General features: G+C 41.2%; 1 protein-coding gene and 1 long non-coding RNA gene across 7 annotated transcripts; one reads left to right on the forward strand and one right to left on the reverse strand.

The window, feature by feature from the left end:
- Window positions 1–4186: 4186 nt before the first annotated feature.
- Window positions 4187–468381, reverse strand: Dnm3 (dynamin 3). Of its 5 annotated transcripts, none has more exons than XM_060364575.1 (21): window positions 468038–468381; window positions 397339–397412; window positions 352291–352440; window positions 351102–351305; window positions 328756–328854; window positions 328026–328186; window positions 326282–326424; window positions 322476–322611; window positions 320209–320276; window positions 317271–317409; window positions 304787–304873; window positions 295273–295343; window positions 282479–282530; window positions 281626–281655; window positions 239986–240099; window positions 133768–133877; window positions 96392–96503; window positions 40412–40576; window positions 32320–32546; window positions 31605–31841; window positions 4187–4338 (listed from the first exon to the last, which is right to left on the reverse strand). In XM_060364575.1, exons 1-21 carry the CDS (start codon window positions 468196–468198, stop codon window positions 4302–4304), a joined length of 2577 nt encoding a protein of 858 aa, XP_060220558.1. In that variant the 5' UTR covers window positions 468199–468381; the 3' UTR covers window positions 4187–4301. The 5 variants fall into 5 exon arrangements, with proteins under 5 accessions (XP_060220558.1, XP_060220555.1, XP_060220556.1 ...); XM_060364572.1 differs by lacking the exon at window positions 4187–4338 and adding an exon at window positions 8611–13397; XM_060364574.1 differs by lacking the exon at window positions 4187–4338 and adding an exon at window positions 26713–27009.
- LOC132646382 (uncharacterized) lies at window positions 222723–228430 on the forward strand. 2 transcript variants are annotated; one of them, XR_009584613.1, is made up of 2 exons: window positions 222723–222914; window positions 225010–228430. It is a non-coding gene; the product is annotated as an uncharacterized LOC132646382 (long non-coding RNA). The 2 variants fall into 2 exon arrangements; XR_009584614.1 differs by having other exon boundaries at window positions 225030–228430.
- Window positions 468382–504493: the final 36112 nt, after the last annotated feature.

Below are 504493 nucleotides of genomic sequence, written 5' to 3' on the forward strand. Positions count from 1 at the left end.
CTGTTTCATTTTTTTTAAAGATTTATTTATTACTTATGCAATGTGTGTTAGCATGTATACCTGCACGCCAGAAGAGGGAACCAGACTTCATGTTTAGATGGTTGTGAGCCACCATGTGGTTGCTGGGAATTGAACTCAGGACCTTTGGGAAGAGCAATCAGTGCTCTTATCCTCTGAGCCATCTCTCCAGCACCCCTATCTGTTTCATTTTTAAAATGGATTTATAGTGGGCAATTTACCTGAGACTCTCAGGGAACTGGACTAGGGAGCTCAATATCCACTTCCTGAAGTTAATTGTGTCATACTTATTTGTTGAGTTATAAGATACATGTTGGTAAGGACATTTTTTTCAAGAAGATGAGATAAGGAGCCTTAGAGTCTATCAAGCTTGTTAAAAATGTCAGTGCCTGTACATGAATAGCATGCTTTCCTTGTTGTCTTTGTGATGGTTTGAACAGGTAGTGTCCCCACAGGCTCATGTGGGGATCCAGTACCTGGATGTCAGCTGGGATTTGAAGAAGCAATTGGATCCTGAGCTTATCAAGAGATCAATTTCTTGATACATTCATAATCTGATGGCCTTATGAGAGGGTGATAAAGAGCAGAAGGTGAGGGAGTACTGGGACATGCCATGGAGAGATGTGTGTTGTTACCTGTCCCTTCTTTCTGCCTCCTGGCCTCCACGTTGGAAGAAGGTTGAATTAATGACTTAATTGAGGAAGAGTATCTTATGAAGCATCTATACACTAATAACAGCATATTCACTTTAGCAAGCCTCAGCATAGTTTAATGCTATTTTGCCTCAACTCGGGCCCAAAGCAACAGATTGACCCAAGCTTAGACTGCAATCCTTTCCTCACCTATATATATGGTCCCCAAGATTGACATACATTTATTTAGTGGTGAGATTGCAGGAGCACTATTGCTATTAGAAATTTTAATTTTTCCTACCTTTAGCTCTCTTTTTTCCATCTCTTAGGTGTTCTCAGCTTTTTTTGAGCTGAGGACTGGGGAACGCCGGCGCCTCTCTGTGCAGTCAAGAGGAGGCTTGTTGTACTACCTCTTGGTTAGGCACCAAAGGAGGTTGGAGGCACCTTCATAGTTTCAATGCCAGGGCACTCCTCTCTCTCCAACACTTGAATGACTTAGAATCCTGCAGCACATATTCTACTGGGAATGAAAAGTTGGGTTTTGATTGGCTGAAATGAATTCCATTGACCCTTTGAGAAGTCACAATTGCCTCTTTCTGGAACATTAGGTCATTGTTGGAGCAAATGGATTCATGCCATCAAGATCTCAACTAGCTGCATCAGCACTTGAACCCTTAATGGTTTTTCCCTAGAAAGATGACCAAGTCTTTTATCATAACAATATGGGATAACTGCTTATTTGGTTATTTCGTAAGCTGCTTTTATCCTGCTACTTTTCTGGTGCTCTTGATGACTAAGACATTATTATGAATCCTAGAGACATCTGATGCAGAAAGGGATGACTATGTAAGAGGAGTATTATGGTTTCTAAAAGAAGTACTAACTCCTCATGACCATTCTGAGTTATAGTTGATCTTGAAGACCGTAGCACCTTTCCTATTTTGTTCCACTTGGAGGATGCAGGTAGAGGTTGAGGCGTAGCATATTAGGAAAGAAATAAAGCTATGTGCAGTGAACACACGCCACTGTGTCCTCATGACATTTACTTTTATTCCAGGCTTTTCTCCTCCAACCACAGAGTCCCTCTTGTTTCTCCTGTTGATAAAATGAAAGAGAACAGTTCAGTCCAGGAGACCAGGGCCATTCCATTCTGATATAGTTGGGGTTTCACTTTCATCTTGTCCAGCAGGTCAAGTCAGATTGTAAATATCAAAATCATGTGAATATTATGTATAATTAAGTCTGTATTAAAGTTTTAGACAAAGTGAAAAAAAAACCAAGCACTTGAAAAAAGTGAATTGGAGGAAATTCCTTGCACCGCCAGCCTCACTTTGCTTGGCGAGGAGTAATCATGGAATATTGTGTCTGCATGGATCCAGTCAGAATATTTGAAAATTCAAGAGGCTGGGAGATAGCTCAATGTTGGAACACTAGGACAGGAGGCCCTATCTCAGCACCCATGGGAAAAGCCAGGTGAGGCCTCATGTTTGCATGTAATCCCGGTGCTATGTAGGGCAGAGACAGGATCCTCCGGCCTTGATGGCCACCAGTCTTGCTTCAAGTTCAGTGAGAAACCCTGACTGAAAGAAATAAGGTGGATATTATAGAGCTGGGTTTAAGCACATCCTCTGGCCTCTGTGAGTTCATACCCAGATGCACTCTTGCACATGTGAGCACATACACTATACATATATACAAACACTATCAAATGATGACTGAGGGAAGGGAAAGGCAAAAGGCATCACAGTGTGTATAATTTCACATCAGCTCAGTTGCCCTGAGTTACAGGAGGGCCAGCTGAATGAATGCCTTAGTTTAGAGTCTTTGCACTTTGTTGCCAGGAACCCTGTTCATTATCGAGCCTTGAATACAGCAGAAAGGGAGGTAACCCAGGATATGCAACTCAAAACCCCAAGAAGTTGGCTTGCACTTTTGACTGGAGAATTCTTAAAAATGATTTAAGTGTTTTTCATGATCCAAAGAAAATGGTTTTCATGAGGGGCTGTATTTTTTAGAATAAGGAAGTGTCCTGCTCAGGTCATCCTCATCCCTGCCTTTGCCAGGGCTCCCCCAGGTGAAAATTTTTAAATGGGATGCCAGTGAAGCAAATGGAACACAGAGTCCTGGAGAATGATTTGCTCTCTTGATGTGTAGTGTTCTATTTTAAACAGTGAAATAAGTTTTTTATACAAGAAGGGCTAGCTGCTTTATGATTCAAACCAGCCAATGTACATCTTCAAAACAACAACAAAAAACACATAAATTAAATTAAAAAAAAAAAACTATTGGCAAAGCTGCCATGCAATTGGCAGAATGTACACTACTTTAAAAGTAAGCATTTCTCTTTGTATACAATTTGAGGATAGTTAAAAAAAAAAAGTCAATGGCCTCAAATTTCAGTATTGGTACTTTTATTTAAGGACAGATGCATTAAAACGTTTTCTCCTGTTCAGGCAGTTGTTCCTTAACACCAGACCTTAAATAAAAGTACCAATATTAAAATTTGAGGCTCAGTGGCTGGCTCTTTTGATCATCTCCCCCTGGTGGTGGTGGTGGGGACAACTTTACCAGGCCACAGAGAAGGACAATACAGCCAGTCCTGATGAGACCTGGTGGGCTAGGGTCAGATGGAAGGGGAGGAGGACCTCCACTATCAGTGGACTAGGGAAGGGGAATAGGAGGGAAGCGGGAGGGAAGGTAGGACTGGGAGGAGATGAGGGAGGGGGCTACAACTGAGATTAAAAAAAAAAAAATCAAAAGAAAGTGTTCTCGTGCCCAAGCGTCTACTCATCCACTTTCTTTGGCACTTCACTGACATCCTGCGGAAGCCGCCCGCGGTGGCAGCACTTCCCTTCTTTAATGTGTGTGTATTTTAAGCAATATGATTTTTCCCCCTAAATTAGAATCTGTGAGCTTATGTGTTTCAGACCCATAGTTTTTTCTGTAATAGTCCATGTTTTTAAATATTCTATAACAGTTTTAGGAAACTAATAATAAGAACTTATTTGGGTGGAATAATAATTATTGATAATCTTTATGGAGGCAGGTTGAAAGGGTTCAGACTTCTGTGTTCTTTCTAGACTCCTACACGCTTGTTTGTCCTTCTTTCCTTCCTTCCTTTCTTTTTCTTTCTTTCTTGTATTCTATTGAAATTTCATTAGCCTATCATTCAGTTCAGCACACTACCACTCTCTTCCAAAGGGCATCTGAAATCACGGTGGTCTAATAACATAAATCTTTCCCATTCAGCTCCTAATTTATCAAACTACATGTTTTGGGAGCTAAGTGTGGTGTTACATGCAGCGAACTTCAGCATGTGGGTGGGTTGAGACAGGATCAGGAGTTCAAGGCCAGCCTTGTAGCTATGTCTTGAAATATTCACAAAAAAAAGGGGATTAGATAAGAGCATTTTCATCTTACCTGGCATTAACTTAAATGGAGTATTTTAATTGGGTCATTTTTCTATAGGAAAAGAAATGGAACACATGTAATTTTTTATATAGAATAAACTTTATTTTTAATTAAAGACACAGATCAAAAAATAAAAGTTTTTTATGGACATGTGACAGATAGTGCAAACAAAAGGCTTTTAAATATCACCGGTAGACATGTTGTTGGAAACAAAAGGAGATGAATGACTGAATGACGGGGTTAGGATGGTCGGCCTGGAACCGCAGGAGGGGGTCTCCTAGTGAAAACAAAACAAAACAAAACAACAAAAAAGAAAAACACAGATGTAGAGGAAGAAGACAATGTTTAAATTATAAAACAAATTTGAATAATAGTATACAAAAATATCCCAGAAAAATCTAATTCAAATCATAAAAAAATAGCCAAAACAAACAAAAAACCCAGAAGAAAGCAAAAGGCCAGGCAAAACATGCAGGAGAAATGAAAGCACACTTCACAGCAAAGTTAGCAGTGACCAGGATGCTCAGGGTACATACCCAGCAGCATGCTGAGACCTTTGTGCACATTCAAAAATGTTGCCATGTTGTACCACGGAAGTATAAATCCTTGCAATCAAATTTAGGTCAGTTAGGATCAGTATTAGAGATAACTTTTGGACTTGCGTATTTGATTTCTAACCCTAATTTTATGTTCCCCAACCCCAAGTTATTTCCAAAAACTTGAATGAATGATGGGTATGCTTGCTTCGGGGGGGGGGGGGGGAGAGCAACTGCTTTAGAATTCTGCTGAAGGAAATTTCAGTTTATTTAGTCACTATGTTATCACGTGACTAATCAAGTACTTTTCAAAGTAAGGAAATTGGAAGGTATCAAGATCTGATGAGCAATGCCATCCTAGCACAGAAAGCCTCAGGGTTAATGTGCAGCCGTATTTTTGTAACTAAGCATCTGCTTGAGGTGAACAGTTGTGTGGTATGGCAGCCCAGAATAGAGAAGAGGAAAAAGAAAAAAGGCACGCCCAGGCTGCTTCTTGATTGCCTCAGGGTTGGTAGGAATTCCCTCTGTATTAGAGCAAGGAGCACTGAAAATCCTGACTTATTGGGAAACGGGTCCAGGGCGCCCTGACTTGGTTTTCTGAGTCAGTGTCCAGATCCCTGTCATCAGGCCATGGATTGTGGAGTCAGGGCATTGCTTGGTCTCAGCCCCTGGAATCCAAGCTACTTTCCATCTCCAGAAGACTCTGCAACCTCCACTCTGCTGGGAGCAGCTTTGCAGCAGACAGACAGCAGGCCGAAGAAAGCCTGCCCAGGGGATTCCGGCAGAAGTCCGTGCTTTAACTCTCTGCTTTCTAACCGGGTCACTGTGAGCTGACTCTGGGCACTGAGAGGCCATCTCCAGCCCTCCTCCCTGTGGGATATCCCTGGCAGCCCCCGCCCAGATGTCCAGCAACAACTCGCTCTTACTGCAGTCTTGTTAAGACTACAGTCAGCTTTATAAAAAAGCAAAACCCCAAACACTTTTTACCCCCTTCTTTTTAAAGTCTTCTGTGAGATGTTAATGGGACCAAACTGAGCTGGCTTTTCCTGGTTTAAAAAAAAAAAAAAAAAAGACTTTGCTTTTCCCAAAGTCCTAGACCAATTTTTCTCCAGTCCAATTTAATCTGGCTACGCTAAGGAGGCCTCCCATCTATTTAAATGATGAAAAACTTGTTCTTAGTCCCTAACCTTTCAACTGTGGGGGGTCCGCAAGCCTCGGGCTTTGTGAGACCCAGGTAATGGTATCCCTGGTGTTTTCATGAAGAAAGTGTAATTACATTTCTGTCAGGCTGAATGAGATTTATCACCTGCCTAGCAAACAGAAACTATTTTCAAGTTCTGAAGGGGCTTTAGAACACTTTAATTACCTCAGCATGGTGGGGAGGTGAGCCATTAAAATGAACAGCGAGTCCACAGTGCTGAAGGGGCGTTCTACGCTCACATGCCAGAAACACCTTCCCCTGGGAACTAGTTTGGTGTTCCAATTCAGAAACAGGATCAGACACATTATGCCCTAAAATATATTCTCCTGACAGCGAGGAAGTTTGCTTCAGGCAGTGTGGTGACGTTCCCTCAGACAGCTCCTTTCTTCTCATCTTCACTTACCCTGCACCTAACGTTCCTGTCGCTGCCAGAAAAGCAGCCCTGACAACAACAGCATTCGGTGGATCTGTTAGTTCCACCGTGACTCTTGATTAGTTTGGGTTTTTTTGCTGTTCCCCTCTCAGAATTCTGTATTGTTTCTATAGTGTGACTGAAGGCAAGTGCTGAACATAAGTGGTCCTCCCACATGTAAAAGCAACGGAGTGCCGAGTTAACAAATTTCACCGCTCAGCAAACTGGTGTTCATAGACACCTACACTGAATGTACTCAAGAATCATACAACCCGGTTACATTTTTCTCAAATGTCCAGAAAAAAAAAAATAACCCCACAGATATGTTTTTCCAAGTACTAAGAAGAAGAGATGAAACATTAAGACTCAGTTATTAACAAGAATGGATTGCATGCGTCCTCTCGGCTCTATCCATTCCTGCAATTGAGTCTGATGGTGACCTCGCCATGGACTGAACTCTTGAAAGGTTTTCCTTGTATGTTTTCCCTTTTCCGTGAAATTTCACCAAACAATCTCTGCTGGCTTGCTTTGCCCATCATTTAGGCAACTTAACATCCCACAGTAGAGGGGTAAGCCTGAAGAATGAGAAAGTGAGGGGGGAGAAAAGATAACAGGAATGGGGGTATCCTCCGTTCTTCTCTGCTGAGGTTTAATTTTGAATTGATGTGGGTCTTTTCATTCACAATAACCTCACAAGCGTAATGAAATTATCCAGTGCAGCTTTTTTTTTCTTTCTTTCTAGAAAAAGGAGGAAAGATAAGGTAGGACACAATGAGTCCCAGAGAAGGTTTGGTAAGGCTCCCTGCCTGTGCATGGCTGGTCTGCTTCTGTGCATCTGATCTTAGAAGATCTTCTTCCAGGGGACTCAGATGCCATTGTCACAGAGCCACCAGTTCTTCCTGATGTCTGTCCTGAGCTGGGAGTTCGTCTTGCTCTTACACTTGAACTTGTCACACAACTTCTCGTTGGTGGCAATTTACTCTGAAATAGCCATCATGCACAAATCACTTTCCCTTTTGCCTAATGCCCCCAAGGTAATGTTTCCTAAAGTAGGTGCCTTAGAACCCCCACTTCTGTGGGGAATTGCATGAATGAAACCTTTATGATCAAAAAAGTCTGAGAAGATTGTGGACCCTGTCACTCTCAAAGATTCACAGCATAGTTTGATTTCTTTCAGTAAAAGATGTTTAAATTATAGCTATTATTTTCCAAAGCATACTGACAAAATGACTCTTGGTGTCTGTGTGTGTAAGCGCATTACCATCTCAGGCAGTGCCCTTTGGAAGGCTTTGAATTAAGGCAGTCAATATCGCTTGCATATCTTCTAATTATTATGTCATTACAGTATGAAAGAGCACTAATAAATAACCCAAAATGTGACAGTGTGGCTGGAGTCAGGCTGAGTCTATGCAACCAGATGCCAGATGAGTTTCTCAAAGTGTAGTTGAAAGGTTCCAGCCTAAAAGTTGCGACCTTGATGACAAATCAAGTGGAGATTTTTAATGATGGCTGAACTGTTTTAAAAGCACAAATGGGAAGTTGCTGAAAAATAACAATACTGTCCTTTGTTGTTTTTTTTTTTTAATTTTCGTTCAAAATTATTCAGAATAGTATAGAATAGAATCATGTGGTTAAAACAAAATACAAGTGATTGGCATGCTTTTCAACCACGATCTCCGCTAGGCTTCCTTTGGATGCGTGAGTTCTTCCCTTGTGGGAGATGGATAGAGAAGGACCTGCAGCTAGAAAGGGCAGATGAGCTCACCAATCTGTCCAGCTTCCCTTCCCATACCTGGTCATGTATGAGAAATTAAACCACTATCTCTCCCTTCTTCTTCACCTTGTTGTGTGCAGTTAGATGGCATAGTTTAGGACCATGTGTGTTGTTAGGGGGAGACACAATTAGGGAGAAGGTTGTCTGTGTCTACTGAGCTCTTATGTTTTCCTGTTATAGGACAAACAGCCGCATTTCCTCCTCCTCTGCCCAATGAGCAGGTAACACCTATGGGCCAGGTGCACAGGGTTTGTCTTCCATTGACCTACCATGTAAACAGGCTAGCCTTCCTCCTACTTCCCCAGGTTTCCCCACAAACAGTTCTTCCCAGAAATGAACTCACATTCCTGGCAAAGAATCCAGCTGTCTGAAGTTCGAATCCTACAATCTATTGTTTCAAATTGGAGGAAACATCACCCCCACTCCCCTTCCTTTGATTTACCTAATTTGCTCTGCCTAAAAATAAAAATCTTTTCCCACAACTTAAGGACAAAAATGCAAAATACTACCACTCCCTGTTTTAGTAATGCTGGGCTAATTTGAGCAAAGGGGCAATAAAAATTTATTCCCGGGTGTTACTGACATGCATAGACAGAAATGTATACAAGAATGAGGAAATGGGGGAGTTCCTTCAAATGTAATAATTTATTTCATATTCAGAAATACAGTTTCACATTTTCACAATAGGTACATGACCTTCAAGGATGATACAGGCTTTAGGAATTTGCTTCAAAAATCTCATTCACAGAATCCATATTAATCCAGCATTAAGAAATCCCAGAAGTGGCAAAAAAGACAGTGGAAAGTATTCTGGCTCATGTTAAAGATCAACAGAGAAAACAAGATTTAACTTCTGTGTACTCTCCATTCATACAAAAACAAAAATGAAATTTGATTCAGAACAGGGAGAGAAGAGGGACATGAAACAAAAGCAGTACATCTGAAATCAAACACACAAGGTTATAGTAGTAAGGTTTCTGGTTTGTGAGAAATGATTTTCACAGAATGGCAGCAGTCAGTATAAGACAATAGAGTGATTTTTGTATCATTTGGAAACATGAGTAAATTTAAAGGAATTTACAGATAAAGATTATATAGAAATCAACGCCTTGAGCTGAACCACATGTGAAGCCCTTGACCAGTGGAATGAGAAGTCTCTCCAGTATACCGGTACTAACAGGTCTTAAACAGGAGGTTCTCTGAGGTTCCTGTCTCTTACTCTCACACATACAGATATTATTACATGTATGCGTATATCCACAAGTAGCAATGTATATACTATATGTACTTCAAAAATATTGTTAAAGTTTCACATACAGAGCACCACATAATTTTAAACTTATCAACTAGACAGACAGCCTATTATTACTTAGAAGACAAATTGAGTTCTTTAGAAAAGACTATATGATCTGGTGAACTATCCATTATTTCTCTAAAATTGGCTTCATTCACAGGAGCTCAGAGTTCACAGCTAGCAGTCCTAGGCGAAATGACCTAAAACTCATGGCTTGGCTCTTATCTGCAGTCATCTTTCACAGAATCAAGACAGCCTAGAGATCTGTTTAGGCTTTAGTACTCTTTCTACAGAGATTCCCATCAATTTAAAGTAATTAATACAGTTTGCCAAAAGCGAAAAGTTTACCTGAAAGCGTAGATAACATACCTACAAGGAATTAAGCAACCTGTCCCCTGCATGCTTTAACAGTTTTGCTCAGAAAGACTCATTACTATCATTATGCTGCTGACTGTCTGTATTCTTTTGGCCTTTACTGTAGAGAACAAATGATGATAGGGATCAACTTAGCTTTCTTAAGAGTCAGCTCAGCAACCCCAAATAACACAATTCTAACTAGAGACCTTGGAGAAAAGATTCTGGTACTGTTACATTGTTTATCAAAGTATCACCAAAGGGTAGTGCCGTCCTAGGTAGCATTGCTGTGGGTTTCAGTTCCAATGACTACAGACATTACTCTACCTCGTCACGTCACGGTTATTATAAGCTTTGTGCCCCTCAGATTATATACAGTCTGAGTTAGAAAATCTTCTGTTCCTCATGGATGCTATGAGAAACGAACTACTGTAATCACATTATGGCAGGTCTTCCCAACATAGATCATACACTGTGACAGTTAAAAAATAGACTTATCTTACATACTGAGCACAGGTTTACACTGAGTATTTATACTCATACATATATACAGTGCACATATAATTACATTCATGCGTAATGGCACTCTAGAAAGTGCTTTTGCACCTACTTATTCAAAAGGACACAAAATACATATTTATATATATATATATATATATATTCCTAGAGACATGCAGAGAAAATGAGTGCACAGAGAACACTAACACTTGTCACATACTGGTATCAGGTCCCATTTCATATTTTAGAGTATGGCTACGGTCTTAAAAAAAATCACAAATGACTCTTATGTGGCTACTTCCTAATTCTAAACTTAGAATACTTATATCACAGGATCTGTTGTGCTACGCTTTTGGATAGAATGAATACATATCTGCACAAGTAGAGAAACTGCCAATGAATAGCCCCCACTGCTCTACTATACTATAAGACACATCTAAAAGCAATATTCAAGAAGGTATCTCTAGTAGATGATTGTGGAGATGTATCTGCTCTAGATCAATACTGTTTCACATTCCATCGAAACTGAGTAAATGGTTCCAGTTAGCCAGTATGCATGCAAAATGTAGCATGTGACGGTAAAACTGGCTTTACTTGTCAGACATGTACAGTTATTTCTTCAAATCCTAAAAGCACTGTTTTGTTTTGTTTTTTTCAATTATTATGCTAGACAAAATAGAGCTACGTCTATGGTGCTGACGACACTGGAACATCAATCAGGAGGTTTATTAACGTATTAGAAACGGTATGGGAAACAGAAGGCCCTTCAAGCTTACATGCCCATTTCAAGGCCTGATGTGGATGCCACCCCACAAATTCTGCACACTCCAGAACTTGAGGCTTCACTCAGGTTGGTGTCTTCTGTTAGCAGGATGCAAACCCTTTGAACTGCAGCAAACTGAAAATATTCTGGAATGCCATTGTTGAGATTCTGGTGTGGGGCTAGGGCGGGGGGTTCTGGGTGCCACCAGATATAACATGGTAGCAAAGAGGACAAAACTTTCCAGACAAAGGGAAACATTTGGGACAGGGCATCTGTGGATCAAGAAGCAAAAGCCAAAGACGACAAATGCCATTGTTTATCTCTGTCTAAGATCAGTGGGAAGAAACTTGGAGAGACAAATTCCCAATTTTCCTTGACATTGGTTTATGCTGATCTGAGACCACGCCAGTGGTTTTCTGCAATATTTTCCTCTAACAGAAGAAAATTTTTGAAATACAGCAAGACTCAAAAACCACAGTAAGAACAAAGCCAAACCCTGAAGTATCTAATTCGTTAGCTGCCTGTTTTAGAGAACTCAAAGGAAGGAAGCAAAGGGAATCCTAAAAGGAGGGAGTTTGGGAGAATACCTAACTGCCTGTTAGTTGTTCAATTATGCAGGCTTACTTAACATTTCCCCATTTATTTGGGACACTTTTCAAAGACAATCTGCATCTTGTATGTGAGTTCCATTCATATTTTTCCCCCATGGAAAAACATGAGAGACGCTAGAGTGGTGATATTCTGTCACTTAAAGGTTGCAGTTACCCCTTTTATGTGCCTCATATTCTTTAACTTTCGTCAATTATAATCGGGATATAACCCATTAGAAGAAGTTCAATGCAGTGCTATTTACCTTGAAATTTTTCTTTTCTTTTCTTTTTTTTTTAAATAATGCTTAAAAGTTTTTATGTCAGACTTTATAGTGTCTTGCTTCGGTTAGAAACTGCACAGGAAATTAAAGTGAAGTTCACATACAAATCATGGTTGCTGCCTTCAAAGGGAGAGACACTGCAGTCAGTAAAACCTGATTTACTTCTGCGAATATGGAATGATGTCACGGGGAGCCACAGTTCAGTGAACGCTCGCTCTGCTGTCTGGGAGCAGTTACCAGACAGAAATCCATTTGGCTTCTGGCTGTTTCCTACATGCTGATCATCTGGTCGTAGGTAGTTCGAAACTTAGCGTAAAGGCTGAACTAAACCTCTAGGCTAGGCCGCGCTTGTAAATTCTGGAAATCTTAGAAACTGCAAATTTGTTTTGCAGCTCAATATTGCAAAGGCCTTTTCAGGAGCAAGCTGGAGCAAGGGATCTGTAAGCATGTGATCTGTGCTCCGAAACCATGGCGTCACTGATGAATTTCCTTTCCATACCAGGGACCACACTTTCAGTGCAATTGTGCAATATAAAGCTGCAAAATGTAAGTGTGTCTGGAATGGGTAAAGACATTAGTTTTAAAGGGATTCTGCATAATCATTTATATGTAAACTGTAGAAATCATGTGCTAGCATACACTTAATTTTGCTCCAGCCAAAATAATAATCACACTAACTAAAGGGAGTTAGTTATCCATGTCCCCCCCCCCAAAAAAAAATCAACTGGAGAATTAAACAATTTCAATATCAGCCTTCCTTCACCATAGCCTAAAATAGGTAAATATATGAGATAATAAGTAAATTATATTGTCGCAGACACTTTTTTTAAATGGTGATATTTTTGCTTCTTCCTTGAACTCTGAAGGTAGCCAAATCTACCAACCGATTACCAAAACCATCTCGGGCTTTGCTTCACCGCGGTCTGTCCTTCTAGCATGTACTTCTAGTACTGGTGCCAGGAGACGCTCCCTAGAGCCAACCCTGTAGATAGACCTTCCCTTTGCAAAGTGACCCGTGCCCCTGAAAAGCTTCCGCCCTAAGCAGTCCTAATTTAAAAACCATGCTTCCTAGCAGTCCTGCAAAGTAAGAAGGAGAAGGAGTTTAAATAAGCAGTTAGGTGGCAGCATTAATATCACACAACAGGATCTCTGCCGTCCCAAACAGAATGTGGGGAAGAGTTTGTGGGACTCTAAGCTCACTTTCTTATATCTGTTAAGAACTGTTTTAAGCTTCTCTGGAGACAGCCTAGACAACTCTTATTAAGCAATTTCAAATATAGGTCGGATGGAGAAATGGTACCAGAGTAGAGGACCGCTACACAAAACTACCTTGGTCAATACAACGTATCAACCCTCTCTACAGGTTAGCAGTTTTTCCGAGTCACACCCCAAAGGTCTGACATACCATGAGCAATGAAGATGAGTGATGAATACGTTAGTAAAACTGGCTACTTGCCTATGGATGTCCATACATGCGAGTACTCATGGTTGACTGTAAAGGTTACCGAATATGTTGCTTTTGCATAAATCATTAGTGACTAATTGCCATGCCAGACACTTCGTTTAGTCTAACAGTGAGGATTCTAGTGGACGGATTATAGTGGGACGAGTTGGTGATGGGGGTGGCCTCCGGCTAGAAAAAGAGAAAGAGACAGGGAAAGAAACAGATGTCATAGCAGAATTGTTCTTCAGAACACTGACGAAGAGCCATCAAGCACATGCGCATGCAATTCAGGTCACTAGGAGAGGCCCCAACCTGCAGTAAGCCTAGGAGTGTCATCTGGGAGTCATGCAGGTATCCTAAGTTTCAATGGAAATTGTATATTTTTCATTATGCAAATCTTTATTAAAAAAAAACAAAGGGATTGCTAATACAATACTGATACAAATATGGAATAACTTGAAAGCCGCTGTGGGATACACTGAACAGATCTGTGACAGTCGAGCACAATGGTTCCAGAGAGTGAGGTATGCCTGCTCCAGGAACTAATGAGGTGTATTAAGTCTCAACAGTGATTTTAAATCCTGCTTTGTCTCAGTAGGGTGCTATCAACCACTTTGTTGCCTTTAGCAATGGCTTTCCCCAATTATTCTGCATTTTGCTTCTAACGCAGACCATCGAAAATCAATAATCAAGGCTTGTAGAGTTTTCTGCAGTGGTTATAACAAACAGGCTTGGTGTGAGGGCCCCCATAAGGTGTGTGAGCAGAGTATCACAAGATTCACCAGGGTCTGTAGTAGGATCGGCCACTATCTAGTTGGCCATGGTGTTCCTGAAAGCCATCACGTGATTAAATGTTATTGTACTTGAGAAGCACAACATTATCAAGTCATATCATTAATTCCTTGAAAAGCATTTATGTCACAAATATGCTTGTGAGCTTTCTCTGTGTGTACTATACATGCAGCTACCTTGGGGTGGTGCTTGTGACTCCCTAATTCAACATACGACCTAAATGAAAGAAAGTATTTTTGACCAATCTTTCCAGCTGAGATTTTTCTTTCAAAAGACCCTTTATAGAATCGTAGTCATTCTTCCTGACCTTGAAACACTAAGTTGGTCAGATCAGATGCTTCTTTTCTGGGATGAAGCAAAACCATCGGAAAAGTTGAAGAAAACAATGATAGACTGTCTCAGAACCACACCCTGTTTCCTGGTGGCTAGAGTTGGTGCTGTCCTGTGGGTTTGCTTCTCAGCTAAGTAACACAAACAAAACCACAAGCTGTAAGATAAAAGTCAAAGCCAAGGGGAAGGCAGAGCAGAAGGGCCGTTAGTGACTCAACGGTGAGGCTACTGACCACTTTAACATGAAGTCATGGAGAGAGCTCCTTTTGCCTCCTATACCCCAAGTTACTAAGAAACAACAGTACATTTCATTGTAATACCCTATACTAGTTTTACTAGTCAGTGGTGATTGGATTTTAAAAAGGATTCGTGGCGATACTTATTGGCAGAGGAACAAACGTAACTGATGCCAGTTGTTCAGTGAACAAGCTGTTCTGCAGAACATCTTCTCTGACCACCAGACTGTTAAGACAATTTTCCACTGAGAAAAAGTAATTTTCTTCCCATAACTACACAGGAACAACTCATCTTTTGTGAATATATTCTCTCATGTTAGAGATGACCTTCATATTCCTTTAGCTTATATCCCAAGTCTTGTACCTGCCCCAGTTTCTCTTTTGATGGGGAGGTCAAAGGTCACACTGGTCACACTCATGCAGTACTTAGCGTGGTGTTACATGTAAGTCTGTTCTCAATGACTTTTTGTTAATCCTGGACTCTACTCATTGAAGGGAGCCTTTCTCACCTTCCTGATAATAGTTGCTTCGAGAGCAATGTGGTCAGCCGTCACACTGGATTCTGGTTAGCTTAGCTTCTTTGACTAGAAATGGGCTGTTTCCTCATCTTAGTGTTCCTGCAGTGCCTGATCCACTGTTTATCGTCCAGTTAGCGTCTGACAACTAGTAAAGTGAAAAACAACCCTGAAAGTATGAAATACCTGATGATGTTGCTATCCATTAGCTTTATCATATAAAAAGGGTGTTTATTTGTTAACCATGGCTGTGGCCTGCATTTGTTTTTTTCATTTGTCTTTTAGATTTTATTTTAAAGCGTGTGTGTGTGTGCATGTCTATGTCTGTGTACGTACATATGAATGTAGATACCTGCGTAGGTCAGAAGAAGGAGCTGGATTTCTTAGAGCAAGTTATAACAGTTATGAGCCACCTGCTGTGGATGTTGGGAAGTGAACCTGGGTCCTACAGAACAGCAATATATACTCTCAGTCACTGTACTCCACCTCTAGTTCCTCCCCACCCCATTTTCTGTGTGTGTGTGTGTGTATGTGTGGTGTATTTAGGATTGAGACTTGGAGGTTCATTTTATGTTTTATCACTCAGTTCCTTAGTGCTTGGAATAGTGCTAAACAATCCCATCCCATCCCCAAGGAGTTTGGCAAATGTGTGACAAGTGGAGATGTAATTTTAGTAATAAGCAGTCGTGAGATGGGAGTTGAACTCGGAGGGAAACTCTACCAGGGTGTAATAATATGCTGGGTTATGGGATGGATAGATGTCTGGGCAAGACTGCATACTGGGCAAGACTCAGGATACAGAAGAGCAAAGCCCATTGAAACATGTTTTATACAAGCATGATAGGTTAGACAAAGGCTTGTCATCCAGAGAGAAAGGAGTACAACTGGGCTCTCCTGATCCTTTTGTTCTTGCCCTAAATGTCACGTTTTAACACATTATTGCCTGAACTCCCAACAGGTTTAAAGTCCTGAATGGTAGAGAATGTGCATGTTGCTTTATTGTGTATATTCAGCATTTAGTACATCGAGATTCTGAATTTAGCACACTGGGATTCAGGAGCAATGAACAAGTATTTGCTGAATAATAGACAACTGAGTGGGTGACTGGAAAGTGCCTAAAGCATCCACTGAGGATGGAGTCCAAGCTAAGTCATGGTGAGTAGGTTCCATCAGGCCATCCACACAACACTTTTGAGTTACAGGCTTATGTCTGAGACTGTACGTCCATAAAGAAAAAGGTCTTGGAGCAGAAGCTGAAATATACATCAGGTATAGCTATAATTGCTAAATTATGTGGGTTTTTTTAATTATGGAATGCCTCCAGGCTTTGGTTTTCTCATTTATAACTCAGCCAGAGGCTGCAGCAAGGCTTATTCATGTATCTGTGCATTGCTCATCAAGTCCTATTATGTGGAATGCATTGTGCCATGCGACATTAAGATGCTTGGACTCTACTCCTGAGTGGCAGGGCAAGTGACCTAAGACAAATGTGCAAGTGGTTTTTACGGTAGTACTGTATTTTAAATATGGAGCAGTGGGATGAAATTCTATAATTCATCACCAGGGCATATACTCTGACAAGCTTGAAAATGTGCCAATATGGCTAACAGTAAGGGCAAAGGTGATTTTAAATACTAGACGCTAAAGCTTGGTAGGGGTTGCAAATGGTAGGGGAATGTAGGCCTATGCAGACCAAAAAGGACTAGAAATTAAATGAAGGCCAGAGCGGGAAAGTTCAATGGACTAGAGACTGGAAAGAAACTGGACTCCTTGGATGGAAGAGCAGATTCTCATTAATCTCGTCAACCTCAGACCCGGGTGGTTGGTGGGGTGAATGATGAGCAGTAGCGGGTAATGGCAGAGAGAGGACTATGGAGCTGCACATTCGTGCTAGCTGTCAAGCCTGGTACTTGTTTTATCATAACCCAGAATTTAGTATGACCTTTGGTTCACAGTGTTTTTTGTTTTTTTGTTTTTTGTTTTTTTGTTTTCCAAATGACTAAATTAGTTACACCTGTTCACTTGTGAGCTCATTAAGGCTGCCTCTGGGGCTATATATGGAAAACGCTATTGCATAGCTATGTGGTGAATTAATGACAGAAAGAAAAAAAAATGGAAGGATAAGATACCATTTTGTTCTCTCAAAATGATTAGGACATGTTTGGGATGTGCCCAGTTTCAGATGAAAGAAATCCATATATGTGTAATATGTACAGTTAAAAAAATCCCAAAGAGCCTTGACTCACTCTTTTGGAAGAAGTGAACATTGTTTTACTTCTAAAACAGTAAGAAAAATTAACTATATTGTAAAACACTGCTTAGCAAGAAACTCAAGACAAATACTATGTTGTTCAGAATGATAGTTTTTTTTTAATAACTCATGCTAATAATATGTTTGCCAGCTTTAACACTAAGAAGGTATTTAAGGTTTACTGTTCAAATTTATTTCATTAGTCCAGTTCCTAACTGTTCTCATTGCCAAAGACATTCACCTCACAAGACAGTTTGTTTGAGGCAAACTTATTTGTTTTGTACCAAATTTTCCTCAGTTGCTTTGTTCGGCGATGGGCTTCATTAAGTAATCCATCACATTGAAATGGAGCATCTTGCATCATTTAACATTTATTGAAACACTGTGTTGTGTGTGGGCGGTTTATGGTTATGATAGAAGAGCCATGTTTCTGCTTTCAAATCAAAGGGAAAGATGTAAGACTTGAGTTGTGGCTTCAGGGATGGCCCATTTACAGGATTTTGGACAATGACAGTGTTTGTAAGAACGCCCATGCAGGGTGGGTGGCATTTGGGGCAGAAGCTGGCTTCACTGATAAGGTTGAGAGGCCACCATTTGTTCCCTTCTCTCGTGTTATTGTTTTTTTAAGAATAGAAGTCTAATTCCATCTGTTATCTGGCCTTGAGTGTTCACGATGTGAGGCCAGTCTTAATGAGTTTAGGGAGATTGCATTGTTCATCAGCTTTGGGGTGGTGTGAGTGTGTGTGTGTGTGTAGGCCAGAGGTTGATGCTAGAGTCTTCCTCAATCATTCTTCACCTTATTTTAGAGAAAAGGAACTCCTTGATTTAGCTAGACTGGCTGGACAGTAAGCCCCAGGGATCCTCCTGTCTCTTCTCTCCCAACACTGGAATTATGGGTACACCCCCCCCAACACACACACACACCATGCTTGGCTTTTTAAAAATGTGTGGGTCTGGCTATCCAAAAGTATCATATGTGGGCTGGTATGTATTTCACTAACTGAGCCTTCTCCACAGGTCCCATCTCAACAACCTTCTAAACTTTCCATGGGGTAACCACCCAGCTTCCACTTTTTATTATAGAATTCCATAGCACTCGATGAGAACAGTGTGACAATTTGGAGATCACGAACGTGAGTGAGTGTATGTACCCCAATTCAACCTTTGAGAAGAAATGGAAAGGCAGCTACAAGCTAGACCATCACTTACTTTTTTGGATGTTTATTCTATAAGAGCAGTTGCAGGATTCAGTGTTTTAGGTGTTAGCACCATATTTGTACTTTGATTCTTATTTTGGGAATTTTCAAAAGAAGTACTAAAAATTTAGATAGTGTTGGTTCAACTCAGAAAAATATTGTGATACTCATGATTTTGTCCAAATGGAATATATTTCATAATGATATTATAAACAACGATAAGGGTTCTAGCTCTCTGGCATATTGTTTGCCTTTTGTGGCTTAAGGAATGTCATCAAGCTCCTTGTTGTCCAAGAATAGTTTGTAGTAGATGGATGGAAGTTTATAAAACTTAGAGTCTATTTGGAGGGTCTAAAGATAGTATGACTCACTACATATAAGAGGTGATATATAGTTCCCCTGTAAGAATAAACCCTTGATTTTATATATAAAATTATATATATTATATTATATTATATTATATTATATTATATATATCAACTAGGAAAATATGAATCAATTTGTGGGCCTTGAAATGAGAACATAAGGAGAAAACTGTCCGCAATCTTTATTTGATGATTAAGTGTGCACTAACTTGGATAAATTCGTTTCTGGAGTAGATAGAAATAAAGTGTATTTTGTTAAAGTTTCTTTAGATTGCTCTAGATCTGATATAAGTTTCTCTCATAAGTATGGTGCCAATGTATTTACAGCAACACCTAAGACTACCCGTATTTTCAGTGATGATTCACTCACATTAACTCGGTTTCAGATGAAGATGTAGGAAAAGGATTTTACAACATTGACTCAGATTCTTTCAGTAGACTCGGGGGGAAGAAAAGTGTATTCATATTGGTTTGTAAAACACTGCTTGGAGGCCAGTCTCCAAAGTAAATTTTGATTAAGCATTGCAGGGCAATTCAGCTTGCATTTGTTTGTTTGTTTCCCCGTCTGTATACAAGATATGAAGTTAACAGAGATATGGAAATAAAGACTGTCACTTTCTGGAAGCTTTCTTGTTAGTACACAGACAGGTTAGCAGTGACAACAGCAGGCAAGTGCTCAAATGGAGCTGTGCTATCTGAGTGGCAGGGACACTGGAGTCCTAGCCTAGCGTTAGAGAGAGAGAGAGAGAGAGAGAGAGAGAGAGAGAGAGAGAGACTGACTTTAGAGGGTAGAGGAAGTTGACGGCCTGGCAAGCCAGGGTTAGTACTGATGTTTAGAAAATCAAGCATCAGCATCACCCCCACTTTGTCATGAGTATCAAGTGACTTTGTTTTGCCCCATGTCCTGATAAAGTGATGAAACAACTTAGCTTAAAGAGTGTTCAGTTGTACAAAACCATGATGTTTACAACACCAACTGTGACAGTATTTTGTCTGTGTTGGCCTCTGTACTGTATCACTAACAGCTGGGAAGCTGAGGAGAGGAAGGGGCTAAAGAAGATTGAGAGAAGTAGACTTAAGAACCGAGTCTGAGAAAACAGGGGTAGGGCCTAGAAAGTAAGGAGGCATTCCTTCTAGTGAATTCCTGCCTTCCCTTCTTTCTCTTTCTCCCTCTTCCTTAGAATCCTTCCCCCTCTCCCTTCCCCCCTCCTTTCTTTCCCCTAGAAAGAGGCTTCCCTGGGATTTTGTGCTATGGAACCCATTTCTAGTAATAGTAGAGGGACAAAAACCTTTCCTCTGATTTTCCTTTTCTTCCTTTTCTCTTCCTGGCCCTCACCTCCCTCCCACCTCAGGCTCCCAGAGAGAGAGGATCTGACTTTGCAGTCTGAAGGATCTCAAAGCTGCTCTGTGAAGCTTTTGAGGAGGTGCCCAGACACAGCTATCTGAAGGGCAGGTTTCCAATTCCAAGGTATGCAGTCCCTTGTCATTTGAAGTCAGGGGAAGGAAAAGGCAGGCACAGTGAGGACAAAAACAGCAACCTGTACCTCTGCGGAAACAGTGAAACTCCTTCCTGCTTTCGAAAAGATGAGAGAGACCCTGGGTAACTGGGAAGGTGATCAGGCCAATTCTTTTTGAAAAATTGCTTTCCTGTTACAAAACAAACATGCCGAATCTGAAGATTTAGAAAAGATCAGGCTACAGCAACATTTTCCTGATGACACCTGGCTGAGTCAAAAGGTCAGTACTTTTAAGCGTACCAGTACTTTCCTTGCCCTTTTAGGAGAGAGAGAGAGAGAGAGAGAGAGAGAGAGAGAGAGAGAGAGAGAGAGAGAGAGAGAGGAGTTGCCTTGTACTCAAGGCTTGCTTAGTGGTAGTCTCAAAAACACTCCAGCAGGCGGAGCTCTAATATGCCTTAGAGCTCAAAGTTTAAAAACCAAAGGGGGGAAAAATTAAAGCTAACAGAAAAACAGAGAGGCATTGTGCCTTGTGAGCTGCTATGTCAGTGCACAAATATGTGAGGAAGACCAATTAAATTCTCAGAGGCCAAGGGACCACGTTCGGGGAGGGGGGCACGCGCAGGGTGTCCTGCAGTCGCTCCTTTCCGTGAGCGTGTTGTTGTTAAGTGGGTAAGCAGGGCTGGTGCTCTCACAAAGGAGGGAGCAAAGGGGACTTCTGGGCAGGCCTAGAAGTTATTCTTTCCTCTGAAAGGATCTTATTGTTTCTAGAACAGCCTTGAACACTGGCTCAGAAACCACATTATAAAACAGAATTTTCATTGTTGCTTCAAGGACCTACCGAAATGCCAAATAGTTAAGTCCCTTACTCGGTGGCTTGTTGGGTGGTGGATTTTTTCCCCCTCCTTCAAGTCAGAAAAATGCTGTGTTTGTAAAAATTGGTGCTAAAATGGCAAAAAAAAAAAAAAAAGGTCCTTTGGGCCACATAAAGAAAGAATTAGAGCTTTCAGAAATACCAACACACACACACACACACCAATACACACACCAACACACACCAACGGCAGCACAAAGAATTTGCTTGGAAAACAGTGAGGAGTTAGCAAAATAAGAAGTTGCCTCTGTTCTGCACGGTGTTAGGAAGGAGGTGGAATAGGGGGTGGATGTTCAACATGATCAAAACGATTTAACCTAACGGAAAATGTCCAACTATTCCTTCTATTCTCTTGTCTACTTGAAACCAAAGTTTTTGTTTTACGTCTTGATGGTGTGCCCACATCTAAAATTTTTATACAAGCTCGTGCAGAAACTTTTAACTAGACCAATTCAGACCAAGAGTCACTAAATAAAGCCAGTCTAGACAGAAAATGTATGGAAACCATATGTCCTTCAGGCGTCTGTCTTACAAAGACTGCCATCACCCTGGAGAAATCCTTCACAAAAATATGCTCTCAGGAAAAGAGTGCTATAAGCCACAGGGAGAAGGGCTTAAGATGACGGCTGGACTTGGAGGAAATAGAGCCAAAATGTTTATAAATGTGAGGCTCTTGTTTCCATGCACATCTGTGTGTAAACAGTTTTGAAAGGATGGGCCAAGGTAGATATCATTTATATTTCCATTATTCTACAAGGATCAAAAAAAGTTTACGGTTTTGTTCTTCCAGGCTCCTACAGAATGTCAGACAGAGGGATCTCAAAGCTGCTCTGTTCTCACCCTCAGAGAGCTGTTTTGAGTAAAGCTGTACGTGGATGCGGCCAGAGAACCAGAACATTCTCTTCTGATTATTACCTCATCCCACGGGCCTGCCAAACACAGCTAGGAGGCAGGTGTCTGCCATAAGTAATGAGCAGAAGACTGTTCTATATAATGGTGTGCAGGGCTAGAGAGACAAAGGAAATCAGGGCAGGGGTAAATAGAGGAGGGAGCCTGCAAGGGGTCTGCAGTAAAGAGGGGTGGTCCACAGCCTTGCTTTTCCAATTCAGCATTGCCCTCTGAACAACGAACCACAACGCTACCTTCCCTACTCTCAAGCGATTACCTTTCAAGATGCACTTTAATTTAACCCAATGATACAGTTTCTGCAGAGGGAAAAAGTAAAATATGCAGATTCCCATGACAAATAAAACAGTTTTTCAAATGAAAACTGCAAACAGGCTATGGGACCATGAAGCACTTGTAAGTTGCAAAGGTTCTTTGTGGCTCTCTAGACTATTTTACTGAAATTCCCTACTCTGCAGGGAATGGGGATTTGCGAACAGCACAGTAGGATTGGTAAATGGCACTGGCATGGGTGCTCCCGTGTACTGTCCCCTCACCTAGAAGACTATGAATGAACAGTATGTGCCAAATAGGCTCACAGAGAAAAGCTCAAGTAAAAATAAAACAAAAGCTGCAAGAGCATAATTTAAAAAAAAATTAAGAGGCATCAATGTGCTTGTACATATTTGTGTTTTAAAAGCCAAATACACTGGCTTTCAAGTATTAAATAGTAAGATATTGACAGAGTCATTTAGAGTATTGGAAGTTGTAAGGCAACTTATTAATATCACAGTGCGGAACACTAGCCACTATACGTACAGGGACAAATGGTTATAGCAACATCTCCTCATTACAGATTCCTGAACCAAACTGGAGAGCATTTCACTATGTTAATCAAAGTCTCCTGGTGAGTTAAGGGATTTTCCTGAGCGCTATTATTTATTGGTAGTTCTAAGGTCTTAAGTTGGCTCTCAAGCCAATGGTTTGCAGAGCACAGATTTTATTTTGCTGTCAGTCCTAGATATGTGGAGGGAAATTTCTGCCCTGGCTTGTCTAGTTAGTGCAGACACTAATGTTTCCTTAATTTTCACCCCAAAAGCCAATCATTAAGCTATTGTAGAACTTGTCTCACATGAAGGTTTATTATTTTAGTTATTAAAATGGTTTCCAACACTGTAGGGAGTGTTTTAAGAAACAGTGGATGTTTGGCTTCGTTTTTTTTTTTTTTTTTACAGCTTTCCCTTGTGAATGCTATTGCAGGGGCAGAGAGTGGGCATGTCCTGTGGTGTAGGCCATGGGACATGATACTTAAAGGAAGGTTTACTTGAAGGAAAAATTTCATTCAGTCTTAAAATTAGGTTTGAAATAAAATGAAAAATACACATGGTATGGAACACGCTTTATATTGAGTATCCCTTGTCAAGCAAACGAGCCAAAGGATTACAAAATGCCTTAAATGTCTTTCTCCCTGGGCAACATACTATACTATATGCCTATAATCTGAACACTTGGGAGGTGATGACAGGAAGATTGGCAAATTCAAGGCCAGAGGTGGCTATATAGTAAGTTCAGGAACAAAGTAGACTTTGCAAAACTTTGCCTCAAAAAGTAAAAACAAAACCAAGTAGCCCAAAAAAGGGGATTTCTCCCTTTCTGTCATAAGCGGTCTCACGCTTGATGAAATACACAACAAACAAGTACTTGCAAATGATCGCTATACTGAAGAATGCAGATGAAGGGCACATTTAGATACTGTCGCTTTACAACATCGAAAACCAAATTCGAATGGTTACATCGTGGAGGCAAAAGGGGTATTTAATTGTAGAAAAAGACCACCTGAGGCCGTCTCACAATGCCCACCTTCTTTTGGAGGGAGAGTGGTGGATATGAGACAGGCTCTGACTATACACCTTACGATGGCCTGAACTCACTGTCTAGGCCAGGCTGGCTTTGATCCTTCTACTTCGGCCTCCCTAGCTATAAGGCTATACGTATATGCCGTCACGTCCACCTTTATTTTAGCATCTCTTAGTTTTCAAATTTTCCACCAAATCTTTGGATATGTTTGTGGTAGCATACCTATGATGATTTAGTCTTTATTTTCTTCTCTTAGTTTCTATATTAGCCTTGCCATCAAAGAAACAGGGAAAGGATGGCACTTCTTGGTGAATCTTATATTGACCTGTACATTTATGGGGTTCTTATAAGAGCAGTGAAGTGAGGAGAGTAATTATACCTTGTCTCATTTTCTGGTGTTTAGACCATTCCCAGTGTGGGCAATTTCCTCTCTCTGAGTAGCTGAAATCAAGAGGCTCTGCACTGCTTCTGATGCTGTGACATGAGGAATTTGGCTAATTGCCACTTTGATTAAACCACTCCCCACCCCGCCCCCCCTCTCGGGGCCTGAGGATGGAATGAGTTCATGTGGTTCATGTGAACTGATTATGTTGACTGAAAAACAAGAATGGATATTTCTCAGTGCTTATGGGAATGGTTAAAAATAAGAAGTTGGAACATTTGGTATTTGTGGTTTTGCCTATCATGTGGCTCTAATGCCTGAGGAGCATCCAGATGCAAAGAATGAACCATGCCATGGAGAGGGTTCCGAATACCTTGAGGCTTTCAACATTGCCCTGTGTTGGAGTTCTATTTTGGGCTAGAGTCGTCATGTGATCTAAACACGTAAATGCTCAAGTAATGTGGCATCTGTAAACATGCAGTGTCTCTCCGACCCAGCGCCTTCCCAGAAACCCTTCCTCTGGCACTGACAATGCTAGCCTGACCAAAAGTGTAAACTCCTTTTGGCAACAATGCTGGTGAGCCAGATGGAGTCCATTTGGCAACTAAAGGGTGTAAATATGTGTTTAGATTCAGAGGTTCCCCCAGACAATGCTTACAATATGTTGGCATGAGTAAGCTAAGGAATTTCAATGCTGGGCACTTTAAAATTCTATGTTTAAGCAGCAATAAAAGTATGAACAAGCAGGCAACGCCATCAAGCCCTGGGCTAACGGCTTCCTCCCTTCATACACTCCCTCCATACACTGGTGGAGTGAGGTGTCCCAGATACCCTCACAGAGCAAGATGCTGCTCTTACATTTTCATTTTCAGTTTTTTTGTCTGGCTTGTAAAGTTTGTCTAAATCTCACTTTTAATCTCTGATGAGTTGGAGGAAAGGAAAAAAGGCTCCGGCAGCCTATTCCTAGAGTCCGCTACTTAGATAAAAGTTCGACATGGAAAAGGAATGATTCGTACACCACGAGTCTCTGAAGCCTTTGAAAAATATTCCATCTAACCAAGAATGTCTGAATGTTGAAGGTTTCTTGAAAATTGTTCTTTTATAGTGAGGGGAATGAAAAGAGCTTGGCGATGAAACTCGAGTCCTAGCTAGCTTCTGTATGCCCATAAGCCTGCACATCTCCTTACACTGAGTAATTTCCCTGTTCTCTGAGCTGACATCAACTTGTGTACAGGAACGTTAAGCAGACTCCAGCTGGTGACAGTTTGCTGCTGACTGGCCACAGGGAAAAAAGAATAATAGTCAACTGTGCATTTTCCCTGGTGGTGCCTCCTTTGCCAGACTCCTGTCTCGGCTGTCTTCCTCTATCAACCAGGTGAAACCCAGGACAAAATTGACCACCCTGAAACGCAAAGGGACTTGTCCTGCAGGGACTGACTGAGCTTAGCAGCTTAGAGATCCAAAGGGAACAGGGACAGAGCTATTTGTTATGTTATTTGTGTGCTTAACTGAATGCCTGTCACCACCAGGAGACTGACTGGAGCTTACGGGAGGATGAGCTGTCTCCTGTCCTGCATTTATGTTATTTGTGTTTTGCATTAGCTAGGTCTTTTCTTAATCTTCCTTCTCACTTTTTCTCTCCTGCAACATAGGATATATGGGAAAGATAAAAGACACAATGAAAACAGAAAGGCAAACTGAAGTCTACTGAGACACTGCCATAAAGTTCACAAATTCCAACTTTTGGGACCCCTGGTAGGGTGTATGTGGGCCTCAGCTAAGCAGATTGGCAGTCGTCTGGACTGTGGTAGGGTGGAAATGTCTGTGTAAAATAGGCTCTACTTTGCTAGACTCAAGGAGGAAACCACCAAAATAATTTGACTTTCACTTAAACCATATTGAAAACAGGACCTGAAGACTGAAAACCTTTGACATTAACCATTGCTTCATTTCAGCAAAATAGCACATTGTCATAAGAACTGAAACAGTACACTGGAATAAGAACCGTCATGCAAGGAGAATGAGCTTTTTGAGGTATATTTAATTGAGGGCCTTAAATTAAAGCGGACGTTTTCTTTAGTGAACAGTGGTTGAAATTTTAGTTTCATTAAAGTAGCATGAGTTCATCATGACAACTCATGTTGAATCTGCAGCAAATTATTAATTACATTTGGAGGTTTCAGTGCCAGTTTTGTTTTTTATAATATGTTTGCCTCATGAGATGCCTTGAATATAAGAATCTGTAAAAACAACTCAGAGTTGTTTTGCTCTTAGCAATTATAATTTTAAACGGTAATGTGCTTTCTTTGCTTTTACTCTTAAATCTAGTTGCTAAAAATAAAAAACAGTTCCCTGAAAATTCAGAATATCTGATTATAATTTTTTTTTTATTTTTCTTCAAGAAGGAAGGCTAGTGGGGAGAACAGAAAGCTCACAGCTGACATCACAGATCACAAGGTGATTTCATCCTTTGTGCAAATGACACTTGGCTGCTAAGAACATCGCAGCTTTGGAGGGCTGTCGAGGAGAGGGTAAGTCAGGATGTTTCCATGTGTGACCACAGGGGAAGGACACCCAGGCTAGTCACACGGGTTGCTTAATTTCCATGCACTCTGAGCCCCACGACTTCAAGGTTCGGCAGCTTCGTCCTTCACAGCACCAAACCTTGAGGTGAGGGACGCAAAGATAGAAGAATGATGGGTTTGTGGTTTATCATGGCTTGAAACAGTCCTCTGTTAGCAGACTGGCTAACAAAGACAAACCGAGGAGATTTTATACCCCAGTGAAAAGGATGCTGTGTTAACTGTAATTTATAACAAATAAAATGTATAAAGGAGTTGGGATTAAGGTTAGGCAATGCAGGCCATCGAGATTGGACCTTTAAAACTAAATAACGATGAACACCAAATTGGCCTTAACTTTTGTAATATGAGGGCATTCATCATTTTGGAAAGGGTTTATATATCTTCCCACATAGCTGGTTTGATCATCAGACTACTGAAATGTGGGCTTCCCTATGTGCCAAGTCAAGAAAACCATAGGAGACATCAGCGAGAAACTTTGGGCAAGTCTTGATGCTGCCATGGGCCTGCCCACACACTTTGGGAGTTTTGTCTTCATTAAAGGGGCTCACAAGAACATCTCTCAAAGGACCATTCCTTGCTTTCCATTTTTCTAGGTGAGCTGAAGGAAAAAGTCCAAATGGAATGAACCAGGGTTGACAGTTTTTAAAAGAAATCACCAGAGGGAGTGAATAACGATGGGTTAAAAAAGTTCTTCTCTAGCTCAACATTTTTAAAGTGGAAGATTGAATGATGAAGTAAATGAAGTCTGTCCTTCCTTGGCTAAAGACCCTTCCTCCCACCCTCATCCCTTTTGACCATTGCAAAACAGCTTTGTCCAAGGGAAGGGGAAGGGAGAAAACAAATAAGTAAAATAATGTCAGACTTGGCTAGTGCCAGGAAAAACACACTCTGATTCAGCTAATTTGTTCTGTTAATGTCAAAGGCTGCAATTTCCAATTATCTAATTTCAAGAAGTGGTAACTGAAAATAGCTATGCTAACTCTGAAGTTGGTGTCTGATGAAGATTGGGATCTGCAATTAAGAGAACCAGTACTCCAAAGAGGTGGTGCTGTCTGCTTGAGGCCACCCTTCCAAATGAAGCCATGGCTGCTGTGGAGTTTTCAAACAGGGCTTCGTCCTGTCGGAGAACTTGAATGGAGGTAGGAGACATGGGGCAGTCTAGATAGTCAAAAGCCATGAAAAAAGGGCCCAAAGATCACAGATTTCGTGTACACTCGGTTTACTAATGACAGAAGGATCCATGCTAGTGGGTCTCTCTGGATGCTCCCCAGTTTGGGTGGAATGAATTAACACAGGCATTTAGTTTGCAGTGTTTCCTGCTCTCGCACCAAAAAGCTCCAAACACAGAAACCAGAACAGCTCGAGTAGCTATTGGGCAAAGTGGAGCCAAAGATGACTCCACCACCTTGCCCGGCCTCTCCCTTTATATTTGAAGTGGAAAGAAACAGCAAAGATTCTGGTTAGAAAGACAGAGCATTCAAGGTCCCTGTGTCACGCCAAGGGCTTTGATGACCTTGGCATGGGGTGGAAATAAAAGTCGAAGTCACTGGTTACGAAGTCACTCAAAATCTGTAGGTGTAGTGGTGCACGCCTCTAATCCCAGCACTTGGGAGGCAGAGACAGGCAGATCTCTGTGAGTTCGAGGCCAGCCTGCTCTACAAAGGGAGTCCAGCACAGTCAAGACTACACAGAGAAACCCTGTCTAGAAAAAAAGAAAAAAATCAAGCTGCCCAGGCACACACTGGGGTGGCTTTTACCACAGCAAGTTCAGTCATCCCCTTTGTGTTATTGGGAACCAGAGGGATACCTTCTGTGCTTGCCTGAGTTGTCCTGTGAGTTTCTGGTTTCAGGTTGAAAAGGGAGGAAGATCCCTTAACAAAGCAAAGAACTTGTGTGTGTGTGTGTGTGTGTTGGGGGTGGGGGAGTTAAGGAGAACAAATCACATTTTCTCTTTGAAAAGCCAAAGATGGAGATGATGGCTCAGGGATCTCGATTTTTTTTAGTTTTTAATAGAGAAAATGGATGCAAATCACGGAAGGAAAAGAATATATAAACAAGTGGAACAAAAGTGTCGGTTCAGTAAGAGTTTTCTTCATTTTCTCTTTCCTTTTTTTCTTTCTTTCTTTTTCTTTCTTTTTTTTTTTTTTTTGAAATCTTAAACCTCATTTCTGGCTTGCATTTGGTAGGATTCCTGCTTTGGCTTTTATTAAAAACAGACGCTATGTGTTCAGAATCTTCCATCTAAAGCGAGGCTTTAATAGGCGTCAGGGCCTCCAGTTCTGCTCAGGTGACTCCCTCCGTGGGGATTCCCTCCCAGCTTGCTTTGCTGGCCCTCGATCTTAAGGGCTCAGCACAAAACAACCAGTTTTCCTTCTTTCAATTAAAACTCTTTCGTTTCTGTTTTAAATTTGGGGTGGTACACAAAGCCAGATCGAGTTAAGTCTGGTTTTAACTCGAGAGCATTCTAGAAATTTTAAAATAGCTCAACTGTTGTCCTACTTCCCCTGACTGGGTCTCCTCAAGCCTGGTGGCCCCCCCTCCTGCTTTGCAGTCCTCGCCCTGGCAATTCTGTACGCGTTACTTACTGACTCCCACCCTTCTGCCTGCGTGCAAGCTCAAAAATACCAAAGCTAACTCCACCCTGCTTAACAAATCAGTTTAGCATCCGAAAGCTGATTTTTCTGAAGAGCATTGGCAAGCTAGCTTATTGGAAACCAAGGAGAGAAGCAACGAAGCGAGCAGGCAAGACTTGCACACTCATTACTGAGCTTGGGACAGACACAGGTCCCTCTGGCTTCTTCTCAGAGCAAAACAGACAAAACAACAGGAGTTCAAGGCTCCCTCAGGACTTTGCCTTCCCACTCTTGAGCCCCTTTCCCCCCTTTTTCCTCACAGCCTCCATACCATCCTGGCACAGCGGCAGACACTTTCCCAGTCAATTTGAGGTTTTCTAAAGCAATAAACTTGGTCTTGCCTGTAGCAACATTCAATGTCGAAATGCACGTTTTTGATGTGGAAAGGAAATTCTTGTGAATACTGCTGAGCAGGGGTTGACGAGCAGAGTAGGGCTTTGCTTCCCTAAGGGACAGCTGCCATATCTGTATTTTCAGTGGTCACAGCTTGGGGGAGGATACAACTGACAGCTAGGAACTGGAGGCCAGGGATGCCATTAACCCTCTAGTGTACAGGGGAGCCAGCCATGGCAGAAACGTCAAGCTCTGAGGCTCCCTACTGCCAGCCCCTATTGGGGTGGCTGGCCCTGGGCTCTGGAGTCAGGCTGTTAGGGATTAGAGCCTGGTGGGCTGGCGTTGGGCAAGCTGGTTACCTTATTGTCTATCTGTGAAATGTAAATAGTAGCCTATTCTGTTGGCTTCATGAACCTTAAATAAAAGTGTAAGTGCGAAGCCTGAGGGACAACATTTAACTTACTTTGAGAGCAAAATAAACATTACTATTAGAAATTTGGCTTCGTTTTGGATAAGTCAGAAGTCTACTGAATTTAGAAAGATGAAACTGGACTGAGTATTTACCTGATCTTTGAGTAGGACTAAAAAGATCTGGGTGACAGTACCTACTATTGATTTCCTTTGTTTCCTAGATGAGGAACTTATTACATCTTATAGGTGAATGAGTCACCCAGGGCTTATGACTTCGAAGCCAAGTTATTCTTGCATACCCTTTGTCTTCCAGTGTGTGTGTGTGTGTGTGTCCTGCCTCTGTCCATTGTCCTTTACACGTTGAGGATCAAAATATAAGCTCCACGTGCATTGTGGGAGGGTGGACAGCACGGAGTCAGGTTTTCCTTAATGGGGCATACGAATGTTCTAATTCTCCACATTAAAAAGTTTAGCTTTATGCATGGGATAATTTTCCTTGTCTTCAAATTTTCTGATTCTGTGGGTTAAAACTCCACAACACCTTATGTCTTTTAAAATAACTGAATATTGACTACCTGGAGGAAGGTAAGGATACATCTTTACCTCAGTGTGTTTCATGTTCCATTACTGATCAGTTTATGTTGTTGATAATTAGACCAGAAAAATCTGCTTCTAGTTGTCAAAATTATTCAATTGAGCGGCAGTTCTGTGTGATATACAGTCCTCACGGCTATGTTATAATCTGCAGATTTGAAAATAACTGCAGATTAACTTGCTGGAGGGTACTTAGTTTACATTAAAGTTAGTAATACTGGGTTGGTAGGACGGATAAAGTTCCTTGAGCCAACGGTTTTCTAGATTCTTTGGGTAACGGAGAAGGCAAGACTTCATTTAGCTCATGCACCTCTCATGACCCACACACAGCTTGCCAACACCCAGCCTCGGCTCTTCACTTGCAAAGCCCTGGGTCTGACTCTACCCCCAGGATGGTAAAATGCCATTCACTGGATCCTATTGGCTTCAGTCTCACAAGGGAGAGATGAGAATCTGTGCCAGCTGGTAAACGAGAGGGTTCAATGATCACACGAGATGTGTTAATGGACTTAAGGACTACGAGTGGTCTTGTGCTTACTGCCCCCAGTGCCAGCAGAAAAGCTGCCAGCATGTGTGGGAAGATGTTCGCAAAATTGCCTTTCGTTCTTTTGTTTGTTTTTGTTTTTCCAAATAAATGTCTCTTACACTCTGAGAAGAGAACCAAGGAGGATCTTGGGGAACTCTTGCAGTGCCACTTGCTTACCTTGGAACACTGGGGGGCGCCCTCGTGGGCCTGGACGGAACTTGTGGAGGGGTGCCGAAGGAGTCACTGCTGTTGGGAAAAGGAGGTAACGGGCCAGGGCGGAAGGGGACTGGGGGAGCCCCGGAGTGGGGTCCTGGAGAGGGAATGGCAGGCGCTGGTCCACGGCCAGACGTGGGCCTTGTGAGGGGCGTACTCAAGGTCGGCCTTCTTTGGGTGGTGGGGCTTGAAGGAGGCGACCTGAGAAAAAAGACAAAGTTTTAACTTGTTCACGCTTCCTTCTCGTTTAAATTAATCTTTTCCTGCTTCTTAAAATTTATTTTTGGCTACATAACTTAGATTCGTGTTATAAGATGCCCACGGGCATAAAAGGTGCTAAATGCTGAGACTTCAGTTTCCTTCCCACATTCTAGTTTCTGGAGACAATAGCAAACAATTGCTGGTGTTTCTTCAACACAAAAGTATGTGAATATTTTCTCATGTATGTATGCATGAATGTGTGTATGTGTCATAGCCTACCCTCTCCTTTCTTTTATCTTTCCATTTGGGGACTCTCAGCACTATTTTATTCTTTGACACTCTCAAGTTTCATTCTAAGGAAGCATTTGACCCCTCCTGAACTTTTCCCCTCTTTCTCTCTGGGTCTACACTGGCTTCTTTAGAAGCCGAGGGTAGACATGCGCAGAAGAGCTCAGTGCTGCAGGACTTCGTCCCTAACCTGCGGGAATGCTGGAGCCAGGAGTCATCTACTGGAGGTGGGGCTGGGGTGGACACAGTGGCTGTGCTGATGTCACCAATGATCACAAGGGCTTCTTTCAGAGCTTGGTACATTCGGAGCACCTCATCCCGGCGCTGAGCCTGCTCGGCAGACTCTTCCATCAGAGTGTTTTGGTCCTCAGAAGAATAAAGTTGCGCTAGGAGCTCAGAGTTGATGAAGTCTTTAACCTGTGAGAAAAAAATAAAATGGAAAGGAATAAACACAGACTTGGTGGACACAGCTCACCAATGCCCTCCCCGAGAAAAGGGAAACGCCGTACGACTCTTTGGTTTGCCCCTGTTGTGGTGGAGAGAAGAGCTTCCTCTGTTTTCTGGCTTTCGGAAGAACAGTGGTAAAGACAACTGAAGGAAGGTCAAACCTTGCTACTGCTAGAACAGGGCTCACCAGCTCTGGGAATGCCTCATGAAGTTGTTAGAATCTACTTGGCTATACAACAGGAAGTTCCCACAAGGTAAACTGTAGTTCAACAAAGTTTTCTATTCCTTGGCATTCCTAACCCTTTAGCTAGATTTTTTTTTTTTTTTTTTTTTTTTGGTACCAAAATAATCAAACATTATTGAGTCAAAGTTTTTTGTTTGTTTTCGGCTTGCTGTTTGTTTGTTTGAGACAGGGTTTCTCTGTGTAGCCTTGGCTGTCCTGGATTCCTGCTGTAGACCAGGCTGGCCTCAAACTCATAGGGATCCGCCTGCCTTTGCCTCCTGAGCACTGGTATTAAAGGCGTGTACCACCATGCCTGGCTTGATTCAAAGTTTTCAAGGAATGGTAAAGGCAGAATTAGTAAGTATAAGCAGAGATTAGATATTGATTACAACTACATATGTTAAAAAAAAAAACTGTGGAAGTTGATTTCAAGCAAAGTAAAAGAGACTGAGTCAGAGTTGAACAGTATTTTGTAGCAGGATGAGAACAGAGGCGGCATGACACAGAATGAAAGTCCCCATGCTTCCGCAGATCTAAACATCAGCCACTTTATATGACACTAAGGAAAAAAATAAGTTATTCAATGATAAAATATCCAGATATCATTGAATATTATTAATATATGTTCATATTAAATGTGAGAAAACGAATCAATGAAATATATAGGCCAAGTTCCTTTAAAAGTTATATGATTTAATTCAACTCACAGTGATGAAATAAAATTAAAACAAATTTAAGGAGTTGCAGCGGCTTTCTCAAGGTCATACAGCTATAAATTCAACCTAAGATCTTCTAACCAATGCTAATTAAATGTCCTGAAAGCAGATCATGACATTTAAATGCTTAGAAAAGACAATTTACACTTCTTCATCTTTCTTTTTGTCCTCTTATCATCATGCTGGTAATCAGGGCCTTTTGCAGAAGTATACACTCTACCAGTGGGCAATACCACTGGCTTAACTTTGATAGTTTAGAACAGCCAGCAAGTATGGTAATTAATTTAAAGCAAGAAAAATAAACCAATTTGAAGTTTTCAGTCCCTCTGTTATTTGAGAAAGCTTATCTGGATTATTTAGATCTAGATAAAATGCCAAAGCAAGAGTATTTGTTTAAAATTCAGAATGATGACAGGTGCTCAGCTAAGATTCCTGGATTGGATTGGAGTTAAGACTGCTACTCAAATGCGAAGATTTCTAAAACACAGCTTCGTTTTTTAATGGCGTTTTTAAAATTGAGAACACCGGAGGCGAGCAAAAGGGCAGGGCTGCATGCAGGTTAGCATCTGCGGGTGGAGCCAATGGGTCCCATGGGCCAATGGGATGGGATGCCTTCCTATGGCCTTTTTGTGTAGTCTTCACGTCACGGGAAGGAAGGCCTCCAGTTTAGCTGGTGTACGATCCCCAGATGTTAGCATGAGCCACTGTGAATATAACTTCCAGTCCTGGTCCAAGACTACGATCACAGTGGGCGGGGTTGCATGCAGCTCTGTGGTGCCATTCCAGCCTGACCTCCATAATTTCTACGGAAGTCTGGGCATTTGCAGAGACAGACCAACCAAGAATATGTATTGGTAAGCCTTCAAGATGGGAGATAAAGACAGTTGCTGCCAAGTCTCAGGTAGTGAGTTTGACCCCCCCGGGTTCCACATAGTGGATAGAGGGCAAGGACTCGGGCTCTTTTCAAGTGGTCTTCTGGCAAGAGGTCTGTAGCACTGTGAGTGAACACGCACAAACCGCAGCCCAAACTGGGAAGCCGGATAACTAGTCGACTGCGCTACTTGCCCAGAGTGAACAAAGACTAAAGTCCAGCCTGGGGACCTGGGGGATCTTATTTCTTGAGAGGAGACAGGAGAGGGGACCCGTTTCATTTTTGTCGTAAAGGCTTCAAGTATGTAAATAATCTCACTGGTAAGAACGTCAGCTAAATCAGTCTTATTATGGTGAAATCAACAGAGTTCCCTGCATACATTTTGTAAACCAAGAGTGATTCAAACATGGGAGAGATGTATTACAAGCTGTATTCAGGGGACGGACTGGTGGGTAGGGAAAGTAAATTAGGTTAGTAAGTCTAGGGCAAAATATGAGATCTCTGGTACGAATGAAATGTGTTTTAAACTTCATCCATTTGGCAGTATGACACCATGAAAGGCTTTTAACAAATGAGTGAAACCGGTCATTAGGAAAATTAATCTGGTTTTAATTGGCAAGAAACTATAAGCTTAGTAGTAGACAGAGACCCAACAGGAGATTGTTTACTATTTTTCATGGAATGATGGGAGTTTGTCAATGCCACAGTAGAATGGAAAAGATGGGTACATGTGAATAATATTACAAAGGAAAAATCATCTTGTGATGGCATGAGAGAGGCAAGAAAGAAAAGATCATTTAAAGGTGTCTCTGGTATTGATATTTGGAGAACTGAAAATCAAACGGAAAAAAAGAAAAGTCAGATTTTTCAGGAAAGGTAGAAAATTTGGCCTTAGAAATATTTCACGGTCTTTGAAGATTTATTCACTTCTAAAACACACATGCAGGTACCCAGGGGGGCAGAGACATTTGCACAGACCTTCCATTGTTGGGTGTGTGTGTTTATGTGTGCATGCACTTGGATACGAGGTGTAACTTAAAACTCAAAACCAGACAGTTTCTCTGGCATCAATCATCAGTTGGGTTGAGCTCTTTTGAAGCTTTACATCTTGCTGGAGTATCACTTAGGAGCTATTAAATACAATTTTAAAAGAAGATCCAAGAATGGTTCTAATGTGGATCTGAATTAAAGCAACAGTTCAACTACAGCATGAAATAAGGAGCCCTGATAGTACCCTGAACTCACCTGCTTTCTGTTATGCCTTCGTTTGGCAAAGTTCTGAAAGAATATAAGAGCTGATAGAAGAAGGAAAGACATGTTGTTTTTATTTTTGCTGTATGTGGACTAAATTGGCATTAGGTAGGCAGAGGCAGGGAACTACAGAGAGCTGTTGCAATAGTGTAGCTGTCAAGATACATGCTTAAAGACCCAGCATGGGTTAACATTGTAATTTGGATATAAGGAAAAGTTTAGGCTGTCTTCTGGCTACACTCTCAGTGCTACAACTGGAGTTTGAAACAACTCTAGTTGTTAGAGGTGGGGACATTTGGGGGGAGTTTCCATACACTTTAGGGCTTTCTGAGCCATTTGGGTGTCAGCGGCACAAATATTTAAATCAAGGATTCTGCAACACACGCATGCCCCAGTGGATCTCTGGTAGGTGACCACAACAGACCAATTATACTTGGACGGGAGATTTGAAGCAATATTTATGCTTTTAATTATAACACCTTATAACCTATACATCTTTGTGTGGCTCACAAAATTTCTCACACACAAAATCCCATTCCAGCTCAAACTCTGCAGGCTAAATAAACAGGCATTACCACACCATGTCCCACTGCTCAGTGTAAAGGAATGTGAGGTCATTAAAAATGTTCCACATGTTTTCTGCCTCCTAACTTTTAACCCTTCCCTGGTCTCCTGGAGGATGTTTGGCTCTTAAACCTTCTTTGTTATGACTGAGCCATTTTAACACCTTCACCAAGAGACAGTTTGGTTGCCTGGGAGACTGTTGGCCTGAAATCTCTGTCTCTGTGTGAAACAGGGTGATGCGGCTCGTTTGTGTGTATAACATTTTCCCTAAGTAATTTCATTTTGTTCTTCTGGGAGTGTCCTAGTCAGGTCATCGTCCTCCCAAATGTCCTCCCACGTTTTTCTTGCCCAGTGGATCTAGTTCTGTCATTTCCCTTTTTCAAAACATAACCTCCATGGACTCAAAATGCTGAACAAAGGAGGTAAAAAAAAATACACATCCTGTAGCATCCAAAGTCCAGTGATGGGCACAATATAAGAGTGGGGGTGTTCCTTTGTTGGGGGTGAAGATGAGGGAGCACGCTGTGAATTTTTTGAGGGGCCGGAAGCTGTTTGGCCAGTACAAATGGACGACAGTTTAAACGCTAGAATAATGGTCTGGCAATAAAGACATATTTTTCACTAAACATTGATAAGAAAACTCCATTTTCTTTAAGGTTGCAGGATGTTTTGAAACTATGATCCATGCTACCAGTTTTCCACCAAAGAGCAGATGACCAGGCAGGTCACTGTGGAGCCGGCAACACCATTCCAAGTGTGGGGTGCCTCTGGGTTTATGTCTTCAGTGCTGATTTTTTTTTTTTTAAAGAATTTATAAGAACTTTTACATTTCATCTTGTATTCTGTGAGTTTGTTTGGATGTGAGACACGGTGTTTAAAGGTTGAAGACATTGAGACACTGTTTCTCATGTTCAAAGGAATGCTAAGTAAATCTTTGAGTCACATGAACTCTCTGGGGAGATAACCCTGTGGCTATCCTGGGTGGGAGAAGCAGCCCTGTGGGTCACAAGGGCTGACTGAAGAGTTTTTCTCACTCCCAGCCCCATGTGTTATCTGCCGCTGAGTTCAAGATAGCATCGTACTGAGAATATGGCCCTCGGTACAGTTCTGACTCTGACACCCCCACCTTTGCAATCTTGGGCAAATGACAAAACTTTTGGTGCAAACAGAAAAACTATCCACCATACACGTTTTAGAATAAAGTCGGATTCCTTCATTCTGTGATGGAATACTCCTGGTGGGCTATGAACTGTGGGGGTGACACCATTGTCACGGGCTTGCCATTGGGGGTGTTACGGGTGCTAGTCTCAGAGTCCCGCACACAACTTTGCTGCTCAGATTTTAACTTATGGCCGGCTGTCATGAATTCGCTGTTCCTTTGTGCTGCCATTACCTGCTATGTTTAAGTGACGAGACAGCTGCTGTGTTTCAATAGACAAAGGCTTACAGTATGTCTGAGGCCAGGCATTTATTGCCTGGCTTTAAACTTCTTAAACAATTCCATATGGAGAGCTGAGTGGCAGAACACTTAATGTAAACTTTCAAAGGAAACTGCCCACTGAATCTCAAACTTTATGAAAAGCTGGCTGAAACATACTCCTTTTTCAGGAGGCTGGATAACCATTCCCACTTCAAGGGTGAAAGGCCATGGACCAGGAAGACAGAGAACCCATCTTCAGCATTTATTCATTCTAATGGAAAACCAGTTTACAGAATAGGTGGAATTCAAACTACTTTTACTAGTTGTTGATTCTATTACTAGTTCTCTATTTTTATCAATTCGAGTTGAATTAATACAAAGAACCCCAGCTTCTTTGTATGGTACGGGGCCATTGATTTATTAGGTCTGTTTCTTTGTGTTTAACAGGATACATGTGGGATGAACAGAAAGTCTCGGGCATTGAAATTCCATGAGAATGTGAGTACGTTGTTTTAAAAAGATTTCCTTCTCTATTTGGAAAAAAAAATAGATATGAAGTGTTTTCATATGTAGGTAAATGAGGCAAAATAATAATACTCAAGAAAAGTCATCGTTGCAGGTATCTGAAACTCATTTCTGAGAGATGAAAAAGTTACATTTCTAGCAGAGACCGTCATCGCTTCGTGAGAATGCTGCACGGCCTGATGGTTGGCTCTCTCCACACCCCTCTTAGTCTCTGCTGCAACGTCTGACCTTGGAGATCAGTTCTTAATTGCAGTCTCCTTTCCCATGACTCTTGTGTGAGGTTTCTCTCAAGATAACTGGCAGAGCTTTTCCTCCAAGAATAATAATCTATAGGTGGGCATTTCATGAAAGCAAGTAAATTCAGCAGTGAGAAGTTAGAGAAATTACAATTATGTGTGTGTGTGTGTCTGTTTTCATTTAATTTTTGAGGTGAAAGTAGAATAGATTTGCAGTAGGATTTTTTTTCTCTTCCTTTTAACTAATTTGTGTCAAGCTACTTTTCAGAGCCACAGACAGGAAGTCTGATTTCCTGTGCTGATGATTTAATATAAGGCAGAGTAAAGCAGAGTTTGAACCGAAGGCAGGACTAATGACTCTCGGTAAAACAGTGGAAAGATAAATGATCCCTAATCAGGAGAATGTTTAAATAAGCAAGTGCCTGATACACCACAGCAAAACAACCTGAATTCATTTACGCAAAGCTAAGAGGGTAATTTTCAAGACACACAGATGATTTGCTCGGCACTTTAGATTTCTCTAAATGGCTGGCAGCCACATCTGTCACATTGTGTCTGACAATTCCATGAGGACCTTTCATGTTCCCGCTGAAGTTCCAGAAATGACCAGCTTCAGCTCAGAGGGGCTAAAGTCCTGACTTCAGGTCAGACAGCTGACCACTGACCAACCACGGTGATATTTATAGTTTCTACTTTTCCAGTTCATTGCTTACCTGCTGGGTAGACTTCAAAGCCTCATGTTTATCTTACTTGGATACACAGACATAGTCAAATATATGTTTGTTCACATGAGTGCTCAGGGCTTCTTAAAATAAAGGCATATATAACTGCAGAGGATATAGACCAGCAGATTGTCATGGAGAACTTTAGAAATAAATCTTGAAACACAGAATGACTAATAGTCCTTAAATGGCCAACCATATTAATTACTTACATTTGTCACAGTACCTTGGCACACCCTATTCTTCTGGGACAAATCCTTAAGTCAGGTCTACTTACTACTGCGAGTGGTTTACATACAGAAGACCCAAACTCGCTGCAGCCAAGTGGTCACATTAGATCAAAAGCTCAAGAGCCAGGTACAGCAGCCAGCTTTCTCCTGAATTCTAGTTTAGGACTCTTTTTACAGTTTTACAGTCTGATTTTTGACTTCTCACAAGCCATGTTTATAACATTTAAAACAAAAGATGTCCCTGGGGGAAATATGTATAATGTATATATATATATATATATATATATATATATATATATATATAGTGCTTAGTTTCCATTTATCAAAATTCGTAAGAGCCAGTTTCTCTAATAACTGCTTCTGTCATTTGTACTTAGAAAAAAAAAATTCAAATTGCATAGGTTGAGTAAGAATATGTCCAGCCTGCTACCAACCAAAGAAGGAAAGATCCAAACAAAACAAAAACACGAATGGCTACAGTAGCAGGGCTCTGAAAAATTGGTGGTTATAGCATCCCTCCTTTAAGAAGCCAAGAGGAGATGGGCACAGTGGCTCACCCCTGGAATCCCAGCCTAGGGGTTGGGATTAAGTCAGGAAGGGTACCTTGAGTTCCAGATAAGCCTGAGCTATACAGCAAAACCCTGTCTCAGAAAAACCCCAAAAAACAATATGACTGACTTCAGTGTCGGGGAATAAGGCAAGAATTCCTTTCCTAGGTGAAAATAGCATTCCATAGTTTATAGATGATGAAAGGATTGTATTGACATATGCTGTGTAGAAAAAGCATTATCCTTTGCCCTTGGTCTCAAGGTCTAGGAATATAGGCATCTGATCTCATTGTTAACGTTGCAAGTCCATGAATATGGTATTCTTTCCTCCCTTCTAGAAGAGAGCCAATTAGAAGCAACTTGATGCTGTAGCTGGAGAAAATTGGTCAACCCCTTATAAAGGCAAAGCTATCCACCTAAGCACTAAGTGCTTCAGTTATTCAGAAGACATCACAGAGACACTCAAGGTGCTCAATTTCCAGACATGGAAGGGTTAGAGGTTAAGAGGAGAGAGTCTATAATCACTTACATTATTGATCATAAGGTGCATTATTGTTTTTGGAATCAGGTCCCGGATGCATTTGTTGATTATCGACATGTAGGAATCTACCAGGTTGCGTATGGTCTCCACTTGCCTCTCCAGCTGTGGGTCCATGGAAAAGTTTTCTGCTTGGCCATTCTCATCATTTTCAGCCTGACAGAAAGGACACAACACGTAGATTATCTCATGTTCCCTCAGAATGAAAACACCAAACATCAGATGATTGGTTTCTGCTCAGAACCCTGTCAGACTCTTGCACATGTTATTTGACTTGAAGCAAACATTCTGATTCTGAATGAACATCGAGACGAGTAACCAAATAAACAGTGCACCCAACCGCGTACCTCCAGAGAACGACCTAATCGTAAGCCATTTGTAAGCTGGCCAGAGGCCCGAGTCCAAAGAGATGATGCAGATGTGAGCCTCCCTCTGGGAGGAATCTCTAGGGATCCTATAGATTACAATAACCTTGATGTAGTTCTGCTGGGGCTGCTCGGGATCGGATCAGCCCAGACTCGGAATTCAGCCCCCCTAGGACTGGCCAGGAGTCCAAATTCAAGATCTGGAAGATACTTCATCCTTTCACGCACTTGCTGGAACGTGTTGTGTAAATTCATGCTTTCTGTCACCACTGTTAAGCGCTGGCTCCATTGTGGGAAACTGGCCATTTTAACTTCCAACGTGTTATTCTTTGAATAAAGCAGAACCCTTTCATACACAAAGAATTTATTTGTGCAACATGAGAGAAGCATCTGTTTTCTATACTATACGACTTGAGTTAATTAATCTTGGCTTATCCACCCAGAGGCTGGGCTGGAATGGCATCTTCATCATTAAGACCTGACCTATTGGCTTGGCATTGAAATCAATTTAGAACAAATGGTCTCTATTTTAAGTCAGGTTGAACCATCTAAACCTCAAAACATCATACAGATATTGTTAGTGGTCTGGCTACTTTCTCATATTTGGAAAGATTTAATTATGAATGTAAAGGGGGAATAATTTATTGCTTCTAACATTGGCATGGAGTCCTTTCCTTTGGAAATGTATGTACTTTGATCTGCCAGGTTTTCAATCAACTCCAGGCCAAATGCTGTGCTAACTGACTGGATCTATAAATGACGGGCCTTTTCTTTGAATCGATACACATGTATGAAAGCCACATTTTTAGGCTACAAAATCATCAATAATAAAAAAAAGTACAAAGGGATACATAAAGTGTCTCTTTAAAAATATTAAAATATGGTATGCTCACTCTAAAAATTAGTGGTCCTTTTACATCCTGAGAATGTGGTGGCTTCATGCTTTGCTGTGGACTAACAGAAAAAAAATAAGGGGATATCCGGGGCAGCTGAGTACAACAGCAAGGCAGAAGGCTGGGATACTCAGAATGCTAGTGATTCTGCTGCCTTTTTTCTTTTTTTTCTTTTTTTTAAGTGCTCTTGGGTCAGTGAAAGAATTAAATATGGTGTAATAGTTCTGTTCTGGTCTTTCTTTCTCGCTCCTTCCTTCTTTCCTTCCTCCCTCCATTTTTTAACAAATTTGTGACAAACATATTTTAGATGAAGAGAGGCTAAAACCTTATTTAAAATGCAAAACTGCTACTACAACTACAACCCACCCCTTTGTCATCTGCAGAAGCCCTCTCTTTCTCCCACTCTTGCTTGCTTGTGTAGACCCCCTTCGTATTTCAAACCTGCTCCACCATTACCTCTTCCAGTCAAGCTCTTGCTACCTGAGGGCCTTCCACTACTTCTTCCTCTGAACTCACTGGTATTATCTACCATTCATTTAATTCTGTGCTCTCCCTCCACTATTATCTAAGACCATATTTCTCCATTCTTAGCACAGAGTTCAATGTTATCAGAGAAGGGGGAGGGAAAAAGGACATAGTTCATGCTACAAATGGGTTTACCTACATCAATGAAACCAAAACTGCCCAAATATGCAAAACATCGAATTTTGTGGAGAAAAAAAATTTTTTTTTTCTATGTAGAGTTATGCAAGCCCTCCTCAATGATGACGGCATGATCGAGTTTGTTTCTCTGGCCTAAAAGATTTGTGGATTTCACTGTTGTATTTATCAATGGCATGTGATGGCATTTCAATATTGACCTGCTCCCTCTCCCAGAGTCTGTTTTAAGCATTCACTGAGCTTCAGCTACTGCGATAAGCACTTTGTGTAGGAGAGCTGCTCCTCAGTGCTAAGAGGTGGGCACCAGGTTTACTGTATCCTACAGAGGAGCGTGACAGGGCTCTGTGCGTTGAAAGCCCTTCAACTAGTGTAAGATGAGTCTGATTTCAAAAGCAGGAAATATAAAACAGTGTAGTTACAGTACATCAACTCAGTTCTATATATGAAATAATAAAGAGTTTAAAAAGAAATTTCTAGGAAGATGTCATTAAAATACTGTTATTCTCAAGAACTAAATGACTGAACTGAAAGAGGAAAGCTGAATCAACAAGACACATTGAACCTCTGGAGGGTGGCGGGGAAACTGTTATTTGATTTCACATAGAAACATGACACCTCCCCATTCCATACTGCATTTAACATTTAGCCTTTCTTTACATTTGCTTATCAAAATGTTTTTGTGCTTTTTGAAGCAATCATCAAAGCATCAGAATGAACAACCTACAGTGGTTTAGTGGAGAACACACCCTAGGGTGGAGCATAGGCTTAGGACCGTGTCTAAAGGGCCCTAGTACTCTGGAATAAAAGCAAGAATCGGCAAGGGGGATTGCATGTAATGGAAAAGTGTCTGCATGCAAAAGGAAACAAGGGAAGCAACAGCCTACAAAATATAATCTTGACCAACTATACATCTGATGGGGATTAACATCTAGATTCTATACAGAACTAGTCAAATACTAAGGTACTCCAAATCATCATGACACTTCTAAAAAAAACTAGATACAAGTAGCCAATACATATATGACAAAAAAAAAAAATTCAACGTCCTTAACCCTTGAGGAAGGATAAGTCAAAACCATAGTGAGAGAACATATTACTCCCGTCAAAATGGCTGTTCTTAAGACCAAAACCAAAACCAAAGTGACGACAGTAAAGGCTGGCGATGATGACCGGAGGGCACTTGCACACCGATGCGGGGAACGAAAATGAGCTCAGGCTGTGGGAATCAGAACGGAGGTTCCTAAAACTAGCGTATCATCCAGCTATGCCATTCTTGGCGGTAGATCCAAAAGAATGTAAGTCACTGCACCAGAGATACCTCGTCAGTCGTGTTTTCTGGAGCACCTCTCACTGCAGGCGAGCTATGAGCTCTGCCTTGGTGTCTCTCAACAAGTGAACATATGAAGAAAATGTGATGGGCTTTTTTACTCTGCCATAAAGAATCGAATTATGTTCTTTGCAGAACATGGATGGGATGGGTGCACCCTATTTAAGTGAAATAAAACAGATCCATTAGACAAACATCACGTGCTTTCTTTCATGAGAAACCTAGGTTTACACACACACACACAGGAGTCAGGGGAGTAGACATGGCATGATATACCTGAACAAGATATCATTATGAACTCTGTTAATCTGCATGAACCATAATACACGAATTAAAAATAATGGTCACATTCTGAACGTAAAGAGTTAAAGGCATGCCCAAATAGCCAACGAGACGATCTGAAATTCTACTTAGCTTTTGGAAATCTAGTGGACTTGTATCACATAAATCGTATCGACGCTGGGAATGCAGTGGATACAACAGGGAGCTCATGGGATCCAGAATGGGAATTCGGCTTGCTTGGTTCTACGCTGAAGCCATAACTGGCCTCTCTGATGCCTGGTGAATGGGAAAGTGTTTTAGCTGGAAGTCTTTAGCTGATCACTTGCAGCAAGCAAACGGTCCTTTCTTCTACCCCCAACCTCAGCTCAGTTCCTCTCGCCTCTTTCTGGTTGGACGCTGTGCAGGAGTACGGATTTTTTTCCTTTGTTTAAATTATAGGATTGCAATTGGATTCTTTAGAGTCAGAGGACTGGAGTGACAGCTGTTTATCATTATCCTCATCAAGGGAATGTAAAATAAAAATAGTAATTTGTCTCTGATCTTTGGAGCAAAAACAGAGTGGTCTGCAAACATTTAACCTTTTATGTGCAGGTTCGTTGATGCTGTTTACAAAATGTGAATAATACCATAGAAACTTATTTTTTTTTTCCTGAAAAACGCAATGGACAGGCTATCTCGCTGCATGTTTTTGTCTACATAGCTCTTTGAGAAATCTAATTAGAGCAGTAAAAACAACCTTATAAATATGAAGTTTATAAATTAGTCACACAGTATTTAAGAGGCTGTTTTTACAAAGCTTTAACTGAAGAAATGATTACATATTTGCGTATCATAGGTGCACCGTGTGACCATCTTTGCGGAGCCCAGCCTCTTCTGCCACATTGGGTCATCAGGTTTGGCAGCAAGCACTTTTTGTCGTCTGTGCCACCTTGGTGGATCCCCAATTTTTAATATAAAAGTCGTATACTACTTTAAACAGGTGAGGAGGTAAGATATTAAAGGAGAGATAAATTTTTATTAAATCTTGAAGACTCCCTTTCAGAACTCTGAGTGTGATTGGAGCACCTAATTTTTATGTCTTTTTTAAATTTTTCTTAGAAAAAAAATTCCAAATTATGTTATAGGTTTAAGGGTCTCTGGAAACATCCAGAACGTCATGTTGATCACCAACCTTTCAAAAGTGGGACAATGGACATTAAAAGTGTCCAAGCAGGAATATGTAGATAAAAATATCAAGTCCTGGGGGTTGCTGCATCTTTTCTCAGCAGTGAGAATACAGGATAAAAACCTATGAATCCATATACACCTTTTTCCAGATAACCAACAGTTGCCCTCTTTAAAACACTTAATATGATTATATAGTTCAAAAAATGAGCAAAACTTATACATACACACACATATAATATATGGTTGGACTTTTCCTTAGTGAATTCAGTCATTATTATGAAAACATTGTTACCATGGTAACGAAACTTCAGATTTTTCCAGCCCCACGTTATTGGAAATGTTTTCACTGAAAACTTTCCCTACTTCCAATCATTTGCCTTTAAGTTGTTAAGGCTCTGAAGGTATGCCACCACACTTGTGCAAAATGGTCTGTGGCCCGCAGTCCAGAACGCCTGGGAGGGTGGTCCAGGTGTCAGTCTGCAATGTGAGTATCAATGAATACTTGCTGTGTGGAGTGGAACTGTGAAAGGTATAAAGCGTAAAAGCAGAGGCCGACATGTGAGCTCTGGGTCCAAGGGTGTGCGAAAGGGGCTCGGGGCACAGAGGACAGGACGCAGGGGTATCGATGTGGACGGGAACATGATCTCAGAACTTGGATGAGATTTCAAACACTGTGACTGCAGAGGCATGGCCATCATTATCCCTCTAGTATTTTGCAGGAACTTAAGGAACATTGTGGTCTTTTCCTGAGGAATTTTGTTCCAGAAGAGTCCTGAGACACAGCCTGAAATAGCTGGTGTCACTGTGGGGGAAAGGAAGGAAACCCATGGCATTCTTAAAACTGAGTTCTTCATGGGGCAAGCCCTCATCCCTGGACAAGGCAAAGAACTATGTAGACCCAGCACTTAGCACTGCATTTGCTTACCCAAGGGTCTTGACTGCAATTGAAGGTGTCCACAGATTTGAATTGTGGTTTCAGTCAAAACATCCAGCAGCAGGAGGGACATGGGACTGCAAGAAGCATTCCCCAATGCAGGAAGGAGACCCCAGCCTAACGTGATTCAGTTTACCTAGCGCACTGACACTGACAGGCTGGGCCAAGCTCCGTCTATTCCGCCATTGTCAATTCCATTCTTCTTAGACTTTTCAGTTACTTTACCTGAGTATTAGTTTTTATTCTCTGCGTAATGTTTAACACATTTCTATGTAACATCATAATAAACATTGTAAAATCATGTGATTAAAGTGCTAATTAAAAACCTTTGGAATTTTAAACACTTATTTAATTGAAAACAATAACAAAAAAGTAACAAATGATAATGACATGTTTTTAACTGAGAAGTGGCTTTGTGTCTTTTTCTTAACTCCAGCCCAAAGCCTCCTGAGTATATTTGTTTCTGTGTCCTGCCAGCATATAAGTATATGTCTAACAAGGAGCGTAGATGATAGCTGATGAGACTAATTGGAGTTGGAAGATATAAGGGTGGAGGTTTTTTGGCTCATGATGCCAATCACATGTAAAATCAGTAAAATTGTTTTGATAAGAGGTGGAAGTGGGGGTCTTGGGACAATGTAAAAACTTTATGCAACTGATCTTGAAGTTCTCTAAGACACAACGCTTATGCCCCCTTTAATCTACCTCAGTGGTTCATAACCTTCCTAGTGCTGCGACACTTTAATACGGTTCCTCATGTTGTTATGGCCCCAAACCATAAAATTATTTTTGTTGCCACCTCATGACTGTGATTCTGCTGCTGTTAGAAACTGTAAGGTAACTAATGATACGCAGGGTATCTGATGTGTTAAATGTTGTGACATGAACAGCAGGGTGAGAGCTGCCGATCTAGAGAATCGCTGATCTAGCTCAAAGTCTCTGCTGCTTTATGTGACAAATAAGCTCGTAGCGATGAAAACCTCATGCCAAGGGTGTTTTTATTTTAGTTTGTGTGTGTATGTGGCATAACTGCTGAGGCTAGAGTTCAAGTGGTTGTGAGCCACCTGAGTTAGGTACTGGTAACCAAACTGCAGTCTTCTGGAGGAGCAGCAAGTGCTTTTAGCTACTGAGCCATCTTTCCAGACTCTCATGTTAAGTATTTTAAGTTGTAAATATTTATTCTGGGACAATCTCACTCCTTATGAACTGACTTTATTTGCCATAAGTTAACAACTTGTCATGCAAACTAAATAACTGAGACCAAGTTTAATCCACGCATTAGGAATTTACCCTCGATATCTTTATCTAAAATGCATAATTTTAGGAACATTTTAAATTGTGATGCATTATGTTCTTTAACACACACACACACACACACACACACACACACACACACACACTTACTTTTTGAGAGAAGATTATGTTACATAGCCCACGGTGCCCAGGATGATCTTGAATTCCTAATCCTCCTGCCTCCATCTCCCAGTTATGCCACTATGCCCAGCTAGCAGACATTCTTAAACTTCAATAAGAACTGGATATTGGGGGCTATAATTCTGTGCAGTAAAAAGCCAGTCTTATTACCAAGTTTGAAAGGTAGGCAAATAAAGGAAAAAACAATCACAAATTATAAAAGAAAGTGGTAACTGATGATTTTTTTGTCCTTTAAAACATATACCTCAATTAGTAGCCAGGCATGGTGGCTTTAACTCCAGCACTCAGGGAGGCAGAGGCAGGAGGAGCTCTGTGAGTTCAAGGCCAGCCTGATCTACAAAGTGAGTCCAGGACAACGAAGGCTACAAAGAGAAACCCTGTGTCAAAAACCAAACTAAGCAAACAACAAACAAACAAAAGACATACATGAATGAATTGCAAACTTAAAGAAGTCAAAGTGGGGACAATCTGAATATTATGAAAGCAGCATGGGAGTGCTTAGTAAATGAACCATGTAGTAAAATAACACTGTAACTGAGCAATTGGATTTACTTACTGCTTTTCTTATAAGGTAATAGGCTTTCAAAGTTCAATGTGAATGAATTACAAAGTGTTTGCATGCCAGAAAATTGATAAATGCTTTCAAAAAAAAGCATCAAGATGTAAAAACAACATGCAAAAAATGAATCTGTCCTCTACATTAACAGTGAACTCACTGAGAAAGAAATCAGGAAAATAATCCCATTCACAATAGCTTTAAAACCACATAGGAATAAACCTAACTAAGCAAGTGAATGACCTCTGTGTTGAAAAAGTTAAAACCCCAAGTAAAGAATTTGAATAAGATGGAGAGGCCTCTTGTACTTATGGATTGGGAGAACTGGTTTTGTGAAAATGGCGCTAGTACCCACAGTCTCAACGAGGTCTCCACCAAAATTCTATCATGTTCTTCATGGAAATTGAAAAGGGGAGTCTAAAATTCATGTGTTCACACAACAGACCCCAGATCCAAAATAATACTTAGTAAAAGAAACAGTGTTGATGGTATCCTCTTATCTGACAGCATTATACTACAGGGTCATTGTAATAAAGCAACATGGCACAAAAAATCAGACATGCAGATCAATGCAATACAATAGAATAGAGGATCCAGAATTAAACTCATTGAGCTCATAGCCACCTAGGTTTGGACAAAGATGGCACACACAGACACCTTTGAGAAAAGACAGCCTCTTCTACAAATGGTGCTGGGAAAACCAAAATTTCACTTGTAGAAAAACAAAGCCAGACCCCCGTCTCTCACCTGGAGTAAAAATCAATTCAAATGGATCAAAGATTTGAATGTGAGACTTAAAAATCTGAAACTGATAGAGAAAATCAATTCAAGATATAGGCATAGGCAAAAAATTTCTGAAAATATCCGTAAGTGGTTGGGAAGTTAAACCATGAATTTACGAATGAGATTACATGAAGCTTCTACACAGAAAAGAGACAATCAAATGATGAGGAGTAAACCTATTGAATGAGTCAAAACCGCTTTGCTAGCTATATATCTGACAGGGTTTTAATGGACTATCAAAATGATATAACTAGATACTAAAACCCCCGAACAACACAACCGATAAGATGACATGGATAGACTGGTTTCAACAGATGAAGTACAAGTGACCAAGAAACACGAAAGGGTCCATCATCAGTAATCATCAAGAAAATGCAGTTGAAATTACACTGAAATTCCCTATAAAAAAGGACTGTAAATTGAACATGCCACAGAGACCTTCTCACACATACATGTTTTTTGCAGGACTAGTCACAACAGGCCAAGACATTGACTCAGCACATGAATGAATACAGTAGATATGGTACACACTTGACCTGACGATGCTCCCAACAAGAACCACAGACTAACAAAAACCCTAACTGCTAGTCACGAGAACCCTCCTTTGGAGTGGTTGGTCAGAGTGACCCGAATGACTCCCACAACAATATAGGCTCTTGTTGTCTTTGGATGTCCTCACAGAGGGATAAGGTAAGCCCACACTGCTGAAGACATCACATACTTAGGACACAGGACTTGGGTTATTCGAGCTGGTTCTACTCTGAAAGCCCCCCTCCAAGGGGCCAGGTTCCCACAGTACAGGCAGGAAGTATGCAAAGGGAACAGTACGTGGTCCTAGCCGGGTGCGACACCTATGAACCACAATGACCGCATGACGAGATATGGTAAAGGTATAATTGTAGCACTCACCTGGCGGTGGTAACCGAAAGCTTTCTGAGGGGACAGGAAAGAAATCATGCCTGGTATCGGAAACCTAGCCACCGGCCTGGGACTAGCGAGGCTGTGGAGCTTAGAAGACAATCTGCTGCCGCCGCTTGAGCAGACCAGAATAATCCCTTAACTGCATGAAGTCTTATCCTTATACCCACAAGCAAGTATAGTTATCACCCCAAATAAAAGAAGCATCACTGTACGGCAAATGGAGATGACTACAAAAACAAACAAAACCAAAACCCCACAACCGGACAGAAAGCAAAGATCAGTGGATTGTGGGGAGCCCAGCCCTAATAAGCACATGTATAGCGCAGCACCTGTAACTATGGCTACATGGAACAGTGTGGGAGAAGGCATGGAAACACACCAGGAAGTCTCCTGTGACTGCCTCTCTTAGAAAGTGCTTTATAAACAAGACCTGAGCAATGACAATATCAAAAGACATGCAGATGTGAAAGTGGGAATCTCACAAGGCCTCAGAAATGCAGAAAAGGAATGACTACTGAGAGAGGGAAAATTAGCCTCTTCCAGGGACGAGCCTGATTGGATCATCCAATACAAAACGGTCAGTCCTGAAGTCATATACACATAAACAACAAAAATGGACTCAGGATATATAGTGGGTATGTGTATATAACAAAAATAAAAAAAAAAAAAGAGGCTATCAATTTGAGGTGGGGAAAGTGAGAGGGGTTGGAAGGAAAAGGCATGGGAGAGGCTAGAGGAAGAGAAGGAAGAAGTGATACTAACATATTTTGATTAAAATGTATAAAATAAAATTAACTAAAATAAGAGTTAAAAAGAAATGCGTCATATATGCATAATGAAGTTTTATTAGCCATAAAGAAGAATAAAGTTAAAAAAATTTGCTGGACAATATATACAACTGGAGTTCATAGTAAGCAAATTAAGTCAGACCCAGATAAACTTATCACACCTTCTCTAATTTGTAGATCGCAGATTTTATATAATACAAATTCACACACACCCATCCACACACACACCATGAAAGTAAAAGAGAGACTGAAGGGAAAAGGGGGACTATCAGGAGTAGGGCAGAGAAAACGAAGTACATAGGAGCAAATATGGTCATCATACATGATATGCTTAACCGAAAATATCTTTAGGAAATTCAACTATTTCTTTGAATCTGTATCAATAGATCTTACTTTTTAAATAATTCTAAATACATACTTGTCAAATAAGTCATAGAAAATGGCTGAGTATCTATCTCTCTATCTACCTACATACCTATCTATCCTTCCATCCCCAACCACAGTAATCATTAGAGGAATGCAAATCACTACGCATCGCATCTATGTAGTGAGTTATTTATAATGTTCTCTATGATGGTGTACAAATACCATGGTATTTTTTTTTAAGTGAAAGAATGATTTGTCTTTTTGATTTCATACTACTACATCACTTTACTGGGATTTGGCTTGCTGTTTATTATTATTATTACTATTATTATTGTTACCTTTCAATGTAACCCTCAATCTTCTGTATTTAAGGAGAGTCACTCATGTTGAGCAAAATATGATCCTCAGTGATAGAAACAGTGTAAACAGAATTTTCTGTTGTACTTATAAATTCTATCTTGGTATAAAACAGTTTATTGAACTTCAGATAATTATTATAGCTAATCTTTGCTATGTGTTAACCATTTTACATGCTATAGAAAAGGCACTAGGTTTCTTGGGAGATTAAAGGGGTGGGGGGACAGAGCAAGTGTTTTTCCATCTATTTTGGGAGCAGATTATTAACAGGGAAAAAGCAACACATAAGGGGAATGAGCACAGAGTGTGAAAGGGGAGAGAGTTCTAGAGGAAACAGCTCTGATCAAGGAGGCAGGTGAGGCTTGATTTGGTTGCTGTGGGACATGCAAGTATCATGATACTGGGGTCAAGAACCTTTCTTTTCAGGCAAGGAATACATCCCATATGAAGGTCAAAAGGCTATACCAAACACGATATGGAAATCTAATAAGAGTCGGTGTGCCACTAGGTAAGAGGGAATTATGGGAACTTGCTTTCTGTGCTGTATTCCAAAGACACAGGACATTGTCTACTCCTAGATAAAGTAGTCGCACCACAACCTGTTGCTTCTGGCCCTGTTTTCTCTTCAGATCTGAATGTCCTGTTGTCTGCTAGTTACTAGCATCCTTCCATTATTCAAGATCTGTCCGAAGTGACCACAGATTCTAGTAAGATGAGCTGGAATTGATCTCTCCTTCCTACATGCTCAGTGTATTTAATTCCTTTTGTCATTAAGAAGTTACGTTAGTAACTTTCTAACAGGTCCTTTATTATTATTATGTTTCAATGCATTACACACAGTACTTGACTTAGTCCATTTTCTGTTCCTAAAATTGATTACCACAGTCTGGGCCATTTATGGAGGTTTGCTTAATTCAAGGTTCTGGACGTTGGGCAGTTCAAATGCATGTACCTAGTGTCTGGTGTGTGTGTGGCTTCTTGGTACATTAGGACATGGCAGAAGTCAACTTGTGGTGTGGCAGAGAAAGTGTAGTAGTGGTGTTCTCTAGCTGGCTACTTTCAAAGAATAAGGCCAGTAGTCCCATTAAGGGCCCCAAATACATCTAGTCTTAATTATTTTCTAAAAGCTCTACCCTTCAGTACTGCTAAGATTTAAATCTGGAGATGAGGTCTCTAACAGATGAACTTTTCAAGGAGACACCTTTAACTGTGACAGTATTCAATCATATTTATGTAGAAGTAGAATTCTTCACAAAGACCTAAAGAAAAACGAGGAGAGAATGGTATGAGAATGCACAATGGGACCAGGCATAGCAGTAAGTATCTATAATCCTGTCACGTGGGAGTTGAGGCAGGATAATTATAAGTTCAAGATTAGACTAAGACCCCAACTCTAAAAAAAAAAAAAAAAAAAAAAACCACACACACACAGGAACTGGGACACAGGTTAGTGGAAGAGTGCTTGATGTGTGAGTCTAATGTGAAGAGGGCTGAAAAAGAATGTTCGGTGGAAGTGATTATAGGGTATCTGGCACTTTTCTTCTGTTTGGCTTCAATTCTTTCTGATTGGTGCGCTGTGCCTTCTTAGAGGGGAAGTAAGCAAGTGATGTGGTTGGAGGAGGTCCTGTGTGGAGCAGGTCATAGACTAGAGGACCAAGAGATGTGTAGAAACCAGTGGAGGTTTGGTAAACATTGGGTACCATGAATCTGGAATGAGTCAGTATTCACAGGAAATATTCCTGTACTGGATTTTTTCAGTTAGGAAAGAGAAAGCAGAGAGTACAAAGACCCAGCATTGTTGATGGACACAGGGACCTCCTCACCACAGTCCCTAACGAGTATTCAACATAGGAAGAGAAGGGGAGGCTTGTAGAAAGATGCTCCAGATAGCACTGAGACCCAGGAAGGATAGGAGCTTCCTGAGGAAGTGTCGTAATGACCTGTTATAGAAATCAGGTGCTCCCCCAGCCCGCCTTCAGCTGCTCAGTGCCAGCAGCCACACCATGACCACTTGCCAAGAGCCCTTTAGAAGGTTCCTGCTGTCACAGCCTGTTCTTGCTTTGTCTCTTTTGTTCTGTCCCTGCTCTGAGATGGTGTTCCCCCCACCGTCTCTTGTGTGAGATCTTTTGCATGGTGTGATTTTTGTGGCATACTGTGGCTCTGGTCCTCCGAGGCACTCTGAGCAAAACCTTAACACCTGTCAGACCAGGACGTGGTGTTGGGAGGATCCCTGGGGACGATTTTGAAGAAGGTGGATGCTTGGGCTTCATCCACAGAAGCTGTGATAACTGGTCTGGATGCAGCCTGGAGCATCTGCGGTTTTGAAAAGCGCTCCAGTTTGAGAAGGCAGCTGGGAAGAGGGGAGGGCTCTACTGATGATTTTGTATAGAGTAGAATAAAAATCGCTATTTATGATCTTGGGGGAAAAAAAACAGAAAAAAGAAGGGTCTGAGTTAACCTAAAACTTAGTATCTATGTTTAAGATCCAAATGTGATCTCAGCTAATTTCCACTGAGCAGGCGTCATCATTCCCAGACAGTCAAACTTGGCATTGTGGCTCTGTGGTAGGCAGATGACTGAAGAGAAAAGGGAAAGTCACCAAACTTTCGTTTAAAAAAGCAAGCTGCCTTCCTCACAACAGGTTGTGTGTGGTGGGGGTCGTCCCTCTGAGACCCAGTGAGGCTGAGGACAAGGGCGGAGAAGATGCAGGGTTAGGAAACCCCACTGTGGGCCAACATCCAGTTCAGCCATCCCGGGAGACCTCCACGACCATGGGAGGGCTTGAGGCAGCTGTGGGATTTCAGTTGTAAAATTTGGTCACAGCCCTGGTTTTCTTAGTAGCCATTTATGGCTCTTTTTCATAAATCTGGCTAAAATGTTTTTGAATTCCTTTACGCTTCCTGCCAGTACCACCTTTTGAAACTAATGAGTTCCGCAAGTTTATAACCTGCCGTATGAAGTAGATTTCCTTTCATTTGCCCTGAACTTACTTCACTCTGTTTTAAAAAGTACCCTCCTTGTCCTTGTGAAGAGAAAGTAAACACGACCATCGGATGAGGACAGGTTGGCTGAAGTGAGCAGGCAGAAAAAGAGCCAGGTGTCCTGAGGAACTGCAGACCACCTTAAATCCATAGTGCAGTTAAAAAGGCAGCGTCTGGAATGTGAGGCCAAGGGGGAGCCGTGTTCCTGGGACAATGCCTGTGTTGTTCTCCCGCCCCGTCCCTGCCGGGGGTCCTGCTTCCTGTTTGGGGCTTTACGGCTCGAATGAAAGGGAGAGTTTAAATGTTAAGCAGATAGCAAGGGGGAAAAAAAAGACAAATACCAAACGCAGAACCCACAGTAAAAATGAGACAGATTTGGATTTTTTTTTTCTCTTTACAATTAGACACGTATTTCATATGAGAATACCTAGGACGCTGTGTTTTAAAAGGAAAAGAGAGGACTTTCCAGTGCTGACAGTTATTAGTAGGCCTGGAGACAGAAAATGATGTCTTTTATTTTTCGTTAAGTTTCTATTTTTGAAATAATTTGGGGTTTATCGGGCCTTTGAGCATGCCTCCCTGGACTCGAAGTAAGGCCAAATGAGTTATTTGCTCAGAAGCATGTGGTCATTTTGGATTAGGTGGAAGGATGAAACATGGAATAAACACCTTACAAAAGAAGGGGGCTGACCTTCCTAATGCTAATATGTGTCATATTTTAAAACTATAAAGTAACGTTTTTAAAACATTGATTTTTATGGGCTGAAGGGTAGACTGAAGTATCACACACACACACACACACACACACACACACACACAGACACACACACACACGCACTCCCCAGTATAAAGTTATAGGAAAGTCTTGCGCTTTAATGGCAAATAGGGCAAAGGTTATGTGCAGGAGGATTCCAGTCCCGTTAGAGCGTGCAGGACACAGGTTAGGCTATAAAACTGCTCGTTAAGATGATTCTGTGCCCTGAAGTAGAGGCAAATACATGAGCTCAGGGAGGACAGCCACAGAAACTGTCTAGAAATATTTCCATGAAAGACTGGAAACAGTCCTCTCCCGCCATGAGCAATACACAGTTGCAGCTTATGCAAACAGCTTCGCTTAAAAGATGTTTACATCTTTCCCCTGCGATGGCTGGCTTTGACGACTGCCAAGAGCTACTTAATGCTGCTCTTCCCCCCCCCCCCCCTTTAATTTCTCTGAATAGTCTGGACGGGGCACACAAAGTAAGACGATGCAAACACTAGAAGTTTCTGAAGGAGCGTGAGAAGGAGTTTAGTTCCTAACCCTCCGTGCCAAATCCCACTTTAAAGCCCGCGAGTTCTGCATTGGTTTTGAACGTCCAGCCATATAACAGAAAGGGAGGGGGCGGGGCGGAGAAAGGCCTTTAACAATCGACAGGGCAGTGGCTGCCCACGCTCTGATATCTTACTGAACAGAAAGTGTAGACCGAGGCATTCCAAGCTAGTAATAGTAATGGCTCGCTGGCTAAAAGAACGAGAGGCCAGAGGACTTCTAAGAAGGCTAACTGCCCCACAGCGATTCAGACAGACTTGCTTACACAACGGCTGGCTGCTCTAGGGGGCCGCGAGCCAAAACCAACATCAACACCCAGCAGCGCCAGGCGCTCACAGAGGGGCTGTAGAGCCCGACGCTGATGAGGTGCATTGTGGGAGTGAATGAGGAGTCAAGACCCCCATCTCACTTTTAATGCGAATCTCGTGATGCCCCAGACTCTGTCTGAGCCTTAAGAGGGGCACCCTGCTGGACTCAGCTTGGGTCCTGTGATTAATGGGAGTGACGGGAAGGCCAGGCTCTTCTAGAAAATAAACTGGGGATGAAAGCAGTAGGCAGTGAATCATGAGCTCTGAATTCAACCCCCAGTGCTATCTGGGGTCTCTTTCGCCATTTCCGCAGTATGTGGCGGGGTTTGGGTTGGGATGAGGGACCCAATGAGGATGTGAGTGTAGAAGTTGTTTTCTATTTCAAAGAAAGAGCCACAGATGGTTCGATTCCGTTCTCACTCCTGAGACTTGTGTTATCTTATAAAGGCAGTCTGGAGCTGCTTGTGGGAAACCATGAATCAAAGTGAGAGGGGCTCCCTTCTAAAAGCAAGGCTGGATAGTGACAGGCTTCCAGCCAACAGCGCAGGCTGTTCTGGCCAGGTGTGGTCTTGCTTGCTGCTTTCTGGTGGGGGAGGGAACTGACTGAGAACCACGCAGACATTTGGCTAGAGTAAAGATGCAGAGCTGTATTACACAGCTAAACCCGATCTCACATTCTGTGAGATAGCTTGGACAACACAGAACATATCCTGGCAGCCAGGCTCATCTTTTCAGAGTTTGCTACAAAAACAAAAAAACAAAAACATTCATCCAGCTGTGAACAAACAAAACAAAACAAAAGCCTTGGCTCTTTTTCTGCCCTCTCACTAGCTCCTAAAACATTTCATTCAGAAAGAATGATTTCTTTTATGCTAATAGATTGTTAAAAATTGGTATTGTCCTTGTAAAGTGGCCGATTATATTTTACCTCTTCCCAGTGATCCGTACATTAATCGTCTTCATATTGTACATGCTGCAGTGTGGTGTGCAAACTCGGCGACACGTATTTGTACGTGGAAACTCAGTCCTTAGGAGGAAGCACGAGAGCGCTAGCTCCAGACAGGATGGTAGTCACACTCTTTTCAGAGTGGCACAGCAAGGAGGTGGGATGATCACGAGGCACCGGCCCAGGGTGTGGGACTCGGGGCAGCAACTAGCTACCAACGAAAAGGAAGGAGTTCGGGAATTTAAACTACCATAGCTGCTCACACGAGCCACTGGCTGAATGAGTCTGGCTCAGGGCAATGTCCCATTTTCACTTTGGAGGGTCCCTCTAGCTCTCAGTGATTGGTGCCAAATGCAGAAACCAATCACCTCTTCGAGGGCTCTCTGGATGTGGGACTTAGCGTGGCCTCCTGATTCGAGTGGAGCTCTATCCAAGTCCTCCCTTTAGCAGGATGGACGAGGTAGGATGCCCTAACAGGCTGAGGGGTGGGGAAAGACACCAGAAGAAAAGGAGGGCAAAGGAGGCACAAGGCACCAGCCCTCTCTCTGGGGCCCTGCTGTGGGTGCTGTTTACTGAGTTTTAAGCATACAGCTCCTGAAGAGTGTCTCTGCTCTGGCAGAAAGATATGTGGGAAAGAAGACCTATGTCATGAGTCAAAATAACTTAAGTTATCCTGCTGTTTTGTGTGAGAGAGTTTTACTGAGGAGACGCAACATACACACACTCACACAAGTTAGCAGGATTTAAAGCCCTCCCCCCATTTTTTTTTTTTTATTGCCGAATCCCTGGAAAGGAAATTGTTATTCCTGTGCCAAGGAACACAGCAATTTATTATTATTCTTTTCTTTCTTTCTCCCTATGTACCCTCCCAATAAGATGAAAAGCAGTCAGGGATGTGGGCAGAAAGCTGAGGGAGGAGAGGAGGGGGAGGGAGAAAAGATGGCCTTTTAATAGCCTCTGCTGCTCTCACTCAGCACAGTAGGAACCTTGTGTTTCGGTCTGTTTCCTTCCTCCCAAGCCTTGACTTGGCTGTGTGCTGAAGCCTTGCGCTGAGGTCTCTTGACAGATCTGGGAGAGGCAGTGAGTCAACAACTGGCCTTTCTGAGAAGGATGATGGAGCGGCCACAGGAAAGTGTGGTGACCTTGATTTGTAAACCAGCAAGCAAGTGAACAAACATACATTTGGGGTAATTCCGTTTTCTCGATGGTCTCCAGAACGGACACGGAGTTTCTGTGCGTATTTTCCAACGTGAACTTCTTGCAGAACCCCTCCATCCCCTGGGCCAAGCTCAGGACACTGATGTCCTGATTGATTGTCCGGTGCTCAGGATCCGGTTGGTTCTGGATGTACAGTCACACTTTAGTGCTTTAGTGGTGCAGGTTTAATTTGTGGCTATTCTGCAGCGTCTTTTTTTTTTTTTTAACTACTTTTTGCACTTGGGAAGAGGACTAATCATTTGCTTTGTATAGAGGCCTTCCTGGTTGGAGTTCAGTTAGTACTAATTTCAAATTCTATAACTGTTTTTTGTTGTTGAGAGAAAAAAATATCACACTGTCCTGAGTGCTGTGTCAGGAGACATGTGGTTTTCATCTGTCCAACCACTACCAGGAACTTTGGCGATTTGGTTAAGATGGTGCCTCCTGAGGTTTTTCCTCCTGTAAAGTTTTTATCTTGTCCCTCTTTGAAACCTGTATCTTACAGGTCATATGTAGAGACTGTGAATATCCCGTTTCTTTTTTAATATCCTGTCTCTTATTCGGCTTCCACCTTGTTTTAACCTCTGCCGTTAGAACTGTGATACTTCGCAAGTGACGATTCTTAACTTTCGTCTCTAAGTTTATGAACTGGATTGTCCTCCGCGAGTAGGCACTTTCCCTTCTACCGTTTAATGTTCAGCTGTTCACTTCTGTGGGCACTGACGCTTGCAGCTGCTGAGCTGTAACCCGGGCTGATGGCGACCTTGTTAGTGGAGTCAGCCCCCACCCCGCCCCATCCAGTCACTAGGAACCTCCTTCCGGTCTTGTCTCCTGAATCCTTTTCACATGCTCTCCTATAAATGTTTGAGCACTTCCTTATTTTCTAGCCCTGTGAGATAGTCCAGGCCTGTCTTGTACTCCCCAGCTCCACTCCTGGAAAGTCTCCAAGGACTGCTGGTTTCTTTTATTGGAGACTAAGATAAAATAATCTTATCTCTCTTCGTGAGTCACAATGAGTACACAGTCCTCCCGGTGGAAAACAAAAAGATGTTAGTATGCACATACACACAGGGAAGAACAAGGACCCCGGTTTTTAAGGAAACATTTTTACAACCTGGTTCAGTACCAGTCTGGGCATGGTGGCAAACACCTCTATTCCAAACAACCAGGAAGTAGAGGCAGGACGATTGCTGCCAGAGTATCAGTCTGGTCTACACAGCAAGACCCAGATGCTCAAACACAAAAGCCAGAAATACCTTCAACTTCTTCTTAGGCTCAGGGAGCATCAAGGAAGGAGGAGGTGGGAAGAATTAGAGTCCAGTGACAGAGAGAAGGGCTAGGAAAGGCCCATCTTCCGTATTTAACACGGCCAGTGCGATCATGAACCCACAGCGGCTACAGTTAGTTGCTGTCCTGGGCTTATATGTGGCAGTGCTGGTCAGTAGTCAGCCATGGAGAGGAAGAGCGCTCGTGGGGGGGTCACGGGAGAATATTGGCTATTGATGGATGCTGGGAGACGGTGAGTCATTGGCTTTAGCTTGTGTACCTGCTATTGAGCCCACCATGTTCCACAAGCATGGTCACACAGGAAACTCTGGTTTAATTCAGTGGGTCATAAGATAAAAGGACAGGAAGGTGGGAAAAGGACTTTTTGGAGGAAGTAGGGAGTTGACAGGGGTAGGTGGGGCTAGGAGAGGGCAGGGTGTTTTCATATGTGTTTTTTATCTATGTGCTCTTACAGCTTTACAATTCACAAATATAATCTGTTCTGGAAAACTGTCGTGTTCTCATTTTCTTCTGATGGCTTAAATAATAATTGAAGGTACACTAGACCTTCTCTTCCTATCCTTTATGCCTCATGTACATTTCCTATATCTTTGTCTATTTATATCTTATATTGCATTTGAGTAGTTCGCTCAAGTATATTGCATGGAAGTATCATATATCTATCTATTAATCATTCATCTATCACTCACTCTTTCTCTCTCCTCTCTCTCTCTCACTCACACACTCATGGGGGATTTTATTTATTCTACCCTAGAAGAACTGCATTAACTGACATTGCTTTGGTAACTTTAAATCATCCATCGTTTGGACTGCTGACACTGTAAAGCCGGTGTGACTGTTCCTCCTGAAGAGAGTTACTGAACATCTATCAGTACATCACCCTACATAACCCATTTCATTTAGATTTTCTTCAGATCAAGTTCCTCTATTATCTGTTGTTCTCTTGACTCACTTGCGAGGTCCTTTTCTGTGTTGGATACGTTGGATTTTGCAGTAACGTTTAGCTGGGTGACAGTGGAATTAAACCTCTGAGGTCTGACTTGAGGGTGTGCTTGTCAAGGGAACAGTGTTGCTTCTCCAAGTTCCCAGACCACTTGGAAATGTGTGTTCGCTTTAAGGCACTTTCTCAGCTTGGGTTTTGACCAACTATGTAAATGGTACGAATGTGAAACCCAACTCATGCAATGGAACAACTATAATGAATGAATTCTCAGGGATGTCTTCTTTCCATTCAGTCTCAGGCTGGGAAAAATAACTTCCGTCCTTCTCTTCACTGGTAAGCAGATGTTTGTTGATCCATCATTTTCAGGAAGGTTAGCTCTGTGAAGGCCCTGGATTGCTATCTGTCAGCCCTTTCTGTTTGGAGCATTTTCCACTCTCACTGTGTTAACTCCAGGACCCCAAAGCTCTTGGGTATAAAGGGAGCAAACTGTCACGCCTTCAATGTTGATGTAACCTTCTGCTTTCTATATGCTCCACAGTTTCCTCATTGGGATTTCTCATCTTCCCAAGAGCTCAAAGAGGAATTTCAAAGCACACTTCTCATATTGTCCTTAGCCCAGTGGCACTCGGCCTTCCCAACTCTGAGCCCCTTTAATACAGTTCCCTGTGTTGTGATGACCCCAACCATAAAATTATTTTCGTTACTGCTTCACAACTGTAAATTTGCTACTGGTATGAATTGTAATGTAGATATCTGTGTTTTCTGATGGTCTTAGGTGACTCCTGTGAAAGGGCCAGTCTACCCCAAAGAGGTTATAAAACACAAGTTTGGAACTGCTGCCTTAGCATTTCTATCTATTCTGAAGTCTCAAAAGCTAGTCTTCAACCAACCAAACAAAACACTTGCTTACATCAAAGTCCATATGTGTTTATGAATGTGCTATAGTCTAGAGTAATAATGACTTCAAAGCTTCAATTGATACTTATTCTTTAGCTATTCTAAATAAAAATATTTCAGCAACACAAACATGCACTTACATGAATCTATGCACTGAATACTATAGTATTGCCAAAACAGTACCCTAAGATGTGCTATTGCCATAATGAGCTATTTCAATATAGCTATTCATTCTTAAAAAACACATTATAAACCATGAATAAGGAAAATCAGAAGTTGAAATAGAAAGTAATTACATCCTAACCACCATTTTCTGGCCAAATTTAATTTGGGTTCCATATACTATAGAACTTTAATTGTCTTAGTGGCCAATAATAATAGTGTATACTTTTTATATGAATATGAATCTATACTTTGTATAAGTATGGGGGATACGGTTTTCATTTAATTTTATTAATATAAGTTGTTTTGAGATTTAGGCCAGCTTTGTCATATCATAGACTTACTGTTTGCTAAGAAGCTAAAAATAAAAACCTAGCATAATTTTTTGAAAGCCATATAAGCTGAAATGTAGATCTCTAAGACTTAAGTTCAGGGATCAAGAACACAGTCAGGGCTGGGCGGTGGTGGTGCTTGCCTTTAATCCCAGCACTTGTGAGGCAGAGGCAGGTGGATCTTTGTGAGGTAGAGGCCAGCCTGGTCCACAGGGTGAGTTATAGGACAGCCAGGGCTACAGAGAAACTTTGTCTCGAACAACAACAACAAAAATAATACAAGAAGGAAAACTGGGTACTTATGTCTAACAAAATCTAATGTGGAGTTCCACTGAAGTGCATGATGACATCATTGACTACACAATATATTTTGGCAAAGGACTCCTTTGTATCTACTTTGACTTCATTTTTCAACATTAGATTAAGAAATGAATACATCTATGAAGAAAAATCTTAGCCTTCCAAATGCTCATAATGCTTGCCCTATCATTTTTAGTCTGTGAATCTTATATATATATATATATATATATATATATATATATATGTATATGAGAGCTTTATCTGTACATGCATGACAGAACAGGGCATCAGATCCCATTATAGATGGTTGTGAGCCACTATGTGGTTGCTGGGAACTCAACTCAGGACCTCTGGAAGAGTAGCCAGTGCTCTTAACCTCTGAGTCATCTCTCCAGCTCTCAGTCTGTGAATCTTAACTTCATCGTGAGACAGTGATACTAATGATGGCTGCTGCTGTCTCCACTTGTGTGAAAAGGAAAACAAATTTCTATTATAAATCATCAGTGCTCTGATCTACACATTTGAAGATCTGCACCAAGAGCACACTTGACAGTGGTTGGAGCTGAACAGGAAGGTGTTCTCTAAGCACAGAATGACTCTGAGCTCCTTCCAGGCAGGAAGAACTGTGTGTGCCATGGAGCAGAACGGGACAGAATCTGGTGTGTGTACGGATTGAGGAGGTGGAGGTGGCTGCTGGAAAGTTTGAGTATCAGGGTTGTGGCCTGTAGGGGAAGGCAAGCAGGAATGGACTGAGATAAGGCTTCTTCCTGAAAAAGAGACTCAGCTTAAAGGTCTCCTCTGCTATACTGCCAAGGAAGACACTCAACATTTTTAGGGAAGTCAAATGGTCAGATCCGTACTTTGTCCTCCTGCTTTGTCTTCTTCTCCTCCCTGCTTTGTTTTCTTGCATTTCTTAAAAGGATTGATCAAGACTATAAGATTGGCACTTAATTTGAGTGCCCTAAAGGATTGGTGTCATTCCAGGTTCAGAGAACAGACGAACCCACGAGGCCTCGGGTCTGATGCAGAAGTGGGTCCATCAGGAGCTAGAGGCCCAGGGCAGTGCCTTCCAAAGCACAGAGGCAATACTGTTCTCCTTGCCACTGTAACTGAAACTGAGTCACCCAGATGAATCCGCTCTATGGCCACAAGAACACAAGCTCCTCTTGGATAGAGTATTATGTGAGCTACAATTGAGTGTGTATAGCCAAGGTGTCCAGCAGCCCTGTTTTAACATGCCTTTAACTGCTTGCATGTTTTGCAGCACTTGTTTTTGTTTTTGTTTTCTTAGAGATTAGCTGCAAACAATTGGACCGTCTTTAGTTCAGCAAAGTTCTATGCAAGCAGCTGGCACAGAGGACTGACTACTAGACACTGAAGTCCTGCTCATGGATTGCCTCTCCATCTCTAATTACTTTGCCTGTGAGAAGAAAAACAATGTTCGTGTTACAAATACAGCTTTTACTCAATTTATGATGGGTTACATCCCAATAAATTCACCATGAGTTCGAATTACGGAGGCAACCCTCATAGAATGTGCCTAACCTACTACACATCACAGTTTCCTCTGTGTGGCTGATGGGAAGCTTGCCAGCTGCCACTGCTGGGGGGCATCACAGGGGCGTATCCTAGTGTATACTTCCAGCCTGAGAGAAGCTCCTAATCCAGAATTCCAAGTATGGTTTCTACACTTGCACCGCCGTCTTTTTACTCTCGGCAAAACCCAAGAGTAAGCTGGGAAGCCTCTGTCACTAATGAAAAGCTATCTGGACTTCATTCACAGAAACGGTCTTTCCATCTTGGCGATTTCAAGTCTCCCCGGCATCACAGGCAACTTCTTGCACGAGGAATAAACTGGAACATTCTGCGAGTTCTTAACACTCACCGTGAGATTGGTAGTAACAGCTTTAGGTTCAAAAGTGCATCCCTATTGTTCAGCGGAATACGTGGGATAGACCCGTAAAGTCCTGTATCGCCCACACAGATGTGCTCTGAGATGTCATTTTAGACACCTGGGTAATGTATGTCAAAGCTGTGCAAAACCGCAATCCACTGGTGGATATGACACCCTTTGGCAAACTGCTGTTTGTTGTATTAGTTTCCTGTATGATGATCTGGGAAGCTGGGGGTTTGGAATTTGTCACTTAAAGCGCTCCCTCCTCAGCTGCGGAGCAGTGGACACATCCTGACCTCTGGTATCACAGTTGGGTCAAGTCCCACACACCAGCCCACTAAGCATGCGCTCATATAGTCCCGGTAAACACATCCTGCTTCAGGAATGCAGTGTGGAAAAGCTTCACCACACTCAACTTGTTCGGGTATTTTCTGTCCCTTTCAGTTGGGTTGAGGCTGATTTTCCCTTTACCCATGGACAGAGCTGAACTCTTGAAACGTTATGATTACATTTCTCCCTCCCCCTATGGCTTTCCCTTGAAAAAAAACAAACAAAAAAAAAACAACAACAACAACAAAAAAAACCCCTTATTTTCCTGAAAGCATACAAAAACTCCTGAGCTGAGACCTGACAGCTCAAGTTTCAGCCTGAAGAATGCTTGGAGCTGATGGTTTATGCTAAGGATGCTGACAGATGTTGGCCCGCCTGGCAAGGAAGTCTGGTGAGGGAGTCCCTGGTGGCAGGCCATGTGGCTGCTTTGTAAATGCAAAACAATTTTGCTTTAAGAGAAACCTCTAGCATCCATTGTATTACATTTTAACAGATATTTGGAGAAAGCCACCAATTACTCTGAAGCACAGGCTTCAGAAATCACCAATTCCTATTTTTCATTTTCTTTGAGACACAAGAAACTGTGCTTGACTCACACCTCTCAAAGGTCAGGTATGGGTCAGACAGACTTCCAGAATGATGAGCCTTAGTGCACAATGTGAAATGTGGGTTCTGAAAACTGTTAGAGGGACGCAATGTTGGGCTTTTGACTTACTTCTGATGGTGGGTTTTTCTTTACCGATTAAGTCTGAGTCATGGGGATGGGTGAAAACACAGGTCTGACCGGCAACAATGGACCAGTTTTAAGTGCTCTGCGGGGGTCCAGTGCTTTCCTGGGAAGGTAATAATTCAAAGCATGTCAGGAGATGCAAATGAGTTTTAGCTCTGAGGAGGGAGAGGTGAATGGTACCTTTGTCTCTGGGAGACTTAAAGTTTCAGACGGGCTTCATTTTGGATAATTCTAGTTGGCCTGTCTGCATTTCTGGTGTTTTTTCAGTTGAGAACCCTAGAGTGATAGTCCTTATCTGTGCATACTAGACTGTTCCGCAGCGCTATGCTAGGCTGTTAACAGCTGCTGCTCTCCGAATATGCATACATAAGAGTTCCCTGCTGCTGCAAACAGAGCCTGAGAATTGTGTCTAGTATGAAAGAGAGCAAGCCCAGTGTTTACATGACTTTTTGATTTTTTTTCGTTTTGGTCTTTGCTAGTATTTCTAAAAGATTATCTGGAGGTTTTACTGCATAGTCGGGCTCCTGGAAGGATTGTTTTCCTGCAAAGTGAGCTACTTCCTTTCTTCGGCTAATGATAACATACTAGGTAAGCAATCCTCTAAAAGCCCGAACGCTGTAGAAACAATCAAGAGGCACCCAGGGCTGGTTCCAACAAGAGAAAGTTGAGCTCTCCAGAATCATTGGCACATTGAGTTATTATCCAAGAAACACACAAATACAAATGAGCTAAAATGGAGGAGGATGAGCGATAGGAGTGGCTACAATGCTCTCACGGTGCCACCAAGCCCTGAAGGAGACTGCCTCTTGTCACCCAGCAGGATGAGTTCCTAGCTTTTTGTTTTCGTTTTTAAATACGACTAATTAATTAAAAAATAAAATACAGTTATGTTATGAGCTCCCTGCTTAACTAGGTAGATTGAGTGGATGCAGTTTGGAATTAATTACAGTCATTTTTATGTTGAGAAATCTGTACCACATTAGCATTTTACATGCATGGCGTGAGCTCACGTTGCGCAGTGCCCACGTGCTGACTGAGTGTTGTGTTTATTTTTCTGCCTCGCTCCTTTTTGACTTTAGGATGCATTGATGCATTCATTGTCTACGTACAGGAAGATTTGCACCTTCTGTGTTGCTTACCCAGCCTTATAACAATCCTTGCCATAATCACTGTCTCATTAGGGTTTACATAAAATGTCATATAATCCCTTTCAAAATACTCCTGAGGGCCAAGATTCTCCAGTCAAACTGATCCAAATAACATACAGATTGCTGTGGTTCTCAACCTTCCAAACGCTGCGACTCTTTAATATAGTTCCTCATGCTGCAGTGACCCCTCAGCCATAAAAGTATTTCATTTCTACTTCATAACTGTAATTGTGCTACTGTTATGAATTGCAATGTAAATTTCTGATGTTTGGTCCCCTAAGAGGTCACAACACACAGGTTGAGAGGAGACATGGAGACCACTGTAGTAAGTGGCTAATAATTGATTGCCATATTCATATCACCTAGATAGAAAGGTCAGACCAGAGTATAATTATTTTCCTATTAAGAGGAAGTAAAATGAATGATAGCCAGACCAGACCTACATCATATCAAAGCAAGGAACCAAATAAAGGTGGCTCACTTTTAAGTAGAAGGGATCAATGAATAATACCCTGATTGTAACAATTCTCTACATTGCCAAAGGTCTAATAATAGCAGAACCAGTCACTTACTGAGGAAATCTCAGTGCCAGAGACTGAACTAAGAACTTTATTGATTCTTTTCTCAGTTAAACCTTTTAAGGACCTCCCCCCCCCCATTATTCCAGTTTGCATGGGATGAAACTGAGACTTTAATGGAGGTTGAAATTTGTTAGGTCTATGATATACAATTAAAAACTCTCACCACTGGAAAATAGTATACTTTAAATGGATTGTAGGGGAGGTAAGGGTAGATAAGTTGGTAAAAATCCCACCCACCAGGAAAGAGGTCCAGCATGGATCTTCCTGCATATTCCTTGGATCTCCTGCCATCAAGAATGGCAGTATCAGCCGGGTGTGGTGGCACACACCTGTAATCCCAGCACTCAGGGAGGCAGAAGCAGGTGCGTCTCTGTGAGTTCGAGGCTAGCCTGGTCTATGGTGGTCCTGGCTGTATTTCTCTAGAATTTGAACTTATTGCTTAGCTGCTCTATTAAAATAGGTAAATTATTTAATCTCCCCCAGGTTTGGTCTCTGCGACCATGAAATGGAAATAAGAACTCCAACCGAGAAATACTGGCTGTAGAAGAAGGTTTTTGAAGTGCCAGGACTATTGCCTGGCCTATATTGAGAAAATTACCAAATGTGAGTTGCCTGTTTCTTCTGTACCTAAATATGTCTTGGCAGATTTTTCATATGTTAAACAGATTGTGGTTAACTTTCTGTCCAGCTTTTCAGGTTTGGCTATTTTTCAGACTTGCATTCACTTCTGTGCACAAATGACTCTGTACCTAGATATATGATAAAATGTTGGTGGGATTAAGAGTGCAGGCATAGAAATAAGACAATACGTGGATCTGGGTATTGGCTCTCTTTATGCACTAAATGACTCCACACAGTTCAAAAGATCAACAACAGCTCAGCTGTATTCCCTGTAAGTGGCTGTGGTGATTCGAATCAGGAAGATTTCCCACAGGCTCATTTGGGCTCGTGTGTTTGGACACTCATTCTCTGGTTGTGCATGCTTTTCTGGGAGTTGCAGAGCCTTTAGGGTGTGGAGCCTCGCCGAAAGAAGTACATCACTAGAGTCTGGGTTTGGGAATTTTTAGACTCACTCCACTTCCAGTTGGCATTCTCTCTTTGTATGTGTAGTTGAGACGTGATGGTCCCACTCTCTGCTCCTTGCCAACATGCCTCCTTGTTGCCATGTTGTCCGTGCCATTACGGACTCTTAGACTTAAGAGTGTAAGTGGCTTTCGGGCACAGCATTTAATCACAGCAACAGGAAAGTGACTAAACTTTTTTTAAGTGGCCTATTTTTCTGGATTCTTTTGATATTCCTTTTCTTTGGTGTTTTGTACCTATGCTGTGCCTTGGTTGCTGATGACATGCTGCTGCTGCTGCTGCTGCTGATGATGATGATTCTAACTGGAAGTTGCTGAGTTTCATGGTTACATCAGTTGGAGAATTTAGAGAAATTCTCAATATCTCCTTTTTTCCCCCTCTCTTAGCTCCTTCTCATTGTACTTCTACAATGCAGAATTAGACAAAATTTTTACTTTGTAGTACTTTATCATCTCTGCAAGATGAATGGGTCATTTTTATTTATTAATACTTTAATTAGTTAATTTCATAATATGATCAGTGCATATGAATTTATTACTCAAAATAAAGCCTAGGGCTTTTCAAAACAACCTGATCTCTCACATGGTACCATCCAAAAACTAATTTTCCTACCTCTCTCACCTGATATAATAATCAATGGGAACAATCATCATTCCTTCATTTTCTGAACAGTTTTATTGTATAGTCTGAAATAACTTTTATTTCATAGTGAAGATATCTATATTTTTATACTTATCTTGATAAATCACTTATAGTGTTGGATGTACTGGAGTCACTTGATAATTCAAAGTACTATTGGATGTACAGTTGGAACACTGTGGAAAACACTACAATGCAAATGCACATAATTTATTCATTCCAGAAGGGCAAGTTAGGTTGCTGTTGCTAGATTTTCACTGTTATGACAACCATCTAGGAAAACTCTCTTGCTCTTCCCAGAACACTATCTTCCACATTCTGCCTCTTCTCCTAAACTCTGATTAAATATGTACTAGACCTCAGGCTGCTCCATGATCTCAATATATCTTTTCCCGGGTTTTATTCTGGTTGGTGCTTTCTATGTGCATTAATTCATCTAACCACAGCATTCCACTTTATTAATTTTAAGTGATTTTAAAAAAATGTGTTATTGTTCCCTGACCACCGTGTGTGTGTGTGTGTGTGTGTGTGTGTATGTTGTGCCATAATGCATATGTGGGAGTCAGAGGACAACTTTATGGAGTCAATTTCTTCTACTTTCATGTGTGTTCCAGGAATCAAACTCAGGTCTCCTGGCTTTTGTGCCAAACTTTTACCTTCTGAGCCATCTCACTGACTCCAGTTCACTAATTCTTTATTAACTGACTTTCCTGGCTCCCCTGATGGGATATTTCCCTTCTGCCACTGGATTTCATTTCTAGAAGTTACAGTCGCCCACATCTCTCTGTTCTTCATTGCTTCCTTATTTCTCTCTATTAAATGTTTTAATTTTATTCCTGCGAGTCATATCTCTACTATCTTTAGAGGGCTGATTTCACATACTTCTCACTGATTTCTCATATTTTCAATTGTGAGGTGTTTTCTTTTAAAACACTAGAAGAGCAAAGGCCTAGGTGAATCCTGCAGATTTATATTGCTCCTGCTGGTTTTTCTGGAGGTACAACAAACCCAAGAGAATTGAATTTTTTTTTCCCCACTGGGTTTCATATAGACCCGGCTGGCCTCTAACTTGCTACATAGCTGGGGCTGGCCTTGAACTCCTGATCCTTCTACTTCTGCCTCATAAGTGCTGAGATTACAAGCATGTGCCACCACGCCCAGGTTGTGCATGAGGTTCTTAACTCACATGCTACATGAATCAGACCTTAAGCTCAAGTTTGGGCTTATAGGCAGCCATCTTTATTTCCCTTGCCGTGGTTAACACAAGATAGCTCTCTCACTGTGTCACTGTGGATGTTGTATTTGTCTCTAACACATTCTTTGGCCAAGGTGTAGCTTGTTTGCAAGGAGCAGCCCTGGCAATCTTGGCAGCATGGGAAATAGCCTAAATTTTATACCTATTTCTTGGGATTCTTTTTAGCTAACATGATAGAGGCTACTTCATTCAACATTTTAATTTAATTGTAGGTGACAACCTATCAGGGTATCTGGGCTGCCATTCTGTTGAAAAGAAAAGCCCTATCTGTCCTCATTTTAAACTTACTCTTGATTCTTTCAGCCACTTGATTTTCAGTCCTTTGCTTACTCTTGACAAAATGTGAAGGTGACTGCAGTTTTTTATTTGCTCCAGTGCCTTTGTAGTCCTTAGGTTAAAAATTCTTTTGACAGGAACATATAAGACCCAGTAAGGCTTTTCTCTAAATTCTTACCCTAAAGTCACCTCCGCACATCTTCACAGATGTCACACAATTACAGCCATTTCTCTCCGTTTCCCGCAGGCACTAATTCAGCTGAATTATCACTCAGGCTGGTGCTGTGCTTGCTGTCTGACATTTCCCTTGTCATGAGCTGATCTCCTGAACACTACGTTTACTCTTCAAAATCATCTTAAAATCCTTTTCAAAGCATTTTTTAGACCTCAACTTCTTATGGAAAACACAATTAGGCACTTCTAAGTGCCCATTCCTAAGACATTTCCTCCATGCATTATTTGCAGAACGAAACACACTACTGAGTAAACAGAAGGTGCTAACGAATGTCTGTGCAATTAGGTGAATCAAATAGCACAACTGCACTTAAAAAAGTTTAGCAAACTTGGGAGCAAGGACTGTGACTCAGTCAGGAAAGTCTTACACAGCATGATGACCTAAATTCCACTTCCAGCTCTCATGTACAGAGGGTGTATACACTGGTGTGTGCCTATAATTCCAGCAACGGGGAGTAGAGGCGGGAGGATTCCCAAAGCTCACAGGCCTGATTGCCTAGCAGAATTTAAGAGCTTTAAGTTCAGTGAGAGACCTTGTCTGATAAGGTGGAGAGTGACTGAGGAAGAAATCAAACATGGATTTCTGGAACACACACACACACACACACACACACACACACACACACACACACTATAGACTTCTCATGGTAAATTTCAGCAATATTAAAATCTTCAGCCATTCGTATTTTGAAGCAATTCTAGTCTATTCAGTCTGAGCTGAGCCTCATCATAAAAACGCAGAGAAAAGGAAACAAATTGCATAGATTCCACTTGGCAAATCCAGGGCCTACAGATCTGCCTGTGGTTCAGCCTCTGGCGCCATCAGTTGGGCTTGGAATCAAAAGCCGTGGAAGCTGGTAATTAGTGAGGACTCTAGACCACTCAGTTGGCAGCAGCAGGCTTCTTATAGCCACTGGGAAAGTGGGTTCAGATTTGCTGTCTAAAACAACAGTGCTACCTCAGAATGGATGATTGCAATTAGAGAGCCTTTTTCATGAAGGGAAAACTGTAATTAATATGAATATTGAGCCATCTGTCAAGGTTTTAGCATTTAAGTTGCTGAGCCTGGCTATTCCCGGAGACTGTCCTTGTAGCCCCTCTTTAGTGAGATGAGAATAGAGAGCACCTTCTCCCCCACCTAAGCATTGCAATCACCACTGATTCTTGGCCAAAAAAAAAAAAAGCATACAATTTTCCTCCCATTAATTCCAACAGAAATTAAACCAATGAGATGTATTTTGCCAGGGCAATGAAAATGTAATTGTGTAAGTCACATTCAGACGATGGAGTTCTTTGGATCTCGCCTGGCCAGACTGCTCATTTCTTCGACTTAAATATATAATGGAAAGAAACTGGCTACACCCAAGCTGCGTGATTTGGCTTCAGACATGATCACTGATAGAAGAAGGCGAAGAAGCTTGAAAAGAAGGCAAGATGAGATGATTGTGTTCCAAAATGACCAGCTGCAGGAAAGTTTATATTTAAACACACATACACACATATGCACACACACACACACACCGTGAGTGATTCATAGGGAAAGAATTCTTAAGGTTTTTTTTTTCAAGGAAATTCAGTAAATAAAATAGAGATATATTGTCTGTTTCTCTTGGCTATTCAGATCACATAATCAAACTCTGTGTGTGTGTGTGTGTGTGTGTGTGTGTGTGTGTGTGTGTGTGTGTGTGCGTGTGCGTGTGTGCGCGCGCGTGCGCGTTCTCGCACACGTGCATGAGAGTACAACATTTCTCCCTGGGAAATCCCCAAACAGTAAGAACCACTGTGGCTTCTTTACATTTTTTTTTTCAGACTATTTTGTGTCTCAGACTTGCATATGAAAGAAAAAATTCGGAAGAAATGTGGAAAGCAGCCTGCTTCCTGCTGGAGTGCTGAGGGTTTTCTCCCACTTGCTTCTATGATTCACGTTGCACTCCATTTCTCTGAAAGTCAAAGCCACATATTAAAAGCAATGCTGGCTGGAGTCAATTCTTCCTGCTCTGTCCCTGGGAGAACCAACAGCTTTCAGCGTGTTCCACACAACACACAAGAGGAGTGAATGAAAAGTCTCCGGCTGCATCAGTTTACTGGAATATGGTGTAAATCATCCACTTTAAAGGATATCTGGAGCCCGGTGCTGTTTTAAATGCAGGGCTGAGCTGACATAATCTATAATGACTTCAGTTCTGCTCTTTTTAATTAACAAAAGCTTTTGGAATTCTGTTGTTTTTGGTCTCTAAGAACATCGTGCAGTTAAAAAAAAAAAAAGGCTGAGCATAATAAAAATCTGCTCTGACTGATTAAAGAAAGCCTTGTTTTCAGGGAAGAGGAATAGGCAGACTTCCCTATTCCCCAGCCCTTGCCTAGAATGCTTTGTTCAGGCACTGGGCGGGCGTCTAACCAGTGTGCCTTTAGATTACTTTATGTTAAAGTTATGGTTAGTCCCAGAGGTGAAAGTCTGCATCTGTATGCAGCTTCAAAGGCTGCCCAGATTATTGGCTACCCTCCCTTACCATGGGCAGGATTGATCTGTGATAAAACTGGCCACTTTAAACCAAATTTATTACCATAGAGGGCTGGAGTTTTTTTTTTCTCTCAATGGATAAATTGCATTTATAGGCTTATTTAAGAATTATCCACTTTTAGATATCCTCTCCTCCCCCAAAATTAAGATAGGAATAAAAAAGAGAGAAGAAATTTAACAGGACATAAAGGATCTGACTTCTATCAGAAACACTGCTTTCTAGATTACGAAGCAGTGAGAGATAAAACAAGACGCACCGTGCTTCTGTAACATGCTTGGGCTTACTCCAGATTGTCTGTTTGTGTGTGCAGGCTGGGGTGCGCATGTGGGGGTCAGAGGACAGCTTTCAGGAGTCAGTTCCCTTCTTCCTCTGTGTGGGTGCTGGAACCAAGCTCAGATCCCCAGCGTTACTGCCTTTACCCTCCAAGCTGTCTTCTGGCTCCACATTTACATTTTAAACTAGAGAAATGTTTCATTGCGCCCATTACCCAAGAGGAAACCATCCCAGAATCAACCCCAAATGAATAACAGGATTTATTCCCCACTTTGTGTTCTTTGTTTGTAGATTCACGGTGGGTTCTTGCTGTTTTTTGGATAAGGGTTCCCCAAAAGTCCCTGTGCAAAGGTCTGGTCTCTGGGCCCGGGGTTCTATGAACCTTTAAGAGACAGGGTCCTTAAGGCACTGGAGGTAGGACCCTTGAAGGGGATTCCCTTCTCTACGCCTCAGTTTGCCTCCCTTCCCTTTCCTTTTCCTCTCTCCTTTCCTTTATCCCTCCCTCCCTCCTTCTGTCCCTCCCCTCATAAGAATATTCTCTCTGTGTTGCCATTATTTTCTGCTGACCCAATCAGAGGCCAAACCTTGGCTCAAATCTTGGATTTCAACCTATGAACTGTGAGCTAACTAGTAAGCTTTACCTCTTTATAAGTTAATTGCCTCAGGTACTTCACTATGCTGACACACAGGACGCTCTCCGTACAGTACTCCATGTCTGACGGTGGAGTATTTTCAGCCAGAGTGCAACCAGCAGGACAGCTCAGCAAGACTTGGGCAGGGGACCAGTCAGGGAGACAGGAACAAACAACAAAGGTGACAAAGCAGTTCTTCACACAGGAGGAGAAGCTGTCAACCCACAAAGACAATACAGTCCTTAAAGGACAGGTTCCAAGGCCTTCTGTGGATGTCTGAAACCACAGGCAGTGTCAAATCCCATCTATGTGATCTCCAATACGTGTGCACTTGTGACAGATGAATTGACACCAGATACAGTAAGAGGTTAATAGGAACTAGTGATAAAAATTACAACGATATCATACAATAAAATTATTTATAAAAGTTATTTCCTGTTTTTAGACTTTTTTTCCCTGTAAACTTTTGGACTATACTTGACATAGGTAGCTGAAGTTGTAGGATACGAGACTGGAAAGAGGTTTGAGAAAGACTACACAGACGTGTGAGCGCTTATCTGCTTCTATCATAAACTCAATTCCTGGGAAGTATTTAATTCAGAACATGGAGAGGAAGCACATTCTTTGCATTTGCATTATAGTTCCTCAAATTCTCCATGGTTCAGGGTTTTACCTACCTCTCTTTTGAACTAACACAACTATCCTGGCTCCCATTAAGTTCCTTCTTCATTTGATTGCTAGATGAACATTCTCAAAAAACTGCTCTGACCTCTCCTGGCTCCTTGGTGCCACCAAATGAGCTACCCTATCTTTGCTGACTTGGTAATATGTGTCCATACCTGTTTCAATAGGTTCCATTGTTGGGGTACCTGCCCCAACCCTTGAGCATCAGGTATTTCTCCTTCGTGAGCTATTGAAACCCAAACACATTTCTTAATATTTTTTCTTCTAAGTTTGTTGATAGCCCCTTAAAGAACAAAAACCGCTAACTTGGCAATCTCTGTATTCTTACATACAGTAGGCACTCAATAAAAACTTGTCTAACTGAACTGATGAGGTCAGACAAGCAAACAAGCAATAAATGAATCAAACAGGGCAATCAGAAATGATGCAGGGTATAAGACCAGTTTCTGGACTTTCATCTTCACCTGACAGAGATTGAGGAGGTTACCTGGCAGTACTCAGGAAGCATTTTGGATCCTCTACATAGGGAAAGGTTCAGAAATCTGTTGACCTATAGTTCAGCTGAGCACCAAGTGTTTGCTGAATGACTGAGTGCTTTGGTCTCTAGTCACAGAATAGAAAAATCTAAATCAAAAGACACCATTCTGACAAAGTAGATGGTCTCTTAGGGCATCATACCATTAAGTCCTAGGCAGGTGACCAATCATTGGATGCTGGTGTAAGAAGACATGAGTTTTCTAAAGCAATCTAAGCTGACATGAATCTCCTAACAGGCAGGCAAAGAGAAATAAGTAGAGATAGGCAAGGTGGTTTGGATAAAAATGTTAAATAAGAGCATGCTTACTGAATCCCCTTTTGCCAAGAGCAGCAAAAGCAAAGATGACCTTCAGAAGTCCAACTGGAAGCCTAGATAGACATAGACTCTGACACAGATCCAAAGTTGACAGAGGAACACTTCGAAAAGGAATGACTTAGAATATCAACCACTGCCAACAATTTCACAGAGTTTGCCCTCGACTCACCCTAAAATTTTATTTATCCCTAAAAAATTTATCCCTAAAAAATTATTTTCTATTTAGTAAAAACAAAAGACAATGAACAGAATGGCCATTCTTGGCATGAAAGAAAACTATGGAAATTGCCAATGATAAAAATGGGATGGCACCTTCTTAAACAGGGTAATGTTGTTCCATACAATAATTATAAAATTTGTAAGTGTGTTGGAAGAAAGAAAACCAAGACTATTCACCTGCATAAATTAACTTTCTGCTTATTTACACATATCAAGAGCAGATACAGTTCATTCTACTTTTAAAACCATAATAAAGTATTGGCTACACACTGAGGCTCATCCGAAAAATTCCATGTGAGTGTTCAGAGTCTGGCTTAGAACAAAAGTACAAAGAGTTGTGGTAACACCTTCTCTGAAAAAAGCAAAAAAACCAAATATACAGAAAGGGTGAGCTGATATGAGCTCTTGGGGCAGATCTGGTGGGCCGAGGATGCTCTGACCCTGTGCCATGAGCAAATGTATTAGACCTCTCTAGAACATCCTTTTAGCCCGGGGACTGCCAACTGTCATTTTTAATGAGGAAACTGAATGGCTCTCCATATCTGTCCCAGCTGTGAACAAAGCCCATTCACAGGCTACTGAGCTACCAGCACGATGATCAGCTGTTGCTCACAGCTGGCAGGGACTTGGGAGGGACAAAATTCAAATACTGGATTTCTGGTTAGTTGGACTTCGCACAACAGTTCTTACCATCATATCATTTACTGGGAGCAGTAAAACAAAGTATAAAAAGGTTTATACCCAAGAGGTCTTGAAACCTTCTTCTCTGGGGCAGAAGGCGATTCACAACCATTTTTGAAACCTACCTTCTGGCTGCTGTTAGTACTTAAAGCAGCCGTGTCATAGTTTGCTTTTTGCTGCTGTGATGAATACCATGACCAAAAGCAACTTCTCGAGGAAAGGCTTTATTTGGCTTACACATCTGTAGCACAGTCCATTGTTGAGGAACGTCAGGGTAGGAACTCAACAGGAAGAGGCAGGAACCGTAGGGGAAAGTTGCTTACTAGCTTGTTCGCCATGGCTTGCTCAGCTTGCTTTCCTACAGAACCCAGGACCACCTGTATAATCTACTCACAGTGGGCCAGGCATTCCCACATTAATCATTAATGATAATTTAATAAAAAGGTCCACAGTTGTACAGTCTAGTCTGATGAAAGTAACTCATTTATTGAGTGTTCCTCTTCTAGGTTACTCCAAAAACTAACCAGTACAAGTAGTAAGAAAATTATAATACACTTTTTTTTGGTGTGCATTATATGTGTGTATGTGTGTGTTCATATGTGAGTAGGGACACGTGTGTGCCACAATGTATCTATGTGGCATCTTTGGGTGCTGGTCCTTACCTTTTACACCATATTGTTCGGTTTTATGTGTGATCCACAGGCCAATATTCTCCTCTCTTTGCCTCCTGTCTCCTGGTAGGGGTATATTGGAAACACACACACATACGACTGCATTTAGCTTTATGTAGTTCTTAGGGATTTGACTTCTCGTCATCAGGTTTGGGGATGGGTCAATAGGGTATTTGAGAACACTGAGGCCCAGAAGCCAGAGCATGAGCCATCCTGGATGGGAGAGACAAGCCATTACTCAGTAATAGAAAGGCCAGCTGGTGTCCATCATGAGCTCTGGGTAGACAGCGCATTTGGAAACAGGAGACTTGAAGAACAGAGAAGACACTGGGAGGCAGAGTAACTATATGGTTCAAAATCATTAATGAAGCTTTGTTTGTTTCTTCCTTCCTTTCTTTCTTCCTTTTTAAATGATTTATTTATTTTTATTTTATGTCCATTGGTGTTTTGCTTGCATGTTTCTCTGTGTGAGCACGTCAGATCTCCTAGAACTGGAGTCACAGACAGTTGTAAGCTGCCATGTGGGTGCTGGGTATTGAACCCAGGCCTTTGGAAGAACAACTAGGGCTCTTATCCACTCAGCTAACTTTCTAGCATGTATGAAGCTTTCGAGAGCTTCAAAGACATGAAACCATGGGCCCGTAAGTGTGGGTGCACACCCATACACACACAAAACACACACACAGCTACATACAAACACACATGAAAGATATTGAAGCAGCCAATACTGCCTGAGAATTTACGTTCTTCTTAGCACTGTTTTACACATTCCACAAGCATTGCTCAGTTAAATCTCTTAGGCAGGGGATGTCATCTAGATTAATTTAATGAATGAGGACAGGAACTCCACATGAGTTATACAAAGTCACTGAGCTATTCAGTGCTATAGCTGGGATTTGAACTCTGATTGGCTGCTTAACTCCTGCACTCCTGTACCCTGTTAGAAAAGTTGGCAGGTGTCTTAATTAGTGTCCTATTGCTGTGAGAAGAAACCACTACCATGGTGACTGTTACAAAGGAAAACATTTGACCAGGACTGGCTTATAGTTCATTATCATGGCAGGAAGCATGAGAGTTCTACATCCTGATCCACAGGCAGCAAAGCAAGCGTGACATTGGGACTGGTTTGAACATTTGAAACTCCAAAGCACACCCCTAGTGACACTTCTTCCAACAAGGCCACACCTACTCCAACAAGGTCACACCTACTCTAACAAGGCCACACCTCCTAATAGCGCCACTCCCTATGGGTTTATGGGGGACATTTCCCTTCAGACCACCACAGGCTGATTGTAGCTGAGGGAGGCAAGCTGAGCAACAAGGACTTTTTCCATTTTGGAGAAGCATAAATGATTAAACTGCAGGCATTAGATAGGATTTAAGAAAATGAGTCAATATAGCCTACTGTTAGGTAAGATCTTAGGAGATGGAGTAAGTTACAGTCTTGTAAGGAAATGAATTTGTTGACATAAATCAAACCCTCACACATAGTATTGATCGTTACAGAAATTATTCTATATAAATTATGTATATAACAGGTAATTATGAAAGCCCTATAGTTACTATTCACTTTGACACTTTCAGCTTCTACATATATACCCTAAAGAAATAATCAGAAATGTAGATGGGGACTTACATACAAAGGTGTTCACTTTCAATTTGAATGTGGTAGTAAATTAGATTGAAATTAAACACTCGCAAGCACACACACGCACACACACACACACACACACAGTGGAGGACTCAAACCTTATCTAGATTAAGTCCTGACACTTTCACTTATTTGACGTATGACCTTTGGCTGCTTTACTATCCACACTAAGCCTCATGGCCTTCATTTCTAAAAGGGGAGAATAATATTTACCTTACACCAGGCATTCACTTCAGCAGACTATTAGGATTTTAGGAAGGACAATTTGTTGCTGGGTGGAGCGATCATCCTGTGCTTAGAGGATGGTCAATAGGGTCTCTGGTCTCTGCCCACTAGAGTAATACCACCAGATATATTTACCAGATATCACTTCCTTACAGTGCATTGGGAGTTGATTTAAGTTAAATATTAGAGGCAAAAAGAATTTTTTTTTTAAATGAGAAAGTGAGGTTAAAAAAGGACATGTATATATGTATGTACAGTTTTCCTCTACAAAATATACCTTATGTGGAAAAAGTAACAGCAGAGAGAATAAATGTCCAAAAGCATAGAAGTAAAGAAACAGTGCTAAAGTGTAGTCCTGAAAACATGCTGAAGAGATGGCTTTGGTAAAGGGGAGGACCATCCCAGAGCCAACAGTGCAGAGGGGAAAGGTGAAGAAGCAGAATGACTCTAAAGGTTTTCCTCTGCAGGATAGTGTTATCATCCCTGTCTTAGACACACACACACACACACACACACACACACAATTGTTTTTTATTCCTATGCAATAGAATGTACTGACTGAACTAAGAACAAAGCGGAATCAGATTTAAGTTCCATGTGCTGAAAACAAGCAAACACAGAACCAGTTACTTTACGTTGTCTCGTGCCTAGCCATGACGAATGATGTATTGTTAATATTCTGGAAATATAAAACTGTTCATGTACATCAGACAACTGGCTGGAGTAATTTCAAGTGAGCCAAGTACGTTGTGCAAAAATGTCAGCTTTTTGTTCTTCCTCAGCATCCTTGTCTCTCCTTTCTGACCCTTTCCCTGACCTCTCTCCTTCATGCTACCACCCAAACCCATCACCCCTGGATTACAGCCATATTCATAGTTCCCAACTCATTTTCCCACTGTTTATATTAGTTCATTGGATTGTTTCACAAACATCCCTGTTAAATACTAAGTTCTAGGTCTATAATAAGTTAATAGAACTAGAGGGAGTAAGACATGTCTTCAGAGACTATGAGGGATAGTTAAGACATACAATAAGAAGCCAACCCGTAAACATTAGCCATCGATAGAATAACACATGGACTACCAGCATAGAAAATCCTGTTTTGATCTAATACCCAGTATTCCCTGACTGATCCTAAAACTTTAAACACTGCCTTTTTGTTATGTGGGAGGCATTTCTACTCATTAGGCAGTTGTAATACACTGTCTTTATTAATGACCAAATCTTGGACCACAGCTACTGTTTTATACATCCATGCTGACCACTTGTAACCTATAAATCTACAATGGTATGGATTTTATACTCGTTTCTTTTCTGTGGGCCATCACAATCATAATCCTCTTGGTACTTTGCATGGATTATAAATGTAAAAGTATTAATGGCCTTCATAAGGCTTGGCTGCTAAGGCAGACTTCAAGAACTCTGTCGCAGTTGAAGGATATTAAAACATAAAGGCTTTACTTCTGTGCTTAAAGAGTTGACCCCTGGTTGGGCTGAGCAAATCATTGTGGATGGCTTTATCTTGGGACCCTGTTTCAATTGTCCAGGCTACATTAAAGAGACTCAAACAAAGACCGGCAAATAATACATTCCATATCTTAAAGAAAGTTGTCTGTCTGGAGACCCATGAGTTGGGCCACTGAGCCACCTGGAAGGTGAAGAATGGTGGTGCGAAGGTTGGAAAATTAGAAAAAGTTTTCTGATAAAGATTCAGATATTGGTGGCTGCTATTGTTTCTGTTTTCCTAGTGCACTCTAATACTCAAATACAGAAAAAGTTTAATGTTTTTTCCTCTTTTCATGGAATACCAATTTTGAAGTAGGCTTTTAATGGAAGCACATAAAGTTACCCAAATTTACAAAAATTGCTTTTTTCCTCTCATTTAATGGAAGACACATGTTCATAAAATGTGTTGGTAAAGGCAGTTCCCTATAACATTTGTAGACCTTGACCCTTAAATCCTCATTCAAGTATGTAAGCCCATGTGGGAAATTCTGTATGGTTATTGTCATACTTTCCAAGACAAACTAACCAAACAAAGGGTAGGGAGGTGGCTCATTAGTAAATTGCTTGCTTTGCAAGCAAGAAAAAACAAAAAACAAAAAAAAAACGAGTTCAGATCCCTGGCACCCATGTAGAACCATTACAGCCTGTGTATCCCAGCAACTAGCGGAGGAGGCATCCAAGCAGGTAGAACCCAATAACTTGCTGGCCAGCCAGCCTAGCCTACCTGTGGGCTTCAGGTTCATGGGAAAGCCCTGCCTCAAAAGTAAGGAGAAGAGAGAGCAAGGAAGACAGCCAACATTGACCTCTGGCCCCCACGAGTGTGCGCAGCTATAAACATGCACATATCACATACGTCATGCACATACACATTAAAAAAAGAACAAAGCAGATCTGCGCTCATACCAAACAGGCAGCACTGTAGTATGATGGCGGGTGTGGGTGGCAGTCAGAGTTTGGAGTCTGAACAGACTACAGGTCTTTCACCAGTCCTACAGGAATTCACCTACAAGAAACTCAGCCATGAAATGGCCCCCTGACAATCCTCAGGTAATATGCATTGCTGGTAGTGCGTAGACGGCACATTCATTGTGAACAATGGTGCTGACAGGCATACAGCTGGAGTTTAAGGAATAGCGATTGGGCCAGGATGGGGAAGTGGGGAGTCTTTGAACCCTGGAAACTGAGGATTTGAAACAATGATACTATTGAGATCCAGGACCAGGGAGGAGATGAAACCTTTCAGACTCACAAAGGGATCTTTGACAGCCTTTCAGTGAAGAGAATAATATATCTGCACAGGCAGAATTCAGGGTTCAAGCCTGCATAATTATTGCAAAATATTTGTAATCAGCAGGATTGCATGCTAATGTCAAGTTTGCAATCTCAGATATGCTTCTACTTGCATCTCAATTTCTATTTCATTTCCACAGTCATCTTTGACTTCCTCATGACAGTCTATTTTTCTTAAGAACTTTAATTCTTATGTTACATATTTTTCTTCCTGGATATTCAGTTTTAAAAAATATTTTTGTTTCCTCTCAACAGCCTCCATTTAAATAATACTCTTTACATTTGTTTATGCAGTAAGAATCATTTTCTTTAAAAATTGTGCAAAAGACAGTTATCATAGGAAAATGAGAACGTGACACAGGAGCAAATATGGAGGACACCCAGAGTTACACAGAGAAACCCTGTCTAAAAAAACAAGAGAGAGAGAGAGAGAGAGAGAGAGAGAGAGAGAGAGAGAGATCTGAGACTATTAATCCAAATGGAATAGCTTCTATATGCAAGAAAAAGTTTCTATATGCAAACACATTCAAGCCATCTAAAGAGTTCAAAGCAAAAGTAGTATTATGCTCAGGATGAGCACATGTTTTGTGCTCTTATTTCTTGGGAAAATCTCCATTTTTCACATACACAAACATTTTAATTTATTTCCCAGCCTTTCATTATCTTTGAGGGCCACTGATTTTGTTTTTAAACACCGGTAATTATGAGCAATGCTTCAAAAGATTTTTCAAACAATTTCTTTTGGATAAGTACTGAAATTTTTCTAAAAATAAATCTTTGGGAGAACAATAAATAGCTGGGCCCCAAGGTCTAAGACCTCAGCATTGAAAATATACCACTAGACTGCTTCCAGGCAGACTGTCCAGTCAGCTACAGGAAGGACAGTAGGATACCTGCTTCCTCACCAGCTGTCAAGACCATTTGTCTTCGTTAGGGTTATCACTGCCGTGATGAAACACCATGACTAAAAACAAGTTGGAGAGGGAAGTGTTTAGCTGGCTTAAACTTCCCATTGTAGTTCACCATTGAAGGAAATCCGAGCAGAAACTCAACCAGGAGAAAGACCTGGAGGCAGAAGCCAACGCAGACGCCATGAAGAGTGCTGCCTCCTGGCTTGCTAAGCCTGCTTTCCTGTAGAACTCAGGACCAACTGCCCATGGGGGCCGCACACACCACGAGAAGAGCCCTTCTACATCAATCACGAATTAAGAAAACGTCTACAGCCAGATCTTAGGAGGCCTTTTCTCAGTGGAGGCTCCCTCCTCGCTAACGACCCTCGCTTGTGTCAGCTTGACATAAAGCTAGCCAGCACAGCACTCCTTTCAATGTGTTCAAATTTGAAAGCTCAGTGTTATATCTGGCTGTTTAAACTCAATTCTTGGTTGAAAAAGGCTGTTTAAACTCTCTCTATATATATCGGTCATTTTATTATTGGTCCTAAGTGAATATTCTATTGATTTGTCTAAATTTCCCTTTTCCTTGTTAGTTGGGTTTTATTATTAAAATTATCCTCTCTATTTAAAATAAATTGAATAAAAGCAATTCTTTCAGGATATTTCGTTCTTCTCTATGCTACAAATAGTTACCTAATTGCTTTTTTTGCCTTTTAATTAACCTTTTTCCTACTCAAAGGCTTTATATGTGTATACATAAGAGCTCTTATACTTTTATTTTTTCCAAATTTATTATTTTTGCCATAGATTATCTTATTTCCCTACCCAAAGTTGTTTCTTTCCCTCTTTTAAGACTTATATTTATGCATGTGAGTGTTTTGCTTCCGTGTATATCTGTGTACCATATGTGTGCCTGGTGCCTGCAGAGGTCAAAAGAAGGTCTCACATCCTTTAAAAGTGGAGTTATGGGGAGTTGCGAGCTGCCATTCAGGTGTTGGGAATCCTGGGTACTATGGAATAAAAAAGGTGTGGATCTCTTCCTCCCTAAGGGGCTGTTAGCCACAGGCCCATGAAGGTAGGAGGAACAGGAGATGATGAGCAAAGCTTGGAAGGCTGTTAGCGTGACAGAGATCAGGCACTCTGGGAGCCGCTTCAGGGAGCCAGTTCAACTTTACTTGCAGAGAACAAAGGCTGTATACCCCCTGTGGAATGGGTGGGTAGCTCTAAGGACCAGTGTACATGACTGGTTAAAACTAGGCACTTCAAAGATGCTTGATTTGCATTAAACAGCACGCTCCTATCATATGAATGGGAACGCAGTACCTAATTATCCTATACAGGTAAGGGGAGGGGAGAGCTAGCAGGCAGCTGTGTCAGAGACCGTATGTCAGTGGTTGGGAACTGAACCTATAATATTTCTGAAGAACACCTTCTGTGAGCCAGGCGGCGGTGTGCGCCTTTAATCTCAGCACTTGGGAGGCAGAGGCGGGCTGATCTCTGTGAGTTTGAGGCCAGTCTGGTTTACAGAGTGAGTTCCAGGACAACCAGAGCTACACTGAGAATCCCTGTCTTGAAAAACCAACAAAACAACCAAACCAAACAACAACAAAAAGAAAAACAAGCAAACAATAAACAAAACCACCTTCCGTGTCTAGTGTTCTGTGGTTGAATTAGATATACAGTATTTTTTTTTTTTTTTTTTTTGGGGAATTTCAGTGACTCATAGGGTTTGGATAGTACAAAACTCTATGTATATGTTTTCTGCAATCTGCACAAGATAAACGTTATCAAGTGTACACAACAAGAGCCTAACAAATCAACAAGAGAATAGACTAATTATAACAAAACAGCACATTAAAAGTTCTGGGCAGGTGGTCTCTCATGTCATGCCACTGTGCCACACATTCATGCACGGAGGCCAGAGGACCATACCGGCTGTCACCCTTAGAAACGCCATCCTCCTTTTGAGAAGGAATCTTTCACTGGACTCACCATCTGGGTCGGGCTGGTTGGTCAATAAGCTCCAGGGAACCTCTTGTCCTCCTTTGAAACGCTTGGATTACCCACACGCCCCTGTGCCCTGTTTATCTCTTTCAGTTTTGGGAATCAGATTCAGGTCCTCATGCTTGTGTTGCAAGCACCTCACCAACTGAGCTATCACCCCAGACCAACCTTTCCACTTCAGTGGAGGATTTTATGACTTTTCTTTGGCATACCTGAATTGTGGACATTACCCTTCTTATACTTGATACACTTTGAAATATCATAACAGATAACCTGATAAACTTCCCAAGGCTACTAAGTAACTATCGGGAAGTTAGCATAGATAGCGTGGATTCACTGGATTGAGGAGTGACTTATGTGCCAGGCAAGTTCATAAGTGTGGTGCTGCTCTGGTTTATTATGATACATGGAGGGAAATTATTTTCAGAACCTTCCACTTAATATTTTTAGGTTGTCGTTGCCATAGGAAACTGAACTTGAAGATAATGGGGGACTGAATTACATATATTTTGCATCAAAATTATTTATTATACCAATTTCAAAGCCCCCGTTTTGTCCAGAAAATGAGCAAAGACAGTGGGAAGGTTCTGAACTCTGACTACTGTAGCAGCACTGTGTGATTACTGCATAATCTGAGAACTTCACTAAGGTAAATTGGCCAGAGACATACATGCCTACTTTCTAGTTCCAAAAGAAATCTCTTCACGATGTTATGTCCAAAATCATAACCAGTGACAACGAGCTTTCCATATGGGTGTAAAGAGCTGCCTTTCGCGTGGAGGTGTGTCTCGGTGACACGGTGCTTGCTCAACATGTATAGAACCTTGCGTAAATCCTTGTGTCTACAAGGAAAAATGAGATGCTTTTATGATTGAGAAGGGTTAAAGTATCCCATTTAAAAATGAATTATTTCTATATTTACCATGAATCATACCAAAGAGAGGAAAATATGTCAAAACAGCTTTGATGTCTGAAACAGGAGTTATCATTGAATAAGGAGAAGCCATTCCATCTTGAACACATCAGAGAAAATGAAACTATACCAGTAAGCCATACTGACCCTTCAGAAGCTCCATCCCATCACCCGCGACCTTCTTTCTTAGCCACGGTTCCAGTCTCAGTTAACTCTAGAGTCTAATTAGCAAGATCAGTATATTCAGGCATACAAAAGAAAAATCAGAGTCGCTTCATGGAGTGTTCTACCCCAGCTGGATCGCCGTCTCCTCCAACTGGTTATGACTGAAGTCAGTGGGCTCAAAATCTAGGAACCAGTAATTTTCTTTTAATATCATTTTGCCAAAGGAAACCCAAAGGTTTTGTAAACCTAAAGGTGTTACAGTGATTTAAGAGGAGATGCTGTGTTTTTACAGTCGCATGGAACTGGAGTAACACAGGCCATTGTGTTTTCATCCCTCCCTTTTAACTTTAATGCTGTCCTTATTGGCTTCTGCAAAAAGTCAGTCAACCAGATGGAGGCCCTCTGCAAGTCCCAAGGAAATATATTATCAAGCTCCTCTAAGAAAACTAGGGAAATCATATACATTTGTTCGAAAATAAAAAAATCCTAATGGAGTAAGTTGTTTGCTAAACTGCTTATAGTATTCTTTCAATAATCCTCTTGGCTCCTTTGTTAAGTGAATATTGTAACACACTGTCAATAAGGCACAGCCAGGTCAGGAGGATGGAGTTTTCGGCAGCTACCAATGATCTCTCACATATGGTAAAAACAACAACAAGGAGTTAAAAGCCTATCATAAGAAGGTAAAGTGAACTTGCATGGATTCAACATCTGTGCTGTTCAATATACATCTTGCTGCCATTCAGCTGGCCAATTCTATCATGGAAAATGACCAGTCGAAACCAGAGGTTCATTAAGTAAATGATCTGAGGGATAACCACCTTTCTTGCTGACAGGAACCAGCCAAGTTCACTAGCCTTGCTGAGAGGACAGGATAGTTTCAGATGGTGGAAAGCAGGTGCCTAGAATTGGCTCTTCTGTCTTGTCTTGCACACCGAGGCCCTTCAATATGTGTGAAATTACTGTATTTCACTGTGACAGGACTCAAGACAGCTATTACAAACTTATAATTCTGATTTTGAATATATTATTCAATTTCTCCTTTTCAAATGAAATATGGTCAACCCTATACTTCTCCTGGGGAAGCATAAGACTCTTTTACTTTATGAAGACTGAGGTAGATAATATTAATAAATTTTTCTTTCAAAGGGTAATAAAAGAAACTTTTTTCTAAAATATAAAACTTTTAGAAGCATTAATGTTGGGATCTAGAGTTTTCTACATTTCCATTTGTGTTTTTGCACCAATTATTCTTAAGAAATCAGACACCCTTTTTTATAATGTTTTGTTTCTTGCATTTTAAAGTTTTTTTTCTACCTTGACTTCACCAAATTTAAGAAAGATACTTAAACCAAACTCTCCAATAAATAAAATTTAAAGTTCACTAACTCTAGAAATGTCCTTTCAGAGAAGACATTAAACTATGTTGGGAAATTAAATGGCTTCTCTCTGGGACTGAGCATAGAGATTAATTTTCACCCAAAGACCTCGGGTTGGCCTCAGATGGTGTTTCTGATTGATATTTGTGCTCGACAAACAAGCTGAACAAACCCCGAACAAGCGCCTTTAAGCTTTTTCACATTCTACCTGCTGTTTGTCCACAGTCCCAAAGCTGGCTCATGTCCTAGATTCTGGCCTTGCCAATGAAGACATGGACTTCTGTGGTCAACAGAAGGGGAAGGGGAGCTCTACCGTGCACAATTTAGAATATCACAGTGCCAAAAGATAAGCATTCTGCAAAGGAAGAAAAACGATTTTCCCAGAGTAACTGTGATTTTCTTACAAAGGGAAAATTACCTTTTTTTTTTTTTTGGGAGGAATAGCAATGGCTACTCCAGGAAGAACGTAAGCAGCACTGTTTTGTTCTGCCATGCATCCGTAACGTAAGTCCGTATGTGTTTCTCTTGCAGAAACTGGTGCTCTATGTGTGGAGTGTGGAGGCTGTGCTCCCAAACTCTGAGCATAATCTAAAGATGGAGGAAGCCATCGAGCGTCAGGCTAGTTCTGAACACCCTGCATTCTATGTGGGCATGTGTGTGTGCTGTGTGCTCCACTCACTGGATGTAAGGAGTCGAGTCCACAGTGTTCAGCTAAAGAAATGTTAATGAAACAGACTTTACTTTCTCAAGACCTGGCGAACATCCTGAATAACAGAATGTCATGCGCTCAGTATGCAATTAGCCTTCTCAGATCTGAATGGAGCCATCCTTTACGGCTGGCTCTCCTCTATGGCAGGTATGTGGCCTGAGGGACGACTCGGAACAATCATTCCAGCATGAGAGGGGGGAGAAAAGAATCTCATAGTCTCCTTTTGAAGAATCCAGACCTATACTCTGGAGACAGTACAGCTTGCGCTGCAGTGTTTTCCATTTACACTGAAATTCTAAGCTGCAGGAAAATAGCATACAGATGTGCTCCTTGTGACTTGAGGGGGGCTCTTTTATGCCAGAATCTATGCTCAGGAATATGATCACATTTTAAAAGTATTAGCTTTGTATTTCTTTCACAAACTATTGCTTATGTATAACATAAACAACTGAAAAATAAGGCATGGCGTGATAAATACCAATCCCTCCAAAGAATCCCTTCTTTAACTACAAATCAAAATAGCGAGCATGTGTATCTTTGAGTGCTTTCAGCCAGTGATACCTTCAACCAGCTTCCCCCACACCACTCTTCCAGATATTCATGGTGTAGATGGTTGACTGGGGAGGCCCTGAGGTCCTACAGGCCCTTTAGCCCTTTTTTAGAAAGCTTAATGAACAACAGTTTACAATTTTTGAGTTGTGTGTGTGTGTATGGGTGTGAGAGAGAGAGAGAGTGTGTGTGTGTGTGCGTGTGTGTGTGCGTGTGTATGTGTGCGTGTGTGTGCGTGTGTGAATTCTATAAACACTTAAGCCATCCGTGAACTGCTCAACAAAGAGACAAATCACTGATGCTCCTCTGGTGGGCAGGGTTTGCACTTCTCCAGATGTCAACAGCTGGCTCCCTATTAGTGTACCCACAATTAGCCCAGGGCATGGATGACTTTCAAGAGTTCAGGTTGTTTGCTGGTTGATAGTTTTGTTTTCAAGTAACACATCAGGCACATGAAGTTGGGACAGAGATCTACTGTGATGCAAATGAGCAGGATAAAGTATTTACAATTCAGGAACTGAAATGCCATAAGAATTAAAACATGAGTTTCACATTTTGTCCAAATATTTGTTCCTAAGAGTTGCAGTATTAGTTAGAAATACTATATTTCACTTTGTGGAAGAAGCCTTTAATCTTTTCTTTTTAAGTTACCTGCTTTTTTTTTTTTTTAAGTGTGCTGTAAATGATGTGAGTTCACCTCTCTCTTTCTTCACAAATGTTGATCTTGTGAATTTCTGGCAATATTTTAACTTTATTAAATATTATTGCCTGGGTCATGAGCAGTTATATCAGTGTATAAATTTATGAAGTGACACATTTTTTAGTACCAGCCATCTATGTCAATTTACCCCATAATAACACATTCCATCAAATTAAACTGCAAAATATTTCCCACATTTGTTTTACATTCTATACATATGGCTTATGAATAACAATTTTGATGAATTCCAGCTGCTTTAGATATTCAGGCCAACTCTTATATAACAGATTCCTTTCACTTCTTATTGTACTCACTGAGGCCCATTTTAAGTGGGCCACCTGGTAGGAAAAAGAACTCATATGTGAAAGAAAAACAAAAAAAAAAAAACAAACAATGAAAAAAAAATCACCCTAACCCTAACTTAAGGCCACCTTCCCCAAGTACTTTTTTATATTTCTAAATAAGTGGGAAGTAGCTCTAAGCTTTTGGAAAAGTTATATCAAAATTTAACCAAACTAGCAACTCTATGAAGCGTCAACTTCTTGTTTATCTTTTTATAGCAAGAGCATTAAAGAAACCCACACATTCATGTGTGTTGCCCGTTTTCATAGATTTCTAATGCATAGTTTGGTCCCCTCTCACAGTCCCCACACACTCCTGCTTTCATGCAGCTGGAATTCATCAAGGATGCAGAAGCCAAGTCAAATGTTGACCCCACCCTCCTCCATTTTAAGGCACCTTCAAAGCCAGTGCACGAATCTAGCTCAGTTTTGCCAACAAAGCCTGCCATACTACCAGTTAAGACTCCAGTCCAGTCTCAAACAGTGTGCTAACATGCAAGCTTTGATTTGGGGTCAAAACTTGACCTGTACTGAGTTTCGTCAGGCTAGCTTACCCTTTTGTGACAAATCTTCATCATTCAACCTTTTGTCGCCTTTGCTCTCAGAGTTGGTCTCTTTCACTTGAGCAATCTCTCTGACATGCCCCATAACTAGATCTAAAAACACACTATATTTCCCATCCAAAAGGTCAAAACAGAACAGTCACTGTGGCCATCCACCCACACTGCCCCAACATTTGCATGCCCCATATAATCTATGTACAACAGCAGAGGGTGGCCATTCCAACGTGCACAGAATCACTCTTGTCAAGAGGCATGCAGGAGCAGGGGCTGTGGGGACAGGAGAGACAGAAGATCTGCAATAGAGCAGAGAACTTACTTTGTTGCTCCCCTGTGCGTGCAGCCACAAGGAAGAAAAAAAAAGGAATATGTTAAACATGGATTTATTTGAAAATTATGAGCTTTCTCTTACTAGATCAGAATCCAAGTGAGTAACTGAACCCTTTACCGACATTCTATTGTGTACATCCAGAGCTCACGCAAAAGCTATAGAATCCACGTAGGATAGGTGAAATCATGCATTCACAACAGCAGAGATTTCCCCCCTTCCTTTCTACTCAGAATGCCTGGGCTTGGGGTATGGGAACTAAGCCAGAAGGAATTGGTTTGAATCGGTAATAAGTGAACCACTAGCATAAAAGGCAGAGAAGTTAGTGTGCTGGCTTGCCTTTCCTGACAGCCCCTCCTCCAACATGCCAAGCAGTGGAAAATTTCATCAGCCAGTATGTTTAAAAAAAAAAAAAACAAAACAAAAAAACAAGCACTGCATCTTTGGTTTCAAAGAAGGTGGAATTAAAATCTTAAAAAAAAAAAAAAAAAGGAAGCAAGTGCTGAGAAAAGGAGTGGGTGGTTTGGGGCAACGGAGGAAGCAGCCTGAGTTACAGCCTCCATCCGTGCCGTTCTTTTCTCTGGTAAGTTATGAGTTTTTGTCTTGGGTTGGCATGGGAAGTCAAGACTGCATAGTGGGGCTTCAGCCAAAATAAACACTACTCTAACATTCAATAACATGGATCTGCAATGGTTAGTCACAAAAATGTCGACATTTATAAAAGCAACACTGTGTGTGGAGACGGAGCGGCCAGCGGTGAGTGGCAGCCAGTGACTCTCCTGATGCAGGCTGAAGCTGTGAGGGTATGATTTACATCAAACAATTTAACTCACATATGGCCTAAGAAAATAAAACGCTGATTCATTACTCCCAGAGCAGCCCGAGTCTTTGCAAGGTCAGATCCTGTGGGGGAGACGTGATGGGATGTGAGCCCGGAACAGATCTGAGCTCTCCTCACAGGGGCCCAGAAGAAATGCCTCACTGAGATGTGAGGTTTGCAGAGAGCTAGGAGAGAAGTGTGTGCATCGGGGGGGAAAGACTGGCGCGAGGAATGGGCCAGCCTGGAGAGCTGGCATTTACATATAGGGTAAGAATGTGAAGAGGGAAAGTACACAGAGAAATATTCTGAGAGGGTAGGAAGCCGATGGCCTGAGTTCCGTGCTGGCTGGTGACTGGTAAGGAAACCATCTCTTCCAGGGACCATTGCCGCTATCATATTTAACAGGGAAAATATAAAGCCGCTGATAAAATCATGTAGAGAGGTTTCTTAAGCATTGTGGGCTGCCGCAGTACAGCTGTAAGCACACCAACTTATAAGACACATAAATAATGACGCAAGAATGAATGAAGAGGAAAAGAAATAAACAAAACAAAACCCCAAAGGAATCCTTCCTAAAGATGATGCCAACTGTTCAATAAGGCGGTCAAGATCCCACTGGGAGTTTTACTATGAGTAAAAGACTATTTTAGAGAAAAATAGGACCCTGCTTCTCCCAAGAAGAGCAATATTGCTGAAAATACCTCAGACAGATGGAGTTTATTGCATTCCACGGCAGAGCAGCGTTTGATCTAGCAAATCAGTTTCAGGAGTTCAACTGAGTATTTCTGCACACCAGGGAATGACTAGTCCCCCTACCCCCCACTCAGTGGCAGATGGTTCAGCATGTAGCTGCAAAATGATGTCACCGGGTAGGATGCCTTGATCCCTAAATAAAAGAAACAATGGAAGCAGAGGACCTGGTGTGGCCTAGCCAGTTGCTGTTTCATTCATTGAGTTCCCGGGCGTCTATTTGGTAAGGTTCCTAGCAGTCCTCAATGGTGGATCCTGTTGAAGAATGCTCCCCCCTTCTCAAGTTGACAAAAGCTTATGTCAAAATCCTTGAGAGTGTTTTCCACAGAAGGGTAAGCAGGACCTGGAGAACCGGACACACAGCTGCTCCAAGTTCTCAGTGAAGCACTGTTGTAGTGGGGTGTAATGGGGTGTCAGGCCCTCCCAGTCCTCCACAGACTGTTGAATGCCAATGAATGAGTGGCCATCATGATTGGGTCTCAGACTTGGGACAAGTGGCTAACTGAAGTGCCTGCTTAACATATCAAAGCAGACTTGGCTGCAAGGTTCTCTCAGCATCCCTCTGTTTCTACCCGATACAGGGCCCTCCTGGCAGGCAGTGCCTCACTGCCTACCCTAAACTTCTCCAGCCCAGGGGATGGGCTGTTCTTCCCTGAGCTGCCCTTTCCTATAAAATCCAACCATTTTGGTGATCTGGTCTTTGTCTAATCTCCTGACTGGTCTCTTGGCCCAGACTGTCCCTTTTGGTCAGCAGCCATACGGTCTCTTCATATGGCTCAGATAAGTCTAGTCATGTCCACTCTGGGCTCTCCTAGATGTCCCTGCCTCTTACTATGTCTCCTTTTTATCTACAGTAAACTTTATCCTTTGCCATAGCAAGCATATGTCCTTTAGCAGTCATGTCAGTCATGTCCTTTCCTCTTTTAGTCTTTTTTTTTTTTTATTCAGTCGCATTAGTAAAAGTTTGTGAAAGTCCATAGCTATTCCTCTTCTCCCCACAACAACACAGACAACACAGGAACTCTTTCTTTCAACTATTTTTTTTGACACAGAGGAAAAGTCGCTGTAGAATCTTCTAAGAATAACATTTCTGAGGTACCTACAGGATTTCAATGGAAGACGGTTTCATCCCACAAGGGGTTCAAAAAAACATCACCTATTAATGCTGCGGCAGGAGTTTACAGGAAGAGCTGGTGTCAGAGCTCTTTTCCTTTCTACCATTATGTTAAGCTTCTGAAGAAGCAGTTCACACTATCTCACAGTAGAGGAGGAGGAGGATATGCAACAGAAACCCCTCTGTGTGTCAGTGTGTGTGTGTATGTGTGTGTGTGTGTGTGGTGTTTTTCAGGGAACAGAAACCTGTTAAAATACTCTGAGGTTTCTTAACTGACTTGCCACCAAATCATTTCCAGGGCATGCCTGGATCTCACATTGCCTTTTTCCATGGCTGGAGGGACAGCTTCTAAGTGCAGGCGTGAGATTTTTGGGTTGCCTCACAGCCCCTGGGCCAAGTTGTGCCCTCCATTTTCAATCTTGGAGGTTGGCCTGTCCCTCAGGCACTCTTAGGACTCCATCTAAACAAGTTGCTTCCTAAACAACAGATAAGAAATTTCTCTCTGACACAGGCAAATCCCACTAATGGTTTCCAAAGAAAACTTAAGCATAAGCATAAATTTTCAGCTTTGTATCTATATTCAGGATGCCGAAGAATGATAAAGGCCATGCTGCCATAACCACAGTCACCTGGGGAAGGCAGGGAGCTAGTAGTGACCACCAGAAACTTCTCTGAGGAAGATGCTCTTCTAAGCTTAGAGAAGTAAATGACCAGAGAGTTAGTCAATGTGCCTAAGTCACAGGACTGATACACAGCAGTGTCAGGACATACAGAATAATTTTGCTTTCATGTCTATCCCATCCCACTGCATACTTCATAGGCCAAAGAAGCTTAATTTAGAATTGCTTAATGTCATATTCAAAGCCAATGACATTGTGTCTGAAAGTCATATTTATCATATCATGTACCTTGGATCAAATTCATATTTATGTGTCATCAAATTTTCGAGGAAAGTTTATGTACACATGTTGGTAAAAGGGTCTTTTGAGAGTTTTAATAGTTCCTAGTCACTGGTACACATGTACAGTTTGTATCTTATTCTGAACAGTTAGCTAGAAATTCCAATAAAAACCCTCTTTGTTTAGAGACCATGTGGAGCCCTGGACACTTAGCAACGCACAGTTTTATATTGGCCACAGCTTCCATTTAATAGCCAAAGGAGAGAGAATTAAAAGAAATCGGGGCAGAGGGGAAAGCTTTGTTGGCAAAGTACTTGTCACCTTTGCATGATGACCCATGTAAAAGCTTGGCATGGTGGCACGGGCCTATGGGCCCAGTAATGGAGAAGTGGAAACAGGAGGACCCTTAGGTCTGCCTGAGCTAGCTAGTCTAGATGAAAAGAAGAAAAGGCGGTTAGGAAAGGAAAGGAATGAAAAGAGGGTATGTTTTCAAAAAGGAAGTCCCCAGAGAAAGTATTTAGGAGATAAGAAACAGGATCACGGAACATTTTTGAGGTGAGTGACAGATGATAGTCTATTACATGGAGTCAACAGAAATAGTGACGATGTTATTTAAAATGTATCTGTAAAATCTTAATAGGTGAACTAGTTGGCCCCAACATCATTTCATTCAAATTGAGTGACAGGTGCTTATCTAAATGATATCAAACTTACATGGTTCTTAACAAAAGGATGAAAATAGATTTTTTTTTCCAGGCTGGGGAGATGGGTGACTCAGTCATAAATACTTGCCTCCCAGACACAAGGACCTGAGTTCAAATCCTTCAGACCCAAATAAACAACCAGGCACGGTGACACACATGTCTGTAACCTAGCAAGACAGGATGGAAAATGGAGACAGACAGATCCCCAGAGACTCACAGCCATCTTGCATGGTCTAATTGGTGAATTTCCAGTCCAATGAGTGACTTTGTATTGAAAAAAAGAAGAGAGGCATCCAAGGTCTGGCTCTCCCATATTGTCCTTTGACCTGCACACACACCATGGACACACATACATGTATGCCACCATGTACATACATATGTTCACAAGTATACATATCTAGCTAGCCACATACCCTCCACACACAGCTTAAAAATAACTTTCCCCCAGGCAAACAGAGATGCCTGCATAGAAAGCAGAACTGTTTTTACATTTTCAAGACAGGCTCTTAGTAAGTTGCCTAGATTGTCCTTGAACTCGCCCAGGGAAGAATGTGGATTTGCTATTTTCTGGCATCGGCCTCACAAGTCACTGGCGCTGCAGATGAACAGTAGCTCACTCACTTTTCAAGCAGAGCTTACCGTCAACTTAAATAATGCTGCATAATCATGGCCAAACAGTCACCTGCTCAATGGCCTTGTAGCTCATCTATCTTCCTGATGCTTAGGATGATGAGAGTCATGTGCTTGGAACCTTTTGTGCATCAGGTTAGAAATAAAGAAAAAGAATGAAATACACATGCACTTTAATCCAAAATACTTATGTATATAAACAGTACAAGCAATGTGTATGGAAGAGTAATAATTTGCAATTAGACAAGTGTCACCCAGAGTTTTGAAAAGTCTTGAGGGAAGGATTTACCTAGGGGAATCTGTATGTGCAAGCATGGAAAAAAAAAAAGCTAGACAGCAATAGAAAAATGACATAGACACATCCGCATACCTTGACAGCAATAAAGCCTCCTGCCCGTTAGAGGGCACAGAACTTGTTTGGAAGAGTCACTGCTTTAGGTACTAACTACAGAGGTGCAGAATCAAGAAAGGGTCTATGTTTGAGCTAAAGTAGGAGGGGAACACACATTTGTACAAATATTGACTCTGCCCCTGGAATTTCATTAAGTTCCAGTGTGACCCTATGGAGATGATGCCCCCTCTACGCTAAATGTTCCATTTGTCCCTCACTGAGTCCTTATGTCAGCCTTTGTCTTGAAAAGACTTATATCCTGCTTGGAGCCTAGAGTAGATGCCACTGTGGACAATCAGCTCTAGATTCAGAGAGCCAGGTAGACACTGGGAGACTCCTGCTGCATTCAATCCTCAGGGCAATCTTAGCACGTTAGTTCTGAGAAGAGGCAAGGATCATGGCAAGATTGAGGGAGCAGCGTGTGGGTGGGGAGGAGTGGAGAGAGAAAGGGGGATAGGAGAAAGGGAGGGAGGGAAGAAAAAGAGGGGAAGGAAGAGAGGGGGAGAGAGAAGGAAAAAGACAGAGAGAGGAAGGAAGAGCTGAGAGAGAAAGAGAGAAAGAGAGAGGCTAGCACACTATGTTGGTTGGTGTGAGCAAAGACAATGGCGGAACTTCTGAAGTTTAATTTCAGAGATGCCTGTGCAATATTAACATTTTGTAAAGAGCACAGAGAGAAGGTCTGTTTATTAGCTTGAAGGAGAGAAGTGTCTCCCAGACACTCGAAGCATATTAATAAAGATAAGTGGGAAGAGCTATGCTTTCTTTCTGTTTTTTATACTCAGAGTGACATTATCCAGAGTCTCAATCAGACATAACCTGGGATACAAGTAATACCGACATAGCAAAAGAAGGCCTTAAAAAAATAAGCACACTTTAAAATGTAAATATAAATATAAAATGTTATTATGATGGTTGATGGTATCGCAGTACCATTTCAGCTGTGAGATAATGTATTTAGGACATCAAAAGTTTTTAAAAAAAATTAAAATATTTCTCTTGGTCTAAGAGCACATATGTCGAGGCAGAATGGGATATTTTCTTTACCAAGTGCACTGATTAGCTTTTGAAGAAATTTGATTGAGAAAAAAAAAAGCATAAAAAAAAAAAAACCACAACAACAAAGCTACAGCAAAAGGGGCCAAATTAAATAGAAGAGAGTACCTGTTTCGCTAACATATAGAAACTGATACATTTTCTTCAACATGGTATTCGCAATGATTTCTTTTAGATAAGAAATATCTCAAACTTACTAAAGATTTATCTGGATAGACTCCAGCTCTTAGCAGAGATGCCTTCCAGCTGTCCACATCCTCCTGGGAATCACAGGCCAACTCCAGGAAACGATAGTCTTTGTATACATTCCTAAAGTTAAAAAAAAAATACATGCATTTAGCCAAGAACCAAATTCAAAATGATCTCACATCCCTGCAGACAGGATAACAGTTCGGAGGGTAGCCGTCTGAAAACCGCTGGACGCAAGCACAAACTCTATTTTAAAGTAACAAGTCAGCCATGATGTGTACTTCTTACAGGATGCTTTTTTTAATGAATCATAAAGATCTATTAATTACAGTGATGAGATTTAAAACAAAGAAGCCTATAGAAAGAGAACATTAAATTTTAAAATAAAATTAAAAATCTTTCTCTTAGTCCAAAGCACAGCAGAAGGGGCTCAGCGGTGAGAGAGACCCTGTGTTCAATTGCTAGCCTCACAAAGACACAAAGGAGGGGTTGGGTATGTGTGATGGTGGGCGGCACTTGCCACTGTCTGGTAATTACTACTTAGGTCAGTTTTCTTAAGCTCTTTTAAAAATCTAGTTGACTGAATAGCTTAGAAAACTTGGAAAAGTATGGTAACAAACAAACAACCCCACAGCTTGCTAAATTCAGAGAACAGATGCTCCTCAGGGTGTGAAAAAAACAAGCATGGTCGCCAGTGGTGATGGGTGAGGTGGCTCTCAGTGTCAGTTTCTAACCATGGCAATGCTGGAGTTTTATATTTTCTTCTGGATAATAAAACAACACATACCATAATAAATACCAATATTAGAAATTTGGAAACTAGACAGAGGAACAAAAAAAAGGGTAGTCATCCAGATTCCAGTACTTATAGATAATCCTGTTTTCTTATAATTTTTCCAGTCTGAACATTTTTGATACAGTGAGAGTTTCCTCACACTCCTTTCCTTTCTAGCGCCATCTTAGTTCCATTGCTCTGGGGTCTCCAGAATGCTGGGGTCTCCAGAATGCTGGGGTCTCCTGCTGCAATCGGGCTGCACTTTCACCAGTAGTCTCTTCTGGGCTCTCTTCACAGTGCCAAGCCTCAACCCTCTGCATGACACCCCCCTCCCCAAGTCCAGGGCTTCAGCAGCTACTGAGGCCACACCTTCACCCATTGCTTGTCTTGGCCTCTCACAGCGCCAAGCCTCAGCTGCATTCCAAGACCCAGTCCTGCCTTCAGCCCAGTTCCACCTGAGAGACTTTCAAACTACCAAGTTTGGCTGTCAGGACAAGGTACAAATCTTGGCCACCTCTTATGTGCTGAACCTGAGAAAACAGCTCCAGAAAGATTTCACCTCAGTGATGCTGGTCTCTTCTTAAACACTGCAAATTTCTCGGCTCCAGCATCAAATGTCCCAGGAAAGCACAGCTTTCACTGGTCTCTTGTTAATCACAACTGACTCTTCAGCCCCAGGTGACCAGAATCACAGACTCTTAATTTAAGTATCAATGACCCCAGCAGAGACTTTGCCTCCCCTCTGAAACCTCACAAGCCAGGCAACCTCCGTCATTTGCATTGCTTTTAGTGCCATTCTCAAATCTTTCAGGCCAGGTTTGAACAACAGCTCACCAGGCTTTGGAAACTCAGTAGCTTTTCTAGACCAAAGTTCCAAAGTCCTTCTGCAAATCCTCCTCAAAACAACACAGTCAGGTTGGTCGCAACAATACCCCACAATCCTGCTACCAATTTCTGTCAAGAATTTCTATTGCTGTGATGAAACACGAGGACCAGAAGCAACGTGGAGAGGACGGGATTTATTTGATGAACAGGTAACACAGGTCATCACTGAAAGCAATTGGGGCAGGAACCTGGCAGGAGCTCCTGTAGATGCCAGGGAACACTGTCCGCTGGCATGCTCCCTGTGGCTGGCTGAGCCTACTTTCTTATAGCGCTCAGGACTATGAGCCCGGGGATGGACCTACCCTCACTGGTCTCTCTACACTCTTACCAACAGTCCAATCTCCTGGAGGGAATTTCTCAACTTAGTCATCCTCTCAGATGACTCTAGCTTCCATTGTTGAGATGAAACTAGCTAGCACATGCTCTATTAATTTTCTGTCCTTCTCTTCACTTACTGTTCCACCTGGTCATTTATGTGGCATAAAACCTTTATTATGCCATCTATTATGATGAAATTATGAGGGCACAGCATTCATCAATTTGGGTGTATAAAAATTTGTTTAACCTTCTAGTGTAATGAAATCATTCAGGTTTTTTTTGTTGTTGTTTTGTTTTGTTTTGTTTGCTTTTGCCATTATAAATGCCCATAACTGTCAAAATTACTGCTAGTGCTTTTTTGAAGAAAGATTTCTACAGTTACAGAATCAAAACTTATGATCATTTGATGGACACTCAGGGATATTACTACCATGTTTTCAGAAAGGAAAAATTCAATTTCAATGGATACTAGCAGTATTTTCCTTTCTGCTCATTCTGGTTGACTTTTTTCATTTGGGCTTAGTAGCTCCTATTTCCACTAATCCCAGAAGGCACTCATGTTTGCATCTCCAGTCCTGTACGTACATACATACATACATACATACATATATAAATACATACATAAAATAAAAATAAGTTAAAAGTACAGCAGTATGATTAAATGAGTCACTTTGTTTAAAAGACTGGCATTATTAACTTCAGGATACACAAAGCCCAACTGATTTTCAGAATAGTAACAAAAACATAGAATCTGAAATGGGAAAATAATTAACATTGGGAGCAAAGCCTTCAAAATGTGTAGAAATAATTAATGTGATTATGCAGTACCCAAAGCTGTGGCAAGTTAGTATGTGTAGGCATTTGACAGATAGGAATTGTATTCAGATAGAAATAGTATTCAGTACCCAGAGGTACAGAATGGCATTTAAAAATAATTTTTGTGAATTTAAAATTGACTCTCCATCAAATCTTAATTTTTTTTTCACTGAAGAGTTTTGACAACCTTTTTGTCATCCTAAACAATGCCCTTTACCTTAAAGTCATTATTGAAAGTATAACATAGAATTTTATTATAAAGTATTTAATGGCTTTTCACTTTTATTTGCATTTACCTAACATTCCCATCTCTTCTTTTTTTGGCTTTATTTTCAACTTTTACCTACACATTTTCAGTACACATTTTTGTTGAAAAAAAAATCTCAATAGTATGATTGGATTTCATTTTTCATCCCAAGCTGAAAACCACCACCTCCGATTAGAAGGGTCATTGTAATGTTTATTTCTTGCCATGGCTTGTATGTTTGCTCTCAGTTTTGTCATGCTGAGACACACATTGCTTTGAAAAAAAAATTCTTTTTTTTTTTGTTTGTTTGTTTTTTACTATTTCCTTTATTTATTTTCCTTTATTTGAGAAACAAACTGGCTTTTTGGCTTTGACATTTTTCAGCAGCTGCCAGTTCTAGGGGAAATTGATCACCCATCAGTATGCACATGATTCTAGTTTCATTTCTGTATACGTGATGCTCAGTAATGAAACAATAATCCCTCAAGGGCTGGCGAGATGGCTCAGCTGGTAAGAGCACTGCTCCTCTTCTCAAGAATCTGGGTTTGATTTCCAGACCCCTATGGTGGCTCACAACTGTGTGTAACTCAGGGGATCTCGTGGCCTCTTCTGACCTCTGTGGTCATCAGGCTTGTAAGTGGTACACAGACATACATAGAGGCAAACACCCACAGACATGAAATAACACTATAAAATAAAATAACCCCTGACTTATCGAGGTATTTCAAAGCTGCCACTTTACCCCAGGGTGTTGGTTGGTTTGCCTAAAAGTGTCGATCTGGATTATTTAAGCATTTGCTGTCCTGTCTTTTAAGAATTCAACTTTATTTTTTTATTCCTGTGGGGTTTTTGGTTCTTCTGGTTTATTTTTTTTTGTTGTTGTTTTTTTTTTTTTCCATTTAAGAAATTATTTGGGAGGAACTTTGTATTTATCTTGAGTAAATATTTATTGTCAGGATTTCCCCATTTGGAACATTTTTCCTCATTCTCATTTCTGAGTTGGCTTTACAACACAGCTGGACGGCTAGATTCTAGCCGGCGCAATCCCTGCTGTTTCCGAGCTGGCGTGATAGTGAGCCCTGTCAGTGCCATACAGCTTCCTGAAGTTAGACTTGCTGGTAGGCGTCAGTCATTGGTATGGATTTTAATTCAGTTCCATTTATGAGTTTTACAAGCAGCTGACTGTCATCTCCAGTGTTTTTGATTATTGCGATACAACAATGAAGGGAGAGAGGCGAAAGAAAAACCTGTTTTTGTTTGTTTGTTTGTTCTTTGTTTTGTTTTGTTTTTGTTTTTAACCATCTTGTGAGAGAAGCCATTTCACTGGCTCTCTAAGGCAACTCTAAAAATTGTGTCAAAGAGCTGTTTTAATAGATGAGAAAACAGATTCAGAGAGAGCTGGGGAACTTTCTCTAAGCCATAGGCCAGATAAACAGGAGAACCAGAGCCTCTCATAGTCCTTGGCATTTGACCTCTACACAACAGCTGTATGAGCAAAGTAATTACATTAATGAACAAAAACAAAATGGAGCAAACTTGGATCTTACTTATGTTTAAAATCATGTTTGTTTTTTAACCAAATCTGACTTTTACAGAAAACACAATATAAAACTTTGAAAAGGTAAGTCACAAAAAGTAGAATGAGTAATTTTAAATAATTTGGGATAGACTTAAAGAAAATATTCTCTGTCTGTCCAAGAATAAAAGTCCATTGTTGGAAAAATTAGAAAGGCTACACCTTTTCTCTAGAATAGAAAAGATGACAGTCAAAATAAAAAATTATATCACTCTTAAATGATCTAGTTAAACCTCTATCATTTCTATAATTTTAACTACTGCTTGGGCTTCCCTTTGGAGCTAGTTCCACCTCACAGCAAGGGCTCCTTTGAGATGTAAAGGTATGGGGTGGGCAAACTGGACTTTGTCTCGAGAAACCTTGGCCAGCTGGAAGGCAGGAGAAGTGGAGTCCAGCGAAGACTTTCCACATTCTCTGAGCAGCTCTGAGGAATCCAGCTTTGGATCCATCACACTGACCTTTCTCCAGAGTATTTTCTTTCAGGAGTTCTTCACATGGAAAATCTTATTTTTTTTCCCCTTAAAGGACAGCCAAATTCTTGAGAGGGAAAATAATTATCTGGTTGAAACATTAGAAGAAGGTCAAAGGCTTCTGGTGGCTTTGGCAGCATTGTCTCTACCCATTTTTGAAGCCTCATCTTAGGCTGTGTCTAGACAGCCAAGGCGTGTTGGACACAGGTCTGAAACACTGAGCTGATTTACTGGAAGGCTCATAAATTCTGCCCAGGAAGCTTTCAGGTTCTCACCACATGCTGCAGCTCTATAGATAACCCACAGCAATTTGTACTGACTGCATTTTTTTGTTTAGTCTATTTCGGCTGCAATCATGCAGATATGAGCTTCTGAATGAGTCTGCTCTGAAACCAAGTTATGTGTGTTACAGTTAGAAGAACTGAAAGTTGCTGTGGTGCTGAGAAGGAAGGGGGAAAGGCCCACCCCTTAGGTAAAGGGCGCTTAAACTGATTTGCTGAAGTGAACAAGACCACAGGATGAGCTCATGTTTTGATTATATGTGAAAAAAAAAATGTTCTTACATGTCAAAAGAATGCTTTTGGCTGTTAGGAATATAAAGTTTAATTCCCTTCTTTTTTTTATTTTTAAGGTCTCTTCAAACATTTGACACCAGCTATTAAACAATTAAGAATGATGTTTCAAAATAATCTTTTAGCAAATTCCCTTTTATATTTGAGTTGTTTGAAAAAATAAACGCTTTTAGCAGTAGAATTTCCTGGGACCCAAGGTCTGCCGATAACTCCACCATTTAATGCACATTGTCACACTGGTCCAGGGCTTCACATTCTGCCACAGAGAGGATGTGAGGCCAGCTTCTTCTTTGTTGCCAGTCAAAACTATTCCTTCTGTGATTCTGAAAGGTCAGTCATGATGTCTAGCTGTCAATTCTTGGTTTCTGGAAAAACTGAACTGTACTGTCCAGATGTTTATTATTTATTTTTTGGTCTTAAGTGTTCATAAGACATACATTACATAATTTCTTAAGCTGTAAACTTATCTAGTGAATTTAAGATAGGTTCAATTTATTATTCAAAATCTTAAGATGGGCATGGCAGCATGAGATCTGTAATATCAGCACATGGGAGATGGAGGCAGGAGGATCGTGAATTTGAGGCCGGCCAGAGCTACACAAGAAGACCTTAACTAAAAAAATATACATGGTTTCATAAACTTATCTTGCAAACTTTGCATGCCAGGAATACGTGTGTGTGTGTGTGTGTGTGTGTGTGTACTATATCATGTTGTCTGTGGAGAACAGAGGTTCACATCAGGTGTCTCCCTCTGTTATTCCTTCCCTCTTTTTGAAATATGGTCTCTCACTGAACCCAGAACTTAACATTTAGGCATATATTTATATAACAGTACATTTATAAAGCAATGGAATCACCAGTGAGAAATTCAACTTTGTTTTCCTTTTGAAAATCTGGACAACTCATTCTGGGCAGTGGTGGCACACGCCTTTAATCCTAGAACTTTGGGGGCAGTGCAGGTGGATCTCTGAGTTCGAGGCCAACCTGGTCTGCAGAGAGAGTTGCAGGACAGCCAGGGCTACACAGAGAAACCCTGTCAAAAAAAAAAAATCTAGACAATTCACTGTGGGTTTTCACTGATCACCAATTCTGGAAGCTTCCCAGTAGTCATCATTCTCTTTATTACCTCGCTTCTGCACACACCCAATCCATCAACCTTTGTAGGTTTCAACTCCCTTTCTCATCTTTCCTTTCACTATTTTTCTAACAAAATGTCAGACAAATTTTTATTCAATTGCTGCATCCATGGTGCTAAATATACAAGTAAAAAACCACAATTGTGTTGTTTGCCCTCGCTCCAAACTTATATTTTCAGTTATCAAATTGGCACTAGCCTTTCCAGACATCTTGCTATAATTCTGTACCAAATATTTTCCATGTCCTAGACGATTATCAATTCATAGCTTTTCTTTCCTGGAATCCCCAGTGCACCTCTCACTGTTCAGACTTAGCTGATTATCTTGCTTCCTACCTTACGAGGAATATATATGCCACTGATAAAACTGATCATCATACTGTTCAAGAAATCCATCAGATCACTTTCATTTACAGCTTCAGACTCTGCCTTTTGACAGAGCTCCAATGATGAAATGGCCAAACCATTACTTTGTGCTCTGTGTCCCGTCTCTTCTATTGCCTAATTCCTTATATCAGCTTTCTTCCCACAATTATTCACTGTATCTCCACTGAAACGTTTCTTCCTTTATACTCCTTGATCACTAGTATATCAAGCTCACATGCCTTAAAGACAACCAGCTTAAAGCATATTCTCTCTCAACTGCACTCCCCGGAACTGCCCCACTTATAGCAAATTCACAGCAAAGATCCCTGAATGCTTTCCTGCATTCTCTCCCTCCACTTCTTCCCCAGTGTCGCCCCGCACCCCCATCCTGCTGCCATGACTAAAATGATCTTGCTTCTCTGTAATAGAGCTCTCATCCAAGTGATAGATTTATCTATACCCTATTTATCATTTATGTATATATATATATGTATGTATGTGTGCATGCATCTATCTATCTGTCTATCTGTCTATCTATCTTCTATCTCTGTATCTGTATCTGTATCTGTATCTGTATCTGTATCTGTATCTGTATCTATGTCTATATCTATACCAAAGTGAGTGTCAAAACAGAAAAACAAGAACAAGACTACCCTGGAAGCATTGGCACTGCTATCAACAAGTTGGAAGATTGCAAGACTATACAAGAAGAATATAGGGTTTTATAAAATCAGGAATTAATTATGAAAACCAAATATGTCCTGGGCAAACTTAGCAGCTTGTTCTCAGATGAATCAGACAATGAAACAGCACTGTGATATAAAAGATGAGAAAATAAACAGAATTAGAAATGGGACACACGATTCAACATGGATTCAGAGATGCCAACTCTACTTTCATGATAGTAAATTTATAAGCATCAATTATGGGCATAGTCTCTAAGAATGTCACATAAATTAAAATAATAATACCATGAGGTTAAACCTAGAGTATAAATTAGGAAAAATATTCAATACAGTTTTTGTCTCAGAGTTTGACACCATAAATGTATGTGTGTGTATCTGTGTGTGTGTGTGTGTGTGTGTGTGTGTGTGTGTGTGTGTGTGTGTATTAGGAAAGCTTCTTTTATGTACCAATTCTCAGAAGTGTGGCAGGACAGAAGGACAGGGGAGAGGGAGGGGACATGAGAACAAAGAGGCCCCTCATTCTGGACTTGGCCTTTGTCTTTCCTGCTGGCTGAGATTCAAGAAGCTTCAGTACAACTGATAAAGCCAAAGCTGCCTACCAAAGAGAGCGGGTATTTTCCTAAGGACATCTTAAATGAGGATATGATTTTATTTTTGAGAGAGTATCTCATTATGTAGCCCCAGCTAGCCTATAACTTGTTATGTAGACCAAGCTGGCTTTGAACTGGTAGAGATCAGCCTGCCTTTGCTGCCTCGAGTGCTACCAAGTATCATTTCTCCTAAGAGAATGTTCTGTGAATTCCATGAAGGTAAATGGTCCTAGATGGCTGTGCAAGATGCGTAGGTGTCATTCTTCACGTCTGTCCTCTATCTCACCCTAAGCATTCTGTCTTTGCATCTCTTTATGGCCGACAACAGCTCCTCTCCTCCATCATTTTAGTCTAGTGTGATGTCATGCCTCATCCGAACCACAACGAAACCCTCAACTTGCACTCACTCTATCCCTCCCTGTTTTGCACCACAGCCTTCCCCATTGTTCCCTATCAGTAGCTTCTTATGGTCTTCGGATGAAGACAATAAACAACCTTTGTGTGGTTTATGGGGTCACCTGTGACCGGGATCACGGACTGTTTCCACACATTAATGAATTTTAATTGTCCCTAGATTCTCAAAACGGAGAGGTCACTCTGATATGAATTCTATACAAGCGATAAAGACCACATGTAATTAAGTGATCATTCTGTTGCTAATGTGCCTCGTTCTATTATGTAGTTCCTGGAAGTGGGGAACATATTTGTCTTGTTGGTGGAAGTGAGGTACAGCATCACCGCACAGTAAATAACTTCTTCGTATATGTGGCAGACTGCAGCGATCACAGATGCCTGAGTTAGCATAGCCTCTTTCCCTTTTAGACATATTCTCCTTATCTCTCAGTATCACCCATAAAGATCACTTCCACTGTTCTATAACAAGGCTATCTGCATACGGTTGCCTAAAAGCATCATGATCCATTGTCTTTGAAACAAGTTTCTTTGGTATAAGTTGACTTGATATAGGACTAATGCTATATCTTTTTTTTTCCTTGACATTAGTGAAAAATAAAAGCAAAAGAGGACAGATAAATAATAAAACATCTTAAAATAAAATTAAAAAAAATAAAGTTTGTGGGAAAGGCTTTTAACTAGGAAACCCTCACCAATCACATTTACTGTAAGTGTAGCTGCAGCATCAGCTGAGTCATCCCTGGCCCTGACCTGCTTTGGCTGCCATTGCTGTGGTGCCTGCCCATGCCAGCATTAATCATAGTCATTGGCAGAAGAATGGGAGCATGGGTCTACTTAGTAACTGGGGATTGAAATGTAGGTAGGTTTCACAGTCTAACTGTTACAGAGTCTCACGATTGAAAATGCTTGCTATTCAGATACTCTTCCTCCAACCCAAACCCTAACCTGATGTCCTGAGAAGATACCATAATAAAAATAGACAACTTGGGAATGGCTGATGGGTGGGAACTTGGTCTTCGGGCCCTGTTCTCAGTCTTCATTGTTTCTTCTCAAGAGGAGGGAGGCTGGCTGGTTTGATTGGTGACTTATAAAGGAGAAATTGAGCAAGCTGTGCCTGCAGGACACAGGCATTCTCTCCCATTCCCAGATGTCCTGCCGAGTTCTGTCCTCTGGCAGGGCTTGCGGTTGCTCAGCTGTGCTTGTGATTACTGAGCACTCAAGTATGAACATGAAATTTGGCCTCAGAACTCAAGCCATTTGTCTTATGCCATATCTATTTCTTCCTCTATACTGTTTCTAAAACTGCCAACAGCCAACAGTTTTCGACAGAGAGGGAAGGTGCAATGAAGTGGTTCACCCCCAAAACTCCACATGTGAGATGAGGCTTTAATGGGAAGAGTACTGATGGTTGTCTCAAAGAGGAAGCAACAGAAGGCTTTCTTGGTGAAAATGCCCAGTAGGCAGTTGGAGATGTGGGGCTGGTGTCTTTGCCTAATAAACAACAACTACACTGCATGTGTCTGTGATGCCGGGTGCCATGTGAATTTGTTTATTTTATTTTAATACAGCTTATTAGCTTCGTTAAGTTATTTCCCCATAGGAGGACAAGCCAAACAGCCACAGGTCATGTGTCTACTTGGGCATAACCAATAGCAGGCAAATTAGCCAATATTACAATATCATTAAAAAAAAAGTTGTTGTTGCAATCCGAACTTCATTTAGCCTAGAGCAACGAGAGACATTAGGAGGGAATAAAGGCAACTGGTGAAGAAAGCGGAGAAGGAGCCACAATTGTTCTCAGACTGCCTCATTTATTAGGTCATAAAAGGTTGTGGTAATGGCCAGCTTAAGCTGAACATTTTTAGAATCTCAGGAATAAATACAGAATGGCCATGGGCTCATGCCAGCCATGTTTTATCATATGTCAGGAAAAAGAGCAGTGAAGGCTGTGCTAGCCTGGTCCAGTCCCTTCCACATTTGTTTTGTTTGAAAATCGCTCTTTCAAATGAAAGTCACCTTTCATTTGTGTTGGTGACTAAATAATAACAGTGACTATTATGTAAAAACAAAACAAGACTCATTAAAAACTTCTAAAGAATGAGAATTATGAAGAACCACAAATAAAGGAGAAGTATCATGTCTCCTGGTCAGTGTTCTGTAGATCAAGAAGCCAATAATAGAAAATAAAGCAAAGCCAATCCCAAGATGATATGGACAGAGAAAGAAAGGCACAGAAATATTATAAAAGAATGAGCGGAACTGGCAGTGTCATTAGATATGTGCTTTTACTCAATGGCTCTCCCATAAAGCCAGCCTTTGGAATGATTCTTGATGTCAGTATTAAAGATCATGTTGAGCTCTTGTCAAAGTCAGTTGTCTGAGCCCGTGTTAGAAAATTTCTGTAAGTTCTTATTACCTGAAAAAAAAAATAGATTTTTATGCCACTGCTCTGATGGCTATCCTCGATGGGGGCATCAAGGGGTGTTTATATATAGCTTTATACATAGATATGTTTTCACCTAGCTTTATACATAGCCAGACTGTCTAACCCCTAACATGTGTCCAGACCCAGAATATCAGGCCCCACTCAGCCATGTGGAATTTGGCTCTGTGGTCTCTCACTGCTAACCATCAGGGAGATCAGTGAGGGGCAAACTCAACACAGAGAGTGCAAACCTGGTTAGGACTCAAAATCTAGTCATACACGCTGGTAAGTTTACTACAAACAGTTGAATAAGGCTAGGTCTCCAGGAAGCCTAACTGTTCAGAAATCACTTTGTTTACCAATTTGTAATATAATGGGAGTGGAACTGGGTCTTAAAAAAAAATAGAGAAAGAAACCATATTCTTAATTAAAAAAACAAAGAAATGAGCATTTCCATGGTGACCTGTGTCTTGCATGGATGAGTGAAGTGTAAACAAACAGAAGATGGTGGTGATGATTGTTTTCAGTCAGGAGCTTCATGGCCAGCTCTTTTATTCTTTTAGACCTCGGCATGCACTATTTATTCCTTCCCCTGACCTCACCATTTGGCGGGCCTCTACCCCTCCTCAGAGCAACCACTCAAATGTCCTTTCCTCTGAGTCATTCTCAGCAGCAACTGCATAAATTATCCTCTCTTCTGAGCTCCTTTAATACCTTCCTCAAACATCTCTTGAGCTGAACTACTTTCCACATAGGCCATCTTTATCCCTCAAGTTGGTAGAACTATGAGAAAGACTAGATTTATGTAAAGGTGTGGACGAAACATCTATTGTGGACTAATAAAAGTAGCAGTTCATTTCTTCATCCTGGAAGTTTCTATTAAAAGGAGCATCCATGCCAAGTGTCTTTGTAAAAAAAAAAAAAAAAAATAGAAGGATGGATGCACTGTGCCTCTGATTACATGATGTGTTCCGTATAATGGATGTTGTGTTACTTATGTCGTGATTAATTTAATAAGCATGTGTTGAGGAGCTGGGGACCAGGTATTGTCACGTCAGGTACTTAGGGCTACCTGTTGATTAAGGGAGGCCAGATCCTGGTTCTCATGAATCTCGTATAATGACTTTGGGTAGAGGCAGTGAATGGAATGCTGACACTAATTATTTATTTAGACTTCACTGTCAAGGTACCAAGTAAACCCCAATGACATATCCCTCTTCCTCCTGAAATGAGACAAAAACCAGACATCTGTTTTATTCCAAAAAACTTCATCATTTCAACAATTACTCACAAGATTGAAAATAATTCATAACCTAGATAAAAAACTTCTTTACAAAGTCCCTAGTGGTTTTTCAAAATTGTTTTGAAAAATACGTACAGTACAAAGGAGTCTTTGACCAGGCAGCTGTTTCAAACAACAATGATTTCATGTCTTAAGACTAACTTTAAAATTGAGATGTCTGCCTTCCAGGAAAATTCAGCAGCTGTGAGAGTATGTCACTTCTCTTTCTTTCACATTTTACTGGAGTTAATTTTAAGTGAAACAAATATATATACTTGTAAGAGAGAAAACTGTATGCAATACAGAACCAAAATTATTGCAAAACAAGGAACAGCACATTTTTATCCACAAGAAAAACACAAAGAAAACTGTTTGTAAAAATTAGCTGACGAAAGACAACATAGCACTTTCCTAATGATTCTTAAAAACTTGTCCCTGCCAAGTTTAGAAAAGGATCCTCCCAAAATCTCAATAAAATGTGCACTGACTCTGATTTCTACAGGAATGAGGATACCTGAGGAGAGACTCAAAGGCTTTGGGAAGCAGCATAGAGAATCAGCTCAAATAAAGAATGCAAATAATCTGTCTTGAAGTCTACATGGGCAAAGTCCATCCAACCACAGTGCCGAGCTCAGGGCTCCAAATGACAAGACGGTCCTCGTGAGTGAGAGAAGCAAGGAGTGCCTTGGGACGACTAACGCGGGTTAGACAGTTGTAAAAGGCAATGGGGAGGTGGGCATAAGGCAGAAACAGCAGGAAAACTTGGATATTCACTTGTCAGGCCGCCTCTTACTCCACTCAGAAGCCAAATCAAAATGGTTCAAAGGTCTTAACATAAGACCTGAAATCTTAAAAGTGCCAGTGGAAAACCCCTCAAGACAGAGGAAGGAACAACACATTTTTTAAATAGAACTCCAACACAGCAGGGCATATTACCAAAAACCAACAAACAGGATTGCTTGCAGTGAAAATGTTACCACAGCATGGGAAAAAATTACCAGAATGAAGAGACCGCCATGAAAATGAAAATCTTTGCCAGCCATGTATCTGAGAAGAAAGTGACTCAAGAATATATAAATAACCCCCCAAAACCAAACAACAAACAAAAAAATAAATATATAAACCCGATCAATATGAATTAAACAAGTAATCAAAAGAAGTACTACAAATGACTGACAAATACATGAAAAAATATCCAATACTATAGGCAATAAAAGAAACATAAGTTTAAGTCCAAGATCTTCCTCCAATCAGAATGGCTGTTAGCAAGAAGACTATCAATTACAAATGCTGGTGTGTGTGTCTTTGTATCTTGTTTTATTTTTGTTTGTTTGTTTTTTGGTTTTGTTATATTTATATATTGTTGGTATCAGTATAAATTAGATGATTTATAATAATGTAGAAGTCAGCATAAAGATGCCTAAAAAAAAAAAAAACAACAGCAACAAAAATCCTCAAAACTAGAACCATGGTATGATCCTGCTGTAGCACTCTTACACCTGAAGGAATCTAATCCGCACACAGTAGAGGTACCTGTACACTCATTCTCCCTGTGCCTGAGTTAATAGAATCAACCTAGGTCCACATGTGAATATATAAAGACATGTGTCATAAACAACAGAGTATCATTCAGCCAAAAGGAACAAATCTATGCCATTGTCTGGAAAGTAGATGAAATTCTATAGCGCTATATTAAGCCAGACAAACACTGTGCATTTTCCATTACATTGTAGCTATATTTTTAAAAGTCACAAAAGTAGAAGGGGAGAGGGACAAGTGAGCTGAAGGGGAGGTAAGCATGGTCTAAGTGTCTTGTATACATGTTTGACAACACCATGATAAAACTGCTCTTTAACAGAGATAACATAAGCTGTAAATGTAGAGGCAAAGCACCATCTGTGAGGAAACCCATAATGGAGCCTCTTGCGTTTTAGCCATTGACCTTGATGGGAAACGCAGAAGGAAAGCAGCAATGAGCAACGTGAAATGATGAAGACCTTGACAGAACTGAGCATCTGATAATCACATTAGGAAATAGCAGTGGCTGGCAAGGTTCTATGGTGACTGAAGCCCAACAGGGAAGACTCCAGAGGAAACTATGCTTCTCCGTGAAACTGCAAGATCATAAAAATCATGTTAAACCTGGAGAGGGACACAGTTCCCTCTGCTGTGCAAAGGCCTGAGCAGGGAGGCTGCCTTAATTCTCTCCTCTTCTTAGGCCAGGTGTGAAGCTTTACTTGGGCTTCTGTTATCACATAAGAAAGACGGCCTATAGAAGATGGTGTGGAGGTAGACATCTATGATCCCAGCACTGAGGAGGCAGAGGCAGCAGACCGGGGCTACAATCATTAGCATCACAACAGCCCCCAAATGGTGCTTCCTGATGAAGTCAGAGGAGGAGTGGCTGACCAGCTGGGTCCCTTCTGAAATGCCCTTATCCACTGTCAGAGTTTTCACCTGCCAGTTGAGTAACTACCTGGCAAAATCTGTTAATTTTCCTTGTGATTCTCTTCTTGAGATTGGCATTGTGATGGTTGATTTGTGAGTTATGTAGAAAAGAAACTAATTTCAAATGGATGGTCTGGAACGCATCACATTTCCATCTCTAAGGACATGTCATCAAATTCCTAGGCTTCTCTCTTGAGTGTCTCACCTTCCTTCTTTCCAGTTCATTTCATTGAAAACATGTTCTCCATAGACCTGGCAACTCCCTTCTAAAAATATAGAAAGGCTTCCTGTGCCTTAGCTTTAAATTTTCCTATACTGTGATGCTCTGGCCTACTCTTTCAACTGCCCCCCCCCCAATTTACTGTATTCGTTTCTCATAATTTTTAGCTTTAAATAGTTTCTTCCTATAAAAAGCAAACTTGATATTTTCCAAATTCTTTTTTTTTTTTTTTTTACTATAACCATGGCCTCCCCTATGCCAATCTCCACATGTGAAATACCACTCTTAACCTAGCCCTTCTTCCTCCACAGTAACTACTCAGGGTAACTTGATTGTTGATGTTTGGCTTGAACTGCTCATTTTAGCTCTGTCTCTTTGTCTCATTCCCTCTCCTTTTTCCCTTCATCATTGTGGGTACATACAACATAGTACTCTTAATATTCATGATTTTGAGTTTCAGTCTTTCCTTGTACGATTTCATGAATATTTCCTTGTTACCTATTATTAATCAAGATAACTTTTGGGATGGCTTCTTAAACATTTGAAACACACAAGTATGTAAACTTGCAATGTAAAGCATGAAATTCTACACAAATATTTGCTACCAGTTTTAAAGAAATATTTTCACACAACATGGACCTGTCTTTAAAAAAAGTGTTGATGGAAATTTAAGATCAAGAGGGAAAAATCTATCAAGAAGCTATTCCAAGATTACAAAGTTTGTTTTCTCATCTGCCTATTTATTCCTGAATAGATGCTACATTTTAAGCCTGGTAGCACTAGGCACTGAAGATATAACAGTGAACAAAAAAAAACTGCATAAAAGCATTAATAAGTACTCGGTGTTATGAATAATATAGAGTAAGAGAGACAGATGTTGGGACAGTTACTTAAAACATGAAGCAGTGACATTTGAAAGAGGCTTGAATTGAAGGGAATGGGGTACAACCCATGAAAGTTTTAAGAAAGAACATTCCTTTCAATTACGAAAGTCCCCAGACAGAGCCAAGCTCAGCATATCCAAGAAACAAAGGGGGAGAGTGTCCCTGGAGATGGGGGGAACATATGGGGTAGTTAGAGCTGAACTCAGAGAAGCAGATGTAGAAGGCATGCAGCACGTGAGAATGCGCTGGCTTGGGTCCGGAGCTTGGTGCAGGGACATGGCAGGGATTTGGGTAGAGAGCTGTGTGATGTCGTCCAGGGCCTCCTGGAAGCATCTCTGGTGATCGTCGCATGATGGCGGAGGGCAGGGAAGAGAGAAAGGACTCAGCTAGAGAGGAGTAGAATGAGGAGGTAGACAGGAAGAAAAGACATAGTTGACCACTAGGCAAACACTTGAAAGGACAGCCCGCACATAGTTCAAAGAAACTGACCGTGGAATGTGAGAAGAGTGAACTCATAAGGGACCAGGATGTATTTGGTCTGAGTGACTCAGGGAAGGCAAGAGAATTATGTCTCGGTGGGGAAACAAGGGTCCAGCGTTAAACTGAGTGAAGTAGGCGGGAAATGGAACGCGGATTTGATACCGAAGAGATCAAACTTGAATCCCAAGACTTCTTATCTGTTATACCCTAGCACACTGTCAGATAGCACACCAAAATAGAAAGAGCATCCTCTTACCGTTTCTATGACAACACTGCTCACCGGGATAAATGGGATTCAACTAGAAGCCAAGACTAAAAGTAACAGTGAAAATGCCCAAGCACATGTGTTTGCTAGTTAACTTGTGCTGATGTAGGAATTATTCAAGAGCAAACACACATAACACCCTATGCACTGGGTAGAATATTCTACTACTTATTCAGTTAAATATTTTTAAGTTTGCATATTTCAAATGTGTAAGCTTTTACTATAAACATTATGTATCAAAAGGACATGAAAATATCCCCCACCAGCTTTCAACACCATGCAAGTCCCAAGTTTTCTCACAAAGAAAATTGTACCTTCTAAAGGTGACGAAATCCTTATTCTTTCATAACATACATTGATGTCCTCACTAAAGGGAGGGAAGTGACCTATAGTCTGGCAGGATCATGTTTATAAAACTAGATTGCTAGTGAAAATAAACAAAGCAAAAGTTAGCAACAGAGGGGGGAGAAAAGAAGAAGAAAAAGCTGGCCTTTCTCCACGGGTTAGGCATAGGCAGACTGATCTCATTTCCTGGGAAAAGCCACAGTGACAAGAGAGTCTACCAGGGAAAGAACATTTTAACCTCCAAATTCAAACGGTCACTGTGGCCTGCTGGGTTGCTCACTAGTCAGCATGTGCTGGCTTTATTAGAGAGGCACCGCAGAACTTGAAAGGAGGGATGTTGGTGTGCAGAGGAGAAGCAGGCTCAGACTGCACGCTTACGCAACAGGTCACATGCTGTGACTCCTGACTGTCGCCAAAGCCATGATCCTTGCAGGAGCGGTGTCCGTGAGGAAAAAGGCAGAGTGAATCACCGACACTCCTGTGGCTTGGAGGAGGAGGGGAGTGCGTGGTGAGCACCACCCTGAAGGCAACTCAAACCAGTAGGGTCTGTTGTTAACCAAAAACTGTGATCAGTACTCGGCATCCGTAGTTTTCTTGTACGAGGAATATTGACTTTGGGGAAAGGGATATTTTGTACCCAAGGGAAATGGGTTGTATAGTATTCCCCACGGGCCCCTTGTTATTTTAATTCTTTAGTTCTTTGAACAAATTACCAAATTTTATAATTCTACATCTGTCCGGGGATCACTGTAGTTGTAGTCTACATTTGACAGAAAAATTGGCCACATCACAGAAGGCCAAGGGCTTTTCCTTGGAATCAAGCTCTGAACTCCCGGATGTTTTCCTTCAGTAGCAGGCTGACTTGTATTGCAGTAAGCCTTTCATACAAACTGTATGGGTGATATCTGTACTGCCTCCCAGCCTAAATGGAACCTACGTCCATAATCAATAGAACTTCAGCACAGCCTCTATTTTAATCCAAGGTAGATTTTTTTTCCTAATAGTTTACAATCTCTGGGAGGTGAGAGGGGGCAAACCACTATCATATAATGTAGTGACATTTGCATGTTTAAAATGCCTCATCTTTTCAAAATGAGATATTCTAATCTTTCTGCTAAGAACACAAAAAGGCAATTCTCTTTTTTATCAATATATATAACCTTATGTAGGCTATCTCTGATTATTATTATTATATTATTATTATTATTTATTAGCCTATAGAGACTCCAGAGTCCTTATCACATACTACTCTTGACAAGGACCCAAGGGTCTATAACAAGAACTTGGATCATTTTCAACAAAAACTCACAGGGCACTGCATATTTCCCCCTATGCCATTACTCTGCAGTTTTCCTAACTAGCTATGAAAGTCCCATGAAATCTTCAACTGTGTTTTCACTACCAAAGTGGGTGTGAGCTGCAAAGCTGGAGTTCGGGTGCTTTATATTTCACAGTTGTAAAGATTGGGCCTGAGCACTGGGATTCTAGGAACTTGGGATGCTAAGAAAACTCATTTGTTGTAGTACATCAGTGACAGGTCCCAGCGTACTTCCAGCTAGTACCTTTGACTGCATATTCTAAAACATAAGAGATAAGTCGGTCAGGCTCTCAGAGGTTAGATAATTTTAACCCCCAACCTATTTATTTTCTCCAAGATAATTTCCAAGCCAATTAAAAATAAAAGGTAATGTTTCTAATTTGAAATACCTCCAGAAGCTCATGTTTTGAATGTTTGGTTCCCTTACGGTGACTCTTGTTTTTGGAGGCTACGGAACCTTTAAAAAATGGGGACAAGCTGACAGAAGTGGGTCCCTAAAAGTCCTGTGGAGGTTGTGTCAGAAGAAGTGGACAGCCTCCTGCGGTGGCCCAACTGCTGTGAACTGAGTTTTTCAGCCATCTTTCCTCTGCCACGATGGATTCAACCCTCTTCTGTCTCCGCTCATTGGCCTTGACTGTGCTCTCCGCCTTTCCTTGGGTTGTGAACCAGTATTGGCTTCCAAGAGTTTTAGGTCAGCCAAACTCTGGAGAGGAAACACCAGCTGCTCTATGATGAGAGGTGACAGAAGTCAGCAGGGCAAAAGGGGTCTAGAACAGGAGTGCAGAGATCTCAGTAACTATACCTTCCTAACTGTTTTGCTCTCATTCATGAATGGGGTAGGGTGTTGACATTGTCACAGCAGTAAAATGCACATATCGCTCATGGATCATAAGATGATGAAATGCAGTTGAAAATAACTATTGGTAAAATAGTTTTAGTGACAAACTATGAGAATTCATGCTACTGTTCTATGCTCATGCAGTTGAGAATTGTGGTTTAACCAGGGGTATAATTAAGTAGTTAAGTATGATTTAATCATACTTACTAAGTCTATTCAATAATACAATATAATTCTGTCTGTTATGGGAAGATACAGTGTGTTATTTGAGTTATTCTACCTATGGGGACCACAGTACTGTAACTAGCTAACTTGTTCATCTAGCAAACAGCCACCTAAATAGCAGGCCATAGTGGCTAAGGATAATTAACCTTGACTGGGTAGAGTGAGTTACAAATTCAACCTTATATATGTGACAGCTAACGTCAGAGCAATCTCTCATGTCCCAGAACTGCTTGCCCGTTGGTCTAAAATGACATGAGTACAGAAACTGAGAATAAGTTCATAGAAACTTTTATGGTAATTTGACCTCTCCATGACATTCACACCTCGGGCAGAAGACTAGTCACCTACGTAGGGTTTAGACCAATTTGAGTGTTGTTGACCTCATGGGTGAATTATAAGCACCACAAAATACATACTAGCCCTGTGTACAGTAGGACCTCAGAAATTGAAAATTATCCTTTCCCTCCCATGTAAAATTTGAAAACGCAGAATTTTAGAATAAATTCATAAATTCCAAATGATTCTGATTTATAATAAAGGATAGCATTACAGGATTATTCCTATGAATATATAAAATGTGTAAATGCATCCAAGAGCTAAATATTTCATCATTCATCAGACTTAGCAGAGTAGAGGAGGAAAAGTGAGGAAGGGGGAAAGGAAGAGAAGAAAAGAGAGGATGGAGGAAGAAAAAGAGGAAAGAGGGGGATGAAGAGGGGAGGGGAAAACAGACGTGACATCTTGGCCCTCATTATCAAGGAGGTTTCTCACCAGGACTCAGGCTTGTCCCCTTTCCCTCTGTTACAATTAAAGTACTGAGAATCCAATAAGCAGCCATCACCATTAATTATATCTTCATCCCCCCACCCCAGACTTTGAACACACCAGCTTCTCCCTCTTTTTCAAGCTTGAGTGTTATTTGACAATTTTTTCTCCTTGGCACCCCTCTTCATCTGTATCACAACTCAAAGAGAAGTGGTAAGAGAGAAAACTGTACAGTCTACCTTTGTTTGGTTCATTTGTTTGGGAATGAGTGAGAGGTGTTGAATGGCAGCATTGGGTTGCTAAGATAAACCCCTCTATTACCTTGACTGAAATGAGTTTGATTTTCCAAATGTATTGTCTTCACCATCTGCTTAAGACAGCATGTAGGGGACATATTGAAGTCCAATTTGGTAACCAATACATTCTTAATTTTTCAAAACTAAGAGAAATAAAACCAGACAAAGTTATGCAATAGGTTTCATATCCCTTGAAGACATAAAAATAATTATTAAATTGATGTGACATCTCTAAATCATTGTCATGGATTTCTCTAGTGCCACTTCATAGTAATGCAATTAATAGTCCTTTTACTCTTCCAGGACTTTCCAAAACCTTTTTAAGGGTTTTCAAGGTCAAAGCTTGCTTTTTCACTTTTGTCTTATTTAAGCATACGATGATGTCTTCTAAAGGCTATATGGTGGGTGATGATGTCATCACTTGACCATGGTCTAGAATTGGTGGTGGGAATGTACGTTGTAAGAGGTTGACTCATTTGTTCTCTCCACTTCTGATATTTTTCTTTTTAAGAGCTGCTTTTGCTGTGCTTGCCATGACTTTTCTACTTTATTATCATCTAAGAAGTGGTGTGAAAGTCTACAAGTTCTCTTGTGCATGTGTGGAAACACAAGAAGTGTGTGTTCTTGTCTGGTTTTCATCACCCCAACTTAGAATCCCTACTCTATAAAACGTTATGTGTATGTATTATTTCTGTTGTTGTTGAGGTCTAGTTTAGGCCATGGTGGTCTGATAGGATTCAAGAGATTATTTTGATCTTATTATATCTGCTGAGGTTTGCTTTGTGCCCAGCTATATGGTCAATTTTTGAGAAGGTTCCATGAGGTGCTGAAAAGAAGGCATACTCTTTTGAGTTTGGGTGAAAAGTTCTGTAGACATCTATTAGGTCCATTTGATTTAGGACTTCTGTAAGTTTTTATTTCCCTATTTAGCTTCTATCTAGATGATCTGTCTCTTGGTAAGAGTGAAGTGTTGAAGTCTCCCACTATTAAGATGTTGGGAATCAATGTGTGATTTAAGCTTTAATAATGTTTTATTTACAAATGCAGATGCTCTTGTATTTGGGGCATAGATGTTCAGGATTGTGATATCCTCTTGGTGGATTTTTCCTTTGATGAGAATGAAGTGCCCTTCTTCATCTTTTTTATTAATTTTGGTTGAAAGTCTATTTTATTAACTATCTGGATAGCTACTCCAGTTTGTTTTCTGGGTCCATTTCCTTGAAAAACATTTTTCCAGCCCTTTACTCTGAGGTAGTGTTTATCTTTGTTGCATAGGTGTGTTTCTTGGATGCAGCAGAATGCTGGATCCTGTTTCTGCAACCACTCTGTTAATCTGTGTTTTTTTATTGGAGAGTTGAGTCCATTGATGTTGATAGATAATAGTGACCACTCAATGTTAGTTCCTTTTATTGTGGGCCTCTGAAAGACTTTACCCAGCAAAGGTATTAAAGCAGATGCTAAGACTCATAGATAAACTTTGGGCAGAGTACAGGGAATCTTATGAAAGAAGGGGGAGATAGAAAGACCTGGAGGGGACAGGAGTTCCCCAAGGAGAGCACAGAACCAAGAAATCTGGGCCCAGGTGTCTCTTCTGAGACTGATACACCTACCAAGGACCATACATGGAGATAACCTAGAACTCCTGCATAGATGTAGACCATGGAAGCTCATTGTCCAAGTGGGTTCCCTATTAAGGGGAACGGGGGCTCTCTCTGACATGAACTCAGTGGCTGGCTCTTTGATCACTTCCCCCTGAGTTGGGGGGACAGCCTTATCAGGCCACAGAGGAAGACAATGCAGCCAGTTCTGATGAGACCTGATAGGCTAGGGTCAGATGGAAGGGGAGGAGGACCTCCCCTATCAGTGGACTGGGGAAGTAACATAGAAGAAGAGGGAGGAAGAAAGAAAGGGTGGGAATGGGAGGGGATGAGGGAGGGAGCTACAGCTGGGATGCAAAGTGAATAAATTATAATTAACAAAAAATAAATTAATTTAAAAAATAAAAAAAAACATTATGAGTTTCTTATTTGTTTTTTTAAAGATAGCTCACTGGTTTAAAAGAGGAAGATGGTCTTCCCTCGGTGACCATAGCTTCCTCTAAAGATGCTGAAAAGGAGACTAAGTTACCTAAGATTTCTCTGCTTCTGAAGAGAAAAAGATACAATGCAAAAGAGACAGGACTAACCCACCAGTCAACAACAAAGTGAAGATTAACGCTACCTGGACAGGAAACCTAGGGAAATTGCTTGGATTTCACAGGTGCATTTAATTTACTCTGCCTCATGCAACTGACTATCACCATAATGCCAATTAAATAACAGAATCATTTTGAAACCAATCATTACAGTTCATTTTTATGAAGCAATCAAATATTGCTGTAGACATAGCCATGTCATTTGAATGACAAATGCGTCTTGACAAAGTAGAAATGAAAGGGCTGGGAGAGCAACTTAAAGGGTCGGCCAGAGTAATAAAGTGGTCAGCAAGTGCTGACATCCCGAGGAAGCCTTGTCAGGTGGCTAAGAGCCCGCTGGATTAAAGAAGAGAAAAAGTCAGTGTGAAGGAATCCCCATCACTTTCTAATAACATAGTTTGGGCTGTCTAATTAGAGACTTAGTTGCTACCATGAAACACTGGTTAAAATGTTACTTGCAGAATTGTACTTTCACCTGAAAATGAACAAATCCGAAGGGGGAGTGCTAATTTTGATTGTTTTTGTCTGATGTGTCAGTACTAACCAATGTTTGAAGATCTTCATTTATGAGGACGCTTGTCAAAAACCACAAATCCTATAATCAAGGTGTAGCTCTTTTAAACAATGATGGCTCATTGAGCAACAAATGTAGTAACATTTGTACTGATGCTGAAAAAGCAGTAGCATGAATCAAGTCATGGCATGGAGCTGTACCAATTTTGCTTAAGGATATTCTGATGAAAACTTTACCACTATCACATCAACAAATTAAAATTTGAATATATTAACATAGTCTGGATAATAACTCAGTTTAGTTACGCTATGAATTCCTATGTCTAGGCTGATATGTTGGTCTGGCCTATAGATTAAATTTGACACTAAATTTCACAAAATGGCGTATGTGTATAAGTAGCCTTCCTACTGAGGACACTCTTGTCCCCAGTAAGGCACTTGTGGGACGGGACTGGACTAGCTGCTTTATTGGTAAGATTCCATTTTTGCCTGAAATACTATCAGTTCATCCATGATTTTTAAAATTTGATTTTTGGACAGGCAGTCATTATTTTAGAAATAAACAAAATGAGCCTGTCAATTTAAAGAAAAATGCCAAACACCAGCTGTGGACAGTGATAAGATTTGGCATTAAAATGTTGGAAACTTGATAGCTGTCACCACAGCCTGACAGCTTCCACCTTACCAGTGGGACTGGCGGTGATAATAGTGAATACGATTCTTAAATTCTTAAATGGCATAACAGAATGTATACACACTTGGAAGCGTGTATAAACTGGCGAGCCCTTGTTTTCCAAGTGACAGCTGTGTGTGAAATTAGAGACTCACTCCCAAGCAAAAGCATCAGCTTAGAGTACACAGCAGAGCCCGACGGATGTGAGGGACGCAGATGGCAAAGCTTGGAGTTCACTGATGTAATTTCAAACTCTACTGTGCTACTAACTTGAGAAAGTGCCACTTGTTGAGCTTTTGGTGCAGTTTCTGGAAAAGTTATTAAAATACTCCTTCACTTTCCAACTATAGATTTGTATCAGGCCGGCGTTTCTCCATATATTTCAACCAAAACAACATATTGTAACAGATTGAAAGCAGAATCAGATACGAGAATCCAGCTGTGTTATATTAAGCCACACATTAAAGAGGGTTCGAGGACTGTAAAAACAATGCCACCTTTCTCACTAACCTTAAAAGTATTTTTCCACCAAAAACATACCAGTTGTATTAACATGAAATGGCTACTTTTTTTTAAAAAAAGTCTACTTTTAAGTGAATTAATAAGTATTTTTAATTTTTTTCATTTTTATTTCTTAAAGAATGGCTATGACTGATGGCATGCTGACAGATGTTTGCCAACTGACTTTCTGGGGTTCAGTAGCATCTGCCAAGTCTGCCGTGTAATGTTCCTACTAAGCGCAATGGTTAATTTCAAGTGACAACGCGGAAGCAGAAAAGGCTCACAAAATTCCCGATGCAAGCCATAAACTACACAGAAAAGTTCTTTGGGGCCATTAAAAAATTTTGAGTGAGAAAGGGTCTCCAGACCAAAAATTGAAGCATTCTGGATACAGGTCTTGTCTTTGATCTTCCTCTAAGCATCAAGAACACCGAGAGATCTAAGTTAGCTTACCGGTTGAGACATGTCAATGTGCATGCCTACATGTATGCCTACACCCGCACACACTACAGACACACGCACACTGCAGGCACTTAATACTCGCTAAAGCAAACCCTTTTCTACTATTTGAAGGACAATAGCTTATTATTATTATTATCTAACTATATAAACTATATTATTATTATCTAACTATATAAACCACACACTAGTCACACTTTGGCCTATAAATGATTTTAACGAGGAGGTATGGGTGGACACTGAAAGCAAGCATGGTGAAATCTGAACGATAAAAACGAACCTTCAGCGTTAAGTTTGGGGGGGGGCGGGGGACGACTTTCTGTATGTTCAGGGTACTTTCCCCAGAATCTAAAAAAATTAACCTGGACACTTTCAAAATCCAAAAAAAAAAAAAAAAAAAAAAAAAAGGAAAGGGGGGGCTGGACACTCACTACAGCTAGACTTTGTAAATATTTTCTTTATGAAAGCATGCATCTGCTTGGAGTTAACTGCAAAGTGTGACTAATATTTTCTGCCCGAGTGTGTGCCGTGTCAGTTCCTTTTGCTGAGGCCCTCTCTGTTAATTAAAATTAATTACACATGCCAGGAGTTTTCCTCGCAATGTGGCAAACTGAAGCAGAATACTATCATGTAAGCAAGATGGATGGTTGGGATTTCCATAGCACTTTTTTTTTCCCTCACAAGGTATAGTCTCTAAGAATCTTTATGAATATGTGGGCTCTACCATAAAGTAGCTGACAGAAAATAAACATAAATTAACATAGGAAATGTTAAGTCATGGACAAGAATCCTGGCCTGCAGATTGCTGTTTTTAGAGGTCGACTTACAATGAGTGTTTGATGGGGGTGGGGGGTTGTCTGATGATCCTCATGAAGCCGTGTGTATCGAAATATGACTCTGAATTCAAGCCCGTTCATTCTTTTCACACTGGAGAGTAAAAGTGTCTGCTGTAATAATGCCAGGGCAATATATGGTCACTCTGATGATGAGGGGAAATAGTGTGTCTGCCAGAGAGGGCCGTGGACCCACTATTCACCTGCCACTGGATTTAAATAGCAGTCTTGATGAATAACCCTCCTTGGACTTTTTATGTTCATTCTTACTGTTTGACACCATTTTTTTTTTTCTCCTTGACAGGCAGACTGTTTGACACTATTCTGCAGGTCATCTCTAAAAACCCGATTATCCCAATGTCACTAAAATATGCCTTTGGTGGGAAGCCTTCAAGACTGCCAAGGGACTTGGAGCATTCAAAACATTCCTTCATGCTAGACCCTGCTAGGGATCTTTCTGAATCTTACTGTTCATTTTGCCCTGAGCACTGACTCTGATACCTGCATCCTTTGGCACCTCTCTGATGACTTCAGCCTGGGAATGCCATGCTGCAAAAACAAACAAACAACAAAACAAAACAAAACCCTACACAGCCCAGATGGGAGCTAATGCACACAGGTTCTTTTAAATCTACTCTTCCAATAAGAACCAGAATGCAGGAGTATTATTTTAAATGAAAGTTCAAGACAAGACAGTTCAGACCCCGCCCCCTTCCCTTTTCCTTTAGAATGACTCATGAGGTTTCAAGAAGAAAAAGCAGCTAAATCTTTAACAAATACTAGAAATCTAATGTTATTGATTGATTGGTTAGTTGGTTGGTTGGTTGATCAGTTTTTCAAGATGGGGTTTCTCTGTGTAGCTTTGGCTGTCTTGTAGCTTGAACTGTAGACCAGGCTGGCCTGCAACTTACAGAGCTCTGCCTGCCTCTGCCTCCCAAATGCTGGGATTAAAGGTGTGTGCTGCCTCACCTGGCCCAATGTTATTCATAAACAGTCACATGCTTAAAGATTGATACTTCCATATTGATCTCTTTCAAGATGGGATGATTCTCTGTTCCACTTTCTCTCAAAACTTCCCGCCACACTGGCCCATGTCAAAGCTGTGTTTTAGAGCCATTCATATACTGTTCTGTAGTATGTGTACATCAGCTGGTGCTGTTTCATGCTTCCTAAGTGGAGGCACATCCAGTCCCAAGCCACAGTGTTGGTCGGAAGCTGATCTGGGGGAGGATTGCTGCTAATCAGCAAATCGTTCCTGGAAATAGGTGAGGAGAGGGCAATGTGATCTGAAACTGTAGAAGAAAAGCAAATTTGCTACGAAGGACATCATTTCATTTAGTTGTTGAACGTCACACAGCCATGTTGGGCTCATCCATGGCCACAGCCCTGGGATGATGCTTTGACCCTAATCCCCACTGACATTCCAACATCGTAATACAAAACTTTACTCTGAGTCCTTGGGAGAAACTGACTAATTCTAAGTTGCTGATTTGACTCTATCCTTTCTTTAGTTCGAGACACAAATGGCTGTGGAGGAAAACAATGCTTAATTCCCTAGAAAAGCAGGTACAGGCTCTGCACAGGTGTTTCAGGCACAAGGAACCCTTCCAAAGCACTGTGATGACATTTTGGAAAGCTGTTTTCCCCCAGTAAAGGCAGAAATAGTTATTCAAGTAGAAGATCATACTCCTGTTTAATTTCAGACTTTAATTTGAAAACCAGTAAGAGAAGAATTTAAATTGATTGCCTCAAGCCACAGGCATTTCATACTCAAGCATTTATGAGGTTTTTCATGAGAATTAATCTTAGCTGTGAAATCAGTTGTTATCAGCTTGGCTCACAAAAGTATCATCAGATTATATTTGATTTTTGTCTTAGGTTAGTTGGTGAATCAATTAAACCAAGTGGGCAGTTAATTTCGGTTCTCTCGTCTCTCTAAAAACCTCTTTCTCCCATCTCTGCTGCACCTAGGATTTCCTAATGGTGCAATTTCACAACCAGAGACACTCATGAAGGTATTTTTCACAGAAGCAAAAACTGAGAAACTATCACAAGGTACAGGACCAGAGCACGCATGACCTCAGGTGTGCTGACTGTGGGGCTCCACAAATCTACAGCTTGAAGGCATAAAATGGTCTTTTACCGATTTGCCAAACAGCCGGTTCCCCAACAAGAGAAAACAGCATTTATCTTTCTAGGTGGAGAGGGTATAATCAACTTTGCCATTTACAGCATTCATAACCCAACAGTCTACAGAGACCTCCGACTCGTGTGAACCTGAACGTTCACATGAGGGGAAAATGTAGGATGAGAGAACGAAAATCCTGCCTTTTGGATCTCTGCTAAAACTTTGACAAATTCTAAAAGCAAAAGGAAACCTCAGGACAGGAAGTATAGCTCAGTGGTAGAGCACTTGCCTCATTCATGCAAGTCTCTGGGCTCAATCCCCAGCACTGCGGGGGTGGGGAAAGAAAAGCTTAGGTTTGGCATCTGGGGGCTTAAATGGGGAGTTTTTATATTACATTGTCTAGGTGTTAACAGTTAGAGAGTGGTTGAGTAATGGAAGTAAAATGATAGGAACAGGATAGAGACAATTTATAATACAACTTCTACACTGTGAGGAGTTTTTCTTTAAAAGGCACCATCTCTGCACTTTGTTCTGGTCTGAACATCAGTTATATGGTATATAACTGAAATGCTCAAATTCTTCCTTTTAAAGGAACTATTTCCCTTTGACTTCAAACTATTATATCAGAATGTAAAGCAACATTTCTCTTTTTAGTGTACTAGGGTTTGAGGTTCTGGCTTCTAGAGTTGACCCACAGACTTCTTCTTTACCAGCAAGTGGCAATGTCTGTACCTTCTCCATATAACAAGGAGGGCTGTGCAGCGCCCGTCCATCAATTCTTTCATGCTACTGAACGCTCAACTGGCCAGGGATTGTTCTAAGCCCTAGGATCAAATCAATAAACAAGATAATTTGCCTCTCCATGGGGATTAGCTTAGCGGTGAAGGTAGTTACAAAATCTATAACAATATTTTAACATCTCTATCATGTTATTTGTCTTGAAATCAGAAAGAAGTGCCACAAGCTAAACTGTCTACCAGGGCTCTCCAGCTCTTAAACTACTGTTAACATTTCTTATAGGGATACTCCTGACACCTGACTGCTGCCACTGTGCTGGCGTTCTCTCTTGGAGGGATCATCACAGGTCAAATGGTCTCATGCTTAGCACGCATACATAATATATATATATTATATATATAATATATATATAGACATATATTTTTTTCCAACCCTGGAAAAAGCCATGAAGTTATAAATAGAGTACAAGAAACTATACGGGTCTTTATTACTCTGAGAATTATTAAGAGCTTCTGTTCTCAAATTAACTTGCTGTTTCTTCCACCAGACACTCATCCATAGAGAGGATTACAAACAGCCCTACCCTAGGATGACACACCTACCCACCCTCCGTGGGAAAAGTATGGTAACACACCATCACATTTCTCAGTGTGGGTTTCTGGGCTGGCAACAGAATGAGTCTTCACCTGACTCAGAAAACTTACCTTGAATGGGAGCAGAAACAATGAACAACACTCTGTGTAGCAAAGAGCAATGCCTCAAGCATGGTTTCAAGGACACTGGGATAAAAGAATATTTCACCACGTGTCTTTATGTTCCTTCCAGAAGCACAGCTATACTGGTTTCTTATGTAATAGTTCACTAATCCAGAGGAAAATTGTGCTGACCTGCCGAAATTCCTTTAACTATGAGCATTTGCCCTCCTGACTTAGAGAAGAAACCCTGGTTCCTTTTTAAGAGACACATGACATTCAACAATGTTCATGTGAAACCCACCCTTTTAGGGCAGGCCTTGTATACCATTCTTTGCCCAGCATGTTTATTTAATTTAGCATTTTCATAAGCAACTTAGACATCAAGCATGTCTTAATATAGAAACACAGCCATAAAGATATATAACGGGGTAAACCTGACCCCAACTTCGTTTTCAACTAACAAGTGGAAAAACATGCCATCCAACAATGAGAATAAAGGGCTATTCTTTTCAGAACACCTAAAAAGCGTGCAGTAACTACAGGACAGCTCTCTTTGACATTTATTGAGTGTCAGCAACAAGCTGGGAACAAAGTGGAGCAGTGAGCCATCCTTAAAAAAAGAAAATCACTTTCTATAGGAAAAGGGGGAGGAATCGAGTAGAAATACTTGATGTTAGTAATAAACCGTATCCTGAACTCCAGCTACAAAGTACTGTCAGAGAAAGAATGCCTTATTTTAAAAGAAAACAAAACTTGACAACCCCAAGGAGTATTCAGAAAACACCATGTGGCTGGCTGCCCTCCCACCCCCTTAGACAGAAACAGATCTCAGCTGGCCTCCAAAACTGACATACCTGGGACCAAATGGGCCTTAGCATGACCTTCAGGCTGAAGGCTTGTCTGGGGAGGGCAAGGACCAGCACAGTGAGGCCATTATGCAGACACACTTCCCCTGAGAGGAAGCATGGCATTCCTAGCAAAATCAAATGGAACAAAACCTGGGGGCACATTCCAATCCATGGTTTAGACCAGGCCACAGTGAACTTTAAGAATCTTCTTACTCAGATTTAACTTGTGATATATGGTGAGGCAATAGATGCGGGAAAAGAGGACTAGGAGGCGTCGGGTGGGTCTAGACCCCAGGTATTCGTGACGCCATCTATGAAAGAGCCAGAGGACGGCTGGGAACTGCATACTCTTACCTGCATCCTAGGTAGAATAAACCAGCCTGGGTGTGAATTTTTCTCTCCTCAAACACTGAAGTCACTGCGACCCGTAACAAATCCTTCCATTTATAAAACTCTTTAGCACTGGAGCTCTGTTTAGAATGGCTCTAAAATCTGGTCACCAGACTCATAAAGATCATATTAATTCACTAGGACACCAAAGGATTTTAAAAAAGGGGGGATGTTAAATGTATCAGTTCCCACACACCTGATGGTGTGGGACCACAGAGAAACTGTGTTAAACTTTATAGTGGAAAGCTGAACTAGCGAGCTAATGAGTTCCCAGCGATCACGCTGCAACACAAACAGCAAGGGCTAAAGTGGTTTTTCAGGGGCGGTGTGGCAGGAAGGTAGGGCCGTTCCACACAGGGCTTTAAAACGGAGACTAAAAGCATTCCACGGAAATGTGTAAGGCCCGAGAGCAAACTGCAGAGCCTGCACAAGAAGGTAAAAACTTTTCACTGTTTTCCTTCACAGACAAGTCTGGTTAAAGACCTCAACGGGATTCCAGTTCACACCCCACAGTCAATGTTTAACTGGTGTCAGAAGCAGCTAGGAGATATGGGTCCTGCGGTATGGTTCTGGCTCGGTTATAAGGGAAAGCCATCTACCTTTAAGATGGATGTTAGAGCTTTAACCTATGCAGAAAAGAAGACAAAGACAAAGAAGATTATCTCTAGGGCCCCAGGAAACTCTAGCGAGTCAGGGTACTTCAGCACACCGCTCTGTTGTCAACTTTAACTACCTCTCAGGGATTCCTAACCTTGAGGCTTCTGTGGGTCCACTATCACAGAAGACAGGTGGAAAACAGAAAACAGAGGCGCTTAGGAGACCTCTACGTTAGCCAAGCGATCCATCTAAAGACAAAGAAAGAGAACACTGCCGTTGCTGACTTGCTTTGGAAGAAAGTAAGCTTAGCAGCACAGCATCAAAGATGACTGAGGAGCCTATGACAGAGTTATCTGTGAAGATGACTCCAATAAATACATGATTTCTTCTTTACTTGGGGTGGCAAGGCCCGAAAGCTCAAAAGGTGGGCCCGAGTCAATAAACCTGACAGAAACAAAAGAGGAATGTTTGGGATTTGTCACTCGTGCTACCTTTTCCTTTGAATTTAGCTTCTTCCTATCCAGAAAAGGTGGGCAATGGGTTAATCAGCATTCCGCATCAGTTGCTTTGACCTGTACTACTTCCTCTTTTTCTGTTTCCTCCACAACTATCCATGGTGTAAGTCAGGCCAGGATGCTAACTGTATCAACTGTGGGTCTGTCCTGTGCTCCAGCATTGCAGTGTAAGCACTAGAGTGTTACACACACCATCATTTACTCGGGTCAAATGTGACCAGACACACTGCAGTCCATTTGTTTCATGTACTACACAGTCTCTTAGTTCAACTACATTTTTCTTCCGGTGTATTTATTTCTTTATTTATTTACCAGTGGGAACTGGATCTATACAACACTCACTGACAATTGCAAATGCCATCAAAACAGAAACATCCTATTTCATTCTATTAGAGTGCCAATACTGACATGCGTGCCTGTCAGTGAAGAACTGCTTAATTAGAAAGGGTAACAGAATAGAAATGGAGGCAATGAGAGAATGAAGGGGCAGGTCATCTTTCCTGTCATCTTTCCCATTGGTCTGTGTGTACCCTGCAGCCCACAGGCTGTGTACCCTGCAGCCCTTAACCCTAGCAGAATTCAGGAACACAGTTTTGTGTGTGTGTGTGTGTGTGTGTGTGTGTGTGTGTGTTTCTATTATCTTATGGTAATGAAAAAAAACTCATCATTTCAGCCAAGGTGACTGAATCAAAATTTTAAAACCTCTTTCCTATAAGACAACTTAAATGTAAAAGCATTATTAAATCTAAGCTTTTTCCAAAAAGGAAAAACACTAATATCTTGCTAGAACTACCCCACCAAAAGGGAAACATGTGTTTCCATTTTGCCATTGGATCATGTCCATTTCAGAAATCCAAAGGCTTGGTGGTCAATGTCCTCAAAAAGACGCTAAACAGTACATTGGAACGTATGTGAGAACCAGGACCTTCCTAAGGTCATATCTCTAGGCGAAGGATAAATTGGGGGAAAAAAATTAGTCCCCTACCAAAAAAAAAAAAACAAAACTGGAAATGGTACCAAAAAGAAACCTACACAAGACACAGAGATATGCAGCATGTGAAGGGAGGGTTCAGTACATGGGAAAAAGACAAAAATTCTCTAGCACATATCTAGATGGGATTTATAATGAGAAACAAGATTAGAAGAAAAGAACAAAAATGTTAAAATCTCACATTTTTGAAAGAGTGTGAGCCCTCAGCATTAAGAAGTAAATGAATCCCAAGGGAAGGACACAAAACAACATCAATCCATATAAACAAAGTATATTTATATCTCAGAGTACCAAAGATAAAGGAGATCTTTAAATGAACTGGTAACAAAATACAGAGTGGCTTAAAATGGGACAACAAATGGACTGACAGCTGACCTCTCCAAAGCAGGACTGAGGCAGATTCTAAAGAAGTACCTTCAACATTCTATCCTGTTTATTTCTATCTAATTGAACAAAGGTCAGTTTGTAGCTCACTATCTAGTGAAAGGTGTATTTAAAAATGATGTCAAAATAAAAAACATTTTAAGGAAAGTAAATACTGACCTTGAGATTTTAACCAAGTTGCAACTATTAAGGATTTCTTCAGGATGTACTTTCTTATGAGGAACACAGAAACCAAACCAAAACATACATTTAATGCAAGAAGAAAGGTGAGTCAGTAACTTGGTAATTATGTCAGTATATATCTAAAACACTCATCATGTTTATGTTTCTAGTACAGAACATTCTATTGACTAAAGCAGTGCAAAAACTAAGGTGGAATTTAAATATTGACAACAACAATGTGGATATGAGAAGATGGTTATTGTAATCAAAATGTGTCCGGCTATTTTAGAAATAAGATAGAAAAACTAACTTATGACTTTACGACAAATAGGAATGTCATAGTATTAAAAATTTGAAAGACAATAAACACAGTGTATAACTACCAAACTTGAGAAAAGTAAGAGGTCAGGAAGTGGGGATAGTATATAGGAAGACACAATGAAGATGGAAAATGACACTCAAATTAAATTTAAATAACTCAGTGATGATTATAAAATACAAATGGGCTAAAGTTACTCAGATCCCCTTAAAGATTTTATATTAGATTTAAAATAAAGAAATCTAGATATATGCTACTAAAAGAGAAACACTGAAGATCAACAAAGATTGATAACAAAAGGACGCAAAAGGCACACTGAGAAAGTATTAACCAGAAGCTATACAATATTGATTTCAGACAAAGCAAATTTTAAGAAAAAAGACCATTATGAGAAAGAAAGAATCTATTACAAAACGGGTCCTTAAAATTACTAGGAATTCTAAGTTTGTTAAGAATTTTGTTTCCATTTCAATTATGTGTATGTGCATATGTATATCTCTATGTGTGAATTTGAACATGAGGGCAGTGCCCGTGGAGGCTAGAATAGGGTGTCAGATCCCCCAGAGCTGGAGTACACGAGGTTGTAAACTACCTCATGTGAATGCTGGATGCCAAACGTGGGTCCTCTGTAAAAGCAGCACGACTCTAAGCCACTGAGCCATCTTTCCACCCTATGAATTCTAGGTTTTAGTGACAATAAAAGCATAGATTATCCTAAAAACCCTTAAAGCAACAACTGAAATTTTCAAGCCCACTAGGTGACATATAGTTGTTTATAACTTTTTAACTATCTCCCTTGTCAGTCCTCTCTCTGGAATTTATCTACAGTTAAGCTTTTTTGTCTGTTTTGTCCACAGTCATATTTTTAAAGCTCAGAGAAACATAATACACAGTAGTTGCCGAGTACACTTGTTGAGTGTTTGAATTAGTCAAGATGAAAATCAGATCTCAACAACAGAGATCAGGTAATGCAATCAACAAGCATGACACGGAGCCTGCACTTCTAACTCATGAAGACATGCTCTCAAACAGGCGTAAAGCTCTTATGAAAATTCAGAATGTGCCAGACCACATGGTCTGACCACAAGACAATCAAGTTTGAAATAAACAACAACAAGACAATAAAGTTCTCTGCATTCTAAAACATGAAATACATTTCTGAATAGCACAAAGGGAAGAGGAAAACAGAGAAGCTCGCAACACAGATAAAGACTGATGAAAATATTATAACCAATATTGTGGCAAGCAGCAGAAGACATTAAGGCTACCTGCTGAAGAACCGCACATCCAAATATATCTATATATCTATATATAGATATATCTATTACATAATATGGTTAGTAGGTAGGGAGGTAGGGGATGGCAGAAAAAAATGAGGGGGGATATGATCAAAATACCCTATACACTCATATGAAATTCTCCAAGACTTAAAAAAATATTCTTTTTAAAAACACCTTCCAGGCTAGATGATTTTAGCAGTGACTTCCAACAAACTGTTCCAAAGAACAATTAGTGTTTAATGGCATGCAACTTTATGAAGCTAAAAACCTTGATTCTCAAACTTGCCAGGGGTGGTACACAAGGGAAACTGTTGCTCAGTCTTCCTTGTGAAAATTATTGTACAAGCTTAAAAAAAAAAAACAAAAAAAAAACCCAACTAGCTCCACAATGACTGTAAGAGATCAAGGATGGTTCCTTGGGGGTGCTAATAGTGTGTTTCACTACACAAGTAGATTGTAGGTGAAAAATATCAAATAGTCTACTAGGTGGAGATATTGACAACGTCGATCAGCTTGGTTTGAAAGTGTATCCAGAATCCTTTGTATGGAGAAATACAGAATGTTTTTCTCCCTTCCTTCCTTCCTTCCTTCCTTCCTTCCTTCCTTCCTTCCTTCCTTCCTTCCTTCCTTTGTTGTTGTTTGTTTTTGGTTTTTCAAGACAGGGTTTCTCTGTGTAGCCTTGGCTGTCCTAGACGTGCTTTGTAGACCAGGCTGGCCTTGAACTCCCATAGATCTGCCTGCCCCTGTTTTCCCAAGTGCTGGGATTACAGGCGTGCACCACCGCACCTGGCCAGATATTTTTCTAAAATACATAATGTAAAACCTTTGAAATAATTCCCTTCAAAAACAGAAACAGAACGAGAACACCCACCTATGATCAACACTGTCCTGGCAGACTTAGCACAAACACCTTTCAAAAAGCTCAGGATTTTAAAGGAAAATGTATTGCTTGGGGTAGCTGTGTCTGGAAGAGGTCTCTGAGAGAATGCCAGAATTCAGTATCATTTTAGGATTCAAGGATTCCAGAAGATCTACATTTTTCTAAAACCTAGAATATTCTTACTTTGGTGATGCTTGTACTTTTTAACAGTTACAGTTGTATTTCTTCCTGTTCCAAGCTCTTTAATAACTGAACCTTCCGGTGGACACTTGTTGGACTTCTGATTTGACTGAACTCTCACAGAGCACACCCTTAAGCTCTTCAGATTCTCCAGGAACTCAGAAGAGCCCAATACAGCACTGAGCTGCGCTCTAGAAGATCCTTACTGCTCAAACATGACTTTTTATTCCTTATCATTTTCAGTGTGGTTTTTTTTTTTTCATTGTTTTTTGTTTGTTTTGTTTTCTTTCACACAAGCTACTTTCAAGAAACACCAAGTCCTCCAAGGGGGGTGGGAATCCCATTTCAATATTTCACTGGAGAGTGGTATTTCATGTTCTTTCCCCTTGGTTCTTAAAATGGTTTGTTCTTGTGGTTTTTCCAAGTATTTTAGTATTCTGAGTCATTCTGAGCAACTGACTGGGAATGTAGGAAGAAGTCTCCTTTTGCTGTTTTGATTAACTGTGTGATTGACCCTGGGCTCGTCACTGAACCTAATCAAGTAACTTCATTCATTGCTAAATAAAGATAAAACATAGCCTGGAAACACGGGTTAAAATTAGACCCTGCCACCTGGTGACTCACTTCTCATTAATTTACACAAATTAGATTTTTCTTGTAGCATTTCCAACTGAGGAAAAATAAAAGCACCCCCTTTATCATTTCTGTCCAACTGTAGCATATTTCCATCCATTGTTTGCTCAATTCCACGGCTTAGTTTTAGTGAACAGTCATAGCACCTGGGGATGGTCGATGTTGGCACTAAATCAAGCCTTGACAATCCCCAGCAGCAATAAAAGGAAAAATTAGAAAACTGCCATGAGGAGTAGGCAAGGAAGGAAAAGTAGACCAAAGGCCTGACTCAGCTTCCAAGTCTGCATTGTGTGATCTAAGAAAGTCAAAAGAACATTGAAACCATGCTTTCTAACTTACACAGTGGTCACCCACAGCCTTCCATCTTTTTAACTTTCTGTGCAATTGTTTCAATTCCACAAGCAAGAAAAAAAAAAAAAAGATGAGGATTTCTAAGTTTGTAAGTAATAAACCCTGATGTGGAGGACTGTAGGTAGTAAAATATAGTTTTAGGAAATTATTTGGCAAGATTTCAGGGCCTGCTGGAACACCAGGAAATACAGCAGGATTTGAAAATCTTTCTGACTCTGTTTTAGTCTTTTAAAGCCATAACCTGCGGTGGATGTTAAAAATACAACACAAGCCTAAGGAAAGCTGATGTAGTGGCACTTGCCTGTTATTTCCACCCTTGGGAGGTGGAGGCAGGAGGATTAGGAGGATTATAGGTCAAGGCCAGCCTTGGCTATAAGAATGAACTCTAGGCTAGCCTGAGGTACCTGAGATCCTGACTGGAAAAAAAAAATTAAATGTGAGAGAAAAATTCTTAACATAAAGACTGCTTCATGTCTTACCTTTGTTCTGTGTTAAAGAGTGCAAAGACGTGCTTGCTGGACATGAAGCCCTTTTCCACATCCCGGACCTTCAGGTTGTCCAGTGGAAGCATGTATTTCTTTTCTTTCTCCTGTTACACAGGTGAGAGAGAACAAACTTTAATAAAAAACACCGATGGCAACATACCACCTGAACTGGCTACCACTTGATCACACTTGATTACGTTAACTTGACACAGTCAATCACCACCTTTACACCAGCGCCCAAGGAATACAAGTTATCGGAGACAGTGGAATCTAGTGATTCTCAACACATGGGTTCAGAGCTTAGGGCTGGGGGTGGGGTGGGGTAGGGGGGTGTACAGGAAAGACTCGGAGATGGAGAAAACACATGCTCCTCTATCCTTGCCCCCTTAGATGTTTTGAAATGTTAGTTTGATATTAAGAATTTAGCCATCTGTTAATATTTAGCAAAAATGTTCTGGTCCTAATTCAATGAGAAATGCCAGATGGATTTCATTTCACGTTTTATGTGCAGCCTAAGCAGTTTTGATAGCCAGCATTGGCAGGGGAGTGGAGACGCACAAGGACCCTGGTATGAAGTACCCCATAAACTGAGATAAAGCACAGAGAACCCTTCCTTCATCTGGGGCTAAGATGAAGGATAGGTCCACAAAAGGACTTTTCTACACAACTCAGAGTTATTAGTCCACTTGGGAAAAGCCACTAGGATTAGCTGGGTATTCATTAACACAAGTTCTCTTTCAAAACCAGACAACTCTTTATACAGAACATGGATATTGGAAAGGTGACGTGTGCAAATGTGACCAAACCATGTTGGTAAAACACAGCAAATGCCGAAGACTTACCAGAGGCACTTTTAAGCCACTGGCCCGGGGACATCGTGTAAATGCCTTCCAATCCATGTAACAGGCGAGAGGCAAACACTCAGTTTAGGCACCCTAGTAAAATCTATCAGCAGTCCCGTTAGCATGGCACTTATTAGACAGTAGTCCTCTGTGTGAGGAAGACCGACTACCCAGCGTAGTGGAGCGCATGCGCATAGCTCCAATTCTAACACCTCTATCGCTGCCCCTGGGAACCGTGCCCCAGACACCCACGTTTGCCAGGAGTTTGGCTGTTCCTACAGCATACAGGCTACCTACGAGCTTGCGGCTCAGGAGCACAGAGCATGTTCACTGTCGGACTGCAGGGGATATCACGGATCCTGCCAGTTTATGCGCCAAACCAACCAAACAACCAACCAAACAACAACAGCAAAAAACTGAGCAGAATACGTCAGGGTAGCCCCCGCACCCCGAAAAAATACGACTCCGTACTTAACCACAAAACGTAAGACAGTGAGAAGAGAGGGCTGCAAAAGTTGAGGGAAGTTGGTTGGCGAACAAGATGGCCGCTCTGGCAAACAAAGCCTTCAAAGGATTGAAAAAAGATAAAAGGAGCTCAGCGGGAGTGGAGGGGGCCTAGGAAAAACATGCATGGGCAGAGCACTGTGAGCCCATCCTAATATTTCCGGTGTAAAATTAATAATTTATTCATAAATGCATAGATATGCTAAATAGCAAAATCTATAACTCAAGTAAATGAGGTATCAGCAGGGAGTCCAACTTACTTAAAACATTTGTCAAACTATTTTAGGGCAGAATTCTAAGAGGCCAGACTAGATTGAATAAAACCTTCTCCAATACATAATCAAATGAAAATGCTTGAGACCCAGAGAACATTTTTTTTTTTTTTAAATTGGATGCTTTTCAATGCCCTAAATTTGAGCAGCTGGGTTTTTTTAAAGCACCATCCTATTCAACCTTTTGAAATGATGGATTGGCCTTTTTAATAGGAAATCTGCATTTCATTGTAAAGATGGAACACAGTGTCCTTGGCTTGCGTTCTATAGAAGTAGGCCCGCCTTTGTGCTGCATTCTTCAGCATATAGTGAGGGCTGACAATCCTGCAAGTTCACATCAGCTCTTAAGCTCCAGAGGAAAACATTCAGATGCAGACAGAGGAGGGGAGGAAGGGAGGAAGTACAGTCCTTACTTCCAAAGAAAGAGAATTAAATAGCATATTTACCTACGGTTTCTGAGGACATGGTACTAGATTATTTCATGATCACAAGGTTTAAGACTGACAAGACAGTTTCTTCTGACTGGCTTGGTAATTAAATTGTAAGACAGAACTAAACAGGGCACCAAGAAGTGAAACAATATGTCATGGGTATGTCTGAAAATCTTGGTGGTTTGGGGGTTCTGGTTCAAAAACAACAGTAACAAAAATCTTGAATCTCAAAAAGCTTACACAAAAGGCTCGGGGAGGGAGAGATATATGGAAGGATGATTTCTAAAATGTAGAGAGACTTAGCACCATCTTAATTGCTAAGTTGCTAAGTAACCTGTCAGTTCTAATAATCCACTGTCCAACCTGATAGGCACCAGCTACAGGCAGCTATGAAACTACTTGAAATGTTGCTAGTTAAATTGGGATATGCGTAAATAAGAGGCAGACGCCTGGTTCCAAAGATCTGGTGTAACGTATTAAGAATAATAACGATTTATTTGCTTGCTTATTTAAAACTTTTTTATGTATATGGGTGCTCTGGTTTCGTGTACGTCTGTGCGTCACATGGATGCTAGGAGGACAGATGAGGGCATCAGATCCCCTGGAACTATAATCATAAATGGCTGTAAGCCTCCGTGCCAGTGCTAGGACCTCTGGAAGAGCACTGGCTGTTCTTCCTAATGAATGTTGCCTCTAGCCCACCAGCAACAATTTTAATTAACAAATAAACTTAACATTGTACTTTTAACAAATGAAAATTACATAATCTTATCAATATTTTTATATTATTTTAAGTTACACTTATGTGAACATGGCAGGGTACTATTAATCATGATTTCTCCTGCTTATTTTTTTTTTTCTTTTGAAGGGTGGCTGTTAGACAAAGACAAATACAAATGACATGTGGCTTGTATGAAATTTCTTTTAGAAGCACTGAGCTCCGTGCACTTAGCATCTCCTTCCTTCCTTCCATCCACTCAGGCCCTCTCCCTTTCTGACGTCCCTGTTTCTGCCAGGCAGCATATTCCTTATTAAGCTCGGCACATTTCTGGTGTGCTTTTTCCTCTCACCTGCTTCATTACACAACTCGAAACATTTCTTACTCTTTCCATGCTGCCCCGGGTTTCCGGCATCTCACAGGCTCTCTGTCTCTCTGCCTTTTAGTTTCTTTAACAACGCTAAGGTGAAGATTTAGTTCTTCAAAGTTAATAGCTTTCTATTGTTCTTAGAGGAGTTTCCACTAAACTAATTCGACGTTTTCAAACACCTACAATTTGGCCCCCTGTGAATTTATCAAGGCTTTTCACTTTCTTTAAGAAATCTCCATTTTTAGCAGTGTGTGGTACACATCTGTAATCTCACCATTTGGGAAGCAGAGGCTAGCTTATCAGCGAGAGTGTGAGATCAACCAGCTCTACACTGTGAGTTCCAGGCTAACCAGGACAACATAGCAAGACCCTGGGTAAATGATCACAAGCAAAACCACATTTCATCATCACCAAATCCACCTTCCCTGAGACTGCACCACCTAACTTATCCTTTCAACTCCTTTCTACCACAGTCATGATGGTTACAGTTTCAGGTCAAGTCCTACTCTGCGAAGTTTCATTAGCTTGTAGCTGCCTCTGTCACCTCCTCGTCTATCCGGTTCCAGTGGATACAAAAAGTGGTATTTATTCCATTCATTTTAAGCTAGCATATCTTATGTGAGATGCTCTCGTTTTATAAATGTATTATATTCAAAAATTAGTGTGAAGGTTCATTTAGAACTCAGAGTATCCAATCGATATTATTTAAATGGACTTCCTTTGCAAAGAAAAGTGAAGTAAAGAATACTTTGGTTGTAAAAGAGACTTAAACTTTAATAATTTAAATGCCAGTATTGGGCAGACATTTTGAGGTGAAAGCATATATAAAATTTTAGAGATTTATTTTAACACCAATTCTTAGGGACACTTTTCGCATATTTTGAAAAGCTTCTGGGACTGATGTCACTTTGGTGGCATCATTCTTTTTCTCATACTTAAACAGTACTTTTTTCCCCCTTTTCTGAACACAGGAGGGTCACTAGCATTTGTCTGAGGTATCCAGGAGGAGAGAGATGATTTGTTCAAAGAGAAAAGGAACATAGGAAACCTAATGCTCTATCCCAGTAAAATGGGCAAAAGCTGGAGACATAAGAGAGGCCCAAAGGAGGGCATCTCTGCACATGAGAGTGTGGCCTGGGATGCAAGTGACCGATGGGTGCTTAACAGAGGAATCACAATGAAGAGAGGTGGAGATTATAGGATGGACATACTATATGGTCTCTGGATTCGAACTCAGAGTCAGTAGGTTTGTCAAGTATCCAGTTGTAGCCCCTAGCTTGCAAAGCACCATTAGTTAGTTGCTGGAAAGGGATATAGTGGGTATTAGGAAGCGTGCATTCACGTGGCAACTTATATGAACTGAGTTTCATAAGTTGGTTAACCATTTGAGTGGCTTTAGTTTGATTTTCTTACTCATAAGGCAACAAAACTTTTCCAGGAGATTGGCTGGAGGCTGTGAGTTCTTCCTCATTCCAGTGCCAACGAAGCATGGAACACAAGTTCCATAGCATATTTCATAAATACCATCAAATTTGATTTTAAAATATTGTTTAACATAAGGCAAGTGTTAATTTTTGACTGTCACATACTTTTAAGAATTAAACAAAAATCCATTTCTAAAAATAGTATAAGATATGGTTTTAGCTTCTTGTTGCTTTGACAAAAACACATGACCAAAAATAACTTAAAGAGAAGTCTTATGTGGGTTCACGGTTTCAGAGGTGCCAGTCCATCACGATCTTCACAGTTCACAGAGCGACAGCCAGAAAGCAAGGGCAGAGGCCTGTGCTACTGGATCTCCACTTCCTTCTCCCTTTGTTGGACTTTGACTTCCAGGCTATGTCCAGAGTGGATCTCCCCCCTTCCCCTTAGAAAACCGCCTCTGAAAACGCCCTGACGGACACACCCAGGAGCATGCCTTTCTAATCATCCAGATGAAGCTGGTAATCAAGACTAAGCACAGATGCCTGCCTGACTGGCATGACTTTTGACCACTAAGTCCACACAAAGTTTAGACTGTCAGGCTGTGTTTATTTCTTTGTTCATCTTTGGGTTTCTTTGACTTGTTAGTGATGCCTCCTTTTTCCAGAAGGAAACGGGTACTCGAGGCACTGAAGAGCCTGTCAATACCACCTACCCCACTAAGCCAATTCTTACAGAACATTATATACTTCTTTCTTTAGCTCTCACACTTTCCACATTTTTTTTGTGGATTATCTAGAATATCAGTTTCTTGGTGTTCATATTGTTTCTCTGAGCAGACTGAAGCCCCTTGAGGATAAGGACCATGCTATGCTTATTTTGTGTTTATGCACAGCTGCTATCACACTGTTGCTTAACAAACAGTTGATTGTTGGTGATATATCACGAACAAAATTTCAATATGCTTGATCTATTTACACCATTATGTTAAAATGCATTTAACCAGATGTGATATAAACACTTATTTTTCGAGCTTCAAAGATTGGTTTTTATGCAGTTTTACATATTTTAGACACATATAAATTATTACGTGAAGTTTTACCTAATTTGATTCGCAAAACTCTCATGACTTCTGGATATGACAATCCAACCACTCTTGATAACAGTGCAGAAACAAAAACACACAAGGATCCTGCTCTTTAAAAATGCCAGTTCCCTCACACACCCTAGATGAGAATGTACTATTACAATTTTCCTAAATCTATAACTCTAAATTTGTATCTTTATATTCACAGATAAGTGAAGTTCTCACACTCATTAAAGACACTTCTCTTTTTATAGCAAACGAGGGCTACTGCAGAGATCCACAACCGATTAAAATCCAGAAAATAAGTGATTGCGGGGTACCCAGGTCCAGCTGGCACATCTACAATGCCACCCCTATCTGCAAGGCTCAAGGAACATCCAAGAAGAGGGGGCAGAAAGATTATGAGAACCAAAGGAGCAGGGCAGAGAGTCTTCTAGACGTGGGGTGATGCTGCATCCATGAATCTCATCCACATTACTGCCCAAACAAGACTTATGGAGAATACTCCATGCTGCTGAAAAGAACAGTGCTTCATTGGTACAAAAAATTCTAGCATACCCATCCTTTTCTCAGATTCACACAGCAACTGCCCATGTGTATCTGTCGCCATTGTTGCCTTTGCCACACCATCAACAACCAGCTTGATAAATGTCGTCTAGACTGGTCTGTGTCTGCTCTAAGCGTTGTACCTTTCATTGGTGGTCAGCGGGGCGTTCCTCCAACAGGGCCCTACCACACCAGCAGTAGGCGCAGACTGAAGAGACGGTAGTACTATGCCAGCCAAAAACTAGGTAGTTGTCCCACCAAGCACTTGGTCCAAAAGGAGGGCAGAAGTTCCTAGACTTCCTAGTTGAAAGATTTCTTATCCCAAAACCAAAAAAAAAAAAAAAATCTAGAATCCTAGAAACTCATGAGGTACCATGGTACCTCAAATCATTACACTTTGCTTGCTCTTCAAGAAAAAAATAATATTGACCAATATTGTCTTTAACAACGTTTTATTTTTCCTTTGTTGCACTGTAGCCAGAATGTTTATAAGCAACATTATCCTGGGTATCAGGGTAAGGACCTGGGCCAAGAAAAAATGTAATGGCATTGTGAGCTAACTCAAGACTTGTAGCTTTGACAAACACAGAACAGTTCGTAAGTGTGCATTTTCATCATGTTCCTCCCCTCGTCATCCACGGTATCTTGAATGGGACATTGTATTGTATGCTAGTCACAATGAATCGAAGCTCTTCACCAGGAGCTCTGTGTCAGCTCCAAGACTGGTCTTACAGGGTAGTCAATAATATCTTCAAATGAAATGCTTTCATTTTCTGTGCATAATATTTCTAATTGTATCTTTTTGAGTCTTTGTATATAAGGATGTTCTGCCTGCAGCCCATGTGCTAGATGATCCCAGGCTACCCAGGAATGTAGCCCCACACCTCTGTAAATAACAACACTCTCATATACTCTTCCGATAAAACACTTATACATAAAATAAATGAAAGACCTGGAGGGAACAGGAGCTCCACAAGGATACTCCAAACAATGCATGGAGATATCCTAGAACCCCTGCACAGAAATGGCCCATGGCAGCTCAGTGTCCAGGAGGGTTCCCCAGTAATGGGAACAGGGACTGTCTCTGACATGAACTCATGGGCTGGCTCTTTGATCACCTCCCCCTGAGGCAGCAGCCTCACCAGTCCACAGAGGAGGACAATTAAGCCAGTCCTGATGAGACCTGATAGACTAGGGTCAGATGGAAGGGGAGGAGGACCTCTCCTATCATTGGACTTAGGGAGGGGCATAGGAGAAGAAGAAGGAGGAAAGGTGGGATTGGGAGGGGATGGAAGAAGGGGCTACAGCTGGGATACAAAGTGAATAAATTGCAATTAATAAAAATAAAATAAAAATTAAAAAAGGTTGGACACCCCTGACACTATTTCTTCCAGTAGGAATGCATTTCCACATTTGTCACTTAGCTTCAATTTGACTTGAAACTCTTACAAAACATTATACCATTGAGTATTTATAACTTTTTCTAAAAAATACTAGAGGTGTCCTTTCCTCATTTCACTTATAAACTTTCTTAGTGACCAGAAACCAGTCAGGAAAAAGACGTTGACACCACTGTCCAATATATTAATTGATTTGAAAGTGGAGAAGTCCTGACCATAGTGGGCTTGTCATGAGAAAAATTTTCCCTTTCTATTCGTCTAATACCTCTGATGTTGACTCTCTGATGTGGCCATGAATACGTATAGAGTGTGCTCATTGCCTGCATTTCCACACACTTCCTTCTCTGTCTGGCTGACCTGCCAGTCTACTGCTCCAGTTGATAGCAGAACTCTTCTCCGGTCCTCTGGCTGCTAGGAACTTGCTTTGCCTCTTCCCTTCAGATCTTCCACATGAAGTAGCTCTTTGTAATTGGCTCTGACCTTTGGCTATGTAAATATACCCCCATTCACCCCCAGACACAATTCAATGGACCCTCAAATTCAAACTACCTGTTTGAACTGAAGCGTACTGTGATTGCTAAGAACATCACAAAGGCATGGAGTGCTGTTGGAGGAGAAGCCAGGCTACTGGCGGATCTGCACTGGGGCCTTCCCCAACTGCTTCCAGGATTCCGTGTATCCAAGTCTGACCTCTCCGCAGCACTAGCATTCTTGGTCTCTACAATATTTTTCTGAATTCCATCTTATTTTCTAAGTCTCCAATTGCTTCGACTAAGTGTGTGCGTGTTATTCCTTTAACTGTAACATACACTCCAGTGTGGAAGAGCAAAGCCTTACCGTCACCTGTTTCTCTTGTCACCTGTAGCCTTCTCCCCGTTTCTCTGGCTTTGCTGCTGCACCATTCACTCTTTGAGACAAGAAACCTACCCAACAAACACTGGTTGGCTGAACAGATGAGCAGTCCCCTCTGGGCTGGCTCAGTGCTTAGCCCAGATTAAGGACTCAGAGATGATGGCTGGCTAATAAAACACTCAAAGCACCAAAGGCAGAAAGAGAGGCTATAAAAATATTGAGAATGCCAAAGCGCTGGTTTCACATGCTGTTGAAAACCAGAATCTTCTTTATTGCTATTAAAGAAGTTACAGTTATAGAGATGTACAAGTATGAAGTGAGTAATGTAAACTGCTCGTCTTTTTATATGGATCTTAATTCCTTGTTTTAATCAGAACTACACTCTGAATGGTAAGGAACATCTGTCAACCAGGGGGTTGTTTAATGGAGTTCTGTAGATTTATTCTCTGATGCTGATGAAAAATGAGTAGAGTCTCCTAATGGGCCAAGGAAATGTCACTACATCCGGGCTACCAGCTTTGGGGCCACTGGATCCATGCCTGTAGTGGGCTCTGGGATGGAACTGCATGTGGCCTATCTCCATTGGTAGGACAAAGAAAGCCAGTGGCTCTGGTCACCTCCCACCCTAGCTGGAGAAGATGCTTTGCTCAGAGTCCGTGTCGGTATCTGCTTCCTTCAAGATATCCACCTTGCCGTTCCGACACGCAACCTTCAGACTGGTGGAGCCTCGGTTCTGGATTTCACTGTGAGAATTATTTCCTGGAATTCAACCTAGCTTCTATAATTTTCCCCTTTTATAGTTGTCTACAAAGCAATTTATTCCCCTAATAACTTTTTTTTTTTCTATTTGGAGCAACTAGAAAAGGCTCCGGTTAGCAAGCGAGCACAGCGGGAATAAGCCAGTATTATCTAGTCAATTTCTATTTTTGCGCCTTACTAAAAACAGTGCAGTGGAACAAGACATTAATCAGTAACCCCCAGCAAGGAACAACATCTCCCATGAAGCACGTGCTAGCACGCATGTGTACCATGTGCTCACAGTTGTGAATGCCTTAAACTTTCCACTGAGGGTCTTTGTGTGCTTTCAGGATTTGAGATTTGAGATTCAAGGCATGAGTGAAAGGGATAGCCCTTGAGCAGCCATGTAGAACACCAATGGCAACAAATACTAATAAGAAAGGAAGAAAACGCCTAGAGCTAGGCTATCCTACAGCAGCAGCGGAACTTGTAAGTTCAATTTTCTAAAGCCAAGCTAAGTACCATGCTCAGTGTCTTGTATTTGTTTTCAGTTACTGGGAAGGATTTTTTTTTTCCTCATCATGGCACCATATGCTGCAAGCCCTTTAAATTAGCATAATTTCAAATGCTTGCTGCTTATATTTTCATTTCTTTCTGTGTTCTAAGGCAAGGCAATTTACTTTTTTTTATTTTAAAGAGAAACTTTAAAGTTTGGAACAGTGTTGGGCTTACTAGAAAAAGTGCATGACATGATTCAGATTCCTGGCATTAAAATGCAAAAACAAATAGTCTTCAATGTTAACTATTGTGGCTGTATGTTAAATCACATGTGAATATAAAAGAGGCCACAAAAGCTGAAACTATACTTACTCTGTAGCAGCTTAAAGTGCATATTAATCACACAGCCTTCCCATGCACAGCCTTTGGGTACTTGAATTAAATAAGTGTTATTTTGGCTGAGTGTACCATACATTTGTAAAAGTGCAGCTTAATAAAAGTGCTCTGTTTACAAATCCAGCACATTTTTTTTCTTTTGCTTCTCTGAGAAAATGTGGGTCAGGAAGGCATAGTACAAATAAAATCTTCTGACGAGTCCCAGAACTCAGGAGATGAATGGTTTGAAATTTCCCTCCATCATTTGTCACCACGCTGCAAACAAAAATCAAAGCTTCATTTCCCCTCTCCTCTATCATTTCAGCATAGAAACACTAAAAAGGGGGGGGGAAGCACATTAAGGAGAAAAGTGAGGGCTGGGGGGGGGGTCAACCAAATTAGTGAAGTCTCTTTAAGTGCTCTGTGGCGGCGATTGAACTGTTTTGTGTTTAACTGTCTGCTTTTTGGTCTGCTGATATTAACATAATTTGAAGAGATGTCATCTGAGAGGGAAAAGCTGATCTGACTGAGACCTACATCCTTTGTCCTTGGCTAGGTAGTTAAGAGCCTTTTTCCCAGGGAGTACAGACTCATGAAGAGGGGAAGAGGGGCCCATGTAAGTGACTTCTGAGATGCAGCCTTGGACGTTAGAGAACATTTGGCAGGCTCGTTCTAAGGCAGCTGGTCGGCTGTGCGCCACTACTGGGTCAAACATGTCTCCACAAAGAATAGGCTTTGGACAAGGGGACACGTACCAGGATGCTCCCCTCCTTTGTCAACCCTAATGATGACTGTTAGCCTACCTACTACTTTCTGGGTGAGGGGAGTGAAACACACACACACACACACACACACACACACACACACACACACACACACGTATGCTCACACTCCAAATAAAACTCAGGAAAGGACAGAGAGAAGCAAGGCAGGGGTACAAGCAGGACATTCCCGGGGAGGAACAAGTGCTCTTTGCTTCCCACGCATGCTCAGGTTGGCTAATCCATCCTCAACATTTGGGGCACAAATACACAGAAAGGGGAATCCTCATCAGGGACAGGACAAAGAAGAAATGACAAAGAAGGTTTGTAGTTGGCACATGAGGGGTTCACACAGAAGCTCTGTCACCAGCTGTGTGACTCTCTTAGTTCACCTATCACTGACTCATGCCTCATCAAGGATGTGAGGTCACTAACACCATGGGGCAGGCTACAACTTTAGGGACTCCTGACATATGTTAATTTCTATTTCCTTGAAGAAAAAAAAAAAAAAGAAAACCCTTCCCCCACCCCCATCATCTTGGCCCTTAGAAATATAGCGTTCTTCAACACATTTATGACGCTATACTTTCAAATTTTTAGGCCATTGAACTAGGAGGGGAAGATAGAGAGTCAGCTCCAAGCTCAAACGTAAATACACATTGACCATGAACAGTATCAAGCCAGAAGTGTACAAAGCAGCTAAGTCATCACCGCAGTTTAGTTAAAACCATGCCTCATGATTCAGGGAAGATATGGGAGAACTACAGAACTGTGGACTGAGTTGCAGCCACACTGAGGGAGTGAGAGTGTAAGTCTAGGCATACCTATCATTCCTCCTCCTCGCTCCTACAAGAGACCAAGGAAAGGGCTTGGAAACAAGGACAAGCTCTTAAAAGCATCCATAATTTCAGAATTAGAGAATTGTCTATTTTTCCTGACAAAGATGATCACACACACAAAAGAGGGTGCACGGGAGTCTGAAGCCCGACCAGGAAACTGTAAGTGCAGGAAGTTTTGGTTTCCTGAGGCAGATCCTCAGCTGGTCTTGCATTTCTGTTGCCCTCAAAGCTGGACTCTCTAGGTATCCGCTGTTGTCACCTTGGTCTGAGTTTTCCCTCTGCTTCCTCACAGGTTTCCCCTCATGCTTTGTTTCCTCTGTAGTACCAGCTGGACTTGATGCAGCAGGAGTGGGGACCCTGTTCTTCCTTCTGTGGATCCCCAACACTTGTAGGGTAGTTCCTGTGTCTCATATCTCCAAGCTTTGTTTCATGTACAACTGTACCTACTTACATTATTATCTCCTAGAGAATAAACTACCAATAACCCCTGATATTAATTATATAAATCATTTGAGTTCTTTAATCCTTCTATCGACAAAAGCATCGAGTGGTTCAAGGTAAAGCAGTGAAGCCCGTGGCTCGAGTCACCCCTAAGGCATTCATTGCTGTAAGTAGCTGCCTAGTCCAAGGCTGGACTTACAAAATTCTCATGTGCTTCTGAGCCTTAAGTAAAGAGACATTTAAGTCAGTGTTTCTTTAACCGCGGTCCCCGGATTCCCACAATCAATGAGTTCTTGTGACAATTTTAAGACAATTTTATTTGGGGGCATAAAGTTTATATAAAGAGCTTCCTGAATTGTCAGGGAGACTATTTTATGACTCAGAGCTGCCATTCAATGTCAGTCTGTCTGATTGCACTGGGTCAAGACTTACTACATCAGGTGAGAAAAGGAACGAGACAAACATCAATACATCAGTTATATACTATACTATACTCCAAAGGCATTGTAGCTCCATGGTGGACTGAGCCTTCATTCCAGTATTAGCAGAATGGTGGGGTCACCAGACCAGGGTACTTGGGCATGCCAATCAAGAAACAACATATGTCAGGCAGCTAACATACCTTCCTCGTTGTTAGCTAACTCAGTTCCCTAAAAGAGGCCTCCTCTCATATGATTATAATAATTGATCAGATGAAGTTTCTAAACAGTACTGCTTTGCTAGAATTTGACCTGCAGTTTTTCTTGATCTAGAACAATAAGTATAAAGTATTTATATGCTCGCATATATGTAATATGATATAGCGAATAAACCTAACATGTATGCAATCAGAATGAGAGATGGATTTCTTTTAAAGCAATGATCCTTAACCTGTGGGTCATGACCCTTTGGGGGGGTAAAACAACCCTTTCACAGGGGTCACCTAAGATCACCAAAAAATGCAGATATTGATGTTATGATTCATAACAGTAGCAAAATTATAGTTATGACGTAGCAATGAAAATAAATGTATGGTTGGGAGTCACCACAACTTGAGAAACTGTATTAAAGGGTCGCAGCATTAGGAAGGTTGAGAACCACTGCTTTAAAGAGTTTTCTGCCTGTCATTCATGCTTAGGAAACAGTGTTTAAGATTAGCATATTTTAACTTCTTTTAAAAGGGTTGTGTGTTATGCTCGTTGTCAATTTGCATTCAAAAGCAGTACAAACAAATGGCCTTGATTTAGAGTGTTCGGGGAGGGACTTAGAGATTGCTTTGGTTTCCAAGCACTCAGAGTGAGACCAAGAGGAAAAGTGCAAACTGGGTCCTCACCAAGCTGAGGCTGCGCTTTTGTGCCTGAGCAGCCTGGCATCCTGGGAAGGCTGCTCCTGCTCTGGTTTCACCATATGTAAAGCAGCGATAATCATACCCAATACCAATCTCTAAAGAGTAGGGAAACAACTAGACATGGCTCTCTGCAAACAAAAAGGCAACGGTTGGGAGGGCATTTCCATGCTTTCAGTAGGAACCCCGAAACTGTCTCAAGGACATGCATTTAATTCATACTGACATGTAATTTAACATGTGTTTATTTTTTGTTTCAAATTATCTGCCTCCTTTAATAAGCAGGGTTGGTAAAATGCTGAGTTGCCGGATCCAAAAATAGATCTCAGGAAGAATGGGGGACAATAGGGTTTCAGACACAACAAGGCTGAGCCCTAAATAAAAGAAGAGAATGAGAGAAACAGAGGAAGAAGATGAAGCCAAGAGTAGAGTTCAGAGTGGAGGAGGTAATTGCATCATCACGTTCTAACAATGGTGTGTATAGATGTCTTAAGGCCAGAGGGGCAGATGAGTTAAGAGAGTGTGTGAGGAAGAAGAGGAAAAGGCCTCAATCACTCCAACTTTTACAGGGTAAGGCGTGAGTTACAGAGTAATCACCGCACAAACTAGTGTGTAGCGTGTCGAACACCGCCAGCTATGTTTTGTGGAGGGGTGAGGATGGAAGCCTGCCTGGAGTGTGTTTAGCTGGGTTACACAGAGAATGAGGAAAGAACATGGAGGAACACAGTCGACCTGGTAAAGGCAGACATTCCCTGGAACATCTAGCCCTGAGCTTCACTTAAGAGAAACTGCACATGAGAAACAGCACTCACCTGAATAATCTAATTTTGCTAAAAAAAAACAAGCACGAAAACACTAATTTTTTCATCTTACTCCTGCTCTCTGGGACAAGTCCAGGAGGTTTCCCGAAGTCACCAGCGCATGAGATTCTGTGCAAAGTAATGGCTTCCCTGAAGCTGCAGACAGACCTTTGCAAGTGCCGGTGTGTTGTGGGAGGAGGGAAGACGCCAGAGCTCTAGTAGATGTCTCACAGTGACTGTGTGGAACAGCCACACTCTGGACTTCTGCCTTGGGAGACAGAGAGGGCAGCGAGCTAATGGACCTTCGCAGGTGAGTTCTTGCATCCGTGATGCCATTCAGTGGAGAGAACAGATTCTTTATGAGTGTGTCCCAACAGGGAACTGTGTCTCCACAAAATAATAGCTCCTGGTTGTTTTCACGGAGGGCAGAGGGCAGGGTGCCCAAAGTTCCCAGAACACGAGCTCGTCAAAGAACATTGTGGTACTGTCTTCCCCAGCTATAGACAACCAGGAAATAGCATTCGCAACTTCACTTTGTGAAGGAATTGTCATACTAAACTTAGGGAACACTACAGATTGGCACTAGTTTTCTCTGAGTGGTGAGACGCCGATGGGTTTTAAGACTTTCTACTCTAGACTTTTCTCAGAAAAATCTTCTTTGAACGTATCTTTCCATTCTGGGAAATGTGAATTTGGTAAAATTTCCAGTGTTCTAACAAGTGAGCAATCTGTTTCCTGGGATTAGGAAGGGTTGTGTTCTCTTTTTAAACCTGTCTGTCCTGGCCTCAGAGTAACAGTCTTATCTCTTCCTTTTTATAAGTTTTCCTGCAGGCTAGGTGTATTGGCTAGTTTTATGACAGCTTCGCACAGGCTGAAGTCATCTCAGAGGAGGGAACCTCAATTGAGAAGCTGCCTTCATAATAAGATCAAGCTGTGGGCAAGCCTGTAAGGCATTTTCTTAATTAGTGATTGATGGGACAGGGCCTAGCCTATTGTGGGTGGGGCCATCCCTGGGCTGCTGGTCCTGGGTTCTATATGAATGCAAGCTGAGCAAGCAAAGGGGAGCAAGCCCGTAATCAGCACCCCCTCACGGCCTCTGCATTAGCTCTTGCCTTCAGGTTCTGGCCCTGTTGAGTCCCTGTCCTGTCTTCCTTCAGTGAGGAACAGCACTATGGAAGTGTAAATCAAATAATGCCTTTTCTCTCCAGGTTGCTTTGGTCATGCTATTTCATCAGAGCAATAGAAACCCTAACTAAGATACTAGGGTAAAATAAAATTCTTAGAATTGCACAAAAACTCATCTCTCTTGTGTTCATGCATTTTTGCAGGAAAGTGTAGCATTCATAGATGGGCTAGGCTAGAGCAGTGATTCTCAACCTGTGGGTCATGACCCTTTTGGGGGTTTCATATCAGAGAGCCTACACGTAAGATGTATACAGTAGTAGAACTCACAACAGTAGCAAAATTACAGGTATGAAGTGGAAACAAAGTAATTTTATGCTGGAGGGCCAGCACAACATGAGGAACTGTATTAGAGAGCCGCAGCATTAGAAAGGTTGAGAATCCCTGGGCTAGAGGCTTGTGGTAGAAGAGCGGGCATTGGTAGATGAAGAGTTTAGATATTCTACCAAAACACTCAAGACGTTCAGAGGCCTCTTTGCACATAGGTTGAGGTGACTAGACAGAGGCAAACAGTTCTGCACTGGCATCAAGAACAGGAAGTAACGGGAGAGAACATCAAATCAGCCACAAGCTGAAGGTCTGTTTTTGGCCATATTGCAGCCCATTTTCATGATCTAAAATATGCCTTCACCGAAATGGGTTGTCCCTGATAGAAACAGGAGGGAATCTAGGCCCTTCCAGTTACCAGGGTTTTTCTCGATGTGCTTCAAAGGCTAACACAAAGACTACAGAGCCCTGGAGTAAGAGGGGCTGAACCCTGGGCTCCACCCTGCTCTACCAGAATAGCCCTGGTGTTAGTTGCTTCATGTGATGGGATTCGGTGGGAGACTGTGAGTGGATGAAGAAGGGTTCTGATGCTTCCAAACACACAAGGAGAGAGAGGAAAATCTGAGAACTCCACACTGAGCTGATGCAGAGGTTCCTTACTGCGTTAAGTTCTTTTTCGGAAATCCATCCATGCTTCAAAATATATCTGAGTAGGCAATGGAAATGCAGTCTGCCCTGAAGAGAATTTCCAAGTTGCTGCACATCAATCATGAAGAATCTTCTGCTAACATGTGGCAAGTTCTTCTGTTATTGTTGTTGTTTCCCTCCAGTTAATTTAACATCTGCCTCGTCCTCAGCAAAACATTAATTTTAGCTTAATCCCCTTTCTTCCTCTCTGGTGGTAAAAGGACCTGACTTGCTTTGAAATAAAACAGAATTGCAGTTGTGCTTTCATATGTGGGGTGGTTTCCATTTGATTATTATAGAACTCTAGAAGACCAGAATGAATTTGGTGATTAAGCTCTCCTCTGAGATCCAAAGTTTATAAAATGTAGTCAAATAAAATATACTAAAATTTATTAAATACATTGAGGAATTACTGTGTGCAAGGGGCAGGGCAAGATGTGGTCTAGTGAATGAAGCTGGTTAAGACTTTGCTTGCAAAGTTGTCTACACTCTTCAATAAGAAGGATGCTTATTCTAGGTGAGCTCAAAAGACAGAAAGGAACCACCAGCCTGGAAAAAGGTGAGAAGAGGCCTTGAAAGTTTTGAAAAAACTTTGGTCAGTGTGGGATACGGTAGAGGGTTCTTCTGGTGATGAGAACGCTAAACTAAGTTTAGACGGACTACAAGAAGCAACAGAGTTGTTGGAGAATATGTATGTCTTATGGAGATTAAGGTGGTATTAACATTAGAATGGAACCAAAGGTAAGCAGGCAGCAGAAGTACAGGAGGCCCCAGGGGCCTAGTTAAGAAGAGATTGAGTATGCGGTGACAGTGGGAATGCACCTGGAGCCAACTTCAAGAACTTAGAACAGCCCGAGATAATCAATGAGCAGGCAGGAAGTGATTAACACAGCCTGGGAAAAGATGGTGGTGGCTTAGACTACAGGGACTGGGGAGCAGAAGTTGTGTACACTTGAAAACCCGGTAGGTATTGGAGATGATGCTCTGAGATGGGCGTGAATTGATGAAGGTAAGCCAGGCATTCAGTGAGAGCCGATGGTTTCGAAAAGTGATAGAGTAATCACTCAAAAGGCTTTGAAATTACTTTGAACAGGTGGCATTTTGAGAGGAAAGATCAATTTCAGTGAACGGAAAGGGCTGTGACATCAGCAGGTAAAAATGATAAGCTCTATGGGAATTTTTTACAACAAAAGAGGAGCTAGCACAGGCCTACATCAGTGAGGTCACTTGGTGATGTCTCTCAGATAACTGCACGGAAAGCAGAACGGATGGCTTAGTGTGAAAGGATGGGAAACACAAATACATCTTTACTGACTGTGTTTGTGGACCAGCTCTCCACCAACAACTGACGCCTCTTTTGAGATTTTGGCCAGTGGAATTTTTTTTCTTTATCACATGTTTGAATGTTTAGAACTCTGCTAATGTTCTATTTAGTTCAAGTGGTTGAATGTTGGTACTTCGGCGCCATTGCCAATAATACAGTTCAACAAAACAAACCCCTAAGTAGGGCTTAGATTTTCTCTTTTTAAACATTTCTGATTCTCAGCCCAAACCAAGATCCAATTGCTGTGTCTTATGTGGGAAACAAGTGTAATCGACTGACCACCACTAAGATGACCTCAGCCCGTATACTCCATGTCCTTCTGCTAACCTGCTTTTCTGCTCAGCTTGCCGCCATGCCCCTCGCCATCTCTATTATGTGGAGGCACCACCTCTGATACACATCACCAATGTTTGATCATCTCTCTCTCTCTCTCTCTCTTTTTTCCAGAGACCAAGCCAGGGAGTTCATGTTGTTAACGAGTAATTAAGCAAATTTGAGAAACGTCATGCAGGGTTCACTTTGGGAATCCCACTTCTACTTGATATAAAGACAGGGGAAAAAAACACCAAGCTGGTTCATATTTCTTTTACCCGGTTCACCTAGACTAAATTTGCAAATCACTGTTTTCTATGTGGTTTCTACGTAAGTTTCCAGATGAAACAAGAATTTGGTTGCTCTGAATGTTTGAAACTCACTGATATTGAATCCACTGCTTCTCTGGCTTTCCCCGTCAGTAATATATTCGCCATCAGTTTAGCTCTGTGGGTACGTGATAATCCAGAATTGAAGGCACTGAAAAGGCCCTTCTACGTGACGATGCCTATTTTATGTGTTGAAAAAGCCTACAAAAAATAAGCCTTGCTTTCATCTTGCTTTCTAATGGAAGGCATAAGTAATAAATATGTAAAAACATAAAGTATTAGAAAGTTTCAGTGTTGTAGAGAAACAAATCTTGAGATGGAGGCTACAAAGCTCATATGTGTTTGTTGAACTGGGTGTGTGCTCAGGAATGCACATAATTTTAAATAGTAAAGGAAACCCTCATGAAATGGCCAATGACTGGGAGAAGGGTAAGATAGACAGAAAGGCGAATTATGCAGAGATCTGAAATAAAAGCCTTTTCTTGATAGAGGAAATGTCAGGAGTTTCACTAGCGTTAGTAGAATAAATGTGTAAGTACATAGGCAAAGGAATCCTGTTCTGAGTGTCATCCTCTTCACATGGTTACTGTGACAGTCACCTGCTTTCACTGGGACGGCTGCCTCCCCATGACTTCATTAGCAATATATCTACGCAGTTAAGGAGACAGAAGCCTGAAGTGTTGGTACTACTGTGGGACTCCCTAAAGCTAGAGATCAGACTACAGTTTTTTGGTTAAGATTTTTACTATGTAGATCAGAAATCTAATTGCATACTGCTCTTGCATTCATGCTCCCTCACCAAATAAACATTTATATTATAATCATAGTACAAGCAGTTCCTGCAACAATAAAGACCATTCCTCTGAATACTGTTGGCAAGTAGCCATATCTTCCTTGTACACCTATGAGGATAGAAATGAAGAAATTAGGGAAGAGAAGGGAAATGAAGGGGAGTAGGAGACAGATAAATGACACCATTCAATAAACTTTCACGTAATCCTACAGCTCTCTGAACCTTAGTCCTTTCCAATATGTTATAACAATATTTCCAACTTCCCACCAGTTCTGAAGTGGGGTAGAATATGCATCCAAAAAGAAGTCAGTGAGATGGCTCATCTGGGAATAATGCCCTCTGCCAAACCTGACTTCAACTCCCAGGACCCTCTTGATAGAAGAGAACCAGCCCCCACCAGATGCCTTCTGACCTCCACACACTCATGCTGCAGTGCATGTAGACACATGTGCACACGCCCTCACAAATAAATAAAATATCATAACAAGCACTTTAACAAAAATAGTTGTCTTCTCTTCCAAGGCACAATAATATTAGCACCTAAATGAAGCCTTCCTTGAAGTCATCAGGTGATGAGAGCACAATGACTGCACTGTGGTAATTTCATGTTTGCTGCTTTAATGCAATATCCCCTTATACTTCAGACCCACATTCCATCTGGCCATCCCATCTAGCCCCACGGCTTTCTCCCCCCATCTCATTTGGTAACATAATCCCTGTTCCCTCTACCATTTGATCTTCCCTGAGAAGCACTGATGTTTCTGACTTCTGTTCCGTTCCCATAGGCTTCTGTAAAGTGAGATAAGGACAACGTTTTCAAGAAATATCAACTCATCTGTCAAGTAACTCATCCTGCCACCTGTCACAAGTTTCACTGCCCTGTCCCCTGCGTACTCTTAATTGGATACTGACTCCAAGCACTGATTGTTGAGTCCCCTTCACAGGATTTTTCTCCCTCATTCTCTGTGTACCTTCCTATTAACTTCTTGTATACAGTATTTTATTCACAATGTATCTGATGACTTCCCATTGAAATCCTTTTGCATATAGCTCCCACGCTATGATTTCTGATCTATCAAAGCCTGGCATTTCAAGAAACCTCTTTCCATCCACTAAGCTGCAATGGCACAACCCTAAGGTTAAACCTATAATCTGGGCGTTTGAAGAGACAGTGCAGCTGCTACAGCTGCTGAGATGAGTATAAGGCAAACAATGATCTCATCATATTTGTTCATGCCCTTAAAAGAGTCAATCTGGATTAGGGCCCTCTTGAAGACCACCTGTGAGATTAGTTAGCTTGATGCTTTGGGACCCTGATCCAATGAGTCATGCTTCACTCACTCCATATATTTCACTTGCAATCTTTAAAAAAAAAAAAAGGTTCACTTTATACTGAACATCTGTAAAACACTGCCTGCTCTTGTATATTTTCTCACGGTCTTCCACGTTGAGAGTAAACATTAAATATAAATTTTTCCTATGTAAATGATCCTTTATTTCACACACAAAGGGAGTAGGGGCAAACAACTTAGCACCTTCTTGTTTTAAAGGCTGTTTTCCCTTACTTTATGGTGAAACTCTCGCTGTCATGCCACGTCTGTCTTCCCTTTCTGCCTTCCTCTTGCTTTGGTTGCATTCAGATCTCCAGATGCTGACAGGTCTAGCAACAAGAAGAATCCTCACTGCCCTTACCCACCCCGCCCCACTTGCTCTGGTTTGCCAGGCCCATCACCTCCCCGCACCCGTGAAAACTTACTTTCTCTTAGCTGGAAAACAGCTGCCCACTCCCTTTTCTATTCATAATTCTAGACAGGCGCTTGCAGTTTGTGCACATTAGAGTTTCACAAGCAAGTTTACTTTCCATATTAGAACTCTTGAGGATTCTATTACATTGCAAGACACAGTGCCTACCTAGCATAGTATAAAAACTCAAGGCAGATTGGTTAGTTGGTTTTCACAACTAAGTCATGCATGCATGCGATAACAGTTCAAAGAATTCTGAAGTATGCTAAAAGGCTTTTCCTTTATTCTGACATTCTCTAGTTAAGAGAAAATTTTTCCTAATTTCTCTGAGCTTCTGGTCCACAACTCTATAGTATTTTTATTCTGACCTAATTACTGTAGATATAACGATTGAGTTCTCCTATTAAAGAGGTGGTTCTAGCTTGCTCACAGTGCCTCTTAGAGCAACCCCTCTCCCAGTCATTAACAGTTATAAAATCCCACAAATCTTTTTCTGAAATCTTGGAAATATGTATGCTTGTGAATTCAAAGTGTTTTTAGAATTTACAAAGGTATGCACACAAGTGGTTTGTTGGTAAAACCTTGCCAAAAGTTGTCTTCTTTGGCTTATTACAGATCCAGATGTGACATTATACTCGACTAAAATGTGGAGAAGGGGTTGTAAGGGACTCAGTGGCTCAGCCCCCACATCCTTATTCTGGCACTTTTAATGCTGCCAAAAATAACAACATGCACTCCCTTTCACGTGAAAAACATTCTTCATCTCACATGATCTAAACTCGGATTGCACAATGATTTATTTTCTCTCAGGCCCACTGTTTAATTCTAAGCAGGCCCCACAGCTATTTTCTACTCACTGTTTTTCATAAGAGTTTGGTGAAGTTTGCAAGTAGCTCATGCATCTATTTTTATTTGTCTGTCTCTCTGAGACAGGGTTTCACTATGCAGCCCTGGCTGGCCTGGAGCTCACTATGTATATCAGACTGGCCCACAATTCAGAGTTCCACCTACCATTGTCTCCAGACTTCTGGGATGAAAAGTACAAACCATCACACCCAACTATTTATTTTGAGACAGGGTTTTATGATACGATAACCCAGGCTGACCTTGAACTCACGATCCTCCTGCCACAGCACCCTCAGCTCTAGGTTTACAGATGTGGACCACTGTGTCCTGCTGCTATTGCCCTTTCACTTCTCATCTCCACAGTGACCCATTGAGGTCCCTCCCTGTAATGGGATGCTACTGAGATCATGTCCATAGAAAAGATTTAGAAACTGGGGTATTTTCAGAGCCCTTAAACATGCAGGAGACACTTCAGTTAGTAGATGTAATAGTACGCAATTTCTGTAGGAATAAAAATACTCTGGAAGTAGTCTGAACCTCATTATCTAAAAGTGTCAAAAAAATTACAAAATGTTATTTATTACAAAACTAGCCTGATGTGCTTCAGGGCCATTCTCATGTAAAACATGATGCCAAATACAAAGACAAACAATTCATTCCTTTTAAAGATATACTCACAGTGGTTCATCCACCAACATCCAACACATGCCTTTACAGAGTTCTGCCTATTTCACTCTTTTTCCCAAGAGAAAATAGACAATAAAGCTCAGTCGCTAAACTCGGAGTAAAAGGATGCAAGGGAGAAGAGAACACCATAGTTTATTAGAAAACAGAGTTGCATTTTCAGAAACAGTTTTGGCCAGAAGATGGAAAAATAAAAGAGAAGCACAGGAGTAGGACAAGTAATTTTATAAGAGGTGCTGATCAAAAGTAAACAAGGCGCAGGAACACAATGCCCAGCATCTACCTCTCAGCTCATCTCTTCCCCAGCCCATGTGATGTTTTACCCTGTTAGATCTTCATTCACTTGGATACAAAAGGGCTATAAGAGACCTTAAAGCACATTAGAAGGCAAAGGACCAAACGTGAGTGTGCCACGCACATGGTTTCCTGAACTACACTGGGTCTGTCTTTTTGCAGGCAGCTCTCTGAGCTTTTCTTAGAGACAATGGCCACAGCCAGGAGGGAATCAGTGGAAGTCCCCAAGCTCAGAAACAAGTCTGCACCTCTGCACATACCAGGGGACAATGGTGGTATTAGAGCTTGGGACCTCAGGAGACTAGGATAATCAGAGCTGTCCAGGTTTCGTTGCAAAGGTCCTAGTACTACGGGCTGTATTTAGCGTGAGAACATTATTGTTCCAAGAAATACCCCATTTCTACTGTAGTGAACAGTCATAGATATGTCACGTCAATAATAGAATGTTTATGTGAAGCTTGGAATCAGAAATTATAGGCTGTTAATAATTAAAATAAGGTTTTAATGTTTTTTTAGCAGAATTCACTGCTATAATAAACATCAATATATCTATCTAAATAATTATAAACATCTAGGGGGAAAAACTTTGCCTTATCCTGACCTTGAAATTATACCATAAACAAAGTTCACAGACATATTCAACAGATTCTTTGAGTGGATGAAACTTGATATTAAAACTTATGCATATATACATAACATGTATACACACACACACACACGTACAGATAAGTGTACATAAAATGTATCTGCCTTGCCACAATGCCTTGTTCTTTTTTAAATTTACCCAAGAAAAGCTTTGGTGATTGTAGAAGGAAGAAGTATGTTATATTTTCACAAGGAGTAGATTCCATTCATAGGAACAGACCTTAGAAAGAATTCATCATTTTTCTCTCATTTACCATAAGTGTGTCGGAGAAACTGTGACCTTTTGAAGCTGGAGACTAACAGGTGGTTTTGGGTTTCAGAAGTAATCCTGATAAATGGAAGCTCTCTGTCTAGTCATGGCATTAGCACCCATAATAAATGAGGGAGCCAGGGTTCTGGTTTTGCTCTTTCTATGGGGAGATAGGATTGTCAGGACTACCCACTAGTTAATGTGGCATGTGGTTACTACTCAGAAGGAAGACGTCAAAGCGCTTTAATTGTACACATGTTTCTCTCAACAGTTTAAACATGGGGTGCGGAAAGTGTTCATGATTATCCTGTGGAGTTCATCCCTTGAATGGAGACTCCACTCTAGAAATTGACTTCCCAACATAGTGGGAAACTATTCGGGGATGAGGTGAGAATTTCGCCATCTAATTTTTCCTCACATATTTTTATGGCTCTGATTTTATTGATGGGGCATTTGAAAAGTAAGCCTTTAGCTTTGTGCTCCCACCAAACCTACCCTACCCTACCCCCTTTCCTGAAAAAGGAAATACTAAGTGTAAATTACCGGTTGGCTTATAAAATGGGCCAGAGGCAAGGGTTCAGAGGCACACTTGACCAATGCTATCAAAGGTTACAAGTCAGCCGCAGGCTTCTCCAGCCAAGTGATGGGCAGCTGGCTCATCTCAAGCAGTTATGGAGACTCCTAGTTGCAGGAAGGGAAGATGGCCATGTATTGAGCCCACCTGATGGCTATGGACAATTTAAAGGTTGACTTTCCAGTCTTACTCATCTTAAAACACTGTTTGGGCTATTACTCTCTTCCACTTGTTTTTACTTAACTCATTCTTTAATCTTCCAAACATTGTTTTGGTAGAATTACTATCCTGATTTTCAGCTTTTGGATTGTTTCTTAATCAGAAACACACATATTTAATAGAGTCAGGCAGGTGAAAACATCCCTGAGCTCACGCCATCCTCTGAGTTCATGCATATCCGGAAACCATATGTTTTCCAGCAAGCATACTTCTTTCCACTGTCTGTGCATGAGAACCCTGGGCCAGATGGGTATATCTAAGAATTTAAACTGGAGCTTCAGAGACCAGGGGCCAGGCATAGTATTCTACGGAGTATCATTATCTCACATATCCTAAAGGGCAAATGAGTGAAACTTTCTATTTATAAGCACAATAGAGATACTGATCATGCCCGATGGCCTGGGCAATAATTATCACTAAGAGAGTCCACACGCATTAGCTAATATTACTGTTAGAACCACTCTATATTGTTTTACAAAACCATTTATCAATTATCTTCAACTTTAGATGTGTGTATATGATATTTGCATCTGTGGCTACATCTGGAATTTCTAAATGTATTATTTCAGAAAATGGCAGCAGTTTCCTAACTCACTTCAACAGAGGCAAATCTTTATTAGGTAAAGGTCAGTTACCCAGGTACTTCATTCCATAGATCTTTTTGCCTTTTGTTTTTTACGAGAGAGACAAAGTTGTCTTGGATTATGGCAGTAGTGAAGTAGCTAGGAAAACTTACCTCTCAATTTAATTTACTTCTGCACTTAATTTTTCTCTATAGGGATTATATCAGGTTACCATAAAATTCTAAAATACATTTCTAAAGTATTTAGGTATTAGACAAAAGTCAAATGAAATTCAGGGAAAAAAATAATCTTTGTGTTATCTCTAATTTAGAATCATTCCCACAATACAATGCAATAAGCATGTCATAGCTTTTGCTTTTGTATAATTCTTCAGTAGTTACATGGTATCTACATGGCCCAAGTATCCAAAACAAATTTCTCACTTAAAGAAACAGGTTAAATCCACTTTACAGGAAAAATTCTCTTCCTATCAAACAATGATGGAACAGGAATGTTTATTTAATGCCTTGTTTTAATTAAACGTGTTTCTAAAATCTAAAAGTGTTTCATTTCTTTGGTGCCACCATGCTCTCCTTAACAACCTTTAATTGTTCTGTATTTTTAACGTTTTTTTCTTTCAAAGCATCTCGGAACACATAGCCCCCCAGAACTTCCACCAGGTGAATGTCTGCGTGTGTCAAGTATTCAAATGAAGACTAGGGCAACACCAGCAGCACATAATACCACTAGCCTTAAACTCTTGAACTCACGATGTGACTCAGACTGGTCTCAAACTCAGCCTGATGCCATTACAGGTCAGGGCCTCCACTTCCCTTTTAATAATGCCCTTTGATTAATTGTTGATGTTTTTACACGACGATAGCCCATGCTTTTTAGCTTCACTGGCCTAAAAGATAAGAGGTTTGTGTGTAGAGCCTCCCTTTAAAAGTAGGTCTTTTCCTTGCCCTGGTGGTGGCTTTCTTGTATTTGGGGGAGGAAGAGTAAGTGAAAAGGACAGCGTGTAGGGAGATACAATGTTGGATTTGGCTCGCCGCAGAGCCTATTTTGGGGATTCAGATTCTCTTCCTCTACATAGCTCTTTGACCCTGGGAAACTTGACTCTCCTTTCTGGTCCTTGATTTCCTTATCTAGGAGAAAGATGGTGACTGACTATAGACTTTCTGAGGCTTGTTCCAATGCTGGGATGTCTCACTTTCAGATGGCTGCATGAATGTGTGAGCAGGTGACAGGCAAGCCTGAAGGAGTTTAAGGGTGAGTTCTCTTCCCACCATTCTGACTAGGAGACTGCATACTTCTCTTTCTTATTTCTGTTCTACAATCCCATGTTGAGCATGTTTTAGGATTTTGTGATCATTGGTGCTAATGGGAAAACAAAAATCAGTTTGTAGTATTAAAGGAACAAATTCTAAAACCACGATAGGAATACACTTTTGCCTCTATCTTTTAAAAGCATCCTTGACCTTGTCCCACGACAACTTGCGTGGCACTCACCACCCACACACATCAGCTATGGACTGCTTGGGAAATGGGGGGCTCACGGATGGCCACGCCGTTTCTGTGAGAGGCACAGTTCTAAGATGCCGATCAGCTTCACCCTTCCACAGAGTAAAGATGGGAAAGTCTTCATTTTTTTTCTACCACATGAACTGTGTCGAGTGACCGCACAACAGCCACAACAGCAGGAGGCGTCCGCCAGCTTTACTGAAGAACTTCAGCTCATCTGACTCAGTGCAGCGGGAAGCCTTCCAGCAGCAGAGGCTGGCCTGGATGTGCGGTCTAGATATATGGGACTGATACCCGGCACCGAGCCGCCAGCTAACTTCCAGCAAGGATGTGGAAACTTCTAGGGAAGGGAGACTTTGAGAATGACATAGCTGATGTCCCTTATTCTGCTACTTGACTGCCCTGTCTTCAATGCACTACCTTCTCTAGCTCACCAGGAAGACTGGCTCTGCCACATTTATGTGCACTGGATAAGTCATGGCTATAGGTTATAGGCTAGCTATAGGCTCACTCCTACAATACCACACAATGAACAGATTAGCTAAAGAAGAACCATTTCATGTTAGAACCAGTAAGCCTCCAGCCCCCTCCCTATCCTCCCAGAGACCATCCGCTGAAGACGCATTCAGCCAGGCTGTACTTCCCAGCTCCCAGCTAGCTCCCTGATAAAAGCCGCCATGTCACATTGATTCTTTGACTTGTCAGTTTCTGTAGCAGTGGGACTGCGCAGAGCTCAGTGTTTAGGAACCGGAATCAGTTTTGTATGTGTAATCACCGTGGGTACAAGGCTTTGTTTTCCCTTTTACACTCGCTTGGCCCATATCATCAAATGATAACTTAAACTAGACACTGTCCATCAAATCAGTGTGGCAGCCTCCCCCAGTCACTTAGTTCATATGAAGTAGTTAAGGATGTCATAAAACAAAAGGAGAGCACCAGCTAGCTGCTTCTCTCTCTCCCTTTCTAGTCTGAAAAGGAAGAAAAAAAAATTCCTTTCAGACAGTCATCAATTTCACCATGGTGGACACTTCTGCAAAACACATTAAGGAGGCCAGGCCTGTGGCGAGGGCCACGCACATATTTTGGGCCGCCTCCCAGATGATCAGACTTTTTCCAGACATCCAGGAGGGATGGGAGTATGACAGAGATCCTGCTTGGGGCCTCAAAAAAACATCAGAGAGGGAAAACTTTTGAAGGTTCAGTTTCAGCTGGATTTTGTTTCTTAGACAGCCGAGTTGCCCTGGTTATGGAAAAAAAATAGTAACTACAGAGTGATGATAATCTGAAAAGCTCCTCTTTGTCTCCCTGCCCCCACCCTTGTTCTGAAACTCTAATCAGTTAAGATATTGGTTTCCCATATGAGTTTCTCTCTCTCTCTCTTCTTTCTTTTTTCTCTTTCTTTCTTTTTTCTTCCTCCCTTCCTTTCTTTATCTCTCTCCCTCATTTTCTCTCTCTCTCTCTCTCTCTCTCTCTCTCTCTCTCTCTCCCTCTCTCTTTCCTTCTTTCATTTTCAGGGGGGAAGATTTTGTCTTACGTCAAGAGCTGAAGTCCCTGAAGGAATTATGACAGCATTTTTCACTGTTTGGAAACAATAAAATACATGGTTGTGGCTGCTCATTTCTGTTTTCTTATAATAGCAACCTTCAATTTGTCCACAGCTGGGCTTGGAGGGAGGGGGATAGCTCAAATCACTGGGTGTAAAAGTATTCCAGAGCCATTCCCCTCTTTATCCTTTTAGCTTGAAGCCTTCCCCTCCCTTTGGGTGTGTCTGTGGCTAGAAATGAAATCTGCATATAAAACTTGATGGACTTTGTATCTTAAAGGACAAACTAATGTATGCTGAAGTCTTAGAATTACGCTCTCTTCTCCCACAAAGGCAAAACTTTCTCTTTAGATATGTTTTGCCTTTCTAATTCACTGTGCATACGAAAAAATTAAACAAATGAAAGACATTGTCCCCAAGTATTTTTGCTTCATATTATGTCTTGATTCCTTTTATAATCTTTCTGCTTGACTCATATGTTACTTTATATTTTCTTGTTCTTTTGTTAGCTTAATAGTCCCTTTTACTCTTTGGGCATCTTAAGTTGCACCTCAGCTTCCTTCTGTTTCCCAATACACAAGGCACCTGGAAGCGGAAGGGCTGTGTTTCCCAGACTCCATTCATCACCCACAAGACTTCCTGAAGCACTGAAAGTTACTGGCCCACTGGGAAGAAAATGTCACTCACTCTAATTTTAATCACATTCTGACATTTCTTTGTTAGGACCTAAAGATAAAGAGAAGCATGCTTTTCCTCTCTGTCTCTGTCTCCCTCTCCCACCTCTCCCCACCTCCTCTCTCTCATACACACACACACACACACACACACACACACACACACACAATTTGATGTCATTTGTAGAAAAAGTAGTTTGAAAACAGCCCCATTCATTTAGGAATATAAAAGTCTAGATGGTGCTGCACTGAGAAAAGTCACTGAATTTTCCTAAGCCCTGGTCTCCTCATCTGCAAACATGAGAGTAATGGTCGCCATGCTGAACTCATGGTTTTACAGCAGGAACCAAAAGAGATAACTCAAGAAGATTCTAAGTTAACATCAGAAAAAATATTACAAGTAATTGTGTTTGGCAGAGAGTTTATGCTAAAGCGCTCCTACCTCATCTGAGGTATCATTTTTCATGGTTTCAGTTATTTGTCATTCCAAAAACATTAAATGGAAAATTCCAGAAACAGTTTTAAAGTTTCAAACTGAATGTCATTTTAAATAGCATAATGAGATCATGCACTGAATTTCTTCAGCCTCTCTTCCCCAAATGCCAATCATCCTCTGTGCAGAGTATCCATATTGTATATACTACCTATAAGTGACTGACTCTGTTAGGAGTCATCTCGGTCATCCAATAACTATTGAGGTACCACAGTGCCTGTGCTCAGTGGCCCTTAGGAACCACCTATCAGCACATGGGAATGCCTTTCCATTCACCCAGCTTTCATCACTGCACATCATCACAAGGAGACAGATAAGCAAGTTAAACAAGATATTTTGAGAGAGAAAAACCATAGTTATGTATCTTTTGTTATAGCAGACAGCTGTGACTGCTACAACAATGTTTATTGTGTTTACAACTGTTACAACAATGATTATTGTGTTTATTTTATAAACAAACTATCAGAGGCATGTATGCCTAAGATAAAAATCACAGGACATGTAGGATTTGAAGCTTTGCATGATTTCAGTTTTCCACTGCGAGTCCTAGGATGTATCCCCTGCAGATGAAAATTAGTACTATATTGTAGTGTTACCTATAGTATTATTACCATATAATTATATGTAGATATTATTATATAATTATATTATTATATAATTATTCTTGTTAAAATTACAAACCCCAAACAAACAATGATTATACAGCTGGGACCTTTTTGATGGTTGTATCTTACTATGCATAATGTAAAGCCTTTGAAAATCTATTTGGCAAGTGTATCTGTGCAGTGTCCATATGTGCGTATTCACATGTATGTAGACAAGTGTGTGCATAGGTCTGGAAGACTGAGTTGACGCCAGGTACCTCTGTGAGTCTCTCTCACCATATTAGTGAGACAGCTGTGAATCTGGTGCTCTCCAGCTCAGCTAGCCTCACTAGCCAGTTTGCTCTGGGGCTCCTCTGTTTCTGCTTCCTAAATGCTGGGATCACACATAGACTGGCATGACTGCCCAGCTGCCATTTGCTTGGGGACTGGAATAAATAACCTGTGATTAATATAAAAAATAAAAATTAACACAAAAAAGTCTAGATATAATTACGGTATAATAGGAGGCAGAGGGAAGCCAGGGAAATGTTAAGAACAAAAAATTCATCAGTTTGAAATGTCCTATAATGTTGTGTGTCTTTCTGCTTTCAAGAGTGGACTACGGGAGATCCAAGATGGCGGCAACCGTATTTGAGGGGCAGAGGAGCTGAAACTCTGAATTAGTGAGTCAAGGGGCTGTGGAACCCAAAACAACGGCACTGAGGTGTCCAGGGAGAAGGGGGACAAACCCTGATCTGAGTCCAATAGGGCAGAGGTCAAAAGCGGACATCTCCATGGATTTCTCCTGGGCACTTCCTGGGCACTTCCATGGGCAGAAGCAGCAGCCGGGGTACCCCAGCTTGCAGCAGAGGCAGCAGCAGAGGTACCTCAGCCAGCAGGGAGGCAGAGGAGGCAGCCCGCAGTGCGCACAGCAACTTGCAAGGAGCACAGTGCTGCCTGCTCCAAGCACAGATCTCCTTTCTTGAGATTTGAGACTGAGAACACTCAAACCCCTGGCATTTCCCCCAAGACCTCCGATCTCCATCCTTGCCTGAGGGGGAGGTGACAGAGGAAGCACGTAGCGCTTTCCAACTCAGCAAGCAGAGCCCAGCCTACTGTGCTCACAGCTTCTAGCACAGAGCACAGGGCCGGGCAAACAGAGCTCACAACAGAGTATGTGTCCCGCCCGCAGTGTCAGCCACAGACCTCAGTCCAGCCCGCAGAGCCCACCACAGATTGGAGACCACTGGGTATTCAGGAAACCTATGCAGGTGCTTTGTGCCTACCATCTGTGCTTGCGAACAGCACTAGCATCCACATCCCCTCCTGCACTTGCTCCCAACCCCCATATCCCAAGTACCTACATTCTCTAGCACTTTCCTTCAAGACACACTTACACACACACACGCTTTCTCCCCTGCAATAACAATTCTGCGCCAGCAGCTTGTCCTCCCTCAGGTAGAGCTGAAGCAACAACTCATACTCTCAAACCACTGGACCTCCCTGATCTTCCTAAAGAATACTCCAGACACCAGAGAAAGATGGTTCCAGTCTGAAGCTCAGACTCCAGGAACAAACAGTGAAGGTTACATATAAGCAAATGGCCAGAGGTCAGCATAAGAACTCACCCAACAAAAATCAGGACATCATGGCCCCACCAGCAACCCCCAAAATCAATGGATATTTTAATTCAGCAGAAACACAGGAAAATGACTTTAAAACTATGCTTATACAGTTATTAGAGGAACAAAAAGAGGAAATGAACAGAGCTCTCAAAGAAATACAGAAAAATATAACTGCCCAAGTAGAGGAACAATTAGTGGCATATAGAGAGGAAACAAACAAAAAAATAGAAGCCATTATAGAAAGACAAGAATCCACATTCAAACAGATGAAGGAAATGGTGCAAAGCATGAAAACAGAATTAGAATCTATAAAGAAAACACAAACAGGGTTTTGTCTACCCTGGAACTGGAGAACTTAGAGAAAAGATCAGGAACCATAAAGGTAAGCCAATAGAATACAAGAGATGGAAGAGAGAATCTCAGGTACTGAAGATACACTTGCTGAAATTGATACTTCCCTTAAAGAAAAAGCAAAATCAGAAAAGTCCCAAACACAAAACATCCAAGAAATCAAGGACGCCATGAAAAGATGAAACCTAAGAATAATAGAAATAGATGAAAAGGAAGACTCCAGGCTCCAAGGACTGGAAAATATTTTTAAGAAAATCATAGAAGAAAATTTTCCCAACTTAAAGAAAGAGATGTCCATAAACATACAAGAAGCCTACAGAATACCAAATAGACTAGACCAGAAAAGAAATACCTCATGTCACAAAATAGTCAAAACACTAAACCTACAGAACAAAGAAAAAAATACTAAAGACAGCAAGGGAAAAAGGTCAAGTAACATATGAAGGTAGAACAATCAGAATCACACCAGACTTCTCATCAGAAATTATGAAAGCCAGAAGGGCCTGGGCAGGTGTCATGCAGTCTTTAAGGCAACACAGATGCCAACCCAGCCTACTATACCCAGCAAAGCTTTCAATCAACATAGAGGGAGAAAACAAAATATTCCATGACAAAAGTAAATTTAAGCAATATCTACACAGCAACCCAGTCCTACAGAAGATACTAGAAGGAAAACTCCAATCCAATGAAAACAACTACACCCAAGAAAACATAGGATACAGATAATTTCCCAACAAAAAATAAAAGAAAACAAGCAATGAATCACAGTAAGACCACCAAGTCCACAATAAAAGGAACTAACAGTCATTGGTCACTATTATCTATCAACATCAATGGACTCAACTCTCTAATAAAAAGACACACACTAACAGAATGGTTGCAGAAGCAGGATCCAACATTCTGCTGCATCCAAGAAACACACCTATGCAACAAAGATAAACACTACCTCAGAGTAAAGGGCTGGAAAATGTTTTTCAAGCAAATGGGCCCAGAAAACAAGCTGGGGTAGCGATCCTAATATCTAATAAAATGGACTTTCAACCAAAATTAATAAAAAAAAGATAAGGAAGGGCACTTCCTACTCATCAAAGGAAAATTCCAACAGGAGGACATCACAATTTTGAACATCTATGCCCCAAATACAAGACCACCTACATTTGTAAATGAAACATTATTAAAGCTGAAATCACACATTGATCCCAACACCTTGATAGTGGGAGACTTCAACGCTCTACTCTCACCAAAGGAAAGATCATATGGTCAGAAGCAAAACAGGGATATAAAGGCATTTATAGAGGCCCTAAATCAAATGGACCTAATAGATGTCTACAGAACTTTTCACCCAAAATCAAAAGAGTATACCTTCTTTTCAGCACCTCATGGAACCCTCTCCAAATTAGACCATATAGTTGGTCACAAAGCAAGCCTCAGCAGATACAAGAAGATTGAAATAAGCCCTTGTATCTTATCTGACCATCATGGACTAAAGCTGTACCTCAACAACAACAGAAACTGCAAAAAGCCTGCACATACGTGGAAACTGAACAACTCGCTACTCAATGACAGCTTGGTTAGGGAAGAAATAAAGAAATTAAAGACTTCTTATAATTCAATGAAAATGAAGGCACAACATACCCAGACCTATGGGACACAATGAAGGCAGTGCTAAGAGGAAAGCTCATAGCACTAAGTGCCTTCAAGAAGAAATTTGAAACATCTCATATAAGCAACTTAATGACAAGCAACTGAAAGCCCTAGGAAAAAAAAAAAAAGAAGAAGAAGAAGCAGATACACCCAAGAGGAGTAGACTGCTGGAAATAATCAAACTCAGGGCTGAAATCAATCAATTAGAAACAAATAAAAATATTCAAAGAATCAATGAAACCAAGAGCTGGTTCTTTCAGAAAATCAACAAGATAGACAAACCCTTAGCTAAACTAACTAAAAGGCGGAGAGAAACTATCTAAATCAGCAAAATCAGAAATGAAAAGGGGGACATAACTACAGACACTGAGGAAAGCCAAAAAATCATTAGGTCATGTTACAAAAGCCTATATGTCACAAAATTTGAAAATCTAAATGAAATGGACAATTTTCTTGATAGATTTCATCTACCAAAATTAAGTCAAGATCAGGTAGAAAGATTGAAATAGTCCTATAATTCCCAAGGAAATAGAAGCAGTCATCAAAAGCCTCCCTTCCAAAAAAAGCCCAGGGCCCGATGGTTTCAGAACAGAATTCTACCAGACCTCCAGAGAAGAGCTAACTCAAATTCTCTTCAAACTATTCCACAAAATAGAAACAAAAGGAACATTACCAGACTCATTCTATGAATCTACAGTCACCTTGATTCCTAAACCACACAAAGACCCAACAAAAAAAGAGAACCTCAGACCTATCTTGAAAGAAAAGTTCTCAACTTCATATGGAGAAACAAAAAACCCAGAATATCCAAAATGATCCTGTACAACAACAGATCCTCTGGAGGTATCTCCATCACTGATCTCAAGCTGTACTACAGAGCAATAGTAATAAAAACGGCATGGTATTGGCATAGAAAGAGAATAGTGGATCCGTGGAACTGAATAGAAGACCCAGAAATAAACTCACACACCTATGTATACTTGATTTTTGACAAAGAAGCCAAAACCATTCAATGGAAAAAAAAGACAGCATCTTCAGTGCTGGCCCAACTGGATGTCTACATGCAGAAAAATGAAAATAGATCCATATGTTATCACCCTGCACAAAACTAAAGTCCAAGGGGATCAAAGACCTCAACATAAAACCAGACACATTAAATCAGTTAGAAGAAAAAGTGGGGAAGACTCTAGAACTCATTGGCACAGCAGATAACTTCCTGAACAGAACACCAACAGCACTAAGATCAACAACAAATAAATGGGACCTCATTAAAATGAAAAGCTTCTGGAAAGCAAAAGACACTGTCATCAAAACAAAACGACAGCCTACAGACTGGGAAAGTATCTTCACCAGCCCTACATCTGACAGAGATCTAATACCCAGTATATATAAAGAACTAAAGAAGTTGAAAAGCAACAAATCAAGTAATCCAATTAAAAAATGGGGTACAGAATGAAATAGAGAACTCTCTGTAGAGAATCGTAGAATGGCAGAAAAACACTTAAAGAAATGCTCAACATCCTTAGCCATCAGGGAGATGCAAATCAAAACAACCCTGAGATTTCACCTTACACCCATCAGAATGGCTAAGATCAAAAACTCAAGTGACATCACATGCTGGAGAGGTTGTGGAGAAAGGGGAACCCTTCTCCGCTGCTGGTGGGAATGTAAATTTGTACAACCACTTTGGAAGTCAATCTGGCACTATATCAGACAATTAGGAAAAGTGCTTCCTCAAGATCCAGCTATACCACTCCTAGGCACATATCCAAAAGATGCTCAAGTACACAACAAGGACATTTGTTCAACCATGTTTGTAGCAGCTTTATTCTTAATGGCCAGAACCTGGAAACAACCCAGATGTCCCTCTACGGAGGAATGGATAAAAAAATTGTGGTACATTTACACAATGGAATACTACTCAGCAATTAAAATCAAGGAAATAATGAAATTTGTAGGCAAATGGTGGGACCTAGAAAAGATCATCCTGAGTGAGGTATCCCAGAAGCAGAAAGACACACATGGTATATAATCACTTATAAGAAGATGCTAAGACTCATAACCAAACTTTGGGCAGAGTGCAGGGAATCATATGAAAGAAGAGATAGTAAGACCTGGAGAGAACAGGAGCTCCACAAGAACCAAATATATCTGGGCACAGGGGCTTGTCTGAGACTGATTCTCCAACCAGGGACCATGCATGGATATAACCTAGAACCCCTGCTAGGATGTAGCCCATGGCAGCTCAGTATCCAAGTGGCTTCCCTAGTAAAGGAAACAGGGACTGTCTGTGGCATGAATGCTAAGGCTAGGTCCTTGATCTCCCCACCCCCCGTGGGAGGAGCAACCTACCTAGGCCACAGAGAAGGACATTGCAGCCATTCCTGATGAGACCTGATGAGCTAGGGTCAGATGGAAGGGTAGGAGGACCTCCCCTATCAGTGGAGTTAGAGAAGGGCAAGGAGGAGATGAGGGAGGGAGGGTGGTATTGGGAGAGAATGAGGGAGGGAGCTATGGCTGGGACACAAAATAAATAAACTGTAATTAATATAAAAAATAAAAAGAATATATCAAAAAAAGAAGAGTGTGCTACAACTCTGCACGTGGTTTGTCACCCGAAACTCATATTGCAAATGATTGACATATTGTGATGTTGGAAGCTAGGCTCTCTATGAGATGGTTAGGGATGAATGCCTTTATCTCAGGACTGAACTAGTTACCGGAGAGCAGGTTATTATAAATTAAAAGTGTCCCTCATGCTCTATGTCTTCTGCTTGTAACCTCATGAGTTGACACAGCCCTCAAAGAAGCCACAGATTCTGGTACCATGCTCCTGGACTTCCCAGACTCTAGAGCTATGCACTAAAATACAGCTCTGCTATTGTTACAGCAATAGGCATTAGACTGAGATAAGATGATACGAGTTTTCTAGGGTTGCATTCCTTGACTAGCATTAACTGGGATGTGGGTGTCTCTGACCTTCTTTAACACAACAGCAAAAGTCACCACAACCTCTTTTCAACCAGTTAGAGGACAGTTACCCTTGTTCTATGTGTGTGTGTGTGTGTGTGTATCTGTGTGTGTGTGTGTGTGTGTGTGTGTGTGTGTGTGTGTAGGTTTGTGGACCTGTGATGTACAGAAGTCAGAAGAAGCCATTTGGAGCTGGAGTTACAGGCATTTGCAGGATGCTGGCTTTGTTATGTTGGTCCTGGCATCCAAACTCTAGTTGTTCTGGCTGTGCAACAAATACTCTTCATCAGTGATCCAACCCCCCCTGCCCCCCAGGCCTGCAAGGAAGTTCTTGAGAGTCACTGACTTGCTTTGGGAGAATGGGAATGGACAGCACTATGTAAAGTTGAGAAGTCACCAGCATTTACTGTATTGAACTATATACTTTGTACGGCTGCTTTCAGCGCTCTAGACTAAGTGGCCTCCATGACAGAGATTGACTTCCCCTTACTCTGAAAACTGAGATTTTGGAATAATGTTATTTTGGATTGTATACAATGTACCCTTGTTCATTCAAATACTGACTTTTCTAACCCACTATCTGGTTTCAATTCAGACATTGCATTGTGATGCTTATTCTAAGCATCACCTGTCTCAAGTTTGTGTAAACATGCCGCCATTTGTTCTCTATATTGTCAATTAAACAACCAAATAGCCAACGCTGTATAATGGAGAACATAGGGTGGGACATCCTGGTCCAGAGAGGGGAGAAGAAGAGAGAAGAAAGAGTAGAAGAAGGGAGAATTGGCAGGAGAGGACTTGGAACCACGTGGAAAGAAGGACCAGACCTAAGATATGACTAAAAGCACGTATTATGGGTAAAATCTGAATGGTAGGAAACTATGTGGGCTTGGTTGTTTAGGATGGAATAACTATTGCCCAGCATTGTGTTCTAGGTTAATTAAATAAATCCCAGTCTCTGTGTGGTGATTTGAGTATACAGCTTGTTTAGGACTAACTGCTACTTAACTAAAAGATATATCAATAGTAAATATTATAACCCATAACACTGAGAGTTTAAGATTAAGTAGCTTCCATTTTTTATCTCCTTTGAAGCCTCTTTCCATGGCCTGAAGGCAGTCACCTTCTCATTGAGTCCTCAATGCTCTTTCCCCTGTATGTCTAAATTTCTCCTCCTCACAACAATAGACATCAATAAATTATGTCTCCTCATAGCCTCATTTTAATCAGTCACCTTTTAAAACACTATAGTTACTCTCTGAGCTGCTGAAGGCTAAGGCTTTGTTGTACAGTTTGGGGACAGGCCATGTTATAAGCTCTACCAGGTTCTTTTCTCGGTTCTCCATTTTGTTATTTCTTCTATCAGTTACTTCTTTTCTACTGGGGTAACATAGTTCAATACTTCTCTCAGCTGTGTGGATCTGAGTCCTCATCACTTCTAAATACCTCTATAGAAAAAGGCAATCATGCACAGATGCACACATGCTTTTAAGTCTGTGCTTTGATCTGAAATGTGATATTGCCATGGTTTCTATGAACCCAGGCCTGGTAGTCTGAGAAGAGGAGACACACACAAAGCATCTTGTCCCTTGGATGAATGTAAGACAATAAACAGCTGCAAGCTGCTTGTATTAGCTGGAATTCTTCAGAAAGACACAGCCAATAGAAAAGGATACATGGAGAGATTTGGTTTTAAGGAATGGAATCATGTGATTGTAGGGGCTGGAAAGTCCAAATTTTGCATAATAGGCCAGGAAGCTGAAGATCCAGGAAGTGCTGATATCCATCTCCCCCTGAACTGTTGAATAGGTGATAGAAGTCTACTCAAATTATGGAATGCACTTCAAGTGTGCTGATTTAAAAGCACCTAACAGTGGCATTTAGACTCATTTTTAATGAGCTCTCTGTGGCCTGTGGCCCAATGTCAGTAATGTGTTGTCTTGATAATGGCACATGAAGGCTGACATTGGCAAAAATCCTCAAGTACCAGAGCAACTGATTCTCCCCAGAAGCTTTACAACTTTTGGCCTTATCTCTTCTCATACTCAACAAAGACTTACAAATTGCAAATTATGGAGCTACTCTCAATCAGGATAAAATATTTTTATATTTGATTGATCTCTTTGCTAAATAAATAGTTAGTTCCTTGGACCCCAATGAACATTTTCTACACTAAACGAAACTTAGAAATCTTATGATATACCTGAATGGAAATACTGAGTTCATTTACTTATAGATATGATACCCTTCTGTGCAGCCTCTAAACAGGCCAATGTAATGTTCAAAATCAACACTAAAATCCTATACTGTACATTTACAGATTATACACTAATAATAATGAGTTTTAATCCTAGAACTCTTAACTCTGAACCTTGTTTTTCTGAGTAAAATCCTCAATACTGTTTTAAAGGAAGGGCAAAAAGATATTCAAGTAAAGCCATCTAAGATAGTTTGGACAATTCAAATTGTCATTCATGCAGTTTACTCTTAAAAACAAAACAAAACATTTACTTAGCTACCAAATTTAAAGTTATAGATGACAAAGCAGTATAATCTGAAAGTCAAATCCAAATGCTTTTCTCCTGCATAGGAAATAGAAGCTTAAATATATTTGGTAAAGTCCTATCAAATCATTAGAGTTGAAAGTAGCAGATCTAAACTTATCTTCAGTTAGTATGGAGTTACCTACGTTGACTCCTTGACCTCCTTGTCAAGATTCATTTCAATGCATTACAAAAGAAGTGTGTACGTAGTGAGTGTAAGTCAATTTTTGTACTGTCTTTATCAGGGTCTTGGAATCAACTTCATACACAGGACTGGTCCCTTAAATACCATGTCAGGGCTTTCTCATGCATTTTTAACTTGACTAAGAAAATATTAATAAGGTACTTCTTTTTTATCTAGCAAATCCAGGACAAAGTCAAGAGACAATGGCAGAAGCCAAACACATAGCCAGAGTGAAGAGGCTTCTGCTCCTTGGTGCAACCTGAGCATCTGCGGGGTGTTGCAGGTACTCAGAAGTCTCATCCCTGACTAGCAGTGTGTAACGAACAAAGTGAAGCATGACAATTATAATCAGCTGGGACACATGACCATGGACAAATTAAGCTGGAGAACATGAGGCAGAACACAGCAGCTGGAAAACAGGTGTAAGGAAGATACTTCAGGCCAACAATGCTGAAGTGGAGGCGACATACCTGTGGAAATCAGCAAGACCCTCTCTGGGACCTTCATGGAAGGCCCCTGTGAAGGTTACACCATAACAATGCTAGTGCATTCATTGCCTGTATTTTCACTGGGGAAACATTTCTATGGATGGTGCAGAACGGGTGGATAAAACTCTACACACCTGAGCTGTGTCAAGACAGCAATGGAACCAGCCTGACCTTCTGATGAAGTCTTCAGTGGCACATATTTGTGGTAAAAGGAGGGGAAAAACAGAGCTTCTGCCTAAGCATATCCTACACAAAGCAGGAAAATATATCAATTTTTCACATATGCCTGAAATTGCAGGTGTGCATAGCTGTGGCGGCCATTAACTGAAGATAGAACACGCATGAGAACTATAGGTACACAGGGCCTGTAGGGAAAAGTGGCAACCACACACTTGAGTTTTGATGAGCTCTGGGTGGTCTGGGTTTTAGAAGCCGACATGTTACTCTAGTAATGCCTAAGAAAGGAATAGAAATTTAATTCTGGTGGAATAAACAGAATTCAAGTCTAAACTGCAGGGGTTTAGTTAGACAAATCTCCACATCCATTCTAGAAAGTCTGTACCTGTCCTTTCCATCTGCTGTTGAGACTGTTAGGTGCATTCTTCTGGAAACTCTACAAGAACAGCATCACAAAACAATAAAACAACAAATTCCTACATATCAGTTTCAAATTTGAGAATACATTTACGAAAGCCTTTACATTGTAAAGCTTCTTCAACAGGACTCAAATTGCACCCAAAAAAAGAGGCACTATATATGACCTTTGTCAAAATGTACCTTCAGCTGGGAGATGTTACACACTGCTAAAGTCTTTTTAAGACAATAAAACTTCAAACATCTCATGAGCCAACCATATGAGACTGGTGTGACCATTTTCCTGTTGGTAGAGAAGTAAAAGAGAAAGATACAAAGGTTCTTGTCATAAAGAATGGAGGAATTCTAAAGCCAAGGCCTTCAGCACTTGAGGGTCAAACCACAACTCTGCTTACTTTGAAACTACCTCATGCCAAATTTAGGTATCATTCTTACAAACGTATTTAGTGATAACAAAGGACTGGCTACAAATGCTTACTTGACACAGATCAATGACTTTTAGTCTAGTAAAATGTAACGTACAGTTTTACCCATTTATAGTTATGGAATTCAAGAACCAAGTTGATCTTGAAGATATCACGCACTACATAAGTAAACAATCCAGCAGTCAAACTTTGATTAGAATTACCCATTGTGCCTTTGAGAGTTACAACTAAGAATTGCATACATTTTATCCTGGGAGTAATCCACTCAGAATACAACTACACTATTTTAAAGACATAGAGCAGTGGTCTCTTGTTATCTACTTTAAAAACAGAGTTACTACAAAAGCAAACTTTCTAGACTATAGCAATGAAATCCAGATAAATAATATGAGGAATATTACAAGAACAATGTCACAATGAAATTGTGCTGTTTACTGTAATCACCACACATTTCAAAAATAGATTCACAGAGCATTGAACATATGCAAAATGTCTGGGATCAGATGTCACGTAAAAACCTTGCTGCTGCTGCCACTACCAGCGGTCCCTTAGAAACCTGCTTGGGTGACCAAGAACTGCTCCTCGACCCGAACTTGTCAGCACAATGTTTATACTTCAGTTTCTCTGACCAAAAGAGCCTGAACACACCAATGAAATGCAACACCAAGCCTCAGCGGATGTAGCACTTGAGAGCTCACGAATAATCTAAACACAGGGTCCAGAGGGAGCAGCTTGTGGCTCATCCTCTGGGAACACAAGGTACTCAATTGCACAACAGCAGCTAACCCAACAGAGCAGAGATTAAAAAGACCCTCCAGCTCATTCTTTGTCTTAAACATAATATTTAATCATAGCCAAAGACTAAGCAGAAACTTAAATTATAAGGCTAACTTCCTGTTTTGTAATTTTTAATGATCAGTTCACTTCGGTAGCGCTTGGGTTGTATGGTTATCATGTCTATGCGTCTACTCAGGTGTGCTCTGTTTTACGCAACAGATAGCTTCCAGACATTGAAAAAGAGATGAGTCACGTGTTTATAATTCTACAATTACTGCACTTTGGGTAAAAACTAACTCTTCGGTAACATTAGATTTTCCTTGTTCATTGTCTGTCAGCTTATTCTTAAACAATAGAAATGTAGTACGGAACTTGACTGTTTGGAAGGAATTATTTAATTCCTCGTAAAGTGTAAAAGGTTTTCTGGACAGAAAACTTCTGTCCCACATCCACTTCGAAGGGTACCTGAAGGGTGTTGTGAGTTTGAAGCCATCCTGGGAAACATAGTAAGAACCTGTCCTAAATTAATAAAAGAAAAAACAATAAGCTTTTTAAGGAGTTAATAGTTTATGATACAAATAATAATCTTCTATCCTCCATGTTATAATTGTAGTATTTCTGGTTTTACTTCCTATGTCCAGTTGATATAGTGGAGAAATTTATTTCATTCAATATTCATTGAAATATCCTAGTCATGGTGTTAAATCATACCAATGTAAGGTTTGAAAACATGATCTGTACCTGCAGGAATGATTTAGTAGAAGAAAAATACATTAAGTAGAAAGTATGAAATATGTATAAAAATAGATAAATTCTTTAGAAACAGTATATTTGAAAGACAGTTTTTTAGAGACACAATCTACTAAAACTTTCATAAAGGTAAATAAATTTTTGAATAGGCCCAATTCTATTGAATGTAATCAATAGTAAATATCCTTTAAGAATAAAGCAATAGACATACATGGCTTCACTGGTGAGTTTTGATAGCTAAAGAAGAAATTCCACTTGTTCTCTATAATTTTCCCAGAAAGTGAAAACAATGATGCACACCCAACTTAGATTTTTTTTTTACTGTAAAAGCAAAACTGATACAGTCATCACAAGAAATGAAATTTAAAGGCCAATATAACTCATTAACATAGATAAAATTCCAACCACATATCATTAAGTCACAAATAACAATGTATAACAAGAATTACATATCAAAACCAAGCATGATTTAGTCTAAATAAACAAGTTAGTTAATAAACCCCTTTATTATATGATTTTGTCACCATAGGCAGAAAAAGCAATTAAAATCTAGCATCTATGATACAAAAGTATCTCTCTGAGAACTAGGGATAGAGGATACTTCTAAACTTCAATAAGGAGCATCTCCAAGAACATCTAAAGCTGGTATCATAGTTGATGATTAACAACAACAACTAAATTATTCTTCCTAAGACTAGAAATAAGACATGGATGTACCCTCTCCTAGTCAATATCATTCTAGAAATTTTAGTTGATGCAGTATGATAAAAAAGAAAATAAAAGGTGTGTCTGTGAGTGTGGGAGTCAGAGAAAGGTTGTATAAATAAGCTGCATTTGTTCAGATAATATAATTGTCAATGTGAAAAATCTCAAAGATTAATAAAATGAAAAATAAACTCCTGAAACTAGTACATTATTAAAACAAAATTTTAAGATAGAAAGAATGTTAATAAACTAAAGTCAATGTCTTCTTATATCAATAATAAATAATTTAAAGCTGATGCTAAAATATCATACCATTTACATTAGTATCAAAGAAGAAAAGCAGAACATGCTTTACAAACTTTGCACAAGATGTGTATGAGGAAAGTAAGATGACAGAAGGAAATAACAGAAAAACAAATGAAGATTTCCTGTTTATGGAAATAAAGGCTTGACTGTATTCAGCTGTGAATATGCCCTAGCTTGGTTTGTAGAGCCAAGGCAATATACATTTTGAAGACATTTTGCTTTTCTATTTCATTGCACATATGAAAAAATAAACAAATGAAAGACATAAAAACAAAAGGGCTGACATTACTCTACTTAAAAACTTTCTAGAGTGCCATAGAAAATAAGACGATGTGGTACTGATGAAAGAACAGACCAAAAAAGAAAAAAAGAAGAAAGAAAAAGGAAAAAAAAAGTAAAAGAAAAAGAAAAGAAATAAAACGATAGTCCCATAAATGGATCACAGAGGTTGCTAAATCAACTTCAACCCAAGAGGGAAACTGATAGACTTTTTAATAAATGCTGTGGAAATACACATCCAAATGCAAGCGGGAGAGCTGTACATATCTTTGGCTTACACTTTTCTTATTTAAAAAAATGATTTATTTTTATTTTCTGTGTATGGGCATTTTGTATATGCATCTGCTCTGTGATCCATGTGCATGTCTGGTTCCTGTAGATGGTGTCAGAATCCCTGAAACTGGAGTTTTCAAACCAAGAATCAAAAGGAAGTCCTCTGCAAGAGTAGCAAATGCTGAACCAACTCTCCAGTCCCTGACTTATACTTTTCATTGAAAAGTAACTCAAAATGGATCATTGATGCAAGACAGAAAATCTTTATAAATTTTAGAAAATAACCTATAAAACAAATCTAAAGGAACTTGGATTTGATGATATAGTTTAAATACAGCTGTTACAATCACAGTCCATGAATGAAAAAACAATTTGATGTTAGACTTCATTTCATTGAAAACTTCTGCTCAGGGAAGGCCACTTTCTTAGTTACTTTTCTACTGCTGTACTAGAATTCCTTGTCCAAAGCAACTTAATAATAGAAGGATGATTTTGGGTCATAGTCTGAGGTGTAATTCATTATGGTGAAGAAATCAAGGCAGCAGGAGAGTGAAGCAGCTGGACACACATTGTATCCACAGGCAGGAAGAAGAAAGCAGTGCTCATGTTCAGCTTGCTTTTCCCTTTTGATACAGTCCAGGATTCTAGCTTAGGGAATGATGCCACTCACTGTGGGCAGGTTACCCACTCAATGAACCAAATCAAGAAAATCCCTCATAGGCGAGGCCTAAGGCTAACTTAAACAGGACAGTCCCTCATAGGTGTACACAGAAGTTTGTCTCCTACATGATTCTAGATTTTGCCAAGTTGAACATTCGCAATCACTTCTAAGACACTGAAAAGTCAAAACGTAGGATAGGAGAAAATGTTTGGAAAGTGCAAATCTAATAAAGGGCAGATATCTGAATATACATATATGTAACTATATATTATATATAATATATTACATATATTTTAATTTATTCCCTTTACATCCCAATTGTAGCTCCTCCCTCACCTTTCTATATATTATAATATAAGATATATGTAATATATATAACTACTTATTTGAACAATACAAACTGTGTGTTCTTGTTGCCCCTGACTTTGACTCTTCGGTGTCATCAGTCCTGAATCCCAATTAAAAAAAGTTGGGACACTTGTTTCATCTTCTCCAAAGCTCAGGGGATATCTCAGTAGAAGGGGGGAAAAAAAGTAGAAGGTGAAAGGTGAAAGAAGGTGGGGAGTGCTGAGGTCCACAGACTTCAGAGCATGACATCGCCAGTACACTCTTGACCTTAAAGTGTCTGTGATTACCTGTGCAAGGCTTGGACAAAATTGGGCCTGTCAACATCCCATCATAGACAGTTCACATGACAGTACTAAACCCCTAGAATTTAGTTGCAGCTAATGATAAATGGGCAACAACAGACACTTTATTCAGTAGTATAAACACTGGCACAGATACTCACGTTTGTAAACAACACCTCTATAAGCAACTCTAATGAAACTCTTTGGGTCATCAAAAAATATTAAAAATATGTGAAAATAGAAGGGAAGACTAGATAGGAATAGGAAAGGGATCAATGGGACTGTGGATAACAAGACAGGGTAGAAGAACAGGGGTGAATATGATCAAAGTGCATTATATACATGTATAAAATGTCTTAATGGAACCTACTATATACAATTAATAGTAATAATATTAATTAAGAAGACAAACATATGAATGAAGATATGGGCAGATACCTTATTCAAGAAAGTAAAAGAAGTGGCATGTAAGCCAATGAATGGGTCTCAGCATCATACATCACCAGGGGGACTATAAATTGAAAAAGCCACTCCAATGAGAAACAGGATGCAACAGTGAGAATGACTAGAAGCTGAAAAACTGATAACACTGAAGAGCCAAAGACAGGGACAACAAGAACACACAGTTATTTCTGGTGGGGATGCAAGATGGCAGAAGCGTTTCTGAAGAAACTCTGACAGTATCTTACAAAGTTAAATGATGTCTTACCATAGAATCTAACCATTGCACTCTTCCATTGTCATCCAAATGAGTTCAAACCTTATGCTCACACAAAAACATGTATACAAATGTTATGGCAACGTTTTTTCATAATTGCCCAAATACAGAAAGCAATCCAGATGTGCTTGTGCAGGGAAATATATAAATAAACTGTGGTTCATTTAGAGAGTGGAATGCTGTTATTCATCAATGAAAAAGAAAGAGGCTGCAAAGCCACAAAAGAACATGGTGGAACTTTAGATGCAATATTTTTAAGTGAAATAAGGCAGTCTGGCTCCGTACCATATCATTCCAATTATATGACATTTTGGAAAAGCAAAACAATAAAGAATAAAAAGAGCAGTGCTTCTCAAGGGTTTAGATAGCGAGAGAAAGTCAAGAAAGGCTGGGTGTATTTAAGACCAGTGAAACTATTCCTTGTGATGGATACTGTATGTTCGAGATCCATAGAATGCAAAGCATCAAAGGTGAACCACAATATAAACCATGAACTTTAGTTAATTATTATAGTGGTGGTTAATAACATAGCCCGTGGTAGCAATGTACTGATATTGGTTCAGCAGTTATGATGATAATGTGAACTATTACAAAGGGAAACTAACTTCCTCCTGGTGAGGCTGCCTTGCCAGGCCACAAAAGAAGAGGATGCAGGCAGTCCTGGTAAGGCTTGAGAGGCTGGGGTCATTTGGTAGGTGATGAGGGCTCCTCCTTCCTGAGGACTAGGGGAATAGGATAGTGGGGGAAGAGGCAGGGAGGATGGGGCCGGGAGGAGAGGAGGGAGGGGCTACCCTTGGGATGGAAAGTGAATAAATTAAAAAAGGGAAACTAAGAAGTGCATCAACTCTAGCGTCTGCTTGAGTTTTCTCTAGATTAAAACTGTCTAAAAATTCTAATAAGTTTATATAAACAAGTATTTTAGCATCAATTTATATAAAATTGATCTTGGTGGGTGTGAGTGCATGATGTGTATATACACACTTTGCATATGTGTTCATATGCATGTCTGTGTGTATGTGTGTGTGTATATGAAGACACTGGGTGCCTTCCTTACCCCCCCACTTTAGTTACTGAGAGGGGGTCTCCTGCTGAATCCAGAGCTCCCCAGGTTAGCAAGTACATCTCTTGCTCACGGGATCCAGTCTCCACCTCTAGAACACTAGACTTACAGGTGGGCAGTAACCATACAATGTGGATGAGGACCCGAACACGGGTCCTCACTTCTCTGCAACAAGTGTTTTAGCCACTGGGCCACATCCTCGACCTGGTACTAGACTACTTCTTAAATTTTATTTCCTTTCAACTTTATCATATAGAAAAAAACATTACAGACAAAAAAAAAAATCACTGAAATTAGCCATGCCAAAGTACACAACTCAACAAACCGCACAGTTAGTGTAGACAGTCAGAATGGAAGCCACGGGGCTTCACACTGGATGGCATACTTTCAGTGTCATGTACACTTTCATGAATTTATCTACCACCAAAAATGAAAACTCTATGGCAAAGTCAGAACTCGAAAAGCATAGACTTTTAAGAGAATGGTCAACTCTTGGGGAGAACAAGAAGGGGAGTCAAGATACGACAAGAGTAAAGAATCTCCTAAAATGTTCAAGGGTGAACCAGTTTTCTATGCAATCCAAAGCAACCTCTAATGTGAATTGAATATTCTGTAGTTAAGCAGGAGGTTCCAGAAGCATAAGGAAAAACGCACCAACTCTGAACACCTGACTCTTATATCTGGTGATGGAAGAAACTCAGTGAATCAAAAATTGGGGGGATGCTGGCACCAGACATATTTTACCCCTGTATCCCAGCCACCATCAGCTACCAGCTGACAGGTTTTAAGCAAGTTACTTAGCATTTTTACTGTATTGGCTTTCTAAGCTGTAAGGCTATTAGATTATGCCTCAAATTATAATGGTAAGTTAATTTCTGTGAAATGGTTAGACACTGCCCAATACCTAGCAAGTGACATAAAAATACAAGATGTCATCATTGTTATTACTCACCCTAATTACTAGCAGTGACTGGGAGCCTTCTGAGCCTCAGTTTAGGTCACTGTCACTTAGGATGATGAGGAATTGAGAAAAGAATTAGGGGCAGTGTCTTAGTATCTAACCTTCAACAAGGTTTGTGACTGCTATTCATTAGGCTACCGTGGTGAGAGGCCAATGCGATAGTTCTGAAGATGGGTAGGGTTTTCCTGGGCCAAGTCAGGAAGAAAAGGAAACCTGTTCAAACCTCTGGTGTGACCTTGGGAAGCACACTGACATTAAGTTGTGAGGTCTTCTGAGTGAGCCCTCCTGACGCCAGAGAGCAGGGGCAGAGAGAGACAGGAGCAGAGGGGAATGTGTCATGCTGCACAGATGTTTCCTCTCCACAAGGTCACCTGGCCAAGGGGAGTGGCTTTGCTCACAGAGACAAGCTGGTTGTCACTGCTTTCAGAACTTAGAAATATATCCTGTGAGACCATGGTCCATAATCACAACCCACGGACAGTCCTGGGTGTCAAGGACCTTGGGAAGTCATTTTGCAAATGCGCACCATTTTCTGAGGAAGAAAAGTCTGAAAGTCCCGTGATGTTACACAGCTAAAGAACCTTACGAACCACAGATGCCAACAGTGTACACTTTAGGGCGGGCAAAAGTTTTCCTCAAAACTTTGGTAGACAATTGATTCTCATACCTTTTGCAGGATTGGCCATGAGTAGAGGGCAAGTAGTGCCAGGGAGGAACAAGAAAGAGCAACTTTAAGCTCAAAGAGGCAGATGGCTCTCAGGCCACTCACAAAGAGCAAGACGCTGTACTAACCCTTTATGTCATCTTCATAGGGGTAGGGGTGGGAAGAGAGCACACTGTACTTTTTACTATTTCCTTCCTCAAATAGAAGGAAATATGCTCTAGTCTACCTGTAGCTGGTAAGTGCGTAACGATACTGAGGCAAATAGACACTGTATTGCATCACCACTAAAAGCTAAAAACAAAACAAACAAACAAAAAAATCTGCCCCAGGGTCAACCTAAAGTCCACATTCCCAAACTCTTGCTCAGCTCTCTAGGTCATGCTGTCTTTCTGGTTTATATCTCCACATTTCTTGGAATTCGTAACCGACATTTAAATTAAGTCTTGTGCACTCTGCACTTTGAGGTAATGTTGGTTGTAAGCAAAAACAACTTCAAAAGTCTGCAGGCCTTGCTCCCCTTGGACCCTGAGCCCACCCAAAAGACCTTCCTTCGTTCCCCAGATTCTGGAATGTCTTCCCAGAAAAGTGAACTTTAAGTGGAATTTCTGTCCATTCCTGTTTTTATTGTCACTACTGATAAATGATATTTAGTTTCTTGCTTCTCATGTTTTTTTTTAATTAAATTGTATGAAGCAGCAAAGCCAATTATAAAATAATGTAAAATTTAACAACTGTTTACAATAAGACTGCTTGGAATTAAAGAACAATTTTTATTTAAGGGTGGGCCAAATTCCTCAGGAAAAAAAAAGAGAGTCAAAATGTGTCTCAGACATTTCTCACGGCTTATTATCATAGTGGAACTAATCAATAAACCCTTCTACATTATTTTATTTCCAGTTTTAAAACGAGCTATAAAATCAACTTAGCTAACTTGATTAAATTATTTAGCAGACTTTCTTATTTAGTATAATGCACTGATTATTATATATTTACACTAGAACCTTCTGAAATAGCTGAAAAAAAATTACAGAATGCCAGAAGAATGAGTCCTAAGCACACCAACACATTGAAAACAAACAAAAACCAAAACCAACCAAACCAAAAAAAAAAAAAAAAAGACCTTTGTTCAAGCCAGGTTGCTATATAATTCTCAATACAGTGTGACCTCGCTTCCCTTAGAGACCCTTTGGAATGTGGCTCTCATTTCAGCATTCCCTTTGCCAAGCACATAGAACGAATTAGGTGAAACCCAGTTACAAAGCCGCCCCACCCACCGTGGGTGCAGTGAAGAGCTGAATGTTTTAAATCTACAATCCACGGTTCAACCTAAATACAAAATGGTTCTTTCAAACCCGAGTTTCTCTTCCATTTGTCTTGTATACTTCCCTTTCCTGCTCCTTCTGATTCAAGGTCCCAATGAGAGAATACAGTTGGAACAAGGGTGATCATGGGATTTATCACAAAGGGCCTAAGTGCATATTGGTACTCTTCATTTCAGGTGTCCACGCACCAAAAGGAGGGCTTTTAGTCTTGTCACCTACACACATAAGGTCACGTGAGGAGCTGCTTGCATGTCCATGTTAGCTTTGCTTCCAAAGCCCCTGGGAGTGCAGAGCACAACTTCCTGGTGTAGGACCCACGACACCCCACAGGGAAGGCTGCACTGTGTGTAGACTGGCCAAGCTTCCAGACTCTTCTCTCTCCTCCCTCATCTCCTCTGTTGCTCTCTTCCCACCTCTGTTTCTATTGCAGATAGCCAGCACTCTCTGGTTGTCCCACACTCTGCTATCGAGAGAGGGAAGCAACTCATGGGTGAATTTACGAGAAGGTCTTGGGTGTGCAGAGGAAGGATGATGGGGCCCATGCAGATTAGCAGGGAGACCACATCTCAGCTCCATGGTATATGTTTACTCATGAAGTAATTATGGAAAGTTACAGGGAAAGGAATTTGGATTTTACATTTGTAAAATGGGAGGCACTAGAGATATGTATTGTGGAAGATACATATTAAGTCCAAAGCCTAGATCCTGTACTTCATAAATTCTAGGTTGACCTCTCCTTCATCCTCACTCATACCTAGCTTATACTTTCCAAAACAATCTATCTTTTAAAATTGACAGCCTGAAAAGGGAATGTCCGACAGAGCCAATGAAATTCCTCTTAAAAGGCAGTTCAGGCTCATCTCACAGTCTGGCTTTGCTCTCCCTATTCTGCTATTTAATACTGGGGTGGAGGTCAATTATCTAAAAGAGGGAATGAGATGTTTCAACTTCTGAACCAGTGGGTTCTCAACCTTCTTGCTGCTCTGACCCTTTAATACAATCCCTCATGTTGTGGTGACCCCCAACCATAAACTCATTTTCATTGCTACTCCATAACTGAAACTTTGCTACTGTTATGAATTGTAATGTAAATTTCTGTGTTTTCCAATGGTCTTAGATGATCATTTGACATCCAAAGGGGTATGACCCACAGGTTGAGAACCACTGTTCTAAACAAACACTAGATCTCTATTTTTAAAAGTTCCACCTTTCAAGCTGCAGAAGCACTACTATCCCTTTACAGGCAGGATCTAATCCATCTGGTGTATATGTCTTGGAAAAGCTGTGAAATCTGAATAGTTGGAAATATGTTAACCTTTTCACTAAGTAGCAATTGTCTTTACCTGTTTAATAAATCTGAGTATGAGATGCTAAATTCAGACTACATTTGTAAGTCCCATGACCCTATGCATGGAATTGTTTGAGTTCTTTATGTCCTTGAAAGGAAGATTCCAGAAGCTATCACAGAACAATATGTGCTGCCTGCTTTATGCTGGAAGCACCATCTTTTTCAAGTCTTCATTTAATCTCTGTGTCAACATCTACAGCAGATTTCAGTATCTCTCCTTAAACTTGGCATTCCTTTGCTCTCTGCAAGGATGTTGGAAGTAAGGATATTCTCTAAGGGCATATTTTTCACTGTATCAGGAAATTATTGTTTTGGTAGAGTTTTGCATGGATACACACACACACACACACACAGATGAGGAGGGGGTAAGAAGGTCTTAAAACTTAAAACTAACTAGCAACTTTTCTGTTCTGATGGTTCACACAACTCTAAATATCTAACAACGTTCCTGCATATGCCAGTAGGAATGGAGTCCTGATGTGTGAACGCTCCTTCCAACTGAGAGATTCTTGAGTCATGATACTGCTTTCCTATGTATGACTTCTTGAAATATAAATTATTCCCCTTGGTCTTTACAAGCCATCTTTGAAAAAACCTCTCTGAGCTATGGAATGATTCCAAGCACTTCTTGTTCATGTTTTTTTCTCATTAAATGACTGTGAGTTCACATAGACCAGGGACCAGGGTAAAATTAGCTTTGCATTTCTAGCGCTTGGCCTGGTGCCATTTTTTGAACCTTCTACATTCCAGGCAATATGTGCATCTCTCTGGAGTCACTAGTGAACAATGAGAGTAAAGCTCATGGCCTCCTGGGGCTTACGCTAAGAAACAGATGCCCAGATACATAAGTGATTACATACTGGAATCAGTGTTTCAAGGGAAAATCAGAAGGTACCATTAGGGAGTACACTGGGAGAGGTCTGACTTCTGAGTAGAAGGGGAATTCTGAAAGTCTCAGAAAGAAAGAAAAGTTCCAATTGTATTATATCTTGGAGCTGAGGGTGTGTAGGCCCTCGTTCAGAAAGAGCTGGCCTGGGTGAAGCAGTGGGGAAAGGGCTGAGTCGTGGGAGTCAAATTAAAGACTACACTGAACCCCCATGAAACTACAGCTCCTGGCAGATTTTAAGCGAGAGAGGAACAATATGGTCTGTCTTATCCTTTTAAGACTGCGCTGGGAGCTACTTGTGAGAAAGCCCAAAGAACAGGGTAGAGGAGAGGGATAGTGAGAGGCCCTTGCTGCTGCTCACGCTACTCACGCTCGGCTTATGACTGAACAAACAAAAGAAAAGAGTAGTGGGCCTGAAATACGTATTTTATAAAAGAACCAACAAGACTTGAGGAACTATTGAGAAGTATAAAAGGACAAACAGACAAAAGATTCCCTCTTGGCATCTGGTTGCTCTATAGATGGAGATGGCTGCTCAAGTACAAAAAGCTGATTTCAAGGAGTGAAAGAGTGGATACTTGTGAACAATGATTGCAGGGTATAGCAATAAATATAATGGTTTTCATACCTTTCAGGTGAATGAGAGAGCAATACCAACAAAATTTTACAGGGGAAAGTTGAGGCACCACAAGTAAATTAGTCAAGCCATAGGGCACCACTGAGCCAATGGCCCAGACATTGCTGTTATTGCTATGGCTGCTGTTTGATTAGTAGTGATGCTGATATACTACATTGCTAATTCTCAAACAAGAGAGCATCTGAATGTATTTACCAAGTCATGTAAAAATTTAAGCAACCAATGTGTAATCATGCAAGAGACCAGACACATCCTTTGCTGAAAACATCTGTAATGTTTCATTGCATTTGGTTTTCTTTATATTTTAATTTTTATTTATTTATTTTATATCCCAGTCATAGCCCCCTCCTTCCTCTCTTCCCTTTCTTCCCTCTTCCCTCTCTATTTCCCATATCCCGCCTTCCCTACTCCTCAGAGAAGGGGAGTCCATCCCTCCACCACCCCAGCATATCAAGCTGCACCAGAATGAGCTCATCCTCTTCCCTCTGTCCTGGAGAGGTAGCAACACCAGGGGAGAGTGATGGAAAAGCATGCAGCAGAGTCCATATCAGAGTCAGCCCCTGTTCCCCTTACTAGGCAACCCATGTGAGGACCAAGCTACCCACTGGCTACATCTGTGTGGGGGCCTAGGTCCAGTCCATGCATGTTCCTTGGTTGACACTTCAGTTTCCACAGATTCCGCTGGGTCCTAGTTTGTTCTGAGACTCGGAATCACTGTATATTTCGTAAGCTATCAGACGAGAAATTTTAAGTATTTATATACCAAATATTTATGAGACTAAATTTAATTTATGCTAATATATTTTTAAGTTGAATAATGTGGAGTGCTTTTAACATTAAAAATTACATGTTCACATGGTAGGTAACTGTAGATATATTTAAAATTTCCACAATTATTTGTGTTTGAAATATAAATACATGCCGGTGGACTTGCTCAAAGTCCCCGTAGGTAGACCTTGCAACAGCACACCAGGGTCTGCTTCTACCTGATCCCACCTCTATCTGAAGTACATCTCTGTAAGGAGTATATGGAGACAATGTAGAGGAAAATAAGAGACACAAAACAAAGATCGTATTCGTCACTGTGCATATGTGCATGAACATATATATTCACACTCGTGTGTAGATATACACATATGAACATACATTAACACAACCATTTCATCCTTCTCTGGGTGCATTCCATTCCCACTCTGGATACCTGCCATGGGACACTCGCTTTCTCTGGCAAGTTTTCTTTTAGGAAAACATCCCTCGTTCTTTTCCTAGTTCCTTTCCTAGTTCTTGGTAAAGGAACTAAGAGAATAGATTATGATACTAAAGTTAAGCTTTAAAGTAATACCTGTTCAGTTAGAGGACACTAGAAACTCAACTCTTACTCTCAAAATGAAGTTGGGATGCTGTTCCAATAATGGTGCTTTATGATAGAAATCAGCCACCAACAGTGGGACCTTTGGCAACCAGGACTCATAAACCTTCCTTAAACACGATGAAATAGTAGACATTCCCAGTCCTCTACTTGTTTCCCTGGGTTGGAAATGTGGGTCAGTTGGTGAGTACTTGCCTGGCATGCATAAAGCTCCGGGTAGCTTTATAAGACAGGGCAGACAGCCAGACAGGGCAGCATATGCCTCTAATCCCAGCATTACAATGGTAAATTCATGACTACCAGAAGTTCAAGGTGATCCTTGCCTTCGTAGAGAGTTCAAAGCTAGCCTGAGATACATGAAACAGGGGTCAGGGGCATGATAAACACATCACAAATTTAATCTTGGGACTCTGGGCTATTTAATTCCCTGGGAAGAGCAAAGCAGAAAGGGACACATTTAGGACAGGGTTTTGTCACTTAGGAACACTTTTTAGCAGGTCCATTGTCATTTAATTTCCTATTTATTTTTGTTCTCATGTACATCAAGAGAAAAGCAAATATTTATGAAGACCCATAACCTAGAGTTTCTCCCAACCAGTGACAGACATCTAAAGGTAATTTCATGCACACAAAGCCAAAATAGTTTTTATACTTGAACTACCAAGCTAAGCTTCTTAAAGAAACATTTCTTCTCTTCCTGTTTCTACCTCTTTTGACGGGCTGAGACCTACATTCAAAACTTGTTAAAACATTCTTCTAAACATTTCTCTTTACCTCTGACTAAGTTGCACCATCCAGGTTAATGTTGCTCATTTCTCGTGTTAAAGGGGTGTAATCTGTGACAACAGCAACAACAAAAATCAAGAGAGAAGCACTCGTGTCTGCTATCATGAAATGCGGTGCCTCGGCTTGGAATAACGGCTACCAAGAACAGCCACAAGGCAGCTTGATTCATCAGTGCCCTGAGTTAATTAAGAAACAAAGGCAGAGGGAACACACACACTCATGACTGCCCTGGCTTTGCTTATTCGGTTTCAGTCAAAGACCACAACTTCTTTCAAATAACCCCAGTTTATTTTTGAGGGGGGAAAAAAATCCTGTCCTCAGACAGGATATGGAGGAGGAGTTAAGGGGTGATGTTTTACACATGCACATCTGGATAGAGTCCAATTATTTCCCTTAAACATTCCCCCAGTTGTTTTCATTTTGCTGCTTGCTTTGGCATTCATAAATTTGTGAGATTAATTGTGTGTCAGCAGTCTGCAGGCCTGGAGCTGGGCACAACTTCTACAGCAAGAGAGCTACAAAACTCCTCTGTGGAGAAATAAATTCACTTAAAAAAAATGGAAAGAAAGCACAGACCTGCAGTCCACTTCTGTTTAATATTGTAGCACTGACGGTGGACACAGAAAGTAGCATTGTCTTTACATGTACCCTGCTAGTGAACCGTGTGTGTGTGTGTGTGTGTGTGTGTGTGTGTGTGTGTGTGTGTGTGTTTCAAGCACAAGAAAAGATTTATTAAGAGCTGTAATAGAGACTCCAGGGCAGGACATTTGTGTTTATTGTTTTCATCTGATCACTCTGAGAAGTGTAAGACGCTGTACTATTCATCCTGGAAACAGGCCAACACTTAGAATCACTTTTGTTAAAGGAAACAAACTGAGCTTAGAGGTGGTGGAAAAGGAACCTTGTTTTGGGCTGTATTTTGAGAAATCTCCTACACTTAATAAACTGCTGTATAAAGAGGGAAATTCGATACCTGCTTGTCTCTGTGGAGACCTCTCACCCTAGCCTATGAAGCCAGCACAGGTTCAAGCTGTTTCCCCTGGAGCCCAGAAGGGTGCCGATGCTTGGTATGAACCCCATAAATACCATCCGACTATGACAGAAAGACTGTTCTGTGAATGTGGGTAAGCAGGCACTCCATGCCCAGTTGACACTGTTTTGCATGACACCAATGCCGAGAAGCTCGCCTGCTGTGTATTATGGTATTTCTAAAAGGAGATTCTACGTGTCCATGTACACAAACAGCTGAGCCTTCCAGACATGGGTTCAAGGACTGAGAGCATCACCACGGGAAGAAAACGGGACTTCTCCTCTAACCTTCTACAAAAACACTAAAACATGCAGCTATTGGAAAACTGTTGCTCATTCCTCTGGGAAATAATTATGATTCAAAGAGTTGGAATGCTGGCTTTGCAGAACAAGAAAGAAAGAAACTGTTCATAATCTTCCGTGTTTCTTGAAGTGTGCTATGTGATGGGATGTTTTACCTAGGTCAAACCATAGTTTACCACTGAACTATAAGAAACATCGTGTTATCACATTGGAAAACCTGCTGTCCTTAGACTGTTCAACCCTCAGAATCTTTTCTCAAGCAGATACATTTGAAGGCCGCTGATAAAACACCCCCCCCCACACACACACATACACATACACTTTGACCTTGGCTTCATCTTCTGCAAAATGAGGTAAATAATGTTAGCCCAGTGGTCACATGAGATGATAGCAGGGGTTAAATGAGTGATATAAAGAATGTCAAAGCAACCAGGTAATCACAAAACACAAACACATGCTGGACCCCAGAAAGCACTGCAGCCACCTTATGGTCTACCCATGGTAACATGGTGAAAAGCCAAGGTACAAAAGAAAAGCTTGTGCCTCACCTAAATTACTAATCTTGAGACTAACTGGAATTACCCTAAGAAATCCACTCAGTCTAAACTGATTCCTAGTGGCAAAGACCGTGAATTCATGCCAAAGTCAGACAAGAGTGGCCAGAAACAGAAGCAAAGAGGCTGCGAAACAACACAGCTTTGACCCTGACACATGATATGATTCTCGCAACATATTCACAGATGCAATTATGTTTAATGCAACCAATTCACCTTTTTCTTGCCTGATCTGATTATCTACCAATGGTGGAGCATCTACTTAGACTGAAATCCTTGTTGCATAGGTCTGTAGCCAAAAAGCTTGCTGGCCACTCAGAGCCCCAGTTTTATTATGTATAAGAAGCTCATTACTCCTGCTCTGACCAAGTCATTGTGAGGATTCAGGGATAAAATATGAAGAAAATTTTCCTCCTATCGTTGTCACCACATAGTTACTGTTTGTACCTAAAAACCTGCTGAATCTACATTTCCCAAACTAAACTGGAAAAGCGCATTCAGAATAAAATAAGGTTTCAAGTGTTCTCATGAATGATCAGACACACGGATTTCATTAATGATTACCTCTACACAGACATTTCTTGGAAATTTCCTATGAGGAAATACAGGCTGAAATCCACCAGTGCAGAAGGTGCCTCCAGCAAGTGATGGCACGGTAAGTCTAGCATCTGTCATGCCATTTTAATAAAGCAATTCATCCAACCATGCTGACAATGGACATATTAACCAATATGGTCCTTTAACTTTCATGTTCATCTTAATTATTTGCTTTTGGTTTGTGAGCAACACTGTGAATTTGGTGTCTGATTATAAGAGCAGAAAACTTTGTAAAAATGACATTGGGCCAGGGTTAGTCAGAAAAGCTCTGTTACAGATTCTAACTCATCACTTAAGACCCAAAGGTCATGGTGACAATTAGGCACCAGGCCACAGAATGACTTCTGTTAATAAAAGATTTGAGAGTGGGTTCGACAGGTTAATCTCCTAGCCACCCTTCTTCAGTCCAGATCGACAGCTCCTATTTGCATCCTGGCTTTATAAATTACCCTTCTGAGAAACTCAGTGCAGTCCCTGTGTTCCCAGATACAAGGAAGTCATGGTTTTGTTTTATGAACTGAGACAGAAAGCGCTGCAGCCAAGTCCCTTTGATGGTGACTGCTCGAGCCGCTACAGTCCCACTTCTGTCATTCCTATCACATTGACAAGCAGCTCACGGACGAGCAGCTAGTAGGAAAACCCAGTAAATTATCCTTATTTCTGTTCATTAGTGTCCCTGTCAATTTATTTGACAGTAGAACAGCAAGGCTGCACTTGCGCCACCTAACAGGCATGCTCGGTCTCATTTTGCTTTCCTAAAGGCTTCATCATTAGTAACTTCTATCGCTCTCTTTAAAGACCTCAATGGAATCAACTCTTAGTCTCTTCTCCCCTTCATCTTCACTGCAGTAGGAGATGTACACACATGTATACATACTCACTAGTCACCATCTCAGGATCTCACACAGGCCCTCACACAGACTAAAATAATCAGTGAACGTGTGTAACTATGTCAGTGACCCCAATGGCAAAGTCAATCTGCAGATACTATCTTAAGGTTTTCAAGGCAGTATTTTGGACTAGAAATTGGGTTGATTTTCTTCTTATCTGACTGTCTTACTGAGTACACTGAGAAACACAAGCCTCAACCAAGAAGCAGATCTGAGGAAGCTAATTATGGTATTTAGCAAAGGGCGATGCTAGGAACAGGCATATCCTTTGAGAAGAGCCACTGTAGCCATTACTCTCAGAGACACGGCCTCATCAACACCCAAACCATACAACGCCAGCTTTTCCTGCAAGGTAGCTGTAAGAACCACCAGAATCAAAGCATACAGGACTTTCAGGTACGCAATTATGGGATTCTAATGGTCTGTCCCTACTCTTCCAATCTCCCTTCTCAGCTTTAGTTTTTAATTCACAGCCCCAGGGGACAGCTAGTGAAATACTTTATTATAAAACCTCTTTCAGAGTGTTTGCATTCATTCATCTCAACGTCAAAAAGAATAAGAAAAAATGAAGAATGTGCTCCTTCGATAAATACTCCTTTATCAGAATCACACATTATTTTCTCTCAAATATAATATGTTATATTCAGTGTTTTAGTTTCTTAAATTTGTCTTGAGTCCATTCAGTCATCAAGTTTAAGTCCTATGGAGGTAGAATTTTGTGTGTGTGTGGTTTTGGTTGGTTGGTTGACTGTTTATTTTTGTTTTGTTTTATTTTTTCATTTCATGTGTGGTTTTTGTTCACTTGTTTCTTGTTTTTGTTATTTTTGGTTTTTGGTTGCTTTTTGTCAGTGGTTAGAATGAAACCCACTATTGTAGGCAAGATTTTAGCCGCTGGAACGTACCCATCACCCTCCTGTGTTTCCTTGGTGGACTTCTCTATTACTGCCTCCTCTTTCTCTTCCTATCCTCACAGCGACTGTCATTGTTATAGGTAATATTACTATCATTAATATTATTGTACCTATTTTATTCTCTATAATTTCATCTTCCTTTAATATAACACAGATGGAAAAATCTTTCAGTTGTGAGTCAGTCATTTCCAAGATCAAACAGTTTGAAGGGTCCCCACTGAGAACTCAATTAGTCTGGCATTCAAAGTCTGATCTAAGGGGCACAGGAGAAGAGAGAGGATTGTGAGGGGATGGGAGAGGGGGCTACAGTTGGGATACAAAGTGAATAAACTGTAATTAATAAAAATAAAAATAAAAATAAAATAAAAACAAAGTCCGATCTATCCCCAGCTTGTCTTTTCAACTGTATGACTGTATTAGTTTCCCATTACTGCTGTAACAAATTGCCATATACTCTGTGGCTGAAAGCAATACAAACTTGTAACTCTCAAATTCTAGAGATTATAAGCTTAAAAACACATCAGTGGAGTTAGACTCTTTCAGAGGTTTGGAGACAGAATCTATTTCCACCCCTTTCTGGCTTCTAGAAGCTACCTTTGTGGCCCCTTTCTCTATCTCAAAAATCTAGCAATGTAGCATTTTTTTTTCTCCTTCCTGACTTCTGCTTCAGTCCTTACAAAACCTACTGCTTCTCTCTTCAAGGACTCCACAGTCACAAATGCGCACTTTAAAATCATGCACTTCACTCACAAAACGTGGATAGTCATTTCAGCCAAACAAGAACGTATTCAGTTTCCAGGGATTAGGTATCTTTGGGAGAGTTGGAAAAGATACTACTTAGCAAACTACACTCTTTCACTCCAAAGCTGGTAAAACATGGAAGGGGATATGAGCTGCCTACTACAAACCAGTCTTTTTTCCCAGCCTTCTGCCCCTGTTGATTCTTCTAGTTAGACCTGTTAAGTTTCATTCATTTGCAGACTATACCTCATGTGATAAAGCAGGTTTAGTTCACATTGATGGTGTGGGTTCCGAATATGCTAGTATTCGATGTACAATTCTTTCAATGCTTGAATGCTTGTGATTTTTCACCACCAAATTCAGGAGAAAATTGGACCTCAGTTTCCAGCTCCTTCTTCCATGTTATTAGATCTCAGAGGATCATCTTTCCTTTTGTCTTTTATTTGTGTCTATTTGGCATACAACTTCAACCAATAGGACCTTTCTGAAGTCACTGATACTAAACACGTGCAAAGACTCTTCTGTCTGGTACACTCCATCATCAGGAAAAGAGGGACTGTGTCTTACAGTCTCTTTGTTCCCATGGCTTGACCTATCGCTGTAAATGGTCAGCTTTGTTAAGGAGTCATGACCAGCAAGGCTTAGAGATCTGAACTCTGTTTTCCCATTATATCAGTTTATTTATAATCACCCTTAAAAAGTAAAGAGGCAGCTGGGCATGGTGGCACACACCTTTAATTCCAGCACTCTGGGAGATGGGGGCAGAGGCAGGAGGATCTTTGTGAGTTCCAGGCCAGCCAGGCCTGCAAAGTGAGGACAGGCCAGCCAGGGCTAAATAGAGAAGGCCTATCTCAAAACTGCACATCCTGGAGAGAAGGTGGCTGCTGCGTACAGGTTTGTTCCTGACTTATAGTCTGAATGTGTACCTTTTACTATTATCCAGACATAGGAATGCATTTCTGCTGACCCCCATCACACCCTTCGCCTGCTCTCCTGTGTGGACGATAACGATGTGAAAAGCTTCTAACTGAAGTTGAGAATGTAGCAATGAAACAGACTATTGTTAGGAGTTGAAATCTCTGGTACGTGTCTTATTAGAATGTTATATGCTTTCATGAACTAAACTTAGTTCATATTGGATATGATAAAAATTTAAAGCCACTCTGTCTGCAGATTAAGGGTAATTCTACTATTCTTAAAAGATAGAAAGCCACTTATGTAAATTACTGGAATCATTTTGTAATATCTCCTTCAGAAAAAAAAATATGTTTGCTTTACTGTAAACTCTTAAAGTTACTTTTGTGTTAGAGAATGAAATGTTCACTCATTTATAGAAACACAAAAGAAAAATTGTTGCGGTCAGTACCATTGATAGACTAACTCAGCAGCCCTCCTCTTTAAACACCGCTTTCCCTGATGTAAGGCAAATGAACATGCAATGTGAAACAGTAATAAAAGGAAACATTAAGATCAACCCCAACTCTCAGTATAACACTAGGGCATTTGTGCAGTGTTGGCCAAGGAAGATAGAGTAGCATGGTATAACCTGTCAGTCTTTCCTAAATCAAACCATAAAACACAGGAGCTGACATCCAAGTCTTAGCCACTGCCAAGGAAAGAGTGGGTTTGGGTTCTGATACCTTCTGTGATCACTTATGGACATGTTTACTTCAAAGCAGGGCACAGTTACAATGAACCCACAGTTGTGTGGGAGACATGAGCCCTGTGTGTAAGCTTCACCTTACACTCCATTAACTTATGTATCCTTCTGGGGTTGATGAACTAAGGAAAAAAGAAGAAAACTTCACCGAAGGAGTAACTACAATACTTTTAAGAAACAGCCTTCAGCACTCAAAAGTGTAATCATCTCCACTTCCCAGTGAGCACATTGTGTGAAAACACGTGCCATTTTTAAGTATTTGTAAATCAACAAAATCAGAAGACTTGTTTTGTTTTTTTCTTGGAAATACTATTATGGTCAAACTGCTCCTTTGTGACTTTCAGCACAGCATTAAAGATGGTGATTTCCTTGCAGTCAGTCAGCCTTTAAAGAGTATTGTGCTGTTGTAGTCTTGGCCATGTCTTCATATTCACTTTGTAAATACAAATTTGTAAGCCTAGTAACGTTAACTGTTAGTAAACCCTGGAAAGGGAAAACATGAATGGTAAGAGGTATCTAAACTGCTCATAATAATTTTTAAGATGTACACACACACACACACACACACACACACACACACATCTTTTTTTTTTTGCTTGGCCCACTACCTGGCTGAAGACCACCTTGAACTTCCAATCAGCCTGCCTCTACTTCCCATTTGATTACATGCATATATCATTACATCTGGGGATCAGACTTGGGGTTTTATGGATACCATCTCAGCTGAGATACCTCTCCACCCTTTTATCCACTTTTTAATTTACCCCAAAGCCATAGAATTAGACTTACCCACAGAATTATTTTAAGGATTGAAAGCTTTGGCGATGGTGCTTAAGTCATGATGCTCCAACAACGGCCTATAGCAGTTTGTCAATTCTGTGACATCAGTGGCCCCCTTTCATCTGCCCCACCTTTTCTACCATCACTCTCACGCTGGTGTCAGCTCTGTTTTCCACACATAGTAGTTACTTCTGTAACATTTCCCTCTCTCCATCATCCCTCTTCCAATAGATCCTGCATGCCACTATGAGAATGATGTGTAGGAAGAAGTTCTTCACCACCCATTAGGGTAGATTCCCTACCTTTTGTATGCATGGCCAAAAGGATAAATACAATAATTATAAGGTTAAAAGTGCCAAGTTTTAGAAGCAGAAAATGTCTGTGCACACTTCTATCTGTATCTTTTCAGGTGAGTCACTCCCAGGTGAGAAGGAATGCTTCCCACCCAACTGGGCTTTCTTACTTATACAGAAAAGCATGTCATTCGATGATCCCTAAATCCAACTGTTCTCTGGTAACTGGTTTCACACCGCACTGCATCTTCTTTCTTATCTTAATTTGCAGGGAGTTATGGCTACCTCTGCTGCTCACAAGATCCACCAAGTTAGCAGAAGGCTGCCAAGAATATAAACTTGCAGATGTAGCAAAAATAGGAAGGACTGCAGGTGCCAGAATGCAATGCTTATGCTTCCTTGTTAGGCAGCAAGAGCTCAGGTATAAACTATTTGTCTGAAGATTTTCAACTCTTTAGTAGGTTCTTCACCTTGCCAGATACATTACCCACAGTCCTTATCACAGCAGCCTGCTTATTCTTTCAATAAATAGCTACTCTTCCAACACATTACATGTAGTATTTTTTTTTCACCACATTCTAGCATAAGTGCAGACCTCTGAGCATAGGGTATTGTGTGACCCTAGGCCTGCATCATACAGATTTTTTGTATCTTACCACTCTTCTCAGCCTTTAACTATAATGGACACTAGAAAGACCCCTTGAAACTTGTAATTAGCACTAGCATGTAACTAAGCTATGGTGTGCTCACGTAGTAGACAGAAGACTCTGAGTTAGATCTCAAGGGAGAAAAAGCAAGCAATGAATGAAGAAAGGAAATTAAAAAAGGAAGAGGGGAAAAGAAGGAGAAGGAGGAGAAGGAGAAGAAGACAAAGAAGAAAACGAAGAGAAAGAAAGGGCACATGGGAGGGAGAGAAGGAGATCTTCTAGTTACATAATTACAGGATTTGGGGGCACTACCCTGTACATTTTATCCGAGAAATCAACTCTACTCAAAGTGACCAAACAATAAATGCTGGTTAAATGAATGTAATAAATATTGTCACATACTGTCATATATACACCAATGCCTTAGAGCGTACAGATTTTTTTTCTTTCACCCCTCTTTCCTAAGCAGACTTAGAAAAAGTGCAGCGACATACCAGCAGACCTACCAAGCATTTTTTCACACACTGAACCATCTATCATTTGGTTATGAGCTTTACTATTTAAACAGAAAGTAAAACTTCTAAAGAAGAAACAAAGTAATGTGCAATTCACGTAAATTTCACAATGAAACATTTCAGAAACTTACTTTTGTTTCAAGCAGCAACTTACTCAGCCTCTCCTATCCAGCCAGAGGAATATTACAAGCTCATGTCTGTAACTGTAAACATTCTCTTCCTAGTAAGCCAGGCTTATTTATGAAGCTTCTTCTAAAATCATGCTGGGTCTTCCCAAGGCTTCCCCCACCCTTGAGTTCAAGGACTCAAGCAATCTATCCTATTTTTAAGGATAATTATATCAAAGCTCAGCACAATTGCTGGTCACATTTGGGGAGATCAGAAGCCAAAAAGTCAGCAAATAGCTCAACCATTTGGATGTTTCATATCTGCAGGCAAAATGTTGTTTTTCCTAAGTCTTAAAAGCCAAGAGGAGAAGAAGAAAAGGTTATGAATTCATTGAAAATTAAATAATTAAGTTTTTCTTCTGGAAAAAAAAAAGCAGGCAAAGGGATACAGCTGATAAGATTAGACTTGGGGAGCAAGTGAAAAATGCTTGATGAGGAAGCCCACGAGCTCACTTCACTCAGCTTGGTGGAGAACTGTAAAGACCCTTCTTTTGAAACATCCTGGTGCTAAAGGCATAGCTGTTGTTAAGGGTGTGCTTAGCACACATTCTGTAACCCTGGCTCAATCTCCTGCACAACAAAGAAAAAAATTATCAGCAGTGAAGAAAATGCAACTCAGTGTTGAATTTCTTTCTGGGCATGTTGCAGAAACAGGGAAGGATGCTCTTACAAAAGGACTGTAGTGACAATAATGGAGTAAGCCCTAATGTGAAACCTGAGCTACATAAAACAAGATGAACAATCGCTTTAAAGGTGACAGTTAATGTACATATCCAAAGGCCACTATTTCCACCAGCCTTGGCTTTTGATCAGTCACGTATCAACATTTGCACTTTTGAAAGCTTGGACACAAAAGGACAATGCTCAGTTCAAGAGTGTGGGCAGAGCTTCATATCTTGGAACAACAGCCTGAAGTTCTTTGTGAATTTGTTTACCTTTGAGTTTTGCTATTCCTCATGCAGACTCCAAAAGTCTCAACCTAAACTTAAAATGTCTACAAGTATACATTGGTGCCATTCTTATAAGAAAGATGTCTGTGTGAGGGTCAGTCCTGTCTCACCTGGAGTTAGCTAGGGATGCACATCAACTTAAGGCCTGGCATACGGCTTCCCATACAGAGACCTTTCAAGATGGAGAACACAGAGCTTTTAACTAAGTGCCATCTCCCAGGGATCCCATGCACTTCCATTGCTTAGTGGAGACAGGCCAGGGCATGTGGCTGCTCGTGAGCATTCCTAATAATTCCAACACCCTGTGGTAATCCTGACACAAACTTGGAGAGTTTCTGGAGGGCTGTTCTCAATCAGGCAATTGTCTTGATAATAGAGCAATCGCTGACTCAGCCCTGTGGAAAGCATCCACCATGCCATAACCACTGAGCCTTTTGCTACAATCTACAAGGTCCTTTTTTATCTTCGCTTCACTGTTAACATACACAGAAAGAAAAGATGGGTAATAACGAAGAGACAGAAGGTGCACCTCTTTATTTTCTTTCATTGCAGGGTAGTTAACGTTGCAAGCAAAGACTGAAAAACAAATGCGGGGAGGTTGTGTAGAACAGCTGATAAAAGCACAGGCAATTGCTCAGAACTGAGTATTGGCCCGTGGAGCGGCCCCTGTGAATTATTGCAGGGGTAACTATGATCTGGGTACTTACGGCCATCAGAGGATACTTATTTTATTCTGAAAGAAAGCAAAGCTCTACTCCTGTTCAGGGAAATGGCATAATCACTAGGAAACATAAAGAGTGTAATTACTGCTGGAAAAGGAATGTCCATGCGTTCCCTTTGTAGCCTTTTATCTAAACCTAAACCCTCAAAGCATCAGGGATTAATCTCCACTTGGCAGGAAATTGCACTGAAAAAAAAAATGCTTCTGCAGTATGATGAGCTAGCAAGGCAGAGTTTAAAGATCTGAATCTCCTACTTCACGTTCTTGGTGTGATGCTTCCAAGCAAAGCAATCTAAGTGACTGTAGCTGGACCTCCGTTTTCAATACACTGGTTTTGATCAATGTTTTGAAGGTAAGCTCACATGCTAGTTTGTTCTTCTGTTTGTAATTAAGGGAAGACCCCAGTTATACAATAAAAACAATAGCACGCCATTTTCCTTGTTGGTATGTTTAAAAGTCCTTTCCCATCTGCATAGACCTGAGAACTAACTTTGGGTTTTGTAAGTCTTTGTTGTCTTTTCAGCCTTGAGCTCCCCTTTCACTATTTCACAAGTTTAGAGCAAAAAAAAAAAAAAAAAAAAAAGAGAGAGAGAGGTAAGAACAGTAGCATAAGACCCAAACCAGAAAGGTCCATTTTCTATCATTTCTGATAAGATACCACAGTGACTAAAGAGGGAAAGATGCTGAACATTAAAAGAAATTATAAATATTTACATCAACCCTGTATTTATTAGGCATACAAGGATTGTCTGGGTGTCTTGCCTGTGACTGGATACTTGGGGGTCAGAAATGGATTGCTTGCCTTTAAGAGACTCTGTCCTAACACATCTGTACCACCATCTTCATTGCTGGAGATAAGCGAATTGGCAGGACATCTTTGCTCCTGGAATTTGTGAGCCTTGTAGAGGCTACACTGATGATTACCCTATATACATGCCATCAGAGTAAAGCATATGTGAACTGTGTGTCATGAGACACTTTATGATTTGAAAATATACTGATTAAAGCAGAAGAAAGAATAAGAAATCACCAGAATGGGATTTGCCAGCATTTTGCTTAAAAGGTAATGAGCTGTTTATTTGAGGGACTTGGTCCTAAGGACCTCAGCCATTAACCACAGCCTTCCACCGCAGCTTATTTCTAATTTTTTAAGCATTGACTCATTGTAAGCATTTGACTTATGTATATTTTGCATTCCTGCATGCTCTAGTCTAACTCCTGGGGACACAAGGAGGAAAGAACAAGTATCGGTGTCCAAAGACACTCCAGTCTGGACAAGACAGACATACTGTCTAACAGTACATGTCACCTCTAAGGGCAGAAGAGACAGGAGGCAGTGGAACCAGGAAGAGTCTAAACTGCCCAGAGGGAAACAAGCTAGTCCCCTTAAGCCATCTGTGTGTGGGACTAGAGAGATGGCTTATCAGAATCAATTAGTGCTTTTCCAGAGGACCTGGGTCCAGTTCTTGGCTCTCACGTTTAGCAGCTAACAACCACCCAGAACTCCATCTAGCTCTACGTGTTCCAGCATCCTCTTCTTGTCTCTGTGGGCTGTCTGCACACTTGTGGCACAAACATGACATATACTACCACAAATATGCATACATATACATAAATAAAAATAAGTCTTTTATTAAAGCAATCTTTACCTATGCTTCATGCTCCAAGCTTTCAGCACAGTGTCTGGTGTAAAAAGGATAAGTGATGAAACTTTGTGGAACTAAGATGTACTTTAAGCAATGTGAAAAGTTCAAACAATATGCACATTCTTAACTTCCAGTACCTCAAAAATTCTAGAAGAAGGAAAATTACAAACACAAAATCAACAGATAAAGGGATAAAGACAACATAGGACACACACAGAAAGAATTATATTTATCCATGAAGAAAAATGAAATTATGTCATTTTTCAAGAGAACAGTTGGAATTAGATATTGTTATGTTAAACGAAATAAAAAAATATTTTATCTCATAAGCAGAATCTAGACTTATACACACATATCACATGCCATAGTAGAGGTTAAGAGGGCCTAAAAGGGAGACAGAAGGGAGAACAAGAGAGGGTGATTTGGGGTGAAGAATATTACAAACTTTCTCCAATGTGTAGAATTTCAAGAAATGAATAACAAGAAATCAGAAGGGGCGGTGTTGTAGAGATGGTTCAGTGGATGAGAGCGCTGGCTGCTTTCCCAGAGGACACAGGTTCAGTTCCCAGCACCCACATGACAGCTCACAACTGTCTGTAACTCCATTTCCAGGGAATTCAACACCCTTACACAGACACACATGCAGGAGAAATTCTAATACACATAAGATTAAAAATAAATTAATTTAAAAAATAAACAGAAAGGGGACTATTTTGGGGAGGAAGGAGACCAACAGGAGTGAGACAGAGGAACCAGGATGGTAGGGGAAGTAAGAGCAAGGCACAGTGATATATATGTGAAAAGGGCAAAATGACAGTCTTTAAACACTAAAGGGGTTCCAATAGTCACAGAAGGCATATATGCAGTATTTGCTTTAGGAATATTATGTCCACTGAAATATTATATACACTGAAGGCTTTGTACAACATTTGGTTTAAGAGGAGAGAAAAACAGGATACTACCTGGCCTACAGTTGGAAATTTCTTTGTGGGCTGGAGAGGAGACAGTCAAGCTAGACATTTGGAGCAACAGTACCCTTCAACACTGGAAAGGTAGATTTTTAAATTCAAGGTTAATGAACGCAAACTCTATTTTATAAGTTATAGCAAGTCAGTAAAAGTTTTAGGGTAATGTGTTAATATAAAGGTTGTATTTGTGTGTGTGTGTGTTAAATATGTGAGACTGTCATTATTCTCTTTCCCACTTTGTGCATCTGTGCAGTGTATGGTATATGCACATATGTGAATGCGTCCATGTGTGTGCGTGTAGAGGCAAGAGTAGGATGCTGGCTATTTTATACCTTGAGGCAGGGTCTCTCATTTATCCAGAAGCTTGTGGTTTCAGCTAGGCTGGCTGGCCAGGGCAATCCAGGGATTCCCAGTCTGCCCGAATGCTGAGCCATAAGCTCAGCCTCTTCTGGCACATATTAGCATATTTGCTTGAGATTTGAACTCAAGCCTGAACATTTACATACCAAGTATTCTTACTCACTAAGTCATTTTCTTAGCCCAATTTCCCACTTAAAAAAAAAGAAAACAACTTATTTAAGCTTTACTGAAACATTAGAAAAACAATACAGAGTTTCTGCTCAGCCACAACCCAATAAAGCTGTATTTTTGAGCGATTAATCAGGTTAGAGAACAGTTGGGTCTGTAACACATACATACTTTAACCAGATTCACTCAGATTGCTTCTACAGATAGACTTAAAGTGGACAATTACTGAAACTAGATCTGGAGAAGATCTTGTAAACTTGGATAAAATGACAGGGCAGCCTTTGTGCCAAGAACTCAGACTCGGGACAGCGATGTGTGTGATTGTGAGACACTCAGATAAGCGTGATGAATGCTTCGGGCTTTCAAGCAAGAGCCTAGCAAGGCTGCAGAGGCACAGCTGCTCTGCACGTCCCAGGATCACCACGCTCTTAGGAGGCAGAACCCTTCTGCGACATGCCCCACTTTCCTCACACAGTGGGCCTGCACCCACCTCCCACCCCTACCCCCTCTAGGAGAGTGACTGCGGCTTGGTAGGTTGGATCACTACAGGGATTAACAGGGAAAGAGCACTCCTGCCCTACAACCATCTTCCTCTGGGTTACACCTTTAGCATCAAGGCTCATAACCACCTAAGGCCAAACACATTTCTTTCTTGGTTCTTTCCCAGGCAATACACCAGCTTGGAAAAGGCCTCAGGCTTCAGAACCTACTTTCCAGGCAGGCGTTCTACCCCAGCTAACCCAGCTTCTTCTTCGTTTGAAGGTGTGGGGCCAAATCCTCAGAAAGTAGAGAGGTGTGACTTTGCGTTTCTTTGACATGATTCCTGAATCAAAGAAACCAGCGGAGGAGTGATGAGAGCGGTTGGGAGGAGACAGTATGGCTGCCCTTCTGGCTGTAATGCCAAAGAAGAGCACTAGAACCACAGACGGCCCTTCACAACTGTAGCGCCTCCAGCAGCCCTTTGTTAGCCTGGTCCACCATCTTTGTCTTGCCTTCTATAACTACACGAAGAACTCTGGGACTACTGGTTAAAGCCGAGTGATGCTTCCCTGCAGAAGGTTAGTAGCCAGAGGGCATGTTCCTGGTAAAGGGTGAACTGGCCCTCCCTCCCTGGTCATCCTTTTTTTCTCTTCTGATTTCTATCATGCTGAGGTGCTGTGAGAAGACTCATACAGGACTTCTCCAGACCCTGGAGCCTCCCGCCATATAGGTTTAGAATTTATGAACTGCTCAGCATGTTAGCATTACAGAAAATGAATTCCTATTTGCTCTTCTGGAAGAGCTCAGAATTGTCATAGGACCCACGCTTGTGTTTGCTGTATTTGCAACAGCCCAGCTAGGGAAATAATGCAAATGTCGGTTATAGATGACCAGGCGATCAAGGTGTGAGAAAATGCATCTAACAGGATATCAAGAATCCTTAAAAATGGAGGCAATACTGTCTCATAAGACCATAGAGAACATCATGTTTAGTAAAGCAGGCCAGGACAAATGGTCTGTGATCTCATATGTGGCACCCCAAAAGTCCAAACAGACAGAAATAGAGAAGAGAGAAGGAGTTGTCTGTCGGGGGAAGAAGAACTGGGAAAAAATGGACAGATGTTGTTCATAGAGCACAAACTTTCAAAGACAAAAATTAATCCTGCAGAGCAAATGTGAAGCACGGTGATTATAATGAATACTGTATCATATATTTGAAATTGGCTGAGGGAATACAGAGTAAGTTATTCTTTTTTCCTTTGTTCAGTCGTCTTCACCGGTTTTCAAACATTCATTCATATGTGTACATATGTGTGTTACTGGGGAAATGGGGGTTCCTTCTTTGAATTTACAATTTACTGGCTACATGGTTTCATTTCATTTTAATTACATATTATATATTGAGAATTTAATGAGGACTGTAGTTGCAGCATTTCCCCTCCCTGCTTTCCCTCTAACCCCTCCCGAGTTCCCCTCTCACCCCCTCTCAAATTCACGGCCTCTTATTTTTAATTATTATTGTTATACACATGTAGGTTTTATAAACCTGTTAAATTCCTTTAGTGTTGCACATGATATATGTATTTAGGGCTGACCAGTTGGGATTGGATACCCTCAGACAGAGAGCTACAAGCAGCTAATGGCTGCTGAGAGACTTGGACCAAGCACTGTTAGGCTACACAGAGAAAAGCAATTCCCTAGCATTATTGAGGACTTTATTCCATATGTGTATCCAAACAGCGGGTTATATGTCGTAAATTAATATCGTTGTTGCCAATACAGATAAAATTCAATAAAATGGAGGGCTCAAAGACGCCTACCTTCATAAATAGGTAGAATTCTAGCGAGTACTAGGTATGTAAGTGTATATCTGTGTCCTGAAGTGAATATAGGCCTCTGTACCGATTAAATATTTTTAAAATACTTAAGAATATTCCTGTATATATTATTGAAGTCACCTTGTGTGGAATCTTGAACCAAAGGGAAGTATGAAACACACAATGACTTGTGCACACGTCATTATTGTGGAAATTATTGGGGAAAATCATCCTGGAAAACCTTATTTTTATTCCAATTCTTTAAAAAATATTTATAAAGTAATTTTGTTTATAAAACAAAATAAGCAATTAAAATTTTGAGGTGATTCTGAAATATTCTACAATAAGCAGCAGATTCAAACTTCAGAATTCAAGGAAGCATAAAAAGATATGCAAGGAAAAACAGTCTTTATCCAAGTAATTTATTACCTCCAAGTAATATTTTTTAATGCTGCAGAATACATGAGGAAGCCATCTCTCCCTTTAAAATCTGCTTTGTGTGTTTGTTTCTGAGCAAGCATCACCATGACAATGACTCACATGAAGCTACCTAACATTAATCAAGAGGTCAGGATTTATTGCCAAATGTTTGGAAGGCATCCCTCTTGAGTATTATTTAACCCAAAATTATGGGGAATGGTTTTTGACTTTGTAAATCATGAATTCTTTAGGGGAAATCTCAAAATTGATAATCAAAATAACAGCTATACCATTACATTATAGTGGGTTTGAAGTATTTTCGTTATGGTAAACTCCATATAAGTAATCACAAAGAGAGGTCAGGCAGAACATTAAGTACTGTTTTTCAGTGACAACAATAGCATAGACTGCCATGTTTCCCACCACTATAACAACATTTGCTAACGAAGGCCCCATGCCCAATGTATACTTTGTGGAAATGTTTGAAGTACACAAAGCCATGAGGTTTAACAAAATGATGGGCGAATTTCACAATTCCTCTGTAAATATGCTTTAGCTAAACTGGCTTAGCGAATCATGCCTTTAGAAAATAAGACAACACATCAACCAAGCCCAGAGGGTAAAGCTCATTTTTTCAAAGATAATCAGTACAAGCCTAGAACCGGAGGACCTCTTGGAGCATAGCAGCAATTGATTCCAAGTTTTTCCTTTTGGTCAGGCTTTCCCTGATACCAACTTACACTGTTCATTTTGCATGCTCTCCTTTGCAACATAAACTGTGCTGAACACTCTCCTTACTCTGAAATCTACTGCCGTTAAGGGCAATTCGGGCAATATTAAGTTTCCTCCCCAGTCAAAACAATACCTTCTGTCTAACCTACCTTGGCACCCCTCCTTCTGCCACACACATCCAGACTCCAGATTGGCAGCTATCTTATTGATCATTTGTGATACATAGTTCCAATTTCATATCTCTCATAAAATTTAAATGCAGAAAAATGCAGAAATGGGTCATAGCTCATTAATTAAATATAGTCAGTGACAAGCAGGAGGGAACCATTACTCTTAATTTTATTATATCATACCTTCAGTCTGTTCCAGAAACATTCAATGTATTTATCTGCTATCCCAATTACATAATAATTTATTTTTTTATTTTTGGAGAATTTCACACATAAATACTGTATTGATATAATTTCCACACTTCCTCTGTCCTTTTCAACTCTTCTGTGTCCCCCACTCCTCATGGTCTCTTCTTTAGTCATCAATGTTGCATATATATATATATGCATATATGTTGCATATATATATGCATAGGAAGATAATTATTTAGAATAAAGTTGGAAATTATATTGCATTAAGAAAATAGCAATCATAGATTCTCCTCGGCAATCTATGACCTCTCCAGCCACAGTTGGCTAGATTTATACCAGGCATGAATCCCTCCAACTAAGCGGGCTTTATATCCAACTAGACAGCAGTTGGTTACCTCCAAGATGCTATGGCCACTACTGCATCTTGGGGTTATATTCGCAGGCAGACCATTGTTATGGTTCATAGGCTTTACACTCATTCTGATGAACTTTCAAAAAGATTATTAAAAGTCTATAATGTAGTTTGCTCTTGCTAGTTGCTCCTGCTGGGGAAGAAGAAGCAGCATGAACCAGCCCGGTTCATGCCAGGTGGGGGTCCTGCCACTCAGTCATATCCCAGCTCAGCACAATGCTGAAGCCAAGCAGAGACATGAACTCTCAGGTCTTGATTTGCTTTCTTTTGCCTTGTGCCTTCCTTCTGATCCTGAACTAGATTCCATTTCTCAGCCATTATTGAAAAGATGAGCAGCGTGGTGGTGTATTCGGACCATACAGGTCACCGCCTCATCTAGTCAGGCGGAGGCTGGAACACTGGCTCTGAAGCTGGTCATCCAATCCAGTGCAGAAAAGAACAGGCAAACCAGTCCCCAAGTAAGTCGCATTGTTTTAAGTACCTTGCCTGTTAGTAGGCTGATTGTTAGGACTTTTTAAGTAGCTCATACTTTGCAGCATGAAACAGATTAACAGTTTCGCGTGGTACTTTAGTGACAATCAGCCCGGGTACTGCATCTGCTTTCTGGAGATACACAGATACACAGCAACTGAGCAAGTGTGTGCGTCATCAAGTTTATGCTAAAATAATAGTGAGGCCAGCAAGAGAACTGAAGATTTCCTAAAATTCTACCCCGTATCACAGTGATCATGTCTCCTATTTCTTCAAGTGGATCTTGTGATGGCCAAAGTAACACCGAGTCTCATTCATTTAGAAGCATAAAGAAACACGCTCACATGTACGCCAATTCTGTGTGTGTGTGTGTGTGTGTGTGTGTGTGTGTGTGTGTGTGGCATATGCACAGGTGAGTGTGTGTGGAGCGGGGTATGTCCGTGCCTGTGGAAATCAGAACAGAATAGCAGGTGTCTTCTGTTAGTCTCTGCCTTATGTCTTGTAACAGGGTTTCTCACTGAACTTGGACTTCTCACCAACTTAGTCGAAGCCGGCTGGCCCTCCGTGAGCCCTTGGGACCCACTTACCTCTGTCTTCCAGTGCTGATGTTCTAGGCACACAGAGTCATGCCCAGCTTTGTAGCAAGAACGCTAGAAACTTGAACTCAGGTTCTTATGCCTTCAGAGCAAGGGCCCTTAAGCCGTGAGTTATCTCCCCAAACTCACATATGTTAAATTTTTAAGTTGGACCAGTCCATGTGAAATATGAGTTTAGTTTTATGTCGATTGGGCTATATTGTATATAGACCAAATTATATTTGCTGGGTAAATCTTGGATAACAAGTCTGTGTGAGATGAACTCACTGCAGAAGAAATGATGAAGACCATTATTTTGTGTTGCAAACTGATTTCAAGGGAAAGCACTTGTGAGCCAGTGGGGACATGCAAAGGTATCAAGTCTGACTGGCTCGGCAGGGTGTGTTGGTTGTTTTCCTTAGATGTCTTTTTCCTTCATCTATCCCATTTTGAATAGTGTGGCACTAAATACAAAGTTAGGGGCGATATGGGGCTGATGAGTCCCAAGTTCTAAGGTAAGTTTCCAAGCAATATGTGCGATCAGGTAGGTAACTTGACTCGTTTGTTTCCCTGCTTTATAGCATATGTGTAAGCTTATTTTATTTTTTTGTAGTGTTTTATGTAAAAATATATGTTATAATTTGTGTATAAATATATGGTATATTTTAGATAATATATACCTTGTATAAATAATATTAGGTATAAATAATTTATTTGTAATATATTGTATTATCACTATTAAGAATGGTCCTTATGGGTATGCAAATAGGAGAACTGGCCCCACAACTTGTCTGCCATGTGGTCACATGGTCGAGGGAGAGCTATCTTCCCACACCCTTGCCCCTTGCCACCTATGGCAGACAGGACAGCTGGTCTTGGAGTCAAAAAGTGGCCATGTCCCTTACCAGCTGCAACACTCAGAAGAGCTGGCCCTGCGCCTCCCCTGGGCAGCAGGGTAGAGCTGGCCCTGGTAGCAGCCACCCCTGAGGGCATGAAAGCAGGAAAGCCTATGTACTGACGAGCTTAGATACCTCTCAGGCCCAGATCCAGGGACTCGAATTGGCCCACTCCAACATCTAACTCCCCAGTGAACTGCGGGAGTGCAGGAAGGCGCTGGTCCTACAGATCTAAAACTACAGGATCTTCATGGCACAGGGCAACAGCAGGCTATCGGAGAGGAGTCCCAATGAGGTTCCAATATTGATAGAGTAGCAGAAGCCAGAGGCCAGATTTGTAACAGACCAGCAAGTCATTATAATGAACATTTGCCAGCAAAGAACTGTATAAGGGTATACTGTGGGACACACTGTGATAAAACTATAGCTTCCATAATGACATTTTTTTTTCTGTTGGGGTGGGGAGCTGCAAGGGTACAAGGGGAGGTGGGGATGAGTGGGATTGGGGTGCATGATGTGAAATTCACAAAGAACCAATAAAAAAGTAAAGCTACACAAGCATAAAGATCTCTTACAAGAACCAGACAGCCAAGAGCATTGTTCACACCACATTTGACAAGAAGAAAGGTTGGCAAACCCCTAGCCAAGACTGACTAAAGCTAGTGACTGATGCAGGTACAAAGACCCCCAGAGTGACCAAAGGGAACCTATGGCTCATTATAATACTAATGTGCACCCATGGGTAGAGATTAAAGGCGCTAATGACCCATGAAGCTGTATGTAGAACTATATGGAACAGACAGAGCAGCACACACATTCTTTCCTGTGCTGTGCAAATGAGCCTCAAATCCCCACGCTGTTTGACACGAAAGCCCCGCTTCCTAGACAGCACTGCCACTGGAACTGCTCAACTCTCCCTCTGTTCTAGCCACTTCCTCCCTTGAAAGTGAGTCTTTTCCTAATATCCTAATATCCCTGCCTTTGTTCCTGTGTGTCAAATGTTTAATTAATTAATTTAATCAATCCATTTCTTTATTTCATTCCAAGACACAGGAACCTCGAACCACGGCAGAGTGCCCATCTAGCCCTGATATTACTGAGAGAAATGATTTTATGATCATGATTTTATGAATGGAGACACAGAATGAATGAATGAAGCACGGTTAGACGAGTTATCAGTGGCACCATTGGAAACCAAGTCTCCCCACTAGAAGGTACAACATCTTTTCCATCTCTTGTGTCTTCTAACTCCCCTTATCTTCACCACAAATTACTAGATAATTATTGCAAAAATGAATTAACAGTATATACCCTTTAAAAATAATTTTGAGGCAATTGGATTTAGATGTTATCATCCTCTTGTCAGAAGAAAGAAAAGGAGGATGTCTGGAGCAAAAGAAGAGGGGGAGGCGGTGGTAAAGAGGAGGAGGGAATGGAGAGAGGAGACCGAAAGAAGGGAAAGGAGGGAGGAAAGGGAAAGCAATGAAAAAAGGAGAAATAAAGACTACAACAGTTATTAACCATTGTTGGGGGAAATAAACAGAAAACCCAAAGCTTGGCTCTAGTGTCCTCCTTGGCATTATTAGCCAATAAAAACACTCTTAACTGTTTAGAACATTACACTCAGTCCACTAAAACCAGTTAGACAAAATTAAAAAAGAAATTTAAGCGTCTAAAAGCCCATGCTCCATTAAACAGACTGGCTGAAGTCACACACCATAGGATGGGGCTAGATCTGGTTCACAGTTGTCTGCGGCAATGGCGGTATGCCGGGCAGAAGGCCACACCACACGCACTGGGGAGCAAAGGAGGTTTTCAGAACCAACAGCGGTGTCTATTCGTTGGCTCCCTGCTACTACTTTGGTCACCACATATCTTGAAAACCATTCCTAAAGCTAACACTTATAAATGGTTAGTATGCCCAGGACCATACCAAAAGCCTTTATAGATTAATCTATGCAATCCCCACAGCCATTCTATGGAGTGAAAGCTCTTATTATCCCGCCTCGTAACAGGGATGACATGTAACACTCTCCAGGTAACACAGCAAAGCCAGGGCTGGAGCTGAGCCTGCCTGACCCAAAGCACAGTGTTGGTCTATACTTGACCTCGTTACCCTGCTGCCTGATGATAGCAGTAACACAGGACAACAATACAACATTGGAAACTGGTTCGCTACGCTTAAGCAGACAAAAGAATACTTTTAGAGAAACATGAACACTTGTGTAAATTCCTGTTTATGCAAAAGTTTAGCTAACATCATCTTTCTTCCTGACGACTGTCTGCCTATAAGCCATCCCTATCAAAGTCTCTGCAGACAAAGCTGTGTTTACCTTTGTATATCCATCACAGGGTGTTCCTGGTCTGTTTGATGTTTGTGATGTGAGTGAATAAAAAAAAAAGGGCAACTAGAAAAATAAAAATGAAAAATAAAAAATGGGTGTCTAGAGGAACATTTTTATACTTTCTAAGAAGAAAAAAAAAGGCACTTTCCAAGGATACTAGCCCCCTGGACTGTGAATCAAGGCTTAGACAAATCATATATTATTAAATGTAGCCAGTTCAGAGCTTTCAGATTAAAAGTTTAAATAGGAGAAAATATGTTAAATAAGAGCATACAAAATAAACCTTAAGTAATGCAACCTCTTTTGTCTACCATAAAGTGGGACAGAAAGTCAGTTTATGGAAGGAAAGCTTAAATCTATGTAAGTAAATGATCAACTGAATTTTATAATCTGCTCCACCTCACTGGTAAAGCATAGGGCCTCCTGAATTCAGAAACACTTGTCTGTCAATTCCCAGCGTGGGCCTGGACGACCTAGTCCTGTTTGTTTAAAACAACAGCAACAATTGAGTGAGTGGTCTTCGTGCTTCAAATGCTAAAATTTTTATTGCTCGAAATACATTTTATCTTAATTGGGCTTACTCTATTTTAAATGTCAACTTCATAACATACTTAAACTGCAAAAGAGTCACTGAATGGTGAACTTTAAAGAAAAAAAAAAAACAACCTTTCAGAATATTTTTCTGAAAATCAAAACAGCTCAACCATTTTCCTCCAACCTGCCCCACCCATGTGAGGCTTTCATATGCAGAGTTTTAAATAGCTGTGTTAAAATGCTAGGGTAATTTTTTTTTCCCCTATCCCTAGACGGGATGGTCTCAAAGTAACCAAAGCCGTCATCAGCAACAACAACAAAACATTTTCTTGCTTCCTTCTTCTCAGATCACTGTCTGCCTACCACAGACTGGAAGCGGACCTTTGTCTTCAGTTTCAATGTCAGCAGAAGCAAAAGTTGAGCCGCATGGCTGTACATCAACAGGAAGCAAGATGACTCATTGTTCCACGGAGATATCTAAGCCGAGAAGACTCGGCTTGCTCTCTCCCTTCTCAGAGGATCCTATGTGATGGATTAAGTTTCCCAAACTCCGAAATACATTTACGATATAGGATTTTAACATTTAATCCCCTGGCCATTCGCTTTGGCTTTAAACTGATTGTTTATCTTCCTCCTGCGAGCAGAAAACGCCATGCCGAAATGGGAACCAGATTTCTCTACGCAGTGAACTTCGTGTGGTTTCCACATTTCTCCTGGCGTCGGTTTCCCGGCAGACATTCATCTAAAAAATTCTTCCCTGAGTGATTTGTTAGGACGATGGCATCTGGAGCTTTCTGTGGCGCATTCTCAGCACACTCCCAACTGCACTACAAACTGCCTGGACTTCTTAGGTCCCCGCTGTAAAGGGGGAAAGAGCTAGTCTTGTGCAATCTAAAAGGTGATTTTTAAAAAAATGGTCTTAATTCTTAAGAAGCCCCCCCCCTCCATTTTTTACATTTACTCATGCAGGGAAATCTCACATTAAATATTAGGTGTTTATTTGCAGATTCCATTTGGAAACTATTGTGGGGCACACACAGAAACTGCAGCCACCCCTGCCATCTAGGAACAGAAAATAAAATTAGAAAGATTAGATGAAAAGGCCCAAACAGGTTAGAAAAGAAGTTTAAGAGGATTCTGAACACCACAAACAACGGGTATATGAAAGAGATGTCAAGTTTAACTGAGGTACCTGGAAATGTTTGCAAGGTTCTTTAGAGCTATGATAAGGCTGATTAAAAAAAGGGGAGGGGTATAATCACTATATACCCTACCATTCTCTTTCCTTTGTAAAGACTTTTAGTGTTCTCTCTCTTTCTCTTTCTCTCTCCACACAGAGGGAGAGAAGTAGGAGAGGGAAGAAAGGGGGAGGGGAGGGGGAGAGAGAAGCCTGTAGAAGAATTACTGTATTACTGTAAGGGCCACAAGGGAGTAAAATAATAATAATAATATAATTTGAGAGTTCTTTGTCTTTAAACAATGCATAGGAAGTGTTACATGTATCTGATTAAAAACTTAACAAAATCTTAGACAGTCTAACCAGTACTTTCATGGCAAGTATATTTCATGGTTTAAAGAAGAAATGAAGTGATAGAGGCTGTGGAGGAAAGAGAGGAACTATGGGAAGTATCGAACCAAGCGTAGAAAGATGGAAGAACAAGAAAGGAACAAAACAGCAACTGATCTTACTGAAGGCTTCTGATCACATGACCAAACACAGCCAGAGCTCGAATGTCAAATGCCTCTCACAGGCTCCTATGTTTGAGCACTTGACCCTAGCTGCCGCTGTTGTTTGGTGCCTTCGCAGCCTAGGACCTCAGTTGTTGATGAAGGCCATTGGTGGGAAGGGCAGATCCCGCAGGCTACAGCCCAGCTTCCAGTCTTTCAGCCAGGTCCCTGTTTTCTGGTTGGCTGTCGGGATGTGAACAGCCACCTCATATCCCTGCCCTTATAACTGCAAGTCCTCCTACCTTCTCCATCAAAGCAGAGTATATCCAAACCAAATCAACCCTCATCTCAGTTGACTCTGCCAGGTATACAGTTAGAGTAATGACATGAAAGTGATCATTCTGAGTGAAATATCCCAGAAGGAGAAAGACAAACATGGGATATACTCACTTATATAGACCTATAAGATATGATAAACATAATGAAATCTATACACCTAAAAAAGATAATCAATTGAGCAGACATGGGGCAAGATGATCAATCCTCATTTAGAAAGACAGATGGGATGTGCATTGAACGTATGACAGGAGTCTACTGGGCGCATCTGAAAGACTCTAACTAGCAGTGTTTTCAAAGCAAAGACTCATGACCAAACCTTTGGCAGAGTACAGGGAATCATAAGAAAGAAGGGGAGTTAGTCTGATGGGGAAAGGATAGGAGCTCCACAAAGACCAAATATATCTGGGCACAGGGTCTCTTCTGAGACTGACATTCAACCAAAGACCATGTATGGATATAACCTAGAACCTCTGCTCAGATGTAGCCTGTGGTAGCTCAGTAACCAATTGGTTTCCCAAAGTGAGGGGAACAAGGACTATTTCTAACAGGAACTTAATGACTGGCTCTTTGGCCTCCCCACCCCCGAAGGGAGGAGCAGTCCTGTTAGGCCACAGAGGAGGGCTTTGCAGCCAGTCCTGAAGATACCTGATAAAACAGGATCAGATGAATGGGAGGAGGTCCCCCCCTATCAGTGGACTTGGAAAGGGGCAGGGAGGAGATGAGGGAGGGAGGGAGGGACTGGGAGGGAATGAGGGATCGGGACATGGCTGGGATACAGAGTTAATAAAATGTAACTGATAAAAAAAATAAAAAAATAAAAATAAAAAAAGAAAGTGCCTAATGCACACAGGATGGGAACTGGACACAATCACTGCCCTTTTATAAAATTTTGCGCTTCTACAAACGTTTCTGAGAAGGCTCTTGGCACCAAGGAATGGCCACGACTGCTCAGTAAGCAGCTACCATGAGGGCTAAAGCCCCAGAGCTTATTTCATGCATATCACCTGATCAGGGCTTCCAACTACTGCAGTGGGAGGAGTCTTTACACTAAACTTGACAAAGAGTCCAAAATAGCAGGACTCACTTAAACTGTCACTCCGTATCTCTCAGTGATATTCGGAAAAGCAGGAGCTTCATTGAACCTCAGAGGAGTAGAAGCTGTTCAACAAAGATAAACTTTTAAAATTAAATCCAAGGAGCTAAGGATACACAAATGGTAAATCATCTCTGCTCTAGGCACTGACAGATCTGGCCTTTGGGTTTTTTTCCCCCGAGAATGGTCATTCAGAACTTGATTTCACAATCATAGGGTCCACTGCGAAGCAAAGGAGGTACATATATATAGTGTGTGTGAAAACCTCACACTGTCAAAACAGTGTGGAAGTAGCCTTCCTACTCCATTTCTGTCAGCATTCACGAGAAAACTCAGTGAAACCCTGGCACCCTGACTATGAAGGGAGGGCACATGGGCTCTGTGAGAACGGCAGTTTTAAACTGCCAGCTAATACTCTCCGCAACTGTTGTGTTTACACACAGAGAACAAATGCTCGGAAAATGACGGGGCAAAGGAATGTAGCGTATGCGGCTGCCTTCTCGATTCAGCTGCAGCTACGACATGCAATCTAAACAAAAGCACTGCAATAATGAAATAGTTGGACTCAGCTTTAGCTCAAGTGGGGTCCAGCCCAGCCAGTGTTAGTGCTGGGGGATAGGCCTCTAACAGCAAAGGCTCACATCGAACAGAATTGAGGTTGATTTAGAAAACAGAGGGCAAGAACCACTCCCACTAGTTTTTTATTCATTGCTAAAGTGTTTTTTTTTTAAAAAAAAAAAAAACAGATTCAACTTTTCAAAAAGTAACCAATTAAAATTCTGTGCTAAAAGTTTGCAGCCTAGAATCATGAGAAAAGAAAATCCACTGTCCTCAGGATGTTTCCCCTATTCTAAAAGCACCTTATACTGCTTACATCCACTTTTCTCTTCACAAAAAGCTTGGAAACAAAATCATAACAACCGTAAGTTTCTCAGTAATAACTCCAGAAGGTTCTGAAAATGCCAGAGCAGGCAAAGTTCTTCAAGAGGATGGACACACACACACACACACACACACACACACACTTTCACTCCAGAAAAAAAAAAAAAAAACAATTCCAAAGAAATCATAATCCATTCAGCCAATGAAACCCAGTGCTAGCTCTTCTGTCAAAGATGAAAATGCAAAAAGAGATGAAGTATATGATAGCAGAGGGCAATGTACCAATGTGCTCACTAAACCAAAAGAAAAAAACAGAAGTTGCAAGCGCACACACGCAGTGTTTGGTGGGAACTCTGCTGTGTAGAAATTTATCTGCTTACTTTGTTGCATGTGTGGACACCAAGGGACAGGCCTGCGATGCCAGCTGCATGGGAGGCAGGGGATCAGAGCCTGATGCCAGCATCCCACCTTGTCTCAGAAATTAAAGACAGTCACACTTACACATTTAGAAGGTGGCTCCTTATCTAGGTTTCTTTTGCCAAGCTTCAGCAGCGCTGTCATCAGCGCAAACAAAAGCAGGAGGCTAAGATGTGCATACCCGGAAATTAGTATCTAAGGATAATGTATGTGCTTTACCCTTAGAAGTATTACAGTAGCAAACCATGAAAGAAATCATTTTCGAAGCTACTTTGATACTAACTGGTTCTCATATAGAGATGTTCTCGTGCCCAGATTTGCAGACACAAATACACATGTAACCACACAAATATGTATACGTGTACTAAGTCATACAAATACATTCACATCTTATAAAGATAAGTAAATTAATGCACATTTACAATATGCAAACCGATTGGACATATACTATATATGTGCTATATAGACAAAGTGTCTGTGTACACACACACACACACACACACACACACACACACACACATATATATATATACACAAATATCTTAAACTCAGAAGGAAGGCTGTTGCTTTCTTTTTTAAAAATAATTCTCCAAGATACGATATTTTTAAGATAACTGTTATCCTTTAGAATGAAGCACTTTCTTGTATCTTGGCTTGTTTGCACAGGGATGATGTATTCATTCTTTGAGATTCTGAACACTGGGCCAAAACCCTTTCAGAGCTATACTCATGGCTGCCTCCCTTGACCTTCACAGTTGTCTAGGGTCAGTGATAGGATGAGGTCAGTGCCCGATGCTCTCTCACAGAAGCAGCCTGCCTGCCTGGAGCCTGACTCTGAGCAAGGCCCTGAGCTCAGTTCTACACACATCATACGATTTCTCCTCAGAGAAACAGCAACAACAGTAAAGCCACGCACGTCCGAGGAAGCCAGAGCTCAGAACAGTTCAGCAACGAGCCAAGGCAGCATGGACAACAGCATAGCTGGGATTCAAGCCCACACAGTCCTGCTCTGCACCCTCCCTCCTCGCTACTTCTTGAGGCTTCCATCCCTTATCTGCAGCCACCGGGAACCCTGCCTTTCAAGGATATTGGATTAAGATTCACTGTATGGGGAAACACTAGAAAGAGCCAGGCAGAAAAGAAGTTCACAACCCAAAGCACTAAAGAAACAAAAGAAGTCTCTAAATATGAGTGTGGAGTACTTTCCTTTCTTTCTGACCATTTTCAGGCCGATGTCCTGCTCATCAAGGAAGCAACATGGTCTGACTTCAGATGGCATTCTGAAGCCATTTTTTGGTGGATTAAGATCCAAATAATTTTACTGCTTATAAAGATGCACACCTGATACACATTTAGAACACAGAACTTATCTGTCAACATGATACAGACTGTATACAAAGTGCTTTTTAGAGATGTGTCATGCAAATTATTATGGTGCATCCATAAAAAATTTTAATGTGGACTAATGAGTATGTGGAGATTTAAATAAATTCTCTGGAGATGGGACAGAACTAAGAAGCCAGGCAGAGCATCTATAGCATACACAGCTGAATAGATTTGTGCTGGCACAAATCCTTTTAGAAATGCATACATTTGCGTTTTCCATTTTGCATATGGCAGATCATCAATCTTATAGACAACATACCATGTATTATACAAATGATAAACACACTTGTATAACTTTCCATTATTTAAAGACATGGTGCTGCTAAAGGAATGACTATACATTCAGGGATCCTGGGTAACACACATTTTTTTCCTGGTAGCCAATATTTCTCATGCATTCTCATCAGGGGACTTTATCCCTGGGGGGGGGTGTGGTTTCGTCTGTGTGTTTATGAGATACGTTTATAGATTTTTTCCCTCCACCGGGGAAATGGCTCAGTGGTTAAGGGTACTTGCTCTGCATGCATGAAGACCTGGGTTCAAATCTTCAGTATCCCTGCAAAATGCTGGGAATGGCTTCCCATGTCTGAAATCCCTGCATTGGGAGGCAGAGATAGGAAGGCAGACACCCTGAGAGTTTATTGGCCAGCCATCCTAGCTGAAATGAGGAGCCTTCAGTTCAGTAAGAAACCCTCTCTCAAGACCTTCTCTCAAAATGTAGAGAAGCCCCCACACTCCTACCTTGGCTTATTCATACATATGGAGGGGTCCCCATAGCCACACACTCATGTGCACAAAACACACACATACATTTACACACACACACACACACGCTCACACACATTAAAAAAAAAAACCCTCTCCTTTAGGTCATCATGCATGCTCATTACTCAGTAGCACTAAGCAAATAAAATACTGATAGCAAAAATATCAGGGGTCAATATTCTCAGACTATGCAGGACCCAAGGACACCACACTTCTCTTGTCCAACTCAGCCAGCACTCATTCTGAAGCCTGTAACATGGAATTCAAAGAGACCTCATAGCACATAGCATTCCCATGCTACTCCTCAGTTCTCTTGGTTTGGAGCAGGCAGCAAATTGCATTCCTGGTGCGTTCTCATTTGAAATCTGCCGGAGAAGGCCAGCAACAGGTTTGCAAGGCAGAGCTTCAAATTCACTGACATTTCTGAATCACGCATTTACCTTCGTGTGACTGGTTTCAGACAGCCAGTCTTTCCAGGTTTGCCTGCCGGATGTATTGTGTTACTGGGATGTAGAAATGGCTGATGTGTACGCCAGTGGTTTGTAGAGTCAACGATGTAATAGTATCTCTCTCCATTGATTTGAGGAAAGAATGTTCATAAAATATATACTGCTTTTGGTTAGGAGTTGATTTCTAAATAAACAGAGCCAGCAATGGAAACTCTAGAAACAGGCTAAACAAAACATGCATTCATGAATGTATGTCTTAAAATCGACTCACAGTCTTAGCCTTTTATAAGCTTTCCAGAGACTGCAGATTCGGCTGCATTAACTTTATGATGTATGGTTGTTCTGATTTCACTTAGTTTTCAGTCACTTGTGGAAAACCTTAACTCTCCGGAATATTCCATGCTTTCTTAGAGACTGGCCAGCCTCTCAGCTTTCGAAGGCACGTGGGGACAGTGATTAGAAAGCAGTCATTTGTTTGGGAGTCAGACAAAGGAAGAAGTGTCAAGAACATTGCTACAACAAATGTCCTTTGCGCCCTAACAAAATGGGAAATTCGAGAGGTTAGAGGACCAAAGACCTCTAACTCCCTCCCTGAAAAGTGTTAATTTGCACAACACAAAGCCTGGCTGAGTGCGGCTCTCTTCCCTAATTTCCAATGAGCTGAGGTCAACTAGATTTTTATCTTGGCTACAAACTGGGAAGGAAACACTCCAGCCTGGTTAGATCCTGCCTTTAACACAAGATGGTGTGGCCGATGCCTGCACAGGATGCTTCTGGGAGATTAAAAGAGCAAACTAAGCAAGGAAAGATGGTTGCTCCCATGTTCAGAGATATTTCAAAAAGTAACAGGTCCATGTGGTTCATAGCTACAGTACACATACATGAATACTAAAAAGGCACTATGCTTTCTAGGTATCCATTCTCAAGTTATTGGCAAGGATTTGATCAGAAGCCACGTTCAAACTCCACAGCTTTTGCTTGCTGTAGCAACCCTTTCCTGAAGAACCTAGAAAAGGTTTGGTCAAGCCAAACATAAAAATGATTTCCTTACCTTCCATCAGCTTATTCTATCTGGAGGGAGACAAGAATCTGAAATCACAAATAGCTCAGCAGAAATCTATGACAGCAGCAGACAGCTGACATTTTAATAGCATGGAATATAAAAGTTATAAAAATTTGATGAGTTATGCTTTTTGTGTGAAGTGGAACAAAATCTGAGTTCTGCCCTGGTGCTTACCTTGATCACAAAATAATCTGCTTATCTGCATCTTGATTTAATTGTTGGTAAAATGGTAACATCTACTCCCCCGCTTCCCGACTCCCCGAGGCCGTAACAAAGAATGCATATGTGTTATGTGAGAGGACTCTAACCTGGACAGATGCTATGTGATGAGCACTGGAAGAGCAGTGGGATGGGTCACACCACTAGCCTGGGGAGGCAGACAGCGGGAGGAGGGGGGAAGGGAGGAGCTGACCGGCAATGGATGGAGCCACAGCACAGTGGCAGAGCCTTTGCCGCACCTGCGTGAGGTAGGTAGGGTCAGTCTCCTTAGCTAACTTGTACACAAATTCTCTAACAAAATAATTTCAAGCCAGATCATACGTAGTTGAGGCGTGCGTATTTAGATATCACAAAAAACAATAGTGGACACTTGTCACCCTGCTCTGTTCCAAACACAGGGACACAAGAGACACCTGCTTTCCACCTAAGGATTTCAAGTTATTAAAATCAGCCAATCTCAGGAATGATAGCTGATTGGAGGGGATGTTTCCAGAGCATCATAAAGTTGCATCAATTTTATAGTCGTTCAAAGTGACCTATTCAGTTAGCCAGTCACTCAGACAAATGACTCTTGAAATGCCTAGGGCTGAAACATCCTGCAAAAGGCCAGTATAAATGACTTGCTTTGCCATCTAGGGCCCACTGGAAACTCAAGGATATGGGGAACACATCTGCGAGAATTTCTGAAGAAAGTCACTTACGGATGCTTTAAAAAGCCTCAAGAACAGGCATACATAAATTTAAGCCCCTTCATGGAAACTTTATAAAATCTTTATTTAGTGTAGGTAGAACCATTGAGAGGCTCTAGCTGTGTGAACCGAGATGAGATCACGGAGCACTCTGATCAAAACCACTCTCCATTTGCCTTCCCCCAAAACTCCCAAGTCCTGTTCCACTGACAGAAGCTGAGGTGGGCAGAAGAAAGGCTTAAGCCAGAATCATGGGTTCCTGGTGGACCATTTTCTCACCAGCCCACACCCGCTGAAGGGCTTAGCATGACAGACACATTGGAAAGGCTAGAGCTAGCATCCTCCTGTAATCAGACCATTAGATCACTCTTAGTCACACTTCCACGGTTTCCAGGAAATGTGTAGCAGTGATGAGGGAAAAAGGCATCCGAGCCTTGCTGGGTTCCCCTAAAATACTCAAATGGGCCCTGAAGAAGACATGAGGTGAGAGGACACTGATAGGAAATAATTCCATTGGTTTTCATTGACTGCTTAATCCTATTATAAATCTGGTGTGCTTAACCTGGTGCAAACCTCTTTGCTCTATCATAAGCTTCTAGATGATAAACTCTTACCTAATCTCCCTCACAAGGTCACAAAAGCTTATCACCACTTTCGGACCCTTCGCGGTACATCAATTTAAAAGAAACCATGTTATGAAAATAGAAATACCTGAAGGCAGTTCTCACTCGAAGCATTCTGAAACGGCCGGTGTAGTTCTCTACTTCTGAAAAGTGCCACAGAAGGCAAGTACAAATGAGTTCTTTGGGATCTAATTCTTACAGCAATGCTACATTTCATCATCCTGTTACATTAAGTTTAGAAAATGTCCCACAATGTGATCTCTACAAGGCCAGTTGATAAAGCTCTTATCTGAGGCAAAATTCTAACATTAATGTGAATTCTATGGGAAGGAAGTGAGAGGGCTTCACATTCACAGTGTTCAAAAGCATAGGTAATTGGAAACAGTTAGCAACTGGGCGGGAGCACTGGATGCCAGGGAGCTGATACCTTGTAACCTGGTGGAGCTTTGCTTGGCCAATTTCAACAGATTTACTTAAGCAGAGACAAAAACTCGTCATCAGAATACCATGTAAACAAAACAGAAGGGTTCAGACAGAATCAGGAGGAACCATCAGAGTAAAACAATACCGTACCCAACGGCATGGCTCTTCCAGGGGGGATTTTTCAAAGCAGAATTGGCACAGCATTGTGGGTGCCTGAAATCTAAAGTTTAACGTTTCCTTAGGTAAAGCTATAGAACAGCATTCGGGGAGCCAGCCAAAATAGCTGAGGGAGACTAAGAAGGCCACATGTGGAACCAATTACTCATGGAGAGGCCGTGACAAAGAGCATTTCTCCAGACTTTTCATGGGGGCTTCACTTTCAGGAAGTCACTGTAATTACTGCTCAAGTCTAGAGCAGCCTGCAAGCTGCTGACAGGTCCAGCAGAAGATGAGGAGGAGGAGGAGGAGGAGGAGGAGGAGGAGGAGGAGAAGGAAGGGGGGAACCCCCAACTTATCTGACCTTCCTAAGGAATGAAATACAAGAAAACAAAGTATCACAGGAAAAGTTTTAAAAAAAAAAAGCGTCTAAATTTGCCTGCTTAACAGTATTCAACTTTCTGTTTACTGCTTTATCTCCTCTCTTTCTTCAAATTACTTCTCCAGCCTGGATCAGACAGCAAATTTGTACTTCTACTCTTAACTCACTTTCAGTTGGCCACAGCAGAACTGTACATCTTGACTCTTTTTTTTTTTTTTTTTTTTTTTTTTTTTTACAGCTTTTCCATACTGGGGCCCACTTCCTGCCCAGTTGAGGAAAAAAATCTGGCCTGAAGATGAAATGACTGCTTAACATTACGCGAAAACATCTGGTACCATTTTATGCACAGACCCATGTCTGAGAGCAGGCGATTCTAGCGGTCTCTCCAGCGGCACAGCGCATACCCAAACCTCCCCAGGGTGACATCATCCCATATATGGACTCTCCAAGCCCAGCCCTCCCCCTTTTCCTGGTCCTAAATTCATTGCCAGTTCCCTAGTCTGCTGCAAATGTGCCACGTCAAGACTGGAAATCACAGCCCTTGAGTGTGTCTCAGTCAATGCGGCAGACAGAATCCAGGGGGGAAGCCGGCTGAGCCCCGGTGCAGGAAGACGGGCTCGCCCCAGCCCCGGGACACGGACGGAAGCTTCTGGAGATCCTGCTCCGTCGCCCCAGTGTTCAGACTACCTGTTCAGGACAATGCTGTTGTACAGTAGTCTGCACATTGGTTAGACTGGGCAAGGGCCAGCTACGCCATGGACGGCTGGGGACGAAATGTGCTGTTTCCGAGGAGAGGACAGCTGGGTGCTCCTTTTTTTTTTTTTTTTTTTTTTGAATCTCATATCCAGTGTTTCTCTTCACAGGTTTTGCAAACTAGGGACCAAGAAGCCCTCAGGGACTCTGCCGGGAGAAAGGACGGCTCGAGGGAAGAGCGGCTGGTAAGGCCTCGGGGACTGCTCACCTGGTCTGTGATTGGGGAAAGAGATAGGGACCCATCATCTGCGCGAACATGCGGGGGACACTGGGCTGCGTGTCTGACGGATGCTCGTGAATTGAACTTTTAGAAGAGCAAGACTGTATGGCAAATAGCGACTTTCTGTATGCTTTTTAGGTCTGAAACCTTACTCCAGACAACTAACGGTAACTGAAGGAGACTTAGTTCTGAATGGTTGAAACTGATAATTCAGTGACTTAAACTTGGTTATGAGTGGGCGCTGTGTGTGCAATCTCTAACACTCCAGGAATGAATGCATTTTGCCCTATGGAGGGAAAACAAACATTTAAAAATTCTTGTATGATCAGGGAGCTTGTCTAAGTATTTACCTGGATAATAGAGACACAAGAAATAACAGTACCTAAAAATAAAAGAAGACGTGGTGAAGGTTTTTTTTTTTCTTTGCTACCAGACAATGCAGATGATGAGAGCCAAAGAGCCAACCACAACTTACTGAGTCAGCACCTCAGCAGGCCAGGGGAACAGCGCGCTATCTTTGGATGGCTAACTAAATGCACTGAAATTGTCCTTTTAGAATCCCAGAACCGTTGATAACTTTCTGGTCAGCTGAGCCCTCTAGCCCATATTTTACAAGGCTCTCCCTTGTCCTGGGCCTTTGAAATGATAAGGCACGTTGTCTAGAAAGGCACTGATAAAACAGGAATTTGTAAACGAAGGCAAAAGTTTTCTTTGGCCAGTTTCCAGCTGTCCTGGAGGTGAAGGAGAGTGGGGGAGGTGGGGAGATGGGAGGCAAAAAAACTTCTTCAAGATGAATGAAATTCTGAACGAGAAAATAATACAAGAGTCTGGGTTGCGAAATGAGCTGGGGGATTCATGTTGACCTTAAAGAAAGTTCTGGAAAAAAAAAATATTGCTACCATACCCATAAATTACAACTTTCATTGATTTCTACCCCTAAAAATTTTCACTCCATGTTCTATGAAATTAAAATATCTCCTGCACTTTGAGCTTTTTGTGATAAAGGAATACAGTTTCCTTTGTCTTTTTAAGTTTGACTCCTTGTCTAAGTGAAACATTCTACAATAATCCAAAGATGAACACAATTCTCTTCAGAAAAATATTTTATTATAGCTGTACCTCTGTGTTTCTTTTAAAAGTTTTTCAAATTTTTATAAAATTATGTTTCAGATAATCCCAGAACTGGTGTAGTGGACATAAAAGGTTTCTGATGTGTTAGGGTAATTAACTAAGACAAATAGCAGGGGAACATTTGGCTGTTTGCCTCTTAGGTAAAAGGGGAAAGGTGCCCTTTCATTTTTCCAGGAGAGTTGAAGAATCCTATCTTAATTTTGTTTAAAAGAAGAGTTAAGAGTTTTAAAAGTCTCTCATTTTTTTACACAGAAAACTGAAAACACTATTAGTTAACTTATAGAAGTTTATGTGTTTCAGGAAACACACTTTCCTAACTAATGCATCATAAAAAGAACAAATAAGCTTTGGGGCCAGATTTAAGATTTCTCTAATCTTGCAGGAATATTTTACTGTAGATATAATTGAATTGTATGATTTGCTCTCATTTAATGTATATTTAATTTGAGATTTCTCTCTTCATATTAAGTGTCCTTTTTTTTTTGTTTTTTGTTTTTTTTTTTTGTTTTTTGTTTTTTGTTTCAAAGAGAATGACCTTTCTATCCAGGTCCCTTATCTACTTTCTCCCAGGGGAGAATTTTTAGTCTGAAGATACAAAGGGCCCAAGAGTGACTCTGTCGTAAGTTCAACAGTAAAAATAAGAATTCCTTTGTAAATCCAGGAGTCCTGCCTGTAGTTGGTGGAGTCCCAACAAACCATTCTCAAGGAAAAGGTTAACTAAATGAAGGGGAAGTAGTGCTTAATTTTAAATTGTAGGAGATAATTGTTTTCAGAGTTCAGTTGATAATGCTCTGCTGAATAAAGGCAGGCTGCGAGGTCTGTGTGCTGGAGCACACACCACTTACAGACACACTGGCACAAAAACAGCCATATCTGTTTCCAGAGTAATTAGAATAATGTCTAATTTTATTCCAATATCACTTCCGAAGGAGATGCATAAATGTTTTAGGGATCGTGGAATCTAGTGCGGAAGGAAGTAGTCAACAGCAGACATGTTCAACTGGGCGCTATGGTAAGTCTGAATATGAAGAGTGAAACATTGTACATGTTCAGGGAAAGAAAACTGTTTGCAGGGTCTGTCCAAACTTCACTTTAGTGGAAATTCCATCCTTATTTATGACTTCAGGCAGTGAATGATTGATCAGCTAGGCTAGGTGCTGAGCCAAAAGAATTTTTGTAGCCCTCTAAGAGAAAGGAAATTCTGAGCTGAGGCCTCATCGCCATCACTTCACAGTCTGCCTAAATTCTCAAAACAATTAAAAAAAAAGAACATAACATAGATCTCAAAATCAAAGAAAGTTTGTTTGTACTGAGACAAAGTGTCTGATTGTTCTCCTGCAATTAGTTAACAGGCTTACCCTCCTTCCTAGTTGCCACTGAGCCTTTGGCTTGGAAAATGCACTTATGTTTTTAAAAGGCCAAAATATACTATCTCCCCCCACCTTTTGCCTATGGACCACCCAAGTATTTTACTCTATGGGGAAGAGAAAGCTTAGGCATAAAAAAAAAATACTAAGAAAAGAATGTGTTCCCTTTTTTTTTCTCTCTCTCTCTTGATTGGAGTGTTAAACTGATATGGGAAATAAAAAGAAACTACAAGTTGTTTAAAAAGTCATCGCCCACGAATGTCCATTGTCATTACAGGAAGCTGAGACTCCCAGCGACTCTGTAAGGGAGCCGCTCTTTAAAATCAACCTTTTGTCTTATCTCAGGATAATAGCCCACCCATCACCATGCTGTCCAAATAATAACTGTGAGGCCATCACATAGAGATCCCAGCTTAGGATAACTGGGAGAACAGAGTTTAACCTGCGGCAGAGGAAACCCTCACTGAGGACTGAAGCTTTCATATTCCAAATCTGTTTTGTACTTTGGTGTCCTGTGGATTATGTAGATGCAAATATTTAGCCTCTTTTCAAAGGACTTTTATTGAGATTTTTTTATCAGCTGTAAGTTAATGAAAATAATGAAACCTTTATTTTGTATCTCCTGACTTATCATGCTAGCCAGTTTACTACAGTTGCTGTGGGTCAATTTTACTGCTGGAGATTTAGAAGATAATTCTTTTCCTACGTTTCTGTCTTGAGACACGGCATATCCAACAAATTAAGCATCACATGCTATGACAATTACATAATAGTGTTTTTCATATTTTAGACTAAGACTTTAAATAGTAATCAAGTAAGTATGGCTTGGGACACAGGGTGGGAGAAGGCTTCCTCTCTTTGATTTTTTTTTTAAATAAGCACAGAGCGGGTTCAACATAGTTATAAATTATGTTTGTGCCATATACTTACTATAGCCAATTTTTAATCTATTAAAAATAAATTGTTCCCAAAACTCATAAATAAAATAAGCATTCCCTCCCTTTATTTTTATTTATTTTTCTCTGCAGAGAAACTATCATGATAGTTCAAGCTCGAATGTTTTGGATAGCATGAGATAAATAAAACTGCTTCATATGAAAGGATAACACCTGGACTCACATTTCTTTTTGCTTTTTCAGGTTATGTGCATCAGTCCTTTAACTGAACAGAGTAAACTGGATCAGATTATTTGTGGGCGAGGGGAAAGCGATACAGAATTATAGTAACTTTTAATTGCTACGTACATTCTTTGTAAGTGAATCACTTTATAATGATTTCTTATTGTGCTCAATGAAACAACAAACCAAATAGTATTTCAAGGTATTCCATTTTTTGCATACTTGACTTTGTAATGACTTGAATAGCAGCCAAGCCCTTGTGCTGGACTCAAGTGTTAGGCAGAAACACACATTATTTCCTTGAAATTAAATAAGTCCAGATACAATTGCCCTCATCAACATTTAACTCTGTTAAAATGATACCATCTCCAGACACTGAACAGAAATTTAGATCTGCAGTAAACTCTTTTTTTCTCATCGTCGGAAAAGTATTTTACTGTCCATGAAACTTCTATTTGCTTTCTTTTTTCTTTTTAGAATTTCCAGATAAAGGTAAATAATGAAGTATTTATTTTCCTTGAAAGTAATCTCTAATGTACACTTCTTAGTTAATAACCCCCTTTTTTTTTTTTTTTTAAATTCCACTTTCTTAGACTTTCAACTCTTTGGCTCTTTTGTGTTTAAAATGGCAGGGAAGTTGTTAAATATCTTTACATATGCCAATTAACAAAGTTTATTAAAGTAGCCAGAATTCTTGATGCAGTGGGACTGCAGTTTACATTTGTATGCTTAACACCGATTTAGATTTTCATTTTGGTATGAAGTGAACTTTGTCTGTGTTTAAGTTTCTCCTCTAAAGTGGTATTGTATTAACATTGTCAAGAACACATTCTGAGCACTCCTGTGGGTAACGACATTCTAGAGTATGCTTTGATTCATGGAATCACCCTGCCTGTTAATCAAAAGGAATATAAGCTCATAAGCTGTTTGGCTTTCATATGGCTACTACAAAAGGAAAATAAAATTTTAAATAAATTCCTGTTGCTTGGAGAGATATATTTATCTCCAAAGTCTCTTTCTTGGCTGTGTTGCCAAACGCATTAGGCTCATTAGTGATTTGAAAATGGCTGCTGTTACCATGTGAATGACAATGTTCTTTTTCATGGGCAAGGCTGTGGTACTTATCTACCCTGAGAAACATGTATAAACACAGACTTTATCTTTTACTTCACTAGTAAGAGATGCAGAGATTTTGTCAAGAGGAAAAACATCTGGTTCCATTACTCTGAACTCTGACTGCATAAGGGCCAGTAACAATAGGAATTGGATTTTTTTTAATGTTATTATTTTTTTCCCTTAAAATCATGTGAGTTTTCTGTTTTTGACAACCATCCTTGTTAGCATATTTGGATCAAATGTACGAGTCTACTTTCTGAATAAAGTCAAAATCTAACTTCTTTTTAGTTCCTAATGTTTTAATGTTTAATTCTGTTGTGTGTTTTTCTCCTTTCCCCTTATCTCCCAAAACCCACCAAATCTGGAAAACAGGCTGATTGTATCTGTCCATGAGCAAAGGACACCTGAAGGACTCCAGGGCCTGGCTGGACAGAGTTGTCATGTGTCTGCCTGTCTACACTTGCTGTGCAGAACATCCGCTCACCTGTACAGCAGGCACAGACAGGCAGTCACATGACAACCCAGCCTGAATGACAACCAGCCATTGAAAGAGAGCAGCCCTCACACCATAGCATCTACACCAAGAGCTACAGCCACAGTGGGGGGCTTGGGGGCCTGGGGTTTTAAACTGTTGGCTTATTAAAAACTCGTATGTAATCCTTTTATTTTGATTCGCATATTAAAACCCGCCACCCAAAGTGAAGTGAGTGGTGCCTATGAAACATAATAAAACCCATTTCTGAAAATGATCCTGTGTTTCACAGTCCTCTTTTCCTGTATCACACCCTTGACATTTATTGTACACATCTTCGCTGCCTCCCAACACGGATATGAAAATCAGTTTAACATAACCAGTTAACTTCAGTTTGATATTTGTTCAAGAATAAATTTTTCTGCCAGTTCTCATCTATAAATGATTGTTTCCTATGCTGTAACTTTTAAAGGGGAAAAGGGGGGGGGTGAAGTACGGAAGGAGAGGGAGGGAGAGAAAATGAAAAGAGTAACAATATATTGTGGAGGATCAAGCATTTCAAGGTAAGAAATTGACAGTCTGGTCTGAGTAAAACATACTTTAAAATATTTCCAACAGGTTTTCACACATATTGAACCATTCACATTTCTAGGTGCTGTGATATGCACAGATTAGCCACCATCCTTCTGTTTAACTAGGAAAGAGTTTATAATGCAGCCATAGGCTTAAGACATCCAGCGCTGATAGATTTACTTAAAATACATGCTTCCATTCATGTAAACTCTCACACTCAATATTTTCAAGCAAGTTGATACTTTCAAAAGGGCGAAGATAGGCCTGCAAGATATATATGACGTATTCTGCCTAATTTTTGATGAAATATCAAACTTCATGTGCTATTATGAACTGGATGGAGAAGTGATCAGGGCTGGCTTTGTATATAAGCATTTTAAGCAACTAAGGGCAAAATGCAGAGAGACGGGTAAATTAGAGAATTGCTCTACTTTGACCTAGTTTATTAAAGCATCTTACCTTTAAATATTTCAAATTTAAATTTTTCTTATATTCTAGTAAAGCTTTAAAATTGTAAGCTGAGGCTACTCCAAACTATTTTGTAATGGTCAGAATAATTAAACATCTCAAGCAAACTGTTTTTCACTTAGGCATTCCATTTTTTAAAAATTATTTTTAATTACACAAGAATAATAGGTTTATTACATCTTTGTGACATTCTTTGGTTTGTGGTCCCTTCATCCCTGTTTAAATTTTGCAATGTTGTTCCATTTTTAAAATGTGTGATTTAATTTTAAGGCTAAGATACCACAGTTTCCAATTTTCTGAATTTAATGGTATTTGTACTAAATCTGACAGTATACTTCACTTAAGAGAGAAAAATAGGCCTGAGTCATAGGTAAAACTCTGACATGAAAATATGAATAAAGTTAAATGTCTTGCCTGTAAACAAACTGGACTCATAGAAATATATCTCGTATTTAAAGAAAAAAAAATCTTGTTTCTCCCCTACAAGACTTGTGAAGAATTACAGGGGTTTTGCCATAGAGGAAATTCCCATGACCATCCAATAGATTGCTGAATGATGCTTCACAGAACGTGAAGTATAAACAGGAAGTATAAAATGTCCATGGAGCTATTTGCATAGTCCCACCCAGCTTTAGATACTTTAAGCAAAACTGCAGCAGACACCAAAAGAGTTCTCATGAGGATTATTCTTTTGTGCCCTTCCAGGATGGGAATGTACCCCGCTCAGGATGACCCAGGGTCATCACATGAAGAGATCACAACATGAAGGAACTGGGGGCCAACAGATATATTCCAAAGTGAGGCACTGCAGCAGAATGTTTCAAATAGTTTTTCCATAAATCATGACAAATTACCCTTAAAAACAATTCTGAATCTGCTTTCAAGAGTCTTGACTGTTTTATATACACTTTAAATTCATAAAATAAGGTAACACAAATTTTATTCTCTTGGGAAAAAAGGTAATATAAAGAATGTATACTTTCAGAATTAGCTTTGGAAACAACAGACAGTATCAGTAGGTGTGTAGTGAAAAGGTATTTTTAATAAATTTGAAATAGCACTGGCCATTATAGTTTATTGAATAACACTTATTTTATTTCCTAAGTCATAAATTTTTTGGATAATGCCAGAATGTGAAAATAATCAATATCATCTTAAAAAGCACAATGTAAGTTACTTTCTATATGTAAAAGAAAAATAAAACTATGAAGATGAAGCCTTTTAAGTTACGTAAGTTGGTGTTTGATATTTCTTTGGACTTTTTAAAATAAAGGTAGCCAAGTTCGAGCTAAGGGAAAGATTTTGACAAGGAGTGTGCCGAGTGTTCAGTGGGCTGAGGCTGACCTTCTCCATCATAGGGGACCTGCTGCTCCAACGCAGTGCTCCACAAAATAGCAAGTATACAGGAGAGGGCAGAGCTGCAGACCGCTGGACTCTGGTCTCCTACTTTTGAACATCCGGGCCTACAGTTGTCACTTTCCTTCCTATTTTCAAGGTTTTATTTGTCGTCGGTCACAGCTACACCGTAAAAGCAATGCTAAGTAAACATCCCTATAAGGGAATTATATAATCTCCTTATCAAGTTATCCAAACATTTCAGCCCACAAAAATGAGGCCTGTAATTTCTTAAGAGTCCAAAGAATGTCCTGTTTCAATGCAGATTTAGATTTTCTTCAGTCATGCAAGGTTAGGACAATTCTGCCGGAAACGCTGTGTCCCCCAGTGCTACTCTCAATTACCATTTCAACTTTTATGCTGGACCATAGATGTAGAGTAAGGATTGGCAGCCAGCTTCTGTATCTGAGGGAGCAGCTGCTTCTGGCTGGTTAGTTTAGCTCTGTGAAAACGTACACATTCTAACAGACATCTCTTTAGTCCCTTTTTGCTGATATTAAGAAAAATGAAATCCTTTTTCTTTTTTAATCAAACTATCCCTTTCTCTCAAAATGTACACCCTATAAGTATTGTAAATAAAGCTTGTCATTAGAGTGTTGGTATAAAATTATCAGAGCTAATTTTTTTAATTCTTTATTAATTAACACTTTATTCATTTTGTATCCCCCGTGTGGTTCCCTCCCTCCTCCTGTCCCAATCCCTTCCTTTCTTCACCCTCTGCATGCATGCCCCTCCCCAAGTCCACTGATAGGGGAGATCTTCTTTTCCTTCCTTCTGATCCTAGTCCATTAGGTCTCATCAGGAGTGGCTGCATTGTCTTCTTCTGTGGCCTGGTAATGCTGCTCCCCCGCTCAGGGGGAGGTAATTAAAGAGCAGGCCAATCAGTTCATCTCAGAGACAGTCCCTGTTCCTATTACTATGGAACCCACTTGGATACTGAACTGCCATGGGCTACATCTGTGCAGGGGTTCTAGGTTATCTCCATGCATGGTCCTTGGTTGGAGTATCAGTCTCAGGAAAGACCCCTGTGCTCAGATTTTTTGGTTCTGTTGCTCTCCTTGTGGAGTTCCTGTCCTCTCCAGATCTTACTGTTTCCCACTTCTTTCCTAAGATTCCATGCACTCTGCCCAACAGGTTGCCCATAAGTCTCAGCATCTGCATTGATAGTCTGCAGGGCAGAGCCTTTCAGAGGTCCTCTGTGTCAGGTTCCTGACTTTTTCCCTCTTTTCTCCTTCTTCTGATGTCCATCCTCTTTGCCTTTTTGGATAGGGATTGAACATTTTAGCAAGAATCCTCCCTCTTGATTAGTTTCTTTAGTTGTACAGATTTTAGTAGGTTTATCCTATATTATATGTCTATATGAGTGAGTATATACCATGTGTGTCTTTCTGCTTCTGGAATAGCTCACTCAGGATGACCTTTTCCAGATCCTACCATTTACCTGCAAATTTCATGATTTCCTTGTTTTTTTATTGCTGAGTAATATTCCATTGTGTAGATATACCACAATTTCTGTATCCATTTCTCCACTGAGGGACATCTGGGCTGTTTCCAGCTTCTGGCTATTACAAATAAAGCTGCTACAAACATGGTTGAGCTAATATCCTTATTGTGTAATTGAGCCTTTTTTGGGTATATGCCTAAGAGTGGTATAGCTGGATCTTGAGGAAGCACTATTCCTAGTTGTCTGAGGAAGCGCCAGATTGATTTCCAGAGTAGTTATAGAAGTTTACATTCCCACTAGCAGTGGAGGAGAGTTCCCCATCAGAGCTAATTTTTAAGTGAGTTTTTGTTTTATTCTTTTATCCTGACTAAATTGCCCAAGAATTTATATGTGAAAATTATTAATGAGAAACTCAGTTTTTGCTCAAATGATCTCAAGTCCAGGAAGCTATGTACAGTCAGGAGACCAAAATCTACTAACCAATGATGAAAATTAACAAAATTCTGAAATTCAATAATTTGCCTTTGGCCCTCGATAATACTATCACATGATAAAAATTCATTGTAGCTTAGCCATTTACTCACTCAGTATCTCAGATGTCTGTTAATATTTGATCTGCTCTTTTCATTTTTTGAACTGCTGGTGGCAGAAAGTGAACAAAACAATAATGCATTGTTTTGCTTTTTTATCAGCATAATGCTTACATTCCTCACATGTCAAGTTGCACTGTTACTTTTCATCTTCTAAAACGTCTCTTAGATTATGTCTACAAATTTCATCAGCCCAGGCCAGCCTAGACTTCTCATGTCATCATGGTAACAACTTTCTATCCCCAGTTCAGTTTTGTACTCCTCCAACCAGTTCTACACACACACACACACACACACACACACACACACACACACACACTTCATATATACATATATACATATATACATATATATTAATATATGTAAACATATAACACATGTAAAAATATGTAAATATGTTTATTTCACAGAGTTAAACTAGCCAGAGAGAAGCGATTGCTTACTCAGATACAGTGAAGCTGGGTGCCAATACTTACTCTACATCTACGGTCCAGCATAAAGATTGAAATGGTAATTGAAAGTAGAATTGGAGGACACAGCATTTCCAGTAGAAATTTCCTAACCTTGCATGAATGAAGGAAATCTAAATCTGCATTCAAACAGGACATTGTAGCCCATGACAGTTCAGTCTCCAAGTGGGTTCCATAGTAATGGGAACAGGGACTGTCTCTGACATGAACTGATTGGCCTGCTCTTTGATCACCTCACCCTGAGGGGGGAGCAGCCTTACCAGGCCACAGAAGAAGACAATGCAGCCACTCCTGATGAAACCTAACAAACTAGGATCAGAAGGAAGGAAAAGAAACCCTCCCCTACCAGTGGACTTGGGGAGGGGCATGCGTGGAAAAAGGGAAGGAAGGGAGGGGTTGGGAGGGGAGGATGGAGAGAACTAGAGGGGGGATACAAAGTAAATAAAGTGTAATTAATAAAAAAAAGTAAAAAAAAAAAAAAAGAAAAGAAAATCCAGAGAAGGGGAACAGGCCTGACATTTAAGCAGGTGTGATGACAACAGGAAGTGCTAGCTACCATTACCACTACTAACTAGGGAATGTCTTCTTTCCTGAAAGCTATTTGGCATTTGGTTTAGTCAAACATTTTGACCATTTGGTTTGTTGATATATGAATATACATACAACATATAGATACATAATATAGAGAGTGGATATGTTCACAGATACAAACATATAAAGAGGAATTCCAAGTAGGTTATCCCAGACTGACACCTTTAAAGGAAAAAACAACAAGGTGAGAAAAACAGAAGCCAGTGTGCTGTTCTGGGGATGGACCCTAAGAGGCTAAAGCTGCTAAAGGGACACCAAATGGGCTGCCCACTGGTAAAACTGCTATAGAGAGGAGCATAGACTATTCCACGTGACATCGTTAAAATTGCTGTATTTCCCCTGCCAGTACTCATCAAAGATAACTGGTATAACCAACCTTATGTTATGATTTTGATAGAGTCAAAGAGCTAGGTGCCAGTCAGCTCAGATCACTGCGTGTGCAAGCTCTGACCCCGCCCTCACCAGCAGCTACCCCTAATCCTATGGGCCTTGGCGTGCACACACTGACAGAGGGACACGGGAAGACAGGCCACAAGCAGGCCTATGTAATCAGTGAAAATATGTTTGTGACCATTTGTGTAGGGAATTCCAGGTCTGGGGTTCTGCTACATGATCTGGAAGTACAAGACCCAAGGAAATGCCCTAGCAATGACTTAGACACTATTGGGCTCTGAAAGATGGACTATGACCTTACACATTGCACAAAGCTCCGGTCTTGGAGTCACGTAAACAAATAAGATACCGTTGTGTGGATAAACTCTGTCAACTGTAATATACCGCATTAGAGTAATCCCATGAAGGTAATACAGGGACATTACGCTGCCTGAAACATAAGCAGAAACCTTTCTGTTAAAGTCACATATCAGTGGCATGTGTGTGCCATTGCTGTATTGAACTGTTAGAGTACACGTTTAAAAGCTATCAATGGATTTTTTGCGGGGGGGGGTTTAATTCATGGAGCCAGTGAAAAGCAGGTTTTATCTCTCTTTCTCAATAGGGAGAAAATAGAAAACTGAAGAATGCTTCTATGGACATGCCCATCACTCTGATTATTATGGACTTGCCATGACGGCTCAGAACAGAATCAGTTTGATAGCATCATTCCTAATTCTTGGTTTAAGACAAGGATAATGTATATACTAGAAGAGAGACAGTGTGGAAAATATCTCTGACCAAATGAGATGTGAGTTCTCTTTTGTTACCTGAGCCTTGCCATTCTTCATTAAAAAACAAAACAAACAAACAAAAAACCCAGATCCCATATACCTTATGTCATAACATGAAACAACCAGAGCAAATTAGGAATCAGAAAACATGTTAGTCAGAGAATGACACGACATACTCAGGGTGACTGTGGTGACACTTTCAATAGCTGAAATGAACACACTGGTTTGTTAGCAAGGACCCTGGCTCACAAATGGTTTATGAGGCCCTCTGTAAAATCATTCTGAGGTGGTTGTGTCAGCAATGGTACCCACTGGTCAGGGAAAAGACTGAGGCCCAGAAAAGTGGAGAGACTTGACCCAGGCAGCCACAGCAAACCCACACCCCCAGCCCACACCCGTTCATAGCACCAGGTCTACATAGCCCTGTGTTCCATTAGTATCATCCTGAGAACCAGCCTTGTTCCTTCATCATGGGTATATTTATTGAGTCATTCATCTTTATTAAGAAACCTGTCAAAAGTTAAAGTAAGCCATATATGCTCACAGGAAATGACCTATTTATTAAGCAGCCATTTAGGTGAAAATGAAAACACATACCTGCCTAATTATAAAAGAAAACAAAGTACATGATACAGAGACCCTCTATGGAAATTTAAATGTAAATTATCACTAAACAAATTAATGAATCCACAACTAATCCAAGGATCTTTCCCTTGTCACATTTCTTTGACAAAACAACAACAACAATAATAATAATAATAATAATAATAATAATAATAGGGACTGTCTCTGACATGAACTCAGTGGCTAGCTCTTTGATCATCTCCCCCTGAGGGGGAAGCAGTCTTACCAGGCCACAGGGGAAGACAATGCAGCTACTCCTGATGAGACTGGATAGACTAGGATAAGAAGGAAGGAGAGGAAGACCTCCCCTACTAGTGGACTTGGGGAGGGGCATGCATGGAGAAGGGAGAAAAAGGGTAGGATTGGGAGGGAGGGAGGAAGCTACAGGGGGATACAAAATGAATAAAGTGTAATCAATAAAAATTAAAATAAAAATATTAAAAATAATAATAACAATAATTTCTTTCTGAAACAGGTTTCTCTACATATAGGGACATACATGAAGGAAGGGATGTACATATAGGGGCAGTCTAAGTATTCCACTCACACACCCCCCCCCAACAAATTGGCTCCACAAGTTGAGATAGAACTAAAGCTCTTTTTTTTTTTTTTTCCACACAGGAATATTCTAGATTTGGGGAATTTCTTTACAGGTTATCAACAGAATCACATTTAAGCAACCCATAGCTGAACCATGCCAGCAAGCCCCTTTGGAACAAAGCATCATTTACAATGGTGCTGTTCACAAAGAGTGCCACGCAGATTCAGGATTCCCTTGCTGTGTTGCTCAGCCCCACACTCCTCATACTTCCTGCATGAACCTGGTCCTCTTACCATCCTTCCCACTCCATCCCCCGACAGACCCTATCATGTGTTTACTCTCTCCCAAAGAACAAGAAGCGGTGCAGTCCCCTGTCTTTTGCCCTGGCTGCACACTCAGGAATGGTCTGCAGAGATGGGGAGCTCTGGCTGGGAAGCCAGTGAGCAGGGTAGAGGAGGACAGTGGTGGCTGCCAAGGAGTAGTGGTCTGAGAATGGAGATGGTTCTGCCCCACTAACGCCAACTCCTTGGAGATGGTCATCATCCTGAGGTCAGCCATTCCTAAAATGAAACTTTCCCATCGTGTTTCCGGGCGGAGTCTCTTAGCAGGCAGCAGGAGCCAGAGCCTAAAGCCAACTGAGCGTCACTTGACCTGGCGTGCTCCTTGCCTGCAGCCACTCCCTAGGCTCAGTGACCATCCTCTCTGCCCTTGGCCTACCATGCTTACTGAGCTGGTCTCCCTTCTGTTCTCACCACCTCTGTCTATTAAGAATACACTGAATACCACATGCAGCTCCACAGAGACCTGTCTAAACCACAAATGTAATCATGCCACACCCTATCGGGTGCTTTAGAGGTTTCCAGTTTTTCTTGGACTAAGATCCAATAACTGGGTGATGGCTTAGTAAGCTCCTAGCCCCTGGCACCTTTGTCCCCTAACTGTGCTTACATTCTGGTCACAAGCTTCTAAGACTATTGCATTTATCACATCCTCTGTTGGATTGCTGTTCAACTCATCCTTCTCCGTGGATCATCCTCCAATTGACATTTTTTTTTTTAATTACTCATTCTAAAAGCTTGTCCCCTGTCATTTTCTCCATCCTCACCCGTTTTCATTCTCTCCAGAGCACTGGGTGCTTGACACTACCCTATGTATCCACTTGGGTGTTGGTTACACATAGTTCCAGGCTTGTTTGTCCTTTCCTTTCTCTTGGTATGCTCTTTTAGGAGAAAAGTGACCCTTTATTTCAAGGGTCATTCACATTCTCCCCTGCCTCCAACATCCCTCTGCATATGCCACTGGACATAGGCAATATTGGTGCTCAGGTTTAGTTTTTATATGTGGAAAGTAAGCATTCTTGGGAGAGCAGTGTCTTTGTAGTTGTCTTGAGTATTTAAAAAAAATTTATAATAATTTTAATTTTTATATTAATCACAGGACTTTGTATCCCAGCCATAGCCCCCACCCTCATTCCCTCCCTCATCTCCTCCCTGCCCCTTTCCAAGTCCACTGATAGGGGAGGACCTCCTCCCCTTCCATCTGACCCTAGCTTATCAGGTCTCTTCAGGACTGGCTGCAATGTCCTCTTCTGTGGCCTAGCAGGGCTGTTCCTCCCTTGCGGGGGGGGGGGGGGGGAGGTCGAATAGCCAGCCATTGAGTTCATGTCAGAAATAGTCCCTGTTAAGTCTTTAAAGGAAAGGGAAAGTCCAGGGATGTAACTTTCTGGGCTCGCAAGGTTTCTTTTTTTCCTACTCAGAACATGAGATAGCTCACTACCCTTCCAGGGGTGACACAGCAGGCCAGAGAGCCAGCCCCACAGTTAAGCTGCAAAAGCAATGGCTCCTCAAGATCTCTCAGAAACACATCATGTTCTGCTCATGACCCATGGTGGCCTCTCAGAAACAGGTCAACGCTGAGTCACCTGAAAGTTATCCCGGCGGATCCTCTGTGAGGCAAGACGGAACAACCCTGAGTACCTCTGGGACTCTCAGAACCCATTTCTGCCTTGCTATCAACTCTCTGTCTGACTTCTGGAAGCCGGTTATCCTAATGGACACTGCTGTGGCTTTTATAAGATAAACCAAACGATATTGAAATGACTTTCCAAAACGATGGCCTGCGCTGGTGATGGTGATCATGTTTGCTAGTTTTAGTGTTCCCATCTCCAAACCGAAATAATAACAGTACCTTTCCCAGAGTTCTATGTGGGTCAGTTAATTAACATGCAGGAAACACTGACTGCCACTACTATGACTCTAAGGAAAACCACCTGCTTACATTACTGGGAATGGGTCCCAAGGCTGATAATGTATGTAAGTGAATATCTAAATATTTGGGGGTAAATGTGTCTGACACCATGACTCCTAAAACGAGAGCTTCCCACAGAATGACAACAATGTTTCACCAGCCACAGGAAACCATTGCTAACTAATACTCAGCTTCTCAAAATGACTATCTCAGCCAGTGTCCTATTGCTATGAGGAGACACCATGACCAAGGCAGCTCTTATATGGGAAGCATTTAATTGGGGCTGGCTTAGAGTTTCAGAGGCTTAGTACGTTATTATCATGGCAGGGAGCATGGCAGAATGCAGGCAGAGACTAGAGGGGCAGCTGAAAGCTACATTCTCCTTTGTGGGCCGAGAGAGCTGAGCCTGAGCCTGTCATGGACTTTTAAAACCTCAAAGCTCACCCCCAGTGACATGTTTCCTCCAACAAGGCTATGTCTATTCCAGCGAGGCCACACCTCCCAATTCTTCTAATCCTTTCAAATAGTACCACTCCCTGGTAACTAAACACTCAAATAGATGAGCCTATAGGGCGACCAATATCACTTTTTGCTGAGGTTGATGACATGAAAAATTGAAAATAATGCCTTAAATGGAAAATTTTTTCCAACATTTCTAAAGAATTTGGGTTTCCATGTCACAGAATCTTCCATGGGAATCAAGCCATTATCTAATACTTTTTAACATACTGTTACACAGAAGACATGAAGAAACGGAAAGAACCCTGAATTATGAAACTTTTCTTCCCAGAAATGACAAAGGCTCTTTTAACGCTTTCAAAAGCAATCAGGCAAAAGTAGGAGGGAGTTTTCATCTGACATATGTCTTTGATAGCTAATTAGATAGAGATGGCCTCACCTGTTCACCATTCTGCTATCCAAGAGCACACTTACATAATGTTTGTGTGCTGTATTACAAATGCCAGTGACTTCACTGGCTAGAACAGAGCTATTAAAATTTCCAGAACATACTTCAGTTTCAATCCATGTCCTCCCAAATCTAGCTCTAAGATTTTATAGCACCTTAATGGCTCCATAAGACTACTGTGACTTCTCCGTGCCTTTCTAGCTATCAGATTTAAGTGAGCAGTAAGTCATGGGATGACATTATTAACGCTGAACATGAGCCAGAACACCGCAATTATCGTCACTTCTGTTTTTACAGAGATATCAAATTCTCAAAGAAGAAAATGTGTATAATGATCTGGTACTAACAGGGAGGCCAGCAATCTTACCATTGCCCTAGCCTTTCATTTGAGGTAGATGCCATAGCAACAGTTCCACACTGCTTTACTCACCCCAGCGTGCCATTCGTTTCCCTTCTATTACCTTAGGTCTTTTCAAAACATTTAATAAAAGTTGCTTTCATTAAATTGTACCGGTGGCTTGATAGTAACATGAGGAAGTAAGTTTTCAACTCCTGCCCCATAAATTCATTTTGGGGGGGAGGGGTCAGCAAAACAGGGCTGTACTTAAGAAATAAGCGGGAAAGTAAATTTAGTGGGAACGTTGTAAAACTCGAGATCTGTAAGAAGAAGAGAGGAAAAGCAGGGCTTTTCTAAAACAGTATTTCCTGATAGATCTCATGGCAAAAAGAACCGGGGTCTGGAGCCATGCATCACAGTGGCATCGGTTAACTGCATTTTAGAAACGCTTCGGGGAAGGGTCGCCCTCCATGGCTTACCTCGTCATCTTTATACCACGACAAGCTTTCCGCAGTGAGGACAAACCAGTAGCCCTTCGAGCCTCCTTTCATGATGCCAATGTTGCTGACAGTCAGCCAGCCCTTACGGATCACCTGCAAGAAAGCAGACAGCAGCAGCAGCGTTGAGTGTGAGTAGCCAGAGAGCAGAAGTCTCGGGTGAAGCAAAAGCAAGATGTAAATTATGGTAGGAGCAGCATTGCCCGTCCCCCATACACTCAGCTTCCACTGAGCTGTCCGAGAAACTGTATCTTCCAAAAATTGAGATGGCTAGAGGGAGATCTTGTCCATCTGTGAATAAAGCAAAAATCTTGGGCTCATATGGATGGCAGAAGCAGAGTTGACTGAAATAGACAGGAATGAAATGAGGTAGCCTGACACTAGTTCTAGCAGTGTTGCTACAATTAAAGCATATTTTGATTGTCTGAATAGACTGTCTGTGACCACTTCTTCATATCTCCTTCCAGGCTACTGGTCCGTTTGTCTGCCTCACTTGAAGCTCATTAAAACTAGTGGCAGACACTGGTCAGCAAATGGCAAAAAAAAAACAAAAACAAAAACAAAACACAACAATAACAACAAAATAAACCCTCAAGCCAACCAGTTAGATCCTTCCTAATGGCCCTGAATAAGGCTGATTGAGGAAGAAAGCTGAAACAATGAACTAAAATAAAAAGTTTGGGGCCTTCAAATGGTCTTAATTTATCCACCTCCTTCTGGTTATTATTTGACATAGAGTAAAATATGAAGCATCTTAAAAAAATCATGCAATGGTTCTCAAATTCTAAAACGTTAACAAGTGGGTGACAAATTTGACAGAACTTAAAAGTTGCATTTAGGGAAAAAATACATTTTTCCTCACTGTGGTTACAAAGTTAACTTATTCTGCACATGGAATAGTTTCCCATATCCTCTATGCTACGTGGTTTTATTGTCTCTAAACCAGAAATGAAATTCTATATGGAATTTTACATTACCGTAAAGTTAAAAATGTGTCATATTTAAAAACATTCACTGTCCTAGACAACCTAAAATATTTCTTAGTTACTTGGTTCCTGAAGGCAGATTAAAATATTTTAATTATAAAATTTTACATTTCTATTAAATTTTATTTTGAAGTTTAAGACATGCCATAGGAAAATTATGAAAATACAGCAAGATTCTCACTGCTGATTTTGGACTTTTCAAAATTCTCTCCACATTTGCAGTCCAGGCCTCATGTGAGTCCTTATTTCAGTATCACCACTGCTCATTCTCCTTCCTCAATCCCTTGTTGATCTGACACATACCCAGAGAGCACCTCTTTGAGGCCCACACTGAGGTGGTTTTTCAGCCCCTTCTTCTTATGTTCTACTATAGGAAGAAGACAATGTACCTCAAAGTACAATCCCTACCAGACACATGAAAGTCATTCAAATGCTATATTAGCCATATAATATAGGATAAACATACAAAAATCTATAATCCTAAAGAAGCTAAACAACATGAAGGACCCTAGGGAAGAGGCTGAAACCTAACTCAGAAGGGCAAACAGGATAAGCATCAAAAGTAGGAGAAGACAGAGAACAGGACAGGAGCCTTCCACAGAGGGCCTCTGAAAGACTCTACCCAGCCGGGTATCAAAGGAAAGATACTGAGACCCATAGCCAAACTTTGGGCAGAGTGCAGGGAATCTTGTGGAAGAAGTGGGAGATAGAAAGACATGGAGGGGAGAGTATCTCCACAAGGAGACCAACAGAGCCAAAAAACCTGAGCCCAGGGGAGCCTGCAGAGACCAACCAAGGACCATATAGAGAGAACCTGGACCCCCTGCTCAGTTTCCAAATGGGTTCCCTCAGTGACTGGCTCTTTGATCACCTCCTTCTGGGGGAAGGGATGCAGCCTTGCCAGGACAAAGAAGAAGATGATGCAGCCAGCTCTGCTGAGAGCTGATAGGCTAGGGTCAGATAGCAGGAAACCTCCCCTATCAGTGAACTAGGGGAGGGGCATAGGGGAAGAAGAAGAAGGGAGAGTGGGATTGGGAGGAGACGAGGGAGGGGGCCACAGCTGGATATAAAGTGAATAAATGGTAATAAATAAGTAAATAACAAAACCAAATCAATCAAACAAACAAACAAACAAACAAAAACTTGGAGCCCTAGACTAGGTATTCTCTGAGTGACTCAGAACACATACACATGAAGGTCAGGGATCTGCATTATAATATATTACTGAGGGGACCCTTACTCCTACTTCAGTTTGAAGACCAGTTAGCACACTCAACCAACACATAAAATTAAGGCATTCCTTAGAGGAAGTGATCATGGTGAGGTTTTGATAAAACAGATTAAAAATTTTTGACACCAATGCTGTCCTATCTGGGCTTTAAATTCATCAGGAAAAACACTCATTATTTCACTTTATTCAGAATCTTTGGATATAGAAGAGCTCTTCCAGGTCTACAGTAACAAAGCACTGCTCCAACAAGCTGGGCCATGAATTTCATTCTGTAAATGCTTTTTTTTTTTTTAAGTTTAAAGTGAAAGTAGCACAGTGATTCCATTGTGTCCATAAGGGTTTTATAATTCAACAAGAAAGGCAGATCCAGAAAGATGTAGTTTTGATATAACCATATAATAAGAGATCTTTACCAACAAAACGGGTACTCAGGAGGGCATGATAGACTTGCCCTGAGAAGAAGGTGCCTAAATAGGGGCTAGAAGGTGACTCAGAAATCAGGTCATCTAGTCTGTTGGTTTGTTTTCCAAAGAAGGCAAAAAAAAAAAAAAAAAAAAAACTATGGTGGGGCTCTCATATACATTCTTTCTTTCTCTCTCTTTCTTGTCTTTCTCTCTGTCTCTTAAGTTTTTTTTTTTTTAAAGCAAACCAAGAACTAGTTAGTGGAGGCCAGAAAAGGAGGTTGAAGAGAGATGCTGAGGTTGAAGAGAGATGCGAGCTGTTCCTATCTTACTTCTCTGGCAATACCAGAGATAAATTCCGAGTATATATATATCTGATATAAGCACGCTTATTTTTAAATTGTCCAGATGACCTAGTGGGTAAAGGAACTCACTTCCAGACCTGACTAGTACAGAGAGAGGACCGACTCCAGCAATTTAATGTGTCCTCTGGTCTCTGCTCATGTACATGAATAAATAAAAGTGACATTTTTAAAACATTATGCATAGGACTATTGTATTTACAGATTATATGAATGATATCAAAAGTACTTAGAAATAAATTTGAAACTATGTTGTGGCAATGAAAACACATTTTGAGCTGTCTCAAAAACGTTGAATGAGATACGTATCAACTTTTTAATACTAATAGCTTTATTGGTGGCCTCTTAAACACCCAGCTCAAGATGCTGGCTTCAGTGTGTGTAGTAAATGTTAATAACTCTGGGCTGTTTTCTTACTCTCTAGAAACATAGGAGGTGTCCCACTCTCCATCATTCCAATGGATCTAGCATGCATGCTCCCTTGAACAGAGAGAACATTTGGTTTATTTTGATTATTTGTTCTTTTTTTTAGGGGCTTTTACATGCTGAGCAAGCATCACATCTAATGACCCATTGTTTTGGTCTTGTTTTTAGTTTTTATTTTGAAACAAGTCTCACTAAACTATCCAAGCCAGCCTCGAACTTACTGTATAGCTGAGGTAGGCCTTGAGGTTGTGAGCTTCCTGCCTCAGTCCCAAACAGCTTGAATTATAGGCCTATCCCATCCATCCAGGACTGGTTAAAACAAGTTTTGATAAGACATTGCAATAACCCAAATGAGAAGTAGCTAGCATGCAAACTGAAGTCAGGATGTGGAAAGTGGAAAAGGGGTTAACGTGCTGGAGAAATGTAAGGAAACCAAGTGAACAGGACTTGCAGTCTTCCAGCCAGAAGAAGGGAACTTGGTGATTGTGATGGTGTTGGTGAGCAGCCAATAAATATAGCCACAGACAAGGCTCCAATTCCAATGATTTGTTTCAATTTTGAGATGTGTGATAGCAGAAATGCACTCTAAATTTCAAAACTTCAAAAAGAATTGAAAAAGACCTCACTAACATTTAAATACTTATAAAGAAATGACACTTTGCATAAATTAGGTTAAAGGAAATCGACTTCTCATTAGCTTGTCTGTTTTGTTTTACAGTTTAATGTGGCTACTAGAAAAGAAGGGAATTTGATTATGGTGTTTCAGAATGGCTCTGAAACACCTGCCCCCACCATCTTTCTGGGCCAACCATTGTAAAATGCAGAAAGAACAGAGGAAGGGAACCAACTTTTAGAAAGTGGTAGGGTTGGTGGGTTCAGTCAAGACCATGTTGACTATGAGGTACTTGTAGAAGACACATACAGAGCTGAGCATCTAGAGAGAAGGGGAAGTGTTAAGGCTGAGCCTACAGACTCACAAGTCCTCAATTAACATGTCAGAAACAGTTAACTTCAGTGGTTCCGTATAGAGTTTTGTGGGAACACCAACATTTAAAAGGTGACCGTAAAAGGCTAGAAACAGAAATAGAGGTCAACAGGTCATAAAAGTCAAGAGAAACAGAATCTCAAACTTATCAAATTCCTTATAAAGGAGACATTGAAGTCCAATGTTTGGATTTTAGCTATGCCAATTTCAGTGTGGTGGTGGGGTGAGGAACAAGAGCTCACTGAGATGAAAAGAACAAAGATAAAAATGGACAAAAGAACTGAAGAGAGATCTTCCCGGGGGAGTTAAAACCAACACAGGGCATGGGTTCAAGGGAATGGGGGAGGGTGGGGTTGTTTTGTTTTGTTTTGCTTTCCACATAGGCAACTATTTAAGAGAAAATAATTAGCAGAGAGTAAGGGGTTGGTGGTACTAGAAAGATGTAAATAGCAAGGAAGATGGGAGTGGGGGAGAGGAGGAGTTGGGGGAAGGGCTGCCTTACTTTGGGAGTCTGGGGAGAAACTCCTCCAAGTCCAGGAAGGTTCTATTTTTATCTTTTCCTCCATTGAAAAAGAGTCTAGGCCTGGAGTGAGATAGGAAGCTGAGAGGAAGGTGCAGCAATGGGGCGTTCAATCACAGAAAGAGACTGGGCGTGACAGAGGTGGCTCAGGAGGAGCCGGGTGGCAGCTGAATGTGAAGGAAAAGATCTGCACTGCACTATGCTGTCCCAGAGGCTCTGAGGGCACCTAACACAGAGGATGAGGAACTAGGTCCCACTGGATCAACCGCACAAGACAGCCCTGGCGGAGAAATCGGGGTGGGGGTGGGAAAATGAAAATAAAAAGATAAAGAAACTGGAGACTCCGGGGAGGTGTGTGATACAATGGTTCTCAGCCTGTGGGTTGAGACCCCCCTGGCAAATTCGCACTCCTATCTCCTCTCCAGATAGATAACATTACAATTCATAACAATAGCAAAATTACAGTCATGAAGTAGCGACGAAAATACTTTAGTGGTTGAGAACACGAGGAACTGTATTAAAGGATCACAGCATTAGGAAGTGTAACCGCTGATACAGTAGAAAGCAAGAGCAGAACTTAGAATTTAAGATGAGACAAAGCAAGAAATTGCCCGCTCTGACTGGCACCATTGTACTCATCACTCAAGCATGCACCACTATTTCCAGACACATTTAATGTTATGGCTGAAACGGTGTTTACTAAACATTATTTAGTCTGGTGGATATAGTCAATTGAGCTACTTGAAAACCTTGGGTTACTAAGAACAGTAAAAATGTGAGTGGTAGAGCATTTGCCCCGCTCGTGAAAGGCACTCTGGGTTCGAACCCCAGCACCACACACACACACACACACACACACACACACACACACACTACACTGCAAAGGTATGGAACAAAAATAAGTAAGATGGATTTAATATTATCCCTATGACACTACGGTCATTGGCATCCCAACAGGCTTTCTAATTTGGAGAGAAACATAGGAGGATTACAGCTGCTTGTGAATACACATGTCCCTTGTAACTCCTTGGGGAATTCATGGTACAGTTGTCAGTACTGAACACTGGAGGCACTTCACCGAGGCTCAAAATAAGGTTTGTCCTTTACAGAAAGAAACACATTGTCCACAAACAGACGACAATCGGCTTAAAATGGGAATTTAGAAAATTATTTCTCAATTTTTTTTTCAGTAAGAAATTGAAGGAGAACCCAGGAATCAAGGTAAAATATGGGGCTGACACAGGATAAGACCCTACCCTGTTGAAATGGTCAGAATAGCCAGGCATGCTGACTTAAACTCTATCATTCCAGCACTCAGAGGGCTGAAGCTCTCCACACTTTCCAGATCAGCCTAGGCCGTGGGGTTTAGGAGATCCTGCTCCAAACAGTAAACAAAACAAGCAAAAAAAGGTTAGAACACAAGGGGTATGAGTTCAAAGAGGAAACTCATCAGAAAGAATACAAAGGATACGAAGGGAGAACGTCAGAAAAATAAATAAATAAAATTTGAATCGAACGCAAAGGAAACAGGCTTAGCTATAGCATCCTTTTGTAGAAAAAGATAGAATGTAAGATACTCATTTTGTATTCACATTTTAGATTGCAGAAAAGAACCAATCAGCATTCAGCACAATAGCCACTTAAGCCTCTCAGTGTTTGAGCACCAAATCCTGTCATGAGTAACAAAGTAAACAAGAGCAAGCAAACCCAAACAAGACTACAAGGGGCCTTGGGAGTGGAAAGGGCATGTTCTCATTTCTTTGGCTGGAGACAGACTTTTTTTTTTTTTAATTTACTACTATGAATATCACCCAAGCTGTTTTTTTGCAAATGCAGAAAGTTTTAAAGCAACCATAGGACCAGCAGTCAAGAGACTGGACCAGCCTCACCCCTGCCCCTCATGGAAGCCTACCCTAAGAGGGTTCTATTGCAACATGAAGCAACCGCTGCCATGGTTGGCAAACCCTGCATATTAAGGGCCTAAGTTCAAAGCCCAACATCTGGCCAGCACACTAGATGATAAAAGGAATAAAATATTGGGGAGAAAAAAAAAAGTACACATGGAAAAGTTCCAGTGTGGTCAAGGCCTTGAATTTTATTTGTGAACACACAGTTTTGACCTTGGCCTTGCTTATAGAAGACCATGCAAGCTTTTTCTGTTTCCAGCTCTGCAGCTGTCTTCTACTCTTGCAGCTTGGGAAGTGGTTACAGAGCACTAGCTATGTGATAGTTCGGCCTCAGTGGACTATAAAAGCTTCCTGGACAGCTTTTCCCCACAGATGATTACCTCATCATAATGACAGTTCACAATCTGCAGGGTCTGCCTGACAAGATACTGGGGGCTTCCCAGATCCAGCCAAGCTGAAGGTCAAGCCTGTTATCCTGATGGCTTGGGAAAAGCTCCTGTTGCAAGGACAGGCATCTTCCGAACAGACAGTTTGTTCCGAATCGGCCTGACAGAGATGTTTTCAGCAGGTGTTGTCTCAGGCAAGGATTTGATACGGGAAAAGTTTTTTCCTATGCACATACATATGGCTGTAGCATCTGAAACTGGATTCACCATGTTTATACTGAAGGATCTCTGACAGTCACTGGTGTACAGGTTACTCTTTAGGGTCTACCTCTGTCTATGGAGGCTAGGCAAGGGATCAGATTAGCATTCTTAATAGTAGTTTGTTCCTATGGTATTCTGTCATCACCAGAAGTCCAAAGCTATGAGAATACTTGGTCTTGGACTAGAACCACCAGAATCATGGGCCAGGTAACCTTTTTCTTGTGATAACGTACTGCTTCAGGCATTTCATTATAGTGACAGGAGGCTTAAGGAGGAGCAGGAGGACATTTCAATTTCAAATGCTGAGGAAAACCAAGCTTGTTGTGGAGACCTATTCAGTATACAGCTGCTGAAGAGAGGCCACCTGGACAGGAGAACCCCCTTGGCTGAAGCTGCCTGCTGAAAAGGAATTGATCAAGGTCTTTAATTCATTGTTGTTCATGTACTTGGGTTTTGTAAACTCTCTTTGGAATGTAATCCTTTGGCTTTAGTTCTGGAGAGCTTCTCAGTAAGGAGGAGTTTACAGGCACTTCCCTGACATGTCTATTCACTTGATATTTTGTTACTGAGGTGTAATCTCCTAACACATCAGTGATGTCATTCGATCATTGCAGAATCTCTGACAGGTCATGGAAAGAAACTGGTTGAATATAATTTGAAACAAGATATAGAAGAAGGAGTAAACATTCAACCTTGAGCACAAAGCAGCCCCGGGGAGAATTTTACCAGTGAGCTGTTTTAAATGATTCCAGAGTCTTTCGCGCTCTCGTAGTCTTAAGAGGATACCCCCAGGAACCATGCTTAGCTTTGGAGGAGTGGTTTCAAGCCTAGTAAAAATGTTGTCCTCCTTCCTCAAAGAAGACCCAAGCCACTGCTAACTCTCCAGCTTACTGGTTAAAGCCAATGAAACAGGAGGTCGGAGCAGTGTGAGGTGTGGGGGTGGGGAGTCGAAGAACTGGCCATTTCTTCACTTGCTTTACCCAGTAAGGAGTAAGTGACTGCTCAAACTGGCAAGCCCAGGGAAGTGTGGTCCACACCTTTCTCTTCCTTACCTTTGCCTTGTTCTCTGTACGAGAGACACATTCGATAGAGCAAAGTGTCCAAAGATACAGCTCACTTATGAGTCAGCTGAGCAGTGTCCTCCACATAAGCACAGAAGGACCGAACACTGCGCAGGGTGCTTTGAAGCAAGGATGACACCAAGGGCCCACGGGGCCCAGGAGAGTCCTAACAGTGACGGACTTACTATGAAGAGGAGGTTTTGACATCGGGTGGACTAACCTTACAACTGAGGCAAAGAGGCAGGGAAGAGAAGAGCATGAGGCAAAACATATAGAAAAACGCTTCGCAGCCCAAGTAAGATGGAACATCAAGTATTTGAGGAAACGTCCTTTTGTTCAAGACTGGAGCATCTGTCACCGCTCTGTCGGCTTGGCTATGCAACACTTGTGTGTTTGGGTGTCCCTTAACGGCTTTAACTTTCTAGGAAGTCAGAGTATAACTCTGACCCCATTTCTAGGAACCCAAGGACAGCGACAACAGCCAGCATTTGCTCCGTGCCAAGAACCGTGCTAACAGCTCCACCACACAGGCTCTGATGATTTTTTAATACATATAATGATCTTATGAGGAAGGTAATGTGTTCCTTATGTGGCAGAGGGAGAGACAGAGCTCTGGTCCCTTCCTGACAGCCAAGCCTAGGCTACAAACTGGCTACTAACAAGCTACTAACCAGAAGGCCTCCCTTGCGGGGCTTGTACCCCATGGGCCATTTTGCCCTACTTGGAACAGAACATTTTAGCCTGTAACTGAAACAAACTGTCCCTGCTAGCTCAGCCTCAGAGACCATCCCTCAGCCCACAGCACAGATGAAGACGTTGGCTAATGGTATGGATTTTAACGGCATCATCAATACCAACAGTCATCGAAACTGTGCAGAATTAGCAGGGAAACCATCTATTTCCAACCATTACTCTCTGGATGACCCCTGGCTTTTTTGACCTGTGCCTGCCTTGTATAGAACCTGGAGTAATAATGATACCTGTAGCATAAAGCTCATACGAGTTACTACATAAGGATTTAGATAGACACCTACTAACAATGTATGCTGTATGTGTGTGATATTTCCATTGTGTTTGTTAGTGTAAGCAGTTGTATTGTACTGTAATTGTAAATTGGTGGTAAGATATAAAACTGTATCTCTTTATTCCTCAATTTCCCTATACCTTCCCTCTACTTTGCAATAATGTGATGCTATTAAAAATCTAAACTGACATCTCTTATTGCTTGCTCAGCACAGGCCCTGTCTTTCTTGAGATCCTTTTTAATATGCAATGAAAAAAGTGTGTTGAAAAACTGAGGCAGGATTAAAAACAACCTGACAATGGAAATAAACCCAAACACACAACATAAAAAGAAATGGCCCCAGGGTATTCGTTGGGAAAATCCCAGCATGAAAGCGGCTTGACTACGTTAGATACAGATCTAACTTGATTGACTGAAAACATATTAATGCAGTCAAAGCTGGCTGGAAATAAGGAACCAATCGTGAACATTCTCTTTTTAATTCGAACATCTCCAGCTGTCAGAACAATAACACTATGGCTCCTCTGTAAAAAACAGACCGACCTCTACTTTACTGCACTCGTATAAATTTGCATTGTAAACAGATGAATAAAGCTCACTGTCAAACACAAACCCGAGTAGCTGTTTCACAGGATAATCTCATCAGAGGACAGAAGCAACCCTTCCCACCTTTCTCTCCTGGAATGCCCCATCTCCTAGGACAGTTGCCCTGTGCCTTTCTCCCTGCTACCCACTATGCCCTGCAGAGGCAGCAGGTAGACCTGCTGATTTTCCCAGGTCAGAAGGTGTTTTTCACACTTCTGTGGCTTGTTCAGCTTTCGTATTATCTAGATTCATAAAGTCACTGCTGGAGAATTTCTTCCTTTCTTGCTATGCCGAGGAGCTCATGTGGGCATCATTTCTGCCCCAGGCAGGGCTGTTTTGGAGCTGTTTCTTCTCATAGTTTACTCACCTAAACCTCAATGAAATCTGGGCTATTAACCACGATGAAAATCACGGCTCCACTTTCTTTCACATATTTTTACCCTGTGTATCTTTTCCATGTGCAGAGTTCCCTTTGAAGTCGCTGGGAACCTCCATGTGGAAGAGATTCCACATGATACAAAACAGAATGGGAACCAAACCTGGTTCCCATTTCTCTACATTTGAAGACAGAGAACTACATATACAGAGGAGAAGGGATACTCATAATTAGCATGGCCTGAATAAAGTGTGGACATTTTCCTAAAAACAGTCCAGAAAAGAGAAAAATTAACTTAGTAGATGGGATATTATTTAATTGCTAATAGTTAGCACCTTGTATGTGTTAGAATGTACATGGCAAATGCAAGAATAAGCTGAAATAACAATGAAATAGAAAAACAGGTCCAATGTTTGACCTCAATGGAGCTTTCAGATACATGAGGGACTAGACACTCAGCAAAAACTCATGCAGATTAAAGTCAAGAAGGAGCTGTGTGCATGATGAGCCTTCAGAGAAGGGCAGCTATGCTTGGCTCTGCAACTCACGGGAAGAAAATTAGTTTGTGCTCCTTGAGGTGTGTTTAAAGAAAAACAGTCACCGTAAGATTTACTTGACATAAACGCTCCTTTTTCAGCTCCAGTTTGGGGAAAAGGTTAGAGAAGAGGAGCAAGGGGAGCGGGGCATGAGAGAGGTGAGTGCTGCCATGTCCTGAGGAGCAGCTGGTGATCACGTTCATAGGCTCACAGGAAGTGGACACAGGGGGATGCAGGCGGGTCAGAGGAATGTTTAGGAAGAAAAGTTAGTATGGCAATGATAAACTAGACAGGCAAGATGAGAGAGAGTGAGGTGTCAAGGATAACTCCCAGGGTCTCAGTTTATGAAGCTGAGCAGACACCCTCAGAGAGTGAGAGGAGGGAATGCCTAGGGAGGGGCATGAGTCAAGAGTTCTGTCTGGATGCGTCGCAGTAAGAATGCACAAAACAGAATGGCTGTGAAGCAGCCTGAGAAGTTCAACAGGCTTGTGGATCGTCATCGGTTTGTGGATGTGACGAAAGCTGTGGGTGTCAGGGGGGAGATAAAAAGAGTCTGGAGTAAAAGATGACTGTGGTCTGAGCCTTAAGGACTGACAGCATGCTGGGTAGGGAAGGCGAACATGTGAGCAAGGGTTGGCTGGAAGGGTGAGGGAAGGAACACTGCACATGCCAAAGCCACCGGGAGAGAAAGCTTTACTAAGACAATAAAAAGTCAACAGTCACTGTGAAGGAAAGTACAATTAAAAGAAAACATTCCCATTGGTTTGGGTAACACAGAAACTGCGAAAGATATAATATTTAACCTTGTAGGGCATCAGCTTGGGCAATCCAAAGGGTCACTGGTACTTGGGCTGGGCTCTGGAGGCTCCTGCTGCGTCTGGCTTTTAGCCTTTAATTTCTGCATAGAGGGAGCAGATTCTGAGGCCGGACCTTAATGTCTCTGATGGCAGTGAGGACACTTTCGAGCTGATATAAAAGCATGCAACAGAAGAACTGTGTGTTCTGGTAACATGTTGACCAAGCCATACTGACAGTTTCTGTTCCTTGATGGATAAGGACAGCAGGTGAAAGAGCTGAAGTTTACCCACACTATTGTGATTGCATATAATGAGCCAATTCCTCCCCAATATCCTCTTTCTCTCTTACTCTGTCTCTATCTCTGTCTCTCCCTTTAAAAAAAATAGTTCTTTTAAAGTTTGGTGCAACCTGTTTTGGCCACATTATGGGTTTTAAATAAGTTCCTGGAAACTGAGGGCCCTGCAGGCAGGGAGCAACATTAGCTGTCAGTCATTCAGGTGGAAGTCAGACATTAATCCATTAATATTGAGTGATGAAAATATTTGCCAACAAAGCCCAAGGGCTGGGATTGCCCGAACAGTTACAAAAATCTATTTATCCTAGCGTAGCTTGGAAGAATACACAATTCTTAGGAGGTTCTGAGCATATCCAAGAACTAAATAAATTCGAGCACCCATACCTTCCTACACACCATGCATCTGTGAAGATACTGCATCATCAGGCATATTGGTGCTCGGAGAAAAATATATCGGCTAATCCAGTATGGAAACTCGTTTTTCAGTTCTTCCAATGCAAGATCAGAGACCTTAGTTTCGTAAATTTTAGGGGATTGAATGTTGTTGAAATTGGTTTTTGTTTGTTTGTTTTTGTTTTGTAAGCTGTGAAACTATCTATAGCATAAAGGCCAATAGCTTTCCATTACTAGGGGCTTCTTCTCATGTAAGGCTACAAAGGCAACCTTTGTCAGCTTGATCATGTCCTCCACGTAAGACCCAGGCCCTACCGCAGAGCTGCTCAGCCTTCCTAATGCTGTAACCATTTAATACAGTCCCTCATGTTGTGGTGACCCCTCACCCCCAAACATAAGATTTTTCATTGCTACTTCACACCCATAATTTTGCTACTGTTATGAATCATAATGGCAAGTTGGTTTGGGTTTGGCTTGCGTTTTCATCACTCTAACAAATACCCAAGAAAACAGAATAAGGGAGGAAAGGCTTATCTTGGTTTATGGTTTTGGAGGTTTCAGGCCACAGTTCTCTTGCACTTTGCTCATGAGGATTTCAGCCTGCAATTCTCCAGTGCTTTGCCTGTGGGCTTGTAGCCAAGCAAAAACATCATAGCCACTGGAGCATGTGGGGAGAGGATGCTTACCTCACAGCAACCGGTAGGAGGAGCTGAGTAGCACGAGGAGGCCAGGGCAGATGTATGGGAAATGTCCGTCAAAGTCACAGCCACACCATTTTTCTCCAACTAGGCCCTATTGTCTGGAGGTAGAGCAGCTTCCAATGATCTTCTCAGACTTTGAACGTAGCCACGGAGTGTCCACTGATTAGAGCCCTGCCCCCATATCTGAGCAATCTTGGGTGTGCTTTAATATCTCTGTGGTCTAATTAACTAGATAAACTTACCCAGATGGAAATCATTAGAGAGCATGAACGGGGAAGTGATGGGATCGGACTGTTTGATGGTGACTTTTTGGGAGCTGAGGAGATGGCTCAGTTCATAAAGGGGTTGTTATTCAAGCAAGAGGACATGAGCTAACTCTCTATGGTTCTTGTGAAAAAGGCACAAACTTGTGATTCCACACTGGGCAAGTGGAGACAGGAAAATAAATCCCCGGGAGCTCCTGGGCTAGCCAGCCCAGCCTACTCAGTGAGTTCCAAGACCAACTCAAAAAACAGGGTGGATGGGGGCCTATGGAATGAATGGCACCAGAAACTGACTTCAGGCCTTGTGTGTATATGAGAGAGAGAGAGAGAGAGAGAGAGAGAGAGAGAGAGAGCATGTGTGTGCATAATTAAGAATAAATAAGCACACATGATTAATTAAAAAATAAATAAAATCTTTCTCTAGCTGCTGTACTGAGAGATAGACGCTCAGCAAGAGATACAGAAAGACTCATAACTTTGGTACAAGACAGCAAATGCTTCAAACAAGGCAGGATTGATGGACTGCCTGAGTGGTGATCAGTTCCAGGCATGGTGAGATTTGCTTCAGGAGAAGTGTGGTGTGAAGAGGGCGCAATAAATGAGAGGTCTGTTGAAGATGGGATCCTCTGCCGTGTGAGTACAGGAACATTGTCCTATAGCTCTCTTTATTCCTGGCACACAATGGGCATCTGGGTCTATTTTACCACAGCTGTACGTTAACTACTACAGGGAAAAGCATATTTCATATGCACACAAACCTAAGGTGAACACTTGGGGTAGCCATTTGCAGACTCTGTTGTGAGGATAACGATAAATTTGATAAGAATTACTTGGTTACTGTGTTTTAGATATGTTTATCTTCTAAGCAATACTTGTCACATTTTTTTCTAATTTCTAGACTCAAGGTGGATGAAAGTTTATAAAATGTAAACTGAAGTCTTTGGCTGACTATAAGATGTCCATGGCTTCCAACATATCATAAGACTTGCATGGGATCCACCCATGCCGTGGTGAGACCAGATCTATGGACCCCCAGACCCGGCTCTATCTCGTAGGACAAGATCCCCTTGGAGCCTCAAACTTCTCATCCAATCATGAAGTATCTATTAGAGAAGGTAAGTGAGAAAGCAGAGAGCGTTCGACACTGCATGCCTTCTTTCTCCACAATGAGGCACAATACATGTCAGTGTTAATAGTGGGAACCAAGTATAAATGCATGAGGAACCCTACTCGTTGCTAAGACTGGCCATCACATCTCATCTGCATTCAGGCCACATCACTATTTAGGGCAGATATCTGAGTCTGCAGAATCTTGGAAATTCTTGCAATAAAGGAATCTTTACTGGACCATGAAACCAGCAAGGAGCAATCACCTAATTCTGCTATTTACACTTTTCCTAGTGTAAATAGCAGGTCCAGTCCAGGACACCGTACGATCCCTTTCTGCTCCTTTACTTCTGTGCTTCTCAACACCAGCCCCTTTCTGAGTCTATAAAGCCAGGCTTTTGTGTTTTTGCTTTGTTTTGTTTTGTTTTGTTTTGTTTTGTCCTGGCCTTGCCCTTGCCTCCTGGCGGGATTATGTTTCCTGCCCAGGTTACTGGCTGTCCTCTCACTCTGAACCAGCCGTACCGGACTCTTCTTCCAAGAGGCATTTCCTTTCCCTCTTTCCAGCATGTCCTGCAAATTCACTCTGCGTCCACCTTCCATGACTACAGAAGCCACCCTTTTCCTTGTTCATATTCTTGCTCTTGTGCTGTCCTGGCCATCACTAAAATATAGCTGTCATGAGAACGGGACCTAATCTGCATTGTTGCCACTTCAACCACTCTTCCCTGCAGAGCTATGCCTGGCACTAGTTCAGGGAAGAGTGATGAAGAGGACCAAACACTGATACCCTTTGGTAAGGCTGGGCTGTTTGCCTCCTCATTTCAGGTCAGTTACAAAGAAAGAAATGAAGAAGAATGGAAAGAAAGGAAAGGAAGGAAGGGAAGAAGGAAGGAAGGAAGGAAGGAAGGAAGGAAGGAAGGAAGGGAAGAAGGGAAAGGAAAAGAAGGAAGAAAGGGAAGGAAGGAAGAAAGGAAAGGAAGGCAGGAAGGAAAGGAAGGAAGAAAGGAAAGGAAGGCAGGAAGGAAAGGAAGAAAGGAAGGGAAGGAAGAAAGGAAAGAAAGAAAGGAAGAAAGGGAAGGAAGGAAGGAAGGAAGGAAGGAAAGAAGGAAAGAAAGGAAGGAAGGAAGAAAGAATTAATTAATTAATTAATTTTATAAAAGGACTCAGAAAATACTGATGCTTGATACAGGCCTGCTAGGGACTGAGTACACTAAGGATAATTCCCCAACAACTCCATGTGACTCAGGAAGCACTGGGCAATTATTTGTAAAAGTCTAGGGCATCTGTGTCAGTTAGTTTTGCGAGAGTAGCTTAAGAAAAATGAACTTCATGGATCTTGTTGAGACATTTGATCTTCAACAGAAAGAAAGAAGAGAAAGAAAGAAAGAAAGAAAGAAAGAAAGAAAGAAAGAAAGAAAGAAAGAAAGAAAGAAAAGAAAAGAAAGATAGATATGGGACAGAAAAGTATGATTACAGTATATCCCATTGAAGAACTGTAGCAAAAATCCAATGAAGTAATCCCTGAGAAAATGTCTGGCACACAGTAGGTAGTTTAAATATATTCACTGTTTGGCCATTTGGTCTAGAGAAACCATAAAACAATACTGGTTATTCCTGGAGCTTATTTTCTGATTATTATTTTTGAACTTCATATTAATAAGATCATTCTTTTTCCCACCTTTAATCATCAAACTGTACTTCCCAGTAAACACCCATACTCAACAAACAATTAGGCATTAATTCAGACATGGAGAACTGTTTTAAGCTGCTAATAGTATTGAATTAGAAGAGTCATGGAGGCTATTGGTCGATTTAAAACTTTAGAGTAAAGGTCTAGAAACTCGAGAGGACAACCTCATTAATAATGATAATAAAAATGTTGGCCCATTCCTTGTGAAGATTCCCTGTGAGCATTGGCTCAACTTCCTCATCTCCTCACTGTCCCCTGCCCAGTGTGGGTGCCTGCTCTTTTTAGTTCATCTTTGAATATCAGGAGGCAGAGAGGAACTAATTTCATGGCATGCAATATTCAGCTTCCAAGTGACAGTGGAGACCATGTCCCTGATATATTTTTCTTTCCACAAAATATGTCCCAGATACATTTTCCTTCTCACTGGATTAAAAACTCATCATTAACATATACAAAAACTGAATGTTTTTATAAGTTTCAACTATCAGAAGACAGAAAACCCACAGAGAACAAGGCCAGTGATGCTGGGATGAGAGAGTGGAGGACCAAGACTTCACAGCTTCACTGCATTATTTGAAGGAAGCACAACAGCTTAGGATGCCACCTCCAGTTCTAGAGGTTGCAGGTTCAAATCCAAGCTTCACCACACGTGATAACTGTCGCCTTAAACAAGTCATCTAGTTTCTCCAAGCTTCGGCTAACCTCAGTCAGAGAGCTGTTGCCACCCAGACCTTCTGGTCACCGTGAGGATTGGAGAGAAAATGAATGGAAAAGCACTTGAAGTGGGTGTTTATATGGTAAGTCATTAATACATGCTAGTTGTTATCACTATCTGTCAAAATGAAGAAGACGCTGTGAGACTCTGCGGCTGTCAGAAGAATGAACGGGAAGCAAGCTGCCTCATGCTGCCATTTAATAAGCGGAGGCTATTGTTGCAGGTGCAATGTTTTAAAAATAAGATATTCTAGAGAATTACAGGTACACACAAAAGTACACGGACAGTTCCATTTAATATGACCTTGTAATAAGAAATAAAGGAGCCCACCTCCAACATGATCGTCATGACTAAGAAAGCTGTTCTGTGACGTTTTCTCTCTGAATATTTATTGTGATCATTGAATTTTGCACTTACGTTTTCTCATTTCTTTACTTACTTGCAGTTACATTTTCTGGGCTCCCATCTTCCAAAAACACTCAGGGTGCACTGGCTGAAAGCAGACAAGTGCTCTACAAATGGAGCTACATCCCCAGACCCAAGTTGACAAATTATTGTGTAATGTTTCTAAGCCAGGGGTAATCCCAGCACTCAGGGCTATTTGTAAATGTACTCAGACATGTTGTATTGTCATGCTGTCCAGGAACTCAAGGAGAAAAACAAAAAGCTTGCTCATTGAAGATGACTATAACAGCTATTAGAGTTCAAATATAATTCATTCTAATGTTAATCAAGCAATAATTAGTATTCTAATAATACTGGGATTTACTATATCCATAACTGCAGTTCAGAACTACATGAAATAAAAGTTGTGATGACATGTGGATGGGAACCTTTAATAATGACTATGGGTAAGGTACAAATGAACTATGTGTAAGGATGATACTGAAGAGGCAACTGTTTATTTCTTCACAAAAAGCAGCTTATTAGCTCAAAGCTAATAAGAGCTTAAGTAGACACTGGAGTTTCTCTTCTGGATATGAACATCATACCCATTATTTCATAGATGGCTCACATATCTGGCCATTTAACCCCAGATACTAAAAGCTTTGCTTCTTCTATCTTGTCAACATTTATTAGACATTGGCTAGAGAGGCTTTGATGCTAGACACAGGTAATATAACAGTTAAAATGGCAACAACTGACTCTAACCTAACAAAGCCCCTGAGCAACCGCCGGAGATGGACATTTACAACTAGATCTGTAAGAGTAGTTCAGGAAAGAAATGTCTCCACAGCAGCATAGAGTGTAGACTGAAGGTAGCGTAGAAGCCAGTGCAAGCACTCTCAGAGATAAGCTATTTCAGTTGGGGGAAATGATGAGATGCTATTCAGGCAGAAATGAAAATGATAATACTCCAGGCAGAAGAACCGACACAGAAAAAAAAAAAAATCCCAGGAGGAAAAGAGCCCAGTCCAGTAGTTCTTAACCTTCCTAGTGCTGTGACCCTCATGTTGCAGTGACTTCCAACAATAAAATTATTTTTGTTGCTACTTCATAACTGTAATTTTGCTGCTGTTATGAATCGTAATGTAAATATCTGATGTGTGACCCCCATGAGGCTGTGATCCACAGGTTGAGAACCACTGGCCTCTGCCGTTGGCTAAGCTGCCTGAAGACAAGTGTTCTCAGGGCGTAGAACCTGGAGTGGCAGGGCAAAGGAAAAGAGCAGGAAGTGGGCAGGATTGGGGACCATGGACATCAGAATTTGGACTTCATCCTAACTATGAAGTGTTTTGGAGCAGTGATGAGCTGAGAGGGCCATGTTCTCATTCATGCTCGCAAGAAAATAAAATGAGGAAAACACATCAAGTATTTCCCTTGTTTGTAATTTTAGCAACAAGTTTCATGGGGGAGTGTTGAGGTTTCTGGTTAAAGTCAGTCTTTTCCTTACTTGTGAATTTTAATTATCCACGGTCTTCCTGACCTCCATAATCAAGGCTAATTGAAATTTGGCTCCAACTCAAGAGAATCCATGAAGAAACCTAATAAAGTCTGTAGCAGATGAAATTGTGATTTCTGTTGGAAACTGAAGCCCCTGTAAGTTACAGGCATTTTGATTTCTGTGGGAAATGGAGAGGTCCTGGCAAATATCAGTCATCCAAGGCAGCTATTTTGTTAATCCCCTAAACTAGTTGCAGATGTTGGCTCAAACAGCCAGAATTTTGCATCTGTAATTTTAAAATTGTCTCATATTTCTAAAACTTGACTCCACAGGCACCGGAAATCACTGACATGAATTATGAACTCCAGGAAGAGAAGAAGCATAAGAAATGCCAGAAGTGATAGGAGATAATACAGGAGCGTGGTTGGGCTGTGTGCACAGGATGAGTGAGGGATGACACAGTTCCTTCCTCCAGGACACGGATCCTGAGACCAGACATCTGAAAATGAAAACCCACAAGTGCATGTACCAAACAAGAGGAAGTCATTTATAGATGGCTGGGTTCTCAAAAACAAATCCTCCTTTTCCCTCTCCCCTCCTCCACTTCACAACAGGTCAACAGGAAGGCCAGAGTGCTGGAAAAGAAAAAGGTTTCTGAAGTGGGGTGGGGAGGATCACTAAGAACATAATTGTAGACCAAGAATTCCTCACCTTAATGAAAAAAGTCATTTTTAGTAGAATGGGGAAGGAAATAATAAAACATCTTATTACTAATCCAATGTTTCAGTTCTCTTTATAAAACAAAACAAAACATACCATTAGAGACTCAGGACTTAAAGAATGCATATTATCTTATAAACAGAGATAATCAGGGTCCACAAAAAATAAATTAAATTGTGATGAGACACTATTATTATCTGTCTTGCTCGGGCTCATTTTTATTTGTATTTCTGTGCACCATTTCCAAGGCTGTTCTCCATCCATCCAGGCAATCTAAGTGGCGGCAGATCTAGTAATCTGCCCGTAGGGACCATCCATCACAGGCTCTGTGTAAATAACCTCAGCAGAATGGAGGACAAAGTTTCAGCCAATTACTTAGTAAGGAGGAATTTTGGTGCTGGGCTTCAAGGAACCAAGACGTGATTATAAAACCAGGGCTCTCATTTCCTGAATGGGGAACATTCATCCTGGAGAGGTTAGCCTCATGGAATCCCATGGGATGGTGGAGAGGAGTTGGTTTCTGATTCAAAGAAAATCTCATAGTAAAGTTGGAGGTTGAGCATTTCATTCCTTCATCTAACTGAAGCTATAAATATTTAGATTTTCTTCAAAAGATTATCTATATGTTATACTTCTTTTCTAAACTTACGTAACTAAGGAATACATACTACTAGACAAATAAAGCCACTTTGGTATTTCTAGATTTAAATCTCAGAGTGGCATTAACTCTAGAGCTACCTCATACTTCTCCAGAGAGGTCACAGTCTCGCTGCACCACATGACTCCCTCAAAAGGAAACACAATCCCACAGAAACTATGAGGGGCCTGCTCATTGCAAATATTTGGGGAAAGAGAGGAGAGGGTAGGAAGCTTATTAGAACTCTAGACTGATCCCCAGAGCTGCCATAGAGGGATCTACAAGCCGTTGGTGTCAATAACGATTATGATATTAGAAAATAAGATTTAAATTTTTGCAACAGTTTACACTGTCATTAGTGTACTGATACTTAGACACCTGGACAGAGACTCCTCAGAGCTGTGACACCTGAACAGAGACTCTTTGAACCTTTGACATCCAGTGAAGCTAAGAATGGAGCCCATAAGGCTTCAGAAGAGGGCCTCCCTTGACAACTATGGTTTTCGCATGAACCTCCTTATCCACGAATGGATACTGTAGGATTCTTTAGTTGCAATAAATTAAGGACTGAACTAAAGATGCCTCTTTTGATGCTCTTAAGTTAAACATTCTAATACAGGAAAGATGTCAATGATGCTGTTTTCTGAACATTAAAAAAAAATTCTAGGGAATGACAGTACAATTTGCTGAGCTCTGCCTAAAGTTTGGCCCCTAGTCTCAGCATCTACTTAGATCCCCTGTTGAGTGAATCCTTTCAGAGGACCCTCTACAGTAGACTCCCATCCTCTTTCTCTCTTCCACTACCTCTGGTGTCTATTCTGTTTGAATGAGATTTAAGTATCCTCCCTAGGAGTCTTATGGAGGAAGAAAGGAGGGACATTAGAGGGACATGGAAAGGACAGGAGTCCTACGAGGAGACCAACAAAACCCAAAGATCTGAGCCCAGGGGATCCTGCAGAGACTGATGCACCAATGGAGGACCATGCATGGAGAGGACCTAGACCCCTTGCTCAGATGTGGCCAATTGGCAGCTCAGTCTCTGTGTGGATCTCTGAGTGAGAGGAGCAGGGGCTGTCTCTGTCATGAACTCAGTTGACTGCTCTCTGATCACTTTCCCTGATAATGCAGCTTTGCCAGGCCACGGAGGAAGAGGATCTAGGCATGGGCAGATGGCAATGGTGGAGAACTCCCCCTTTCAGCAGACTAGGAAAAGGGGTAAAGGAAAGAGAGAGGGAGGGTGGTACTGGGGGAGTTGAGGGAGGGGGCTTCAACCAGGATACATAATGAATAAATAGTGAAGAAAAAAATACAATTTGCCTAAGTCATGGTCAATTTGGGAAATATTTGCATTGGTGAATTTTTTTGTTTTGTTTTTTGTTTTTTGATTTTTGTTGTTGTGTTGGGTTTTTGTTGTTGTTGTTGTTGTTGTTCTGTATTGTTTTTGAGACAGGGTTTCCATGTGTAGCCTTGGCTGTCCTGGACTCACTCTGTAGACCAGCCTGGCCTCAAACTCACAGAGATCCTCCTGCCTCTGCCTCCCTGAGTGCTGGGATTACAGGCATGAGTCACCACGCACAGCTACAATTGGTTAATTTTATTTCAATATGGGAAGCAATGATCAAGAATGAAAACAAGAGCTCCGCTGAAAACATAAGTATGCCCCAGCTTTTGCCGACTTTCATTTTCACTGTCATAATGAGCCAGTGGCCTTCTGCCCAAGAGACATTCCGCTATAGAACATGGATGTCACCACTAAGAAATATCCCAGGGCTCCTTTATAGTCAGTGATGCTTGACAGTTTGTCTTTTGCTAATCCCTTAAATTACTACACTGAAAGGACCAGGGTCCTCTAATAATTATGAAGTTGGCATTGCTGTGAAGGATTCTCAGCCCACCAACTGGTGCTGAGGCTCCCAGCCGGCCAACAGATGAAAGCAGCTCGGCTTCCTTCTCCTCCCATCAGTGAAAAGCCTGAGAGCTCCAGTCTTCACACAGCACTGGAGGATAATTCCCCCTTCTCACTCAACACAGCAACCAGCCACTGTCTCAATGAGCAAAGTACAATTTAGAAGTTCTTCTTAATTTCTTGGAATTTCTCTTTTCTGTAAGCATTCCAATACTATCATATATGTGTTCTTTTCTACAAATGATCATTTTATTTCAACAGCAAAATATGCTCATCTGAAATTGAATAAAAAAAGAATGAATTCAATTTACAAATGGCTGCTTTGCTCCCACAAGCCAGAGGTCTTATGGCAGAAAAAAATACACGTAGTTGAAAACACACACACATACAATAGTAGATGAAGTCACAGATTTTGCTCAGGATGGAAGAACATGATCATGATCATGTGACTGGAACTCAAACTTCATTTCTGACGGAGACTCTCAAGCATGGGAGAATGCCTTTACCATCATCATAAACATTTTAAAGCAAATTCCAACAACAAAACTAATGCTAAAAGATTAAAAGCACTTTCACTACAAATTTTAAAACAATTAATAAAATCCATTACTTTTTTATATTATTCTGAAAGGAATAACATGTCAATGTAAAAACAGAAGACACAAGTACAAAAAGAGTTAAAAATTAAAATGATGTGAAAAACTACTCGAGAATCCTGTAAATCCTACTAATATAGAATGCTCCTATGCAATCTTTTCACACAGCAATAATTAGGAAATATAATTCATAACATTCAATTTATAATTATATTTTTAGAAAAAATGTGAGTGTACCTATATTAAGGAAAGCTTGGAAATATAATCAGCAGAACAAACAATTATCTGATTGGAAGGAAGAACAGCATAAGAACAAAAGAGGCTTTGTCACAGGTTAATTTATAGGCTTTACAAACACCCAGTTGCAATTTAAATAATATTCTAGTTGGTATACGAAAAAATTTCAATCTTCAGCTAAAAGAATGAGCAATTTACAAAGGGAAAAAAAGCATGTTTGAAAAAAATAAAAATGAAAGGAAGTAGCTAGCAGATATTAAGATATTAGAGAGCTGGAATAATTAAAAAGAACATATCTATACAACACAACAAATTACCTATTCCAGGTTAAATGGCTCATCCTTGCCGGGGACTGAGGCCAGAATTCTGTCACTCATCTACTACTGTATGGCCTAGGGAAGTACTTTTCCAAATATCATTTATATGACTCATAACCCCCCACCCCCAAATAATAGCCCCTGATTGCTAACAAACTGCATGTGTTAATGTAAGAAGTACACTTCAGGCAATGGCTCTCCATAGACAAAGCATTTAAGAAGTATGCATAGGTGTGGTAGCACAAACCTGTAATCTCAGTGCTCAAGAGACTTCAGGCAAAAGATCTGGGAATCCAACAGCAGCCTGGGCTACACAGTAAGTCCCAGGCCAGTGTGTGTTCTGATCATTACACTACCACAGCTAAAATTATTCTGTGAACACAGAAGAATATTGCAAGCCATTGAGATTGTATAGATCATCCATACAATTACACATTACATTTACTCTGTTAGAACAATAATGGTAGGAATTGAGTTAGATACAAATTTGCGACAGCCTCTTAGAGGCAGATTCGTTAATCATGTCCTGTGGGCAAAAGAGGAAACAGAGAAATAGTGATGCTAAGTGCTACCTGTGGCTGGTAAAGGGCAGGACGATACGCTGAAGCCTGGAAGCTAGGCTGCAGAATCCATGCTCATAGCATCAACATACCACTCTGTACGTTGTCCCCCACTTTGTGCCACATGCTGTGGTGAACCCTACCAAGGCGGAAGGACTACAGAGACAGATGCCAAGAATGACTTCGTGAACTTGGGGCAGGGAAAGAATATAACCAAAATATATAGAACACCAATTAGATTGGATCAGAAAAGAAAACCCTCCTGCCACATAATAATCAAAACACTAAATCTACAGAATAAAGAAAGAATATTAGAAGGTGCAAGGGAAAAGGGCCAAGTAACTTACAAAGGCAGATCTACCAAAATTACACCCATCTTCTCAGATAATCTAAAAGCTAGAAGGGCCTGAACAGAAAGCTGTCTTGCAACCTTGAAGAGACCACAGATGACAACCTAGATTGCTATACCCAGCAAAACTCTCAATTACCACAGATGGAGAAAACAAGATATCCCAAGACAAAACCAAGTTTAAATGATATCTATCTGCACATCCAGCCCTACAGAAAATATTAAAAAGAAAACTCCAACCCAAGGAGGTTAACTACATCCAAGAAAACACAATAAACAAATAATTCCATTCCAGCAAAAGAAGGGAAGCACACACAGAGAGACACACTAATACTACCAACATCAAAATAACAGGAATTAATAATCATTGGTCATTAATATCTCTCAACATCAATGGATTCAATTCCCAATAAAAAGACACGAGATAACAAAATGAACACACACAAAAAAAACAGGATCCATAATTTGGCTGCATACAAGGAACACACCTCAGCAACAAGGATAGACATTACCTCAAAGTAAAGGGCTAGAAAAAGGTTTTCCAAGCAAATGGACCCAAGAAGCAAGCTGGAGTAGTAATTCTAATATCTAATAAAATAGACTTTTTTTTTTTACTTTTTTTTTTCAATGCAGTTTATTCAGGAACCTTGAACAATCCTCGGACCCTGGGGAAAGCCAGCCCACAGCTTAAATAGCCTCTGGGTAGCCAACCCAGGCGTGCTTTTAACCAAAGTTAATAAAAAGAAATGGAGAAGGGCACAGCATACTCATCAAAGGACAAACATATCAAGATGTTGTCTTAATTCTAACCAACTATGCCCCAAAAGCAAAGGCACCCACATTCATAAAAGAAACAATACTAAAGCTTAAATCACTCATTGAACCCCACACATTAATAGTACGAGACTTAAACACTGCTCTCTCACCAACAGATAGGTCATTAAGACAGAAACTAAACAGAGAAATAATGAAATTATCTGACATTATGAATGAAACACACCTAATATATCTACATAACATTCCATCCAAACATGAAAGAATATACCTTCTTCTCAGCACCTTACAGAAATTTCTCCATAATTGACCATATAGTTGGTCACAAAGCAAGCCTCAATAGATACAAGAAAAATAAAATAACATACCTAGTATTTTATCAGACCAGCATGGATTAAAGCTGGACTTCAATAACAACAGAAATGACAGAAAGCCTACAAATTCATGGAAACTGAAAACTCTCTACTCAATGACCACTGGATCAGGAGGAAGGAAATAAACGAAGAAATTATATTCTTAAGTTTAATGAAAAAGAAGGCACAACATACCTAAACTTATGGGACACAATGAAAGGAATGCTAAGAGGAAAGTTCATAGCACTAAGCAACTTTATAAAGAAATTACAGAGATCTTATACTAGCAATTTAAAAGCACACCTGAAAGCTCTAGAACAAAGAAAAAGCAAAAATACCCAAAAGGAACAGACTGCAGGAAAAAAATCAAACTTAGGGATGAAATTAATAAATTAGAAACAAAGAGTACAATAGAAAGAATCAAAAAAACCAAGAGCTGGTTCCTTGAAGAAAAAAATCAACAAGATAGATAAACTCTTAGTGAAACTAACTAAAAGGCAGAAAGACACTGTCCAAAGTAACAATATCAGAAATTGAAAGGGGTACATAACAGACACTGAAGAAATCCAAAGAATCGTTTGGTCTTAATTTGAAAACCTGTACTCCACAAAATTGGAAAATCTAAATGAAATGGATAATTTTCTTGACAGATTCCACTTGGCAAGTTAAATCAAGATCAGGTAAACAATTTAAATAGACCTATAACACCTAAGTAAATAGAAGCAGTCATTAAAAGTCTCCCAATTAAAAAAAAAAAAAGCCCTGGGGCCATATGATTTAGCACAGAATTCTACTAGACTTTCAAAGAAGAGCTAATACCAACACTTCTCAAACTATTCCACAAAATAGAAATTGAAAGAACATTGCCAAACTCATACTAGGAGGCCACAGTCACCCTGATATCTAAATCACACAAACATCCACCAAAAATAGAGAATTTCAGACCAATCTCCCTTATAAACATTGACGTAAAAATACCCAATAAAATACTTGCAAACCAAATCCAATAACATAGCAAAAACATCATCCACCATGATCAAGTGGGCTTCATCTCAGAGATGCAGGGATGGTTCAACATACAAAAATTCGTCAAAGTAATCCACCGTATAAACAAGCTGAAAAAACAAACTAACTAACTAACAAAAAACCACGATCATCTCATTACATGCTAAAAAAGCCTTTGGGGGAAAAAAATCTAACACCCTTTCATGTTAAAAGTCTTGGAGGGAACAGGAGCTCCACAAATGGAGCAACAGAACCAAAAATTATGGGCACAGGGGTCTTTTCTGATACTGATACTGCAAACAAGGACCATGCATGGAGATAACTTAGAACCCCAGCACAGAAGTAGCCCAAGGTAGCTCAGTATCTAAGAGGGTTTCCCAGTAATAGGATCAGGGACCATCTCTGACATGAACTCAGTGGCTGGCTCTTTGATCACCTCCACCTGAGGGGGGAGCAGCCTTGCCAGTCCACAGAGTAAGACAAAGAAGCTAGTCCTGATGAGACCTGATAGACCATGGTCAGATGGAAGGGGAGGAGGACCTCTCCTATCATTAGGCTGGGGGAGGGGCATAGGAGAAGAAGAGGGAGGGAGGGGGATTGGGAGGGGATGGGGAAGGGGACTACAGCTGGGATACAAAGTGAATAAACTGTAATTAATAAAATTTTAAAAAGTTATAAAAAACGTCTTGGGGAGAGATCAGGAATAGAAGGCCCATACTGAAACACAATAAAGGCAATATACAGCAAGCTGGTAGCCAACATCAACTAAAATGGAGAGAAACTTCAAGCAGTTCCACTAAATCAGGGACAAGAAAAGGCTGCCCACTCTTTGGGTATCTATTTGATATAGTACTTGAAGTTCTAGCTAAAGCAATAAAGCAACCAAAGAAAATCAAGGGGATACAAACTGAAAAGAAAGAAGTCCAAGTATTGCAATTCACAAATGATATGATAGTATGCCTAAGTGACCTCCAGAATTCTCCCAGAGAACTTTTACACCTCAGCAAAGTGGCTAGATACAAAATTAACTGAAAAAGAATCAGTAGCCCTCCTTTATACAAGTGATAAATGGCCTGAGAAAGAAATTAGGGAGTGGGAATCAGAGAAAGAACAAGGCTGATCCTCCTTCCCCCTCGCTGCTGCTGGTTACTTTTTTGAGACAGGAATTTGGGAGAGCTCCTGAAACAAGGATTAGGCTGGCTCCTAGGAACCCTAAGATCCTAACCAGCAGGAAGCAGCTACGAAAGAGAACTACACCCCCTTTCCCACCAACCCTTCACAATAGCCACAAATAATATAAAATATCTTTTAACCAAGCAAGTGAAAGACCTGTATGATAAGAACTTCAAGTCTTTGGGGAAAAAAATTGAAGAAGATATCAGAAGATGGGAAGCTCTCCCATGCTCATGGATCAGTAGGATTAAAATAGTAAAAATGGCCATCTTGCCAAAAACAATCTACAGATTCAATGCAATTCCCATCAAAATTCCAATACATTTCTTTACAGAGCTTAAAAGAGCAACCCTCAACTTCATATGGAAAAATTTTTAAAAATTGGGAAGCTAAACCAAGTCTGTACAGTAAAAGAACTTCTGGAGTTATCACCATCCTTGATTTCAAGCTGTACTACAGAGCAATAGTAATAAAAATTACCATGGTATTGGCATAAAAACATTCAGGTTGGTTGATCAACAGAATCAAATTGAAGACCTAGAAATAAATCCATAAATCTATAGACACCTGATTTTTCCAAAGAATCCAGAACTACAAAATGGAAAAAGGAAAGCATTTTCAACAAATGGTGCTGGTCTAACTGGATGTCTGCATGTATCAGAATACAGATATTTATCACCTTGCATAAAACTCAAGTCCAAGTGGATCAAAGACCTCAACATAATACCAGATACATGAGATCTACTAGAAGAGAAAGTGGGAAATAGATTTTTTTTTTTAGATTTATTTATCATTTATACATTATTCTGCCTGCATGTACACCTAAATGCCAGTAGAGGGCACAGGATCTCATTATAGATGGCTGTGAGCCACCATGTGGTTGCTGGGAATTGAACTCAGGACCTTTGGTAGAACAGCTAGTGCTCTTAACCTCTGAGCCATCTCTCCAGCCTGAGAAATAGTTTTGAAAGCATTGAATTAGGAGACAACTTTCTGAAAAGAGCATCAACAGCGCAGGCACTAAGATTAACAATTAATAAATGGGACCTCATGAAAGTGAAAAGCTTCTACAAGGCAAAGGACACCGTCAATAGAACAAAATGTCAGCCAACAGAATGGGAAAAGATCTTCACCAACGCTACACCTGACAGAGGATTAATATCCAAAAATGGGAAAAGATCTTCGCCAACCCTACACCTGACAGAGGATTAATATCCAAAAATATGTAGAGAACTCAAGAAATTTAATACCAAATAACCCAATTAAAAATGTGGTAAAGAGCTAAACAGACAATTCTCAACAGAGGAATCTCTAATGGCTGAGAAACACTAAAAGAAATGTTCACCATCCCTATTCACCAGGGAAATGCTAAAAGAAACGACACTGAGATTCCATCTTACACCAGTCAGAATGGCTAAGATCAAAAACTCAAGTGACAGCACATGCTGGTAAGGATGTGAAACACAGGGAACCCTCCTCCATTGCTGGTGGGAATGCAAACTTGCATTGTACAACCACTATGGAAATCAATCTGGAGGTTTCTTAGACAATTGGGAATAGTGCCGCCTCAAGATCCAGCTATACCACTCCTGGGAATATACTCAAAAGCTGCTCCACCATACCACAAGAACACTTGCTTAACTATGATCATTGCAGATTTATTTGTAATAGCAAAACTGGAAACAACCTAAATATCCCTCAACTGAAGAATGGATAAAGAAAATGTACATTTACGCAATGGAATACTACATAGCAATTAAAAACAAAGACATCATGCAATTTGCAGGCAAATGGATAGAACTAGGAAAGATCATCCTGAGTGAGGTAACCCAGACCCAGAAAGACACATATGGTATGTACTCACTTGTGATTAGATATTAACCATAATGGATAGGATAACCACGTTACAATCCACAGACTCAAAGAAGCCAAGGAGGGCTCAAGGGAGGATGCTTGAATTTCGCTCAGAAGAGGAAATAAAATACATGTCTGAAGTAGATAGAGGAAAGGAGATAGTTGGGAGATGGGGTAGGGAGGATAATAAGGGAGGGAATCAGGTATAGAGAGAGCTGGGGTGGGGAGGTTGGTGGAAGAACCAGGAACGAGAACAGAAATGTGGGGAACCATTTCTGGGATGGGAGAGGCTCCAGCGAGTCTATGGGGGTGACCCTAGCTGAGATTTGTGACATCAGAGGATATAGAGCCTGAAGTTCTCCACCTCCTATAGGCAAGTGGGACTTTTAGTAAAGGGAAGAGGACATGGACCCACTCATAAGACCTTCAACCCAAAAATTTGTCTTGCCTACAAAAAGTGTAGGAACAAAGATGTAGCAGAGATTGAGGGCATGATAAACCAATGACTGGACCAACTTGAGACCCACCCCATAAGAGAGAGCCAACCCCTGATACTATAAATGATACTCTGCTATGCTAGCAGACAGGAGCCTACCAGAACTGTATACAGCAGCTGATTGAAACAGATGCAGAGACCCACAGCCAATCAACAGGTCCAACTCAGGGAGTTCTATGGACGAGTGGGAGGAAGACTTGAAGAAGCCAGAGGGGTCAAGGCCACCAGAAGAAGACCTAGAGAGTAAACTAACCCTGGCCTATGGGGGGGACTCACAGAGACTGAACCAACAACCAAAGAGTGTGCATGGGCTGGACCTAGACCTATACACATGTAGCAGATGTGCAGCTTGGTCATCATGTGGGTCCCCTAACAATCAGAATAGGGGCTGTCTCTGACACTGTTGCCTGCCTTTGGATCCCTTTCCTCTAGCTGGGTTTTCTTGTCTGGCCTCAGTGGGAGGGTATGTGCTTAGTTCTGCTGTGACTTGAGGTGTCAGGGTTGGTTGGCAACCTTTGGAGGCCTCCCCTTCTCTGAGAAGGAGAGAGGAGAGTGTTGTGAATATAAACATGATTTTCTTCTGGTCCCAGGTATAAGATGTATGACTGATTCAGATGGTCCACAGCAGCAGACTATTTGCTTTGTGTGGGCCCTGCCAGTTACAGATAGTTTGAATCTGAGGACTCTGGAGAGAGATAAATGCCAGAGCCTTGAGAGTGGGAATCAGAGAAAGAACAAGGCTGATCCTGCTACCTCTTGCTGCTGCTGGTTGCTTTTTTTGAGACAGGAATTTGGGAGAGCTCCTGAAACAAGGATTAGGCTGGCTCCTTGGAACCCTAAGATCCTAACCAGCAGGAAGCAGCTACAAAAGAGAACTACACCCCCTTTCCCACTAACTCTTTCTCTTACCTAGTGTTGGGATGTTGGAAGGGATTAGGGTGGAGAAGGAAGAAAAAGATACAAGAAATGTAAATAAAAGTTTTTTTTTTAAGTATGCCTATAGTAAATGGTGGGAGGGGGAGTGAATGTTGGACTGGGAGGAGAACAGGGAGAGGGGTGGGATCAGGCTGTAAATTTAGTAAATAAATAATAAATACAAAGTATATATTTCTTAAAATGTCTAAGCAAAATTAATACCATTTTATGTGAGAAATAAAAAAGTTAAAGAGGAGGGAGGGAGCTACAGGGGGATCAAAGTGAATAAACTGTAATTAATAAAAATAAAAATAAAAAAGTAAGAAAAGTTACAGAGGCAGAAAATGCTTCCTCTCCTTATAACACACAAAAAATATCCAAATTCTTTTAACAAGCTTAAAACTCACTATGAAAATAATACACAGTGCCCTTTAGAAGGACAAAGGACACACCAGACATTTCAAAAACCAGACAATTCATTTTAAACACAACAATGAAAAGCTGCTCCATAACCAGCAGTAAGTGAAACACAAGTTGAAAGAGCAATGTGTTATTCTTTTCATCAGACTATCAAAACTTATATAAAGTATGCTTATTTGGATCCGGGGGTTAGATGCTTGTGTGTATTTTGTTGTTGGTCTATTGACTGGTGCAGAAGTTTTAGAAGAATAGCAACCATGTGATGGAAACAATGCCAAAGTCTTCTTTATGGCAGTGAGGATTGGAATACAACCATCCAACCACAAAGAAACAGCAGTGAACCCTGGGAAGACCAGGACCGGACACAGGCATTCCAGTGAATAAGGTGTTGGCTTGGGACCTGTGATGGACCAATCAGAAAGAGATAAGCAGAAGCAGCCTTTAGTGTTGGCTGGAGCAGCAACCTCAGGGAGACTTCATCTTGCAGGTGGCTGAGATGGCAAAAAGCAGAAGATTCTCCAAGATCAAGCAAGCAGAGCCTACCACAGAGTGCCTTCTGAAAGACTCTACCAAGCAGGGTATTAAAGCAGATGCTGAGACTCATAGCCAAACTTTGGGCAGAGTGTGGGGAATCTTATGAAAGAAGGGGGAGATAGAAAGACCTGGAAGGGTCTGGAGCTCCACAAGGAGAACAATGGAACCAAAAACAAAAATCTGGGCCTAGGGTTTTTTTCTGAGACTGATACTCCAACCAAGGACCATTCATGGAGATAACCTAGAAGCCCTGCACAGAGGTAGCCCATAGCAGCTCAGTCTCCAAATGGGCTCCTTAGTAAGGGGAACAGGGGCTGTCTCTGACATGAACTCAGTGGCTGGCTCTTTGATTACTCCCCCTGAGGGGGGAGCAGCCTTACCAGGCCACAGAGGAAGACAATGCAGCCAGTCCTGATGTAAACTGATAGGCTAGGGTCAGATGGAAGGGGAGGAAGTCCTCTACTATCAGTGGACTGGGGAAGGGGCATGAGAGGAGATGAGGGGAGGAGGAAGGACAGAATTGGGAGGGGACAAAGGTGAGGCTACAGCTGGGATACAAAGTGAATAAATTGTAATAAATAAAAATTATATTAAAAAATAAATAAGAAAGGACTTGCTACCCTGGGATCAAACAACTAATATAATCCCGATGTCCATGAGCATTCAGAGTCATAAACAGGAAGATCTTAAGAAGCCACTCAATGCAGAGGAATGTTTGGGGTCTGAAAAAAAAATCACAGTTAATAAAATGGCTTCTTTAGCAGAAGATGCTATTTTTTTTTAAATGTTATATAAGTTCTGGGAAGTGCTTGAGCCATTCAGGTATTTACCTCACAAGGAATCAAATATATATCGTTTGTAGATGCAAAAAACTCAAGAAGCCAGAGATGAAGGGAGGGAAGAAAAGACAGGGAGGGAAAGAAGAGGAACAGGGAGGGGTGAGCAGCAACTGAAACACAGGATGCAGAAAGCGGGGGAGGGGAGGTTGCCTGGCTTAACCCACTGCTCTTTCCTCAGGTGAAGCTAGGCCAATCCTCTACTGCCCAAAGGAAAACTATAGCCCCGGGTAGGCCAGATCCTGCCTGCTAAGTTTTCTAGATAATTTGAATAAATGAGATTCTCTTTTCCTTACTAATGACCTGTAAGTTCTCAATTAAGACATAAATTGGCTGTATGATAGCCAATGGGTCCCATAAATTCCCCCAGACATTATTAGATATTGCCAATGTTCTTGGTTATCCTCCAGAATTTCCAGAATTTCATGGCAAGACTCTGTTGTTGGAGCACCATATACTTGGGTCATAAAACATGGGGAAAAAAAAAGCAAGGTAGTAGTGACCAAAGGCTTCACCTGTCTACTGGCTAGCTTTCATGGTGCTAGAAGGTGTTATTGTGCACACTACCAGAAAAGAAATCACCAGTCTCACCCATATTTGAACTCTGCGAGCAACTGCAATGCCTGGCCTGACAAGGCATGCCCACTGGGGCAATGGTGGCATGAATGTAAGTTATAACAGCAACCAACCATGTTCTGATTGGCTTTAAGGCACATGAGACGGAACCTAAGCCTGACACTGTGAATGGGACCATGAAAGTGTGGCTAGGTAGATCATGAGTCCTAGGGGAGAACCTGCCTGCCAATCTTACTCTGCTAATAATCATATTATACCCACTGAACAGCGCATCTGTCAAGCACCATCAGAAGTGTTTTGTTGTTGTTGTTTTTTAGGGGATGAGCAACTAACAGAACAATGGGTCAACATGCAGAGAAGAAGAAACTGGAAAGTTTTAAATGGGACATTCATAACACATTCCTTACACCAAGGCCCAGAGATATTTATGGAAATGAGGCCAGAAAGACTGTAAACACCAGAGGTAGCAGACGACTTTAAGGACTGTTGGACATAACAGGGCAATTGCACGCATGAACTCACAGTGATTGTGACAGCATGCACAAGACATGCACACGCTTAAGCCAGACAAAACCCCAGCACGAAGGGGGAAAGAAGAGGAGGACATGAAGGACCCTCCCAACTGTGGAACTATGGGTGCTTGGTAACTACTGCTGAGATACAGTATCAGCTGTCTTTACTCCTGTGAACCCTAGTGGGCAGACAACATCGCAGAACATTCCTAAAAGCCGTTAGGATTCACAAATTGGATTCAATGAATTTTAAAAAGAAACAAAGAAGAAAACTCAATGTTAGGTGGGTGGGGAAGTGGGGGTGGGTCTGGGGGAAGTTGGAAAATGGGTAATTATGATCTAAGCATATTATATAAAATTCTCAAACTATTAATTAAGGTATTATTTGAGAAACAACAATATTTTATTTCCCGTCTTCATTTCTTGGTTAATATATATTCATCTTTCTACTGTACCATTGATAAACCTTGTATGCTCTTTCATGTAAATTCCTAAAGATAGAAAGTAAACAAAAAAAATTCTTTTTTTAAAATAGTAAAGCTATAATCAAATAACCTGGATTTTATTTCAAGAACATTATTGATAATCTGTATGAGCCATCATGGAACTCTGCCTCGGCAGGCATCAGTTCCTTACTGGTAATAAAGTAATAGGGTGCCTACCTGGGGGAAATTAACAAGCTAGTACGCGCACATGTGTATGTGTGCATATATATATATATATATATGCTACTGCTATTTCATTTCAGATTAGATGCTTAAGAACAGCGGGTTTAAACAATGTGCTCCTGCTTGCACAGTGACTTTACACTTTCAAAACTGAAGAATGATCAGAGTATGTTGCTTCTCAAAAGTCCAAAGAAGTATTTAATTTTATTTTATTATTATCATTTGTTACAATTTATTTACTTTGTATACCAGCTGTGGTCCCCTCCCTTATTTCCTCCTGGTCCCTCTCCTGGTCCTCCTCCCCTACTATCTTACCCTAGCCTATCAGGTCTCATCAGGACTGTCTGGTTCCTCTCTCTCTTGCCAGGGGAAGGTGATCAAAGACCACCACTAGCTGTGGTCTCTGGCAACTAAGTTCATGCCTGAGATGGCCCCTGCTCCCCTTATTAGGGAACCCACATGGAGACTGAGCTTCCCATGGGCTACATCTGAGCAGGAGGTCTAGGTCCTCTCCATGCATGGTCCTTGGTTGATTCTTCAGCCTCTGCAGGCCCTTGGGACCAGATTTTTTGGCTCTGTTGGTCTCCTTGTGGAGCTCCTGTCCCCTCCAGGTCTTTCTCTCTCCCCTTCTTCCATAAGATTCCCAGCACTCTGCCCAAAGTTTGGCTCTAAGTCTCAGCATCTGCTTCGATATCCTGCTGGGTAGAGTCTTTCAGAGGCCCTCTGTGGTAGGCTCTTGTCCTGTTCCCTGTCTTCTCCCACTTCCGATGTCTATCCTGTTTGCCTTTCTGAATGAGGATTAAGCATCTTCCCCAGGTCCTCCTTGTTGTTTAGTTTCATTAGGACTACAGATTTTAGTACGTTTATCCTATATTATATGGCTAATATCCACTTATAAATATACCATGTGTGCCTTTCTGCTTAGGAAAGGGGAAGTCAGTGGGTGGCAGGGGGGTGGAATTATGACAATGGATTGGGGGAAAATCAATCAATCAATCAGTTAGCCAAAGCGTTTTAATAAGGAGGAATTAGCACTGTTAATTCTAAGAAGGTAATGTACAATCATCCCCTTCTCCAGATGGAACTGTCCAGATGACAAACACTCAGCAAACTCCTACCATCACCTGATGTGCCTCCTGGGGTGGCTCTCTTCTTTGGACAGCAGCTCTGAGTTTCAGCAGAGAGGGCCCTCCCCTACTTCCAGGCCCTGTGATCAGATGAGGGACCAGCTCTGTCTCATGTACCCAGGCCTAGGCCCATAAGCATATCTGGTGGTCTAGCCTCAGTGGTTGGTTATACATGAGCACATGATCCAGGGCTCTAATCAGAGTCTTTTATTCCTGCTGGATTCAAGCGAGGTAGGGACTCCCTGATATAATAATAGCAGTCATATTTAGAACCCTAGAGCAGAGTGATACAGCAAAGAATGGAGCCAAAAATATGGTAGAAGCCAGTCTGAGCCATGAATTAAATAATCCACAGTTCTACTACCTCTTTATCTCAATTACATATATTAATAAACTCATTTGTCTAGTCTTTTGAGTTTCCTGAAATTTACAGCCTAAAGAAGCCAAACTCATGCAAACTTTGGTACCTGGATATCAGAGAAGGGTGAGGTTAAAGGGGGTTAAAATAAGGAGGTGGCAACATGGCACCCTTTATCTTCAGATAGGGAGGAGGCAATAATGTAACTTGGTTCTAAAAATACAAAATTAAAGCCTGGCTATACTTGGCTCCAGCGGTGGACCACAGCAGCAGAAGAATCAGGGACAATGGCCCTAAAACTTGAGGACACTGGTTAATAGGAATGATTTTTTTTTTTTTGGAGACATGGAAGAGATTCTGAGAAAAATGCTAGTTGAATTTTCAAAAAGTAAAGAGAAGAGGAATCCTGTTTGGAAAGGAAAGATCTGTGCTGCTTGAAGACTATAGTACAAAAGACTGAAAAGCCAGTTACCTGAATATTCATGGCACAGGTTTGGGAAAGCCTCCAAGTTTCATGGTCCAGTATAAAGTTAGAGTAGTAGGGGGCACACTGACATAAGATGCATAAGCAGTAGCCTAAGCCCCTGAGTACCCCATGCGGCCCACACAAGCACAGGCTCCCCTCTTGCCTCAGCCAGATGTCTTCACATTCACACAGTTGCAAGTGAGTACAGTCTGGGGTCCACGAAAACATCGGGTGCTCTTCTGTCCTAGTCATTTAAATGTCAGTCACTTCTCTTTTCCCCTAACATATTAAAGTCTACAAAATCTCATCCCCATCCTTCTTTAGCTGCCCATATCTTAAACCAGGCTCCATGCCTCTCCCTGGCTGTCCTATGCTCCCCTCCAGAGCCTGTACTCTCTATTCCTATAAACGACCTCAGAAGTTCTTTTTTATTTTTAAACTTTATTTATTTATTGTAGGTGAGTGCTTTATCTGCATGTACGCCTCCATGACAAAAGAGAGCATCAGTATAGATGACTGTGAGCCACCATGTGGTTGTGGGAATTGAACTCAGGACCTCTGGAAGAGCAGACAGTGCTCTTAACCACTGAGCCTTTCTCCAGTGCCTAACCCCAGACTTTCAAGAGACATCATCCATTCACTAACTTCAATCCCACACCTCACTGCTGCTTCCCCTTAATCCTAGGATGTATTTTCTCTGACTTCAGTGAAACCTTCTAATGTCCCAGCTAATCGATTTCCTTTCAATTTTCATTCAGCTTCACCCTTTCCTCCTCCCCGCCTCCAGCACAAACTCAATATAACTTCTTATTCCCTTGTCATTTGGTGAACCCAAATGACTGCCCGGTCAGTGGAATGTGAAGGGACATGCCACTAAAACCTCCTTCCCTCAGACTTATATATTTTTTTCCCATTTGCTGGAAGAAATGGGGATATTCTCAAGTCTGGCCATGTTATTGTTTCAATATGAAATGTCTCTTGGAGCTTCTAGAGTCAAGGCCTGGATGCCAGCTGGTGGGTTTTTGGAAACTGCTGGACAGTGAGTAGGTCACTGTGTGCCCTTGATGCCCTTGGAGAGGCGCATCTTCCGTTTGACCTGTCCTTGGTCTCGGCTTCCTGGCAGCCACAAGGTGAGTAAGCTCCGCTTCAACATGCCTCCTCCATCACGATGTTCCAGCTCCAGACAGTAAAAAAGAATGAAGCCAACAACTCAAGGACTGGAACCACAAATCAAAATAATACTCACTTCTGTAGTTGCTTCTCTCAATCATCTTGTCAACGAGACAAAAAAAAAAATCTTCATCTTGAGAGTGGGACAACCATCTCCTTACTTCTTAGGGATGTCACATCACACGGAGGTAGGCTCTCATGTTAATGAGCCGCTAAGATTTGGAGGCTGCTTGCTACTTGGTTGGTATCTCCTGGTTTATATACAGTCCAAACCACTCCCATCAAACCATGCATCGCCACACCTTTCTCTCTCTCTGCAAAACTGCAATGTGAATTTTCTCTTGGCCTTCCATATTAACTCTGGAAAGATCTCAGCTCATAACAATTCAGTTTTATGTATATCTTCAGCTTTATGTCAGCTTTCAACTATAGACTAGAAAAGCTGGAGATATCAGATGAGACCTAGCACTACGTTACCACCTGCCAAACCTCCCCTAAGCTTCCTGGGATCCCCTGTTTGGGGAATTATCCAATAACACAGACCCTTCTTCTTTGGAATGTCCTCTCCCTTTGTCTTCCATTCTGCTCCCCTTCAGGTTACCTGAGTCTCTTACCATCTCTTGATCCTCTTTTCAGTTTCTCATGTGTTCCAGTTCTTTCCTTATCATTCTTTGGACCCTATATTTCTTCCTATGTTATCACCCTTTGGAGTTAGTCGAATCTGCCCCATGACTTTGGTAGCCACCTTATGTATTGACAACTGTAAAACATGTCCCTCCATTCTACGTGACTCCGGAACCCCAAGCCATCATGATGTCTTCAGTAGCCACAGACAACTCCTATCTTCATTTCCACCCACTCTTACATTCTCCTTTTCCTATCTTCTTTTGTCAGTGGATCCCCTTAGCGTTAAGCCTAAAAGGGCATCTCATCCCTCCAATGACTATTCATAATCACTCCTAAAAATGGTTTGAATATCTTCCTTCTTCTATATGTGTCTGGACACTAATATTTGCATTTTGAACACACATCACTCGAAAACAACATTAAATCCTGAATCTGTACTTGTACTCTTCCAAACCATTCTGTAGACTCTCCTGATACAGAAGTCAGTAGCCCTTCCCTACTGGAAATCTATCGGTGGCTCTCTTGTGACTTTGAAGGCATCGTCTTGTCTCTTCTGAACTCAAGACATGACCATCCAAATTCCCACTGCATGTGCTCACTCTGGCTTCCCAAGTTGTGAATGTGGACCCACACTCAACAGATCTGCCATGCTTTGAGTCTGAATCAAAACCAAATCATCTATCTATGTTCCTTTCTTGTGCTCTAATCGAAAGCATGACAGCAACAGAGCCTTCAGCCCTCTTCCTAGCATCCAGTTCATCCCCAAAGCTTTTGAAATTCTTCTTGTTTAATCAAATTCTTGAGTTTTTTCAGCATTTCTACTAACTCAGAAATATCCACAATTTCTTATCCAAAACATTTAACTAGTCTTCTTTTTCCATCTTGCATCCCCTTCAAAGCCTTCCATAAGCAGCAGGATGCTTCTAAAATGTTCATGTGGTTGTGCTTAAAGACCCTGTATCTGCTCTCAGCAAAAAAAAAAAAAAAAAAGCTTTGATGGAACTCTGGTCCTCATAACAGCAGACAGAATGTCAGAAGAAAAAAGAAAATTTTGAACAACAAAATGAGACAGTGTAAGGCCCTGAGGAGGGAGGGTAACCAGACACACAGGATAGGGCCAGAAGTGATATTTCAGCAAGACTCGAGTGAGCAGAAGCATCTGGAATTAGTACTGAAGATGTACTGCTTACTTACCAATATCCCCAAGGGTAGCATGAGCGCATCTTCTGCTCTCTGCATAGCCACAGGTTTTGGCACATTTAGATTTTAAACACATTTGATGAGCATAGAGACAACTGAAGCTTCCATTTAAATTGTGAAAAGCCCAACTTTATGTATTGCGTGATTATAGTTTTATGTGTTACATGCTGGCATCTATTTGTAGGACTGCTAAAAATTTCAAGGCTGATAAGAGTGGAGCAGGGCCGCGTGTTGTTTCTGTAGCTACCAAGTTTGCCTCACACCTTGCAGCCCTGAGAGGACAGCAGAATGGATGCATCACTTGAAAGCCACTTTCCACTTTACCGTACATGGGAGCAGCAGTTGGAATGCTGGGAGCTAAGGCCCCTGACTCTGCACCTTTCCATAGGCAAACTGCACGAGTCGAAATGAGCATAGCATACCCAGATTCATAAAGTTTAAGTTGTGACAGTATATCTCTGCTAAGCAGAAAAACTATAGAAGATCCTCTTAAGTAGATCATCTTGTGTTAGAAGTTGCGGGGTTTGATTCTGGAAAATAAGTGATTGAGATTCATAAGCTAACAGTTCCAAATCGAGAGTACTATTTTAATTGGCAGCAAAATCTGATAAAAAACAAAAGAGATTTATCCCTTTGGTTTGGTCCAGCTGATGCGTCCATTCACTTGTTCCTCTACATGAGTAGGCTATGCTCATGTATAGGAATGATAGGCTACTCCCTCTGACCCCAGGAGAATGTTGGGTCCTGCATAATATCATTAAGATATTGTTTTTTCTATAACTAAAATAATTCTGACTTTCAAGACTTGAGTGACCTCAAAAGTTTGGGGTACTATTTTCCAACATGTGCCCAATTCTCTTATCTTGGGTTACACAACCTCCATAATGTGTAGGATTTTCTGTTGGCAAAAAAATGGAGCTTCAGAAACGTAGCTATGATCTCAGCATTTAAGGATCTGTGATTGGGAGCAATTCCAAGCTTCCTCTCAGATCTAACTTAAAGTAGGTTTCAGTGCCATTACACTACTGCTTTTCCTACTGACTAGGAGAGAAAGTTTGTAGGTAAACCTATGCCACACTAAGCCACAATCTAGACATTGTAGGCACTAGAATAACTTGTTGTAACGTCTAATTTTCCAGACACTTCATTATCCTCATCTTGTAACTTCTATAATTTTCTCGTACTTTGTACAATTTCATCTAAAAGTTCTAAGTAGCACATGCCTCCTGGGAGCAAGGATTGTGCTCTTCCTAGGGTACATATGTATCTTGCACCTGGCTGTGGAAGTATCTTTATGCATGTCATTTCTGACTCCCACGATCACCCTGTAGAGATTCTATTTTTTATTCACTCTGTACCCCAGTTGGGCTAGATCTCACTTACTAGGGCAGGCTGGCCTTTAACTCACGACAATCCTCCTGCCTCCCTCTCCTGCAAGCCTCCCCATATAATTTTACAGAGATGTATTCCATTCTTCCCACCGCACATTTGAACAAACTTGGGATTGTTTTGGATAAAGCTCCATGGCTGCAAAGGGGTGTGATTGAAGGTGGACTCTGGAACACACAGATCCAAAGCTCGGGTTTTCTTGAATATTAGGGGCAAATAACCAACCCACATGCCAGCCTCATGCTCAACCTGTGCAGCTGGAAGGACAATCCTGTTTCTCTCACAGCGTAAAGGAGGACACAGTTTCTTCCTAAATCCTTCTGCAGTCATTTCATCATACCTCTCTACTTCTGTAAAAGGTAGAGAGACCATCTAATAATATTAAAAGATTCAACTCTGCAGCCCTATTTAAAAAAATGTAATTTCGCTCTGGGGTTTTTTAGTCTTAAAAAATACCAATAATTGGAACTGGGTAAGCTTACAAATAAATATATCAAAGTCAGATAATCGGTGTTCACCCACCTTTTAGGAGCATCGTGCACAGTGATTGAAATTATTATATGGGGAAGAGAGAAAGGCTTATGTCTCAGAACAACAAAGCAGAAAAGGATAGAGGGGGAGATAGTTAATGATTTTAATGATTGTAAGGCCCGTTAAGATTAGAGAAATATCAAAGCCCCCACCAGGTGAAGGGTTTGTTGTTACGGCAGTGTAGGGTTTACTAGTTCATACCTTCCATACCACAGCAAGTCATTAGCAGTGAAGGATGGCCCTCCGAAGAGGAGTTTTATTTCAGTGATAGGGTGTTACAAACAAGACAACCTAAGTTTAAAAAAAAAAAATTAGTAGCAAGCGCTAGTTGAGTTAATCAGTTAAAGACAAACTGTGCCCTTGGGAAGCTTGAAAAAAAAAACAAAAAAGCAACAGTAAGGCTTACAGAACTTAGCTCGTACAATTTGCCTTGAAGGCGGAAGATTGGTTCCCTGAAATAGCAAAGAATTATATGCTTTAGTTCAGAAAAAAAAAAATAAGGCTTAAAATCAAGTCTGTTATTACATCTTCTCCTTTCAAAACAATGGGAAAAAATCGTCTAGAGCAGAGGTTTCAATTTGTTCAATAATTGTACCTCTGCATTTAAAAGAAAGCTTTAAAATCATCATTGTTTTGACTTGAAAAGAAATAACAATGCAAATATTCATTACCACATAAAACATAGAAGAAACAGCAAACTGCCGGAGTTAAGACAATCGCTGCAGAGCGCTGTTAGTCAGAGACAGCTGGTCAGCCCCCAAACTCAAAAACTCAGTGATCAGACCACCCTAGCAATTAGCATCACCGTTAACCAGTAGAAATTTGGCATGGCAGAGAGAAAATGCAACACTGCCTTCTTTCTGAGCTGTCCCTTCACTGTTACCAAGCTGTGCGAACGTGTGAACTAGCCAGCAGCACCCCGAAGCTCATGCAACTACTCACCGTATTTTCAACCTTGAAATGCTTCGGTTTCAATGTTAAATTAATGGTAACAGAAGCAAGCAAAGGAGGATACTGAGTCTAACGCAAAATTCACAGCAAGGAGCGGGGGGGGGGGGGTTATGTAAGTTACGTAAGGTGTGAGGCGGTAGGGTTAACTGCAAAACTAGCCAAAACAAAACGCAAAATTCGCTCCAAAAACAAGAAGCAAAATGAAAAGAAAAGGCTGTGTCTTAAGCAAAAGCTACATATGATTAATCTGCGTTTAAAAAAGTTGTCAGTCAAGCAGTTTAGTTCCGATGCTTTGGGGTAGGCATGCACTTGTGTGGTTCCTACCTGGTTTCCAATTGTGCTTTTCTTGTGAACCTGACTGCTCCTCTGCTGAGCACTGAGAAAAGCAAAGGAGAGCAGCACTGAAGAAACTCAGACGTTTTCTCTGAACATGTAACAGACACTAAAATACATCACTCACTTAAAAATAAATAAATAAATAAAACCTCAAGGCAGAAGTCATAGCAACAAGCCAGGTCCATCTGATTCTGGAAGATAAAACAACCCAGCGGGATTTCTCACAGCAATTAGCAACCAGAAACAAAAACTATAATTACTCCACACGGAGGGAAAAAAACAAACAAACCTACATTAATACTGAATGGATGAGTATCAAATGAATGCTTACGGAATGTACACCACTTCCTATGCTCTAGTGATTTTAATTCACACAACCCTGTGACATGCTTTTTTTTTTTTTTTTTTTTTTTTGGTTCTGTACCCTCTTCTCCCATCAGCACCGTTCTAGTCAGAGGCCAAAGCCAAAGTCCTTGCCATAGGTTTCAAGGCTCCACCCAACTGCTGCCCACTCTCCGCCACTATAACGCAGATCCTCTTCCCTTCAGCTCACTCGGTGGAGTTCAGTCACTGCGGCCTCTGCTAGAGCCGCCCAGAATGGCCCTACACAAGAGGCTTGACGCTAGCTTACTGCTCTAAAGAGGTTTCCTTTACACTTCCGCAAGGCTCCTCGTCTTTTCAAGTGTTAGTCCCATGTTATCTTTTCAGTGAGGCCTAAGTTGGCCACTATTTAAGAGTGGATCCATGCTTTCGTACAGGGACTTTCTCTCTCTGTTTCTCATGGTGACATTTCACCTTCCGACATGCTGTAATTTGTTTTGTGTCTGTTTATACACACACACACACACCTCTACATCAAACTGGAAGACACACGATTTTGTGTCTGGTTTGCTGACTGCTCGATCCCCAGTGCCTACGGAGGTCCTGTCCCAAACATGGCAGCAGAAGGTATTGAATGAAGAGTCCATTAGGCTTGTGTCATCATATTCCCCACTTCACAGTGAGCCCAGAAGGGAGGCGTAAAGTCAATTGTCACTCTTAACAGCTTAGCCCTAGAGTCTACAGTGTTCCAGCTCTTATAAGAACGGAGGCTCTGACACGGGCAACTCCAGATGTATCATAAGAAAACACAGCTCACCTTGGGCGTTCTGGCAAGACCAACAATTCCCTACCCTCAGTCAGTTCATCTAAAGTGTATAGGCCGTGTTCAGAGAACAGCGGACTGACCTGGAGTACAGAAGATTGAAGCCGTAAGCTGTCTATTTAAAGCTGCTGGGTGGTATGGTTCTGGAGCCAGATAGAAATCAAAATTCCACTTAGAACAGTTGTTCAACCCAGCAGCTTTTCAAAATCTCCTGATATAGTTAAGCTACTTCCCTTCACTCAAACTCAAAACCTACACACTGCGCTCAGCCGAGGCTGGGCCAGGTGGGCAGAGAAAGGTAACAACATTTTCGGCTGCTGGAGACACCTTGTGTGTGTGTTTGTTTTTTATTACTAATTTACTAATTTTAGTTTCTTGCCTCTGGCTTGGTTTTGTAATTTCTAGCTAAATGCCCAATTCCCTTCATTTCTTTTCAGCCATTCCTTTGAGGAATCTCAGGCCACGAGCTTAGCAGTTTGTAAGAATGGGTGTAAAAGCCTGCATGACTTTGGGGCCAGGATCCTATGAGGCCACACTGCCCTCTGGCTGCCCACCAAACCTGTCACACTGGGTGGTGTCTCAGATACTACTCTTGTGGGTTTCAGTCTCTCTCCTACATTGTCTCTCCAAAGACACCTTCCCAGAAGTCTCCAGAGCTCATCCGTCTTCTTGAAATGAGAAGGAAAATGTCTGCTGCAATGGGAGTGTGCCTTGGCTGTGGCCGACTTCCAATACGTGCTGGTGTTTTAAGGGGACACACCTTTAAGGAACCTCTAATCAGTGTGATCACTTAGAAGCTACAACAGACCCAGAAGTGAGCATCTTTTTTATAAATTCCTGTGGACTTAATGTTGATGCATAGATCCCCTTAAAATAACACAGGGGAGGGGGAAAGGCAGAAATCAGGACAGAATATAACCCTAGGCAGGGCTTGTCCCCATTGGACCACAGTTTCTCAGTGGCAAAGTGTGAAGGTGTGAACTGTCAGGGGTGTGGATGGCTTGGACAGAGAAGGGAGGTGGACTGAATGAGTTGTTTCTTGGGTTCAGGGTTTTGTCTGTCTGGGTGGTTAGTTTTTTTGTTTGTTTGTTTGTTTGTTTTCCTGTTTGGGGTTTTCTGCAGTGTTAGTGACTGAGCCTAAGACTGCCTACATAGTAGGAAAAAAAAAAGCTTTCACTGACATATGCACACAGCCTTCTTAGGCTCCTTCTCGATCCAAACCTCCTGGAGAAACAACATTCCTCTCGCAGCTTATTAGCAATATTAGATAAAGGGCATTTCCTCTAGCAGAGGTTCTGTAGGAAACAATGCTTCTTTGCTATCTACCACTGACACAACCACATAAGGAAAATGGATTATTTGTAAGTCAATCTGAAATACTAGGATTAGAATAAACACTGACTACAGTTACTTTGTACCTAATGAATACCTTTTATTTTCCCCATCAGCTGCCCTTATAAATTCAAATATATGGCTGGTAATTATGCACTTAGGTTCACTCAGTTGCTCCATAAATAATAAAAATGTAAGCTATTTAATTATAATATACCCATTATAATAACCCTTGATAACTGAATTGTTGAATTATTTACTGTGTTCATAATAAAACATGTGCTGTTGCACAGAGAAACCTTGTCTCAAAAACAAAACAAAAAAAGGGAAGAATGAGTCCTTGGATATATTCTTGGATATGGATACTTAATTGGTTATATCAGATATATTTTGCTAATATACAATGCTTCTTGACATAAACCAAAAATTTTAGTGCAGCAACCTTAAAGAAGAGGTAAACATGAATAAGGTATGGTCCTTTTAGCCAAAAGTATTAGTTCATGTAAGAGATGTGTGTGTGTGTGTGTGTGTGTGTGTGTGTAATATATACATATTATATATACATATATATAATATATTGCATTTACACACATTCAAAACATAACAAATAAAAGATAAGCTTTCTTAAAGCAAGAGAATATATTAGAAGAAAGGAGTCCTAATTTCAGATTGGAAATAAAATTACCTCAGCTTTTATTATGTGTTTGAGTGTTTGTTAATTCTATAATTCTTTGATTATACACAAGGCACTGTGCAAGGTTTTGCCAGATACTGCAGCATAAAACAATACTGAATTTATTAAATTCGTGTTTGACATGTAATGATTTTTAAAACAAATAAAAAAATTGATTTTTATAAAAACTAAGAGTCCATTAGAAGCCATCTAAACAAACAAAAAAGCCCGTAATATCACTTCTTCCTTTGTGTACTCCTCTGTGTCCAACGCAAAGGCAGAAGACTGCCAAGGGGGTGTGTGAACGTTCATCAACCAAGTCCTACACATGGCGATTGCTTGCAACATTCAGAGACAAGAAGTCCTAGTTCACTGTTCTGAGATGTGTATAGAAAACTTAAAATATGAATTTTAACACAAGAAAACCTCCACTGTATCCCACAAGAACAGTGTTAGCAAAGCCAAGGTGTAGCGAGGGAAGGATTCAGGGAAGCTGCAGGTAAAACGCCAATGCTGTTTGGACTCAGCTTGGAAATGACCTTAAAGGCCTTCTGGACCAGCAAGTAGACATTGGGGCCAGTTACAGAGAATTTGGCCATCAGAGAACAACAGTCTGCATTCAGCATTTCTAAGCCAGAAAATACCATGACCAATGATTTTTTTTTTTTTTATAAAAATTACTTCCCCAAAATGGGTTGTATTGACTCCAAAGCCAGGAAGAGAAGGCGCAGCCAGACCAGACCAGCTCCTTCAGTCCTCCTCAGCGTTCAAAACCAAATCAGATCAAGCTCCGTCTGTGGAGTCTGTCTTCTGAGAAGCCTCCAGTTATCTCTCCTTGCCACGCACCCCAAAGCCTTCAGTTTGTACCCGTGCTGTACAAACAGACTGGCGTAGCAGGCAGGTCATTACCGCCGCTCCGGCAGTCTCTGCTCTTTGACAGCAGACTGCATGCCGCTCACCACTTCCACCACTTTACCATCGGAAGTGCCAAACACAACTTTTAACGTAGTTTCTGAGGAAATGCATTTTAACGTGTGTTTGTTTGTTTGTTTGTTCGTTCTTGTAGGGGAAGGATTTTATGAGGAAAATCTGCAGGAGTCATTTCTCTCCTTTCATCATGTGGTCCCTGGGATTGAACTCACGTTACCAGGTTTGGCAGCAGTACTTTTACCTACTGAGGCATCGCACGAGCTCCTTCAGAAACATTTTGGAGGCACCAACCAAGGGCAACGCATAGTCTGCACCTAGGTCCTTTACTTTTAAATACCCAAATGGGCATCTTAGGCTTCATGTGGGCCCAACAGTCAAGGGAGTGGGGGATATTTTTGACATGGACTGTGTTACCGCTTTTTTATCACTTCGCCCTGCTGGGACTGCCCTACTAGGCCACAGGGGAGGGAGATGAACTCAATCCTCATGTGAATAGATGAGTGGGGGTGACTGGATTAGGGGACTACCCTATTCTGAGGAAATAGGGAAGGGAGGATGCTGGAGTGTGGGTGGGACTGGGAGGAGAAGAGGGAGGGACCTATGACCGAGTTGGAAATTGAATTAATTAATTAAAAAAAGAGAGAAAAGAAAGAGTTAAAAAAATTAAGAAATGCTTTTGGGATTTTATTTTTATGCCATCCTTAGATATAATCAAACTATCAATGTTTAGCTGCAAAAGGAATGTAAATACTCTGAAGAAACATAGTATAGGCATGTAGTAAAGAAACAGTAATGTTTACCTGGGGACTACAAAATGCTCAAACTTGCTGGACTATGAAGTTGGGGGATAGGTTACAGGGGGGCTGATGACATTGTAACAAGCTGAAGTGCTAAGCAGAAGACAGGGATAGAAGGCTTTGGAAACCATGCTAATTAATTCAGACTTTATACAGAAAGCAATAGAGAATCCCAGAAAGAATGAAAAAGACCAGGATAGGAGGCAGGAAAACTATTATAGCAACCCAATTAAGAGAAGACAAACTTCTGTAAAGCAGCGAGGAAGGAAGTAGTCAAACTCGGAAAGATAACATGGAGATAAAGCCAAATAGAGTTGACAAGGATGGAGAGGAGGGGGAGTAGACAGAGAATAAGCATAGAATGACATCAGGTTTCTAGTTTGAGCAACTGAGAGAGCATCCACAGAGAGAGGAAACACGGGAAGAAGTGGAGGTTATGACACTGAAATGTGTTCGAGGGGATGCTGGCTTGAGGAGCCTCTCAAACACATGAGCAGAACATGCTGGACGAGGCTGAATATCACACGTAGTTGGGGAAAAGGTCCCAGAATGCAGGTCTGGATTCAGAGTCTTGCAACAAAGCTGGTGCCCAAGCATTGGAGGCAATGAGTTTGGTCAGACATAATGCAATGAATAACAAAGGAAGCAGTCTAGAGAAGAAATACAGCAAAGAGTGAACAGCCCCTAAAAATGGCTAAAAACGAAAGGCTGGAGTAGGAAGAGGAAAGTCAGAAAAGAGTGTGTGTGAAGGGGTGAATCACTGAGACCAGGTATCTTCAATAAGGAGCAATCAATGGTGTCAAACCACTCAGTACTGTTAAACTATGTGTCCAGGGCGAAAGCAGTCCAAATGGAGTGCAGTGGCAGAGACCAGACTAGAGGGGGCTAAAAAGTGAAAGATAAAAGAGAAAGAAGAGAAGAAGGTATAAAGAGACTCTAAGACAACGTAAAGGGGCTCAGGGGCAGTGAGGAAATGGAGAATTAATCAGAAACGTGGGCTTGGGAGTTAAGTCAAGACTTCAAGATTAAAAGGTGGAGCAAAGGCCACAGGGGGCCGTTCATTGTAGTCTAGCAGCAGCCCTTGGGCTCAGTCAGGGGTAACTAAAAGACCTTATTTCCTATCACTATAGGACACCACCAAGCTATCAGCAAAGGAGGGCTCACTACTGCCAACAGCTGAACTCAACGCACTGTAAAGCTGGGTTCTCCAGTACGGTAGCTGGTAGGCAGGTGTGGCAACTAAATGAAAACTTTTTTTTTTTTATTACCCGTTTCCCTAGCACATTTCAAGTGCTCCATTGCCATGTGTAACTAGTGGGCCCTACACTGATTAGCACACTGTCAGTGTGTCTCTCGTTTCTAAGCTTCTTGGGCACATTGCAGTGGGGTAAAGAAGGTCTATCAGAGAATTGCCTCACGTTACCCCAGAAGATGAGAGCACTCCTCAGGTGCCAGGGAGTTCAATTTACCATAGATGGGTCTGACTCCATCCAATCAGATTCAATCAAAAAGGAGTGAAGAGCTTCTAAAGGACCTTCAGTGAGTTTCTAGATAAATATTATATGTGAAAATCTTACAGGGTTGTGTGAGAAGGGGAGGGACTAGGAAAAAAAATCGCTTCTCCCTGAGATTCATTTTTAGGAATGAAGACAGAGTTCTTAAAAAATAACAGAGTTGATGGGGGGTGGGAGGGTTCCCAGCTCCAATTAATCCATCTGCAACACAATGTTTCATACATCTAAGACTGACTCAGGGGAAATTGCAGAAATGCAACAACATCAAGCCTGTATGTGTGCGTGTGTGTGTGTGTGTGTGTGTGTGTGTGTGTGTGTGTGTGTGTGTAAGAACCACAGGACCAGGACAGTGTTCTCTAGACATAACAGGAAAGCTGTGCCCATAACAATCTCAATAGTATGGGTGCCTGAATGAGACCTGCATGATGACAATATCAGTCGAGAGGCTGGCAACCTGAGCAGGAGCAAACTCACAAAGCCCCAACTCTAGATGGTTGCTGAAAGAGGAAAAACTGTTTGTTCCAGGAATAGTCACCGTAGTAAGTGATACATCCCTAGCTGGCTAGTCCTAAGTGCATGTAAGGTACTCAGTAGAGTGTATGTATGTATGTGTGTATGTATGTCTGTGTATGTGCGCATGTGCATGCATGAACATGTGTGTAAAACAATTAAAGAGGTCACAAATCTGAGAGGGGGTGGGAGAGCATAGGACAAGTTGGAGAGGAGAAAAGGAGAGATGGAAATGATATACAGTACTCGTGCAAAATTCTCAGTAATAGAAAACATTTAGATTAAAAAACAGGTTTAAGAATTAAAAACACATTTATCTTTAAAATGATGCTTGGAGTATTGGACTTTAAACTCACTTGAATGAGTGATGCTTTTTTTTTAAATTATTTATTTTGTTTTTTGAGATTATAATGTACTTATATCATTTCCCCCTTCCCTTTCCTTCCTAAAAAGCATCCATATACTACTCTTTGCTCTCTTGCATATTCATGACCTCTTTTTTAATTGTTTTCACATACATGTAAGTTTATGTATACAAATATACTGCTAAACACATAAGTACAACCTGCTCAGTGTGTATAATATTATTTGTATGCGTGTTTCCAGGGCTGACTATTGGCACTGGATCACCAATTTGTGTGTTCTTCCCTGGGGAAGACTGTTTCTTTCATCCTCAGCATTCTTGGTGCTAAAGTAGACAAGTGATACTTCTAATGTCTTTCCAAGTTCTTGAACTTAAGAGAGTTCTACCTGACAACTGCTCCAGTCAATGACCAAATATTCAAATGTTTTATTCTTAAACCTGCATTTGAGTCCAAAACAAAACCCTGATTATACTCTGATTGCCACGTTTTTGGCTGTACAAGAGAGGGGGCACTCTCCTAGAAAGAGTAGGAGCAAGAAACTTCATTATACTAGAAGTTATTTTTGTGATAGGGAAACAAAAGAAGAATGCAGATGGAAAGACCCTACCCTCCAGGCTCTGGTGTTTAGTGGAATATCATTGCCTTTGATAAATGGTGACAGAGGCATTCCATGGGATCAGGAAAAAGACACAGCGAGCATCACAGGCCCCAACATTTTCATGGTGCTCACATAACAAGATCTGAAATAAGCTCACTGTATCATTTCAAGTGTGAGAAAACAGGTGTTCAGCTTTCCTCAGCAGACGGGAAACTAAATTGACCTTGGGGTCTGCTGCTTACAGTGGGGAGACGTGTCTTTAATGGTCCATGACTGGAGCCTTCTTTTTCCTAAACCACTGACAGCATAAATCTCAGGGACTCGTAAGGCAATTTGTGTCCGAGAATGAATGCAAGAAGGGCACAAGAATTTGAACTTTCACTTCCCAAGACATTCAGCTAAGGCATTTGCTCTTATGTTCAAACAGTGTGACCGCTGGGAAGGCGGGGAACTAATGAACAACTGGCCCAGTGCTTATGTTCTCAAATAGCAAAGGCGAGGTAGATTACCTAAGAAAATATAATTTAGGAGGTTTTTTTTTTTTTTTTTTTTTTTTGATGAGGATAAAGGACAAATTAAATCTCTTAAGTCATGAGGGAAGTTGATATTTTCATCTCAAATGCTGAACTTTTAGTTCAGAAATTATATTGTTAGAGTCGAAACGCCAAGGTTTAGAAGTTGGGGATACCAGCCTTCAGCAGAAGTTACTGAGGCCTGTTGCACGTGGTGCGCATCATATGGCCGAAAGTTAACCAACAGCTGTGAGGTGGGAAAGGAAGCCCCTCAGTAGAGAACAGAGTCTGTGTCACAAAGAAGCCTGAGATGTCCTGAATACCACTCTAAAACTTTCTATTAGTCTAATTTTACCATTTGAATTTTCCCTTTAAAAAACAAACATCTTTTAGACTATTGCAAACATCACATGTATCTGTATACATCGAGACCCCACAAGCCTGAGAGCTGGTGCACTCTCGTGACAACTCACTAAATCTCTCAAGAACCGAGAGCCTATCTTCTTTAGTCTTAGACCTTCATTTTCTGTCTTGGGAACTAAGAAATACTTACATAATTATCCTCAAATATGGCTTGATTTTTCTTCCTTGATGGAAACAGCATTCCTGCCAACTTTAAAATTTATAGCTATCACCATATTTTTTTAATTTTTAAAAGCACAGGAAGCACCACAAATCCTTCAAAGTGATTTTGAAATGAATATTTCTTCATCTTCATAATTACCCCGCATCACACTGAAATGTACTCAGCACACAAATAGAAAGAACATTTACCTTTGATTCTTAGTGCAGATGATGAAGGACAGACTAAACAGAGGCTAAATTTGATCAGTGCATGCTGTATGCATATATTGAAGTGGCATGCTGAGAGCAATTAACATATAGGTAATACATATCAATAAAAAAATGAGTGTTGTTTTCGGAATAGTGAAATTAGCAACTAAAAATATTCTAGAGGCAATCATACATAAGCTATTAGAAATTTTAATACAGAGTAAAACATGGAGGCTGGGAAGATAGTTTAGTGGATAAGAGTACTTGCCATGCCATGCCATGGGAACTTCAGTTCAAATCCTTAGCCCCCACTCAAAAAAAAAAAAAAACACCCTCATGGCTGTAGGTGCATTGGGAGATGACAACAGATAGGTCCCTGGAACTCACGGACCAGCCAGCCTAGCAGAAATGGTGAGCTTCCAATTCAGAGACCATGCCTTAGAAGGAGGAAGGCACAGTGTGATAGAAGACAACCAACTTCATCCTCTGGCCTTACATCTGTATACCTGGGCACATGACCTCACATGTCCCCCACACACTATGTACCGCGCACACACACATGCATATGTATAAACACACATACGTGTACTACTTAATATACACACATATCACAAGCATACATTTTCAAAAAAACTGAGTCTTATGATCAAGTCCTTTTGTTTTTATGTACAGGCAAAAAAAAAAGGATAGAACGGGGCAGACAGAAACACAGAGATGGGAGACAGAGAGAGCGATAAAGAAGGGAGAGAGAGAGAGACAGAGAGAATTGAGAGAGAGGGAGAGAATTGAGAGGGAGACTTACGACAATAGACTACAGCATAGTTTTCTAACTTATTTCCATCTGGTTTCTAATTTCATTGATTTCTGTTCTGATAATTCTCAGAGGGACATAAGATGACAACTGTTTCTTTTTTTAAAAGATTTATTTATTTACTTTTACATATGAGTGTTCTATCTGCACACACACTTGCATGCCAGAAGAAGGCATCGATTCCATTATGCCACTATGTGGTTGCTGGGAATTGAACTCAGGACCTCTGGAAGAACAGACAGTGCTCTTAACTACTGAGCCCTCTCTACAGACCCTGGGAATTATTTCTTGTTCTGTTTGTTAAATCAGTAAACAGAAAAGAGCCCAGCTACTAGCTCCCAGACTAGTTCTTTAAAAGAAAGGGGAGAGGAAAATGATGCATCGGTCTAGATCATCTAGGAAAGTTTTAACTGCACTTCTCCCTCGACAAGATAAAGCCCAACTCACTGGCAAACAGAAGCCATCCCCTGGATCACAGAGACACTGCACCAAAGGTGGTGTCTAAAAGTTCTAGATTTGAACATTTTCTTTGAAAACCTGAAAATCAATAGAGTAATATAGCCCACAGCCTCTGAGGCAAAGAAATACTGAAATTTATTGGGGGGGGGGAAAAAAACTCTAGCCTATCAAAAAGAAAGAAAGCAAAAGAATAGAGAAGAATATGTAGATAGACAGATAGAAAAATAAGTACATAGGCAGGTAGGTAGATAGGTAGATACATATTGATTTGGGATAAAGAGTAAAGGCTGAGCAGAGTTGCACACACCTATAAACTCAGCACTGGTGAAGAAGTGGTAAGAAGATCGAGAGTTCAAGGCCATTCTTGCCTACATAAAGAGTTTGAGGATAGCATGGACTACATAAGACCCTCTGTCATGGGGTTTTAAAAAAAAAGCAGAGTATTCAGTAAAATATAAACTGTAACAATGATTCTGTGATAGTTTTAAGGCTTGAATCCTTCCAAAGGGCATTGGGCTTTTGCTTCATCGCTTGACTTGCGGTGTGCCTCGAGGTAATGTGGTAGCATCCTTTTCACTTCTGACATGCTGCATCTAGCTTATGCACATAGCCACATGTGTTTATAAGGTCCTAATCGGCATTTGTCCATTATCAAAACAAACACTGGAAGCAGCATTCCTGTTATGAAAAGATATTTTCATCTTTTCAACTCCTCAGAGAAGCTAGTGAGACAAATGAAGAGCTTGGTATTTTAAAGTCTTACTACAATACCTGTGACTAGTAAGATAACCCTTTGAAAGGCAATTACCATTTCTTTGTCTTTATTTCTCCTCTGTGGGAACTAGAATAGAGCTGCCTGGAGTTCATTAACTGTAGGGAGAACTGTAAGAAATTCTTAGATCTCTTAGACCAAGGAGGAAGAAATACATGTTGAAAGCCAAGTGATTTTGTAGAATGAAATGAGCAGAAAATGTGGAGGACCACTGGACCAAAATGGAGAAGATGAGTCTATAGGAAAGTCCCATGTAGCAGATACCTATCCAGAGGTAGGAGTCAGTGTAGCTGAAAGGACAACTGGGTAAAGGATCATGTTTATCATAGAGCTCTGAGAAGTTCACCCATGGCATACTGAAGGGAATGGCCAAGAAACATTGATGCACTTCTCAACAGTAAGAGCCACTGGATGAAAAATAGACTGATACCTTACATCAGCCATGAAAGCTACAGCCTAAATTAGAATGAGATGCTTTTCTTTCGGTAACTGAAATTCTCCTGCCGAAAAGAAGCCTGTAAGTCTCTTGGGCTACTTTAGTTTAGAACACATGGTCTGTGTGTTTCTTCTAAGTCTGGGTGTAATAAAATAAACTGGGTTGATATTTTGGTGTGTCTTATTTTCTTTTGTCCCTGTTCTTGAACATGCAGGCCAAGTAAAAGCACATAAGCTCTTTTATTTTATATTTAATATAAAATAGGCTCTATTTTGTACTCTTTAAAATATCGTCCTTGCCATGTTAGAGCTATGATAAAGATTCTTCAAATATAAAAAATATTGGTACCATTGACAAGCAAAAAAGTGAATTCAGAATCTTAAAATATAACATAATGAATAACTATTTGTATGTATGACCTGTGAAAAATAGTAACATATTATCAGATTTATGTAATACATATAAATCATATACATCTTTAAAAAGAAGTATGGTCATCCCAACAGTTCACATCTGAGTTTTAAAAGGATGGTTTTGTTGTTGTTGTTTTGGTTTTTCAAGACAGGGTTCTCTGTGTAGCCTTGGCTGTCCTAGACTCGCTTTGTAGACCAGGCTGCCCTCAAACTCAAACTGCCTCTGTCTCCCAAGTGCTGGGATCAAAGGTATGCGCCACCATGCCTGGCTGAAAAAGGATTTTTAAGGCCCCCCTCATTCCGGTTCAGGGAAGTCCAAACAGCTTAATATTTTGTATTTATGGGGTATATATTTAGATTTTATTTATATGACCGTTTATTGTTTTCTGAAACAGACTTTTAGTCTGTAGCTCAAGCTAGCTAGAATTCAACTCACAACAATCCTCCTGACTCAGCCTTCCAAATGCAATTATTGTTGCTCATCTGTGTTATTTTGAGTACAAACTGAAGATCATCTGCCAAAAAATAATGAGTATTGAAGACACGTGACTGTCTTGTGGACTAAGAAATCCAATGGCCATGCTTTCTCACGAGAATGGTAAATTTCCCTGCGCTATAACCATGGGGCACTAAGGTAGACTCAGAACTAGCATGACACAGACTGTAGTAGCGCAGCAGTAGAAATTAATAATGTAGGTTTAAAAAACAAAACGGAAGTACAGCAATCAGCTATCTCACGTACTTTGCAAAGCCGATGAAGTCTTCATGGTTGGTGTTAATGTAAGAGACTTGAATGTCAATCAATAGCAAGACCTGGAAGACAGAGAGAATCAAGTGTCATGATAACCGATCTTCCAATTTCTCAAATGCTAAATTCAATAGTTAACCATGTTATTTATCAGTATTTGTTTTTTTTTTGTTTTTTTTTTTAATGATCTTTTGATCAAAACAGCAAGTAGTTTTTCTCTCTTGGAGTCTTTGCACTCTGAGTATGCAAGTTTAAAACCTACGTACTAGATAAGTCTGAATGTCACGTGAAGAAAATAGTGTTGTGCCTCATAGACAGGCACTGCCTGCTGTCATAGCACAAATCTTAGAGCTATTCTGTTCCTTTAAAGCAGAGGCCACATTCTGAGAAGGGCAAGCATATATAAACATTGTTACCCTTTGGCTTTTCTTTGTTTTTCCCATCCTTCTCTTCTTACCCTCCCTCTACACAATAGGAATACATCATCTATCAACTCAGAAAGGGAATACACAAAGAAATCAGATCCTGCTTCAGCTGAGTGACGTTCCTTATCTGAGTAAAACTTCAGGCAAAGCTCAGTTAAAACACCATCTCAACAAAGGACGTTTCTCCGCGCATTTCTGTCTGGATCGCACATCATTACACACCATCATTATACCATGCTACATTTCCTGTAGAGCAGGAAACTGGTCCTTGACACAGAGGGAGGAGATTTGACATATTCTGCGCATATCTCCCTGTTATCTGCCTTGCGGTTGCCCAGGGCCTGGACCAGTGTGTCAAACAACATGGTATTGGCGGGATCTATGAAGGAATGGATTGAACGCATGTGCCAAGCAACAAAAAGGTGTTTTCTTCTTTTTCTTTTTTAAAAAAAATTATTTATATTTTTATTAATTATAGTTTATTCACTTTGTATCCCAGCTATAACCCCCTCCCAGTCCCACCTTCTGTCCTTCATCTCCTCCCTAGCCCCTCCCCAAGTCCATTGATATGGGAGGACCTCCTCCCCTTCCATCTGACCCAAACCTAATCAGGTCTCATCAGGGCTGGCTACATTGTCCTCCTCTGTGGCCTGGTAAGGCGGCTCCCCCATTAGGGGAAGGTGATCAAAGAGCCAACCACTGAATTTATGTCAGAGACAGTCCCTGTTCCGGTGACTAGGGAACCCACTTGTATACTTAGCTGCCATGGGCTACATCTGTGCAGGATTTCTAGGTTATCTCCATGCATGGTCCTTGGTTGGAGTATCAGTCTCAGAAAAGACCCCTGGGCCCAGAATTTTTGGTTCTGTTGCTCTGCTTGTAGCACTCCTGTACCCTCCAGGTCTTTCATAAGATTCCCTGCACTCTGTCCAAAGTTTGGCTATGAGTCTCAGCCTCTGCTTTGAAATCTTGCTGAGTAGAGTCTTTCAAAGGCCCTCTGTGGTAGGCTCCTGTCCTGTTTCCTGTTTTCTCCCTCTTCTGATGTCCGTCCCATTTGCCTTTCTGAATGAGGATTGATCATCTTACACAGGGTCCTCCTTGCTTAGCTTCTTTAGGTGTACAGATTTTAGTATGTTTATCCTATATTATGTGTCTAATATCCATTTATAAGTGAGTATATACCACATGTGTCTTTCTGCTTCTGGGATACCTCACTGAGGGTGATCTTTTCTAGTTCCCACCATTTGCCTGCAAATTTTATGATTTCTTTGTTTTTACCCCTGAGCAGGGAGCAGCCTTACCGGACCACAGAGGAAGACAATATAGCTAGTCCTGATGAGACCTGATAGACTAGGACCAGATGGAAGGGGAGGAGGACCTCCCCTATCAATGGACTGGGGAGGGCCAAGGGAGGAGAAGAAAAAGAAGAGTGGGATTGGAAGGGGATGAGGGAGGGGGCTACAGCTGGGATAAAAAGTGAATAAATTGTAATTAATAAAAAACAAATTAATTAAAAAAGCACCAGCATCATCATAACAGTTAACAGGCACAGTGCTCTTTATGACACTCTAGTATGCATGTTTCCTTGGTAATATCTTCCCTAAGTCTCACCACCCCTTCCCTCACTAAGGTCCAGGACTTGTCCCTATGCCATAATTCAACTATAGACACAGGTATTATACCATAACACTTGTGTGTGTGTGTGTGTGGCTGCCACAAATATGAATCATTGGCATCATGTTTGTTTGTTTGCTGATTTTTCTCAACAAAAGCAGATAGAGTCGACAGCCATTCTGCCCTAAATGCATCCTGTCTCATCAGAAGCAGGGATAATATTTGTCTTAATCTTCATCTTATGCCCAGAACCAAGCACAATATATTAAATAGATGCCCAGTAAATGTTTGTGGTTTTAATTCTGTTAAGTGTCTGTGAAGCTAAAAGAAGAGTCCGTTTTAATGGGAGCAGTTTCTTCCCATGTAATTAGTACATGGTCCGTTACAGTCATCTCCCTGTCAGCACCCAGTGCTGTGGGCTCTGAGGCTTTGCCTTTGTGGCTAATCTCAACTGATCATCATCTGACTGAATCTTCCTGAGAGTCATAAAGGGACCTGCCAGAGACAGATTTAAAAGGTCACTCTGGGTCTTCTCTACCAAAACAGTTAAGCCAGGGCACAGAAACTGTTAGGTCAGCAACATCATATTTTCATGAAAAAAAAAAAAAAATTCCCTATCAGATACAAGTTAATTTTATCTCTTGAAAAATACTAAGGAGTGATAATTATTAATTTATTTATAGTGTTACCACTCTTCTCTCACAAATTGAGTCAGACTCTCTTAAATATTATATTCCCAGACTCATTTGCCAAGATTCCAAACCTATAAAGTATAATGTTTAAGTACAAATAAATTTTGCCGGCGTAAAGAACAAAATATCCACATAATTGGCAGCGTAACCCACAGCTATCGTGAGCACCCTGGGCACATACGCGCAGTACTTGGACTGCAGTGTAGGAAAACAGTGGAAAAGTAAAAGCCATGGCTCTTCTCATTCATATTCCTGGAAATTGGGAGTCTGGGTTCACCCTAGGAAAATGGCCAGGTAGCATATGGGGGAATGAGGAAAGCAGTACATTTTTAAAACATTTTTTCACGTTCTCAGAGTTTCTTCCTGTGGTTTTAGTGAACATGTAGCTAAAGAAAAGTAAATTTACTCCTGTAGCAGCAGTAACTCACAAAGGCAACTACTTTGACTGGCCAGGCATAGAGAAACATCGAGAAGAATAGCTGGTGCTTACGATGTTCTAAAATCCTTTAAGAACAAAACTTACAGGTTTATGAGTTTTCATGTTTAGTGTTGAGGCTTTCTTTTCCACCTTCAATGTTTCCGAAATGGGGGTAGTTTTTATTTTTATTTTTATTTTACAATTACAATTTTTATTTTAATTTTTTAATTTGTATTTTTTACATGTTTGTTTAAAAAAATTTTAAGAGTATTTCAGGACACAGGACTTGAAAAAATGAGTCACTCTCTGATGAGATGTATCAAAAGTATGAGGCCCAAGACAGCACACAGTCCAGCACTTAAATGGGACGTCTGTCCAAAAGGACGTGATGACATATCCAAAGCATGTGCTGCTCCTGTGCTACACAGGTCCAATCCAGCAGAGACCACAAGTTTCCAGAGGTGGTGACTGACTCGCAGAGCAGGCACTCGAGTTATTCCTCTAAGAGGAAGACCTCAAACTTGACGGAGGGCTCAGTGGTTAGGAGCCCTTGCTGCATCATCATATAGCCTGGTATTTGGATGCTAGTACCCATAATACCCTGGCAATCCAACATATGCCTGTAAGTGCAGCTTCAAGAGGAACATGGACGGGGGATCACTAGAGCTTGTTGCCTTCTAGCCTAGCCAAGAAAGCATTAGCTCAGTGGCTCCATTCCTAACACTGCAGCCTTTAACACAGTTCCTCGTGTTGTTGTGACCCCAACCATAAAATTACTTTTGCTGCTACTTCATAACTGTAAATTTCTACTGTTGTGAATTGCAGTATAAATATCTGATATGCAGAATATCTGTCTGGCATGCGACCCCCCCAAAAAGGTCATGACCTGCAGATTGAGAAGCACTACACTAACCTCATATTCAAAGAGAGACCCTGCCTCGAAAGAACAAGTGGAGAGAAAATCACAGAACACCTAATTCTCTCCTCTGGTCTCATGCAGAAGTTCACATATTTGTACACACAATGCATACGTACTCACTCATGCGTTTATACACTCACATATACATACACACATAAGTAAATAAATAAATACTTTAAAAAAGAGCAAGACACCTCTAACCTCCACACTTGCAGATTGGATTGATCAGTACATCAGAGACACAGATGCAAGGTTTTCTCTGCATTCGGTAAAGGCTATTATTTCCCACCTCTACTGTGCCCCAGCAAACGAATAACAGCTCAAGTTAATTCTATGGTCTTAATGCCCTCACAGGTTCGTGCTTCAAATGCCTTGTCCTCATCTCATGGTGCTATTGGGGAAGTTCTGGAACCTTGCTATAGAGCCCAGCTGGCAGAGGTCACTAGGGATGGCCGGCCCTTGAGAGTCATAGCCAGCCCTGTTTCTGGTTTCACCCCTTGCTTCCTGGTTTGTCAGCACGTGAACGGATTCTGTCTCTTGCTCCTGCTACCACAAATTGTGATGTTTATCTTCCCACCATGATGGATTGAAGCCCTTTGAAACTGTGAGCCAACGTAAGCGGCCCCTCCTTACGGTGTTTACTGTAGTCACAACAATGCAAAAGTAACTCATACAGAGAGAGGTACTGGAGTTAGAAAGTTATTGTGACTCAACAACTTCCTGGGCCTTTGGAAACTGGTTTGTGGGAGGGATTTGGAAATATGGAAAAGTGGGATGGAGAAACCTTAGAATGTTTCACATCGTACAGTTATTATATTATAGAAAAGAATTTGCATGTTTGGCCTGTGTCTTGCAATTTTAAGGCTGAATTAAAAAATTAATGGACTGATTATTTGGTGAGGGAATTTTAAAATAGCATAGGCAGGTGGTGTGGTTTATTGCTAGCTGCTTTTAGTAAGAAGGAATTGGAAGCAAAAAGCAAAGTATATGGGAAAAAAATGCTGTTTGGGAAGGAAAATGAGCTCACTTGCTTTGGCAGGTAAAGAGCTGTAGCTGTTAAAGAATTTAGAGCTTGAAAGAAAATCCAAGCATAAGTAAGTGCTTGCATAAGATACCAGAAGAGCCTCAAGAATATGTCAGGCATTGGGCAGGCCCCACTCAGCAGAGACCCTAGCTACAACAATTCAGGGTCATTTAGGAGACTTCCCCTTGATGAGCGAGTGCCTCCAGAGGGCCACAGGGCCACACTCTCTAGGTTTAGCCTCCTAGGCAATCAGAGATCAATGCAGACACTGCCAAGGAGAGCCTGACTACTGCTCAGGCCAGAGGGTACACCTTGGCATTGTCCATAAAGTGCTGTGGTTTGAATCTGAAGTTTCCCCCATGGACTTATATTTTGAATGCTTGTTCCCAAGATAATGCTATTGTGGAGGACTGATGAAATTTTGGTGGCAGATCCTAGCTGAAGAAGTGTGTCACCATGGGTAATTCTTTGAAAGTCATAACCACATGTTATACGGGACTATCTTCGGAGCCAAATGGATGTATTTTAGGGATTTGGGATGTGCCTGCTCTCCAAAGATCATGAGCGCTGCACCTATCCACTATTAGCTTTCTTTTTCATAAGAGTGGTGGGGGAGGGTCATAGGACCTTACCTGAATATCCTGCCAACTCTCCTAGCCAGTAGTTTGCAACTTTGCCCTAATTGCACAGGGCCTTTCAGTCTCTGAGAAGGGCTCTAGTAGTGATTCTCAACATTCTTAATGTCGTGACTTTAACATCATTCCTCATTTTGTGGTGATATCCCCCCAAACCATAGAATTATTTTAGTTGCAACTTCATGACTGTAATTTTGCTAGTATGATGAACTGTAATATAAATGTCTATGTTTTCTGATGAGCACAGGTGACCCCTGTGAAAGGGTCATTCAACCCCAAAGGGGTCGTGACCCACAGGATGGGAACTGCTGGGCTACGGGGTACATCTTGGGAAGGGTCAGGGAAGGGGGACCCATCTGCGCAAACACAGAGGTGTCACCAACCACGCTGCGTTTCCACCTTTTATAGTGGCGGCTTTAAGGCCACCCACTACTCTGTAAGTGAGCTTGGTAAACTCACTGGATCCCCTGAGTGAACTTCAGTGTAATTGTGACTTGGTTTGCCACCAGGACTGTAGGAAAGAGGAACACAAAATGAAACTTCCCTCCCTTGAGTTGTTTCTTTCAGGTGTTGTGTTCACAGGGAAGCAAAGGTAAGTAACCAGCAGGAATGAAGAGCTGTACATGGATTACTTCATTTCACCTTTACAAATTAGCCATGAGTTAACTACCATTGTTTAGCCCCAGGGTGAGAAAATTTATACATACATATATAATTTCTATACATATGTATTATATATAATATATAATTTATATGTATATAAATATATAATATATACATATATATATATATATATAATGTTGGGACTCTAAAATAACTCAGCAAGTAAAGATACTTGTCATCAAGCCTAATGACCTGAGCTTGATTTGTATAACACATGTGATAGAGAGCACTGATTCTCACAGGTTTTCTTCTGACCTCCAACCATATGTCAGGGCAAACATGCACCTACACACACACAAACATACTAAATAATTTAAAAGAATGCAAGTAACGTATAAGGTGTTACATAGAAAGCAACAGTTAGAGCTTGGATTTGACGTCCAGATAATCTAAGCTCAGAGTTACTATCTTAACGGGCTCCAGCGGCACAGTGGTTTAGTGGCACACTTTACCCCAATGACGTAAGGATTCACCTTGACTGAACCATAGCCTTTTTGAATCCCAAGTCACTTCGGCTGCCTCTGAGAGCCCTAGACCACACCCCACACACTCTCATACAGCTTCTGGGTGTGTTGTAAATGGACAACGCTGTCAGGTGGCTACAAGTGTCAGACTCAGACCCTGATGTCAAGACTGCGTCTGCATCTTTGATATTAGCATGACATGAAGTGGGTGTATTCCAGCCAGAAGTAGAGCCTTTTGTCCTGGTCACTTTAGAAGCTTATGATGCAAATCCTGGGGCTGACCTTATGCTGCTGCAAGCCAGGACCATGCTTCAGTCAGCAAGTCTAGCGTAAACGTAAGTCCATGCAGTCACTGGTCTGTCTGCTCACTCTTCAGTTCCATGACCCTTGGGACTAGTTCTTGGATACTGGGACCTGGTTGCTCCAGATCAAATGCTAAATTGGGTAAGTCAGCATGAGAATGTCAACACTTGACCTACGTAGGATCACAAAGATGGTTAAACCAACGTACTACGTTTTTCTCATTATTTTTACTTAGGATCCTTATGAATTAAGTCTATACACGATCATTTGAATGTTGTAGCCTAATAACACAAGATGAAATATCTTATTTTAACTTAAATGTGTGCAGTTGACTGTTTTTGATATCAGGTCTGGGATGGATAATTTTCACTGCTAACTTGACACAGTCTTGTATCACATGAAAAGAGAGTCTCAGTAAGGACCTGCATATACCAGGTTGGCTTGGGTTCATGTCTGTGGGGGATTTTTTTCCTTGGTTATCTGAAAGACATACTCTGAGCTGTGGACATTTCATAATCGGGACCCTGATCAGTGAAACTGAGCAAGTAAGAGCCAAGTTTCTCTGTTCTCAACTATAGGCATGATATAATGAGCTGCTTCAAGTCCCTGCCACCTTGACTGATAGACTATAACCTGGAACTGTAAGCCAAAATAAATCCTTTCTCTCCTAGGCTGCCTTTCATCGGGGTTATTTTATCACAGCGATATAAATGAGACTGGCCTTGAACTGACTGCATAACAGAGAATGAACTCGAATTCCTAATCCTCCTGCCTCTACCTCCTAAGTGCGGCAATTACAGGCTTGTGCGTTGGATTTTTTAGAACTAAGTTTTACTGGTCCAGCAGCAGCCGAGACATTACATGGGCAGAGGGAACCCCTAGCTTGGGACTACATGTCTGTTCCCTGGCTTCATTTCACTGGCTCATGAGTTAATGGCTGGCTAAGATACAATACCTCTTTTCTCTACTTTGGGCTGTTAGCCAAGGTTGTAAAAGCTGGAAAACAAGTGGAAATTATAAATAGTGAGCAATTAATTTTCAAAGCACACTGATAAAAAGTGGTAACAGTGAGTCCCAAGCTCAAGCACAGAAACAGTTTTCTCTGGGGTCCCTTCACAAATGCTGCAGTATGCCGAGCTTCCAACACTTCACTTTCCGCTTCCGCCCTCCCATCTGTGCACTCATTCTATGAGAGCTGTGTGTGTGTGTCTCTTCCTGTGGTTTCTACTCTCTATTTTTCTCTCCTCTTTTTTCTTCATTTTTTCCCCTTCCTCATTCCAACTCATCTGACAATCACAAAACTCCTGGAACACTGACTTACAGAGACCATCAGAGACCATATAGAAAGACATTCCAATTCTGTCCCAGAGAAAAAGAACAACTGTCCTACGAGGTGATTTTTCACAAGAACACACTGTTATTTGGGAGAGAAAACATGGCGTGTGTCCAGTGTTCCCTCCACATGATGCTTGCAGCTGTGTCGTGGAAGAGTGTTTGAAAGCCTCAGTATCTTCCACTATCATGTTGATAAGTAACTAAGAAAAGCCACTTTGACATAAGAATCTGTTATTCTTTTCTCAAATAAGTATCCTCCCTTAAAAAATAATCTTTCCAAGGCAGACAGCTAGGATTCAAAGATGCTTTCAAGGTCATTCCTTACAGGCCATGTGAATTTGCAAGACAGTTCTAAATGTTTAAAAGACTCACTCCTAAACATCTTTTCTTCAGAGCAGGTTTCACAGGTAAGTTCATAGACACCTCTAAGTAAAACACTCAGATTATTTTGAATATGCTAGAGCAATATGCAGACCCATGAATATGTGAGAAACCCGTCTGATAGAAAATACCTAGTGTTTCTGGATTGGTAGTAACCAATGAGCGGTGCGTGTATACCGGAAAAGTACACATGACGGTCAGGAAGGTTGAGGGGAAAACAAGAGAGCTTACTATCGGGGAGCTGGGTCATTTGGGGTTGTTGATTTGTTCATTAAGATGGGGTCTCACACCTGTAGCTCAGGCTGGCCTCAGACCTGTGGCACTCACCCCCACCCCTGCCCCTGCCTCTCAAGTGCTGAGATTCTTGGTATAAGCCTCATTCTTGGCTCTGGATTTGTATTATTGATTTTAAATTTTAGACTTCTAGATTCTTGCATATATTTTAGCATGCATAAGATATTAGTGTGGTAGTAACATAAATAATTCATAAAAAGTAAATACGAAGTTGTAATATGCTTCACTGTTTTGTCACTGAGGACTAAGGCAGTAGTGACAACCAGTAGTCAAGTAGTCAACCAGTTGGTAAAATCCTTCCACCCCCGACAAGGCCTGCCATCAAGCAAGGCCTCACTCACCTGGTCCTTGGTCTTCCCTTCCCGTTCACGGATGTGGTTAGCAACAATCCTTTCTGTTTCCTCACAGAGTCTGGGGAAGTTTGCCAGCTGTGGAGAAAACATGTCTAGGCATTAATACCACAGAGAGTTTGTACCACAAAAAACAGAAGCAGAAATGTGTGATGCTGTTACAGGGGCTCCTCTTTCTGAGAGCATAAGAGAGTTGTGAACTTCTGCAGGAGACAAACCCCAGAATTTCTTGCCAACTGGGAAGAGACACCTCCAACCCAGCCCCACAGTTCTCTAGAAATAAAGCAGAAACCCAGTGTCCTGGAGAGTTTATTGTCAACTGGACCAAAGCTGGAGTTATCTGTGAAAGTGGGCTCTCAATTAGGAAAATGACTACATAAGATCTGCCCACAGGCAAGTCAGTAGTACATTTTCTTAACTGGTGATTGATCTAACAGAGTCCAGCTCCTTGTGGGCAGTGCCACTCCTGGGCAGGTACTTCTGGGTTCGATAAGAAAGCAGGCTGAAACAGCCATGGGGAGCAAGCCAGTAAGCAGCATTCCTTGATGGGTTTGTTTCAATTCCTGCCTCCAGGTTCCTGTCTGGAGTTCCTGCCTCGACTTCCTTCAATGATGGCCTATGATATAAAAGTGTAAACTGAAATAAGCCCTTTCCTCCCCAAGTTGCTTTTGGCCCTGATGTTTCTTTACAGCAACAGAAATCCTAACCAAGACACTGGGCAAATGCATAGAGGCTTGTCGGGACTTTTTGGCTACTGAAAAAAATCAGAAAGACAATAATAGAGGCTTCGACAGAGACAGTAACAGTGGAAACAGGAAAGAATGAGCACAGTGATGGCTTTTCCAAGTAAATGATTAATTTCAATTATAAGAAAACATGAACACATTAATAACAGCAAAGCACCACAATACAAACAGGCAAAGAACAAGATTCAGTTAGTGAATTTGTAGTGGTTCATAAGGAGAAGGTAAACTTTAAACAGAATTAGTGATGGTGCAGAGGAAAAGAGAAGCTATTATGTTGTCAAGGTGCCATTACTCTTTTTATAAGACAACAGGTAAAGTTAGACTGAGACCAGCATGCTTAACTGAGAGGCTATGTTAATTAAGGCAAATTTCCTGGGAAAAATGGAAATGTTTATCAGAAACCTCAAATACACAAACTTCTTTCTGTCTTTGTCTCTGAATGATTCTCTGTGTCTCTCTTTCTCTTTATCTCTCTCTCTCTGTCACACACACACACACACACACACACTTCAATAGAACAACTTCCCAGTATTATAAGGTCAAATCATAATAGTAAAAAATCAAAGTAGATCCACTTAGAAGTGGTCATTACGAATTATGTTTTTAATTAATGTACTTATTTGAGTTTATTTATATGTATGTATGCATGTCTATGCAACCGTGTATGCTTCTGCATGGATGGGTATGCTCACACCTGTACATGCATGGAAGATAGAACAGAGTGTCGGTGTGTTTCTCTATTGACTCTGCCTATTTCTCCCTGAATACAGAGCTTACTCTTGGCTGGGCTGGTAGCCAGTGAGCCACAAGAAGCTTCTGCCCTCAGAGCTGGGGCTTCAAACATATGCAGAGATACCCAGCTTGTTACCCTGGTATTGGGATCCAATCCTGAGCATGTAGCAAGCATTCTTAACTGCTGATTCATCGCTTCACCTCCTCAAATCACATTCTCATTTGTGTTTAATGACATGGGATTCACATACTGAGGGTAGAAAATGGAGCAACTAAATAATGTCCTGATGCCAAAACACCACTTCAAATCTTCAAGTACAGAGCCCCAAAAACCTTACAAATCCCTAAGTTCATAAATAACATTTCCCCAAGACTGAAAGAAGTTAGGAAATGGCCTCCCCGAGAGATGCTGCTTGAGGTAACCTGGGATCACTCTGTGCACTGACTTTACAGTCTGCATGTTGCACATTTGTTTCCCAGAAATCTAAGAGCCCCAGCCCTTCATAGAGTCATGCAAAAACAAAATCACTGGGTCTCTTAATGTTGCAAGTCTACTGTCTGGGAACAGAGAAAGCTGAACAAACACGATACAGTTCTCTTTTAACTCCACATGCACCTACTCCTCTGCAGGGGTTTCTATAGCCGAGTATTTTTATACTGCTATCAGAAAGTATAGAAAGCCAACTGCTCCCATAACCTCATAAGGACAAGCCCTTGATGCACAGCATGGAGACCAAGTCTGGCCTCCCAGAACCATGTTTAAGAAATGAAATCCATGTATGGCAGCCCATGTCTGTAATCTTATTCCTGGGGAGGCTGAGAAACTTCCTGAGGCTCACTGGCCAGTGCAGTGCAGACAATTGCAGACTCTGTGACCGATCCTAGGCCAGTAAAAGATCCTGTCAAAACGAATTATGTGGCCAATGTCTGAGGTTGTCCACATAGGTATACCATATATGCATGAACGGAGAGAGGGGGCTATTAACTAATTCTTAGCTGAATCATGTGATGTAGATTCGTTTGAAAGATTACTTTATGAGTTATTGGGAAAATACAAACATATTTCCCATTTCAGACAAACTCTACCAGAGCCAGACCATCCTTGGACACTTTGAGAATACTTCAGAGTACCTTTTATGAGGCTTATAATCAAAGACAAAGAGGCCATCAATTCAAGTGGGAATGAAAGAAGAATGGTAGAGGGCTAGATGAGAAGAAAGAGGAGGGATTGTGTGCGTGTGCGTGTGTGTGTGTGTGTGTGTGTGTGTGCGCGCACACGTGCACACGCACACACGTGCACACACGTGCAAGCGCACACGGTGGGGGGAAGGGGTTAAAACTAGAGACAACACTAGGCCACACAAGCCATGGGCATCACTGAAAGGCATCAATGAAATAAGTACAGTTGCCTGATCTGCAAAGGATTCTGGGGGCATCATATTAAAAAATGCTGGTTTTCTTTATGGGTTTACACACATGGTGTTCAGTTCTTATGATGCGCACGAGAAAGGGAGCATTTTTCTGGCGTTCAAACTGATTTCTAATTAGGTTCTGCGTGCACCACTTCATCGGCTCATTCTGTGGGAACTGCTGGGTGTTTGTGCCACCCTGCTTCCTGCTCCCAAACATACCCCTTCCTGACTGGCCGCTCTGCATCTGCCTCACTTCATATCTCTTATTTAAGGTGCAATTACAATTTCCTCGGTCATTATGACTCTCAGCATCTTTTGCTCTGATGTTCAATTAAAAGCCTACATTGCAAAGAATTCTAATCATGTCTGCCTAAACAGATCCAGAAAGCACCACATGTGGGCTTTAATTCTCCGTTAATGTTCTATAAACTATTCATGAGGAATCAGGTTAGAAAGGCTTTGCCATTGGTTATAGAAACTTTATGCTCCTTGCTGTACATCACACCCATCACACACTAGGAAACTGCCATCCACTGACCCTAAGCTCATTGTGTGTCAGAGCATGTGATGTTGAATCTTACAGTCTAGAGTGCTGGTTAACTACATAAAAGCACAGTCACACAGGAGAAAGGCTCTCAAAAAGCAAGAGAGGAAAAACACAAAGAAATCAATAGTTAAACCTTCCACAAGAATGCCTCTTGGGTTTTAACACTCTCATAATGAGACTGAGAAACTTCCAGGCACACTGTACATTGGTTAAATGGCAAATAACTTCCAAATTCCTTCTTGCTTAAGTCACTTGACTACTCTTAAATAATAAAGATTCAATGAAGAAATAATGTCTCTTTTTTTTTTCAGAGTCCAACCCTTAAATGTTTGATTCTTAGAAAATTTTAATGATACATGCTCTAAGAGAAAGTAGCACTGTAATAAAAAATAAAAAGCTACATCTTAATTATGATCAATATTTTAAGTGTTATTTAGGGTTGTGCATAATGATTCTGGTGAACCTCGATATAAAAATTTTAGTATGAACCACATTTTTCTCTGGAGGTAAAAGGAACACTTGAAAGGTATTTCCATCCAGTAAAACAAAAATTACATACTTATAAATTTTACTAAACATTAATTGATTGGATCATAAGAGGCCGGCTATTCAGTTTCTTCTGGGATAGGCATGAGCCAGCCAAGGTTTCTTTGGCCTCAAGAGTAACTAGTCTGATGCCTCAAGCAAACAGCCTCAGGCTGTTGGGTAATCACCGTTCACAGACCTGCAGCAGGGATCACAGAGAAAGCAAGCCAGAACAGTTTCTTGCATCTATTTGACCTGACTTTGTAGGTCTCCCTGACAACAGTTACAAGCGCTTTTTTTTGTCTTTTTGTCTTTTGTCTTTTTTTTTTTCATCTAAAAGCTATAAATTTTCAGATGTTGGCCACTCATTATAAACTGACCAGCAATTTTGACTGCACTGCTCATGAAAACATTTCAAATTTATTTCATTTTCTGTGAATTAAGCATGCCACCCTCCAAATTCCCTAGCAATCTTTTACTCGTGTGTGACATCTTGTCGGATTTTTTTTGAGAGATGAGCAAAAAGTCGTCATCTGAAGAAAGTGTCATAAAGGAAGGAGAACTGCATTCCCCCACGTGCACAAAAGATTGGAAATGAGCGATTTGAGCACAGAGCTGTCGGGAAATGGTGAGGTTCCTGTTTGGGGCACAGAAGGATTTTCTGTCCTATGAATAGCATTTGGGAAATCTACAAAGCTAGTGAGGCGGGGAGAAAGGAGCCGGCTCCTGGCTAGAGGGCCTTGGACAAAGTGAGTATAGAGCAAGAAATGTGTCAGCTGCCCTCCTCCAAGTTGGCAAATTCCAAATCTCTAAACCTCAAATACTTTCTCCAACGAGAGGGAGAAATGATGAGGTGTATGATGGAAAAACTTTTAAACTGAGGAATAAAGAGAACTTTCGTGTTGTTCAGCAAATGCTGAGGAATTAAAATTTCAAAGTCCAACCTTGGATGGAATAAAGCTGAAAGGCTGTCAGTAAAGGCACGGTTGGTCTCTTAAGGAATGCGGAAGGCGTCCAAACAGGTCAGGCTGGGTTGACACTGTGTCAAAACAGTACCTGAAGGTCTCAGTCAGGTTTTTGTCTCCTCTGTAATCCTGAGTTTATCTTTGGTAGACACATTAATGAGCAGTTAAGTTGGAAAAAGAAGAAAAACAGAAGGTAGGAGGAAGAGCTAAACACTGAGCCTCAATTTCCTATAGAATCCAATAAAAGCTTCAAACAATAACCAGCCCAATTTAGAGAAATTGAAACTCAAGTCTTTTACGCAGAGTAAAGGCCATACTGGGTCTACATGGACCCACTGAACCTATTTGATGTTTTGTGGCCCTTCCTTCCACCCTACTTCCGCCATGTTGACTGTCACCTGTTATATCAACAGGATGTGATTTCTTTATCCTTCCACTTATGCATTCAAAATTCCTATTGGGAAAAAGGGACAGTTTAGGGTTGCAAATAGAACTGGGCTCAAGAAAACAAGTCCCCACTCACAGAGCTTATATACTCAGGGTCCCTTCATTGTCCAACAGCAAGAGAAATACGAAATATAATTCACACATACGTGCTGAGGAAAAGAAAGGGAAGCAGAATAGTACAAAGACTGGGGAGTCTCCTGAGTGTTTGGGGATGGAAAGATTGTGGAATTGCAGATAAAAGATTCAAGAAGGATTGTGTTCATTTATGCCTTTGAACACACAGCTGAAGGAAGGAAAAGGTGTGATCCTTGCAGCTCCCTCGAGGCGAAGTTTCCACTGCTGTGTCTCCTTGGTCTGCTAAAGAAAGAACACCACTAGAGCTGGAAAGGAGAGGAGAGAAGGAAGAAGCTGAATTCAGAGGCAAAAGATCATGTAGGGTACTGAAAGCTCAGTCAGGACTTTGGCTTATATGTACTTGGGGTCAGAAATTTACTAACCTGCCATGGCACAGAACTGTGCATTTCTTCAAACAGCACTTTTAATGCAAAGTTCTTCACTGTTTTTTTTTTTAATAGCAAATTAACTAAGGTATCTTTTTTTCTTGTAAAAAAAATTTTTTTAAGAAGTGGGGGGAAAAATCAATTAATCAGTATCATAGTGATCCAAGAATGTCGTTTCCCAAGAGGTCAATTAATGACACGATTGCTAAATTGTGGTTCAAAATATAAGTTGTTCCTCTAAGTGCTTCCTGCAAAGAACTTCAGGACCTTGAGTTGATGTGCCGGAGGAAAGGAGGTAAAGGAAGGCAGATGAAAACTAATGCCCACCAGAAAAAGTCCAAAGCTGAGATGTCCCTTGAGAGAAGCCAAATAGCTCATAAAGCCCTTGTGTTCCTGTCCTTTTATGCTGTGCCCCAGAGACAATAGTGAGAAAATATCTGAGAAGAAATGTACTTCCCGGAATCAAAAATCTAGCTTTGTGCAGTGTTGTTTGAACATACATGAACCCCATATATTTTAAGCTAATGTGTGCTTATGTGGCATGAGGTAAAAAAAATGTTAAAAGATTTTACACATAAAGCAATCAGCGTCAGGAGGTATAAATGAAAACAATGCTTCAAGTATATATATGTACAGGTATGTGAAACTATAATATAGCTAGGAGATTTATTGTGTATTGCCTGGAGCAGTCTTGTTTTCCTCTCATAATTATGATGAAATATTAATAGCACTCCCTTTAACTCTCCAGAATGTCTTGTACTGAACAATGCCTTGTGTTCAAAGGAGTCAAATAATGAAGTGTTAGCATATGTAACACTAATTAGAATTTTTATCTGAAAACTATTTTAATCTTAACTAGACTAGTTTTAAAATAAGAGCTTGATGGTAGACTTAAGGCCAAAAGCCTTGAGCGTCAAAATAAAGTATAAAGAATGACAGATGTCTGAATGAAAACCTGCCCAGATGTCATCATTTTAAAAGAAATAAATAAAATACTCTTCAAAATTAGGTACATATTTCTTTAGCAACAAAGAAACTTCAGTACATGTAAATTTTTAATAAGTATTTCTACAGTGCCTCTCCTAGCGGGCTAGTCAGTGCAAATGGCTCTAGAGCATAAAAGATAAATGACAGTTCTTTGCTATAAATAAACCTACAACCAGCAAGAAGAGGCATTCGCATGAACAAATGAACACACACAAATTCCCACATCTTAGGCCTGATGGGAGAAACAGGCAGAGGTTAGCAGCTGAAGCGCAGACAAGGGAGCAGGAAGGAGCCAGGAAAGGACTCGAAGAGGCCCTGCAGGAAAGCACTTAGGAAAAGATGAAGAGTGTGCTGGCTCTATACACATGAGGAGTGACTGAGAAAGACAGGAGAGGAGCAGGAGACATTCCAGACAGAGATTCATGTGAACAAATGTCAAAGGCAGGGAAGTCTTAGAGGGGAGGGGACAGTGGCCATAACAAGCAGTGTGACAACAAACAGAGCTGAGCAAGCCCTTGGGAATTAGATGGTGAAATGCAAACCGAAGCAATTAAGACTTTATGCTCAGGGCTTAAAAGAGCATTCATTTTAACGGAGCAGGCAAAAATATATGTCTGGATTTTAGAAAGGCTACTTGGGTGATAGCATAGAGGAGGGTGAGCTTAAGGGTTTTGAGGTTAGAGGTCAAAGGATCAGGAGGCTTCAGAACTTAAGCAGGGATGTAGCATAGTTGTGGTAGTTGGGAATCGGTAATGTCTCCCATTGACTCTGTTTGGAACTCTCAGTCCTTCGTTTGAAGGCTATGGATCTTTGAAGCAGTGGGGCTTGATAAGAGGCACTGAGTGGTTAGACACGGATCTCTCAAAGTTACATGCGCCACAGTTCTTTGCTTCCTGGTTTATATAATATATAAACAGTTACCTCACATGCCCAGCACCACATACTTTCTCAGCCATGAAAAACTGTACTTTCTCTAAAACCATCAGCTAAATGAAACCTTTTTTCATCAAGCCACTGATACAGATCATTTCAAAAGGCTTGTTCTGGAGGCGTAAATTTGGGAATCGTCAATGTTTTGAGGTTTAAAGGGTAGTTGAATGCTAAGAGACATGATCTGCCAACTAAAACTATTAAGAGAAGAAATCCCATAGGCAAACTCAGTGGGCTCCTGAGGTTTACAGGGAGGCAAAGATGGATAGTCATTGAGAACAAGGAAAGGGGCACTCAAAGATGAAAGAGGACCTAGAAGAGAGAGAGAGAGAGAGAGAGAGAGAGAGAGAGAGAGAGAGAGAGAGAGCTGCTTTAAAACAAGAGTGGTGTTTGGGAATAAGAGTGCCCATTAGTTAGGCAGTCAGGTCCTGGTTGACCTTGGCCATGAGTATCTCCAGAAAGTGGTGGAGTAAAGGCTAGATGAAGATTGAAGAATCAACTGGAGGAGGTGGGGGCGGGCAGATAGGCTTGAGGTAGGGTCTTTCTGAGTTACAGGTATGTGCCGGCCTTGTTGATGTAATAGAGGCTTCTGTTTTCTGGAAAAAAAAAAAAAAAAAAAGAATGCTACTAAGAGTAAATTTTCTTGGGAAGTGGGAATGGAGATAGGATTGTAGCCTAAGCCAGGGCCAGCATCTCATCACAGATAAAGGTAAGGTAGGAGGATGCTCTGAGTACAGGAAAGCTTGAGGACTGGAAGACAAGAAGGCAATTTCCTGGTTTCCAGCCCCTATGACATTGTGAAGAAGAGAGAATTAAGTTTAGCATCCCTGTATGGAGAACAGGAGGAGCCACTAATCAGAGCAACTGGAATATTACTGAGCAGAACTCAGGATTACGCTGAGGTACCAGACTGATTATGTCTTGACACTGCCTTTCAGGAAGGTGGAACACGGTTTCCAAGCTTCTCAGGAACCCAGGGTAAAGACCAGTGACCACTTTCACCAACCTTTGAGTTTCAACTGGTAAAAACATTAAACCGAGAGGAAATTAACTAACTGATCAGCAAATCGAAGTGTCTCACTCACCCGTGTGGCTCCATCACAGTGGGCTCTCTAACTTAAACACTCCACTCTATGTCTTTGAGGTTTCAGGGGCAAGGAGAACAGTAACTTTCAAACCTCCTCTGGGCTCTTCTGTTAATTCTTTAATGGGCTTTTTAAAATCTAAGGGAAGTTCAAAGTGTGACCTACTTTCTGCATGCCATAAACTTAGGGACTGCATCCTATAAGACATATGTCAATGATGCCAAGGACCACGATAAGTCAGAAGAGTGTGATAGCAGCGGGGAGTGAATGGGGAAACTTGGAAATCAGCAACATCAAAGAACAGTAGCTGTTGGCTGTTAGACATGAGTTCCGGTGGACACTGGACACCAAAGATGAATTGGGAATCAAGTAAGCCAGCTTCTAAGAATCCTGATGCATCAGGGGAGGAGACATGGACTGGTGGAGACAGCAGTGAGTGCTGGAGGAGTGTGCCAGTGCAGAGTGGGCCTTAGTGGAAGACTTTTAAGGACTAGAATTATATCTGGGGCCCATGAGAGAAGTTAGCAAATGCTGTGCCTGATCTCAGGTCACTAAATATTTCACCAATAAACCTCCATCTATAACAAAACCTCCAGGGAGAAATCTAGGCTTTCTTTGTTTTACTTCATTTAAAGCAAAATATAGAATGTTCTGAGAAGATGTAAAAATACATAGGAGATTGATCCAGAAAGTATAAAGGGAAGGCGGGGTTGTTCAAAGTGGGGCAGGGGAAGGGGGAACAAGAATAGAAGCCAGAAAGTGTCTGGGAACACGCTGTCTTATCCCAGCCTGACTCTTGCTTTTCCAGTAAGTCAGATAAAATGGGAAATGATTAAAAAAATAATAATAAAAATAAAAAGATTCATACATACCATAAACACTTTATATAACTGAAAACATAAATGTACACACATGTGCCAATCTTTTGATGTCAGGCCGGGCCTGTTGTCTGTATACGGGTCCACTGATTAGTTACTGCTCTTCTGTCTTACATAAACCACACCCTTCGTCTACGATTTCCAGTCTTGCTTTCTTTAGCAGGAGGGAGAGCCTGAGCACACTTGTTAAATAATCCAAATGTAGAAAGTCTCTAAATTTTTGTAACACCCAGCCGACAGCATGTGCTGTTTTACTATTATCCTGCCCACACCTCACCAGCAGCGTGGCATTCACAGCTAAGAATTTAGCAAGGCTTTGGCTAAGTCTTCAGCTCAGTTTTCAGAGAATCCAAGCAACCTTTTTGATAGGTTTATATCCTTAAGATGAAGTCGGGAAAACAGGGTGGAGGACCAAGGCAATTGCATTGCTCTTTGTAAATGCAGGGATACACAGTACACCAAGAGGACAGGCTTTCTACGGACCAACATGTGTGTGCTGAAGCTGGTTATCCAGGTGGCTAATTATCCAGCGTGCAGAATTAGCTAATCCTACCAGCAACTTTCGAAGCCAATCAAGAGTGCTTTAGATGCACAGGCAACAAGGCCAGGCGCCCAGATTGTGGGTTTTAACCAGCTGCTGTTAGATTGAATGCTGGTTTTTAAAAGATGGCTTTCTTCCCCATGTGCTTCCTCTGTCCCTGCTATGCCCAGTACCTAGCCCTTGAGACTCTTGCTGTTTGGGAGAAGAAAGACAGGGACTTGGACAACAAGGCTCCCAGGAAAACAGTAGAAATTTTACAGGTGAGCTCTTAGCGTCTAGTTACCTCTAGGTACTGTTGCCTCTTTTCATTTAAAATTCATAGCTAGAAGTCTCACTTGTTTGACTCATTCACTATGCACAGATCTTCTTCAGAGCTGAGCTTTTCTTCTAGGAGACTGGGACCAACATTCATGTCCTTATTACTCATCACTAGCAGTAACTACACATAAAGCAAAAAGCACCAGAAACAGAAACATGTTTTCCAAAAATGCTCATAATGCGATAACCAGCATCAGCTGTCAGAGGTTAGGCTTGCTTTCCCCTACACACCAATACTAACTCTCTTTTCCAATACCAAATATTTCTTTAAAAAAATTCTGATGAAGCACACATTTAATTCTGGTACTTATGAGGCAAAGGTAGGCTAATATCTGAAAGTTCAAGGCCAGTTTGATCTATATAGCGAGTTCCAGGCCAGCCAAGACTACACGTAGAGACCCTGTCACAAAAAAAATTTAAAAAAGAAGAAAAAAGAAAGGAGGGAAGGAGGGAAAGAGGGAAGGAAGGAAGGAAGGAAGGAAGGAAGGAAGGAAGGAAGGAAGGAAAGAAGGAAGGAAGGAAGGAAGGAAGGAAGGAAAGAAGGAAGGAAGGAAGGAAGGAAGGAAGGAAGGAAGGAAGGAAGGAAGGAAGGAAGGAAGGAAGGAAGGAAGCAAGGAAGGAAGGAAGGAAGGAAGGAAGGGGAGAAAAGAAAGAATAAATAAAATTTAATTTTTAAATTGTGTATAAGTGTGTGTATATACATGCATATATGTGGCTACCTATGGAAGCCAGAACAAGGCTTCAGATTTCTGGAGCCAGAATTACAGGCAGTCATGAGCTACCACTATGGGTACTAGGAATTGAACTCCAGTCCTCTGCGAGAGCAGCTAGTGTTCTTAACTGCTAAGTCATCTTTCCAGCCTTCCCCTAAAAATATTCTTGTAGTGGTCTTAGCAACTTAACACATTTTCTCCATATTCTTCAGTGAGATACCACCCAAGCTAGGAAGTTTTTCCTCAACAACCCTCCATCACGGATTCAACATATATTCAAAGTACAGAATCAGGGCTGCTGTGGAAATGGCCACTTAGAGATGAGCCACTATTTGTTGAAGACTTCAGTATCATTCTGTTTAGTCTTCACTGTATAATCTCAGGCATCATACTTAACTTCCTCTGGCTACTAACTTAGATATAACATCAGAAGGCAGCTATGCTCACCAGTGTAACATCAATGCACATATCACATGGGTTTGTGCCAATGGCAGCAGCGAGATAGTGAGGACTAAACAGGGCGATGCAATGAAGTCTCTGGACACCTAACACAATGGAGCTATAGATACGCAAAAACAAGTGCAAATACACAGGGGCGAGGCATGCTTGAGTCGTCTTTGCGTTTGCGTCAGAAGGTGCTCGCTCGCAGAGAGAAGTCCAAAGTAATGTCTGAATCTGGGCCTCAGAAGCTGTGCTCTCAACCAACATGTGACATTGTTTGTTTTCAGAATGCCAGGTTAAAGGTGGAATTGTTGGTAATTTACAAGAATGTTTTTATTGATACACACAAAGTCAATGATGCCCTTCTCTAACAATTAATTACCTTCCATCCCAGACCATCAGAATTAGTTTGGGGCATTCATCCAACTGTCCTAAGGTGTTAGCTGTTTCAGACAACGAGAGAAAATATCAGATGGCCAAAACATAATCCTTCTGGTCTAAGCAAAGTTATTGTAGGGCATGATATGAGATTCTGCTGTGCTCACCGCAAAGCCGGTTTCTGCTCTAATCTGCCAGAGTCTTTCTCCTTCCACAGATATGAAATGTCTTTAACAAAGTGGAGTTAGGGAGATGGAACCATACAACAGGATGTGAAAGATGAGTGAATCAGCGACGCTCCTACTGGGAAGTTAAGTAATCCAAACTTACTTTCTTGGTACACTTCTTCACAGTGTTGATCAATTCCTGCATTACCAGGTCCACACTCTTCAGCGAAGGCCCTTTCAGTTTCACTATCTGCTTTTTGACTATTGCTTCAAATGCCATGTCTGGAGTAAACAGCCCTGTCCTGAATGTAAGAAAGAGAACAGCGGGTTAGATTTCAGCAGCCGAGTAGTAAGCCCGTAGTCCTTTAGAAGTGTTCCAGTGGACGTGCGCCTTGAATTAAGCATGTAGTAGACCAAGTTTTAAACACATATTGGTAGCTGAAGTAGCATATCAGTCATGAGAATGCTTTAACCTCGCAAGCATAAGGACCTGAGTCTGACCCCCAGCACCCACAACACACAAAAAGACTGGACTGTGGTACAAGCCTGTGATCCCAGAGGAGGGGAGGCAGGTACGAATGGATCTCTGGGGCTCATCACAGTTCAGCCTCCAAAGCCTTCTTGGAAAGCTTAAGGGCCACTAAGGGGTCCTGTTTCAAAAACAAGGTGGATGGCTCCTGGAGAATGACAGCTGAAGCTGACCTCTGGCCTCCACATGCTTACATGTACACCAGGACACCTACACCCCACCCACACACTGGCACATGCATACACACACACACATGTGCACCCCCCCACACACACACACACAGAAACAGGCATGCATCAGTACACACACAAACTATATATAGTCACTAGTTCTATTTAGGACTCCTCTACAATTCTATCTTTAATAACTGTAAAATACAAATTCCCATCAAGCAGCAATGCCCAAGCATTGAGAAGAGGAGCATTTGCCCAGACTGTGCCAATCCCTGGGCTCAAAGCCCCGAACCGCACACAAAACAGCCAAGCACGTTTTCATAACATTACAAAACAATGTTAACTGTAACTGGTCTCAACTCACCATTTCAAAACAACAAAAAGGAATGCAACCAGGCCTCCATAACAGCACAGATCCCTGCAGACACATTCCTGACATGATTTCTCCTAAACTGCCACCTGACAACTCTTTTCATATAGCACTAGGTGGGCTGAGTGATCTAGAGGTGAACCCAAGCATAGCCGGGCTACGTGTGTGTGATGTTCATGTCATGTGCTGTTTTCTATGAGAGTGTGCCTCTGTGCATTGGGCTATCTCTGGGGATCCTGAGACTAACACTCAGCAGATTACGAGGGGTGACTGACCAAGTTTCCATTCACCATCTGAAAGGCTTTCAGAAGCTGCGCTCTCGTAACGAGTGGGCCTCCCTTTCACACGGTAAAGCAGCTCTTTCCAGCCCAGAATCTACTCTTTCCAGCAAGGCTGTACTGCAAAGACCTGGCTGGTTCTCAGCCCATAGCCCTGGGCGCTGAAGGAAAAAAGTGTGAGCCATCAACTCATCTAGATGACGCACAAGGCCTAAAGGATGAATTTATAAAATCAGCAAGTGACTAAAATCACAATAATCTTCTCTTTGTCTGGATTTAATTCAGATTTAATATCATAATAATGCTAAGTGTGATAGTGTGCTCCTATAACCCCAGCATGGAGAGTGGGAGGAGACAGGAGGGTCTGTCTAAGAACCTTCAACATAATCTCATCGTGGCCCTGGTGGCAGAAGCTAAGCCACACTTGGCCACCAACCAGGGAACCCCTCCTTCATTTAAGGTAACCCGTGAACCATGAACCAGCAACCTATGTGGGTTACAATTGGGACATTTCTATTGAACGTGTGCTTGTGCAATTATATGTAGCTTACTCTACATGAGCTCAAGAAATGTTTTAAAATAACTGATATCATAATCTGGATTATATCACTGTTGACTGAATGCCCATGTTTCTCCTAATGCCCATGTTGAAACCCTATAAACTTGATGTCACAGCATTAGGATGTAGGGCCTTTGGGAAGAAACTGGATGTAAGGTTGGGGCTCTCTTGAATGAGAGTGGTGTCTCATGGGAAGAGATCAGAGAGCTCGCTGGGCCTCCTTCGACCAGATACAGGCACTGTGAGATTTGAGTAGTATTCAAACTGGAAGGAGGCCCTCACCAGGCCACGCCAAGCTGGGGAACTCTGATGGAAGTGCCTTCAGCCTCCAGAGCAGTGAGGGACAAATTTTGTTGTTGATAAGCTACCCAGTTTGTGAGGATTTGTTATATAAGGCTAAAGATACTAACCTACAAAGTAACACAATAACCTTACTCTCAGTAAGGAGAAATGCAATCCCTAGCTCACTCCAGACACATTCTGTGCTCATGTCACTCCACCCTCCCTACCTACAGCAGCCAGAATGCAAAGCCCAGCTCCAAGAAGACTGGCTGCAGCTTGCCAGTGGCTGGACGCCCCCTCCTCCATCCTCAACAGCCTGCATTGTCATCTTCCACCCTCTCTCGAGTCCACTGCACAAGTCCCTCATATGCATGAACTCCTGCACCCACACACATACACACACTCACATACACAGACACACACACACACACACATAGACACACACAGGCACATAACACCCTATGATTGAAATTATTTGTTACATAGAAATGGTTCTACTGAAAAAGAATTACCCTTCTTAATCTTTCCCAATTTTTCTCCACAACTCCAAACTATTCTGCCATGTCTCCTTGGAAATGATTGCTTATGAGCATGGTGCGCCTTCCTCCCCACTCAGAGAACAGAATCTTGTTCACCTACTCAGGGATAAGTAGAATGCTGTTTTTATTGTGAAGAGTACAGGCCATGGATACAAAATGTTTTTTGTTGTTGTTGTTGTTGTTTTGTTTTGTTTTTTTACTTAAAAGTTCCCTAGCAATATAGAAAATTAGCACTAAGCCAAAAACCAAGGTTTTCTTTTTTCTGACTTCTCTCTTCTTCCTTCAGATGATGAAAAACTACATTACCAGTTGTTCAGAAATGCTCATTTTCTTTTGGTAGCTTGAAGACAGGAAAAATGCGTATCACTTGCCTGATACCATGTATGTTTTTGATTGCATAGCTTATTTCTCTTCTCAATTCTTTCTCATTGAACTCCATCTGCAGATGCAAAAATAAAATAAGCCACAGTTATGACACTTAATTCCTTTGGATAATATTATTGAATAGTATAGAATCAGGATAACTTGACTGTTATTAATAAATGGATACTCATGTCTTTTGTAAGCTAAACCCAGATGGTCAAAACATCTGTTTGTAAGGAGTTCAAGGCCACATAGAACACTGGGGATTTCTGGAACTTCCAGCGGAGCAGAGATTTTTTTTTTTTTTTTTAACTCTGTTATATGAGGAGTGCTGTGTATAAGGATACCTCCTGGACATTAACCAGTCCCTCATCTGAACACAGAAGTCTTTTTGCTGAAGGTAGTAAAGCCGTGGCCACGAGAGAATGCATAAATGAGAGTATCTTCTGATGGGTGGCCACAGCACAGCTGCCTTTTCTTTCTGGCCATTTTAACCACCTGAACCTAAGACCTCTTTATAAAAGGAAATTAATAATACCTTACCAAGCCAACACAGGATGCATTGCTGTATAAATATTTCCCAGAAGTCCTAGGCACTACAAATCTACTTGGAAGTAGGATCAAAGAGTCATGGAGCTTAGTCTCAGTAGGCACATACAGAGAACACCGGATATCGCTTTGACAGGGGTGCGGCCATTCCAGCCTCGCTCTCTGTCCACTTCCTCCCTTAACTCTACATCTCAGAGCAATGGCATCCCTCAGCTCTATCCTGAAGCTGTGCAGCTTCACGGCTCAGGGCCTTTATCATTCTTTCCTTTGTATCATGAGCATTCTCCCCCCACCCCCCTTTCCCAACTCCTACTGCTTAACTGGCTACCCATCCTTCCAAACTCAGCTCAGAAGTCTGGCTCGCTTGTATCCTCGGGCTGGGACTCATGCCTGTGGGTGGTGTTTCCATAGCACCCCGTGTGAAGTTTGCCACTTTACTTGGCACATTTTAATAAAAGCATCTATTAGCCACCCTCCTCCCATACCAATACATAAACATCCACCTCCTCGTACGTGAGGTAGGTGGCCCAGTCCCTAAGTGACTCGGCTGCCTTATTGAGCAATCAATCGATCAATCCTAGCAAATACCAACAAGCCTCACTTCACTCCTAAACACTGACACTTTCCCTTCCGTCCCTCATCGGATGGGCACCATCATCCACTCAGTGTCAAAAGCCAAGACTTGGGGGGGGGGGGAATTTTGAAACCTCTGGTCTCTTGAATCGACCCAAGCCTGGCAACCTTATCTCTAAAATCCCACAATCATCCGTTTCTCTCCATTCTTTCTCGTTAACATCACTTTGACAAAACGGCTAAAAAGAATTTGCATGTCAGAGCTTCTCCCATGCACAAGAGCCCTTCCAAGACCAAGCGTCCAACCGTGTGTCCGCAATTTTGCTTTCCCTGTCTTTAGAGGACTCGTGAGACTCTAGAAGCTTCAGGCAGAAAACATGGCCCATCACCTCTGCTCGGGCCCTCCTCTTCCTTATCGTATCTACTGCTTGCCCCAACAGGCGATCCAACAGGCATCGAGTTCTTTGGGGTTCGTTGACCCAATCAGGTAACACACACCTGTGCAAAATCCTCCTGTCGCTTTCCGTTGGCAAACATAAACACCTCACTGCGACCAGGAGAGCCCTGGATGAACTGGGCACTTTCCTCCTCTCTGAATTCTTTCATCTCCCTCTCCACTAGCTCTCCACCTGCGGGGGTATAATCACTTGGGTTTTGGTGCTTCACAGGAGGACACAGCGTCTTCCCTGAATTAGCCTCTCCAAGGGACTTTCTTAACACTGATGTCTTTATGCTGTGCTCCTTGTGGTTAATATGCCTTCACTCAGACAGAACCTATCTAAATATCCCACGAAAGGGGGCTTTTGCATCTTATCACTATAACACTTGAATTTTTCTTTACGTTGTCTGTTTTTTTCATTTTCTGTATTTCCGCACCAGACAAATCAAACCCTTCTCTGTCTTAATCCCTGAAACCTTAGTCCATAGGAGAGTCTCAGAAACAGTTTGAAGTAGACAACTGATAATTCAAGTCTTATTTCTTGGGGTAATGTCTGCGGACTCACTGAAATCAGAAAAGAAGTTACCAGTACAAAGAATTTTATTCCAAGAACTCTGCTGGTCCTGTGATCCATCACATCACATCAAGAGAGCTGCAAACGAGAATATGGAAGCAATGCAGGATGACGGAAGAAAAAGAGCTTTGCTTACAAACCTTCACTATCTCAAAAGGAAAGCGTTCGTGGAAAATGCGGTTGATCTTAGCACCACCAGAGAGCTCTAACGTATCTACTTGGTCCCCCGACCCTTCGATTCTCTTCTCAAAGTCCACAGCGAACTGCTGGACCATCCTAGAATTGAGAAAGAGAAACAAACCTAAGTTAAAAGTTAGTTAAAGTCACGCGGCTCGCCTTGCCTTGCCTGATTTTCAGAGGACGAAGCTTCGACTCCTTTCCTGGTGTTCTTGGCGACACCTACTGGTCATGTCAGCACTGTGCACCGATAGGCTGTGAGAAGCCCTTTACAGGAACACTCGTCGCTGAGATTTATTTTAGACATTTTAACTAGAGTAAATATATTTCAAATCTCTTTCCCTTTAAATGTGTTCTATCCATGGTGATTATAACATGAAAGGTATTTGAGGAACAGTTGAATTAAAATTAAAGTTATGTAATAAATCTCAAGCGAGCCTCTACTCCTGTGACATCATGCCTGGCCACTCCTGGGCTCCTGCTACTGAAACAGCACACACACACACAGACACACACAGACACACACACACATACACAGGCTCCTTTTTTCCGCCGTCAGTTTCCCAGTCTCCTTTGTGCTGGTTGGACTAAGCCTGGCCAGAGTTTCAAAGGTCAGTTATCAAGATACTGTTGTCTACATCTTCGAATGCCATGATTTATAGGGGTGTCTGGCCCATTCGTGCAACTCTGTGCTGGACATGCATTTTCCTTAGCTGTCTTGTATCCAAACACCTCAAACTTGAGCCACTTACCTTCTCCCGGTCCTGAGCCTGCTGATTCCCCTGCCTTGGCTCAGCCCTCAACAACCCCTTCTTGGGTTCCTGGAGCACCTATAGATTTCCATCCTGATGGTCACAGACCCCTCTACAACGAGTTCTGGCCTGCTTTTCAGTAGGTTCCTACAGTTTGGCTTAACCCATTATCTAGGATTCTTTGTGCCGGGGTCCTGGCTGTTCTTGGGGCCCACCTCTTGTGCATGCATACGCACCTCCCAATCTAAACAGAAGGAATCTACTATCCAACCACCAAATGTACCATTCCCCGGGATTTTTCTACTTGTTTTGAGTATTTACAGCGCCATTGACTTCATCCTCTGCCTGGCTGATTTGCTTCTTCTGTTTTCAAGACTCAGCTCAAGCGTTAACTCTTCCAACAACCCCATCATGATCCGTGGCCCTCAGCTACCACCATCATCTACCACTGGTCAAATGAAGCAGTTCTCCACTTCTTAAGCCTATTTCTAGCAAAGGAACTGGCAGGCCATATCATCACTGCCTGTTTCCCTGTCAGTCACTCCGCTGAGGGCAAGGGCATGCATTCAGTTTATCTCTGTATAACCAACATAAAAGAGACGCGTAGTATAAGTCTGTTGTGTGAGTCAGCTAATTATCTTAAGCTAGCTGGTTTAAACAACAGAGAAAAGGTAAAAAAGTGTTTCCATTTGTGATGCTAACTAGGCTTAGAAATTCAAATTCCGACATAGTAGAACTTCCACGTTCAAATACAAAATCTAATAGAAAAATATTTTCAGATCTCCTGAAATGTCCAATTTTTTAATGTCCAAAAATGTATAGTATATAATGGGTTAAAGTAATTGTAAATTATTTAGGCATGTTCAAGTATCTGCTAATGTTTTCAATGTTTTCTGTTTAAACACCTGGAAATTTTGTAGACTATTCACTGAAACACTAGAAACATTTACAACCCGCAGCTCTGTGGATTCTTCCATGCCCTCCACTGGGTGGTATTGGAATGAGCTGTCCCCAGGCTTACTCTGTTCTCTTATCATCCTCCTTAAACCCACTCCCCTTCTTCTTCAGGGCCTTGAGCATCACTTTCCCTTGGAATTAATACCTCTCTTCACAGGTACCTGCCTCCTCCTATGGGCTCCAGCATTCTCTGCTTATGATAAACAAGCATTTACTAGACTCTAACATAATTCCCCATTTATAGGCTTGTCTTCATGATCCCCTTCTTGAGTGCAAAGGTTCATGGTCATTGCTGACTACATGGTAGGTTATGCAGAGCCAGGGCCTGAGTAGTGTGTGTGCAAACATGGCAGGAAGAAGGAATGAAGAAACATGTCAGGAAAGACAGGTGCGGAAAAAGAAGATGACTCAACAGTCTAGTCAACAATCTAATGGTGAAATATTCTTCAGTAGAGACTCTGAGATCACAGAGGCAAGGACCAGTCTTTGCATCCTAGCTTCAGAGAGATGTTAAGATGAAGATGTATGATCAAAATATAAATATATTTCTTTTCTGTATAATTTGAAGAATTTTTATAAGAATTTAATCAAAGTCATGAAGAAACAAACTTGGAAATCATTCTACTATTGAAAAATATTCTTCATCATGGTATTATTTTTAAGTGAAATACGGTGTGGTGTAATTAAGATACCACTGAAACAATTTGAATATTCAGAAATCTTTTCATAAAAAAAAAACAACAACCCAGAATCCTTTTGTGACCATCACTGGAGCAGAAAACACCAAAACATCGATACTGCTGTGACTTCTGACCAAAGCAAGAACCATAGAAGGCATTTCAATGTATCCTCTCACACTTGAAGTAAGATTATGTCTTCCCCCTCCTTTCAAAGAGCTGGGACAGTAGTATAATGCTAGGTCTATGCCCATCTGATTGGAGGATGAAGTTCAGGTTGTAGAAAGACACTATAGAAGTCATCAGATTGGTGAAGTAGTCCAGGTTTACAAGAAGAAATATGTCACCTACACTGAATGGATACAGCAGAAATGGGCTAATGGCATCACTGTCCATGTGGGCACTCACCCCAGCAGGTGGTTATCACCAAGCTAAAGCTGGACTATAATGGAAAAGTTCTAGAACAGAAAGCCAAATCTGGCTAAGAAGGGAAGAAATAAGACAAAAATAAGGAAGAAAGTGTTGTGATGTGTAAGAGGTCCTTGGGCACACAGACAAGCACTGGAAAAGCCAGGAAAGTTAAACATGCCAGGCTTGACTCTTCACAGGAAGGAGATGTTTGCCACTCCACATCGAATGCTAGGAAAGAACTTAGTTTATGACCTGGTGATCTTTTGCTATCTGTAGGCCCAGGCTTCACCCAAATACTGTTTCTTTATCCCAACCCCTCCCCAAATCTTGAGCATTGCTTCTCAGTCCATAAAATCCATCCTTATGAGAAATGTCACTTGTATTATACAACAACTTTATAGTGTAAGCAACTTCTATGTTATCTTAGGGCCAGGCTAGTCCCCTGGGCATTGCTTACCTCAGTCATTCTCCCTAGAACTTATGAGCAGAGGTCCTGAGTCAACAGGACCCATATTTATGGAAGAAGCCATGTGAACTTTGAAAAGATTTTCAATGTCTTAAGCATTGTTGTACACATGGGACTCAGCTCATTATCATCAGGAAACCCCCCCCCCAAAAAAAAAATATGCTGTGCTTAAATACGGCTAAAATAAACCACCTGATGACAGACTCTAAAAGTCTAGCCCAACACTGGCTAAATAAGTCAGGGTGAGTTTCATTCTCGTCTCTCCTTACTGCCAGCCATGAAGTTTCCAGGAACCCATAAACACACAACACAGAGTGAAGACGCAGGAAGAGGGGACTATTGCATACTAAAGACTGGTTAAACGAAAAATAAAGGAATTAAGTTTTTCTTTGAGGTGCAGGGAATAAAGGTGCCACAAAATAGGGATGCTTCTGGGAAACAATGCGACAAACATGCAGGCTACGCATGAAGTTTCAAAAGAACCAAGGAGGAGAGGGGTGACCTACTGCAACAGAGCTTTGGTCTTCCTCGTGGGGTCTTCCGGCTTAAAGTTTTTGTAGGCTTCTACTTCATGTTCTATGGAGAGCAGCTGACTCTGCAGTTTGTTCCTGAAGTTGGGCAGGGTATCTCGAATATGGTTGGTAAGTTGCTAAATAAAACACAGAAAACCAGACGTGTATAAGCCTGAAGATCGGCTCAGGAGGTGAACTACCTTCGGCCTCCACTGCTGCCCTCACCATTACCTCCTTAGAACTCACGGGCATGTTTGCCACAGACTGCATCGAAGGGTGGGAAGAGGCGGTGCCCACTCTTCTCCGCTGCCTTGGAGTCTACCACACCCTGCTCAAACACACCTGAAGTTACCTGCGGGACTGCCTGGCAGCACTTTAGCATTGGGTTTAACTTAAGATCGCTGTTCACTGATGGAACCTTAAGTTAAAGTGGACTAGAAACACCAGAGTCCAGTCAAATGTCATCCAACAAGAGTCTAGTTATGTCCCAAGCTGGTAAGCACCTGGAACCTAAATGGGCAATCATGCCCTTCCAGGGTGCTACTACTCAAAGCCTACTTTATTTCTAACCTTATATTTGCAATCATATTAGTGAATTTCCCCTATGATATTTTCAATCTGTTTATAGTTTTCTTAGAACGACACAGATATGGAACAATAACCTCAGAAGTGTTGCTATCACTGGCTAAATGGGTAGAATAGTGTGGTTCGTACATGACCAACTTGTTTAAAAATGTCTTAAGTGATACAGCCAAATACTGCCATGTGGCCTCTAAATTCTCACATGGCCTTAATTAAAAAGCATACATTTTATGGTACTCTGTTACATCACTTAAAAGTATACTACTGGTCTTTATTTTCTAAAACTTCTGTAGTTGTTTTGCTCAAGTGGTTCAGATAAGGTATCATCTACTGTTACCATGCCAACCTTCACTGATGCTCCCAAAGAGCAAACAAGGGGACATTTGTGACTGTCTGGCTCATTGACAGATTACGTTCATAGAGAGGAGCTCATATAGAAATTATTAGGCTATTTGTGACAAAGCTATTCACAATATTAGTCAATGCAGTGAAAACTCAGGTAGGAAGCCTGTATTCAGTGACTGCCCATGCTTACCAAGATGCTCAGCTCCCACATGGAAAGAAAATATATAAGTATGTGTATTGAGACTTATGGGAATGATATGTGTGGTGCACGGAAGAGGACAGGCTGAATGCCCATTCCAGTTCTGTTCTTTTTGAGCGAGTGTGCTGTCTGGAAAACGTGTTTTAGATTAGTGGAAAACAATGATTACTTCATCAAGATTTATTGTTTCACTACTTTAAATTAATAAACCAATAAATATTTAACAAAACCATTAAAGAGTTAATGGAAAAAATCTAACCTAACTATCATGGTTTGACATTTGAAACAGATCCCCAAAAGGGTACCTTGTCGAAGCTGTGTATGTTTAACGTAAGATACTACGTGTTGTGAGTGAATGCTCACACACGTGTCTCCTGTTTGCTGTTCCTAACTCAGGATGTGCTTTGCTTTGAATACTACCAACAATACTGAGGGGGAATCAGTTCAATGAGAATGGTGAGTGTGGGGGCCTAAATAATTATTTTTTAAAAATTATTATCAAAAGCAAAGTGAACCTTAGGTGGGCAAAATAAATCTCATAATAAGAAATGTTAATTCAAGTAATCTACACATTTCATAATTGTACTTGATGCTTAAAAGAATAATTTTTACCTGATTCAGGACCTTCTGGAGGTGTGGGGTCCCCATACGATCAGCAATGTGTCTATAAGCCGGGTGAGAAAGAAAAAATTTCCTCTCTGCCAACATGGCTGCCTTAATGTCCTTCTTTCCATCTATGTCCTTCTGGCTCCTGTTGACCACCCCCACGTAACCTGAAATGAAACACAAACCCATGGGATCTGAAACACTTTCTGCCATTTGTTCTAGAGAAACTTCAAGGCTCTCTAACAGGCAAAGTTAGTTTTAAGGCCTAAATACTGAGTCTCCTTACAATATTCCATCCAACACCTCAATAAATACCTCCGGTTTGACCATTGATAAATTGTTGACATCAACGGAATACTATACCACACCTATGAAAGCTCTATACACTTTATGAAACTATATCTTAACCGTTGTGTCATGTAGCAGGCAAGTAAACATCAGCCTTAAGACAGAAGGGTGTATATTTTTGTAGCTTATGATGAATATTTATAACCCCCCTTCAAACTCCTTCCTTCCTCTGTTTTCCTATTTCTGTTATTTTAAGACATACTTCTCTTCTTGAACTGTTCTTTAATACAACACTTGGGAACCTTGTGCCAATCCATGTAAAGTACAGCTAATAACAAATCACTCCCTTTCAACAGAGGCAGAAGTAATGCCAGGCCTCCCTGTGGCTTGCCAGTCATCTCTCTGCCGTATTATAAAAGGCGGGCCTGTAGAAACCACGGTACATTACCCCTGCGAAGAGGTAGCAGCTTGTTCTCCAGCACATCCCTGGCATCCGTTCCTTCATCCATGAGATCCAGCTTGGTGATAACACCAATGGTCCTTAGACCTGCATTATGAACAGACACAGTTTTCACTACACCGTTTGCCAAGACCAAACCAATTCTAGGGGCATAAGTGTCTCAGCACTAAATGTAAGGCTCATATTCTGACCCTTCTCCTGTTTATCTATAGCTCCCTCTTCTTCTACTCTGCCGTCACACAAGTCTGCTGATCATCTGTGTTGTAAGGGGGAGGGTTACATACCTACTATCCATGAGATAATTTTCTATCCAAGAGAGAAAAGCAGCTATATCACAAAAATACTACTAAATACAGTCATGTTTCATGTAAACATTCAGATATATTCTGAGAAATGCACTGTGTGTACAATTCATCATTGTGCAATGCAATCATCGAGCGTAAATATATGTAAAGTAAGTGGCACAGGGCAGTGTCTCAGTGGAGCCTCCTGGTGTAAGCAAGAGATGCTGACGACTAAGCTGCTCTATAATGACCTCAGGAGATCACTATCGTGATCTCATATGCACGCATCCCACATGAATGGAAGAGTTGTTATAGAGCACTGTAACTGCATGAGTTACATACACAAAGCAAGGAAGGGAGGAGCGGAAATTTTGATTATTCTTATGAATATCCTTGCAGTAGAAGAAGTCTTTGGATTCATGAAGCATTGAGCACCAGAGAAATACTCAGAGAAAGCAGAGCAGAGATGAAAAATGTTAGAATGGTTAGAAGACAAACTTGATGAATTACGCCAGAAAAAAAATACCTTGAACAGCTTAAGTAAATAGCTGTGAAGGTGCAATGCCTGAACAGTTGGCACCCCAAAGGGGAAAGCCTGGGCGGAAATAGTCAAGATTCAAGAACATCCTATTCACAAAAATGTCCCAAAAGTGAAAGGTATAATTTTATAAGTTGAATGAACTCAGAAAGTGCCCAGCACAAGTGAAAACATATGCAATTTGTCACGTCAGTGTAAGATTTCAAACCACTAGAAACAGAATGTTCCAAAAAATTCTGCCAGATGGATTTCCAAAGAAAGCTGCATGCAAATGGCTGGGAGTCACGGCCATCTCAGCCTTCCCAGAGGCAAACTGGAAAACTCAAAAGCAACAGAGAAGTTGTTTCAAAATCCAGAAGGAAATAAATTTAACATCAAATTCTAATTTACTAGTAAATGTGACACTAGAGGAAAAAAAAAAAAAAAAAAAAAACCTGACTACTGTCTTGTGAAATACCAGAATGTTTAAATGCCTTTTATTTTCTAGGTACCTAGTAAAGCATATTCCCTATAAAACAAGGGGGTAACTTAAAGAAGAAATGAGAACCAGCAGCTGCGTGGTGTCTTCAACGGTAGTGTTGAACCCCCTTTTTCTGGAAGGCACTAAAGACAACAGCAATAGCTTGTATTGGCTTTTTGGGAGAGAGAGGGGTCTCTTAGACTCCCCTAGCCAATAGCTCAAAGGGTTTTCCAGGCCTGTTATTAAGATTTTTGTTGGATAGTTTATAGTTTGGGGGAGGAGCACTGTCTCCCAAATGCTCTAACTTCAATTAAGTATATATTTTTGCATATATATCATATGTAATTTTAAGTAAATATAAAAATAATGCGCTATGGCTTTATCAAACATCCATAGTGTTATTTATCCCTCCTCTTCCCCTCTTCACCTGGGCTTAGAATCAAATATACATTTATGTTTAAGTGCATGTAAGTATGGGAAAATGATGTAAAGACTTAAGTTTTCTTCCTCTATGCTACCAAGCCAAATAAAAACTCAAAGTTTTAAAGTATCAAGAAGTGGCAGGATAAGCTTATTAGATAAGGGAGGCAAATACCAAATGCAACCGATACAAAAGTTAAGTGGGTACGTCAGGAAACAGAAAATTAGGAATCAGGAGGCATAGAATCAAAGGCTTTTATCAACAGGGTGAACAGTGTCTTTTAGCATTACCAGCTGACTTTAAGGTATACAAATTAATTAATAATATATCATATGTATTATATTATATTAATATGTAATATAGTATATATGTTAAATGTATTACTTTGAGAAATACATATGTGTAATTTTAATTTTTAAAAGCTGGTCATAAAGCGTCTCTTTCTTACTCCTGTATTTCTAAAAAAGGCAGCCAAGTGCTCTCTTCATGAGGTGGTGTACCAGAAATGGAGGAGAGGCCTATTTTCTTTTTCTTCACATTTGGTTCCACAAATAGGCAGCTTAAAATAATCAATGAATGAACTCCTGCTGGCAGAACCAAGACCTGCATTGATGGGTCTCAAAAAAGCCATTGTCAGAAGAGATTTCAAAGGCTTGAGCCCCGCCCCTGGGAATTTAAAGACCTGGGTACAACAGAACACATTGTTGACTCCTGATCCTCAAAACGAAAACCATATGAGATAGGTGCTATTATTTTCTCAGTTATACAGGTTAGGAGAAGTGAGAAGAAAAATACACCTGCCCAAGGGTCACAGCCTATAGACATGTAGTTTGGTGGTGCTCAGCCCAACAACGTCATTCCATTTGTAACACACTGATTTCTCTACCCCCAGTTCTCAGGTTCTATAAGTGATTAGCTGTGCTATTCAACAGCTTAGTCATGACACCTAGTGCCCCGTGTCTATAGAACTAGAGGGTTGGCTACAAGTCAGAATTCTGGAGATGGGAGTGATTTCCAGATTTAAAAGAGGTGTCTTCAGTGAGGAGGAAAGAGCAGGTTCAGAGCTGTTGTCATTCTTACTACTGTGTTTCCACTGTGCTTTTCTCCAATAAAGAACAGCCTCAATGCTGAGAATCAGTGAGTCCTGGGCTTGACCTTGGGAAGACAAAGACAACACAGAAATCTGACGCTTAGGTAGACAGGAAGTTCAGTGCACAGACTTAGGAAGAGATCAACCCTTCTCAGCTCTGGGCTGCCCAAGTCTTCATCAATAGGAAACAGAATCTGTTAGCTGCTCAGCCACACACCACAGCTCCCTGCTGTCCAGGAGCGGTTATTAGCAGGGTTCCTTGCCAACTCTCAAAAGGCAGCCTTTCTGAAGAAGAGGTTTTACAGGCCCTTGAGCTCATCACACAGAGGGAGATGATACATTAGAATAGCAGGAGTCCAGCCTGGCGGGAACACATCTCAGACCCATCTTGACAACTGGTAAAAATATAAACAGGCCAAGCCAGCAACAACACATTGCACATCTGTCAGGTGGAAGAATAAATAATTGCAAGACAGGTGAAGAATAAATAATCCCGTTTTACAAAAGTAGTAACTTAGGACCAGAAATCTCCTTGGGACTCAGACTTGGAGTAGGGAAACCTAGTTTGTGATTCCAAAAGGCAATCTTTGGGGCTCTTAAAGGGAAGGTTATAATTATCCAAGGGCAATGAAGTGTTGTTTCTTAACTGATGTCCCAACAGATGAGTAAACTAGTGTTCAGTGTTGTGGAGAGAAAGCTAAAGTCTGCTGGGCAGACTTCATTGTAAAAACGGCGAGAGTTAAGAGCAAGATGCTTCTCCAGGCGGTGGTGGCCCATGCCTTTAATCCCAGCACTGGGGAGGCAGAGGCAAGTGAATCTCTGAGTTTGAGACCAGCCTGGTCTACAGAGTGAGTTCAAGGACAGCCAGGACTACAAAGAGAAACCATGTCTCAAAAAAAAAAAAAAATGGGGGGGGAAGATGAATATACCTCCACATTGTGTGTGTGTGTGTGTGTGTGTGTGTGTGTGTGTGTGTGTGAAGTCATTGATATAGATGGCAAACAGTAGGAATTTAGTTTATGAGCCAAATAAATTAATGAAAATACAAAGTTGTCTATTTTGACAGGATCATACAGAAACTGAAATACAAGTTCTAGAGAGGCTCCAGGATAACATTCTCCCATACTACCTAGGCTTAATGTCAGAACACAGTGATTTATTAAAAGGATGCTGCCATTCTTCTATTCGTATGTGCTATTAAACTATAAGCAGTGTGGTTCTGTTCATGTAATTAAGAAGTGGAACCAAACCAAACCAAACCAAACCAAGCTACAGACAACATTATCAGCTGCCAGGAAAGCAATCTGGAACATGGTACACAGTGAAATAACAATAAAAATAGTCATTATAGAAGTAATATAAAAGTATATACAGCAAAATTTAAAACATACATATTAAACTATATGTACTACAGTTAGTACATGTTTTAGATTTAAGTGTCATCTGGGGTGAAATAAATGTCGCTCTTTCTATTCAGCAATGGTTATGGAATATTTTATTTCTGAAAACAACTAGCGGTGAATAGAAAGGGTTTAGTCTATAATTTTTCCACGAGTTTTATTTTCTTGTTCATTCTAATGCTGCTGAAAACAGTTCTTATTTTTGAAGTCACCAGTTAGTGTTATTTCGTGTATTACTATGTAAAATATTAAGTACACAGTTCAAAACATTGAAAATCCACAGTGGCAGAGACAAAGTCTTGTCCATGTTCACTAGAATAGTCCAGAGAAGAGCAAAGTAATTTGGAAGTTGTAATGTATGTGAAAAGAGGAGTGAGGAGAACTACATAAGAAAAGAGGAAAGGGAAGAGAGAGAGAACAGAGAACGGAAAGAAGTCTTTCAAAGGCAAGAGAGTCTGGATGCAGAGCCTTTCTTTCACTGAGAAGCTGTGCTCCAAAACAGAACCTCGGCATGAAACACCCAACCCCTGCTGGCTGTCAGCTGAGCATGTGTCCTTCTTCTCCCCTGTCAGGGCTAAATTAAATGTTCAAGTCTCATTTTCAAATAACTAACAACGTGCCTGTGATTAAGATTGAGCTAAAGGGATATACACAAAACTGGCATATGCCATGTTTAAGAGTTGGTTCATATCACTTTCCAAATCTGTTCCAAAAAGTTTTTTTTGGGTTTTTTGTTTGTTTGTTTGTTTGTTTGGTTGGTTGGTTGGTTGGTTTTGCCTTTTGTCTTTCTGGATAGAGTCATAATAGATCATGAGGTTCTTAAAGGTGGCAAGACAGACGGAGCCTGAATCTCTGAATGACACCATGGAGAAAAGCAACACATCTAGGGTAACTTCACGCCAGAGTCCACTGATTTGGGGCATTAATAGGCACAGTTGGCCTTTGAGGAGGAGAGCTGCCGTATGAGCATATGACATGGAAACATTGAGTGGCAGACAAACAGCTACTGCAGGTTAGTTAGGAAGCAGATCTGTGTTCTACAATAATTGTAGGCTGGTGCATGTGATCACTTGAACACTACCTGCTGGAATAATCCAGAGTGCTCATTTGTCTTCATTGTTCCTTGCCACTTGGAACAAAATGTTTCAAAAACACAGTAGTTGTACCAGAAATTTATTATTTTGTAGGTAGAAACAAGAGATTCAAAAATCTATCAATTTAAGTCTGTTAGTCTTCTGAAAGCTCACTTTTTTTTTTTTTAACTCAAACAGTAGAAGAAAACAAAAGTCAATCATGAATTTTCCATTAAGCAAGTCATCAATAATTTCTGCCTCAAACCACAATAATAATGAAATTCGGCCATATTCTTTGTGAATGTGTAGTGGTGTGTGTGTGTGTGTGTGTGTGTGTGTGTGTGTGTGTGTATGTACACACGTGCATGTGTCTGTGAAGAGTGATCATGTCTATGTGTGCAGATGTCAGGGAGCATTACATGCACATGTACTTACATGCATGTAGAGATCATAGGTTGAAGTCTATTCTTTTCTTCCCTCATCACTCTCCGCCTTATATATTGAGTCTATATCTCTCACTTGAACCCAAAATTAGCTGATCTAGCTATCAGCCTTCTCCAAGTATCTCCTTTTCTCTACATTCCATGTGTTAGCATTATGGGTGGGCTATCACAAACCACCCAGCATTTATGTGGGTACCAGGGATCTCATCTCTGGTCCTCATGCTTGCATGGCAAGCACTTTATTCACTGAGCTATATCTCCCCAGCCTTAGACATGCCTTAATATGAAAGCTGTTTCAGACATTTAGCAACATGTTTCAAAGAACTGTGATAGTGAGAGAAGAAAAGCAAAATAAACTTCACAGCCATTTTCTGCTTGGTGGCACTTTTCAGACTACAAGTGGGAGGATGCCATCTAAAAAGACATCATTACTCATGCTTAATTTGGGAGACAGGGGCTAGCATTTTAGGAGAGAGACATTAGGCTTTGCAGAATAGGGCACCAGAAAAGAAGGAGCTAAGAAAAGACAGAACTCCAGAAATTTTCATGGGGGTTCTTCAAGTCTCTGTAAATAGAAGTATGCATTAAGTGAAAACTCCATTTGGCTCACAGGCAAAGGAAAACATCTGGGATACTCTAGGCCAAATAACTACCAGAGCTTTCATAGGAACGGGAGCCATTAAGAGCCCACCAGCAAACACAGAGAGAACCAGTGGAAGATGAGATACTAGAGACACAGGTGGGTCAGACCTCAGAAAACTCTACTGCAAACAAACCCTGTGCAAACATGAAAAAAAATGTGCATCAAAAAATAGATCAAACTGATCGTCAGGTCATTTTCTAAGATAAATGTCTGGTACACTTGTAAGAACACAATAAAATTCAGAACTCAATAAAGTAAAATTCAAGATATCTAACATTTAGAGCTGAAAAGATGGCACTGTGCTTTTAAGTGCTTGCTACGTCTGCAGAGGACTCGAGTTCGGGTTCCAGCACCCATATCAGGAAGTTCAGAACTGCTTGTAACTCCAGCTCTAGGAGATCCAATGCCCTCTTCTGGCCTCTGTGGGCACCACACTCATGTGTACATATTTCTGCACAGACACACATATTACACACATTCTTAAAAACTAAATATTTTTTTAAAAAATACATCATACATAAACTCATATCAGGAAGCTTTCTATACAATTCCAAAATATTTGGAAATTGGGGAATGGGTCTTGAACTAACCATGGGTAAAAAAAGAAATCATGGGGAAAGCTTAGAATACAGACAGACCTCGACTTACTATGGTTCAACTTAGAATGCTTTTAAATGTGTTATTTGTGTCTACTTGTGTGTATGTATCTGGGCATGCACAGCCACAACACACATATGGAGCTCACAGAAAAACCCTCAGAAATCATTTCTCCATGTGGGTCCCAGAGACCACAGGGTCATCAGACTCAGCAGCAACTGTCTTTACCCACTGAACTGTCTCACCAACCCAAGGATGTTCAGATTCTATTGTATGGTACAAAGCAAGACGCATTAAGTAGAACCCATATTCTGAGTTTTGTATTTTGATCCTTTTCTGCACTAGGTATCTGAGGTACAAGATATAGCTTTATGATACTAAGCAATGACAGAAATCTATAACTCTTACTCTGCTAAGCATTAAACCACTGGTTCTCAGCAGTAAAATTTGATGCTAAGCTATGCTGTTCCATGCATTAAGTATATTGATGGCATTTTAAATTATACGGCATTTCCAGCTTGTGTCGGTTTATCAGCACATAGCTTTATCGCACATGAAGGATCATCTGCATTATAAATTGAATAAAATAAAAGCTTACCATATCAAAATGTTTGGTATATACTACACCAAATGTTAGAAGTTTTCAAATGCCATTATCAACTATTTTAAGAAATTAGAAAATAACAAATTAAATCCAGGGTAAGAAGTATAAGTATTGATAATAAGAGTAGAAGTGAATTAAATAGTATATATATATATATATATATATATATATATATATATTAATAGAAAGTGAACCCATAAAATCTAAACAGGTAAGTTTATTAAGATTACAGATTACAGTCTCAAAAAAGACCCCTTTGCACAGATTTTTTGGTTCTGTTGCTCTCCTTATGGAGCTCCTGTCCCCTCCAGGTCTTTCTATCTCCCACTTCTTTCATAAGATTTCCTGCATTCTGCCCAAAGTTTGGCTATGAGTCTCAGCACATGTTTTGATATCCTGCTGAGTAGAGTCTTTCAGAGGCCCTCTGTGGTAGGCTTCTGTCCTGTTCCCTGTTTTCTCTCTCTTCCAATGTCAGTCCTGTTTGCCTTTCAGAGTGAGGATTGATCATCTTACCCAGGGGTCTTCCTCCTTGATTAGCTTCTTTAGGTGTACAGATTTTAATATGTTTATCCTATATTATATGTCTAATATCCTCTTATAGGTGAGTATATACCATGTATGTCTTTCTGCTTCTGGGATACCTTACTCCGGATAATCTTTTCTAGTTACCATCATTTGCCTGCAAATTTCATGATTTCCTTGTTTTTAATTGCTGAGTAGTATTCCATTGTGTAAATGTACCACAATTTTGGTATCCATTTTTCAGTTGAGGGACATCTGTGTTGTTTCCAGATACTGGCTATTAGGAATAAAGCTGCTACAAACATGGTTGAACAAATGTCCTTGTTGTGTACTTGAACATATTTTGGATATATGCCTAGGAGTGGTATAGCTGGATCTTGAGGAAGCACTATTCCTAATTGTCTGAGAAAGCGCCAGATTGATTTCCAAAGTGGTTGTACAAGTTTACATTCCCACCAGTAATGGAGGAGGGTTCCCCTTTCTCCACATCCTCTCCAGCATGTGTTGTCACTTGAGTTTTTCATCTTGGCCATTCTGATGGGTGTAAGGTGAAATCTCAGGGTCGTTTTGATTTGCATTTCCCTAATGGCTAATGGCGTTGAGCATTTCTTTAAGTGTTTCTCTGCCATTTGATATTCCTCTACAGAGAGTTCTCTGTTTAGCTCTGTTCCCGATTTTTTAAGTGGATTACTTGGTTTGCTGCTTTTCAGCTTCTTTAGTTCTTTATATATACTGGATATTAGTCCTCTATCATATAGAGGGTTGGTGAAGATTCTTTCCTAGTCTGTAGGCAGTCATTTTGTTTTGATGATGGTATCCTTTGATTTACAGAAGCTTTTCAACTTCATGAGGTCCCATTTATTGATTGTTGCTTTTAGAGCCTGTGCTGTTGGTGTTCTGTTCAGGAAGTTGTCTCCTGTGCCAATGAGTTCAAGGCTCTTCCCCACTTCTTTCTAACCAATTTAATGTGTCCGGTTTTATATTGAGGTCTTTGATCCACTTGGACTTTAGTTTTGTGCATGGTGATAAGTATGGATCTATTTTCATTTTTCTACATGTAGACATCCAGTTGGACCAGCACCATTTGTTGAAGATGCTGTCTTTTCTCCATTGTATGGTTTTGGCATCTTTGTCAAGGATCAGGTGTCCATAAGTGTGTGGGTTTATTTCTGGGCCCTCTGTTGGGTTCCATTGATCCACCATTCTGTTTCTATGCCAGTACCATGCAGTTTTTATTACTGTTGCTCTATAGTACAGCTTAAGATCAGGGATGGAGATACCCCCAGAAGATCTTTTATTGTAGAGGATTGTTTTAGCAATTCTGGGTTTCTTGTTATTCCATATGAAGTTGAAAATTTTTCTTTCCAGGTCTGTAAAGAATTGTGTTGGTAATTTGATGGGAATTGCATTGAATCTGTAGATTGCTTTTGGTAAAATGGCCATTTTTTCTATGTTAATCCTGCCAAGCCATGAGCATGGGAGATCTTTCCATCTTCTGATATCTTCTTCTAATTCTTTCTTCAGAGAATTGAAATTTTTTTTCATACAAGTCTTTGATTTGCTTGGTTAGGGTTACTCCAAGGTGCTTTATGTTGTTTGTGGCTATTGTGAAGGGTGTTGTTTCCCTAATTTCTCTCACAGCCCTTTTGTCTTTTGTATATAGGAGGGCTACTGATTTTTTTTGAATTAATTTTGTATCCGGCCACTTTGCTGAAGGTGTTTATCAGCTGTAGGAGTTCCCTGGTAGAGTTTTTGGGGTCACTCACGTATACTATCATATCATCTGCAAATAGTGATAATTTGACTTCTTCTTTTCCAATTTGTATCCCCTTGATCTCCTTCAACTGTCTAATTGCTCTAGCAAGGACTTCCAGAACTATGTTGAAGAGATATGGAGAGAGTGGGCAGCCTTGTCTTGTTCCTGATTTTAGTGGGATTGCTTTAAGTTTCTCTCCGTTCAGTTTTTTTGTTGGCTATAGGCTTGCTGTATATCGCCTTTACTATGTTTAGATATGTGCCTTGTATCCTTGATCTCTCCAATACTTTAAACATGAATGGATGTTGGATTTTGTCAAATGCTTTTTCAGCATCTAGGGAGGTTATCATGTGTTTTTTTTTTCTTTCAGTTTGTTAATATGGTGGATTACAATGATGGATTTCCGTATATTGAACCACCCCTGCATGCCTGGGATGCTCCAGCTGGCTGGTCTTCAGTTCATTCTGTCACCCAGGTAGGTCTTAAATTTATGATCTTTCTGCCTGAGCCTCCAATCAGTTAGATTTACCTGCCTGTGAAACCAGACCCAGTTTTAGCTGTATTTTTTATTTGAATTTTGAACAAAAAATAAAGTGCTGATGGAACAATTATTCTACAATACTAAGGTCACCTTAATTAAGTGTTTTCACTTTGCTGTAATTTACATTACTATAAAGACAAGTTCTGAGAAAAATGTTCATGTTACTAATTTGCAATTAAATCAACAGAAATAGAAAGAATATATTTTAAGCTTTCTTTCTATTTTTTTTTTCTTTCAGGCTTTTCTGATGTTGCTTTTCCCATGTTCAGTTTCCAGATTCTAACTCCACCAAGCATCTCAGGAAATAGTTAAATCTCTTCAAGCCATGTCTTTAGAGTGACCCCCAGTGGCAAAGGAATGAATATATCAGTGCTGCTGACCCTCATCTTCCTGGCCCTCTACACTGACAATAACAAGTTCCATCTTACGTGCACATTTACATTGTCAAGTTTTGCTTCTTTATTTTTATTTTTTAAATAATCCAAATCGCACACACATGTTCTCAAACTCCAAACATATTCGGGTTTTATGATCTCAGCCATCTTATTTCCTGAACCAAAAACAGAATTTGCATCACTATTTAGAAGTTGTTTCTGAGGGGAACTTCATTACAGTAGGTCTTAGTTTAGTTTCTCTTGCTGCAAGAAAACACTGACCAAGGGTAATTTATGAAGGAAAGTGTTTGTTTCTGCTTAAAGGTCACATATGGTCATCAAGAGAAACCATGGCAAGGAAGTCAAGGCAGGAGCTTGGCACAGAAGCCATTGAGGAACGTTGCTTATTGCCTTGCTCACAGGCTCAAGGAGAGTGACCTTTCTTAGCCCAGGTCTAAGAGAAAAGAGTAGATGCAGAAGCAAATACAATGCCAGAAAAATAGGTTTTCTGCTTGGAGCATTCCTCTGTTTGTTGCTTATAAATACATTCATTTTATCATGAGGGTTGATTGAGTTGCCGGATATGGGAAGTTTCTTTTCAACTTGGCATCCAAGGTTCTCTCTGATGAGATAACAGAGGGGTGCCTGCTAAATAGTGCTGGGGGCTGTATCAGCTTACAATGCCGGTGGACTTCAGCTTTTCTAGATTAAAGAGGGAGACAGAAGGAAGTAAGGGAAGGAAGGAAGGAAGGAAGGAAGGAAGGAAGGAAGGAAGGAAGGAAGGAAGGGAGACAGATAACAGCATACCTCCATAAACCAACCAAAACTAGCACTCTGCTGAGCAGCTAAGTCAATTCTTGCACAATTCGCAAATTATCTCAAGAAAAATGGTTCCCTCTTTGCCAGCCAGAGGTCTAACATTCTTCATGGGCTGACTTTATACTCCAGGAAGATGTGTAGCCATGCTAGATTCAGAAACAAAATTCATTTGGCCGTGAAATAAATCACTATGAAAGGAGTCTCCAGACCCATCTTCCTCCCAGTAAGGCCTTTGGACAGCCCTCTACTGCAGATGACAAGCTTGATGGGTAATGCCAAAATACTGCTGTGCTCCAAAGATTAAAACAAACGGTGACAGTCTTCCTGGGTAATGAGATTGTGTCCAAGTAATAAATCAATTCCACCACAAAATGTGAGTGTCTCTCTATGATGAATTGCCTCACTTAAGGGATAGCTGAACCTATAAAACACAGATGCCCACTCTGAACAGAAACACACTGAACAGAAGGATAAGCATAGTGTCCCTATTACACAACCATTACAACCTATCCAGAGAGGTGGCCCTTAGGCCATCATGGGTAAACTTAAGGTGACTTTTAAAGGTGTCTCCCTACTAATCAATCGTTGAGCCTTTATCGTCTGTATCCATATCTCAACTTTCATGTTGTTAAGATGGAAACAACAATACAATATTGTCTATTGCCAGGACTTGCACAGGCACAGGGTATCTCATCCCACTTTATCTTGTCTTTAACTTCTCTGCATTTAACTCATCAGCTGTCTCTCTTGTCACACAAGGGTGTTGTGACACCTCCTGTGTTCCTAAATGTCCTCTTAATCTTTCTCTTAATCAGCTCATTGCCACTGCACTCTTTCTTCTGTCTGCAGTAAAAACTTTAAAAAGCTAACTGTAGTTCCTGTCTCTATTTCTTCGTGTTCAACATTTCTTGAGTCCTAGGGATGTTTTCTTACCACATCCTTCTTGTCAATAACACCAAGGACTTTCACACGCCAAATTCAGTGGCCAACTCTCCAGTCCCACCTCCATCAACGGACAACCTAGAATTCTGCCCAATATACCGAGATTAGAGGTAGTGAAAACATAAGGTCAAGAATGTTGCTTTCTTTCTGTTTACCCCTGCACCCTCTAAACCCATCAGTGGGGATGAATACAGAGCTAAGAAGGCCACTAACACGGGGAAGCAGCTTTGCAGCACTTATGGGCAGTCTTTATCCAGGGTTGAACATAGACTGCAAAGAGTTGGCTGAAGAAGAGAAGCAAAGGCATATGGTACCCTCCCTTTTATGTCTTTTGGGTGAATGTAGGCCACGTCGTTACACCATAAGAGAACATGACCTCCCTACAGCTACAAGCACCCATTCTGACTGTATTATCTATCAGGCTTCCTCACCATTTCTGAGCTGTAGACCTGGTTGACTTCCCTACCATATTACTCATCTTAACTGTAGAATTTGCTGTAGAATTTGGAAAAACCAATAACATCATCCTTCTTAGAGATCTCTATCTTACATATAATATAGGATAAACCTACTAAAATCTGTACACCTAAAGAAACTAATCAAGAGGGAGGACTCTGGCTAAAATGCTTAATCCCTATCCAGAAGGGCAAAGAGGATGGACACCAGAAGAAGGTGAAAAGAGGGAACAAATCAAGAGCCTGACACAGAGGACCTCTGAAAGGCTCTGCCCTGCAGACTATCAATGCAGATGCTGAGACTTATGGGCAACATTTGGCCAGAGTGCAGGAAATCTTAGGAAAGACGTGGGAAACAATAAGATCTGGAGAGGACAGGAACTCCACAAGGAAAGCAACAGAACCAAAAAATCTGAGCACAAGGGTCTTTCCTGAGACTGATACTCCAACCAAGGACCATGCATGGAGATAACCTAAGACCCCTGCACAGATGTAGCCATGGCAGTTCAGTATCCAAGTGGGTTCCATTGTAATAGGAACAGGGACTGTCTCTGACATGAACTGATTGGCCTGCTCTTTAATTACCTCCCCCTGAGGGGTGGAGCAGCATTACCAGGCCACAGAAGAAGACAATGCAGCCACTCCTGATGAGACATAATTGACTAGGATCAGAAGGAAGGAAAAGAAGACCTCCCCTATCAGTGGACTTGGGGAGGGGCATGCATGCAGAGGGTGGAGAAAGGGAAGGATTGGGACGGGAGGAGGTAGGAAACCACAGGGCGGATACAAAGTGAATAAAGTGTAATTAACAAAGAATTTTTAAAAAAGAGCTCTGTCTTAGTTTCTAGAATACACTGCTGATTGGTTCTCTGCCACTTCTCCATGAGTGCTATTTCTCTCCTGTCTCTAGAGGTCTTCCAGACTCCTTTTCTGGGTGGCCCTCTTCTTTTTTCTATATACATTCATGCCCCAGATGGTCACATCTGAAAGCTCAAGATTCCAGCTATTACCTAAATCCATTCTTTAGACCTGCTGTAATAAACTGGTAGCTTAAAACAACAGAAAATTATTGTCTTGAAATTCTAGAAAACGTTAAGTAAAAAGTCAAGATGCCAGCTACGGCATATTCCCTCCAAAGTCTCTAGAGTAGGGTCTTTCCTTGACTTTCCCAACTCCTTATGGCTGCAGTTATCCTTTTGCTTGTAGCAATGTAACTCCATCCCCATCTTCATCTCTATGTGATGTTCTTTCCTGCCTCTCTGTGTCTCAAATATGCTTCCCTTTGTCTGTCTATAAGAATACAAGTCACTGCCATTTAGGACCCACACAAAACCCAAGATTGTCTCAATATCCTTAATAATACTTGAAATGTGCATACTACTTATCATGTTTTTTTCTACATGTCTATTTTGAACATGATGATGCACATAATTTATAATTAACTTGTCAACATACACTTTTTAACCAACTATACACTTTAATATCCTTCAGTCATATTTTAATAAAATGGCTTCTCTGTGTCAAATAATCTTAATTTAGTATAAAGCAGAACTGTCTAAAATAGGCTACCGCTCAAAAAAAAACTGTATAATTTTATATCTTGCAGTATATAATTCTAGTTCATATACCCTTGAATAAAGAATAGTCCCTTATGGTCTAAATAGGTCAGCATTTTTAGCTAGCCAAGGACAAATTTTTAGAAAAGATATATATGGCATGGTGAGGAGAGACCAGGCCAATCAACCCTGAGGGCCAACAGGGGAACAGATGTCACAACTAGACTGTCCTCACCATGTAACGTTCGCATGGAAAGCTTCTGGCTATTGCAATTGTGCAGAATGAAGAATGTCTGTGGGAATGCTAGAATAAACACCCCTGAAAAGTCTATTTTTCCTGAAGCACTAAGAAATAACATTGCCAAAATATACTTTTTCAAAGCAGAGAAATTAAAAACAGGCTTGCAATGATCTGAAGAGCACTTATCCCAGAAAAACAGATTAATCTCAATAAAAACAACAGCCTGGGTGGTATAGCAACCTGCCCTGGTGCCATCTCTAGCTCCTGCTCTGTATTCATCTGGAAAACCAGAACCTCTGCCACCAGGGTAAAAACTGGCTTCTTGGTGAGCCTGGACAAGGCATACTGGACTGGAGAGTACCAACGACACAATTTCAAAACAGTTGTTATTATTTAGCCTATAGAATAATTCCCTAAAAACTGTCATCCCCATAGCTTTTCCTTATTTAACCTGACCTTGGAGCCCACTCTATACAAAGGCCTCTACCCCAGGGAGTATTTGTCAAAAACAATCAGTGGCAATTATTTAACACTGTAGCTGCTTCAGGCAGTGAGAACAAGTGGGGCAAAGAAGTATCTAAGCAAAAACAAAAAAAAAAAGCAAAGTTTGAGGTGCTGGGTTCACAGGGGCCTTTAAGATGTTTGTATATAACCATAATCAGAACAGACATGAGGAAACCCTGTTTTCACCCACTGGGCTCTGTATTAGCAGAAAGTGAAAGGAAAGGTGGGCTGTAAACTCAGAATGGGTGCCATGTACAGGGAGAACTGTTGACTCCGATAGGAGGAAACTGTTGTAGAGCTATTCGCCATCTGAGAAGGGAACTGAGCAAGACTGGAGTGGCTGCAGACAGCAGAGAGCCCTGGTTCAGGAAAAGCGCTCATCAAAAAAGTAACAACATCTGTGACAAAAATCTCGGGGGAGGGGAGGAAAGCTGGCTGCGGGGGGGGGTGTCAGAATCTGCCCAATCTCATTACTCAAGCATTGCTTCCTCGACAACAAAAATACACGTGAAGAAATTATGACTCATACGAACGAAAACAACTGGTTAATAGAAATTATTCCTGAAGACATGCATAATATTAATATTAATATTAATGATGGCTACTTAAATTTGTTCAGAGGACAAAATAAATTATATTTGGAGAGCTAAGAGAAAGTGTGATAAGGAGTTTTGCCAAATATGGAGTATCAGTAGAGAGGTTTTGTATGTATGGAGCTGGGAGTTGAACCGAAGGTCTAATGTACGTTGGTCAAGTTTTCTTCACCCTGCAGCAGAAAGTGTGGCTAGAGCACAATGACAAGGGCATTGCAAAGCCTATGTTGAAAGAAAATATTTGTACTTTAGTTGTTAGGAGTAAATAATGGTTTGTTTGCTAAAAGTTCGTCTCCATTCTAGATGTCAGGAGATCTACAGGACTCAGCAGCCTCTTGTCTGAACTACCATCACTGCTCCACTTCCTCGCACCAGCACCACCTACACCTGGCACAGTGCATCTCAGAGGCAAGAGTGATTGGCCACCTGTCCAGAGGGGCCGCACTAAATTTTGGAATGACTGCCCTTGTGTCCTCTGTCTAAATGATCTGCTGTCTAAAGATGAGATGCAAGACAGATATTTTGGATGCAAATCCATTATCTTCTCATATTTCATTCCCACCAGCAGTGGAGGAGGGTTCCCCTTTCTCCACATCCTCTCCAGCATGTGTTGTCACTTGAGGTTTTGATCTTGGCCATTCTGATGGGTGTAAGGTGAAATCTCAGGGTCATTTTGATTTGCATTTCCCTGATGACTAAGGACATTGAACATTTTTAAAGTGTTTCTGTGCCATTTGATGTTCCTCTATTGAGAATTCTGTTTAGCTGTGTGCCCCATACACTTACGGACACCTGATTTTTGACAAAGATGCCAAAAGCATACAATGGAAAAAAGATAGCATCTTAAACAAATGGTGCTGGTTTAACTGGATGTCTACATGTAGAAAAATGCAAATAGATCCATATTTATCACCCTGCATAAAACTAATATCCAAGTGGATCAAAGACCTCAATATAAAAATGGACACACTAAACCTGTTAGAAGAAAAGGTGGGGAACAGCCTAGAACTCATTAGCACAGGAGACAACTTCCTGAACAGAATACCAACAGCACAGGCTCTAAGAGAAACAATCAATAAATAGGACCTCATGAAACTGAAAAGCTTCTGTAAAGCAAAGGACATTGTCATCAGAACAAAATAGATTGGGAGAGGATCTTCACCAACCCTATATCTGACAGAGGGCTAATATCTAGAATATATAAAGAACTTAAGAAGTTAAACAGCAACGAATCAAGTAATCTAATTTAAAAAATGGGGTACAGAGCTAAACAGAGAATTCTCAATAGAGGAACATCGAATGGCAGAGAAATGCTTAAAGAAATGCTCAACGTCCTTAGTCATCAGGGAAATACAAATCAAAACGACCCTGAGATTTCACTTTACACCCATCAGAATGGCTAAGATCAAAAACTCAAGGCATAACACATGCTGGAGAGGATGTGGAGAAAGAGGAACCCTATTCTATTGCTGGTAGGAATATAACCTTGTACAACCACTTTGGAAATCAATCTGGCACTTTCTCAGACAATTAGGAATAGCGCTTCCTCAAGGTCCAGCTGTACCACTCTTGGGCATATATCCAAAATATGTTCAAGTACACAACAAGGACATTTGCTCAACCATATTGAGCAGGTTTATTTGTAGATATAAAAATTTTAAATAGAGTAAAAAACAATTCACCACAGATATTTAATAGCCAATATGAATGGACTTAAAAATCAACAAACTTGAAATTAAGTCACCTGATGTTGCTTCTCCCAATCTGAGAAAAAGAAAGAAGAAAGATAAAGGTTCAGAGACCTGTGAGCGTTATCCATCACACTGCCAACAGATTCATAGTGGGAGTCTCAAAAGAAGTGAAGGAAAAGGTGGAGAGGGGGCAGTTGAAGAAATGTCTAAAGAATTTCAAAAAGTTAATGGAAAAATATTTATCTACACATCCAAGAGGCTCAGAAAACTTCAAGTAAATTCAATAACATCTATAACTATATTCATCAAAATGATTTCTATTGCTGTGATGATGTAGTGTGGGCCAAAAGTAAGGAAGGAAAGGGTTTATGCTTCAACATTACTGCTCATCACTGAAGGAAGTCAGGCAGGAACTCAACACAGCAGGAACCTGGAGGCAGGAGTTGCAGCAGAGGCCATGGAGGGGTGCTACTTACTGGCTTGCTCATCATGGCTTGCTCAGCCTGCTTTCTTATTGAACCTAGGACCACCAGCCCAGGGATGGACCATCCGCAATGGAGGCACTTTGTTGTTGTTGTTGTTGTGTTTTGTTTTTCAAATCAGGGTTTCTCTGTGTAGCCTTGGCTATCCTGGACTTGCTTTGTAGACCAGGCTGGAGGTATTTTCTTAATGGAGATTTTATCCACTCCATTGTGTCATGTTGAAATAAAACTAGTCAGCACTGTCTATCAGAGACAGAGGGAGCAAAGCGTACCCATTATGTTTACTGACTCTTAGAAGAGACACAGCTGAGTTTTGACCACAGAGTTAGGAAGGGAGTGGGATAAATCATTGTTGTGGAATTTAAAAAACAAAGCAGCAGACTCAGAGAGAGCCCCTCTGCTGCCTGCCTTTGGTTCCCTTTCCCCTAGCCGGGCCACCTTGTCTGGCCTCAGTGGGAGAGGATGTGCTTAGTCCTGCTGTAACCTGAGGTACCAGGGTATCTTGGAACTCCTTGGGGGCCTCCCCTTCTCTGAGAAGAAAGGGGGTTTGAAATGGGGAAAGGGAGCGTGAGGGTGAGACTGGGAGGAGAGGAGGATGGATGCTGGGATCGGGCTATAAAATGATTTAATTAATTAATGGGGAAGAAACAAATCAGAACAAAATGTAAGCTGAGAATTCTCTTTCAAAGTCAAAAAGCAAGACACTCATAAATAAAATATGAATGCATCTCTTACTTGACCAGCCTACAGTACACTCCAGTCTTTCAAGAAGATGCTAACTCAAATCCTCACAAAGAAATAAACGGGAGTGTAATTACTAGTTGGATAACCAACATAAATGTTTCTCTTGCTTGTTTATAGCACTTTTTCCCATATCTCATCTGAAAGATACCAATATAAAGGAACAGTTATATATCTATGTTGGTGGGTGTGTAATGTACAACATCTTGAAGTGTCTAGAAAAAGCCAGTATTGCTAATAATGCAAATAAGTTCAGTATACTGTTAAAATTAAGTTGATACCAATCAAAACAAAGTTGTTGTAATTAAATGTCAAGAGTATTCCTAGAGAAACTGCTAAGAAAATAACTTCAGAAACAGGTAAAAGGATGAAAAGAAACTGAAGGGGTACAATGGATTTTTGACACAAAGAAAGACATTATCAGAACATCAACGACATAGTATATAACCTAAAGAAACAAAATAACAGACATAGATTCCAGCTATGAGTAATGACAGCAAATTTAAATAAGTTAAACACTCCAACCAGAACGCAGACATTAGCCAAATGGATTTCATTACTCCCTTAAAACTCAGAGCTCATCCAGAAAGAATGTAAGGGTTGGAGGATAGAAAGAAGTGCTTGGCAATGCCTTCTAAGCACAACATGACTGTCATAGCAGTCATGAATGCACAGTACCACCAATAGTTAGCCATGGATGGTTGGTTCCTCACATCACTGCTGAAACCTTGACTAGTAACAGACTATGAGGAAGAGGCTCAGTATCCAGTCTTCTAGCTACAGGCTTTAGTGGCTAGTTCCAACCCCATGGTCACACGGACAACCCAGGTTAAGTTCAGTGGGACTTAAAACAAAAAGTCATAAATATGGGAAAAGCTTTGCAGGCACCATGGGGAGCTGGCAGGGTCAGGAGGGGCAGAAGGTCAGTGAGACGAGGTAAAGGGAGGAGTGGTAGGAGTGGGATATAGACATGTACAAACTGTCAACGCGCAAAAGTTGTCAATAAAAAGAGGCACATTTCTTTAAACATAAAGCCTGTTATCGTATAGACATATTTAACATATTAAGAAGCTACATTTGTTAAAAAAAATCAAATATGTGCTCCAACTGAATATTGTCTACAATAGACACATTTGGTTTTGAAATGACTAAAATAATTGAATGTAAAGAATAAAGAGGATATATATGCTACCCCAACATCAACCGTGTGAGAACAGGAAGCACAGCAATATGAAACAAAGTAAAAGTTTCTAGAGGACATTCATGATGATAAAAGGCAATCCAAGAAGAAATGACTATTGCAAATGCATCTAGAAACATAGCAACCCTCCCCTGGAGGGAAAAAACTAGCATAAAGGAAAAAAGAAAAAAAAAAAACTAAAAGGATGATTCAGCAATAGTGGAGATTTTAATGCTACTCTTTCAATAAGAGAATACCAGACACAATATCAATAAGAAAATAGCAAATCCAAAGCAATACTAAAACCCAACTAGACCTAACAAACATTTGCAGAACATGTTATTGAGCAACAGCACAAGAAACACATTATTTGTCGCAGTGTTTACTTTTACTAGGTTTTGTGAAGTCATGAGGATGACAGAAAAATATAGACTTTTACACAGTATCTATGGGAGAGAAGAGCAAGTTTCAAGGGGGTGAAGCCAAGGCAGAATGGAGGAGTCAGGAACTAGGTATGATTTCACCTGTCCTCCTGCAGGAACCTTTGTCTGGGCTGGTTACACGTGGTTTTCTCGAGAGGTAATGGCACTACATTCAGTAAAGTCAACAGTGGAAGAACTCTCTGTGCCCTAACTCCGCAACCATAGCCCTGCCTCTTGGGGACAAAAAGGCTGTGGACAGGCATGGCATAGTAGCTACATTGCAGTCTGTGTCTAAAGCTGATGCTCCTGAGGCACTGGTACTGAAAAGAGAGTACTGGTGTGGGTCCTTATCTGGGCATCGATAGCCTTCATCTGCACTATCCTAAGCCCACATCTTAAGGATGTTGGAGAAAGCCAAACAGAAACAAACCAATTGTTATTTCAGAACTTGAAAAAAGCTCCAGAACTGGAGCGCCAGGGACACAGAGCTGAAAATCGGAGAGGGGTTTCATACAGGACGCTGCTGAGCTCCAGACCCTTCCTCCACCATCCATAATGTACAACCACCCTTCCTTGGCCAAGTCAGATGGTTTTCAGACCCAGACCCTAGGTAATGTCATGTGAAATCAGAGAGATTAATAAAGTATATGTATGGTACCTAGTGATGAAAACTACTTTCCTTTCATCCCACTGGTTCATCCTTCCTCTTGGCTTCAAATACATTGTGTATATGATCTACTGTAGACCAGCTCAAGGCAAAATAGTCATTCTAGCAGCTCAGCACTTCTACTAACTGAAGTGGCCAGGTCACAGCACAATTACTATGTGTAAAGCCTACTGACCCCCGGAGCCCAACCCTGCACATGCATCAGCTTTTCAGTGTTCCACTCTCACCAAGGAACAAGTACCAGAGAGCCAGCACATATTTGACAAAGGCTTCTAGCATCTGAGACAGAGACCAAGGCAACCAGGAAACGATGCACTCCGAGATTAAGTGCATTATAAAAGAAGAATCTGCGAAGGTTCTAATTAAAATCTTTAATTGCTGCACTCAAGAAGCCAAGAGCAGTCTGCTATTTGTAAAACATAAAAATAACAGGCATAAAGTAAGAAAGTGCTCTCAGAATTTCAAAACTCCTATCACAAATGAAAAATTAATTAGAGGAGAAAAGCTAGTTGAATAAATCATAAAAATATATAGAACAAAAAGACTGAGAAATGTACATCAGAAGAGGGACAGTTCAAAGGAGGGAATAAGAAACAGCAAGAATTAAAAACAAAGAGAACAAACAAATGGGAATTACTGATGATAACAAAAATTAAGTCCTAGGTTTGAGGACCATGCGTCTCTTGCTGAGAGCACACTTCTCTGAGTGCCTTGGCCATTACTTTAGACACATGCACTCCAAGATGGGCCACTAAGGTCTTTGAGGATCCTAATTTCTCAGCTCAGAGAAAGGAAAAATTAAAGCATCAGCATAAGGAAGAGGCTTTTCTGGATTCTGACCTATAAATAACAAAAAAGTCCCTGGCTTTAAAATATATATCAAATAAATACAAACTAAATAATCTGTTGTGCATTTTGTTGTTGTTGTTGTTCACATTTCCTACTTTCAAGAAACAAAAGACAGTAGAAAGTGTTCTCATAAAGACATTTTGGAAACTCCTACAGTAACTATGTCAACAGAATCCTGCTGTTGCAGAAGTTTGTTTTATTAACCTTTAAAGTTAAGCACTCCATGAGGTTTAAAACGGTCTATGTTCATGGTTTTCAATTATGTTACTTTTAATTATGTAGTGTTTGTATTTCCTAGTTATTCTTTCAGCATCTGAAATATAAAATATTTACCAACATTAACCTTGTTGAATTTTTGAAATTGAGTCAGGAGAATTTGGGCTAGGTGACCCAAACTCCTGCGCTCTTGCCATGATTCTTCCTCATCATAATGGTGACACACTCACCTTGAGGATCAACATCTTTGGCCAGCTTCAGTGCATCTGAGTTTGCAAGATCAGTGTTGGCTGGGGTGACAGCCAAGATCAGACAGTTCTCCCTCGTGATGAACTGCATAATCATTTCTCTGATCTGATACTCAATATCCGGCGGCTGGTCTCCCACGGGCACTTTTGTTATTCCAGGTAAGTCAATCAGCGTTAGATTTAACACTGTGTGGGAAAGAATGGAAGAGTCTTACAGATATCTTAGGTCCAAAAGACACCCACAAGGTGGTCTAGAAGACACCGTCAATGCTGCATCATCTACCACTTAGCTCAGCTTTACGTATTGGGCATGTGAATGGCTCCATCTCAAGTGCAGAGATAGAAAAGCATTGAATACGAAATGAGTTTGCTAGTTTTCTCTATTTTTACGTGATTGTGCTAAGCCAAATGATCATCTTAACATAATCTGAAAGGCATTGATTTCCATGTCTAACCAGTTTGCTGAGAGAGCTCGTCATACCCTGGCTGTCATAACTAGGTGGCTCTAATTAAAACACTGAACAATAAATGCATATGCTGTCTGCCAGTCTTGCGCGTTGCCTTCAAGTGGTATAGAAATTCACAGGGTAGCGTTCACCCTTCCCTTTGAAAGCGTCATATGTCATCTGCAGAAGGTTGGCCACTTAGCCTGTGGGGAAGCTGCAAGCCATTTGTGGTGCTCTGTGTGGAGTGAGTGGGCTATAACAAGCAGCCAGTGGCAGGGTGATCCAGTCCAACCTGACAACTGTCTGCTTGGTGTGGGTACTGAGCCCTTGTGGGACCCAGGCTGACAGTCTGGGGATAAAAGTCGCACTTGATTCTTCCGGAATAAAATCAGCAAAACTAAAAAAGCACAACAGAGAAGGACTCAAACACAGTCTGAAGGTAATAATAATAATAATGCAAGTTTTCATGTGCCTACCTTGCAATTTCTGATTTCTGAAGGTTTATAATAAAAATAAAGGCATTTTTTTCCAATTCCCAAGACAATTACAATATGTTATCAGACCCTTCCTGTCTCTCTCTAGTCTGAGCTCTTTGAACTGTAATGCAGGCATCGGGACCCAAACGTCCCAGAAACCCCGCACTGTTTGCCTGTTCTACAGTGAATGTGCATTTGTCTACTGGAAAACATTTGAGGAAAATCATTCAGGTTGAACGTTACACTTACCATGCGGTGAATAGACTCGTAGGTTAATGGGTATAGGAGAGATGCCTTTATTCATTCCCGTCACTCGGTCTGTTTCTGCCTCAATCTCATGGCGAACTTCATCAAAATCCGTAAATTTTTTTCCTTTGCAGTGTAGAAATTCAGCATATTCTAAAACATAAAAGACAGAGCTATGCATCAAGGAAGCAGTATCCTGTTCAAGTACAAATCAAATCAGCAATGTTGTTCCTTGGCTTTCAGAACAACTCAGCAGTTAGTAAGAGTCATCACGCTCTTAAAATAGCAAATTTGCCGATTTCCACATAACCATTAAGTCCTATAAGAATTTCCTGAGCCATCAAGGCTAACAAATGATTAGAAATAATTGTGGCCACTTAAATTATAAAACCAAACAAAATGGTACCCTGCTATTAAAGACCTTGGATCTGGCGTGCACACAGCACCTACCTATTAATACTATACTGCTGGCCTCTCCTTTTTCAACCTTACCATTCTAAAAGGTTGGGATGCTATGCTACACAAATACATCTTCAGAAGCTAGGTGACTTAGAAACAGCATTTGATCACTTTTAAATGTAGTGCTTTAGAGTTATCAACATACTATTCAAAATACCTTATCGGCTGGTATAACATGTTTTCTCAAGGAAAAGAAAAGACAACATATCACATCAAAAATATGTGTCTGCAGTCAATAAAAACTGCCAAATAGTTTGAAGAAAGAATTCTAAAATAACTATATAAATAACAAAAAATGGTGGGTTGCTTGGTTGGTATTTTATTTTCTTTTATTCCACTTGTTTAAGCAATGTCTGGCTATGTGGTCCAGGCTGGTCTGAAATTTGCTATGTGGCTGAGGCTGGCATCAGGTCTCCTAAGTACTGGCCTGGGTCTCCTAAGTACTGGAATTAAAGAGGCATGCCAACACTATACTACCAATTTTGATATCCACTTTTGAAGATAGGTATCTATGAAAACAAAACTTTACAATAGTCAGAACAGTAAACAAATCTATTTTTATTTTTATTTCTCCAAGCTGAAGAAAGTTGATGTTTGGTTCCATCAAACATACAATAAAGCTGAGTATTTTGGGCTCAATTGATAGTTGAGGCAAGGAAGGACGGCCTTTCTACCTGTCTTGCCATAGACAATGAAAATTCATCCAATAAAACTGGCCAAAGCCAACAGGGACATTGTTTTAGAATGTGGCACCTCTTCATCAACCACCTCAGTATCGACTTGAGGTGCCACAGAGTATCATAAAGCTAACACAGGCTTTGTAGAGTAGGTACAAGACTGTACTTGAAATGCTAGGAAGCACAAAGATAAAAAAAAATGGGAAAGGACAGGAAGTAGGAAAAAACAGGAGTAGGAAAGGACAGGAAGTAGGAAAGAACAGAAAGTGGAGCAGGAACAGAACACTGAAGTTTGGGAAGAACTTCATGCCCTATAGGAAGAAAGAAGAAATCAGAACCTTAATTATGCCAACAAATCCCTCTGCTTGAACCCATTCACTGATGGCAAATTAGAGATTGGACCTCTTGTTTGAGAGCATAAAAGTCAGTTTTAATTGGAAAATAATTCTTTATGCTGACATAACATCAGCTTCCTTGTCTCATTCCATTGCTCCAACCGTTGCCTTCTAGTGCCACACAGATGATGGTCTAGCCAGTGAAGAGACCCGGGACTCATCTGAATGTCCACAGTCAGAGGTCACGTCCTTCCTGGGACCCTCATCACCTGCCCTTACTTGTCTGATCACTGCTCATGTCTCCTACCAGAAGACAAACATTTCCCAGCTCCTCCCTAGCAAGGGGGATAAAAAGGAATGAGACTCCTAAAGGGGACTCAAGGGCTCTGCTTCGAGCCACCAATGTTCTGAAATGAGTTAGTTTCCAAATGCTAGAACAACAGTCACAGACTAGCATGATTGCTGTCTTTCCTATCAGCTCTACAGACAGAATTTATCTCTTCTTAGGTTCTCCACACTATAATTAGTCCTGCTCTCTAAAAGATACTGAGCTAACTCAGACAGTGCATCCTCTTGATGCTGACGTCCATACAATAAAAGTCCATCAGGCCTTGGGATATGTCCTCAAGAGATCACTTTGTTTTTCCTACAGTTTTACTCTACCACTTGCCATTGGTATCAAAATATAATTCACCAGCAGATGGGGCCTTCATTACATTCTCCATTCAACTTGCAGGAATGTGAGGGTTCAAAGGTAAGCATAAGGTCAACAAACAGGAAAAAAAGAAACTCAATCTCAAAATAAATAAATAAAAATTAATATTAGAAAGGGCCCAGGATCTAACTCAGTGATGTGTGGATGCTGAGCATAAGCAAGGCCCTGAATTTGATTCCCAAATGCAGTGAAGAGGTGGAAAGAAAGCAATTTAAAAAGAAATAAAACTGCTTATTTTCCAGTTCAATAGAGTCTGGGGGAAATGCACTCTTGAAGACTTGCTGCTATCCTAATTATTACTATCAGAAAGTCCATAGTGTCTCCATTGTGGCCATATTTTCACCTGTTAATAAACTTGAGTAGAATAACTGGCCAAATTGCAGAGTAGAAATGACTGTTGAGTGCTCTTCCCTAAAGGAGAAACCTGTATCACACTCTCTGAGACCTAAGGTCCGTCATGGAAGCGGGGACAGAAAGTCCATAGGAGGGCTAGGGAGTCCTAGAAAACACTGTCTTCTGGATATGACATGCTTGACGGAATCACGAACACAGCCGCTATGGTGGCTGCTACATATAAGACACAAAAGTACAATGAGTTAGTGGAGAAGAATGGTGTCTTTAGGAGTATGGGGGGGAAGGGAGCCAAAGGGATTGAATATGTGTATAATGCATTATGTAATTGTGTCAAATTGTCAGGTAAATTAATAAAAACTTAATGACCAGTTTTGAGCAGCACAAAAGGGGGTTTCCTTTGTTGCCACTAGATGGCACCTGCTTGCTTTCTCTGCAGGAACCTTACCAGTGTCCTTCTAGAAGGCTGTAAAACCAACGAGGTTTTCAAACCAGATTTAAATTCGCTTCTGGACTCCTGAAAGCACCACCTCTATCTTGGAACTTGGAGAGTCTATGTGTCCAGGATCATTGGAAACCTTTGTGTCCCACAGGTGGATTCGGGGATGTCTTTACTTACTTAGTTTTTAAACAAATCTCTATTGAAATCTATGTGCAGAAACTGGGTCTTAATAAAGGGAAAGAAACATCTCTTGGCTAACAAGGTTACTGGCTAGTAAAGTTACGGAGTAACCATGTGTACCTGCCCAAGGATAAAGGTGGCAGACACAATACAAGACAGGGGGTGATACATATTGTGGGAGATTTGGGGGTGATATTTTTTGTTTGTTTAAGTAAAGGTTCTTTGATAGGATAAAGTGGCATTTGAGCAAAGAATAGGAGGGATCAGGCTAGCTCTGTGTGTAAGAGTTTGTGGACAGAGTCAATGAAGACAAAGCATGCTGGGCTTGCTGAGGAGGCGCGAGAAGGCTTTTAAGGCTGGAGGGGACAGAGACCCATTTGCTTTTACCCTGATTGGCAGGGGTTAGAGTGAAAACACGATGGGGTCAAAATGAGTGACACTGTGTTACTGTGTTGAGGACAGACAGTGGGAGCTTGAGGAAGCCGGTGCTAGAAGAGTCCAAGTCATCGTTGGAGGAACCTGGCGCCTAGGCACCAGAGTGAGGTGTTGAGAAATGGCTGGATTCTAATATGCTCTGCAGGAAAAATAAACAGGAGCTGCTGGTGGGTTTAAGGGGTGCCAACAGCAGCTTTAGAAGAGTCAACCTCACAACCAGAAGAATTCTGAAGTAGAAGAGACTGAAAGGGAGGGCTTGGGACTGGCTGGGGAAGGAGACAGAAATCAGGAGTCTGGGTGGAGAGTCACTGAGCTGCGTGCTCTCCCCAGCACAGGAACGTCTGCTCCTGCTGAGGTTTGGACAGTGCTGTTTATTCAGTTTAATCTAGTGTAGACTTCCCAGAAGATGGCAGTCAAGTGCTTGCAGCCAAAAGAGGTGGCTTTTTTTTTTTTTCTCTAATTAGTACAAAAATGCCTCTGGGGCTACATTCCTGGAGTCTGTCATGCAGGGAGAAGCCTGAGCTGGATAAATATATATATTTGGAACTTGTCACACTCAGGCAAGCAGTGAGAGAGTTAGAAAAGGCTCCGGGCACTGGTCCCCAGGTGTGGGAATCAGGAGCCATGATGGAATGGTCAGAGAAAACTGAGGAGAGCTGAGCTGAAGTCCAGTAAAAAATTGAAGACCTTCCAGGCCCTTCAGGAAGTAAGAGAAGTCACAGTGGAGGTGTGAGAGAAATGATGACTCAGTTAGGACTGTAGGAAACTGAAAAGCCAGGAAGTAGAGACCGGTGATCAGCAAAGCTTTTAAGTTTTGTTGTAAAGGACGAAGAGCAGCAGAATGTGAAGCTGAGAGAGCTTGTAATACGAGCAAGCACACAACGTGTTCACAGACTAACACTGACAGTTTCCATCCAGCACCACGGGAAGGGTGACAAGATGACAATACAAGGAGAAGCAACAATACAAGGAGCCGCGTCTTAGGGAAGAGGCAATCAGAGGCCGGAAAGAACAGGACAACCCCACCAGCACATCTGTCAAGCAGGATAAATAACAGAACAGGTCAGAGTGAAGGTGATGGGCGTGTGTGGCATCCACCTGTGAGGGAGAGGACTGTCCATGCTTGTCTGTAATCAATGACTTTAAAAACATTTCTGGAGTTGACAAAATGGCTTAGTGCTGCCAAGGCGGACGACCCGAGTTTGATCCTGGAACCCTCATGGTGGAAGGATAAAGTCTACTCCTTCAATGTATCCTCTGATACACACACACACACACACACACACACACACACACACACGAAGGCACACACATGCTCAATAAGAAATCATGTAAAGCAAATGTTTTGTTTTGTTGAATGGGCTAAAGAGATGGCTTGGCAGTTAAGAACACTTAGTGCTCTTGCAGAGAACCGGGGTTCAGTTCCTAGTACCCACATGGCAACTCATTCATCTGTAACTATAGTTCCAGGGGAGTCCAGCAGACTCTTCTGTCCTCCACAGGCATGTTGCATGTACATGCATGCATACAAAACACTCACACACATAAAATGAAATAAATCTTTAAAAATTAAATGAAGCTAAATTTAACAAATAAAGTATGGTTATTATTTGTATAATATTAGTATTTCCACCACAATATAAATTAGAGAGAGAGAGAGAGAGAAAGAAAGACCCTACACCAGCCAGCTGTAGCAGCATTCTAAATAAGTAACCAAAATAACCATAGCAAGGATGTTAAGTTGGGTTTAACCTATCCTATCTCTGGGCCAGATCTGCCTAGCATTGTAGGAAAACCTATGGAGCCAAATCTTACAGGATGGGGGGTGTGGGGTGGGGGACTGGTGCTTTACAGTTTGGAATATTCAGTTAAAACCAGCAGAGCCACATTTTCAGAGATGCAGTCTGTAATCCATCCTCTACACGATCTGAGACTCACAGGCCTTCATCCCTTTGTATCAGACCATATGGTGAAACTTGACAGGCCGGGGTCCTCCTTTCTTACTACAAAAACCGGGTTCCCGTAACTGCAGTTCATGCCATAGGGTTAGAGTTCTCGGCAGCTGAGTTCCTCCAGCAGCAAATCCGGCTACCCAATGCTGTTAAGGGATATCTGCACTGGGTAGCCAGGCCATAGACAAGTGGAGAGCAGAGGCCCATGAACCGTTTTCTGCGCACTTGACCGCTGGTGCCAGCAAGAGGGGAGAAACATCGGCCATTGTAAGGTATCACAATTCCCAAGTAGATCTTTGTAAGCAATGCAAAGCGCTGAAGATCATATCTAGCATCCCAACTGTTCAAAATACGAGTACACGAAAAGCTCAGAGAGGGTTATCACAAAACTAATGCCCCACTCTGGGAAAGCAGGTTTGTATCCGTGTAGGCGTGAAAGAAATTCTAATGCTGATTCTAAGCTAAACTAGTAGAACGGGGTTTTGAGCCGCTGAACAGCTCAAGACTTTTTAAGAACCTGGTGAAAGTGTGCCTTCTGAGTCTTTTGTATACGATGGTAAACTATTTTTCTTGAAGGTCTCTAAGGCACAATCTCATTTCATGATTTTTGAAATGCATTCTTTCTCATAGAAAAGAACAGTTTCCAGTGATGGGCTCTCTTGCTCCATTCCCAGTGTTCTTTTCACTCCAAATGCTGTTACATGAAATGGTCTCTTTCTCCGACAATGCCAGGCTTCAGGCCAGGATCTATCTGAACAGGCAGTGCATTTAATATCTTAACCATGAGCTGAGATAAAGGATGACGGCTGTGTGTGCAGAAAGCCTGAAACCCTGGAACTCATCACGAAATTCTAACGCGGAGCAGTATAACGTGTCAGACGGAAACGCTCACCGTGCCTTCAGTTTCACAAAGCAGAACTCTTAGTTTTAAATACTTTTCCTGTTTTCTTAATGTCAGGATAGCCTGTACTGAAATAACGATAAGATACACTCTATAGCAGACAATACTAATAATGGGAAGAACAATCTTAAAAACAGAGCTATGGCGCCTTTCGTTTTGCTCCCCTGTGCAACAATTAGCACCGTCATTTTGACTGGTCGTGAAAAACAAATTATGCTAGGTTAAACAACTGACAAATTGTGTGGGAGAAGGATGAGATGGTTTATGCCTGGGCATCGGTCCAACCATCTGAGAAAAGCACAGCGTGACCATAAGAATTTAAATGTTTCCAATATGCCCCTTCCACGGGGAAAACATGTATATGTTTCAATTACTCAAGGTTAACTAGAAAGCAGCAATTACAGAGAAGCAGTATCCAAGCACTCATCAATCTTTATTCTGAGAACTGTGGTCTACAGCATTTTATCTGTAGCCTTAGTTTTGAATTATTCGGTTAATGCTGTTTTATGAGCAAAGGGCTCCAGTGAAAATTGAATGTGTGCAGCACATAAGCAAGAAACACAACCCAATTAGCTTGCTTTTCTGGTTATAAATGATACCTTTGTGTGACTGTAAACATATTTCCTCAAAGGCAGAGGCTACACTGTATGCTTCTATCCTTCCCTAATGCCTAACATAGTTGATGAACATCTTCAAAATTCCTCCTTCTTTAAAGGAATCTTCTTTGCAGGTACTATGGAGGAATGCCAGTTTTAGACATCAAAACTTCCACCCAGGCCTGAAGGTCTAGAACGGTGGGTTAGATAGATATGTAGGACTTGGACACGAAGCGGAAGTCAACTGTCTTGTTCAAGTAAACAAAGGGAAGTTGTTCAAGTAAACAAAGCATAGGCAGGGTGAAGGGTGTCTAAAGATATGAACAACCTTAGTGGGTGAGAATCGTGGCTCCCATTAGAAGGGTTTAAGGCAACGGTGCAGGGTGGGAGTAAGGAGAGCCAAATGTTCACAGAAGGGTGAGTCTCCACCAAGAAGGGCCACTCGACAGGCTGCTCCTCTTCGGGAATGTTCTTCCTCCACCTGTGCATGTGTGGTTCCTCACTGTCGTTTGCTTCATACCCAAAACATTAATCCTTTAGACAGGCTTCCCAGACCAGGGTAAATGAAGCCACACTCCATCACTTAATCCAACTTATTTGTTTGGCACATGTGGTCATTATTGTGACCACATGTGAAGTGATTTGGTTTGTTTGCCCGTTTGCTTCTATTTATTGAGTATCCCCATCCACTGCAATAGAAGCTCTGAGAGGATGAGAAACACCATCCGTCTTACTCTTTCTCTTCTCCCAGTGGCTAAGCCAGTGAAATACATCTACTGTGCAATCTGCATACATTTGTTGACTTGACGGACAGAGTAAATCTGTGGATGAATCAGCAAATGTGAAACGAAGCTTGAGGTATTTGTAGGTGGAAAGACTGTCTCAAAGGTGGCTTCTGCTGTACGGAGACTGCATATTTTGAAATATCCAGGTAGACTTTTAAGTAATCAGTTAGAAATAAGGGTTGGCATTTTAGCCCAAGAGTCATGACTGTGAGAGTCGCATATGTACTGAAGCTATGAGTGGTGATGGCTGTCAAAGGGAGAATATAAAATGACTCCAGAAAGAGCCCTGGGCAGGTGCAACCTTCAAGGTCAGGTAGAAGATAATGTGTTTGCAAAGCTGACAGAGAGGCCAAGAGGAAAAACAAACAATGTCTGTCATCATGGGAGCCTAGATGTAGAACAAACTTCGAGAACACTCAATAGCACTGAAGGTTGCTGAGAAGAGAAAGCCTATTCACATCATTATTGGCGTGTTCTCCAACTGGGTATGCGCTCATAGTCTGCAGTGACAACACACACTGCTCTATTCTTTAAAGGAATCTACTTTGCAAATACTTTTCAGGAATGCCAGTTTTAAAAGGCAAAACTTCTAGTTGCAATCTAACCATTTATTGCTATTCCAATGACTTTTGTGATAAAATACTTTACCTAATTCTCTGAGGTTTGTGTCCTTATATCTCTTCTCTTTCTGACAGCTTTATGGCCATGTCTTCTTGCAGTTGGCCATGCTTTGCATTTTTTAGTTATTTATTTTTATTTTCTCTTCATGAGTCGCTTACGTGCATGTTCGTAAGTGTGTCATGTGATTGCAGTGTCCACAGAGGCCAGAAGAGAACACTGGATCCCTTGGAACAAGAGATACAGGTTTCAAGTTATCCTATGGGTACTGGGAACCAAACTCCAGTCCTCTACAAGAGTAGTCAGTACTCTTAATACCAAGCCATTCCTCCAGCCACGATGCTTTGGCTTTTAAAGCCCTAGCCCCATTTTAACTATACTTTACTCTATACTGTGAAAGCTAATATAAGGTGTGTGACCTGAGTCTAAAATAAGACCAGAAGGAACACAAAGGAAGGCCAGTGCCTCCCAAACTTGTGAGGTTTAGAACACAGACTTTGTCGTGTCTGTGTTTCTGGATCCCTGTGGATCTTTTTTCTTCTTCCTGATCATCAGCTAAATTTCAAAACTGAAAAGATCAAGAGGAAGGTTCTGAGAAACTGGGCTATTCCAACCCCATCCACGAATGACTGAATGTACAAATTCAGAAGCAACAAATGATTCAATACTGCTTCTTAACAATGCAGGGAGCAACCAGTCAGGTAAAGATCTGTAGAGCAATTGAAAGTGAAATAAGACTGTTGTAAAAATAAGTAATCGAGTTTTTAGACAGAAAATACAACAAAATATTATGTGTGAAGAGTGAAAGTATTAGCTCGCCACAAAATCTTAAATGCAAGAAATAAGTTAATAAATGAAATCAAGTAGCAGTCATACCTGAACAGCTTATAATTGTGTAATCAAAAACATTTCCAAAGAAAATGAGGTAGTATGCGCAGAGCTGGAATACAGACATGTGACAATGAGATAGAGTCTTACTTACTGTGTAGCCCTGGCTGAAAATCAGAGAGTCACCTGTCTCAGCTCCCATAACACTACAGTTAAAAGAATGTACCACCATGCTAGGAAGTTGCTGTATCTTAATTTCTTAACTGTTACACACACACACACACACACTTCTGTTTTTCTATTTTATACACAATGTGACAGCATTTCATCTAAGTAACTAAAGATCTTCAGTATACTTAATGGGGCCCTCAAATATCTTCAGGATAAATTTCTGGAAGTTATTATTAGCTAAAAATGTAGCCAAGTTGATTCTTGCAAATGTTGTAAGGTTTAGGTGGAAGTTTGATTTTTTTGTGTTGTAAATGTCTTTATCCAGTGTCATTTATTAAAAAGATTATTATAACTCTATTTAATTGCCTTTCTTGAAAAGCACTTAGGTAAATCTCTATGAGTACATTTTAACTCTATTCCCTTAACCTATGTATCATTCTGTAATTGTCATGCTACTGAACAGTATAGCTTTCTTACTCTTGAAGTAGTGTTAATTCTTTAACTTTACTGTTGTTCTGCAAGGTTGTAGAACACGATGCTTTGGCTTTTAAAGCCCTTATTTTGAGCTTTTGCATTTCCAAATAAATTTTAGAATCAGCCACTCATGTTTTATAAAATAATTTTAAAATTGTAAGAACGCTCAGAAAAGGTTTCCTTCTCTGGCCTAAGCTACACAGACACACATGGGAGTGGTGGGGGGGGAGGGATATAGAGAGAGGGGGAAGGAAAGAGAGAGACAGAGAGAGGGAAAGAGAGAGGTTAGTTAAAACCCTAAAGAATTTTTTGAGAAATGCCTCTCTAGAAGATATACTAATTTTTTGTCTTTATAAAAGTGTTTTTAATTTTTTAAATTTATTTTTATTAATTATAATTTATTCACTTTGTATCCCAGCTGTAGCCCCCTCCCTCATCCCCTCCCAATCCCACTCTTCCTCTCTCATCTCCTCCCATGTCCCACCCCATGTCCACTGATAAAGGAGATGGTTCTTCCCTCTCATCTGACCCTAGCCTATCAGGTCTCAGCAAGACTGGCTGTATTGTCCTCCTCTGTGGCCTAGTAAGCTGTTCCCCTATAACGGGGAGGTGATCAAAGAGCCAGCCACTGAATTCATGTCAGAAACAGCCCCTGTTCCCCTTACTAGGGAACCCACTTGAAGACTGAGCTGCATGGACTATATCTGAGCAGGGGTTCCAGGTTATCTCCATGCATGGTCCTTGGTTAGAATATCAGTCTCAGAAAAGACCCCTGGGCCCACATTTTTTGGTTCTGTTGCTCTCCTTGCGGAGCTCCTGTCCCCTCCAGGTCTTTCTATCTACCCCTTCTTTCATTAGATTCCCTGCACTCTGTCCAAAGTTTGGCTATGAGCCTCAGCATCTGCTTTACCTGCTGGGTAAAGTCTTTCAGAGGCCCTCTGTGGTAGGCTTCTGTCCTGTTCCCTGTTTTCTCCCTCTTCTGATGTCTATTACATTTGACTTTCTGAATGAGGATTGATCGTCTTACCCAGGGTCCTCCTTCTTGCTTACTTTCTTTAGGTGTATGGATTTTAGTATGTTTATCCTATATTATATGTCTAATATCCACTTATAAGTGAGTATATACCATATGTGTCTTTCTGCTTGTGGGATACCTCACTCAGGATGATCTTTTCTTGTTCCCACCATTTGCCTGCATATTTCATGATTTCCTTGTTTTTAATTGCTGAGTAGTATTCCATTGTGTAAATGTACCACAATTTCTGTATCCATTCCTCCATTGATGGACATCTGGGTTGTTTCCAGATTCTGGCTATTACGAATAAAGCTGCTATGAACATGGTTGAACAAATGTTCTTGTTGTGTACTTGAGCATATTTTGGATACATGCCTAGGAGTGGTATAGCTGGATCTGGAGGAAACACTATTCCTAATTGTCTGAGAAAGTGCCAGCTTTATTTTCAAAGTGATTGTACAAGGTTACATTCCCACCACCAGTGGAGGAGGGTTCTTTCTCCACATCCTCTCCAGCATGTGTTTTCACTTGATTTTTTGATCTTAGCCATTCTGACGGTGTAAGGTGAACTCTCAGGATCATTTTGATTTCCCTGATGACTAAGGACGTTGAACATTTTTTTAAACTGTTTCTCTGCCATTCGATATTCCTCTATTGAGAAGTCTCTGTTTAGCTGTGTACCCCATTTTTTAAATGAATGACCTGATTTGTTGCTGTTTAACTTCTTGGGTTCTTTATATATTCTGGATATTAGCCCTCTGTCAGATATAGGGTTGGTGAAGATTCTTTCCCAATCTGTAGACTGTTGTTTTGTTCTGATGATAGTGTCCTTTGCTTTACAGAAGCTTTTCAGTTTCACGAGGTCCTATGTATTAATTATTGATCTTCGAGGCTGTGCTGTTGGTGCTCTGTTCAGGAAGTTGTCGCCTGTGCTAATGAGTTCAAGGTTCTTCCCCACTTTTTCTTCTAACATTTTAAGAAGTACATTTCCAAACTTTAATTAATTAATTAATTACAATTTATTTACTTTGTATCCCTGCTGTACCCCCTCCTTCATCCTCTTCCAATCCTGCCCTCCCTCCCTCTTCTTCTCCTATGCCCCTCCCCTAGTCCACTTATAGGGGAGGTGGTCCTCCCCTTCCATCTGGCCCTAACCTATCAGGTCTCATCAGGACTGTCCTTCATAGTCTTTCTCTGTGGCCTGTTAAGGCTGCTCCCCCTTCAGGGGGAGGTGATTAAAGAGCCAGCCACTGAGTTCATGTCAGAGACAGTCCCTGTTCCCATTACTAGAGAACCCACTTGCAGACTGAGCTGCCATGGGCTACATCTGTGCAGGGGTTCTAAGTTACCTCCATGCATGGTCTGAGTTGGAGAAGATACATTAATTTTTAATGTCCTAGTCTAGGGAACTAGCTAATTTGGTAGTGTGTCTTTGCTGAGCAGGCATGAAGCTCTGAGCTTAACTGTAACCACCACATAAATGATGTGATAGCACATGCCTGCAATCCCAGGACTTGGAAGTCAGAGGCAGGAGAATCATAATGTCAAAATTATCTATAGCTACACTGATAATTTGAAGCTAGCTTGGATTCATGAGATCCTTATATGTCCTCTGAACTCTTCTCAGTAGAGCTATCACTTTAATATTGTTAGAGTCTTAAAAAAATGTATTTCATCAATTTTACCTATACACTCTCTAGCTAGTCAAAGCAAAATAGCTCTATGAGAGCACATATTTTTATAAGAAAAAACTATAAAAGAATAAAAACATTTTATCTTGTAAATTCTTTAGCATATTTGAAATTTATTGAATATAATTAAAATGCAAAAAAAACCTTATTTTGACAAATGTCTTTGTTTCATCACGGCAAAATTATCTATGACTCAGACCATAAATCCTACTGAACCATTCCTTGAAAAGTTTTGTTAAATAAAAGGAATAGCTAAGTATTGGCCAAGAATTTTTAAAAAGCCCAATGGGATCTATGAATTCATATAAGAAATATCTAAACTGAAATAAATAACTTTATAATATTTTAAAGTCTCCCTTGCTGGTCACTGGGGCTTTTCTTGTTCTTGTTTTGTTTTTGTTGGTTTTGTTATTGTTTTTATTCCAAGATAATTTTTGTAAAAACAGCTGGTACTCAGAAAATACATACATACACAAATATCTATATCCATATCTATATCTACAAACACACATAGTCATCAGGTTAGATAATGCCAGTAACATCAATGTGGTACAAATGGGGAAAAGCAAATTGAAGTCATGATCTGACATCCAGTGTTATTGTTTTCCAAATCAGCTTACATGAACATTGGTCCTTAGCTATACCAGCCACCAGCTTTCTTCATGAAAATTTAGTACTAAAAAATCTGTAGGTTCATTTACATATATACACACAATTATATACATTTACATACACACACATAGGGGGCTCTAGCATAGGAAGCAATAACTTTTAAAAAAATTATAGGAGTTGGAAAACGGATAAAGTGTGGAAAAGAAATGAAAAACTATATTATCTTTCTTGAAAAGTAAGGGCACTGAACTAGGAGAGTGTTTAAAAGCTGTGTCTTGGGCTAGAATGATAGCTCAGTAGTTAAAAACATGTACAGCTCTTGCAGAGGACCTGAGTTTGGTTCCCAGCACCCATATCAGGTATCTCACAAATGCTTATAATTCCAGCTCCAAGGGATCAGAGATGGCCCCTCCAGCCTGTACACACACCTGTACAAAGGCTCACACACAGAGATATTCATAATTAAAAATAAAAGATTTAATATGTATTTGTGGGTAATATCAAAAAGAAGCTTGACAGTAACTTTCCTATCATATAAATATGTCACCATATAAAAAAATAATTGGAGATATACTCTAATACTTAATTGTTGTGGGATGTTTTGGTTTATGATATGTAAACATGTTTTTGTTAAAATTCCAAGTTGGGGATTTGAGTTTGTCCACACCTGTTAAGTGTCTCACGCAGAGCATGATCTTTGCCAGGCAGAATTAGTTGATTCTGAGGACTTTAAGGGGTATAAATAAGACAGCCCAGAGGAAGAAGGCGCAGCTGCTTGGAGGAGGACTGCCTGCTGCTGGTTCATTTGCTGTTTGCTGATTTGCTGGTTACCTGGACTTCTGGATTTCTGGACGGCTGACATTGGTATTGTCCCCAAAAGAGTCCTACAAGCCTACCCAGCAGGAAGTAGCAGAGAGAGCTCCACCCCCTGTCCCCATTAACCTTCTTTCCCTCCTACTGGGTGTTGGGGGGTTGGAAGGGAGGTAGAAGTGTTTAATAACTCTAAATAGATTTGTTAAAAAATCAAGGTCAACACTTAATGACTGCTATTTAATATTAGCATTGTCTTTCTCCCAACTGTAAGTTGATACATATATAAGCCATTCCTAAACAAAAAGAGGTTTCCCCTTTTTCATGGAGTCAGTCAAGCCCGACCTCATTATTGTAGTGCTGTTTCCTCATCATGTAACTTGTGAAGTCATTTCAACCTCTGCAGGCCTCAGTTTCTCACTGGGAAAACTGATGTCTATTTCCTATGCTGCTGTGAACACAAGAGAACATCATTGTCTGCCTCAGTCACCAAAGTTACCCGGTGACTACTGACGCGACCTCAGCAAATGTATACTACATCAAATAATAAATAGCTTCTCCATTTAAGAAGGGAGAGCTCATTTGAAGCTGAAACGGTCTAAAGGGGATTTATGGGAAGCAAAGGGTCTGCACTAGATGCAGGAACAGAGAAAAGCCAAAATAAGAAGTTGGGTATGGTAACTGGTGCCTACAATCCAGCACTCAGGAAGCTGAGGCAAAAGGATTGGGATTCAATAGCAGCCTGGGCTACACAGGAAGAAATCACCTCAATTGAAAAAGAGAGAGCGCCAAAATGAAAAAAAAGAGAGAGAACATTCAGTATTATAAATCAATTATTAATAAATCAATTATTAATAAATAGCAAGTGAATCGGGGGCAAACAACAGTGTCAAATAAAAACTGTGTGTGTGGAATGCAGAAATGAAGATCAAAGCATTGTGGAGGAATGCAAGAGACGGAACATACCACTCTTCACATAGATGTCCTGAGATAATACACATAAACCAGCATCTCCCATTTTGTACAGGAATGTAAAAAGTGGGGCCATTGTTTCTAAACAATCAACAAAAAAGCTCCAATTTGACGAGCACTTCATTTGGTTGCTAGAAGCTGTGATGAAGAGGTTTTCTATAGGAGGAAAAACTAAATTTTGACAAAAGCTTCCTGATTCTTCTTTGTCAGTGTCTTAAAAGAAGAAATCGAAGAGCTAATTGAGGGTCATTAATAGACAACGATGAGGGAAATTTAGAAGGAATGGGAGTTATGAGCACATATATGCAGCATTGCCCTTCATGATCCCGATGTGAATGCTTCTGATTTTAAATGCAGTCATTACATAAGATAGAAAGCACTGCATGAAAAAAATTCATGTTCATCCCAAAGATAATTTAGGGAATGATTTACACAACTTACCAAAAATTGTTCCACTGATCACATTCAAAGCAACAATGATAATAATGAATAATTTTGTGTTTTGTGTTTTGTTTTATGCATCTTTTCTTTTCTTTCTTTTGTTCTTTCTCTCTCTTTTTTTTTTTTTAACAGGATATCACTTTATAGCTCAGCTAGCCTGAAACTCACTATGTAGACTAGGCTGGTTTCAAACTCGTGGCAATCCTCCTGCCTCAGGCTCCTGAATGTTGGGATCATAACTGTGAGCTGCTATATCTACCACTCTAACTTTTTTGTTTGTTTGTATATTTGTCTGAGGCTGAGCTTATTCTTGTGGTTTCTTCTCCTGTGCAGCCTCTCCTTCTGCTTCCGGAAGAGCCAATTCCTTTTCAGCGAGGATCACTGCAGTGTGGCAGAGGAGCTCAGGCATGGGTTACCCTGACTGTGAGTGCTGTACTTCAGCACTGCATCCTGAGTACTTGGTTCACTTGTAGATGCTCGCTGACTAGGGACTCTGAATCCAAGCCCTTAAGGTCAGCATCACCCTCTACATTTGTAAGCATGTATAACAAACATTCTTTGGGGGGCCATCAACCCTGTACCCGGCCCCACAGTTCAGCTTGGGCTCACCTACCTACTGTTACATCACCAGAATGGCACCCACTGCTTCCTTCAAGTGATATCTTTCAGTGGCTTTTTGAATACGCATACCCTTGATGTCTCAAGAGTGTCCTTATAGGGAACAAGAAAATGAAATTTTTTTAAGAGATTTATTTTTTATATAAAATTCTGCCTGCATGTGTGCCTGCACACCAGAAGAGGGCACCAGGTGTCACTGTAGATGGTTATGAGCCACCATGTGGTTGCTGGGAATTGAACTCAGGACCTTTTGAAGAGTAGCCAGTGTTCTTAACCTCTGAACCATCTCTACTGCCCCAAAATTTAAACTCTTGATATGTATGCTTTGGTAAGGTTTCTGGGTCAAGAGAGTAACCAACCATTTCAAAGATCACCTCAGGCTAACTTTAAAAAAAAAAAAAAAAAAAAAAAGGAGCCTTATATACATATTCTTAAAACACATTTGTTATATAAGCCACAAAGTAATTTGCCACATGATGCCTCATGTTAATAGCCACGGAAATCCTGGAGTATTCTTATCCAAGCGAGGCTGTAACTTCTATGTGTCCCAGTTTCCCCCTATATAAGATGAGCACAATAGTAGCATCTTAAAAAGCTAACAGCATCAATGGTTTCCAGGAGCATTATATTTTTCTTTGTTTCTTTTGCTGTTCCTACAGTAAAATACTCTGACAAAAACAACCTAAAGGATAAAGGGGTTTTTTTGTTCATAGTTCAAGGCACAGTCCATCAAGGTGAGAAAGTTAAGGCAGCAGGAGCTTAATTGATCACACTGCATTCTCGATCAGAGAGAGAGAGGGCTGAGTGCATGGTTGCTGCTCAGTTCCCCTCTCCATCCACACAGTCAAGTCCCCAGCTGGAGTTATGGAAGCTCCCACGGTGAAAAGTCTTCCTCGCTCTCCTAAAGCCAGCCATCAAGATAATCTCCCCAAAGGTATGCCAGAGAACCATCTCCAGCTAAGATATGCCAGAGAACCATAACCAGGTAAGGTATGCCAGAGAACCATTTCTAGGTGCTTCTAGATTCTGTCTTAACTCTGTTCTTTGTCAAGGTGACACCCAAGCATGTCACTTTGAAACTATAACTTTCTACCCTTTGTCCCCACAGGTTCAGTACCATAGTCTAAGATGCATTAAGACCAACTTTACGAGTCCCCACAGTCTTCAACAACTCCAACACTTTAAAAGTCCAGCTCCTAACGTGGCTAGCCCTACCTGTCCAGCCCCACATTTATAGCCCTCTCTCCAGGGCCAGCTCAACTCCATGCCCAAAGCTCTTCTTGGCAGGTGTCCCACGGTCCTGCTATCTCTAATATCGCAGAATCTCGACTGTAACTTAAGCTCCCCCTTCCCTGCTACATGCATTGGTCTCTCAGTCTCTTTGCAAGGACAGTGCGACATATTGCCTGGCATCAGATCCATAGTTTTTCATGCAGCTTCCATGCCTTTGGAAGTAGCACCATATAGACATCATTATCAAGATGGAGGCTCCTCTCTCTTAGACAACAGCTGTAATCAGCTTCTGTGTTTTAAAACTGGGGAAACACTTTCCTAAGCAGGCACTTCCAAGGAGCAGGGAACCCTTCCCACCTAGTTCCTTCCTTTAGATGTTGGGCATTCACAATATGGAGCCTCCAGTGAGTCAGATCTTACCTTCAAGGCACATTTCCTAGTGTCTCGGTGAAGCACCAGAGATTTATGTTCAGTGGTGCTGTTTTCTTTAGCAATTACAGTTGCTTTCTCAGCAGTAAGTGACTGTTCTCCTGTCTTGAAATTTCCTCTGCCAGAAAATGTTTATCCATTATCCTTAAGTTTGACTTTCCACATGCTCTCAAGACATTGGCAGAGTGAAGCCATCCATAGACTACCACATGAATGGCCCCTATCTCAGTTTCTGATTAGAATCCCTGTTCCCTTCTAAAACCCCGTGAGTCAAATCCCACTCTCCCCATTCTCTCAACATTATTGTCTCCCAAGGTAACTGCAAGAATGGCCCACGAACCCCTGCTTCAAGCACAGTAGGACATTTCTAGCCCCAAATACCAAACTCTTCTACATTTCAGCACAGCATAGTTCCAATGGCACAACAACCACTTGGACAGCTTTATCTACTACGCAATACCAGTTTCTGTCTTAGTTTCTTTTCTAGTTGCTAGGACAAACATTCTGACAAAAGCAGCTCGGGAGAGAAGGAGTTTATCTTAACTCACAGTTCAAGGCACATCAGTCACGGTGGGGGAAATCAAGGTAGTGTGAACTTGCAACAGCTGATCACATCATAGTCCCAGTGAGAAACACAAAGGAAGGAATGCATGCATGCTGCTCAGTTTCCTGTCTCCATTTACACAGCCCGGGTCAGAGCCAGAGGACGGTAGAACCAACCCACGACAGGCAGGTCTTCCCACTTCATGTCAGCCATGATAGCCCCCTAAAGGCACGCTCAGGGACTCACCACCCAGGTGACTCTAGATTCTATCAGGCTAACAACGAACACTAACTATTACAGCTTAAAATGCTGACTCTATGTGGCCTTCCCCTTATTGTTCTTTAATAGTTATGAGCTTATTATTGGATTGCTTAAAACATACTCTAAGACATGATTTATTTTATGCCTCGAGGCAGTTCATATAAAAGTAAAATTAAGAGTGGGATGCAAAAAATACAATTCCAAATACATCCTTATTTTTATCTGTGACCTTGCGAAAGTCATACTGATTTCCATGATTACTAACTCTTAACCTTTACACTAAATTTAAAATGACTAAGGGTCTGTTATATGACTAAATCTTATTCACAGACACACATTATTTCATAAATGGATGTTATTATCCTGGGTAAGCTACAAATTTTCTATTCCCCAGTTTCTTCTATATATTATGAGAATAATTAATACTAATAATCTGCCTTGGGATTGTTGTAAGAATTAGGTAAGTCAACATAGACAAAGAGCTTAGATGAGTACCAGGCAGACAGCTAGCTACATGGGCCTGGAGAAGTGGCTCAGCAGTAAAGAGTACTGGCTGCTTTTCCAGAGAACCTGGGTTCAATTTCCAGTACCCACATGGCGACTCACAACTATCTGCAACTCTAGTTTCAGGGCATCTGATGCCCTCACACAAACACACATGCAGGTAAAACACCAATGCACATGAAATACAAATAAATAAAACCAGCTTTAAAAAAAAAGGAAGCTACTGCGTAATAAAGCTGACTGTTAAAAATAAAAGCTGTTGCAGCTTTTCTAGAAATAAAGAATTAAAGATTCAAATGAAGGCTGTCTCAGACATTCCTACGAGCATCAGTTATAATCACCATAATACTCACTTTGGCAACACAACACTGTATAGTTTTGTTCGAGGTATTTGAGATTGCCCTTCATATACTGTTGTTTGTTCTAATGAAAAAAGTCACAACAATAAATGTGATCTTATTTTTCGACAGCATAGCTCAGAAAATAAATTAACATAAGAATGGCCTTCTTTCTACTCACACTATAAAAATCCCTGACCAACATAGTGACAGAAGGAAAAAAAAAAGTTCTGTTTCTATGACCACGAAATCATGTTTTTTAGAGGCTTCAACACCAGGGGAAAAAAAATATGTATACTGAACTGACAACTGAGAAACTATCACACGCTTAGCACATGTGTACATTCAGAATCCTTTCATTTCCATTGCATCTTAGTGTAATTTTGCTGTGAAAGACACTATGACCAAGGCAACTCTTCTAAAAGACAGAATTCAGCTGGGGACTTGCTGGTAGTTTCAGAGTTAGTCTATGATCCTCTTGATGAGAAGCAGACGGGCATGGTGCTACAGCACGTAGCTGAGAGCTTCACAGCTGGATCCACAGGGAGAGACACTAGTCCTGGTGTGGGCTTTTGAAACCTCAGAGCCTGCCCCAGTGACACGCCTTCAACGAGGCTACCCTTCCTAATCCTTTCCCAACAGTACATCAGCTGGGAACAAAGCATGAACACGTATGAGCCTGTGGAGGCCATTTTCATTCAAACCGCCACACACTGTCTTGTTCAATCTTCAAAATCTTTGCAAGGCTAATGATAGCAAGAATAAAATAATTTCTTTATAGAGTAACCAACTACCTACAGGAGAAAACATGAGTACTGGCCATTTTACCATGCCAACCACATCTTCATGGAAGAGTGTTTGAGTTACAAGGGAGGTCTTTCATATGTGACAAGCATCATGTCTAGAATTAGCACAGCAAATATTTAAGAACTCATTTTTCTACCTTTTGAACCCCACTAACTGCTCTGAGATATAAAAGGCTCGGAGAAAGTAAAGATTTGTGAAGCCCAGGGGTCTCTGCTCATACAGGGGCAGGACAGGAGATGCTCAGTGAGCAACCTTCCAAAGAACTTCCAATCCTACAGCTGATGGACACTGAAATCAGAAAAGGCTCCAGCCCACGGTAAGAACCTGTCCAGGCTGCACACCTACAGCATTAAGGCACATGGTCACATAGGAAAAAAATTCATCCTAAAGACACTTAAATCTAGTTCAGGAAGTCCTCATGGGAGGGCTTGGAGACTTCACTGGTAACATCTGCATAGACTCATTAGTCAACGACACACCCTAAGAAATACATGTCTACCCACAGTTTCTGACATATATTCTGAAGTCCTTGGTGTTTTTTGACTCTTGGGAATTGAGAGGAGCATGTGGTGCTGTTATTCCCAACAATCCCTTTTTACCACATACAAGTTTGTGCTGGGGAGAAAACTTTACTAATGGACTCCTGGAGATTTCAAGATTGATCTGAAGATGGATCACCAATGGCCAACAATTGATCAATGGTACCAATGAAACAGAACTTCCACAAAAAATAACCCTAAGCAAAGATGTCATAAGGCTCTCTAATTGGAGAACTTATCAATGTGCAGGGAGAGTGTTGCATGCCAGCTAAAAAAGTACAGTAAGTCCTGAGCATTGGCCTGTGTGCCTCCTCTCCCAACCCCAATCATTTATGGGTTTTACTATCACCAGTAAACATAGACAAAAATCTTTCCCTGAATTTTATGAATCCTTAAGGAAAAATCATTAAACCTAAGAAGAGGTGGGGTAAACATTCGGTGTGTAGCCAAATCATGTCATCTGGGACCCAGTAATTGAGATGAGGTCAGTCTTGGGAGATGGAGGCCCTTGTCCTAGAGTCCACTGTAACTGAAGGTCATGTCAGAATAGAATTAAATTATAGACCACACAATTGGTGTCCACAGAGAGCTGGAAATGGTTTGGCATGGAGAATACACACAATTGGGCTCAACAAATGTTATGAGCTCTTATCTCTTTCTGGGGAGCCTGAAGAAATATTTTTGTATGTACTGTTCTTTTCCCAAGCATCTTTTTTTTCCTCCCTTAATGCTGATGGTTCTATCTGTACTAAAATATTTTCATATATTTCAACTTTACCTTTCAAAAGAAAAGCATATTTTCCATTAATCGGAAAAAGCAGAGCTAACTCATGACTGGGTGCCACAGGGCAGCTTCAGGGATGAGAAAACATCGAGGGAGCAAGGGGAGTACATTGCTTATTCTATCACTGCTCACACTTAACATGTTCAAAAGTGCAAAATGCAGTTCATAATTACTTGCCTTACAGCTTTGAAGAAGACATCTCCTATTCTGGAAAAATTTCACTACCACAACAATATACTACGTAGACATGATTCACATACTTACAGTATTGGCACACTATATGTGCAAGACTTATCCTTTTGACCACTCTTAGATTCACAGAGCAATTGAAGGGCAAGCGTGGCGAATTCCCATGTAATTCCAGCCCCAACCTAGGCATCAACATAGTGGGAGGCTTGCTGTGATTGAAACCTCAGTGAATTTACACTGCCATCCACAGACCTTGTTTTACTTTGTGGCTTACTCTTGCTGTTCTGACCTCTCAGGGCAACTTGACAGGGAAGCAGAAGAGGGTTTAGGTCTGGGCTACCTACTGGTAGGTCATATGTTATAGGTTTCTCCTGTTTGTCTGTTGTTAGCAGATCATTGGGAGAGCACTCCTGATCATACAACTCATCTCTTCTCTTTTGTATCACTATCCCTTCACTGCACACCTTTACTTCAACTCCAGAATCCACTTTTTTCAGATATTGACCCATAAGTCTGAATGCTCTCTGGAGATATAATAGTGGAGCCCATTATTTTTTATACTCATTAATATTTTTCAAACTTGGGTGAGCCCTGGTACTACCTGTCAATCATATGTGGTCTCTGGCCATTTTCCTGGTCCTCGGCAGCTACTCCAATCTCCACTACTTCTAACTCAACTTTCTTTTCATATTCATCCACAGTAGAAATTACTTTGTGAAGATCCCTTGGGGAATCATCTAGGATGCTATTTTTTTTTTAACTTACTGATCTTTCTCTCACCTCCAAAGGTTTCACACAAACCTTTCGTATTTCTTCATTCCACAGTGTGTACAGTATTTATGTTTCAAATACAAATATGATTTCAGTCTTTGTCTCCCTTTCAATGCCTCAGGTATCTTAATTTTTCTCCCTCTCTTAAGTCCTTTACTGTCCTGAAAAATACATTACTTTATCTTCCTCTGAAAAAAGCAGTCCCTATACTTAATCGTATACTAGCTATCACTTATTTTAACTAATGACTACATGTGTTTCCTGGGACTGAATCACAAATCTGAGTGGGTTAAAGCAATAGAACTTTTTATTTTTTTCTCTTACAATTCTGTAGTCTAGTAGTCCAAACTTAAAATGTCATCCTTTCTTGGAAGGCTCTGGAGAGCTCTATGGCCCAAGCCATCCTCTTAGCTGTGGGTGATTGGCAGCAATCCTTGCTGTTGCTTGCCTTAAGAATTCATTACTCCAGTCCCTGCCTTTCCTACCCCGTTTGCAGGACAAGAGTGATTTGAAGAAGACAGTATTTGACTCGGTGTTCTAACTTCCTGCCAAGACTCTACGGCTTCTGCACCAAGTGATCCGCATCTACTGCCCCGTTTCCTCTTTGTGGCTCTGCATCTACTGATTAGGAACTGAGTTGACTAAGAGCAGCAAATGCCTAACCACAGGATTTGCCTTACTAAACAGCCTGGCCGCATCTGTCATCGATATTCGGTCCTCCCTCACCCAACTCTATCTCTCACCCAACTCTATCTCTCAGCTTCCTGCAGGCCGTGCTCTGTATGTAATGATTGTTTTGAATCCATCTTTGGAGATTTTTTTTATCCATTTAAGTGGTGGTATTTAAACTTAGAAATCTTAAAAGTGGGACTAGATTTTTATTCATTTGCTTGGATGCACTCCAGGTGCCCCATCCGTCATTTTCCATGAATAAACTGTCCATTTTCTTTATGTGAACTAAGCATCACTGATCTAATAACGCAAGCCAGAAGCCTGGTAGCAACATACTCCCACAAACACCCAGCCAGAAAAGATCTTGTCACCTCTCCCCTGAGCTTCTTACTTCATAGTAGCATCTGGAGTTACTCTGTTCAATCTGCAATCCCACCACAGCAATTCATCAGCATCGAGAGATGCCTGGATCACCCTTTTACTCCAACAGCTTTGATAAGTCCCCTTTGTTGGTAGACTTTTTATTATGCCGCCCATCTCATGCTCACCAAGACATAGTATATGCTTCACAAATCTCATTGAATGTCTTCTCTCTGGGTTTTTACCTGCACTTATTTAAAGTCAGATACACACACCCTTTTTGTTGTTGTTGTTCTTACAAAAACACAGGTACCATTGCACACATACATGTATGCATGCATAGATAGATAGATAGATAGATAGATAGATAGATAGATAGATAGATAGACAGATATCATGATATGGCAAAATTCTGCTCATTAACACTCACTTTAGGCTCCTCAACACAGAATTTTCCACCAATTCAGCCCATGCCACTGACCTGTGCATCATGCATCTCTCCCATAACTGTCCCCATCATAGAAATGATTATGGTTATGGCTGTGGGAAGAGAATCAAGTGTGGGTACATGAGTATAGAACATGCTTTGTGATTTTATTGGCCAGACTATACTATTTTTTCCTCTGACTTCCTTTCCAGGCCATAAGCTCCTATAAGGCCAAACCCATCCCATATTTACCTCTGACTCCCTTTATCTGCATGGAGCTTTGAAACAAGGAATGTGACTAATATTTATTGGGTGATTATTCTGTGTATCTATGAAAGCAAAGATTCTACTTTTATCTGGTTGTGTGAATGCATAGTAGTCAGATGGAAAATACAGCTTTGCATAGCTTTAATGTCCCCCTCATAGCCAGTTCATTGTCCAATACATTCATGCAGGCAGTAGAAGGATGGTGCCTAACTCTCTGGCTAAAAGATAACACTTCTCCAACAGCTCACTCAAAAGAGAATAAGAAGAAAGAGCCTGTCCATCCAAGCTGCAAGGAAGAAAGGTGTGTCATGCTGTAGTACCTTTCTATACCCTTTAATTCTTCAGTGTTAATACTCTGAGCCAAGTATTTTTAATGGGCTAATCAACCTAAGGTATTCTAACAAGGTAGCTCTACTTTCACACTGTGGTGACATTTTGTTAGGAAGTTATATATCTCTAATTTAAACACAACTGCTTAGCAGCAAGTCACTATAATTCATTAATTCTCCACCGAGAACGTATTTTTAGCTTTCTCTGGAAAAAAAAAAATTGCATAACCAAGTACTGTCCCAGTTTCTCAATTCTACTTCTCCTACTTGAAATGCTACCACATGATAGCATGTTTTCATTAAAAAGTCATCCATCTTCGGGCAGCATTTTCTACTGGTGTGGCTTCGAATATTCTGGACTCAATATGAACAAGTAGGCTCCCTGTAGAAATCCTACCTGAAATAGAACAGGATCAGATACAAGATGTCACTGCCTCCGGAGGGGACTGCTCATCAGCCTTGAGCAGTAGAGTCAGTGAAGAGCACTGAGGTTGACACTTCACCATCTTAATTACTGTGTTTTCATTCAACATCACAGGATATACTAGGTCACCCAGAAATCAAAGAAGAGCAAGACTGTGGGAGAGTGAAGAGAGCCTCTTCTCCTGTTGAATTCTTGTCTGGAATTTCATTCAAGTTGTTCTCATTAGATTCTATCACTATTGGATCGGTGATCTTTGAAAGAGATGTGGTGACTTGGTTTTTCATGGTACCTGTATTTTTATGATAAGACTTTTGCACTTTTCATTGGCTGTACATTTTGACATACGTTTCAGATTCATCTGTTTTGTGTAGGCATTGGGGTCTCTGCTTGCCTTTAACCCAGGTTGGCCATTTTGAGGTCAACTGGATAATGCTTAAAATTTATTCTTGGGGTCACTCAGTACTTCCTAAACATTCATTCTTAATCTCTTCACAATAGCTAGGAAATGAAATCAGCCTAGCTATACAGCCACTGATGAATAATGATAATGGCACATTTACACCAAGAAATTCTATTCAGCTCTATAGAAAAGTGAAATTACAAAATCTTCCATAAAACAGAACTAAATACACACACACACACACACACACACACACACACACACGCACCTCCTAGGTGAGAGAAGGCAGACCCAAAAAGACAAATGTCATATGCTCTCTCTCATATGTAGATCTTGGACTTGGATTTTTAAAGGCTGTGTTTAAGTTGGAACAAGACATCAATAGAGGGCAGGTAGCAAAAAAGGATCCATGAGAGGTGAAAGCAAGGGCTCAAGGGAGTGGCATAGTAGAACACATGGGATATGACAGTAGAAATGGAGTATACTAGAGGAAGAAACGGTTAAAGGTGGCTGCATGGGAGTAGAAAAGCTAGGAAACTGTGGGTGGGGAAGGGTCAACTAAAACTAAAGATTACTCCCACACACACACTACACACACACACACACCATCACTGTACCCTCTGTATTTGAACACTTGGACCCCAGGTAGTGGCACTGTTGGGAGAGATTATGGACCCTTCAGGAGAGGCAGCTTTACTGGAGGCAGTAGACACTGGGGAGGAGCTCAGAGGGCTTATAATCTCACCCCGCTTCCTGTTCTAGCTTCAGAGTGCTGACAAAATGTGAGTGGTCGGCTTCCTTCTTTTCTCCCTGTCTACTGCCATTCCTTTTTATCCTCGTGGACGCTTAGTCTAAAACTGTAAGCCAAACAAAACTCTTCTGTAAGTTGCTTTCGGTCATGGTATTTTATCACAGCAATAGAAGACTAATAAAGTTTGTGTGTGTGTGTGTGTATGAGAGAGAGAGAGAGAGAGAGAGAGAGAGAGAGAGAGAGAGGAGAGCACAGCACCATGAAGCCAGCACTCTCCTTCCCCCTTTACATAGGTTCCAGGAATCAAACTCAGGCCATCATATTTTCACAGCAAGCATCTTTACTTGTAGCCTGTCTTTTCTATTTTATGAGTTCTTCTTTTCCCACGTTTTATCCCCCCATTTTCACCCGTGAATACTAGAGAGAAGAGAAAGGATAGAAGGGGAAGAGAGAAAGAGATCCCTGAATCTATTTAATGCTTTAAAGGGCCAGGTGTCCTTTAAATCGTACTACATTTCCTCACTAAGCCATTTTACTCATTGGCCTCCCAAAACTATTTTCTATTAATATTTTAAATGATATAATAATTATACATATTGTGAGATATAATGATTGTTTAATACATATGTATATAATCTATAATAAGGGTATTCAGCATTTCCTTAAGCATTAATTAATTATATTAAGAACTTAAAATTCTTATTTTCTATTTTTTAAAGAAACATAATAAGTTGATGTGAACTACATTCACCGCGAGATGATGTGAAACACTAGAACTTACATTCCTCTAATGCAGCTCTATTTTGGTGGCCATTATCTGTCCTCCCTCTATATTCATCCCATGAGAATTTTTAAGTAGCTAGAATTTAAGCACCCTATAGCTTTGAAGTCCTTCTCACCCCAGAATAGACCATTATGTAAATGTCTAGAATTATCATCTATTCCTTACCAAAGTCATGATATAATAACTACCTCTCTGAATTGAGATATTAAAACAATGTAATAAGAATAGAGTTTTATTCAGATGTTGGCAATAAAATTGGTGCTATTATTGAAGAGAAATAAAAATTACCAGCGCCCCAAGAAAAGAATCATTCTTTAAAGCTACAAATGTGTTTCTTGGTCTACTCCTAGATTCCCCACAGCAGCAGAGGCAGCTATGGAAGTTAACTAGAGATTCACATTGAGAATCAATGGTACTAACAACAGCCAAAAAGTCTTTTATTAAGTTTCATGCAAATTTTTCATGTCATTAAATGTTGTGGAATACAAGCTTCCACTCTATTTGTGCTCATAGAAGGGTAACTTGGGAATTTTTGAATAAGATCTCAGATTCAGACTTCAGTGGAAAGACCCATTCACTCATTGAAGACATGTGTACATTAGCGTGTGTTTATCCCTCTCCAGAGCCATCCACTGGCTTGAGATGTGATTATAAAGAAGGAATGGCCCTTGGCCTCAAGAAACCCAGCACAATAAGATAATCAGACCAGGCCCTAAACACCAAGCTGTAGAGCAGTGTAGCAAGTGGACTTAGAGTACAGAAGCGCAAAGCAACGCAGGGGTGGGAAGCTGTCCCAGAAAGCTTGCAGGAGAAATGGAACCTGACCTGCAGCTACCTTGACAAGAAAAGCTCTGGATGAAGGAGTGATAGAAGGTTTGGCTGGGGTGGGAGAGCACTAACCCAGTGTACACGAGGCTCTAGGTTTAATCCCCAGCACCACACAAATTAGGCATGGTGGCACGTACCCATAATCCTAGCACTGGGGAGGTAGAGGCAAAAGGATGGAGGAGCTCAAAGTCATCCTCGGTTATACAGTGAGGACAGTTCAGCCTGGGGTCCGTGAGATCCTCTCTCAAGGGAGAAGGTAACTAGAAATAAAGAGCTGACTGTACATACAATCTGACCAGGAATCTGTTAGCAGTGGTTCTCAACCTGTGGGTCATGACGCCTTGGGGGTCCAACGATCTTTTTATTGGGGTCCCATGTCAGATATCCTGCCTCTCAGATATTTACATTACAATTCATAACAGTATAAAATTATAGTTATGAAGTAACAACAAATAATTTTTTGGTTGGGGGGCACCACAACATGGGAGCTGTATTAAAGGGCCACAGCATTAGGAACACTGAGAGCCACTGAGCTAGAGCATCCTTTGGGGATGTATTGATTCCTGGATTAAAACGCCAATTTATCATTCATTACATAGGATAGCGTCCACCACGATTCAAGGAAGAGATAAGTAAACACCAACTACGCTATGTACTGGCCAAGGTCACACAATAAATAAGCAAAAACAATGTTGCTATGGTCATCTGCTGTCTCAGGAAAAAAAAAAAAAAAAACTGCCTTTTCAGAAATAAACTTATGCAGAAGCATACTTCTTCACACATAAATCCTGCAGAGAATAGAGATGCTGTTTGCCAAACACAACCGTGGTTAGGAGCAGACAGGCAAGTACATGATAGAGACAGCCTTTATAATGCAGAGCACTGCAGTAAAATATTGCAGTCTGACTTTTATTTCAATACTTCTGCTACTTGATAATCAAATAGGTGCCAAGTCACATTCATGCAAAGTGCTAAGGACTACAGATCAGCAATATTTTTCTGCCTTGAGATTAAAAAACATGAGCTCTATCAACATAATCCTCCTATTTTAAATGGAGGGCTTGATATCAATCAGTGGCACCATTAGAACTCAGAGTTCAACACCAGCTTCCACTAAGGAGCCAACATATATAAAGCTGGCTGGCTTCCAGTATCAGAAAGAAATGTAACCTTAGGAGAGTGTGTGTGAGAAGACATAGACACTCTAACTCACACACATACACACACAGAGACAGAGACAGAGAGAAAGAAACAGAAAGAGAGTGACAGAGACAGAGACACAGGGAGAGTGACAGAGACAGAGATTGCCCAATGTCTCTAGGAAATCACAACATGACCAGTGGCAAGCCCATCCCCCTGCCTCCACTCCACTCCTGGGGAAAAGTAAATAGAGAAAATACAGCAGCATCTGCATACAGCTGAGATACAGATTCACAGCCCTTCTGTAGACGGGTGCTTAATATTTTAATGGCTTTACTGGGATTGACTGATAAAGAAAGCAAAGGCACGTATTTAAAGAGCACAACTTAACAAGTACATTCATGTGTACCATCACCATAATCAAGATGGAGAACAGGCTCTCCACCCCCACAACTTCTCCTTGCTCCCTGGCAACCCCCTCCTTCAAAATGTCTCTCTACCCTACTCCAAACCAGGGATGTGCTTTTGGTCACCATGCAGTTTCAGTTTTTGCTTCCTGACCAATATACCTAAATGAATTACATAATTAAGGAAGTCACATAATGGTGCCCTTCTCAGAACTCTTGAATGCCTGAATACTAGGAAGTAGAATCGTTTTTGTAATTCAGTTGTAGCTTACAAATCTTGACCTTAGTACTTCCTCTACCTGGATTCTGTTTCAACCACAAGAGTTGTTCAGGGTTTTTGTTGGACTACCACTACTCATTAGGAATCTGGCTCCTGCAGGAAATGCCTGTTCGAGGAGCTATGTCAACAGGGCCCTAGTGACAGGCAGGAGCTGTTTTCCTTGGCAACACTTCTTTCGATTGCTGTCTTATCAGGGCGGGGCTGCCTTCCTTGCTGTCAGAAGCTTGTTCATCTGGGATCGGCTCTATACAGCGTGGGCATTTTCACCTTGGCATTGCCCATTGACCTGTCATCTCACCCTCCTGTACCCAGAATGCTAATAACACACACACACAAGTGCAAGTTACATTTTGGCATTCTGAGCCCAGCTCATTCCTCCAACATTTCAGTGTAAGCTTCTTCTACTTTCCTTATTCATTATAAATTAGTTCCTTGATTAAAAATTTAGTGTAAGGGCTTAAGCTGTCAGATCTTACACAATTTGGCAAAGAATCCTTTGTATTTGTATCACGGACTAAATCTTTTCAAAGTGTTTTCAAATGTGTTGTCTTACTCCTCTAAAATGTGTGTTTGTCTCATCAGCTGTCAAACAGACCAACTTGTTCTCTATTCATCTCATTTTGGGTGCTTTAAAGGCCAGAAATAATTCATAAAGCACTCCGAACAGGGAAGAGATGAAATTACCCTGAAGTGCCACCTTGGGTAGAAGCAGAGCTGTAGTCATCTGGGTGGTATGACTTAAAGAGTATTTTTAAAAGTCGCCTCTCTGAGTTAAAAACCAACAGCAATCAAAACCAAACAAACAAGCAAACAAACACAAGTACAAAATTCTTCCTCCTTCCCAAGGACATTACTCCCTGTGCCAGGTAAGGGAGGTCTCTCATTTCTTCCCACTGAAATGCAAAGACTTTTAAGCCATCTCAGTCAATTGCTTCTGAGCATGAATAAACTCAGCAGATGCCCTTGGGAAGGCTTTCAAGGTAAAAGATATATAAGTGGGGGCCTGAGAGAGAGGATAAGACTGAGTAAAAACGATAGCAGAAATGACTAGTTGGGGGCACAGGGAACAAATCTTATATGCTCAATGAAGTTATGGTCTTGTTTTACAGAGATCTTGACATTCTTTATATATACTAAGGAAATATATTGCTATTCATATTTCTAAAATTATTACTGATAGGCTTTTGAGCCTAAAGTCAGGTAAGAGCGTCAATATTTGCTATACAATACTGAATTTTTCTCAGCCTGTCATGAAGAGATGCTACATTTTTAGACTATGAATAAAATATATATAAAACATCTAATTCATATCAACTTGACGAATGATGTACATCCCCTTGTTTAACGTATCCAGACACAAAACCTGCCAGGACAAGTTAACCAACAGACAGCAGAGCAGATATTGTACGTGCATGCCTACACACACAGGAAGAAATGAAGCAATTGTATTTTAATTTCAAAAATAAAAGTAAAAAATAAAGCCTTTACTCATGTGTAATCCCTGTTCTTAGGAACCACAAACCCTATGGCCAAGCTACCATCAGAGTAACTGCTCTCTCTCTCTCTTCCTCTCTCTCTCCGTCTCTCTCTTTCTGTCCCTGTTCCTATCCTATTCCCGAGTGTGTGGTGTGTGTGTATGTGTGTGCGCAGGCGTATTTTGAGTCAGTCTCACCATACAGCGCACTCACAGCGCTCCTCCTACCTCAGACTCCCGAGTGCTGTGATTACATGCTTATGTCATACCTAGCTTCTTATCCTACCACAGACAGCTGCCATTGTGTGTCACCTCACCGCTGCTACCAGTTAAAGTAGACGTGTAATAACCATCCGACAAACTTCCTAACGGGGAGCACGTTTTCACACTTCTCACATGCTCATAATGACGTCATCATCCTTCCACAAGCACGGGGAGAGAGGTTGATCGATCAGCACTAGATCCTCACAGCTCCCAGCCCACAAGCGGCTCTTCTGTGGTCTACAGGGACCTTTACTCACTTCCTCGACTACCACATAACTGCTTCCGTGGTTATTTAAAGGTACTTAACAATTTAATTTTTAACTCAAAATTATGGATCTCAACCACATATGTATGTGGTGTGTTTACGCTTTTAAACAAGTACTCTTGTGGTGTTCTTGCTTGCAGATTCTTCTAAAATCCAACTTCTGCTCCAATCAGGAAAGTTGAGAGGAAGGTGCGGATCTCAGGAATAAAAGCAGCCTGACTGAGCAGATGCACTGGTGAAATAATTTGCCATTTTCTACTGAGACTGTTATTACTGATAGAAGACCAGCATTGAGGTGGCCTTTCCAACAGCCAAACTCTGGTAAAGCAAGCAACAGTCAACAATTCTAACAAGTTCTCAAGATGAATTGTCCAGCCGGGTGCAGTTGCCTGTAATCCCAAAACTAGGGAAGCAGAAAGTGGTGGATCTCTGTGAGTTTGAGGCCAGCCTAATTTACAGAGTGAGTTTCAGGACAGCTAGGGCTGCACAGAGAAACCACGTCTCGGGGGGTCGGAGGGGGGAGACTACCCACATGACAAACACCACCACTTGGAGGCAGCCGTCCCCACAAACTAGGAAAGGTAGATTTCTAAGTCTTCTAAGCTTGGCAGCTGCAAACCCAAGTCCATGCTCGGTTCAAAGTCCCTCCCCTCTCATCTCTCTGTCACCTAAAAGGGTCTGGGCTCAACATCCTGTGGGTAGCTTAAAAACATCAGCAAGGTTGTTTTGTGTAAGAGGTGGAGATGGCTCAGTGGGCAAATGCTCCCTGTGCAGGGCTGAGAACTCAGTTTGAATGCCCAGCACCTACTTTACAGGCTACTCATGGTGGCACATGCCTATAACCAGCACATGAGGTAGAGAAAAGAGGATCTGAGGGGCTCACTGGCCAGCCAGTATAACATACATACACACACACACACACACACACACACACACACACAGAGGTATTACAGAATATAAGAACATTTTGTTCATAAATAAACTGTATATATGATGAACCTCTTCATAATTATCCTTTCAAATTGTTCAGCAGGCAACATCATCAATACCGCTTTCTTTAGGTTTCTGGGGCTGCTAAGAGACCTTTCTTTGGGAAATGTCATGTTATATCTTGTTTCCTTGTATTTCCTGGGCTCCCATGTTGGGATTGGCATATCTGGTGGCTTGGTTATCTCTACCACAGAGGCAGTGACAGACAAGTACAACGTGACCTCACTTATGTAGAAATTAACAGCAGTGGCAGCTTAGAACCTGAAAGTGGAATCGTTGTTACCAGGGGCTGCGGAGAGGAGAGAAGCAGGTAAGGAGATCCACATCAGTGGAAGCTAAGATACAGCAAGATCAGGGTACCACTGGCCATGACTACCTCAGAAAGGCAAAAGAAAGAACACTGAACATGTCCACCATGGACAGACGAAAGATGATTGATGAGATGGGTTATGTTTAACCTGGTTTGAATACTGCACTACATGCATGTCAAAACCTCACGGTGCACACTAAAACGTGGCATTTTTCTGTGTGGTTAAAGTAAAATAAATTACAATAAAATGACTGAACATACTTTGAGAACATTTGTCAGCATGTGAGACTGGAAAGAGATCCAGATTTCAGGGTCCATCAAGTTCACGGAAGCGTATTCACACCCTTCCGTTTGCACACAGTTTACAGATATGTTCAGGCTACAGCAGTTATTGGTTGCAGTGGCGGTCAATGGGCTATCCAACCTAAAGTCTGAGGGCTTGTTGGAAGGTCTGACAGCACCTGCTTAAAACGAAATTTTCTTTACACTTACTGAATTTTTTTTTCTTTAAGAGAATCAATAATATACTTATGGTACAAGTATTTCTTCCTGTTAGGCAAAAGATATCAATCAACGCAAACACTTTAATCATGTGAGATGGAAATTTTTCTATAATGTAGGCCACACTGGTCTCCCCACACTTTCTGAGTGACCCAGGGACATGCTCATCCTGGCAGTCTGTGATGGCTCTCACTCTTTTGAAATTTATTCTTGAAGAAAGCCATTAGAATCACCCTCTCAGTTCCTCAAAGATTTTGTGACAAAAAACATGCAGCTCAGCCACTTAATCCCATCCTTCATTATTTCGTATCATTAAACATTCTATAACATACCACACAGATGTCTGTCTCCTAGAGTCGACACAGACTGCCTTATTTTGATTATTATTTACCATACATGCAAGCCACCTACAGCATTTGCAGAATGAATAAATGAATGAGTAAATGAATGGAACTTGCAGTCAACATCTAATGCTTACATTTCTTCTTAGACTGATGCCATTATTTTGTAATTAAAGTTGCATGGCTTGCATAATTGCATGCGCTTTCCATTTTGCTCATTTCTTTGCCCACCGGTGTGCTGCGTATCTCTAACACTACCACCTGAACAAATACGACTCAGTCCAGACGGGGCTTAACTCTATGCCCCTGCCTTAAGGTGATGATCTCAGACACCGCCGCTTCATTTCACTCTACTTTAAATGCATGGTATCTGTCTTCCTAGATTTCAGATCTTGGAACAGCATTTCAAACCATCTGGTCCCGACGGAATCAAATATCTTAATAAATAGTCATACCCCCCTTGATACATGCCCTCTGCATGTGTCATGTAAAACTTCGTATCCTGCCTCAATTCAAACATACTAATAACACAAATATAACATATAACAAATGTGCAGGTAACTCACCCCCTCTCATATAAAGAAAAACAAAACGAAAACTACAAACTTTTGTGAGTGTGTTTATATATTCAGGCTTTTCTTTAGCCACAGAAGCTCAGCTTCATTATATGCATATTTACAAGTCACTATTCCTGGAGATAATTAGAAAAGCACCCAACACTGGCGAGGAAACAGGAAATGTGTGTAGATTAGTGAGGGATTCATTCAACAGAATCATTTCCCTTCCTAATTAGGGTGATAGCAAAACAAAGACTGCATCAAGTGCAGCTTCTGTGAACAAGGATATCGGTGTCGTGCTCTTGGTCTCTGCGGCTGAAGAGCAGACACCTTAGGAGGATGAGACACAGATACACCAGTTTACAATACGCCAAGGTCAACCCCGGGACAGATAGCCATGTTCAAGGTCAGTGAGTGGAAGAGAAGGGCTGGCTTTCCCTGGGGGACTGTGCCCCAGGCCACATCACAGTCACCTCCCTTAGTCTTGTTCACTTTGATGTTTCTATACTCTGACTTTCTCGATCAGATAACTTCTTCCTATCAGCCCTATAGTTTTTATCTTCTATCATTATATATTATGCAGGAAGCATGTAAGAATGTGTTAACCACTGAAAGCGTTAACCCTAGTGTCCCAAAGATGAAAATGAATACCCAAGCCACCACTGCTAAACTCAGTCAACATCCATTTGTGAATACTTGGCCGTCCCTAATTCAAACATACTCTCTCCTGTTGAACACTACAGAAGTTGGTATAGGGACTGTGTCTTATGCATGTGTCTGTGCCATCCAGGAAATAGCTTCCACATGAGTAAAGGAGATTCATAAACAATTGCCAAGCATGTTAATCCCTTTGCCTTATGAATGCCCAGATTTAATTGCTTCAGTATAAATACAAAATAATTTAAAAATATGATTCAGCAAACACCAGTTTAGACTATAGTAAGCAATTTAGGGGCTCAAGAGATGACTCCATGGTTTAGAGAGTTCTTTAGGAAGACCTGACTTCAGGGCACAGTACCTATATCCCTTTAACTCCAGCTCCAAACACACCCAACACCTTTGAACTCTACAGGTATACACACACACACACACACACACACACACACACACACACATCTCCACACAGGGGTAATACATACATGCACATAATTTAAATTAAATCATAAAAGGCCTGATACTTATGGTGATCAGAAGAGAAAAAGGGATCGCCTGCAACTGAAGTTACAGACAGTTATGAGCCACGTGTGGGTGCTGAGATCCAAATCAGGGTCTTCTGCAAAAACGGCAAGTGCTCTAAATCACTGAGCAGTCTTTCCAACCCAAGATTATAGCCTTGTAAATGAACACAAACCTGTGTTCTGTTTAAACATAGTTACTCTTATTGAGGCATCTGCACTAACACCTGATAAAGTCTAATATGGATGTCAAGGAGACATACACAAAGCAAATTAAAGCATTCCAACAGTATAATAACGAAAAGCTAGTATAGAAGATATATGTTGGTATGAAGAGTTAAACATGCTATATCAGCCAAGATGACAGTCATAGGGAACAACTGAAAAAGATATGGAGGACACAAACTGGCAATTTCTCTGTTGTGCAGCACACCACAGCTATTAAAAAACTGTTTCATGAACATGTGGAGGATGGGTGCATGGATCGACAGATGCATGGCTAGATGTATGAATACATACATGGATGGATGCAATGGACTCACAGATACATGGATGGATGGATGGATGGATGGATGGATGGATGGATGGATGGTTGGATGAAGACATAAAGATAAAGAACATCAGTTGGGGATGGAGATGTAGCTCAGTTGGTAGAGTGTGTGCCTTGCATGTAGGAAAACCTGGGTTTGAACCTCACCACCGACCCAAACCAGGCTTGGTGATCCACACCCACAATTCTATTACTGGGAAGATGGAGACAGTAGAGACAGTAGGGTCAGAAGTTCAGAGTCATACTTGACTACATAAGAAGTTCTAGGCCAACCTGGACTACAGGAAACCTTGTCTCAAAAAAAAATTTTTTTTTAAAAAAAACAAACTGATAAATTGATAAGCAAAAATTTCTACCAAGTGCTTAGGGGACTGTTAATGTTAGACTAAAATAATTACCTTAAAACTCATAAAAGTGAATTTAGGTCATTTTGAAAAAATAAACACTGGCACTTAGTGCCAAGCCATTTTGTAAAAATACAGTATAACTTAGCTATGATCTAAACTCAGGAGAGAATATACCATTCAACAGCAGGTGAAATTACCCATCCTGCCTTGCTGGTTCCCTGACCAGTGCTTCCTAGGAAACAGGATGCAGGTTGTGACAAAGCCAAATCCCTGAATAATGAAAAACAAAACAAAACAAAACAAAACAAAAAAAACACAAAACACAGTTCTTGCTTCCCAACACATCCGATAAATGCAAATCCAGAGGTACGATGGGCTATGATTTCTGTGATTTGAGACATAGGGAAGAATAATGAACAAGGGCAGCAGGGGAGGGTGGGTAGTAAGTATAGACGTAGCCACGGTGTAAAACAAGACTATGTGCTTACTCTCTATGAGAGAAAATACCTCACCCCTTCTCTCATACCTTAACACGTATCAACTCTTGACAGTGTATCTTTTAGACCTCTGTGATACTGATTGTTCCAAGTTCCAGTTTTTCAATGGGAGTAGAAGGGAAAGAGCATAGTAAGAAAAAGAAATTCCTGCATGGAAAGAAAAATAAATTCCTAAAGTTAACTCCCCTCAAAGCTGTTTAAGTTGTAATTCTGGAATAAACAATACATGAACCAAGGAGATCTTCATGAAAATATAACTTCAGGGTGAACACTCAAAACATCTGTAATCTTCAATACTTTCTCCTACGAGAGAACAGGGGGGAAACAGAGGGCGGAACCAATTATCACCAATTCAAGGCACCTTCCACCTCACAAGCATGAGCAGCTAGCCTACCAAAGTATATGATTCGTTTATTTTCTTTAAGGAAAAATACCTCTAGCCTAATCATTGGCCCCTAAAAGGAAATGCATTAGGTGTTAAAGGGTAGTCTTCCTGCTATGAAGAAATGAGATCTGGGTTTGTTTATTTACAATGGCTCCTTCGCTTTTCTTGAAAATCTTAACAGTTTGGCAAATACTGCTATTGGCTTTATATTAGAAGGTGGGTGGCTATTAGAAATCCTAAGCCTGCTAATGGATAAGCAACTATTAAGCCCAGAAAATGAATAACAAAATAAAATGTGTAAAAATAACAGTTTCAGAACATTATAAGAAAAAGGAGGGGGATGGAAGAAGAGAAGGAGAAAAGGGAGGGGGATTATACCAGTAATTCACAGGAAGATCTCAAACATAAGATAAAGTCTACTTGAATTTCTTGACTTAATGCAAATAGTAAAAGAGTGATGACAAGAAAGACACAGTCAAAGCATATTTAAAATACATCTGGATGAGAGTCCTAGACAACACCAACTCTCACTAACAAGGTTTAGAGGATTCTACCAAAGGGCATGGAAAGATGGCCCTGGTGGTCAAGAGTACTTGCCATTTGCTCAGAAGACTAGATTGGGCCTGCAACACAGCCACCCATAACTCCAGCTCTAGGGGATCAAACACCCTATTCTGGCTTCTAAGGGTACCCACACACATGTAGCATGCACTCACATAGACATAAATAAAAACAAAGATTCATAAAATATTCTATGAGAGAGAGTTATTTTGACTTCAGTGAAGTGGGTAATAAATATGAGAATACTCTGACAAGCATTAGTACAATATGCACATTCTTTCCACTTAACAAGTATGTTTTCCTATCAAAAACCTTTAGAAATTTATTTATTTTCACTGTATCTAATATTCAGTACACTCTCCAAAAGACGAATGCCTTTGATTCCTCCTATGGCAGTGAGAGATCGGGAAAAACTTTCAGTAGTCTTGGAATGTGCTTCTAAGCACCCAAAGATGATTGTTTAAAATACAGCTCCTGAGATGTATCCAGACCCAGTGAAGCAAAACTCTCAGTACCTTGAGGACACTCCCCAGGGCAGCTGTGCACACTGAATTTTAAAAATAGTGACAGTCAAGGGAATTTAAACTATCCATGTATAACCTGCACTTCATATGAAGAGCAACAGAGCCAGCAGGAATCCCAGGAAGGTCAGAGCTGATGTTAAGAAAAAAATGTTCTCAGAAATGCATGATTTTTACCATGAGGTTAATTTGTTACTGAGAAAACAAGCATTTTGTCCTTTGTAGAAGCAGGCTGTCTTGTTCTGAAATGTCAGTTCTGATCAAACTCAGATATCTGGACATAAAGTGAAATATGAAGTTATAAAATATTTTAAGTGTTGTCATCCCAATATTTCTACTATTCATATGTAATTTATGACACTAGAAGAAAAACTCCTGGTCACTGCACACAAATAAGGGCTGAAACGCAGGCTGCTCTAACAACATCTTTAAGGTACCTATGAAAGGCCGAGCCTTATATGTGAGTAAATACCATGTGTATCTTTCTAAGTCTGGGTTACCTCACTCAGGATGATCTTTTCTATTTCCATTGATTTGCCTGCAAATTTCATGATTTCTTTGTTTTTAATAGCTGACTAGTATCTCATCGTGTAAGTGTGCCAGTTTCTTTATCCATTCTTCCACTGAGGGACAGCTATGTAGTTTCCAGATTCTGGCTATTGTGACTAAAACTGCCATGAACAGGGCTGGAGAGATGGCTCAGCAGTTAAGAGCACTCACTGGCTGTTATTCTAAAGGACCAGGGTTCAATTCCCAGCACCACAGTGACTCACAACTGTCTGTAACTCCTGTTTCAGGGGATCTGACACCATCACAAGGACATACACGTAGGCAGAACACCAATGCACATAAAATAAAAATAATTAATTTTAAAAACTGCCATGAACATAGCTGAGCAAGTGCTCTTGTTGTATGGTGGAGCGAAGTGGATTTTAGCCATGCGGTACAGGATGAGCATACAGTGTGGCACAGACCCAAAGAAGATTATTAACTCAGAGGATCAAAGAGGGGATGCATACATCTCACTCGGAAGGGGAGGTAGAATAGACAGAGGTAGTGGTTGAAGAGAAGGAACCAGATAGGAGAGGGTGTGCAGAGAGTTAAGAGGGTGGAGATCAGACCTGGGGAGAGCGAGGGTGAGAGGACAGAAGGAATGTAGAGAAAAGAGAAACTGAGGGCGGGAGCATCTCTGTGACAAGCTGGAGACCTAAGTCAGGGTAGGCTCCTGGGAGGATATGAGGGGGACTCACGAAGAGACTCCTAGGGCCACAGAGACTGAAGAGGACACACTCTAACTAGACTAGTCTCCTGAACACCAACCCACCCAGAAGAACTTCAACCCACAATTTACCCTCCCTAGAGGATGTGTGGGGATAAAGACAAAGCAGATAGAGCAAAGATTGAGGGAATGCCCAACCAAAGACCCACCCTATCGGAGAGTGCCAACCCCTAACACTATGAACAATACTCTGTTCAACTTTCAGACAGGAGTCTGACAGAGTTGCCCTCTGCGAGGCACTACCCAGCAGCACCTCAAAACAGATGTCAAGACTCACAGCTTATAAGGAAGGGCTTATTTGGTTTTAGTTTACGTCTGTAACTGAGGAAAGCCACCAGAGAAAGTCAGAGCGGGGACCGCAAAGACCAGAGCTTTGGCTAAAAAAGAATCTTCTCGGAAACACGGGCTAGCTGGCCTGTTCCCTCTGGCTTGTTCAGGTAGCTTTTCTTTTTTGGGTTTGTTGTTTTGGGTTTGGTTTGGTTTGGGTGGGGTGGGATTTTTGTTGTTGTGTTTGTTTGTGTGTTTGTTTGGTTTTGTTTTTTTCTGTTTTTGAGACAGGGTTTGTACGGTGGTTTAAATTGGTGTGGCTCCCATAGACTCATGTGCATGAATGCTTAGCCCATAGGGAATGGCACTATTAGGAGGTGTGGCCTTGCTGGAGGAAGTGTGTCACTGTGGGGGCGGGCTTTGAGATCACCTATGTTCAAGCCAGGCCCAGTGTGACAGACAGTCTCCTGCTGCCTGCAGATCCAGATGTAGAACTCTCAGCTCCTCCGGCACCATCTCTGCCTGCACGCCACCATGCTCCCCGCCCCCCATGACGACAATGGACTAAACCTTAGAAACTGTAAGCCAGCCCCCAATTAAACGTTTTTCTTTGTAGGAGTCGCTGTGGTCATGGCCTCTCTTCACAGCAGCAGAAACTCTAACTAATACAGTTTCACTTTGTAGCTGTGTCTGTCCTGGAACTCACTCTGTAGACCAGGCTGGCCTAGAACTCACGGATATCTGCCTGCCTCTGCCTCCCGAGTACCGGGGTTAAAAGCGTGTGCCACCACTGCCTAGGCTCAGCTAGCCTTTTTATACAACCCAGGCCTACATGCCTAGGGTTGGCACCACCCGTAGTGGGCAGGGCTCCTTACATCAAGGCAAGCAACACAATCCCTCGGGTCCAGCTCCCTACTCAGGTGATTCTAGTTTGTGAAAAAACAATATTAAAAGCAGCTGTCAACAACACGGTCTATATTACACAGCACCTGTGATTTGAAAAGGGTTAGTCAATTTTTAACAGATTTGTGTTTCAAGTACATAGAAGTTGAAACCAGCCAGAAGGCCACACACACACACACATACATACACACACAAGAACATTTCTATATTGTGAACAGTAGCTTTCAACTTATCTTTTTAACTGCCACATTTTGATTTTTATACTAATAATGAAATAAAGCAGAATAAACAACATGACAGCGTTCTGAGAGACGCTTCCCATAGAGAGGTCCTCAAATAGTCCTTTATCCCCGTAATCTACAGAATTTACTTTCCTGAGGCCTTTACCGGGGCCTCTAACACAGAGTGACTTGGATTCTGGTGTCTGTAAAAGCCACTTTCTGCCTCAGGTTGGAGCAGAGAACATTAAATTCCAAACGACACACTTTGAAAGTAAAGGCGCGGAAACATGTTCCATGCTCTCCGCTGCTTCCCCAGGACATTGCTCTCGGGGTTCAGCGTGTGAGTGTTGCCTGCACGGTAAGGTAGGCACTGAGGCGGCATGAAGCAGCTTCCTCCGGCTCCTGGGTTAAACTTCAAGCCATACGCTCCTCCCACCTGGCAGCCACCTGACTTCCTCTTCTCCCGCTTTTCCCTCCTCTCCTTCTCCTCCTGCTCCTCCTCCTTAGTTTTGACTTTTTAAAATTTTTTTTTGTTTTTTCGTTTCTTTTTCTGTCTATTGAGCTAGGGTCTCAATATGTCACCATGGCTGGACTAGAACTCATTTGATTAGATTTTGTTTCTTTCTGCTTGATGGTAAGTTCTACAATGAGAGTGAAGTTTTCATGGTGGCATACAGGGTTCTTTAAAAACTATTTTTTGAGGAGGAGGAGGAGGAGGAAGAGGGAAGGAGGAAGAGGAGAAAGAGGGAAGGAGGAGGAGAAGGAGGAAGAGCAGGAGGAAAAAATGAGTAAGTGGTACAATTCGGTTTTGAATCCATCTGGACATAGGCATGTTTTAGTTGGAAGATTTTCCATTACTATTCCAATTTCCTTATTTGTTACAGGCATCCTCTTGATTTATCTTTGTTGGTTAGGTTGAAATAATTAAAGAGGAGAGGTCATAAATCTGAGGAGGGACCTGAAAGAACTTTGAAAGGAGAGAGGAAGCGCTGGAAATTATTTAACTGTAGCACTCATGTGAAATTATCAAAATATTAAATTAAAAATAGAATGAACATAAATCTTTAAAATAAAAATAAAACCAAATTTTGTGATATTATTGATCTGTACTTTCTATTTTTACTCTTGTTTTATGTTGTGTATTTCTGAAAAGGTATTTGTTGAATTAATCAATCAAGAGAAACCTGTATTTAAATAACTGGCCTCAATTATAACATGAAGCCGCAAGCAAATCCCCAAACTTGCTTTCTTCTAGCTTTTTTAAAATTTTTATTAAATTTTTTCTTTGACGATTTCATATATGCATAAAATATGTTATGCGCACTCTCGCCTCCCGGTCCTTTCACATCCCTCCCATTCTGTTATTGTCCCCTTTTCTCTGTGAGTCCCCCTCCCACACTTAGGTTGTTTCACACTGAGTTTAGCTAGGACCATCTGTGTGGCCATAGGTGGGGAACTATCCTTTGGAGCCTGGTGGGTTAAACAGTGGGTACAATTTCAGAAAGTGACTGTGCTCCCCCAGAATCCATCAGTGACCAATAATCCAAAAGTGAAGAGAAGGCACCCAAGGGTCCCTTCCAAATCCATGATTGGTGGTTGACAGCCTCAGGTTTGTGCAAGTTCAGTACTGGCAGCCTTAGTTTCAGTGACATCATGATTGTGATGGCTCTGTCATGCCCAAAACAAAGCATTTCCCAGCTCTCTCCCCTATCTTCTAGCTTCTACATACTTTCTGCTCCCTCTTAGAGATGTCTCCCAAGCCTGAGAGAGGGTGGGATGCAGGTGTTCCCGTTTAGGGCTGAGCAATCAACCTCCACAAATTCTCAGGCCCTTGACCAGCCAGGAGTCTCTGCGTTCACCAATATTCACTGCAAAGGGAAGCTTTTCTGACTGAGGCTGAGAGTAGCTTTTGTCCGTGGGCACAAACAAATTATTTAGAAAGCAGATTGGCACCATATCGATTTAAATACTACCAAGTCCCCCACCAGGCTTAAGGTTCCCCCAGCCATGGGTTTCAGACTGGGTCTACAGTAACAAGTATGAAGTCTTTCCTATAGAGTTGGCCTTAAATCCAATCAGAAAGACAGAGAGAGACAGAGAGAGAGAGAGAGAGAGAGAGAGAGAGAGAGAGAGAGAGAGTTAGTGGTTGCCCCAGAACAGTCATGCCACTGTTGCACCATTCTGGTACCATAGAGTGGAGCTGGAAACAAAGATGAAAACATCGTATATATATGCAACGGGATCTTGTTCAGCTTGAGTCTCAAGGGTTTTCACTGAACAGGAAGCTCACTGTTTGGGCGAGGCTGGATGTCCAGCAAGCTCTGGAGATTTCACTTGTCCCTCTCCCCCTGGCCTGTGGGTATAATCACATGCAGACGTGCCCAGTGTTTACATGGGTGCTATGGATTTGAACTCAGGTCCTTCTGCTTGCAGAGCAAACACTCTTATTCACTGATCCATCTCTCCAACCCGTTTTGCATTTCTTTTTTAAAATGTATTCCTCAGTGGATATTCTTTTTGATGCCAGTGTAAATGGAACGGGTATTTAAATTTCATTTTTAGATTGTTCTTTGCAAGTGGACATAACTATGTTTGAGTTTAACATATTTATCTTGAATCCAGCAACCTCGGGGACTAATAGTATATTGGTGGATTCCTTCATATTTCCATATGTATCATCAACCATCTGTGAGAAGATATCATTTTACTCCATCCTTACCAATCTATAAGTGCCAAACCTCCTTAGCTAAAATTTCCAAGATAATGTAGGATGGAATTGATAAGAGCAAACAAATTATTATTCTTTATCTTAGAGAATTGGTTCTCAATCTGTGGGTTGTGATCCCTTTGGCAAACCCCTATCTCCAAAAATATTGATATTTTGATTCATAACAGTAGCAGAATTGAGTTATAAAGAAACAACAAAAATAATTATTTTATGGTTGGGGCTCACCACAACATGAGGAACTGTATTGAAGGGCCACACATGAGGAAGGTTGAAAACCACTGTCTTCAAATCACTCCTCTTTTTGTCATTAGGTGTGTTTGCTGAGAGGTTTCCTACGCCTACTAGACAGAGGAAGCACCCCTCTATTCCTAGGCTACTAAAAGTTTTCCATAGGCATGTGTAATGCTTTTGCTGAGCCAACGGAGATGTCCTTGTGGGTTTTGTTGCTTTCAAGTTGGCCGATACAATGCATTACATTAATTGATTTTCAGAAGAAAAATATAACTTCACATTTCTTGGTTAAAACAATATGTTTCTAGATTCATGAAGAATTTGGAACTCAGGTAGCTAAAATGGTCTTGAAAGAAAAGAATAAAATAGAAGTCCTACTTTCTAAATTAAAATAATGATAATAATAATACCACAGAGCAAAGGTATTTAAGACAACATCATATTCCTACAAGGGTAGAAATAGAGATCAATTGACTAGAAGTGAGAATCCAAAAATAAACCCACATAGCTATGGTCAATACATTTTGGCAAAGACTCTAACACATGAGGCACAAAGAATAGACTGTTAGACAAATTATGCCCAGTAGATGGTTGCCTACATAATAGAAATTTTAATTATATACACATGTGTATGTGACCATGGGCCCATGGACACAGTGCACATGCAGATAGCCCTGAAGGTGCAGGTGATTGGAGCCACCTGATGTGGGTGCTGAGAGCTAAACCCAGGTGCCCTGAAGGAGGAAGACATGCTCTTAACCACTAGAGTTACCTCCCTAGTTCCCTACATAGTTCAATTTTCTGACCAAATAGTCACACATATAACATAATACTTGCAGAAAGAGTGCACACCAAAACAGCACTCGTGATTACCTTGTACTATGAACTTGTACAGATGGGTTACAGTAAGCAAAGACTGTCCTGGCACGAGAAACTAGTGTTAAAAATCTATATGCACGTAAGACTTCCTCATCAACACAGTCAAAGGAATCAAAAGAACAATGGACGGGAGAGCGTGCTGGAGAGGAAGATGGGCAGCTGTTCACCGTGGCTGCAGAGGTGGTTCTGTTGGTACATCTGGTGCCCAGGAATGAACGTGACAATTGCCCCGGGGTGTGCACGCCCACACACTAATTACCTGCTTTAGCAGTGACAAGCTGGAGTACAAGAGGTCGTCTGGTCACGATGCCTGAGCCTCGAGGAAGAAAGTCCCTGAAAACAAACAAGAAGCAAAGATGAAGGCGTTATGGAATTTTAAACTGGGCTCCGTGGTAATCCTTCTAGTCTCCCAATCTGTCAACATAGTCTCTGTCTCAAGAAACCTAGACCCATATAGAAAAGAGGTATTTGCAAAGTTCAAGGAGAAAGAAAGCTTGTGTCGGCAACTGGTCCATGAATACGTAATTTCCTCACTAAAATACAGCACTCATTTGCCTAGGTGGGATTAATAAAGGTTGCTTAAGTTGCTGTGTGTTGCCCATTCACTTTCACTCTCAGAGAATCTACATTAATTTTTAAAATGGTCTAATGCTGAAAGTAATTCCAGAACTTCTGATAACTGCAAAATCAGTACTGGCTTTGGCTTCCACATTAATATTAGCACCATCAAATGTTGGCCATAAAAGGGTGAAATATACTGTCTTTTCTAGATATCCTGAATTTTTTCTTCAATAAGAAGACTCACAAAAATGCAGTCTCAAATGGAAGAAGATATTAAATCATAGAAATTAACACTAGAAAAAAATATTGCAACTTTAGTATTTCTGACTGTCCCTGTTAAGTGGGAGATTTCTGAGAAAGATTATGTTGAAATGGCATGTTAACACAGCGTACACACATCAATAAACCTGCAGCAAAGGAAGCATTGCATTAAACTACATGGCAACACATGTACCATTAGCAATTCTGCAGTGTCAGAAAATTCATGAACACCTGTCCCACAGCTGCTGTCTGTGTTGCTGCTTTGTTTTGTTGTTGTTAAGTACTGGGAACTGAACCCAGAGCTTGGGGTATACTGTGCAAATGCCCTCCCACTGAGCTATATCTATCTGCATCCTTCTCTTCACTTTTTGTTTTGATCTCGCTAAGAGGCTCAGACTGAACCTGAGTTCACTCTGCAGCTCGGACAGGGCTTGAACTTGCCATCCTCTGGCCTCAGGCCCTGCTTATGTAATAGTTTCAAAGCATGTTTACAATGCCTCACAACTGTAGAAAGCATGTCACAGAATTCTATTCAAAACAAACCTTTGACTCAGTGACTTCAGGGACAGTGTTTCTCACAGTTGAAATTCTAGGACCATCAAGAGAGAGAACTCCAGACACCCAGGACCCATACCCATACGTACTAATAGTACTTAGGGCAGGGGTTAACTCCCAGGAGAACCTAACGTTCACCGGGGTTTACTCAGTACCTCACAGTCACACTGCTACACGGGAAACACGGTGAAATTTCAATGCACAAGCCACCAGAGGCACTGCTAGTCTCAGTGGGAGTCACAAAGACAAAATTAAGTAACTTTTTCTCTATAACTATTATTGTTGTAAGTGCTAAAATACATTCTGGATGAGTTCATCAACTAGGGAAACGGCTTATTCCTTTACCCCGAGGGCCGGGAACCTTGGAGAAGTTACTAGATGCTGTTGAAAGAGTGACAAAAGATGTCTGTGTCTGGACTTTTAAAATGCCGCTTGAAATAAGTGATATTTTTTTTATTCATACAAAAATGCATTGACTGAGCAGAACGTGGCGGTGTGCAGCCGCAACCCCAACAGTCAGAAAGGTGAGGCAGGAGAATCCTGAGTTCAAGGCCAGCTGAGCAGCACAGGGAGACTCTGTCTCAAACAAGGGAACAAAAACACAGAACAGAGCATCTATGTTCTGCGCCTACAACCAGAAGGGAAGGAGTTCATTTGAAAGTCAAAATGAATGAAGGCAAAACACGAGAGTAGAAAGCTGAAAAAAAAAAAAATCTGCGTTTCCGTGAATGAAGTTTTAAGCTTTGTAGATGCCAAAGAGAAATGTAAGGTCTGAAATGCCTGAATACTGCCATTTAGAAATGGAAATGTTCCTCAATGAGAAAGGGATAGAGGGAAAGGCAGGGAGAGGAGCGCGGATGAAAAGAGTCTTGTTGACTGCGTACCCTCTCGCAGGGGCCAGTTTCAGCCTGTGTTTGTGATTCTGTTTACACAACGTGGACTTAGCTCCCCCTCCGCTGGCTGTGAGTAACGTGAACCATATATAATACTTTCGACAACTGACTGTTGTAAGGCGTCTGGCTGAAAGGAAACCCACGGGTACACTAATGCGTCTTTCTACCTTGTTCTAACCAATCAAGCCTAAAGTCTCATTGTGAGGAATGAGGAGGATTCCGACATCTAGCCTGCGAGTTTCTTACTCACAGTCTGCCTCGAATATATATTCTCGCCAACCATGAAGACATTGGGTGAGGAAATCTGGCTGTCTGGAACTCTCTCCCGTTTCACAGGAGCCTCTACTGCAAAGCAAACCCCTCGAGAGAAATCTCCCTTTAATGGAGAAGTGAGTGTTCAGGCTGGCACCCTGAAAGTGCATCTCATTCTAATGACCCAGCAAAACTAGAACCATAGGCCCAGAGCCTTCCTGCTGTGTGAGCTGAGGGAAAGGACCTCAAGGGAGACAGAGAACACTGATTTGCAGCTCTACCGCTACACAGGCAGAGAATTTTCTCTAAATATGTTCCAGTATTCTAACTAAGCACCAAATCATATGGCTCAAATGAAATGCAGCATGTGACAACCTATTAAAAACCCACAACTACCATGAAAACGCACATCCATATTGCTACATTAAAGTCATAATGTGCTCCCCTAATATCATAGTATCCTCTTGCAAAAATGCCCTACATCCCTATTTACAAAATATTAGCGCTTCCAGAATTGAATGTGAGATACGGGGCCACAGACCCTATCTGAACTACCCTTTTGGTGCAGCCCAGCTGCGGTGGTTTGGATGCTTGGTTTGGTAGCCCTGCCTCCTTCCACACCAAGCCAGGCACTGACACAAACAATCTTGAATAATTCATTAGCCATTGAGTGCAATCATCCACTTGATTTTCAGTTCTCCTGCGCAATAGACAGTTAGCTTTTGTCTCTCGTCAGCGTGTCTTATGGTGAAATGAGTTTACTACATTACAGTACAGGAGCTAATGGCTGTTCCTTTTAGTTGTACTTTTAATTTAATATATGGATATTCTTTATTATTATCTAATACACACATAGAGAGATAAGAGGGGCCAGAGATCCCATTTAAACCACGCACATACACACACACCAATCAGGCACCTGTCTACCCAGTCTCAGCATTAAGCTTTTCAGAGAAGTACATGCTTTTCCCACTTGCATGATTCCTAAGAAAAAAGCAAAAAGGAAAAGAAAATTCTGCATTGAATCTGTAGCATTTCTGACTGAGCTTTTCAGAAATTTAGAATGCCAAGAAATGTTATTTTTGCTCCAGTAGGAAATGGTTGAACTTTGGAAGCCCTATCAGGAGAGCACAGCTGCTGTCTCCAGAAAACTTACACAAGTTTCCTTCTTCACAACAAATAAGTACAGAGATGGCTTCCTCCAGCAGGGCTAAGTGCCCATTAATCAGATGGTTTGATCAATAAATAAATGCTTAGCAACTTTTTATAACTAAATATGGAGGTGTAACTCTGACTCTCCTAGGAGCCAATTCCTGTAGCTGATTCCACGATATGCAAGCTCTTGAAGGAGAAATACACACAATGACTTGACTAAGCATGGCAAATGCCAGAGATATGCTCCATGCAGCATGGAGAAGCAACAGAGAGCAAGTAGTATCTGTTCTGTGTGCATGAAACAACCTCAGAGAGGAAATGTGAAGCAAGGGGCATTCCGCAGCTTAATTCGAAGGCCTGGGAAACAACTGGGGAATATGACATTGAGTAACTGTATGTATTAAAGGTCAGAAAGAGACAGAAAAGGAAGTGGACCTCAGCCACCTTCCTTATGGGTGGGTGTCCTTGTTTTCATGAGAGTAATAGCGACGGGGAGGGAGATATAAGTTGTAACATACACATTACAGAAAACAACAACAACAACTAGAGTGTTAAAAAAGGAAGACATGGAAGATTAGGAAAACAGACACTGGCCAGTCTCAGTCATTCATGAAGAGAATGAGAGTTAGGTCCAAGGCAGTAATGATAGAAAAAAAGAGAAAACAAATGGCAGGATTTAATGACTGTTTTAATGTAGAATATAGGATTGGGGAAAGGTTATGATAAACCTCACAGTGGTCTATTAATCAAGACACAATATTCAGGAAGAGAAAGGTTTGGTTATAAATGATGTGTCCATTTACGAGGATCAGCCCCTCTCTCTCTTTCCCTGTCTCTCCCTCCCTCCCTCTCTCTCTCATGTTTTGCTCAATATTATATTACATTAGTATATTATTCTATATTTTAAAAAATTACACCACATAATACATAATACTCACATTTGTAATTGTAGCACTTAAGGAACCAAGAATGAAGAATCATGGGTTCAAGATCAGCTTGGAATATACAACATGTAGTTAGACCCTGACTCAAAATTAATAGATTAATAATAATAATAATAGTAATAATAATAGTTCACACTAACTTCTAAAATTTCTTTACTTAGATGTCTTGAACCAATATCACTACAATTCAACTCATTATTCAACTCAACTGAACATGTTTTCCTTCTTCATTCCCAGTCGTTACCCACTTCATCCGCATCCATATATACTGGCCAAAAGCAGCACTTGGAGGCCAGACTCCCTCTATTGGTCTCTCACCTGCTCCAAATGGGTCACTAAGCCCTGCTGCTACGCTTTTTTGGCATCTCTTCAGTCATCATCTCTTCTCTTTCAATCACTTCAGGTAACCAACAAGTAGGCTACAAGTAATCTCATAAGTAATTTCTCTTAATCCAACTTGAGTACCATCCAAGACAGCTTTCACAGAAATCCCACATCATCATTTCCAGATTTTTCGTCATTAAGTGACTTCCCATTGTCTCCAGGATAAAGGCCAAAGCTTAGGATCACATAGGAAATATTTTATCTCTTACTATTTCCCTGAAGACACCTCCGGTCGAGGGCTCCTCGCATTTCATTTGACTTTCTATTTAGACAATTATGCAATACATGCTGACTGATCTCAAGAGCACCAAGAGGGCGCTGGAGCTATAAAAGAAAGTAATGCAGAGAAAAATCCTTGCCTTCTAACAGAATCTTCCATGCACTAAGTTCCCTCAGCCTTGGTGCTTTGGCACACACAGTCGTGACCTCTGCTCGGGACTCCTGCCCCAACAGCTTCTTCTAAGCAGCTCCTGCTAGAACTTCAGCACTCAGCTCCACGTTATCCTTCTTAGCTCCCCCCATCCAAGCTTCTGTCTAAGCTCTCAACAAACACTGGTGTGTTCACAGATTTGTCCTCAGCCCTGTGTGTTCCTCCAGGATGAATTAAATGTCCAAGTATTTCATTAAATTTCTGTCTCCACTTTCAGAAAAGACTCCTGTTGCTTGCTAGAGTCTTAATACATAGGAGAAGCAACTGAATTTACTTCTTCAACTAGAAAACAGCTAAGTGACATTGTATGTATAAAAGAACAGCAGAAGATCTTGCAATTTAAAAGAATTCGGCCAAAATGATTTAATGTTATTTTAATGTTCACATTTACAATCAGAAGGTAGTCACCAAAGTACACAGTACAGAACATAATGTTGACCCTTATTACTCCTTGTACAAAGACATGGAATTGATTTGAAGAAAACATTTTTTTGATCCAAGAAACATCATACTTTTAAAAATTACTCCTTAAATTAAAAAGTCTTAAAATTAGTCTTTAAAAAGTCTTCAAGATAATTTTCTGTACTCCAGAACAATACCTGTAATAACATCTTAAAACACCTCACAAGGATGTGAGGATAGTAAGAGACTAGCATGGAAGAAAGCAGAGGCAGAAACAAAAACAAGCTGATGAGCACCAACCACTGCTGCTTTACCCCAAGAAGTGCTGGGGTTCTGAGTCTGGTTCCACCACTGAACATAACGTGCTGTTAAAATACCTCTGTGTTTGCATGCCTGAACCCCAGAGCCTCACTAGCCACAACAGTGCCATTTCAACCATAGGAAGTAATTAACACCAAGAGTCTCAGAGTCTCTGGAAATTCCCACTGCAGTTTCCATCCCCCACATTAAGGAGATTAGTATTTATTTACTTGTAGAAGTTCACGTGTTGCTGACGCCAATTACCCTACAAAGTGCCCATTCCTAACATCACTTCACTTGGAAACCATGAGAATTCAGTGACGGTGAGCATGCTATTTTTACACACCCAAAAACATTCATGCTCGTCCACAGAACTCAGAAGTTCTAAGCAACACATTTTCAACAACCAAATTAACCATGGATCGATAGCTCCCACTGAAGCACTTAGAATGGAAAGTTTCTGTATCCAAGATCTATGAAAAATGACAGTCCTCACCTTAAAAATACCGTGCTTTACCTGCCAAAATACCATCAGCTACAAAAATAAGTTCTTTACAAAATTTTAGCACCTGATTAATGAGTCTTGGTACAAAACAGAAATAGCATCACTTCCCCCACTCCAAACCTCACATCATACTTTACTCTGTTTAGCTGACATGGAAATAAATAGCAAGAGAGACAACTATGTGGATTGCTAGCTGACTACCCAATAGCCATTTTCCTTTCTTATTAACACAACCCAGAATTCACTGGGGATGTCAACATGCCTAGTTTTGATAAATAAATTAAGCATGGTTCCCCAGACTTCCTGGCAAACGCAGTGCCCCTCAACATGTTCTACATAGTAAGAAGCTTTTGGAGCTTGCTGAGCAGCATAAGATGGTTCCTGTAACACGGTTTTACTTCACCCAAGCATACTGCTCGACCTTCCTCTTCTTTCCTCTTCCTGTCAGTTATCTGTGATTGCATCGCTACAACAGTCATCTCCACGTGACAAGGCAAGACAATAATGCAGATAGAAGCCATGTGCCCCAGACAGCAGAGAAAATACATCACAGAGAACCTAGGATGGTGATAACATTATAAGTCAATGAGACCATCCTGACACTTCCTGGGAAGGAGAGGAAATGGGAAATGCAATGCTTTAGGCTAGTGTTTGCAATTTGCTTTTCATTGCTGCCTCCTTATGAAAACATTATTTAATTTTTCCCTCATCAAAATTTCTCTTTGTAAATCTGATACAATAAATTTAAGTATATCAGCAGATTTCATGTACATATTTGTTATTTAAACTTAAGTAGAAGATTCCTCCAAAAACCAATTTTACCTCCTCAGGTGAAATACCATGCTTATCAATAATATTTTACAGGCTAGCAAAAAAAGAGAACTCAGAATAGTCAGCATTTAGTAATTTCAGCCATGTTTTTCTGCAATGTTTCTAAAGAGATAAACATGGAGAAGACAGAGTCCAATGGCTTTTTCCTCAAGCCCAATGAATTAACTTCCCAAGACTGAAAAGATGGACAGGATGAAGTAAAACCCTTAACCAGCCTAAGCAATCAATAGGCAGGCTAACAACCTCTGTTGCCCATTTTTCATGAAGCCACAGTGAGTTGCAAACCTCTGTATTCCTGCACTACAATGGCTAACAAAGACCCATCTGCAGCAGATCAAACCAGACAGTGACAAGACACCAGGAAACAAGGACATTTATGCGGTGACTAGGGAAAAGCTGGTCCAGACAACCCACTTCTGTCTTTCCCCTTGCAAAGGCATCTGGGACCCAATATCTGTCCTTAGTGCTGAAGGTCTAGGTTTCCTTGTCAAAAGACAGGAAGGGAGGTGCATCAATGACAGCAGAAGGGAACTAACTTCCCTGTCCAATACTGTGCATTTGTGTTTCTTACTTTCCTAAGACATTAAAAGAAAAAAATGACATATACAATAAAAAGCTAAGATAGTACAAGTCAGTTTCACCATTAAAACACAGATCAGAGCGCCACAGGATAGAACACAGCCTGCTTATTTTTAAAGAATGGGAATGACTTTCTAATTAACCTGGGAGTCCGCAGACCCAGCCCTTCCTCTCTGGAAGCTCCAACCTGTTATTAGAACATCAAACCTGTCGTTAGAACATCAGTCTCTCAAGTGATTTCAGGCTGCTTTGACGCCTCGGTGTTGATGCTTACAGAAGACCCTCTCCAATGCCCCTTTCTTCACCAGATTCTCTCTCCCACAGGAAATATTTCCAGATATGCCAGCATAGCCAGATGTTTTTCATTTCTGCTTTCAAGGTTCCAAGATCCCTCCATCACATCCCTCCCTGGACAAGCTCTTCTACCACTTCTGTATTTGGCATAGCACCTGCCACAGACTTGGCAAACCAATTAACTCCATACTTTAGAAATTAAAACTGGTGACTACACTAGAGAGATGAACTTTATGAGATAAGCTGGTAAATAAATATAATTAAAGATAGCTTTTCCATGTTTTCTGTATTAGTCAGGCTTTTCCAAACCATGGCACGCATCTGGCAGAAGGGACTCTGGGAGGGAAAAGATTCATTTTGGCTCATGGTTTCAGAAGTTTTGGTCTGTAGCTGATTGGATCCATTGCTTTGGGCCTCAGGTGAAGCAGACTATCACGGTGAAAAGTCTGTGATGGAGCAGCTGCTCCTTAGAGAAGAAGAGTATGTCATGATTGAGGGCTTCATTCCCCTGCCTCTTTATTTCCTCTGGACCACAAGCCTATTGATGCCAAACACATAAACGTCAGGTCTTCATTCTTTGATGGCTAATCACAGTGTGAAGATTCTTAGACACTCCCAGAGGTGCACTTTAATCTCCCAGGTATCTCTCAATTCAATGAAGTTGACTTACATGTTCTATTATTTATGTTCTTTCCTTAAAATTATTTATTTCATATATTTTATTTTTATTCATAATCTTTTATACTGCTAATATTTTAAGGAAGAAAAGAGTAAAAGGAGAAAAATCACTCAATATTGAATAAATGATGTGTGTATACGTATAAGAGAGATAATTATAAGCATTTGCTATTTATCATTAAAAGTTATTCATGACTATGTTCGGATGTCAGTTTTATGGAAACTATAACTGATACCTTCAAATTCTAAAGTGTATTAATAGTAGCTGATAGAACATGCTAGAATAAAAGGAGATCAACAAATTTTTTCTGGCTACTTAATAAATAATTGTAAGGACTGAACAGAGTTCAGGTCACTAGAACTCATGTAAATTCTAAGTGGACATGGCAGCTCACCTATAATTCCAGCCTTGGAAGACAGAGACAGAAAAATGTCTGGAACAAGCTTGATGGAAAGACTAGCCAAGCTGGTGAGCTCCAGTTTTGACTGAGAGAACTTACCTCAATGAATTAGGTGAAAGAACGATTGAGGAAGATTTTTTTTTACATACCAACCTCAGGCACCCACATTCACAAGCAAACATACGTATATGCGCACACACAGAAGGAGGAGGGAGAAAAAAAGAGAGACAAAGAAAGAAAAAGAGAAAAAGAAAGAAAGAAAGAAAGAAAGAAAGAAAGAAAGAAAGAAAGAAAGAAAGAAAGCTAATACTGATTACATATGAAAACAACACGTGGTCCCGAACTTGTCAGCATTTCTGCAGCAAAGCATGGATACCCACTAAGAGAGATAAACACAAACCAATAGCCCCGTGTCGCTGAGGTCATGTTTGCCAATAAATGAGTTCTGACTAACGTAAGTTTTGCGAAATGAGCTACAAAAATAATATTTGGTTTTCGCGACACTCGGCATATTTGAAATTGTAGAGGAGAGGGAAATGCTCAGAGGAACACCTAGCTAGCGCACAGCAAGAGGCCAGAAAAAGTCAGCGCTCACGGTCACAGTCCTCACTGTTCTCTTCAGAAGCATGGTAACACACCTTGATATTTATTTAGCAATTAACTGTTGGGTCATATTCCTGAAATGGGTATCTCTCCATATCAACAAAAGTGATCATCTCTTGTTAGCCACAGGCATTTGTGTTAATGGTGAGCTGCATCCTGTTGGTAACAGGGTATATAAATTTGTGTGTAGTGTGAAAGGAAAACCAATCAAAACAATACCTAGAACTTTAACCTTTTTATCCAAATCCTTGAGAGTCCCTAGCTACCCAAAGACTTTATCTCTTAAAAACTCGCTGGATTCTTCTACTTCCTCCCACAATGAAGGATTAATTCAAAACACAACTGGTCTTGAACACCAGCAGAAGATTCCGCATACATTCCAACCGCAGTGTGCTTGATTCGAGCACAGAAGGAAGCGAAGCCCCTGGTATCCAGAGTATTCCACACGCGTGCAGCAAGTGTTATTTCTAGCCACTTAAAAGCACCACTGCAAAGAGCTCAAATTCTTAGAAAAGAAAAGACCTCCGCTCCCATGAGGAGAGGCATTTATTAGCCCTTAATGGCCGTCTTTCATTGCCTTTCCACTGACGCATCTCTAATTGTTCCAATTAGAATTTCAAGTAAAATAAAACCCGCAATGGTAAAAGTGTGTAGTTCAATATGTGCTTTGTGAGAAGAGGCCTGTAACGGTATAAAGCACACACACACACACACACACATGAGGGCACAGCAGTGTGGATCTGGCGAGGCGAGATCACAACAGAGAGGGAGGAGTTGGTGTGGAAAAGGTCCCGGGCGTGAAGTCAGCGTGGGCGCCAGCTGTGGGCTCACCACAGCTGTAAGAGACCACGTTTCTACATCTCTAAATGGGAAAACTGGAAATGTGAAAACATTAGAACGTCTTTTAATGCCCCTGTTAATTCTAACACTCAGCCTCTGAGACTGGCCATCAGGCAAGACGCTCAGGGTCCAACTGCACTTTCTAAGCAACACTGTGGCTTCCTACTACTAACTTTGTAATTTCTGTGCTCAGAATTTTATTTTTTAATTTTAACTTTGTATCTATATATGGTAATGGAGTAACACTGTATTACTTCAAAATTGTGAAGCACAAATTATTTTTTTCACCCCTGAGAAGTTTTCCTCCACTGTTAATATTTAGTATCTCTGAAGAAAAATAAACACCAATTAACTAAAAATTAAAACTCCTGAAATTTGGTAGAAAAGATAAAAAGAAACCTTCTGACCCAGCAGATAGGATAAAATATTCCTCACTCAAGAACTCTAATATTAACAAGTAAGATCAACAAAATGTATGAGTGTTAAATTAATTAGCTATCTATGCAATTTAATCACCTTTGTTATGATGAATGCAAATGTGCAATTCTCAGCGGAAGTCATGTGCCAGTACCTCAAAAAACAGAAATGAATTCCCAGTCACCACCTTCCAGGACTTGTGTTCTAGGAGTTAACAGATAAGATTCATATCTTATCCTCTGAGTTCACAGAATTTGAAGAACAACCACACGTATCTTTTAAGTTTGGAGTTGCAGGCACCAAGTAAATCATGAGACCAACTTTTTAGATTATGACCGATTATTTTTATAATGCAAAGGAAAGAAACAGAATGCAACTAGAACCCTGTGGACATCACACATAGACATGCTGTGTATTTTGTGAAACTTTGGTTTCTATTTTGCATCTATATACGTGGGGGATTCACAATGGAAACAAAGGTGGAATAATGGGGACAGGAAGAGTTTAACGAGGCAGGAGTGGGAGGCCAGGATAGAGAAGGGAATACAAGGAGGAATAACTAACACTTGAGACCTTCGAGAAAGTCCTGCAAAAACCTGTGACCATGGAGAGTATATTGTTTATAATTTGTAAAAGTCTCTGAAAAGCTTCAGTCCATTCCAGTTGTGAATAAATGTATGTTGTGGTATTTTACAACTATTCCAATTTTGTATTTCAACATAAAGAAGTTATCCTTGAAGAAAGAAGCAGAGAATTTTTAGAGTTTTAAAGCATTTTAGCAAAGGCTTAATAATCCTAAATTATTGCCCATTAAGCCCTACAGGAGCTAAGGTTTCAATAGTGGTTCAAGATAAATGTCGATGAGAAATTAAGATTTGAGCAATGACACGAAGGATGTCATAATAACATGCAGAGCCAGGGGTCGGGGTACCTGGCATGCTGCAGGGGAATAAGCAGGGGGAAGAAACGGGGGCTTAGATGAGAGAGAGAAACAGAGAAGGGGAGCGTGGCCATCAAAGGGATTCTGGGCTTTCTTTGTATGAATTGGAGAGAAACTGAAATTCTCTGTGCGGATGGTGACATGACCTGAATTACATTTTAAAAGGATCATGGTGACTATTAAAAATGAACTATTGAAGCCCGAGGAGGGGAAGGGACAGAAGAAACAAGTTAGAAACGTGAAACTAACAGGGGCCAGAGCTTTGGGCCAGAGGCAATGGAGGCAGCCAGAGTGATAGAGGTGGTCAGGTTCAGGGTATATTTAAAAGTAGAAACCACTGAAAATTATGTCTGACGTCCCATGCAACGTGACAGCACACAGACAAACACTCTCAGGAAGGCTTGAGTCTACCACTCACTGACACTACCACCCTGACTGTGCCTACATCCAGATTCCACAGTCCAGGCTTACCTGGTGGAGAAGGTTTTTCGTTTCCTATGGAGGCCTGTGAACCTTTCAACCAAACAGCATGCAGAAAGCACATAGTGGGAGTTCAATAAATGTTACCCCTGTCCTCTGTTACTGTAATTATTTGTTAGAGACATATTCAAAAGGCCCAGGGAACTACAACAAATAAACATTTCCTGAACATTTAGAATCTTTTGCTGAAAGTAATGTGATTTGCAGAGAAAAATTAGGTGTTTGCAAAAATAGGAAAGATTTTAATGCATTTCAACTTTTAAAGAAAGAGTAACTTAAGGGTTGTAGTAGAGTCTTCAAGTTAAATTACTAGTGAGAATTTTTTGCTAAAGTCACCTAACTGGTTCATCCCAGTCATTATACTAAATTGTAGCAGGACACAAAGAACAAATCCTGGGTGCAAGAGGCTGTGGGCCTTTGTGACGGTTTTTTTTTAAGAAGTTATTTAATAAGGAAGAAATTTAAATGTGTTTTTGAACAGAGTGTGACTGAACTGTAAGTATAAACATCTTGCTAACGTTTGACATGCATTTCTTCAGCATACCTCTGAACACCAGAGATAGAGAGAGCAGCCCCTTCCCTTAAAGAACACAGCCATGTGGATCAGTCCAGATCTCCACCCACATCAGTCATGAGCTTCTCCTTAGAACTCAAAACTCTACCTTCCCAACAATTTATTATGTTTTCAGTTGTGAGATTGTCTTGTTTGTTTGTTTGTTCTGTTTTCTGAGACAGGGTTTCTCTGTGTAGCCTTGGCTGTCCTGGACTTGCTTTATAGTCCATGCTGGCCCCGAACTCACAGAGATTCACCTGCCTCTGCCTCCCAGAGTACCGGAATTACAGGCGTGCACCACCGCACTGGATGAGAAGCTATGGTTTTTAAGCCTACTTGTGCCCTTCCCTTTACCATCTACTCATCTCCAAGTTCACAGTCCTACTTCTCCAGACTCCTTGTCCAACAATAAAAGGAGGTTTTCGTCACTCCTAGTTGAATATACTCAAAGCACCTCCCTTGCCACTCGGCGGGGAGGAACAATTTTCTGATAGTCATGGCTTTAGATAAAAATTCCTCCTCCTAATTTTTAAGAACCTTTCTCTAAATCCAAGGTCACATTGAGGAAATAAAAAATAAATTGACTGCTTTCTTCCACACTGCAAATAACCTCAGCTCTCTCAAGATGTCTCCAGTGCACAGATTCCTCACACCCTTAAAGCCCTTCTCTTTATTGTGAGTGATGTAATTCAGTGCACACAGCCAGCCTGATTTAAACACGGCAGGCCTTTCTGCAGTTGGCCAATTAAGAAGTGAGAATTATTTTTAGACTCTCTAATCACCACTTACACAAAAGAGAGGTATGAATTTTGAATGGTAAGTAAGCATTTTTCCAGGTTGTCAGGTAAGGCTGAGAACATTCCGGAATGAATGTCTAAAGACTGAGGAGGTATGAAGGATATATATATATATATGCATTACTATATATATATTTATCTGTGTGTGTAAAATGTATGTATATGAAATTATTAACTCACTAAAGTTAAGATGTAAGAAATATCACATCATATTTTATTCAATGTTAATTCAATTTATACTGAAGACCAAGATTCTGCCATCTAGGAAGTCTAGGATTGCATTCTGTAACCCCTATGGCTATATTAGAACCTCAAGAGTGTTACAATAAAGAAAAAGAAGCAAAACTTGTCTGTGGCAGCCTCTGTTAGGATGCTTGTTGTCTCTATCCTAGGGCCTGCTTAGAGGTGATTTTATTCCGATGACGTCCTCTGCTTATCCTCTCTGCCAGTTGGCTATGAGGATCTCCCCAAGCAAGCAGCTCCCCTTAACACCCACATAGTCATCACCACTCCAGAATCCTCCTGGCACACCTTTTCACAAAAGGTCCAGCTTCAACTACCCAGAAAGGGGGGGGGGGGAACAGGCCATGCCAGAACAAGAGGACATCATGTTAGGTGAAATAAGCCAGACACAGCAAGACAAACACTGCATGTTCTTCCTCAAGCACTCACTATCCAAACTGGGAATAAAAATAACTAAAGTCTTTGATCAGCTTAAAAAAAAACCACTCTCTTCTTTTCAACAAAGATTATCACTTGTGAACACATTTCTACAGAATCAACAACACTCCTGACTACTACTTTGATTTGAAGCCATTGTCTGGAGTTCAGACTCTGGCACGTAAAGGACAAGAGCATTTCTCACCACAGGAATTCCGGGTCTTGGAAGGTTTCAAGGCTGGTCCTGCCTGAGTGTCAGCAGTGCTACTGCCCCCAACTCAGGGGCACTTTCACTTGCATTTCACAGATGTTGGATTCTGTTCATTGGCAATCACCAAAGAACAGCTAAAATTCATTTTCAGTAGTGAAAGAAACTCAGTGGGCCTCCCGTATTTTATTTTAAACAATGTCTGCTATAGATCGCCTTGTAAGTTGTAGACACTGAAAGGAAATGACATTGTGCTTTAGAATGAAAAATGATGAGTATTTGCTACTCCAAAGTTAATAATGGTTTGTTTTGTGGTTCCAGGATGCAGCGTGGGGTGCTCCATTATTAAAATGCTGACTACTCACAAAGCTTCTTATCACCCCATAGGACAAGATTGACAAAAGATGCACTATAGAACATCCAAACATACTAAGCAAAAGAGAAGACCCTTACTAAAATGTTCAATCCCCATCCTGAAAGTCAAAGAGGATGGACATCAGAAGAAGAAGAAAACAGGAAACAACCTAGGAACCTGCTACAGAGGGCCTCTGAAAGCCTCTGCCATGCAGACTGTGAAAGCAGATGCTGAGCCTGATAGCCAACTGATGGGCAGAGTGAATGGAATTTTACATAAGAAGTGGGAAATAGTAAGAGCTGGAGAGGACAGGAACTCAACAAGGAGAGCAACAGAACAAGAAAATTTGAACACGGGGAACTTCCCAGAGACTCATACTCCAACCAAGGACTATTCATGGAGATAACCTAGAACCCTGACAATGCAGCCACTTCTGATGAGAACTGATAGACTAAGATCAGAAAGAAGGAGAGGAGGACCTCCCCTATCAGTGGACTTGGGGAGGGGCATGTATGCAAAAAGGGGGGGTGGGACCGGGAGGGGAGGAGGGAGGGGCTTATGAGGGGATACAAAATGAATAAAGGGTAATTAATAAAAGTTAAATAAAAAATTTTAAAAAAAAAGAAATGTAAGCCATGTCTAGACAGTCTTGGCATCCTCTTCATCTATGAACAGGTTTAAAACACCTGTTACCACAGTTCTCTACTTGCCAGGAACTGATATAAGAAGCATCAAGACATGGACATCCTGCAAACAAATTGAAGGGAAACCCTTTGGGAAACGACAGTTTGCAGCCAGTATTTCCTTGTTGTGTGCCAAGTGTTTAAGCATTCCTTGATAGAGTCTTCACTTGAAACATCAATTACTGGATGATGATAAAACCTAAGGATGTCTTCTGTGACTGTTAAAGGGGGCCTGATAATCCTGGACATATTATGGGCTATTACCTTTGTCATTATTATCACCGTTGTTATTCCCTTTGGAAGCATTTCACAATCTTTCTGCCCCTTCTTATGCTGTCTTCATCTTGGGTACCACTTCTCCCAGGCATCACACTTTTCTTCCACACCCCTGGGCATCAGCACCTCTGTGGTGATGGCAGTGGCCTCTAAGAATAATTTAGAAATGACTGAACTCTGGCAAAGAGCCTGAATTGCTCTCTTGACAGCAATCAATCACAAGGACTCCGCCGTAACATCTCAGCATCTCTGTGCCTACTTCATTCCCTTTCTGCCTTTCAGGGCTGTCTTCTTAGGCTATGTAGAAATATTGCATATGAATGTTCTAACTGTTAAAATCGCAGAAAGTTTGGCTTTCTCGGATCCAGCTGGGTAAAATATGACTGCGATAGTGTCAACTTCCTGTGGGCCCTTGACATTTCAAAGCACTTATGATATGCATACGTTACCAAGATTGGTTCTCTGGGCTGTAAAGGAGTTAGGTGTAATGGCTCTTAGTACTCCCCTGTCAAAAGTGGGGAGAGGCTGGTAAAAGTCAAGGCACTGATTCTGCCACACAGCTCATTAGGACAGCGTTTGGGCGGGAGCCTGACTGACATCTAGATTTTCAGTCCCTGACTGCTCCGAAGAAGTGCCTCTCCTTTGCAGCTTCTTCCCAGGGATCTCCACTCAGCAAACAGCATGCCCCCGGCGCCTTAAGGGGGATGTCAGGACTTCCTCCCTCTAATACCTTGAGGGTGATCCTTTCCCATTGGGAAAAAAGTGTTTGTATAGATCATTTATTAAACTCGAGAGAAGAAGGCTGGAGTGGGATGGACCTTACACTTTTACTTGGAAGAGAAGTCGGGGCTCAGAACCAAGCCCGTGGCTCACCGCTCATGGAGATCCAGCTCCATCCAAGCACAGTCTACGGGCTGCTATATTTAGAGGTGGCATCACTCTCATAGGTCTTTGAGAGACCTCAGTACAGTTTCATCTGTGCTCAGAATCCCACTTCCTAATACCTCCTCTCTGGGAGCTTCCTCCAGCCAGCCATTTGCACACTCTGACCCTCTTCTCCATTTCCAACCTTTTCTCTTCAGTGGTTTTTATTTTTAAAAAATGTTCCAGCTTTCCAGCTTCAGAAAATAAGTGACTAAATAAATGCAGCGCCATCTTTCCACCCTTGGTGCGGGCACTGCTGGGCCTGCCACCACTCCTCCCCCTCCCCCACAGTGAAGCTCCTTAAAGGAGGATTCCACACTATGGCTCCCTGGCCTCTAACCCTTTCCTGATTCCCCAGTACTCCAAACCCTGCAAGCCAAGTCACTGCCACCAAAATTATTAATAACTCTATCAAAAAAGACTAGATTTTATCTCACTTCCTTACATAATATGTGAAGTCAAGGCCTCTCTTTCTTCTCCTGTCCCTTGCTGTCACTATTCCTCCTGTCTTTTCTTCCTCCTCAGTACCATCGAATGTCTCACCCTTTCTTCTGGGGGTTTTTTCAGCCGTCTACATCCTTGCCCTCATCTACGCCTTGATGGTGGTTACTCTTCGTGAATCTGCAGCCCCAACCTCCCGGAGTTTTAAGTATTGCATTGCCATGTTCTAAGTTGCTTGCTGATGCTGTAATGAAACACAGTAACCAAAAGCAACTCGGGTTGAGTGAGGATTTATTTCAGCTTATGGTTTATAGTCCATCCTTGGGGGAAGTCGGTGGAGGAGCTTGAGAAAGGAACCTGGAGCAGGAATTCAAGCAAAGACCATGGAGGGATGGATACTGCTTCCTCCACTTCTGGAGGCTTGCTCAACTTGCTTTTTTATACAACTCCAGGCGTGCCTAGGAATGGCATCACCACCGTGGGCTGGACCCTACAAAATCAATCATCAACCAAAATGCCCCCACAGACTTGTCCACAGGCCAACCTGATGGAGGCAAGTACCGGCTTCCTCTTCCTCGATGATGATTTCGTGTCAAGTTGACAAAAACTGTCCAGCGCCTTCCGTGTACAAGCATCCCACATTCAGCAGTCCTCTATGGATCTAGCCCTCCTGGTCTGCCTGCTGTGGTTGTGACCACTCACTCAAGGCATCAAGACTCTGTGGATCATCACTGACCCTCCTCTCAACCCTTGCTGTCCCCACTGAAGCCTCATAACCTGTTTGTTGCCAGTTCTCCCCAATTTGCACCCCCCCCCTTTTGCTATACACTGAACTCCTCACCGCTCCTCCATCTGCCGACTCCGTGTGTCCACAAAGGCATTTTTATCCACCTAAGATGGTCTACAGTGCCCCAATGCTGCGTACCTACATTGTTACAGAAAACTTTATGTATTTTGTTGTTGTTGTTTATTTTTCCAGCCAGACTATCAACTCCCAGGGAACAGGAGCCACATGAACTCCTCTCTCTGTTTTCTAAAGCCTAGTAAATGTGCTGCTGTGTCACAGTCTCCAATTGATGTTTTTTTGTTGCTTTGTTTTAATGAAAGAGCAAGCCAAGCCTCAGTAGCATGCATTGTCCATACTGTGATGCTCCTGCCCCCTGACACGCTGTTTGCTACGTCACTCAAATAGGAAAGCTTCCCTCATTCCATTGCTGTTCTGTGTCTTCTCTCTCTGTGACAATTAAGCTGATTGCCAAGTAGTCAAGGAAATACAGGTGCTTACTTTGCTACTACTGTTTTACTAAGGACACTAAACAGAGGAAATTCATCTTTCATCTCTCTCGGAGACGGTGCTTTCCTCACCTAGGATCTTAGGAAGGCACACGTACATTTGGAAGAAAGGAAACGCAGCACACAGCATAAACCTCTCCTGCATTTGAACAGGGCAGCAGCCTACAATAGAGCTTTCAAAAGGCCTTAGAGATCCCTGTGTGGTGCTGCTCATGAGCCGGTCACATGGCAGTGCTGAGGAACACGCCCCTGCACCAGGCAGGACAAAAACCGAGATGAAGCCTGCCCGCTGTGTTCCTGCTGACTCTACTGAGGCAGAGCCACTGCTCTCAGCTGGGTGAGAAACGAGCCTGTGGCACAGCTAGCTTCCCTGGGAAAGGCTTGCACCCTAGTGGGGGAAGGAGTCGGATGCTCCAAGGGCAGCCATGCTCTGCCAGCTCCCATTAGCTTCAAATACCACTCATGTCTCTTTCTTTTCGAGAGAAAACACACACACACACACACACACACACACACACACACACACACATGCACACACACACTCCTGCCCAGTTAGCACTAAAATAAAATTGTTATTGGAAGTAAAATAAACATGTTTATTTATCACCCAAACCAAGATTAAGAAATCATTAAGAAAGAGGCAAATGAAAACGTCTCGAGGAAAAAATGCTTGCAATTAGGTGAAAAGGCAAATTAACAAAGCCAAATGTACAATGTGAAACCACAATAGACAGGTAGATGGAGAGGGGACATAAGTATACAAACATCCACATGCACACACACACACACACACACACACACACACCTTTAAACCACACACTTTTACAGTCTAACATAACAAAAACAGCAAAGGGTTCAAGGTGGTCAAATTTCAGTTGATTGGATTAGAGCTGATTTGCTTTCACTTGTATTTTATACACCTTTTTCTAAATGTTCTTTTAAAACCATGTGTTTTTAAGAATAATAGTTTTTAGGTGGTTTGCTAGTCCCCCGATGAGACCCTACGTCTGCAGGTTTTCGTGAGTGTATTTCACTTTTGTTTATATTCTGACAGCTCAGAATAATTTTTACATGAGTCTTAGTGATGCATATGAGAGAACTGATAAGAGTGGTTGAGCAGTAAATCAGCAACATGACACCTTTAGACATTGAATTTAAGGCCAAGTTCAAAAAGAAAACAAGAATGAGAATTATTTTTTAAGTTTTCTATTATCATTTATTACAATATATTCAATTTGTATCCTGGCTGTGGTCTCCTTCCTCGTCTCATCTCAATCCCATCCTCCCTCCATCTTCTCCCCCTATGCCCCTCCCCTAGTTCACTGATAGGGGAGGTCCTCCTCCCCTTCTAGCCTATCAGGTCTATCAGGACGGGTTGCATTGTCTTCCTCTGTGGCCAGGCAAGGCTGCACCCCCACCCCCAGGGGGAGGTGATCAGAGAGCCTGCCACTGAGTTCATGCCAGGGAAAGCCTTTGCTCCCTTTACTAGGGAACCTACTTGGATGTTGAGTCTATGGGCTACATCTGACTTGGGGTTTTAGGTCCTCTCCATGCATTGTCCTTGGTTGGGTTCTCAGTCTCTTCAGGGCCCCCAGGGCTTACTTTTTTTTTCTTTTTTTAATTTTTATTTTATTTTTATTAATTACAGTTTATTCACTTTGTTTCCCAGCAGTAACCCTCTCCCCCACCCCTTCCCACTTCCACCCTCCCTCTCTTTTTCTCCTATGCCCCTCCCCAGTCCAATGATAGGGGAGGCTCTCCTCCCCTTCCATCTGACCCTAGTCTATCAGGTCTCATCAGGACTGGCTTCTTTCTCTTCCTCTGTGGACTAGTAAGACTGTTCCTCCCTCAGGTGGAGGTGATCAAAGAGCCAGACCATAAGTTCATGTCAGAGACAGTCCCTGTTCCTATTATTGAGGAACCCTCTTGGACACTGAGCTGCCATGGGCTACTTCTGTGCAAGGGTTCTAAGTTATCTCCATGCATGGTTCTTGTATGGAGTATCAGTCTCACCAAAGACCCCTGTGCCCAGATTTTTTGGTTTTGTTGCTCTCCTTGTGGAGCTCCTGTTCCCTCCAGGTCTTTCTATCTCCCCCTTCTTTCATATGATTCCCTGAACTCATACAATATAGGATAATCATACTAAAGTCTGTACACCTAAGGGGGTGGACCCTGGGTAAGATGCTCAACCTTCATTCAGAATGGCAAATGAGACAGACATCAGAAGAGGGAGAAAACAGGGAACAGGACAGAAGCCTACCACAGAGGGCCCTGAAAGATTCTATGCAGCAGGGTATCAAAACTATGCTGAGATTCATACCCAGGGCTCACTTTTAGCCATATAATATAGGATAAACATACTAAAATCTATATTCCTAAAGAAGCTAAACAAGATGGAAGACCCTAGGGAAGATGTTCAATCCTCATTCAGAAGGACAAATGCGATAGACATTGGAAGCAGGAGAAGACAGGGAACAGGACAGGAGCCTACCACAGATGGCCTCTGAAAGACTCTACTGATTGAGGTACCAAAGCAGATGTTGAGACTCAGAACCAAACTTCGGGCAGAGAGCAGGGAATCTTATGAAAGAAGGGGGAGATAGAAAGACCTGGAGAGGAGAGAAGCTCCAAAAGAAAACCAACAGAGAATTAATTAATTTTTTTTCTATCAAGAAGCCTTCTAAAGCAAAGGCAGATAACCAAGAAGAAGTGTTGATTCTAGCCAATCAGGATGAAGCTTACATTTTTATTCTCTTTGTCTATAAAATGTAGAAATGTCAGATTGGTAACATTAAATGACCTTCTTAGCAGAAGCAACATAATTTCCAGATATTTCCCATCATGCCGTAGACCCGTGATCTGACCTGTGCAGGGGCTAGAGGGGTGAACCCTCCTCTGCCTAAATCCTGAAAATGTTACAGGCGATAAATGATTACTTCGATGAACAGGATTTCATAAAAATCAAAGTATTCATCCAAAGAAAAGTGAACCTACAAGCTCAATTGCATTTAGGGAACGAAAATATAACAGTGACCATTTGAACATTTGATTGTATCTGATTAGTCTAGCTGGTTTGACAAGCCAACAAGAACAAAAACAATATTCAGCACCAGGGTATGGCTGGAGACAAACCAGGGAAAGAACTGAGAGGGCAGAGCTCACCGCTAAAGGACTTCAGGAAGCTCAGTGTTGCTGACACGTGCTGGATCTTATGCTTTCTCGTGAGTGATTGGGATGATCTGGAAAGATTCGTTTCTTAACTTCATTTAGCAAGGGTCTTGGTTTTCTATTGCTGTGGTATGGATAAACCACCATGAACAAGGCAGCTTGGAGAGGAAAGGTTTTATTTCAGCTTACAGTTCTACACCACAGCCCATCACTGAGAGAAACCAAGGCAGAAATTCAAACAGGGCAGGAACCTGGAGATAGTAACCAATGCAGAGGCTGTGGAAGGATGTTGCTCTTTGTTACCTGTTCAGCTTGCTTTCTTGTAGCATCCAGGACCACCATCCTGGAGGGTGGCACCATAGCAGTAAGCGGGGCCCTCCCACGTCAATCATTAATCAGGAAGACATACCACAGGCTAGTCCGTGGGCCACTCTCGTAAAGGACATTTTTGAATTGAAGTTCCCTCTTTTAAAATGACTCTTGCTTCTGTCTAGTTGACATAAAACTACCTAGCACAGCAAACATCCATTCACTAAGCCAGAGCACATACTAATCAACTAAAGAAGCAATTCTCCACAGCATTTTTCTTCATCTAAAATCAAAAGGCTGACAAGGGGTAGACATGATTATCCATCACTGTCAAACCCCTGACATTTGTTCTGCTTATTTAAAAAAAGATCTAGCTTATAATAGCTAAGGTCAGTTAAGAGAAAAGGCTTTAAGTAAAACTGAATTCATAAAAGGTATGTAATCTGGCCCATAAAATTCAGCAAACTAGGAGCCATGAATCCTGAGAGCATTTCAGCCATCCAAAGGCTGGCTGACATTGGGATCAAGGCCCAGGACAGTAAATCTGAGGCTCTGAATTCTAATACAATGTCTCTGATTACAAGGATGATACAAAAATATATTTGTTGAATGAAGAAACATAACCCTATTTCTTGTAGGAGAAGTGGCTGGCTATTTCACTTTAAAATGACGCAAAAAATTTAAGGCATTCAGAGGTTCAAAACTGAACTAGAAGAAGAGCTTCATTAAGGCACAAGGAAGGGAGGTCACTGTAGAAGACAAAGTCTCACTCTGTTACCTACAAGTTTCTAACTCACAGTTCTTAATGCCAGAGGGTCCAGAACAGGTCAGATATATTCGAATTAACATGTACTTTACTTTGAAAAAGTAAATAATCTGGAGAGGATGAAGGAATGTGAGTTTTAAAGTATTTTATCAGAAAAAAAAATTACAGGAATTTCTGTCAGAGCTGTCACTAAGTATGTCAAATGTAACTATGTGATTAAGATTATGAAATGTTTATAAATGTAAAAGTTTTAACTATTTGTTCCTGTATGTCAGTGGTTCTCAACATACCTAATGTTGTCACTCTCTGACAGTTCCTCATGTTGTGGTGACCTCCAGCCATAAAAATATCTCATTGCTACGCCATTAAATGTAATTTTGCTATGTTATGAATCATAATATAAATATCTAATATGCAGGATAGCTGATATGTGACCCCTAAAGGAAACATTACCCCCCCAAGTTGACAACCACTGCTATATGCAAATAAAACATTGATTTAGCCCTCAAATTACATTATATGAAATTTCTAGATAAAAAGAATTCAATAATGGGAGCAGTTTTCTATGATCACAAATACATGACAATGTGCATTATCAACATCTATAAATCTTTATAGTACAAAGAGTATACTTTAATGTATACAATTTTTATAAAGTCCTTTAGGATATCAGAGGCTCTGAGAATAGAATGTTAAATATTTTTCAAAATCTAAAACAATCTAAATTTATTAGAAATACATGAAAAAACCTCATTAAAGGGACATGAGCATGAGAGCTCATGGGGAATGAGCTCTCAAAGTAAATGGGAAGGACTAAAGCCTGTGAGTCCTGAGGCAAGGCTACCATGCTCCAGTTGATAAAGCCCTTACCTCAGAAGGTTCAAGTTAACATTTCTGAGCATTATGTGTCTACATAAGGATAAATAAATTAAGGAAATAAATAAAATAGTGACTTGTAGAAGCCAAGCCTGCCATTGCCCGAATAGGAAGTTTCAGGTAAGGAATAGGAGGTGGCTAAAATTACTGATGTGTTAGAAGATTAGAGTTGGAGGCAACAGTATCAAGTGATGATTAGGTTAACATAGACCAGGTGCTCTCTCTGTCTCTTTGTCTCTGTCTCTGTCTCTCTCTCGCACACACACACACACACACACAAGATCAGAAAAATCTCAGTGAAGGGACAGTTTTCAAGATGTCAAAACTTTTGAAAGCTCCTCCAAAACAAGGTATGTCTGAGAAATTGTCACATCTAAGAGAAGCTGAAAGGGACACGGTGATAAACTGTATTGTGGTCTCCTGTATATGGTAATGGGATAGAGGAAGGCAGAAAGCTAAAAATCTATGGGAATATGAATAAATATGCACTTCAGCTCGTGGAAATGCACTGAGTGGTCCATTCCCAGTGCAAAACACTAAGCATTGGTGAGCCAGGTGTGGGAGGGAAGAGATAAGGATTGTGATACCATGAAGGTTGCCAAGTTTACCTCTGATAGCACCTCTTTAGGTGGGAGGCTCAGACCTGGTGTGGAGGTCACCATAGACTTTTCATCCTGATGAAAAGTCACCCTGTCTTCATTGGGCTGTACCCATCCAAGAGCAGCTTTGTTGAAATAAAAACATAAAGGCAATTGTCACCAGGTACGATAGATACCAGAATGACGGCAGACCCAGCACTTGGGAACTGGGGCGGGAGGATGTTGACTATACAGACAGCCTAAACAACACAGTGAAACCATGTCTCAAAAGATAAATGGCAACTAGAGGGAAAGGTTTTCAGAAACCAAGTACTCTTAAGACAGACTTTATGTTTTTCATTCAACTATAATGACATCACATGCCCCCTTTCTCTTTTCTCCGAACACCTCTCTTTCCCTCCTACTCACTCCAAACTTCTGGCCTCATTTTCTTCCATTGTTATTGGTACATGTATACACATATATTTGCATGAATATGTAAATACAGCCTGAAGAATGTATTTAGTATTGCTTGTATATATGACTGCTTAGTACTGGATAACCAGTTATGGTTCTCATCCCTGGGGAGACCTAATCCTCCCGCTAGCTCTCAGCATTCCTTAGCTGCCTGTAGTTCTTTGTTTAGAGGTGGGGCCCTGTGAGATCACCTCCTCCTGTGCTGACATGCCTTCTAGTGTTAACGCGACTCCTGCCTCGAAGGTTCCAGGAACGTGGTTGAAATAGGGTGGGAAGATTGTGAGGGCCAGAGGACCAGAACATCTGCTGTGTGCATTTCTCCTGGCAGAGAGTAGACTTCTAATGGTCATGAAGCTCAGCATGGCCAGTGCTGTCTTCCCTGCGGTCCTGGTGTCCAGTTGCTTACAGTGTTGCTGCTGACACTGCTCTCTCATAATCAAGACCACACCTATAGAACAAACATTATGATTCCTCTGCCATCATGGGCTACATCACTTTCATTGTTTCAAAAGGCATCCGTAGGCATAGTACCCAAAGGATCAACTGATGTAAGCTGCTTTCAAGCTAATTGCACTGACACGCAGCACTTCCTATGGATTACTTTTTCATTCAGAGAGTCAGGGAGTAGCTATCAGCCACCTTCTTTTCCATCAAGTTCACAATCTGAACTTGACCTTACCTGGGAAGGTACCAACTCGAGTTTGCATAAATTTGATCACATTTTAGCTCTAGGAAAGCATCTGGTTGTTCTCTAGGAAAATGAACTAATTATTTTGGGAGGTTTTTTTTGTTGGCTTTTTTTTTCTCCTGGTTGGGCCAGAAATTCTACTTCTACATAAATTTACAGAATAAGCATGCCTCACAAGAATGGAGAAAGCTTGAAAAAGCTAGGTCTTAAAATAAAACTAGAAAACAGATTCACTCTGAAAGTTATTCTTAGCCCCTTCTCACAGTACAACCAAGAAGAAGCTGGGGTTTAAAGTATTAAGTGGCTCCCAGGCAGGCTCCTAAGGTAACCTCAGCCTTCATTGGCTGCACCCCTCCATTCCCCACACCCCCAGTCTCCTGGACGTCTGAGTGGCAGACCCCAAGATCATCGCTGGACTCACTGACCCTACAGTGAAGAAAGAGAACAGCTCTAGAGGCTGGGACATGCATACTCTTTTCCCCAACTTCTTAAGACTTGTTCTTAGCCCTCTGGGTATGAGTCAGAGCAACCCAAAATGAAAGTCCCACTTCACTTTCTCTTGCTATGATAAACACCACGACCAAAACCAGCTTGGGGAGGGGAGGGTTTATTTTTTCTTGTAAGTTAACAGTCTGTCAGAGAGTAGAGCCAAGACAGGAACACAAGGCAGGGGCCTGACACAGAAACCAGAGTGCTGCTTATGGGCTTGCTCAGCTAGCTAGCTTTTTTGTTTGTTTGTTCGTTCATTCTATCTTTCCTTATTTATTTTTTTTCTTAAAAAAAAAACTTTTAATTGGTTCTTTGTGAATGTCACATCATGCACCCCACTCATCTCACTCTCCCCTGGTAACTGCCCTCCACACTTGTAATCTCTCCCCAAAAACAGAAAAAAAAAATCTTGTTATGGAAACTGTGGGTGTCACTGTATGTCCCACAGCACACGCTTTTGTCCACACTTCTCTGTGTCTGCCGCACTATCAATACTGGATCCTCACTGGACTCCTCTCCAGTATCCTGCTGTGGCCCTGTGTCGTGGAGATCCTGTAGTTTTGCATCTGTAGGACTGGCCCCAACATGCACACCAGCAGTTCATAGATGGGGAGGTGTTGGGGTGGGCCACGTCAAAGCCCTGGATCTGGGCCTTAGAGGTATCTGAGCTGGTCAGCCGTGACCCCCACCACCCAACCCAGTGTCTCCTGCACCCACACCACCAGGGCAAGCTCTCCCACCCTGCTCCAGCTGGCCCTAATGTCACAGCCAGCAAAGGGCAGAGCCAGCTCTCCTGCACTCATGTCATCAGGGCTGGCTCATCCATGCCTAGGACATCAGGGCCAGCTCTACTGTGCTGCCCAGTTGAGGCTCTGCTAGCTTTCTTCAACGGCCCAGGCTCCCCTTAAGCTAGGCAATCCCTTAGTTAAGGGTCCTTCTGCCCAGGTGACTCTGGGTTGTGTCCAGTGGGCGGCTGAAGCTAACTGTGACACAGCACACCCACACACATCCATGAAGCATGTCGGCTCCATCAAATATAGGAACTATTAACACCAGTACGGGCAATGGCCTGTCTTTCAGCTTCTTTGATTAGCCCTGGTGAGTGTTCAGCTGGTCTCTGCAAATATATTTACAATTTAAAAAAAAAAATCATTTAAAAAAGATCTCTCCATCTTGCCTATCCCGTGGCCCTACCCCCTTCTGTCTTCAATGAAGACGCTTAGTCCAAAGCTTTAGAAAATAAAGAAAAGAGCTCTTTTTCTCTTCTCCCTTGTTTTAACTTGTTCTTGATTGTCTATCTTAAGCTTCTCACCAGCTTCACTAATGCTCACACGCAGGCTCCTGGCATCATACTGCCAATACCGCCAAAGTGTTTTAATTCTTTTTCCATTAACGTGGAGGAGGAGCTATCTGTTCTTCAAATTTTAAAGTGCTTCCTACTAAATGCATTAGTTAGAGCCATTTTTTCTACTAGAAAGTCACTGAATTTTATAAAACTGCTACTCTCACATTTTCCCTTAGAGGCTCCCTCCTTGGTATTTTGTACATTTTCCACACATTTTGTACTCAGAAAACTATTTAAATAATATTGGTTTTGTAAAATAAACTTCCTTGTCCATGTAACTATCTCTCCTATTCATTTATTTCATAAGTAAATTATCAGACACATTTCCAGGGGTTTATACATTTTGTTTAAATTATATTAGTTTGCATAAATATATTTGTTTGTGTATTAGTTGAGCAAAACAATGTGATTTCTTGTGACATTTTCATACTTGTATATAATGGACTTTGATTATATTTTCTCTTTTTACTATAGACCATTCTCACTACTCAAAGTCTATTAAAATAGCTACTTTTCCCCTAAACTTCTTTCAGTGAGACGACTCAGCAGCAAGGGGACTTTCCACCAAGCCCAATTACCTGAGTTTGATCCCTGGGACCCAAATGACGGAGAGAACCAGCCCTTGGTAGTTATCATCTGACCTCCTAGGGTTCACTGTGCTATGCCCACGCTCACACTGATTTTCTTTCTTAAGACAGATTCTAGACGGGTTGTGGTGGTACACGCCTTTAATCCTAGCACATGGAAAGCAGAGGCAGGTGGATCTCTCTGAGTTCCAGGCCAGCCTGGTCTACAGAGTGAGTTCCAGGACAGCCAAAGCTATACAGACAAACCCTGTTTCAAAAGACAAAGAAACAAACATACAAACAAGCGAATAGATGAAGAAAAAAAAAAAGACAGATTCTAGTGTGTCCACTTCTCCCTACAATTCCTAAGACCACATCAACAAGGTATCTTGTTAAAACTGGAGAACTGTGATTCCACTTTTGACGAATTTTGATGCCAGATGTCCTGGCTTTGGGCTAACTCCTATCCATGCAGCACTCCTGAGTTAAAACATCTGATTGTCATGGGCTCTGACAAGTTCGCAAAGACCAGCGTTATTACCCCCAGTGCTGAAAACAACTAAATGAATTACTCCGGGTCAGAAGGTCAAATGAAAAAGGAAGGATTTTTCAGTAGGCTGCCTCCTTCTTTTATGAATATTAAACTTCCAGCCAATGTCAGGATGCTACATTGTCCCCCCGCCATCATTTCCTGTATCTGCACCAGCTCTGTGTAAGTGTTTCAAATAACTGCAGAGCTTGTTCTCGAGAAAATATTTCCTCTTTCTCTAACAAAACATGAACGTCGCCTGACCTTGACCTCATCATGCCTACTTCCACTTTGTTTCTTTTGTATAACCCTGAGATCTGGCTACTAAACTCTGTTGAAAACATAATGTTGCCCTTCTTGTTTTTCACCACACTTCACAAGCAAAATTTTTAGTGATAAAATAAAACAAAATTTCCTATTACTTAATTTTTCCTAAATATTTGCTATCTCACAATAAACAAAGTGATTTCCAACTACAGGTAACAAACTAAGAAAAATATCAAAGATGAGAAACGAAACTTATAAGTAGGATAAAAATGTCCTGGCTGTAGGAGTTTTAAAATATAAAGAAACAGTCATTGAATCCCACTCTTTCCTGTCTTTCCAAAAATCAGTTCAACTTGAAGCTATGAGGATCACCCTATCTATGCCCCTAAGGGCCTACTCATCTCTGTCCAGAAAAAGCCAATGGGGAAAAGAGGCCCATGTCAGCTGATACCTGAAAAAACAGTAAATGTTAAAATAAATGAACAAAGAGTCAAGTAGGTCCCAAATGTTTTCCAAAACTGGAAGATATGCATGCGCGTTTATATAGTTTTATAGGCTGCTAATATGTTTGCTAATTATTAGAGAAATGTTAAAACAGCAGAGACTACCTCCAACTCTGTCAAGTGTTACCTTTTATTTAACAAAGTAAATAAAACAGAAATAAATGAAAGGTTTATCTTCTTTGATAATATTTTTATCTTGCTTTAGAACTACTATATGTTACAGAAGAATTTTTAATTTATTTATTTTTTTAATTAACTACAGTTTATTCACTTTGTATCCCAGCTGTAGTCCCCTCCCTCTTCTACTGCCATGCCCCATCCCCAAGCCTATGGATAGGGGAGGTCCTCCTCCTCTTCCATCTGACCCTAGTCTATCAGGTCTCCTCAGGACTGGCTGCACTGTCTTCCTCTGTGGCCTGGTAAGGCTGCATCCCCCTCAGGAGTAAGTGATCCAAGAGCCAGCCACTGACTTCATGCCAGAGACAGTCCCTGTTCCCATTACTAGGGAACCCACTTGGACAATGAGCTGCCATGGACTACATTTGTGCAGGGGTTCTAGGTTATCTCCCTGCATGGTCCTTGGTTGGAGTATCAGTCTCAGAAAAGACTCCTGTGCTCATATTTTTTGGTTCTGTTGCTCTCCTTGTGGAGCTCCTGTCCCCTCCAGGTCTTTCTATCTTCTTCTTTGATACCTTGCAGGGTAAAGTCTTTCAGAACTGAAAACCTTCTGTAAAGCAAAGGACACTGTCATCAGAACAAAATGACAGCCTACAGATTGGGAAAGGATCTTCACCAACCCTATATCTGACAGAGGGTTAATATCCAGAATATATAAAGAACTCAAGAAGTTAAACAGCAACAAATCAAGTAATCCAATTAAAAAATGGGGTACAGAGCTAAACAGAGAATTCTCAATAGAGAAGTATCGAATGGCAGAGAAACAATTAAAGATGCTCAGTATCCTTAGCTATCAAGGAAATGCAAATCAAAACAACCCCAAGATTTTACCTTGAACCCATCAGAATAGCTAAAATCAAAACCTCAAGTGACAACACATGCTGGAGAGGATATAGAGAAAGGGGAACATTCCTCAATTGTTGGTGGGAATGTAAACTTGTACAACCACTTTGGAAATCAATCTGGTACTTTCTCAGACAATTAGGAATAGCGCTACCTCAAGATCCAGCTATAACATTCCTATATCCAAAATATGCTCAAATACACAACAAGGATATTTGCTCAACCATGTTCATAGCAGCTTTATTTTTAATAGCCAGAAGCTGGAAACAACCTGAATGTCCCTCAGTTGAAGAATGGAATCAAGATTTTTTAAATATAGTTTAAAGAGGCTACTTTTTTTTTCTTGGCTTTTCTGAAATTTGTGTTGGATTTAGTACTGTTATGGAGGTCAGTGCATATACCACAAAAAGTGTGTGGAGGTCAGAGAAAAACTGCGAAATCACTTCTATCCTTCCACCTTTACACGCATCCCAGGAATCAGGCTTATAGCAACAGGCTTTATGGCCAACTAAGCCATCTCACTCACTCAGTTTATCTCTTTGTGTGGCTACCTCAAATCATGGAAAGGAATCTATATAAAAAAGGGGGGGTGGTTTCCTACTCTGATATTCTAGCATGCCAAATAACTTGTAAAAAGAGACTATGGATGGGTTTTATAGCATATGCATCCAGAAAAGCTACAAAAATATTCACATATTATACACAAGACAATAAAAAATACTATCCTCAGAATGTATACTCCACAGAAAAAGCACAGACACCATACACATTTAGAAGGAATACTTACTAGTTTAGAAGTATGGTCTTGGGTTTTGGTCCCAATCACTGACTTCTGTGTGACCTTGGACATGAGACTTTTCACCCCACACTTTCTAAATGAAATACTGGACTCATGGCTTCTGAAATTTTCCTATCTGTATAACCCCATGACTTTATGGGTAAAAGCAGCATTTCTAGTGGCCTGAATCTACTGGGGGCTGTTTCAAGTTCTGCAGAAGGCGGCCCACCCACATCTAGAGGGAACTGGATTTTCCCTTTTTCCTACGTGGAGTAATGGTGTCTCTGATAAGGAAACTTCCTGACAAATTGACCTTCTTCTGTCCTTGTACTTAATGATAATCTTAGTCCCCAATTACACATCACATTAAAATACAGTTCTATAATAAGCAAAAAGAAATAACATCCTGAAAAGAGATGTGCAGTGGCTCTTTCACAGATTAAACTCACAAGGAGGAGAGGAAAATAAAGACAATTCTGTATGGGAAAAAAAAAAATCCCTGCATGCATCTGAAATAACGCATCAGACAATCATTAATCAAATGCTTTGGAAACAGAATCACTAAAGATGCATTCATTACCAAAGACTTCTCGACTTAACACGGGCTGTAAAGAAATAAGACTTGTAGTTCTGTTTTATCTTACACCAAATCCAAACCATAAGCAACCAATCACAAGCCGCAGTTCTAACTTTATTACAGATTGCCCCATCATTCTAAAATTCCTACAAGAGTGATGTAAATAACACACCAAGGTCATTTACCAGGAAAATTATTCCAGACAGGTTCTTTACACAGAGGTGGAAGAGGGACAAAGGGCAAAGTGTCTGTTAGCCGCAGCGCCACACTACCTGTCTACTCTCTGTTAAATGTCTCCATACGGCCCCCTGTGCCAGCCCCTCACTATCATCTCCCTACTGGCCCTGTTTCATATGCTCTTGCGTCGCCACCTGACTTATAAATTAAATTCGTGCATATCTGGTACCGATATTGGAACCTATTTGTGGAAATCTTAACCACTCTAATTTCTTAAAAGGTCTTGAGCTCACTTTTTCCTTCCGTGCGTTAACAGCCAACATTTCCGTTTATAATCACGCGACATGGGTAACCCAATCCACTTGCACACCTTGAAATCCAGTGAGATAAATGCACGTGCAGTGCTTTCTCACTCATTATCTTCCAGAAGCCATTCTCACCTTAACAAAAACATCCAAAATACAAGTCGAAACAAATTGTTCTCTGGAGAAATGGCAGAGCTCTCAAGAGCACGTGTAAATCTTCATCAGGCTCTCTCCAACCTTGGCAGCTTGGGGTAAAGTGGCCTCTCATCTAAAACCTGTCACTGTTTCATCCTAATCCCAGCTCTCTCCTGCTCCTCCTGGGACACCCAGAACAAGGGTAGAGTACCCTATGCCAGAGCTCATGCTCCAGCCCTTTCCTAGCAGACCCATCAGCTATTCCTACTCTCTATGCCTGGAAGGGTCACGCCGACAGTGCACACCTTTAGGAGAAAAGCAGCGGCACACTCGTGTTCTGAAAGCAGCTTCAGGCTATTTAGAGGCAACTCTGAGATCCAGGTTCCCTGGAACACCGTTTGTGAGGGGCCTGAACTCTAGATGGGTACCTATCCTGGCGTGAGCTTGACTGCTCCCCTCACCCCAGTACCTAGCCCACTGCAGAGACACAAGCTAAGACAGAGTAAGGCATTCTAAAACACTACAATAGAAGCCCAAAGGTGGCACTGTTCCTGGTCATGTGTCATTTCACAATGACCTCGTCAGAGATCCTGACTGCAAGATAGGGGCCAAGGCCAAACCCAAGTGTGTGCTGTCTCCCTGCTTGTCTCAGAAGAAAAGCAGGCTAAAATAAATAGGGGCATCATGCAGAAAATGAAGATACAGTGGAATGGTCAGCATAGGTATGCTCTTGAATAGGAAATAGAAAGGGTTATAGGATTCTCATTAATCTCCTGACAGTTTTAACTGAGGGTTATATCCATGTCCTCCCTATCACCTTCTCATTATCAGTTAAGACTGAAGCAGCTTCTAGGTCAGCAAACGTAGAGCGGTCCTCTAGTGCCTTTGCTGTGTGGCAGAGATAGTCCAAGCTTGGGATAAGAGGAGCTAAAGAAAGACAAATAACACAGCACCAATCCCATGACAAACATCATGAGAAGATCAGGGAGATGGGCAAGATATGATCCTGACATCAATTGTATTGTCAGAGTAACCCTATTTGCTTACGCCTCCCCGTGTGCACGCCCTTTGCTAGAGCATTCATTCACACACAGGCTCGGGGCTTGGCCACATGATTTCTCTCTGGACAATGGGACAGAAGCAAACATGTCTCATTTTGCAGACACAGAACCCTGCAACGTTATTGTACCTTAGAAAATTGGCCCTCTTGGTGGTCTCGGGGACCCTGTGGCATCACGTGACAAGTGTAAGCTAGAACAGGAGGCAGGGAAAGCATAACTGAGTTTCCCTGGTCATCAGTCAGGCACCCAGCTGACCCAGCAGCTGTGCATGTGAGTGAGTCTGGGCAGGACTCAGCTGAGCTCTACTGAGCCTGAACTGCTGATCACACAGAACCATGAGCCAAGTTAATAGCCGCTGCATTTGGGGTAGTTTGTCACACGGCAAACAGGTCTAACAGACAGAAAACGTAAAGCCTTCAGGGAAGCCACCGAGTATGTAATTAATCCTAAGTAATTGGTGTGAGTGAAGTAGTAACCATCCTAAAGAGAGAACGCATGGAAGGGTAGACAGAGCATCACAGAGATGATGATGCTGTGTCGTGGGACAAAGAACTACTTCAGGAGGAAACAAACTTGACCAACCTCTCCTGCTCCCATCCTTGCTATGAGTCTCCAGAGAGAACCGCAGGACCAAATAGAAGTCTATTTCCCTCTGGGAAACTGCGAGCTATCTGTTCAATCAGAAGCCCTTGCTCTCTCCCAGGGTCCAAGAAGTTTATCAGCACAGGAAGCAGGCAAGGCCTTGAAGACACAGCCAAGTTGCAGAGGTGCTTAACTCAACTGTATTTGGCATCCTGTGATCCTGCAGTGGTCGGACTGAGAAAATGACAGTGTCCTGTCACTATGGATGGTGTGGCAAGCAGACTGAGCAGGACAGCAACATCATTAGAGTACAATCAACCTGTACCTAGAGAGAAGCCCCAAACTCACACTGGGAAATAACCTTCCTCCACACACACATGCACAGTTACACACACACACCTTTAATTACTGGTTTGTCATCGGGTCTACTATAAGTCTTTATGTGTTTAAAGTGTGTGCTTGTTTAATTTTAAGGTAAAGAAGGTATCAAATGGAAAAGGAAAGGCAACGGAATTACTCTAAATTAAAGTGTTAAAAGACATGACAATAAAACATAAGGTGTGGCTGTGACTTCCTTAGGCAAGAGAAAGTTGCATCTAAAAATATGATTGAGATAAAAGGCAAGTTTTGAACATGGACTTCACATCTCTGGTTGTTCAGGGCAGCAGAGCTGTTCTTAGGAAATGTGTGCTGACATGATTACTAGCAAAGGGTACTAATCACTGACTCAAATGGCTGGGGCTCAGGAGGGACAGAGAAGGGATGACAATACTAACTGAACAAAACCAGGGTTTGCTTTAATGCTGTTCCTACACACTTCTGGCAACTTGAAGTTATCTTAAAATAAAATCGAAAATAGTTCTGATCTAGTAAGGATGCATTTTAAAAAGAAGTCTTCCCTGGTTACCATAAATGTTCCATTTTGAAGGTTTGGATCTGAAATATTGTAGAACATTTTTGTGCTGGTTTAACCCTTCTTGAGGAAACTTACACAAGAGGAATCCTTTCATGAACACTGTTTCTCCGCTAGGTTCCTGGGCTGAGGCTGGGCTCTCTCCCCATCAGCAGCCACTGAAGGTCAAAGGTGCTTGCAGCACACTGGGGCCTGGTCTTGAGTGTTGATGTCTGTAGCTCCATTCTGTGTGGGCCTGTCCACATATACAGCAGAGAGCCTAGACTAATACTCTGCTAAGGATTTCATCCTGCCTTTCCAGCTATCTGACCATGGCTGTATGATAGCACTTGTGGTTTGTCCTGGCATTCTGCCTCAAGTCAGAGAACTTCAGTCCTAAAACGTTTCCCAATTAGGACTGACAGCCATACACTCCAGGCCCTCTGCCTAGGTCTAACAGAAAAAAGACAAACTGAGCAGCATGATCCTCCTTCTCAGCAGCATCATTGATTGTCTATTTCTTTGCCATTCAAGCTACTGAAAGGACAAATAGTATCTCAAGGCTAGTCTACATTATATTTAATGTATATTCAAAATCATGGTCATAATAAGGAATTTAAATGATATCAGAAGAGTCTCAGCTTAAATTTCATCTTTCTGTAGGTAGTTAATTGTGGTTCAAGCAAAAAAACAATCAGTGAAGTAAGCAATTTTTTTCACATGTAATTGATTAAAATAGCAAATAGGCAGATCAACAGAACAAGACCAAAACTTTATTATGACACAAAAGGAGACAAGCCATGGGACAGTATCACAAGTGCCCTTGCTAAAATAAATATCCTTATATCCTTATTTGGGGCATGCACCAACAAAATTAATTTTCTCACAACCAAAACTACAACAAACTACAGAAAGTATTGCAAGCCTATCACAAAAATCTATTGAAATTCAGAAGAAAAATAAAATTTACATAGCATTGTTTGATTTTTTGTTTGTTTTACTATGTTTGCTTTATTATCCATGATTTGCTGTGTATTTTGAATAGATTTATTTATTTAATATAATTTATTCACTTTGTATCCCAGCTATAGCCCCCTCCCTCATCCCCTTGCAATGTGACTCCCTCCCTCTTCTCCCCCCATGCTCCTGCCCCAGTCCACTGATAGAGGAGGTCCTCCTCTTCTTCCATCTAATCTTAGCCTATCAGGTCTCAGCAGGACTGTCTGCATTGTCTGCCTCTGTGGCCTGGTAAGACTGCTGCCTACCTCAGGGGAAGAGCCAGCCACTGAATTCATGTCAGACCCCTTACTAGGATGCCCATTTGGAGACTGAGCTGCCATGGGTTACATCTGTGCAGGGGTTCTAGGTTATCTCCATGCATGGCCCTTGATTGGAGTATCAGTCTCAGAAAAGACTGTGCCCAGATTTCTTGGTTCTGTTGTTCTCCTTGGGAGCTCCAGTCCCCTCCAGGTTTTTCTATCTCCCCCTTCTTTCATAAGAGTCCCTGAACTCTACCCAAAGTTTGGCTATGAGTCTAAGCCTCTGCTTTGATACCCTGCTGGGTAGTCTTTCAGAGTCCCTCTGTGGTAGGCTCCTATCTTTTTCCTTGTTTTTACCCTCTTCCGATGTCTATCACATTTGCCTTTCTGAATGAGGATTGAGCATCTTAAGCAGGGTCCTCCTTCTTGCTTAGCTTTTCAGTTAGATATCTTAGTTGAAAAACTAACAGAAAATGCACATTAATCATTCTTTTATGATAAGAGTACTATGAGCTCGTTGGATTTAAGTGTGTGTGTGTGTGTGTGTGTGTGTGTGTGTGTGTGTGTGTATAACTAAACAAAATAAGTAAACTGTAGCTCCACTGCCAATCAATTGTCAACATGAATATTTTATCCTAGACCTTTCCAGACATGTTTACCCACACATTTTCATAAAAATGTTGCCACACTCTACATACGGTTTTGTGGCTAGTGTTGCTGACTTAGCTGCGCAATGCTGTTCCTTGGCAGTAAACACACCTCTTCACCATCAGGTTTACAGGCTATAGATTAGTCTATTTTGAGATGTTCCGAATGCTTGACATTTAGCTTGCCTCTGTTTTCCTCTAACATCCACAACTCTATTAACAAACACACACGTATTGATGATTATTTTCCGGAATGGGCTTTCCAGTGCTCTTTTGTTACACACAGAGGGCTTCCCACAGCAGGCACATCTGGACTGGACAGCCACTAACAGCCTTCCTCTAGCCTTTCGGCAGCTGTCCTCAACCAGCTATAATGCAGCTGGAATGAGACCACAACATGTGGCACAATAAATCATTCTTTTCTCTGTGAATTTTGCATACAGGAAAGCCTATAAAATATACAATGGGCTCATACTATTCTATTTAATAAATTATGTTTATAAAGGAAAATAAAATGCTGTCTCACTAGCATACATTAAGTACGCATTATTGATATCAACTTTCCTAAAGAAAATTTTGTCCATAACTAATTTACAGATGCATAAAGAAATGCTTATCTTGATCAAAAGGGAAAAAACCACATAAAACCCTTCTAGAGTATGCAAAAAACCACCCAGGGGGATTAGAGGGATAGCTCAGCAACTAATAACATTTATTGCTTTTCAGAGGACCAGTCAGTACCTAGCATCCGCCATGTTGTTCACAGAAACCCATAACTCCTGTTTCAGGGTATCTGGTGTTCTTTTCTAACTTCCATGGGCACCAGGCGTGAGTGTGATACATGTATATACATGCAGATGAAACACTCATACACATAAAGTAAAAAAAAAAAATAAATATAAAAAGTTTAAGAGTGGGTAGTACTCTTGCAGAGGACCAGAGTTCAATTCCCAGCACCTACATGATGCAGGGAAAGGAAGGGAGCTCATGAGCACTTGTAACTGAAACTCCAGGGGTTCTGACTTCCTTCTCTGGATTCTATAGGTACCTGAACTCATGTGCACATACTCATGTGCAGACACACAAACAATAAATAATAAATCTTAAACAAAACTAACCTAACCAATGTGCTTTGACCCAAAGTAAAAGAGCCTTAAAGGTATCAAGTTTTCCCTCTCCAGCTTAAACTAAAAATCAAAAGGGTGAGAAGGCCAGAGTCATGGTAATTCAATTTATTTGACAGATTATGGAAAAATCACATAGGTGTTGAGTCTCAGCTTTGCCTATGAGGCACCAGCATGACTTATATCAAGGAACACACAGGACTTTGGCAGAAGGCAGTTAGCTCCCTGTTGAATTACAGTGCTGATATCTTAGGTTCCACTCCATTGACATTCGCTATCTGCTTATTCATCCATTTAGTCAAATATTGAACATTCTCTATGCGCCAAGCCCTGCTCTAGGTTCTGAGACAACGACTATGACAAAGCCCCAGTATACAGCTTATGGTCTAATTAAGTGCACAGGTACATGAGCACACGTTTGAGCACACACACACGCACACACACACACACATACACACACACACACACAAAATCCAATAAGCACTATGAGAATATTAAAGCTAGTCCATAGAACATAGTCCTAGGGAAAAGAAATGCAATTTTAGCAAAACCAATTCTAGGTTATCCTAGAAGGTAATGGGAATGAATGGTTTTTTTCACCAATCCAAAAGACATTCAATGCACAGTCTTAAAATCAGGATGTTTAACAGGAAGGCATATGCACCTCACATCCCAGCTTTCTCCTGCTTTATTCTGCCTTCCTGATGTTGGGTCAGCCTAGTTGTCTCAACTGTGTGCACCATAAATGGAAATTTTTACATAGAACACATAGGATTATCCTAGATAAACTTCATAGGCTCTATGAATTCATTAGCTACTCAACTAAAATTGCTTATACTTTACTCTACTTACTGTTCTCTATTCCAAGAAAAAAAAATCTCAATTAAATGCACTAGCGTATCACCAGTGGGAAAAGTTTAATTTCAAAGATAGTCAAGTTTAAAGAAAGACATATGGAATTCGGACCATGAATACATAAAAACACCTGAGCTATTCCAGCTGCCACATCTGACCATGCAATTACTAGCTGCTAGATGCCCTTCTGGAGACTTAGACAATGTAAACAAAAACAAAATCTATCTTAAGACTCTACTTTGGAAGGCTGGATAAAAGCCCCCAATGGTAAAGCAGCTCTCTGGAATTTATAAGGCCCTGGGTTCAACCCCCAGCATGAAAAAGCTCAATTAGAGGCCTATATAAAGTAGAAGCTTTATATCTGAAAATTGTTTCCTTTGCCTAGCCAAATTCTAAGTGTATTTTCTGGCCATCAAGGGGAACAACACAGGAACAAAGTGTCTCGACTTCTGTTTTAATCTCTCCATTTGCCTCCTTATGCTACACAGCTTAGACCACTAAAATGCTCATTTTCCCAAACTCCCTTGTAACCAGCATTATTGATGCAATGTAGGCCTCGCTGCAGATGCGCTACCGTGAGGGTAAATTGCAAATTTCGGCTTCACCATTAGAGGCACTTTCAGGAGATCTGCATTTAGAGTTAAATTAAGTGAGAGGAAAGAGGCACTCAGGCATCCGTGATGCAAACACAGCAGCCAGGAGAGTGTTCTAAAGCACACTCTGCTGGTAGCAGGGTTACCCCTCCATCACAGCTAACATAGGACATTCCAGAAGACCACTGTTACCTTCTGGTTCCTAGTCATGGCTCAAACGGAGCCATCTTTAAGCCAGCTGCTGTCGTACAGATTTCCCAAGTCCCTGGCCTCTCAAAGGTGACAAAGGAGGTATCAGTTCTTCTAACTCTACAATGTCTTTCTCACATGCACATCTGGAGGCCCAGCCTTGAGGCTTATCCTCTTTTTAAAGAATTATATTAATAATTAGTAAGTGCCTAATTCCTTATGAAACCTTTTTATTTTTATTCTATTTTTTAAATATTTTTATTAATTACACTTTATTTACTTTGTATCCCCCCCTGTAGTTTCCTCACTCCTCCCCTCCCAACACCTCCCTTCCTCCTCCTTCTCCATGCATGCCCCTCCCCAAGTCCACTGGTCTTCTTTTCCTTCCTTCTGATTGTAGTCTATTAGGTCTCATCAGGAGTGGCTGCATTGTCTTCCTCTGTGGCCTGGTAAGGCTGCTCCCCCATCAGGGGGAGGTGTTCTATTTTTTTAATAGCTACAGCATTCCCCGTTATCTGGAAATGAACTTTGAGTGATACATTATTAAAACAATTACCTGGGAACATTCAACTAACTGAATACTTCAGTGCCTTCAAATACACAGAGAGATCTGAAGTGGTCCCGATGGAAGTACATCATGTAGTCAATCTTAGTTCTTCCGCTAAACAGTAACAGAAAGAATTCTACAACTTGGAACACAGATACTCAACAGTAAAGGCAGCTTTTGCTCAAACCTGTGATGATTTAACATCTGAAAACTAAAGCAGGGGAAAAGTATTTGCCTCTAGCCCTAGCCCTCATGCCTTTAAGTAACTAAAGCAGTATCTTTCACTTGGTAGACTTTACCTAGGTGCTAGATGGACTGAGCAGAAACAGAAAGGATCATTCGAGACAGTAGGTAAGTTTGTTTGAACCAGGACTCGCTGGCTGAATTATGAAGATGTCCCAGAAAATTAAAGTCAGTAACAAAAAAGCCATTCACTTTATTTTAGAACTACCCACACTTAGCAGAAGATGGGGACTCTGTGTTGGAATTTTATAAACATCTAATAAAAGCTGGAATCGTGTAATAACTCTCCATGATGTCAGAGATCCAATCCAATGCATAATTTCCTCTGAATAGTTCTGGTTTTCCATGCATTGATGTTTCCTATCAAAATGTAGAAAAAGAAAATCTGCCCGTAAATGTGAGAAATGCATTTATCAAGGTTATAGGATCTGTCTGACCAAGGCCCCAACAATACCAAAGTATTTCTGGGGATAAATCTGATGTTCCTTTTTCGTGATCAAATTAATAACAAATCTTTGCGGATGTGTAAAACTGTGGTAGAAAAAAGCATGTTCTTGTGGTGGCTCCGCTGGTGAGGTGCTTACCTTTCAAGCATGAAGACCTGAGTTAGATGCCCCAGAACCTACAGAGAAAGCTGAGCATGGTGTCGTGTGCTCATTAACCCAGTGCTGGAGGGGCAGAGACCGGCGAGATGCCCAGGACTCACTACCTGGAGAGCTACAGAGTAATGAGAGACCCTGTCTCAAAAAACAAGATGAGAAATTATAACCAGCATTATACTTTGACCTCTACACAGACAGACACACATACACACACAGAGAGAAGGGGATTAAGGAGGGAGGGAAGGAGGGAGGGGGGAGGGACAGAGAAAGCCATGGCCATGTTGCTCTTTGATGATGAATGCAAAAATGTGGGTTCCCAGCTGTGTAGAAAAATAGTGGACCTGTAAGATTTGCCTCCATCTGCATCGCAGCACATGTCTGCTCTCCAACTCTTAAGAAAACAACAGTTCAGCAGACCCTTCTAACCAGAACTGTGTTGGGCATTTGAAGACAGTGAGTTAGTTACAGACTTCTTTGCATGAACAAATTCCCTTCCTTCCTAAGAGAAAAGAGGTCAGTTTCTCACCAGATTAAGTTATTCCTCAACATCAAAAAATAAAATAAAATAAAGAAGTTTAAATTGATTAATGTTTCTGGATTATTCAATTTGTGGTGAGCCCTTCATTAATTACAGTGGAGAAATACAAAAGAATAGAAAAATAAGGCTCCTGTCCCTAAGGAATATGATTTAACGGAAAAGACAGCTCACAGTTTTTTCAATTTGTATTGAGAAGAAATTCATTAAAGATTGACAAAGTGTCACTGATTCTCATTTTGGAAGCTTGTTGAATATCTTGTCTTTGGTTTTCACACCTTCATTCTTCTTCATAATTCTCCCCATGCCATATTCGTAGATGAAAATGTTACTTCATCTTCCGGATTTTCTCACAGCCATGTTGGTCAACCGAAGGCCGTGTGTCACCAGGGCCAGGCTGCACATCTTTGCCCTGAGTGCTGTGAACATGCAGTGGGTAATTAAGACAGCAGTGATCATTACATGCAGATATTCTCAAAAGGACACCGGCTCTCCCTTGCATCCAGTTCATAATCAGACACCCCATCTAAGCTCAACCACGATCTGATCCTTGCAGATATGAATGAGGCGATTCACAGTTTGTGAATCTGAATTCTTCAGGGCAATAGCTAAAGGTCAAGGAACTGGGTTAATGAGAACATGCCACTAGGGCAGCAGCAGAGCTGGGCTGGGGCTTGGCAGAAATCAAAGGCAGAGGCATTTTTACTCTCCATGGCAAACAGGAGTCACGGCAACCATGCTTTCAGACCTCATTATCCTCGTTCTTTGTTGTTGGTTTTTGTTGTGGTTTTTTGTTTGGTTTTTTGTTTTTTTTTTACTTTTCAGGAACTTGATTACTTAGTTTATAGATTATATTTGTCATCTTTTAACTACTTCACTGGGAAAGTTGTACCTCTACCAAGAATAAAAAATGGGGCAGGAGCGAAGCTTATAGTTAGGGACATTTGCTGATCTTCCAGGGTCCCAGGTTCAGTTGCCATCACCCACACAATTGATGGCTAACAACCATCTGTAACTCCAGTTTCAGGGGATCTGATACCCTCTTTTCTCCTCTGTGTGTACCAGAAATGCACGTGGTACACACAGATACATGCAGGCGACATACTCATGCACATAAAATAGAATAATTTTTTAATTAGATAATAAAAATGGGGAGAAGATTAAAGTAAAATTCAAGGTCACCCAATTTTACCTCATTTAAAATATTTAGCTTGCCAAAGCGTGTTTTACACATGATGCTTACAGAACACCTAAATAAAAGCTTATCTTTATTAAGGAAGAGGAGAATGGCCGCAATTCTAGTTGTTTTCATTTTCTTTGGCTTTAGGGCCTAAAGCAAAGCAAAGTTCTGTCATATAGAAGTACATTCCTGAACTGCTGTTAAATTAAATTATTCTTCAGACTAACTCAAATGTGCTATGTTCTGCCCTTCTCTATGGCCTTTCCTTGTCCCTCTGCAATGATTTGTCATGTCCCTTAAATTTTTCCTGCACACCTAATCACATACCTTTGCAGATAAGTTATCAGTAGGCTACAGGATTCAGAGGCCAAACTTCAGAACCTGTGCATTGCCTGGCAGACAGTAGGGGCCTAGCAACTGTTGAATAAACTGAAGAAATAAGGAATTCACTGCACAGAACCTATCTTCCTAGATAAAATACTTCAAATGTTCTTTTTGGCAGAGAAAAAATAAACAAAACTGCTACTAAGTTTTAACGAAAAGGAGTGGTTTGGGATATATATATTTTATACAGCGTCTGAAATACCGGTAAGGCGGTGGTGGTGGTGGTGAAGTGGAACAGAAATCCATGGTGATGTTGTGGGGCCAGGAAGGCTAAGCAGCCTGCAGCCCTGAGCACTGAACACTTATTCCATAGCCCATAAAGTTTTCCAACATGTTGCTGAATGTTCATATAGGGCCAATGATCTGAGCTGTAGCCAAATTCTGTTTTATGAACAAATACCAAGGATTTCACTAACATACTGAATCTTCCTCGGAATGCAACAATCACATAAACTGAGGGGGGAAAACTGTACTCGGTTTTGTCTGGAGCACTATGAAGAACTGTTTGACATGTTGGAAAATCTGGTTCATGACATAAATGCCCCTTTGGGGATTTGACTTGCCAAAATAGCATGCCTGTTCTCGAGGCTCTGGAGGGGCAAGCAACAAGTACTTATTTGTACACAGTGTCTCTAGCTCCCATATGTGATGGTTCCTCCATCCCATCCTACCCTCCCACCCTCCCTCCCTCCCTCCTTCTCTCCCTCCCTCTCCCTCTCCCTCCTTCTCTCCCTCTTCTTCCATACTTTTGACAATGTCCTCTGGATTTTTCTGACTGAGCACATTTGAGCTCATACAGAATCTGTTTGACAGAGAGTTACCTAAAAAGCCAGATTTTCCTCCCCTGTCTTCAAATGTTTACTCAAGCCATGTCCTTCCCAGATGCACACACCTTCCAATCCCCATCACTTCCAGGGCCACCTCAGATGCCCCTTGTTTTAAGAATGACCCCTAGGCATCACCCTCCAAAGTAGGTGTTTCCTGTCAGATTAGCTACATCATATGAAGCTCCTTGGGTGCCTGGTTATGTCTACTTCCATTGCTTTGGATGCTTGCTCATTATTTCATACTTTATCTTTCCACACAGAGTTTAAGTTTGAGTGTAGGGAACGTCCTGTGACAGTTTTGACATACAATCTGTTTCACGAAGCAATATGCTTGTAAGTGTTCAACCAAAGATCAGCCCTTGCCTTTAAATGTCAAAGAAGTAGGGTCCGCCATTTCCAGAGAAGGCAATAACATGGCAGACTCCTGAGGTCATAAATGAGCAAGGTCCCGGTCATCAGATCACAATGAAAACATACACATCTGGCTCCACACTTCCTTCACTGGTGTTCTTTTTATTTAGATTCATTATTTTATTGTATGTAAACAGTGTTTTGCCTGCATAGAGTCTGTACAACACATGCATGTCTTGAGCCCACGTAGGTCAGAAGAGGGCACCCAGTGCCCTAAACTGCAGTTATGGACCACTATATAGGTTCTGGGAACTGAACCCAGGTTTTCACCAAGTGCTGTTAACTTCAAGGCCAGCCCTTCAGTCCCCCCTTTTTTCATAAATATTTCTACTGTATGTGTATAAATTTTTGGTCTATGTGTATTATGTGGGCCGTGTGTGGGCCTGTTGTCCTTGGGGCCATAAGGAGGATCAGATCCCCTAAAACTGGAGTCACAGACACTCGTGCGGGTGCTGGAAACTGAACCCTCAATCTCTGGGAGAACAGCTAGTGCTCTTGACCACTAAGCCATCTCTTCAGTCCCCCAGGGATGGGTTCTTAACTAAGCTGTAGGTGGGGTCGTGAAATGAGGAAACAATGTTATTTTAAATTAGTCAGGAATCTAAAGATCAACCTAGGCCACGCAGATATTATTATTTAATAATCTTTTCAGGGTGACAAACGTGAAAGCAGAGAAACCGGTATTTAAGCAACTCCTAAAGGAAGCCATCAGGCATCGTCACAGCTCATCCTGTAGCTCGCTCTCCAGGGCGCCCATGTTACCTGCACTAGCTCTGCGCTTCTAGTAGTTCCCAACAATGGTGCCAAAACTACAGCTCTACAGCCCAAATAGTGGATGAAGCAAGTATCTTAACATGATAAGCTGTAACCAAGTCTCCACGGAATGCTTGAGCTTTCTATATATAAAATTTAACTCGAATCTACCCAGAGGTTCGTCTCCACCATTAGCTCAAGGGAGCTTAAACTAAGTATAATTGATAACAGTCAATTTCAGTCTTACAGTAGCAGAAATGCCTATATGCATACTTTTAATTGTGAAACAATAGCAAGACAGAGTAGTGACAATGACCCAGAGTCATAGCTCAGTGAAAACTGAGAAATCATTAGTCATGACTTGAGTGTATTTGTGAATGCGGAAAGAGAAAATAGATTGGTGAATAGGAAAAAAACAAAGTGAATAGTTAGAAATTTTCAGGTCAAGCGTTTAAGGTCTTCATGGGTTTGAGTGCTGCCGGGCAGGGTGGGGGCACATGATGTATGTGATTTATAAACTGGACGGGGGGGGTGACCGAGTGGCAGCAGTACCATTTAAGGGTGACAGGTTTCACTCCCTGGTTCTGTCTTGAAGACTCCTCCCTGAGTGCATGCAGCCCACAGCCAGGAAATCTTAGGACATTTGCACCATATTGTGGTTCTGCATAGCCAAGCTGGGAGGCAGCAGGTACCAGGGCCTCAGGAAATGACTCTTAGGCTGCATGCCAGGGGTGTTCACACACCCCCTTTCAGAGAGGAAACAAACAGTTTGTGCTTCAGAACATCCCTAAAGTACCTACTCTCCAAAACACCAAACTCTATGGTATTCCAAACCATTTCCCCGAAAAAGCACATTTGTGAGGATGCAGCTCCAAAATGGCAGTTTGCAAAATGGTGTAAAGGCATCTTTCATTCCTCCTCAGACACAAGACAGACAATCAGAACTTGATACCAAGAAGCAACCCCTTGCTGGATGCAGAGAGCCTGAATTGCCAAGAAACGCTAACTTAGAAGAGAGATACTGTCCTTTCTCTGTGCTGGAAGAGTTGCCTTCACTGCGCCACCTCTGACTCAGTCATGCATAGCTGAGGAGACTGCATTGAATAAGTGGGTACGCAGCATTCCAAACAGATCTGGCATGAAGCTATTTCTTGCTTAAAAACTTCCACTGTTTCACGCAATGTGCACATTGCAGCATTGAGAATGAGAACAGGAAAAATCACTTGGCCTGACACCAGGTGCTCTCAGGGAGGTTTGGTTTCTCCGTTGGCCCAAGCCAACCACGCGGAGGCTGTCAGGACACAGAGGAGAATTCAAATCTTCAAATCGTCAATCTAAGAAATCTTGTCACTTAAGAAACAACCCTCCCCTTGCACAAGCAGAAAGTCCACTTGTCAGACATGCGTCTCCACTGAGATTCCTTAGTCTGGTGAAACAGGGTAACAAAGCAGACATTACATTTGAGCTGAAGGGTAATGCATGAAAGTTACTCAATGTGAGGAAGTTCTGGAAATACTTTATTTTTATCTCATCGTTTATATAAGCTATAAAATCTAAGAGCTTTTCCAATAGATATAAAACTAAAATTTCAAATGTTAAGGGAAAATTAGTTTAGCTGACAGGGATTTTCTTTTTTTTAACTGAATATAAGTGTATGTATTCCAAAATTGTAGTATCTTTGATAGGTAAAATATGGCAGGTTACGGCAAATACATATATATTAATCAAGTGTGTGATGTATGATAAAAGACCTACATGCAGAAGTCAAACCCACAGATGGCTAATACTCTGGTGGCCAACTATGTAGGTTATGAGCCTACCAATCACATCAAAAGCAGACACTGAGTATGATACATTCACTCTTCTAAGGTGGGATCATATTTGAATGAAAACAGATCTAAGGTTGGGGTATCAGTAAAATGCTTGCCTTAAAGAACTTAGTTCAAGAACTTGCAAGAACTGTGTTCAATCCCTAGAACTCATGGGAGTTTTGCCAGGCACAGTGACCCACACTTGCAGCTCAGTCATCTTGACAAGTTCCAGCCAGTGAGAAACCCTGTCTCAAAGCATGAGAAGAAAGAGTACCAAGGTTGTCCTCCTGCCTCCATAGCTACACAGAAAACCCTAAGTGAATTACACCATAAGCACATAAAAAATAGTCTGCGTGAGTCTTACCTTAGTGTAGAATTAAGTATATGAGAGTAAACCCAGTCCCTGCAACCAAGGTATGTTGTTTACCTATGTGTTAACAGAAATTTTATAAACTGAATAAAAGCATGACCTATTATATTCCAAATATTCAAGGTCTGAAGCATCAACAGCCATATTGACATACAAGATTTTATAATGGGTGGAAAAGGGTGATTATGATGAGGCAAAAAAAAAAAAGAGAAAGAGAGAATATTGATAAACAGTAGCCATTTCTACAATGCACTAACCGAAACTATATTAAAATTTTAAATTAATCACCTTCCACATGGATACAACTTTGTTCCAAAGCTGCTCACAGCTTCTCCATCAGTTGTTCTGTTCCTTAGGGAGGCCTGACCACAAGCTATGTCTCCCATGCCCACTCCAGCTTCTTCTGCGCCTGGTATATGGGATTTTGGGTGAGTTCCAGCTCGTACTCCCTGTACAGTTACACATACCACTTAACAGTCTGAGGACGAGAGAGATGGCTGCTGTTAAAAGCACTGGGGAGATGGCGTGTGTTAAACAGTGTGCTGGCTTGCCACCACGTCTAGAAAACTTAGAAGAAGGACGGGCTAGGAGGTTTCGGGTCGTGGTCAGATGGGCCTGTTGCTTTAGGTCCTGTGATGAGGGAGGAATACCTAGCAGGGAAAGGCCTTACTTTGTGGCAACCAGCAGGCAAAGAGAAAGACAGGAAAGGGTAGACTCACAATTCCCCCTTCCAGGACGTGTGCCCAGGGCCCTAGCTTCTTCCCACTGGCCTCTACATCCTGCTGGATCCCCTGTCTCTCAGTAGTAAGGCTCCACCACCTGAGCCCTATTTGGGGGGACGCTTATCCAAACCATGTAGTTCACATCTGGGAAAGCCACGGTCCTGGCTGAAAAAGTACAAGAGAGGGCTTGAAGAAAAATGAAACAAGTAATTTTAAGCTGATAAAATAGATGATAAATGACTATTTAAATTTCAACCAATTCCTCCAAATACATTGTAAGCCCGTTTGAGAAGATTTTTTTTTTCTTTCTCTCCCTTGGATCAGCTATAGCTACCTTCTTAGACACACAGCAAACACGGAATAAAAGTTCAGTGCAATGAATGAAAATTGGAGGAATGGGAGCATTCAAGGTGGTAAGGAATGACACACACAAAAGGAAAACCCCAGGAATGTTTCAGAGACCCTCGCATTCCCTAGCAAGTGGCGGGTGGACAGACTTTAGCAGCTTTAAATGCCACTCTAAGGCCTGAATGATCATGGCTGCATCACACTGTTGTGAGACTCTAATCTTGCATATATACCACAGGCAAACCAAGGAGACCAACACCAGAAGGCCTGCTAACGCTCCCATGCCCGCCCATTCCTTCAGATGATTCATGGCTGCAGCAATCCATGTTGATAATCCTGTGGCTAGTCCTGCGTCCACTCTGGTAGAATTTACTATGACAATGGCCACTCTCAGCTGCTCCATCGTAGTATCGAATTCTCCAGTCCAATTACCTAAAATATAGCTAGACAATTGTTTAGACAGATTTGCAGCACAGGAAAAATTCTCATGTTATATGCTAGTGACTCAAAGTCCAGCATATTTTCATTGACAGCCAAGTTGAGCGATTTGCCATAGGGTATCAATTTGCTCCTGCACGAGGTCAATCCTCTGATTGAACACCATCAAGCTTCCTTTTAGTTGAGCATTAATTCCTTTATGTACAACTAAGGCATGAGCTACATTGGCTAAATGATTATTCAGGGTCTGAGCAGTCTGCCCAGTATGACTCATGGCTAATGCCCCGGTGTATGTGGACCTATCTGCATTGCCCACGTGGCACGCCTGGGTTGGCTACCCAGAGGCTATTTAAGCTGTGGGCTGGCTTTCCCCAGGGTCAGATGATTGTTCAAGGTTCCTGAATAAACTGCATTGAAAAAAAAAAAAAAAAGAGACGCTAGAAACAAACCAATCTTTTCCTTGAGGCAAGCATATATATTCATTGACTAATAATTATTGTTTTATCCCATACTAGAAAAGAGAGACAGCTTCATGAGACAGAAATCATAGCAGCATCTACACTGAGGAAGATGGAATGGTTTTGGAAGTCTTTAAGAAACAACATCTGTTGTCTTGTTTCAAGAAGGTTACACTATGTACTAGAAAAAAAAATACATAAATGGGTTCAAATAAGGATGAATTGCCTTAGTTAAATTTCATTTTAATCCAAATGTGAAATACTGTGGCTTCTAATTCTGCAGCAATAAAGGTAATTAAAAACATAAAAAAATAAAAATAAATAAATAAATGCCACTCTAAGAAGTTAGGCTTTCTTATGCAGGGAGAGGAAATGCTCAGAGCGGTGCTCGGTGGGACTCATGGGAGGAGCATTCTGGGTGGTTAGACGGTGGGTGACACTGGAGACCTACTATGCTGGGTAGGTGGCTGAATGGAGCGACAACAACGTACATGGGAGGGTACCCGCAGGGAGCAAAGGCCACGCAAGCAGCACCCACGGTACTTAGAAGTTGAGGGGACAGGGGAGATGAGCAAAATGCAAGAGTGAAGTCCAGTCACGCGCACAGAAAATAGGAAATTACGTATTGGGGAAGATGGTGACGCTATTAGTGGAATTATGAGCATTTACGTTGAAATCTCAATATTAATCGGAACTATGAGAGGGAAGGACAGATGGCTACACGCACAATCACAGTCACCTGGCCCACCTTTGCCATGCCTGGTGAGCGATGAGGGCACGGGGAACAGAAGCCCTTGCTCTTCGTTACTGGCCTGCAGAGGAGCTGGCAACAGGACAAGAGAACCATGTCCCACTTTGCCCCATGACTCCCAGAGTACTTTCTTGCGTTCAACACCAGTATTATGGTGACCTCGGTGTTTACCAAGTTTTCTATTTTACTTCTCCTGGTCTTCACTTTAGATACTTTTTTCATCTTGGTCCTCCTTCACTTCTGTTTTTCTTTCGCTTTATGAACCCGTAAGTGGTTGTTGAAAACACATCAGTGAAGATGGTTTGTAAGAAGCCACCTCAAGTTCTTTTCATAAAACTGCCATAAATTTTAATCTTAAAACAGTGGCTAAGGAACTCATTCACAAGGAACACATTTAGCAGCTATAAGGAGCTGGGTTCAGTCCCCACACAGAGAGAGAGAGAGAGAAAAAAAAAAAAAACCCTGCAAGACTGTTTCTCCCAATTAATTAACCCCCCTAGATTTTTAAAGACAAATTTTAAAAATTATTAATTCCATCTCAGAACAATTTAGCCTCAAAAAAAAAATTCTCATTCTAAATTAGGAATGCCAAGCTCTACAACCAACAAAGAAATTTAATCAAAAGTTTGAAACCTTTGGCAACCAAAGCTGGAAATTAAAATATCTCTGATTACACAAAACAATGAGAAACATTTCTGGCAAACATTGGATTCAGATGCAGTTTTAAAGGAGAGAAGCTACCAAATAAGCAGCACTCTGAGAGCAGCAAACAGAGGCAGCTGTTAGGTGTATGGACTAATCTGTGATCTCTTTGTGCTTCTCGTGGCTCAAGCGTAATACCGAGGCTCCTTTTCTCAGCTCAGTAGCTTCCACTAACACATAGTGCTTCCGCCAGTCCTATCTGTCCAACAGACGACCGGGAGTTTGTGTGCCAGCTTGGCCAGCCTCATCCTAAGCTCTGGTAGCTTGTTTTAACCAGTTACCAGGCCTTGTTCCCCTTCATTGGCATCTGTCCTCAGTGCCCTGGAGGAAGAAGATACAGGTAGATCTCAATCTTTTCCTTCCAAACTAACTGTGCCCTCCATTTGCCACTCACAGATGCAAAGCAGGAAATCAAAGATCAAAGGCCTTCTGTTAACAGCTTTTTACTATTTATCCTAAATGCTACAAGAAGAATAAGCAGATCCGGTGTCCTTGAAGTGAGGGGCATGCAAATTGTTATATAAGCATTACTTTTTAACCTGTGATTTATTAAGAATTATAGATACTGTGCACTTACTTTTTGGACCTGAGAAGACAATTAAGAGAGTGTATATTATCTCTGCTCTGCAGACTCTGGAAGCCACAAGACTGCAAGAGCCCATGGTTTCCTGAGTTGTTGGCTTCCTGCACATATGCAGAACTGCATTTCTACACAATTCTGCCTTCAAACAATGCATGCCTATGACGCTACTCCAAGAACCTGCTGTCTTCTGAACTACATTTGGTCCTACCTGTGGACTTCCTGAAGGCGTCCTGGAAGAGTTCATAGCTGTTTCTTGAAAGGTAAGTGGGGTTAACCAGACAAAGTTGGACACATTCTCTGAACTCTATTGCACCATGCTAAGTGGGGGAGAGGCAGGAATGGAGTGTGGGCAGAGAGGTGGACGGCAGACCAGGAAGGAAACAGGAAACCTTGCTGAGGAGATGTGGGAATGGGGACTGCAGAGTAGCTTGATAAAACCTACATGATGTGTTGGTCTTCACTGATAATTAGAGGAAACTTAGAATCAGCTACAGACGCATCTCTGAGCATGTCTGTGGCGGCCTGCAAAATGGGTGGCACCCAGACAGAAAGAACGCCGACATGGTTTTCTAGTTTAACCCCATTCTCTTGCTCATCTTTTCATGCTCTTGTCAGAGCCTTTCTGTTTGGCTGAGTCTTTGGATTGTTCATCTTCTAAGACATATCTTTTTTTAATGTTGATAATGTCTAATATAACTGTTTTCACTTGTCATTTGTGCTTTTGGTATCATAGTTAAAAAACAATTGCCAAAACTGATGTCACCATGATTCAGACCTGCGTTTTCCTCTAAATGTTTCAGCTCATATTTTCTTTGACCCGTTTTGAGTTGAGTTCTATATGTAGTGTCAGAAAGAAATGCAAATTCACTTTTTTCCATGTTAATATCCTGTTGTTCTAGCTCCATTTGCTGCATTGTCTGCTCTTCACCACATTGAATTGTCTTTGCATTCTTATCAAATATAAATTGGCCATGCATATCATTGTTCACTTCTGGACCCCTAAATCTATTCCTACCCTATTCTTTTGGCTGTCTATCCTTATGCCAAAAGTGTGCTATTTTGGAGTAGTTTGTTTTTTTTAAACATGTGTGAGCCCACCAACTGGTTTTGGTTTTCTGTTTTCAACATTGTTTGGGCTATTTTGAACCCTAGCAACACCATATAAATTGAATGAGTAGCTTGTCAATTTCTGTAGAAACTGGCACTTTTTATAGTATGCCTTGAATCTGCAGCTTAATTTGGGATGCTTCTGGGGCAATATTTATGTCTCCCTAATAACAAAGGTATGATGTTTTTCCAGTCAATTTGTTCTGTAATTTCTATCAGTGGTGTTTTAGCTTTTAGGGTAAATAGTATTAAGGTTGTAACAAGTCATGACATAGTTACAACTACTACTTAATATCTTCAGTGAAACTCTCTTCTGGGTCCCAGACTCCTCTCCATAACCACCCACACGTGATACTCAAATTCATACTCTGGACTGACACTCCTTATTCTTTCCAGCCGAGAAAATGGCATCAATCTCCTAATCACAACCTAAAAACCTTAGAGTTTTTATTCTTCCTTGTTTGGTGGTTGTTGTTACTTGGCTTGGTGCTTTTTGGGTTTGAGGGTTTTGGGGGGATGGCGGGGTGTTGACACAGGGTCTCACTATGTCTAACTGGCTGACCTAGAACTTGATGTATGTGACCTATAACTCACAGAGATCCACGTGCCTGTCTCCTGGGTGCTGGGATTAAAGACATACACCAACACACTCACCATGTTCCACTTTTTCATGTGACTTAAGGCAGTCATAGGGCCTCTATTTCCAAGAATCGTGCAGAATCTTTATATTCTCTCCACTGCCGCCATTACCTCATGACAGAAGATATGATTATCAGATACCTAGGAAATTGCAACGATTCCTAGTCCATCTCTCTGCTGCAGCCTATTATCCTCACAGCGTCTACTGCACGGCTGGTCTAAGGGGAATTTAACAGAGATCACGTAAAAAAATTAAATATTTTAACATCTCAATACCTAACTTACAAAAAGCAAAGAGAAACCAATAAAATGAAACTTATTAACTCACTGTATTTAACTCAGCTACTCCAGAATATATTTATTTCAATATGTAAACCATATTGAAGACATTTTACCCAGAAATGGTAACACAAACCTAAAATTCCATAATTGGGGATATGGGACAATCTGAAGGTCAAGGCTAGCTTCACATTGAGGCCAGCCTGAGTTAATGAGACCACCGCGACTGTCCATCCCACCCCAGAATGATATATATATATATATGTGTGTGTGTGTGTGTGTGTGTGTGTGTGTGTGTGTGTATTCTCATGATCTATATATGTATGTATATATAAAATCTACTTTTCATAATTTCGTATGTATTTTTAATGCATAGCACCTCTCAGTCAGCCTGCTTCTATTTCATCAGAAATTCTTGGTCGATATTGAAGTTTACAAAGTCTGCACCTGGAAAAGAAGCTTCATGTGTCCATTCCCACTCATGTTCTGCAATAACTAAACCACTGCTTTTAACTGCAGGCTTGAAGTAATTAAGATTGCATGCAATTGCAATGCCAGTTTCTCAGGCATATCAACTACAGCAGCACTTTGGGGTCCGCGGCTGCTACCATCTTCAATAGCACCGACCTAGTGTGCTCTTTCTAAAATGTAAGTCAGGTTATGTCGTTGCCCTAATTAAAACCCTCTCTCTGTGCTCATCGCAGCGCTCTGGGTAAACTCTAAACCTATTCTGGGCTCCAGTACAGCTAGCTACCTAACTTCCTTCTGCCACCTTTCCCCTCCATGTGTCTTGCTCCTCTTCTTGCTCCGCTCAGCTCTGAGACACTGAGCTTGCCACACAGCGTTCCTTCTGATGGAACCAGTTCTTATTCCTCCATCTTCTCATGGCCAAGTCCTTGTCCTACAGCTAAAGGGTCACCTGATGGTAGCTTTCCTGGCGAGCCTCTATGTTCCTTTCTCTCGCACTCATACTTTATCCCAGTCGTTGCTATCATGGCATCTGGGCCGATTCTTAGATGCCCATTTACTTGCTAACTCCTAGGTCTCTGTTAGACAGAAAACACCCTGATGAAAAAGATTGTGTTTCTGTTTTCTTATTCGTGCCTCTCTGATGCTTAAGGTGGGGCCTGAAACTCAGGGAATGTTCCAATGACCACATCAAGTGTTACAAAGAAGTCAAGGGTGATAAAGCCTGAAACCTCTCCACTCTATTCGTTGGTTAATTCACTCAGTATTAATTTAGAAGTTGCCATGTGCTGAAAGTGATGATACACAAATACAAGAAATTCTGCCCTTAAGAGATTTGCAATTTAGTAGTAGAAGCAATAAAGATAATTTGATGTGATGTAGTAAGTATAACATTAAGATTCACAGGCTTGTATGATACACCAAGAAGCTTGGTATCTGAACACAGTAGCATCACTGTGTCTTGTAGCTTTTCATGGAGGAGTGCTGCTTCCTGGCCTGCTTCCCATGCTTTGCTCAGCCTGCTTTCTTATAGAACCCAGGACCACCAGCCCAGGGTGTTACACCCCCACACACACACCCTATAAACAAAACACCTGATATGAATCAATGATGTGGAGAAAAGGTTTGCCTTGGCCTACACTTACAGAGTTTCTGTCCACAGTCACTTGCCCCCATAGCTTTGGGACCTGCATCAGGGCAACGTATCCTAACAAAAGGGGGGAAAACTGATCTTCTTTCTTTTTCTTTCTTTCTTTCTTTCTTTCTTTCTTCCTTCCTTCCTTCCTTCCTTCCTTCCTTCTTTCCTTCCTTCCTTCCTTCCTTCTCTTCCTTCTCTTCCTTCTCCTCCTTCCTTTCTTCTTTCTTCCTTTTTTCCTTTCTTTCTTCCTTCCTTTCTTTTTCTTTCTTTCTTTCTCTCTATCTCTTTCTCTTTTTCTTTCCTTCCTTCCCTCCTTCATTCATTCATTCATTTTTTTTCTTCCTTCCTTCCCTCCTTTCTTTTTAATTTGAGACCAGAAAAACCCTCGACTAACTATGTAACCCAGGGATTGACTTTGCAATCCCCCAGGTCGCTGGGATAATTAACTGGTTGTCAGGGCCCAGCTACAGTGAAAGATTTTGATTAGTTGGAAATAGTGGGAGGGTACATCTCTTCCTTCTACACATATGTGTATCTGTATAAATTACACTAACATTCCTCCAGGGTCCTAGCAAAGTGTAAAATTATTTGGGATTTTTGTCTCTGATTTTTCTTCACTTAACATGGGCAGTCACAGACTATCTCTGAAATGACCTTTTTTGTGTTTCTACTAAAAATAAAAAAAAATTTCAAGCTCACACCTCCATCACCATTTTATCAGCTGTTTTTAGTCAGTGTCCCTGATACCTTTTTCATCTATATAGGCTACAGTGTGTGGTCATCTTAATTCCCTAAAACCTGGCTCCACAGTGTCCCTCAGAAATATTCATAGGTCTCACCATTTCTTGGGTTAAGTGTCAGTTTCTCATCTTATCATCCCAACATAAGACCAAATTCATTCTGCTAAATATCTCCCATCATTTCCCATCTAAACTGGCTGCAAAGTTCTCTGTTCCATAAAAACATTCCCACCTAGGACCTCTGACACCATCTTGAGTTATCAGATGTATAGTCCTTAAGATGCATCTTAAATCACAGCCCTTTTCATGAACTCTTGGTTGGTTTCTGCATGGAAATGTGCTGTTCAATGAAAGCCTATAGGCACCAAAGCCTTCTGCACCCCTGTGCCCATCAATAATAATCGTAAATGCTGTATGCTTTAGATATGAAGTACCCACCAAAAGGCTTAGGCCCTGGCACGATGTTCACAGGTGGGGACTTGATCTAACCACTGAACTAACCCATTAGTTGATTTATAACTGAATAGACTATGGGAGATGATGAAACTGCTATTGATTAAGGAAGTATATCTCTGCTGGGGGGCATGCCTCTGAAGGGTATTTTCTCCCCAGTGACCCCCTCATTGCCATTTTTCTAGTTGCTATGAGATCAGTGGCCCAATATGTCACATACCCCTACTGCCCTATGTCCTCTGCTTTACCAAAAGTTCACTGCAATGGACCAGTGGACTATGGCCTGAATCCTTGAGCCAGAACAAAAATCTTCCTCTTTAATGTTATTTGTTCAGATACTATACTTAGTGCTTTACATGCGTTACCCAATTTAATCCTCTGTGAGTCCAGTATTAGAACTGTCCCATTATACAGATGTGAAAGCTGAGACGGGAAATATTAAAAAACTCCTAAGACCACGGAGCTGCACAGTAGCAGAGCTGTCCTGAAAACCCAAGCAGTCTGGTCTCACAGACTACATGTCCTTCTCTTCAACACTCTTCAGATCTCAAAACACAGGCCATGCCAGTCTTCATCCAACTCCGTGAAGGAAAATGGACTTTTTAAAACTGCCTTTCCACCCCCAGGGCAATACATTTCACAAAATAGATATCCCATTAGGCTTGGCCACCTGAAGGGTATTTTGATATCTTTTTTTTTACACAGGATTTCAGTGTAGCCCAGGCTGGCTTCAATCTCACTTTGTAGTAGAGGATGACCTTGTACAGTCGGTCCTCCCATTTCCACCTCCCGAGGGAGGGGACTACTGGCCTGTGCCACCGCCCCCATTTTTATGCCATGGTCCTGGGGATTGAACCCAGGGCTTTGTGCATATCAGACAAGCACTCCACGAACTGAGCCACAACCCTAGACCCTGAAGGGTATTTTGAATGGAGAGATGAGATTTAGAAAGAAGACTTTGAAAACAGAGTAGATGACAGACCCGCTTTCTTCAGGTTTCCATGCTGGTACACCCCTTAAAGAAGTCGATGTGAAGAAGCGTGCTTAAGAGAGCCTGAGGGCAGTGAGATGGCTAGGTGAGCAGATAAAGCTGACGCTAAGCCTGAGGTCCCGACTTCCGTCCCTGGGACCCAGGCAGTCGGGTAGAAGGGAGAATCAAGTCAACCAAGCTGTTTTCTAATCTACCCATACACGTGTGTGTACACACATGCGCACACACCCACTAAATAAGTAAATGTAATAACAATTTTAAGAAAAACTGATTTTAAGATAAATTCTTTTTTCAAGTAATACAGTTCACCTCTATGACAGCCTTATCTACAGCTGGTTCCTTCAATAAGCCATACCATAAGCGATCCTGTTTTCACTCCCACACATTAAGAGCTACCAACTTTTTTTTTTTTTTTGAGTACCTAAGAGGATAGACCCATAGCACTTTTTTTATTAATTACACTTTGTTTACTTTGTATCCTCCCTGTAGTTCCCTCCCTCCTCCCCTCCCAATCCCTCCCTTCCTCCTCCTTCTCTACACATGCCCCTCCCCAAGTCCACTGATAGGGGAGGGTTTCTTTTCCTTCCTTCTGATCCTAGTCTGTTAGGTCTCATCAGGAATGGCTGCATTGTCTTCCTCTGTGGCCTGGTAAGGCTGTTCCCCCTCAGGTGGAGGTGATCAAAGAGCAGGCCAATCAGTTCATGTCAATCCCTGTCCCATTACTATGGAACACACTAGGAGACTGAACTGTCATGGGCTACATCTGTGCAGGGGTTCTGGGTTATCTCCATGCATGGTACTTAGTTGGAGTATGAGTCTCAGGAAAGACCCCTGTGCCCAGATTTTTTGGATCTGTTGCTCTCCTTGTGGAGCTCCAGCCCATAGCAGTTTTATGTATGTGTCATGTACCTAGACAAGGCCTACAAAAATAAAGCATACATTTTTTTAAGCCAGGGTGTCTCTGAAACCCACTAAGCTTCATCACATAGTATTAAAAGAATCTTCAGAGTGTTTTTGTCCAGTCTATGTCCCAGTTGTTGCACACCTAGCTGCCAGTGAACCTGCAATCATCCCTTTGCTGCTGTGGACACAGCACTGGCTAGAATTCTTTATCTGCCACAGTGAGCTCTCACCCTTCATGTGGGTTTACATCTTCCTGTAATTTCAAACCAGTTGTTCCAATTCTGTCTTCTAGAGATATTCAGCAGCAAACTAAGCCTTCTCCAACTAACAGCATCATAGCATCCCACAAAAACAACTCTTCTCTAACTAATTCTCCTAAGAATCCATAGCTTGGTGCACTGGTTACAGTTTTCATTCTATGACAAAATACTTGAAAAAAAAAAGCAACAAGGAAAGAAAGATTTGTCTGGGCTCATGCTTTGGGAATACAGTCCATCCTGGCAAAAAAAAAAAAAAAAAAAAATAGGTGAAGGGGCAGAGCAGGAGGCAGCTGATCACGCTGATCACCTGATGCTGCAGTAAGGAAACAGAGAGACAGATGCTCACATCCCCCACACCTCCTCCTTTCCATTCAGTCTGGAGTTTTTGTCCATAAACAGTGCATTACTTCCCTCCTATGTTAAGCATTTCGAAAACAATCGCTCAAGCATACCTGAAAGCTTGTCTCTCAGGTGATTCTAAATCCTACCAGGTCGGTAACCCCTGATGGTATCACAGATTACTGTCAAATCTGTTCACCCTGATGTTAACAGTGCCTCGCATGCCTATCAGAATCTACTAGGGACCAAGTTTTTGAAGAGGTGACTGCGCGCATAGAGCCTCCCACCATTCCGACATATGGCGGACTATCAAAACTCCATTCTTAAAGAAGAGACTCAGCAGCCAAACAAACCCATCTGCTGGCAGTTTTCAAACAGAACCCTCCGTTGCTTCTGTCAGCTACCCACAAAGCAGTTTATTAAGCGCTCTCTCTCTCTCTCTCTCTCTCTCTCTCTCTCTTCCTCTCTCTCTCTGCCCTCAAAATTAAATTTCACATAATAAACTCCAGGCTGGGGAAATAGCTCAGCCAGGAAAGCACTTGCCAGACAAGCATGGGGCCTTGAGTTTAGATGTCTGTAAACTTAGCGCTGGGGAAATGGAGACCGGAAGATCCCCGGAGTTCACTGGCTATCCAGTCAAATCACTGAGGTCTAAGCTCCGGGAGAGACTCTCACTCAAAAATTAAGATGGAAAGCAATTAAGAAAGACACTAGATGTTGAAGTTTGGTCTTCCCACATGTGCATAGACATACACATGTGAACATACCAAAAAAAAAAAAAGCCCAGAAGCAATATGATAGGCATGAAGGCAAATGAAATGTTTCAAGAAGCCTCAGTGGGCAAGGGCCTTTTTATTGCATATTCTTTTAGAATGGATGGATTTTATTAACATGCACATTCTACTTTTTCAATTAAATGACAGTTAATTCAAAAAAATTATGCTAAAATGGTCTCCATTTTAATTCTAATTTAATTTTAACTCATAGGACGGTATGGTATAATGGGAATTGTGCCTACTATAAGGAAAAGACCATTAAAATTCAGAATCAACAAAGGACTAGAGGAGCATTTGGTTTATATTGGTACAAACACATTCAACATCTTTAAGAAGAACCAGAGAAAAGACTAAAGCTGACTGGCATATATTTACAAGTATCTGTCACTACCACCTAAGATGCAACCTGGTGCTGTACTTAGGGCTGCTACAACCAACCGCTCGGATACCATGGCCCTCTTGTTTCAGTTGCAACCTTCGTGGTTTATCGTCAACAGGATCTGGAGTTACCTAGGAGACAAGCCCCCAGGTGCACCTATGAGGGACCCTCTTGATGGCTTTAACTGTGGCAAGATAGACCCACCCTACAGTAGAAAACACCACTCCCTGGGCCTGCGTACCGGGCTGCAGAGAAAGGAAAAGACTAGCTAAGCTGTGGCTATGTGACCAGCTTCCACAAGCTCCTGTGGCCATGACTTCTCCGCCATAATGGACTGTGCCCCCTCAAGCTGTGGTCCAAAATAAATCTTTTGTTATACCTTATGCCGCCTTTGTCAGAATATTTTATCACAGCAACAGAAAAAACAACTACTGCTCAACCCATGCTTTGAAAAGTACCGATCTAGTCCCATGCTTTCCTGGCCCATGCACAACCAATTTTTTATGAAGAGGGTATATTTCAGTTCAGATAAATGGCTTGTAAAGGATCGTGTAGCTAATGCACTCATTTAGTTCCTGCTGAATGTCAGCATCACATTAAAAAAAAACTTACAGGTATACAGAAAATGGCAAATAATTGCGAAAACAGAGAACCAATCTTATAGAATGAACTCTGCAGAGATATACACACAAGGACACTGGAGAAAGGCCCTTGACATCAGAGGGAGCTGACGAAGACAAGCCACAGTGGAAGACACTGTCATGCTACCTCAGCTTACCTGGAACAGTCCTTCAATGCATACACAGGAAGAGCCTCCCACCAACGAAAACCAAATCCACACTTAGACATGTTCCTAATTCTCACAGCAGTTAGACTTCTGGCAGGGCTAGAAAGATGGCTCAGTGTGTTTGGGCTCTCTCTCTCTCTTTCTCTTTTTTTTTCTTTTTCTCTTTTTCTTTCTTCATGTGTGTGAGGGGGAGGAGACAGAAAGAGAGAGACCTAACATTTCCAAATTAAAAAATACACACTAGAAATGCTGTGCTTCATATAACAGAATCAAATGCCTTCTTTAAAACCTATTCCATAGCTAGCAAGATGGCTCAGCAGGCAAAGGAGCCTGCTGCCAACTCTCTCAACTTGAGTTCCATCTTTGGGAACCACATGGTGGAATGAGAGAGCCAACTGTACAAGGTGCCTTCTGAGCTCTGTGGTGAGCACCAACACACACATCCTTACATAGACGCACGCACGGACACTGTGTGCACACAAAACAAGTAATTTTTAAAGTAACAAAAAGTATATTTTCTTGAGTGGCTACGAATATCTGCACAATTCATTCTATCAATTCTGCTTCTAATTCTACTATATTCATTGTCTCTAGGATTCACCATGGGACTCCTTGTGTGCCACTTCATTCTTTTTACAATTTAATAGTTTTCGTTTATAAAATTACATTAACAAACCATGCTTTACTACCCTCTCAGGGAACTTGTAAAGATTAATGAATTAATAAACAAAAAAGTGCTTTGAAGCTGCTGGAAGGGGGAAGCACTCTAAATCCAATTTATGTATATGTATCTACTGAAAGAAAACAGTTACATTTGTGATAGTGCTGAATGTGTGCAACTGTTTCCTCCAGGAAGTCCCAAATATGCACTAATTTAGTCTGATCTAAAAGTGCATTTTGATGCAACTGTAATTTTGTAACAGTCACACACACACACACACACACACACACCAGGCTGCAATGGCACATGGTCGTTCCTACATCTTCTTTTATTTGAGGTGAGTTGTTTTTTGTTGGCTTGGTTTTGTTTTTGTTTTTGTTGTGGTTTTTTTTGTTTGTTTTGTTTTGTTTGTTCGTTTTGAGACAGGATCTCACACTAATTCCCACCCTGGCCTGGCTGGAACTCACCATCTTAGCCAGGCACATGAATAACTCAGGGTAAACCTCCTACCTCAGCTCCCCAAGCAACGAGATTACAGGAGAGAACAACTCTGCTTGGCTTACTTTTTAATAGCCAAACATCTAGTCTAAATAAAAGATTGAAAGATTAAAGAGAAGTACCATCATTTATTGAATGTAACTTTTGAGCCAGATACAAGGCACCATCTTAGAATTCACATACATGCAAGCACAAACACACACGCATGCACATCAAAAATGATCAATGTGTAAATTAAGGCCAGAGGAAGCTAACTCCCTTACTATACTAGTGAGAGTCAGAGTCGGGACTCCAGTCAGCCAAGCCCGGGCCCTATGACCATAATGTGATGACTTTTTTGAAAGTTGTTCTCCAGGGGTCCCTAAAACACCACAAACCGTAAGCAAGATTGGTCACTGTGCTGATGGTTTTGTGTCAATTTAAGCACAACCTAAAGTCATCTGAGAGGAAGGAACCTCAATTAAGAAAATGCCTCCAGACTGAGCAGTAGGCAGGCCTGTGTGGCATTTTTTTTAGCTAGTAATCAATGGGGGAGGGCCCAGCCCATTGTGTATGGTGCTGTCCCTGGGATGGTGATCCTGGATTCTATAAAAAAGTAGGCTGAGCAAGCTGTGATGAGCAAGCCAGTAAGCAACACCCTTCCATCGCCTCTGCCTCCTGCTTCCAGGATCCTTCCAGTCCTGACTTCCTTCACTGATGGACTTGTGGAAATGTAAGCCAAATAAACCCTTTCCTACCTGAGTTGCTTCAATCATGCCGCTTTGTCACAGCAATGGCAACCCAAGGACAGTCACCCATCAAATTATTTATTTAAGTGATTCTGTGGTTTTCATTTGAAGCTACTGAAATAACAAAGGTGTGCTTTAGAAACACTATTTCTGATATGCCTAAATATGCATCTCACTGTTTTATCATTTCCTTGAAGCAAGAACATAACATACTGTCACAAGGAATCAGTGATGTACCTTTTCTGAACCTGGAAATAAAGATCTCCCTGCAAGATATAAACCAATATTAATGCTTGTTAAAAACTAACTATTGAAATAACTTATGTAACGACACTGATGGATCTTAATGCTACTCAATTCACTCAAGGACTGCAAACACAATAAAAGCAAGAAGACGAACCAGGCAGACAGAAGGATGGAATATTTGCTACAGAAATGCATTTTTAACCTAAAACTCATCCATTAAGCAGTGACCTTTTCAGGCCTATTGTTTATTTATATGCAGTTTTTCAGACGTGTGCGTTGGTTGAAGAAAAGCCCTGTCAGTGACCATGAGAAACCCAGCTTTCTAGCGGACCACCTAGATGGTAGCACCCAGTGGTCATATAGACTTCTAAATCTCACACTTTATTCAGGTCTTTATCATCTCAGGAAAGTGTCTGGTCTAAATCTGAGAGGAACTCGAACTCTGCTCTTGTCTCCATCTACCATCCTGAGTGGAAAAACGAAACCAAACAATGTGCTGTCAGTGCTGGTGTGCTACCAAGAGCAATTCAGGGGAGTGTCGAGAAGGTCGGGTCCAGCACTGCAAAGGAATGGGAAAAGGAGGAGGCAGGGTGGGGGCGAGAGGGAGGCACTCAGAAACAATGGGAGGAGGGAGAGAAGACAATGAAAATGAATGCAAAGCTACAAGTTCAGAACATCAAGTTCCAGAGCCAGCTCTCTGACTTTTCCTGACCTTGGGCAGATCCCTTGGAGTCTCTGTATCCTAATGTAACTCCAGGAAATGAGTAAAAATTAAACCAGAGGGAAGTTTCTTACATCGGTCTTGTATGACGCCAAAGACCTTGCTTCTCGTAAAGAAAGAAAAGATAAATCAGGCACAGTTACACATGTGCAAAAATGTCATTAGCGTACTGTCAATAAACGCTCTCTCTTGTTGAAAATGGTTTCTGAAAAATACTTTTAGTTACGTACTCACTCACTCAGTTGTTTCTAAGATAGGCTCTTACTACATAGGTCTGACTAATCTGGAACTTAAGCTGGCCTCCAACATGCAAGATCCACCTGCCTCTGCCCCTGGAGTGCCGGGATCAAAGGCCACCACGTCCAGCCATACATACTATCTAAAGCCGACCCTTCCCCCCTTTCCTCGCACACTTTCTGAACAAGACAGTGCTTTTAGGTTGGCCTTTAGAAAGTTTTCTCTGGCATTTTTGTGTCCAATTTATTTCAGAACTTTAACCAAATGCTTCATTCTGAAATACTAAAAAGGAATTTCTCTTCAGAATCGGTGCCTTGGAGGTGGGTGTCTGTGTGTGCCAGTGTGCATGTGTGTGAGCAAGAGAAAGAGTGTGTGTGTGAGAGACAGAGTATGTATGTGTGTGTGTGCATGTTTTCACACACTATCTCCTTGCATGCATTAGGCCCCTCACCCTCAGTCCTATTCTTAATCTCTCCAGTGTCTTTTTTCCCCCCTCATCTCAGTCGCTCTCCAATGTACAGTATCTCTTTGTGATTAAAAAGGCAGTCTAAATTCAATGGCTTGTTGTCAGCCAGACACTGAGACACAGATCACACCTCCCTGCCTTGCCACTGATACTTCAGTACATGTAGCCTGGAGCTAAGGTGACACTGGTAACCCCTATATTGTCCACTGTCCACTTAAATCCTAGCTCGATTTCGAGAGCCGCAGCTTGGGGAGGGCTGTTTTATCTTAAAAAGCAGTGGGCTACGAATTTTTATCCCCGTTAACTGACAGTTTATTCAACAGCTTTCATCTGACACCGCTATCTGAAAGCTATGTTTTCAGACTTTATCCCGTCAGCTCTCTTATTTTATTTGTTACTAGTGGGGGTTGGGAATACACGTGCCATGGTTTACATGTGGAAACCAAAGAGCAGATTTGTGTGGTCTCCATGGATAGCCATGTCATCAAGCTGACGAGCAAGTGCCTTTCCCTACCGAGGCATCTTACCAGCTTGGTAGTTCTCTCTGTATACATACATACATACATAATACATCAGCTTCTGGGAGTTTTTTGTGCCCACTATACTTAGAGTTCAATAAATAGATGTTCGTTGGTGTTATCACTATATTTCTCCAAAATTCAAGTAAGAGGCACATCCGAGGTAAAGTCAAGGTTTGACTGTTTCCTAGCCATATGACCTACACAAGTAAGTTTTTCCTCTTTGCCTCTGCATTTTATCCCCTTTGGCATTTGGATGTGAACACCATAAGAACTGGGAGATGCGGGGACTATGCAACAGAGTCCAGGCCTACATACTCAGTAAGACCTAAACAAATGTTGGTCTGTTTTCTCCTCCATTGCTGAAACATGTCTTTAGGGTGTCATAAGCTTTGGGGTAGTTTTCATCAATGTTGATAACAGGAACAACTTCAAAATAAACTTAGATGGGAAAATGGAAAATCTCTGTTCATAGAGAATATTAAATTAGATTATTCCATACCATACATTAGCTTTCAGCTCTCTTAATTTGGCTCCGGTACAGGAGGGGAAAGTGCCCCTTTCCTTATTACCTTTGGTCCTCTTAAAAGTAAATAAGACCATCCTAACAATTAAACCATCCTAACAATCAAAACCTCATAATTTTACTCTGTTTTAGAGTAGCTGCTGCAAAAGGTCTAAGAAAAGCCTCATGCTGCTCTAGTTTGACTGGGGTTTATCTTGGAAGCTTGGCTTCTAACGGCAGTGGTAAGGGGTAGGAGAGCTTCTAAGAGGTCCGCCTTGGGGAAGGTGGGGTCTTTGATCTCTGAAGGAACTGATGCTCTTCAGTGTGGCTTCAGTAAATTCTCAAGATGGTTTTGATAAGAGAAAAACATCCTCCCTTCCTGTTTCTCTCAGGCTTCCCATCTTGCCATGAAACCTGCCCCTCTCTTGCACATACATCCATTCTGAAGCCATCTTCGATGAAGCCTTCGCCAGAACCAAACAACACTGTTTGAGCCTCCAGTCTCTAAAACTTGGAGCTAAACCTCATTTCTTTATAAAATTACCCAGTCTCCACAATGTTGTTATAGCAATAGAAAGCATACTAGTACGTAAATCTAATATATTTGATCGATAGAGAATCCAGTACCCTACTTTCTTATGTGACTAAATACTGTTTCCACTCCTCTGAGATTATGGGAGCCTGCCTACCCAACATTTTCAGTTGTGATGTGCTGGTGGTGGTTTGTAGTTGGTGGGACAAGTGTTCAGAGTTTCACGCTACAGCCCGGGCTGCCCTGGAACTCGCATCTCAGCCTCCTGCATGCTAGCTAGCCTTCTAGGCATGAGACATCATCCCTGCCCCCACTTCATTCTTTTATGATTATTATTATTTGGGTTATGTCTAAGGGGAGAGGATGTTATGCATGTATGTGTGTAGGGGTGCGTGCCAGAGGAAGGCAAAGTCTCAGGTGACTTCTATTGCCTACCGTCTTGTTTTTTGAGATGGCATCTCTCACTGAACCTGAAGCTGGCTGTTCTGACTAGACTGGCAGGCGAGCAAGTTCCTGGGATCTATCTGTTTCTGGGGTTACAGTCAGCTAAGGCCATACCTAACTTTCTGTGAGTTTTGAGGATTCAAACTCAGGCCCAGACACTTGCACAGCAAGCATTCTTAATCACTGAACCATCTTTTTAGTCCTCCAACTTCATTCTTTAAAAAGTTAACAGCTTTTTTTTTAATATTGGTTAATCATAAATAACCGCCCCCCCCCCCAAAAAAAAAAAAACCATTCTGTCAAAACCGACTCACTTGGCTATATTTCTTTTCAGACATTACTGGTGCTTAAATAAAGAACACTGTTTGTGGTGAATATATCCTACTACCTGTGAACCTGTGATAACCTTAAAAGGCATTACATAATGCTGATTCAGCACAAATGTTTTCATAATTTTGGGTTCCACCAACTCATTAGACAAAGAACAGTTCACATTTTTCATATTTTACTGAATAGTTCCTTGGAGATTTCTAAGCATAATTTTCAGTAGTTATCACATTTTAATTGTCAGCACCCATTAACCTAATAACTATAATCTTAGAAGCCATTTCTTTTTTAAAATCCAGTAACTTCCATGCTTTGATATTTTAACAAAATCCTTCCCCTCAATACAAACCTACTCTGGCTTAATAAGTTTCAATCTTGTTCACAGTTATGGGACTCTTATTCTTTTTTAAACATGTTCATGAAATCTGTCACAGGAAGTTAGAACTTGAGCTATATCAAGTTCAGATTTAATGATCTGATCATATCCAACAACATCACCAAATGGCTCACAGTATCCATCAAACTAGAGAGCCAAATCACTGTAAACCTCATAAATAAATAAATATTATTGACATATTTCCACATTTAAATAAACTCCCATCAGTACAGTCAGTGTTTAAAAATATTTTATCTGGTTTCTATTAACCACAAACTCTTTTCTACTTCTTCAGAACTGGAGGTCTGTTTACCATTCAGATTAGGATAAAGTAACAGGAAATCTTCTGCCTACATTGACCAAATAATCCCATTAAGTGTAGCATTAAAAAACATTTGCACATTAGCAGCTACTACCGTTTTCACTTAGCACCTCAATAAATAAGTTATACGCACTGTAAACACATATTTTAAGGAAACAACTGAGTTACCTTTCACAGCTATCTTCAGGAACATCTACTATTGTAAATTTTTTAAAAATGTGTCTTTTAATTGATGATGGTAAGGGGGTAGATGTGCACAATGTCATAAAAATAGAATAACAATATAGCAGTTCTTGTTCATGGGCTCAGAATTACAAGACCAATAAGAAAGATGCTGTAGGTTTTAACCAGAAGCATTGACAAAGTTCCATGTGGTAGGGCAGTATGGTAGATAGGCTTTAGAGACTGCATTAAGGAGCTCAAACACCACAGGTTGAACTCAGGTTTTCACATTAACTCAAATTAGCCACAAGGGACTTTCTCAGGCTCGTTACATTTGAATTCGCTATCAGATAAAATAAAGTCAATGAGCATACCTACCTCTTCATAGTTTTATGAGGATTAAAGTAGGTTATCTATATAAAAGGAACCAAGATAGCATCCAACATGTAGCACTCACTAGTAAATATTAGCTGTTACTTTTATCATTACTGCTCTCTAAACATATATATTTAGAGCCAAGCCTCACTATCTTTTCTATTTGTGCAGGTGACTCAGGCTTGTAACCCCAGCTATAACCGCAGCTGAAAGAGGACAATCAAAAGTTCAACACCTACCGAAGCCTAAGATACAGGGTGATTCAAGTCTTTTGAAAAAGTAAAAAAAGGGAAATGAGTTGGAAAGACACCTGAGTGCTGGAACACTTGCCTGGCAATGCACAAGGTCCTAAGTTCAACTGGGAGAGAGAGTGAGGAAGTTCATACAAATACATAAATAAGAAAGAGTTGAAAAAATTCAATTCTTCCATTCACAAACCAGACTAATGGGCAGATTCAAGCCTGGTAATGAACCTGTCTTCCTTCAATCTATGGGTTTCACTTCTGTGTATGACCACAAGCAGCTTCTCACTGCCAGCCTATAGGCTCACCCAGAACAATCAAAACAATCTAGCTACTCACACTATAGCACATTAATATGCAAATTTGTCGCTTCAGCAAGAAAATCACAAACAAGGAGTTCATTCATGACACATTTTATTCATAACAAACTCAAACTTGTCATCCCAAAATTGGTTTTACAGATAGTTAAATAAACACATTTGCATCCAAGTACATTCAATAGTATAAAAAAAAAACTCAATATAAGCAAACTATTTCTGAGGGAAAGATAGAGTTAGCTACAAAGGTGGATTGTTAAGTGGTAAATAAATCAATAAATAAATGCAACAGTATCTAGAAGAGAACAAGCTTAATTCAGGAGCAAACAATCCACACAAGTGAAGACCCTGGTGCCTGCCTGTACTCAGTCACTGCACAATTGGTCAAACATTAAACTGAAAACAGCCACAAGCAGAAGAGAAATACCGCATTTTAAACAATTTTATATTGGTTGTGAAATTCCTGGTTAATAGAAGTTAAAAGGTTACAGTGAAACATGGAAACCTCCCCCCCCCCCAACCTGGGCTGATTCACTTCTGAAAATGGAGAGATTTTCCCCCTAAGGTTGAGTTATAACTAGAAATTAGATTCCTCAATAATTCAATGACCGAAATCTTTATTAAAGTCAAATGACCTTCTAATTAAGTTTTCTCCTTACTATATAAGTTGTGCCAGGCAGGTCTACCCTGAAGCTAATAAAGGCTTTATGTACTTAGTAAATGAGCATATTCTTCTATGTTCATTATTTTCTCTATCATCCGTACAGTAACTACTGGTAAAATGTCATGAAGTACAACAAATTACTAATGCATTCTGATAAGTGCTCTCATTTTTACAATCCTTATTTTTCATTTCATTATGGAAAAGGGTTCAGTATTATACATATACTACTCTACTGTGTCTCTGTTTTTATTCTCATTACAAAAAAAAATACAGCTAGTGAAAGGAAATGTACACGCTTTCGTTATAGCATTAAAAAGACTGTTGGGCTTTGCAAACCTGGAGGGCAGAACTGACACATATGGATAGAATTTACATTGAGTTCAAAAGCACATACTAAAATGCTTGTAATATATGCTCATCTAAATAAATTATAAGTAAGATGCAAAAAAAAAAACCATGGCTGTTGCTTCTGGAATATAATCTTAATCATTAGGGATTTTTTTTTATAGAGTATCATTAAATACGTCCGAGATGACGTAGGCAAAATATTTTGCTATTGCTTTTTTTTTCTTTTTTTGAGCAAAATGAATTATAAAATCGGGGGGAAATGATTAAGGGAACTAACTACCCAAGGATAGCTGCCAATGGCCAGCAGTTCCATGTTTTTATCTTGCTAGTTCCTATCGAAACAAGAATGAAGAGTATCTCCCGAGGGATCGAGAATCATCCTCGAGAATCATCCGAGCAAAAAAGAAAACGCGCTTTATGGTGCTCACGCCCAGAAAACGTGGGAATAGCCAGCGGTACAGCTTACACATTGCCAAGCAATAACAGAAAGAAAAGGGGGGGGTGCAGAGCCGCGGCAGGAACCCTCCCTCCGCATCCCAAGTCGCTCACCAGCCAAATAAAAGAATCAAGCGCAATCTTGGATTGCCCCCTCCAGCCCACCAGCAGCCTTCACTGCTGCGCATTCTACCTAGTTCACTATTGGGAAACAGGTCTCAGCCTTCATAATGCACTCCTCACTGTAAGGCCGTTAAGGTAACTTAATCCTTCCTGAATTGCTCACCGGAAGAAACGCTGATTCCCGACTTAAAACGACAATAATTGTTTGTTTGTTTGCTTGCTTGCTTGCTTGCTTGTTTTTAATTGAGAGACATGAAGCCACAACTACAATTTGGATTCTGTGTGCTGGCCTGAAGACGGCTGGATAAATAAGGGCTTAAGGGACAGAACGCAAGAGGATGCAGGGGGGAGGGGCCAGAGAGAGAGAGAGAGAGAGAGAGAGAGTGCGAGAAAGATTCTGGTCAGTTCTGAGATGATGCAGAAATGACGGGGCACCTGAACATCCCAAGTCCACGGTCACCGCTGGAGGTCTCGGGTTTTCAGCCGTGCGTGAGCACACTCAGACACACCACTGTTTATCCTTCGGCTCCCGGGGAGAATGGTAGGCAAGTATCTCCCGGATAAGCCTTCAGCACAGGATTTCTGGGTTCACACACCCCGCCTCCCCAGCTCAGGGCAGGAGATGACTGTCTCAAACTGTAGGCATCTGAGAAGATCTGAGAGCCAGAGCGAGGGGAGAAAACGGAGGAGGAGGAGGGGGTACATCCCCACAACCAAACTGAGAGCCTCCGGGAGGGTGACAGGAAAGGGGGGGGAGGGATGTGGAGACCAAGAAAGAGAGCTGGGGACTGGAAAGCACCGAGCTGCACATCCAGGCTGCCAGGCGCTGGCGCGCACCGAGCCAGCGAGGGAAGTAGATCCCGGGGCGGACCCCGACTCCCCCACCGAGGGTGGAGAGGAAATGGCTTTGTATGGCAGGATGAAAAGCAGACAGGGGGTCACCACCGGGGACTAGGGATGCCTAGAACAGGGAGGACCCCGCCCGCTCCAGGGACACCCCTGCTCTGCCCCCATCCCATCCGCCGCAGCCTAGTCTAGTACACCCTCAGGCTCCCCAAGCCGTTCCACGTTCCAACGGCCTGAATCAGGGGTGCCCCCACCCCCGACGCGCGCCCACCGCGCTCCCGGTGCGCTCACCTGCCCACGAAGTTCTCGAGCACCGAGCTCTTGCCGGCGCTCTGACCGCCCACCACCGCGATCTGCGGCAGCTCCAGCAGACAGCTCTGTCCCAGCGCCGAGAAGGCGTCCTGCAGACGGTTCACCAGGGGGATCAGCTCCTCCATCTCCCGGTTCCCCATCTTGCCTCAGCGACCACACAGGTCCCCGCTGGACTCTGTGATCTGGCGGGCAGCCCTGGCCTCGCGGAGCTTGTCCGGGTTGTCGCCGCTGCGCGGGGCTCAGACAGCCGAGTCCCCGCACGGGCGTCGGATCCCTGCCACCCGCTGCTAGGCTCCTGACAGCTAACGGCCCACAACGCGCTTGCGCAGGCGAGAAAGGCGAGGGAGGCGTGGCCTGGCTCGGAGACGGTCACGCCCACACCACGCCCCTGGCCTGCTCCTCCCTAGAGTTTCCAACCCTACTGCCCTGGCCAGGCGCGCTTGCACTGCCTCCCAGCTGCGGCCAGATGCCACCGCCCAGGCTAAAGGGCAGTTACTGCAGTTGGTCAAGGAATGGCCTAACATCACTCCCTAATGGCGTTGCTGTTCATTTTCAAGGAGCCACCCTGACAAAGCCCAGCAGAAAGCACTGCCAGCGGCTAACAACCGCACATTCTCCTCAGCTTCAGCCTGCACCATCACCACCATTGTACTGTACCAGAATACATTTCCCAGAAGGAAATCTCATGTTTCACACCCTACTCCAGAACCCCAGTTTGCTGTGGGAGGCAGAGATAAGCTGGCCTTTTGGAGCCAATTCTTCCTCCACCGGAGAACTGGGTTATCTGGCCTTATTGGACAACTCACCTTTACTGGCAGTCCTCCTCAGCCTCCTATAAGCTAATGTGTAGTTCCTTGAACTTTCTGTTCCCTATCCCTTTAATCTACCACACACTTTCTGGCTTTTGGGACCCCTTGCCTCAGTTAGCTGTCCTTTTAGCTCCCGGACAGGACAAAGAGATTAACTGTGGAGTCCATCAATGACCATGCAGTTTGCACTTGATCTGTTAAATTTAGCACGCTGGGAAGATTCTGTGCCCAGTGATGGAGACATAAAGAAAAATGGCCATGCGCCTTCACCTCCTTACAGTGCTCCTCTTGTCTGTGCATCTGGAATACTGACACCCCTCAGGGTTTCATGTACTGTGTTTGCTTAGCTTTCACATGCTCCATCTGGGGATTGTCCAAAGGCTTTAAGTGACATAAAGGCTAGGGGAATGGCAGGAGAATCTGTGTTGCATCCCCAGCATCCTGGCTTCTTCACTGTAACTTGGGCATCACCTTTGCATCATTGCCCCTCTAGAAGAACAACGAAAGGAGTCTGACCCTGCCTCACATTACCTAGCTTCGGTGGCTCTCTGGAAGTATGGCATAAGATTTCATGCCAGCCAAACCACTACCACATGGACTATGGTACCCCGTAGTTTTGCTGCCAGCTTGGCATGGAGCCTGGCTCCTTTGGACCATTGTTGCAGCAACCTCTGTGAGCTGACCCCGAAGAAACATTACTCTAGGTAACTGCTCTCCAGGAGCTGGTGGCAGGAAAATCTCTGGCAGAAGTGGGCAGAGGCTGATCACATTGCATCCACAGTCAGAAAGTACAGAGGAACAAATGCTGATCAGCTAGCCTTTTCCTTTCTGTGGAGTCAGAAATTTCAGAGCACCCAACAAGTGGAATAGCCCCACCTTAATTAACCTAATCTAAATAATCTTTTAAAGACACACCCAAAGGTTTGTTTCCATGGTGATTCATAATCTTGCCAAGCTGACAGTCAATAGTAACCACGGTAGCCTTCCAATGTGGATGTATTTGAATATAAAGAAATTATTAAGGTTAAATGAAGCCGTAATGGTGAAACTTGGGTTTGAAAGAAATAGCGTTCCTGTAATAAAAAACATCAAAGACCCAGCCCCATCTGCCATATAAAGACAAAGCAAGAAGGCAGCCATCTTCCAAGCAGAAAGATGGCCCCCGCCAAGACAGATCAGCAGACATCTTAACCTTAAATTTTCCAGCACTGAGAACATTGGATAATGAATGTGTTTTTAAGTTATGCACGTGATGACATTTTCTTACACAGCTCTAGCTTACTACAGATGCAGGGTTTCTTTAAAGAAGCATGAGATGGAAATCAGGGAGCAAAAATGTCATCTGCAGAGCATCATAGATAGCTTCTGAGAAGACATGGTCTTTGGCGGGCCCCTCCTGTGCTCCACTACAGGCTGTGTAGAATAAAGCTGAGCACACCTAGCCCTTGTCCAAAGCCTTTTGAGCACTAATGTAGATGATGACACTACTGTGCATTTGAAAGAAAACGCATCAACACTGGAAAGCTCTAATCAGTCCTGTTCACACAGTTCAAGAAGCCGCTCAGAACTACTCTCGCCAACTGCTTTCCTTCTCTGCTTCCCTTTTCCAAATTCTTCTGCAGTAATCCAGCACCAAAAGAACCTGAGTCCACACAGAAATAACTAAGGTTCTTCAGACATGTAGATTTCTAATCATAAATTAATCCAGGCAAAGCAAATAGAAAACAGAAATATGAAAAGAAAAAGCAAGTGGGACAATCTGACAGAAAGACAACTTCTACTCTTTCAGCATATATGAAAGCTGAAGAGGGGAGCCCCCAGTGTCTAGTTTCTTGAACATATCAGACACTCACCTCAATCCCGAGACAACCCCAGTGACGGGTGTTAGGTTTTGTTCCCTGGCTCCCACATTTAGATCAACAGTACTTTCCTGGTAGTTCCTAAAGGTTCAAAGCCTTTTCGGCCTCCGAGTATAAAAAGCTTGTCAGGCTAGGGTCAAAGAGAAATTGATGAGGACTTCCTTTATCAGTGGACTTAGGGGAGTGGCATAGGAGGAGGAGGGTGGAATTGGGAGGAGATGAGAGAGGAGGACACAGCTGGGACACAAATTGAATAAATTTTAATAACTGATAATAATAAAAATAAACTCTAAAAAAAGAAGTTAGAGTTTCAGTAAGCCTATCAGAACATGTAAATGACATGTAAATGAGTATCTTATTTCACGGTCACTCTAAGTGATTACCTTAATGAAAGAATGTCACCCAAACCAAGAGGAACTTTTTTGAACTGGTGTATGGCCTCTGCCACCACTACCCCTGGCAAAAAGTCATATTCCATGAGATACAGTCACACTTATGTTAGATAAACAGAATTTTCTCCAATTTGAACACCTACACCTCCTTTATAGGACTTCCTTCCACAGGGCCTGGCTATTTCCAAAATTGAATCTATAAATAATAAATGCATGTGTATAGACACAAATAAATATTTTAAATATGCTGCAAGAGAAAATTTTTCAGTAATGAAAATGTACCTAGAAAAAAATATTTCAACTCTTAAAAATCACATACTTGAATACATGAGTTTAGGAATTCATGTTCTTAAAAATCCATCACATTATTACAAAGTCCCATCTTGTTTATCTCCCAGAGTGCCCAGCACAGCATTCAATAAATCTTTATGAAGCAGAGCTGAACCAAAATTGTAGACATTTGCCGTGCTGTCTAGCCGGGTGTTCAGTAACTGGGTAATACTATTTGGCATCCACGCCGGCTCTTCACACCCTCCCGCAAAGGCTTTTCCCTTGTGTGGATTTTTGACCTTTCTGAAAACCACCCTCACTGCAGAGGCCTTTTCAGTCTTGTTGAACTCGATGAGCAATTTAAACGGGCAGACTCCCAAACCTGCAGCGATTCTGTGTGACACACTGCCAGCGTTGGCTTAGCCGGCTGGTAGGAAGGTAAGGGCTCCCGCCTACCTTGCCGCGCATGCTCCTCATCTACTGTCAGACCCCCTCCAGACGCCTGCTCCAATGGCTTCTGTTCTTTTGAGAGCTGACAGATGGACACTCACCAGTAGTTTCCTCAAAACATGGTCAAACTGACACACGTGCCTGGCACAGAACCGTGGTAAGCAAGCTGAAAGCGCTGAGAGAGAAAGGTCACGTCCGTGCTTCCGTCTACTAAACAGGTCTACATCTGTTCATCTGGAATCACTTAGGATCGCTTTGAAAGGACGGTCATTCGGTGCTTTTAATCTCCCCCTGGTGAATTGTATCTTCACAATTTACAATGGAGTTGCTGAATCGACCTCCATATAAATACTGTGTGTTAAACTATAAAGTCCCATTTAAAATTACATCTATGAAACTTTCAATGAAACAGAAAGATGACTAAAATGTTAAATGAGTCTTTCTCTCTCTCTCTTCCTCCAGACCCAATCTCTCAGTCTCTTCCCTGTTGCTACACAGAACACCAGGCCTAGCTTCCCACCCACCCCCATGCCACCCAGCCTTGTGCATGCCACAGACCATACCCTCCTAACCCCACTGCATCTTTGCTGAATCCAGCCCTCAACTCTAGCAGGCACCCCTAGGCCGTGCCCATGAGAAAACCAGGTAGGCTGCAGGCAGACCTTCTCTCTCTCTCTCTCTCTCTCTCCAGACCCGATCCCCCAGTCTCATCCTCAACAAGGCAGCAAGCCCATGACACCCTTCCCTGCCCCCTGCTCCCATCTCCTGTGAATCCCACAGAACTTCCCTGTTCTAACCTTCCTTTCCTGATGCTCTGTGCCAACCCAACTCCAGCAAGGCACTCCCCACTAAAGGACATACTACTCCTGCCAAAAAAGCAGGTAGTTGTCTGTAGATTTTCCACTCTTTTCCTGTACCTTTAGAACTAAACCCAATTCTCATCCCCAGAGCTTTAGCAGACCATCTGGAGTGACCTTTCCTAAGACACTGTCTCTCCCCCAATCCATGGAGGCAAAATAAGCAGGTCCTGGTTTTAAAACAAACAAAACCTCTTCTCCCTCCTCTGAACCCCCTTCAGACCAATAGCCTATCTCTATTCCTAATGGCAGATCCCAACAGCCAGAAACATATTTTTCCTGGAACCCCAGTGGCCACAACCATCAAGTCTAAAGAAAATTTTCTACCAGGCAACACAAAGGCATCACACTCTCCAAAATTCCAAAACAAAAACAGAAATCAAGGAATAAAACACCCAACCAACAAAGACAAATCCAGAAATCAGCACCTAGATATTTATAATGCCAAACCCAGATGCCTAGACACTAGCGTAAAAACAAAATCATTAACAGCCAGGGCAATGTCTTCACTAAAGCCACAGCAGGCTCTGAATATACCAACACAGCTGAAAGAAGAAAATAAAAAGACGTTAAAACAGACCTTAAAACCAAATATTTGGAGAGGGAAGATGTCCTTAAAGAGGAAATGAATAAATCCCTTAAAGAAATACAGGAAAACACAAACAATTGGAGGAAAAGAATAAATCTCTTAAAGAAAGCCCCCCAAAAAAACCACAAACAGTTGAAGGAAATGAGTAAAACTGTTCAAGACCTGAAAATGAAAATAGAAGCAATACAGAAAACACAAACTGAGGAAATTCTGAAAGTGAAAATTTTAGGAATTTGAACAGGAACTACAGAGAACTACAGAGAAAATGGGAGAGAGAATCTCAGGTGATAAAATAGAAGAAACAGATACATCAGTCAAAAAACTGTTAAATCAAAAAACACTTCTGATATGAAACATCCAGAAAATCTGGGACAGTATGAAAAGACCAAAGGTAAGAATAACAGGAATAGAGAAAAGAGAAGAAACCCAGTTCAGCAGTTATCTTCAATAACTTCAACAAAGTCATAAAACAAAAACTAAAGAAGGCAAATGCCAATCTCATAAAGGTATAAGAAGCATTCAGAACACCAAATAGGTTGGGCCAGAAAAGAAAGCCCCCTTGACACATAATAATCAAAACCCTAAACATACAGAATAAAGAAAGAATATTAAACACTGTAGGGGAAAAAGACCAAGTGATATATAAAGGCAAACCTATTAGAATTAAACCTGACTTCTCGATGGAGACTCTAAAAGCCAGAAGGGCCTGAACAGATATGCTACAGACTCTGAGACCACAGATGCCAGCCCACACTACTATACTCAGAAAAACTTTCAATCACCATAGATACATAAAATAAGATCTTACATGATAAAGTCAAATTTAAAGAGTATCTATCTAGAATTTTAGCCCTACAGAAGGTACTAGAAGAAAAACTCCAACTTAAGAAGGTTAACTACACACATGAAAACACGGAATACATATCAGGCCAGCAAAACCAAAAGGAGGGGAACACACACACTTTCACCACTGCCACCACCACCAAGACCAACATTAACAAAAAAATAAATAATAGGAATCAACAATCATTGATATTTCTCAATATCAACCCTCTCAATTATCCATCCAATAAAAAGACAAAGACTAACAGAATGCATTTAAAACCAGGATCCAATCCTTCTACTGCATCCAAGAAACATACTTCAACATCAAGGAAAAAATATTATCTCAGAGCAATGAGTCAGAAAAAGGTAATCCCATCAGATTGACCTAAGAAGCAAGTTGGTGTAGCAATTTTAAGATCTAACAAAATAGCCTTCAAATCAAAATTGATTAGAAGAGATGGGGAACGACAGTACATACTCCTCAAAAGATAAATTCATCAAAATGACATTTTAATCCTATGTACCAAATATAAGGGCACCTGAGTTTGTAAAAGAAACCTTCCTACAATTTAAATCACATACTGACCCTCAGACACTCTTGGTGTGAAATTTTAACCCCCCACTATCACCAATGGACAGGACATCCAGAGAAAACCTAAACAGAGAAATACTGGTGCTCAGAGACATTATAAACCAATGGATCTGGAAGATACTTATAGAATGTTTCACCCAAACACAAAGAAATATACCTTCTTCTCTGTACCTCATGAAACTTTCTCCAAAACTGACCACCTATTTGGAAACAATGCAAATCTCAGCAGATACAGAAAACTGAAATAACTTCCCGCATCCTATCAGACCACCATGGATTGAAGCTGAATATCAACAACAGAAACAACAGACAGCTTATAAACTCATAGAAACTGAACACTCTCTACTGAATGAAGAAAAATGGGTCAAGACAAAAACAAAGAAATTAAAGACTTATACCCAAATGTATGGTACACAATGACAGTGGTGCTAAGAGGAAAGTTCATAGCACTGAGTACCTACAATTTTTTTTAAAAATGGGATATCTCACACTAGCAATTTAACAACACACCTGAAAGCTCTAGAAAAAGAAGTAATCAGATCCAAAAGGAGTAGATGGAAATAAACAATCAAACCAGGGCTTAAATCAATAAAGTAAAAACAAAGAGATTAATAAAAAAAATATCATGAAACAAAAAGTTGGCTTTTTGAGGAAATCAACAAGATAGATAAATCCTTATCCAAACTAATTTAAAGACAGAGAGAGACTATCCAAACTAACAACATCTTTAACAAAAGGAGGAACATAACAGCAGACACCAAGGAAATCCAGAGGATCCTAAGGACATAATTTAAAAGTCTGTAGTCCACCAAATTGAAAATACTTAAGTGACCCCCAAAATTCTACCAGAGAACTCCTACAGCTGATAAACACTTTCAGCAAAGTGACTGCATACACAATTAACTAAAAAAAATTAGAATCTCTCCTATATACAAGTGATAAATGGGCCGAGAAATAAATTAGGAAACAACACCCTTTATAATCACCACAAATAATATAAAATTATCTTGGCGTAACTCTAACCAGGCAAGTGAAAGATCTATATACCAAGAACTTCAAGTCTTTGAAGAAAGAAATTGAAGACACCAGAAGATGGAGAGATCTCCCATGCTCAAGGATCAGTAGAATTAACATAGTAAAAATGGCCATCTTATCAAAAGCAATCTACAGACTCAATGAAATTCCCATCAAAATTCTAACACAATTCTTTACAGAGATTGAAAGAGCAATTCCCAAGTTCATATAGAAAAATAAATAAAAAAAACGCAAGATAGCTAAAACACTCCTATACAACAAAAGAACTTCAAGAAGCACTTAAAGAAATATTCAGCATCATTGGTCAGCTGGGAGTCCATCTTACACCCATCAGAATAGCTAAGATCAAAAACTCAAATGACAGCATATGCTGGTGAGGATGTGGAGCAAGGGAAACACTCCTCCATTGCTGGTGGGAGTGCAAACTTGTACAACTTTGGAAATCAATCTGGTGGTTTCTCAACAAATTGGGAATATTTCTACCTCAAGAGCCAGCTATACGACTCCTGGGCATATACCCAAAAGTTGCTCCACAATACCACAAGGATACTTGCTCAACTATGTTCATAGAAGCTTTATTCATAATAGTCAGAAACTAGAAACTAGAAACAACCTAAATGTCCCTCAGCTGAAGAATAAAGAAAATGAATGTGATACATTTACACAATGGAATACCACTCAGCTATTAAAAAGAAGGACATCATAAAATTTTCAAGCAAATAGAAGGAACTAGAAAATATCATCCTGAACGAGGTAACCTAGACACAAAAGATTCGTATAGTATGTACTCACTTATAAGCGGATATTAGTCATAAGCTACAGCATAGCCATCCTATAATCCACAGACTCATAGAAGCAAAGTAACAAAGAGGACCCAAAGGAGGATGCTTAAATCTCACTCAGAAGGAAAAATAAAATAGACATCTGAAGTAGATGGAGGGAGGGAAATGGGTAAGAGGCAGATGGAATGGGAAGGGAAATGGGAATGGGATCAGGTTTGGGGAAAGGGGGAGGGCTGGGAGAGAGAATTTAAATGGAGAGGGATCAACTCTGGGGGTCTAGCAAGATGTGGAGCCAGGAGAAAGGGGGAGGGACTGGGGAGTGGAAAGAGGCTCCTGGGAGTCTATGGTGGAGACCCTAGCTGAGACTCCTAGCACTTGGGGATATAGAGACTAAAGTACTCACTCCTTCTAGCTAGGTAGGAATTCTAGTGGAGAAAGGGGACACCAACCCCACAGAAAACCTTCAACCCAGCCAATCAATGACTGGCCCAACTTGAGTACCAAGCCATGAGAGAGAACCCACCACTGATGCTACTAATATTATTCTGCTATTCTTGAAGACAGGAGGCTAGCATAACAGTAGTTTTAGTTACTTTCGGTGAAATGGCTGAATATAAAATTAACTCAAAAAAATCAGTAGCTGATGAAAACAGATGCAGAGACCCGCAGCCAAACCTTAGGCAGAGTCCAGGAATCTTGTGGAAGAGGGGGAGGAAGGACAGAAAGAGCCAGAGAGATCAAGAACACTTCAAGAAAACCTACAAAACCAAAACCCAAAAGCATAGGGGCTCACAGAGACTGAACCACCAACATCCATGGGAGGGTTCTAGGGCCCCCACACATATGAAACAGATGTAGAGCTTGCTCCTCATGTGGGACCTCTAACAGCAGGAACAGGAGCTGCCTGTGAATGTGTTGCCTGACTTTGGATCCCTTTCCCCTAACTGGACAGCCTTGTCAATAGAAGAAGACAGGCCCAGTCCTATACGACATGCCAAGGCAGGTTGATAACCATGGGAAGTTTACCCTTCTCTGAGAAGAAAGGGAGGGGCCATCTCCCTTGTTTTGTTTGTTTGTTTGTTTGTTGTTTTTAGGGTTTGATGAACCATCTTTTTATTATTATTTACAATTTATTCACTTTGTATCCCAGCTGTAGCCCCTCGCTCTTCCCCTTCCAATCATACCTTCCCTCCCTCTTCTCCCATGCCCCTCCCCTAGTTCACTGATAGGAGAGGGCCTCCTCCCCTTCCATCTGACCTTAGCCTATCAGGTCTCATCAGGACTGGGTACACTGTCTTCCTCTGTGGCCTGGTAACGTTGCTCCCCTCTTAGGGGGAGGTGATCAGAGAGCCTACCACTGAGTTCATGTCAAAGACAGTCCCTGTTCCCCTTACTAGGGTCCCCACTTGGACACTGAGCTGCCATGGCCTACATCTGTGCAGGGGTTCTAGGTTACCTCCATGCATGGTCCTTGTTTGGAGTATCAGTCTCACAAAAGACCCCTGGGCCCAGATTTTTTGGCTCTTTTGGTCTCCTTGTAGAGCTCCTGTCCCCTCAAGGTCTTTCTATCTCTCCCTTCTTTCATAAGAGTCCCTGCACTCTGCCTGTAGTTTGGCTATGTGTCTCAGTATCTGCTTCGATACCCTGTTGGGTACAGTCTTTCAGAGGCCCTCTGTGGTAGGCTCCCATCCTGTTACCCGTTTTCTCCCTCTTCTGGTGTCCATCCCATTTGCCTTTCTGAATGAGGATTGATAATCTTACCCAGGGTCCTCTTCTCAATCACACAAAAAATGGGTAAATATGAGGTACTCATTAGTAATGATCATATAATGTTATTTTACATAGGGGTGTAGTAGTATCAGATATGGGGGACACTCTGCAAAGCTCAACAGCCTACTCTCTTAAGAAATCATTCTTCTTTGAATGCTAACTGCTCTTTGGCATTCATTCCACTCTCGCAGTCACAGTTTCTGCATTCCCCTCTTACTGGAGAGGAAAATGTGGAGCTTCTCTCTAAGTTCACTGCTCTGCACAGATGTTCACGATTTGTTTATGAGTCTTCCTTCTCCATCTTTGCAGTAGGTCTTTTTCATTTTAGAAGGCCATCTCCTGCCTTCTCCCATATATTCCCATGTGTTTATTTATTGAGTTTTGAATAAATGTTTAAAATATTATATTAAAAAAAAAAAAGAAAGGGAAGGGCAAAGTGGAGGGGAGATGAGAGCAGGGAGGGGAACTTCCTTCCGGAATGTAAAGTAGATAAATTAATGAATGAACCAATAAAAAGTGTATAATTTTCTGATAGGTAACAAAGTTAAATCAAGATCAGATAAACTATTTAAGACCTATAACCCCTAGTGAAATAAAATCAGTATGAAAACTCTCCCAAGCAAAAGAAAAAAAAAAAAGAGTCATATGATTTTAGTACAGAATTCTACCAGACTTTCAAAGAAAAGCTGATGACATTTCCCAGTTCATTTTATGAGGCCAGAGTTACCCTAATACCCAAACCATAGGAAGATTCAATTCTGTTAGTTCCCATCACCTCATGATTTACCAGCTTCTGTACCACATTCTCTTTTTGGTCCAGTTTTTCTGCAAGCAGACTACCTTCTTCTCCTAAGGCCAACACCTCCGTATGTGCAACTAGATCCTTCTCCCGATCAACTTTTCTTCCCTGTTGGATCATTCCATCACACACAAGCATACTATCTTCCCCAGCCTATCAGCTATCACTTTTCCTGTCACCGATCATGGGAATCATCCTCCCGGTTGCTGAAGCCGAAGTACACAAGGTCATTGTTTTGTGGTTGTTGCTTTGTTTGGGTTTTTGTCTTTTGTGGGGGGAAGGGGGTTGGGATTTTTTGCGTTTTTTTTTTTTTTCATTTGTGCTTTTTTAAATTTTTTTAATTAATTACAGTTTATTCACTTTGTATCCCAGCTGTAGCCCCTACCCTCATTCCCTCCCAATCCTACCCTCTCTCCATCATCTCCTCCCATGCCCCTCCCCAAGTCCACTGATAGGGGAGGTCCTCCTCCCCTTCCCTCTGACCCTAGCCTATCAGGTCTCTTCAGGATTGGCTGCATTGTCTTCCTCTGTGGCCTGGTAAGGCTGTGAAGCCACTGAGTTCATGTCAGAGATAGCCCTTGTTCCCCTTACTAGGACACTGAGCTGTTATGGGCTACATCTGTACAGGGGTTCTAGGTTATCTCCATGCATGGCCTTTGGTTGGAGTATCAGTCTCAGAAAAGACCCCTGGGCCCAGATTTCTTGGTTTTGTTGCTCTCCTTGTAGAGTCCCTGTCCCTTCTAGGTCTTTTTATCTCCCCCTTCTTTCAGAAGATTCCCTGCACTCTGCCTAAAGTTTGGCTGTGTGCCCCAGCATCTGATTTGATACCCTGCTGGATATAGTTTTTTTTTTTTTTTTTTTTTTTGCGTTTTTAATAGACACTTTATCTTCAGTGGTATAAACAAAATCTCACTGATCACATAATAAACATTTACTTCAACTTTTTCAAGCCCCTAAAATGGAACTTGTCAATTGCTATTCATATTTTGCCTCAAGTACCGCAAACCCCACTCACATCAACATTGGGATTTTAAGCTTGCCTTGCGGCCATTAGGGCTCACAGCCTGGGACAGCTTCTGTAGAGCGACTGGGAAGTATTCGGGTGGGCGGAAAGCACATGACCTGGTGACCTTACGTTGGAGACCCGCGCAGAGATGAACCACCAATGGCAGACTCGAAGATGGTGTGGAGGAACCTGATTGGTCGCCCAAAGCTATATAACCTGCTCTCTCTTCTGCAATGACCACAACTCCAGGTGTCTGTGGGCTGAGTCAGCGCCTCTCAGAGCCCCCTCGGCCTGAACCCCCTGTCCTCACGCACGTGCTGGACCCTTGGGAGGAGGACCCACGTTGCCTAACACTGTTTGTTTTCTCATATGGAAGAAACTCTGAGCAGAGACCAAATCTGAAAGTCAAGCAGTCGCTTCCGTCATCTGAAAAGCTCTTCAACAAATCCTGTGCTCACTTTTACGTTATATGTTATGCCTGCCGCCTGGGCTGCTGGAAGATAACTAAGATAGGGGTTTGCTCGAATATGTATTAGAGAAAACCACATGGAGAGACTTACATTTTTCAAAATCATTAGTTTTATATCTGATTGATTTAGACACATTTGTTTTAGAACCAAGGTGAGCTGGTGATACTTCAGCCAAACAGGAATCTCTGGTGAGGAAGTAAGCTAAAACACGGATTTAAGAAGGTGACTATTCTGCGTTCTTTTCAAGTTTTCTAAGTTTCCCACTCCTTTCTTAAAGGTTTGCTCATCTGCTGGATGAAAATATGAGATCCAAGTTTGGTAAAATTGGCGTGAATTCCAAGGCTAAAATATATAATGCAAGTGAATGACCCGATTTTTTTTTTTCTTATACTCTGTTGTTTTCTTACAGCAGGGTCTCCTTGTGGCCCAACCTACCTTAAACTTGCCATTTAACTGAGGCTGACCTTGAACTCTTGATCTCCACCTCCCAAGTTACTACTTGGGTTACAAGTATGCACTACCAGATTAACTAGAATTTATATATGAAGTTTTTAAAATGGTATTTGCCTGGAGATGTCTATAAATGGCAGAAAGCATGCCTAGCAAGCAGCGAGGCTCTAGATTTAACCCTCAGTATGACAAAGGAAATAAAAAAAAAAATAGCCTTAAGTTTAAAGGCTGTATTTGTTTTTAAAGACCTTTTATTGATACCCTATAACCTAGGAAAGAAATGGTTTCTTCATCTCCCTCTGGAGTGCACGTAGGATTAAAAAGTGTTTTAACCACAGACACACAAACCACAGTCTACATTTTTTTCTTAGAGAAATGGGTTATTTTTTTAAAGTATGGGTTTGCTAAAAAAAAAAAAAAAAAAAAAAAAACAAAAAACCTTATATGGTTGGAGATCTTTTAACTATTTCTGATATTAATAATTATTAGTTTCTATTCTTTCACAGGTTCAAGTATTAGGAAAAAGTCTTTACAAAGCATCATTTTGGCTGTAGTTTCTGGGAGGATAGAGGTGGGTATATTCTTCTACATTCTTTCAGTTGTAAAGATACTCACCTTAGACAACAAATACAGGAGTATAACAATGAGTTTGCACCATGGGTTTGGAAATTTCAGGCCACATAAACCTAAAGTTGCAGTTACACCTAGCAGAACTTTCTGGAAGTCTAGAGTCTACAGTGGGATAAAATCATCTTTCCCCAACCAGCTGAGATGGAAAGCTGAACATGATGGCTGGCCTTAATGTTTGCTCTCCAAATATTTTACTTGATCGCAGTCTCTGACTTCATACGTTCAATGCTGTTAATGGATTTGTAATGAGTTTGCAAAATGAAGCAAATTTTCTCACTCGTTTGCCTGAAATCTTGGCTCAAGTTCATCTTTTTAAACAAAAATTAAGCTCCAAAAAAATGCCCACAAGTTCAGCTACTGAAACTCCTTTAAAGATATTTCTAGCCAGAGGAACCACAGTTTGGCCATCCTGAGGCCTACGCACCTAGACCCACATGGTCATTCTTGACAACTCTTTGTTTCACTCCAAATACACAGCCCACCAAGGAATCCTGCTGGGTTTGCTTTCAAAATCCAGTTGCTTCCCAGCTGCTCTGCTACTCTGCATGGGTGTAGGCAAACAGCATCTAATATCTGGATTCAGACAGCCATCTCCTATGTGGCCTCCACACATCCACCTTTGCTGCCCAATGCGTTATACAAAGTGATGTGTAAGCACAAGCCCACCGCGTTATGTCTCTCCACAGAGACCTCCAGTGTTTGTCTCTCTTGCTCTCTTGCCAAAGTCAACACAAAGACTGACAGGCCTCCCCTGTTAGTTTTCCCACCCCACCCTGGCCCTGCCCCCTCTCTCCAGCTCCGCTGGTCATTCACTTTGCTACAGCCATCCCCCATTTCCCTCTTACTCCTGAGACATACTAGAACATTCCTCATGAGGCCTTTCGCTGCTCCTCCCTTTTCTTCTCCCATTCTTCCCGCAGCTGCCCATGACCATTACGAGCCCTGCACTCACACCATCCCCTTAAGGTTTTACTTTTTCTGAAAAAAAAGTAGTTTCTCAGGAATATTTTACATAACCCCTCCACTTAAAATTGTACCATCACAGATACCTCCTTTTCTTCCTTATTTTACTTTTCTTCATAACCCTCCTCTTCTAATATCCTCTATAACTTTAATTTTGCCCTTTCCCTATAGATACCTTGAAGAAATAAAAAGAAAAGTGGTTGGTTCATGTCTATATCACCAACGCTCACAGATGTTTAACATATGACAGATGTTCAAATTTTTGTTGAATACTCTTAACAACCCAGCTCAGTGATCTGCGTTATCTTGACTGACCGCTGTGCTTGCCACTTCACCACTGACACAGTCTATGTTCATCTGTGTCTAAACCAGCAGTACCGCAAGCTTCTTAGTGGCCAATCATACTTCCCTGACTTCTGTCCGCAACACAAACCGTAAGCATGGGCTTCCATGTTGTCAGTTTCCTCTCTGGTTGCTGCGGTAAAAATACTCAGAATCCCAGGTCACAGCTCATCACTGCAGGGGACTCAAAGGGAGAAGAACGTGAAGCAACTTGTCACATCACATCCACAGTCAAGAGTAGAGAGCAATTAATATTTAACAACGAATCATCGTTAAATATTAGCATGCTCAGCTAGCTCCCTCCATTTGGACAATCCAGGTCTCCCTTCCTAGAAAATAACGCTGCCTACCAGTGAGTAGGCCTTCCCACTTCAGTTAGGCTGGTTAAGATGGTACTATCACCAGTATGCTCACAGGCCAACCTCACCTAGACAAGTCTTCACTGAAAACCCCCAGGTGACTGTACATTGTATCAAGCCTACACGCGAAGCTAAGCATCACATACATGGCATGGCTATGGAACTGATCTGTGCCTGAGTTACTGTCCTGACCACCAAGCCTTCCTGAATTTTTTTTACTCACAAACCTACAACATAATAAGATGATTGTTATTTTAAGGCACTAGGTTTTGGAGTCACTTATTACATGTTGCGACATTCGTATAGCACGGCTTTCAGATATTATGAATAATCCCCTTCTTAGTAAGTTATATGTTCAACACCCCCCTCATGATTTAGTTATAAATAAAATAGTTCAACATACTGTCTATCATTATGAATCAAGCAGATCACTTGTGTGGCAGATGTGTAGATCATAAAATACACAGCATTTTCTAAGAAGTTGAAATATATTCTGTGCTTGCATAATAGTAAATGAGAAATGAGTGAGTGCCTTAAGATTTCCATCACTGTGGTAAAACATCAATTTGGGGGCCCCCAAGGGTGTATTTCAGCTTTAACTCTCAGATCCCACTCCATCATTAGGGAAGTCAGGGTAGAAACTCAAGACAGGAATCTGGAGGCAGGGGATGATACAGAGGCCATGAAGGAATGCTGCTTACTGGCTTGCTCCTCCGATGTTGCTCAGTCTGTTTTCCCATACTCTCCAGAACCACCTGCCTAAGAGGTAGCGCCACCCATAGTGGGCTGGCTTTTCTTACACTAACCGTTAATAAAGAAGGTGCCACACAGGCTTGCTTACAGCCCACCTTATGGAATATTTTCTCAGCAGAGGATCCCTCTTCTCAAATGACTCCAGCTTAGGTCAAATTTTCCAAAAATAAAATAAAATAACAAAACTGCTCAGCACCACGATCATCTTCCATGTCGTGTGTAGTTTAGTCTAACTTTTACATTGTTGTCTTCAACATGTAGTTTCCAAAGTCACCATGAAAGTTTTCTCTATCCCAACTAACCAAAAGAGGACATAAACATTCAGGAGCACATGAAGAAAGTTTATTCTGGACAGTCCTAAAAGTGACCTATCATTTCATAAATATTCCATTATTAGAACTGGAGCACATGGCCTTATCTACCAGTAAGGGACACTGGGAAGTGTAGTTCATTATATATCCAGGAAGTAAGATTCCCAGAGCTGTGGCAACTATAAAACAAAATAGGGAATCTTGTAAAAAAAAAAAAAATAACATCTCTGTTATAAAGAAAATAATTATCTCTGTTGAAGAGCTAATATTCAAATAATGAAGAAGAATGAGATCCCACTATATATCCTTTTTTCCAAGTTTAGTGTGTGTGTGTTCCCACATGAATTTATTGTACCACATGCATATAGGAGCTCACAGAGACCAGAAGAAGTATCAGACCACTTGGAACTGGAGTTACAGGTAGTTATGTGTTGGTAGGTGGCTGCTAGGAAATGAATCTGGGTCCTCTATGAAAGCAGTTAAGTATTATTCACACATGAGCCAACTCTTCAGCTCCCTCACTACATATTTTTAATATCTCTGTATTATAAACTGCCTTTTTATTGTCAACAGCAAAATACCTGACCAAAGCAAATTAAAAAAGAGGGGATTCATCTGGGGTCACGGTTTGAGGGTACATCCATCACAGAAGGCTGGAATGATAGATAGCAGGAGCATGAGGCAGCTGCTCACATTCACACCACAGTCAGGAGCAGAGCAAGATGAACGTAGGCCTCAGCTTCCTCCTTTTTATGTAATCCAAGACTCCAGCCAATGGAGTGATGTCATCTACATTTGTGGTCAGACTTCCACCTCAATTAACCTCTAGAAATCACCTGACACATGTGTCCAGAAGTTCGTCTCCTGGGTACGTCCAGATCAGTAGTTCTCAACCTGTGGCTGCCTAAGGCCATCCAAAAACACAGATATTTACATGATGAGTCACACAGCAGCAAAATTACAGTTATTAAGTAGCAACAAAAATAATTTTCTGGTTGGGCGTCAGTACAACATGGAGAACTGTCCTAAAGGGTCTCAGCATTCGGAAGACTGAGAACCACTAGTCTAGATCCTGCCAACTTGACAATCTCCACCATCGCAAAATCCCCGTCTTTTGATAGCATCGGGTACAGTTTGGATGTATCTTGCAGAGTTCACGTTTTGGTTAATCTCCAATGCTGATAATGTTGAAAAGTACGAGTCTTTTTTAAGAAGCAATTAGGTCATGAGAGTAGAGTCCTCGTGAATGGATTATGCTATTATCCTGGGAGTGAACTCATTAGTGAATAAGTTTGTTATAAATTCATGTTCAGCTCTCTGTAGCCACGCCACCATCTACCATAAGATGACAGCAAGAAGGCCCTTGACAAATTAGGGGAACTTTGATATTGAATGTCCCAACCTTCAAAATTATAAGAAATAGATTTTGATTATCTATAGTTACACAGGCTGCATTATTCTATTACAGCTGCTCAAAACAGATTAGGAGAGCATTATTTCAGAATGCTCAAGACTAGTAACGACTCAAACTCAGCAAGACTGCAGATTACACCAATGACTTCACAAAGGAATGTAGAGGTCCACTTAATGAAACATGAAGGCAGGAAAGTACAGAGAAAGGAAAGTGATGACGTCTCTAGTCCCACTAAAGATAATGACCTCATTTGGAAAGCTCTTAAAACTCACTCACAGAAAAGCACCATTTAAGCCTCAAAAGTGGATTCACTTGGTGACTATTTGTTGACGTCATTTATTCTCTCGCAAAATGTCTCACCTCATATGATGCAAAGAGGAGATGAGGACAGCAGAGAGAGTAGGTGTGCTCTCCTACTTTGGTAGTTTATAGCTTTCCACCTGGAAACTATTAACCCTCTTCACTGTCTACTTTCCTTACCACAGTAATGATTTTTAACATCATTACTTCCAGGAACAGTCATGGGCCTGACAGTTTCCATCCATTCACATACCTCCCCGCCTCCCAAATGACTTCAGCTAAGCCCTAATTAACTGATGACTAACTCAGAGAACTTTGAGTATGACTGATTGATTGACAGGGTCATAAAACTACCAGTTTTGATAATGGAATTGAAATTTCCATTGTATAAGACTTTAGCCTTGCCTCTCAAAAGCATTTCAGAATGTTCCCAATTGCCAGAGGAAAGGTGAAGTGAGAGAAAGGAGATGTGGAAGTAAGGAAAATGTGACTATCAGAAAATTTAATCAGGGTTTCATTGGGGACCTCACTTCAGCAGCTCAATGCTCTGTTTCTTCTCCGAATCCAACTTGACGTTCTGGAGAGGCAGCCTACATATTCAGAAAGGGATCAAACAATATGGTTTCCATTTTTGTATCATTTTCTACATATCTGTTCTATCATAAATCTATTTTCGTAGCTTTAAAGCCCATGATGTGAGACTGTTCTGAGGACATTCAATTTTCTTTCTTTCCAACAGGACACACACATTACCATCCACTTGCCTAGAGAGGCAGAAAAGGCTTCGCTGAAGGAGGAATCCAGAACAAGCTAGAAAGGTTGAAATGCATGACTCATCTGAGAAGACCCACACACCTCAACATAATTAGCTTCTTTGGAGATTTCTTTTTGAAGGGTCTATTACCCTCTTCCATGTTTGCGTGATGGATATGAAACACAGAGGACCGTCACAGTACAGAAGACAAATTGGGGGAGTGTCAAAGGTCCCTCAGAAACAAAGTCAGGGTTGAAAAGATGAGATTTTGGATGCTCAGTCCTATAGAGGGGGTTCTCCTTGTCACATCTGTTTTTCTAGGGCAGGCTTTAAAATAAAACTTCAGGACAAAAAAAAAAAACTTAAATGTTCCACTAATAGCACAGTTTTCATAAGTATTGCCTCCGAAAGCTCCATCTATTTGCACATCCCCACCATCACCTGGGGGTGTTTATTGTGCTCCATTTGGAAGTAGTAGCTGGCTTCATGTGACTCAAAGAGAGAGAACAAAATCTCCATATGACAATCTGCCCTCTCAATTTGCTACTCCACAGCAAAGGGAGATCAATTTGGATCATTCCAGTTAAACTGCCATACAGCAAAACAAGAACGAAATTCAGCTGACTAGGCTTGCTCTCCAGGTGTGGGGTGTTAATGCTCAGCTGGCTTCAATCAGTTCCCAGCGCTCCTACCTAACCGACATGCAGCTCAGACAATGTGAAGCCTGTGGTATCTACAGAGCTCTGACATCCGGGCTGGGCCCAGTGAGCTCAGGTGAGAGACGTCAGCAGGCAAAGCAGTGTTTCAGTGACCCAGATGGGAACATTTCCACTAATATCCACCCCCCCCAAAAAAATGGACCCTGTCACTTTAATTTTCCCTTTCTCTATCTAAACCAGTGGTTCTCAATTCGTAGGTCACATATCAGATATCCCACATACAAGATATTTACACATGATTCAGAACAGTAGCAAAATGACAGTTATAAAGCAGCAACAAAATAATGTTGTAGTTGGGGGTCACCACAACATGAAGAACTGTATTAAAGGATCAAAGCACTAGGAAGGTTGAGAACCAGTGACCTATACTACCAACATTTACGCTAAACATTATTTTTAAACTTTGCGGTATGTGACAATGACCTGAAGAGACTATCACTATCCCTGTCTTCTTTTCCTCCTGAGTTTCAGAAACGAAAGAACAAAAATGTGCCTAGCATGCCACACATTCTATTTATTTATTTATTTGGGTTTTTTTCAAGACAGGGTTTCTCTGTGTAGCCTTGACTGTCCTGGACTCCCTTTGTAGACCAGGCTGGCCTCAAACTCATAGAGATCCACCTGCCTCTGCCTCCCTGAGTTCTGGGATTACAGGCATACACCTGTCTGCCAGCCATTCTTAATAAACATTATTAATAAATTCTGAATGTCCTCTACATGATATTCATGCTCGATCATGAAGTTACTAAGATTTCTTAGTACTTTAAGTAATAAGTACTTAGTTAAGTCAATTAGTATTTACGTCACAAACATTAGTAAAATATTAAGCCTATCCACACACTACCCCTGTGAAAATCACTTGCCAAAAGCCTAAGCTAAGCTCACTCACTGGACATCTCATTTGCAACAGTGGGTATTTCCAGCTTCTATAGAAAAAGTCACACAAACACGTCACCACAGAGAGGATCTGCTACGTGCTTTCTCATCTCAACTAACAAGGCACTAAAAACACTTTTTTTTTTCTGACTCATTCATCAAGCATTTCGTGAGAACCTTCAGAATTTCATGCCTTATATCACTGGGCATAAAAAGAATAAGAAGTACAGATACTAATTCAAAGGACGCACTGAAATATCTTATTTGTCTTCTTTTGAAAAGGTTATTCCTAAACCCAAATAAATAATAGCAACACAACAGAATGGTAGGTACCTCAAGACCCAGTTTCTAGCGCAAAAGTCCATTCTGCCCATGTCCCTGTTTGCTGCCCCTATCCGATACTGGCCCCTCTTATCTGCATTGTTTCAGCCTGCAGATGTGTCTGCATTAATTTTTCTAGATAGTTCATGTCTTACACTCCTTTCATATATTGAATAGGGATTTACAAACCATGCAGTGTTTTTGTTTTTGTTTTTGTTGTTTTGTTTTGTTTTTTAAGTAGATAATAAGCTTCTGAGGAGGGGAGCAGTGGCCATGCCTTGCCCATGTCAATCCCATGCTTTACATTTTTTAATGAATTCTAAAGGTCCTCAAGAAATATTTGTTAAGTGGATCAATAAAAATGGCCTTACTCTTTAGAGCCCACGTATTTTCTTTCACTATCATCTTCACTCCCTACCCGCCCACCCATCTACTGTCCCCCATCCCACCCTCTACATACTTAGTTAGCAGGGTCTCCAGAACAGTTGATGAAGCGGAGGTATGCAGTTTACACTCGTAATCAATATTGCACCTCTCCTCCTTGAAGAGAAGTGTCTAGTCCACATCTTTACAGCCAACATTTGCAAAACCTTCTGAACTTTTCAAATTCTTGATTTCATTCCTTTTTTTTTACTTTTTTAATGATTCTTTGTGAATTTCACATCATGCACCCTAATCCCTCTCATCTTCCCATCACCCCATATCTGTCCTCCACCCTTGCAATACCCCCAAAATAAAGCAAAATATAAAATAAATTTTTACAATATTTTTTGGGGGGGAGATGTTGGTTTTTCAAGACAGGGTCTCTCTATGTAGCCTTGGATGTCTGGAACTCACTCTGTATAACCAGGCTGGCTTTGAACTCACAGAGATTTGCCTCCCTTTGCCTCCCAAGTACTGGGATTACAGGCGTGAGCCACCACTGCCTGGCTAATAAAATAAATAAACAAACATCCCTGTTGAGGCTGTGGTATGTCTCAGTGTGCCACACAGTATATATTTGTATATACCCTTTTGCCCATACAGCTTTACTTGCAAATGTTATTTGCAATGACTCATTGGTCTGTCTCGAGGCCTCTGGCTTCAGCTACACCATCAATACTGGATCCTCACCAGGACTCCTCTCAGATATCCTATTGTTGTCCTATGTCATGGACATCCTACAGCTTTGGTTCTGCAGGATGGACTCCTTCACATGCTCCAGCAGCTCATAGATGGGGTAGATGTTGGAGTGGGCCAACTTGAAACCCTGGATCTGGGCCTGAATGGTAGCTGAGTTGGTCAGCCTGCCAAAGCCAGCTCTCTAGCATTGCCTCTGCAAAGAGATGGGGTCAGCTTTCCTATCGGCTGGCTCTCTTCTGCCCAGGTGAGGTTGGTCAGGACTTGTGGGGCAGGGCTGCTCTCCAGGGTGCTGTAGCATGGGGGGGGGCAGCTCTCCTACCCTGTGGAGGTGAGGTGTGGGGCCATATCTCCTTCTCTCATGCCACCAGGGCCAGTTCTCTGTCCTGCCCAGGTGAGGTGCTCTTAACACTGAAACAGATAGAGGGTTCTTCCGCTTTACTATTGGAAAAGTTGAGAACCACAAGTGATCTTACAGTAGAGATTTCTTTCTCCACTCTGCTCTCCTCCCCAAGAGATTGACCTGCTTAGCCACTTCAACAGCTCACGTACGTATTCTCCAGCTCTCGTTCTCTCTCTCTCTCTCTCTCTCTCTCTCTCTCTCTCTCTCTCCCCCCCATCACCCTGGACCACTTCTTGTTGATTTCCCAGAAATCACCGTTCTCTTTGTGAATAGTCTTTCTGCTAAGCACTCTTCAGTTGCCCATAAGTGAACTTACCAAGTGTCTTGCTGGGGTCTGAAGCCTATATGTTAGTCTTGATCCCACCTCCTAACTCTTGCCCCATCCTTTCATTTCAGCTCCAGCTCTAAACATTTGCTAGTCCTGATATGAGATTAGAAGACACAGCATCTTTCACATTATACCCCACAATTCCTACTAACTGATACACATAAGGGGCTGCCAGGAGAGCAAAAGCTCCTGGAATCAAGGCTGCTCCACCCTGCTAGTGAGCATAGGCGTCTGTACCTGCAGACAGCTGGAGCTTTCTCTCGGTAAACAAGTCTGCTCCCGCTGCTGGGACTTTAGTGGAGACAATGCAATGACTCATCAGAGAGGCTGAAGTCACTTGACCCCCCCCCCCCCCCGTGAGTCAGACAGACTCTGTTGTCAACAAAGCACTGATCTGAATAAAAACTAAATCAATTCTTTGCCTCGTCTGAGTCCCTGGAAGCTGAGCAGTTAAGCGCAAATAAATAAATAAAGAATAGAAAATTAAAACAAAAAACGGGAGTAAAAGCCAATGGGCACCCTCCCCCCAAATATCCTTCAAGTACTACAAGCCTCCTTTGTCATCCTTCTCCTTTCCTTCCCAACTACTACCAAAAAAAAAAAGAGAAAAAAAAGGATATTTCTAAAAATGAATCAGATAGAGGTTCACAAGGGCTGCATTGCTGAGATAAGGAGCAGAGGCCACCAGCCAGCCAGGCACTTTGCTTTAATCATTTTGTGGTGCTTGGTACCCACGCCTCCAAAGCTTTCCTTCTTCATCTTTCAATTTCAGCTCTAACAAGAAACTCAATTTGGGAGGCAAGTGCTCTCAGCTGGCTTTTCATCCAGTCTCGTTCCTAATTCCTTCCTCTCCTGGTGGAGCTGAAGGAGCTTTTGCAAAATTAACACTAACACCCTTACCACCGACTTGACCTTGCAAGCTTGAGTGTAACAGTCATAACGTAATGTTGGGCATAACATGCTCAGTGAGGTAAGACCAGGTGTCCATCATATACTGAGGCCTTTGTTTATCCACCAAGTTGTCTTAATAACTCTGGCAGATAGCACATATGTGTATATTTCACCAATGAAGACAGGCTCAGACAAGGGTTTAAGCTACAGTCAGTTGTAAATGGCGAAAAGGAATTTGAATTCAGCTTTACCTAGCTCTCAATTCCATACACTTAACAATTATCCTTCTTCTACATATGTTTAATCACTTAAATTTCAGATATGGACAACTCTAGGCAGAAACCCTCAATATGAAGCAAAATGCACCCTATTGTTTTGGGTGCTTTAAGCTTAGCACTTATTTATTGAGCACATACTATTCATTCAATGGCTGTGCAGGATGCCAAGGTACAAAGAAGGAAGCTCTCTTCTTCCAGAAAGCTCCCATCCTCCTAAGAGGAGAAGCTGATCAACTTCTTTTAAGGCAACGGGTTTCCTGGGACCATATAAGATATTTATATCAGCCTCAAAGCTGAAGGACTTCTGCTTCTTAGTTATACAGCTATAACTAAGACCCACATAGGTCAACAGTTATAGGTATACTTAAGAAAAAAAGCAAGGAGAAGAGGTCAGCACAACCAGAGCTCAAGGGTACAAAAGTCTGGAACGTAAAGTCACTACCCCTCACAGCAGGACTCAGTCCTTAAGCATTTCTTGAACACATTATGAGCGACAAATATGCAAAGGGGAGAGAGTCAAGTGGGTACAAAGACAAGTCAGTCAATGTTTACAGCAGGAGAAAAATCATAGCAGCGTTTCCCATGAGAAGACAAGAGCGGAGAGTGTCATGAAGGGGGGTAGTGCACAAAGATGAGGGTATAACAGGAAAAAAATGGAAGTTCAAGAGGAAATTAGCCAAGGGAGATAGTTGGGAAGAAAATTCCAGGAAAGAAAAAAAAAGGACATGGGTTATATATAGGAATGGAGGTAAAAGAACCTCAAGGCTTTGAGTGGGAACTATTGAACACATGCGTAAGCTCATGCCATTAAAGTCAGCCAGATGTGTCTCCTTTTTAATACAGTCATGGTGGAAAATTGACCATGTAAAAGGAAATTCATTGAAAATCATATTCCAGCCTCCCTCTTCTCACAGCCCATACTCCCATCCTCACTCCTTAGACAATTATAGAGTGCTAGTCCTTCCTCTGATAAGTACCAGGGCTGTGTCTTCTGAAGATTTATGCAGCTTTTGCCATTGTGTTGCTTGGGGGAAGTAAATCATACATTCTAATATTTTAAAAAGAGGATTTTCTTGGATTTATTTATTTGAAAGAATGAATGAATGAATTATTTATTTATTTATTGCCTCTTGGACACATTATGCTTCCATCTTAGAAACAAAGAAATGAGACTTAGAAAGGTCACATAACTCCTTAGTTCTCTACTTCAGAGAAGCAGTCCCAACATTCACCAGATGGTGACAGCTGGAAACCTGAGTCTCTCTCTGCTTATACCCAGTCAATCACCAGCTCTTCCTGATTCAAAGTCCTTATTTTTCAAGCCCATCCTTCTCTTCACCTCCATCACCAGCCCTTCTATGTCTCTCAATATCCCTTACCTGGTCAATACTGCTTACTTTCTAGCACTCGTCTGTCTGTCTGTCTTTCTAAGAGACAGACCTCTAATCTGTTCTCCATTCTTGCTGGAATGATCTAATATACAAATATTGGTTGTCTTTATGGCTCTCAGCAGCTCTTTCATCTTCTGGGTCTTTGCCAAGCTAATTTTTCCAAAATACTCTTTCCTCTTAGCTGCTTGTCCTCCAAATGATGTATTTTCTGTAAACCTCTTATCTCATCCAAGCAGATACAGACCCTTTTCTCCTGTGAATTGCTTACATCTGATATGGTTTAAATGTTTGTTCCCCAAAATTCATGTGCTGCATGCTTTTATTCCCAAAGGCATATGTCAGTGGGAGGTGATTGGCAGAGACCTTGTGCCCGGGTAAATCCATTCACTACCTAAAGAATTATCAAGAGAGTGGCTTTATTATAAAATAAGCTCTCTCTAACATACCTATTCTGTCTTGATGTCACGCCCTGTGTCACAACTTCAGGACTGCAGAGTACCACACAGAAAAGGCTAACATCAGATTCTCAACCTTGACTTTCACAGTCTCTAGAACTGTGATAAATCAGTTTGTTTCCCTGATAAAGAACCCAGGAAGAAATGTTCTCTTGTAGGCCATCCAAGGCTACATAATGAGATTATATGTCAAAAAATAAATTTAAACATGGCTGTATAACAAAAAGGACTTGAAGGCAACTTCAAGCATTACTTGCACCATTACCACTATTTAGGATGCTTGCGCTACCATGGCTTGCTGAATTTTTATTTCTAAATTATATGATGTGTAAATGTAAAATGCAAATAAAGATAAAGATAATTTATAACATTGTCTAGCTGCACATTGAGGGCTCATCCCAAGCACGCAGCAATGTTCAGCCCAAGCATGGAGAGCACCTTTAACTGAAACAGTCTCAAGGCTTCATTTGGGAAGACGTCCAACTTCAAAACTTAAGAAAGTTCTTACTTCAGTTTATCCATGTACCAGACACTGTGCTAGACTATTTCAGCGATATTTCCTCATTTAATCACCCCCAAAAGATACATTATTATCAATTACAGATAAAACAGCTTACATGTAATCCCTGAGTCTGTGTATTGGAACTTAGTCCGCAATGCAATAGTATGAAGACATATAATATTTAAAAGGTTATTATTTCACAAGAGCAGGATGTAGGATGAGTGTGTTATCACACTGAATGGATTTCTCCTCCTTCTTCCTTCTTGTCCTGTGTCCTCTTAACCTTCTGTCTTCTGGCACAGGATCATGTAGCTTAGAGGCCCTAGCCAGATGTCAGTGTTGTGCTCTTAGACTTCCAAAACTCCAGGAACATGAGCCAGGTAAATTTATATTATTTATATATAATATAATATATCACATTCTGCCACAACTCCAAAAAAAAAAAAAAAACAGACTGAGGGAATTGGTACCAAGCATGAGATTATTGCTATAGTAAGTAACTGAAGATGAAGAAGTAGCTTTGGAACTAAGCAATGGGTGATGGCCAGAAAAACTTGAGAAACTGGATAATAAATGCCTACATCTCCATACATGGAGTATTTGTTGTAATGCCAGAGGACTTAGAAGATAAGGCATTTGGGAATACGTCTTATGTGTCATCATCAGAATGATGGTAGAATTGTGGACAGTAAAGGACATTCTGATATGATGTCGGTGAAAACAGGGAATAAGCTACTAGAAATAAGTAAAAAACCACTTTTGTCATAAAGTGACAAAGAAATTGGAAGAACTGTGCTCATATTCTCACAAGCATGTCCATGTTCTGATGTTGTGACATGACATTGGCATCTCAATGTTTATACTCAAGAAACACTCAACTGAATTACAGAAACAAAAAAAAAAAAAATTGTGGAATGTTTTAAGTAAGCTTATGACCACATTGGTAGCTATTCTCAGCTTCATGCAGCAGGGTGGACACACCTAGGCTTTTAAGGATGGGAGAACTGAAGCACAATGAGCTAGCATATCCGGTGGAGGAAACGTCTAAGCTAAACACTGCAGGAGCTGTATGGTGATCTGCACTCTGTAACTATACAGTTCCATGTTAGAGAAAGGAAATTATTTAAAGACAATACATAGTTTTTAAAAAAAATGCAGCTGAGCGGTGTTACATGCCTTTAATCCCAGCATTCTAGAGGCAGAGGCAGGTAGATCTCTTTGAGTTCAAGGACAGCCTGATCTACAGAGTGAGTTCCAGTGAGTCCCAGAGTGAGTTCCAGTGAGTCCCAGAGTGAGTTCTAAAACAAAGAAATCTGTCAAGAAAGAAAGAAAGAAAGAAAGAAAGAAAGAAAGAAAGAAAGAAAGAAAGAAGTAAAGGAGGAAGGGAGGAAGAAGAGAGAGAAAGAGGAGGGAAGGAGGGAGGAAGGAAGGAAGGAAGGAAGGAAGGAAGGAAGGAAGGAAGGAAGGAAGGAAGGAAGGGACAGGTACTCCTGGGACCTCAGAACTCATTCTCCTGGGCTGCCTCAAGTGTCTGCTTTCCAAACCTTGACACAAAACCCCCTCATTGTCCCAGATGTGGCTCATGTGTGAACAAATACAACTCATAGATCTATAGGGCACACATTAAGCCTTGCCTATGTCCATGTGACAAATAATTCTGCAAGATACAGGGACTTTGGAGGCATGCCACTACATCTAAAGTTCAGAGGATGTTATCCGAAGACCCAGGCAGAAACCTGCCACAGAATTGCGCCACCACACAGGATCCCCACCAGAGCAAAGCCCAGTAGGAGAAGGACTGCCTCTGAGACACCAGAAATGTAGTTCCCAGCATGTAACGTCAGTCTGGAATAGCTAGAGTCATACCACTGCATACCCAGAGAGCTGAGGTATGGCTTAAACTCAACACAAAACAGACTAACGATGGAGTACCATTAATAACATTTACAGAAGTGCTCATGCAAACTCAGTGAGATCTGTAAACTCTGCCTGATGCCTCATAGAATTAAGCAGTGGAAAAAAAAATTCAGTGGAGGCCTCCCTCTTGAGTTTTCATCATATTCTGTGTATCAGTCATGACCTTCTGTCACTGGAAGTGACAGAAATCCAGCTATTGTGAGTTAGCTTACACTTTTAATGACAAAATGCCCCATATATGGGACACAGACTTATAGGCTCCACAGTAGCCCCAGGAACACAGGTTATCTCTTTCTCTGTACTGCCATCTTTTGAAGGTTATTTTGTCACAGACTGTCTAGCCTACTTCCAGGGATCAGAACTGTGTTTCTAACAGAAAAAATATAAAAGAGGGTGGAGCTAGGCACATTGGCCCACACCTGTAATCCCAGCACTCAAGGAGGCAAAGGCAGGAAGATCTCTGTGAGTCTGAGACCATCCTGGTCTACAAAGTGAGTCTAGGACAGCCAAGGCTATACAGAGAAACTGTGTTGAAAACAAAACAATAAAGAGGTAGAAGTTTAAAAGACATGTAGGAGATGACTCAGTCCATTGAACAGGCTTTCTCAAAAGGTCACTTGGAAACCTGACTTCACATTTCACTGACTAGAACCGTGCCACAGAGATATCTATGTTTCCAAGCTGTGTGTTTTAGATTGTAAAAATATAAGAATAATATTAATAATTTCTCATGGGCAAAAGAGGATGGATTTAGGGATGACAACAAGGAACATCTGCTGCATGAGTTCTGCCTTCACCCTAGAACTACCACACGATTGCGTCTATGACATAAACTAACCCAATTTTAGGAGTCCCAAAGCAGCATTCTCAACTTGTGTTGTCTGTCTCCCCTTTTCCAGTGCAAATACATCTAACCTTGGCTTAGATGAGCACTCATAATCAGTGAATGGTTTCTGGAAGAGGGAGAAAGATTTTCTTCAGTGGTGTGGCTGCTGATAAGGTGCCCATGCTCCTTTAGGCAACCTCAGGAGGGAAAGCTCAGAACTCCACCTTGAAGCCCATTCTGTATGAAAGAGACTTAGTTGTTGAAGTTGCCAGTACAACTATAAAGAGACTATATGTCACCATTACCCTTCTACACTAGCAGCTTAGAATTAGAAGACATTATTTGTCCATATCTATACCCAGTATCATTACCACATCAAAAAAAAAAAAAAAGACCCAAGAAAAGATGCAAGAAATATTTTTTCTTTTTTTTATTTTTATTGATTAAATGATTCTTCTAATCATTAAGAAGTCTTTGTCTCTCCTGGTCCATCCCATTCAACTGTGCTGATAAGACAGGTAATAAGCAGTATGAAGAGTGAGATATTACATCACATCCCAGGGGACAGTCAATATTAACTGGGAAGGTGGCAGATGTGCTTGGGATCTTGACACACATCACTGAGAAGAAATGAAGCCCTGCAAAGCAGTCACTAAACCCAAGTCCAAAAATTCATCACTTTCCCTCTACAACCTTCCGATATGCGTTCCTATCCTTTGGGAAAAGTTTGTCACTGAGACTCAAGAAATCAGATAACACACAATGGAATACCACTCAGCTATTATAAACAAGGAAATTATGAAATGTGCAGGCAAATGGTGGGATCTAGAAAAGATCATCTTGAGTGATCTAGCCCAGAAGCAGAAAGATACACATGGTATATACTCACTCATAAATGGTTATTAGAAATATAATATAGGATAAACATATTAAAATCTATAGTCCTAAAGAAGCTAAACAATAAGGAAGACCCTAGGGAAGATGCTCAATCCTCATTCAGAATGGCAAATGCAATAGACATCAGAAGCAGGAGAAGACAGGGAACAGGACAGGAACCTATCACAGACAGCCTATGACAGACTTTACTGATTAAGGTATCAAAGCAGATATTGAGACTCAAAGCCAAACTTTGGGCAGAGTGCATGGAATTTTATGAAAGGGGAGTCAGAAAGACCTAGAGGGGACAGGAGTTCCAAAAGGAGACCAACAGAGCCAAAAGAAAAACTGGGCCCTGGGGGTCCTGCAGAGACTGATACCCCATGCATGGAGAGGACCTAAAATCCCTGCTCAGATGTAGCTCACAGACTCAGTCTCCAAGTGGGTTCCCCAGCAAGGGAAGCAGGGGCTATAATCCAGCATGAACTCAGTAGCAGGCTCTCTGATCATCTCCCCCTAGGGGGTAGGAGAGTGCAGCCTTGCCAGACCACAGAGGAAGATGATGCAGCCAAACTTGATGAGAACTGATTAAGTTAGGGTCAGAAAGAGGGAGAGGAGGTCCTCCCCTATCAGTGGACTACAGGATGGGGATAGGGGGCAAAGAGGAAGGGAGGCTGTGATTGGGAGGAGATGAGGGAGGGGGCCACAGCCTGGATAAAAAGTGAATAAATTGTAATAAATAATAAATTAAAAAAATTAAAGAAATCAAAGAAAATGCCATGTGATAATGTGTGTTCCAATGATTGTCTCTCTGGGATATGGCTTTCAACCTCATTTCTCCTCTCTCAAGTAACAACCACCTAATCTACTATCACTATACTATCACTTCCAGATATGATTAACATACCCATTTGGATATTAGGCCTTCAACATATGAACATTGGGGAAGCATTGATGCCATAATAATATCTCATTCCAAGCATTCAATGCATACTGAGAATACACACAACACCATGAAATATAATATCCCCCAAACTTCCAGTATAATCAGTGACTGATGCTATGAATATAAAACAATGTAAATGCACTGTTAATTTGATAATAGTCATTGTAAATACTGAACCAATTTAGAGAGAAGGTAGACTGAGGAAGTCTGAATTAACAGAAGCTGTTATGGAGAAGAAACTATCTGAAGTTAGATGACTACACTAAGGAAAAAGAGAACTATATGACTAACAACAGATACCCCTGATGTATCTGCTCTGCCGGGCACTTATATCCATAATTGCTCAGAATCTTCCTGGAAGGCAGATGCTTTTATTCTACTTTACAGAGAAGCAAATTTGGGGTCAGAGAGGTTATATAGTTTACCTAAAGTTACAAAGCATAGGAGTGGTTAGTCCAGGATTCAAAATAAGGTTTTACTAATAGCAAAACTGTTGTTTCTTCAGCTCTTGTGCTATTCTCTGCTGTTGGGTAAAAGACAAGAGCTAAAACAAACACTCCTGACCATAAGGAGCCTTTCAGGGCTGGGAGCAGTGAGGCAATCACTGGAGCTAGAATCAGAACGTTAAAATGAATACAACTAGTTAGCTCTTAAAATGTGAAGTAATTTCTTCAACACCTCCCAGTTTTCTCATCTCAGTACAGAGAAGAAGCTAGCATCTTCCACAGATGCCTTATCTACTGATTCAATCCCTAGTACTGCAAAATACAGGGAGTAAATAAGGCTATGACAGAATAAACATCCACCTTTACATGTAAACGTACTAAGCAAGGAAAATACAGATTAAAGAGACTCCAGCACACCACATCATTCATGGACACACTTGCACTCAGTTCCGAACACTGGAACATCTTCATGATTTGGGTAAGGATGGGAGGAGGGTTCAAGAGGTCAAGGGACTCCTTGGGGAACTCTGAACTCTCAGAGGTTCGTAGCAGCAATCCTACCAACATCTCTCTAAAGTGACCCTCCTGGCCCTGAAATGTTTCTGCTGAGTGATCTTTCAGGTTAAGGGGCATGGCTCTCACCAGACTGCCTCTAGAAGAGCCCCAGCCTGAGCATTCAGCACATACTACATGAACAGAAGTAAACTTGAGCTGAGCTCCATGAGTCAGAGGCCAGCCTCTGAGCCAGCATTCTGTGGCATGAAGCAATGAGAGGTGTGTCTGAGGAAGAACTTTCTGTTGTGACCATTCCAGTTTGTTGCATAGCCCACCTGGCTACCTACAGAGGGCCTCCTGGGAAGAACGTGTTTGAGCCTCCTTGCAATGGCTCTGTTCTAGGAAGACACCCTTAATCCCTGGTCAGCAAGAGGAATTTATGCCGTGGGAGTCCTTTCTATTAGCTTCCCAGCTTTTTCCTAACTGGTGACATTTCTAGTCCAAACGCAGTTCCAATTGGAACGTTAAACTTAGGGTTCTGACCTCAGGGAACAGAGTGATTTCCACCTACTACTATTGGTGTGGCTATGGTTATTACCTATTGCCCAAAGACCTCAAGGTACTTAGTGAAGCCTTATAAGGGTAAAAATACTATGAAGGTGGGGGGAAGTCTCAAGAGCATTGGAAGTCCTGCTGGAACCAGTGGGTCGGACACTGATTACTAACACTAATAGGGTGTCAGAGATTGCAGAGGTGTTGGGGCTCTCCTGTTGAGTTCTTTGGGAGTCAGAAAAGAAACAGAACCTTCCAGGAACCATTAATTCAGGCACTTGCTTGTTTGTTGAGAGCACTTTGCTTGTCAAACCCTGCACTTAGTGCTTGGAGGTGACAGGACTTTAAGGAAAGATAATAGATGCTGGGCAATGGTGGCCTTTCATCCCAGCACTCAGGAGGCAGAGGCAGGCGGATCTCTGTGAGTTCCAGGCCAGCCTGGTCTACAGAGTATGGTCTAGGACAGCCAAGGCTACACAGAGAAACCCTACCTCAAAAAACCAAAACAATAAAGTAAAAAGTAAAGAAAAAGAAATAATATAATAATAGGGGCTGGAGAGGCAGCCCAGCAGTTAAGAGCACTGACTGCTCTTCCAGAGGTCCTGAGTTCAATTCCCAGCAACAACATGGTGGCTGATAACCACCTACACAGGGATCTAATGCCCTCTTCTGGCATGCAGGCAATACAAGAGGATAGAGCATTCATATATATTAAATAAATAAATAAAATATTTTAAAAAGAAAAAAATAATAGAGTTATCTCTTTAGAAGGAATAAGAAAATAGGCTCAATTTACAGTGCTTGTGAAAGAGGGAAAGAACCCAGCCACAGTCTGCAAAAGCACACTGCAGACAGAGCAACTGAGTGTTAGGAATTCCAGGCACATGACTGGACTAGAATCATGCATATCCTTGAAATAAGAAATTAGCCTAAAGTCCAGCCTTTTCTCATGAAGCTCAAATTTAGGAAAGACACTCTTCTGAAAATGTATGTCCCTCAGCTAGCTTAAAACTAAGGTTCCATGCACAATGGTCATCTGGGAAAAATAAGGATGAAAATATTCATAGTAAACTGGATTTTCTCGGTTAAGTTTCATAACGTGAACTTTATTTCCAAAAAATATGTAGTTTTCTGGACCATATTTTTCTCTCCCAGGTGAGATATAAGATAGAATACATTAGACAATAAAGTACAACAATCATGGGAGATATATTCGAGAGAGGAGTCACATGATTGAGGCAGGTTAGTGCCTTTCAGGCTTGCAGGCAGACAGATGTGAGACCTGGCAGGTGCCATAGAGTGTAGAGACATAACTGAACATCCAAATAGACTGACAAGAATTTTCAGCGTAGAGGATCCCAAGTTTTCTTTTCTGGCTGAAAAGACTGAAATAATCCCAAGAGTACACATAGAGTCAGGAGCTGCTCTTTTATCCTGACCAGAAAAACCTCATGAGGCATAAGATAAAGTAATTAAAAGATTTTACCACAAAAGTGGGGTGGGGTAAAGTTGAATTTACAACTGTTCCTTCTTCCCATCTAACAAAATTCATGAACAAGGCCCTAAAGGGTCAAACTACTTTTTAGTAGCATATCTATATCTTGGGACAAAGCTCAAGAATATTTAGAGGCATACAAACATATATCCAGCGACCAATTATATCAAAGGCACAATATCCAGTATTTAATCAAAAATAAAAAGCGTATCAAAAGTCAGAAAGAAAAGTATGTACAAAGGGAAGAAAATTCAAAATCCAACAGAAGACACAGATGATAGAATCAATAGAAAAGGGGCAGTGAAGCAATTGTTTTAACTGTATTCACATGTGTATGATGCCAAAGGAAGACTGAACACGTGTAAGGTATCTATGACTGTTGCATGACACTTTTTCTGGGGAGACCCATGTAAAACACACACACATACACACACAACCTACTCGACCCACATGGAGAACCTTTAAGAGACCAAAGAACAGACACCATCAAAGTCCAACTTGGTGAACCAATGAGGTTTGGGGAGGGGTCACTATAGGAATACGGGTGTGGATGACTGCAAAAGCAGAAATAACTCAAAGACAGCTACAGTGCCAAAGACTCCCACCCCCAGCACACTCACAATGCTCACAAAAGCTGGGAATCCAGAGCACCCCGCACAGCCTGCAGGAAGCTCAACAGGGAAAAGAAAGTGTTCTTTCCAGGCGGTTCAGCCGCTCTGGGCCTCTTCCAGGAAGCTGGGCTTGCGTCTTAGTTATGGTTACTATTGCTAAATTAAAACACCATGACCAAGAAACTTAGGGAAGAAAGGTTTGTTTTGCTTGCCTTATCCTTCCGTATCACCGTTCATCTTCAAAGGAAGTCAGGACAGGAGCTCACGCAAGGCAGGAACCTGGAGGCAGGAGCTGATGCAGAGGCCACGGAGTGGTGCTGTTTATTGGTTCGTTCCTCATGGCTTGCTCAGCCTGCTTTCCTACGGGACCCAGGACCAGCAGCCGAGAGATGGCAGCACACATAATGTACTGGGCCCTCCCCCATTAATCACTAATTAAGAAAATGGCCTACACCCGGATCTTATGGAGGCACTTTCTTGTTTGAGGGTCCCTCCTCTCAGATAACTCTAGCTTGTATCATTAAAAAAATAAAATAAAAAAAATAAAGTTGGCAGCCCAATTTACCCCTTGCCAACTTGACACACTAACACATCACTGTTAGGCCATAATTGTTTCTTTCTTGTTCTTCCCCAAGATCACACATTCATGTCAACATTACAATAAACATTCCAAATTTAAGACTCCCGCAGTCTTTAAAAATTCAAAACTTAAAAATTCAGTATATTTAAAATGGCCAGTCTCTTTTTTAAAATCTACCCTTTTAAAATTCAAAGTTTCCCAACAGGGACCTCCTGTAAAATTCAAAAATAAACGCTTGTTCACGTCAAGATGAAAGAACCAGGGCACAGTCACAGTCTGAACAAAGCAAAACCAAACTCCAACAATATAAATAACTCACTGTCCAGTGTCTGGGATTCACTCATGATCTTCTGGGCTCCTCCAAAGGCCCTGGGTCACTTCTCTGCCCCCTACAGCACACACAGCTTGTCTTCCAGGCTCAGGAAGGATCCACTCCACCACTGCCACTGTTCTTGGTGGTCATTCCATGTACTGGCAGCTCCAAAATATGGGGCTCTTCTGCTGCAGCTGGGCTGCACTTTCATCGACAGCCTCTCCTGGGCTCTCTGCATGCTGCCATGCCTCAACTTCTCTCTTAATCCGGGGCCTTCAACTACTACTGAGGCTGCACCTTCACCAATGGCCTCTCCTGGCTTCTCATAGTGACAAGTCTCAGGTGCTCTCCAGGACCCCTTCAGGCCTTCGAAACCAGTACCACCTGGGTGACTCTTAACCACCAAGTTCAGCTGCCTTGGGAACACAGTTTTTGTGTGCTGACTCTTAGGAAACTTAGAAGTTTTCACCTCAGTGATAACGGGCTCTCCTTAATCGTGACTAATTTCTTAGCCCCAGCTGACCAGCATCCATTGTCCCAGAAGAGCAAAGGTTTTACCTTAGTGGTTCTGGTCTCTTATTAATCCCAACTGATTATCCATCTCCCGCTAACCAGAACCACAAATTCTTCATACAAATGGCCCAGTAGAATCTTTGCTTCCCTTTGCTTCCTTCACAACCCAGGCCTCCATTGTCCACATTGCTTTCAACCTTCTTGTCAAAGCTCCAACAGAACAGCCCACTCAAAATCTCTTGAAGCCCAAAGTTCCAAAGTCTTTCCACCATCTTCCCAAACACATGGTCAGGTCTGTCCTAGCAACACCCCACTATTCTAATAGCAATTTCTGTCTTGGTTTTTAGGGTTACTGGTGCTTTGATAAAATACTATCACCAAAGGAACTAGGGGAGGAAAGGGTTTACTGGGCTTACTGTAAGCCTGCCTCCTGCTCAGTTCCTTGCTTCTCTCCGGAGCAGAGGCAGCTGCCCTCTTGTGTTCTACCAAGTCAACATCTTTCTTATGTGAGGTTTGCTGTGTGGTGTGAAAAATGAAGTATTCCTTGGCTCCCAACGGCCAGAATACCATTCCCTTCAGAACTGCAACACTTGCGTTACGGAAACCTTTCCCCTTCAAGGCTGTAACACTTAACACTTACACTTCCATATCACAATTCATCACCAAAGGAAGTCAGGGAAGGAACCTGGAGGCAGAAGCTGATGCAGAGGCTTTGGAGGGGTGCTGCTTACTCTGCTCCACATGGCTTGCTGTTATAGAACTCAGGACCACCAGCCCAAGTATGGCACCACCCATAATGGA

This window comes from Meriones unguiculatus, chromosome 11, assembly GCF_030254825.1.
Source record: "Meriones unguiculatus strain TT.TT164.6M chromosome 11, Bangor_MerUng_6.1, whole genome shotgun sequence".
In the NCBI taxonomy this organism is placed as follows: Eukaryota; Metazoa; Chordata; class Mammalia; order Rodentia; family Muridae; genus Meriones; species Meriones unguiculatus.

Bases quoted from the DNA above. Each gene is read 5' to 3' on its own strand.
- Dnm3 (XM_060364572.1), bottom strand. From the start codon at position 468,198: ATGGGGAACCGGGAGATGGAGGAGCTGATCCCCCTGGTGAACCGTCTG. The intron at 304,874-317,270 runs GTAAGTTTGGAT...TTTTCTCCACAG, and splicing joins TGAAGAAGTGTACCAAGAAA to CTGGCAAACTTCCCCAGACT. The intron at 281,656-282,478 runs GTAGGAACCACA...TTGCTATTTCAG, and splicing joins AAAGCACAATTGGAAACCAG to GGAACCAATCTTCCGCCTTC.